The 576,716-nt window shown below is 43.8% G+C and overlaps 1 protein-coding gene across 4 annotated transcripts; it reads left to right on the top strand.

The window, feature by feature from the left end:
• The first annotated feature begins 239,660 nt into the window (after positions 1-239,660).
• Positions 239,661-481,750, top strand: NGF (nerve growth factor). Of its 4 annotated transcripts, none has more exons than XM_069238965.1 (3): positions 239,661-239,894; positions 445,889-446,028; positions 480,868-481,750. In XM_069238965.1, exon 3 carries the CDS (start codon positions 480,880-480,882, stop codon positions 481,603-481,605), a length of 726 nt encoding a protein of 241 aa, XP_069095066.1. In that variant the 5' UTR covers positions 239,661-239,894; positions 445,889-446,028; positions 480,868-480,879; the 3' UTR covers positions 481,606-481,750. The 4 variants fall into 4 exon arrangements, with proteins under 4 accessions (XP_069095066.1, XP_069095064.1, XP_069095067.1 ...); XM_069238963.1 differs by lacking the exon at positions 239,661-239,894 and adding an exon at positions 243,463-243,602; XM_069238966.1 differs by lacking the exon at positions 239,661-239,894 and adding an exon at positions 243,463-243,606.
• The last annotated feature ends 94,966 nt before the right edge of the window (positions 481,751-576,716 follow it).

Below are 576,716 nucleotides of genomic sequence, written 5' to 3'. Positions count from 1 at the left end.
TTGCGGTGTGCCTCTGTGTGTCTGGCTCTCTATTCTCTGATGTGTCTCTCTCTCCTTCGTCCTTGGTTTTTGTTGGTAGGGGTTTGTGGGTGATGTGGGTGTGTGTTTTATATGGTATTGGATGTGTGGGAGTGGTGTGTGTATGTGTTTCAGGTGTGTGCCTTTCAAATTGTCCAATGTGGTAGGGGTTTGTAAAGGTGTGTGTATTTTGACCGCGGCGGTGTGTACCGCCAATGGAATACCGCGGTTGAATGACCGCCGCGTCGATTTGCGGGTCATAATGGGATGGGCGTATTTCTGTTGGCGTGGCGGTGGAGGTTTGGTCTTCTCCAGTTTACCGCTGGCCGCTGATGTGGCGGACTGCAGTGGAGGGCGGATTTTCGGAGGTTTTGCAGTTGTGGGTCAGATTGTCCGTGGCGGCTGACCGCGGCCGCGGCGGTATTGTGGCGGCCTTCTGACCGGCGGTAAGCGGCTTTTACCGCCGAGGTCAGAATGACCCCCTTACTGTGTAAGACAAAATGTTCAATTACCTGTTCCAATGACGGAATTGAAGTGCAGACAAATAGTGACGATGAAGGAGATGAAAGTCAGTTTTTAGAGGAAGAAACAGGAACAAATGAAGACTACCCTCTGATTACTCTATTCCCGATGCATACCTTGATTGACCTGCCTGTCGAACTACAAGGGACAGTAACAGAGAAAGTGTGGGACTTGACTGAGAAGGAAGTAGGATTCATAAAAGGGGTAGAACCAGTCAAAGTCCAGATAAAACCAAATGCAGTGTTCCCTCAAGTGCCACAATACCACATGACCCAAGATGTTCTCATCGAAGTGTCACAAATAATTGCAGACTTTCTCAGGCAGGGAGTTCTGAAAGAGGTCTTGAGAAGTCCATGTAACTCTCCCATAATGGGCGCTGTGGAAAGTTCGAATTGTGCAGCATTTGAGTAAAATAAACAAAATTGTGATAAAATGTTGCCCTGTGGTGCCCAACCCAGCAGTAATAATGTTCCAGGTCCCCTGTGATGCTAAATGGTTTACCGTGGTAGACCTATCACAAGCCTTCTTTTCAATACCTCTTCATGAGGACAGCCAATTTTTGTTAAGTTTCAAATTCTAGGATAAGGTGTACAGTTGGTGCAGAATTCCTCAGGGATTTTCTGAGTCACCGTCCATCTTCAATCAGATATTGAAGAAGGATTTGGCCACTGGGGCTGCCTTTTAATTCAACTCTTGTGCAGTACATTGACGACTTGCAAATTGCGTCCAAAACTAGAGACAGTTGTAAATATGATACCATTGCATTACTGAATCATCTGGGAAAGAATGAACATAAGGTGTCACCCAGAAAGCTACAATACTGTCAGAAGGAGGTGAAATACTTAGGGCACTTGATTGAAAAGGGTTCCAGGAGAATATCAAAGGAAAGAATAACAGCTGTCTTACAAATGAACCCCCCAACGACAAAAAGAGACGTCAGGATGTTTTTGGGAATGGTGGGTTACTGTCGCCAGTGGATACCCAACTTCTCGATCATTTCAAAACCATTGATAAAACTAACAGGCAAAGAAATCAAAGATGAGCCTTATACTATAATCTTGTCTAAGGAAGAACTTGAGTCATTTATGGAGTTAAGAGAATGTATGTGCAGGGCACCAGCATTAGGAATGCCAGACTATGAGAAACCTTTCCTGTTGTTTTGTCATGAACGTGATGCTTGTTCTTTGTCTGTCTTAACACAGGTCCATGGAGATGCAAATCACCCTGTAGCACATTTTTCAGCTACCTTGGACCCTGTTGCAGCAGCCTTACCAGGTTGTTTGCGTGCAGTTGCAGCAGTTGGTCAGAGCCTTACACAATGTGAAGGCATAGTCATGGGATACCCCCTAACAGTAATGGTTCCACATTCAGTTGAAATTCTGTTGACTCAAACTAAAACTCAACACATGACAAATGCTTGTCTCACTAGGTATGAGACGATCATACTGGGATCACCTAATGTCACACTCAAGCGTTGTAATGTATTGAACCCGGCAACTTTACTTCCTAATGAAAATACTGAAATCAAAAATGAGGAAGAATTAGAGCATGATTGTCTTGAAGTAACTGAGCTATGTACCAAACCTCGCCCAGATATTCAGGACACCCAGTTAAAAGAAAATGACTGTATCATGTTTGTTGATGGGTCCTGTCTAAGAGATTCTGCTGGAACACTGAGAGCTGGCTATGCAGTATGTACCATAACTGGTATCGTTGAAGCCTCCTGGCTCGAAAGAGTGTTTTCCGCACAAGTGGCAGAACTGATTGCCCTTACTAAGGCATGCCACGCAGCTGTAAATTTGAAAGTCACTATCTATACTGACAGCAGATACGAATTCGGAATTGTACATGATTTTGGCCAACTTTGGTCACAGAGAGGTTTTATGACCTCATCTGGTTCTCCTGTGAAAAATGGTGAGCAAATAAAGGATTTGTTACATGCGATTCAGTTACCTCTTGAAATTGCCGTGGTGAAATGCAGTGCTCATATTAGATCACAAGACTTTGTGTCCATGGGAAACGGCTATGCAGATCAAGTCGCAAGATTTTGCGCATTGAACTGTATATCGTTCAAGGAGCAATGGGAATTATTACCACAAACTGAAAACGACACATGTTTGAACCTTGCATTGCGGGTAGTTGACACATTAGATGAGTTAAAAACATTACAGAGCCGTGCAAGCTCTTGGCAAAGAACGCAATGTGTACAGAGGGCTGATGATTTGTGGGTATCAGAAGAAGGGAAACTAGTTTTGCCAAACCGTCTTCTATCCCAATTTGCCAGGGTCTATCATGGACAGGCTCACCTTGGAAGAGACGCAATGATCAGGTCATTCAAACTTGATTGGTTTAACCCAAAATTCAGACATGCTGCAGAAATTACCTGTCACAGTTGCATCATCTGTCAACAGATGAATGCCAGAAAGGGAACCGTGGTAACTTTGAGCCACATTGGGAGAGCTGGGGGTCCATTCAACAAGATGCAAATGGACTTCATTGAAATGCCTGTTTGTGGAGGATTGAAGTACGTGTTGGTGATTGTGTGTGTTTTCAGTCACTGGATTGAGGCATATCCCACACGTAGAAATGACAGTCTTACAGTTGCAAAACTACTACTTAGGGAACTGACACCAAGATTCGGGTTTCCGGTCTCTATAGAGTCGGATAGGGGTAGACACTTCGACAATGAGGTGATTAAACTCCTGTGTGCCATCACTTAACATCGAACAAAAGCTGCATTGTAGCTACCGGCCCGAAGCATCAGGACTAGTAGAACAAATGAACGGTACTTTGAAATCGAGAATGGCAAAAATGTGCGCAGCAACTAACATGAAATGGCCAGATGCCTTGCCTCTAGTGCTGATGTCAATGAGAAATACCCCAGACAAGAAAACGGGACTATCCCCCCATGAAATCCTCATGGGTAGAGCTATGAGATTACCAGCAGTACCTGCAAATGCGCTAGTGAATATTACAGATGATATGGTGTTGGATCACTGCAAAGGTTTGGCTGATGTGATTCGCTCTTTCTCTCACCAGGTGGAAGCTAACACATTGCCACCAATTGGCGATCCAGGCCACTCTCTCCAAGCTGGTGACTGGGTGGTTGTCAAGAAGCACGTGAGAAAATCATGTCTAGAACCACGTTGGAAAGGCCCATATCATGTAATCTTGACAACTACTAATGCTGTGAAGTGTGCCGGAGTTCCCAACTGGATACATGCCAGTCACACGAAAAGGGTAACGTGTCCTGTTGGTGAGGAACTTGAAGTCTCCGGCACAACAACTACAGAAAGAGAAGTCTCAGGGCCAGAAAACAGTCAAGAAGGAACTGAGACGATCGGAGAGCCCACTGAGAACAGCCTTGTCCCTCAAGCAGTCAATGAGTTCGAGAGAGGTGACAGAGTGCCTATCTCAGTAGAAGCGGCAGGAGAATCAAATCAAGGAGAAGTTCTCCCAGAAGTAGACAAATACGGGTTAGAACTTGAACCCGGCACAGACCCAGAAGAAGAAGAAGGAGAAGGAGAAATTGTAGAGAGAAATCAGAACGTACCAGAATCTCCCGAGCCAGCTGCAGATCCATCAAGTGAAAACACCATATCACAAGAGGAGGGTGCTGTCCAGCTTCCTGAAAAGACACATCAAGAGAAGACACATAAAGGTGATAACTGGCTAGATAGACCACTCCTCAAGATAAGAGACGTATCAAACGACACAATAATAGAAGAGAACGATACATCTCGAGTGGAAGATCTAAGTGAGGGAGAACAACAGGGTGAACGAAGGCTGAAAAGAAAAAGAGTCACAAACAGAAGGTATACAGGTCCTGAATGGGCGTATGCTACAACATATAAATGGCAACAAGAATTCCTAGCATTTTGTTTTGATCGAGAAGTACCAGGCCAATACTATGGTACCTGAACGAATCTGTGGAAGGCTTGGTTAAAATTTTGAAAATTTGAAAACTGAAAAGAGACATTGTAAATTTCCGAAAGTGACACTAAAAACGGATTGACTTTTAAACCTGATTACGACAAGCTGCTAACCTGATTCGATAAAAGGGGTCCTGGAGTGAGTGAAGACGCTGTAAATACACGCAGAAAGCCAAAGAATTTTAAACCATCCTCTAGTTGATTGTTACTCTACTATCTGATTCTATACAGACATGGCTAATAATAGAAGTAGTAGTAAGAAAAGTAAAGTGTGTGGTTGGTTGAGCCTTATAGTAGGTATTGTGTGTGCAATAATGATTGTGGGTGTGATTGTAGGAATGCCGTGGTTGGAGAAAAAGACTATTAATGCTACCTCAAAATCTGAAACTACACTAACACCGTGGGAAAGATTTGAGCAGGATGCACGACACATGCATGAGGGAACTAATTCAAAGGGAGAACTTTCTACTAATGTCTTCTATCGCTTGCTAAATGAATATGTGGAGACTATGGATGCGAAAGACTGTTATGTGTGCACTAAGATTCCTTCATCTGTGCAGGAGGGAGTTACATATCATAGCCTCCCTCTTACTTACGGAATTAGTTGCAGCTTGCTACTAACAAGATTCTATAATCAGGAGCATGTGCAATACTTTTATTCAATTCTGGATGTTGTGTTTTCCTTTGTGCCTGTGATTGAATTTTTGAATAGATTAGCTAAAGAACATGATATAAAATTAGTTAGAGGTTTCTTTGAGCCAACACTTACATTCAGAACTGCTCATGCACATCGCAATAACTTGACTTGCTTATTATCACCTGTTGAGAAAAGCTTTTTAGATCATACTGATGATAGACGGAAAGCATTGAAAGAAAGATTAGAAAAAGGGTTAGAGAAACACACATATGCAACTGATTATGCTTACACCACAATCAAAACACAAGGCAAATTATCTATAGATGCATTACATGTAGGTAGACTTTGTATATATCGGCCAAAATCTGAACAGGACAACCTGTTCGTGGGAACGAGTGAGCGCAGGCATGTGTTTTTGTTCCAGAGTAAATGGACCTTTATGCTGAATGGACAGGATCCAGCGATCCCTGGGATCTATTACATCTGTGGGCTTAGTGCTTATTACCGTCTCCCTAAGGGATGGTATGGGACATGTTATTTGGGAATAGTATTCCCAAAGATTTACCAAATTGATGACTGAAAACAGATACCTAAGACATCTGAATTACAACATCCTAGACAAAAACGAGAATCAGTGGCGGCTGTCATTGGTGATATATTTGGAGCCATAATCCCTTCAGTAGGGGTTATCTTGAATTCTATGAAGATTCAAAAGTTGTCTACTATAGTGGATAACATGTTGACAAATTTCACAGGAGCTATACTCCTGATCGATACTGAACTTGCCGCAGAAAGAGCTATGACTCTTTAAAATCGACCTGCTTTAGACATCCTTTTAGCTAAGAGTGGAGGAGTCTGCAAGATGCTCAATGAGCGTCATTGTTGTTCATTCATTCCAGATAGCAGTAAAAAGATTAGAAATATGCTTACTAACCTTACTAGAGATAGTACAGATTTGAAGGATTTGAAAGAACTTGGTGTTTGGGAGAAATTTGGAAAGGGAATTGCCAGAGTTGGGAGTTGGTTTACCAGCATTTGGAATGGGGTACTTGCAAAAATATGAATGGGTCTATTAATTGTTTTGGTTTGTGTATTAGGATTATGGGGGGCGGGCAAAATTAATGACAAAATAAAGAGAAATTGGACTAAAAGAACCAGGAGAAACGAAGAAAGTGAGAGAGAGAAAATGTTCAATAAAATCTGGGAAAGTTCATAGGGAAAGGTTTGTGTGATGACGAGCGTCATCAGAGGAGGGACTGAGAGAGCGTAGTCTAAATACGTGAAATGCTTATATAAATGCCTAACAATGCTGCATATAAAACGACAATAAATAGTAGTTGCTTAATGTGTATTTGAATTATGATTATAAAACGTGAAATTACTATTGTGCACATAAACTAATGTCGGTTATAAGAAATGATTGCTTGCACCATGATTAGTTGAGCATATATTAGCGTTTACAAATATTGCATTTGTACTAAAACCCATAGGCCTTAAGTTAACGTAAATTGAAGATTTAGCTGTGTAGCTCTCATATTAAAGCATATTTTCTGTTTTCCAGTGTGCTGACTCGTAAAGGGCCATGACCCAGCATTTGTTCTTTTCCTTCGTTTTATGTATCCAACTTCATCCTGTTCCCATCCGCATGCTAGCTGCATTAGTATAAGTTTTATACAGATTTTGAAACAAAAGTATACGAAGGAATGTACAAGGACATTTGACCATGGACAAAGAAGCTCATGACCCGAGAGACGTGCCAAGACGGTGATGAAACCCCCCGGATGTGCCACCTACGAAGACGTCAATTATGAAGACCAATCAAAGTGTTATAAATTATTGTGGGGTGACAATTGGGATTACCTAATGTATAATTTGATAGGTCAAAGATAGTGGGGTATAGTGAATATCCAATAGAATTTTGGGGGAAGGTGTTACGAAAAAAGGATAAAAACTCATGTCACAGAAGGGTCATTAGAATTAGGTAGGGAATGCTATTGATTTCATCCAGAAACTCTGTCACTCTGTTTGGTGATTTGAGTCCTAATAAACTATCCTCACCCATAGACTGCCCTTTTCTGCTTCTCCTCCTTATGAGAGAAGTGTCCCCTGTCCCTTAGATGAAGTTAGACTGATGGCGATTCGACTGTGGTCCTGAGGACGAAGACTGATCCTGTATGCTGACTTAAATCTTTGGAGGGTAACTATGACAATGCTATTGTAATTTGTCTGTTTGCTTTTCCTTTCTAGGTACCAACTGCTGTATTTTTTAATAGAGGCCATAGTTTAGATGTTTTCTAAATTGGTGTTCTAAATTATTTTGCATGAAGCCCAACATGCTGATGCTAATTAGTGGTTAAGCTAGGTATTCACACTGACTGACACAAATAGACAAGACTGACATTGTACTATTGCTGAACTGAGGCTTGCATCATATTCTCTGTGTTCTAATCTATGTTTACGCTGTGCTATATTCTTATGTTTGTGATTCTTGCATTAGTGAAATCTTATTACAGTTGCCACGTTGTGATTATGTTCTTATGCTTCTTGGTGTTGAGATTGACACTTCTGCTAGTAGATTGTAATCAATAGGGAATAAAATTAATAAAATTCTACCAAAGGGTGTCGTTATTCATGGCTGGAAGGTCATGGTTGCGCCAACAGTTTAATCAATGTCTTTATCCAAAGTAAAGTGTATTGTGGTGATAAATATTGATGACTTCATTGACATATTGCTCGACATATTGATCAGTTATCTCATCCTACGGTGTCTCACCACTGGGTCAAAAGATTCATTGGCCTAAAACGAGTCCTAATGTGTATAAATTGACATAAAGGGACGCGTTAACAGTTCTATACAAAGAATTGCAACAAGTATTACAGATCATTTGAAAAACTGAAATGTAGATATTTCAAATATGGTGCATTGTGGGGTTAATTGAAGTTGAGCCATTTTCCTGTGGTGATCCTGCTACCATAAAAGTGTGTAAACTTATTTTGTGGCAGCTTGGGATAAAAAATCCTTAGCCAAAGCATGTATCGCTGTTGATTTATTATACACATAGGCAGCTTGTCAGCAGCACTAAGAAGGTGGTCTAACCTGCCATTTATGTTCAAGCTTTAATGGTTCATCTGGAAACCATTTTAATTAAGCATTTTCTGTCATTGTTTGATCAACATTGCCAATAAAACCTAAGCTGCAAAGTTCAAATTTCAACAGGCTTTTTCATAACATTTGTGTCCTTCATACATGGCTCGCATACTTTGTCATGGGCACAAAACATTGTAGCTGAAAACAGAAGAATGCATTTCCAACATATTTCGTATTGTGAACAGCCACAAACTGGCTGCAGTAGCACACTAGCAGGACTTGAAAAAGACAGAGAAGGGGGGGGCCAAACAGATTTCAAACATGCTTCAGAATAACACTGGTCAAACATGCCTTTTTGAAAAGTTGTCAGGAACAGAGGGTTCTCAAGAGGAAGCTTGTCTGCATTTTAATGGATGGTTATAATGAATTTTCAGTATTCAAGGAAAGACATTTAGCAGACCATGTGAGCTGTTATCCTTTAAATTAAACAATAATCTTTTTGGCCTAGCCCACTTTTTGAGCGGACTTATGCTGAAAATATAAATTTAAACAACTACAAAGACTTACATTTATGAATGAGCAAATAATGTAGTTCACTATCAAGTTCATGCCTCTCCTGATTGTTTGGGAATTTAATCTAAATGATAAAATTATCAATTTGGACACTATGCTTGTATCCTATCCATCAGAGACTTATTGTGTTAAAGATCTTGTGCCTTGCCCATGCGACTCAGAATCTATTCACTCACAGCTGCATTTCTTTTTCTTCTGTGATTTATGTATGGCCCCAAGGAAATGCTTTTTAATGCCTCTACTTAAAAACCTTAATATCGGAACATGTGGACCAGCCTTAATCCATTTACAATTGTTACAGTCTGAAGTGGTGTGTCTCACAGTGTATAGATTCATTGCGACTGCAGTAAGGCTGCGTAATGTGGTGGACAAGTAATTGTAGTTTGGTACAAATAGTTTTACACCTATAAAAGACAACTTTTCGTTATAATTCTTGTGTCTGAGGTAGGGGTTATTATGCTGCATATAACAATCATATTTGGCGTCCTATATTTCCGCTTTTTCACTTTCACGGCAATTCCAGCTAATGTGTGGAATGGTTCATGTTGGAAAATGGCCCTCTCTGAAGGGTCATTGCAAACTGTTTGCCTTCCTCCTCCTATATTTCTGACCTCATTTTTGTTGGCTTTAGGACTCTGAACACTTTACCACTGCTAATCAGTGCTAAACTGCATGTGCTCGCTCCCTAAAAACATGGTAACATTGGCTCATACCCAATTGGCATATTTAATTTACCTGCAAGTCCCTGGTAAAGTGCCCTACATGTGCCCAGGGCCTGTAAATTAAATTCTACCAGTGGGCCTGCAGCACTGATTGTGCCACCCACGTAAGTAGACACTTAACCATGCCTCTGGCAAGGTGTGTGTGCAGTTTCACTGCCACTTTGACTTGGCATTTAAAACTAATTGCCAAGCCTTAAACTCCTATTTTTCTACATATAAGTCACCCCTAAGGTAGGCCCTAGGTACCCCATAGGGCAGAGTGCTATGTAAGTAAAAAGCAGGAAATTTAATTGTTTTGCATGTCATAGGAAAGTGGAAAACTCACAAATTTGTTTCCACTATTGTGAGGCCAGCTCCTCTCATAGGTCAGCATTAGAACTGCCCTTATATACTTTGAAGTGATTCTGATCTGAAAGGAGTAGCCCTGTGATGTTTAGTATGGCAATAATGGTAATAGAAAATCCTGCTTACTGGTGAAGTTGGATTTAATATTACTATTTTAGAAATGTCACTTTTAGAAAGTGGGCATTTCTCTGCACCTACTGCCCTCTGTGCCTTACAGCCTGTCTCCAATCCTCGTCTGACTGTGCTGGTTGACAGCGCACCTTCTGTATTCCACCCAGACAGCCATGAACTCAGGACACTCAGCCACATCTGCATTCTCCCTGGGCAGGCAGGAAGGGTGGAGGGACTCTCTCTTACACTTCAAAGGCCAATGGCCTGCCATCACACAAAGGACTGATAACCCCTCCTCCCCAGGGATCCTGGCAGACAGGGCTGGGTTGAAAGGGGAACTTGTGCACTTCAAACCCACTCTTTGAAGTTTCCCCCACTTCAAAGCCATTTTGGGTGTATATAATGGGTCTCTGACCCCATCAAATCAGACACTTCTGGTCCTGCAACTGGATTCTGTGAGAGGGACTGCCTGGCTGCCCAAAGGACTCATCTGGACTGCTTTGCTGAGAAGTACTGCTGCCCTGCTGTTGCCCTACTGCCTGCTGGCCCCTGACTCTGCTGGAAGGACTCTGGCTTTCCCACAAGTGCTCTCCAAGAACTTAGATTGAGCTTGCCTCCTGTTATGAAGTCTCAGTGCCACAAAGACTTCACCAAATAGAGGAAAATCCCTGTGTATCAGAAAAATGATGCAATGCTTGCAGAAATCGGCACAGCGCCTGCCTCGAGGCTGAAAAATCACTTTATCGGCTACCAGATCAACGCAGCACCAGTGTATCAAAGATTTTCAGCACATCATCCCTGATCATCAAAATATCCCTGCATCACAGTAACGAACCAAGGATGAGTGCCTGGAAAACGACGCATCCACTTGCAGCGTGGAAAGAAACAATGCATCACCGGTGCCGTTCTGAAAAATCTGACACAGTGCCTTATTTTCCCATACATCTCCTTGAAACCAAGGCTGCACTCCTGGAAATCGATGCATCAACTTTCAGCATGGAAAGAAATCATGCATCGTCTGTGCCGCGCTGGAAAATCCCACAAAACACTTTATTTTTCATCCCATCTCCTCCTCTGTGACCCCATGAGTAGATATTTTTCATGCATCCCAGGTACTGTGTGTTACAAGGATATAATCACTGATTCTCAATGATTGAGACTTATTTAAACCTTTAAAAAGTGATATCTTGACCTGTGCATCGTGGCTTTCTGTCGTTTTGATCTTATTTTATTCAGATAAATATTATCTATTTTCCTAAAGTGGTGTGGAGTACTTTTTGTGGTGTTTTCACTGCATTAATGTATGAGTTGATGCACAAATACTTTACACATTGCCTTCTAAGTTAAGCCTGCCTGCTCTGTGCCAAGCTACCAGAGGGTGAGCACAGCATAATTTGGATTGTGTTGTGACTTCCCCTGACTAAGGTTGTGGTCCCTAATTGGACAAGGGTATATACCTCTGCCAACTGACCCAGTTCCTAGCAGTTCACATCTTTGTTCTGACAAGATCTTAGTGGGTTGAATCTTTGCGGAGTTTACATTGCTTGTTAAGCACAAACCACTGTATGAATTGAAAATATGATCATTTGATGCTGCTAGCGGCTGCTGCTTTCTGCGTGTTTAGCACATGGATTGCTGGCCAGGGGTTCTATATGTGGATCTGTTGTATGCGATTCTATGACATGGAGATTATTATTGTACTTATTATAGACATTTTTTACAATGAACTGTATTGTATTATTTTATGGTTTTTAACTGAATAAAGAGTTCTTGACTGACTGACTAACAATATGCTTTCTTGCTCCTACTTAGAGCATAAACCACATTCTGACATATTTCACCTTGGGTTAATGCCATTCCCATTGGATGGCAGACTGCCCTGGGCACTGCAGGCAGAAATAGTTCCTATCTTGCAATGGCGCTTTTAAAATAGAACAACATTTGCCATTTCTATGACCTCTTGGTACATTTAAGAGTCAGGGTAAGCAAAATATCATCTGTTGGTTGTAGATTTTCCCTAATGCTGGGGATAGGTGGTGGGCTGTGCATGACAATTTATTCTTGCAATCATTCTCACAAAGGCCCATATTTATACTTTTTATGAAAATATGCACGTCAAAAAGTATAGCGCCGGCTTGCGCCATTCTAGGATGCCTGATGGGTGCCATATTTATGGAATGGTGCAATCCGGCGCAAAGGGTGGGCTAGCGTAATTTTTTTTTATGTTAGCCGGGTGGAGGTGGCAGTATGGGAGAAGGGGGTTTTGCACCAAAAAATGACGTTAGGCTGGTTAGAGTCAATAAAAATGACTCTAAACTGCCTAGCGTCATTTCTTGACGCAAAACCTACAATACCACATGACTCCTGTGACAGGAGTCATGCACACCACCCCAATGGCCTGCCCAGGGGACGTGTCCCCTGGGCATTGCCATTGCACCTAGTGTCATGTAGGGAGCCCATTTCAGGGGCCCCAATGGCACTTTTTTAAAATAACACAAAATACTTACCTCTACTTACCTCCTCCACTGCCCTTTGTTATGGGTGGAGGTGTCCTTGGGACCATGGAAAAAGGCCCACAGGTCCCCTAACGCCTGCCCTGAAACCAGTGTTAAATAATGGCACTAAGCTATTTAGGTCCACCTCCCTCCCATGCACCATTTCTACAAAGGAGGATAAATAAGGCGCCTGGGCCTTAGAGTAATTTTTTGCCCGGGAATGCCTACCTTGCATCTCCTTGATGCAAGGTAGTTTTCCGCAGGCAAAAAATGACTTTAACTCCAATATTTTGATGCTAGACGGGTATAGAGTCAAAATTTAAATAGGGAGTTAAGTTTGAGCTGAAATAGCGCAAAAAAACAAATAACGCTATTCCAGCGCAAACAGAGTATAAATATGCCCCGAAGTGTTTTGCTTCCTTCCATTTCGCACATCAGTGTGTCTAGTGCTAACCGTCATGTATTTCTGTCTCCTTCTGGGTGCCTCTCTGTCTCTGTGAGAACTTTCCATTGGGTCTCTGTTTGAACATTCATTTGTTTTCTAGAGTAGAATTGCTACATTTCATGCCTCAGATTTATTTTATTTTATTCAGGGCTTATAAAGCAGGGTTGCAGCAGGTGGTATTTGGAGACTTTACATAACAATAATAACCCAATTCACTCTTACAAGGAGGAACACCTTTAGCAAAAAAGGGACAGAAGAAAGAACATTTTTATATGCAAACAACATTTGGAGGGGGGCACAAAATGCAGAGATTTATGAATAAACAACAAAATAATATATAGTTATGTGTTCCAGTGTTTCATGTCTCATTTTCTGTATTTCCTATTGTGAAAATGTTTTTTTTTAGTTGTGGTAGTTATACTATGTTAGAAATGGGGTTTTTGGTTGGCAGTCAGGTTACCCTCTGTCCAAGCAAGAACCCTCACTTTAGTCAGGATAAGTCACACACAATCCAAATTATCCTGTGCCCACCCTCTGGTAGCTTGGCACGAGCAGTCTGGCTTAACTTAGAAGGCAATGTGTAAAGCATTTGTGCAATAAATCATACAATAACATAATATAGCACCACAAAAATACACCACACTGTGCTTAGAAAAATATATAATATTTATCTGGGTATTTGCAGGTCAAAACGATCAAAGATGCAATATGAATTTGTAAAGATATCACTAAAAAGTGATATAAAGTGTCTTAAGTCTTTAAAAAGTAAACAAAGTCTCTTTCAAGCACAAAGTACCTGGTTTGGAGTGGAAAATCTCCGCAGAGGGCCGCAGAAGAGGAGCTGCATGGAAAAATGGTGTGTGCGTCGGTTATGCCCCTTCACACACGGACTTGTGTCGTTATTTTTCACGTGGGGAGACGTGCGTCGTTCTACGGGAGGAAAAATGGTGTGTCGGTCGGTTGCGCCCCTTCACACACAGACTTGCGTCATTATTTTTCACTCGGGGAAGACGTGTGTCGTTTTCCGGCACGCAAACCGTCTCCTTCTATGGATCGCGGGATTACCAGATGTCCCAGGGTCTGTGCGTGTTTTCCGGCTGCGCGTCGTTCCGGGAGGCTGTGCGTGGAATTTTCTTTCTCACAGCAGGCATTGCATCGATTTCCTCTCTGGAAGTTGGGCGGCGTTGTCCATGCGAGGCCGTGCGTTGAAGTTCCGGTCGCCCCTTAAGCGTCGCGTCGAGCAGCGTTGGCGTGCAGCGATTTTCTCGCCGCGGAGCAAGCTGTGCATCGAAATTTTCGGTGTACCAAGAGTCCAAATGAAAGAGAAGTCTTTTTGGTCCTGAGACTTCAGGGAGCAGGAGGCAAGCACTTGGAGAGCACTTTTAACAGCCAGACAAGAGTTCAGCAAGGCAGCAGGCCAACAGCAAGGCAGCAGTCCTTTGTAGAAAGCAGACAGGTGAGTCCTTTAAGCAGCCAGGCAGTTCTTCTTGGCAGGATGTAGTTTCTGGTTCAGATTTCTTCTCCAGCAAGTGTCTGATGAGGTAGGGCAGAGGCCTTGTTTTATACTAAATTGTGCCTTTGAAGTGTGGGTGACTTCAAAGAGTAGCTAAGAAATGCACCTAGTCCCCTTTCAGTTCAATCCTGTCTGCCAGGGTCCCAGTAGGGGGTGTGGCAGTCCTTTGTGTGAGGGCAGGCCCTCCACCCTCCCAGCCCAGGAAGACCCATTCAAAATGCAGATGTATGCAAGTGAGGCTGAGTACCCTGTGTTTGGGGTGTGTCTGAGTGAATGCACAAGTAGCTGTCAACTAAACCTAGCCAGACGTGGATTGTAAGGCACAGAAAGATTTAAGTGCAAAGAAATGCTCACTTTCTAAAAGTGGAATTTCTAGAATAGTAATATTAAATCCGACTTCACCAGTCAGCAGGATTTTGTATTACCATTCTGGCCATACTAAATATGACCTTCCTGCTCCTTTCAGATCAGCAGCTGCCACTTCAACAATGTATGAGGGCAGCCCCAATGTTAGCCTATGAAGGGAGCAGGCCTCACAGTAGTGTAAAAACGATTTTAGGAGTTTTACACTACCAGGACATATAAACTATACAGGTACATGTCCTGCCTTTTTCCCACACAGCACCCAGCTCTAGGGGTTACCTAGGGCACACATTAGAGGTGACCTATATGTAGAGAAAGGGGAGTTTTAGGCTTGGCAAGTACTTTTAAATGTCAAGTCGAAGTGGCAGTGAAACTGCACACACAGGCCTTGCAATGGCAGGCCTGAGACAAGGTTAAGGGGCTACTGGAGTGGGTGGCACAACCAGTGCTGCAGGCCCACTAGTAGCATTTAATCTACAGGCTCTAGGCACATATAGTGCACTCTACTAGGGTCTTACAAGTAAATCAAATAGGCAATCATGGATAAACCAATCAACAGTACAATTTACACAAAGAGCATATGCACTTTAGCACTGGTTAGCAGTGGTAAAGTGCCCAGAGTTCAAAAGCCAACAACAACAGGTCAGAAAAAATAGGAGGAAGGAGGCAAATAGTTTGGGGATGACCCTGTCAAAAAGCCAGGTCCAACATGACCCCCCACCAGCCTAAAGCCAGGGGAGAACAATCACTATCCTGATGTACTTCCCTATTTGAGGCGACAGAACAAGGACCCAGGCCCACAACAACAGGGGCATGCTCCAGTTCTTCGCCTTCCTGACTCCAATTGGATCCCTCTGTCCACACTCTCAGGGCCCACTAATCCAACTCATGGGGAACCTTTCTCCTTACCTGCGGATACCATCTGTGCAGCACCTAACCTTCCTTTGCTCACAGACGTATCCCAGGGGCTGGATAGTACCACCAGGACCAACACAGTGGTGTTGCCCACTCTACTCCCGGGGTGTGACACTTGTCCCCTACCCAGGGATAACTCTGTCCACCCGGACAGCAAGCCACAGTGGTTACTTACAGCTGTCAGGGATGAGAGCCAGGCCCCAGGCCTCTCAAAGCTCTCCCACCACTGCGGCTGTGGAGAGTGGGGGGCGGTAGCCCCAGGTGCTGGGCACCCTTTAACCACTCTCCCTTCCACCAGGGCCGGGATGACAGCCTGAACCTGGTCCTCCCCTCTGGGGCTCTATACCCTCCCTCCTGGAGCGGTACGCCCAGAGTCCAACATGGTCAGGGTGCTTATAGAAGCCTCCCTCTACCATTCCTCCACCAGTGCAGGGCTGTTAACCTGCAACTGGCCCTCCAACCTGGGGTCTGTACCTTCAGGTTGGACTAGGGCCCGGGGTGAGGCTTCCCTCCCCCTGCCCTCCCTTCTGGGGTCCAGCACCCTCCAACTAGGAGTGGCCTCCTCAGAAGACAACATGGTAGGGGCACTGTTATCAGTAGCCCCTCCCTCCAGGTCCGGGGGGACACCACTAACCTGTTCTTCCAGCCCAGGGTCTGTACCCTCAGACTAGATCACTGCCTGGCAAACCAGGACTTTATGGGGGGCACACCTACCCCCCACCAGGTCAGAGTTTAACCTCTGAACCTGGCCATCCAACCCAGAGCCACCACCCTGAGGTTGAACAATTGCCTGGCACACCAGGACTTTCTGGGGGGCACACCTACCCCCCACCAGGTCAGAGTTTAACCTCTGAACCTGGCCATCCAACCCAGAGTCACCACCCTGAGGTTGAACCATTGCCTGGCATGCCAGGACTTCCTGGGGGGCACACTCACCCCCCACAAGGGACACACCGTCCCAGAGGGCCACACATGAGTCTGGTTGGCGCAGGTCTCCTGACCTCTGCCCATCCGGCAGAGTATGGATCTCCCCCAAACCAGAAACGGTTTCACCTGGGTGATTCCTGGGGGGGCTCTGCTCTCAGAGCTGATCCCTGACTCTCCAGGACCTCCACTGGGGTCCGCAATTCCCTCTCAACCCTCTGTCTGGACTTCTGCACCCCCTCACTAGGAGTGGTACAGTCAGACACCAGAACTGGTGGGATGCTGGCTACAGTCACCCCCCCAAGTTCTTCTGACACTGCGGGCCTCCCTCAACAGGTGGCCCTACGGTACAGGCTAGGCTTCCCTCCTGGCGTTCCCTCATGGAACCCTCTAGGACCTGGGACCTACATGAGACACTACAATCCTCTCCCACCTCACTTGGTTGGAAAACACCTATACCACTCCCTTCAGGAGCACCCCCAAATGCCTCTTCAGCCTCTCTGGTATTCACCCAGAGGTCTGCCTCCATTGTAAGCTCCCTGGGGTCAAAGAACTCACACTCCACCTGGTGTTGGGGTAGCTTTGGAAAATAAGGACCAGACATATGCTCTCCCCCAATTACATCACTCTGCCCTTTACATGTATTAACCACAGTACCGTTCACCCAAACATCCAGTGATTCAGCCTTGAAAAAGCACTCTACATTACCCTCCTGAGACTGGTGAGACAGTATCTGACTGTCCCTGACACTCAACCCATACTTTTCTGGGATGTCTCCACACTCTATATCCAGGACGTCCACCAGGGGGGAACCCTTTTCCCTGTCACTCTCTTCTAGAGCCAGTAAAGTGTCCCTCCCCCCAGTAGGAATATGACTCCCTGTGCCAGTTCCCCAATCCTTCTCAGGAACCCTGTGCATAATGGGAACTACCTCATACCCTTGAACCGCCTGGGGTGTGTCAACTCCCTTCTTCAAGTTGGGCACCACATCTCTGGGCTTGTGCCCTTCTTCAGCAGTACTGGATGCAAGATTTTTGCTGCCACCATCTGAACTGGACTCAGCCCTTCCGGCTTCCAGTTTCAGCTCTTCACAGCTCAGTTCCTGAGCTGCAATCCTTTCTTTTTCCAGGGCTAAGGCTCTTGCTGCCTCAGCCCTTTCAATAAAGTCATCTAGCTCCTCTCTCCACCACTCTGCCTCTAGGAGCCATTCATTTTTCACTGGTTCTCTTTCCTCATCTGAGTAGTCTTCCTCCTCTCCTGAGCAGTCCTCCTTCTCATCTGAGGAGTCCTTAGTCATTTGGTTTTTTGCTGCCTCTTCCTCTGCCCATATTTCTTCCCCCCAGGTTATGTAGGTATCTAGCAGTTCCATCTTAGTAGATCTCCTTGACATAGGAAGTCCCCATTTTCTGCAAAGCCTCCTTAGGTCAGCCTTAGTGAGGGATTCAGTAGGCACAAAGAATGACACACAGTAGATACCCATTCTCAATCTGATAAGGTATCACAGACAAAAACCAAAATCCAAAGTCCAAAATATCAATAATATATCCAGGAGGACATCAGAGAACCAAAAGCAAAAAGATGAAAAATCAAGTTGAACTTCAACTGTGGGTAGGTAGTGAAATACTTAGCTACTGTAAGTCACTGCACAAACACAAGTCCTATCCTCACCGCTGATCACCAATGTTAGAAATGGGTTTTTTGGTTGGCAGTCAGTTTACCCTCTGTCCAAGCAAGAACCCTCACTCTAGTCAGGGTAAGTCACACACAATGCAAATTATCCTGTGCCCACCCTCTGGTAGTTTGGCACGAGCAGTCAGGCTTAACTTAGAAGGCAATGTGTAAAGAATGTGTGCAATAAATCATACAATAACATAATATAGCACCACAAAAATACACCACACAGTGTTTAGAAAAATATATAATATTTATCTGGGTATTTGCAGGTCAAAACGATCAAAGATGCAATATGAATTTGTAAAGATATCACTAAAAAGGGATATAAAGGGGGTCATTACAACCCTGGCGGACGGTGTTAAAGGTGCGGTAATACTGCAAACAGCCCGGCGGTCAAAAAAAGTGAATTATGACCCTGGCGGAAACCGCCAGCAAAGACAGCCACTTTAACACACCACCCGCCACAGCGGTACAGACAAGCAGCGCGGCGGTCACCGCCAACAGACAGGCGGAAGACAATGTACCACCCATAGTATCACAACCGCCAATCCGCCACCTTTTCCGGGGGGGATTCACCGTGGATAAAAACACGGCGGAAACAGTGTCTGCAATGGGAAAACGCTCACCTTAACACATCCCACGAGGAAGGAGGTCACCAAGGAGCCGGAATTACAAAGTCTACCGGCCCTTGTATTCCTACTCATCTACGAAGACCAACGCCGGCGCCGACGAAGACAACGGTGAGTACTGCACCTACGACATAGGGGAGGGGGGAGGCAAAAGTCAGGGGGACACACACGAAACACCCCCACCCTCACCCACTACAACACACACACCAATGCATTTAGAAACATCACAGTAACAACCCACAACCCCCGGAAGAATGCAAAGACAAAACAAAATCAGTTCAAACATTGTAATGTAGCAATATACATGTCTCAAATATATACAGATATATTATAAAACCATTCAAAAGTATATACATTATGAGAAGTAGTGCAGATAAGCACATATCAATGTCCGTGCACCACTAGTCCAAAAATGCATGGGCGAGGCCCACACAACATACCTGTCCACAAACGGAGAGAACACTGCCGGGGCATCAGAGAGAAATACAACAGACACCTCAGGGGGAAGGGAAGGGGGGGCACCTCAGCCGGATGAGTGCATAGCCAGATCCACGACGGGGCTCCATGCCCATTGATGTATCCTGGGGAGTGCAAAGCCACAGTCTCTCAAGTCTCTACAGTGGGTGTTTTGCCCACTGTACCATCCTGGGGAGTGCAAAGCCACAGTATCACAAGTCTCTACAGTGGGTGGTTTGCCCACTGTACCATCCTGGGGAGTGCAAAGCCACAGTCTCTCAAATGGCTCCAGTGGGTGGTTTGCCCACTGTACCATCCTGGGGAGTGCAAAGCCACAGTCTCTCAAGTCTCTACAGTGGGTGGTTTTCCCACTGTACCATCCTGGGGAGTGCAAAGCCACAGTCTCTCAAGTAGATAACAGCCTCCACTGGTTCTGGAGGGGGACTGGTGCCCAGAGTGCTTCATCCTGTGAAGGACAGACAGAGTGGATGGATCTCTCCACTGGTTCTGGAGGGGGACTGGTGCCCAGACTGGATTAGTCTCCCCGTGACAGTTCCTGTCCCGTCACTGTCCCAGCTGCACATGGGATAACAATGCTTGATGTGACGGCCTTTTCCTTCTTCAGCGGTGCATGCCCTGTTCAGCGGTGCTTGCCCTGTTCAGCGGAGCATGCCCTGTTCAGCGGTGCTTTGCCATGGCGGTCTCTGGACTGTTCAGCGGTGCTTTGCCATGGCGGTCTATGGACTGTTCAGCGGTGCATGCCCTGTTCAGCAGTGCTTTGCCATGGCGGTCTCTGGACTGTTCAGCGGTGCTTTGCCATGGCGGTCTCTGGACTGTTCAGTGGTGCTTTGCCATGGCGGTCTCTGGACTGTCCAGCGGTGCATGCCCTGTTCAGCGGTGCTTTGCTATGGCGGTCTCTGGACTGTTCAGCGGTGCTTTGCCATGGCGGTCTCTGGACTGTTCAGCGGTGCATGCCCTGTTCAGCGGTGCTTTGCCATGGCGGTCTCTGGACTGTTCAGCGGTGCTTTGCCATGGCAGTCTCTGGACTGTTCAGCGGTGCTTTGCCATGGCGGTCTCTGGACTGTTCCGCGGTGCTTTGCCATGGCGGTCTCTGGACTGTTCAGCGGTGCTTTGCCATGGCAGTCTCTGGACTGTTCAGCGGTGCTTTGCCATGGCGGTCTCTGGACTGTTCAGCGGTGCATGCCCTGTTCAGCGGTGCTTTGCCATGGCGGTCTCTGGACTGGGCATTGGTGTGTGGCATGACGTTCTCTGGACTGGGCATTGGTATGTGGCATGACGTTCTCTGGACTGGGCATTGGTGTGTGGCATGACGGTTCCTCATTGCCCAGTGGGGCTGTGGCTGCCGGGGCCTTCCTGGGCACTGACTCCGGCGGTGGTCTCCTGACCAGTGACGATACTTGGGCCCTCCTGGGCACTGACTCCGGCGGTGGTCTCCTGACCAGTGACGATACTTGGGCCCTCCTGGGCAATGACTCCGGCGGTGGCGGTGGTCTCCTGACCATTGACGATACTTGGGCCCTCCTGGGCAATGACTCCGGCGGTGGCCTCCTGACCAGTGACGATACTTGGCCCTTCCTGGGCACTGACTCCGGCGGTGGCGGTGGTCTCCTGACCAGTGACGATACTTGGCCCTTCCTGGGCACTGACACCGGAGGTGGCGGTGGTCTCCTGACCAGTGACAATACTTGGCCCTTCCTGGGCACTGACTCTGGCGGTGGCGGTGGTCTCCTGACCAGTGACGACGGTGCTGGCGGTGGCGTCCCGGCCGCCGGGAAGGATGCCGCCCTTCTCCGCCGTGATGCTCACACCAGGCTGTGCAGACTTCTTCTGGCTCTTCCCCACCTTTGGAGGAGTCACAGCTGACTCTGCAATCCCCCTGGGACCCCTGTGAGTTGTTTTGCCTCCAGGAGTCTTCACACGGTCCCGTCGGCCACTTTCCAACTTCAGAGCCTTTCCAGGGGGTGAACTGCCAGTGCCTTGGCTCCGTGTCACACTGCCTGCCCTGGTGGCCGGTGCACTCCACACACCTTGAACACGCACCACTGGTACTGGAGCCTTTTTGGCTGACGTGCTCCGATGGGACTGATGAATTGGAGAGGGAGGGTGGGGGCAAAAAGGTCAACTTTGCAGAGGGACAGTTTCTGACGTACACTGGGATGGGAAGCTGGAGGGGGTGTGGGAGTGGAGAAAGAGGAGGCAGTTGTAGGAGGTGTCACTTTAGGTGTTTTGGGTGCAGGTGCAGGTACTGGAGGCTGTCGTGAGGTGGATGGATGTTGGGTGTGTGGGTGCCCGCATTTGTGTACTTTGGGAGGGGGCCTCACAGACACACTGGGAGAGGACACAGGGGACGTGTAAAAATGGGAGTGGAGATGGTGATTGCAGGTGAGCGGGGTGTGGTGCTGGGTGTTGTGGTGCGAGTCCTAGTGGCTGTAGATTTAGTGCATGCAGGTGAGAGTGTAGACGACACTGGGAGGGAGGAGGGAGACGACGAGGAGGGGGACACAGTGGAGGCAGTGGATGTTGCTGTGTCTGTATGTGGGTGATGCTTGCGTGAGTGCCTGTGGGTTGTGTGGTGCCTATGTTGTCTGAGCTACTTTTGTGTGTTGAGGTGTGTGCAGGCTGGTCTGATGGTGTGCTTGGGATAGGCTGGGGTACAGGGGATTGGGTCTGGGTGGAGGAAGTTGGAGGGGGGAGGCTAGACACAGAGACAATGGCTGCCATCAGTGCTGAGGCAAGAGATTGCAGGGTTCGCTGAATGAATGCCCTCCAGGAATGCATTACCGTGTTGCAACTCCCTTTCTACACCCTGGATGGCATTCACAATGGTAGACTGCCCAACAGTGAGTGACCTGAGGAGGTCAATGTTCTCCTCTCTGAGGGCAGCAGGGGTGACTGGGGCAGGGCCTGAGGGGCCTGGGGCGAAGGTGATGCCCACCCTCCTGGGTGAGAGGGCATGGGGTGAACGCTGAGGGGCTGCTGGGAGGGCGGTGCTGATAGGGGAGGTGGCGGCTGTACCTGTAGAAGTGGGGCGCACAGATGGTGCCGCCACCACAAGGGAGCTCCCATCGGCGGACGAGTCCGTGTCGCTGGTTGGTGATCTGGTGGCCGACGTGGAGCTCCCCTCGCCCTCCGTCCCACTGGTGCATTCTGAGTCTGTGGTGTGGCCCTCCATGGCCATGTGGGATGCAGCTCCCTCGTGCTCCGGTGCCACTGTACCTCCGCTTGATGATGCTGATGCTGATGCAAAAAAGAACAGGGAGAGCACAAAAAGGGGGGGGGGGGGCGGAAGAAAGACAGGTTGAGTGCATGGCATACCGCTACCGTTGGCGGACAATACAGACACAGCAGCCCCCTGCACTACGCCGTGCTACTGGCCTCTACAGATGCAATTTCTGGGATCTGGCCTACATGGCTATGGTGGAAACTGCACACATGGATGCCACAGGGGCATGTATACCTGTACTTGGCACTCTACTACGGTGGGGTAGAGTGCCACATGGCCTGCATTACGGAGGGGCCTAGCATACGTATTTCTGTCTGGCCTAGGTACACCCACAGCCCTCCTCCCTCAGCCAGCCCCTCCACTGCGCGCTAAGTAACCAGAATGAGGTTGTACTCACCCCCTTGTGTCTGCTGTGATGCCCTCAAGCTCCCATCCAACTCAGGGTAGGCCACCGCCAGGATCCTGAACATCAGGGGGGTCATGGTGCGACGGGCACCCCTCCCACGTTGGGAGGCCATCCCCAGCTGAGCCTCCGCCGTCTTCTTTCTCCAGCTGCGAATGTCCTCCCATCTTTTACGGCAGTGGGTGCCCCATCTCTGGTGGACCCCCAGGGTCCGGACGTCCTTGGCGATGGCACGCCAAATGTCCTTCTTCTGGTGGGCGCTGACCTACATGACATGCACAAGGGAAGAAGAGAAGTCATTACCGACTGCACCGTCAAAGTGAGTGCCCCCCCTCCCTACCCTAAACTGAAACTCTCTGGGGGCTCCAGACCATCACGTAATGCAGAAACGTTATTTCTTGAACCTCCCATTTTCAAGAAGGAAAGATTGATGGCCCAATCCTTTTCAGGCAACGCGGTGAGAATCTGGAACTCACTTCCGCCTCAGCTTCGGACCACCACCTCTTCCCAGGCCTTCAAAACTGACCTCAAAGCTCTCCTCCTTCAAAGACACTTCCAAAGTTAATTCAAGCCCTCTGTCTTCAGAAGGAAGTCCTTCCATTATAGGATATTCTGTTCTCCATGCCTATAGAAGTGCCTTCCCAGGGTGTTTTTGTGTTTTGAGTGTCTGCCATTTAGTGCAGTATTTTACCTCTACCTGTATCTTGTACTCGTTTGTAACATGCACACTGCACCTTTCCTTTTCAACGTATCATTTGCTACCTCTTATATCTTGTTTGCTTTTGATACATGCACAACGGCCACCACTGCCTCATGTAACGTAACTATTGTTTTAGTGTTTTGTGTGTCTACCATTGATTGCAACTTTTTTTACCTCTATTCGTACTTTATTTATTCTTGTAACCTGCACACGTCACTTTTTCCTCTCATAACGTATCGTTTGCTACCTCGTTTATTTTTTGCTCTTGATACGTGCACAATTATCACGATTGCCTCTTGTAATGTAACGCTTGTTTTTGTAACAGGCTCACTTGTAATTTTTCTCCTCTTGTATCTTTACTTTGCCTATTGTGAAGCGCTCTGACACCTTCGGGTAAAGTCCGCGCTATATAAAAACGCATTAAATAAATAAATAAAATAAATAAATACCCTAGCCATGTGGCACATTCATTCACATGCATTAATGTTCCCTGAACTCTGCCCCCTTCCCTCTTACAACCAGCCCTCTCCACCCAGGCCTAGCCCATACAACGTGCTACCTGTGTACTAACCTGTTGGTCTGGAGGACCGTAGAGTAGCGTGTACTGGGGGAGGACCCCGTCTACTAGTTTCTCCAACTCCTGAGAAGTCAAGGCAGGGGCCCTTTCCCCAGACGCAGCAGCCATCGTAGCTTCCAGACCGAGGTCACAGCAGTACTTGCAGTGTAGGTCCTCTCCTGTCGAAGATCAGGTATCGAGTGATTGAACAGATAGAAAATGGCAGTCACGTCCACGGCGGTGATGTCCGCGGCGGTGCGTATCATCACCGGCGGCGCACTTGTTCATTGGCTCCTGGGACCCATAGGGTCCAATGTTAACCAATGCAGCATTGTGCCGCGGTCTACGACCGCCTACCGCGACTGTGTGTAACGGCAACGCAGTTACCCCACAATCCCATTGCCCCAGTTTAGAGGTCAGGCAGCCGCCATTTCAGGGGCCCACATGGATTCATTTACTTCTGCGTCACACATACCTAGGCCTACACTCAACACACATACAGGAAGGGTTTTGTGTTTGGTGTCGGGTTCTGAGTAACTGTGGGTACATACCTGGAAAAATGTTGACTCTGTGGTCACTATTGTCCTTCCTAGGCACCGTCATTTGGGACAATTGAGAAGATAGCGGAATACTCCGGTCTACCGACCGCTGGTGGGCCTGTTGACAATGGAGGAGCGACATTTAATTTTCACCTACAGGTTTGACCGTGCCACAATCCAGGAACTATGTACCCAGTTGGAGCCAGACCTGATGTCACCAATCCGCCATCCCACTGGAATCTCCCCTGACGTGCAGGTGCTGTCAGTGCTCCATTTCCTTGCAAGTGGGTCTTTTCAGACAACAGTGGCCATGGCATCAGGGATGTCCCAGCCTATGTTCTCCAACGTGCTGTCCAGAGTGTTGTCTGCCCTGCTGAAAAACGTAAGGAGATACATAATTTTCTCTGAGGTGGAAGATTTGGCTACAGTTAAAGGTGACTTCTATGCCCTTGGACATATCCCCAACATCATAGGTGCTATTGATGGTAACCATGTAGCTCTGGTCCCCCTCCACAGGAGTGAACAGGTGTACAGGAACCGGAAGAGTTATCATTCCATGAATGTACAGATGGTATGTTTGGCAGACCAGTACATCTCTCAGGTAAATGCTATGTTTCCTGGCTCAGTGCATGACGCCTACATCCTACAGAATAGCAGCATCCCTGAAATGATGGGTCAAGTCCAGAGGCTCCGTGTGTGGCTATTGGGCGACTCTGGTTACCTCAACCTGTCCTGGCTATTGACCCCAGTGAGGAATCCCAGGACCAGGGCAGACGAACGCTACAATGAGGCCCATGGGCGGACTAGGAGGGTGATCGAATGCACCTTCGGCCTCCTGAAGGCCAGGTTCAGGTGCCTCCATATGACAGGTGGTTCCCTATTCTACTCACCGAAGAAGGTGTGCCAGATCATCATCGCCTTCTCGATGCTTCACAATCTTGCTTTGCGACGCCATGTGCCTTTTCTGCAGGAGGATGGTCCAGATGGCGGTGTTGTGGCAGCTGTGGAGCCTGTGGAGCCTGTGGACAGTGATGAGGAGGAAGCTGAGGAAGAAGACAACGACAACAGGGAGTCAGTCATACAGCAATATTTCCAGTGACACACAGGTGAGAAAAACTTTTTTTCACATTACATTCACTTTCACACTTCTACCTCTATCCTGTCTGTTACTTAATAGCAGTATTTGGTCACTGAGTTGTACCTTTCCATTACGGTTTCACAGGTGTGGTTACCAACGTGTGTCATCTGCTTGCATCCTTCAAGGACTTGTGATGTGTGGCATAGGTATGTTGGCTTTACAATAGTGTACGCATTTTGACACTGTCATTGATTATACAAATTAACCAACTCACAGACTGACTCCAGATTGTTTTGTGGTTCAAGGGTGTTTATTTAAGTGCTCAAAGATGGAGGGGGGTTGTAAAATGGTGATGGGGGATGGTGGAAGAATGTCCATGGCAGAGTCCAGTCTATTGATCACACAGGTGCACTGCCCATATGGGCATAGGAAGTGGAGCTGGGGCAGTTTCAGTATGGACAGGGTAACAAAGTGGGACAGTGGGAGGACAATCAGGGTGGTCTCATTTCCTGGCGGGGGTCTTGCCATCTTGCTCTGTCCTGTTCCTGGATCTCAGGGACCGCTTGCGTGGTGGTTGTTCGTCTGCAGGGGGTGGGGTGCTGGTGTGGTGGTCCTGTGGCGGGGCGTCCTGTCCACTAGCGCCGGCGGAGGTGGTGGGCAGTTCATCGTCCATGCTAGTGTCAGGGGCCCCTTAGAGTGCCACGGTGTCCCTCAAGGTCTGCTGTATGTCCTTCAGCACCCTTACGATGGTGCCCAAGGCGGAGCTGATGGTCTTGAGCTCCTCCCTGAACCCCAAATACTGGTCCTCCTGCAGGCGCTGGGTCTCCTGAAACTTGACCAGGACCGTCGCCATCGTCTCCAGGGAGTGGTGGTATGCTCCCATGATGGATGAGAGGGCCTCGTGGAGAGTGGGTTCCCTTGGCCTGTCCGCCCCCTGTCGCACAGCAGCCCTCCCAGTTCCCCTGTGTTCCTGTGCCTCCGTCCCCTGGACTATGTGCCCACTGCCACTGCCCCCAGGTCCCTGTTGTTGTTGGGGTGGTGGTGGGTTATCCTGGGTTCCCTGTAGTGGTGGACACACAGCTGATTGACGTATCCTGGGTACGGAGGTTTGGGCCCGTTGGGTGGGTGCTGTGCTGGTGTTACCAGAGGGTGGAAGGTCAGTGTTGGGCTGTGCCTGTGCAAGGGGAACCGACTGTCCCGAGGCCCACGATGGTCCGGGCTGGTCATCAGGATCCAGTAGGGCAGAGCTGCTATCGTCACTGTGAGCCTCTTCTTTGGGTGGAGTGGAGTTGTCTGGACCCTCCGGTGTGGTGACGGTCCTTCGTGATCCTGCAGGGGCATAAGAGCATGATTATTGCATGTGTGTGTGTCATTGTGTGCAATGGGTGGGTGTGCGTGTACCCCAGTGCAAGCATTCCTGTGTGGGGGCTTGTGTGATGATGGTTAGGGGTTGTTATGGATATGTGCAGTGAGCATGCTTTAGTGATGGGTGTCCATGCTTAGTTGTGTCATGCAGGGCTTGGTGTTAGAATGTGTGGTTTGTGTTCTTAGTACATTAGTGAGGAGTTTGGGTGAAATGGGAGGGGGTGAGGGTGGGGGTGTGTGATAGCATGCATGTAGGGTGGGGGATCTGATATTTAAGATTTGACTTACCAGTGTCCATTCCTCCACCGACTCCTCCAAGGCCCTCTGGATGCATGATGGTCAAGACTTGCTCCTCCCATGTTGTTAGTTGTGGGGGAGGAGGTGGGGGTCCGCCGCCAGTCCGCTGAACAGCGATGTTGTGCCTGGAGACCGCTGAACGCACCTTCCCCCGTAGGTTGTTCCACCTCTTCCTGATGTCCTCCCGATTTCTTGGATGCTGTCCCACAGCGTTGACCCTGTCGACTATTCTGCGCCATAGTTCCATCTTCCTGGCTATGGATGTGTGCTGCACCTGTGAGCCAAATAGCTGTGGCTCTACACGTAGGATTTCCTCCACCATGACCCGGAGCTCCTCCTCGGAAAAGCGTGGGTGTCTTTGGCGTGACATGGGGTGTTGTGTGTGATGTGTGGGGCGGTGTCAGTGATGATGTGTGTGGTGATGTGTAGTGGTGTGTGGTGTTTTGTGCGTGGATGTTGTGTGGGTGATGGTGTTGTGTGCCTCTGTGTGGTGGGATTGACTATTCTGTGCTGTCTCTCTGGCCTTCGTGACTAATTTTTGGTCGTAGGGGTTTGTGGGTGATGTGGGTGTGTGTTTTATATTGAATTGTCTGTGTGGGAGTGGTGTGTGTATGTGTTTCAGGTGTGTGTATTTTTAATTGTCCAATGTGGCGGTGTTTTGGAGATGTGTGTGTATTTTGAGTGCGGTGGTGTGTACCGCCAATGGAATACCGCGGTTGAAAGACCGCCGCCTGGATTCATGGGTCATAATAGCATGGGCGTGTTTCTGTTGGCGTGGAGGTGGAGGTTTTGTTTTCGCCAGTTTAACACTGACCTTTGGTGAATTCTTCGGCCGCGGCGGTGTATTGGCAGTCTTCTGCACGGCGGTAAGCGGCTTTTACAGCCAATGTTGTAATGACCCCCAAAGTGTCTTAAGTCTTTAAAAAGTAAACAAAGTACCTAGTTTGGAGTGGAAAATCTACGCAGAGGGCCGCAGAAGAGGAGATGCGTGGAAAAATGGTGTGTGCGTCGGGTACACCCCTTCACACACGGACTTGCGTCGTTATTTTTCACGCTGGGAGACGTGAGTTGTTCTACGGGAGGAAAAATGATGTGTGCGTTGGTTGCGCCCCTTCACACACGGACATGCGTCGTTATTTTTCACTCAGGGAAGACGTGCGTCGTTTTCCGGCACGCGGACCGTCTCCTTCTATGGATAGCGGGATTACCAGATGTCCCAGGGTCTGTGCGTGGATTCTTCGGCTTGTTTTCCAGCTGCGCGTTGTTCCGGGAGGCTGTGCGTGGAATTTTCTTTCTCACAGCAGGCATTGCGTCGATTTCCTCTCTGGAAGTCGGGCAACGTTGTCCATGCGAGGCCGTGCTTCGAAGTTCCAGTCGCCCCTTAAGCGTTGCGTCGAGCAGCATTGGCGCGCAGCAATTTTCTCGCCGCGGAGCAAGCTGTGCGTCAAACTTTTCGGCGCACGAAGAGTCTAAATGAAAAAGAGAAGTCCTTTTGGTCCTGAGACTTCAGGGAACAGGAGGCAAGCTCCATCCAAGCCCTTGGAGAGCACTTTTACAGCCAGACAAGAGTTCAGCAAGGCAGCAGCCCAACAGCAAGGCAGCAGTCCTTTGTAGAAAGCAGACCGGTGAGTCTTTTGAGCAGCCAGGCAGTTCTTCTTGGCAGGATGTAGTTTCTGGTTCAGGTTTGTTCTCCAGCAAGTGTCTGATGAGGTAGGGCAGAGGCCTTGTTTTATACTAAATTGTGACTTTGAAGTGGGGGTGACTTCAAAGAGTGGCTAAGAAATGCACCAGGTCCCCTTTCAATTCAATCCTGTCTGCCAGGGTCCCAGTAGGGGGTGTGGCAGTCCTTTGTGTGAGGGCAGGCCCTCCACCCTCCCAGCCCAGGAAGACCCATTCAAAATGCAGATGTATGCAAGTGAGGCTGAGTACCCTGTGTTTGGGGTGTGTCTGAGTGAATGCACAAGGAGCTGTCAACTAAACCTAGCCAGACGTGGATTGTAAGGCACAGAAAGATTTAAGTGCAAAGAAATGTTCACTTTCTAAAAGTGGAATTTCTAGAATAGTAATATTAAATCCGACTTCACCAGTCAGCAGGATTTTGTATTACCATTCTGGCCATACTAAATATGACCTTCCTGCTCCTTTCAGATCAGCAGCTGCCACTTCAACAATGTATGAGGGCAGCCCCAATGTTAGCCTATGAAGGGAGCAGGCCTCACAGTAGTGTAAAAACAAATTTAGGAGTTTTACACTACCAGGACATATAAACTATACAGGTACATGTCCTGCCTTTTACCCACACAGCACCCAGCTCTAGGGGTTACCTAGGGCACACATTATGGGTGACTTATATGTAGAGAAAGGGGAGTTTTAGGTTTGGCAAGTACTTTTAAATGCCAAGTCGAAGTGGCAGTGAAACTGCACACACAGGCCTTGCAGTGGCAGGCCTGAGACAAGGTTAAGGGGCTACTGAAGTGGGTGGCACAACCAGTGCTGCAGGCCCACTAGTAGCATTTAATCTACAGGCCCTAGGCACATATAGTGCACTCTACTAGGATCTTACAAGTAAATCAAATAGCCAATCATGGATAAGCCAATCAACAGTACAATTTACACAGAGAGCATATGCACTTTAGCACTGGTTAGCAGTGGTAAAGGGCCCAGAGTTCAAAAGCCAACAACAACAGGTCAGAAAAAATAGGAGGAAGGAGGCAAAAAGTTTGGGGATGACCCTGTCAAAAAGCCAGGACCAACTTACTAAAACAGTTACAAATTCAAAAACAACAAAATAAAATATTTCACTCCCAAGTTTATAAATAGAGAATAATTTAATGAGCAAAATGACATAAATCCAATGATGGGAACTGGATATATGACGTTTAAAGATTTAAGTAAAAATAGAGCTAAAAAGTAGAAAGCACTATTTGTAGTCTATGGTTGAGGTTTATTGGGCATGACTTCAGGCTGACCATGATGGAGCACAGTTCGGATACACCAATCACGTTCAACCTGGTTGGAGGTTATATCCTGCGACTTAGATGTTGCCTGTTCAGTCCTGCAGTCGACTTTTCGACAGGAAAGCATCCACCACCGTGAAGGTCTGTCCACCGTATTTAGATGTTAGTGGTCCCATAGATGAAAGACTGCATTCGAACAACAGTCTCCACCAAGAAACAGGACCTCAGTGATAGCATTTTGGGCCAAAACTCACTCCAGCAGAAGGTACAACTGGGATCCAGATCATGTCCAGTTGGTGCTGGTCAGCTGGGCACTTCAGGAAAAAGACCTCCTGCATTTTGCTGTGCCCATGTAGCCATACAGGAGGCCAGCCAAATGATCCTTGGAATCCACTTTATTGTACTTGGTACAAATAGGAGCAGGTCCAGCTCTTCAGGTCTCCTCACACACCCCAAACAGCAGAAAATGAAGGGCATCTTATATTGTTCATCCATAGTTCAGAATCTTCTAAAGAAGGTGTCTTGGGGTACCATGTTTATTTCTGGCACTAGCTTGCTGTTAAGGGTGACTCCTGGCTGCATTCTAATCAGTAGGATAAAAGTTCTCAGTGGTTAACTGTTCCTCCATTTGCAGCGCTTCCTGTGTGCCATACTGCAAACAATCCCCAAATTGCCTTTCACTTACTAAATCAAGGATGGAAGACCCCTTCTCACCTTGTGCAGAGCCTTTGTGCCCACCCAAGTGTGTGACCAGGGTAATAAGCAGCCCCTCCTCTGAGGTCACTGCAAACCAGTACTAGGGGCAGGGCCTCCCTGAATGGAAGGACAAAGGAAGGGTCCTAATCAGGTGTTATCAGACATCTGCTTGAGACGGGGAGGCCTTTTTTAAAGTAAATTATGTTGCCGGGCACAGACTAACTGGTCTTTCTGCTGGAGGAACTGCTGGGTGACAGAGTGTTAGACCTGGCATACTTGCCATGGTTTCCCCTAACGTTTTTGACTTCGGACCTCCTGTTTTGCTGACCTTGTTTTTGCTGGCTATAGGACTCTGGGAACTTTACCACTGCTAATCAGTGCTAAAGTACATGTGCTCTCTACTTGAAACATGGTATCATTGGCTTGTCCATAATTGGTATAGTTAATTTACTTATAAGTCCCTTGAGAAGTACACTGCCTGTAGCCAGGGCCTGTAAAATAAATGCTACTGGTGGGCCTGCAGCACTGATTGCGCCACCCACTTCAGTAGTCCTTTCAAAATTACTCAGACCTGCTATTGCAGAGCCTGTGTGTACAGTTTCAAACTCCCATGTCAACTTGGCAAATTAACCCTCTTGCCACGCCCATATTTTCCTTTTAACTCATATAAGTCAACCCTGAGGTAGGCCCCAGACAACCCAAGGGTAGTGTGCAGTGTATTTAAAAAGGAGGACATGTACTTTTAAGTTGTACATGTCCTAGTAGTGAAAACTCTTACATTTGTTTTTTACTGCTGCGAGGCCTATCTCTCCCATAAGATAGCATTGGGATTGCCTTATTACATTTTATAAGTGTAGTTCCCAATTTGTAAGAGCAGGGACCCCTCAGGGTTGGTGTCTCTGGGATCACAATTCCATGAACACAACACATTGCTGCTGCTGCAAGAATCAATGACACAGCATCACCATCAATGCTGGTGCATCGCCGTTGCTGCAAGGATCAGGAGCACCACATTGCTGACTTCATGGTGCATTGCTTCTATTCCAGATGCATTCTCACCTTGTGCGGCTCATAGATGATGCATCACCTACATCAGCAGGATCAACAGCAACCCATAGCCTACTTTGCTCCTCACATCTTGTTCTGGACTCCGAACCAAGGTACTGTTTTCAGTGGGCCAATGTTGGTCCCTGTATCCAACTCGGGCTCCATCGTGGTTGACCTAACTTTTCAGATTTGACACAGTCTAGCACAACCAGATAGCCCTGGTTGATGCTTTATGCTTCTAAGCACTACAAATATGTTTATTCTGTAAAAATTCAAATCTCGAATTCTTCTTATTGGATTTCTTTCCTTTTGGTCTTGTTTATTTCATTTAATTAAGTTCTATTTTTCTAACCAAGTGTGGTATCTTTTTATGTGGTGTTTTCACTGTTGAGCACAGGTTAATTTATGGTTTATATCTGACTTACCTTGACTTGAATTGTGGTTCTTGCTTGAACAAGGTGCATACCCCTGCCACCCAGAAACCCAGTTTCAACAAGGAAGGTAATGCAATTTGAGTAGCGAAGCTTCAAGCAGGGAAATGGTAACCTTCTAAAAGTCCCTTTCCCTTAATATTGATCAAATACCCAACTTCATCATTAAGATGGGTATTTAATAAATATTAAACATATTTTAGTTAATTTTTTTTCTAGCTGGTCTCTAGCCTGAAATAGCAGAATCAATATTTAATATTGCTTCCAGGTGTTTCTCTAAGGGCCAGGTAGCATTCCTACAGGGAAAGTACCTTTTGGATGCTAGTGTGTGCATAATACACATTGGGCTTATAGGGCTTTAGACCTAACCCTCACCCCTCATCATATGTCTTATCCCAGATTGCTGCAGCTTTCAGGATACACACTAATCTGTAGCTGATGTGAGCTGGGCTGCACTGGAAGTGAGGCCTCAGTAACAGTTTCTTACAAATACTTTTCAAAGTATTTGAAGTGCATAAAAAACTGTTGGAACTCAAATCCTGGGCGAAATGTCAGTAGGGCCAGAGACAAAGTTTAGGCAAAAAAATGAAATATTCAGCAACTATCTTTGGCATTTCCCCTTGAGGCAAATACATACAAAATATAAAGCACACACCTGAACTGTAAAGTAAGTGTCAAAATAAATGGCGGCGGATGCATTTTTATGCTATGAATACTGAATTGGTTAATACATTCACTGCAGGTGTCTGTGTGTATAGCCAGGCATTCATACAAGTGAATGCTGGTTAGGGCACCAGTAGAATAGTGATGTGTGTTTATATTGTTATGAAGTCCCAGCCTGGGACTGAACGAACTGTAAATATGCAATATTTTGCATACAGGATAAGAAAAGCTGCCACAACATGTGCAAAGAGTTTAAGGAGCAAATTTACTAATTTTTAATGAAACACAGATATAGATGGGCAAGCCGCAGAAAGTTCGAGTCAGACTTGAGCAAAAAGCCTGATATGGCCCAGCTTGAGGTCCCCTTGAAACTACAAGCCCATAACGAGCTGAGCTTTGATATGGATCTTGCTTGCCATCCTTGCTCTTCTTTAAAGTGCAAAGAGGTCAAAGCAAAGCAGGTCAATATGAGTTAAAAAGGAGATGCAATACATACCTTACCTATCTAGTGGCTGATTTTCTCAAAGTGAAACCATAAAACCTGGATTAATCATGGCTCCCTCCTGAAGTAAATTGTGTGATCTAAGGCAAATATTTTATTTTACTGAACTTCTGCTTTCTTCACTATTGCATATGAAGATACTCTCAAATACATACATTCTTTATACCAGCTGCACAAAAACATATTGTGTTTGATTTAAAAAACTCTACAGTTTATTTATCTATAACACCCTGGGCAACATACAGCGTTCATAGGACAATGGCCTTGTATCTTAGTGCACAACATAATGGCACTGTCAGCAGAGTTGGGTCAGGGACAGAAATGGTTCTCAGTTCATGCTACCTAACTGTCACTTTTAATAAGTACATCTCAGTGCAGTGCTATAATGTGATGTATTCATGTCAAAGCCTTCACATAATCAAGAAATACACTTTTTTGAATTTTGAAGAGACTCAATCATATTTTATGTAATGTTGTATGATTTACATGGCAAACATCACCTCAGGGCTCAGCTCATGCATAGGGTCTAAGACTATTAGCTCGGCTTGCCCTGTTAATTTGGTTGCTTGGCCTCCTCTTAACACAGTGCAGCAAGCAAAGGTGCTACGCTGCATGCATGAAAAGGAGAGAGGAGAACAGCACCACATGTACTAAAATATGGCACGCAGGGCCATACCTACTGAGATAAGGTGCTGTTTTTTTCTCTCCCTGCGCTGGCGCACTTTAGGGTGACGTGTGCAAAAATACGCACCCCATTGTTTGGACATAGCCTCACACTTTTTCCACTTTGTATGTTTGCTGTACAGTGCAGCACGTATGCAAACTGGGAAAAAATTGGTGAATTAAAAACATTTCCCCAACTCAAGACCAGCCTCAAGGATGTGTTATTTTTAGGTGCAAAGCCCTGTCGACAAAGGTTAGTAGATTGGGCCATATGTTATAAACCATTGGAGGTTGCATGAGAATGCCCATATACCCCCTATGGTACTGTCGCTTGATAGAAAGCAATACTGGTGCTACTTTAGGAATTCTTTCCAATGCAAAGAAAGTTTTTCCTCTTTCTTTATTTCACAGAACAGGAAACCCCCTCAGTCCCTTCATTTCAGCCAGAGGACCTTGAAGGTCGTATCTATTCTGGAATGGTTGTTTATATAAAAAAAAGAAAGTTAAAAACTGTTACTGTAGAGGGCGTGGCTTGACGCCGTTCGAGGATGGCCACCTTCTGCTGAGCTCCACGACCACGACAGGAGTAGGGAGAGCCGGCAGGTTCATTTGGGCATATGTAATGTCCCTGCAGGTGGGAGGACTCGAGGGAACATGCCTGGATTGAAGTATGCCCCTTGAAAGGACTTCAGAGGTACTTTTAAACCCTCTTTAATGATTTTTATGGCGGTTGTGTATGGATTTTCATTGCAACCGCCATTTTTTTTTTTTTTTACCTCACAATTCTTCTTTTTGAGTATGCTTCGATGCCTTAAGGACTTTTTCTGCATTTTTTGACCTACAGGTGTAGGTTTTTATACTCTCTGCTCATTGTGCCTTATCTTTTGGAGCAATGTTGTCCAGCTTTACTTTGTTTTTTTCATTCTACTCTCTTCTCTGAGGTGAACCTTTACTTTATAAGGTATATACTTTATGACATTTTTGGGCAGAATTATATATTTTTGCTTATGGGCAGGTCTGGGAAACTACAGTTGACTAATAACAAAGTACAGTGTAATGAAAGTCCTGATAATATTCCTCTATCAAACTCCTTTGCTCCTTTATCAAATATGGAAAGTACCGGAGCAACTTCTCTCGATGTTACACCTTCAACACCTGTTTCTTCTCCTGCTCTGGCTAATAAAGTTTCGTCTAAGCTTCCGGTAACAGTCTCGACATCCACAAATAAGAGAGCTAAAAAGGATCCTCCATCCCCTATTAAGGTAGTAGATACCTTATGTATGGAATTACTTCTTGTGGCAATAAGAGCGCTTAAACCTTATATGGAGGATACCAATAAAAAATTACAAACATTGGACGACAAATGGTCTCTTTTGGAGAACAGATTCTCTTGTGTGGAATGAAGAGTGGAAGTGGAAGTGCTTGAGGATTCAGTTACATCCACACACTTTTTACAATCTGAAGTTGCCATGCTGAAAAAGCATGCAGAGGAGATAGAAAATCAGAACTGCAGGAATAATCTAAGTATTTATGGTCTTCCTGAAGGAATTGAAGATTCAGACCCTTTCTCTTTCTTTCAAGCATTTTTGCCCAAGATTCTGGACCTGCCTTTTTCTCCTGTTATGAATATACAATGAGCACATAGGCTTGTTCATCCTTCACTTTTGGCTTCAACGTCAAGGAAACCGAGGGGAATAATACTGTATTTTTTGGAGTATACAGACTTGCTGAAGGTTCTCAGAGCAGCAAGAGCCAAAGGTCAGACCACGTGGTCAGGATCCAATCTTTTTTTTGCTCAAGATTATGCTAAGTCGACGACAGACAAACAGAAGAAATTTCTATATATGCGTCCGGCATTGAAGTCGCTTAATGCTCGGTATGGTCTTTTTCATCCGTGCTTGTTCATAGTGACTTACAAGAATAACACTACAACATATGAGGACCCAGTGTTACTTCAACGGTTTATTGACTCTTGTACAGGTGAAACAATGGACACTTCCAAATTATCAGAGAGTTGATTATTAAATTATTTGTTTTTTCCTTTTGTCTTGCTCCTATTTAAAGGATGTGACCTTTGTTGTTTCAATGTAATCTTCATAATGTTCGATTATTTGAGAGATTTAAATGTTTTCTTTGTTTCTCTCTTTTTAGATCTTTTATGCATTCAGTGTGTCCGTCTTTTGTGGTTGCAACCTGTGTGGTCGGATCTCCCTTCCGTTCCATGTCTGCGGTTATGGAGTGAGGGTTGCGTCATCCTCCCTTTCTGGTTTCACCACCCTCACGTTGTTTTTGTCTCATAGGTATGTTTTTATTATCCGTTCAATGTTCTTTCTGGGGTTTTAATGTTTTCTTCTATATTACATTCTCTTTGTTTTCGTTAATTTTATCTCCTCTTCATTTTCTTTCTTCTCTTTACTCTTTTCTTTGTTCACTTGTTCATACTTCTATTCTTCACTTTCTGTACACAAAATATTTTCTTTTGGTTCAATTTCTCCATACTGCATCTGTTGCTACAGGGGCAGTTGAGCGATACTCCCTCCTCCCCATGCCCCCATTCCCTGCTGCTCCTGTCAGGATTGTGTTTGGGTCACCTCCAAGGTCTGCAGCGTGCACCGTACTCTGTCTCACGGGGGCGGCGCTTCCCGCAGAAACCGTCTGTACCTTTCATCATAATTAACTTGTTTTTCTGTGGCCCCTCCACCCCATGTCTTGAGGCCTCAGTCACACATGATGCAGGCGACGGCCCAAGGTCACACTACAGAATGGACTCAGAGGTAAAAATCTCACTATCACAAAGCGGAGGTCACACTATTTCCACTCCTCTGACCTGGTGGACAAACTAATGCGCCTGGAGGCCTCAGGCCATCTCCTAGTGCCGAAGCACTGTTAGAACTGCTGCCAAACCCCACCCTTTAAAAAAGGAGCCACTCCTGGCTCAGTCCTTCTCAGGACCAGAATATGGACTCAGAACCCAGGCACCACCACCTCACTGGCACCTAGGCACCAGCACCTCAGCACCACTACTTCACTGGCACCAGCACCTCACTGGCACCTACCCACCACAACCTATGCACCACCACCTCACTGGCACCTACTCACCACCACCTACACACCACCACCTCACTGGCACCTAGGCACCACCTACACACCACCACCCGCGCACCACCACCTCACTGGCACCTAGGCACCAGCACCTCAGCACCACCACTTCACTGGCACCAGCACCTTTCTGGCTCCTTCCCATCACCACCTATGCACCACCACCTCACTGGCACCTACACACCACCACCTAAATACCACCACCTCACTGGCACCTACACACCACCACCTACATACCACCACCTCACTGGCACCTACCCACCACCACCAACGCACCACCACTTCGCTGGCACCTACGCACCACCTACACACCACCACCTGCGCACCAGCACCTCACTGGCACCTAGGCACCAGCACCTCAGCACCACCACTTCACTGGCACCAGCACCTTACTGGCACCTTCCCATCACCACCTATGCACCACCACCTCACTGGCACCTATGCACCACCACCTCACTGCATATGCCTATGTTGATAAATATTTTTTCTGATTATGTGTATATTTTAGTTATGTATAGTTCTTTAGAAAATATGTATCACTACTATGACATAACAATAAACTACACACACACTCTTTAAACCTGTTTAACTAATGTATAATTACTCATGGTTTAAATATGTATGTGTATGTACGTATATGTGTACATATATGCGTGCATATGTGTGTGTATTCATGTGTGTAGGTATGTGTATGTGTGTATATATGTATGTATGTGTGTATGTTGTTCTGTGCTTGGCATGTTCATGGGTCATTGCATGGCTCCTGGGTGGGTTGTTATACTACATATTTATGAATCCCTGCTCTCATCTTATATCACACTTATCTACCCATCATCATATGTCATGTCTCTATCAATCTATTCTCCATTCCCACTCTGACTCCTCCCAAACCCATTCTACTACTTTAATCTCCTAAATAACTCTGCCTAAGCTCTTCCCTCCTCTTCCACATCTAACTCACCCAAAGATCACTTTACTACCATGATCTCCCAAACAACCCTACTAAATTCTCCCTCATTTATCTCACCCTTCTACTACGATCTCCCTAACCCTTTCCACAGAATCTTCCCTCCTCCACCCCCCCTTTACTCATCCCAAGCCTAAATCATATTACCATATACTCCCAATTAACACTTCTAGATTCTTTCCTCCCCCACCCCTCCATTACTCCAGTCAATCCAACTAACAAACTCACATATCCGCGGCTTAAATTCACTCATAATAATACTAAAACTGTACTCATATTTCCCTATACTAATCCACCACTAATTCCTTTTGGGTTCTGGAGTAGCGTGCTACTCGCCGAAAACAGATTTGACGCCTCGTCAGGGGTAGTAAGCGCTATATAAATACTATTACAATTACAATACTAATAGTGGTGGTCTGTATGCATTACTCTCATGATCATATTACTTATTTTTTATGTTAAATGACAATTAGATTTCATGGAATGTTAAAGGTTTGGGATCCCCAATAAAACGTCAAAGAGTTTTAACCCATATTTTAAAATTGAAGGCTGATATTGCCCTGTTACAAGAGATTCATATAACAAGTGCTGAGATGGCCAAACTTAAAAGACAATGGGTGGGTCATGTTTTTGCTTCTGCGGGTACGGGGAAAAGAAATGGGGTTACTATATTCTGTCATAAAGCTTTGAATATTTCAGATTTTTCCCAAGAGTTTGATGTTCAGGGTAGATGGGTTATAGCTTCAATGAATATTAATAAAGTGCTTTAACTATATTTAATGTTTATGCTCCAACCCAACCTGATAAATCTTTTTGTAGTGAAATATTAGCTAAGTTAATGACTCTTTCAGATGATTATTTAATTTTTTGGAGGAGATTGCAATATGGTATGGATCCCTTCCTTGACCGTAAATCTAACTCTAGATTTGTACCATCCACCATATTTTCACAGTTTAGCTCCATGATTGAACAAAGAGCATTAACAGATGTTTGGAGATTGTGTAACCCCACATTACAGGAATTCTCTTTTTTGTCTCCAGTGCATTCTTACTAATCGATGATTGTTTATTTATTTGTCTCACAGCATCTCGTGCAACATGTTTTGAGTTCAGAGATTGGTACCATATTAATATCGGATCATGCTCCAGTGAGTTTGGATCTTGATATTATGTCACATAAACAGCCAAGTAATAGATGGAGATTTAATAACTCATTACTTCTTGATACTAATTTTACTAAGCTTTTTGAGAAGTTTGTTACACAATTTATTGTAGAAAACAATAATCCCCAGCTATCTGTTCAGATTATCTGGGATGCTTTCAAAGCGGTCTCTAGGGACCTTATTATTTATTTTGTTGCCAATAAACGGAAAACGGCTAGTAAAATGTTATTTAACTTAATGGATCACATTAAACAGCTAGAAAACTTGTATTATTCTTCCAAGTCTGAAAGTTGTCTTAAGGAATTACTTCAAGCTAAATTCACTTTTAATAAAAACTCTTCTGCTATTGCTAATTCTTATCTTCTTAAGTCCAGTGCTAAGTATTATGGGGGCCAAAATAAATCAGGAAAACTTTTAGCAAATTATCTTAGAATTAAAAAAGATAGAACAAGTATTGAATCTATTTATAATTATTCCCACCTGTTACTACACAAGAATGAAGATATCTTAGATTAATTTGTTCATTTTTTCACACAGTTATACACCCCTGAGTCTGTTCCCATGCAGAAGTTTACTGGGGATTATGTGTCTACTATTAAGGCACCTGTACTTCCCTCTTCTGAGTTTACTGCTCTCGACAATGACATCTCTATTAAAGACATTCCGGGTGCACTAAATCTTATTAAAAAAGGAAAAGCTCCCAGCCCTGATGGCTTTACTATTGAATTCTATTTACATTTTTCTAAATTATTAGTTCCAAAGTTATTTCATCTTTTTGCTTATTTTGTTAACACAAAATCTTCTGGAGGGTGTTTTCAGGAGGCTTTAATTGTCCTTATACCAAAAGATAACAAAGATCCAAAGTTTTGTAAGAATTATATACCTATATCTCTAGTGAACTTAGATTTTAAAAATGTTGCTAAGATTATTACTATGCGTCTGGAGTAGTTTCTTCCTATGTTAATTGGTAAGGAACAATCTGGCTTTATTAAGGGACATCTATTATCAGCCAACACACACTTATTTGTTAACATATTAAGTAAATCTGTGACGTATAGAGATTCACTTTCTGCAATTGCTCTTGATGCTGAAAAAGCTTTTGATCGTGTTAACTTTTTTTTTTTTTCAACGCTTTCATGGTTTGGCTTTGGAACTAAATGTATTCATTTTATCTTATAATTATATTCCTCTCCTAAGGCTGCTATCTATTTAAACGGTCTCATCTCTCCCTTGTTCTCACTTAATAGAGGAGTCCGTCAAGGATGTCCGTTATCACCGCTTCTGTTTGTTCTTGCCTTGGAACCCTTTTTATTGAAACTTAAGGCTAATTCAAATTTATATGGTTTCCGGTCTGGAGTGGAACAGATAACATTTTCAGCTTATGCTTATGATATCTTACTTTTTTATGTCAAATCTGAGATCTTCACTTCCTTTTTTTCTTTCTGAGGTAGAACATTTTGCTTCTATTTCAGGGTATAAGTTGAATAAAGAAAAGAGACTTTAAAGCTTCCAATTTTCACTGGAACAATGACAAAATTAAATATCTTGGTCTATGGTTTAAACCTTCATTTCGGGATACAATTTCTTCTAACTTCTTGCAATTATTCTCTAGCCTTGATCCTCTTATATCTAAATGGAACCCTTTATTTCTATCCTGGTGGGGTAGATTAGACTCTCTAAAGATGATGTTACTTCCTATCATTATCTTCTGAATATCAAGTGTTCCTATTAATATTCCAAATAATTACTTCAAGAGGTTGAGCTCTATTTTAACTAAATTCTTATGGAATAATAAGAGATCCAGAATGTCTCTTCAAAAATTGATGAGACCTAAAATTCATGGAGGAGTTAATTTTCAGTATCTTCGCTCTTATCATATGTTTTTTTCTGTCAAGCAGGCTTCCTGTTTATTGACCGAATATGTTTCTACTTTTTTACCTTTATGGGTTGAGGTTGAAAAAACCTTTGTTGCTCCTTTCACGTTTCCGGAAGTATTAACTCTGTCAAAAAAACCTTCATCTATTTCCCTCCCAATTTAGAAAAATTCATGCAGAATTCTACAACCTATTTTTGCTTCATATGACGGAGACAGAGTGCAATTTCTGAATTCATCAATCTGGTACAATAAACTCATCAAGTTAAATAATAAAACCATTTACTGGAAATCGTGGCATTTGAAGGGGTTGAAATGGGTTCACCAACTTTTTGACGATGATTCTCCTCTTTCTTTTGAGCAAGCACGTTTTATTTTTTCACTTCCATCCTCTTTTAATAAGAAATATGATGCTCTATTACATGCTATAAATACTTCTTATCAACCTTTCTCAGTTCAGCAAGCACCATTAGTTCGTTGCTCTCCAATTAAGAACTTGTTGCTACAGTCTGCCTCAGCTTCTAGTATTTACCAAACAATTACAGCTCTTCCTGCAGCTAGACCTAAATCAGCAATAGAAATACAATGGGAGAAAGATTTGGCTATTTCACTTTCACCCTCATTATGGAATAAAGTGTGGATTAAAATACGAAAGACATGAAGAGCAGCTAATACAATTCAAACTTTATTTTTTATATATAATAGACTATTAATTACACCTTCATCTTTACATAAAATGAGTTTAAACCTTTCGCCCGCTTGTTGGTCTTGTAGTGAACTGGTTTCAGATCACAAACACATGCTCTTTGAGTACCCATATACTTTTCAATTGTGGGTTAAGCTTTGGAATCAGATTCATATTATTTTTAAAACTCAAATCTCCTTAACTTTTGCAAATATATTTTTAGGCAGCCGTGCCACAGACTGGTCACGTTTTCTCAAAAACTCTATTGTAATTTTAGATTTATTGTTGGCTGTTGCTTTTCAACAAATTACGATAACTTGGAAGGACTCCTCTCAATTATCCTTTCAGGCTTGGTGGTACGGTATATGTTATAGCCATCGGTTGGATAGAGCTTTTGTTTACCCTGTGTCCCTGGGTATTAAAAGAGACATGTTATGGTTACCTATTACGAATTACCTAAACTCTTTGGGTTACTCGTCATGTAATCATTTTCCTAGAAATGAGGATGTTTCTAAACCACCATTAATTGTTTCTCTTTACTTTTTATTGTACTTATCCTACTGTTTATAACTTTTTCTACTGATATATTTAATAAATTCATGTATATTTTGTGATTTCAAGTATTAATATATGCATTATGCTTCTCATGATGCGCCTTTTAGGAAATTGAACTGTTACTGTTTTCTTTTCTCTCTTGTTATTAAATGTATTTATATCTTTTGAATATTGTTTGAATCTTCAATAAACTTTCTATTTCAAACTTTAAAAAATGAAACTGTTATTGTAAAAAGAAAAAAAATATTGAAAATGTAATTCCCTATAAATGTCGCTTTCTGAGGTAATAAAAAAATCCTTACTAATAGAGGAGAATGTGTTTGTCTTTCACTGCTTCTCACTCCTCAAAGTGTTACACTCTCTCTGCCTGATGTGCACACGTGCAAGCTGCCCATAAAAGGAATGGGCCCTGATTGAGAACCTTGCGGAGCATAATTACCCATGTGGTAATCTGTTCTGCACAATTATAAAAGGTTTAATGTTCCTACTCCCAAATTTGTTGGGTGTGGGAAAAACAAACTTGATTTTACTGACTGGAAAATCCAGCAGGTTAAATCACTGTGGGAAAAGAATGCATTGTAACCGGGACCCTTTCCATAACCCCATTCCCAAATATTAGACAAGGCATGATGGGACATTACATGCTTCATCTCCCATCCAGCATTCTTCACTTCTTTCTTCACCGTCCTCACCCTCTCCCTTCATCCAGCTTTAAAGTGGCCTACTGCACACTTTCACCACCTGCTAAAACCAAGTGGTAAATGTGTGCATTATGCCACAGAGAAAGGGAGTACCATACACAATACTGCAAGGTAAATCTGGGTTTGCACCATCATTTTCCATTCAGTGGGGTTTAACTAGTAATTTCAGAGGATAGGTGAGTTGTTATCACATGGTACTCTAATTACTGATGCAGAGTTTGTAATCTCTCACCCCACACCACCCAGCATTTTGCAACTTGTAATTGGGGCCAGGGGATAGATTAAAAGGAATGAAAGGCCTACTTATCACAAACGACCCATCTATGTATACACAGAAGGATAATTCACCACACTTTATTTTCAACAACAGGAAGAGAATGCAAGATTCCATCAGAATGTAATACAGAGGATCAGGAAGAAAAACCTCCCTTTTATTCCATGTCACTGAAAGCTTGTGTGGTTAATGCTACCTGAATTACTAGAATCAGCTATGCCAAACATTGCGGTGTTTATTTTCCTGAGTCAGCTATTTACAAGCCTCAAGGCATTCAGACTATGGCAGTGTGACTTGTTATGAGTTTTCAGGAAATTTGCTAGGTTCTTTGAGCGTTGCCATGAACTTAATTAACTGCCAGTTTCTAGAAGGATCCAGTACTTTGCCACCAGAGCCTTTTATGAAACAGGTACCATTCTGCTTATGTGTTTTCTTCCAAGGGTAAGCGATCCCTTCTTTTTGGCTCTTCTCCCCTGTTACAAATGCCCTGGAAAAGGTGCTATGGGGAAATAGAGGGGATGTTCTTTCTCTTTTGTCAGTTCCTCTGTTTGAAATGCACTCAGTCTTGACCTGTGTAAAACAGAGGACTGTTCTATGTTTAGGAAGGCTCTTATATTTAATTTTATTGATTATCTTCATATATTTTCTAATGTTTTCAGGAATGTCAGCACCAAGATGCCTTGTTGCAGTTATATAAATAATCAACTCAGCTCAATTTCAGATCTTGCATGTATATATTTGTAACATATTTAGTGGGTAACCTCAGGCAGTAAACGCAGGACTGGTGCCAATTTTATAAGAAATTGAACAGAAAGAATGAGTTGTCATGCTTGTCTATTGGAGACAAAGGTTTGCCACCCGAGAGACAGTTCAGGTGTCTGATACCTGACCTATGGGTAGACTGAGCAATAGCTCAACTATGTGAAGTTTGACTTATAATGCATGTCTAACCAGATAAATATGCTGATACCGTGTATAATAGAGTCCCATTGCAAAAACATTCCACAAAGAAAACACTGCATTGTGTATACTAGTTGTCCCAATGTTACAATGAAAAACTGATAACAATGTTATCTACCACAGTGCTCTCTTGTGCCTCATTCAAGGTTGCCCCTTTCTCTACCTAGGCCAGGCTAATTGTTTTAATTATTATAGACATTTAGGGAAATACATTATAGAGGAGATGGTCATTCTTTTTAAAGGGATTTTGGAAACATTTGTGACAAATATTACATTTTATAATGCACATTGTTCTTGCAGGGGTTAAAAAGATCTTTGAAATTTAGTGTATTTCCCACTTTATGTTCTGGTGCTTCAGAACAAAATTAAAAGCATGGTTGTTTTTATTATAAGATATACTATTAAATGGCACTGTTTGTGTTGGAGTCATCTCTTTGCAGGACACTGCCTATCAGCCACACATTCTATGTGTTATGGAGGATAAAGGTATACTTGGGTCTTTTGTATGTGTTAGGGTTTGTGCACAGCAAAGAGCATGTCCCCTCTCACTGCACTAGTGGGTTCTGTAATAGCTCCCTTTTAAACTTACTATTGAAAGCCTTTCTTGTTATCTCACCTTCCCCCCCCCCCAGGCTTCTGTGTATGTTGTTTAATGTGCTGTTTTGTTTACACATTGGGCCTTGCTTTTACCAAGGCTTCTTTAAAACACTCCTCTCTAGGCCATGTGTTAATTTAACTCATTTGCATAATAACTGAAACTCTGCACAGTTTTCAAGAACATGTGCAGCATGTGAGGACCACACCCAGCTCTTCAAACCACACCCAGCTCTGCACACCTTTCAAGAACATGTGCAGCATGTGAGGACCACACCCAGCCCTGTCTATAAAAGGCAGCCCCCGAGCCTCACCCAGTGCTTGTGCTCGTCTACCTCACGCTTACCTGAGGACAGATCCCTCGGCGCTGGCACTCCTGCTCTCTACAGACTTTCATTGGCTTCAATGGGCGCAGCTGCTGGCTCTTCCTTCTTCCGGTTTCCGGATCCTCCTTGCCTCAGCCTCTCTCCTACAAGCAACCTGCAAAAGAGAAAGAAGACAAGGTTAGACTGATCAGTATCTCTTGCCAGCAACAAGTAAGTGCAAAACTTTTATTACGTGAAAGAACTTTGACAACAATTTCTGTATTCGTGTATAGACAATTTGAAACAAGATACCTTCCACGAACATTGTGATTCAAACTCTTTGTTACAAGAATACTTTGCGGAACTTTGTGAAGCAAATATTTTTTTATGGAACTTTTAAGAATCGAACCGTGGAAACCATTAACAGCAAGGCAAACAGTAAATCAAGGACTTGCACAAATTACATGCTGTATTTTGACGTAAAAGATTCTGGAAATATGGGAAAAAGTTTTAGAGTAATAGAAAGCACATCCCAGAGCAGTAACACATTCCAAACCTGGAAACTAGAGACCAGGATCCAAGAGGCACCAGTTTCTACAGAAGTCAGAGAGGGCCGCAGATTTGTGCAGCACTTCAACAGTGGAAACGCAAGAACGGTGTTGTCTTTTTATTTTATTTTATCCACTTCCCCCCTTCCCTTGAGCTTCTGTTCTTAGTGCACTGTTTTAAAAACTAGTGTGCTGGAACAAGCAGTTTCAGGGTGGGGTCGGATTGTCTTCAACCTCCATCAGAACTGAATAAGGACTCAGGTGAGCTGGGCTTTGACAGTATGCTAGAACACCATTTGTTGCAAAGTTATTTCTAGGTAGCTACATTTTTGTCAGTCCTTTAGACCTGGTGCTTCCTCCATAGAGGTAGTTCAGTTATCTCACATGGGAGCTGCTCAGTGTAGGGTGCTACAACAACTATTTGGTTTCCATGCCATGCCATGAGTGTATTTTGAGCCACCATATATTATGGACGTATAGGAATGTGTAATAGGTCAATTAGAGGTAAGCTAATTTCAACATGTTATGGGGGTCGGAGCACATTCACTGGAGTCTGGTGAGCAGTGTCCCAGTGCACAGTCTAAAAAGTCAGCAACATGAGTCCACAAAAATTGGGTGTGACCACGTCAAAAGATGCACTTTCTCACATCAATGATGTAATTATGTCATTTGATGTTATAGTACCTGATGTTAAATAGTTTATGTATGTTTCTTAGAATGTACTTCCCAGTGAAATCAGGTAGCACTGTGGGAAGAGGGTAAGAACACCCATGTGGCATTAATGGTAAACATTGTTGAGAAGTGTTGCATCAAGCAGGCAGGCTCAAAATTAAAAAAAACACACAAAAAAACAGCTATCAGTCTTTTCCAAAATTGTAACAAATTAACTTTACATTGTGGATGAAGTCAGAAGAAATCTGCAATTTAGCTTATTTTACACTAAAAACCTTGCCCCTGATCCACTCGAAGTGAAAAGTTGGAAACGTTAACAAGGCTCTTGGATATAAACCAAGGAACTGGGAAGATGGGTGTCTTTTAAATTCCTTCTTCAAATAAGCAGCTCTATAGTTAAGATATGTCTGCTGCACTAAGAAGAGTGAGACAAAATGGGGCAGATTCACAAACAAAATAGTAAATCTACACTCATTGGGGGCCTATTCACAAAGCTATATTCAGCCATAAATATAAGTTTATAGCCAAAATTTAAATGGCCAATTAATCCCTACAAGCTATAATGGGGATAAAAACAAATGCAAAGCACTACAAGGGATACATTCAGAAAGTGGTTGCTCCTGTAAGGGAAATAAAAATAGTGATCAGTCATTCAAACTGTTTTACAAGAACTGGCTACAGAAGAAGAAAGCATGCATGATTGAAATCAATGGAAGACTATGGGCCTCATTAAGACATTGGCTTGTCCCACCACGGGAACGCCAATGCCGCTGGAAGAACGCCACTGGCATTGTATTATAACGCTCCAACCAGTCAGCCCGGCGGGAACAGTGCTATGCTATTGGTCTCAGCTCCCTTAAGGGAACTAAGGCCAATTCTGTGGCACAACAAACACCATCAGAATGTGCACTGTTCCCCTATTGCATCTGACACTGGCTTTCTGACAGCCTTTCAATGGCAGGGGGACCGCCATAGAAACGCTGGCAGAAAGCTGAAATTTAGTATGAGCGCATGGGAACAACACAAACAACCAGAATGCAAGCAACTGTTGTGTCACACTGCAGTTGTGTTTTTTGACAGTTTTTTCCGTGGTTAATAACAGATTTCCTTTTTGCAAAGCAAAGCAAAATATAGCTAACTTTTGAGTTTTTTGGGGGAAAAATAGGAAATAATTGCTCTGGATATAAGTGTCCTTTTTTTTCCTCCTAAAAATGACCTCAATGAATGGATTGCTGTGCTAAAGTCACCATCTTCCCAGCTTTCAAGAACATGCAAAGCTGAATAAAAAAACTATTCTTTACCACTGTTTTGTTTTCAAAGAGATAGCCCATTTCTCAAATATTATGTGCTCCCAACCTACTTCCAGTTTGTGGTGGAAACCAGTGTGAAACCCATGAGGACCCAGAAAAGCTATGGATTTCTGGAACATAGATGACACGCTGAGTTCAGCAAGGCGTCATATGTGTAGATCCCTTAAGATTTTCACAAAGAATCTAACTGTTGAAATAAAGTCATATTGAAAATGAGTAGGAAAAAATTGCCATTTGTGACAACATTTTCATCTGCAATGTTTTGTCACAATGGCCAATTTACAAAAAGGAATATAAACGTACGTCTGCAAGACCCTTTTGGTGGCAAAGACACATATGGTTTGTAGGTCCCCTAAGAACCTAAGATACCAAGAGCAAACATCTTAGCTGCAGCGTACGATGTTTATTCACTGTGTAACAAGCATTGACCATGGGTGGCAAGGAATCATATCTATTTCTGAAATGGGCAAAGATTTGGAGTTCAGGAGCAGTGGCTATTTAAAGATCTCTGGATTTTTGATTACCTGCATCAGCATACAATTTAGAGGGTACTTTTCAAAATATCTTGTTTTCTTACATAATGGCTTACATTTGGAAGGCACAAATGAAGCAAAATTCAATTGATAATTACAAATGCTATACTGTTCTATGCTCCCACATGTCTTTCCATAAAAATGATACCTCACTTATGTGAATAGGCCTAGTGCCTGTGGGAGGAAAAGGTCCAAAATGCAATATGGACATATATCATTTTTCCACCTAAAACAGACCCTTTTTTGCAAGATGAGTAGCTATGGATTTTGAGCCCTAGCTCAGCCAGCATGTCTGGTAACCTAGGAAACGTATATGATTTTGAAAATTATACACCTGGGAGAATCCAGGGTGGGGTCACTTGCATGGCTCTAACCAGGCTTTTGTATCCAGAATCCCTTGTAAACCTCAAAAGTTGACTAAAAACAAATTTTCCTCATATTTGTGTGATGGAAATTCTGTAATCTGCAGAGAGTCACATCCTTCCTTCCACCCACCACTCCCCCAAGTCGCTTTATAAAAATGGTACCTCAGTTATGTGGGTAGACCTAGTGCCTGCAACAGGAAATGGCCCCAAACACAACATGGGTACACCACATTTTCCACTCAAATTGAACCCATTTTTTTTTAAAAAGTTGGTAGCTGTCGATCTTGGGTCCTAGCTCAACTGGCACCTAGGGAATCCTAGGACACTTGCACATTTTTTAAAACTAAACATCTGGGGGAATCCATGGCGAGGTGACATGCATGGCTCTCACTGAGGTGTTCCCCAGAATCCCTTGTAAACCTCAAACGTTGATTAAAAACACATTTCCGTGATGGAAAACTCTGGAATTTATGGGAAGCCACAAACTTGCTTGCACTCAGAGTTCCCCCAAATCTCCCAATAAAAATGATACACACGTGTGTGGGTAGGCCTAGTGCCTGTGACAGAAAATAGTCTAAAATGGAAAATTGATACATCACATTTTTAAATTAAAAACAGACTTTTTTTTGTCAAAGTGAGTAGCTGTGAATTTTGGACCCTGGCTCAGCAGTGGCCATGGGAAACCTACCGAACTTGCATATTTCTGAAAACTAGATACTTAGGGAAAGCCAGGGTTATGTGACTTAAGTGTCTCTCACCAGATTTTTCTTTTTGTTTACCCAGAGTCTCTTGCATCACATTTATGTGATGGGAAGTTCTGGAATCTGCAGGAAGCCACAACTTTCCTTTCACTCATCATTTCCATAAGTCTGCAGGTGAAAATGGTACCTCAATTGTGTGGGTAGGTTTAGTGCCTAAAATAGGAAATTACCCAAAATGCAATATGAATACATCATATTTTTCCACTTAAAAAAACCCTTTTTTTGCAAAGTGAATAGCTGTGAATTTTGGACCGTAGCTCAGCCAGCACCAAGGAAAAACTAGGAAATGTGTACATTTTTAAAAACTAGACACATGGAGTGATCCAGGGTGGGGTGACTAGCATGGCTCTCCTTCAGGTTGTTTTTTCCCAAAATGTCCTGCAAGCCTCAAACTTGGACTACAAACACATTCTCCTCACATTTCTTTGATGGAAAGCTCTGCAATCTGTCAGAAGTCACAAACTTGCTTCCACCCAGCGTTCCCTCAACTCTCCCAATAAAAATGGTACCCCACTTGGGTGGGTAGGCATAGTGCCTGCAACTGAAAACAGACCAAAATGCAAAATGGGTACATACCATTTTTGAAATCAAGACTGACCCTTCTTTTGCAAATTGAGCAGCTGTGTATTTTGGGCCCTCACTCAGCAGGCGCCCAGGGAAACCTAGCAAACTTGCACATTTTTAAAAAGTAGACACCTTGGGGATGCTAGGGTGAGGTGACTTACATGTCCCTCACCAGGTAGTTATCTTGGTTCCCTTGCAAACCTCAAACATTTACTGAAAATCATTTTCTTCACATTTCAATGATGGAAAGTTGTGGAATCTGCAGGGAACCACTAACTTCTGCCACTCAGTATTTTCCTAAGTATTTTGATGAAAATTGTACATCAATTTTGTGGGTAGGTTTAGTGCCTGCAACAGGAAACAGCCCAAAATGCAGCATGGATACATCACATTTTCCACTTAAATGAACCCTTATTTTTCAAAGTGGTTATCTGTGGCTTTTGGGCTCCTGCTCAGCCAGCACCCAGGGACAACTAGCAAACTTGACATTTTGAAAACTAGATACCTGAGGAAATCTAGAGTAGGGTGACTTGCTTGAGTCTCACCATATTCTTTCTTTCCCCAGGACCCCTTGCAAACCTCAAACTTTAACTGAAAAGCACACTTTCCTCAGCTTTCTGTGATGGAAAGTTCTGGAATCTGCAGGTAGCCACAAACTTCCTTCCACCCATCATTTCCCCAAGTCTCCCAATATAAAATGTACCTCACTTGAATGGGTAGATTTAGTGACTGAGACAAGAAACAGCCCAAAACACAACATGGATGCATTACATTTGTCCACTTAAAATGGACTGTTGTGTTTTTGCAAAGTGGATAGCTGTGGAATTTGAGCCCTACCTCAGTTGGCACCCAGGAAAACCTAACATACCTGCACATTTTTTAAAACTAGGCACCTGGGGGAAATCAAGGGTGGGATGATTTGCTTGACTTTTGCCAGGTTTTGTCCCCAGAATCACTTTCAAACCCCAAACTTTGACTAAAAATCACACCTTTCTCAACTTTCTGTGATGGAATGCTTTAGAATCTGCTGGGGGCCACATGCATTCTTTCACCCAACAATTCCCCAAGCATCCCAATAAAGATAGTACCTAATTTGTCTGGGTAGGCCTAGTACACGCGACAGGAAACTGCCCAAAACATAACATGGATGCATTACATTTTTCCACTCAAAACTGACCATTTTTGCCAAAGTTAGTAGCTGTGGATTTTAGGTCCTAGGTGAAAAGGCACCTAGGGAAGCCTAGCAAATGTTCATATTTTTTAAAACTAGACAAATAAGTGATATATATGTGTGTGTGTGAGTTGCATGGATCTCACTAACTAATAAAGCCCAGAAGCCGTTGCAAGCGTTAGACTTTAGTAAAAAACAAAATGCACATTTTCCTCACATTTCTCTGATGGAAAGTTCTGGAATGTACAGGGAGGTTCATATTTCCTATGACCCTGAGGTCCCACTTGTCCCCCAATAAGAATGGTACCCCACTTGTGTGAGTGGGCCACAAGACCATAACAAAAAATGCCCTAAAGTAAAGTAGCTGAGGCTGTGCTGTGGAACCACCCATGTAAACCTACAAACCACAGACCTTTTAAGAAACTAGACAGCCAGGGAATTCCAAGGTATTCTATGAGGTTTGCTTACCCACACTTCCCTGTAAACCTCATGCGTTGTCTGAAATCATGCATTTTCCTTACACACCCAAGTGGCACAATGTTTTTATTGGCACAAGTGGGGTAACGCTGGATGGTAGGAATTTTGTGGATTCATGCGGATTCAGGATTTTTCTATCACAGAAATGTAAGGGAAATGTGTGATTTAAAGCAAAATTTGGGGTTTGCAGAGCACTGTGGGTAAAAAAACCTCATGCAATGCACACCACCCTGGAATCCTCTCACAATCCAGTTTAAAAAAATGTCTTCGGTTGGTACATTTCCATGACTGGTGGCTGAGCATGAACCTAAATCCTTCAGCCACCCCTACTGCTAAACTCTCCGCAGAGCACATTAGGGCCTTTTGTGCTGTGGTATTTTTGTCTACCCACACAAGTATCCTACCATTCATATCAGGAGACATGTGGGAACTCAGGGTTGTAAGAATTGTGTGGCTCCCCATAGATTCCAGAAGTTTTCCTAAAAACAATGGGAGGAAAATATATGTTTTTATTCAAAGTTTGAGGCTTGTAGGGCATTGTGGGAAAGAAAATATTGTGGGATCCATGTGATGCACCCCACCCTGGACTCCCCCAGTTATCTAGTTTTCAGAACTGCCTGGGTCAGGTAGGTTTTTCCAGATGGCAATCTACCCAAGCCCCAAAAGTGAAGCTGTTCACAATTGCAAGTGGGATCATATTGGGAGTTTGCCACACACTATTGTCCCATATGTAAAAACAACATTCAAAAGAATCAAATGTCCTCTCGCTTGCTATTGCGATGGGTTTTTTATTCCACAGAGGAGCAGAAAGACTCTTGCTTTCGGGTGAGGGTGGGGCATGATGTTAGGATGTGCCAGGCAAACCCCAATATTTTATTTAAAAAATGTATTCCTGACATTTAGTGGGCTTTTTGCCCCGTCCCATGGTCAAATTGGGGCTAACCTCCTGTCACCTCCTGGAAGAGCCAAAAAGTCTGTCTTGTCCCTTTTGGAGCTGGGGTGTGGCCAATGCCATAGTGCAACATCCACACCATTTTCTTTAGCTCCAAAGGCAGATCCCTGGTGTCAGGGGGCAAATGTGGGGCATCCTCCACAGTAGGGATGAAGCTAATGGCCCCAAGAGGGCAGAAATACACCATTGCTCCTACTATGGAGTGGGTATGGCTTGATGCCAGGGCAGGCAGAGCCCCCGCCTTATTTTTGTTTTTGCCACTGTTTTGAAATCCCTGGAGTTCTGTGGTCAGTGGGTGGGGGGACAGAAAGTCTACTGGATAATGAAGTGGAAGAGAGCACAATCCCCGGCCACGGTGGCCACCCCCACTCCAAACAAATACTGCATAAATGCAGTAACTGGTGTCTAGTAGGCTTGCTGCCCGCCCCATTGGAGAAGATTGGGGATAATCAGCCCTATCAGCCCCCCAGGGGCAGAAAGACTGTCAACACATTGTTTTTGTAGTGAGGACATGGCCATGCCTATTGTGGTAAGTGCCCACCCCTGCATTTTTATTTTTTTAAATGTTGCTGTGTCTATTGGGTTTTCTGTCTTGCTCAGGGGCAAGTTAGGGGTTTTCACCCCCATTCACCTCCACAGGGGCAGAAAAACAACTGACATATTTTTTTGGAGGGGTGGGGACATGGCCATGCCCATGATGGGCAGCCCCCACCCCCATATTTTTTTATATGTCTCTGGTGTCTAGTGGGCATTCTCCCCCCCCCCCCCCCACCCCCGGGAGACAGATTGAAGGCAATCCTCCCCATCTACTCATGGGGGGCAGGGAGTCTGTCAGCACACTGTTGGAGGATGAGGGCATGGTCATGCCCATAATGGACAGCACCTGCCCCTTTATTTTTTTAAATAATAACCTTTGTGTCTAGGGGGCTTTCTGTCCCCTTGAGGGGGGCAGATTTTGGGTAATCACCCTCATATGCCTCCTGTGGAAACATAAAGACTTTCAGTGTATTTTATGGGGGTGGGTGGAAGGCCCTGCCGATGCCATAGTGAGTTGCCCACACCCCTATATTTTATTATATGTCCCTGCTGTTTAGTGGGATTTTTGCCCCCCAGGGGGCTGATTAGGTATATTCATCTCCATCCGACTCCAGAGGGGCAGAGAAACTGTCAGCATATTTTTTTGGGGGGCATGGCTACGCCCATGAAAGGAGGCACCCACACCTGTACTTTTTTTAAATAATATTACCTGGTGTTTAGCTGTCTTTCTAAGACAAGGACAACAACAACCATAAGTACACACACTCACCTGTTACATATGTAAATTGTATGAATTTGAACAGTAACATAACATACCATAAAGAGGGGGGTGCAAGGGCTATATTCTCACACACCAGTACAGTGACACACACACTCACACAAAGCAACAAATGCACCCACACATATACAGCATGCACGCTGCAGCTAGCACACACAGACACACCACACGTCAATCAATAACACACAGTTATGCACAAAAACACAGCACATGCCCACCCTCACAAATACACATACAACATACGAATTCGTAACAACAACACCACCAACGCACAAATAGAAACACATGTCAAACACTTGCTACCGACACTGGCCAGAGACTTCACACACATACAACACAATGTACAACCGTATATGATGGAACACACACAATTACCCAATCACACAACCTAGCAATTTACACACACATCAGTTACACACAATACACCAAAACTATTATGCCATGCACAATACATGCAGACTCAAACAATCTAAACACACAAAGCCACACAGCACTACAACAAACACATATTATTACTAACACACCACACCACCATGACTACAACATTTCAGCTACATAGACACACCCATTACACAAAACATCCCTGGGGCATAAAAGTACTGCACACAACCTCGCAGACTGTTCAGACAATATCAGAAGCATCAAGCAGTACACACAAACACATATACTGGCACACAACCAATGTCAGCCAGGAGCAACTCAAACCTAAGATGGAAAGGTGATGCAGGACAAAGACGTAACCAGAAAATCAATGACAGGTTGGTTACATTTATGATCATTTTAGGGATCAAAATAAGTTTGTGCAAGGTCATTGGCCAGTACATTGTCCATAATAAAAAAAGTCCAAAGGCACTAAATGGTGCCCTTACTTGAGTCCTGACTTCCAGTAACTTCCACAGGAAGGGGCATTAAGGGGGCAGGCAGGCACTTCAGGGATTCCTGTGGGGGATGGGGGACAGGGGTTTGGGCTTAGGTTTGGGAGGGGGGTTTAGGCTTTGGCTTGTGTAATTGGGCCTTCTTTGGAGGGGTGGGGGAGGGGCATGGGTGCTGGCAGGGGGTACGGGAGGCTTTGGCGGTAGAAGGGATAGTCTTGGGGAGGGACACAGAACTTTTAGGGGTGTCAAATGGGATGAGTAGGGGAAAGGCTAAGTTCACATCGGAAAAGTTTCTTAGACACACGGGGATGGTCATCAGAAGGGGGTTTGGGTGTGGAGGGAGAGGAAGTGGTTGTATGACGTTTAGGTGTGGATATCATGGGTGCATGTTCATGAGAGGTATGCATGTGGGTTTTGGGTGACTGTTGGGTGGTTGAGTGAGGGGGTTTATGTGTCTTGGACTGAGGGGGGTGGAGGTGCTGGGAGATGTTGTGGTGGGTGCGTGGCTGTCTATTGGGGCGGTGACTGCAGGTATGGTGATATGCTGCATGTAGGTGTGGTATTAATGTGTATGGGTGTGGTGACTGGGGTGGATGTATGAACGTCTGCTGGGTGCTGTCTGCAGGTAGGATAGGTGTGGTGGCTGGATCTGTGAATGTTGGTGTGGTGTCTGCAAGTGTGTCAGAGCAGGTCCTGACTGTTGCTGTGTCTGCAGGTGGATATTCTCTGTGTGCGTGCTGATGGTGTGTCTTGTGGTGCTTGTGTTTGTCTGAACTACCCTTGGGTGTTGAGGTGGATGAATGCCTCTATGTCTGTGTGCTTTGGCTGGGTCGAGGAAGAGGGAATTGGGACTGGGAAGAATAAGGTGGAGGGGGGACGTTAGACAAGGGATAACTGGCTACAGTCAGTCTGGAGGCCAGTGCCTGAAAAGATCTCTGTAGGCCAGCCAGTGCACCACAAATGCCCTTCAGGAACTCATTGCTCTGTTGTATTTGAGTTGCTAGTCCCTGGATGGCATTCAGAATGGTCGACTGACCAACAGAGATCGCCCTCAGGAGGTCAATGTCCTCCACACTGAGGGCAGCAGGGCTACCAGGGGCTGGGGCATAGGTGCCTGTGGCAAAGGAGATGCCTACCCTCTTCGATTGGCGGGCATGATCAACTAGGTGGGGAGCTACAGGGAAGGTGGTGATAGAATGGAAGGTGGTGGACAGAGATGGTACCAGGGTGGTCCCAGATGGCTTGGTCACCACCAGGGAGTGGTCACTGGAGGAGGATTCCGAAGAAGATGTAGTTGATCCGGTCTCCCCGTGGCACTCTCATCGCCCTTCAGGCCACTGCGTCCCTCGGAGTTGGTGTTCTTGAGACTGGAGGTCCTGTGGCCAGTAGCTTCCCCACTCGGCTGTGCCCTGTCTTCTTCGCCTGCTGGTGCTGATGCTGAAAAACAGAAAGCCAGTTTTAAGCATCACATTCAGAAGATAACACTTCCATCATACAGTAATGATGAGTACTATTGCATCCTGTTCACAAACAGCCCCAGGTAGCGCCAGTTGAGTGCCAACATCATGTCACAACAAAATATGAAGTAGGTTCCTCAATATAAACATTGTTATACACCAGCTAAGCCATCTAACTGACACCTACAATACTATGGCTGAAGCTGACCCATCACACTGACCATACCATGACAAGGTGACTTTGCCATATAATACATGTTCCCCATCCACAACAACATAGTCAAGCACCAATCAAACAATACTTTAGGAATATTAAATTGCTTACCACTAATCAAAAACACATACTCACCACATACAAATATTTTACTCTGATGTAATATACGAGGCTATGACACATGTTTTGAAGCAAAGACAAGCAAGCCTATTGTAGACATAATTACAACCATACACCATGGACATATGGAAACCTGTAACAGCTCAAATTGCCATTTATACCAATTTTCGGTTGAGGAGTCAGAACACATGGCACAAACACATCCACTAATAATGATGTATCAAGGATTGAATTTACAATGTGGACGAATTATCCAGGTCATTCGTCTTCTGTAAACAAACTTTATCAGTCAAGTGAGGGCCAAGTAAGCTCAAACCTATGTCCCACGCACAACCACAAGATGTCAAAAAGACTGTTCCTTACATGTGGACATGAAAGGTGACAATCAGACCTATCTAATCATGCAATTAGTCCATCAATAGGCCCCTGACTGAGTGGAAACATTACTACACACACATCACACATGGCAAGCTGTGCATCTGCCTGGTGAGAATTTTTAGAGCTAAGGCACATGTGTTGCTAACATGACAGGTACACCTCCCATAATGCAACCCACAAGCCTAGATACACTTACAATACAACTCACATGTGTATGTGACCTATCACACCAGCACCACATAGAAGGCATTGCCAACATTAGGTTCACAAACAGCCAGGACTCAATTACCACATCCTTAAAAGCAATAGCAAGTGGACATAACTATGTCCTATGTTGATCATTACTGAACCATTCAAATAATATATGATGTTGACACATATCTGTCAAGAATGTAACTGTGAATGGTCTATCTTTGCCTGTGAATCATGTCTAATACAGTATGCCCAAGGACAAAGAGGAGGCCACTTTCTACTAACAGCACATCAGCAAGGCACTAAAATTCTTAGCCACATACATTAATATCAATGTACGTGTGCCCCTATAATTGTTGAACCACCTCAATGGTTTATGTGCATCCCTCATTTATCAAGGGGAATTACCTTGTAACAGATGTGAAGAAGTAAACCTTGCATGTCATGTGATATGTCAGGTGGACATCACTTCCCCACATGTCACTTATCAGAAATCATTAGAAAACTAGTGATGACTTGATTAGGTCTGACTTTATGTTGCACATGGACAGGAATCTTGAGATATTGAAGACAATAGAAATCAAGGACCTACACAATATAGCACCATGTCAATGGGAGGACTGTACAATCACCACTGTAAGGCATGTAGTATAATGGTACAGTCATATTTCCCTATATTAATCCACCACTAATTCCTTTTGCATTCTGGAGTAGCGTGCTACTCTCTAAAAAGTGCTTTGACTTCTCGTCAGGGGTAGTAAGCGCTATGTAAATACTATTACAATTACATGACCCAGTCATATGTGCACCATAATATGCAATTGTACTGAGGGGACTACAAATTAGAGTCACATGCCTCCAGATACATAGGTATGTGCACACCTGAGTGCTATAGATGGCTACCATACATCAGTGTGTACGCAGGAGATCCGTGACACTCTGCACTTATCACATTGTCAGAACTGACATGTTGTTCCCTAACTCAATCACCTGGTAAAACATGTTAGGTCTGTACTTACCTCCTTGTGGCTGCTGTGCTGCCTTCTAATGCCCATCCAACTCAGGGTAGGGTACCGCCAAAATTTGGGCCATTAGTGGTCAGGGTCCAGTGGGCACCCGTCCTCATTGGGGGAAGATCCCCAGCTAAGCTTCTACGGTCTTCCGGGCCCAGCGTCTCAGGTCCTCCCACCTCTTACGACAGTGGGCGCTCTGCCAGCTGTGGACCCCAGGATCTGCCCTTTCTTGGTGATAGCACGCCAGATCCCTTTCTTCTGATCGGTGTTGACCTGCATGGACGACATTGAAAAAAAAGAATATTTGTCCACATGTCCCATAATAAAACAGGCAGGATTACTAAATAGTTAGTACAACTAGGCAAACACAGACTGTCTTGAACATCCCCTCCACTGATGATGAGCATATGCAGTCAGGCTATATGTGAGGTGGACATAGGCAGACAACATGCTTCTCAAACATCAGTTTTCATGTTATCACATATGACCAGACACCAAACATATATGCAAATACAGTATTTCAGGAGTAGTCTGGTATACCAACTCCATCAACCTTGTGCAACAGTCACAAGGTGACTCAAGAAACATATATCACATACTCCCCACAATGTCTCATGACTCAATATCTGTCACCAAACATAAGTACATGACCAGGAACTAATCTCATTCTTTCACAAATTTGGCACCCTACATACCTTTAGGACACAATTAGTAAGATTGCCTATCAGCCTTTGCTTAGTGTGACAAACTATAGTTGTGCTAATGACATATTTGTGCACATGGTGCACTTAATTGCTCCAATGGTGCACCATAGACCTGTCTATACAGGGGTAGGATCTCCTCCACTAGCTTTCTCCAGCTACTTGGGTGAGAAGACAGGGGCCCTTTCACCTATAGGATGTGGTATGATTGCTCCAAGATGCAGTACACAGCAGCTGAGGTAATGGAGGTCTTGCTGGTAGCAGTATCAGGAGGAAAGGCTGAAATTGTGGTCACATCTGCCACGTGAGAGACCATCACCACCGGCAGACATCGCCATTGGCCCAAGACCACCAGCAATGTGTTCAAATGGCAATGTCCACTGCACTAGTATCTGCCTACAGCCATGACGACTTCCGCCATTGGACGTGGGTTTTTTCCTGAGGTCCAGTACAGTAGGTCAGGCGGCTGCCATTTTAATGTCCTTAGGTGGTCAGAAAAGGTTATTTAAAGATGCATCATGAGGTCAGAAACTTTAAATGGCACAGTTTTCAGTGCTGGCTTCGAGCAACCATGTATAAAAATCAAAATTCATAGGCATGCTGTAATATTGATGATATGTGAGGAATGTATCATTAGTGGCATACTCTGCACCCTCATGGCAATTGAATAGATGGCAGTTGTGCCCATTATATGTGAGACATGGTAAGCATGTCATTATCAGAGAGACTTTCAGTGACATGCATACCCACTTCCAAATCATTGATGTAAAGGGATGACATTGCAATAAGAAGCCATTGTTTCCCTGATTATGTCCTGTGTACCATGTTTAAACTTTTGGATATGGCATGTCCAAGCATTATGTCTGATATATGTATTTTCATACTTGCAATGGACACAATGAGCGATAGACATACCTTCTTATATACCTTCATCTAGTTACCCTGGAATAAGAAGGATCAGACACCCTCTAGTGTACCGTCCACTAGCAGTCCATGGAGGATCAACATGTCATCCATATCTACCGCCTGGATAGGCAGACAGTCATTGATCTCTATTGTCAGTTGGAGCCACATCTGATGGTTGCCATTTGCCATCCCACCCATTGTACAAGTCATGTCAGTGCTGCACTTCCTGGCCACAGGAACCTTTCAAAATACCATGTCCCTAACTGCAGGGATGTTACAGCCCATGTTCAGTTTGGTCTTTAAGGATGTCCTCTCAGTACTGTTGAAACATTTTGACAGCTACAACCGATTTCCACAACGTGAAGTATGGCACATGTGAAGGCTGATTTTTGTGCTTTGGCACAGATCCCACATGTGGTGAGAGTCATTGATGGTACCCAGCAGACAATGAACGCATGGAACAGGAAAAGCGTCCACTCCATTACAGTCCAAGTAGTCTGTTTGGTGGACCTCTACATTTCTAAAGTATGTGCAAAGTACCCTGGTTCAGTTCATGATGCCTTAATCATCAATATCCCATTGCTGATGACACATCAGCACAGAGAGGACCTAGCTGGTTGGTAAGTCATATATGTGTTGTGTGTCAGTATCTCATATTTGCTGCCAAATGTAAGGATGTCCAGGATTGATGTTTGCAGACATTTAACAGTTCCTTACAGGGAATTCTGGCTACCCAAACCGTCCCAGTTTGTTGACACTAGTAAGGTTCCCAACCATGCCAGGGAAAGATCGCTTCAAAGATGCCCACGGAAGGACAAGTGGACTTTTGGGCTCCTAAAGGCTAGATTTCATTGCATTGATAAGTCTGGTGGAGCCCTCCTCTACTCACCCGCCAAAGTAGGACAAATCATTGTTGCCTGCTGTATTCTCTACAACCTTGCCTTGTGACTTCAGATACCATATATACCAGATGAGGGCGAGTCAGCAGTTCCAGCTGGTGAGAGTACAGAAGTGCCAAGTGTGGATGACAGTGAGGAGGATGAAGGTGGAGACATCTGGCAGATCTCATAAATCAGCACTTGAACTGACTGTAGGTATGTGTTGTCCGTTAAAAAAACTAGACTCTTTTTGGAGGGCTTAAAGATGTCTGAGAAGGGTCTTTGTATGACCATCAGACCGCTTATCAGTTGCTCAGCAAAACATTTCTCAGGTGTGCATGCAAAATTATACATGGAGTTGTGACTATTGTGATGATCTCCTTTGTTCATGTTTGTTACACTGCACAGTCAGTGTTGCCGCTGTATTTCATTACCATTACCTGCCTAAACATTTTGTATAACACTTTTAGTTTGCGGATTTCTTCACAAGGTCATCCTCATGTGATCAGTTCTGAATTGTGTCACAGGCAGATGGGATTTGCAGGACTGACGTGAAGTGAAAATAGATAGATCCAACTACTGTGTGGCATGATTTTGGGGGTGTCTGAGTTCCATGCCCAGACTGTCAGGACAGTGGGAGGGTTGTGTTCTGTTCCACTCAATAGACCTGTGTGCCATGTTATCTGGGTCCAATGGTGTCATGTGTGTGATCTTGTGTCTCTAACAAATGTCATCCTGTACAATCCATAACCTCAACCTTCTTGTTGGTATGACAATTATACTATTTTACTGGTATGTAGTTGTCACTGTGTTTCCTCATTGCAGGCCACTGTGCATGTGTGTCATGACTGACAGGTGAGTAGCATGCCTACTAGTACCTGACCATGGTATGTGGAAGGTTCCATGAATGGGGACAGTTGTAGTAACCTCTGTCTGTAATATAGGATATAGGCCCTCATTACAACCCTAGCGGTCAGTGATAAAGTGGCGGTAATAACGCCAACAGTCCAGCTGTAAAAAAAATGGAATCACGACCATGGCGAAACCGCCAACACAGACAGCCACTTTAACATTCCGACCGCCACGGCGGTAGCAACAAACACCGCAGCGGTAACCGCCAACTGACAGGCAGAAGACAATGTACCGCCCACACTATTACAAGGCACCAATCCGCCAGCTTTTCCGGGGTGGTACCAATGCCATCAAAACCACAGTGGAAACAGTCTTTGGAACAGAAACCACTCACCTCACGACACCCAACGAGGAACCAGGATGCCATGGAGCCCAAGTTACAGGTCCTGCCCATGTTGGTCTACCTCCTCATCTACCAGGAACATCAAAGACGGTGGCGACGACCACGGTGAGTACTGCACCTAGCACACAGGGGAGGGGAAAAAGAGAGTGACATACACACGCAATACGCAACGCTCCCACCCCCCCTCACCCACAACACCATACACACAAACACATCCAATTACATCACAGACACACCCCATCACCCCCTGGAAGAACGCAAGGACCAAATGAAATTCTGATAGGCCAAGATAACTTTAAATGATCAGTATATACAAATATTTACAGCAAGTACACAAGTCCGTATAATGTTCCATTAAATGTCCGTGGACCAGTGGTCCTAAAAAGCATGGGCGAGGCCCACACATGACACCTGCCTCAAAATGGAGAGAACACTGCCGGGGCATCAGGTAAAAAAAAACACAACACCTCAGGGGGAAGAGGAGGAGGGGCACCTCAGCCGGATGATGGGACAACGCCACTGCTCCTCGAGGGGGCTCCATTTCCACTGCTTGGTCCTGGGGAGTGCAAAGCCACAGTCTCTCTAGTGGGTGGTTTGCCCACTGCTTTGTCCTGGGGAGTGCAAAGCCACAGTCTCTCAAGTGGGTGGTTTGGCCACTGCTTGGTCCTGGGGAGTTCAAGGCCACAGTCTCTTATGTGGGTGGCTTCTTCCACTGGTTATGGAGGGTGCTTTGTGCCCAGAGTGCTTCATCCTGCCAAGGACTGGGTAGTGAATGCTGTTCTCCACTGGTGTAGTGAATGCTGTTCTCCACTGGTTCTGGAGGGGGCTTTGTGCCCAGAGTGCTTCATCCTGCCAAGGATAGGGGTAGTGGATGCTGTTCTCCACTAGTACTGGAGGGGGCTTTGTGCTCAGGGTGCTTCATCCTGCCAATGACTGGGGTAGTGGATGCTGTTCTCCACTGGTTCTGGAGGGGGCTTTGTGCCCAGAGTGCTTCATCCTGCCAAGAATAAGGGTAGTGGATGCTGCCCTCCACTGGTTCTGAAGTGGGCTTTGTGCCCAGAGTGCTTCATTCTGCCAAGGATAGGGGTAGTGGATGCTGTTCTCCACTGGTTCTGGAGGAGGCTTTGTGCCCAGTGATGCTGTACCTGGGGTGTGGCAGTTCTCATTCCCTCACCTGGGTGTCTGAGCCACCTGATTTTCAGGGAACTGGTAGCATGACACTCCATGGAGACAGAGCCACACTCCACCCTGCGGCAACTTAGTCTGCCAACTGCTGGTAGTGCCAGTGTTGGTTGTGGTGCCTCATGTAGTGTGTGCAGGGTCCAGGACATCTCCTGCAGCCTCGGACCGCTGCCCACTGGGGATGCTGCTGATGTCCACTGTAGTGGCACTGGCTGGGCATGTCGCTGGGTAGGTGGCGGTGGCTGTGGCGGTGTCTGAGGCGGAGATGCTGCCGGTGGTGCCGGTGTCCAAACTTGTGGAGGGAGACACCAGGTCGTCTCCTGCATTCTCTGAAGGGTGCCCACTGGGGATGATGCTGGTGACTGTAGTAGAGGCAGCAGACATGCAGGTGGCGGTGCAGATGGCAGTGCGGGTGGCGGTCGTTGCGGCGGTGGCCACCGCCGTACAGGTTGCTGGTCTGTCTTGCAGAAGGGGTGACACCAGTCCCTCACCCGGAGGCTACGTGCCCTGAGCTGACTTCCCTTTGCCCTTGTGTCCCTTCCCAACCTTGGAAGTTGCTGCTGGGACCTTGACACTGTCCTCTTTGGTTCTGGATGAGGCTTTGCTGGGTGGTTGGTGCGGCTGTTCTCTTCGGCATGTGGGCCCCTTCTTTACCTTGGCAGGTGCCTGAATAGAGTGGTCCTTGGCCTCACTAGGTGGCACGGTGGCAGCCCTGATGGGTGTAGCCTTGGATGTTCCCGGACTTGCAGGGACCACACTGGACGAGGATTTTGAGGCTGAGGTGCTGGGCTGGGATCTGGACATCCTGGCCCTAGGGGAAGGACGGGGGAGAGGCGAGGTGTAGGGAAGAAGTCAATGGAAGCTAGCAAAAGTTTTTTAGACACACTGGGAGGGGAAAATAGAGGGGGTTTGGGAGTGGAGGAAGAGGTAGTGGTTGTAGGAGATGTACGTCTGCTGAGTTTGGGTGAAAGTGCATGGGCTGGAGGCTGTTGTGAGGTGGATGGCTGTTGAGTGTGCCGGTGTTTCTGTACTTTGGGACGAGGGCTCACAGACACACTGGGAGAGGACGCAGGGGATGTGTGCATGGTAGTGGGGGTGGTGATTGCACGTGAGCGGTGTGTGGTGATGGGCGTGCTGGTACTGGAGGTAGTGGCTGAGGATGTAGTGCATACAGGTGTGAGTGGAGACGAGACTGGGAGGGAGGTGGAGGACGTGGAGGAGGAGGACACAGTGGAGGCAGTGGATGTTGATGTGTCTGCATGGGTATGGTGCTTGTGTGAGTGCCTGTGGGATGTGTGGTGCTTATGTTTGCCTGAGCCACTTTTGTGTGTTGATGTGTGTGCATGCTGGTCTGATGGTGTGCTTGGGATAGGCTGAGGTAGAGGGGATTGGGTCGGGGTAGTGGAGGTTGGAGGAGGGAGGCTCGACACAGGGACAATGGCTGCCATCAGTGCTGAGGCCAGAGCCTGAAATGCTCTCTGTTGGGCGGCCATGCCAGAATGAATGCCCTCCAGGTATGCATTTGTTCATTGCAATGTGCCTCTCGACACCCTGGATGGCATTCACAATGGTTGACTGCCCAACAGTGAGGGATCTCAGGAGGTTAATAGCCTCCTCACTGAGGGCAGCAGGGCTGACTGGGGCAGGGCCTGAAGTGTCTGGGGCGAGGGCACGGGAAACACGCTGAGGGGTTGGTGGGAGAGCAGTGCTGGTAGGGGGGGGTGGCGGCTGTACCTGTTGTTGCGGTGGGCACAGAGGTGCCCACCACCACAAGGGAGCTCCCATCAGAGGAGGAGTTGCTGTCGCTGGTGTCCCCTCCTGTCCCCGTCATGGAGCTCCCCTCGCCTTCCGTCCCACTGGTGCCTTCAGACTCCGCACATTCATCCTCCTGGGCCATGTGGGTTGCAGCTCCGTCCTGCTCCAGTGCCACTGCTCCTCCGCCAGATGATGCTAATGCACACAAGGACAGGGTGACAAAACAAAAAGGGGGGTAAAGACAGAACCCATAGGGCCAAATGACAACCAATGCTGAATTGCACAGCGATCTTTGTCTGCCTACTGCAATGCTGCACAACGTCAGCGTAGTTACCTCACTTCCCCTTGTCCCGCCTTACAGGTCAGGCAGCCACCATTTCAGGGGGGCACATGGCAGGGCACCTAACTGTGTCACAGCACTTTTGGGCAGGAATACGGACAGACAGCACCACACACCGATTAAATCACAATAGTGCAAAACACCCTTGTGCAACCTATGTGGTATATGACCCTATGCTCACCATTCTCCTCCATAGGGCACATGCGCTGGGGTAGATGATGAGATGGTGTCATCCTCCGGTGTATAGACCCCTGGTGGACCTGTCGACAATGGAAGACAGACACATCATTATCACCTACAGACTTGTTTGAACCACAATCCATGAACTGTGTGCCCAGTTGGAGCCAGACCTGATGTCAGCTATCCTCCATCCCGCAGGAATCCCCCCTCTAGTGCAGGTCTTGTCAGTGCTCCATTTCCTGGCCAGTGGTTCCTTTCAAACAACAGTGGCCATAGCATCAGGGATGTCTCAGCCAATGTTCTCTAACGTGTCGTCCAGAGTGTTGTCTGCCCTGTTGAAACACATGCGCAGCGACATCGTTTTCCCCCAGGTGGAGGATTTGCCCACAGTGAAAGGTGACTTCTAGGCCCTGGGACATATCCCCAACATCATTGGTGTCATTGATGGTACACATGTGGCATTTGTCCCACCACGCAGGGATGAACAGGTGTACAGAAACCGCAAAAGCTACCATTCAATGAATGTGCAGATGGTGTGTTTGGCAGACCAGTACATCTCCTATGTGAAGGCCAAGTATCCTGGCTCAGTGCATAACGCTTACATTTTGAGGAATAGAAGCATCCCTTATGTGATGGGCAACTCCAGAGCCACCATGTGTGGCTAATAGGTGAGCCCAAGGTCCCCACACAGTTTGAATAGGTGTCTGGGTATGTGAGAGTCCCTAAGGGTTTGTGTATGACTAACAGATACCCCTCGATATTTGCAGGTGACTCTGGTTACCCCAACCTGTCATGGCTACTGACCCCAGTGAGGAATCTCAGGACAAGGGCAAAAGAATGCTACAATGAGGCACATCGGCGCACAAGGAGGATTATAGAGCGGACCTTCGGCCTCCTGAAGGCCAGTTTCTGGTGCCTTCATCTGACAGATGGCTCCCTATACTACTCACCGAAGAAGGTGTGCCAGATCATCGTGGCATGCTGTATGTTGCACAACCTGGCTTTGTGACGCCAGATGCCTTTTCTGCAGGAGGATGGGCCTGATGTTGGTCTTGTGGTAGCTGTGGAGCCTGTGGACAGTGAAGAAGAGGAGGCAGAAGAAGAAGATATTGACAACCGAAACAACATCATCATGCAATACTTCCAGTGAGACATAGGTAAGAGACTGGCACTGCTCCTCTTACATCAGACTACTGTAGGACATTGCATGATTCTACCTTTTTACTTCTGTGTATGGACCCTTACAGTTCACTTTGGCTTTCCTTTTCACAGATCTGGGTCCCACATTCTGCCTTCTGCAATGTTTACTGCTGACCAACAACTGTCATACTTTGGTATATGCAAATGAACATTGACATTGATATTTGTCAGAGAGGTTGTAATTAAACATTTGTGAAAGTACAGACTGACTCCAGATTGTTTTGTGATTCAAGGGTGTTTATTTAAGTGCTAATCAGTGGAGGGGTAAGTGCAATGGGCTGGGGTGATGCTGGAGGAATGTCTATGGTAGAGTCCAGTCTCTTGGTATCACAGGTGCATTGTCCAAGGGGGCATAGGAAGTGGAGCAATGGCAGTTCAAGGTGGTCAGGGTGACATAGTGGGACAGAAGGGTGACAATCAGGAGAGTCTTATTTCCTGGCGGGGTTTTGGCAATGTTCTCTGTATTGTGCATGGATCACAGGGACAGTTTGCTGGTGGTTCTCCTTCTGCAGGGGGTGGGGTGCTGTGGCGGGACCTCCTGTCCACTAGCGCCAGCAGACATGGAGGGCTGTTCATCGTTCGGGCTAGTGTCAGGGGCCCGTTGGTGTGCCACTGTCTCCTCATGGTGTTGGCCATGTCTGCCGGCACGCCTGCAATGGTAACCAGGGTGGTGTTAATGGACTTCAAGTCCTCCCTGATCCCCAGGTACTGTTCCTCTTGCAGCCGCTGGGTCTCTTGAAACTTGGCCAGTACCGTGCCCATGGTCCCCTGGGAATGGTGGTGTGATCCCATGATGTTGGAGAGTGCCTTGTGGAGAGTGGGTTCCCTGGGGCTGTCCTCCCCCTGCCGCACAGCAGTCCTCCCAGTTTCCCTGTTGTCCTGTGCGGCTGTCACCTGAACCGTGTGCCCAATGCCACTGACCCCAGGACCCTGATTGTCCTGCGTTAGTGGGTTTGCCTGGGGTCCCTGTAGTGGTGGACACACTGCTGATTGACGTGTCCTGGGGACAGTGGCATGGGCCCACTGCAAAAACAAACCAGTGGTGCACACCAAGCAAAACAATATCTCTACTTAAGAGATAGTCAAATATCTTGAAGAAACCAATTAACATATCATAATAAATTCCCCTAGAATGCTTGTTTGGTCCTCTCTCTTCCTTAAATGAACTAAACATTCATAAATCTGACCAGAACATACTGTAAACAAATATACAACTAACCAAAAGATGAATATGTCCATGCGAATATAAGTTTTAATACAAAAAGGAAAAATCTTCTTAAATACATAAACATATACATATATATACAAAACATGAAGAAAATAAATGAATAGCCATCAGCCGACACGTGTTTCGTCCTGACTGGACTTCTTCAAGGCTGAGAAAATCACAACAGACAACAATCAATACACGACAAACATATATATACAATTTTACACAAAAGTTAAAACATATTTACATTTTATCCTATTGTTTTCCAAAATCACCAAACAAAGGTATTCTTTTGGTCAGTTAGGTGTCCAACATATTCTATACAAATCATATTTATAATATTGATTTGAATCTAAACCAGAAACTACACAGGAAGAGAAGAGAACCACCACCACATAGTTTTAGTGGCAAAGTGTTATTTAATGTCCAAAGATATAGCATAGAATACTCCCCACGTCTCAAAAAATTGGTATATCAAAGCCATATCCAAAGTTCAACATGCCACATGCACACCCAAGTGTAAAAAGACTTCTTTTGTTGGCATTCTAACAGTTCATATCTAGAATTCATATTTAGTTAATATTAGACCGCTCAATGCCTCAAGTGACCCCTCCTTATACCATGGTGTAGAATAATTATGTACCTTTGCTCACTTCTATGTCCGTTATATTCATATCACATCTACCATACTCTATAACAAGAGGGGGGAAAGAAAGACCATTTCATTAACCTCCTTTTGCTTTGTCCAAAATACTCCTAAAAAATGTGGAAGTTACTCATTATAATGCCATTACTGACCTGTTTCAAAACCACAATCAATCACATCTTTTCCTTCTTCATAATCAATTTAAATACTGGACATTGCTAGTTTCGTCTATTGGTGAGTCAACTGGAATAAAGACAAATAAAATATCTCTAGTAACCTTTCTACAAAACCAAATAGCCTTTAGTTTCTATCTATGTCCATTCACCTAACAGAATTTATATCAGTGTCTCCATAGTTTCCAACAATGAAACAAACACATTAATATGGCTCAATTTTTCCATTACTTACACTAAATACCATTACCAACTAACGTGCTATTAACTTACCTATTCACGCCTCTTTCTATTCTTTTTGTTTACTCTCCAAGCCCGTCTGCTGATAAATCTCGGCAAAGAAACGTCGAGGGAAGTATGTGCCTCCTGTAAGTCTTCTGTGGGCCCGAAAATCAATATGAGCCCTTCGCCGGCATTAGTGCATGCCGCGTTTTTTCTTCAAAACGCGATCATATATAGCAATGACGGAGGGAATCGTGTGCCCTCCGTTAGTCCTCTGGCTATTATGTCCTGCCTGTAACCCCCGTGCCGGCATTTAAAATGCCGCGTTCAATTTCAAAGCAGGCTAATGAACAGCAAAGCCGGACTTCCGCCTGTCCGACAGGACTATGGCGGCCATCTTAAAAAGGGTTCATTACTGAAAATAGAATTACTAAACAGCAAGGAAGGACTTGCCGTCTATTTATGTGTATATATGGCGGCCATTTTGATGTGGCAATTCCAGTCTATGGACATATTAAGTCCAAGGCATACAAGTACGGCGGCCATTTGTTTTTGATTATATATGTTCATATTGAATCCTTGCACTTCAAAAAGTACTAGATCAATGTTGTAAGGGTTGCTAAATAGGCAATCCATAAAATGGCGATGTTTGAAGATGAGAGAGATAAAAAAATGTTCATGAAATGTTCTTACATACTCCAAATACTAGTAACACTTCCCAAGGTATAGGTAACCATCCAGAAGGTATGAAATCTAAATACCTACGTTTAGAAAAACTGAGGAAACAGGAATTATCCCGATGGTGGGATGCCACGGTTCTAAAAAAATACATTACTGAAAAAAAGGTCCCCCGAGGCCTTAGGGTAATTATTTTCCCTACTTTCGACGATCTGTCAGTCAAACACATGCTGGAGTGGGAACAACTGCTCTTCGAGACTTCGAAGGGCATGATGACAATCTTAATACAACATGCGGAGGAAAAAAGGGAAAAACTACTAAGAGACATACAGGAATTAGAGAATGAAATTAAGGCCCTAAACTTGCCAGATGTTAAAATAAAAAATGATAAGATTTTGAAAGAAATGCTTGACAAACATCAAATATATATCAAGAATAAAAAAATGTCAAAATTACGAAGAGATGATAGAGACTATGAAAGTGGTAGGGTATACACGTTTGCCAGGAGATTTGATAACTTCATCCATAAAGGACAAACTGCAAGTGTGAAGGGCACTTTGGGAACTATAACCAACGAATCTGACTTTTCAATTACGTCAGATGAATCAGACAGCACTAGTTTTTCTAGTGACAATACTAACCCAAATCTCAATGATGACCAAATGCCCACCACCAGTTTTTTACAGGAAGCAAGAAGGTACAGATTAGGAAACAAGAGGTATGCTTACAACCAACCTTTTCAAAATGTAAGGCCAAAACACGTAGAGGCAAAAGGAGAAGAGGAAGCCAAAAATCAGCCAGTGACGGGGATGCAGACCAGAGCAGCAAGGAACAAAATCAAGAACAATTGATATCCACATCCAGTAAAAACATGGTAGATGTCGTACAGGATTGTAGCAGCATCTCGATTGTAAATCTATCTAAACATATTCTTACTGAAGATCAACTAAAAGTGTTAGGTAAAGGATTGGGCTACTGTGTGTCTAATCTTTGTGATATGACACAAGTACATATCGATTTTTTTAAATTTCTTCGACAATTGAAACTTAAAAAATATTTTGCAGATAAGACAGAAATACATACAGAAGCAACACCTGACACTACAACGAGTACTACAATGAGTAATTATACTATCAAAGATATTGCAGACATTGAACTTTTACTGACTTTGGAAAATATGGATTACAATAACATGGATAGGCTAGACTTACTAAATGACCTTAAAATTGTTCAGGATACATCTATAAATAGTGGCCTCAAACCAAAATCTATGTTTACCCCCAAGTTACCTGGTAATAACGCCATAGAAGTGTTTGGGAGATTAGTAAAAGAAGATCTGTTTAAACTTCAAAAACAGATCAAATGTGGCAACTTTCATAAATCATTTAATATAACTAACAAACAGAGATTGGCCTTGAAGGAACTGGGGAGCAACCAAGACATAGTGATCAAAGAGGCAGACAAGGGGGGTAATATTGTGATTTTAGATAGAGCGAACTATGTTCAAGAAATTGATAGACAATTGGCTGATAGTAGTGCATATTTGAAATTGCAAGGTAATCCCATTAAAAAGATTGTCGATGAATTGGAGAAATTGTTATCTTTATGGTGTGATCAGGGTTTGATTTCCGATCTAGAATTAAAATATATTTTTAATCCTTATCCTACATCACCATGTATATATATTTTACCTAAATTGCATAAAAGTGCGACTTCACCGCCAGGCAGACCTATAATATCAGGAATCGGATCGCCTACGGAAAGACTTTCTGAGTTCATTGATAGCTACTTGCAGCCGATTGTCAAAAACATTCCTTCATATCTACAGGATACGAAGGATGTTCTACGTAAACTGGAGGACGTGAATTGGACTCCAGATATGATGTTGGTCACTCTAGATGTATCTTCTCTATATACATGTATCCCCAAAGACAAAGGTTTACAAGCAGTGCGACACTTTTTGTCTGGGAGATCGGCATCTCACATGGAACACACTGAAATGATACTGTATATGATTGAATTTACATTGGAAAATAATGTATTTTTACATGAGGGACAATGGTTTAAGCAAGCACAAGGAGTAGCTATGGGCTCACGATTCTCTCCATCGTATGCAAATATGCATATGGGTTTCTTTGAGGCAATACATATTTGGAAAAAGTGCCCTTCTGTATTTACTGATAACATTTTCTTCTGGGGAAGATTTATTGATGATGTCTTAATGATTTGGACTGGATCTGAACAACTATTAATGGAATTCTATGAATATATCAACTGCAATATCTTTAACATTCAAATGACGTATGATTTTAGTAAGAATAAAGTTTGTTTTTTGGATCTAGAGATATCCATCACAGACAACAAGATCCATACAAAAATCTATCGCAAACCAACAGCCTGCAATTCTGTACTACATGCAGAAAGTGCGCACCCCAAAAGTCAAATTTCAGCCATTCCCTTTGGGGAAATGACAAGATTAAAAAGAAATTGTAGTGATCCAAATGTATGTAACATGGAATTAAATAAATTGGAGGATAGGTTTACACAGAGAGGCTATTCAAAGCATATCATTAAAACATCAAGACAAAAGATTGATCAAACATGTAGATCCACTCTCTTGGGTCAAAATATGAAAATGCGAGATAACTCAGCATACAAAGCAATACGTTTTTGTACGGCGTATAGTCAGAATAGTCACAATATACACCGTATTCTATGTAAACATTGGAACGTACTACAGACAGATGAGACACTTGCTGCTCTACTTCCTAAGAAACCAAAAATGGTCCACAGAAGAGGCAAAACTATTAGAAATGAAGTCTGCAAAAGTTTCTTACCACCGATAATGGAAAGCAAAGCAACATGGCTTCCCAAAAAAATTGTGGGTTTCTATAGGTGTGGGAATTGCAATATGTGCAACATGGCACTGCATAAAACTTCTGAATTCAGTTACAATGGTAGTGACAAATACAAAATATCCACCTTTATCAACTGCAATACAAAATTTGTGGTATATATATTGGAATGTATATGTGGCCAGATATATGTGGGCAGTACAATCAGGCCCTTAAAGGAACGAATCCAAGAACATATCAGAGCCTTAAGAAATTATGATACAGCATCACCACTAGTACGGCATGTCAATGATAAACATCCAGGAACTGAGGTCCCATTAGTAAAATACATGGGTATAAATCACATCCCAACAAATGTTAGGGGTGGCAATAGAACATTGGATTTGCGAAAAAATGAGGCAAAATGGATCATTAAATTGAGAACGATCGAAATGGGCATGAACTTGGATGATGAATTGTATCATTTCCTCTGAATGTATTCACTGGGTATACTACTGATGAAGAATAACATACATATGTATGAGCAACTTACTCTGGTGATATACATTGTACTACCATATTTTTGGGGGGATTTTTCCTTCTTTCACCCTAGTTTCCCTATATACTGGGGGGACTCTTTACTTCCTCACTCTGCATGTGCATTAATTTTGACACTTCTATATACATTTGGGGCATTTATTTTGTTGTAATTATGGAACTTGATGTCCGAAAGCTAAGGGAAAATTGATCTCTTTTGTTGGCAAATAGATCTAATTGGCATTCTTCCATATACTTTAAGTGGATTGCCGGCTTAGTAAAAACGGCGATTGTTTGGAGATACATATGATCTTTGTATCGAAATTTCTCCTGTCATTGTGGCTGGGGTACTTGTTGAATAACACAATGTACTATAATTGCCATATAATAATGGCCGCCGTACTTGTATGCCTTGGACTTAATATGTCCATAGACTGGAATTGCCACATCAAAATGGCCGCCATATATACACATAAATAGACGGCAAGTCCTTCCTTGCTGTTTAGTAATTCTATTTTCAGTAATGAACCCTTTTTAAGATGGCCGCCATAGTCCTGTCGGACAGGCGGAAGTCCGGCTTTGCTGTTCATTAGCCTGCTTTGAAATTGAACGCGGCATTTTAAATGCCGGCACGGGGTTACAGGCAGGACATAATAGCCAGAGGACTAACGGAGGGCACACGATTCCCTCCGTCATTGCTATATATGATCGCGTTTTGAAGAAAAAACGCGGCATGCACTAATGCCGGCGAAGGGCTCATATTGATTTTCGGGCCCACAGAAGACTTACAGGAGGCACATACTTCCCTCGACGTTTCTTTGCCGAGATTTATCAGCAGACGGGCTTGGAGAGTAAACAAAAAGAATAGAAAGAGGGGTGAATAGGTAAGTTAATAGCACGTTAGTTGGTAATGGTATTTAGTGTAAGTAATGGAAAAATTTAGCCATATTAATGTGTTTGTTTCATTGTTGGAAACTATGGAGACACTGATATAAATTCTGTTAGGTGAATGGACGTAGATAGAAACTAAAGGCTATTTGGTTTTGTAGAAAGGTTACTAGAGATATTTTATTTGTCTTTATTCCAGTTGACTCACCAATAGACAAAACTAGCAATGTCCAGTATTTAAATTGATTATGAAGAAGGAAAAGATGTGATTGATTGTGGTTTTGAAACAGGTCAGTAATGGCATTATAATGAGTAACTTCCACATTTTTTAGGAGTATTTTGGACAAAGCAAAAGGAGGTTAATGAAATGGTCTTTCTTTCCCCCCTCTTGTTATAGAGTATGGTAGATGTGATATGAATATAACGGACATAGAAGTGAGCAAAGGTACATAATTATTCTACACCATGGTATAAGGAGGGGTCACTTGAGGCATTGAGCGGTCTAATATTAACTAAATATGAATTCTAGATATGAACTGTTAGAATGCCAACAAAAGAAGTCTTTTTACACTTGGGTGTGCATGTGGCATGTTGAACTTTGGATATGGCTTTGATATACCAATTTTTTGAGACGTGGGGAGTATTCTATGCTATATCTTTGGACATTAAATAACACTTTGCCACTAAAACTATGTGGTGGTGGTTCTCTTCTCTTCCTGTGTAGTTTCTGGTTTAGATTCAAATCAATATTATAAATATGATTTGTATAGAATATGTTGGACACCTAACTGACCAAAAGAATACCTTTGTTTGGTGATTTTGGAAAACAATAGGATAAAATGTAAATATGTTTTAACTTTTGTGTAAAATTGTATATATATGTTTGTCGTGTATTGATTGTTGTCTGTTGTGATTTTCTCAGCCTTGAAGAAGTCCAGTCAGGACGAAACACGTGTCGGCTGATGGCTATTCATTTATTTTCTTCATGTTTTGTATATATGTATATGTTTATGTATTTAAGAAGATTTTTCCTTTTTGTATTAAAACTTATATTCGCATGGACATATTCATCTTTTGGTTAGTTGTATATTTGTTTACAGTATGTTCTGGTCAGATTTATGAATGTTTAGTTCATTTAAGGAAGAGAGAGGACCAAACAAGCATTCTAGGGGAATTTATTATGATATGTTAATTGGTTTCTTCAAGATATTTGACTATCTCTTAAGTAGAGATATTGTTTTGCTTGGTGTGCACCACTGGTTTGTTTTTGTAGTATTAGAACGGGTTTACTTAGAAACTCGGTTTTACACATCAGGGCAACGATGTGTTTCAGTGTATGAGCACCCATAAGTTTCTTCTTACATAATTCGAATGTGCATTGATTTCAACTAATGAGTTGCCATTTGTTTTTGATTATATATGTTCATATTGAATCCTTGCACTTCAAAAAGTACTAGATCAATGTTGTAAGGGTTGCTAAATAGGCAATCCATAAAATGGCGATGTTTGAAGATGAGAGAGATAAAAAAATGTTCATGAAATGTTCTTACATACTCCAAATACTAGTAACACTTCCCAAGGTATAGGTAACCATCCAGAAGGTATGAAATCTAAATACCTACGTTTAGAAAAACTGAGGAAACAGGAATTATCCCGATGGTGGGATGCCACGGTTCTAAAAAAATACATTACTGAAAAAAAGGTCCCCTGAGGCCTTAGGGTAATTATTTTCCCTACTTTCGACGATCTGTCAGTCAAACACATGCTGGAGTGGGAACAACTGCTCTTCGAGACTTCGAAGGGCATGATGACAATCTTAATACAACATGCGGAGGAAAAAAGGGAAAAACTACTAAGAGACATACAGGAATTAGAGAATGAAATTAAGGCCCTAAACTTGCCAGATGTTAAAATAAAAAATGATAAGATTTTGAAAGAAATGCTTGACAAACATCAAATATATATCAAGAATAAAAAAATGTCAAAATTACGAAGAGATGATAGAGACTATGAAAGTGGTAGGGTATACACGTTTGCCAGGAGATTTGATAACTTCATCCATAAAGGACAAACTGCAAGTGTGAAGGGCACTTTGGGAACTATAACCAACGAATCTGACTTTTCAATTACGTCAGATGAATCAGACAGCACTAGTGTTTCTAGTGACAATACTAACCCAAATCTCAATGATGACCAAATGCCCACCACCAGTTTTTTACAGGAAGCAAGAAGGTACAGATTAGGAAACAAGAGGTATGCTTACAACCAACCTTTTCAAAATGTAAGGCCAAAACACGTAGAGGCAAAAGGAGAAGAGGAAGCCAAAAATCAGCCAGTGACGGGGATGCAGACCAGAGCAGCAAGGAACAAAATCAAGAACAATTGATATCCACATCCAGTAAAAACATGGTAGATGTCGTACAGGATTGTAGCAGCATCTCGATTGTAAATCTATCTAAACATATTCTTACTGAAGATCAACTAAAAGTGTTAGGTAAAGGATTGGGCTACTGTGTGTCTAATCTTTGTGATATGACACAAGTACATATCGATTTTTTTAAATTTCTTCGACAATTGAAACTTAAAAAATATTTTGCAGATAAGACAGAAATACATACAGAAGCAACACCTGACACTACAACGAGTACTACAATGAGTAATTATACTATCAAAGATATTGCAGACATTGAACTTTTACTGACTTTGGAAAATATGGATTACAATAACATGGATAGGCTAGACTTACTAAATGACCTTAAAATTGTTCAGGATACATCTATAAATAGTGGCCTCAAACCAAAATCTATGTTTACCCCCAAGTTACCTGGTAATAACGCCATAGAAGTGTTTGGGAGATTAGTAAAAGAAGATCTGTTTAAACTTCAAAAACAGATCAAATGTGGCAACTTTCATAAATCATTTAATATAACTAACAAACAGAGATTGGCCTTGAAGGAACTGGGGAGCAACCAAGACATAGTGATCAAAGAGGCAGACAAGGGGGGTAATATTGTGATTTTAGATAGAGCGAACTATGTTCAAGAAATTGATAGACAATTGGCTGATAGTAGTGCATATTTGAAATTGCAAGGTAATCCCATTAAAAAGATTGTCGATGAATTGGAGAAATTGTTATCTTTATGGTGTGATCAGGGTTTGATTTCCGATCTAGAATTAAAATATATTTTTAATCCTTATCCTACATCACCATGTATATATATTTTACCTAAATTGCATAAAAGTGCGACTTCACCGCCAGGCAGACCTATAATATCAGGAATCGGATCGCCTACGGAAAGACTTTCTGAGTTCTTTGATAGCTACTTGCAGCCGATTGTCAAAAACATTCCTTCTTATCTACAGGATACGAAGGATGTTCTACGTAAACTGGAGGACGTGAATTGGACTCCAGATATGATGTTGGTCACTCTAGATGTATCTTCTCTATATACATGTATCCCCAAAGACAAAGGTTTACAAGCAGTGCGACACTTTTTGTCTGGGAGATCGGCATCTCACATGGAACACACTGAAATGATACTGTATATGATTGAATTTACATTGGAAAATAATGTATTTTTACATGAGGGACAATGGTTTAAGCAAGCACAAGGAGTAGCTATGGGCTCACGATTCTCTCCATCGTATGCAAATATGCATATGGGTTTCTTTGAGGCAATACATATTTGGAAAAAGTGCCCTTCTGTATTTACTGATAACATTTTCTTCTGGGGAAGATTTATTGATGATGTCTTAATGATTTGGACTGGATCTGAACAACTATTAATGGAATTCTATGAATATATCAACTGCAATATCTTTAACATTCAAATGACGTATGATTTTAGTAAGAATAAAGTTTGTTTTTTGGATCTAGAGATATCCATCACAGACAACAAGATCCATACAAAAATCTATCGCAAACCAACAGCCTGCAATTCTGTACTACATGCAGAAAGTGCGCACCCCAAAAGTCAAATTTCAGCCATTCCCTTTGGGGAAATGACAAGATTAAAAAGAAATTGTAGTGATCCAAATGTATGTAACATAGAATTAAATAAATTGGAGGATAGGTTTACACAGAGAGGCTATTCAAAGCATATCATTAAAACATCAAGAAAAAAGATTGATCAAACATGTAGATCCACTCTCTTGGGTCAAAATATGAAAATGCGAGATAACTCAGCATACAAAGCAATACGTTTTTGTACGGCGTATAGTCAGAATAGTCACAATATACACCGTATTCTATGTAAACATTGGAACGTACTACAGACAGATGAGACACTTGCTGCTCTACTTCCTAAGAAACCAAAAATGGTCCACAGAAGAGGCAAAACTATTAGAAATGAAGTCTGCAAAAGTTTCTTACCACCGATAATGGAAAGCAAAGCAACATGGCTTCCCAAAAAAATTGTGGGTTTCTATAGGTGTGGGAATTGCAATATGTGCAACATGGCACTGCATAAAACTTCTGAATTCAGTTACAATGGTAGTGACAAATACAAAATATCCACCTTTATCAACTGCAATACAAAATTTGTGGTATATATATTGGAATGTATATGTGGCCAGATATATGTGGGCAGTACAATCAGGCCCTTAAAGGAACGAATCCAAGAACATATCAGAGCCTTAAGAAATTATGATACAGCATCACCACTAGTACGGCATGTCAATGATAAACATCCAGGAACTGAGGTCCCATTAGTAAAATACATGGGTATAAATCACATCCCAACAAATGTTAGGGGTGGCAATAGAACATTGGATTTGCGAAAAAATGAGGCAAAATGGATCATTAAATTGAGAACGATCGAAATGGGCATGAACTTGGATGATGAATTGTATCATTTCCTCTGAATGTATTCACTGGGTATACTACTGATGAAGAATAACATACATATGTATGAGCAACTTACTCTGGTGATATACATTGTACTACCATATTTTTGGGGGGATTTTTCCTTCTTTCACCCTAGTTTCCCTATATACTGGGGGGACTCTTTACTTCCTCACTCTGCATGTGCATTAATTTTGACACTTCTATATACATTTGGGGCATTTATTTTGTTGTAATTATGGAACTTGATGTCCGAAAGCTAAGGGAAAATTGATCTCTTTTGTTGGCAAATAGATCTAATTGGCATTCTTCCATATACTTTAAGTGGATTGCCGGCTTAGTAAAAACGGCGATTGTTTGGAGATACATATGATCTTTGTATCGAAATTTCTCCTGTCATTGTGGCTGGGGTACTTGTTGAATAACACAATGTACTATAATTGCCATATAATAATGGCCGCCGTACTTGTATGCCTTGGACTTAATATGTCCATAGACTGGAATTGCCACATCAAAATGGCCGCCATATATACACATAAATAGACGGCAAGTCCTTCCTTGCTGTTTAGTAATTCTATTTTCAGTAATGAACCCTTTTTAAGATGGCCGCCATAGTCCTGTCGGACAGGCGGAAGTCCGGCTTTGCTGTTCATTAGCCTGCTTTGAAATTGAACGCGGCATTTTAAATGCCGGCACGGGGGTTACAGGCAGGACATAATAGCCAGAGGACTAACGGAGGGCACACGATTCCCTCCGTCATTGCTATATATGATCGCGTTTTGAAGAAAAAACGCGGCATGCACTAATGCCGGCGAAGGGCTCATATTGATTTTCGGGCCCACAGAAGACTTACAGGAGGCACATACTTCCCTCGACGTTTCTTTGCCGAGATTTATCAGCAGACGGGCTTGGAGAGTAAACAAAAAGAATAGAAAGAGGGGTGAATAGGTAAGTTAATAGCACGTTAGTTGGTAATGGTATTTAGTGTAAGTAATGGAAAAATTTAGCCATATTAATGTGTTTGTTTCATTGTTGGAAACTATGGAGACACTGATATAAATTCTGTTAGGTGAATGGACGTAGATAGAAACTAAAGGCTATTTGGTTTTGTAGAAAGGTTACTAGAGATATTTTATTTGTCTTTATTCCAGTTGACTCACCAATAGACGAAACTAGCAATGTCCAGTATTTAAATTGATTATGAAGAAGGAAAAGATGTGATTGATTGTGGTTTTGAAACAGGTCAGTAATGGCATTATAATGAGTAACTTCCACATTTTTTAGGAGTATTTTGGACAAAGCAAAAGGAGGTTAATGAAATGGTCTTTCTTTCCCCCCTCTTGTTATAGAGTATGGTAGATGTGATATGAATATAACGGACATAGAAGTGAGCAAAGGTACATAATTATTCTACACCATGGTATAAGGAGGGGTCACTTGAGGCATTGAGCGGTCTAATATTAACTAAATATGAATTCTAGATATGAACTGTTAGAATGCCAACAAAAGAAGTCTTTTTACACTTGGGTGTGCATGTGGCATGTTGAACTTTGGATATGGCTTTGATATACCAATTTTTTGAGACGTGGGGAGTATTCTATGCTATATCTTTGGACATTAAATAACACTTTGCCACTAAAACTATGTGGTGGTGGTTCTCTTCTCTTCCTGTGTAGTTTCTGGTTTAGATTCAAATCAATATTATAAATATGATTTGTATAGAATATGTTGGACACCTAACTGACCAAAAGAATACCTTTGTTTGGTGATTTTGGAAAACAATAGGATAAAATGTAAATATGTTTTAACTTTTGTGTAAAATTGTATATATATGTTTGTCGTGTATTGATTGTTGTCTGTTGTGATTTTCTCAGCCTTGAAGAAGTCCAGTCAGGACGAAACACGTGTCGGCTGATGGCTATTCATTTATTTTCTTCATGTTTTGTATATATATGTATATGTTTATGTATTTAAGAAGATTTTTCCTTTTTGTATTAAAACTTATATTCGCATGGACATATTCATCTTTTGGTTAGTTGTATATTTGTTTACAGTATGTTCTGGTCAGATTTATGAATGTTTAGTTCATTTAAGGAAGAGAGAGGACCAAACAAGCATTCTAGGGGAATTTATTATGATATGTTAATTGGTTTCTTCAAGATATTTGACTATCTCTTAAGTAGAGATATTGTTTTGCTTGGTGTGCACCACTGGTTTGTTTTTGTAGTATTAGAACGGGTTTACTTAGAAACTCGGTTTTACACATCAGGGCAACGATGTGTTTCAGTGTATGAGCACCCATAAGTTTCTTCTTACATAATTCGAATGTGCATTGATTTCAACTAATGAGTTGCCATTTGTTTTTGATTATGCATGGGCCCACTGGGTGGGTGCTGTGGTGGTATTTCCTGAGGGGGGAGGTTCAGTGGTGTTTTGGGACTGTGGCAGGGGAACCGACTGTCCAGAGGTCCCTGATGGACCGGGCTGGTCATCTTGATCAAGGTGTGCAGAGCTGCTGTCGTCACTGTGGGCCTCTTCTGTGGGGGGACTGGATATGGCTGGCACCTCCTGTCCGGTGATGTTGGGTAGGGGTCCTGTTGGGGTGTGAATGCATAGTTATTGTATCTGTGTGTCCCATCCTGTGCAATGTGTGAGTTTCCCTCTACTCTACCTGTGCTTGCATTATTGCCTTGGCCCTTGTGTGTGTGGTGATTTTGTGACCTGGGTGAGTCTCTCTACTGGAAATGCTTTGGTGATGGGTGTCCATGTAGGTCTGTAATGGGTGTCCATGCATTGGTGTTACATGTAGGGCTTGGTATTGGGATGGGTGGGTTGTGATAGTGGGGTATCTGTGAGGTGTTGGGGTGATGGGTGTGAGGGTAGGGGTAGTAGTTTGTCTTGGCATGCAGGTAGGTTGGGGGGAATATAGTAGTAAAGATTTGACTTACCAGAGTCCAGTCCTCCTGCTATTCCTGCGAGTCCTTCAGGATGCATGATCGCCAAGACTTGCTCCTCCCATGTTGTTAGTTGTGGGGGAGTAGGTGGGGGTCCACCACCAGTCCTCTGTACTGCTACCTGGTGTCTGGATACCACGGAACGTACCTTCCCCCGTAGGTCGTTCTACCTCTTCCTGATGTCATCTCGTGTTCTGGGGTGCTGTCCCACTGCGTTGACTCTGTCAACAATTCTCCACCATAGCTCCATCTTCCTTGCATTGGATGTCTGCTGCACCTGTGATCCGAATAGCTGTCGCTCTACCCGGATGATTTCCTCCACCATGACCCTGAGCTCCTCCTCAGAAAACCTGGGGTGTCTTTGAGGTGCCATAATGTGGTGTGGGTGATGTATGAGGTGATGTTTGTTGTGCTGTGTGATGTGTTGTGTTGGGGTGTGTTCTTTGAGGTGCGTGGATGGTGTATGAGTGATGGTGTTGTGTGCCTGTGGATGCTGGTGTTGTGTTTGCTATTCTCTCTCTACTTCTTCCAAAAATGTTGTTGTAAGGGGTTGTGGGTAATGTGGGTGGGTGTTTTATAGTGGTGTCATTGTGTGGGTGTGGTGTGTGTATGTGTATTAGGTGTGTGTATTTGGAATTGTCCAATGTGGTTGTGTTTTGTAAATGTGTGTGTATTTTGAGCCTGGCGGTGTGTACCGCCAATGGATTACCGCTGTTGAATGACCGCTGCGTTGATTCATGGGTCATGACACTGTGGGCGTATTCCTGTTGGCGTGATGGTGTAGGTTTTGCTGTTGCCAGTTTATCACTGACCTTTGGTGTGGCGGACTTGTGTGGGTGTCTGTATTGTGGTGGATTAGAAGATGTGGGTCATAATACCTGTAGTGGATTTCCACCGTTCCACGGTATGTTGGAGGCCGTCAGCACGGAGGGAAGTGGGATTTACCGCCTGGGTTGTAATGAGAGCCATAGTAATTTGGGAGGTATGGTACGGGTATGTGATATGGCATTAGTTGATGACACATTGAACCAATCTGTTTGCCCACTTGGAAAGACAAAGACTAACATGTCTCTAACTTCATTATTCTGCAGGGTGCTTGTTTTTCACACCTATCCTGAAGCGTTGTATTGTGTAGTTTTACTGCATTGTGTGATCTTTGACATGTTGTCAACCTATGTGCGGAAGGTGCAATAAATGGGAATAGGAGTGTGTCCATTTGTATCATTGTACATTAATCTAAACCAGAATCTAGAGTACATATGAGATGGGACTTAACTTATATAGGTCTATATCACGTGTAAGCAAAATCTTTGATAGTTAACTGTTCACACTAGCTAAAAAATAAGTCCAAACTTGATATCTGATTTAGTTGTGTTTATTAACAAGTGGACCGGAAAATAATAGGATTAGGATCAAATCATATAGTTCACAAAGAGAAGGGTACAGTCATGGTGGATGAAATCATCAGGGTAGCCTCTACAACATTTGGAGTCTCAAGTCCAGTGTCCTTGTACCACTGGAAATTGGAGAGTGATTATAAGACAGTCAACCGGGTGTATCGGAGTAGAGGATCACTTCCTGGCAGTGATTAAAGTCTTGGCATTGCTCCTTCTGGTTGCTTGGAATGTAGGTACAGGGAGGAGTTGATGTAGGCATGGTAAGGCTGACAGTTGGAACTAACCAGGTGTCCCGGATGGGCCAGAGACGTCCTCAATGTCCTTACATCCAGGGCTGTTCTCCTCACTGAGGCCTTCATCCAGGGGGACGTGACAGTCTCAGCTGTGCTCTCCATGGTCACAATGGGTAGGTGGCCTGTTCGAGAAGTGGAACAGACAGTTACAGGTTGTAATGCAACAAGTGGTATGAAACTTTGACAAGTAGATATGCTTTAAGCCATGTACAGAGAGATTTTGCTTGATTCCCTTACATGACAGTGACACATGCTTTCAAATCTGCGGTCCAGCTATATGGGATACAGACATTTCCTATATCATACACCTTGCTACAAGATATCAGATTAGCTTGGCAGTTGAATGTCTGTTGATAGACACATAGCTTGTCTGTCATGTAGCTTTATATTGTTCATGTTACCTCCCAGTTAGCAGTAGTTCCGTATTGAGTCACCAGACAGTTGAAGTGGAAACTGACCTGCTCATAAGCTTAGGAGTGACCATTCTACCTGGCCATATTTATCAGGTTACACCTAGTGCAGCACACTGCAGATATGTGAATTCCCCCCAGATGAGTATATTTCAATGGGTGATGGGAGGTTACATGGGTAATTTTAGCAGAGGACATAACTGTAGCTGTGTGTGGTAGTATTGTACTGGCAGATGCCCATTGCATGCTGCCATTGCTCTTGACTGTATAAATGAGAATTATTCAGGTGGGTCTAGTTGATTGTGTAGTTGAGTCTATGCAAGCCTATTTTCATTATGGTACACTGTTCTGGTTTTCCTAATAATAGAACAGTGCCTGCTAGTGGCTGTAGTGCTGTCAGTCCCTGTACTACCCACACCATTCACAGACTCTAGGCCCCCTGGTGAGTTTACTTTACATGTTAAATGCCAGGGAGGGGTATTTGAACAGTTTGACACTGGGATGTTGGCTGTTAAGATGTCAAAAGGTGAGCAGTGAGCATACAAAACAGAAACTGAATGTGACATTTTCAGTGTTGTGACTTACCCGACTCCACTCCCCAAGGTATTCTTATAAGACCCGCAGGATGCAGGATGTCCAAGACCTTCTCCTCCCATGATGTGATTGTTGGGGGAGGAGATGGGGGCCCACCGCCAGTCTTGAGGACTGCCAGCTGTTGTCTGGAGGCCATGGAACGTACCTTACCCCTGAGGTCATTCCACCTCTTCCTGTTGTCCTCCTTGTGTGTGCGCAGAATTCACCCTGTCGACTATTCTTTGCCACATCCCCATTTTCCTGGCAATAGAGGTTTGTTGGACGTGGGCTCCAAATGGATGTGGCTCTACTCTGATGATTTTGTCCACCATGACCCTCAACTCATCTACTGTGAAGTGGGGATGTTTTTCTGGGGACGTGGCAGTGGTGGATGACACAAAAGGTAATAAAAACGGGTGATGAGTAGTGGGTGCACTGTTATGAGTGGATGACGGGTGGTGTCTGATGTGTGGATAAAAATTTGTGTGATGTGTATGATGTGCAGGTGTAAGATGATTGATGTTTTAAATCTCTGTTCTATGGTACTGTATTTTTAAATGGTGTTCTGTCTTCTGTGTGTGGCGTTCTGGTTGCAAAGGATTGTGGTGTGTGAAGGGTTGTGATTTAAAGTGCAGTACATAGGTGTGTTTGGTGTGTGAGTGTATGTCAGGTATGTGGAGTTCAAACTATCCAATGTGGTGTAGTGTTTTACTGTGGTGACCGTCGACTGCTGCGGTTCACATCGCATTGATTTTCCACCATAGAAGTACTGTTATCATGATTTGTCTGTCTTAATAGGTTCAGAGGATCTTTGGTGAGCTGGCGATGCCGGTGGTGTAACCTCCTATTTCTTGCCTGCCTGAGTCCTGGCAGTGTTGGGATTTTGACTCAGTTTTATTGGTCCTGGCTGTATGACTACCAACATGGTGGTCTTTTGGTGGTCGCCACCACGGCGACAATATTTGTTACACTGAAGTAGGAATAATAAATCTTACACATTTTTTCACTTTCAATAATGTTTGTGGGAAGGAGTTAGAATAATAAATGTAAGCCACCCCAAAGTGTGCACTTTTCATAATGTCAGTGGGACTGGAGTTACAATAGTATATTTGACCCTGGGCCCCATTCAAGAAATGTCCTCAATGTTTGTGGCACTGGACTTGGAATAATGCATTTGTCCCCATGTTCTTGGTCTGGCGTTAAAATAATTATATATATTGCCCCCTTAATTTTCAGTATTTTACCTAATGTTTGTGGGACTAGAGTTACAATGATGAAGTGCTTATTAAAATGGCAAATCGGAGTATTTATTAAGTTCATTCGGTGTAGAAATCTAGACCATTTAAAATAATGATAACAATCATACTTAAAAAGGGATGTAATAAAAACATGGTAACAATGTAAAACCAATAGACATCAAAACAGTGTAACAATAAGAATAACAAAACAAAGCATTTCATCAAATATATAAATACAATAAAATAAAACATGAATAAATATAGTAAAAAAGGGGACAGGGCTAAAAACTGAAGTATAAGACTTTTTTGTCTGGAGGACCAGTATGCACAACCAAAAGACAAAAAAGACAAAAAATAGTCTGATTGGACTAAAAGACGACATTATCAGAGTACCAATCAAAGAAAACAACAGGATAACTATATGAGAAGGCTATATGGGCTTGTGCAGTCTTGGTAGTCATAGGGAAAGCAACAAATTCATAATGGAAATTTCCAACTAAAAACAATACAAAAAGGATAAAAAAAGAAGATTAAAATCCTTCTGAAAACAAATATAGAAATGGCTCAGGAGCCTTTGGATGCTATGAACTTGCGACGGATGTACCAGGCCTCCGATAAATATTTGGTAACTGGAATGGCAACCCTGGGAGAAGAATCATGCGTACAGATTCTAATGGCTGTTACTCTGTCCTGAAATGACATGTTTTTACAGAGGGGACTAATCCACCTCTTTCTTGGTGTCTTGTACAAAGGGCAGAAGAATAATACATGCTCTGATGTTTCTTTGCAAAGTTGACAGAAGATACACCTATCATTTGTAGCGATGTTAGATGGCCAATGGGCCGTGAAACCATTGATAGGCAATGTGCCATATCTTAACTGCAGGTATAGAGCACGGGCATAGGAGGGATAGGGAGGTTCAGGAAAATCTCAGCCCAGGGTTCATGCTTAATTTGGAGAAAATCCATAGTTAGCCTACCCGCCCTCTTTTGGTGCAGGGAATCTTCGTTAACTTTCTCCCAATATCTGTTCGTAACAAATCTCCTAGCCTTGTCAGGGATTTGATCCGGGTGATTCCAATAATGGGGAAGACCCATTTTGTCCCAGGCAGTTTTCATCTCTTTCAGCCAAGGGATTCTCTCCAGTGCCTTAGGGGCGGCTATCAACTCTCTTACAGCCAGCCTATATGGTTCTAGTTCAGCAGATTTCCATAGACGAATCCAGTAGGAAAGGGGTCTTAAGGCCGCTATAGTTTTAATGCCATTTAAACCAAGGTCAAGCCTTAAAGGGGTCATTGGAGTGCCCGTACCTAGCCTGGACACCTGCCTAAGGAAGATATTTTCCTTAGTTTGCAGAATGTCCAGGTTTTTGTGGGACCCCCAAAGTTCCGCTCCATATAGGGCTGCTGCTCTGATTTGAACATTATAAATCTCCGCAAGAATGTTCAGAGGGGGGCTCGGTGCCTTTCTAGATCTGCGGACTAAGGCCCCACCTCTTTGGCTTATGATCAGAGCCCCCTTGTCAATAGCTGCCTTCCATTTGCCCGATGTAGATAGTCTGAAACCCAAATAATCAAACTCTTCAACTTTCTCCAATGGGGTCGAATTCATCTCAATATTAGTACGCAGTCGTTTTTTAGAGGTAGTGAATATCATAAATTTAGTTTTCTTAATATTTACATCTAAACCATAATCACTACAGTAAGCACAGAACTGGTTAATTAGGTGTTGAATTCCCATTGGTGATTTTGATAGTAGGATCGTATCATCTGCATAAAGCAGGCAGGGGATTTTTTTCCCACCTAGTTTTGGAGAGTCATTTATGCAGTTCTCTAGGTAGTGGATGCAATTATTGATGTAGAGCAGAAAAAGAGTAGGTGCCAAAACACAACCTTGTCTAACTCCTTTTTTTATAGCTACAGGGTCAGTCAGCTCGCCCCCTTGTCCACACCTGATTTGGGCAAAGGTATTTTGGTGCAACTGGGCTATGAGTTTCAGGAGGCCAAATGGCACTCCCATTTTTAATAATGTTGACCACAGCAGATTCCTGGGGATCAGGTCAAATGCAGCTCTTAGGTCTATAAAGACCACGTAAAGGTTGCCCCCCCCCAGGTCAACATTCTTCCATTTTATTGACATAAATCTTAGAGCTTGGTCAACTGTGCTCACAGCGGGTCTGAAGCCCGCTTGTAAATCAGAAAGGGCTTTAGACTCAATAATCCATTCCTCAAGGTGGGACAGAAGATGTTTAGCATAAATTTTTTGGAAGTTATCGAGGAGACTAATTGGACGGTAGTTAGCCGGAATGTTTGGATTTCCTTTTTTGAAGATCGGTACAATTTCTGCCCCTTTCCAAGTAGATGGAACTGGAGCGCCTGCTGCAATAGTATTGCAGATAAAATTGAGGTAGGGAGCCCATATATCAGGTCTAGATTTATATAGATCACCTGGAATTTTATCTGGGCCAGGCGCCTTCCCCCATTTCAGGGAGTCTATTGCAGCTCTAGTTTCGGAAAGAGAAAAAGAAATTGGAATGATCTCTTGGTTTGATGAATCATTGGGGGGCCACAGAGAAACATCTGGTGGACCTCCATAAAGTTGCCCAAAATGCTCTACCCAAGTTGCTGAGAGGATTGTAGAGCCAGGCGCGGCTGGAGAGTCACTGTCATTATCAGCTATTAGTTTCCAAAACTTGGAAGTATTGTTAGATGAGGCTGAAACCAGGATAGTGGCCCATCTGGCCTCCTCCCAACTTCTGCGTGCCTTTGAGCATTCCTTCTTATAAGCGGCCCTGGCTATTCTCAACGTCGCAGCATGGCCTTCTTTAATTGCATCCAGGAGAGCTAGTTGTGCTGATCTGCAGGAATTATTGAACCAAGGGGCATTGTGTTTTTTATTGGAATTGTTAACAGACTCTTTTGTAAAAAATTGTTTTAAAGATTGGAACAGATCAGTGTGGGCTGTAAGAAGGCTATCGCCCTCCTCGGACTCATCTAACCGGATCATACACTCCATTTGATTCACAAGCAAACTGTAGATAGATGCTAAATGATTAGGGGAGGAGATAACAGATTCCCATTTTAGATTGCGTCTATTATTGGTTAGGGCCAGTTGGGACACGTTGGACCTAGAGTGAGGCACTATAAACGAAGGAAAAAGACCTCTGGTTGATAGAATCAGGGGATCGTGGTCGCTCACAGGCTGCTCATCTACCCTCATATCTACCATGTAACACCAAAGACGGATATCAAGAAGTATGTAGTCAATGCGACTGCTATGTACTCCGCGCCTAAAAGTGGGTCGCAAAATAGCATCCGAGTGTGAGCGGCCATTACAGGCTCGGAGGCCATGAGCTAGTGCGATGTCAGCCAAAAAGCGTGCAGATTTGTTCAATCTTGGTTTTTTGTTGGAGACTAACTGGGGGATGCCCCAATGGGCATCCTCTTCTTTACAGATTCCTTGGACTAAAGGATTAGGTTCGAAGGTAACATTAAAATCTCCACCAATTAAAACAAAAGAGGGGGAATTACTTTTAAGAACATAGTCCAAGTTTGACAGAACGTCAGACTCAGAGTGGGGACTCACATTCCTGTTATAGATATTAATTAAAAGGAGGGGTTTTTCTTCAGAAATCATTAACAATAGGGCTTGCAAGTCCGGGCAACCAGTGTCTAATTCTTCTATCTTTCACCTGAGAGAAATATTTAGCCACACGAGCAACCCTCCCGAAGGTCTCCCAGAAGATGACTTACGGGCCGGAACCCAGAAGCTTTTAAAACCGAGTCTGTATTTGGGTTCTAATGCCCATGTTTCTTGAAAAAGACAAATCAAGTGATCATCAATAAGGTTACCCCAACCTGGGCTGTGTAATTTACTTTCCAATCCAGCTATATTCCAGCTGAGCACCTTATCGAGATCCTCTGGGCATGAGGACCCAACTCTATTCTGGGCATATGGAGTACTAGGGGAGGGACTGTCAAGGACCATGGTGCTTCCCTCGGGTGGATTAAGATCAGAAGGTTTCTCACTCTGAGTCTTTAAAACCTCGCTGGGTATATCCTCAATAGTGTTAGGATTTGATGGGTTGGCCATGCAGATGTGACCCAAGGTATAGGGAGCGTTTGACTGATTAGAAATGCATTCCTCAGATGCTTGGCATATTAAACTATTGGGTGAACCCGGGACAACAAAATCGGCCGAGATGTTAAGACCAATAGGGCAAATGGACTCAGCTTCGCAGTTAGACAAAACCGCATCCTGAAAGGCATCTCCTAGTCAGTCTGCCTCGGAGAGGGAGGATAGAGGACGTCTAGAACCAATTACAGGGGTAGGCAGTGTGTGAGAGGCCGAGCCGGCCCCGTGTAATGGTGGTGATTGAGTACTCCGGGACGACATAGAAGGAGGATAGAACACTTGTAACCTGCAAAGAGAAGTTTTGCCAATTGTAGGGTAAAGTCTGTTGGCATTAAGAGAAAGTCGTTGGACTAGATCGGGAGAATTAAAATTAATGACAATACAATCCCCAAAACCGATCTTCGCTAGAGGGCCCACCCACCCTACCCTTCTCACCATCAGTATTGAAGATGACATGGAAAAAGCAAACCCCGCATTCACATGCAACCAGTGGATAACCTTATTTTTGAGTTCGGTGAAGGATTCGGAAAAATAAGGTTTGAGTTCAGGAACATTTGATATAATAAGAACATAAGGGCATGATTCAGGTGGTAAATGAAGCACTTTGGGTTCTTGAGAGTCCCAACTCTTATTCTTCTTCTGGTATGCTGGCTGTGAGGATTCCCTAAAGGGGGGGCCGTCTCGTGAATTAGTTGCTGGATTGTTCCATGAGGCGGTTCCTTTTAATAAGGGAGCTAAGGCCATATGGGGTTTGTTCGTCAGGATGCTGGGGGTTTTAGCAGGACTAGGCCAAACGTGATTTAGAGTAGGAGGAAAAGTTTTGGGAATTTGGCCTGTGTGACTAATGGCAACAGTAGAGTCATGATTAGGATGAATTTCTACAGGTAAAGAAATTGTTGGTAGCTGACTGCTCGTAAGACTTTCAAGTTTGTCCTCAATTCTTTGGAGACGGTTGGAGATAGGAAGAAGTAGTTTAGAGAGCTCATCTCTTATGAGATCCCTAATAAAGTCGTTTGCATAGGAGTTATTGGTATTGTGTAAGGAGATTGATGCCATTTCATTAATAGAAGATTGGGCCAGATTGGAGGGACTCAAGGTTCTAGATCGTTTATTTTTGAGGACAGGTTCCCTACGCTTCCTTTTCCCTTTGGTATTAGATTCAGTTAAAGTAAGGGAACCTTCTATATGGGGACACTGGGCCAATGAAGTTGATGCGGCACAAATGGCAGGTGCAATTGGAGTATCATCTTAGATCTCTTGAAAAATTTTGGACGGAGAAGGGGAAAGGATAATCGGGGCAGACTGGAGCTCTAGTCGCGGGTGGGGCTGTGAGACTGGGCTATCAGGGGCTGAGCTAATGGATGCAGAAGGAGGGACAGCAAGACGACGTTGTACTAGTTCTATTTCTCTTTCAAGTTCCCCAACGGCCTTTTGTAAAAAGCCGTCCAGGGTTTGGTTAGAGTACAATTTCCCATCCAACCCCCCCCCCGCGTCGTCGACCCATTTTGCTAAGAACCAGGGGTCTTGGATTTAGTGGGAGAATCAAGTAAAATCACAGCGGGGCGAGCAAAGGCAGGTTAATATTGGAAATTGACCACTAACTAGGTAGAGGCCTAGAGCTTTGGGGGAAAGCTACCCCACCACAGTGTAAATAGGCTTGAGTTTGTCCTTCGGGCAGTCAAATAGAAAGTGGTTATCTGGGACCACAGTTTAAAGTAAATGTCAGGGGGGTGGCCCTGCCCTGCCTCTTCCTGGCAATGACGGGCGAAGGACGGGCCCGCCCTTGGCCCGGGCTTTGCCCGGGCGCCGCCCGCGCGCGTCCCGCGGTTGCGGGCGCGCTGTGAGGTTAAGAAGGGCTTCCCGCCCTATCAGCAGCTGAGGCTGGCTCCGACAATGTTTAAAGGGCTCCCGCCCAGGAAAGAAGTTGTGCGCGTCCCGCGGTTGCGGGCGCGCTGTGAGGTTAAGAAGGGCTTCCCGCCCTATCAGCAGCTGAGGCTGGCTCCGACAATGTTTAAAGGGCTCCCGCCCAGGAAAGAAGTTGTGCGCGTCCCGCGGTTGCGGGCGCGCTGTGAGGTTAAGAAGGGCTTCCCGCCCTATCAGCAGCTGAGGCTGGCTCCGACAATGTTTAAAGGGCTCCCGCCCAGGAAAGAAGTTGTGCGCGTCCCGCGGTTGCGGGCGCGCTGTGAGGTTAAGAAGGGCTTCCCGCCCTATCAGCAGCTGAGTCTGGCTTCGACAATGTTTAAAGGGCTCCCGCCCAGGAAAGAAGTTGTGCGCGTCCCGCGGTTGCGGGCGCGCTGTGAGGTTAAGAAGGGCTTCCCGCCCTATCAGCAGCTGAGGCTGGCTCCGACAATGTTTAAAGGGCTCCCGCCCAGGAAAGAAGTTGTGCGCGTCCCGCGGTTGCGGGCGCGCTGTGAGGTTAAGAAGGGCTTCCCGCCCTATCAGCAGCTGAGTCTGGCTCCGACAATGTTTAAAGGGCTCCCGCCCAGGAAAGAAGTTGTGCGCAAATCGGAGTACATGAGGTAGCTCCGTTGCCATAGCATTTGACATATTCTTACCTGCCTTTATGGGTACATTGTGCCTCTTACAACCTATTTTATGACCAAAGGATTCTTATTAATATGTTTCCTGCTGTTGATTAAGCTTTTCTCCATTATTGTGAAGATCTCTGCTTAAGAAAATATGGGTTAAATATTGAAGATTTACATTTTTTTTAAACAGTTAAATAACGTTGTTAAATGTATCATAATTTTTTTAAATAATTACTATTAACCTAGAACACATTAATTCCTCAAATTACATTTGAATGAAAATTAAAAATTATATATATATATATAAATATATATATATATATATCATTGACACCTCCTGCTCCGAATGGGGCTACAGACCCTGCAGGGCGGCCTGGTTTACTGGGGCGAAGCATCCCACAGAAAATATCTCCAAAAAAACGAAAAGCCCAGGCACCTGTCCATGTTAAAATCCAAGCACTTAATAGCATTTCTGAGCAGCAAGACAGAAAGTCCTGACATGTTTCGGCAACGACATGCCTTGTTCACAGGTAAGTAAGAGCAGGTGTGAGTGAGCCAGTGCTTTTTAAATACACAGTCATGTGACTTCAATAACCAAACTCCAACTCCCATAATGCACTGTTCCATATAAATAACTTCCTGAACTGGAGCGCTTAATTTCCATATAGCTGCAATAGCGTCACAGGCACTTCAGTTCACCATATAAATATTCTTGTGTGCATTAGGTATCCAATACTTGATAGTCCACTTGCTTTTACAGTTGCTGTCCAGCATGATAACAGCTATACAAGGAATACATGAAAAGTAAGAGGAGAGGCACACTGTCTCCCTCCTATCCCTTGCTCACCTCCATCACAATATATTTCTCGGATAAATGCCTTGTTTGCATGAAGGAGAGCGGGTCGGGCCCCTTCCATAAAACTATCATTGACACCTCTTGCTCCGAATGGGGCCACAGACCCTGCAGGGCGACCTGGGTTACTGGGGCGAAGCATCCCACAGAAAATATCTCCAAAAAAACTAAAAGCCCAGGCACCAGTCCATGTTAAAATCCAAGCATTTAATAGCATTTATGAGCAGCAAGACCGAAAATCCTGACGCGTTTCGGCAACAGCATGCCTTGTTCACAGGTAAGTAAGAGCAGGTGTGAGTGAGCCAGTGCTTTTTAAATACACAGTCATGTGACTTCAATAACCAAACTCCAACTCCCATAATGCACTGTTCCATATAAATTACTTCCTGAACTGGAGCGCTTAATTTCCATATAGCTGCAATAGCGTCACAGGCACTTCAGTTCACCATATAAATATTCTTGTGTGCATTAGGTATCCAATACTTGATAGTCCACTTGCTTTTACAGTTGCTGCCCAGCATGATAACAGCTATACAAGGAATATGTCTATATATATATAAATATGTAATTTGTGACTCTGATTTGTTTTTAATTAACTTAAAATTAAAATAAAAAACCCTAACCGTTTTATCAATTACATTAGTAATGAACTTGTATAATGGTTATGCTTTTCATTAATTTTCAATTGTTTATATTTTTTAATAAATAAGTTAAAACATTTGTTTTTCTAATTTAGTGTCTCATTAATTTTATGAAGCAGTGAAAATAATCAATATTTATATCTACTTTTATCAATAAAAATTAAAGCTATGTAATTTAATTATAAAATTAATTTAATCTATGTAACATTAACTCCCATTGGGTGTTGGTTTAATGCACTGTCTCAATTCTTTTCTGTCGAAGTGTATCACAATACCTGTGGTTGGCCATGTAGAATGCTCAAGAGTTAGTGTGTGAACATGATTATTCATGTACCACACTGAAGGATAAATTGAACTAGAGGGTTATTTGGGAAATTATGATTTACGATCCGGGCCTTAAAAAGACTAAAAAAAAAACAACCAAACTTTCATTCCCTAAATCAAATCACAGACAGTAATCAAGGTACTGAATATCCATAACAATGTTCTATAGAAAACATTGACTGGTTACTGTAAACACCATTTTCTGTGATCCAAATAGAATTGGTTCTGGTTATTGCAAGATAAACGCCACTCACCCTCACTTTCTGTGGAAAGTTATTTATGCAAATAAAGACAGGATGAGAGCCAATATTATAAAAATATCCTCACAGACAATAAGGCCCTCATTACCCGCCTGCCAAGGTTGGACCGCCGGGTGGCCGTCAATGCGGCTGCACTCCCGCCACGGCCATTATGAGATCCCCGCCGGCACAACGGGTATCTCGGCCGCAACACAGGAGCCGGCGGTGTTGCAGCTGTGCGACGGGTGCAGTTGCACCCATCACGCTTTTCACTGTCTGCTATGCAGATCGTGAAAAGCTGCACAGGGCCGTGGCAGGGGGCCCCTGCACTGCCCATGCCAGTGGTTCTTACCGCCATGAAAAGACTGGTGGGAGGGGGACTCGTAATCCCCTAGGCAGCGCTGCAAGCAGCGCAGCCCTGGAGGATTACTTCAGCTGGGACAAAAGTGGCAGAAAACCGCCGGTCTCGGCAGTGTGACCGCGGCGGAAGTAATCTCCCATGGAAGCACCGCCAGCCTGTTGGCAGTGCTTCCTCCAAAACAGCCCTGTCGGTCAAAGACCGCCAGGGTTGTAATGACCCCCTAAATGTCTTTTTCAGGATTCCCAGGCCAAACAATAGTAACTGGATCCTTATTAAGAGTGCAAGAATAATGTGGTAAAAACATCAACCACAAAACAAATGTATGAACGTGTAAGTTCATTAGCGTGAAGCTAGGAGTGGAGCACTAAAGATGCTATCAACATATTTAAGATAAGAAAATAGTGGCCAGGGCACACCCGTATCGTAAATCCAGATAGTGTTCAGGAATCAAGTAAATGTCCGGTCTGGAGAAATGATGTGTGAGAGTTTATTATAGATAACAGTGGATAGTCAAAGTCTCAATTGCAAAGACTACGTTGTACAATAAGTCCCAATATCCAGAACAGCCAGATGATAGTAAATGGTCAGAGTTACAATCAGATGACCACATGTAGCAACAAGTCCATACAGCAAAACAGCCAACACGTGTTTCGTCTTCAAGACTTTGTCAAGGCTTTGGATATGCGTATTGTGGATATAAATAGAGTTGAGAAAAAACGAACTGAAGATGGTCATGGATCTCCAGGTGCTGTCAGTACGCGTTGAAGAGATCGGTAGATGGCCATGATAAGCCTTCTGTGTCGGTCACGTCGGGTTGGAGCAGTGATTGGTCTTTTTTGAGATCCATGACCATCTTCAGTTAGTTTTTTCTCAACTCTATTTATATCCACAATACGCATATCCAAAGCCTTGCTGTATGGACTTGTTGCTACATGTGGTCATCTGATTGTAACTCTGACCATTTACTATCATCTGAGGGTCCTTGCTTGGACAGGGGGTAACTTGACTGCCAAGCAAAGACCCCATTTCAAACAAAGGTTTTGTTCAATGGATGCACCCAACAATTGTGAATAATAGTTTGTGGGATAATAAAATGATCACAGTATACATATATTTGTCTTGTCAGATTTTACCTTCACTATCTTAAAGGTATTAAAATTCACAAAACTGCTGAAATTCATTCTTTTGTTGTTTATGTCAGCCCTAAATTAAGGCTTTCATTATGAGTGTAGTGGACGGGCTTTCCCTTCTGCCAAACTCCTGACAGGGTGGCCACCACCATAGTGACGACCACTCTGCCGGACCTATTAGGAGTTTCCAACTAGGACGGCCGGTGGAAATCTTGGTTTCTACCCACCGGCCTAGTGCGAAACAGGCTACCGTATTGTCTCCAGCTCGTAATCGAGTCGTCGGCAATGCTGTAGCCCACAGGGTGCACCAGCACCCTCGCAATGTTCACTGTCTGCAGAGCAGACAGTGAACAATGAGACGTGCTGGGCAGGGGGATCCCTGCATCTTTTCTCCGCCAGCCTTTTCCTGGTGGTGAAACAACCATGAAAAGGCTGGCAGAGAACAAGGTTGTGATTTGCAAGGCAGCACTGCATTCAGTGCGGACCTGGCGGAGTACTATGTCTGCCACCACTAGGTCATCAAAGGCATTGATCCGCCGGTACTGGTGGACCGCCAATGCTGCGGGGATGATGCCACCGGCATGCCAGTGGCATTCACCCTAGTCTTATTACAATGTTCCTGCTGGGCTGACCGACGGGAACAGGGCTAAGGGAGCTAAGGCCAATATTGTAGCACAATAGCACCATCGGTATGCAAACTGTCTGCAAAGCAGAAAGTGCACATTCCGATGGTGGTAGGCAGGGAGGCATCAACACTGCCTATGCCATGGGCAGTGCAGGGCACCCCCTGTGGCCCCCACTACTCACTTTCTGGCTTTTTGCCATGCCATGGAAAGGCTGGCGAAAAGCTGACTTGTAATCAACATGGCAGCAGTGAGTTCAACGCCGCTGTGGCTGAGCACAATTCAGACCGCAGACAGCCCATTGGGAACAATGTTCCTGGCAGTGAATGTGGTCTTTAGGTAGTCCTGCCCATCAGGCTGTGGGACCGCCTGCAGTGTGGCGGCACCACCACCACCACCGTATGTGTGGCGGACTCAAGAATTCCACACTCGTATTGCGGCCCTAAGTCTTACTTAAAGACAACAGAAAGAATGTATTTAGGCCAATCTAAATGATTCTGGGAGCACTTTCCATTTGCCTGTTTCCCCATTTGCCTGTTTCCTTTCAGCATGGCTTCACAGCTCCAAAGTTTGAATGTATCGTGCGTTACCATCATTAAGGTGGTATTAAAGAAAAATAAACTGTATTGAGGTAACTTCTGTTCTTTTCATATCCTCAGCAGTGCCAACTATGGTGTATAGCTATTTCCAGTGCTCCAGAGAGATTTCCTATCACCCTCTCCCACAATGGTCTTATTTATGGGCAATCCCATAATGTGTGTATCCAAGATCCCCTTTGCGTACAGTTTCCAAAACACCTATCAATAGCGATCTGTCAGATTATGTGTAGTCTGGTTCTGGTAAAGTATGCTCTATATATGATTCTGAACTGCACCAGACAGACACCTGTGTAAATCATGGCCTCCCATCAGTATTTGAAGCCTCTATCTAATCTTTATCTTCTAAAAACTCTAGGTGTATTTCACAGTCTTTCTTTTGTCCCTGCAGTAGTCCCTGTCTATTTTTTATCAGTGTTATCTAAATCTGGGAGTTGGTGTGTTTAAGAAGTGGGGCAGCAAGAATGTTTTACTCCAGCAGAGACACGTCTTCTAGGTGAGTAAGGTGAGATCTTTTTTGGGCAGAGCATGTTAACTTTGGATGTACTGGAAGAGTTGTGAATCGGTCATTTCATATTGTTTCTGAAGGTCTACAAAGGACAGCAAAACCTGTAGGCCCCATACATTTCCAATTTTTGATATGCCTAACAAAGCCCATCTTTGGAATCCCAGCAGCTTCAATGAATCTCCCAATATTGTAGAGTCCCAGAGTGTCACCTCTAGTGTGGGCTTAACCTACCATCTTAGCACCTTATGGCTCTCTGCCAAGTCTTGAAATCTATCACAGTCAGAGTGGGCCTACCCTTCAGTCACTCCCAACCATACAGCTCTATGAGGTATCCCCTATTCGAGAAAAGCTGCTGGTCTGCTTTCAGGGACAGCTCCAGCTGGTCGGCGAATGCCCATTCATTAATCATGTGTAATTGGGAAGCCAGTAATACATCCTAAGGTTGCGCAGTCCTATGCCTCCCTCATATGAACCTCCAATAAAAGTGTGTAGTGCTATGCTAGTGGATCCCCTGTTCTAAAACAATAAACATGTGACATTGTCAACTTTATTTAAAAAAAAATATCCTGGCTCTCTCCAGGTGCATTGTGTAACACAAATAAAAATTGTGGCAGCTTGATCATTTTAAACAGTGGTGCCCTCCCCATGAGCAACTATGGGAGTTTTCTCTAGTATTCCATGTCTGCCTTGTAGTCCTCTGGTATTGTACCCAGTTTGTTACCAATATACGCCAGCTTATCTCTCATGACATACATTCTAACACATTTACAAAAAAGAAGGGGAGTACCCTATCACCCCACCCTGCTTAGGGTACTATCACAGCATATTCACAAAAAATATAGCAGGCAGGGACAAATCTATTCATTAATTAAACTAACCAATAAACTCACTTCTGGTTAGTAGGGGAAATTCATTTCCCAAATATATTTCTTTATTTATTTACAGATAGCAGTGCATACCTCATCAGAAGAACATATAAGAAACAACAAAAATCACATATCAAATCAAAAACTGTAACATAAATTAAACTACACAATTAAACACAAACAATATATCAAAAATGGAAAATGCCCAATGAAATGGCTCATAAAGGTCACTCTAGCTCAATTCTCATTGTGATCCTGCCTTATAAAGATAACCAAGGGGTTAGCACCCAGCTGAGAATACCTAACAGTCTTTTAAGGTATTTAAGTAGTGCTTTTGAATTATTTAAACTCTCCATTTATTAGTTACACACCCTTGATACCGGAAGATAGTGTTGACGCGTTTCGGCCTCTAAACTTATGGCCTCTTCAGGACAGTCGAAGGACAATGGCACATCTTCCTCTAATCAACAAAGTCACATATTAAATGTAACCTTCTGGTCAATATGTCTATTTGACTGTTATTATTATCCTGACGTTTCTGGTTTAACTAGGCAATAATATCACCATGTAGTCACATCTCCGAATCAGTTGTCAGAGGTTTGTTTTATTCCTTTCAACACGCCAGCATTCTAACACAGCAGACATCTTATCTACACCATTAAAGAGTATTTCCCCACTCCCTGGGAGCTCTCATCATGTTTGGAGTAAGACCTCTGCGAGTGTGAATTTTACACTCCACAGACTATTTCCCAAAAATCTTGATCATTTCAAGGATTTGGGGATAGAGCAACCTAGGTTAGTCAGGTACAGTAAAATATCGTCAGAGTCAAAAGATATGATATCTTTCCAGTCTGGCTTCTAATGAATTCCACTCACCAGGGTTTCACCAACCATGTTTCCTCAACGTCCAAACCACGTCCCTCCATATCAGTCTTAAGAACAATCTTAAAGTTCTCTTAAGATTATCTCAAGTTCAGAGTTAATTAATAATAATTTAAAAAATATAAAAATATAATTTAAATGTATTCAAATATTATAATTATTTAATAAACCACAAACAATTAATATTTTCAAAATACTCAAAAAGTGTGGTGTAAATCATTTTAATTACAAAAGAAAATTCATTTTAAAATGACTTAAAATAATATTTTTAAAATATACATATTTTTAAATTGAATATGAAATAATATCTTAACTAAATAAAATAAACAAATAAAAAATATAAATACATTACTCTACATTATGAGACAGTGCATACATTGAAGGAGGAGGAGTCAGATTTGCTATTCTAACTCCGGACTAACAAACACTGGGAAAAGAGCATACATTGGAGGAGGCGTCAGATTTAATATTCTAACTCCAGTCTCAAATATTGAAGAAAGTGCATACTTGAGGGGGGAGCAAGTGTTACATTTACTATTTAATGCCAGGCTAAAAACACTGGGAAAAGGGCATACGTAGTGGGGTGATGGGGTGTTGTAATTAGTATTCTAAATCATATCTAATAAACATTGAAGAAAGTGCATGAATAAGCAGGATCCAATTTACTACTGTAGCTCCAATCTTAAAAAAAATGATGAAAGTGCAGCCCTATCAGGGGTGGTGGCAATTTTATCCCTAACACCCACTAATTCCAGGCAACAGGCAAAGTGCACATATGGGGGGGTCAGATTTATCATGCCAGCTCCTGCCTAAAAACAATGGTCAGCATGCATACATTGGGTGAGCCAGATATGCTATTCTAACTCAAGTCTAACAAACATTAGGGAGAGTGAATACATTCAGGGGTTAGTTTAGATTTATAATTCTAGGTGCAGACTAACAAATGTTAGAGAAAATGCATACATTGGGGGAGGGGTGAAGATTTACTATTCTAATTCCAATTTAAAAAAACGTTCAAAAGATTGTATACTTTTGTAGGGTCAGATTTACTATTTATTTTTCAGTCTTACAAATATTGAGGAAAGTGCATGCATTAGAGAGAGGATCAGAGTTAAAATGCTAGCTACATTCTAATAAACTTTGAGAAAATGCACACATTGAGGTGGGGGACAGGATTTACTATTTTAACACCCGTCTACACCAAAGGGGAAAGTGCATACAATAGGGAGTTAAAATATCACATATATAAGTAAAATGTAGACATTTCAAATTATTGTAATTCATTTTAAAAATCTTGACTATTCTAAAAGTGTTAAAATATGTTTAATAAATAGCAAATATAGCAGAATGGCACTAAATAATGTTTACATGAATTTAGTAATCATAGATAAAACAAAACATATCCCTCAATTACCCTCCAACATACACATACGCATAAAAGAAAGGTAGTATCAACTGTTATGGCAAAACATTCATTTTTTTTCAATTTTAATGTATCTATTTAAAAAAAATTGAGACATTTACCCAATACAACCTACATACCACAAATATAAAAATAATTGAAACCTTTATTAAATATATAATCAAATAAATAACAGAAAAAATCAATTTAACTTTAATTAATGAATACGTTTTTTAAAACGTCCTATTCAAACCCACAAAAACCCATAATTAAAAGGTAATAAATAACTACAAATAAACATGTAAACAAACAAATAACGAATGTGATCTCAAAATAATTATTTAAAAGTCTTGCATCATTTATACCATAAAAAGGCTCTATGCACCAATTCCCCAGAAAACAAAACGAAAAACAATTATATACTAGTACAATATTATTTAAAAATATTTAAAAATAAATCTGACAGTAAAATTAACAATGAAATAAAAGCATGACAAATCACAATGAAACAACATAATAAACATTGTGCTGTAATATGTTATTTTTTAAACTTCGATGTTATCATAAAAAAGTAAAAATGAAAACAATATACTTATCTTTGTCATTCTTATCTAAGATATTTTTGCATACTTGCACAACTTTGGTCATTTCATATTGTGCTTGCTAGCATAAACTCCCTGAAATTATTCTATTAACCAGTCGCATAATTACATGCTATTCACTGCTAAAACTTAGAGCAAACGTCACACACAATGTGAATGACAAAGAATGTGAGAAGCTGCTGTTTGCAGTGTTTGTGTTTTTCTCATTAAAATATAGCATCAACTGCCATTTTTGCATTTCTTGTGGTTTTACAGAAATGTTTAGAAACTTCACATAATTACAGATAATCATATTTCACACTCCTTGATAGTTTGGTTACAATATTATTGCCACATAATGTTTTTAAAGGATATTTGGGAGAACACTGTAGTTTGCCCGAATACTGCACATTACACTTCTTTAGCATGTGACCCTCAGATTAGCACCGTCAAGGAGGCCAAGATTTACTCATGGAGGTGTTATGGGATATAAAATCAAACACAGTATTTAATAACAATAACTATTCTGTAGTTTAGCCAGTGCTATCACTTAAAAAGAAGAGGTACACAGCTAAATACTACACAGGAAAAGCAGTTGGCAGAAATAATGTACATGGCTTTTCCTGGGGACGTAGGGCCTCACTTCAAGTTTGGTGGTCAGACCGCCAGACACCAGACCTCCATGTTCGTGGTCCCGAAAAGACTGCTGTGCCGGCAGTCCCCAGACCCACGTATTACTATTCCTACAGGCAGGACTGCTGTTGCTCAGCAAAAAAGTCAGACTGACAGCTGTGCAGCGGCTTGGATATAGGTGGCCCGACCTCCAGTGCTGTCAATGCCGCCGCCAACCGCTGAGCCTATTACAAACACACAGTTGCAATGGTGGTCTCCTCGTGGTGATCAGGCAATGGTGGTCGACCACCGCATTCCGTGTCAAGCAAAGTAACTGACAAGTGCACATTGGGTGAATTTGAAAACAACACAGCTGAAACACATTTGCCAAGTGGATACACCTGCAAAGAACACTATAAAACGCACCCTTTTACAGACCACAAACCTTTACATTTCGACTGCAGCAAGACAGACCACACATCATTTCTTCTAGTTTTTTCACGAGGCGGCCCTCTTTTCCCCATCCCATTTTACACCTTTCACACACATCATCTATTGTTTTATTTTTACCCATATTCACTTGTCTAGTAAGTGTTGAGAGTCCTAGTGGATTACATCATTAGAGTAGAGCCACAACTGTTTGGAGGCAAGTCCAGCATACTCCTCTCAGTTGAAAAATGGAAATGTGGGACAATATAGTAAATAGAGTGAATGCTGTAGGCACCACTCTATGCACAAAGGAGGACATTAGAAAGATGTGTAATGATCTCTGGGGCAAGGTCCATTACTTTTTCTCCAGGCAGCAGCTAGAGACCAAGAAGATTGGTGGTGGCCCTCCCAGTACCCCGTTAAGACTTTTTCCCTGGGAGCAGAAGGTACTGTCCATCCTGCATCCTGAGGACTTGACAGGAATACCTGGGGGGTGGAGTTTAGTAAGTTACAACACAGCAACTGTCACATAAATGCAAGTCATGCATGCTCACAGCTCAGCTTTTGCCACTGTCTCTTCATGCACTTCACTCTTGGAAAGTGGATAATTGGTAAGGGCAGGTAAGTACCAACACTTAGCAACAAGCCACTAACCTCCACTTAGATCCAGTCAGATCACCATAAGTTCAACCCTTGGTAGCTTGGCAGTGAGCGACAAGGCTTAACTTAGGAGACAAGTGTGTAAAGCATTTAAAAATCATAAAGCAGCAAATAAGTAAAACACAAAACAATAAAAATCCAACACTAATTTATAAAAATAGATTATATTTTTATCTTTAAAATGACACAAAAAAGGATTAAAATTGGATAAGGGGAACTGGAAACATGATTTAAGAATTAATGTTTTCTAGCACATAGAAGCAACTAGCGCTCAAAGGGTTAAAAAAAGTCACAATGAAAAGGGACAAGAGATCAGTCCACCCACGAGGTAACACTGTCTCACTTACTTTCAGAAGTGTTTCTTGACTCAGGAAAGTGGTCCACAGCACCAGCCAAGGGTTCAAAGGCTCTGGTATGCCTCTTGGGATCTGGGACTACAACTCCCACAATGCACCTCTTCAACTTATGGAGTTGCTCCAAACGCGTACAAACTTCTGGATCTTATTCCAGAGATCCTTTTTGGGTGCTTGAAGTATCCACAACTTGATCGGAGGTTCCAGAAGCTCTGAGTTGCTCCTTGGGAGTTGGGACTACAATTTCCAGAATGTACCTGGTCAGAATCCTCAACTGGCCACTGACTGCTGATCATCTGGGCTCTGCTTGCAGGACTGGATGCAGGGGACTCTGGGAAGCTCCCTTGTACCTGTAGCAAACAGGGAGTCCCTTCTAGAAGACAGGCACAGTCCTTTTAGTGGTGAAGCCCAAGTGTGCAACTGGTGCATCATTTCAGAGTGCAGTGTCCAGGTGCAGGTCAGGGGTCCAGCAGGGCAGTCCTTCTTCTTCTTTGTCTTGTTCCTCATAGGGATCTGGTAGGGATCTGAGGTGTGGGTGCAGTTCTGCCATATTTATCCTTGCTCCTGGGTGAAAAACAGGGGTTCCTGGTTCTCCAGTCAGGTAAAGGGTCCTTGCCCCTTTGATGACCACTTCCTGGGAAGTGTGGTGAAAATCAATCCCAGGTGACATAATTCATCAAATATCCATCATGGCTGAAACTGATTTTTGGAGGCCCACTCACTGGTGTGGCTACAAATCCTAAATACACTCCTCGCCTGCCCTCTCCTAATCTAATCAAGAGGGCACCTAATTATCTGATGTTGCAGGTTGTGAGGGAGGTGCTGGGTTGCTCCAAATGTGCTTCCCTGCATTTGAAGACCAGTTTGGCAGCCCTCCCACTTCCTGTTTCCGTATCTGCTGAGGTAGTTCTCCTCCCCGAGGCACATCCTTTGTGTTCAGCCCAGGTCAGTTCACACCTCCTCAAGGCAGCCTGTCCAGGCTGCCAGAGGCTGGCCAATCAGAGAAGGGCACTACAGAGCTGAAGTTGGCAACTTTTCAGGTACAGTTTAAAACTCTTTACCTCAACTAGTTACATTAAATCCAACAATTGTAAGTTGTGGGATTTATTATAACAATTAATTTGATACCAAACTCATGGTATCTGACACTTAAGGGGACTTTGTTAATTACAATAAAGTTTCCCCATTTTAGCCTATGGAGCCCATTCACTCCAGTGAGGAAAAGACGAATTTGTCTGTTTTACCTCACCAGGGCTTACAAAAACATTTTTTAAAAGGTCCCTGCTTTAAGTTACATGGCACCCAACCCTACTCTCGGGGCACATAGAACACACCTAATGGGTGACCTATGTGTAAAAATAAGTTGGTTTAAGACTTTGGAAGTAGTTTTATTTCCAAAGACGAATTTGCATTTAACTTTAAGTTAAAAGCAGCCAGCAAGGCAGGCCTTCCTTTGTAATGACCATGAGCACCTCAGCAGTGTACCTATGGGTGCACTACCTATGTTGGGGTCCCTCAACCTACATGCCCTACCATATACTAAGGACTTATAGGTAGATTGACATGCCCAATTATAATTAGCCTAATTTGCATACTTATTTAATACAGAACACAGGCCCTGGGACTGGTTAGCAGTACCCAGGGCACCATCAGAGTCAGAAAGACACCAGTAAAAAGTGAAAAATAGGGGGGAAAAGTTAGGGGACCTCTGCAATCAGCCATTTTCTCACATACACCAACATTCAATACCCAGAGTATCTGAGATTTAACACTGTTGATGTATATAATTGATCTAACATCACTGTTACCAAGGCCTATCACATGCCATATGTCCAAATGGTGCCTGTACACCTCACAATATCAAAAATAAATTCCAGGATTCATGGTATGTCCCAAAATGTAAACAATCAAACATAAATGCAGCCTTTATATAGCTATGTAATACTAAACATTTGTCAAGTGTTGGGGAGTAGAGAGAGTGATCTGACTGTAACTCCAGGAGGCCCTGTTTCAGTATCTCCTAATACCTGCCCATTGTTCACTTGTCCAAATACACCTGTGTCTTAACTCTTAATTGAAGTGCACTCACCTGGGAAGATACCATTTGTATAGTGTGTGTAGTAGAACGAGTGATTTGACTGCAACTCCCAGGAGGCCCTGATTCAGTAACTCCAAACCGGAGCCCAGGGGTCACTTGTCAGAATAACCTTGTTTGTGAACGCTCAATTGAAATGTACTCACCTAGGAGGATACAATTTGTATAGTGTGTGTAGTAGAGGGAGTGACCGGACTGCATATCCCAGGAGACCCTGTTTCAGTAACTCCAACCATCAGCCCAGTGTTCACTTATCCAAATACCCCTGTTTGTGAACTTCCAATTGGAGTGCACTCACCTGGGAGGATACCATCTATATTGTGTAATAGAGGAAGTGATCTGACTGCAACTCCCAGGATGCTCTGTTTCTGTAACTCCAAACACCAGCCCAGTGTTCACTTGGACAAATACCCCTGTTTGTAAACTCGTAATTGAAGTGTACTCACCTGGGAGAATACCATTTATAAAGTGTGTGTAGTAGAGGGAGTGATCTGACTTCAACTCCCAGGAGGCCCTGTTTCAGTATCTCTAAATACTAACCCAGTGGTCACTTGTCCAAATACCCCTGTTTGTAAACTCGTAATTGAAGTGTACTCACCTAGGAGGATACCATTTGTATAGTGTGTGTAGTTGAGGGAGTGAAAATACTGCAAACCCCAGGATGCCCTGTTTCAGTAACTCTAAACATCAGCCCAATGGTCACTTGTCCAAGTACCCATGTTTGTGAACTCTCAATTGAAGTGTACTCACCTAGTAGGATACAATTTGTATAGTGTGTATAGTAGAAGGAGTGACAGGACTGTAAATCCCAGGAAGGCCCTGTTTCAGTAACTCCAAACACCAGCCCAGAGTTCACATGTCCAAATACCCTTGTATGGTAACTTTCACATGTCTAAATACCCTTGTATGCTAACTTCAATTGAAGATTACTCACCTGGGAGTGATCCAAAACAGATCATGCTTACCTCAGAGATGTGTCTGTCTAAATGGCTCCATCTTGGTTTGCTAACCCAAGATGAAACTGTTGAGGACAGGAATGACATCTTACCCAGTGTATACAAGTATTCCTAAGGGCTCAAGATCCATCACCAGATTGGTATTGGCAGCAGACACATTGACACAGCATTGTGTACATCATGACTCCAGTCACATAAACAACAAAGTCCTGGGTTTGCCTGCATCCTACTCAAATAGGGCTCCAAATGGTCAAAGCCATATGTTGCCTCTCCACTGTGTTGGCTGTACTGGTGGTAAGATGTTATTTTCAGGCCATCTTCCAAAGTGCAACTGATCTGCACATTACGGGCCAGATGTAGCAAGCCGTATGCATGTCGCAAACTGCGAAAATTGCAGTTTGCGCCATGTAAACGGCCTACCGCGATGCACATTCACAAATTGCGAGTCGGTACCCACTCGCAATTTGTGAATGCAACTCGCAAATAGGAAGGGGTGTTCCCTTCCTATTTGCGACTAGCATCGCAATTCAGAATTGCTTTGTGACCGCGAATGCGGTCGCCATTCAACTTGCAGTTACCACCAGTGTTACACTGGTGGTAACTCATTCGCAAAAGGGAAGGGGTCCCCATGGGACCCCTTCTCCTTTGTGAATGTCGACAAAATTATTTTTTCAGAGCAGGCAGTGGTCCTATGGACCACTGCCTACTCTTAAAAAACGAAACCAAATTGTTTCGGTATTTTTTTCATTTTGCAACTCGTTTTCCTTTAAGGAAAACGGGCTGCAAAATGAAAAAAAAAAACTGCTTTATTTAAAAAGCAGTCACAGACATGGAGGTCTGCTGCCTTCAGCAGGCCACCATCCCTGTGAGTGCAGGGACTCGCTATGGGGTCGCAAAATGCGACCAACCTCATGAATATTGATGAGGTGGGTCTTTGCAACCCCATAGCGAGTCGCAGACGGTGTCTGAGACACCGTTCTGCATCCGAGATTGCGACTCAGAAATTGCGAGTCGGACAGACTCGCAATTTCCGAGTCGCAATCTCGGACTTTGCTACATGTGGCCCCTACTCAGCTGCTTGAGTCAAATAGGTTTGGCATGCCCCACACAAGTCATGTCAAATCACCCAATATCATGGTTACTTTCCACAATTGGATTACCTCAACTTAACTTTGGTCAACATCTCTGTAACGAAAAACCTTTGGCTGTAAATGTCACAATTCAACCTCAGTGATGACAACACTCCTGGACTTGTGGAAATGGAGGATGGTTCTGGACCATCTGGGCAACCTTGGCTGTTTGCAACAGTAAATCTCACTTTGGTCAACTTTGGTCAAGATCTCTGTAATACAAAACCTTAGGATGTACATATCACAATTCAACCAGTAACAATGTATGTTTTTCATCAGCAGGTGGATCTGCTGCTAGGCACACAGAAGCCACAGAACAGACTATACTACTACCCTCCTGGAATAAGCCCAAAGTGATGACAAAACTCCTGGACTTGTGCACATGGAGGAACGTTCTGGCCCATCTGAGCATCCTGGTCAGATGGCACAGTGAATCTCATTGTGCCCACAACATCACTTCCCAGCCCTGTTGTTTCAACATCACAGGAAACCAATCGCCCCCCAACCTGTGTACCTAGCAGTTTTCGCCACCTTGTGCCCCCAGTCCTGGATTCTGAGGTGCAGTTCAACACTGCGGACACTGTGGTTCCAGGACTAAGTTGGAGAGGACACCCTGTGCCAAGGGCACAGGCTTGTGGGGGTAGGGTGCATGGGAGGAATGCTGTGGGGCAGTGGAATGAGGCCACTGGGACTGCTCTGGGCTAGGAGACCATCAGCCACGTTTTGGGATCTATCTGGAATTCCAAGGCATGATGGGCCAGGTGTTGACCGAACTCTGGGAAGTCAAGCAGCTGCAGATGGACATGCATAGAGACATGTTTGAACAGATGAAGGTCCACAGTTCCAACATGGCCTCCCTAACAGGGGTGCTGAGGGACATACACACAACTTTGAGCAGGACTTTTCAAAAACAATCTTTCCCTTCCTTTGGCTCATCAACAGCAGGCCCCTCAACATCGGCATCAGCCACTAGAAGGGAGGCCCTGCCAGAGGAACAACCAGCCATAGACACCCCTGACTCTGCAGGAGCTGATTCCCCCCCTCAAGATGGGATGTCCAGCAAAGAATACAGGAGGTGTGGATGACAAGACACCCAGCACTGCCAGCAATAACCCTCTTCCTTAAGGTCCTCCTTTGTGTGTTACACATTCAGTCTGTGGACTGATCCTGAACCATTTTCAATTTCCAATGGGAGGAGTACTCTCGACTTTAGACGTCCATTGGTGTGGCATCTACTCCAATGATTTCTTTCACCATGACTGACTCCTTCACATTTCTTTTTTTGGTTGATTTGAGTCACATATATTTTCTGTTAGTCATAGCTTCAAAATAAAATCATCCATCACTGACTCAATGTCTGCTGATTTTGAATTCATATTTCGCTATGTCGAAATGTCAGACCATGTGAACCATACAATGATGATCCCAGGTACTTGTTCAATATGGATTATGTTGCATCTACACAGTTTCCAGCTCAGGATTATAACCATCAACACAAACACATACATACAAGTGCCTGGGGGGGTCAAACGAGAACTTTAATTACAGTGTTCAGCACATCAGCTGTCCATAAGTCTGAACTATTGGAAATCATAAATGAGTGACTCATATTGAGTAAATGAACATATTTACAGGTTCAGACCTCCAGACCTCAGAAGGAAGGGATTTGCCAGGCACTGTCCTGTAGAATAGGCAAACATTGAAGTGGTTGCTGTCACCAGCTTGAGCCTCATCAAATACCACACCAAAGTAATCCAAAATCACTTAATCCAAGATTCAAACAGATGGCAGTACAACAGTTCCTGATCGTAGGGTCACTATAATCCAATGCTCATGGATCTGATGGTATAACACAAACATATGTCAGTGTTTTGGCACAGGCACTGTGGCCTAAAATGATGAAACACATCTACAGTATATACAGGTCATACAAAAAGAGTGTTTAGCCAATGTGAATGGAAACTGACTTGGTCGTGACCTAGGAGTACATATTTTATGACTACATGATGATACACATGATGCATCAGGCCCACCACATGGCACAAAACAAGTCCTATAGGCAAACTGTCTTGGCACAGGTCTCCTATACCCAAACTCTATGACCTATATTACCTGGAACTAGCCATGTCCATTTCATATGTCAGAACAGCATCACAAACCTGCAAATTTCACAACTCTGAAATTCCCACATGGAGATGTTATAGTGAAGGTACTTGTACAAAGAACAAAACAAGGAGTATATGCTTGAAATCATACATTTGACATGTCACACAGCAAGCATCTGGAAAACAAAGTATGTTGCAATGCATTTGACACAAACAAAGCAACATCATCAAGGTGGGATGGGGCAAAAGCTATTGTGTCAATCATTCTTTGGCTGATTTTTGAGCTCCCTAACAGTTTTAAAAAATGCTAAACTCCACACATACGTTTGAGATGTAGAGATCTGCCAAACAGACAACTTGCACGTTGACGGAATGTAAGTTTTTTCTGTTGTGAAAAAACTTGTTCAGTGGCCTGTGGTGGCATCAAGCCAACATGTGTGTCATTAACGGTCCCCACCACATGTGGGATGTGGTCAAAACCATAGAAATTAGCCTTCACATTGGTTAAATCCTCACGTCGAGGGAACCTGATGTAGTTGTCAATGTGTTTCAACATTGCTGAGAGGAAATCTCTCCAGACGGAACATAGATTGGGACATACCACCAGATAGGGCCACTGTATGTTACAATACTGACATGACTTGAACATGACTTGAACAATGGATGGAATGCAGTATGGATTACTGTAAACCGGCATCAGATCTGGCTCCAACTGATGGCAGAAATCCACTATTGTTTGACTATTCAGAAGGTAGAACTTGATGATGTGGCAGTCCTCCATGTTCTGAAGGTCTGGCAATGGCTGGTAGACAGGTGTTTGTTGCATCCTCCTTATCCCAGGGACCAATGTGTGAAAATACATTATTTGGAACATTAGTCACTGTGTTCACAGCAACATACATGATGCATGCCAACAATATAATGTGACAAAGCATTTCTGACCAGAAACACATTACACCCAGTACATATCACAGTTGGCAACTACTCAAGGGTCAAATGTGACCCCCACGGTTGGGAACACATGTGTCCACACTATGTATTCGAGTGACACCCAACTATTTGCTACTCAATTGCACCTTGAAATGTGACTGTCTTTCCTGACCGCGAAAAATACCATCAGCGGTGTGGACTGTGCACCCCAATCATATGCCATCTGTGCACTGCAACACACTACACTGGTGGTTGTGTAGTCGGACTTACACAGCAAAACAGATTGAGGATGTTTGCAATCATCCTAAACATATATTGTTGTTGTGATGCATGTAACAGGGCCATATACAGTATTTCAAAATGGTAGATGCCTGATCTATTCCACTGGACATCAGAAACTGTCCACCTTTGCCGGCAGAAGTCATCCGTTCGGTGGGCGGTACCAACTGCTATGGACACAATCATAGGCTAATGTTGTTGCTTGTGGAGGTCATGGTCCAATGGCTGTGTCCATCAGCGGTGATGACCACATACATGGCGTACCTGTATGCCGCATTATGCAAAATCTGTCACTTGACTCCTGACACTGCCAGCAACACCTCCACCACTTCAGCTGCTGTGTGCTGCCTCTGGGAGCAATCATGCCACATTTAACAGGTGAAAACGACCCTGCCTTCTATCCAGAGTAGCTGGAGAGGCTTGGGAACAAGGTCTTTCCCCTGTATTGTCAATTCTGTGGCTCACCAGAGGAGCAGTTAAGTACCTCATAGGCACAATTGACTCTGTTCAACACCATATTTTACTTCCTCACAGGCTACAATGTGCCCCTCTGTGCCAGTTACACTTCTTGTATGTCTGTTGTTGCAGTTTGTGTGGCGTCAATGGAATGTACATGGTATTGAAGACCAGTACTATCTGTTGTGTTCATTCACATTTTGTTGTATGATGTTTTTTGAGGCCTCCTTGTGTTGGATGCACAGAAATAGGCAAGGAGACTTTACTGCCATACAATGTAATTTCTTTGTTTCTGATGGTTGTAAATAAGATTTTAGACAACATGTATGTGCATGACAGCATTAGCTGTGTATGCATCTTTTGTACGTCATTTGAGGATCTTGTAAGCAATGTGTATTCTGCCACAGATCTTTCACCCCACATCTGGCATTGCCAACGTTTTGTTTGGAAGACATATCATGACTTGCTGTTCCCTTCAGGTTGCCACACAAGCCACAAGCCACATTGATGATGGCCACATGATGTACTGTCATGCATAGAAGTGATGGAAATGTGAGTGTTATGTAGGGGCTGTATGCTCAGTCTGCAGAGACCAGGGCATGTCAATTGTATTTCCCAGTATGTGACATAGTCCAGGCTGTGTGGAGAATCACTGTGGCTATGCAACTGTGGCACTGTGCCTACTCCCTGTAGACCTGAAGATCCTGTAATGTGGCCAATATGAGGCTCTAGTGAAAACAAATGCTCTGAATACCTCAGTCCATTGACTAGATAAGGAATGGGTACTGAGGTAAATCCAGAACTACTCCATATGTGCATTTTGCATCATTGTCAATGGGTGTCTTTGACTCATGACATGTCTCTTACTCCCACAGCTCTTTTGTCACCTTCACATAAGTCAAGTTGTCCTGTGCAGGCTTATTGCACAAATGACTAACCAACAGTGCAGACAGTGGGTAGCTTCCTGGGAGGCCCTGACATGTGACTCAGTAGCTTGGTTACATAGCAGAGATTATACAATACACACCTTTGTATGTTGGATGCCATATCTATAGGTTAGAAACATATGTTCAAAGGTGTGTTCTATGGTACAGGTGCATACCATAGAATCTCACCCTGAAGTGGCATGAGTCTGCATTTGGAAGGCCACATGTCCACACATGCACAGGGAAGACACTTTCCATACCCACCATGCCAGCCCTTTCATTGTCACTCAAGTGTAAGGGTAAAATCTGTACTATGGTAGTTGTCTATCAATGTTACAGAGTGTAAATGTGTTTGTATAGTCAGTTTACCCCTTATAACCCATATTGGTTTGTAGTGTTTCATTGTGGTTCACATCACAGTACATGTTGCTAGAGCATGGGCTACCTGATGTCAGTAGGCTTGCTTAGTCATTGTAGGCCATGAGCAGGGTAGTGGGTTAGTTTGCAGATGACTCCAAAAGTGTGCAGTCATGTCGCTGTACTTATTGCATACGTGCTTTACCTTGCGGTGTGTTGACAAATTGCCCATTTTGTTTGTGGTATTTCTGACATGTGTGTGACACAACCATTTGTGCAAAATCTTGTGTCTGTAATTGGTTGATTTGTCTCGTATTCATACAGGTCAATGCACATCAGAAGAAAGAGATGTGGAGAGTCATCGCCTGTAAGCGCAGACCCGGGGGATCCATAGCTGGCAGAATGCCCACTGTAGCAAGAGGTGGGAGGACTTGAGATGCTGGGCCTGGAAGATTGCAGCTTTCCAGCTGGGGCTGTCCTTCCAATGTGGGCGGAGTGCACATTGGAGTATAACCCCCCTAATGGCCCGCAATCTGGGTGTGCCGTACCTGGACCTTGATGGATGTTTGAGGGGAGTAGAGCAGCCACAAGGGTGTGAGTACTTGTCATATATCTGCCTGTCACATAGCCAAGTTGATGGGTTGGGTTCTGACATCACCCTTTGACGATTGGGGATGGGCCATGTGTGACACACAAGATGAGTAACTGTTTGTGTAGGGATGGAATTTGGTACCTACTGATTGTGCCTTGCCTATTAGCCTAGGGACCAAGGACACAACCGAGTGCAGTCCACAAATAAATTGCTCTCCAGGGACAACACGTAGTTGTGTACATTGATCAGTCAAGTATTGTTGTTGTTGTATTGGGTCTAAATTACACGTAACAGACCACTATCATCAGTGTTACAGCCCAAAGAAAAAGAAGTGATGGATCACTCTCCTCAGCCATGTGTCTGGTCAAGTTAGTAAATTGGCATCTGCCCCCCAGAGGCCACTTGTCTTCAGTGTGTGTGTCACTGCTGTCTGTCATGTGAAGGTGGCCATCATACATTTGACAGAGCATACATTGTTCTTTGGGTGCAGCTACAGATCAATACTTTCCCTTGCTAAGTGGGGAATGTCCATTGACATGATTTATGTGCCATCACTGTTGCAAACATTCTTTGTGCCTACATGTTAGCATATGTCCCTTTCTCTTTTGACAACATGTGTACACTGATGTTTCATGCATGGTCTACCTGTGTTCATTGGATACTTTTTGTATTCCCTCGCATATATATGCATGCCAACTTGTGTTTGGAATTGGACATATATAATTGGGCTACATTTCATGTAGTGCCACAGACAGGAATGTGTCACCATTGATAGTCGGCTCGCACATTCCCTCACCTGTCACTGCATGCCATTTGGCATGTACAACTGCAGTAGCAATGTGGGACATGGAGTGTAGGATTACAGGTTTTACCCACAAGGTGCATTTTTGTGCCACTGATGTGGCATCATGTGGCAAAGTGTTCTGCACATGTGAAATAGAGAAGGTTTGTTACCTGACTGTTGGCATGCGTCATGGAGTGACTTGCAGTTATGGTGGAATCATATGTCTTTGGGTACAACCATGGACCTCTGGGTTTGCAGGACCAAAATGGAGATAGTTATGTAGCTTCCCATTAGGCAACATGTTGAGGGGCTTCTAAAAGGACTTATGAATGCCTGGGCCTCTCCAAAATACAAAGGACTAATGGCTTCTACTGCTGCAATCAGAGTATGTCATTGTAAGGGGTGCCATACAGTAGAGGTGATTTCTGGGGGCTAGCTGATTGTGTTGTGGATTCTAGAGGCATATCTCCCTGACAAGGTGCACATTTTGTCTACAGTGTATATTTTCATGCCAAGTGTATAATATATCTGAGCAACGTTAGTACTACCTCCATGACTCCATTAGAGCACTTTACACACCATGAAGTGTGCATTGTTGTTGTGTTTCCAGTGTGACATGAGTATTTCCATGTCACTTTCTTCAGGCTACTCTACGTCTGTCAGCAACATGGCAAGATTTTGGAGCATCATTTCTTATTGCGGTGTTATTTTGTATTTGACAAACAGATGTATGCATGACCTTGTATGGGATCTGTGGTAATGAACTTGGCATTGACCTACTATTGTATGACAACAGGTAACTGAGATATGGTCCATGAGGCAAAGCATTGAAGGTGATGAGGTCTTCTACTTGTTCATTGGTTGCTGTGTTGCACAACTTCACCCATGCAATTGGAGTTGACTGAGATTCTGATTTATCTGTGGCCAACTGTTGGCAGTTCATGTGACATGCATGCATATTGTGTGGTACATGTAGGAGCCATTTTAATGTAGTTTGCTGCTGGGGTCTACTTGATGTCATGGTAATGTTTGCTCATCACAGCTGTTGTTCAAGTGTGATCAGAGACATGTGGTAACCCATTTTCTCTTTGTATTTGCAGTATTATCCCAGGCAAGCAAAGGAGACAGGGTGGAACCAAGTGGGGAAGCATCTCGCCATGGTACCTCCAATCATGACACCATCGACACAGAGGGATCCAGTGGCCCGGAGGGTGAGGGGAGTGCCACAGAGCACACAGGATCAACCTCGTCATCTTCACATTCTTCCTCCAGTGGCCACTCCATAGTGGTGGTGGACCCATCAGGACTTGCTGCTGTAGCATTAAGGTTTGCCACCCCCAGTTCCATCTCCACTTTCCCTGTTGCTCCCCACCCAGTTGGCTGTGCCCGCTCACCCAAGAGGGTAGACATCTCCTTTGCCCCAGACACCTCAGCCTGGGCCCTGTTACCCTGGCTCCCCTGAGTGAGTAGGCTATTGACTTCCTGAGGAGTATCTCTATGGGGCAGAATGTCATTGTGAATGCCATCCAGGGGTTGGCAAACCAACGTGAGCAGACAAATGCTTTCCTGGAAAGCATTCATAGTCACATGTCTGCCCTACATAGATCTTTTCAGGCTCCGGCCTCCTCAATGACAGCAGCCATACCCCCCTCACAATCCTCCCTCCCACAACCTCCCTCTTCCCAAGCCAAAATCCCTATTCGGTGTGTGTTTGCATCTGCTGCCGGACCCATATTTGAAGGTGGTACGCTCAGAGACAGAAACACCCATTTGGGGAATCATCTTAAGGTCCAGGATTGAACATCCTACAGAGTAAGGTATCTACTAGCTATTTAGCAGAGGATGAGTTTTCCCTTATACCACAGGCAGCTCCATATAGGGCAATTAGGGTACCATTAGCATGAAAGAGATAGAGATACTCAGGAGATTCATCAAATTTGTGCCTGACCAAGGTTGGGTGCCATGTGGTAGGACTCTTACCTTGGGGGTAAGACTGCTTAATTTGGGGGTGACTTTGTCAGTCTCACATAGGCTGGAAGCTGCCAGCCTGACTTCATCAGCTAGCTAGCAGCACCTCACCCAAACCTAGAAAGTAAAGGTGATTTGTGGCATCCTAGAAACTTGACACTCGGACTCCTCAGGGAAGTCGTGGTGGAACACTATCTCTCAGTTACACAAAGTCTCATACATGCTTATGCAGACAAAGAGATGTAGAGTAAGTTTCAATTCTTATTCAAGCAATTGCATCTGATGATAAAAAGAATTAGCTGAAATTATTGGCAAATGAAATATAATATAGTGATGACTGCTACCATTAAAGTAAAAAATAGAAACAGTCCCATCATCGTGATCTAATCATAAGATCTAGCGATTCCTACCTACACACTAATATATAAAACTGAATGGTGCTAGCCTTTCTGCATATTCCCGGTATATGGAAGGAGCCATGGCCCCATACCTGAAAGGTGGGCAAGGGTCTGCCTGTTGTCTTCTAGCAATCCTCCTGGTTGTCTGGAAAGACAAGGCCAGGATCAGTAGAGCTATCATTAGATTGAGAACATTCCCAAATGGCCATGGCCAGAATCTGCCCCTCTCCGGTCTACCCCACTCCAATACAAAACAATCTTCCCTACTCCAATCCAAAACGATCTGCCCAAAACGTCCAGGCAACAGATAAAGAGGTGTATCCAGAAAGTTCAATCAGCCGTTGTTAGTCCTCTATAGCCTGATGAGGTGATGATAGTCACACTCATAAAAAGAGAGCGCACAAGGTGTATCCCACCGAACCACAGATCCCAACTATGGATTGCATTCCGTGTCCCTGTGGGCCATCGGCGTACATGAATGTTTGTGTGTTCTCAGGACAAACTTTAAGTGCATGCTTTTTGACTCAGATAGGAGAACTTTTTCAGCCTATCACTTCTGACTTCTAGTGTAATTGGAGCGAAGATCTTAAGCTTAAGATGGGGTCATAACCACAAATGTCTCTAACCAATTGGGAATAGTGATTGCTGTATGGCACAGAACCATCTTTCATCATAAAAATATTTAAAGGAGCTGGTAGGCCATGCTTGACATATGATATGACCTTTATGAGATTAAAATTAATTGCCTCATTACGAGTTTGGCGGTCCCAGGACCGCCATGTTGGCGGTCGCACCGCCAACAGGCTGGCTGAGATGACCACCATATTATGACCATGGCGGTTTTCCCTACAGAACACAGCCAAAACAGACAAAGGTAGACACTTACAGGCTAGCGGAGACCATGTTTTCACCGGAAATGAGGTTGCACACCGCCAAGGTTTCTGCTGTGGTTGCATCATCAAGGAAACCCAGGCAGAATCCACCCGTATAAAAGGAGACACTGAGCTTCAGGAAGCCAGAATCATCTGGAGCAGCCATAGAACCAGAAATATACGTCTTCCTGCTGTTCCTGCTTGCCCAGAGACACCGGAATCATCACCAAAGATGAAGAAAGCAACCGTGAGTACACACACTTAGCTGTCACTGTTGTAAATTGTCAAAGTATGTTCTTACACACAACATACCAAGCAGAAACAGGTTGTGAGGGCAATACACACACATAACCTGACTCTGATACACACACTCACAGACAGCCACAGACACATCCGTACATACATAGTACACACACTACAGCCATCAAACACATGTCAAAAACACACACCTACTGTCAGGAACACAGCACCGGTACAGTCACACACATCACACAAACCACCAAGCGACACTACAACACCACAACTGCAAAACCATGAAAGCATTTGCATGCACCTACAATACACACTACCCATTGACAAATCACATATACAACACAACGTACCACCATCAGGGAACGAACACATACTATCACACAACCATACCATACAGCAGTTGACATACCCAGCAAACACACATCACACCATATCACAATGTATTTGACATACCATTCACCACACATGCACACACACACACAGTCAAATCACACAAAGGCACACAAGACTGCAGCAAAATACATGTCAATACTAACACCACTCAATACCATGACAACAACAAGTCTCCAACATACACATGCCCATCACACAACACACACCCATCACTGGGGGACAAATGAACTTCTCACAACCTCACATGCTGCCCAGACAAAACAGATAGTACAAGCACCACTTACACACAAATACTCACACACAAACAATGTCAGCCATTTTCTACAGTGCCTAAAAAAAAGAATTCCAGGACAAATATGTAATGTTGAAACTAATAACTGGTTGGTCCAAATATGTAATATCAATATGATAATATTAACAACTCCAAGGTCATGGGTTAGTCCAGATATGACACCTGCAACATACACTTTATGCACATCATGGTGCCCATAACTTGACTCCTGACTGCCATGTAACCTCTACAGGTAGGAGCATCAAGGGGGCAGGAAGGCACCTCAGGGATTAGGGGGTGTAGGGGGAGGTTTGGGCTTTGGCTCGGAAGGGAGTCCTCTGGGATTGGACTTGGAAGGGGGGTTTAGGTCTTGGATTAGCGGAGGGTTGGGTTCTTTTGGTAGGGGTAGACTTCTTGGTGGGGAGGGGTATAGGTACTTGCAGGGGGTAGGAGAGGTCTTAGAGGTGAAAAGGAGGGGCTTGGGGAGAGAAACAGAGCATTTAGGGGTCCCAAGGGGTGCAAGAGGAGTAGGGAAAAGGTAAACAAATGAGAGGAACACTTCCTTTGACACACGAGGACAGTCATCAGAAAGGGGTTTGGGAGTGGAGGGTGAAGGAGCGGTTGTCTGATGTGTTGGTATGCTCGTCGTGGGTACGTGTGTGGGGGAGATATGCTTGTGGGTGGTGGCTGTCTGTTGCATGAGTGAAGGTGTTTATGTGTATGGGACTGGGGGGTTGGAGGTGCTGGGGGATGCCATGGTGGGTGGGTCACTCTCTGTTGGGGTAGTGACTGCAGGTATGGTGAATGTGCTACATGTAGGAGTGTCAGTGGTTGTGATGTCTGAGGGACTGGTGATGGGGTGGATGTCGGCAGGTCTGCTGTGGTGCTGTCTGTGGATAAGATAGGAGTAGGGACTAGACCTGTGAATGTAGGTGTGGTATCTGCAGGTGTGGTAGGTATTGTATATGTGATGCTGGGGGTGGTGGGGGTGTTAGGGCAGGTAGTGACTGATGATGTGTGTGCAGGTGTATGGACCTCAGGAGGTCAATAGCCTCCTCACTGAGGGCAACAGGGCTGACAGGTGCAGGGACAGAGGTGACTGTGGCAAAGGAGATGCCCTCCCTCTTGGATGAGGAGGCACGGCAATTGGATGAGGAGCTACAGGGAAGGCGATGGTCATAAAGGGGCTGGCAGATAGAGATGGTGCTGGGTGGTCCCAGATGGGTCTGCCACTGCCAGGGAATATTCACTGGGGGAGGATTCTGATGATGAAGAGCTGTCTCCTGTCTCCCCCGTAGCACTCCCCTCGCCTTCTGGGCCACTGGGTCCCTCGGTGTCAGTGGTCTCAGCACTCTGGGTCCCGTGGCTGGCAGCTTTCCCACTTGGCTGTGCCCCGTCTCCTTCACCTGCCAATGCTGATGCACAGAAAGAGAGAGAGAGAGAGAGAGGGTTATCACATTCTTCACACAAACATACATTACAACATGCACAACTTTTACAATACATCTTTTGCTAATAAGGACCCAGTCAGAAAACAATTAGAGTCTACATCATGCCACAAAAAGATATTTCCAAGCTTTCCACATGACAACAGAGCCACCAACAAGAAAAGCCAACCATCTGATCACTGCTTCATCATCCCATCAAATCAGCTGTAACTTAGCATCATGCTCAAGATGGATTGGCTACATCAAAATGCTCTCCTCATACAGATCATCACTTCCCATCATCATATCAGTCTAAGGAAATGCAGTTGACTGATTACACAACATCATGCCTACATCATGCCTACTCCTACTCAACACATGCCCAGCCCTTCGCCAAAACTCATGTTCCATGAAAGCAAACTCATCTGACTTCACATACAACATAGCATGTTGCTTTCCAATCACAAGGCTACCTCATCATTCTGTACACAACTTACACAATGGCAAAAACCTCAGAGTACACTACATGTGGCATTCCCATACAGTGTGCATCACAAAATGAAATAGCATTTCATTGAAACGTCTATCTAAATAATAGGAAATATTCATTAGAAGTTCCTGCTCCCACTAAGCACATACATAGTCACATAGACAACAGTCCTATGTACTGCAATTGGGGCATACCTAGCACACAGAATACATCCTCAGACAACCACAGGGAGCATAGTTATAACAACAAAACAATAGACACCAAACAATGTCCATGAAGGGCTCATACCATTCCACCACACATGTTGAATAGAAACCTCTACATGACAGCATATGAACACCTACATCACTAACAACTGTCCAGACATGTGATTCACACTACCTAATTCCAGTACTAACACTTACACAACTAATTACTGTTGTACCCATTAATGGCACATACACCTAGAGTCAACCTATTGAATGACAACATATTCCACAACATCAACATGTGTATGTGAAATAGAACACCTGCTACACCATTACATCAGGCAAAAATGAGCATAGCCATAACCAAAACTGTCCAAACAGGCTGAGATTAGCAGAAGTATATCTTAGAAAAAGCGTCTAGAACATCAAATCATGCATGAAGTATCAATTGAGACATGATGTAAGCAGCAAATACCATATGTTGCACTCATATATGAATGGGATTGGCCTATGTAGTATGGACAATACACATGGGCTAAGGGTACAGCAGCCTAGCCATTTACCTTCTCTACACCAAATTAATTAGGATAAAGGGTATTTGTACACATGTCAATTTCATACCGTTAAATGTCAATGTATTATTGTCACAATACATTCCCCATTGTAGAATGTCCACCCTTATCAAACTTCATATTTCCAAATGTATGAATCTGACATGACTATGGGGACACCTCCTCAGACCTCATGCGAGTGTTATAAGTTGGCCATACCAAATACCTGATTTGGATGACAGCCTCACTTGAAGTGTCCAACTATTTCAAGACACATGATTACTTAGCCCTGGCACTCATCTGTCAGGCCCAATGTTGTACATGGAGCAGAGTCAGTGTAATAGGAGTGGACAGACACCAAAGAGCTATACAACTCACCATTTGAGTAAATGGACTTGGGAACAATAGGTGCGAAGTATAACAGACAGGTTATAGATATGTATGGCTGAGTAGAATCACACATATGACTCAGTCACATAAGGATCTCCACATGCAGTCACACTATTTGGTAGACAAAGCTGTTTAACATGTTCCCTTGCACAATACAATGGCCACATCTGTGTTTGTATGTTGGCAACTGTAGTATCATATGTTCATAGTAGTCGCCATACCTGTAGCACTTACCAAATCATCACAACTGCAATATTGAGACATCATACAGTAAACCATCAGAGGCAAGTACATTGGTTCTGTCAGTACTTACCCCATTGTGGCTGCTGTGCTGCCCTCAAATGCCCATTCACCTCAGGGTAGGCCACTGCCAAAATGCAGGCCATTGCGGGGGGTCAAGGTCCGACGGGCACCCCTCCGTCATTGGGAGGACATCTCCAGCTGGGCCTCTGCGGTCTTCTGGGCCTTAGGTCTCAGGTCCTCCCACCACTTCCTACAGTGGGTGCTCCACCAGCTGTGGACCCCAGGGTCCGCACTTGCTTGGCGATGGAATGGCAAATCCCCTTCTTCTGATGGGCGTTGACCGGAATGGATGACACAGACAAAATGAAAAAGTCATGTCCACATGCACCATACCAATAGTAGTGGATAGTATACTTCATTGACAGCAAATAGGCAAACATTCCCATCTTCTCAACTCACACTCATTTACAGATTATCATCTGCATGCATCAACACCATCACTAAGTACAAATTCAGTAACACCAACATTCACCACACCTATCACACATAGGTATTGCATTGGAATCACCTGCTCCTCTGGTGCACCATATAGCTGTTCATACAGGGGTAGGACCTCCTCCAGGAGCTTCTCCAGCTCCTGAAGGATGAAGGCTGGGGTCCTATCAATTTCAGGACTGAGCATGATAGCTCCCAGAGGCAGTACACAGCAGCACAGGTAGTGGAGGTCTTGCTGGCAGCAGTGTCAGGAGTTAAGTGAGCAATACTACAGAAGATGTCGGTCACGTCTGCCATGTACAGGGCTTGCACTGCCGGCAGTCATGGCCATTGGCCCAAGTCCACCAAAGGCAGCAATGTCTTCCAATGGCAACTTCCACCATGGTTGTGACCGCCTACCACCATGACGGCTTCCACTGGCAGACTTAGGTCACTTCCATGTGTCCAGTAGGGTACTTCAGGTGGCTGCCATCTTATGTATATTACATGTATGGAAGAGTATTTTTCATCTGCGTCATTCACTATACCCCATGTCATGCAGTACAACTGCAAGCACTGCCTTCATGTTTAGTTGTCAATATGTGCATCTGTGCAGTAAATACTGGGTTATTGGAGGACATGTGGTGTTAGCAATGTACACCAACCCGATGTTCACATGGTTTCTAGAAAATGTAGATGATATTCAACTATTAGTGTGAGACATGTCATATTGGTTGAAGTCACATCAATGTACAGTAACTCATTTATCTGTATGTGTAGTTCAAAGGTCAACTGGGGGAATGTGGCAAAATGAAGGTGTAATCCGGTTAATATCTATGTGCTGTAATACAGATATCTGAGTTAGTAACCGAGCTTGACAGCAGATATGTGTTTTAGTTGTATTAGTGACTTTATAAGATGTCTATATGCTGTATGTCACATACCATATTTTAATTTCTTCACATAGTTTTCCTGCCATGAGGAGACGACGACAACCACCAGTGTACCATCCACTAGTAGTCCTGCACACCATGGAGGAGAGAAATTGTATCCAGATCTGTCAGCTGAATCGTCTTGCAATCATGGATCTTTGTGATCAATTGGAGCCAGATCTGCTGCCTGCCATTCACAATTCCTATAGCATACCCCCCATCGTTCAAGTGTCGTCAGTGCTACACTTCCTGGCCACTGGGTCCTTTTAGAATACAGTGGCCCCAACTGCAGGAATGTCTCAGCCCATGTTAAGTCAGGTGTTGAGAGATGTACTGTGTGCATTGTTGAAACACCTGGGCACCTATATCAGGTTTCACCAAAGTGTGGATTTGGCCTATGTGAAGGCAGAGTGTTATGCTTTGGGATACATTCCACATGTTGCTGGAGCCATAGATGGCACCCTGCAGCCTTGGTCTGCCCCAGTGCCAAGGAACAGGTGTACAGGAACAGGAAGAACTACCACTTAATCAGCGTTCAGGTGGTGTGTCTGGCAGACCAGTACATTTCAGAAGTCAGTGCCAGGTACCCTGGATCATTCCATGATTCCTTCATCATGCAGAACAGAAATGTCCCACTGCTGATGACACGACTCCACATAGACATGGCCTGGCTCGTTGGTAAGTTACAACTGATATGTTTGTTTGTAATTTATGTCTCCTGCCGTCACAATGTAGCATGTCCCACATATATGTGTGTGTTGTTATACCTATTTGTTCATTTGTTTACAGGTGACTTTGACTATCCAAACCGTCCTTGGTTGTTGGCATCACTGAGATACCCAACCACGCCAGGGGAAGTCCACTACAATGAGGTCCACAGGAGGACAAGGTGTGTAGTTGAGCGGACGTTTGGGCTCCTGAAGGCAAGATTTAGGTTTGTGGACAGATCAGGAGGAGCCCTCCTCTACTCACCCAACAAGGTATGTCAAATAATAGTTGCTTGCTGCATGCTCTACAATCTTGCCTGAGATGACAAATACCATTTATACCAGATGAGGCTGAGCCAGCAGTACCTATGTGTGTTAATGCAGAATTGCCAAGTGATGGAGAGCCAGAGAAAGATGAAGCAGGAGACTCTAGGACAGATCTCATCAATCAGTACTTCAACTGACTAAAATGTGTTGAAGTGGACGTAATGTTGTGGGTCGAATTTGCAACCTAAAGCAGATAAGTAGCATTTCACCTCCTTCATTGCATCATCTATGAGTTGTAGATAGCTCCTATGGGTGAGTTGTGTTTGCAAACGGTTAAGTGTATTGTGTACAGAACAGAGTGGTGTTCATTGCCATGTATTGTTACAACAGATGCAAAGTTACAATTCTGGAGGTGTCTTCCCTGAACTGAGGAGTGTATAGTGCTGTTAGACTTTTCATCCTTGGCGTGGTATCCCTTAACTTTTTGCCTCTGTTCCCCAGGTTGTTGATGTGTGCCTGGCTCTGATATTACTGTTTTTGTTACTCTGGGCATTTTACCACTGCTAACCAGTGCTAAAGTGCAAGTGCTCCTTTACAAAATGTGTACGTAATTGGCTTATCCATGATTGACATATTTGATTTACTAGTAAGTCCCTAGTAAAGTGCACTGGAGGTGCCAGGGCCTGTAAATCAAATGCTACTAGTGGGCCTGCAGCACTGGTTGTGCCACCCACATAAGTAGCTCTGTAATCATGTGTCAGACCTGCCACTACAGTGTCTGTGTTTGCAGTTTTAACTGTAAATTCGACTTGGCAAGTGTACCCACTTGCCAGGCCTAAACCTTCCCTTTTCTTACATGTCAGACACCCCTACGGTAGGCCCTAGGTAGCCCTGAGGGCAGGGTGCATTGTATGGTTAAGGTAGGACATATCGTAATGTGTTTTATATGTCCTGACAGAGAAATATTGCTAAATTTGTTTTTCACTGTTGCAAGGCCTGTCCCTCTCATAGGTTAACATGCGGGCTACCTTTAAATCTGATTAAAGTGTAGATTCCCTTTGGGAGCGGATTGACATGTGGAGTTTGGGGTGTCTGAGCTCACAATTTTAAAAATACATCTTTTAGTAAAGTTGATTTTAAGATTGTGTGTTTGAAAATGCCACTTTTAGAAAGTGAGCATTTTCTTGCTTATACCATTTCTGTGACTCTGCCTGTTTGTGGATTCCCTGTCTGGGCCAGTTTGACAGTTTGGCTGGTTGCACCTCACCCTAGACAGTGACACAAAGGCAGCTGGAGTGTAGCCTGCATATCCTGATGAGCCATCTATGCTAGAAGGGAGGGGAGGAGTGGTCACTCACACGGAAAAAAGGGCTGTGCCTGCCCTCACACAATGCAGTCTCCAACCCCCTGGTGAGTTTCTGGGGCCTGGCCTGGGCAAGGCAGGATTTCACATTCAAAAGAGACTTTACTTTGAAGTAGGCCTACTTCAAAGGAGAAATTGGGTATAAGAAGGGCATCCAAAACCACAGACTTTAGAAACACTTCTGGAAACAAGAGGAACCTCTGCCTGGAGAAGAGCTGAAGAGCTGAGAAAGAAGAGCTGCCCTGCCTGTGCTTTGTGGAGCTATCCTGCAGTTGCTGCTTTTGCCAGAGACTTCTACCTGCCAGCACCTGGAGTCCCTGGAGAGACTCCTACTCTGCCCTGTGGTGTCCATCCAGTTCCTGGGACCCTGAAAGGAGTAGCTGGCAGCCTAAAAGGAAGAAATCCACGCACAGAGTGCCATGCGGTGAAAAGATCAACGCAACTCCGATCTGTGGATAAAGAAACGCGGCTGAAAATCGATGCTTTCCGGAAATGCGACCAAAGGATCGATGCACGGAGCAGGAGAAATGACCCGCAGCATTGCTGACGGAGGCTGGGAGATCGCAACCCGCACTGTGTGGTTTTCGGATCATCATGCGACTGGATTTCCCACGCAAGTACCGCTGGGCGTGTAAAAACAATGCAAGGCCTGCCTGGATCCGGGAGTGCTGACCGGATCGACGCATCGCTCTCCTGCGGAGAGAAGAAACGACACGTCCCGACGAAAGGAGAAATTACGCAAGATCCCGCTTGTGAGTGGAATCATTGCATCGCAAGCCTTTTTTGATGCACATTCGCCCGTGCGGGGTTATTTTTGATGCACCCTAGGTACTTTTTCACGCCAACAGTGTTAGTGTGTGTTTAAAACTACTTAAAGACTCTTTTTGCATTTTTATTGAAAACTTGACTTGTGTATTGTGGATGTTTGTCATTTTGGTCTTGTTTTGTTTAGATAAATATTTCCTATTTTTCTAAACCTGTGTTGTGTCATTTTGTAGTGTTTTCATTGAGTTACTGTGTGTGTTGGTACAAATACTTTACACCTAGCACTCTGAAGTTAAGCCTACTGCTCTGCCAAGATACCAAGGGGGTAAGCAGGGGTTAGCTGAGGGTGAGTCTCTTTTACCCTGACTAGAGTGAGGGTCCTTGCTTGGACAGAGGGTAACCTGACTGTCAACCAAAGACCCCATTTCTAACAACTGCTATGTACCATCCCTCTTCTCCCTAGATCCCTAGATCTTGTTTTGCTGATCAACCTTGGCAAATGACAGACAGTGCAGTGTCAGAAGCATTTGGGAATTGCAGACAGACATGAGAAGTGGACATGTCTGGTACCAGGTACTATGAGTGCTGATTATGTGGAGTGTGACTGACATTGTTAGACTGTCAGGGCAATGGGGTGGTAATGTGCTTTTATGTTCTACCTTGAATCTGTCAGTGTGTTCCTACTTTGCAGACCAATGTACATGTCACTGTGGACTGACATAGGTGAGTGACAAGCCTACAAGTATGTGGCCAATGTGAGTAAAGGTTTCCAGATATGGCTAGATCAGTACTGATCTCTGTTTGCCCCATGGGATATACATATTTGGAAGCCAGGTGATACAAAGTACCAATCTGTGTGGCTCCTGCCTTGTTGTTAGGGTGACATGTCCCTATCTTTTGTATTGTGTAGTTTAGAATATTGTTACACCTTAGCAGATGTCAGTCATGCTATTTGTGCTGTTAGCATATCTGTCACTGATTGTGTGTACTTGTAGTTAACAACCTATTTGGTATCTGTCCAGTTACATTTCTTTTGTACTGAGTCTCCATTACAATGGGTGTACAATACAGTGGGACGTGATCAGACTAGAGTTGGCATCCATGACTAATATACATGGTTGATAAATGAGATACACAGGGCCTGTATTTAAGTGTGATTTATTGTGGAAAAACAACACATATGTGACTGAGAACGTTACACTGACACAAAAAAAGGTGATAGGTTTAATCTTGGTGGATGACATCATCAGGGTAGCTGTTGCGACATTTGGGAATACAGGTCCAGTGTCCTTACACCATATGAAATTGGAGATTGGTTACAGGACAGTCAACAGGGTGTAGCTCTGGCACACAAGGCGAACAGTTCAGGAGAGGTTTACTTCCTGGCAGTGGGTTTGGTCTTGGCTTCTGCTCCTGCTGGATGTCTGTGTGGACGTCAACATTTGCATTGGTGGTTCTTCAGCTACAGAGAGTGTGGTGACTGAGGCCTGTCCTTCTCCTGGCAGATCCTCCATTCCACTAGAGCCACAGACGTCGAAGGGTCTGATGTATCATTGCTAGTGGAAGGGGCCAGATTTTGGGTACAAGACGCTCTCAGTGTGTTATTCAGGTCTCTTAGCAGCCCTGAAATTGAAGTCAAGTGGGCATTTTGTGCTTGCCATTGCTGCATGAGATCTTGGTGGTTGTCCCTCTGCAGGTTTCGGATTTCCCCCAACACAGTGATAACTTGGCCCATTATGTGTTAGGAACTTAGGTAGGCTCATACTTGGGAGATGGTATCTTTGTCAGTAGTGTCCCTTTAAAACCCCATCATCTGGCCACATCATCCCTCCTACACACCCAGCCCTCAAGTGCCTGTGCCCCTGGCACAGTGAGCCTACTTCCAGTGGTAGCAAGTCCATCATTGTCAGGGGTGGCAAGGTGAGACTCAGGTACCTGTCCTGTGGGGGGGCACACAATAGATGACACAGTACTTGGGACACAGGTTAGGGGATGAATAGTTGCCTGTGATGTAGATGTTACAGGGCTGGGTGGAGTTGCTGTGGGCAAGGTGGGACTTACAGTTGGTTACTGACCAGGTGTCCTAGATGAGCCAGGTTCTTCGTCAGTGTCCAGACATCCAGGGGTGTTGTCCCCACTGGGGCCTTCATCCAGAGGGGTAGCGGCAGTCCCTGGTATTATCTCCATGCTGACAATAGCAAGGTTACCTGTGGAGGGAGTGGAACACAGAGTTCAGGTTACAATGGGGGTATTGTAGCAGTTGTGTGAGTTGCAGACAGTACCGTGACATGATCCCCAGCAATGACATTGACAGCTGATGTACTATGTAACTTGGATACAACATGAAACTCCGTAACTTCAGCTCCATACACCATGTTTTATGCTGGTAAACCATGTTGCTATTGGTTGTTTAGCTGATGGCAACTGGTAATGTCAGATAATTAACATAGCTGTTCACCTCTGTTACCTTGTGAACTGCCTGGCATGATAGTTGCCACAAACGAGGGCTATGAATGCACATTGGTGTCCTTGTAGGATAACATTATATGAGTTTACAGTGGACATTGACCTGTATCTGGATATACTGCATGTGCATCCACTAAACCATCTGACTTTCCAAACCAGGTTAGTATGTTTCTAGCTTGGGATATTTGATCTGTGGCCATTATATATGGGCACTCAGCTATAGCTGTGTTTTGGTTGGGGTGTTAGTGTGAGTGAGTCATGTAATTGCTGTCATTGCCATGTACTGTTCCACACTAGTACAATCAAGATGGGTTGGACGGGATATTGCTTTGAGATGCATGACAAGTTATATTTGGTGCAGTGTGCTGTTATTGGAAACTTTGGTATTTAGCATTCTGGGAGTTGTAGTGCTATGATTAGCCAGTGCTCAACGTGCCAGTTCCAAGGGCTGTGGGCACAGATGTGTTCAGTGGACACGTGGCATGCCAGGGAGGGGTATTAGGTGATTAGGTGATAGTTGAAGAGGATGGAATGTTAGTTGGGGAGGGTATGCGTGGTGAGGGAGCATGCAGGACAAGACAATTGCGTGACATGACTGTTGTTCGTACTTACCAGACTCAACTCCCCCAGGTATTCCTGTCAGGCCTTCAGGATGCATTATGTCCAAGACCTTTTCCTCCCAAGATGTGAAAGTAGGGAAAGGAGGTGGGGGCCCACCCTAGTCTTCTATATCGTAAGCTGGTGCCTGGATACCATGGAACGTACCTTCCTCCTGAGGTCTTCCACCTCTTCCTGATGTCCTCCCTTGTGCAGGGATAACTACCCACAGAATTGACCCTGTTGGTTATTTTGCCACAACTCCATTTTCATGGCAATAGATGTTTGTTGTACCTGTGCCTCTACCCTGACAATTTTACCCACCATGACCCTCAACTCCTCATCAGTGAAACATGGATGTTTGTCTGGTGACATGGTAGTGGTTGTGTTGACGGTGTGGTTGTGTACAAAGTGAAATTGTGCAGAGTTAGGTAAATGGTGAGGTGTAGGTGCTGTAATGTGAGTGGGTAACGTGTGTTGTGGATTGTGCATGGTTCTAATATGTGTGTTTTGTATGTTGTACAGGTGTGTGATGTGTTCATTGTGAAGTGTGGATGGGTGCCTATCCTTGCTTCTTTTGACTCTCTGGGATGTTGGTTTTCTTTGGCTGTGTGTGCCATTTTGATTGCAAAGGATTGTGGGTTGTGTAGGAGTGTGTTATATAGTGTAGTGAGTAGGTGTGTCCAGTGTGTAGATGTGTATCAGGTGTGGGGTATTCAAACTATCCAATGTGGAATTGTGTTCTGACAGAAGTGAGTTGAGACCGCCTCAGTTTGCACCGCCAATGGTTTTCCACCATGGAAGAACCACTGTTGTGATCTGAGGATTGTAATATGATGGGAGAATTTTTGACGGACTGGAGGTCCTCGTGATGGGACCGCCTCTTTTCCGTCCTTCACTGTCCTGGCAGTTTCAGGAATTTGGCTGTTTTTTAGCAGTCTACACAGTGTGACTCTTAATACGGTGGTCGTGTTACCCCCAACATGGGGGTCTTTTGGCAGCTGCCCCTGCGGCGGTCTTGCCAAAAGATCACAAAACTCATAGTGAGGCCCTAAACTACTGCCAATTTTCACTGTGGTGGCTCCCTGGGAAGTTAGATGACAACTTGAATGCTTTATTATGGGCCTGATTTAGAGTTTGGTGGAGAGGGTTACTCCCTCAGAAACGTGACGGATATCCCATCAGCTGTACATCGATTCCAGAACAACCTACGGAGATCGCAACATGACGGACAGGATATCCATCACCTTTGTGATAGGGTAACCTGTCAACCAAACTCTAAATCAGAATATGATATCAAATGAACATATTGTTTGTAAGTGTGCAAAAATGCATCAATTTTGGTGTTAATGTTTTAAAGTACTTTCTTCGTTTGCTGGATTCTTGGATTTTATTACACTGTTAAGTGTTTCAGTGTAAACCTTATTAAAAGATGTATGCATTGTAATCTTTTTTTGAAACAGAGCTGTTTGCATAAATTATGGTTTCATGATGGTTCAAATGGTGTTTTCCCTTATGGATCACGCCTTTTAGTGTCAGACTGGAGAAGCAGTCCAACTACCACATAGCATTCACTTTTTTTAATTTGATTTGATTTAATCACGGTATGAAAGGTGAGCACATTTCCTAAACACATCAGTCAGTAAAGATATTCTATACTTTTTAGCTTCTAGTTTCATTAGGTAGTTATAGTTAGGATCATGTTTCCAAAGAAAAAGCGTTTTTTGATTTGCCTATATCTTTGGCACCGTTTGACAAATATTCACAACATTTTTTTTAAAAGGGGTGCGGTGATTCTTGCTGTGCATGTAAAGTTTGGGAGTGAACCATAAAGTGGGGGCCAAAAAAAGGGGGGGGTGCAAAACTTTGTGCTTCCCATGTTAAGCCCCATAGGGCCTTTAGACATGTCTACAGCCCAAACCACTAGAGTCAATTACACCAAATCTGGGAGAAAGTTTGCTGTCGGTTCTCAGATTGTGCTTTCACTTATTTTGTGTAAATCTGTTCAGTACTTTTTGATAAATTTAGGTAAATTCAAATTTGTATATCTATGGCTGCAGCAACTTCGTGATTTTTCTTCGATCATTCTGTGAATATTTCACTACAATTTGCAAATGTTCACGAATGCACATGCAAAAAGAAGTGATGTGATTGGCTGACCGCAACCTGACTCATTGTGGGTTTAAAATAATTTTGCATCACCTTGCACGATATTCATTAAAATTCACAAATTTTCATACATTTTTGTGAATTATTTGCAAAATATTCACGATTGTGTAAAAATTAGAAAGAAAAACAACACACCCACTCAGACACTTATGCACCCAGTCAGACCACTTATGGACTCACATACCCATTTTCAGACCCACTCAGACACTCAGGCACCCACTCACATCTGCACTGTGCACGGCATGGCTTTGGGTAGATATAAGGGCCTGGCTGCAAGGCCTGGCTGCAGGCCAGGCCTTGTGACCATCCCCGCCATGCACGACTAAAGGCTCTGTGCAGCAAGAGTTGAAGTAATGTATAGTAATCAAAATTACTTTACGTTAAAAAAACATAGAAATTCACTGATAAAAACCAAAGGGTACAGGGCACAGTCAGAGTCACTTACCACCAATTCCAGTCATATACATATATATATTTACATATATATATATTCACTTGAAAAACCAAAGGTTACAAGGAGGTTATAGTTAGGTTCTGACTTTACTCAAACAAAACCATAGAAATTCAGCAGTTATAATCAGCGTTCTTTCAAGGAACTATAACTTGTGCCCTAAGGTTACTATAACTCACGCCTTCGCCAAGCATAGCTTATTACTCCACATTTTGTTTCATTGATAAGATCTTGTATGGCATCTTTGATATTATCACTGATGATTGATAAGAAAACTGCATGGCAAGGGCGCATGTTATAGTTACCTTCAACAGCGACCTGGCCTGAATTTCTGGCTCATCCCACTTAAAGCTCTGGAGCTCCAGACTTCCACAATTTGACCGGGGCCTCGTTGACAAGCAATCCGATGCCGTTGTATTTAATACGGCTTGCTGGAAGAAACTGCAAGATGTCAAGAAAGATAACATTTTGACAGAGGCTTCCCAATCAGTATATTCGAGCAGGGCTCCATAGTGGTCAGCCTCCTTTTGTTACATGGTCTCAGTCAAGCACGAACATATGTCCCCGGTTGGTGCTATTGGTTTTTGGGCAGTAGAAAGCACATTTTTTATTTAATCTTTAAAAATTCATATCTCCTGTTCTCTATATTGGATTTTTGTTGTTTTGGTGTCATTTCACCTATTTTTATACATTTTTATTGTTTGTGGTGTGTATTGTGTCTATATATACATAGTGTGTACTTATAGTTAGTACAGAGTTTCCATAGGAAATGATAATAACTATAGGGCTGCAAGAGAACTAGATCTGTGTGAGAACACAGTCCTGACAACAGTTCATTGATTCAGACTGGAATACTTCACAAAGCCTGGGAGAGTCTTGCAGGATCTGTATCGTTGACCTGGGCGATGTTTCCTTCCTAACTAAGAGGTCAAGTGGTGGTCCTTATATATTGTGTCTTATCTGAGATGGAGTTTGCAATATCACCTTTGGAATGTTTGACATAATCATATAGAGTGGATGTACTAATAAGTTACAAATATGCCAATATAGACTACATTGTTTGGGTTATGGTTGATATTTGACCTTGAGAAAGACACCTGTCCTAAGCTGAAGTCACACGGGGGTTATGTTGATGTCTATAACTGAAGGACTTGACACTTTAACAGTTCCTTGGAAAGATAAGCACAGACATCATTTGCGTCAAAGGCAGACATATTGATCATTCTGCAGAAATTGAGTAAAATGGTGACTTCTATTGCCACAAATTGAGAGGATGGCAACTGCCAATACCTAAGATGGATTTGGGGCCTACTTAAATATGAAGTCTAACCTTAGACCTTTACGTTATAATGACATGTAGTATCTGGGTCAAAGGTTAATAAGCTGTATACGCTAACTAAAATGAGGACTCCAGACAAAATGGAACCTGTCATGTATGTGTTTTTGAACCTAAAACTAAAACAAAGAAGCCTGAAAGCAAGTGATTAAAATAGATAAAATATAGCATCTTAAAGGTAAACAGTCATATGATTTATGGCTATCAGTGAATATTTTCTAAGCTAAATAGTCACTAAATTATCACCTAATGTGTTACTGATTGATTTTGCTTATCAGGCGTATTCATTATGCATTTACAGAATAAAAGAGCATGCCAAAACATGCGTTAGATGAAATAGCAATTTATCCTTTTTTTACATGTTCAATAACATGTCTTCAAACTGAAATGAAAAGGGGTATGTCAGCTAGATCACATTATAAAATAACATTCAAAATCTAGAGGTGTGTAGGTACCGCAGGGCCTGCAGATCAAAAGATAAGATCTGATATTCTGCTGCACATCAACAAAGATGTTTAGCAGCCATTTTAGGGACTCAGTTCCTATTCCCTGGGGCCAAAATATATTTTTTAACTATACCTTGCAAATGTTTTTTCTAAAAGAATATGGCAGGATGCCCTTTTTCAATTAAATCACCACGGGTGGGTATGGGCCTCGAGGTTGGTAGATTTTCAAATTTATATTCAAATTTTAGCAAGCCGGTATGTGCGGGCTCCCACTCCTCGACAGTATAACTGTCTCGCAGGCCCCACCTCCCTTGGGCCCACTGCTTTTAGAAGGGTATCTGGGATCGGGTTTCCAAACACATGTCAATAAAATCTGGGGAGGAGGTGTGTATGTTTCCTGCCCCAAGGACTCCTATCTTCCTGGGACCATAGCGTAAGGGGTCTTAGGACCCCATCCCTGGGACCTCTGGACAAAAAACAGAGTAAAATAGGTGGATAGCAGTGTGGGAGTGGCCTTCCCATACTGTCAAGAGATAAAAAAGGGAAAAAAGCTGTGTAAGGCAATGCAACTGGCACTGTCAGTCAAAAAAATAGAAAAAATGGTCTGGGTGCCTGGGGTGGGAATGGGGCATTTACAATATCAAAGAGAAGCAAAAATAATCATGGCCTCGGTGGTGCTTCTGGCAGCAGGGAGGTCACTCATTACATAAGAACTATTCTGACCTAGGAGCATCCCATAATGTTCTGTGTGAGCTTTGGTTTCAATACTAGAGTTCTTATGGTGCCCTAAGGAGAGGCAGTGGCAACTCCAACTATCAATGTAAGTATTGAGAGGGGCTGGAAGGAACACAACAGCCTCCCAGAAATGTTCATGAAAATTACAATATGTCTTGTGGGTCATTGAATGCATGACTCCAGGACAGCGTACCGTTATTTTTAAAATCCTCAGAGCTGGAACTGTATGATCTTCATCTGACATGCAGGGACTTTTTGTGAATGGTCTTATGGCTACAATTTGTGGCTTGAAGATTGCTAAAATATGACCCAATTTTATTTATTTAAGATGTATTATATAAAACATTGATTTAAAAGATTGTGATGTATCTATTAACAAGGAATATATTTTGTGATAATTACGGATCAATTATTGTGCTGATTTTATGACAAAGCCAATTGGTCTGCTTTATATATGTTGATATGTTGAGCCCCTTCCCTAAGCAAACAGGGTAGTGTTTTATATTTTGGTATTCTTACCCTTTGAAAAAGCAAGTGGGTTAACTTTACTTAAAATAACACCTATTTGTATTGGTAATTTACATTAAGAAAACTCAGAAATTCACAAAAAAAAGGTTAAAGTGACATTACAGTTAGATCTGGTAATATCTTACTTTACATTACCAGTCTTCCAAAATATCACTATTTAAAAATTATGGATCATTTAAGTGACTGAAAATATGGGTAGAATGAGCAAACAGATGTGGAAAGGAGGCGCTGTACATACCTGTATTTATGCAAATGTCTCTCTCTTTCCCTATTTATAGCCCCTTTGAAAATACGGTATGCCTCTGATTACTAAAAACCCACATCCCCCTTCCATTTTTAACTTGTTTGTTTCATTTCAGCATTAACATCATAGTGCTCATTTACTTTGGCCTGCTCCTCAGAACAGGCTTTACATTCAACCACTCCTATTCTCACAAAATGGCATTTAGGAGTACCACACATGTCACAAATTAAGAATGTTAACCCTCTAGTTGTTCATTAGAGCTCTGTGGTGGAGCTGCAGTTGATAATTAGGGAGTCAATTACCAGACCGCCTGTGGTGTTGAAAGTAGATGTTTAACTTAGCATGTCAGACTATTTTACTGAAATGAATGAGAAAGATATTTGAGAACTCAGTCAACCATTCCAGCCTCATATGAATGGGACTCACCGACCATTTTCTTCACTGGTTCTCCCTACCTTTTCAACTGATACCAGTTTGTTCACTTGGGCACCTCAAGGTCACAAAAGATCCCTATCACTTGGGCAGTCCCCCAAGGTTTCATACCATCTTCTGTCATCTTCAACCTTTACATAGAGCTGCTTGGGGCTTCACTCACAGATAATAGCATGAAGATCTAACAATGTGCTGATGTTACACCACTCTACTTCAATGTCTCTTCTGCTTCAGATATACAATGCCGTAAACACCGGGTGCACATCACACAGACCTGGACGTCCAATGCCTACTTGAAGCTCAACACAAACATGGTCAAATTCTTATCATTTGCAAAGAACAACAAACAAGATACAGTAGAAACCTAGTTTTATGACATGAACCTCGACGGTTTTGAACCTCTAATCTCATGCCAAATAACTTGGATTCACCCTAGGCACCAAGTTCTCCCTCAAAGAGCACATTGTGAAACAAAGATGGCCTGGTACTACAGCTCATTCATTTAAAGAAAGACAAAATATTTCTTCCAGAAAGTGCCTTCGGGACTATTAAGCCTTGGTACTCCCACATCTGGATGGTGGTAATGGCATGCTTTGCTGGCTGTTTTAAAGTAAAGTTGTGTGCAAATTCGACTTTGGAATTAAAAGTACTTCAAAAGTCTTAAATTACCATTTGCTACAAATAAGCACTCCTAAGGTGTGTCCTAAGTGCCCCTGGGGCTGGGTGATAACTATAAGCAGGGACCTTATAAGAAGTGTTTTATAAACCCCAGTGAGGAAAAATAGTTTTTCCCTCACTGTAGTGAATGGGCTCCATAGACTAAAATGGGGAGTCTTTATTTTAATTAATAAAATCCCAAACGTAGCTAGATATTTCAAGTTTGGTATCACACTGATTTTTATAATAAATTCAACAACTTTCCATTGTTGAATTTAATATAACTTGTTCAGGGAAAGAGTTTTAGAACTCTGCCTGAAAGCTAACAATTTCAGCTCTGTTGTGCCCTTCTCTGATTAGCCAGCCTCTAGCAGTCTGGCCAGGCTGCCTTGATGAGGTGTGAGGTGGCCAAGGCTGAAGACAAAGAATGTACCTGGGGGAGGAGATCTGCCTCAGCAGATGAGAAAACCAAGACAGGGAGAGGAGCCAAACTGGACTTCAAAGGAGGGGAGGACATTTGGAGCACCTCAGGACCTCCCTCATTTCCTGCAAACCCAGACAAACATGTGCCCTCTTGATTAGATTAGGAGAGGGCAGGAGAGGGGTATATTAAGGATTTTAGCCACACCAGTGGGTGGACCTAGCCAGATCTAACCTTCAAAATTCACTTTCTGCCATTTTGGATTTTTGAGGAATGTTGCTCTCTGGGATTGATTTTTCCCACACTTCCCAGGAAGTGGTCATCCAAGAGGGTGGTGATCTGCCTGTAATTGGACAGTCCCCCCCCCTGCTTTTCACCCCAGGGGCAAGGATAAATTTGGCAGACCTGCACCCACACCTCAGATTCCTACAAGGAACAACATCAGAAGAAGAAGGACTGCCCTGCTGGACCCCTGGCCTGCACCTGGGCACTGCACTCTGAAAGCCTCACCAGCTGTACACTTGGGCTTCACCACAAGAAGGTATTTGTCCGTCTTCAATTGGTTCACGAAGGGATTCCCTGCTTAATGCAGGTGAAAAATAGCTAACCCGAGCCCCCCCATCAAATCCTGAAGGAACTGACCAGCTGACCACTGTTGGCGGTCATTTTGGAGTTTAAGCCAGATGCATTGTGGGAGTTGGAGTCCTAGCCCTCAGGGAGCAACACAGAGCTTCTGGAACCTTGGGGTTTAGCTGTGGACTCCTAAAGTACCTTTAAAGACCTGGTGGAAGAAGATCCAGAACTTTGGAGAAGATTGGAGAACTTTTGGTAAAAAGCTCCCTAAAGGGACCGACCCTCCATGGTGAGTCAAGCTGGCTTATCTCAACCGTGACACGACCTGACTTGCAGGTTCATCCTGCTAAAAAGCTCTGGAGCCCTAGACTTGCAGGATTTCACCGGGGGCTGCTGGAAAGGTAATCCGACGACTTTGCATCTATGTTGGCTTGCTGTGGAAGGTCGACTGCTGTTGAAAGGAAAAAGCTCAAAAAAAGTGACAAAGTAAGAATGTAAAAAGTAGACCAAGACTTCCCACGCAGCATATCCAGGGAGGGCTTCAGGGACATCGGATCCAGATTCAACTACTTCCCGGATGAAGATTTCCATTCTGAAAAATCATCTAAGTCCACCGAGATCTCCTGCGATGCATATCCCGAAGAGGGCTCCAGTGACATCGGATCGGATTGGTGACTTCGTCCTGTTGAAGAAAATCTTCAGGAAAAAGACTGAGGGCCTTATACTTTTTTTACGCCGCATTAGCGTAATTTTTTGACACAAAAGCAGCGCAAGCTTACAAAATATAATTTAATTTAGTAAATTTGCGCCGCTTTTGCGTAAAAAAATGACACAAATGCGGCGCTAAAAAAGTATAATTCAGGCCCTAAGTCCGAAGGTAAACCTTTGACTAAGACTTACCGCTTGGTGTAGCGTTTGTGTTTTGCTTTGCTTTTGCTGCCCTAAGGGCGCCGGGTATGCCCAGACGTGGGTCCCGGGCTCACTGTGCCACTGGATTCAAGCTAGCCTGGCTGATGAGGGGTGAAACCCTGAAACCGGTCCCAGGATGCTTGTTTCCGGTCCAGGGAGAACCTGGCCTGGCAGTTCGGGCTGGACTGATCCCTTGAGGAACAGGGTCAAGACTGATTTGCATATGGCTGGGTTCAAACTGGGGTGGCATGGTGAACAAAATAATGGATGGATTAAACCCAGATCTGTGACTGGGGGTGATTGTTTGATTGGTTCCGCATTCCGTCCATCCAGTTACGCTATCCCACAGCGTTTGTGTTTTGCTTTGCTTTAGTCGAGCAAGGCTCCATCACAGTCAGCCTTAAACTTTGACTTTGCCGCAATCTAGTGCAATCAGATGACCAGATTGGCATTTTTAGTTTCTATACGCTAAAAAACGTTAATTCTTTAAAAATTCATATCTCCGGTTCCCCGATTTTGTTGTCATTTTAAAGATAGAAATATAATATATTTTTATGAACTGATGATTGATTTTGTTTGTGTTTTATGTTTTACTTATTTACTGTTTTGTGATTTTGAAATGCTTTTGAAATGCTTTACACACCTGTCTCTTAAGTTAAGCCTTAACGCTCATTGCCAAGCTACCAAAGGTTGAGCTGGGTTTAATTTATTGAGACCTAACTGGACCTAGTGGAGATTAGTGGCCTATTGTTAGGTGTAGGTACTTACCTGCCCCAACCAATAAACCACTTTCCGACACTGCACCATTTTTAAAACCTGCTACATCATTTACAAAGCAATCACAACTGGCTCCCCCATTTATCTTTCAGAGTAGCTCACCATCTCTGGTGGTTCTCTGCATACCCCCAGCCAGGACACCTTCAGACTAAGATGTGTATAAAAAGTAAAACTAAGGCAGCAGGCCTTGTGCACCTATGCATGAAGAATGTGGAACAGCATTCCTGTATCCACCAGGACACCCCAACACTGCTGCAATTTAGGAAAGAGTTAAAGGCTCACCTCTTTAAGGAACACTATATCGCAATGCACTTACCATTTGCAACTAAACTTCCTCTTCTATTCTTTGCCAGCTTTACGTTTCCCTTTGACTATGTATCGCTCTCTGCTGCATTTTACCTAAGTTCACGCACTAGAAATACCTTATACATAGATTCCTACATACTAGTAGAAAAGTATCCTCATTTTATCTTTTAGGGCACTAACCATAACTTCAGTGGCACTCTTTTTTGTCACAAATATAGAATATTAGTTCACTAGTTGCTCTTTAGAAATCCGTGGTGAAGCTGCAGTTCAGTTGATCACTAGGGAGTTCCTTGACAGGATGCTTCTGGTGTTGAAAGAATATGTTCAGTCTACATGTCACAATGTTATAATTTCATGCGTGAGAAAAAATATTCATAAAAAATGTGTTCTTATTTTAGCTTTCCAGAGCACTAACCATAATTTCTATGAAAAAAATGAACACCATCCAATTTTATTAATTTCTATAGGAAATATGTTATGTTTTATAGCTTTGATTTTATGAAGATGGCATACAGGTGTGCTACATTTTCGCCTTAAAAAAGAATGTAGGCATTTTAGTTGTTCATTATGAAATTGTGGAAAGCTGCAGTAAACACTGGGGAATTAATTGACGGGCTGCTGCTTCTATTGAAGGTAAAAGTTTTACTCAGAATATTAGACATTGATCTCACATAGATGAGGAAGATAGTGAAAACCTATAGAAAATTCTCTCTCATTTTAGCTTTTTGAGCACCTTCCATTAAAAAAAATCATGAGTGAAAACAGTTTTCTCCAAACATGGTTCATCAAATCCCATCAGAGTGTCATGTCAATATCACTTAAGAATTCTGCAGAATTCCTACAATGTGTATAGCACCTCCATTAAATGATGTGTATTGTGACTAATAACTATTATCACCCTTCATATGTGTTCCTTTTAGTAATCCTCAAAACAATAATTCTCCACAAAGTTTGTCTATAGGGATCATGACCCAGTTTTTTTTATGGTTGCCATAACATGTTGTCCATGTTGGTGTCAGCCATTTAAGGGTGGGGGCATGTTAGAATGCGCAGAACATGCCCCTAAGGGGAAGGGTGGGTTCACCCTGCAATCTTAAATATTTTATTTGCTACTTTTCAGTATACAGGAACTCTCTGAGCCCTGTAATGGCAGCCACAACATATTGTTCATGTTTTAGGCAGCCAATCAGGATTGAGTCCCCTTTGAATTGGCCAGTTAGGCACTATTTGGACACCAGTGGTCCGATATAGCTTGCTCTTTCACCCCTTCATGCCTAACGCGAGTCCCTCTTTAAAGACTTATTTCTCAAAAACAGCTTAATTGATTTACACCAAATCACAAAAAGCATGCTTTCTGAGTACAATTCTAATGTTTTGCTAGATTTAGTGTTAAGCAGTGCAGCCATTTTTTCTCAATCAATCAATTTATTTCACGTATAGTTAGTAAAAACCATTACAAGTATTTCTTTACTCAGATATTCACATTTAAAGAGTTACAATTGTGCAAACGTATCTCTTTAAATTGACTCCTGGGGCCTGATTTTGACTTTGGCACCAAACAGATTATCTATCCACCAAATTTAGGGATGTCCTCTGGCTCAGCGGTCATCTCCTGCATTGACAGGAACCAATGCCACATCAGTTACTGTCAATGCATCTAAGGTTTGACGGGGTACCCTCTCGTCCAAACACTAAACCAGGCCCTTATGCCATTTTTGATATCATTCTTTGGGACAACTTTTTCTCAGATCAAGGCGGGTCTTTTTGTCAGTGTTTCTCTGTTAAGATTCCCAAAAGGGTCCTTAAAGCTTAAAGATGAGTAATGAATGACGCAAAATGAAAACAGAGTTTTAAGTCTGTTGTAGGTGTAATCTGAAGGTTTCTGGTTTGATTATTCATTTAACCTTCAAGCTTCATTTCTTTGTGAGTCATGATTTTTTCTAAGATTTACACTTAATTTCATGTTCTCTCTTTTTAAGCATTCAATAAGCGACTGTCACAGGTTTGTATTCCCATTTGACAATGTTGCTAGCAGCAAGCTTCTTTGTTCCATTGCTAAGGAAGGGCATATACAGAGAATGTGTATATTGGTCTCTTTGCTCTGATTGCACAGCCTGCAGTTATTGTAATCCAATAGTTGAATTTTCAACAGGTTGGAATCCTCCAAACCTATATGATTAGCTTGTGTTTAAAAAAATGGTTAGAAGCCTTTACCTTAATATACCCAGTGTAGTATATTGATGTTTTATGCACTAGGACCCTTGTGGTTCTAGTCAGACTCTGAACAGCAGCTATGTGATATGCGGGGGAGGTGTCAGGGTGTGGTTTTGGGAGTATGACGTAATGAGCGGTGTGTGAATGGATTTTGGAGAATAAGGACATGCTCAACCGCAGCTCCATGTGTGGCGTAATCTATCTGCATGCTCCAGGGCAGGGAAAGATGCTACAATTGGCAAAGAACAGGGGATTACATGCGCATGGAAAACAAGTCTGCTCTTCCTGAGAGTTTGCAACAGTATGGTAACCTGCTCACGCATCTACCATGTGCCCAGAACTGATGCTAAGCAGTTTGTGACCTGCACCAGCAATGTTCACTTTAGCCGGTACATGGTTGCAGAAGCGATCGAAGGCCCTGCAGAGGAGCATATTCATAACGCCGGCTAATAGCGCCAGTGAGGTTGTCAGCAGAGATGCTGCACTGCGCTGCACCCTGAACATAGAGCACCTATTCAGATGAAGCAAGAAAACAACCATAACACCAACAAGGTACAAGAAACAGAGAACATGTTCACATTAGGGGATTGAAGCATTGTTGGAAAATGGGTTATTGGTAGGGCAGGTAGGTACCTACACCTAGCAACAGGCCACAAACCTCCACATAAGTACAGTTAGGTCTCAGTAAATTAATCCCAGCTCTACCCTTGGTAGCTTGGCATCGAGCGTCAAGGCTTAACTTAGGAGACAAAGTGTAAAGCATTCAAATATCACAAAACAGTAATTAAATGAAACTCAGGAAACAGTTTAAAAATCCAAAACCAATTTATAAAAATAGCTTATATTTTTATCTTTAAAATGACACAAAAACAATTAAAATCGGTTCAGGTGAACCGGAGATATGAATTTTTAAAGTATTATTATTTTCTAGCGCTTAGAAACAAAAAGCGCCAATCGGGTCATCTGGTTGCACCAGGACCGGGGCAAAGTCAAACTTTCAGGCCGACCGCGATGGAGCCCTGCTCGGCTACAAGTCGCGGGAGGCCTCGGTTAAAAAGTTACCTTCTGACTTAGTCTCTTTTTTGATGTTTTTCTTCCCCGGGACGAACCTGCCAGTTGGATCCGACCTCCTGGAGCCCTTGTCCGGATACGCGAAGTCGGTTTCCTCGGTGGTGATTTTTACCTTCGGACTTAGTCGTTTTTTCGAGATGAAAATCCTTCGACCGGGGTAAACCTGGATCTTGATCCGACGTCCGTGGAGCCCTTCTCGGATACGATGGCTGGAAGGTCCCGGTCAACATTTTACGTTCGGACTTAGTCTCTTTTTTGGATGTTTTTCTTTACCGGGACGAACCACGAAGTCAGGCCGGGTCGCGGTTGAGGCAAGCCGGCTTGAATTTCCGCGTCGGGTCGGTCACTTTATGGAGCTTTTTTTCAAAAATTCTCCAATCTTTTCCAAACTTCTGGGGCTTCACCCAGATGTTCTTTTAAGGTTCTTTTGGGGTCCACAGCTCACCCCAAGGGTCCAGAAGTTCTGTGATGGTCCCTGGGAAGTGCGGACTTCAACTCCCAGAATACACCTGGCGCAAACTCCTTTTTGGCCACTGGACAGTGGTCAGCTGGTCACTTTTTCAGGAGTTGGTGCAGGGGACTCTGGATAGCAATTTTTCACCTGTAGCAAACAGGGAGTCCCTCCTTGAACCAGTGGAAGCCAGGCAAAGTCCTTCTTGTGGTGAAGCCCAAGTGTGCAGCTGGTGCAGTCTTTCTGAGTGCAGGGTCCAGGTGCAGGCCAGGGGTCCAGCAGGGCAGTCCTTCTTCTCCTTGTAGTTCCTTCTTCTTGAAATTTGGTGGGGATCTGAGGCGTGGGTGCAGATCTGCCAGTTTTATCCTTGCTTCTGGGTGAAAAGCAGGGGGGCCCTGGTTCTCCAATCAGGAACAGGGTCGTCCCCCTGTGATGACCACTTCCTGGGAAGTGTGGCAAAAATCCATCCCAGAAGGCAACAGTCTCTAAAAATCCAACATGGATGAATCTGATTTTTGGAGGTTACATCTGGCTGAGCCCACCCACTGGTGTGGCTAAAAATCATAAACACACCCCTCTCCTGCCCTCTCCTAATCTAATCAAGGGGGCACCTAATTGTCTGGGGTTGCAGGATGTGGGGGTGTTGCTGGGTGCTTCAAATGTCCTTCTCTGCCTTTGAAGACCAGTTTGGCCGCCCTCCCCCTTCCTTCCTCACCATCTGATGAGGGGAGATTTCTCTCCCCCAAGCACATTCCTTTGTGTGAAGTCAGGCCACTTCACACCTCATCAAGGTAGCCTGGCAGAAGCTGCTGCAGGCTGGCCAATCAGAGCACAGCAGCAAAAACAATGCAGAGCTGAAATTGGCAACTTTTTAGGTAAAGTCTAAACTTTTTACCGGAACTAGTTATATTAAATCCAACAACTGGAAGTTGTGGGATTTATTATAACAATCAATTTGATACCAAATTCTTGGTATGTAACATTTAAGGAGACTTTAAAATTTAAAATAAAGTCTGCCCATTCTAGCCTATGAAGGCCATTTACTTCAATGAGGGAAAAACGAATTTTGCTGTTTTTAACTCACCAGGGCTTATAAATCTATTTTTATAAAGTCCCTGCTTATAGTTACATGGCACCCAGCCCTAGGGGCACATAGGGCACACCTTAGGGGTGACTTATATGTAAAAATAAGGTAGTTTAAGACTTTGGAAGTACCTTTAATTCCAAAGTCGAATTTGCATATAACTTTAATTTAAAAGCAGCCAGCAAGGCAGGCCTGCTTTTAAAATGACACTGGGCACCTCAGCAGTGCACCTAGGTGTGCACCACCTATGCTGTGGTCCCTAAACCTACATGCCCTACCATATACTAGGGACTTATAGGTAGGTTAACTTAGCCAATTATAATTAGCCTAATTTGCATATTGATTTTACACAGAGCACAGGCCCTGGGACTGGTTAGCAGTACCCAGGGCACCATCAGAGTCAGGAAAACACCAGCATAAAGTGGAAAATGGGGGCAAAAAGTTATGGGGCCTCTGCAATCAGCCCCGTTTTCTCACAAGCATACTATGACATAGGCTTCTGCACCCAGCTGGTGCTTGCAGTGGTTATTGCAGTCACCCTGTACAGCAAAATCAATTGAATGACATGTGCTAATGCAATGGCGGCAGAAGGGAGCGCAAAATATAATGTAGCTGTGTTCTGGATGCCATCATCATCTTTCAACTCATAAAGAAACAGAACATTGGTGCCAGATAGGTCGAAACATTCAATGACTTCATAGATACACAAGAGGAAGAAGAATAGAAGAAAAATATTTGAAAAACCTTGCAGGTGAAAGAAGTGCTAAAGAAAGTTTCACAGACTGATGCAACATTGTACTGAAAGGTGAAAGAAGTGCTGGAGGTCAAGTTCAATCCAATGCCCAATTTTGATTATGAAAGGTAAATCATCAACAAAGCATGACAACGGGCTGGTGAAACAATGTATGAGTTTGTTGAGAGATTTGACGCACTTATTTAACATTGCAAGTTCTGTGCCTTACCGATGAAGAAGCCATCCGTCTCAGAATTATCAGTGGCTGCCTTTGAGATTCTTTTAGAAGGCCCATCATGATGAGCAAGGCAGTCATTCTAGAGACAATAATGATGACTGCAAGATCAGAGGAATGAGCAGAATGACAAGCTGTTGACATGGAAGCAGGGACAGCGCACAATGAATCAGTGTTGACCATGAAAACAAAGCACAAGCAACAAAGGGATGCACGTAAGTTGAGGTCGTCGAAGAAAACAAAACTATGGGGGTTATTACAACTTTGGAGGAGGTGTTAATCCATCCCAAAAGTGACGGTAAAGTGACGGATATTCCACCAGCCGTATTACGTGTCCATTATATCCTATGGAACTCGTAATACAGCTGGTGGTATATCCGTCACTTTACCGTCACTTTTGGGACGGATTAACACCTCTTCCAAAGTTGTAATAACCCCCTATGTGTCCGATGTGGATTGTCATTTCCCCATGAAGGTAAATGTTCAGTCTTAAGACAAATCCAAAGTGCTGTGGAAAAGAGAACCATTTCATAAATATGTGACAAGGTAAGGAAAAATCAAGTGTGTCAGGACAGAAAGAAATGATGGACGTGAGAACGTACCAGAAGCACTCTCATCATACCCACAAAATAATAAAGCAACATCACCTGTGACAAGTAGAGACCAAGCAAAATCAATTGTCATCAAGTTTGTCATACAAAGGTTCTTCAGTGTTGCTACTGAGTACCAGTGAAGACGATGGGTGCATGCTGATGTTGTCTACCAAAAGATGATGTACACATGTGGGGTTAGCTGCCTGTGAAGAAGAACGAAGTTCAAAAACAGCTCACCAAAAAAAGCGCCAAACTTCCTTTGGACACTGTCTCAGAATAACATTCAAGGTAAAAGGTCACCTCATATCCTTCGTCATTGACAGTGGGATGTTGATTAATATCGTGCCAGTGGAAAAATTGAACAGTCTCTTGCCTCACTCCTTCAGACACTAAGCTATTCACCTGGGCAGCTTCTTAACTGCTGGCCATTCACAGCAACAATGCAACACAAAAGGATGTCAGTATGATTCACTGTTCATTTCCTACAAGGAACCTTGTCTAGTGCATGTTTACTCAATTATGCCACAGCAGCTGATATGGGGTTAATGTGTCTCAATTACAACCTCCGCAAATCCTGTCATCATTTCATGGTTTGAGAAAACTCAAGAAAATGAAACTAAAGCTTCTTATCAAAGAAGACATTAGTTTGGTTGCTCAGAGGCACTGTCGAGTTGTTCTTCATCGGCAACAAGCTGCAGAGAAAGAGTTGGCAACACTTCCAAAACATGACATCATTGAACATTCCACAGACACCACGCCATGGGTTTTTCCCGTAGTAGTTGTACCAAAATAGGACAGTAATGGAGCAGTGTGCATTTGTATTAACATGCACCAGTCAAACAGAGCCATTGAAAGGGGGAGGTGCCCTGGTCCCCCATGCAACTGAAAGGAGCTAAAGTTTTTTTCCCATCTTGACTTAAGCAAAGGGTACCACTGACTTGAGTTAGAAGAGAACTGTAGATATATTACCACTTTTTATATGAATTTTGGGTGTTCAGATACAAGAGACTGAGGCCCTCATTATGACCCTGGCGGTGTTGCACCGCCAGGGCCAACGGGGGCGGGAGCACCGCCGACAGGCCGGCGGTGCTCCCTTGGGCATTCTGACCGCGGCGCTTTGGCCGCGGTCAGAAATGGAAAACCGGCGGTCTCCCGCCGGTTTTCCGTTGCCCATTTGAATCCCCCATGGCGGCGCAGCTCGCTGCGCCTCCATGGGGGATTCTGACACCCCCTACCGCCATCCTGTTCCTGGCGGGTCTCCCGCCAGGAACAGGATGGCGGTAGGGAGTGTCGCAGGGCCCCTGGGGGCCCCTGCAGTGCCCATGCCAATGGCATGGGCACTGCAGGGGCCCCCGTAAGAGGGCCCCGCTAGTATTTCACTGTCTGCATAGCAGACAGTGAAATACGCGACGGGTGCAGTAGCACCCGTCGCACCTTCCCACTCCGCCGGCTCGATTACGAGCCGGCTTCATGGTGGGAAGGTCGTTTTCCCCTGGGCTGGCGGGCGGCCTTTCGGCAGCCGCCCGTCAGCCCAGGGGAAAAGTCAAAATACCCGCCGCGGTCTTGCGACCGCGGTACGGTATTTTGACGGTGGGACTTTGGCGGGCGGCCTCCGCCGCCCGCCAATGTCCAAATGAGGGCCTGAGTTTTGGCTGCTGAGAGATTTCAGGATGTTATCCGCATAGTAATCCAGCTTGTTGCACATGGTTTCAATTTCAGTAATGACATACTGCTCTTTGGGACAACCCAGAAAGAACACAACAGATCCCTCGCTCAAGTGTGCCAGTTACTTGCTAATGCAGGTCTCATTGTAAATGCAGTGAAATGTAAATTGCAGAAAACCAAACTTAGGTTTTGTGGGCACATATTCTCTGTTGGGGGAATAACTCCAAATCCAGATGAGGTGCAAGCACTGGCATCCACATGCATCCCCCCCTAAGATGTTACAATGCTGAGATCCTTTGTAGGTATGGCCAGTTATTGCTCAAGATAAATTCGCAATTTTGCCACAGTGAACAGCCCATTGAGAGGCTTGACAAAGCGGAATGTTCCTTTTCAGTGATCATCTGACTGGGATCAGCGTTTCAAAGAAATAAAACATGCAATTGAGAATGCAACTGAAATGGCCTACTTTGAACCCAAGCTGCATAAGGAGGTCATGATAGATGCAAGCCTGGTGGGGCTGGGGTCACTCCTTGCTCAGCACAACGGCCATTAGAATGCTCCGTGGCACCTTGCAGCCTATGCCAGTCGAAGCCTGTCAGAAACAGAATGAGCCTACTCTGAAACAGAGAAGAAGAGTCTGGCCGTCGTGTGGACTTGTGAACATTTTCATGTATTCCACTTGGGAAACAATTTACTGTCATCATGGACCACCAGACGTTGATCACTATTTTTGGAAACCCAAAGGCTAAGATGCCTCCTCATATTGAAAGTTGGGAGTTGAGGCTGCAAGAGTACGACTATGAAATTGTACACAAACCAGTGAAGGATCAGAACCCAGCAGATTACTTTTCATGAGGGACACTACATTTTCCTAGTTTGACATCCAGGATGGCTGAAGAATATCTCAATTTTATTGTGAGGTCCAGCACACCAGTGGCTCTGTCTGTGGAGCAAATCATTGTTGCTAGAAACACAGTCAAAGAGATGACTGTTGTCAAAAAAACTCACTGAGACACAATAATGGAAAAGACACGCACAGCCTTTGGTTGATGATACTTAATTCCAAAAGATCAAAAACTTAAATGATAAGTTAGAGAACACATGAGAAGGCACAATACGGAGAGGCTTGAGAACCAACATACCTGATAGTCAAAGGCAACGGGTCATTGAGTTGGCCCATGAAGGACTGTAGGACGTTGGCTCTGTATATACTATCTCAAAGTGAGAGATAGTGTGCACAGAGTCCAAGGGTTCCCCTTAGAGGTTGATAGTGATAAAATAGATAATACTAATGCTCTATTTGTGGTAGTGTGGTCAAGCAGTAGGCTTATCAGAGGGTAGTGTTAAGCATTTTTTGTACACACACAGGCAATAAATGAGAACACACACTCAAACACTTAACTCCAAGTCAATGGGTTTTTATTTAGAAAAATATTATTTTCTTAATTTATTTTAGAACCACAAGATTCAGAATTCAAGTAAATACATAAATTGCAAGGTACTTGGCATAGGTAAGTATGGAACTTTGAAGTAAAACAGTAAGGTACACAGTTTTGGCAAAAAAGGCAATACGCTATTTCAACAGTAGACACTGCAAAAATCAACAGTTCCTGGGGGAGGTAAGTACAAGTTAGTTTAGCAGGTAAGTAAAGCAATTACAAGTTCAGTCTCTGGGTCATAGGCAGCCCACTGTTGGGGGTTCAAGTCAACCCCAAACACCCAGCACCAGCAACACAGGGCCGGTCGGGTGCAGAGGTCAAAGTGGGGCCAAAATAACATAGGTGCCTATGGAGACTAGGGGTGCTCTGGTTTCAGTCTGCTAGCAGGTAAGTGCCTGTGTCCTCGGGGAGCAAACCAGGGGGGTTTTGGCGAGTACTGGAGGGGTCACAAACAGGCACCCAAAATACACCCTCAGCGGCACAGGGGCAGCTGGGTGCAGTGTGCGAAGTAGGTGTCAGGTTTAGTATTGAAATTGTTGGAGGGACCTGGGGGTCACTCCGGCAATGCGGGCAGGGCACAGGGGGACTTCTCGGGCCAGCCACTGACCTTGCAATGATGAAGGCCACCTGCTGGTCACTCCTGCACTGGTAGTTGGTTTCTCTCGGGCCTGGGGGCTGCAGATGCAGTGCTTCTTCCAGGCGTAGGGTTCTTTGTTACTGTGAGGTCGTGATCAGGGGGGCCTCTGGATTCTCTCTGCAGGCGTCGTTGTGGGGGTGCAGGGAGGTCGTCTCAGGGTGTCCATGTTGTGGGAGTTGCCTGGGGTCCTTGCTGCAGTGTTGGTTTCTCTGGACACAAGCCGGGGGTATTGGGGGCAGAGTTTTGGGGACTCGCACTTGCAGAGGGAGGCTGGAGTCCCTTCAAAGATGGTTTCTTCTTTGTAGATTAGACAGAGCCACTGTCCATGGGAGTTTCTTGGTTCTTTGGGTTGCAGGACTGTCCTCTGATTCGGCAGAGGTCACTGGTCCTGCTCGATGCGTCGCTGTAACAGGTTCTTTGAGCCTGGAGACAGGCTGGTAGGGCTGGGGCCAAGTCAGTTGTTGTCTCTGTTGTCCCTGCAGGGCTTTCAGGTCAGAAGTCCTTCTTCTTTAGGTCATCAGAAAATCTGTTTTCCTGTGTTCAGGGTCACCTCTAAATACTAAATTTAGGGGTGTGTTTGGGGCTGGAGGGCAGTAGCCAATGGCTACTGTCCCTGAGGGTGGCTACACCCTCCTTGTGCCTCTTCCCTTTGTGGAGGGGGGAACATTCCTAATCCTATCAGGGTAAATCCTCCAAAACAAGATGGCGGATTTTCTTAGGAAGGGGTCACCTCAGCTCAGGTCACCTTAGGGGCTGTGCTGGCTGGAGGGTGACTCCTCCTTGGTTTTCTCATTATCTCCTCCGGACTTGCCGTCAAAAGTGGGAGCTGGGTCTGGGGAGTGGGCATCTCCACTAGCTGGAGTGCCCTGGGACACTGTAACACCAGGCTTGAGCCTTTGAGGCTTACCGCTAGGTGTTAGAGTTCCTGCAGGGAGAGGTGTAAAGCACCTCCACCCAGGACAGGCTTTGTTCCTGGTCACAGAGTGCACAAAGGCACTCACCTGATGTGGCCAGAAACCCATCTGGATGTGGCAGGCTGGCAGAAACTGGTCAGCCTAGCACTAGTAGTTGGGCTGTCATGCAGGGGGGCATCTCTAAGATGCCCTCTGTGTGCATTTCTGAATAAATTCCACACTGGCATGATTGTGGATTTATTGTGCTGAGAAGTTTGATACCAAACTTCCCAGTATTCAGTATAGCCATTATGGAACTGTGGAGTTTGTGTTTGACAAACTCCCAGACCATGTACTCTTTATGACTACCCTGCACTTACAATGTCTAAGAATTGGCTTAGAAACTGTAGGGGCATAGTGCTCATGCAGCTATGCTCTCACCTGTGGTATAGTGCACCTTGCCTTAGGGCTGTAAGGCCTGCTAGAGGGGTGACTTACCTATGTCACAGGCAGTGGGTTGAGGGCATGGCACCCTGAGGGGAGTGCCATGTCGACTTAGTCTTTTTCTCCCCACCAGCACACACAAGCTGTAAATCAGTGTGCATGTGCTGAGTGAGAGCTCCCCAGGGTGGCATAATACATGTTGCAGCCCTTAGAGACCTTCCCTGGCCAAAGGGCCCTTGGTACCAGGGGTACCATTTACACAGGACTTATCTGTGTGCCAGGGCTGTGCCAATTGTGGCGACAAAGGTTCAGTTTTGGGGAAAGAACACTTGTGTTTGGGCCTGGTTAGCAGGATTGCAGAATACTTTCAATCATAACTAGCATCAACAAAAGGCAAAAAGTTAGGGGATAACCCTGCCAACAGTGGTATTTTCCAACAAGGACACTGTGGCATTGTAGCCACAAAAAAAGAGCGTTGAGAGATAGAGTGTGGTTCCCTCCACTCGATGATTCAGTCGAAAATGAATTGAAAGCATGCCACATATGCCATCTCATGTCCCCCAAGGTGATGCATCACCCAGTGACTATGTCTGATCTTCCTGCGCATGTTCGGGAGACAGTTGCAGTTGACTTCTTCGGCCAATTAGGAGATGGGCAGCATCTCATGGTAGTCATAGACGAATGTTCCCATTTTATTTTGGTGAAAACACTGCCTCAACAACTCATGATAAGGTCATAAAAAAGGCTTGATGACATCTTTGCAACTTGGGGTATCCCCAAGAACCTCATTTCCAATAATATCCCACCTTTCAACAGCAAAGAGTTTCTTGTATGACTCAATGTCAAACAGCAAAAGAGTATATCCTTCTGGTGCCAAGTCAATGGCATAGTTGAAAGGTTTATGGGCACCCTCAAGAGGGTAATCCAATAAGTGTTCATGGAAAGAATCGATTTGAGCCAAGCTATGTGCCAGGTCCTCCAGGACTATTGCTCAATTCCTCACTCTACTACGGGTGAGAGCCTCGCTACCTTGTTGTTTGGGAGCGCCATCAGACAAATTATAGGTTGTGGCGTGCAAGGGACATATGGTGACAGCACATCATCCTGGGAAGTTCATCACTCAGGACACATCACACTTTAAACACCTACCTCAACACTCATCAGTTCCTGCAACTACAGTAGAGGCAACCACACCCGCAGGCCCAGCTCCTGAGCCTGTGTTGCCATTGCCTGATACAGGTGGATCTTGGTCACCTCGAATCACCCAAGCCGGCAGATAAGTGTGGGCTCCTTGCAGACTGATAAGATGTGATTTCAAATGATGCCTGACACCTTTTATTTAACAAAGGGGGAGATATAGCATATTTATGCTATATGCACTAGTACCCTTGGGGTTCTGGGCAGACTCTGAACAAGACCTACGTGATATGCGGGGGAGGTGTCAGTGTGTCGGTCTGGGAAGTATGACATAATGAGCAGTGTGTGAATGGATGTAGGGGAAAAAAGACATCCTCAACCGCAGCTCCCGTCTGTGACACAGTCTACCTACCAGCTCCAAGGCTGGGGAAGACACTACACCTAGTAGTCGAAAGACAATAAGGTTTTTTTTTTATTTGGAGACACAGGCCCCCATTATGAGTCTGATGGTCTGAGCACCATATTTTAACTGTGGCGGTTGTGCCGCAGTAGGACCGTCAGCTCCCCCATGAACAGAGATCCCGGTAGTCTGGTGGTTGTGGCAGTCCTAATCCACCAGGGCATCACTGCAAGCAGCACTGCACTGGGGATTACGATTTAGTTCTCATCCAGACATTTCATGGCGGTAGCACTGCCATGAAAGGCTGCAGAAGAACGGGTGCAGGGGTCCCCCTCCCCAACACCATTGCAATGTTCACAATGCTGTAGGCTGTTTCCTGCTAGGCCAGGGGAGTAAAATCAGGTTTCCGCCCGCTTACCTAGTGGAAAACTCTGAATGGGCCCGGCGGAAGTTTGCAGCATTCTGCCGAACTCATAATCAGGCCCACAGTGTCACTTTCATACTTGTATTTAACATATTTTTTGTTTAATTTACTGAGCTTACTGGCAGTAACCAAAGCTTAATTTGGTAGTTTTGTGGAAATTTATTGAGATAAATGTTTGCTGGAATTTTTACTCCTGAAGTTGTTATTTCTGTCCAGATCAAGTTGTTGAGCGTTTGCTCTTAAGATAATTTGAAGCACATTCTTAGGTAGACTGCTTGTGGCCCTAAATGAGCAAATTTTAATTGAGAAACATTTTGGCAAGCACAGGAGATGCCTATAGATGTTACAAATGATCGTGTCCAGTAAGTTTACTTCCTTTTCAAGTAATATCTCACGCCAATACATGATCGTAGGCAGATATTTTACTTTCATTATTCTTAAAATGGAATCTAGTGATGGACCCCAAAAGTTATTAATTCTTAATGAGGGTTAAAAAAAAGCCATCTCTAGAGGATGAGTTTTAGATTCTAAAAGCGTGCCCTAGGCCAGAAAATGACAGTGAATATCAAATATAATTCCAAGGTGATTGCACTCTGGTTGTTTGGCAATTTGATTCCATTTCGTTGCTCTGAGTCACGTTGTTTTACCATTATGGCAAAAAAAAATTGCCTTTGTCGTATATAGATTAATTTCTACCTCATTGGTTTGGATGTAGTCGGCTAGAGTGATCAATAGTCTTTGAACACAGTTTGAGTTTTACGAAGCAGAACTACAACTTCAGCATATAATATACGCAATGGCTGTTTTACTTTGTGCTAATTGTATTCATGGCTAAAGGTAGGTCGGAACTGTATAAAATAATAAATAGTGGCTACAGGACACAACCCCTAAATATATTACAAAGTATATATTTTTGCCGACACCGTCCTGCCATCTCCAATTTTGACATGCAGCTAAGTGTATGTTTTGAGTAATTGGAGGTGTTTAAAAAGTTTGATGGATTTCCCAAATGGGTCATCTTTACCCATAGTGCTCCGCTTAGGACTTTATCAGATACAGATTCAAAGTACGCAAAACAGGCAAATCACAGGGAATGGCTTGCTAAGACATCCCCAATAATTAGAGACACAGTCCATAAAGTCTGACGTCGCTCCCATGCCTTGGCATAACCTACTCCTTTATCGGGACTAGCGTCTGGTCCCTTGTCCAACCACCTACATCGAAAATATTTCAATGAAATTAATCAGTAGTTCCCCCTGTTCTGATTTTTATGTGAGAAGTCTTCCCTCTGTGAGTAGGGTATTTGCTCTGTATTCAGGCAATAATTATATAATGTTATTTAGATGTATTAGTTTCCCAGACCAAAATTCTATATTGGATTTGAAAAGAGCTTCCGGGAGTCTGCTTGACCCTGGGCGCTCCACTTAAGTGGCACTTGTTTGTTGGATTTGGAAAATGATGTAAAATAGTGATTTTTTAATGTCTCCTTTAAAGATATGTCATTGTTGACATCCCTTTGAGCTTGATGCTCAAGCTGAATAACTTCTGAGTGTTTCATCGATATCAGTCAGATGTGGTTTCACCTATGTGTTTTGTTCTGCTGTTCTTGCTTTGTCGCTAAATTGTGTTTTTAAATCACTGGCTCAGATTCTGAGTCTGGCAGTCCTAGGACTGCCAGATTCCCGGTGGCGGTCTGATGACTGCCAAAGCGGTGGCCCGACCGCTTTGGCGGTGGTCAGACCTTTACATTATGACCGTGGCGGTTCGGCCACGCTCGGACCATCAGCACTGCCAGTTTCCCTCCACTGGAGGGACTGGAGGTGCTGGCAGTCCTAATCCCCAGAGCAGCAATCATCTCAGGGGTGCTGGTAAACCAGTCATTCCTAGATCCTAACGGTCTCGTTGCAATTCTCCTCTTAGAGTCTGCAGTAGGAAATGTCTGTAATTGTCTCCACTGACATTTAGACATTGTACCATTCTATTAAAGACTCTTTTATAATTTTGCGGTTGTAGTATTAGGCTATTTGCTTTTTTTAATACAGGTAATTAGATTTGTTAATGTAATAGCCTATAGGTAAACTTTAGTAAATGGAGACTTACTAAAGTGCAATCTAAAATGGAGTTGGTCTTTACTACGATGTGAGTACAAGCAGCTGGTTGGTCTTCTTTAAATTTTCTATTTAACAGTCTTGTTCCTGCCACAGACATAATTTAGGGGTCGCTAGGGGTCGCCACTGCGACCCCACTCTTGCCCCTTGCAACTCCTAACACTGCCTTTGCGACCCCTGGTTTCAGAAGTGGAAGTCAGTTCCATGAACACAGTACCAGCTCATATTTTACAAGAAATGGTTTAAATGTATGTTGCTTGTGTGAGAGTGTTAATTTTCTAATATGTTTATTAATGATTTTGTTATGCTAAATGTATAATGAATTAAGGTGTAAAACGGGTGACTTTTTAAAATGGTCGCCACATTTTATTTCTGTTCCTAAATGAGCAAAATTCTGACTAAATGTTGTGGCTTTTTTTGGCTGTTTGTGGGATTGATTTATGGCCTGCTGGGCTGGTTTTTATGTTGATTTTCCTTATATTAAAGCAAACATTGCCTGAGGCAAGCTCAATTACAATCAATCTTGCACACCTTATAGCACACTTACACAGTGTGTCTTTACAAGTTCAAAACGGTCCCACATAGCAAATAAAGACCACTTTTTAGATTTCTAAAACACTAATGGGGGCCATTTTATTTTGATGCCCGGTCTAATTACTAACACAGTCCTACCCTGGTTAATAAGTTGTGGGCTATTTCAAACTGTGGTTGAGATGAGACATTGCCCTCATTGGCGGTAAGTACCACTTACCGCCATGCTGACTGCTGCCAACATACCGCCACCACCGCGGATCACTGCTAGCCATATTACGACACACGAATAGCAATCCGTCACTATACAGCCACACACACAAGTCCGCCAGCCCAAAGGTCGGTGATAAACTGGAAGTAGCAAAACCCAGACCGTTACGCCAACAGAACTACACCCACATCATTATGACCCACGAATCACTGTGGCGGACATTCAATGGCGGTAAACCATTGGCGTTACATACTGCAACGCTCAAAATACACACACATACAAAACTACACCACATTGGACAATTCAAACTACACACACCTGACACACATACACACACCACACCCACATACCCACACCACTATAAAACACACACCCACATTACCCACAACCCTTTATGACTACAAAAAAGTGCCACAAGAGAGATAGCAAGACCACAGACAAGACCACAGCCACACACCACCATCACCTGTACACCATCCACGCACCTTACATCACACACCCCAACACATCACCCCACACACCCACACCACTCACACTACACCCATGGCACCACAACGACACCCCAGATTCTCTCTGAGGAAGAACTGAGGGTCATGGTGGAGGAAATCATCCGGGTAGAGGTACAACTATTCGGATCACAGGTGCAGCAGACATTCATTGCTAGGAAGATGGAACAATGGTGGAGAATCGTGGACAGGGTAAACGCTGTGGGACAACACCCCAGAACCAGGGACACCATCAGGAAGAGGTGGAACGACCTACGGGGCAAGGTGCATTCCACAGCAGCAAGACACCAAATAGCTGTATGGAGGACTAGCGGTGGACCCCCGCCTCCTCCCCCACAACTAACAACATGGGAGGAGCAAGTCTTGGCAAGCATGCATCCTGAGGGGCTGGCAGGAGTAGGAGGAGGACTGGACTCTGGTAAGTCAAATCTCTATTACTATCACCCCCCTACCTGCATGCCATCACAAACCCACACTCCCATCACTCCACCACCTCCTACACACCCCACCATTACAACCCACCCCTGCCAATACCAAGCCCTGCATGCAACACCAATGCTTGGACTCCCATCACAGACCTGCATGGACACTTATCACTAAAGCATGCACACTAGACGGAAACAGCAAGCCCACCAAATAACTACTCACACAAGGCAAAGCTGCCAGGGCAATAACAACCTTAGAGGGCAACACACCCATGCACAAGATGTCACATGCAGAAACAATTACACTGCATTTACATCCACACAGGTCCCCCAACCAATGTCACAGGAGAGGAGGTGCCAGCAACATCCAGTCCCCATCCCCCAGAACAGGCCCACAGTGATGACAGCAGCTTTGGACGCCTGGATCTGGATGACCAACCTGGCCCATCAGGGATCGTCCAACAGTCAGTTACCCAGGCACAGTCCCATAGCGCCACAGAGCCTCCTCCCTCAGAAAACACCACCACAGTACCCACCCAGCGGGCCCATACCTCTGTCCCAAAGACACGTCAATCAGCAGTGTGTCCACCACTACATGGACCCCAGGGCACCCGCAAACACAGGATGATCAGGGACCTGGGGTCAGTGGCACTGGGCACACAGTTCAGGGGAAAGAGGCACAGGACACCAGGGAAGCTGGGAGGACTGCTGTGCAAAAGGGGGAGGACAGGCCCAGGGAACCGACTTTCCAGGAGGCACACACCAAGATCCTGGGAGCATACTACCATTCCCAGGAGACAATGGGCCAGATACTGGACAAGTTACAGGAGAACCAGCAGCTGCAGGAGGGACAGTACCTGGGGATCAGGGAGGACTTGAAGTCCATCAACACTACATTGGTCTCCATTACAGGGGTGCTGGCATACATGGCCAACACTATGAGAGAGGCAGTGGCACACCACCGGGCCCCTAACACTAACCAAACCGATGAACAGCCCTCCACCTCCGCTGCCGCTAGTGGACAGGAGGCCCCGCCATAGGACCAACAGACCACCAGCACCCCTCCCCTTGCAGATGGAGAACCACCCCACAAACGGTCCCTGTGATCCAGGCAGAAGCCAGAGACTATTGCCAAGACCCTCGCCAGGAAATAAGACTCTCCTGATTGTCGCCCTTGTGTCCCACCCTGTCACCCTGTCACCCTGTCCACCTTGAACTGCCATTGCTCCACTTCCTATGCTTATTAGCACTTAAATAAAAACCATTTGAAAAATAATACATGTATGGAGTCTGTCAAATGATTGAACTATGTATTTGTTTAACAAGGTCTAAACACTGCAATACAACTGTACAGTAATGTATACATAGGAATGACCTGTAGTTGGCTGCAGTGAACACACCAGGAGCGATAGTGGGGCACAAATATCTGCAGGTGGAGATGCCAAAGGGTACAGTTAGTGGCCATAGAAGTGGGAATATCAGCCTGCCAGTGACAATGTCAAACACAAAACAGTCATTTAAATTTGAAGTTACACTGTCTTACCTGTGCGTCATTGGAAGTATTGTCGACTTATTGCACTTCTGTTGTTCTAATCCTCATCCTCTGCCACCTCATCTTCACTGTCCACAGAGTCCATTGCCGCCACACGGCATCTTCAGCCTCCTCCTCCTGCAGAAAAGGCACTTGGCGACGGAAAGCAGGGTTGTGCAACATACAGCATACACGATAATCTGGCAAACCTTCTTGGGTGAGTAGCACAGGGAACCACCTGTCAGATGGAGGCAACAAAACCTAGCCTTCAGAAGGCCAAATGTCCTCTCTATGATTCTTCTTGTTCACCCATGTGCCTCATTGTAACGCTCCTCTGCCCTTCTCCTTGCATTCCTCACAGGGGTCAGTAGCCATGAGAGGTTGGGGTAACCAGAGTCACCTGCAAATATCGAGGGACAACTGTTAGCTACACACGTACCCTTAGGGCCCACACCATACCCATACACCAACATCCACTGGGTGGGAAAGAGGGCTCACCTATTAGCCACACCCTGTGCCTCTGGAGTTGAGCCATTGCATATGGGATGCTGCTATTCCTCAGGATAAAGGCATCATGCACAGACCCAGGATACTTAGCATTGACATGGGAGATATACTGGTCCGCCAGGCACACTATCTGCACATTCATAGAGTGAAAGCTGTTTTGATTTCTGAACACGTGTTCATTGCTCCGGGGGGACACAAATGCAATATGTGTACCATCAATAGCCCAAATAATGTTGGGGATATGTCCCATTGCATAGAAATCTGCTTTCACTGTGGCCACATCCTCCACCTGGGGGAAAATGATGTAGCTGTGCATGTGTTTAATAAGGGCAGACAACACTGTGGTCAGCACTATTGATATTCCTGCTGCCAAGCCCACTGTCACTTTGAAAGAGCCAGTTGCTAAGAAATGGAGCACTGATAGCACTTGCACAAGAGGGGGGATCCCGGTGGGGTGACGGATAGCAGATATCAGGTCAGGCTCTAATTGGGCACACAGCTCTGTTATTGTGGCCCTGTCCAGCCCATAGGTGAGGATAATGTGCCTGTCCTCTATTGTTGCCAAGTCCACCAGTGGCCTGTACACGGGGGGATGTCTCCATCTCCTATTCATCAGCAGCGGTTGCAATCTAGGGGGCAAAACGGTGAGCAGATGGTCAGTATACCCATATTTCCAAACACTACACTTCATTGCATGTTGTGACTGTAACAGTATATTGTTGGAGAGGCTCAAATGGTGTTTATGTATAATGTGACGCAGTTAGGTGCCATTGCCTGCCCCCCCCCCCACTGAAATGGTGTCCGCCTGTCCTGTTAGAATGGACATGTTGAAATGAGGTAATTCCGCAGACGTTGTGCGCCGTTGCGGGACGCAGTTGAAAACCTCCATGCAACTCCTCATTGGTTAACATTGGGCCCTATGTGTCACAGTGGCCAATGGTGATGTACGCTGGCGGTGGCAGTACACACCGCCACGGACGTGACAGCCATTTTCTATCTGTTCACTCACTTGCTACCTGACCTTCGACAGAAGAGGACCTACACTGCATGTGCTGCTGTGACTTGTGTCTGGAACCTACTATGGCTTGTTTCACTGGGGAAAGGGCTCCTGACTTCACCGTGGCAGAGTTGTAGCGACTGGTGGATGGGGTCCTACCTCAGTACCGAATGCTGTATGGGCCTCCAGACCAACAGGTGAGTACACTGTGAGCACGATGCATGGGGCATGAATGCAAGGAGTGGTGTGTGTGAAGGCCTTGTGTAAGGGGGTGGTTGGTGGAAGGGCACTGGGCAGCGTGTTGCATGTATGGTGGGCCATGTCTGTGCGTAAGGGGGTGTGAGGTCTAATGTGGGCCATGATTGTAACAGGCAGGATGGTCTGACTGATACCTTTTCCTATGTATATTTCTCTGCAGGTGAGCGCCCATCAGAAAAGGGTATATGGCGTGCCATCGCCAAGGACGTGTGGACCCTGGAGGTCTACGGCAGGTGGAGCACCCACTGTCGGAAACGGTGGGAGAACCTGAGATGCTGGGCACGGAAGACGGCAGATGCCCAGCTGGGATGGCCTCCCAACGAGGAAGGGGTGCCCGTCAAACCCTGACCCCCCTGATGGCCCGCATACTGGTGGTGGCCTATCCGGAGCTGGATGGGTGCTTTGGGGCATCACAGCAGCCACAAGGCGGTGAGTACAGTGCCCCAATTACTACTTGCGCTTGGTGGGGTGGCCTCCATGTGGGATATGTGGGCCTGTGGGTGCCCCTAGGCCTGCCTGGATATTGCAGGGTAGGTACCATGTTGGGCAGGGTCCTAATGTAAAATACCTCCAACCAAGCTAGTAGGCATCCACTACTGGGCAGGGGTCTGTGGGTCTCAAGTATGCTGCAATTGGTGTTAGGTGTCCCTTTCCATGGGCTGGTGACAAGCATTTTGACTGGTAGTGCATTGCCTAGTGCGTAGGGCTGTTCCCTGTGTGAGTGTGCTGTGTACACCAACGGTGGTGTTGTGGCCGCCATTGACCAAGTGTATCCTTTGTCTCTCCCCCCTTTTTGTTTTGTCACCCTGTCCTTATGTGTATTAGCATCATCTGGCGGAGGAGCAGAGGCACCGGCAACGGGGAGAGCTGCATCCCACAGGGCCCAAGAGGCCGAATCCACTGACGGTGAGGCCACCAGTGGGACGGAGGGCGAGGGGAGCACCACGGCGGAGACGGAGGGGACAGTTCAGACAGTGATACCTCCTCCAATGAAAGCTCCCTAGTGGTGGCGGACACCTCTGTGCCCCCCCACTACAGATACAGCTGCCATCCTCCGTACCAGCACCACACTCCCAGAAGCCCCTCAGCGTGTTTCCCATGCCCGCTAACCCAGGAGGGTGGGCATCTCCTTCACCTTAGGCACCTCAGGCCCTGCCCTAGTTAGCCCTGCTGCCCTGAGTGAGAAGGCTATTGACCTATTGAGATCCATCTCTGTTGCACAGTCAACCACTGTGAATGCCATGCAGAGGCTGGTAGCCCATTTGCAACAGACTAATGCATTCCTGGAGGGCATTCACTTTGGCATGGCGGCCCAACAGAGATCAATCCAGGCTCTGGCCTCCTCCCTTGATGGCAGCCATTGTCCCTGTTTCTAGCCTTCTCCCTCCAACTTCCTCTACACAATCCCATTCCCCTCAACCCCAGCCTATCCCAAGCACACAGGCAGACCAGCATGCACACAAGACAACACACAGGAGTGGTTCAGGCAAACACAAGCACCACACATCACCCCATAGGCACGCACACAAACACCATCCAGAATCAGACATACCAGCATCCACTGCCTCCACTGTGTCCCCCTCCTCCTCATCATCCAGTAGCGTCTACACTCACACCTGCATGCACTACATCCTCATCCACTACCACCATCACACCTATCACTACACGCCCATCACTGGCAGTCACCACCCCCACGACCATGCACACATCCCCTGTGTCCTCTCCCACTGTGTCTGTGCCCCCTCCTCCCAAAGTACATAGACGGAAGCACTCAAACACCAAACAGCCATCCACCTCACAACTGCATCCAGCCCATGCACCTGCACCCAAAATCAGCAGACACCTCCTACAACCACTTCCTCTTCCTCCACTCATAAACCATCACCATCTTCCTGCCCCAATGTCCCTAAGAGGCTTTTCCTCTCCACCGTTGACCTCTTCCCTACCACTACCCCCGTCCTTCACATGGGGCCAGGGTGGTCAGAACCCAGGCGAGCACCTCAGCCACCCATTCCATGGCCACAGCAGTGTCAACAGCTACTGCAGGTGGGAGAGGATCTGGGCACCAGGCAGCCACACTCAAATGGTGCCTGCACATGCAGCATCTAGGAAGGTCAAGGAGGCACCACCAGATGCTTCTAAGAAGGGCAAGGAGGTACCCAAAACTGCTACAGGGAAGGGCAAGGAGGCACCCCCAGCTGCTACACAGAAGGGCAAGGGCCAATCCCCGGCTGCTGACAGGAAGGGCAATGGACCTGCACCAGCAGGCAAAAAGGACAAGAGGCCCAGGGCTGGGACTCATTCGGAGCCCTCACCAACAACCATGGTGGTTCAGCCATCCGAGGATGCAGGGGAAGGGCTGGAGCCTCCCCACACCACTGCCAGCACCACCACCAGCACCATCTCCAGCACCGCCGCCAGCACCACTGCCAGCACCACTGCCAGCAGCAGCAGCCCAGTGGGCAGCCATCCGAGGCTGCAGGGGAAGGGCTGGAGCCTCCCTCCACCGCCACCAGCACTGCCACCAGCACCACTGCATGCAGCAGCAGCCCCAGAGGGCAGCTGTCTGAGGCTGCATGGGAAGGGATGGAGCATCCCCCCACCAGCACCACCACCAGCACCACTGCCAGCAGCAGCAGCCCCAGTGGACAGCTGTCCAAGGCTGCAAGGGAAGGTCTGGAGCCTCCCCCTGCGACTGCCAGCTCCACAAGCAGCACCGCCACTGCCACCACTGAGCAGCCTTCACCGCCGGCGGGCGGTGTGTAGTCCTGCATCAGTGGGCTGATGTGCGGCCTGGCCCCTGCAAATCCTGTGGGTCTGACACCCAGATGAGAGACTGTGACCTTGCACTCCCCAAGATCTGCATCATTGGGCACAATGCCCCCTCCAGAACCAGTGGAGATGCCATCCACTCACCCAATCCTTCCCAGGATGAAGCACACGGGGCACAATGCCCCCTCCATAACCAGTGGAAGAAGCCATCCACTAGAGAAACTGTGACCTTGCACTTCTCAGGACCTAGCAGTGGGCAAACCACCCACTTTAGAGACTGTGACCTTGCACTCCCCAGGACCAAGCAGTGGGCAAACTACCCACTTGAGAGACTGTGGCCTTGCACTCCCTAGGACCAAGCAGTAGGCAACCCACCCACTTGAGAGGCTGTGGCCTTGCACTCCCTAGGACCAAGCAGTGGACAAACCACCCACTTGAGAGACTGTGGCCTTGCACTCCCCAGGACAGAGTGATTGGCATGTTGCCCCCTCCAGGACCAGTGGTGTTGTACCATCTTCCGGCTGAGGTGCCCCCCAGCCCCTGTCTCCCTGAGGTGCCTGTGTATTTTCGACCTGATGCCCCTGCAGTGTTCTCTCCATGTTGTTGCAGGAGTAATGTGGGGCCTTGGCCTATGTGATGTGGCCCTGTGGCCCATGGACATTGAGGACTGGACAGTGTCCCTACATTTGTAAATATGTATATACATTTGGATTTTGATGCACTTATTCATAGTATTTTTTCATATTACACTCATTTTCTTTAAATAATTTTGTCCTTGCTTTATTCCTGAGGAGTACGGGGGCGTATGTAATATTACTGCATCTGGTTGTGTGTATGGTGTTGGGGGTGGGTGTGTTGCGTGTTGCATGTGTGTGTCACTCTCTTTTTCCTCCCCCCTCCCTTCAGTGCTAGGCGGCAGTGCTCACCGTGGTCATCTTCGCCAATGTTGATGTTCATAATGCAGCAGAAGGTAGACGAGCATTGGGAATATGTGCAACTCAGGCTCCATGGCGTCGTGGTTGTTCCCTCAGTCTCCACAGGTGAGTCTTTTGACTTCTGAGATCTGTTTCCACCAGGCTTTTGATTTCGTTGGTACCGCCTCGGAAAAGGTGGCGGATAGGCCTGTCATAATAGAGTGGGCGGTACATTGTCTTCCATCTAGCTGTTGGTAGTTACCGCCACGTGCTTGTTGATTCCGCTGTGGCGGTCGGTGTAGGAAAGTACCATCTTGCCTGGGATGTTACCCCCATTTTTACTTGTGTGTCAGTTTGGTTTTGCTAGCCAGGACCTCAGTGCTCATAGTTTGTGGCCTAAATGTGTTCCTTGTGTGGTGCCTAACTGTGTCACTGATGCTCCGCTAACCAGAACCTGAGTGCTTATGCTCTCTCTGTCTTTAAAATTGTCACTGCTGGCTAGTGACCATTTTTACCAGTTCTGGACACATTGGAACACCCTTATAATTCCCTAGTATGTGATACCTAGGTACTCAGGGTATTGGGGTTCCAGGAGATCCCTATGGGCTGCAACATTTCCTTTGCCACCCATAGGGAGCTCAGACAATTCTTACACAGGACTGCCACTGCAGCGTGATTGAAATAACGTCCATGTTATTTCACAGCCATTTTACACTGCACTTAAGTAACTTATAAGTCACCTATATGTCTAACCCTCATCTAGTGAAGGTTAGGTGTGAGGGCACCCTGGCACTAGCCAAGGTGCCCCCACATAGTTCAGGGCAATTTCCCCAGACTTTGTGAGTGCAGGGACACCATTACACACGTGCACTACATATAGGTTAATACCTATATGTAGCTTCACAATGGTAACCGCGAATATGGCCATTTAACATGTCTAAGATCATGGAATTGTCCCCCCATGCCAAATCTGGTATTGGGGTGCCAATCCCATACATCCCGGGGCCTCCAGCATGGATCCCGGGTACTGCCAAACTAGCTCTCTGGGGATTTCACTGCAGCTACCGCTGCTGCCAACCCACAGACAGGCTTCTGCCCTCCTGGGGTCTTGACAGCCCAGTCCCAGGAAGGCAGAACAAAGGATTTCCTCTGAGAGATGGTGTTACACCCTCTCCCTTTGGAAATAGGTGTTAAGGGCTTGAGAGGAGTAGCCTCTCCTGGCCTCTGGGAATGCTTTGAAGGGCACAGATGGTGCCCTCTTTGCATAAACCAGTCTACACTGGTTCAGGGATCCCCCAGCCCCTGCTTTGGCGTGAAACTGGACAAAGGAAAGGGGAATGACCACTCCCCTGTCCATCACCACCCCAGGGGTGGTGCCCAGAGCTCCTCCAGTGTGTCCCAAACCTCTGCCATCTTGAATGCAGAGGTGTGAGGGCACAATGGATGCCTCTGAGGGGCCAGTACCAGCAGGTGATGTCAGAGACCCCTCCTGATAGGTGCTTACCTGACTATGTGGCCAATCCTCCTCTGAGGACTATTTAGGGTCTCTCCTGTGGGTTTCTCATCAGATAACGAATGCAAGAGCTCACCAGAGTTCCTCTACATCTCCCTCTTCAACTTCTGCCAAGGATCGACTGCTGACTGCTCCAGGGCGCCTGCAAAACCACAACAAAGTAGCAAGATGACTACCAGCAACATTGTAGCGCCTAATCCTGCCGGCTTTATCAACTGTTCGCTGGTGGTGCATTCTCTGAGGGCCTTCACCCTGCACTGGAAGCCAAGAACAAATCTCCCATGGGTCGATGGAATCTTCCCCCTGCTAATACTTGCACCAAATTTCTGCATCACCGGTCCTCTGGGTCCCCTCTCATCTTGACGAGCGTGGTCCCTGGAACACAGGAGCTGGATTCAAGTGACCCTGACAGTCCAATGGTCCATCTGTCCAAATTTGTTGGAGGTAACTCCTTGCCTCCCCATGCCAGACAGTAATCCTGTGTACTGCGTGAACTGCAGCTGCTAGGGCTTCTGTGCACTTTTGCAATGAATCCTTCATGCACAGCATAGCCCAGGTCACCAGTACTCCCTCCTGCATTGCTCAACTCGCTGAGTTGACCACCGGCTTCGTGGGACCCTCCTTTGAAGTTTTTAGATGACCGCTGTGCTCAGATTTCTTGAACCCCTGTTCAAGGGCTTCTGCGGGTGCGGTCTGCTTCTGTGTGGGCTCCCTGTGTTGCTGAGTGCCTCCTCTATCTCCTCCTCCAAGGGGCGACCTCCTGGTCCTTCCTGGTCCCGGGCAGCACCCATTTTCTTTAACCGCAATCTTTGCAGCTAGCAAGGCTTGTTTGTGGACTTTCTGCATGGAAAAAACTCTGCATCCTCCAGCAAGCCGTAGGACATCTTCTGTGTAAAGGAGAAGTTCCTTGCATATTCCGTTGTTGCAGAATCTTCATCTTCTTCCACCCGGAGGCAGCAATTTTGCACCTTCTTCCGGGTTTAGTGAACTCCTGCCCCCCCAGGACACTTTCGTGACTCTTGAACTTGGTTCCCTTCCTTTACAGGTCCTCAGGACCAGGAATCCATCTTCAGTGCTTTGCAGTCAGTTGTTGTCCTTGCAGAATCTCCTTTCACGACTTTGGTGTGTTTCTGGGGAAGTAGGGCAACTTTACTCCTACTTTTCATGGTCTTAGGGTGGGGTATCTTGGACAACCTTAGTGTTTTCTTACACTCCCAGTGACCCTCTACACACTACACTAGGCCTGGGGTCCCTAAGTGGTTCTCATTCCACTTTCTTAGTATATGGTTTGTGTTGCCCCTAGGCCTATTGCATCCTATTGTATTATACAGTGTTTGCATTACTTTTCTAACTGTTTACTTACCTGATTTTGGTCTGTGTGTATATTTTGTGTATTTTACTTACCTCCTAACGGAGTATATCCTCTGCGATATTTTTGGCACGTTGCCACTAAAATAAAGTACCTTTATTTTTAGTAACTCTGAGTATTGTGATTCTTATGATATAGTGCTATATGATATAAGTGGTATAGTAGGAGCTTTGCGTATCTCCTAGTTCAGCCTAAGCTGCTCTGCTATAGCTACCTCTATTAGCCTAAGCTGCTAGAACACTACCAATCTACTAATAAGGGATACCTGGAACTGGCACAAGGTGTAAGTACCATCAGGTACTCACTATAAGCCAGGTCAGCCTCCTACAGTCGGTGTGTTAAAGTGGCTGTTTGTCTGAGCAGTTTCCGCCGTGGTCATAATTCCATTTTTTTTACTGCCGGCCTGTTGTGGGTATTACCGCTGCTTTAACACCGACCGCCAGGGTTGTAATGAGGGCCATTGACTACGAGCCCACAACTGATATATCCTTTATTTGCTTCTGTAATTGGATAATTGTGATGTTGAATGTAGCCTATCAATGTAATAGATTGTATACTTTAAGTCTCCTGTAATAATATAGAATTGCCTCCAGTAGGTTATCATTTTTGGATTTTGACTAATTCTTGTTAAGTTCCCTTCATTCCAAAAGCAGACTTAGGGGGTTATTACAACTTTGGAGGAGGTGTTAATCCGTCCCAAAAGTGACGGTAAAGTGACGGATATACCACCATCCGTATTACGAGTCCATTTAATCCTATGGAACTCGTAATACGGCTATTGGTATATCCGTCACTTTACCGTCACTTTTGGGACGGATTAACACCTCCTCCAAAGTTGGAATAACCCCCTCAGTGTTTAGAAAAATATATATTTATCTGGTAAGATGCAGGTCAAAACGATCAAGATGTAATAAGTATACATTGAGATATCATTGTAAAAATGATAATAAGTGTATTTAGTCTTTAAAAAGCAGCAAGTGTCTCTTGCAAGCACAAAGTACCTGGTTTGCGTACAAATTCTCCGCAAGGAACTATTTTAGGAGATGCCTCCAAAATTGTAATAACCCCCTTAAAGTTCTGGAAGTTGTTTTAGCTGAAATGTGATCAATCCCCTTATTCAGTTGATGCATGTAGACACTAGTGCAATCTTCCTCTGGTGGACTTTGTTGCTCTTTCGTATTACAGTATCTTCCTTACCTTTGTTGTTGAAAATGCATAGATTTAATATTTTGACCTTGTGGGGGTCATTCTGACCCTGGCGGTAAAATCCACCAGGGCCAACTACCGCGGGAGCACCGCCAACAGGCTGGCGGTGCTCCCATGGGCATTCTGACCGCGGCGGTACAGCCGCGGTCAGAAACGGAAAACCGGCGGTGTACCGCCGGTTTCCCGCTGCCCTGGGGAATCGCCGCCATGGAGATTCCGACCCCCATACCGCCATCCTGTTCCTGGCGGTTTTGGCCACCAGGAACAGAATGGCGGTATGGGGTGTCGTGGGGCCCCTGGGCGCCCCTGCAGTGCCCATGCCAATGGCATGGGCACTGCAGGGGCCCCCGTAACAGGGCCCCACAAAGATTTTCAGTGTCTGCCATGCAGACACTGAAAATCGCGACGGGTGCAACTGCACCCGTCGCACCCCTTTCACTCCGCCGGCTCCATTCGGAGCCGGCATCCTCATGGAAGGGTGTTTCCCGCTGGGCTGGCGGGCGGCCTTCTGGCGGTCGCCCGCCAGCCCAGCGGGAAACCCAGAATACCCGCGGCGGTCTTTTGACCGCGCAGCGGTATTCTGGCGGTTCCAGCCAGGCCGGCGGCATCCGCCGCCGGGCGGGGTCAGAATGACCCCCTGTGTGTTTTATTCTCTATGGCGATGGCGTTTTTTCAGAATTGACGTGACTGTTTCTCATCTTTGTTCATTGTGAGTTATTTTGTTTGATTGCCGCTTTTGGATGGATTTCATCTTGAATGTGCGTTAAAACTTCTGGATATGTGCTCCGCATGTATCTTATTATCTTGATTCCCTATTTCTTTAATACGGATTTTCATAGTAAACATGGGTTGGAGTATCCTCCTAGTGCCAGGTTACTAACGAAGGCTCGTTTAATTAGGGGGAAGGTGGTGATAGAAAATATATAGCCTTTGTGTATGTGGAATTCAAATGCGAAAATTCCTTATGTGCTTTGAAAAGTTTAATAATGTTTCCTCGTTTAATATGGCATTTCTTCCCTCAAATTTACATTCTGGGAAAAAGATTAATTTTGTTTTAGTCGCGTCTTTATGTCCAGAAACACTGTGCTGAGAGGTTACTAGTAACATTTTTATTCCAACTCAACCTACTGGTTTTCAGCTTCTTTTTTTTTTTGTAAACAAGAATGTTATATTTTTCTTGCAAAGTGCTTTCTTCTGGTTCTTCGTGTTCTAACACCTTTCGTGGTGTTATGATTTTCTGAGAGGTAATATTAGTTGGTTTACCTTAATATTTTTTATTGGCTGTCACTTTTTGTTTTCCTTCGTTTGCAAAGCTAAATGTCAATGGTTACCAATAGTCTTAATACTGGTCTGTTCCCTAGCTTACGTCCTCAAGTTCGTTATGTGGAAAAGCTCTGGTGCTCCACTGCTCACGTCTTTTTGCCGTTTAAAAGGGCGGGGAATCCCAGAACTCAATCACGCAATGTTCTGTACAATACATTTTTTGCAAAGTTTTAGCTTGGACTAGCTTGGCTGATGTTGTAATGCTGCTTTGTTCTTTTCCCTTTAATAACAATTTTACCCCCCCCCCCTTTTGGCTCAATTTGAACTCTATTTGGGCTTATTTTAATGGCTAATAGGTGCTTATTTTTGTCTGATTGTGCACCACACTGCTGCCATTGTGCTACCACCTTCCTTCAGCAGCTGTCATCTAGTCCTAACCTCTGTCGCTTTCCCCAGCCCTCCGGCTCGCAGCCTGCTGTTCCTCTTGATGTCACAGCGTCTGTGCCCCTCCTCACAATCTGCGCGATTGTGCTAATTTTCTCTTACACATTCCTATAAACATAGCTGTTGATTAATTTCCTTTGAGGCTTCAATTTGCTGTATGCTTTACGCAGGAGTGAGCGATAGCTCATGTGTCACATTTTCACCTCAGTTACAAATAATGTAACAACAATAACGCGCCTTTGCCCCTATGAAGTACTCTGCTCTAAGAGGTGCTATCTGAGGTACATACCTCGTATCTAACAGTTGACGGAAGTTACATCTGACTACTACAGTAAATAGTATTAAGGGAACCAATAGCTATCATATTCCTGTGGAATCAACATAATGCAAAAAGCAATGTCAGTCATTATTAATGTCATCACACTGGCTGAGTTCAGGTCCGCTGTACTCCGACCTATTTCCTTCCCCAGGTCTCACACATGTCTCCAAGAAGTCCATAACTGTCTCCAGCTGGGTTTAGAAGACTTTACCACTTGGTTCTATTCTAAATTTGGCCACGAAGAACTTGCAGTATTTAATGGAATGTTTGTGCTCTTCTTCTTCACTTCCAGAAACTATCTGGACGGACCTCACCCCGAATATGTATGTTGACCAATGTGTGTGGCATTAGGGATGGAATAGTAAATCTATGACCCTGATTCAACATTTACCTTTTCCTCTATGTGTATGGAATTAGAGTTACAATAGTAAAGCTAACCACCCCAATGGATGCACTTTCCTCCATGTTTGTGTGATTGGAGGTAAAAATAGCAAATCTGCTGCCCACCATATTTACACTTTCCCAAATCGGTGTGACTGGGGCTAGACTTGTAAATCGCACCACGTCAATATTAAGACACTTTGGGGGTCATTCTGACCTCGGTGGTAAAAGTCGCTTACCGCCGGCCAGAAGGCCGCCATAACACCGCCGCAGCCGCGGTAAACCGCCACGGTCATTCTGACCCGCAACTGGCAAACCGCCAAAAACCCGACATCCACAATAATCCGCCACACCAAAGGTCAGCGGGAAACTGGCGATGACCAAACCTCCACCGTCACGCCAACAGAAATACGCCCATGCCATTCCGACCCACAAATACCCGCAGCGGTCTTTCAACCGCGGTATTCCATTGGCGGTACACACCGCCGCGGTCAAAATACACACACCTTTACAAAACACTACCACATTGGATAATTCAAAATACACACACCTGAGACACATACACACACCACTCCCACACACCCAATCCAGTATAAAACACACACCCACATCACCCACAAACCCCTACGACCACAATTGCGAGTGAAGGACAGAGAGAGAGAGCACAGCATAGAGTACACCATCACACAGAGGCAAATCACAACATCACCCACACACTTTCCACGCACAAAACACCATACACCACCACACTCACCACACTCTACAACACATACACCACCCCTCACCTCAACCACACCACCCCATGGCACCCCAAAGACACCCCAGGTTCTCTGACGCAGAACTCAGGGTCATGGTGGAGGAAATAGTTCGTGTAGAGCCCCAGCTCTTCGGGGCACAAGTGCAGCACACCACCATTGCCAGGAAGATGGAGCTATGGAGCAGAATAGTGGACAGGGTCAACGCTGTGGGACAGCATCCACGCAATCGGGACGACATCAGGAAGTGGTGGAACGACCTACGGGGGAAGGTGCGTTCCATGGTATCAAGGCATAACATTGTGGTGCAGAAGACTGGCGGCAGACCCACACCTACTCCCCCAGAATTCACAGCATGGGAGGAGGAAGTCTTGCACATCCTGCATCCTGAGGGCCTCGCAGGAGTAGGCGAAGGAATGGACTCTGGTAAGTCAAATCTTCACTACTTCATTCCCCCACCCCACCTGCATGCCAAATCATACCCCCACCCTCACCCCCACCCCCATCACACCAACTCCTTGCTAATGGCTCACCATCACAACCCACCCATCCCAAAACCTAGCCCTGCATGCCTCCCCAAAGCATGGACACCCATCCCCAAAGCATGCCCACTGCACACACCCATCACCCCCACAAGCCACTGTCACAAAAGCCCCCACAAGGGAATGCCAGCACTGGGGGAGACGGCCACCCACCCATTACACAAAATGCCACACACAGAAGCAATAACCATACTCTTATACCCCTGCAGGACCCGAACGCCACCACACTGCCACGGAGGGTCCAGAGATGTCCATCCCACCCCCAGAAGAAGCCCCCAGTGATGACAGCAGCTCTGTCTCCCTGGACCCTGATGACCAGCCCGGCCCATCGGGGACCTCGGGACAGTCGGTTCCCCACCGACAACCACAGGCTACACCAGACCCAACCCCCTCTGGGAACACCAGCACAGCTCCCACCCAGCGGGCCCATGCCTCTGTCTCCAGGACACGTCAATCAGCGGTGTGTCCACCACTACAGGGCACCCAGGTTGACCCACCACCCCAACAACAACAGGGACCTGGGGGCAGTGGTAGTGGGCACACCGTCCAGGGGACAGAGGCCCAGGGAAACAGGGGAACTGGGAGGGCTGCTGTGCGACAGGGGGGGGACAGGCCCAGGGAACCGACTCTCCAAGAGGCCCTCTCCTCCATCATGGGAGCATACCACCGCTCCCAGGAGACGATGGCTATGGTACTGGCCAGGTTCCAGGAGATCCAGGTCATGCAGGAGCAACAGTACATGGGATTCAGAGAGGAACTGAGGAACATTAGTTCCGCAATGGGGACCATCGTCGTGGCCCTAACCCAGATAGTCACCACATTGCGGGACCATGTGGCACCACAAAGGGCCCCTGTCACTAGCCTGGACCAGGAACAGCCTACCACCTCTGCCGGCGCTAGTGGACAGGAGGCCCCCACACAATGACAGGCCACCAGAACCCCACCTCCTGCAGAAGAAGAACCACCCCGCAAGCGGAACCTGAGATCTCACAAGAAGACAGAGTAGGATTGCAAGACCCCCGCCAGCAAACGATACCCCCTGATGTCATCCCACTGTCCCACATTGTCACCCTGTTCAACCTTGAACTGCCCCTTCTCCATTCTTCCACAGGCATATGGACAATGCACCTATGCGACTGAGAACTGGACTCTGCCATGGACATTACTCCACCATCACCCATCCCCGTTTTACAATCATGTTCCATAAATTTAGCACTTGAATTAAATCACTTTTTGCACTAAAAAAATCTGGAGTCTGCTTGTAATTTGAACAAATGTATTAGACATAACGGTGCCAAAATGTTCAGTTACATTGTGATGACAACATACCACTGTCACACAGCTGTAGTCCATGGGCAAACAAAGCAGAGGTCACGCAGTGGGGCCCACAGCTCTGAAAACGGAAGGGAAAGTCACAACTCAGTTAACAGGAACTGGGGGGGAACTCAGACAGTAGAGAGGCAGGAGACTTTAAGTAAATGTAAAATGGCGTGGTTGATTCGTACCTGTGTGCTACTGAAAATACTGTTGTATCACTGTGTCCCTGTTGTCTGTGTTGTCCCCGTCGTCCTCCTCCTCTTCACTCTCCACAGGCTCCACAGCTGCTACAACACCACCATCTGGACCATCCTCCTGCAGGAAAGGCACCTGGCGTCGCAAAACCAGATTGTGAAGCATACAGCAGGCCACGATGATATGGCACACCTTCTTTGGTGAGTACATTAGGGATCCCCCTGTCATATGCAGGCACCTAAACCTGGCCTTCAGGAGGCCAAAGGTTCTTTCTATAATCCTCCTAGTTCGCCCATGAGCCTCATTGTAGCGTTCCTCTGCCCTTGTCCTGGGATTTCTCACTGGGGTAAGTAGCCACGACAGGTTGGGGTAACCAGAGTCACCTATTAGCCACACAAGGTGTCTCTGTAGCTGTTCCATCACATAAGGGATGCTGCTATTTCGCATGATGTACGCGTCATGCACTGACCCAGGGAACTTGGCATTTACATGGGAGATGTACTGGTCAGCCAAACAGACCACCTGGACATTCATAGAATGATAACTTTTTCTGTTCCTGTACTCCTGCTCACTGCCACTGGGGGGAACCAAGGCCACATGTGTCCCATCAATGGCACCAGTGATGTTGGGGATATGTCCAAGGGCATAGAAATCACCCTTCACTGTAGCCAAATCGGCCACCTCAGGGAAAACAATGTAGCTCCGCATGTGTTTCAGCAGGGCAGACAACACTCTGGACAAAACCTTAGAAAACATAGGCTGAGACATCCCTGATGATATGGCCACTGTTGTTTGGAATGATCCACTTGCCAAAAAATGGAGTACTGACAGAACCTGCACCAGAGGGGGAATCCCTGTGGGTTGGCGAATGGGGGACATCAGGTCTGGCTCCAGCTGGGCACACAGTTCCTGTATAGTGGCTCGGTCAAGTCTGTATGTAAGTATGACATGTCTTTCTTCCATTGTCGACAGGTCCACCAGCAGTCTGTACACGGGAGGATTCCTCCATCTCCTCGCAAGTCCCAGCGGACGGTGCCTAGGAAGGACAACATGGAGCACAGAGTCAAGCAACCCACAGGTACGTAACCACAGCTTGCACAGTACACGATTCGCTATGCATTGAATGGCTTGTATGAGTGGCAATGCAAGGCCTAGGCCTGTGTGACGCCGTAGAAATTCAGCCATGTGGGCCCTTGAAATGGCGGCTGCCTGACCTGTGAAGTGTGACAATGGGATGTGAGGGCAATGCGCTGGCGTGGCACACCGTGGCGGTAGGCGGTCGAAGACCGCGGCGCAAAGCAGCATTGGTTAACATAGAACCCTATGGGTCTCAGGAGCCAATGACGATGTGCGCCGGCGGTCGCGGTACGCACCGCCACGGTACGCACCGCCGCGGGCGTGACCGCCATTTTCTAACTGCTTAATCACTCGAGACCTGATCATCCACAGGAGAGGACCTATACTGCAAGTGCTGCTGTGAACTCGGTCTGGAAGAGACAATGGCTGCTGCGAATGGGGAAAGGGCCCCTGCCTTCACATCTGAGGAATTGGATAAACTCGTTGATGGGGTCCTCCCCCAGTATGCGCTACTCTACGGTCCTCCAGACCAACAGGTAAGTACACTGGGAGCACGTAGTATGGGCTATGCCTGTGTTGAGTGGGGTGGATGTAAGATGGTGGGGAGGGGAGCGTATGAGGATAGCAACGCACGACAGATGAGAGCATGTGCCACATGGCAAGGTTGGGGAGGGGGGGCCACTCACATCGACCATGCAGAAAAGTGATGATATTTATTTTTCCACCCTGTCCATGTCACATAGGTCAGCGCCCATCAGAAGATCGTCATTTGGCGTGCCATCTCCAAGGATGTCCGGGCCCTGGGGGTCCACAACAGACGGGGCACCCACTGCCGCAAGAGGTGGGAGGACATCCGCTGCAGGAGCAGAAAGACCGCTGAGGCTCTGCTGGGGATGGCCTCCCAACGTAGGAGTGGTGCCAGTCGTCAATTGACCCCCCTGATGTCCCGGATCCTGGCGGTGGCCTACCCCAATTTGGATGGGCGCATGAGGACATCACAGCAGACACAAGGGGGTGAGTATCAGCACATTCTGCTATATTAGCGCACATTGGAGGCGTCTGGGTGGGGGAGGAGGGCTGTGGCTATCTCTAGGCCAGGGCGGTTTCTGTAGGCTAGGCCCCTCCGTTAGACATGGCCCTGTGCCCCCGCCCCCCACCTCTGTAGGGTGCTAAGTACAGCTATCCATGGCCCGGGCTCACCTGTGTGCATTTGTCGTCCATAGACTTGTAGGCCAAGTCACAATAATTGAGTAGTGTACCCCGAGTGCGCGGCGTAGTGCAGGGGGCTTCTGTGTCTGTCCTCTCTGCCAACGGTGCCGCCAATGCATGCACTCAACATGTCTTTCTTTCTTCTCTCCCCCCCTTATTTTTGGTTTTCCTGCTCATGTGTGCATTAGCATCATCAGGCGGAGGAGAAGTGGCATTGGCGCACGAGGGAGCTGCATCTCACATGGGCCCGGAGGGCCCTGCAACCGACTCGGACTTAACCAGTGAGACGGAGGGCGAGGGGGGCTCCACAACGGGAACCCGTGGAGACGTCAGCGACACCGACACGTCCTCGGGAGGGAGCTCCCTTGTGGTGGCGGCACCATCCGTGCCCACAGCAAAAACAGGTGCAGCCGCCACCCAGCGCACCAGCTCCGCCCTCCCAGCAGCCCCTCAGCATTCGCCCCGTGCCCGCTCTGCCAGGAAGCCGGCCATCTCCTTCGCCCCTGGCACCTCAGGTCCTGCCCCAGTTACCCCTGCTGCCCTCAGTGAGGAGGTCATTGACCTCCTCCGGACGCTCATTGTTGGGCAGTCTACCCTTTTGAATGCCATTCAGGGGGTGGAAAGGGAGGTGCATCGGAGCAATGCATACCTGGAGGGCATTCATTCGGGTCAGGCTGCCCATCAGCGATCGTTCAACGCTCTGGCCTCAGCACTGACGGCAGCAATTGTCCCTGTGTCTAGCCTCCCCCCTCCAACTTCCTCAACCCAGTCCCACTCCCCTGTTCCTCTGCCTATCCCAGACACACCTACAGACCAGCCTGCACATACATCAACACCCAAGGGCAGCTCATCCAGACATAAGCACCACAGATCACACAAGCATTCACCCAAGCAACATCCACATGCAGACACAGCAACACCCACTGCCTCCACTGTGTCCCCCTCCTCCTCGTCTCCCTCCTCCCTCCCTGTGACGTCTCCACTCACACCTGCATGCACACCACCATCAGCCAGTACGTCCATCACCACCACACCCACCAGAACAGTCCGCACACGTGCAGTCACCACCCCCACTACCATTTACACGTCTCCTGTGTCCTCTCCCAGTGTGTCTGTCACCCCCTCTTCCAAACCACACAAACGCAGGCAGCCACCCACCCAACAGCCATCCACCTCACGACAGCCTCCGTCACAAGCACCTGCACCCAAAGACAGCACACTTGACTCTCCTACAACCACATCCTCTTCCTGCACTCCCATACCCACTACAACTACCCGTCCCTGTCTTTCGAAATTGATTTTCCTTTCCAACCTTGACCTCTTTCCAACAACTGACCCACCCCCTCCATCTCGTAAGAGTCCAACCAGCACCTCAGCCACCACAAGCCCTGCACCTACTAGGACCATCGTTCAGGGCTATTGGAGTCCACCAGCTCCTAGGGCAGGAACATCGGCCAGCAGCAAGGGGACAGCCAGCCCACCCCCTGGGAAAAGAAGCAAAAAAGTGAAGGGCCGGCGCCACAGGCCTGAGACGGCTGCCCCCAAGGACACCAGCCTTGCACCGTTACCTGGCCCATCCACCAAGGGAGGCAAGGGCCCCAGAGATTCTTCCAAGGAGGGCAAGGGCCCCAGAGATACTTCCAAGGGAGTCAAGGGCCCCAGAGATTCGTCCAAGGAGGGCAAGGGCCCCAGAGATACTTCCAAGGGAGGCAAGAGCCCCAGAGATTCGTCCAAGGAGGGCAAGGGCAGCAGGGCGAAGAAGTCCGGCAGCAGGCGAGCTGCCCAGGAGGGCCCCACCAGCCCCATTTGGGGTGTGACGGAGGACACCCACGGGCCCAGGAGTCCAGCACAGGAGGGCCCCGCAAGCGATAGGTCGGATGGCGACTGAGCGGGAATGATTGCCCAGATCTGGTTCCCTAGGAACACAAGACAAGCACCACTGAACAGGGCCCCGCCGTGAGAAGCACCGCTCCGCTGGGCCCTGCCGTGAGAAGAACCGCTGAACAGGGCCCCGCCGTGAGAAGAACCGCTGAACAGGGTCCTGCCGTGAGAAGAACCGCTGAACAGGGCCCCGCCGTGAGAAGAACCGCTGAACAGGGCCCCGCCGTGAGACGAACCGCTGAACAGGGCCCCGCCGTGAAAAGCACCGCTCCGTTGGGCCCCGCCGTGAGAAGAACCGCTGAACAGGGCCCCGCCGTGAGAAGCACCGCTCCGCTGGGCCCCGCCGTGAGAAGAACCGCTGAACAGGGCCCCGCCGTGAGAAGAACCGCTGAACAGGGCCCCGCCGTGAGACGCACCGCTCCGCTGGGCCCCGCCGTGAGAAGAACCGCTGAACAGGGCCCCGCCGTGAGAAGCACCGCTCCGCTGGGCCCCGCCGTGAGAAGAACCGCTGAACAGGGCCCCGCCGTGAGAAGAACCGCTGAACAGGGCCCCGTCGTGAGAAGAACCGCTGAACAGGGCCCGCCGTCTCTGCACCGCTCCGCTGGGCCCTTCATCTCAAGCACCGCTCCGCTGGGCCCCGCCGTCTCTGCACCGCTCCGCTGGGCCCTTCATCTCAAGCACCGCTCCGCTGGGCCCCGCCGTCTCTGCACCGCTCCGCTGGGCCCTTCATCTCAAGCACCGCTCCGCTGGGCCCTTCATCTCAAGCACCGCTCTGCTGGGCCCCGCCGTCTCTGCACCGCTCCGCTGGGCCCTTCATCTCAAGCACCGCTCCGCTGGGCCCTTCATCTCAAGCACCGCTCCGCTGGGCCCTTCATCTCAAGCACCGCTCCGCTGGGCCCTTCCTCTCAAGCACGGCTCCGCTGGGCCCTTCCTCTCAAGCACCACTCCGCTGGGCCCTTCATCTCAAGTGCCGCTCCGCTGGGCCCTTCATCTCAAGCACCGCTCCGCTGGGCCCTTCATCTCAAGCACCTCTCCGCTGGGCCCCGCCGTCTCTGCACCGCTCCGCTGGGCCCTTCATCTCAAGCACCGCTCCGCTGGGCACTTCATCTCAAGCACCGCTCCGCTGGGCCCTTCCTCTCAAGCACCGCTCCGCTGGGCCCTTCATCTCAAGCACCGCTCCGCTGGGCCCTTCATCTGAAGCACTGCTCTGCTGGGCCCTTCATCTCAAGCACCGCTCCGCTGGGCCCCGCCGTCTCCTGTCAGGCACCGCTCCGCTGTGCCCTTCATCTCAAGCACTGCTCCGCTGGGCCCTTCCTCTCAAGCACCGCTCCGCTTGGCCCTTCATCTCAAGCAGCGCTCCGCTGGGCCCTTCCTGTCAAGCACCGCTCCGCTGGGCCCTTCCTCTCAATCACCGCTCCGCTGGGCCCTTCCTCCCAAGCACCGCTCCGCTGGGCCCCGCCGTCTCTGCACCGCTCCGCTGGGCCCTTCCTCTCAAGCACCGCTCCGCTGGGCCCTTCCTCTCAAGCACCGCTCCGCTGGGGCCTTCATCTCAAACACCGCTGGCCCATTGGCAGGGCCGGATCTGTGTCGGGCAGGGCTTCACGAAGCACTCTGGGCACCATGCCTCCTCCATAACCAGTGGAGTCTGTAATCCACCAGATGGACTGTGGTTTTGCACTCCCCAGGATGGTACAGTGGGCAATCCACCCACTGAAAAGACTTGTGAGACTGTGGCTTTGCACTCCCCAGGATGGTACAGTGGGCAATCCACCCACTGTAGAGACTTGTGAGACTGTGGCTTTGCACTCCCCAGGATGGTACAGTGGGCAATCCACCCACTGTAGAGACTTGTGAGACTGTGGCTTTGCACTCCCCAGGATGGTACAGTGGGCAACCCACCCACTGAAAAGACTTGTGAGACTGTGGCTTTGCACTCCCCAGGATGGTACAGTGGGCAATCCACCCACTGAAAAGACTTATGAGACTGTGGCTGTGCACTCCCCAGGATGGTACAGTGGGCATGGAGGCCCCTCGTGGATCTGGCGTCGTGGACTCATGTGGCTGAGGTGCCCCCCCTTCCCTTCCCCCTGAGGTGCCTGTGGTTTTATTATCTGATGCCCCAGCAGTGTTCTCTCCAATGGAATCGGGTTTCGTGTGTGGGCTTTGCCCATGTGTTTATGCACATTGGCCCACGGACAATGGCATGTAGCCAATATGTGCCGGACGTTTGGACTTATGTTCATATTCTTCATGTCGTGATTTATTTGTTTTAATAATCTAATATTTCACTTAAGTTCAAATATGCTTTAATATACTTCTATTTTAATGATCATTTTATTTTGTCTTTGAATTATTCTGGGGGGTTTGGGGGGTGTAAATCTGACTTGTTGCTCTGCATTGGTGTGTGGGGATTTGGGGGGGGGGGGGTGTCGCGTATGTGTGTGCCCGTAATCTTTTCTCCTCCCCCCTCCCCTGTGTCGTAGGTGCAGTACTCACCGTTGTCTCCTGCGGCGGCGTTCGTGCTCCTGGTAGAGGAGCAGGTAGACAATCGCTGGTAGGATGTTTAATTCGGGTTCCATGCTGTCCAGATTCCTCGTGGAGTGTATAGAGGTGAGCGTTTTCCCGTTCGTGATCTGTTTCCGCCGTGTTTTTATCGGCGGGGCTCCCGCCCCGGAAAAGGTGGCGGATTGGTGGGTCGTGATAGGGTGGGCGGTACATTGTCTGCCGCCTGTCTGTTTGCGGTGACTGCCACGCTGTTTGTTTGCCCCGCCGTGGCGGTCGGAGTGTTAAAGTGGCGGGCTGTGTTGGCGGTTCCCGCCAGGGTCAGAATTCCATTTTTTTGACCGCCTGCCTGTTGGCGGGTTGGCCGCCGCTTTAACACCGACCGCCAGGGTTGGAATGACCCCCTTTTTATTTTGTGTGAGGATGGAAAAAGAATAGTAATCTGGCCTACTCCAAATTATGTATTTTCCTTTGTTATCTTGGACAGGAGTTAGGATGATACAATTTGCTCCCTTCAAATGTATACATTTTCCCAAAGTTTGCAGATATGGTTTCAGAATAATATATTTAATGTTCTTTATTATGTGTTTTACTCCCTTACCCTTTTTTAAAACGTTAGTGTTTAATGGTAAGAAAATGTGCATATTCCAGTATTTGTTTTAAAAAAATGCTTTAGAATTGGAATTAATATATCAATCGATGTTAGAAAATTCTTTATTAATTTGATTTACATTTTTAAATGTTTGTTTGGTAGTCATTTTCAAAATGTGTCTAATTTAATGTTTAATGCATTGCAAAGTGATACATTTTTACTTAATTAAACAAATTTACACAAATTATTGATCATATTAGTTATTTTCTCAATTTTACATAATTCAAATAGAATCTATGTGCCCATTTCAGAAACTGCATTTTATAGTGGGTAAAGTAGTACTACAGTGGCACTACGCAATTACTGCAAAATGCAGTTCACAAACCTTTGGGTAAAAATCTCTAACTCTACCTATATATTTTCTGTTGGGATATCTACACCACAGTGGCAGAGATTGTTATGCAGTTCCTAATATAATAACAGGACTGTGTGTTTAGGGTGGCAAAACATCAGAGTGTGGGAGACTGAGTCCACCCACACCAGTAGTAACACCAGTAGTAACTGTCAGCCCAACTCCTGGCTAGTTTCCAATGCCTCACCCGCACCCCAAACCTACCTGGGTAGAAAGTGATTAGGGAAACCTGAACATGACACTTTGACTTCTCAGGGAAGCTGTGGAAACAGATCTTACCCTTTTCATATTCTTACTCATGCATGCCAAGGTGAGATACAGAGAAGTGAGATAAGTTTTTAATACATTTATTGAAATATTTGCAATCTGGCATATAAGGAGTGAGCTGGGATAATTAGGCAAAAGAAACATAGCAAAGTAATCAGCATTATGAATATGGTAAAGAAGATAAACAATCTAACTATGGTGTATGTAATTCTAGATGTTCTAGAGGTTTTAGGAGTTCCTACTTAGCAATGTCTATGATGAGAGCATAGCAGGTGTACCCTTCTGCCTGGCCTGATCTAAGTAATTAGCCCCAACCCCATACTAGGAAACAGTGTCAGGAGTTAGTCGGTGATGTAGATGGCAATCCTCTTCGGAGGCTGGTAGATCAGCACCAGCCAAGCTGCATGTCGCACAGCTTGGAGCTAAGGGTAGTGGCGGCCGGAATGCCATCTGTCCCCTCCTCTGCACACTGTTTTGCACCTCGGAATGCACACTGTCTGCTCTTTAAGGGAGCAGAGGCCAATATTTTAACACTGTTCCCGCAAGTCAGCTTGGCGGGGACGCATATTACAATATTCCTACTAGCCAGCCTGGTGGGAAAATTTTAATATGCTTCGGGGAACGTCACTGCTATGGCAGTGGCACCCTTTCCGTGAGTTTGACCCGGGGTGGGACCGCCAAACCTCGTAATGAGTCAGTAATTGTTTATATATGTACTTTTTAGGGATTACCAGTTTCACATTGAACTATGAATTGGCTATACAGAATGTAGTTATGTGTAGTTCCCTGTATGACAGACTACATAATCAATCTCTTTGGAATAGGAATTTGCTACATTTTGCAGACCTCATTAACCAGCTAAGTGGCAAGGCAGAACTGATGTTACTCTCCTTGCACTGGTTCTTTCACTGGTCCTCATATTCCAATGTACATGGTCACTGGTTGTGTAGTGGTGGAAGGTAGAGATGAGGATCACTACTGTTGGATCCTTTGCATACTATTGGTACCATTACTTTATTTATGAACCTATTGTTGCCTGTTGGAATCAGGGAAGAGCACACTCTCAGTCCTGTTGGGGTCCACATTAAGATTAGCCTTCAAATAATTAATGTACTGGGTTTAGGTTGATGCTGCCGTTAACATCCAATTTAGCACAGTGATATGGCAGTCCTTCAAACCATTAATGTTGTGGTAAGATGACTCATTCATTTAGATCTGGGTGTCATCCACATAGCAGTGGATCAAAATGGTGCACACTGACTCTCATGCCAGTACACATTATCTTTCAAATGCATTATGATGGGTCAGTGCAAGATAACAGTCACTTGTGTGTGTCAGGACACATTTCTGGTTTATTGCCCTTCATCAACATATAGTGATGCATCGGTTTGGGAGTGCTTGAAATTCTGCTCAAAGTCTTATCAGATTAAGTACCATTCCTAGAGCACAGTTCATCCACAGGGACTTGTGGTATATCAGTGACGGTTGATGGCTTGTCTATTAGTAGGGCTCCCAAGTTTGAAAATGATCAGAGAGAATGGAGATGTAGCGAGTGCTACATGTCATGAGGGCTAGATTAGGACCTACAGAACTCACCTGGACCACCTGAGCTCTGTTCATCAGGCGTGGATAGAACTATCACAGAGCAACACTATTGAAGCCTATATGTGAAGGTGTCATGCAGGCCTTGGTGGTTGAAGTTACTGCACTGTGGTCTCAATCTGGGTTTTCAATTCATGAAGCTGATTAACCTGAGGAAAGCAGTTGCAAGATTGGGCAATAGTCATGAGATGATTGAGATTCAGACTGTAAGAAGGAAAAATAAATTCAGATCTGAACCTCATTTTGGACACGCTGTCAAAAGCTCCTTTTAGATGTGACAAGTAAGGCCTTTAACCACTGAATCTCAAATCCAGGTAATGCCTGATCTGGAATATCAAATCAGCAGAACTATTCAGCAGGCCACCATTTTGAAGTGATCCCCAGCAACCTAAAGAAGTCAATTTTTACATATCTGGCTGTGAGTGCATAGATATGCCATCCATTCAGAGCTCTGAGGGCAAAACATGTTAGATAAGGTAGAGTAATGATAGTTGAAGAGCCAAAGACCAATACATTTGTGTGATATTACAGCCGACAGGGAATGAAAAGACTAGGAACACTGATGGCCCTGATAGACAGTCAAGATTTTTGCAGTAGCGGCTCACGGACCCCGAAAGGGGTGGGGCGAGGTGGGGCAGGTCGGAGAGGCACAGGGGGAGGCAATAACATTTTTATTTTTTTTTCAAATCACTTACCTCCTCCTCCGCTCCTCTGTCCCTTGACACTCCTCACTGCAGGCACAGTTTCCCAGCCTGCCCTGCGTCAATCCTGACACTACTCAGAGCAACATCAGGATTGGCTGGGAGCGCCCAGTCAGGGCACTCCCAGGCAGACTGGGAGCCTGTGCAGGCCTGTGCAGGCTCTCTCCAGGCAAGCAACTGTGTTGCTGGGCTGGAGAGAGCCTACAGCGCATGTGTGTTTGGACATTTCGAGACGGCCGGCCAAACACAGTCATCCGCTGCAAAGGGCATGTGCTTTGCGCTCCCCTTAGTGCATGTCATCCCGTGGCACGCACCTCTCAAAGAAAACGATAATAAACAAAGTTTATTATTGTTTTCATTAAAAGGTTTTGCAGCTGCTGCTGGCCGGTTGGGGCGACGCTCTTCCACCCAAATGGAGGAGCCGCCACTGGATTTGTGTATATCCATGCAACTCAAACTAATGTCTTTCTCATAGCAGGGCAGACGCCCAGCTAGAATATATTAGTTTCTTCTTAACTGAGACAAAACGTATTTCCACATTTAAGTGCTTCAGATAATATAGCTGAAAAGTTTGATTAGCAACAAACATGCTCGTCTTTCCTTCTGGTAAAATAGGGACAGGATTAAAAATGGATGCAAATTCGGCTGTTTTGGTTAGGCTTTTCCTCTCCAGTACTATGAAAATATTGTTCTTTTAAATACAATGTTACTTTTTGAATGGCATGCATATTAGTGTAAGTACTTATATTACCAAGGTCACACAGTTAAAGAAAAAAGAAAAACAGGTTTACACTTCTTGTGTTTAAATGTATTCGTGGGAAAGCGCCGAATGTGCTGCACCTTGGGCAATATGTAAGAGGATTCCATAGAGGCATGGCAGGCAGCCAAAACGAAAGTCACAAATTCATGTATGCATGTTCATTCACATATCCAAATCACATAATTACATCGAGCTGTACATACCACAATCCGTCGGAAACAAACACCGCTCGTTTCACCATGCTGCACCTAACTCGTGTAAGCTGCTAAATATATCAGAATGGAAATACACAGCGTGTGTCCTTATTCACTTGTTCCTCCCACTTGTCTTATTAGCCAGTAGAATGTATTAATCACAGACTTCCTTGTTCAATTTCAGGCGCCACCATCAATTTTTAACTCTGTTCAGATTGTTGTATTCATATATTTGTGTGTTTAATTCCACATGTGTTAGGCTAAAGGCTATATGAGCTGTGGATTCGGCCACTCAGGGCTGGGAGTTAGGCCGGCAATAGGTGCAGTGACCTGTGAAGTCTCCTTTAGTATTATGGATGTCAATGGTAAGGTAATAGGTGATATCACCAGTAGGACCTCCTCCACATCATGTCTGAGGCCCAGATACGGTTGCATTGCTAATTACAACTTCAAAATATAATTGTTTTTAGAGTGAAAAATGTCATAATAATATCTGCAGCTGATGTTATTTCGGTGCATTGTAATGGTTTTATGTTATAAAATGTGTAAATTAACTCACAACTCATGACTCTCAGTAGGTGAATTTGTGGAATTTAATGGTACAACACCCAGACCCATTGTGCTCAATCCAGCTCTGCATGAACATTGGCCATATTCTGCAGGCTCTGAGTTGAGAGGCTGGCCTTTGGTGGTTGGCCCCTGCACCAATCAATTAAGCTGCTCAGAGCCTTGGACCAAGACCACTGCTTAATTTTTAAAAATATGAGTGCCATTGCCCAAAGCTCTTCTCCAGTGATGCTATAAAAAAATCAGCGCACCGAATACCAAGGCTGCATAATCTTGAATGCACCTCATGTCTCTTTAATCCACTATCAGACACTCCCTGTCCCTTATCTAACTCTTGCTGGGTCTAACTTTCTCCCGTCTTGCTGATTTTTTCGACTTTCTCTTCCTCTGTCTTATCACTTTGTGTTTTTTCCCTCTCTTGCTCGATAATCAAAATTTGATGAGGAAAAATAAGTGCCAGTTCCCAAAAACGAGTGCTGATGGGCTAACGGGCAGCCACAGGCTCAAATTAAGCATTGCCTTGGACCATGCAGAGCATCCCTCTGAAACGAAATGTCCACAGTCATCAGCTGAACGAAGTAGCCTCGAAACATAGGAATGGGCAGCACCCAGCCCACAAACACCATCTACACATGACCATTGGACCTACACAGTAACCTTTAGAAGCAAGTCCTGCTGCCATCCCCCAAAACCATATGCACTTGGCCTTCAGTCATTAGCAGAGGCAGGTTGATACAGGGGTCAAAAGGTTATTCATTTTCTAACAACTTTGGTGCTGTTTGAAAAATATTCAGTACATGTTGCAGACAATTGATAATAGATAATAATAACCATGCTACATGATCCACTATTACCAATTAGGGCTTCTGGTGACATAAGCCAGTAGGGTGGAATCTGAGTGGTGTGTAAATGTGGTCAGTACCCCAAGATAGGAGTCAAAGAGTTCATTAGATATCTTACCTGTTTTACACATTTTAAATTACATGTTTATGTTGGTGCAACTATGATGAAAAGCATGTTTTTTTTTAAAAGAACCGTATTGATATCCTTACATGGAATATTGGAGTACAGTGTTTGATTGTCTGTAGTGGATAGAAGCAGAGAGTATATAAAATGATTAGGTGATTAATGAAAGTTTTTTAGAAAAAGTGCTTTTCTTTGTTAAAAGGCAAATTCTGAAGTGGAAAACAGAGATTTTAGAAGCTGTCCAGCAAGGCATAGCTAATGGTGTTCTCTGTATTGCAATTAGAATGTTCATTGCTCATGTCTAAACTGCTATCTAGAACATTGTTGTCAAAAAATGGCTTTCTAGGTGGCAGCAGTATGCACCCTGTCCAAGTATGGACCACAATCCTAGTCAGGGTAAGTAAAATACATTGCCTGAATTAACCTGCACTCACCCTCTGGTAGCTGGGCGCAGAGCAGGCAGACTTAACTTAGAAGGCAATGTGCAAAGTATTTGTGCATAATCAAAAAGGGGGACAGGGAGATTATATGATCCAGTGTACACTCTCCCTAACAATTATATTGAAAAAATAAAGTGCACTGTTCCAAAAGAAAAATACAAGTCTCCTAGGCACTTCTAAATAAAGAAGCAACGTTGTTCCACCTCTAACAAAGATTTGGAAAAAAGGTTATAAATGTCAATAACAACCCACTAGGGGTATGTTCTGCATTGTGGTATTGGACACTCAATTTAGTAGTAAGATGTCCACATCTAACATTGCTGCGGTGCTCATTACTTCTGATTTTGACTGGTCTCATGGTCATGCCTCTGTATCATAAATCACAAGGGCAACTAATCATATTAATGTAATTGTGAGTGTTACAGTTAGTGTGTTTCAGGAGATGCCAAGTACCTATAGGTTCCAGCATTAAGCAGTTGATTCACCTGGTGAGTGAACAGATATTACATTTGCCACACAGATGGTGACCCACGATAGGTGGGAGTCGCCAAAGTGTCATCTGCTCAGGTTCCTTGAAAGTTGTCACTGGTCTCGTGTGTCCAACTAAATCCTTGATATTAGTATTCCTTTTAAAGCAAATAAAGGTTTTCGTACTGCTACCCCCCACTAGTGAGGATGGACCAGCGTTTATTAATGAGTTTTTTTAAGGTGTTAGACAATGGAGAATATGTGGAGAATTAGGTAAGTCGAGCTTCGGTTTCTTTAGGTTCAGTTATCTAAACGGCAAAATACCTTGGATGAGTGTCTCCATCTCTACTTGGTGAGTGTTTCACTCCCAACCCTTGACTTCACTTGCTGCAGCATAAGATTCTCTTTGATACAGACAGTTACCTTTTGATTATTGACCTATGTGTGTTTGTTTGTGCAATGTCCTGTTCATTACTTCCATTCCACTCTGCACGTTTTTTTTTAACTTGGCTGGCTCCCGTTCTTGCACAATAAAATTTGTTTCTCAAGTGGGTTGCCGAGCCAATTTTAATTTTTTATTTTTTGCCTCCAGCTCTTTTATTTTTTTCTCTCTTACCTATAGGCTTAAATTCATCTCTATTTAATCCATACTTTGGCTTAGATCACTATAAAAGATCTTCGGCAAAGAGCCCCTTTGAGGTGCCCGTCAGACATTGCAGCGCCGGTCTGACATGTAGCAAGCCCAATGATGAAGTATGACATCGAACGGATGTGTGAGGGCTTTTGCTTCTATATTTAGAAGTGCCAAGGAGACTTGTGTTTTTCTTTTGGAACAGTGTACTTTAATATTTTTTCAAAGTATTTGTGTAACACACACACAGTAATCACAAGAAGTACATCACAAAAAGACTCCACAAAGGTACAGAAAGATAAAGCTTGTTAATCTGTATCATTCAAGACCAACACAATAAAATTCCAATCAGTAAGTTTTTAGATGTTCACCGGTTAAAGTTATTAAGCAATGCGGTTTGCAATAGCTGGGGTTCAACACGAGGTGAAAAACTGGACAAGGTGAATGAATTTCTCTTAGAGAAAGTACTGTAATCACTATGGTCGTGCTGTTCTTGTAGGGCAGTTGGGGAGGTAGCCCAGAAAAGTTCCAATGCGGCAAGATGAATTTGGCTTGAGCCGTGGGGAGTAACAGTAAGTGTCAGTAAAGAGTTCTCAAATTCTTAGTGCAGGGTGTGGGGGCGGGTGCACAGTTGCAGGCAGAATTGTCCATGAATGCGTGAAGCAGAGTGCTTCAGCACAAGTCAAAGAAGCCTTCGTTCTGGTAGGAGACTGAGTACGTGTGTACCACACTGCAGTGCTAGTCAGTATGAGTCCTAGGAGCTCTCTCAGGTGCAAAACAGCCAATGCTCCACAGACTGTGCAGGTCACTTTTTGCTACAGGGTAGTCTGCCTACCGGACTTGTGGGGGAAAATGGTCAGTCCTGCAGCAGTCAGCTGACAAGGTGGTTCACAAACATCAGATGAAGAGTTCACTTTACAATGCCTTATGGGACGGGGTCTCTGATGTCCTGGAGACCCTCAGTAGAACCGGAGGTAAGTCAGCAAGCCCTTGAAGTCACTTTCTGGTTGGTTGGTAGAGCTTGGATTGCAGGGCAGGGATCAGAAGGCAGCAGGGCAGCACAACAAGGCAGAGCAGCAGTTCCTGGGAACAGTCAGCCCTGTAGTAGTAGCAATCCTGGCACACAGCAGTCTTTACTCCAGCAGTGTTTCCTTGAGTCCAGAATTGTACTAATTTAAGTGGATCAGAGACCCAGTACGTGTGCTAAAATGTGCATTTGATGTGGAGATGACTTCAAAAGGTTTCTGTGAAGTGCACAGGTCTCCCTTTCAGGTCAGCCTCAGCTTGACACTATCAGTGAGGGGTAATCAGTCCTTTGTGAGGGGTCTAGCCACTAACCTTTGAGTTGTATGTGGGAGACCTTCCCAACCTCCTTCCCAGGAAGACTCATCAGTATGCAGGTGAGTGCAGATGCAGTTGAGCATCCTGTGATGTTGGTGTCTGAAGGGAATGCACAAGTGTAGGTGTCACTGAGCCCAGGCCAGACGAGTATTGGAGATAGGCTGTAGGCACACAGGGCAGTGAGGGCAGAGAAATGAGCACTTTCTAAATGTGGCATTTCTAAAATAGTCATCATAAATCCGACTTTACCAGTCAAGAGGATTTATCGTTACCATTCCAATGATACTAAACATGATGTACCTGCGCCTCTCTGATCAGGAATTACAGCTTAAAGGTATTATTTTGAAATTCCAATGCTGGCCTATGAGAGGAGCAGGCCTTCCACTAATGAAAAACCCTTTTGGGAGTTTTTTCGTTACCAGAACATGAAGGACTTAAAAGTACATGCCCTGCCTTTTACTTAAATGGCAACCTGCCCTATGGGCTACGTAGGCCTCATTAGGAATGACTTATATGCCAGAAAAGGGGAGATTTAAGGCTTGGCCAGAGGTTTGGAATGCCAAGTCGGGTGGCAGTGAGACAGCACACACAGGCTCTGCAGTGGCAGGCCTAAGACACGTTTACAGGGCTACTTAAGTGGGTGGCACAGTCAGTGCTGCAGAATCACTAGTGGCATTTAATTTACAGGCACTGGGTATTTGGTATACCACTTTTCAAGAGACATACATGTAAATTAAATATGCCAATTGTGGAAACACTGATGTTAACATGTTTTAGGGGAGAAGTAAAAGCACTTAAGCACTTGTTAGCAGTGGTAAAGTGCTCAAAGTCCAATGGCCAGGAAACTGTTATAGCAACAAACATGAGGTAATGTTAAAACATCTGGGGCAAGACCACCCTAAGGATGGCTGGTCTAACAATTGGAATGTTGGGAGCTCCACTGGAGACAATTGAGTACCACAGGGCTAATAATCACTGGTATACGTTAAAAAACATGGAAATTCACTGAAAAAAACAAAGGTTACAGGGACGTTATAATTAGGTTGTGAATTTACTCATACAAACCATAGAAATTCAGCAGTTATAGTTAGAGTTCTTTCAAGTAACTAAAACATGTGTCCTAAGTAACTATAACTCACACATTCTCCATTGATATTTTGTTCCTAACATCTGTCTTTAATTCTTCAGCATGTTAACCTTCAACATCATTCAACATCTTAACTGTGACAGGAACTCTTCACAGAACATATAAAGTTCTTCAAAGGCTCTGTGATGCCAATCAAACATTTTCTCCCCAGGTGGGGACTCAATTGCCAAACCCTATACTCTATTCAGTGCAGACAGCCAGCAGAAGAATGAAGTGAATCTGCTATGGCCACAGGGCTCTGAGCTGTGTCGGTTTGCTTCTCTTCATATCTATATGCCGAACAGTCTGACTGTCATGAAGCCACTTAGTAGGTGTGAGGGCTTCACCAGTGCCTGCCAGCAATAAAGAGTAGAGTCCTATCACTGTGAGAGTTAGACTCCCACAGTAGCTTCACACTTCCTGTGGAGAGGAGGGATCAAGGTACGGTTGTACGACGGAATGCCGACTGACAAAACAACGGGTGCCTAAACAACGAGGTCGGAACACCGACCTCGTTGTTACTACTAATGCCTTTACCACGAATGCCTTAACAACGATATTTCGTTGTAAAGGCATTCCTGGTAAAGTCATTAGTAACAGTCATTAGTAACAGGCTCCCATTGATCCTGCATGCCTCACCCCACCCCCCCAACTGTGGTTCTAAAAATTCTGGACCCATGTAATTTACTTTGCCACAGCAGTACGATTTTAGTATCAAAAGACCGATAATGACTAGTACACTAAGCATGAGCATTTTCGCTCAATTCCAGCAGCGTTTTCACCTCGAAATCGTCATTTTCGTCCTGCACTCGTGGCTCCCATTTTTAAAAGTTGCCCTCACATAGGCTTATAATACAGTCAGATTTGATTCCAAGGACACGTACACCTTGATTGACTTTTCTCTGACCTGGGCAAGCTGGAACCATTGCCTCAGGCCAAACCTGTTTGGTCAGTCCCTCTCCCAGTGGCCGAATCAGATAGCATCAAGGCACCATGCCATAAAACCCTTATTATCGCTCACACACCCTGCCTAATCTTGCTCACACCTGCACCTGCTCTTTTCTTCTTCTTACTTTACGAGGGGGAGGTGCCCGTTTTTATTGGGGGTCCACACTTATCTGATGTAAAATACTAGGCCTTGCCGGGTAATTTATTATGGGTTGGATGACATGAAATATGAGGTTTCATCATGACACTGTTTTTTCCTTTGTAGTGAAAACATGTGAATGACCAACCAAAATGTCAAGAATGTTTGCCTGAAGCTTAAAAAACTGTATATAAGGAAACCTGACTTTGCATTGACACACAGGCCCTCATTCTGACCTTGGCGGTCGGCGGAGAGGCGGCGGTCGGACCGCGAACAGACCGGCGGTCAGAAAAATGGCATTCTGACCGCGGCGGTCACCGCCGCGATCGACAGCCACTTCCCCACTCCGACCGCCACGGCGGTCATGACCGCCGGGCTGGAGTTTGCGCACTCCGGCGCGGCGGTCGTCCCAAGACCGCCAACGGTATCATGACCCTGCCTACCGCCGCGGTTTCTGGCGGTCGGGAACCGCCATGCGAACCATGGCGGTAAGCACTATCGGGGCCAGGGAATTCCTTCCCTGGCACTGATAGGGGTCTCCCCCACCCCCCACTACCCAACCGAGTCCTCCCCCCACACCCTCCACCCCCCTGCCACCCCCCAGAGGTGGTACGAACCCCCTCCCCACCCCCACCCCGACATGCACATACATGCACCCCGACATGCACACACCCCCAACATGCACATATACACACCCCCTACACACACATACACAACGGGGACACATACCCGCACACATACATGCAGACATGCGCACCTGCCGAACAGCACACATTACCCATAGACACAGCAGCACCCCCCGCCCGCATACACGCACTCACACACCCCCTCTACACACTCACACGCACACCCCCATGCACGCCCACATCACACAACACTCCCCTCCCCCTCCCCTCACGGATGGTCAACTTACCTTGTGCGTTGGTCCTCCGGGAGGCGACGGGAGCCATGGGGAGGTGACCGCCAACAGAACACCGCCAACAGAAGACTGCCACACAGATATGTGGGTCGTAATTCTGTGGGCGGTGTTCTGCTGGCGTGGCGGTGGAGGTTGACCAGTCTCCACTTTTCCGCCGACCGCCAGTGTGGCTGCTGGCGGTTTCCCGGCGGAACGCTCCCAGCGGTCGGAATGCGCACAGCGGCATACCGCCGCGGTCGGCGGTCTTCACCGCGGCGGTAACTCGGCGGTCTCGCGAAAAGACCGCCAAGGTCATAATGAGGGCCACAGTCTCCTCAGACCATACAAACCGTGCTGTTGTACTTCTAGGACGCTTGTTACTTGGTTGCAGCCAATAAATTCGATCTTTGACTTCACCTAGAAGACTCTGAGTTTCTGTGGTCTGAATCAGGAAAGTACCCGAGGTCTTTGGGTGTACCCTGGCACCGCTGGGTTACCGGATCAGTACCGGTTCTGAAAAACCCAGTACCTCAGTTGGCGCCCAACGTGGGGCGATACCAGCGGTACCGGTCCAAGCCTGAGGTCCGTGAGGAGCTTCGTGTGAAAATTCTGGAGGAAGGCCGCCACTTCATCGACCCCTGTATGTCGACGTGGTCCGAAAGTCTTTGCTGCGAGGTTACCCGCTTCTCGACGGCTACGAAGGACTGCTGCCCTGGCTATCGCCCTGATTTGGACCCTTGATGTTTGGTAGAGCGAAACGATAAGACAAGTCTTCTGGTGACGTCATCGATATTTTCAGTTAAGTATCAGTGGAGCGTCTCCCAGTCCTTAGTTGGACACTTGGTTTGGTCCTTAGTTGGACATTTGGTTTGGTATCCCTTCGGGATCACTTTGATTCGGAACTTGCAAGTACCAAAGCTGAAGGACTCGTGTATTCACGAGACTATCGTAAACGATAATCCTTTGAAGTTTGAAGCTAGACTAGTGAGTGAAGATGCCTGGTCTTAGCAGACTTGGAAATTTGTTTTGTCTTGGTTGTAAAAGGGACTCCCGGTTGGAGGACTCATGTCCGGTTCCTCCGATTGGAACTCCAACCTATGAACTATATGTGAAGCACGGAGTAGGCCCCATCACATATAATGAAGTATGGATCCGTTACACCAGAAAAGATGGTGTTTTAAAATGGCCCCAAAATGGTAGCTTTGACACAGAAATCTTAGATAACCTCGAAGTTAGACTTTTTAAGAAGAAAGCCCGGCCGGCAATGTTTGATTCTTTCCGCTTATGGCGTAAGGAAGCCAAGCAAAAGGAAATTAAATTAGCTAAGAAAAATAAGAAAGAAAAAGGTATTTCGATTATGCAAGCTGCTATACAGTTTAAAGATAACGAAGTAGAACAGTTGAATGAGCAGTTGCATAGGCGACATAAAATGACAGTAGATAAATGCTATCCAGTTTTGCCGCCTCTTCAGCAAGATGCAGCAAAAGACTCTGAAAAAGATCCCCTAATGTCGCATTTGCTAAGTTCGCCACCACCCTATGCTCAGAATGCAACGGCACCTCCGCAACCTCTAGTTGCACAACCAGTGGTTGCATTGCCTCCTGCTCCTCCCCAGCACCCACCAGCTATTCTTCAGTTGGTTCCTATTCCTCCGGTGCAGCCTCCTCAAGGGCCACCGGCTTTGACATCTGCTCTGCCTTTACTTCCTACAACTTTGACTACTATAGCGCCTACCACTCCTGGTATTGTTTCTGACACTGCTTCTGTCTCTGCCTTGTCTCATTCTGTTTTTCCTCCTGTTCATTTGTCAACCTCTCCCTCTATCCGTCAGAGAATGACAAACACTGTGACTAGTCTTTTATCCCCTCTCTTTGGGTCATTAGCTACGACCCCAGTTTCAGAGCGTAAACAATTGCGTAGCCAATTGCCTGATGGTATGGAGAAAGAGACACTGAATTATTTGGCGCATAAATGGGTTACTGAACCAGCGAGATATGAACTAGAGTCTGTTATGGATGTCTTCCATCAGTGGGAAGAACCGAAACAGAGATACGTTTTTGAGAAAATGTGTACTTTTCTTTCTGAGGATTTAGAGGAAAATGGTTTGGAGCCCAATCCGCCTAAGTTGTGTCGTGTACGGTTCGATTTTGCGATAGGTTTGATTGTGGGTTCAGATGTCGAGAAAGCAGTTGCGATGTTATTGTCGTTTAGGACTGAAGGTGTTTCCAGGTTATTGTTTAAATATGATTCTTCTGCTAAAAAGAAAGGGAAACAGTACCCCATGAGAGAAGTTCCCCCACAGTGGAGGGAAGGGGACCCAAATGCTAATCCACCTGTCCTGCCTCATTTCCAGCGTGTATGGGTACACGTTCCATGGAAGCGAGCTGAAGTTTTAGCCCTTAAGCAGACATTGCCTGATCCCCGTAAGAATCCTACAGGGTATTACAAGGAATTGTCACAGACTGCGGGGTCTTGCATTATGAATTTAGCTGACATAGACATGTTGTTTGGGAATGTTGTTCCACAGCCTTTATGGGGAAAGATTCGCCATACAGACCATGCTCAAGAGTTAGGTGACACATGGGCTAATATTGCTGCTGCAGATGCCCGACAAATTGGTGGTGCTAAACCTGAGCCTTTAGTGACAGAGCTTCCTGGTAGGATTATTGATTACATGAAAACTATAATGCCTGCGATGCGTGTAAACTGGGATAAATTGTCTGCATGTAAGCAAAAGAAAGAAGAAACGGTATCAGATTTCTTCACCAGGTTTGAAGAAACGTTTGTGAACCACAGTGGTCAAGATATGAGCACGGAAGGTGGTCAACGTTTGTTCGTCGATAAATTTGTGCATAATCTGCTTCCTGAGTTGTGTAAAAAGTTAAAAGACTCAGAAAGTTCTTGGGCAGTTTCCTCTTCAGCACAGATATTGGCTACTGCACAGTACTACGAAAATAGAGATAAAGATGAGAGAGATAGAGTAGAGAAGAAAACAAAAGAATTGAAAACGAAGGTTCTGTTACAACAAGCGTACCCGCCACGTGGTGGTCAGAATAGTGGTGCACAGAACAACTATCAGAATAACTATCAGCCCCAACCGTTTCAGAGAAACTCGCAAAGAGCCGAGTATGCTCAACCACGTATCCCAGTAGGTCCCAATCAGTGTTCATATTGCAAGGAAGAGGGTCATTTCAAGTATAGTTGCCCTGCTTTGCTACAGCGCGCAAATGGTACTTCTGGTTTAGGAGGTCGAGGTGTTCCACAAGCACCTAGAGGAAGAGGACGTGGATATGTTCCCCAGAGCGCGCGCCCATTCTTCCCTTTAAAACTCAATGAACAGATTTGATCAACAGGTTAATGCATCTGGTAGGACGGCTCAGTACTATACTGATGATTACTATACAGAGGATGAGCATTTGGACAGTAATGATTGCTAAGACAGCCATAGACAAAGAGAGGGAGTTGTTTCAGTTCCAGTAGATCAGAGTGGGCCTTATGTTAAGGTGATTGCATCAGGTGTGTCAGAACCTTTTCTGTTGGATACTGGTGCTACCAAGAGTTCTATTATGCACTCAAAACTCCCTGGCGCACCTTTGTCTGGCGAAACAAATGTATCAGTAGGGTTTTCCGGCACCCCAGTTAGAAATCCGATTTCTAACCCTATATCTCTTTCTGTTGGACCTTGTAAATTTGAAACACCCCTTATTTTGAAGACAGGTTGTGGCGAGAACTTGTTAGGATTAGATCTGTTAAAGAGATTGTATGCGACATTGTATTGCTCTCCTTCTGGAGTGCAACTCACATTGGGTAAGAAAGTGGTTTCACCAATGTATTTGTCAAAGGACAGATTTCCACCAGAATTTTCGTCTCTTCCTAATACTCTTTGGGCTACTGGACCTAATGATGTAGGTCTTTTGGAAATTCAGCCATATGTGATAACATTAAAACCAATGTTAAAATGCCACGTATTCCCCAATACAAGATCTCTAGTGAAGGGGAAAAAGCGTTGATGGCAATTATTCGTGATCTGATTGAGAAGGATGTAATTGAAGAGACAAGAGGCAACGTTTGCAATAGTCCTGTTTTGCCTGTCTTGAAGCATACTGACCCTACTCAGCCACCTGTTTATAGGTTTGTAATTGATCTTAGAGAGGTGAACAAAATAGTTGTGCCACAGTTTCCAGTCGTCCCCGATATCACTGCATTGTTGACAATGATTCCAGCTTCAGCCACTTGGTTTTCAGTAATAGACCTGAAAAATGCTTTCTTCAGCATCCCTATTGCAGAAGAGAGCAGGGACATTTTTGGCTTCAATTTGGGAGGACGAAGCTTCAGATTTAAGAGAGCTCCTCAAGGCTATTGTGAAAGTCTATCTATCTATAGTCAGGCTTTGAAAGCACAACTTGACACTCTTATGTTACCTGATGGCGCCACTCTCATTCAATATGTCGATGATTTGCTAGTTGCCGCAGATACTAAGGAGATCTGCAAAGAAGCAACATTGTCATTATTGCGTCATTTGTCTGATTTACACCACAAAGTGTCCCTTTCAAAGTTACAGTATTGTCAAAAAGAAGTGACCTATTTAGGTCATCTCTTTTCGAAGGAGGGAAGGCAACTGACCCCAGAGAGAATCAGGGCTGTTGCAGCAATGAGTGTGCCAAGAACACAAAGAGAAGTGAGTGCTTTCTTGGGTATTACATCATATTGCAGACAATGGATACCTAATTTTTCGTTAATAGCCAAACCCTTGGTGGCATTAACTTGTAAAGATATACCAAATCCCGTCCCATGGTCTGAAGATTGTCAGAAAAGTTTTGTCGAATTACGTGATGCATTATGTTCAGCTCCTGTGTTGGGTACCCCCAACTACAGCAAGCCTTTTACATTGTATGTCCATGAGAAAGAAGGTTGTGCGTTAGCAGTTTTGACACAACAGTTTGGAGACAGGGAGCGTCCATGCGCCTATTTCTCTTCAACCTTAGACCCAGTAGCTAAGGCACTACCGAGCTGCTTAAGAGCGGCAGCGGCAGCTGCTGTTTCTATCCGACAGTCTGCTGGTTTAGTGATGAATAACACATTAATCGTAATGGTTCCACATGCAGTGGACACGTTGTTAAACAGAACCAAGACACAGCATTTAACTAGTGCTCGATTGTCAGGTTATGAGTTGACATTGTTAGCAAGCCATGTACATATAAAAAGATGCACTACACTTAACCCAGCTACGTTATTGCCAATTGTGACGGAGTTAGATACTTCTGAACAACATGATTGTCTCCATAGAACAGAAGAAGAAACGAAAGGGAGAATAGACCTTCTGGACACTCCCATTGCAAAGAGTGATGGTACTTTGTGGGTGGATGGTTCATGCTTTAAGCTCCCGAATGGTGACACGACTGCGGCGTATGCTGTGACAACTTTGTGTACGATTGTTGAAGCTGCACGTATCCCACATAATTCAGCCCAAGCAGCTGAGTTAATAGCCCTAACAAGAGCATGTACAGTATCAAAAGGAATGAAAGTGACTATCTATACCGATAGCCAATATGCTTTTGGTGTGGCCCATAGTTTTGGGCGTTTGTGGAAGGAACGTGGGTTCCTGACCTCGCATGGAACTAAAATACAGCATGGTCAGTTGGTAAATGAGCTCCTTGATACACTTACTTTACCGTTGCAAGTTGCGATTGTGAAGTGTAGCGCACATAAAAAGGTGACTGATGATGTTGGTCGTGGGAATGCATTTGCTGACGAGGTCGCAAAAGAAACGGCAAGGAATGTGATGAGCCGAATGTATGTTGCGGGCCCTGCAAGATGGATTGGTGATGTTGGAATGTGTGAAGACACGATAGAAAGCGTGAAATCGATTCAAGCTGAAGCCACAGAGAGAGAATTGAGTGTGTGGAGAGAAAGTACGGGTAAATTGGATGCGAATGGTTGTTGGGTCGAGTTGTCAGAACATCAAAGATGGTTGCTACCCGATGCGTATGTGCTTGCAGTAGTTACAATGGCTCATGGAATGGCTCACATCAGTGTGAAAGGGATTTGTAAGTTGTTGGCCCCAGTATGGCAAAATGCAGGAATTCCCAAGTGCGCAGAAAATGTGGTTAAAAATTGCATGGTATGCCTGAAACACAACCCTGGTAGAGGAACCCCAACTGCAGCTGGTCATTTTGCACCTCCTACGTATCCGTTTGAGGTTTTGCAGCTAGATTTCATCCACATGGAGAGGTGCAACAACTTAAAATACGTACTCGTTGTTGTTTGTGCCTTTTCAAGATGGGTGGAAGCCTATCCCCTAAAAGACAATACTGCGCTATCCACAGCCAAAGCCCTTGTGAAAGAGTTCTTCCCTAGATTCGGAATGCCGAGAATGATCTGGAGTGACAATCGAAGTGAATTTGTGGGTCAAGTGATGAAGAAAGTATGCGAAGGGCTAGGCATAAACCAAAAGTTTCACGCTGCAAATCACCCCAATCAGCTGGATTAGTGGAGTGCTATAATGGCACTCTAAAGCTAAAATTGGCCAAGATACAAGCGAGCTCTGGTCTCAAATGGCCTGACGCTCTACCCTTAGCACTCCTATCAACCAGAATGACTGTGCATTCACGAGTGAAACTTAGTCCTTATGAAATAGTCTTCGGCCGCCCGGCCAATATATGGGGAGTGCCTAGGCCCAAGAAGTTTAGCGAGATAGAGCATCCTGTTTTGCTTGACTATCTGTATGAATTGACGGCTAAATTGCGTGTCTTACATCAACAGGTCCACGACACCCTGCCTCCGGTCTCTGAATCTCCAGGTCATCCCATTGAGCCTGGATCCTGGGTTTTAATTAAGAACTTTCAGCGAACCAAAAACGAGCAGCCCAGGTGGACCGGACCGCACCTCGTTCTTCTCTCCACAAGATCAGCTGTTCGAGTAGAAGGGAAGAAACACTGGATCCATGGGACCCATTGCAAAAGGGTACCCCTACCTCTGCCATATGACCGGTGGGTCCAAGAAGGTGTCGCCGACTCAGAGACTGAAACCGTGCCACGTTTTCTGCCTTTCAGCGATGCACGAATAAAAGGAACACTCACTGAGAAAGAAAGTGATGACATTTTACAATCAGCAGTATCACCGTCAGTTCGATTGGACACTACAGAACCTGAACTCCTTTTTCAGGACCACACGATACCTGGGACTAACCGTTATAATCTACGACCAAGAATAAAGGACAAATAAAACAGTTTACTTTTCTTCCCTTTAGCAAAGTTCTCCAATATGGAAAATTATTTTTGAATGACTTTTTGCTTTTTTGTGTTTTTTGAACCTCCATCCGGGTTCAGCTGTAGGATCGTGGCTGAAAAGACTTAGGGGGGTAGCCTGTGGACACAAGGTCTACAGGTCTGGTTTGTTCTAGGGCGGCCTGGAACATTCAGAACACTCCTAAGTGAAGTAAACCAACCGCCACGAACGGCAACGGTTAGAGGATGGAATCTTTCCAAAATGGAGAACATGTTGAAAGACTGAGTTTCAAGAAGAGAATATGTGAAACGATAACCTGGAAACGATTTTTGCTGCTGTGCATTTTTATGTTATTTAGTATACTTATGTTTTTTATAGGATATATTTTATTCTGTTTTAACGTGATATTGGCACCCACTACCTCGTCTACACCTCCTCCTTCCACTGTTTCCCCACATTCCTTTCAACTCCTCTCTAAACATGAATCTGCTAGGAGACTAGAGTTCATTAATAACTCCTTCATCCAGCTTTTGCACCAACACCAACTAGTGATAAATACAACTAACTGTTGGGTGTGTGGCCTTATGCCTCACACAGCAGATAAAGGTATCCCTTATCTGATCCTGCCTTTCAGCCACAATGGTTCCGTGTGGGCATTCAGAACGATATTCATCTATGCACACTACCCCCTACGTTTTGCGGAAGACAACCCTAAGAAAAATGCTTTAGTTAAAGGTATCATAGACATGATGAAGGACAATATCTTCTACAAGACTATCCCCAGAGATGAGACAATGGCATATATAGGATGGAACATGACCGGATATGAAGCCACAATGAGTGAGAAACAGCAAGCTAAGATATCTTCCCTGATTTGGATTGTACCCCATCAGGGTCACCTGTGTCTGCAAGGTACTGGCAAGAATCCCAGAGCTCAGCTAGGGGAAAGCATCTGCACTGAGACATATGTCTTCGCATCTCAGACCTCTCCTCCGCTCTTGGCAGCTAAGGGTACCTATTTCATCTGCCATGATAGAGCCTTTACATGTTTGCCCCCTGACTTTTCAGGCACATGCTTCGTTTCGTTCCTGTTGCCCCCTACCTACACAGCAGCGGCAGATTACCACAAGACAAGGATAGTTAGAGGCGTCTTCAGTGAAGAAGACACTGCAGGACAAGAATTTGGGGACTTCGTAAAGGGTTTTCTGCCGTTCTGGGGACAAATAAGTAACAGCAGGAGCATAAGGCAATTGATAAGAGTGGTTGAATCCACCGTGGCTGAAACCGCTGGTGCCCTTGGTAACTTGACTGCTGAGCTCCAGTCGGATCGTCTTATGACCCTTCAGAACAGGGTCGCATTAGATGTCATACTTGCAGACCGGGGTGGAGTATGTACATTGATCCAATCGAGTTGCTGTGTTTTTGTCCCAGATAACGCTCCAACAGTATACCAGGCCATCTCCAAACTGCATAGAATTTCCGAATCTATTCATTTAGATAAAGGAGATTGGTCATTAATGGGATGGTTCTGGGAACTGATATCAGCATGGGGATGGAAGATTCTGATGGTCATTGGGATGATCTTGGCCATTCTTTTCCTGTTCTGTCTATGCGTGCAGTGTGCTCCTGCGATATGTGGTTTCTGTGTTACATCATGCATAAGGAAACCTGCACCAAGAGACGAGCTAAATACTAGGATGATGTTACAGCAACATCTCAACGACTTTAGAAACATAGACCTGGACTCAGATTAGCATGAGAATAGGTTTATTGCCTATGTAAGGGCAAAAGGAGGGTTTGTGGTTCTAAAAATTCTGGACCCATGTAATTTACTTTGCCACAGCAGTACGATTTTAGTATCAAAAGACCGATAATGACTAGTACACTAAGCATGAGCATTTTCGCTCAATTCCAGCAGCGTTTTCACCTCGAAATCGCCATTTTCGTCCTGCACTTGTGGCTCCCATTTTTAAAAGTTGCCCTCACATAGGCTTATAATACAGTCAGATTTGATTCCAAGGACACGTACACCTTGATTGACTTTTCTCTGACCTGGGCAAGCTGGAACCATTGCCTCAGGCCAAACCTGTTTGGTCAGTCCCTCTCCCAGTGGCCGAATCAGATATCATCAAGGCACACCATGCCATAAAACCCTTATTATCGCTCACACACCCTGCCTAATCTTGCTCACACCTGCACCTGCTCTTTTCTTCTTCTTACTTTACGAGGGGGAGGTGCCCGTTTTTATTGGGGGTCCACACTTATCTGATGTAAAATACTAGGCCTTGCCGGGTAATTTATTATGGGTTGGATGACATGAAATATGAGGTTTCATCATGACACTGTTTTTTCCTTTGTAGTGAAAACGTGTGAATGACCAACCAAAATGTCAAGAATGTTTGCCTGAAGCTTAAAAAACTGTATATAAGGAAACCTGATTTTGCATTGACACACAGTCTCCTGAGAACATACAAACCGTGCTGTTGTACTTCTAGGACGCTTGTTACTTGGTTGCAGCCAATTAATTCGATCTTTGACTTCACCTAGAAGACTCTGAGTTTCTGTGGTCTGAATCAGGAAAGTACCCGAGGTCTTTGGGTGTACCCTGGCACCGCTGGGTTACCGGATCAGTACCGGTTCTGAAAAACCCAGTACCTCACAACCCCACCCCAAAACCTAAAACCCCCGACCCCCCACCCCTCCCCAAAACCTAAAACCCCGACCCCCCACCCCCTCCCCAAAACCAAAAACGCGCCAACCCCACCCCAAAACCTAAAACCCCGACCCCCCACCCCCTCCCCAAAACCAAAAACGCCCAACCCCCCCAACCCCACCCCAAAACCTAAAACCCCGACCCCCCACCCCTCCCCAAAACCAAAAACGCCCCACCCCCCCAACCCCACCCCAAAACCTAAAACCCCCTTTCGTTAACCAGGACTTCGTTATAAAAAAGTCGGCATAAAGGATGTTTCCCTCAAGGTACATATGTTATGTTATGTATGTTATGTTATGTTGTGTCATGCTGTGTTATGTTATGTTATTTGGTTTTATATGGTGCTCTTATCGCCTGAGTGGTATCCAGGTGCTAGAGTAGATGAGTAGGCCAATTAAACTCCTAGTTGAATAGCTAGGTCTTCAGTTTCTTGGGGAATTTGAGAAGGGACGGGGAGGTCCTAATGTGGAATGGACTGTAGATTGTTGGCTCCTCGGTTGGAGCCTACGGATCACTACGGAAGAAAGAGGTAGTAACTGTTTTTTTTTATATAACACAAGGTTTAGATGTCTTTCACTACATGTTTGCTGAGTTGATCATTGAGTAAAATTTAAAGACTGGTATGAACATACCTCTAATAATGTACATACACTGCTGTCACCGTTGAGTTTGCAGTCTCTGCTACAAAACTATTTATACTGTTGTTATCCTTTAAGTGGCCTAATGCCGTGTAACAACCTTCAGCCAGTTCTTTCTTTCTAGATTATGGCATGTTGCATTCTGAAATTTATAACAGTTTCACTTTTAAAATTGTATACACAGGCTGGAAAATTTGCAACATAAAAAGTACTGCTGAAAATAGGACTTGCTGAGTGTGCCACACACCACATGAGACCACATAACTTCTGTGTCTGCTCTGCAAGTAGGTAAATTCATGTGGATTGAAGCAGACCCAGAAACCTCAAGCAGGAAAGAAATATTAGTGACGGTCACCTTCCTACTTCCTAGAAAGCATCAGCGTATGTCTACCTGCAACAGTATTCATTAGACTGCCAGTGAGCAGCCTTTAGGGCTGAACATATTGAAAGGATCTAAAAAAGCAACAAAAGGGTCTGTAAAGATGCAATCTCCTGGAAGTGATTATAGAGCCAACTACATTCAAATGACCGCTCTGAACTAAACATACAAATCCACATTGAAGGGCCAATATATCTATCTAGAAGTGCTTTCTTTAGTGGACCCTAGGTAACCCATGAATGATTTGTTTTGTGGTATGCACACAAAATACTGCATGTGGAGGAACAATGGTACGTCAAGGCACAGAAGGAAGATAGGTGGTGCATGAGAGACACTAACCCAAGAGGACTATAGATAGTGGATACCTAATGGGATAGTCAAAACAAATATCTGTGCAGTGTAGTCCAGATAGTCAAGATGGATATCTGTGCAGTACGGAGGACTCCATAGGAAGATGGTGAAGAAATGTGAATTCTTGAAGATATATGAGAAAATGAGGGGTGGAGAATATCTTATTGAAATAGCAGAGAGAAAGCTACTGAGTGATGGATGTTGACAGAGGAGGATTGCAAGGAGTACATCTGCCCATTGAGACCATTGTTACAGGTAAATCAAAAGAATCATTTTCAGTGGAAGGTGCAACACAACCATAACTACAAAGCAGTGACTACCATTGAGTGATGCGTAACATGGCTCTGCTCCACATCTCATACACATGTTTATCACTGGTGCGGGCCACAGGTACACTGGTCCTGTTAATAGTTCCACAATGTTCTTACATTCAACACCTGGCAAACAGTGGTAACTAACTTACTTTAACTAAAAAAACACTTGAATCCAGCTAATTAATTTCTACCACCACACTTTATCCTATCATTACCATTGTTGAATGTGGTAAGGGACCACAACTCATGAAAGGTGACACCTTGAGTGAGTCATAATGCCTCTCCCCTCTCTGATAAGTACTATATTATACTCCGCATGCTTTTCATGTGTGTACTTATCCCAAAATATATACTTAACCAAAACCAGGAGGCAGTGGATTAGATTTGTGCAGTATGGTGAAAACACACTGAAGAATTCTAATGACTGTAAAGAGTGTTTTTTTCCTTGTAAATTACTTGCGACATGTAATCAGTTAGGCAGTAAGAAGTTCTTCTCACGTCAATTTTGATGTACTCTGCTAATAAGCACAAATTTGAACTTTGCACTATAGTACTAACTGTGTGAATATGTGTATATTAGTACAGTTGTTTCAAATTACATATTAGTGCACTCCATTTATTTTCACTGCCATGGCATAAATTGTATAAATGCTGACATGCCCAGTATAGTATAAGGAGAGGTTATGAAACAACAAGAGTATAGACTCAAATGTGTCATGATGCTCCACCTCTTAACAATGCTAACAAATCGCATATTTCGCATATTACACTCTGCACATCTACATATATGTTTTCATCTGCACTTGCTTAACAAAACATATTTAACCAAACCATGCTGCAGGGGTTTAAATGCGTGCAGTATGATAACATCACTTTGAGAGCTCTCCTGACTAATAGGAACATTTTATCAATCTGTAAAGTATTTGTTACATACAATCTACGAGACAATAACAAATGTTTCTGGTGTCAATTTTGCTGTACTTTGGTAATAATAAAATGGTAATTTGCTCTGTAGAACTGCATGTGTAAATATGTGACTATTAGTATAGTTATTAGTATATTCGATGCAGAATAGATCTAGACAAACTTGAATTGAGGGCAGCACTCTTCTTGGATAGGTGGCAATATTTGGGGAAACAAATGGAGACTACTGTACTTGCAAAAGCTGGGTAACTGTAACCACTGCAGGCAATGTCTGCCACCCACGCAGCCCCTTTGCTTCAAGTAGGGGAATATCATACAACTGCCTCCCATGCCACATCTGTCCTTTGTTTGCACTGCTGCACCCCAAGCAGTGCCTATTCCATTTGCGAGGACCACCTTCACTGTTGCTCACTTTTTTGTGTGAGGGAGTGAATCACTGCCTGTACTGTGTGTGTTACTTGCATTAGTGCTTTCCATACTGTGTTTATTCTACATGTATGGGTGTGTGCCCTCAATCTGTCTATAATGTATCTGCTCTGTAGGCACCAGGAAAGCTTGCATTGCTGCCGCCCATGTTGTTGCTTTTAGGTGTGAATAGAGACCTTAAACTGCCTCTTCCTCTGCTGTAGCTCTTCTGTAGGAGAGTCTTGGGGAACTGCTGCGCTTACTCTACCTGATCTGTGCATGTAGTAGACTGAGGCTTTCAATGTTACAAATAACTAAACTCCCCTTGTTTTGTATTTGTGGTGATGTGATATTGATATTGTACTTTGCTTCCCAAGCTGTACCTGGTATTTGTGTAACAGAGAATCTTTAACTACTATCTTTCTGCCCCTGTTCTATAAGGTTTAGTTAAGCCTGTATTCCTCTGCAAGCGTGTGTGTATGTGTGTGTGTATGTGTGCACTACTAACTGGAAAATGCATCGTTTTAAGGTGGGGGTCAGCGAGTGATTGAGGGAGATGGTTGTGATTATGTTTAGGTCATGTTTCGGCATTAGGGTTTGAGTAAGGTATGGTGTGAGGACTGATGTAAGGTTAGATTACAAGTTTAAGGGATGGCATTTTAATTATGGTTAGCATCAAGATTGGGCTAATGGTTACGGTTGGATCAGAGGATGGTGTTAAAGTAAGGTCAGGTTTGTGGGTGGTTTAGAGCTAGGATAATGACGGATGTAAGGGATGGTGTAAGGGAAAGGTGAAGGAGAAGAGCTGGGGGCCTCCTCTATAACACTGGGGTGGATTAGAGGCAGTGCTCCCACTGCAGCCAACACACCATATTTAGGCTTGCCTGAAGAACAAGCAGACAGAATGTTTACAGAAAGAGATTCCACTTACATGAATGGACAAATTTCAGTAAAAATGTTCGATTATGGCCAACATTGGTTGATCAATCATCATTTGTTTCTTTTTTTAAAAATATTTCCCAAAAGCAGGTGATTATTTCTGAAAAACAAACAACCAATATCTCCAACTATCTGGATATTTTTTCCAGTTGATCTGGAACACTGTTGTCATTTTTCTTTCTCAGAACCTCCATGACTTGCACAGCAATCCAAGGCACGAAAAAACAATACATCAGAATGCTCTCTCTGAATTGAGCATCCCTTCTGATGCCATGAAGCGAGAGTACTGCAGTGACTGGCCCACCGCAATAGGGTTTCTAGTGGCATAGCCAGCTTGGAAACAAAGTGGTTCCCTCCCATCTAAATGAAGCAGAGGAGCATGAAGTTAGGTAGGTGGGGTGCCCCCTAAATTCTGTTGGACGAGTTGCCCATTCTCATCTCTAACTGAGGATCAAACTAAGGCCCTCATTATGAACATGGCAGCCGCCATGCCTGCGGTGGTGCAAAATCCCGGATAATGATTCCTTTGCCTCCAGCCTGAAAGGCTGTTGGAAGGGGTTCACCGTGGAACCCATGGAGGCCCCTGCACTGCCCATGCACTTGGCATGGGCAGTGCAGGGGTCCCTGTGCAGTACCCCATCGCGCAGGTCACTGCCCGATTTGCAGCTGCACCATCCGCACAGAGACATTCACAGTGGCTCCATGTGGAGCCCCCAGCAATGTCCCGGCCGCGCATTCCTCTGGACCGGCGGATGGAAACATTGTTTCCACCCCCCAGCCCAGAGGAATGTTCATTAGACATCCGGCAGGGTTCTGGGGTAGCTGGCGGTCACTGGAAAGACCGCCAGCATGAACGCCGTTTTCATAATGAGTGCCTAAATGAGGATCAAAACTCTATCTCAGTATAATTAAAGTATCCTCCAACTTTCTATAGTGTGATCTGCCAAACAGAGTGTGATAATTGGAAAGAAAAATAAGTTACTCACATGGAGTAACTCGCTATGATCTGTAACAGGCAGTACTGGAGCGAGTGAGTGGCATTGTTTGAGGCCAGGCACCTTTGCTTTAAAACCATATCAGTAGGAGTTGTGCTTTATTCTTAGAATTAATAAGTATAATTTGTGTATGTATGTATATATTTCACTATGTATTTAGAGTTCTGGGTATGTCTCTATACAAGTTCATATTAATTTACAGTTATTGGTGAACAAAAAATGTTTCCCTTCAACAGCTGCCTGTCCCTCCACTCTCTGACTCTTTTCAAACCTTTCTGACTACGATGGACCCCCAAACATCCTTTGAAAACTCTTCCCTCCTTTACCCAATTCACCCAACTAACAGCTGCATATATCCACCACTCCTAATAGCAGCTCACATCTTCCCTTTACTAATCCACTTAAATTAACATATCCCTTTTGTTGGAAAATGGCCCTCTCAGAAGGGTCACCCCAAACATTTTGCCTTCCTCCTTCTCTTTTTCTGACATCGTCTTTGTTGGCTTTGTGAATCTGAGCAGTTTACTACTGCTAACCAGTGCTAAAGTGCATGTGCTCTCTCTTTTAAACATTGTAACACTCTCTCATACCCATTTGGCATATTTACTTTACTTATAAGTCCCTAGTAAAGTGCATTACATGTGCCCAGGAACAGTAAATTAAATGGTACCAGTGGGCCTGCAGCACTGATTGTGCTCCCCACTTAAGTAGCCCCTTACCCATGTCTCAGGCCTGCCATTGCAGATCCACTGTAGGCAGTTTTAAACGGCAATGCTGTCCTGGCAAGCTAAACCTCTTGCCAGGCCTAAACCTTCCCTTTTTATACATGTAAGTTTTAAAGTCACTCATAAGGTAGGCCCTATATGACCCTCAAGGGTGCATTTTATGTGAAAGGCAGGACATATAAGTTTTACATGTCCTAGTAGTGAAAAACTTAGTTAGAGGCCTAACTCTCACATAGGGTAACATTGGGAATACCTTATTACATCTTATAAGTGTAATTTCCTGTCTGGAAGAGATACATTTATCAACTTTGGTGTCTCTGAACTCACAATTTAAAAGCACAACTTATAGTGAAGTCGGATTTTGAATTGCAGTACTGAAAATTCAACTTTTAGACAGTTGGCATATTCTTACTTGAGCCATTTGGTGCCTACTGCCTGTCTCCAACACACGTCTTGGGTGCGGTGACAACTGGGTTTCTGCATTCTCTCTAGACAGCCACACCCAAAAGGAGTTTAGGTGTGACTGATAGGCCATCAACATCTGGATGAGCCATCTAACGTGACCAGGTATCCCTGGTTGGCACTTCATGCTTCTAAGCATTATATTGCAGTTTATTTTTAAAAAATTCATATCTCGACTTCTACTTATTGGACTTTTGTTGTTTTTTATCTTGTTTTGTCCTTTAAATTAAGCTGTATTTTTCCAGCCAGGTGTGGTATCTTTTTGTGTGGTGTTCTCACTGTTTTACTGTTAGAAATGTTGCACAAATACCATTACAGTCCTTCCTTGACTGCTCTGTGCCAAACTACCAGAGGGTGAGCACAGGTTAATTTTGGGTGCGTATCTGATTTACCCTGACTAGGATTGTGGTTCATGCTTGAACAGTTTTGCATACCTCTGCCAACCAGAAATCCAACTTCTGACACCTTTCAAAACACTACATTAATTGCATGAGATCTCAAAAACACAAACATAGACTTACGATAACTAACCCACTATTTAACAGTAAACTTTAGTTCCGGAGTAGTGTGTTACTTGCTGCAACCCTCTTCAATGCATCATCAAGATTAGCGAATGCTATTTACATGCAACTTACAATTTAAAATATTTGCTCTAAATAATGTGGTATTGGGTCACATTTGTATCCGCTGTCATGGGATACATATAAGTATTTATTGTGCCCCGCACATAGTTGATAGTGTTTAGTAAAATGCTCTCAACTAGCCTATTTGCCTCTCTTGTGCATCTAGATGATCACCAGGCAAAATTCATGGGCAGTAACTGCAAACAGTCGCAAAACAACGAGTGGGACCATCGTCACAAAAACTGACCAGTGATCGACTGCACTGTCAGTGAGCACTGGAACCAGAACAATGGAAGCTTTTTAGATGCCAAACTTCAAGAAAGAATGAATGGTAATTGTAACTCTTAAGATACATTCAAACGTGAAGCTTCTCATTTACTGTGCCAAGAAACACTGAGCATTCCATAAAGCTACAGAGAAAGACATGTGTTGGACTTTTGCTTATGCAGGGTCATCCCCAGTCTTTTTGCCTCCTGCCTCCTATCTTTTTTCTGACCTGTCGCTGTTGGCTTTTGAACTCTGAGCACTTTCCCACTGCTAACCAGTGCTAAAGTGCATATGCTCTCTGTGTGAAATTGTATGTGATTGGTTTATCCATGATTGGCATATTTGATTTACTAGTAAGTCCCTAGTAAGGTGCACTAGAGGTGCCAGGGCCTGTAAATCAAATGCTACTAGTGGGCCTGCAGCACTGGTTGTGCCACCCACATAAGTAGCTCTGTAATCATGTCTCAGACCTGCCACTGCAGTGTCTGGGTGTGTATTTTTACACTGTAAATTCGACTTGGCAAGTGTACCCACTTGCCAGGCCTAAACCTTCCCTTTTCTTACATGTAAGGTACCCCTAAGGTAGGCCCTAGGTAGCCCCAAGAGCAGGGTGCAGTGTATGGATAAGGTAGGACATATAGTAATGTGGTTTATATGTCCTGACAGTGAAATACTGCTAAATTCGTTTTTCACTGTTGCAAGGACTGTCTCTCTCATAGGATAATATGGGGGCTACCTTTAAATATGATTAAAGCGTAGATTCCCCTAGAGAGTAGATGGACATGTGGAGTTTGGGGTCCCTGAGCTCACAATTTAAAAATACATCTTTTAGTAAAGTTGATTTTAAGATTGTGCGTTTGAAAATGCCACTTTTAGAAAGTGAGCATTTTCTTGCTTAAACCATTCTGTGACTCTGCCTTGTTTGTGGATTCCCTGTCTGGGTCAGTTGACAGTTGGGTTGTTTTTCACCTCACACCAGACAGTGACACAAAGGGAGCTGGGGTGTAACCTGCATTTCCTGATTAGCCATCTCTGCTAGGAGGGAGGGGTGGAGTGGTCACTCTCATCTGAAAGGACTGTGCCTGCCTCTAACAATGCCGGCTCCAACCCCCTGGTGTGTGTCTGAGGCCTTGCCTGGGCAAGGCAGGATTTCACAAGTAGGTGTGAGTCCCCTTTGAAGAAAGGTGACTTCAAAGACTAAAATGGGTATAAGAAGGGCACCCAAATCTACAGACTTTAGAAACACTTCTGGAATCAAGAGGAACCTCTGCCTGGAGAAGAGCTGTTAGCTGAGGAGGAAGTGCTGCCCTGCCTGTGACTGTGCTTTGTGGAGCTTTCCTGCAGTGCTGCTTCTGCCAGAGTAAGAGGGCAAAGACTGGACTTTGTGTGCCTTCCATCTTGAGAAGAAATCTCCAAGGCTTGATCTAGAGCTTGCCTCCTGTTGTTTGAAGTCTCAGGGACAGCAAAGACTTCTCTCTGCCAGCACCTGGAGCCTCTGGAGAGACTCCTACTCTGCCCTGTGGTGCCCATCCAGTTCCTGGGACCCTGAAAGGAGAAGCTGGCAGCCTAAAGACAAGAAAATCCACGCACAGAGCGCCGTGCGGGGAAAAGATCGACGCGAATCCGATCGGCGGCTGAAAAACGACGCGCCGCCAGCTCCGCGGCTGAGAAACGACGCTCGCAGGAAACGCGGCCGAAGAATCGACGCATGGAGCAGGAGAAATGACGCGCAGCATCGCTGACGGAGGCTGGGAGATCGCAACCTGCGCGGCTGGATCGTCAACTCATCGTGCGGCTGGATTTTTGACTCGAGTACCGCCGTGCGGAGTTATTTTCGACGCACGCCCGCCCGTGCGGGGTTATTTTTGACGCACACCAGGTACATTTTCACTCTAGCAGCGCTAGTGTGTTTTTAAAACTACTTAAAGACTCTTTTTGATTTTTAATTAATAACTTGACTTGTGTATGGTGGATTTTTGTCGTTTTGGTCTTGTTTTGTTTAGATAAATATTTCCTATTTTTCTAAACCTGTGTTGTGTCATTTTGTAGTGTTTTCATTGAGTTACTGTGTGTGTTGGTACAAATACTTTACGCCTAGCACTCTGAGGTTAAGCCTACTGCTCTGCCATGCTACCAAGGGAGTAAGCAGGGGTTAGCTGAGGGTGATTCTCTTTTACCCTGACTAGAGTGAGGGTCTTTGCTTGAACAGGGGGTAACCTGACTGTCAACCAAGGACCCCATTTCTAACATTGGTGATCAGCGGTCGGGATTTGGACTTGTATTTGTACTTGACATACAGTGATTAAGTGTACACTACTGTTTTGATCTCAGACCACTACGTGACCACATACTACTTGTTTGGTGATCTTTCATTTTTCTCTTTGGGACTCCTTTTTGTTCTACTTCCATGATTTTGCTGATCCCTTGACTGATTCTTTTTACTTCATTGGGAACTTGTTTTCTGCCGTTGGAACTTTGCACTTATTGCCATCATGTCTCAATCTGGAGATGCAACAGCTGGAGCTGTGTTTGAATTAAGAAAACTGAAGAGGTACTCAGTTGCTCAATTGAAACAGTTCTGTGAAGATCTTGCCTGTCACGTTAAGAGCTCTGCCAGGAAGGGTGAGCTACAAGAGGCATTGAGGGCCTGGGTGACAGCCAAGGAAGCTGGGGGGCACACAGAAGATATGGATGGGAAAGTGCAGAGTCTACACAGTGGTGTATTAGAGGTATCTGTTACACCTGGGGGGAGGTTCTCCTGGAGTGGTAGCAGTAGGTCCTCTAAGGGTCTGACTCCTAAAGATGTGCAGGACAGACAGGCAGAAAGGGTTCGCCGGTTGGAGGCAGAAAAGTTGAGGATGCAAAGGGAGTATGACAAGTGGGAAAAGGACTTAGAGATACAAAGGATGATTTATGCTTACAAGCTTAAATTGAAACCGCTGGAAGTCATGAGGGCTGAGTCCAGCTGGAATGGTGGCAGCAACAATTGTATATCCAGTGCTGCTGAAGAAGTGCACATGCCCAGAGATGTGGTGCCCTACTTGAAGGAGGCAGTTAACACACACCAGGAGGTTCAGGGGTATGAGGTAGCTCCAGTGATGCACAGGGTCCCTGAGGTGGATTGGGGAACTGGCATGGGGAGTCATATTCCTACTGGTGGGAGGGACACTCTACTGACTCTAGGTGAGAGTGACAGGGAGAGGGGTTCCCCCAAGGTAGAAGTCCTGGTTATGGAGTGTGAAGACATCCCAGAAGAGTGTGCGTTGAGTGTCAGGGACAGTCAGGTACTGTCTCACCAGTCTCAGGAGGGTGATGTGGGGTGCTTTTTCAAAGCAGAGTCACTGGATGGTTGGGTGAAGGGTACTTTGGTTAATTCATGTGAGGGGCTGAGTGATGTAATTGCTGGAGAGCATATGTCTAGTCCTTATTTTCCAGAGCTATGCCAACACCAGGTGGAGTGTGAGTTCTCTGACCCCAGGGAGCTTACAATGGAGGCAGACCTCTTGGTGAGTACCAGAGAGTCTGAAGAGGCATTTGGGGGTGCTCCTGAGAGGAGTGGTCTAGGTAGTTCCCAACCAGGTGAGGTAGGGAAGGATTGTAGTGTCCCAGGTAGGTCCCAGTGTAGTGGGATGGGTGAGGGACCCCATGTCCAGTCTCAGAGGAGAGGGAATGGGGATGGGTTGAGGCCCAAGGTGCCCGAGATCCGGTCCCAGGTCCTGGAGGGTTCCATGAGGGAACACCAGGAGGGGAGCCTAGCCTGTACCATAGGGCCATCTGTTGAGGGAGACCCCACAGTGTCAGGAGAACTTGGGGGGGCGGCTGTAGCCAGCGTCCCACCAGGTCTGGTGTCTGGCAGTACCACTCCTAGTGAGGGGGTGCAGAAGTCCAGACAGAGGGTTGAGAGGGGGTTGCGGACCCCAGTGGAGAACCTGGAGGGTCAGGGGTCAGCTCTGAGAGCAGAGCCCCCCAGGAATGACCTTGGTAAGACCATTTCTGGGTTGGGGGGGATCCAGACTCTGTCAGATGGGCAGAGGTCAGGAGACCTGCGCCAGCCAGACTCTTGTGTGGCCCTTGGGGACAGTGTGTCCCTTGAGGGGGGTAAGTGTGCCCCCCTGGAAGTCCTGGTGTGCCAGGCAGTGGTTCAACTGCAGGGTGGTGACTCTGGGTTGAATGATCAGTTTCAGGGGGTAAACTCTGACCTGATGGGGGGTAAGTGTGCTCCCAAGGAAGTCCTGGTGCGCCAGGCAGTGGTTCAACCGCAGGGTGGTGACCCTGGGTTGGATGACCAGGTTCAGAGGGTAAACTCTGACCTGGTGGGGGGTAGGTATGCCCCCCCGGAAGTCCTGGGTTGCCAGGCAGTGGTCCAGTCTGTGGGTACAGACCCTGGACTGGAGGATCAGGTGCAGGGGGTAAACCCTGACCTGAAGGGGTGGGCGGTTTGCCCAATCACCCCCCTGGTGTGATTTCAAGGGGTACTCTCCCTGAGGGGGGGTGCAGAACCCTGAGAGTAGGGGCAGGGGAGAAAGAGCCTCACCCCTGGCCCCAGTGCAATCTAAGGGTACAGACCCTAGATTGGAAGGCCAGGTTCAGGGTGTCCCCCCTGACCTGGAGGAAGGGGCTACTGCTAACAGTGCCCATCCCATGTTGTCTTCTGAGGGGGCCACTCCTAGTTGGGGGGTGCAGGACCCCAGGAGGGAGGGCAGGGGGAGGGAAGCCTCACCCCTGGCCCTGGTCCAACCTGAAGGTACAGACCCCAGGTTGGCGGACCAGTTGCAGGTTAACAGCCCTGCTCTGGTGGAAGAATTGTGCAGGACTGCTTCTACATGCACCCTGACAGTTTTTGACTCTGGGGGTGCCGCTTCTGCAGGGAGGGTACTGAGCCCCAGAGGGGAGGACCAGGGTCAGGTTGTCATCCCTGACCTGGTGGAAGAGAGAGTGGTCAAAGGGTGCCCGGCACCTGGGGCTACCGCCCCCCACTCTCCGCAGTCACAGTGGTTGGAGAGGCCTGAGGTCGGTCTCTCATCCCTGACAGTTGTCCGGGGCCACCGTGGCTTGCTGTCCTGGTGGACAGAGTTGCCCCTGGGGGGGGGACGAGAGTCACACCCCGGGGGTGGAGTGGGCAACACCACTGTGTTGGCCCTGGTGGTACTATCTGCCCATTGCAATTCATCTGTGAGCAAAGTAAAGTTAGGTGCTGCACAGATGGTGTCTGTAGATGTGGAGAAGGGTCCCCCATGGGTTAGCTTAGTAGGCCCTGAGAGTATGGACAGAGGGATCCAACTGGAGTCAGGAAGGCGTAGAACTGGAACATGCCCCTGCTGTTGTGGGCCTGGGTCCTTGTTCTATCGCCCCAATCAGGGAAGTACGTCAAGGTATTGATTGTTCTCCCCTGGCTTTAGGCTGGTAGGGGGTCGTGTTGGACTTTTGCTTATGCAGGGTCATCCCCAGTCTTTTTGCCTCCTGCCTCCTATCTTTTTTCTGACCTGTCGCTGTTGGCTTTTGAACTCTGAGCACTTTCCCACTGCTAACCAGTGCTAAAGTGCATATGCTCTCTGTGTGAAATTGTATGTGATTGGTTTATCCATGATTGGCATATTTGATTTACTAGTAAGTCCCTAGTAAGGTGCACTAGAGGTGCCAGGGCCTGTAAATCAAATGCTACTAGTGGGCCTGCAGCACTGGTTGTGCCACCCACATAAGTAGCTCTGTAATCATGTCTCAGACCTGCCACTGCAGTGTCTGGGTGTGTATTTTTACACTGTAAATTCGACTTGGCAAGTGTACCCACTTGCAAGGCCTAAACCTTCCCTTTTCTTACATGTAAGGCACCCCTAAGGTAGGCCCTAGGTAGCTCCAAGGGCAGGGTGCAGTGTATGGATAAGGTAGGACATATAGTAATGTGGTTTATATGTCCTGACAGTGAAATACTGCAAAATTCGTTTTTCACTGTTGCAAGGACTGTCTCTCTCATAGGATAATATGGGGGCTACCTTTAAATATGATTAAAGCGTAGATTCCCCTAGAGAGTAGATGGACATGTGGAGTTTGGGGTCCCTGAGCTCACAATTTAAAAATACATATTTTAGTAAAGTTGATTTTAAGATTGTGGGTTTGAAAATGCCACTTTTAGAAAGTGAGCATTTTCTTGCTTAAACCATTCTGTGACTCTGCCTTGTTTGTGGATTCCCTGTCTGGGTCAGTTGACAGTTGGGTTGTTTTTCACCTCACACCAGACAGTGACACAAAGGGAGCTGGGGTGTAACCTGCATTTCCTGATTAGCCATCTCTGCTAGGAGGGAGGGGTTGAGTGGTCACTCTCATCTGAAAGGACTGTGCCTGCCTCTAACAATGCCGGCTCCAACCCCCTGGTGTGTGTCTGAGGCCTTGCCTGGGCAAGGCAGGATTTCACAAGTAGGTGTGAGTCCCCTTTGAAGAAAGGTGACTTCAAAGACTAAAATGGGTATAAGAAGGGCACCCAAATCTACAGACTTTAGAAACACTTCTGGAATCAAGAGGAACCTCTGCCTGGAGAAGAGCTGTTAGCTGAGGAGGAAGTGCTGCCCTGCCTGTGACTGTGCTTTGTGGAGCTTTCCTGCAGTGCTGCTTCTGCCAGAGTAAGAGGGCAAAGACTGGACTTTGTGTGCCTTCCATCTTGAGAAGAAATCTCCAAAGGCTTGATCTAGAGCTTGCCTCCTGTTGTTTGAAGTCTCAGGGACAGCAAAGACTTCTCTCTGCCAGCACCTGGAGCCTCTGGAGAGACTCCTACTCTGCCCTGTGGTGCCCATCCAGTTCCTGGGACCCTGAAAGGAGAAGCTGGCAGCCTAAAGACAAGAAAATCCACGCACAGAGCGCCGTGCGGGGAAAAGATCGACGCGAATCCGATCGGCGGCTGAAAAACGACGCGCCGCCAGCTCAGCGGCTGAGAAACGACGCTCGCAGGAAACGCGACCGAAGAATCGACGCACGGAGCAGGAGAAACGACGCGCAGCATCGCTGACGGAGGCTGGGAGATCGCAACCTGCGCGGCTGGATCGTCAACTCATCGTGCGGCTAGATTTTTGACTCGAGTACCGCCGTGCGGAGTTATTTTCGAGGCACGCCCGCCCGTGCGGGGTTATTTTTGACGCACACCAGGTACATTTTCACTCTAGCAGCGCTAGTGTGTTTTTAAAACTACTTAAAGACTCTTTTTGATTTTTAATTAATAACTTGACTTGTGTATGGTGGATTTTTGTCGTTTTGGTCTTGTTTTGTTTAGATAAATATTTCCTATTTTTCTAAACCTGTGTTGTGTCATTTTGTAGTGTTTTCATTGAGTTACTGTGTGTGTTGGTACAAATACTTTACGCCTAGCACTCTGAGGTTAAGCCTACTGCTCTGCCAAGCTACCAAGGGGCTAAGCAGGGGTTAGCTGAGGGTGATTCTCTTTTACCCTGACTAGAGTGAGGGTCTTTGCTTGAACAGGGGGTAACCTGACTGTCAACCAAGGACCCCATTTCTGACAACATTTGTAACCTATTCTGTACTCCAGCATAACACAGCCGAAAGCTGTCACAACTAAATGTCAGATAAAATGAAATAGGTCCACTGACCTTGAGAAACGTTACTGGAGAGGAAAGGAACAAGGAGCACACTGCACGAACAATAGCAAGTTAAGGGCAGCATTGTTTAATGTCTGTTATTTGTTGTAATGGAAAGTGGATTGCGACACGGGTCTCTAAGAGCTCTTTTCTCACGTTTCATGAGCCGTAAAATGGTTCAACAATAAGGACCAACCATAGTAAACTTTAAAATTGTACAGTCACATTGACTGTGATCAAAATCGCTGCAGACTCCCTCTCCTAAAAGTGTCGGTCTATTTACGCGTTACAAACTAATGTTCACACATCCAGCTTAAGTGTTTGCTATGAACGTCCTTTTATTTTTTCAGTGGGTATATTCATTACTTGTGGAAACTCTGCTAGAATCTCTTACATGATCAAGAGAATATTTAATTACTGTTGTTAAGGACTGGAAGCTATTATCATTTCAAAGAGTATTTTTCTCCTCATGCCAATGTGCAACTTCCACTTGCTGTAATATTTTATTTTCAATTAGTTTCCCACTGTTCATATAGGAATGTAACTCATGTAATCACCTAATTTTCTTTACTGTTGTTAAGGACTGGAAGCTATTATCATTTCAAAGAGTATTTTTCTCCTCATGCCAATGTGCAACTTCCACTTACTGTAATATTTTATTTTCAATTAGTTTCCCACTGTTCATATAGGAATGTAACTCATGTAATCACCTAATTTTATTTGTGCCATATTATTTGCTACCAGGTACAATGTTAGGTGTCTATGAGGCATTTGTTTTTTGCTTGAGGGGAATGAAACGCCTTTTCAAGCAACAAGGGTGAATCACAAATGCCACTAAATTAACTTGTGCTTACCCTTCAATAAAGCAGTTAGGCTTAACTTAGAGGCAATTTGTAAAGTGTCAATACAATATACAAACAGTAAAAAAGTTAAAACACAACACAAGAAAAATCCCTCACCAATCTAGAAAAGTAGAGTAGGTTTTAATAAATGAAATATTAGATCATCAAGAATCCAATCAGTAGAATTGGAGATATGCATGCAGTTTCAAATTCTTTAAAAAAGTAGGGCCAAAAAGTGCAAAGCACCAGCTGTGGTTATGTGATCGCATCGTACCAGAAGAGCATCAGAAGCCAACAGTGATGGAGCACAGGCCAGTTACAGAACTGATTTTGGCTGGCTAGACTGTGTACCTGGTTGTTCTTGGGCTGAGATGTGAGGTCCTGCAACATGCTGCATCGAGTTGTGTTGCGCTGCATTAGTTCTGATGATGCCACAGATCCGGAGGTGTGAGCTGCTGTGATGCGGGCCCTGTATTGAGTTGTGTAGTGCTGCATTGGTTCAGATGAGGCAGCAAATCATGAGCTGCTAAGTGCTGTGATGCAAGGTTCTGCATTGAGTTGTGTCTCACTGCATTGGTTCCAAAAAGGCTACTGATCAGGATCTGTGAGGTGCTGTGATGAGAGGTACTGCGCCACGCTGGGTCAAGTTGCATAGCACTGCACCCAATCCAATCAGGCTACCAGTCAGGAGTTGTGAGGTGCTGCGATGCAAAGTCCTGGAACTGGCGTAACAATAGCCGCTGCAGCCCCCTGTGGTGTCCCGAGCGCCAGGGCCCCCCCCCTCAGCACAGTATACTGTTCACAGGTGATGGGCCTCTGCCTGAGAGCTCCTGACTGGGTTGGGGGGCTCAGTGTACTTTTCAGGAGGGCCACCCCTGGTTTCACAATGCCACTTGGTCCTTGGTCTTGTTGAGTTGCACTACGTTGGTTCCAATGAGGCTGCCGGTCAGAAGCTGCAAGCTTCTGCAATGTAGGGTCCTGCATCAAGTTGCATCTGGCTGCGTCAGTTCCGAAGAGGCTGCTGGTTATGAGCTGAGAGGTGCTGAGTTGCGATGTCTTGCGTGAAGTTGCATGGATCTACGTAGGTTTTGAGAGAACCCTCAGTTGGACAGGAAAGAGTATACTCTGATGCCAGCCAAGAGTTGAGGACCTGGGGCTGCCCTCTTGGGATCTGGACTCACTCCAGGACAGGCCAGCAGCAGGACACAGGCCGGTCCACTTTAGTCCTGTCAGTTGGGCAGATACAGGACAGGTCTCTGAAGCTTTGTTATGTCCCTGTAGCTTAGATCAGGAAGACAACAAACTAGCCACTGGAGTCACTCTGGAGCTCTTAGTTTGAAGCAGCTGATCCAGGCTTCCTTTCTCAATCAGCAGGACAGTAGGGCATGTGGTGAGCTTGTGCTGTGCTGAGCGGAGGACATGTAATATCATGACATCATTACAATGATGTCATGGTATTCTGTGTTCCAATGTAACAGTTGGGGGCTTCAGAACTCTGTACCCATTTTACTCATACGGACGCATTACTATGAACTCTTTATTTCTGAATTAAATTGATTATAAAACTCATTCTGCCGTGGAGGAATAATTTCAGTTGCGATGAGGATGAAAATTGGTTGATGGTGGATCTCTTGAAGCATTGTTGGATGTACGGGAAGTGAAAAAATCGGCCGTCTGCTACCGAGTGTTTCATCGATTTTAACGTGAGACGCTTCGTTTTCTCTTTACATGTCACGCTGTTTATACGGGGCACAGAGCTGTCCGCACTGTCGTTTCAGTGCCGCATGGACATTTGCCAGGAGCAATTTCTGTTTGGGAACGGTTGTTCCCTATTCGCACGCGCGACTGCATGTGCACACGCGGTAACTTCAGCTACTCGCACATCTGCACGAGCGCATGTAGCTTTTCCAGTCACACGCGTGTCTGTACATGCGTCTCGGTACGAGCGCGTGTGACTTTGCCAAAGCCGTACAAATTCTTTACTATTGGTCGTGACACTGGCTTGTTAAAAGGAAACAAAACTTACCGGAGCTGATCTCTTGGTCTGATACTTGTTCATCGGATGCTCTTGCTCATCGGACGTTCCGTTTAAAAAAAAAAAATTGGTAATAAACATAGAAAACGGTCTCCAGCTTTCAATTCTACAGTAGAAATAGAAGATGGACTCATACATGAAACTTACTTTTTTGGTTTACAATTCAGCCATCTTTCAAATGGTGTTTTAGCTTGGACATTTATAAAATAGTAATAATAAGAAGCTGTACAGCATATATATATTTTTTTTCTCTTTAGTCCAAAAAAAATAAAAAATATGCAAAACGTGATACTTCCAGCACCCTTTCTACAAGATCCTGGCGATCCACCTCTTGAATGGAAATTGTGGCTACGTTCGTTCAAGGCATATCTTGGGGCTATAGATGGCCACAAATTTAGACCGGAAAGAAAAAAAGGTTTATTGTATTATCATCTGGGAGTTGAAGGCCAGAACATCTTTGATCATCTTACGGCTTATGAATTGGCTGAAGAGGAGGAATTTGATGAGTTTGAAATGCCCATTGCCCAACTAGATAAATATTTTATCAAAACAAAGAACATTGTGGTACATCAATACCATTTTTTCACAAGATCACAAAGCTCCAGTGAGAGCATAGACACTTTTATAACTGCATTGAAGGTCTTAGCAGCCAAGTGTGAATTCGAGAACTTCACATCGCAACTCATCAGAGATCAACTAATTGCCAGATGTCATTCAAAAAGAGTCCAAGAGACATTACTGACGTGCAAGGATCCTTCTTTAGACAAGGCCATTGATATTGCCAAGAGTATTGAATGTTCAATGGAAGATGCCAAACAGCTAGAAGCATCTATATCTAATACAACCATTTCTGGAGCAGTTGTTAATGCGCAAAACAGCAGCAATAAAAAAAAGATCATTTTGAGAAAAAACAGGACAACACTTCTTTCAGGAATAAGTTTAATCAGAAACCAATATGTTACAGATGTGGTTCTTCTATGCATGTGTCATCTTTTAAGAACTACCCAGCGATTCATCAACAGTGCAGAAATTGTAACAAAACAGGACATTTTGCAAGAGTGTGTAGGAGCGCCAGAAAGAACAATGTTCGTTGTGTGTTGAGTGATGATACTGAAAGTTTTGTGGGTGAACAAATGAATGAGTATGTATTAGTTGTCAAAGACGTTGCCAGTCCAAACAAGGTTGTCAATGATCCGGATATTGATGTAATTATTGAGGGGACAAAAATCAAATTATTAGTAGAAACAGGGGCTCGCATAACCATTATAGCACAAGATAAATATAAGGAAAATTGGATTTCCAAAATTCTCTATCCTCCAGATGTGGCCATGGTTGTGTTTAAAGGCAGCAAGATTGATTTGGTGGGTTATTTCTGGGCATCATTGACTATTTTGGATAAGACATTACGGGGAAAAGTCTATGTTGCCAAGAAAGGCATCAATGTTCTAGGGCTACTTCCTCAAGCAGAATTCAATCTTGCCATCAAGCCGGGTCGAGACAAACCTTTAGTAATAGAAAAAGAAAGTTTAAGTCCAATTAATGTCGCTTCTAATCATGAATGTGATTGGCAACTGAAATTTTTAAAATTGTTTTGTGAACAGTTAGGTAAAATGACTAATTACGCGCACAGAATAAAACTTAAACATGATGCTGTCCCTGTCAAACATAAACTAAGAAATGTACCCTTGATTGTGAGATCTGAATTGTCTAATCTATTAAAAGAAATGTGTGAACAAGGTGTAATCGAAAAAGTTGAAGCAACATTGTGGTTTTCTCCCACAGTTTTAGCCAAGAACAAAAACAGGTGACCTAAGAATGTGTGTGGACTTGAGAAGCTTAAACGAGGCAATGTGGGTAGACAGTTTTCCACTTCTGACTTGATTGCAAGAATTGGTTCATCCAGGTGGTTTATCAAACTAGACTTAAAGTTGGCTTATCACCATGTGGAATTAGATGCAGATTCAAGACATTTGACAGCGTTTATTACTCCTGATGGAACCTTTCAATTCTGCAGATTACCTTTTGGCTTAGCCTCGGTGGCCGCAGTGTTTCAAAGATTAATGTCAGACGTGTTTCCTGATAATCCCAATGGTGTAATTTTTCAAGATGACATTTTGTTTTTTTCCTGTGATGAATTGATGCATGAAAAAGTTTTAGAAGAAGTACTATGTACATTAGAAAATAGAGGTGTGACATTAAGAGGAGACAAATGTGTTTTCAAAGCCAGGGAGATTGAATATCTTGGCCATGTCTTCTCAGAGGGTGGTGTTAAACCTAAACCAAGTTTAGTTAAAAGCATATTAGATGCACCAGCTCCTAGATCCAGAGACCAACTTTTGTCATTTCTTGGTTTTTGCAAATTTTATGCCAAATTCCTAAAACATTTCGCAAAAAACACGGAATGCTTTAGATTAGCATTGAAGAGTCCCGTATTCGTGTAGTCAGATTAATGTAACAGAATATTTGAACAGATCAAACATGAAATTGTTGATGTTCCCGCTTTACAACCGTTTTCAGAAAAAAGGAGTATTGTAGTAACTGTTGATGCATGTGAGTATGGTCTTGGGGCTGTTCTTTCACAATTGTCTGATGATGGGAGTGAAAGTACTGTGGGATTTGCATCAAGAACATTAAGACAGGTTGAACGTAAATATTCTGTTATCGAAAAAGAACTCCTAGCTTGTGTGTGGAGCATTGAAACATTTAAACAGTATCTATGGGGTAGACCCTTCACATTGAAAACTGATCATAGACCTCTTGTGGAAATACTATCTGGCAGAAAAATGAAACGTTCAACGGCGCGGATTGCTAGATTATCTGCCATGTTACTGGAGTTTACTTTTAGAGTTGAATATATTCCTGGTGGAAGAAATACGAGGGCAGATAGTCTATCTAGGTTACCCGTTGAAGATAGTGATGAACAGGAATGGGAAACAGAAATCGAAGAATGCTTTGTTGCTTGTGTAACTGAAAGTGACATGCCTTTAGATGAAGAAGAATGGGCGAAGGCGGTGTCAATTGACAAACTCTTGTGTGAAGTGATGCGCATGGTCAGAGTAGGTTGGCCCAAGGAAAAGTGCTTACCATCAGAGTTACAATCATTTTGAAAAATATCTGACGAACTGTCTATTGAGGGTGATAAATTAGTCAGGGGGAAGAAACTTGTTCCACCAGTATGTTTGAGGAGGAGTCTAATCACTGCATCCCATGCTGGTCATCTAGGGGCCACGGTTACTAAAAGAAGATTGAGATCTGACTTTTGGTGGCTAGGGATGGATAAAGAAATTGATGACTTTGTAAGAAACTGTACAAGATGTTGTACCAGTGATAAGGTATTGATTACTGAAGGTGTGACTAGTACATTTGTTCCTTCTCCCGCGAGAGCTTGGCAAAGACTTGGGCTTGATTTTCTTGGTCCTTATCACATTTTGACTCCTGACATGAGATATTTTGTGGTCATAGTTGACCATCTATGCAGATGGGTAGAAGTTGAACCAGTAAGGTTTCCCACTACTCGACTTGTGATCAATTGTTTAAAGAAAATCTTTAGTCGTGAAGGTTTCCCGGAGCAAATCTTAACTGACAATGGGGTTCAATTCGTGTCATCAGAGATGCTTCAATTCCTGAGTAAATGTGGTGTCAAGCACATAAGAACACCACTTTATCATCCACAAAGTAATGGCATGGTTAGAGCGATTCAATCGTGTTTTAGTAGACTGTATTCAAGCTTTTGATAGAAATCACTCATCAGTAGACCAAGCTATAAAGGAACTAGTATGGTCTTATCGCACTACACCTCATGTTGCCACAGAGAAAACCCCTTTTGAACAAATGAGAGGGAGATTAGCATCTACGGGAATATGTCCTTTTTGGATGGTAAAGTTGTTCTATAAGGGTAGTGACTTGAAGGAGGTCTGGCAAGTTGCAGAACACAATGCGAATTTGAGTGGATTACGGAGATCAGACGAAAATAACAGAATTAGGAAATTGCAGGTGGGTGATTGGGTGAGAGTAAAAAACCTGGAATTAGTTAGAAAAGGTCTATCTAAATTCAAAGACCCTCAACAGATACGTGAAGTACGTAAGAATGCTGTGATGTTATCAGATGGGAGCTGGTGGAGTACTTCACGTATAGCGTTGGATCCGGCTGCACAAAATCAGGTTGAGAATACTCAATCCATTAGAATAAGTAAACCAGGTAATGGTTGTCACAGAAGTAGAACGAGGACTAGAATTTGTCACAAACAAAAGAAATTTCAAGACTTTGTCACGTATTAGTAATATTTACATAACATATATATTACAGTAAATATTTTGTGTCACTCAATGTTGGTGGTATTGAAGTTAACGGTAATGTTGTAGTAGTTTATTGTTTTAATTCAATTCTGTCATGTAGTTATAGAAATAAAAAAAGGGGGGAAAATAATGTGGTGAGCTCGTGTTGTGCTGAGCTGAGGACATGGAATATCATGACATCATTACAATGATGTCATGGTATTCCGTGTTCCAATGTAACAGTTGGGGGCTTCAGAACTCTGTACCCATTTTACTCATATGGATGCATTACTATGAACTCTTTATTTCAGAATTAAATTGATTATAAAACTCATCCTGCAGTGGAGGAATCATTTCAGGCACTCCATCCAGCAATGGGGCAATCCTTTCAGACACAGAACAGAAGAACAATCCCACTTCTGAGACTTCCACAGGTCCAGAGGTGATCTTATGAATGGTTGAAGAGGTCCAATATTCATACCTGGTGCCAACCTTTGAAGTGGGGGGCTCCCTATAGTAACCCCACTTCTGGAAAGTTCCTTTCTTCCCCTAACAAGTTTCTAAGTAGTCTAGAGTGACAAAAGACTGTTGTCAAGGGACTTTGGGCCAGATGTACGAAGCCTTTTGCATGTCGCAAACTGCGAAAAACGCAGTTTGCGGCATGCAAAAGGCCGAACGCGATGCTCATTCCCAAATTGCGAGTCGGTACCGACTCGCAATTTGGGAATGCGAGTCGCAAATAGGAAGGGGTGTTCCCTTCCTGTTTGCGACCGCATCGCCATTCAGAGTTGCTTTGTGACCGCGAATGCGGTCGCAAACCAACTCGCAGTTACCACCAGTGTCATACTGGTGGTAACTCATTCGCAAAAGGGAAGGGCTCCCGAAGGGACCCCTTCCCCTTTGTGAATGGCGAAAAATATATTTTTTCAGAGCAGGCAGTGGTCCTATGGACCACTGCCTACTCTGAAAAAAACGAAACCAAATGGTTTCGGTTTAGTTTTCATTTTGCAGCCCTTTTTCCTTTAAGGAAAACGGGCTGCAAAATGAAAAAAAAAAAAAATCCTGCTTTATTGCAAAATCAGTCACAGACATGGAGGTCTGCTGACTACAGCAGGCCACCGTCCCTGTGAGTGCAGGGACTCGCTATGGGGTCGCAAACTGCGACCCACCTCATCAATATTGATGAGGTGGGTCTTTGCGACCCCATAGCGAGTCACAGGAGGTGTCTGAGACACCTTTCTGCATCCAATTTTGCGAGTTGCAAATTGCGAGTCGGTCAGACTCGCAATTTGCAAGTCGCAAAATTTAAGTTTCCTACATCTGGCCCTGTGTGTGCTAGAGGCAGCCCTTTGAAATGCAGTTGGGGCAGGGGAAAACTCCTTCCCAAACATCTTGACAGGATGCCCCACCCTGTCAACACCTAGTCCCCTTTGTCTAACTCTCTCAAATGGATTCACAAAGGCTAACAGTTGACCTAATTTCAGTCTTATTGGCAGAAAGCACAAATAGTTAGGACACAAAAATGGTAGAACTGTGACTTAAAATCCAACTTCACTATTAAAGAGAGTTTTAAATTAACATTTATTTGAGTGTAAACATAATTTTCTTACCTGCTCCCAAACTTAAATTATCCCTTTTTAAGTGTAATAAGGTAACTCACTGTTTTCCGATGGGAGAGATATGCCTTGCAATAGTGAAAATTGACGTTACTAGTTTTTCACTAAACCTACTAAAACGTAAACCCACATGTCCTGCTTTATAAATACAACACATCCCTGCCTATGAGCCTTTAGGGCCTACTTTAGCTGGGACTTATAAAAAAGGAAGGTGTAGGCTTGGCAAAAAGTTTATTTTGCCAGGTCGAAATGGCAGTTTAAAACTACACCACAGGCTGCAGTGGCAGGCCTTGGACATGCTTTAAAAGGCTACTTCAGTGTGTGGCACAATGTGTGTTGCAGTCCCATCAGTAGCATTTATTTTACAGGCCCTTGGTACGTGGAGTACCATTTACTAGGGACTTACAAGTATATTACATGTGTCAATTAGGTTTTAGTCAATTGTACCATGTTTGGGGAGGGTGCACAGACACCTTAGCACTGGTTAGTAGTGGTAAATTGCACAGAAACCTAAGACCAAAACAAACTATTTCAGTAAAACAGGAGGGGTAAAGGCAAACAGTTTGGGGGAAGACCACCCAGGGGTGAAGGTCTAACAGCGCGCAAAATGAAAACTATCTAGACCGTTCAGTACTGTCTTCCATATGTATCCATGCTATCATAGAGCAATCTAGGCTCACATCAACTGCATTCTCTTTAGTTTTCTATGTACAATTCCCTGAAGTTCATTTTCTCCTAGATATTTTGAATCATGCCTTCATCATTATAATCCTCTTCATAAGTGAGCTCTTCAAATGCTTTCAGTTTAGGGATCATCTTCTGATGGGGAAGTACTAACAGCAGTCTTAGCAATGGTCACTGGCTTGGTGTTTTGCGATCACATTATCCCAGCCACTACTCTGCCTTGTACTACACAACATTGTTGCATGCATGACTCTAAAAGGTGCTTGGACCTTGTCTGCAGTCATACCGTCCACCTCAGCTTTGTTAAAGCCCTCATTATCTGCTATATTCATAACATGTAATAATCATAACTAGATCTTATTGCTTGCTATAATGCACTCTGTGAGGCCTAGGGTCTAGATCTGTCACTTACCACCAATGTAAGCCTGGTTCTCTAGGGCATATGTGATTCAAGGATAGTCAGGCAGTCTTTTTAACTAACAATGAGGCTCTCCTCAAAGACAATGGAACCAGTCCCTCCTCCAAGCTTAGTGATTTGCCAAGAGCCTCCTCTTTAGAGGTTTTGAATTTCAGAGGGTAGCTACGATGAACACTAAAGAATTACTATTGAAGGATAATATGGGGTAGAAAACACAGTGCATGTGTCAAACATCAATTATAATACTTTATGCTCCAGCAGTGGTCATTGTTTTTAAATGACTTTTTTTAATCATGAATTTAATAGTGCATGTGTCAAACATCAATTACAATACTTTATGCTCCAGCAGTGGTCATTGTTTTTAAATGACTTTTCTTTATCATTAATTTAATAGCCACAGTAACTTTAATAAGTTGCATTGCATTACCACATATTGTCTGAATTAGTATCTAGAATCCTCTGTGACTTAGCTGCATCTAAGGCTTACACACAGTGAAGAAAGGATGCAATAAGAGGGCTACCCCTCACTACTTTGCAAAGCATGGCTTCTGCTTTAATATTTATATTTATTTTTATGGAAACGTTTCCTACCTGTTAGAAATGGGATCTCGGGTTGGCAGTAAATTTGCACTCTGTCTAAGCAGGGACACTCACTTCAGTCAGGACAATGGAGGTACACACTTAGGATGACCCCTGCTTACCCCTTAGTAGCTTGGCACAGACAGTCAGACTTATCCCAAAGGCAATGTGTAAAGTATTTATAGCAAAACACACAGTAATACAGTGAAAACACTACAAAATGGAAACCACACAAGTTTAGAAAAATAGCCAATATTTATCAAAAAGACCAAAATGAAAAACATCCAATATACACAAAGTTATGAATTTTTCAGTTAAAACGAGTCTCATTCCATAGAAAACAATGGCTGCATTGATGGTACACAAAGTACCTGTTTTGCGTCAAAAATAAAGCTGCAAGGGCGAGCGTGAGTCAGAATAGTCAGTGATGCGTTGATTCCTTACTCATAAGTGAGGCAGTGCCTCGTTTCTTCTCCGGTCGGAAGGGTGATGGGTCATTTTTCCCCCCTGCGAGAGAGTTATGCATTGATTTACGGACAGACACCTCAGCTCCAGACAGGTTTATGTTGATTTTGATGCCCAGCGACGATGCGTGAGAAATCCGGCTGTTTGGTGATGCGGAGTCGTGCTGCAGGTGGGTTTTGTCGATTTCAGCAGCCACAAGAGGGTTTCTCCAGCCACGATGCAGGTGATGCGTCGTTTTTACAGCTGCGTTACAAGTGGTGCATCAAAGTTTTCACACGCCTCTTGTGCCTGTATTTCAGCCTTGGTTACATCAGCTTCACCTTTCAAGGGACTATAGTGGGCACCACTTGGCAGGGCAGGAGTATCAGCAGAGAGTCCAGGTGCTGGCAGAGAAAGTCTTTGATATCCCGGAGACTTCAAAACAGGAGGCAAGCTCAGTCCAAGTCCTTGGAGACATTACACAAGTAGGAATATACCACAAAGTCCACTCTTTGTTCTCTTTCAGGCAGAAGTAGCAACTGCAGGCCAACCCAGCAAAGCACAGTCACAGGCAAAGGGGCAGTACTACTACTCCAGTTCTTCTCCTTGGCAGAGGTTCCTTTTGAGTCCAGAAGTAGACTAAAAGTCTGGGGCTTGGGGTCTACTACCAATCCTCCTTTCTGCCTTTGAAGTAGGCAAGCTTCAAAGGAAATTCTCTGTTGTTCACAAGATCCTGCCTTGCCCAGACCTGGCCCCAGACACACACCAGTGGGTTGGAGACTGCATTGTGTAAGGGCAGGCACAGCCCATTCAGGTGTATGTGTCAACTCTTCCCTCCGCTCTAGCCTAGATGAACCATCAGGATATTCAGGCTACACCTCAACTCCCTTTGTGTCACTGTCTAGTGGAGATTCAAAAACAGCCCAACTGTCAGTCTGACCCAGACAAGGAATACACAAGCAGGCAGAGTCACAGAATGGTTTAAGCAAAAAAATGCCCACTTTCTAAAAGTGGTATTTTCAAACTGAAAATCTAAAAAAACAACTTTATCAAAAGTTTTATTTTTAAATTGTGAGTTCAGAGACACCAAACTCCACATTTCGATCTGCTCTCAAAGGGAAACTGCACTTAAACTTGTTTAAAGGCAGTCCCCATGTTCACCTATGAGAGAGATAGGCCTTGCAACAGTGAAAACTGAATTTCTCAGTATTTCATTGTTAGGACATGTAAACACACACCAGCACATGTCCTACCTTTAACATACACTGCACTCTGCCCTTGAGGCTACCTAGGGCCTACCTTAGTGGTGCCTTACAAGAATGGAAAGGGAAGGTTTGGGCCCAGCAAGTACGTACACTTGCCAGGTCGAATTGGCATGTTAAAACTGCACACCCAGACACTGCACCGGCAGGTTCGAGACATGTTTACATGGCTACTCTTGTGGGTGGCACAATCTTGTGGGTGGCACAATCAGTGCTGCAGGTCCATTAGTATCCCGGGCACCTCTAGTGCACTTTACTAGGGACTTAGTAGTAAACCAAATATGCCAATCATGGAAAAGCCAATTCCACATGCAGTTCACACAGGAAGCACTTGCAATTTAGCACTGGTCGGGAAAAGTGCTAGAGTACTCAAACCAGCAAAAACAAAGTCCAGCACACAGTAAAAACATGGGAAGCAGAGGCAAAAAGGACAGGAGAGACCATGCCAAGGATGCCAGGTGTAACACTACCTGACTCATTCTCTGTGATCATCTGTTCATGCACCTATGTGGGGACTATGGCCAGGAGCCACAGAGCTGTGCAGCAGTCACTCAGATCAGTTTGCAGTTTGTGGGATGTGGTGGAAGATGCACTCTGTAAGAGGTGGGAAGGTGAGCAGCAGCAAAGATGGATACACAGGTCTGCACATTGGAGCTGACTTATCAATGAAGGGGAAGAGAGCTCTTCAGAGGCAAGTGCAGGGATGGGGCTAATGGGCTCATATGGACATCAGCTATGGAAGAACATATGGTAGAGAATATTAAACACTTTTGAGGACACAGATTAATGTTCACATCGGTCTTAGAAGTATCAGCAATGAAGGAGATATCACATGGACATCAGTCATGGAAGAAATAGTAACAATGCATGGTGCAGGCATATAGAGCCTTACTGGATAATGCCACACATACAGTGGCAGCAATGAGTGATGCAGGTTGATTTGGCAGCAGAGGAAAGTTTCCAGTCCTAGCATGCTCAGCATCTTTAAACTCCCCAAGGTTAAAAAAAAATCCATGATTACCTTAGGAAAACTCACATAGTTGCACTTTCCCAGGGGCACTCCTGTAAACCTTTGTGAGTTATAAAACCTACGCAAATGAACTCCAAACACATGAGGGAATCTATGGAAAAGAAATTCCAAGTTTCTTTTAGAATCGGGACCCAATCTACCTGATGAATCTTCAACGTCTGGAGGTAGAAGCACTGCGCCTAATGGTGTGATAACAGAATTTAACAAATGTAGGCGAGGTCATTTTGACATATCGAAAAAGTTGAATTCATTACAAACACATGGAACGAAAGTTGTGCTTGACATATTCTGCCTCTTTGTGTAAGATGGAATAACTTCATAATGCACTCTGCAGTGCAAAGAACTTCGTCAGAGTGAAGAATAGAACAGGTATTGCTTCTCTTCCACGTCCTAAAAAGGATATGACTTTTACAAACTGTAATCTGAAACTTCCATCTTACTCCACTCCAAAGATTTTTATCTCTAAACATAATACCAGAAACAATCAATATAATAATGTAGTAATTAAAGTGTCGTCAAATTCATAACTTGAAATGGCCCCGGCCAGCCTGAACACATGGAAACATGCAGTTTTCTTCAAAAAGGAGATGCTTACAGCACTTGAAAACGGTTTAATTTGTAGCGTGACTAAAAATATGAATGAAACAACTGAAATGTGACTTCCATAAGCTCAATTATAGGATACATATACCAAACTTTCACAAGTTGTCAACGAACTGGAGGAAAAGGGTCATTCGTTCATGCCTTTGATGGTTTCTGACAAACTTGTCACTCAATATTTCAGCTATTGTCAGTGCTTGGGAAAATGCCCAGACATAGATATTGGAGTCAGGAAATGAATTTACTTTAAAGATGCACGTTACTAATAAAAGATTAAAATAAAGTGGGGTTTGGGAACCCCTTTAGTTTCCAATCTACATCGCTGATATCCCTGCCCATTTGCAACCATCTGATCATTTTCTCCCAACCTGGTTGGTACTGGCTATTTATAGGCGAAATTATTTTAAATAGGTGAAATCACGTGAAATTCATGGTTTTTAACTATTTGTTATTCTGAAGTCATTTTCCATTTTGGTGGCCATTGGCAAGGTTGAACTGAAGCATTGGGGAGAATAGTTTACTGCCAGACAAAGTATATAAATTGAGGAAATTGGCATAGATGTTAGAATGGTTAATCTGCTGTAATGCGCATATGCTCAAATAATTCACAGCATGCCACTCTGGGATAGTTAAGAGGTTTTCTTTTTGTTAAGAATTACTGAGCAAGAAGTCCTTTCTAAAACATCCAAACTCTAGCCCTCTCTATCAAACATCTTGTAAGAGAACAAAGCTATGAACATGACTTTGGACATTTAATGAAGAAGCATTAGAAGGATGATCTCTGTGATTTCTGTTTGATAATGCACAAGGGCTGCTTTTAGGTAATTTTGTCTTTGAGTTTAACTTGACACTAATGTTCAACATATTTATGGAAATTTTAAAATGGGAAGACTTTCTCTCACTTCTAATTTATGGAATCGGTTCACCAGTGGTAGTAGGGTTAGGCAAAGTGGTTTCTGCAATTGCCCAGGTCAAGACAATATTCACCTTATATTTATATGATCAACACTCACTGTCCTTAGAAAACATTATTTAAGACCAATGTTTTTCACCAGTAATTGGACATATTGATTCTGTTTACTTGTTGCACAGTTCAGATTCAGTTACTTCTAGACTTGTTCACTTTTTTTTAAATTATTTTTAATTTTATGAAAAAGGAGTTGCTCATGAGGTTTTTTATATATTGGTGTGTTGACCATTACCTAAATAAACTAAAATGAAAATGGCATGCATATCACACGAAAAATAAAGTGCACAATCATCTGTGCAAGCCAATCTTTTCAAATTTATATGTGTCAGATAAGATGCATGGATCACTAAGGGCTTCATTTAGATATTCCGGAAATGGGACCTTTGCAATAAACTGGTGGGCTTAATTGGCTCTGCCATCAGAAACCTTTGACTTGTGACCTGATCTTCATGTGGCCTTTGGTAAATGTATGTCAGAAGGCCCGCCTAATGAAGGTGGTCCGTCTGGAATACACTTTAGTAGTTAAGGACTGCCAGGAAAAGCCTGATAGTCTCGAACAGTAAACGATAGAAATGATCCCACGTGCTGGAAGAAAACTTCCACCTTGTCACTGCTATTTGTTTTACTGTTTTGCTGGGGGAAAAACAGCTTCAATACATGAGTTGGTTTCTAAGAAACAAAAAGGTTTGCCATGTGCGGCCACAAAAGAACGACACTCACTCTGCAAACTTCTGTGTCTTCTATGTACTAGACGCACATGCAAATGTACAGGAGGGAGTGACATCCCTACCAAGCAGCAGCAGCAGGATCAGTTGATTTGAAGCTGCAAAACCTTATAATGTATTTTTCAAGATGCTTTTTTAGTATTGAGCCTGTGTCGCATGCGCTTGCGCATGCGTATCGCTTGTGAGACGCTTTAGGAGTTAGAAAAGGGGTCGGAGCCCCGTCCACGTCAGGTCAGTGTCTTTCATTGATTTGTGGGCTTGCCTGTTAAAATCTGCCTGCTATCATTAGTGGAAGGCACGCATATGTCATGCCTTTTCCGGTGGTTAGCTCTCCTCGAGTGCAGCGACCAAGTACTGAAAACATGCGAGGCTCGCTGTTTCCCATCAGGTTTGCAGACCACTTTTTCTCTATTTTCGCAGTGTGACTCGCTGGGCAGAAGTCGGGCGCTTTGCATAATATCGACCCTGTTACATAGTTAATTGCACTTTTGCCGGTTACGTACATAGTTGCACTTGGGTAAAGCGCCCCCTCCAAAGTGGGGGGGCGTGGCCCATTAGGGTCTGGGGGCTCTGAGGCCCAGCACTCCACTCGGGCGCGCACCTGTGGTGCGCAGGGGGCCGGCCGGACTTCCGCCCCCGGGCCTCCCTGAATCAGACGTAGGGTCCGCGTCGGACTGGTGTCAGACTGGTGGGGGGCTATTTAAAGGCCCCCCCAAGAAGGCTAGCCCTTCTTTACCATTTTGCAGCGGCTGGACGTGAGCGGGGTCCCGCGTTTTTGAACCCTCGGCAGTGTTCTTGGCTCTTCGGCGGCGCGTTCAAGGTTCGCGCTTTCCAGGAATCATCTGTGGTGGAGTGGACGTCCTCGGTCTCTACAGGATTCCCGGATCTTCGGCGTCGCGTCCAGGGTACCGAGTTACAGGATCACTAGGTGGCTGGCTGGTCGGAGTGGACCTGTAAGTATATCCCGCCGCGTGGGGCTAGCCGGGATGGGTTTAATTCAGCGTATTTCACTCAGCGTGCAGCGCGTAGCTGGCGCAATTTTTTTCTCCTTTAGCTAGCATTCGGGGCAGCGCGTAACAGGCGCTACATTCGGTCCTGGGTCGGGGGTGCCTGTGGAAATTCTTGGAGGGCTGCACTGAGGCAGGAGGAGGACGGCACTGCTGTGCCTGGAACAGTGCCGGTTCAGTTTTAACAAACAACCCAGCAGCGCTTAGGAGGTGCATTTTGAAGGGGGACCAGGCTTTCCCCTGCTATAGGGCGGCATTGTGTTGGGGTGTCCACGTGGGGGCAAAAAAGTTTATTCAGGCACCGGATTGCTTGGATTCCGGTCGAGCCTGCATACTCCCTGGGGACGGGCAGCGTGTCAAACGCAGGCTGTTTATCTGTTTTTGTATACTTTTTGCAATCGTGTTATTTTGCACGTTTTGAATAACTTGTTTTACAGTGCTACAGTTTACCAATGCCGCATTGTTTATTGTCCATCTATTAAACACTTGTAGAGTCTTGTTTTGGACACGCATTCACTTTCTGCCTTAGAGAACTAGTCTCGTGCTTGGTATATGTCACTCTTGGGGTAATGCTGTGATTTGTAGGGTCCCATTTCACTGGTTAGCTGGGGAATATTTTGCTACTTTTGCATTATAATTCAATTAAAACCCCACAAGCCCTTAGTTATCAGTCAAAGAAGGTAATGTTGATGTAAAACTGGGGTTGCAACTGGGGGTTTTACAGTTTTCTTTTTTAGCATTGTGTTTGGAATCTTCTTGGGCAATGGTAACTCCTACCTGGGTAAGTCTATCTTGAGCTGACACAGGGTTTCAGCCAAAAGATAGGGTGGCCTCTGCGTTTGCATTTAATTGCCTGGCTGGTCTTAGCTGGGTTAGGTTGTGATACTTGTGGTCCTTGATTCATTAGTTAACTGTGTTTGTATTCATTTTGTTTCAGGATCATCAATAACACAAAAAAAATATATACATATATATATAGGTATTTTCTTGACATTGTCAGATTAGCGGGGATCCTTGCATTTACATTTGATCATGGCCCCTAAGAAGGCGAGCGCTTCAAAAAGAAATGGGAATGATCCGGAATTTTCGCAGTTGATGAGATTGGTCCTTGAAAAATTAGGGAGAGAGGAGGCAGGCGAGGTCATGTGGTCACCCGTTCGGGATGCTGGTGGGGATAGGAGCAGCCGTCCTAAGCGGTCACATGTAGCTCCAAGCGCGGCTTTTCCCCCAGTCAAGCGCACGAGGAAGGGAAGAACGCCGGCTCCAGTCTCCTCCACGCAGCCCCCCACTACAGCAGCCCCTACTATAGTAGCCAGTCCACCTGTTCATATTGACCTACCAGAACCTCCCACCCCAGTTGCAGCCCCTTCCCCAGGGCATAGCGGTAACCACCTTTGCATCACCAGTACCGGGGTTAGAAGGGGTCTTAGCGGATATCCGGAAATCCTTGGCCTCCTTGGCACCCGCAGCACAGTCAGGGGCCCCACCGCCCCCTTAACAGGGGTAGCTTTGCCAGCAACAGTACCTGCATAGCTGCCTGTACCCCTCCCTACTCCTAAGGCTCCTGAGCATCAGGCACAGGTACAGGACCCATCCAAGCAAACATTGCTTGAAGTATCCAGGTTGTTAGCCAGTATTAGTACACCACCTGTTAACTCACCCCCTCCTACAACGCCGTGGGGGGCGGATGATTCTTTGCAGAACACACTAAATGAACTAAAACGCACTATCGACTGCACATACATCAAACCCGAAGGCATCTGTTCACAGCCCGAGTGTCACCCTGACACCGGGCGCTGTTTTCGCCTCACCCCCCATAGTTCAAAATGTCCAGCCTGGTGCCAGCAAAGGAAGGGACAACAGATGCGTTGCTATCCAGACCAGGTAAGCTGACAGCACACGTTGCTGCAGAGGTTAAGGAGAAGATCTGGAAAGGGGAATTTGTGGACATCTTTTCCTTGATAAGGGCAAAAAGGAGGGAGGCTGAGTCTAAAAATAAAGAACCCAAGTCTTCATTCTTTGGGGATAGGAAACCCAAGGAGGAAGAGAATATTACAAATTGGTTATTGGGTTTTAACGTATTCATGTCAGTCTTGTTGGAGAAAAAACCTGAGTTGGGCTCCTCTTTGATTTACTACGCAAATAAAATATTGAAGGCCCAGCACACTTATGGGGGGTATGCTTGGTTAGAATACGACAGGGATTTTTGCTGGGCTAAGGTAGAGGATCCATCCATTGGATGGGATCAAACTGAGGTTAATATCTGGCTGGAATGCATTAACAACAAGGTCTCTGGGAGGCAGCCCTTTTGGCCTCAGGCCCCTAGTGAGAGGAAGGGCTCTTGCTGGGCATTCAAGCGAAAGGTGTGTTCACGCCCCGCAGATTCATGCAAGTTCAGGCATAACTGTTCCTTCTGCGGGCACCCCTCCCACCCCGAATCTAAGTGTATCAAGAAGTCTAAAGAGAGTGGCAGGGATCCAAATAAGCCAGCAAATTGACCACCCTCTGCCTTCCCCTATTAGATGAAACACATTGCTTCCATGGTTACAGGCTTACCCAGCCTTAAATTCCGCAAAGTTACTTTTTCATGGGTTTTCCTATGGGTTCAAGATCCCCGCCACAAATGTCGCACCAGTAAATCACTGTAAGAACTTAATCTCAGTGTCACAGAACTCTTGTGTAGTGGCCAGGAAGATGGCAAAAGAGCGGGCCCTGGGCAGGCTGGCAGGCCCCTTTGAAAGACCACCTTTATCCTGCTTTGTGTGCTCCCCTTTGGGAGTGGTGCCCAAGAGGGAACCAGAGCAGTTCAGGCTGATTCACAATTTGTCTGCCCCCCGGGGGTCATCGGTTAACGATGCCATTGACCCTCAGCTTTGCTCAGTCCGCTATGTATCATTTGACAACGCATTGGAAAAGGTAAGGGTGCTGGGCCAAGGGGCCCTGTTAGCAAAGACCGACATTGAGTCAGCATTCCGTCTTCTCCCGTTCCACCCCGACGATTATCATCTCTTGGGTTTTCAGTTCCATTGGGAATACTTCTATGATAAATGCATGCCCATGTGTTGTAGTATATCATGTAGTTATTTTGAGCAATTCAGCACTGGGCTTTCTCACTTGGCAGGAATTTATGCGGTATCACCCCCAGGCGATGGAGATGATGTCGGAGTTCCCAGAGTCTCTGTGGAGAATTGGTGCCCCGCCTTCCCCGATTTAGTAGCAACATCTCTAGCACCACGTATTAAGAAAGCTTACGAGAAAGATTTTTATAAATACAGACGGTTCTTACAGTCACAGCATATTTCTGAACTATTCACTGAGTTCGCGGTTTGTGCTTTCCTGCAGCATTTAAAACTCCAGGGGCTCCCAGTATCGTGTGCAAAGGCTTATTTGGGGTGATACGTTTTTTCGCAAAGGTCAGAAAACTCGAGGCACCTTTGAATACTTTTATTATAAAAAGGGCCTTAGCAGGTTGGGCCAGGGTGTCTCATGTTAAAGCAGATACTAGTTGCCCCATTACTGCACCCCTGCTTGAGAACATTCTGGGCACACTTCCAGGCATCTGCTCGTCCCCTGCTGAGGCAGCCTTATTCTCTGCAGCTTTTGTTGTGGCCTTTTACGGGGCCTTCCGAATCAGTGAATTGGTGGGAGCATCCAGGGGCGATCATGCGGGTGGACTACAGTGAGGCGACGTTACCACCGTCGCAGGGTTCCTTTCTATAGTCTTGCGCAAATCAAAAACGGACCAGCTTCAGAAGGGGGCGCGTATCACACTCAGGGCCGCGCCCGGATCACCGTTATGCCCAGTACTGCTTACAAATAATTACCTCAAGGTCCGCCCTCGGGCTGGCTTGTCCGCTTTGTTCATACACCTTAACGGGGATTGCCTATCGCGATACCAATTCTTGATGATCTTCAAGTTGGCCCTGAAGGAATTAGGGGTGGAGCAAATAGGTTACTCCTCCCATTCATTTAGAATAGGGACAGCCACACTAGCGGCAGGTGCTGGCTTGACGGCCACCGCAGTGAAAGGCATCGGGCGGTGGTCATCCGAGTGTTAAAGACGTCACATCAGGCCCAAATTGTTATAAAGGTAGCACAGTGCTAGTATATGATCTCCTCACGCTCTTTTCTTTTCATTTCAGTACAATGTCTCAATGTATACTTTGGGTTCTGGGGCATTCATTTGTTCGACGGGCGGCGTACCGGGTGCAACAGCTCCGTGGGTCAAATCCGGCGATGGTTCAAGGTGTGGCATTCCGCTGGTGTGGAATTGGCGGAGTGGGCATCACTCAGCTACAGCATTTGGTCAATATGGCGAAGGGATGTGAGGGGCTACAGTCCCCGGATCGTATCATTATTCACTTAGGAGGCAACAACTTGGTGCGATTGGGCCGCAAGACTCTAAGAGAAACAGTGTTTTTAGAGATTACTAAATTGTCAAAGCAATTTCCAAATGCTCCAATCACGTGGTCCCACATGGTGCCACTGCAAAAATGGGGCACAGGGATCAGGTCAAGGACTATCAATGTTTCGGTACGACGGCTTAATGCTGAGATGGCAAAACTTTGCCCTGCCCCGGGGCGGCTGTGGAACATCCCCCACAAACTATTGAAGGGCTCACACATGTTCCACAAGACCAGGTGCACCTATCTGATACAGGGACTGATCACTTCATTCATGACATGCGGTCCTTTGCGTGTAGTTTGTTTTTAGGTGGGGAGGGCGAAGGACCTTTTGGGCCCTGGTCGCCCTTGTGGCGGAAATTGAGATATAAATGTGACTAGAACCAACAGGGGGGTGTCCCCAAGGTGGGGCCCCCGGGAGGACACCTGGGATAGGATCCTGAAGTTCTGAGCCAACCAACGGATGTACACACCAGATCAAGGGGTAAGGGAGCTCAGATCGCTGGGGAGAACATGGGGCTCCAGCTCTTGGCCGCTCTGTTACAACCCGAGTCTGATTGGTGTTTGGAGGAGGGGCGGAACCCGAAACATGAGGACAAGGTACAGTGTAGTCAGGGTAACCACCCCTCCTAGGGATACAGGTGATAGATGGGTCACCTTTGTGGTCCAATGGTGGTTCAGGACAGGAAGGGATCCTGTCAGAATTGATTTATGGTCACAAAAATGCTCATGACATGTAGATATGAAAATGTAAATATGTTGAGTGTTTGGTAAAGGGATACCCAGTACTCTTGGGAATATCTAGTATGCTTGAAAAGTTATGAGATGTTTAATGTTTGAATAAACCACTTCCAACGATTAAAGTTGTCGGTTTGTGTATTTCTGGTGGGGAGTGGGGGTTGTATGGATGCCTCCGGGTCCTATTGCCGATAGGTTTCATTACGAGTAAACTGTAGCAGCGCGATCGTGCTATTTTTTTCTTTCAATGTGGCAAATAAAATCCGGTTGGGAGTTTACAACTGGTCATAGCTGTAACTCGGACAAACGCAAGACCCTAGTGCATTGCAAATGCTTGTTAGTTTAGAGTTGCAATATTGCTTTCAGAGGGGCAATGGAGTCATGCTTTGAATTTTGGCAAACTGTTTGAACATACTTGTGAATATATTATGTATTCTACTGCTATATCTATTTTGACATTATAAACTGTTTTGTAGTAAAACAGTGTTCATATGTTTTCATTTCAGCAGATGTGACAATACCTGCCCATCTTGTTGAGGTGTGACTTGATAGCGCAGCTGTCTGCAATAGTTTTCAAAAGATTTACATAGACTGGGCCTTCTTTTAACCCAAAGGAGTACAGCTATGGCCCTGGGAATTGTGCTGCAGAGGAGGACCAAATTATGTAGTAGGGTTGCTGAAATTATTCAGCAAGAGAATGTACGTGAAGCGGCATAATACATCACATTTCGTGATACTATTACTTCGTCATTTTGCCATTTTTACATGTTAACACAGTGTGAGCAAATAGTTCACATCATTAGCACCAGTTTAACACCAAAACACAGAAGCAAAAGAAATATAATTGGTCAACCGTTGCAAAAGGCCTTTAAATCGGCTGCAACACATCGGTTCATTTTTAGTAATTTTTTATCCATTTGAAATAGATGCATTTTAAAAAACAAATCTGCAGATTATGCAGCAATTGGTGGATAATGTGGCAAATCGATATTCACGTGGAAAACACCACAACCACAAAATCGCTTAATTCCTGTCGCCATGAGGATAGCTCTGAAATTTTACACCATTATATGGTGTGTCATTCCACCTTCTATGGGTGTTTTTCTTGCATTGATTGTGGACCTACTTTACGTCTCAGAAGTATACTGACTCATTACACTATAAATTTCATAAATGCATTCGTACAGAAGGCAATACTTTTTTGCCTTCCCACTTCTGTGCAGCAAACTTTTTTTATATTGTAATCACAGCTCGAAATGCAAACCGGACCGGAAAGTGTCACACATGTTGTTCTTGTGGGAACCAGGCTCGGGGAACATATGGATTTTGCAGTAATGAAGGAATGTTCAGGAAATTAGCACCAAGAGTTTTGCGGTGTTATGCAAATTAAGCACAGGAATTTGTGTGAGTGGTTATTTCATTTTATAGACTGCTGGTTGGATGTCACTGCAGATTGATTCGAAGAAGTAATTAAGCTTCTTATGATAAAATTAAAGCCATTAATTGCAGCATGAAAAGCCTGCAGGTTTGTCTTGGAATGTACCAGAACACTTGCAATGCAGGCCCGAGCAAGGAACGAGAAGTTTGATGACAGCCTTTGAGCTTACCTCTCTGTAGCTTTGTGACTGCTCACACCCCGCCATAAAACACAGACCTCCTACATTCTAAATTCCCCGGCAGCGCGTGCAGTGCTATATAACATTCATGTCCATACAGCAGCCCAGAACATCACGCGCTGGAGAGCGAGAAGGAATGTGTGAAACTCGCAGAGAACTTTGCCAGAAGCACTTCTCCTCAATTACTACATAGAAATATGCCTATAAAGCATCCTCTGTAGAAGCTTGATTAACAATGTCCTCAGAACGTAGTATTTTCGAAAAATGTTTCCTGCTCCCTGACATGTCACCGTTAGGGTTAAATCGTGCTGAGGCATGGCATTTTTTGATAGTTTGTCTGTAGGCTTCGCCCAATCAGAAGGCTGATAGCCACATTCCCACCCCCTCACCACCATACTGTAGGAACCTAGGGAGGGGCCCTGCGCTCGGATGCTTCGATTGCTCTGCACAATGAATTAGATGTTCCCTCTCATGGACCGAGGCGGGTGCTCCCTCTGGCAGCTGGAAGACGACAGCTACTGTCAGAGCAGCTTTAATACCCTGGGCCCAGTTTATTGACCAGGATATGATTCACTGACCCCCAGACCTGTTTATGATTTATTTAATTTCTTTCATTTGTTTGGAAACATACTTTGTGGAAGTGTATGAAGATTATGCGGACAGCCTGCCGGGCTTCCCATGCACAGGTAAGTGCCATTTTTCATCATTAATGTTGAAGTAAATGCAAACTTTATTTATTCTTTGGCTGCTCAGGCACATCCCTTTTCATTAATTCTAAAAAAAAAAAACCTTTATCAAGAGAAAAAATAGCTTTTTTTCAACTATACGTGTATCTCCAAGCAGTTCTTGCATCATATTTTGGATTTAAGTGAATATGCTAGAGAAGTCATACCGCCCATCGCTAGTTGCTGTACAATGCAGTCCAGCTGGGTGGTCTTGAAATCTCTGGTATTAGCGCTCCAAGTCGACAAATCCATTTCCTTCAGTTACATTTGACATAGCAGGTCATATTGAGCACCAACAGTGAATATCACTGTGAAATAACATTTAATCCCATACCAGCTTGACAGTGGCTATAAGCTACAGTGGACAGGGTGCCTAGAGTGCTGTTGACATGTGGCCATTTTTACAACTGGCTAGTTTTTACTCTGTAAAATGTTGTTTTGTTGATCATGAAATTTTGGATCCTTTGGTGGATAATGGAAGGAAGGGTAGTGGAAAAACACAGAGGTAGTCACATGCAGGTTATTTCCTTTCTACTCATAGAAAATACTTTGTAAATATGACTCATGATCAGACTCCTTAAGAGCCAGTGTTAGAATATGCAAAATGAAAGGTTCTCATAGCCTAATTTGGGGTGCATGGAGCACAGTGCTGATCTCATTATGGACTGTTGATTTTTTCTGGCGTCTGAGGCGCTTCCAGGTACGGGATACAGTTTGGACTCATCACACGTGGACCTGTGACCAAACATTGCAATGGTGTCTTAAGAACTCAGGGGTATGCCTGCAAGAGAAAGTGTGCATTGAGGCGAAAACTTTCATTTTGCTTCTACTTCCCCATCAAAGTGATCTTTTTGATGATCTTAGGAAGGGGTGAAAATTTGAATTCTGTGAACCCACTGAATTTTTTGAAAAAAAGGCTATCCGTGCTTGCTTTTTTCTGTTGCTGCAATGAATATTTAAATAAGTAAGATTTTGGATAGAGAGAGAGAGCGGGGGCAACAGGAAAGGTCAGGTATTGCAAAGAGGACTGAATTCTTACTTCAGAACGTAATGGACAAGCACTTTTGACCATGAAGGCTCATACTCTCTTCTGATGCAACAAACACTTAGGTAATATAGGGAATGAGATGTTGGACCTGATTTAGAGTTTGACTGACGGGGGTTACTCCGCCACGAACGTGATGGATATCCTGTCCGCCATATTACAATCCCATGATAGCCTTTGGAGATAGTAAAACATCGTACAGGATATCCGTCGTTTTTGACGGAGTAACCCTCCTGTCAAGCTCTAAATCAGGCCTTTAGTCTTGTGGTTACGTTATCAATCATAAAACTATTCAACCCAAGAACAGCCTTCCTTTCCTTGCATTGCGACCTTGGGGATGCTCAAGTAACCTTATCACACACTTTTTTGTACATGCGAAGGTTGGAAGTTCAGGCAAAAACAAAACAGAAACAAAAGGATATAGAGAGTCTGATGGTGTGTGCTAGATTTTATTTTTGAAACTCCTTAGTTCTAGTCATTGCCCCCATCAAGTAGAGCGATTGATGGTAACAACATTCAGTCACCTGTGGATGAAGTGGTTAATAAGGAGGAAGAAACACCGCTATTGCACTGGGTCAGAGTATTACCGAAAATCACATTGTGAACCACAGTAAGGATAAAGTATGCAATTTAGGTTGTGTAATTTAAAAAGAGACCACTGGCAAGCAAAAGATTTACCAGAGTGGAGTTTTGTTGTACAGAATACAAGTTATACTATTCCAGAAGAGGCCACTGGCAAGCAAAGGGTATATCCTAGTAGGGTTCTGGGTGCAGGTTAAATATTAAACCACCACAGAAGGGGCTTCTGGCAAGCAACGAGGCTCCAAAATGAGCGAATGGGAATTTAAACATGATCTCCACTGTGGTATGGGTTTGTGATTGGTTTTAAGATCTCACACTAGGCAAACAGATATTACAAAGAAGTCTATAGATATGTCACTGCTCTAAAATGCAAAGCGTGTTCTCAGTTTGCTATGAACTATGGAAGAGTCCTGTGGGATGTGGCTTTATGTGAGAACCAAGAAACTTCTCAATTGTCTAAATATAGGTAGTGCTTGGAGAAGGACTGAGCAAAGATGTGTGAAAAACAGAATCTTTCTAAAACGCCTTCTCAGAGAACAGCCCATAATTCGAGTAGTTACTAGTTTGGGGTTAAACTGTTTGCAAACTGCGTGAATTTGGGGAAATCTTTCAGCTGTTGAATCTCTGCGCTCTCTGGGTGGATGTTCAATTCAACTATGTGGTACTTTATTTTATGAGTTGATTGTTTTATCATTGCCTAGTCACTAGAGACTTGATGCACAGGAATACCAGTAACTGCTCTGGTAGTCTGCTACTGTTGATGCATGATTTGCTTTCCATGGACTGGAGTGCTTCCCAGGAGACCAGCAATCATTTTTGTTTTCCAACTGCTTTCATAATGTTGTAGCCCAACTGCAGAAAAAGCTGGCACCTGGGACAGTCGACTCCTCCCCTCTTCTTTAGAGTCTCCTACTTGGGTTTGTAAGGTCCTCGCCTTCCATCACAGGGAGAGCTCAGAGTGGTTCTTTTGCTTGTTTTGTGAATACATGTTTGTAGATCCTGACGGTTACTGGATCCTTTGCTACACTACCCTGGCCAAGGCCCTCCTACAACGCCCGAATGTAAGCTATGCAGAGTATTTCCTGAAGAAGACTCTGCTGTCATAGCCCCATGATTCCCACCATGGTCTCAACATATGATAGATCAGAGGAACGGCCTGGTGTGGGATGTTTTGTCAGCTCAGGATGATATAATTACTGCAATCTGCACGACTACTTCCAAAAGGTATCTTTGAAGGATATTCACAATAAAATGGAACAATTGCTTTTTCATAACACGTGGCATTGCAGCCTTGGAGCTTTGTAGCAATGTAATCAGTGAACGTTGTTACTCATCAACTCCATGGCCCTCCTTTTACTGGCTTCAGAAGAATAAACGGCTTCTGTAAACTCTTCAAGGACCTAAGCCTCTGATATATCACTTGGACGCAAATCTTTGCTGCATATTAATCAACCCAATCAGCTGCTGGGCTGGTAACCTAAAGATCAGCGACAAAGAGAGCAGAGTTATAAAGTTGCAGAAAATACCAACTGCTTTAAATGCGCGACTCCATCTCTCCCACTCACAGCTTTTTCTTTACAGACAAAAATTCGTCGTTTAAAACTTCTAATCCCGAACACGTTTTCTCGACAAAGTGAGCACCAATTTTGTTAATAAAAGAAGAAAGTAGTTTCACTATTCGAAGCCTAGGCGGGTTCTGTGACAGAGCAGGGTTTTGTTTATTTTTCTCTGCAAGAAAAAAAAAAATAAGGATTTCTCACAGCTTTGATGGAGGTCCCTGAATTGTTGTGTCTGAGGATGAGGTTGTTCCCCTGCTTGGCCGTGTTGCAATTCGCTCTCTGTCTGCAGGCGGCTCTAGGACCCCGGGGATACTCCCTCCTCTGCCCTGTGTGTATGGGAGCAGCTCACAGCTCACACTTCGCACACATGTGGATGGCTCCGCTGGCGCACAGAGCTGCACTGCGAGAACTGGGCTTTGAGAGGCGAGGGCACCGCTCCCTTTCTACGTTCCCTTGGCTGTGACGAAACCAGAGCTGCAGCAGGTAGGTCAGTCTGACATTCTCTTTGTGTATGCACTGGAACAGAAAGTATTTCTTTTTTGACTAAAGAAAGTTTTCTATGAGCGGCTGCAATGGATTCCCGGTGACCTCTTCCCTTGTCACCATCTTCAATTGTACTTCCTGGTCCTGCCTATCAGTGTACAGGTAACAGGCTGCTACCACAAACACTGTTGTGAGCTGTAACCCCAGCACCGTTCCCGTCCCCCCTCTGTCACCCAAGAGACCTAGTTTTGTCACTGGGAGACTCAGGTCTATCACCCAGGACACCTTTCTTACAGACCGGGGGGAGGGTGCATCTCCGTGGCGCAGTATTCGCAGCTGTGTCACTCAGGAGATCTGGGTCTTTTCAACTGTCACCTGTCTCTGTAGTCACGAAACCCTGCACTGTCCTCCGGGACACCTAGCTCTGAGACCCGGGACTCCCACCTTCCTCAGCTTGCAAACGAGGAGCTGTCACATCCAGCACGTCTCGGTTCAGTCTCGTTCTGAGCAGCACCAGCAGAGCTGTCAGCTTGCACAGACAGCTCTGTCACACAAGCACGCCTGCAGTGTGAGGCCTGCGCATACAGGGGTGCGAACAGCGCCGTGACCCACGCTATGCAGCACTGTGAACAGAAAGATCGAGCACTGTGAGCCAGGAGCACCCTACACTGTGAGCCACAGTGTGCTGCATTGTGACCTAAGGGAAGTACCTAACACTGTGCGGCAGGAGCAAACAGCACTGTGAACAGGAGACCTAGGATCATCCAGCTCTATGACACGGGATCATCCAGCTCTGCCCAGGAGCGCCCAGCTCTGTGACCCAGGAACACGCAGTTCTGTGACAGGAACACACAGCTCTATTACCCAGGATCATCCAGCTCTATGAACCAGGAGCTTCCAACACTGTGGTCAAGAGCACCAAGCAATCTGAGGGACATCATCCAACACAGTGACCTGCGCAAGCCTGGCACTCCTAATGAGAACTAGAACTGTGAATCAAAACAGCAGAATGAACCACTGTCAGGAACACCCGGATCTGTAGTCAGGATCACCTAGACTGTGACCGAATTCTTCGGAAGCACACAGGACTGTGATACATTGCTTCTGGATTGCCGTTGCAGGGGCATGTACTTGGGCATGCAGCACTGAGTGATTGAAAATGCAGTACAGCATCGGCTTAAACCAAGTGTGGGCTGGGACAGACCAGGGCTGTGGCTGAGCCTGAGTGATGATGGGCTGCTCACTGGTTGGTTCAAGGATGTGAGCTTCAACAGTTTGTGGTGAGCTGGGTTAACGCGTTCTTTGTGGTCTACGACACTCAAGGTGGAACATAGAGAGAAGGGAGTGCTAGGTTCTACCGCACATAGGGCAGTGATCTTGAAGAGGAGGGGATATGCTTTAACATATACATGCATGCGACTTTAGATAAGCAGGGCTGAAAACTTGGACAACACGGGGCTGTAAATATGGAAGTATGCACAGTGAAATTGGACGTGAGTTGCTGTAAGCTTTGTCATTGTCGATTTGTGAGCTTGGACAGGTAAGAATGGGGCCATCCTCTTTCACCAATTGCGTTTTTGCACAGCAAGAGCTGTGATTTTTAGGTCTTTTAAAAAAATCTTCAATATACACTCGTATAGTAACTTAAAAACCTTCCAAAGCTTTAAAAACGTCGAAGCTGTGAGCTTTGATAACATATAACATCAAAATGGCAAACACGGGCCACGGAGTTAGAACGTAAAGTGCTTTCAACGTCAGTGATGCAGAGATCTGAGGTTTGCCACAGGGGGCTGAGAGCTTGGGCAATGCAGGAATGTGAGCTTGCATTTCGCAGAATGTGTACTTAAATGACGCACTGAATTGGGCTTGGATATGAAGACTTATGAATTTACATAACGCAGAGCTGTGATCTTGAATGTGGATGAGTGTGAGTTCAGATGTGCAGATTTTGGCTCATGACATGCAGGGTTTCACGCAGGGCAATCCGAAGGTTTTAACTTGGAAAGTGACAATCGCTGTGTCCTTTGGTGGTGACGTGTATGCCCTCACAGTGCATGTATGTGAGCTTGGCGATAATTCTGGCACTAAACCTTTAAGATGCTGGGTTGTGAGTAAGAAGGATTTAAAAATGTGGCTCAAAGGGTGAATGACTGTAAGAACAATTCAAACATACATTTGGGAAATGCAGGGTTGTGCGCTTGAGAAAGGCAAAACTGTGAGTTTGAGCATTAAACACTATGGGCTAGAACTATGAAGCAATAATGGGTGTGTTAGACAGCGTAGGGCAGCGAGCTTGGTCTTTGCAGCGATCCTGACCAACAGGGGGCTTGGAGGTTTGACACAGGGAAGCGTGTTTGCACAATACTCTCTCTACCTGCACCATTTAGGGCTGTAATCTATTAATGAACACACATAGGCCCAGATATGTAATATTCAATGCCCGGTTACTTCTTGGGAAAGCTTCTATTCTATTCTTATTGCAGTGGAGAGCTTTTCCACGTTGTTTTGCTGATCGTGTAATGGAAATGGTTAAAATTACCAATATTTTATTGAAATTGAAGGGGCAGCCTGGAAACCATGCCGAAGTTCCAGGTCCAGGGATCCATTGGTAGCAAATAAATGCAAGTAAAACACATCCTCGCCCTCTCGGGGACAATTGCAATACTTTTATCTTTTACAAGGCATGCTGACCAAGGCAAAGGGCATCTAGTGAAGCAAAAGAGGGTAATCTGATAGGAGGGCAGGTCTGGTCCCACGGAGTGCTGAACATGTTGCTATCCGGGACCTGCTGATTGTGACCCGAGATTACACTTGCTGGACCTATGACCTCCACATATGTGCAGATCATCTACGGTGCTGGATATGCCAGTATCCCCGGTCTACTGAATATGTCATCCATCAGATGGGATTAACATTACACACTCTAAGCTGCGGAGATCAACCTGAGATGTAGGAGTAATGGACATGCCACCCTCTCAGATGTGCCGTCATATAATTTCGGATAAATATGCCATCCTATATCTGTTACATATGCAACCATATCACATGTGCTGTCCACGTTGCATCCGTGTGCATCATGTGGCCATCATGTTGTTCTTGCATGACATCATCTCAAACGTGCTGACCAATGACCATGCCATTTCCAATATCCAACAGGTGCTCAAAATGCCACATTCCCGGATGTGCTTAGCTCCTTGTCGGGGCATTGCCAGACGTTGACATGGATACTGCTTTGTAACGTATTTCATAACGACTACGAAGTAGTTTTCACCCATTTCTTTGTATTACTCTCAAATGATGGCTTTTAGACTCTCCATCCTAGAAGTACTCCTTGTGTTATACACAGTGATACCTTTCAGGGGCTACCTCAGCAGGTGGTAATGAGTTGCACTACTCTACGCTTTGATACAACGTGGATGCCTTCTCCAATTGTGTGAACACCCAATGCTTACATTAGGTTCCTGAACTGCAGCTGTCAGCATCCGAAGAGGTAACCTCTGTGGTCTAAAAAGTTCACAAAGTTGTGCTAATAGTTTTAACACAAATATAAGGATCATTTAGCGCACCATGCTATGCACGTCGAATGGTCTCCATGTCATCCATTTCTCTGCTGAGCTCCTCCAGACAAGCTGTTGATTTAACGAGCGTGCCGACTGATTGTGGGCGCTCTCGTGCGGGGCAGCTTTTCAACCAGCTCACCCACATCTCTCCAGCTACTCAACAGTACCTCTGTCCCTCGCACACAGAAGGGCTGCAATTAAATGGCCTTTTGTGCTAAATGAGTTTTTAAGAGCTCTCAGCAGGGAGGGCGGGACCATGAGAAGGTGAAATCTGACAGGAGCTGCCTTTCTGTGTCCCTTGGCTGCCGTGTGCAATGCCTGGTAATCCGTCCCAGTCAGGCTGAGGGAGCACACACTGTGCAAAGCCCGCACTTTATCCGGCAGAGGGATTTCTCGGCCCTGCTACAGAAGTGATGGAGACAGCTTTGCGGATTACGCTGTCCCAATACGCTCTTTGAGCTCTTCTTAAGCGGCATTAACCTTTACTTGAAGCTAGGATTGTGTCGTTTGATGCATTCCTTCTCTCTACTGCAGGCAGCGCGTGGGGGGGGGGGGGGGGGGGGTGCGAGGGAGTGGAAGGGGGGTGGGGACGAGGGGTTCCTGGAAACCTGCAACAAAGCACAAGCCACCTTTGTGTTTATAATTGCAGGGCCTGGCTGCATGTTTAGAAGACGTGGCGTGAAGGTCTATGAGTCCAGCTGATAGGAACATGTGTGTTTTTGTTCAGCTGATTTATTATCTAATAAGTATTATGTACAGGGTGACCAGATTTTGAAAAGAAAAAAACGGGACAGGTCAGGCATAACAGTATGATTAATGCCTTTAGTCTCACTTTTACATCTGGCCTGTCCTGTAAGTGTGTATATATACACATACAAATAGATAGATAGATAGATAGATAGATAGATAGATAGATAGATAGATAGATAGATAGATAGATAGATAGATAGATAGATAGATAGATAGATAGATAGATAGATAGATAGATAGATAGACCGACCGACCAAGCAGCGGACGGGCAGAAACCAACAATAAAATACTTCTATTATTTAAGACTCTAGAGGTGCCTGTGAAAGGAGAGCATATCTTTCCCCCAAATTGGGACATTTATTTGAAATTAACAAAAGAGTTCTCAGGTTGACCTGACCTTTGTCCCCAAAATATGAACATTTCTTTAAAATTAACAAAAAGCGTTGGAAATCCGGTACGTCTGGACACCCTAATTATGCAGCTCTCTCACCCTGTGCACACAAACAATGTTGTATAGCCTGCACAACCCTCCACCTGACTCTGTGTCTCTCTTCTTAGCCTCAGTATGGGGTGGTTACACCCCATCCACATTTTTACTACCATGATAGAGGAAGGAAGGGACTATGAACAGAGTTGCTTCAATATAGTGTAGGGATATAGTAGATTGAAAATGTGCACCTCTCACAGTGACTCTTAGTAGGAACATTTATCACAGTTTTGTCAATTTTATATTTCAGTGAATCGATTTTGCACCTCTCTTTGGACTTCACAAAGCGGAAATGGTGATAATACTGTAGAAGTTCAAATGTGTGCGCGTTTTGAAGTCAATGAAGCAGAGTGGGGTGGTGGGTGACAGAAGATAGCTCTAAGAAGTCACCTTGTAGGCCTTGTTCACTAGTTGCCACTCTCAAAGGCCTTAGTAATATTAAAAATAAAGCTTGTGGAGTTAGTGGAGCGGTGACTCTTGAAACTGGGTTAAGAAAGGAAAATGGTTAAAACATTGAAAAGTTTTAGAAAAGCCTCACTGCAGATAGTTTGTAAGCAGCACTTTAACATATACTTACGGTGGGCTTTGTACAGTTCCAAGGTGGCTATGACATTGTTTACACTCAACGTCACTGCCATCCTGGAAGGGTACAACATTAATAAAGTATACAAAATATAATTCCAAAAAGCATTTGCCATTGCTTGTGCTGAAATTGTAAAAGCATTGGCAAAGTCAATTGCAGCGGGAGCCATCTTTGTTGTCTTGCAATTCTGTAAGCATTGCAAAGCCAATAAGCTGACAAGACCGAATGACTTTGTCAATGCTTATTTAGCCTTGGGAAACATGGTTCTATGTGTTCTCTCATAAATCTCTGAATGAGAGACTTACCAGGTCCTCGTTTCCAAAATTATGTTTTCGGCCCATTTATAAGGTGAGGTGACACTTTCACAGTACTCAAGCTATTTAAAGGAAGGCAGAGAGAAAAGCCAAAATGGTTGAGGAGAAGGAGGAAGAGAGCTTGAGAGAGAGAGAGAGGCCCAGAAAGACAAAAGTAAGACTATTAGGCAGGCCCAGATTTTACAAGAGATAGGTATATACATAGAGACATACAGAGAGATAAGTGGCCATGTAGACAGTCAGTAGGGGTAGGCGGAACTCACAGAACTCACAGAATTTCCCTCTGCAGAATTCGCTGGAGTTACATAAAATCTCAGCAAGATCCCGCTGAGTTCTGCCAATGGGTGGAAACATGCATCTTGCACTGCCACTTAACTCCGGTAGTTTGTTCTGCGGTGAAAAATCAGCACGAACGGCACCAAGCAAGGCGAAAGAGCACACGGTTATTCAAGTTGATTTTGCTGCCACTCAAGAGAAATCTACTCAAGAAGCAGCCCTCTGATTGCAAACACTTGTGACCGCTCATGTTAGAAAATCTTGCTGCAAGTCCTGATAGGGACTGGAAATCCCACAAGGGGACACCAAATCCTTACATTCATCAGCTCGCATTTCTGAAACCTCTAGGGAGAAAAGGTTCCCCTAAACGGCGATTGGGGGAAGTTGGCTGGAACTCTGTGTTACAAGAATAACACAGAGTCGCAGAATTTTGTCAATTCCACGAGTGGAATGACATTTTCTGCCTGGGCCTAACTGGAAGACAGGCAAGGTGACACACATGTAGTGAGATATAGGGAAACAGACACACAGAAAGGTAGACATGTTGAGGGAAAGAGAAAGTGCAAAAAAGATGAGAGAATTTATAAAGTGGAGGTTCACAGAAGTCAAAAGGTTGGGAATCACTGTGTAGAAGTGTACTTTTAATTAATTCTGGCTCCAATGCGACGTGATAGAGAGCTGTCCCAGCTGGAACCACACCACGAACGGCATGCCCTTGGTAAGAATCAGCTGATATTTGTAGACTGTTTCCCTCAAAATATTGTCTGTTTACAAAACGTACGTATGTAATGTATGTATGTCATAACTTGGCTGTAATTGTGAAGTCGTTTTCTCTAGAACAGCTGGCCGGCTGTCGCTGGCATCGCAGAGACATTCAGGTTTTTCAAGTGACCATGAGAGGTTTAAACTTTTCCAGCGCTTCAATCCTCCCTGGGCACTCGTGCACTGGGCCTCTCGTTAGATGCAGTGTTGGAAGCCACATTCAGGGAGCCCACTTGACGCAAGGCTGACCCCTAGTGGCCATATCAGCCTGCAGACAGTTTCCCAAAAAAGTTTTGTGTTCACCTACTCCTGGAAGCCAAACGTCCAACAAACTTTTACAACGGCACCGAAAGGTCGTTTTTAATCGTCAGTATAAACAAGTGACGCACCTCGTGCTGCGCGTCCGTCAATTATACGCTGCCTTCCAGATGTGCACTGCTAGGGTACTGTCTGCGACAGTCCCATCGAGTCCTCTGGTGATTACTGTGGTTACTGGTGACTTCCAAAAGCTGTATACAAACAGTGCAGCAGGTCTTATAAACAGGCCTTTGTTTTCATGGAACTGTTTCAGACCAATTTAGACTAAACCCAAAACAGTCAGCTGTTTAGGCTGGGAGTACGTGTCATTTGTGTGGGGTTTGTGTGCCCAATATGAAGCCGCCTCTGCTTTATTACAATGAACGGTTTACACCTCGCACTTTTATGAATCTGTTGTGACTCAAGTCAATACTGAGATTGGTGATGTCAGTTTAATTGATTCCACATTTCATTTATGGATATATGCTATGCGCAATAAATGCTCATCTAACTTAATGAACTATTAACGTTTCGATTTATATGTTGACTTCGTTTGCATTATATTAATATTTGGATAGAGGAATAGATACTGCACTTCTGTCATGTCAGAGAGCTCTAAATAACACCACGTAAGGCACACCCATATCGTGAAAATGTGTGTTTGTTCAGGACAGGGCTCTACGCTGTTTTTATATGAATGCACATTTTAAAACGCATACATTTCACTCGGAATTTCTCCAAATGAGTGCAAGCGCTACTTACATAATTCTGAAACAGTGAACAGTGAGTACCGTTTCGGATCATTTTACTGATCAATCATCCGAGTAGAGGTTAACATATGGGAGAGGATGTAGCGCGGTGGTCACAGCGACTACCTCTGGAGCTGGAAGTCTGGCTTCAAGCCTCGGCGTTGGTGCAGCCTCCGGTCATTCTGGACATATCACTTAGAGGCAGATTTAAGGAAAGTGGGGCGGCTGCACCCTTTAGTGCCCCCCTGCGGCCACCATGTGTGAGCCATTTTCAATAATATGGCATACCAAGGCGCAGGGTAGGGGGCAATAGTGTCATTTGTTTTTATGCCGTTGATGTACTCTGCTGGAGTAGCGCCAACATTTTGGTGCTACTCCTGCAGAGTACATATGGGCCCATTATATACAATGGTATGCCCCATTTTAATGCCTACTCTGAGCAGACATTAAAACTGCTGAAAAAAGGGCACAAGGAAATCTCTGAGATTTCCTTGTGCCATTTTTTCACCCCCTTCAACGGGTGAACCCCCCGCATACATTATGCCTGGAGCAGGCATAATGTTGAACAAGGGTTTACAAAGTGGGGCAATGCATGCATTGCCCCACTTTGTAAGTATGGCACATGGAAAATGCCACTTTAGCACAGCCTTAGTGTAAAAAGAATGATGCTATAGCAGCACTAAGGTGGCGCTACAGGCTCTTAAATCTGCCCCTTAATCTCCCCCTGTCAATGGACAACGCCTTCAGACCCTCATGGGTGATAAGCTGCGCTATATAAATCTACATTTAATTTAATTTCATATTGCAATCGGGCCACTTCATAAAGCATGTCAGTTGAGCTATGATTCAGTGAAGGGGTATTGGGAGCACATGGATAATGCAGGATAATTCTAACGATGAATACAATTTTAATTTCTAATATTTTTTTTTTTTTAAAACACCTCCACCAATAGTTCCACTAAGTGGAATCTCTGTGTCTGATAGAAGTCATCAAGTCAAGCCAAAATCACCAGAATATAAACATACAAACAAATACAAAAAAGTATAATTGTATTTACTTATACTGATCAATTAATTAAATATTGGATATAAATATAGACATAAATCGATCTGTGACACCTGGGCACCAGGCAACAAAAATCATTCACACAACCTCAATCACACACATTAAAACAGAAAAAAATGTAGTAGGACCATTCTTTAAATCAAAACTGAGTTAGATATTCATATAATAATGAACAGAAAAATTGCAAAAAGTTCATTCAAGAAGGAGGTTCTCTTATACAACCTTGACTAAATCATAATTTCATTTCTTCAGTCATAGAATCCAGTATCTCTGGATCCTATATCAAAAGCTCATACGGAGAGAAAAGAGGTCCAATCCAAAGTTCTGCCATCCGAGATGCCAACATCAACGTATCAGCCTATTAGGATTCGGAGGAACTGTAGCGGTATGACAGAAATGTTAAAGATTTGAAGGATAAATTCCTCCAGCGAGGTTACCCTCAAAGGTTGATTAGGGAAGCATACAAAAGGGCAAAATATTCCGATCATGACAATCTGTTTGAGACACACCCAGAGATTGAGCAGGTAATGTTAGGGTGTGTCATTAGACATCCTAACATCAACAACAAAATTAGAGGGATCATTGATACGCAATTGAACATTCTGAATAGTAATGAAGGGAATTCTCCCCTCCCTATTCCTATGTTTGTTTTCAAAAGGAATTTGAATCTAAGAGATAAATTGGTTAAAGCCAGAGTGTCAAAAGACAATAAATTTACTCAGAAGACCATAATGGGAACTAATCCCATCTTGGGTAACCACCGCTGCGGAGAATACCATGCATTTGCTCAGGCTATGGTATCAGATACTTTTCTGTACAACAAACAAATAATCAAATGAAGGACTATGACTAACTGCCAGAGTTCAAATGTGATATATTGTATAATCTGTCCTTGCCATCATGGAATTGTGGGGAAAACAGGTAGACAGTTTAGGATCCGATTTAGTGAACACAAATCAGCGATCAAAAGTCAGAGACTTCAGGCTCCTTTGGTTGACAATTGAATGGAGAGGGACCATAAGCAAGTGACTTAATACAGACTATTTTAGAGAAGGTTACCTCATCTACCATAGACATTTGACAAATACAGAGGAAAAGAGAGTTTTTTTGGATTAGTTTTTAGACACAGTACATTGAGGACTCAATGATAGGATCTCATGGGAAAATGCGCTCTTTTGAAATTATTCTCTGTCTGCTCTCCCCTTTTCTTTTCATTCTTTTACATACCTCTAACTAGTGACAATGTATTTAATCTGGATTACTTGATAGTATTTGAGTGATATCCATCATAATATTTGCAATTTCATCACAGCTGCAATAGAGTGTCCGTGTTTAATTAGGAGCTGGAAGATATTATTAAAGAACAGTGAATAGATGGACAGTATGACGAGATTTTGTGTTTCTTTTACTCAACGTATTTCACCTGTGGTATTACTGTGTCCTTTGACGATGTGACCCGGTCAGTTCTTTTGATGCAGATATCTGTGCTATATTTATTTTCCAGACTTTGAAGACATAATTAAGCAGAAGTACTGTTTAGAAAAGGACATTTTTTTCCTTTATTTTCTCCTATTAGACCAGAAGTGCTCAATTCCTTTTCTATTCCAATATGGCGACTACACTGCACCCAAGCCTTTATGGCCTTTCCAGTGAACTTTTTAGATCAACGGGAAGTTACATCCTCCCGCCAGGCCATTTCTGGGTCATAATCATGTGATTTGGAGTTGCACCCGTTTCGCGCCCTCTAAAATAGATACAGGGTCGATTCCCCTTTCTCTGATCTGGAAGAATGAGGACTACAGGGAATGAAGAAGTTTCTTCTATTCATTAAATCAGGCAGGTAAGTAGAATGTGATTAATTTCACCTCTGATAATTATCTGAATGTATCGGATGAAGTATTCTTTTTTAGTAAGAAATGTAGATAGATACGATACAATGTCTGTTTTATATGGGCTCTCCTTTGTTTGTTCCAACTATATGGGAAAGTTTCACTATTATATTTAGAGAATGCATGCTTGGAAGCATGCGGACACATCGAAGGATATGCTATTATTTCATGGGGGCCGATTGGTATGACATTTGACCACTAGGGAGACAAGACCACTTTGGATACATATATTTTCGCAGTCAAGCCATTGGTCATTATGATAATATTCTGTATTTCTAGGTACTGTGTAAATGAAGACTACAGACTCTCCTGGGGAGGTCTTTTAATATTACACATTTGCCGAGTGCCCTGAGAAAGGTGGGTGACCTTTTGGTCACATGGCACTGAAACACGTGTCAGCATTTTATTTGTGGCAGGATTTTGGATTGGACCTCTTCTCTCTCCATATGAGATTTTGATATAGGATCCGGAGATACTGGATTCTACGATTGAAGAAATAAAATGATGATTTAGTTAAGATTGCACAAGAGAAGCTCCTTCTTGAATGAAGTTTTTGCAATTTTTCTGTTCATTCTTATGTGGATATCTAACTAAGTTTTGATGTAAAGAATGGTCCTACAAATTTTTTTTCAGTTTTTAATGTGTGTGATTGAGGTTGTGTGAATGATTGTTATTGTTTGGTCTCCAGGTGTCACAGACCGATTTATGTCGATATCTGTATCCAATATTAGATGAATTGATCAATATAAGTAAATACAATTATAAATTTTTTGTGTATTTGTTTGTATGTTTATATTCTGGTGAGTTTGGCTTGACTTGACGACTTCTATCAGACACAGAGATTCCACTTAGTGGAACTATTGGTGGAGGTGTTTTTTTCTTCTTTTGTTAATAGTTTTTTCCGTGTCCCGCTCCTTTATCTTTGTCATGGGGTACCCTTTAATAAATGTAAATGTATCATTTCAACTGGAAAATTTGCAAAGGTGTTACTTCACAACGTTGGAAAGCTTTTCCCCTAGCAAAAATATGACTGCTGACAAAATACCAAGGAAAATGTTGCTAAATATTTCTTCTGCAGCTATATCACTTTGCCAAAAAATTTCCCCCAAAAAATGTTGAGGTCGCATGTGTTTTTCCTTCAGTAATAGCTTCTTGGATGTATAAAGGCTGGGCAGTAAGTTCTTCTTTAATGCAGGAAGGTTGGACAGTGATAGCCTTTTGAATGTAGCATGGTTTGGCAGTAATAGCTGTTATTAAAGCTGGACAGGTGGGCAGTGATGGGAGGCTCTTCGTGAAGACAATAAGGCTGGGCAGTGATTGCTGTTGGTAAAGGTGGAAATACTGGACTGTGTTCTTAAATTGCGAACCAGGGTGTTTCATCGTCACCGATTTTATGCCATGACCAGATTATCTCCAGGTTTTCTCTCTTTGTACTTGGCTTGGTAGATAAGATGGGGATGCTGGATATCAAGACTGAGAACATTACCTCCTATGCTCTCACATACAGCACAGGTTCCCAAATTTGGTTCAACATTTGTTGAGAAGCTAATAGTGTCACCACCGCTCCGAGCAGTAGTCAACAATGAGGCCGAACATGGGCTATTGCTGACAGTCCATACACCGTCTTCAACGCTTTCCTTTGAGGACTGTCTCCAATACATGTATCCTTCCTGAGTTGTGACCTCTTAGAAGTGTTACTTCATCTAATAAAGAAAGGCATATCACAAAGAGGTTCGACAACCACAGACATATTTTTGAGCTATGCCTTAAAGCAGTACATGTGAGAATACGGCTAACACAAAACAGGTATCGAATGGGAAGAAAAACGTGAAAAAGTTCCTTTCACAGTGTGCAGTAGACTAAAAACTATTACCCATTATTTTGCATAAACCACACTTCACAGGAGGCCCTCTTCAAAGGGAATACGGTGGGGGAACACTTATGAAAACCATGTGGTGTTACTCTGAGATTCATTATCCCGTGTTTCTCCACTCTTGAGTACGAATCACAGAATACATCCTTGAGAGCTGAGTAAACTTTCTGAGTCATTAGAAAGAAACTTGAACCTACCCGTACTTGTGGTTTCCAAGTCCCACGAACACTGGAAGGTGTCCAATTTCTCCATCTAAAGGGCATCTGTGATGCTTTGGGCATGCGAGGGGAGGTTATGCCGTGACAGATGGAACATGTACCAGTGATGAGTAGTGAAGAGACCCTTGATGGTCTTTTATCAGGCATCTTCATTAAGCAGGTTTATAAAGCGCCACACTACACATGCCCGTTAAGCCATCACCGAGTGCTTAGAAGGTGAGGAGGGACAAAGAGGCAGCGAGGCAGAGAAGATAAAAGTTCTTAACTTCGGCACTGAGTAGAGCATGTAAGTCCCTGTCGGTGTGTTGTACCGCAGACTGAGGATGTTCAGGTATTCGAACAGCCTCGGCAGTGGAGCTTTCTCCATGCCCACAGGTGCTAGGGGGCTCGACAGCTATGAGGCGTATTATTATAATTTACATTTGTTAATCCTTTTGGGCCAGATTTGTTAACGTTTTGTGCTGGTGAAAAGTTACAAAAAGTGGCCTAAACCAGCGCCAAGTGTTGATAAACTATTTTTTTATCCAGTTCAAATTTTGATTTGCGAGGGAAAGTAGCACTAAAGTAACCCAAAGTAGTGCTGTACGCTCCTTTGCGCTACGTAGCATCAAAAGGGCCATCCCTTGGGTGCTATATCGGCATTCCCTTGCAACCACCTATGTTTTTTGATGGAAAACTTTATCTACTGAAAAAAGCAGACAGGACCTTGAGTGAAAAACTTACACCTACACGAGACAGGTAAAACCTTTGAAAAATGGTTTATTTTCGAAAAACTATTCTAACTTTATATGCATGCTGTATTTTACAGCTCACATGGAACGATACAACAGTTGTGTGGTTAAGCATAATATTTCGACTGGAAGGTTATAGGACAGAGTCCATGCTAGGTATGACACATCAGCCATTGCACGGTTCTGCAAGGATATGTGTGTGACGCTAGTTAGCCTAAAGTGCCCCAGCGCACGGGAAGAGAGCCACAGCACCATACCCTAAATAATATGGCACTGCCCTGCCCTTTCCCTTTCATGTAGCGCAGTGCAGGAGCTCAGTAAATTTGCCTTTTGTTTTTGATTGTCCACGCAGACAAGACATCGAAACAGCACTGCAGCTCGCACTCAAGCGATTCTGCGCTGCAAATAAGATGTGTTGTTTTTGGCCAATGTTATGCCACACGATTTATTGACTTCCACAGTATGGGGCGCTGAGTTGGCTTTCCCAGGATTTGGACTTGTGAGCTGCAGATAACTAGATGTCAGTTATGGCTGTTTAACTCTCTGACGCAGCTTGTTATTAGTACAGGGAACCTTAGCCTTTTGCTTTAAAAAAAGATTTATTCAACAAAGATAAACGTGTATGATTGTTTCATTGCTAAGCAAGGAGGGCTGCATTGGGTAAATCGTGGATTATTTGAACTATATACGTACTAGTGGAGCTTGCAGCCAAACCTCCACTGTATTGGGAAGCACCACATAATGAGAAACGAGGATCAAAAACTACTATTCGTATATCCTATGTTCAAACACTACAACACACAATATTTGTTACATAGTATGTCCTCTTGGTTTTAGCACACATAGTTGCAACAGAGCATAACCTGGGCTCACCTAACTTTGGGTTGAAATGTGAGTCTTGAAAGATTGCAACAAAATGGCAGGTAGTTTTGCAAACTATGGAATGAGTGAGCAAAGACTTCCGGAGTCTGGTGGCCTGAATAGAGAATTGCCCATCCCCTGTGCATGTCATTCTGAACTTTGGTATCTAAACAGAGAGATGCCAACGAGAAAGATAAATTAGGGAGGAAGCACACACATTAATATTGAAGAAAGGGGAGAGAGGTCTTGCTTGTGAGGTGCACAGTGTGCCATACATATTAATTTGATAGGTGACACTGACATCAAAGGCAAAGCCACAGGTATGTGGGTTCTAATATTAGAGTTCTAGTTGTAAGAAATTGGATTATTATTTGGGGTGAGTGACTGCCCACCTCAAGGAATAATCACAATCTTGTCTAGGCGAACCCTTGACTAAATTAGCATAAGCCCAACCTTCTAGTAGCTATGATACAAAAGAGACAGCTAAGGGCATTGTGTAAAATATTTATGCAGTACCAAAAGAGTAATAAAGTCAAAATGCAAAAAATAAAAATCCCAAAACAAACTAGAAACACAAAGTGAAATTTAATAAACAAAATAACACCAAAATTATAAAAATGCATAAGGGGAACAGGAGATATAATTTTTTTTACGTTTTAAGTAGCAATAGCACCAAGAAGAATAAAGCATCAATGATAGCCAATGATCATGGTGGATCAGCACCTAGGTGCAATCTGAGACTGGTCGCGAAAGAGCACAGTCAGGATACACTAACCAGGTTTGTCCTGGTCAAAGATTTTACCTTCTGACGTCGTCCTTTAAGTCTTAATCCCACATACGTGTAAACTTCTAAATTTCTCAAGGACCTCAGGTGAGGCCCTGAGAGGCTCACGGAGTAGCAGGAACAGGCCAATAGAAGGGTCCAACTGGTTGTCACTGGTCAGCTGGGATGTTACGGTAAAAATCCTCCTGTAGCTTGTTGTGCCCCTGTAGCTTTAAAATATCAGACGCATGACCCTTGTCCACTTTTTGGTGCTAGGCACAGAAGAGAGTAGCTCTAGTTCTTCAGGGCTCTTCTCACTTCACAGACAGCAGGTTTATTCTTCTTCTTATGTTTCTCATGTCCAAAAGTGTTGCAAGTGGGTGACGGGAGGTGAAACATTTATGCTTTGCACAAGGTAGCGGGTGGGACTCTCTCCTAAGCAAACCCTAACCAATGGGGTAAAAGTTCCCAGGGCCAACCCTACTCACTTTGGGCATTTTAAAGACAGCAAATTCTTCAGCCACACTAAACTTTGAGGTCTGAGGGCTGTGGGTGTGTTGGGAGTGTACTATGGTATTCCTAGAGTCATGCCAGATCTAACACTAAAATCAAGTTTGAATTTACGACTGTATCCACCACAATAAATCAATCCAGAGACAGAAGTCTGATATATCAAAAGTAGTGTTTTCCAGCAACCAGGACTCCCCAGGACTGTTTAAGTATCCCGTTTCCTTTCCTTTCAAGCGCATTCAGAAGTGTTATATGTAAACCCAGCAGACCTATGAAGTTGCTTTGACGCTCTTGCAGGATGTTTACACTGTTATGTCAAAAGCAATGCTCACAACCCCCATTCTACCTATTTTAGGAAGTTTAGAAGAGTCATCTCTTCCCATTCAGGTCAGCCTCTTGTTTGCCCGTCAGAGGCATTTCACACCATTTTCACATCTACTGAAATGCCAATTACTGTCTGGCAGGAATGCGAGACCAAATGAAAATTTAACCTCCACGAACTTCAAGCAAGACATGGTAACTTACTAAAAGTTACTTTTCCATAGTATTTATTAAATATCCAACTTCACCATTACATTGAATTTTCAATAGCTATTAGAAATAGTTGTTTGATTGTATTTCTAGTTGGTCCCATTCCTGAGACACAGTATTAGAATTTAATTTGTACTTCAGTTTTCTACGTAGGACAGCTAGGCCGGCCACAGTGGTGGGTGGTGGGGTGGAAACCTTGCTGTAAATCTGAGCTGGGAACCCTGCTACAAATCAACAGAGTTGCTTCCACACCAAACAAGCATTTAGAAATGGGGGGATCACTGATTGCACACTTGTGAAGCTTCTGCTTTCTCACAAACAGTGGTAAAGGCCAGTACACACAAGGCAGTTGTACATTTGCTCTATTTGTGGTAGTCCTCCCATGAAGATTTTCCTTAACTGGATCCACCACATGAAACATTGTAGACCTGTGCAGGAATCATCAGCAATGATCCATAGTGAAAGGGGGGAAATCCCTTGTACATCAGTCTCACAGTTTTTGTCTTTCACAAACAATTCCTTGCCCCGCTTTACAAGTTTGTTTCTGAAATAGGAAGGAAGTGCTCAGTATGCCACAATAACATGGCAGCCCACCTGGCATTCTGTTTTGATGAAAACACTCCCACTGTATTGGAAGAAACACTTTCACCAAAATCGACTCCAGCAGGCAGGTGTGAATCTCTTAATGTGCATGCTGTCCTTCAATAGGAATGTAGAGGCAAGTCTTTTCCTGACCCTTCGGCTTAGCAGACTGCCCGCTTGTTCCTAATTATTTTCCACCCAAAAGTTGGAAGTCATCTTCATAATTAAAACAGATGAAGTCCCAAGTGTATTTTAATTATATCCTGCGAAGGGAAATTATTTGTGGCAAAACAGGAATGACAAGGTGGATTAATGCAGGACCCGCAGTCAAGTAGGTTGGGGCAAAAGAATGGGGTACACCAACAGTATGGGATGCAGATATCCAAGATCAACATAGCTAGTGAATTGCCAGGCAAAAAGGGGCAAACTATAGCAATATGTCAAGGAAGGTGTAGGATATGACGCAGAAAACTGCAGAAAGGTCAAACTGGATCCTGAGTCTCACACCGTTATTATCTATCTCCATCTACTCATCATATAGGTTTACAAAGATGATGTATCAGTCCACCCATATTCAGCTGAATCATGTGCAGGCAAGTTGTTCTCTTTGGAATATTGATGCAATTCTGATAATGTCCCAGTGTATGGTACCTCAAGATTGATCAGTACTTTTCAAAGGTTTCATTAGAAAACCGAAGGTTGAAGGCACTCTGGCATCATACCTTAAGATAACAATTTAGTTTGCTTCCCAGATTCTCAAAGAAAGAAGACCTTAGCTAGCATTTTATAAAGCCAAGCAGGAAAAACATTGACAGAAAATTCTGAAAGCTTACATTTCAGTAATATGACCTAGAATAATTCATACAGGGCCAAACTCTGATAGTGTCTGAGGGATATCATTGAATGTATGTGCTTCATTCTACAGTGTATTTTGTTAGAGGCTGATTAGAGAGTTTATAATATTCATAACTTTATTTTTTTACATTTTAAACAAGCATTGGCAAAGCCAATAGCTTTGGCCCCCACAGGGTGGTGCAATGGTTATTTGTTTTAAAGTTTTATTCCAGGCATCTACCACAAACCTAAAAGATAACAAATGCAGCTACCTAAACATGGCCACCATATGCTTGCAATACTTTTTTAAAAAATTATAAAACATCCAGTGATGTATTTGTTTTTGCTAGTAGGCACTCAAGGTGCAGGCAAAATAAATAGGTGGTATATGAATTTAACATCAAAAATAAAATAATTCACACTTTGAGTCAGATTTGTCACTGAAGAGAAGAAACTATTTTTAGATGGATGTGAACAACGGGCTCAGGTTTTGTGCTGTCACTCAAATTGAAGGGAGCCAGTTGGCAAAGTGGGCTGATTCACTGGCATATGCCGTATGGTCTGATGGGCGGAAGGAAAATGTGATCAGTGGAGCAAAAGGTGAGTGCGAACTGAACAAGCCAATGGATGGCGCCTACTAACCAAAAGTCCTTCTATGTATATGGGATATATATGTTTTTTTGAATAACAATAGTCTGGCGAGACAACTAACACAGTCTCAAAATTTAGACTTAAAAAATGCATCTACTCTGTTGTTGCTTGGCCCTTAGATTAATGGCTTCAGTCTTTAAGATTTCCAACATGTCTGACATTGTCTTTCAGATCCCACCCGAAAAGTAGTCAGTCAAATGAGAGTCTAGATGAGAATGAACTAGCAAGTATTTGATACAAACCATGCTACAGCAGCCTGGAAATACTCCCACAAACGTTTAGAATCTATCAATGAGGCAGGCAGCCCACGATTCGTCATATCATGTCAGATAACTACAAGTTATTGTTGGCTCTATGTCGTTATGGGATCGTGGAAAGATTGTAGAAACGGTCTTTTTGGCTTCACATTCCTCTATAATGTTAGGAAGACTAGGCTCCAGACTGTGTCATGGGATACTTGCAATCAACGCAACATGCAGGATGGGAGACTCAGCTGCGTGATGGTTCATGAATACAAAGTAGTCCAAAATGCATATTTCCTTTAGTAGTTGTTTGATGGCCGTCTGCAAGCTATGTAGCATGTTACTTCTTTTAATCACATTTCCTGGCACAAGATCAACAATTCATTAAAAGACAGATGGTTGTGTTCAGGCCAATCATTGACTTTACTGGGAAATTAGCAGTTACTTACTAACTTTAGTGACGTCAATACATAGTTTTAAGAGTTATTTAACAAATGTAGCCTGACAAGAAAGTGCTGAGGTAGAAGAGCACGAGTCATCTCTTAGGAGCACAGATATTGCTTGACATAAATTTCAGTCTTTGCAGATGACCTACACCATGGGCCTCCAGCACATAAAATTATATTGCTCTGGAGTTCACATTTTGAAGTTGTGATTTCTAGAGAGAGACCTCCTCTCTAGTGCTGCAGATGCTGACGAGCCGTGAGGACAATATATATGGATTACCAGATAGCCATAGTCCCACAGACTGTCAGAGCAGAGACACTGAGTTACATTGGAATTCCTCTTAAATGAGACCTCATGTAATGTCACAATGTCCAACTATCTGTGTATAAGAAGTCACTTCTGTTTTATGGGAGAACATATCTTATATACATTTACAATGAACTTAAGTTAAAACCAGGATTTTAGCAATTCCATTTTGTATATTTTTGAATGGACGGGAGGGGAACAGATGCAAAGGTAGTCCAATTTAAGCTCTTTGACAATGAGAGCAGAGCAAGCAATGTCTTTCAGCAAAACCGATGACAAAAGAGGTTTCTGAAATGTGTGTGTGCAAGTACATGACCAATTGCCTTGAAGAACATTGTTTGAAAAAGCTGGTGTATCCTCTTTCATCCACCATGTTGAGTCTTGTTGTATGTACAGATCAAGTTGTGTGCTCTTAATGAATGCTCTCAGTCTTTTTTGCGTGGAGTGGTCCTTCGCCAACAAAGCAAAGGTCCAGGAAGAACGCACCCCAGTGGCCGAAGACCAATGCTCCTTGACAATACATAGACACTGATGTGTGTGAGCATACCGACAGGCTGAGAATCTCCTCAAATTATGGGAGCATACCAACATGCTGTGAGTCTCCCCGACTCCCACTTCCACGGGTTGCATATTTTGTTGGCACAAAACCATAGATGTTGGGTGCAGAAATAATGCTCCATATCTGGTACATAAGTGTTCAGTGCACTTGGTTATGAAGTATGCGTCAATGCACTTATGTTTACTTCTTTCCTTCTGCCCGTCGATAGCTTGTTGTCAACTTTGAAAACTGATGTATAAGTGATTAAGAACACACACTGGACACATGGGGTTCGACGTCGGTCTGCTCAAAAGCCAATTAATTCCAATTGTGTACAACCACACTTTGGGAACACTATATATATTTTTTCCACACGAGGTACCCAAGTAGTTACATTACTAATATATTTATTGCCCATTTCTATTTATGTAGTGCATGACAGACTCTACCAATAGAAGGTAATATCTTGGTACTCTCACCACAGCTACCCTACTGCTAACGATCTAAATACCAAATACGTATTGATAATTTCAAACCATACTTGCTTCAGAATAGGTAACAGCGTGAGGCATGCCACCTGTATTGATACATCAATGCCACTGAACGATGAAATGCAGGCACTGGCTGCCCCTCACCGGCCAACTGACCCAAATCCGTAAGTATGCAACTCATCTACAATCACCATTACCACTCTCGGACGCCTTGGAACTATTCACCTATGTTTGGTAGCCAAAATGGAAGCCTGAAATGCAAATCTTTTCGGACATACCTTTCTTCCTTCAAATCAACAAGGACAATTGCTGTCTTGAGTAAACGACACTCATTAAACATTTTCTGCATTCTCCACTCGTGCTTTAATTGCCAGCAGAAATGTCACACCTAGACTGCAAAAACAAAACCTTTGTCAGACTATATGAAAAAACATAACAGAAGGTGCAATCTTCTAAAACCTCAATCCTCGAATCAGGCGGGGATTTAGATGTAAGTACCACATACGCTCAGCGTGGAGTACAGTTCCATCTACTAGATACACACCCTGCTTTCTATACAGACCTCTGCTTGAATGTGAGAGATTTCCTAGTTTTGGCTCCCAGGAAGGTACAAAACCCAAAATATTTAAATGGCCCTCCTTAATTAGATGATACATTTGCCGAAAACGTTACCCTTTTTAATATGTAAGCGTTATCCTTGACGTTCATGCAGTCAGTCATGTGTGCATATGTAAAGTGTATGTCCAAATTTAGTTCGGGAAGGGCGATGGGAGCAGTTTGGCTGATGTGCTGTTGATACACCAAGGCCACCAGCCATCACATTTGGTACTGAAGCAAAAGACAGAGTGGCTTTCGCTCTTACAAGCAGCACCCCTAAAAATCCATCATCGGCAATGGCCTCAAGGAACCTGGTGTGGAAATGGAGTGGTAAGTACCTGACGTTGCTTAGACGGCGTCCATTACATCTCACTAGGTTTTGAAGGCAACAACAGTCGTCAGCAGCGAAGTTTGCAGAAGAAAGTTGATTATGTGGCGCCCTTCACTTTTCAAGAAAATCTAGCTAGTCACTATATATTATTGACATCACATTTTGCCAATTAGAACCAAAGACATTCAAGCAGCAATCTAAACTATAGCTTAGGAAGCGATATTTTAAGTCACATTTACTTAATTGTAGTGACGTATAGGTCCCTATATGCATTATAGGTTAAACAAATTTTATGAAATTATAATGAAGGACTAAGGATAAAAGGCTAAAAGGACTTTGTTGGGCTTTTAGTCTGTGAGGTGAAGAACATTTACATTGCCATCTTAGTATTCACCCACCCCAAATATTTACCAGAGCACACCTACGTGGAATAATTAGATCTGGCGTTAGTCAAGATTTTTCGATTTTATTACAATTATATGTACATTGCACTTACTGGCAGGGACTTTTATCCAGCTTCCTGCTTCCTTTGGTCTGTTATTGTGCTTTTCACATTTTACTTCCGTCCTCTACACCATCGGGCACTGGCTCAGTCCACTTCAGACATTGATTATCTTATCTTAACTGTGAGTGGCAGCGTTCTTTTCTTTAACAAGGCGCACATTCAGTTCCCTTCATTCACAAAGCTACAATAGAAGTGTGTGTTTTTTTAAACAAAACATTGCTTTGTTTTGAGGCCTTTTTTAGGTTGAGCGTTAGCGTTCGACATGTAGTATACTTAAGTATACTTACACTGTAAAGAAAAGCTATTTGATTTGTTAGTTGCAGTGTCCTTCAAAAATCCTTGCTTGCTAGTGGTCAGTTCTACTTCTTTGTCCTGCCTTTTTTCACTTTGGGAGCAGCACAAAGTACTGTGTAATTACGCTATGTCCCGTTTATCTCTTCTGTAAGGGACTTCTTTTTTTTACATTTGCCTGTTTCACCTCAACAATGTGGGTGCTTGTTCAGTCCCACCTCCCCACCAGCTCCCTCTGCAAACATAAACCAACAGCAGAGGGGGGCTTTTCCAGGCCCTGCCACTCTTGCTCTCTTCCTCTTGTTATTTCAAGTGTGTCTGACAATAAAAGTCCAGTCAGTAATTTACAACGCTAAGAGCTCTAACTCGAGCAAACACAACACCATTGAATTCCAAATGCTTGTGCCCTCACAGCCGAACCGTTTTTGCAACAGGAACTATAAACACTACTCCTCCTTCCTGGCCCCCCCACACACAACGTTCCCACTCCCACCCCTGCTTTATTCAATATCTGAGCCAACCGATCTTCCGAAGACCTTGTCAGCTTGGGTGGCCATCTTTAAAACAGTCTTTCAATTGTCCGGATCAAGGTGAACAAGCCGCATTTTAATCCTTAGTAAATTGGTATCAGTATAATGTGTTCTCATTTCATTTTATAGCTGCGCTTCTTCCTTTACCTAGTCTCCCTACTTTCTTTTACCTATGCCGCACTCCCGTTCTAGAAACTTCTGTGAACTGCGCATCCCATATTGGGCGTTTAGTATGTAAATTGCAGGTAGTATTAAACTGGTGCAGTTAAGGTTTCCTAGTGTTCCATGTTTCCCAAGGGAATACGTTTTATAGGGAATGTGATCACTTTTCTAGTTCTATAATTAAAACTGTACATGTGTACTAGGTGGGCTTTCAGGACAACCGCATGTGCATTTTTACGAATTGTCATGCAGGAGAGGCTTCTGTTGGTTGAGGTTTCTATATTTAATGGTGTCAGATTTCCGGGGGTTACTGCACGTGTAGTTTAAAGCAACAGTTCCCTCCACCGAAGTTGAGAATAGTAAACTCTCTTCACGGATGTACTACAGGGTACTAAACGACATAACCCATGTATTTGTGAAACACGTGCTATGGAAGTGATATGGAACTTGCGTTCATGTTAAAAGGTCGTGTATTCAGTCACCCATCCTCGTTTTTTGTTCTGTTACTAACTGAAAACCTGCATGGCAGACCCTGTAGTATTGTGAAAGAGAAAAGCAAATTGCCAACCAAAAATCCCCCAAGTCATCCTGCTTTAATGCCGTCAATGTTCAGTGCTCCCTCAGGTTCTACAAATACATGTATACATACATACATGCATAAGGATGGATACGAGACCGCCACCTGGGAGCACTCCAGTACTCATACACGAATATCCGAATCTCACATTAGTAAATGCAACAAACAAGGTTGTGTTGTGGTTAAGTTGACTTTGAGCCCCCATTGCTGACCTTGAATTTATAATTACATTTTTGAGCTTTCAAATTAAGAGCCACGATTTGCTAGTTGTTCTTTGAAACCACACACTTTTGTCTGAACTCATATAAAGTGTGTGCTTTATGTACAATGACAGTGTGTGTTTTAACTCGAGGCACATGTTGTCATTACTTGCACTTTGTTTCAGTCCATGCTATTTACAAATTATATGTTCTCTCCGTATGTACGTAGATACGATTATTGTCCGTTGTGAATAAGGTATTTTTGTACGGCACACGTTTTGCACTGCGCCAACATGCCACCTTTCAAACTTCTAAGGACGTTGACAGATTTACAGTGGCATGGGTGAATGAGACACCTGTTCTTGCATCACCAGTGCCATCTACATTCTCTGGATGGGTGGAGCTTCTGTGATCAGCAGGCAGACAGGTAGAGTTAAGAAAGGCTACTTTATGAGAACACCGATGTTTTGCTTCTTTAGCACGTGTTTTTTTTCTTTAGTCATGTGTATGTGAATTTGTTCATTTCTGTCTCTTTACTTGCAGAGACTCCCCCACTGCCCTCCACAGAGTTCTTCTGTTTATAATGTAAGCTCAGCCACCGGAGCAGCGCTCTAAAGCTGTGTAAATGAATGGAATGCACATGGCACCGATCACAAGAGATGTTAAAATGCAAGCCAAAGATCCTTGACAGTTTAAAGAAAGTGAACTTCCTAGTGAATAACCTGAACACTTGTGCCATTTAGCCACAAACTCCTTCAGATGTTGTTTGCGTAAATAATCCTGCCACCAGGCGCAGCATTTCTAAGGAGTTTCAATTGCCACACATTTATGATCTATATTTTGGTCACTGCTTCATTTTATCTTAATTTAAGTAAATTAAGGCACATGAAAACAACAGATAGTGGATCAGTGTGTTCGGTTCTTCGCAGTTCGTGTTTTAGCCATTTTTTAGTAACCACCACAGAGAAGAGAAGCTTAACTTGCTACCATAAACTCATTCCTCTCTAGTCTATCTCCAGCCAGGCTTTGGCTCATCTCAAGGTTTATGCAGGCCATCTTTGTGTCCAGCAGTCGTTATTCCACAGAGTCAGCATTTTTCTTGCTGCCTTCTCTCTGCCACGCTTAAGCCATCAGCCTGCTCCTTTCCAGAGAGTTCCTTATATCTTTGGGCACGGGGTCTCATTGTATGTTCCATTCAGACCAGGGCCCCCCTTCTGTTGTTTTCTTGGCATGAACGCTTTGCAATTCTCCCCCATGTTGCTCTCAGGGCATATTGTACAGTTTGAGAATCATAGTATGGCATGGGCACACGCACCATGCCCATCAATGTTCCCTTTTAGGCCCTCCTTACATAATAATGGGCACTGCACCGCTGATCGTGGTCAAGGATTATCCCAAGCTCAGTTAGCTCCTCACCATACTTTAAAGCCTCTCTGCCAAGCCTACCTCAAAACTCTACAGTTAACACTTCCAAAAATACATCCACCCGTTCCATAATCTAGGATTTGCTCCTAAAATAAAGCCATCCCTATTAACCCCTCCTATCTGCAAAATAAAATCTTTGTCCCTTCCCCCAAGGAAACAAGCATTTCTATCATAATTAGCATGGCAGATTTAAATTAGAATGCTAAATGGCAACATTTTAATTTTTTGCTGCAGATAGAGGAAGGAGGCAAATGGAAGTGTTTTAGTTATATGCAGGGCTACTGGAATTATGTGGTAGGAAAGGACCAAATTATAAGGCAGAGTTGACCAAATTATGTGGCAACAAAAATCCACTTAGGCATTTACAATGCCAATAGCTCCAACTCTCGCAAATGCGAGACCTATTGCATTGCAAATGCTTGTTTAAATATATATTTTGACAAGGTCTCAGCAGGTCTTCCAAAACAACAGAGTTTTACAAAAGCAACGAGGAAGCAATTCAAACATTGGCAAAGCCAAATGATTGGTACCCAAAGGCAGACCCTTGCCAATGATTTCTTGTTTGAAATGTAGAAAAAATGTCTACATGTGTGCTAGTATAGTTCATTCACACATAGGGGGCACGGTCAGTGTAATACTGACCACCCAGTATTGGCACAAGGTGGAAGGCCCTGAACACTGCAGGCACTCTCTGACAGCCTTTACCATAACGAAAACCAATGAGGGTGGCACTAAACAAATGTTCCCTCTTTCACAATATACACCGGTGTTATTCGCCTGCACCCAGAAGTACAGAAGCAGTGGGTACGATGGGAGCAAAATAAATACTGTTGTAGTGAAAAAGTTCATAGAATGAGACAAAAGTCCGACCACAGTATGCACGTGTCCTGAATGTCTTGTACCTTTGTTGTACAGCTAGATGTCCGTCAGATCACGTGTTGTGATGCTTCTATTTGTTTCCTATTTAACCAATGTTTCCTCTTTATTTTTCTACACCACTGGAAGCCTAGATACCTAGTTATTACGAACGTGCTAACGTAAGAGTTGTCTTTATAATGAACTCATGCTTTCAGAACTCATTGATTCTGTTGTGAGACCCACAGATGAAAGGCAACACACAGAAGGGTGGGTGTGTGTTTGTGTGATTAGCACATTATCATTGAAAATGCTTGATTTTAACTCTACAATCAATAGACTGGATTTGTTTCACACGTACGTTTTCCCCAAAGCTACTTATTAAGTATTCCTCTTTTACGATTCTCTCCTGGAAACAGTACTTAAGACACAAAACTGGCCACATTTTAAACTGCAGCCCAGCATAATTATTTAGTTATTGCAGTTGGCCTGGTTGCAGTTCGACAGGCCTGTGTTTGTGCCTCGTTTTACAGCGGGTTCCTGTATGTCTGGCTGCTGCCTGCAGCCATTCAGTAACCGGTGATTAACCAATGGAAGGTGTGATTGGTCAATTGCTGGAATTTATGGAGGTCAACTGCACCTTCCATAAACTAATCCCAAACTCCAGCTGTCAGTTGCACAATGGCCAGAAAATGAAAACAACTCAAATATAGCTCACCCAGCAAACAGCTGGCCAATAAAAGCACATTGCACAATGCGCTGAAGCAAATGAAGCTCAGTGTTTAGAAAAGCAGCAAACATATAGAACACAAATTATACCTTTCGATGGGAGGTCAAATGAACAACAGAGAAGGGAGGGCAGATTGCCCCACCTGAGTTTGAAATCATGGGAAAGGAAGCGCGCTCGGCCTGCAGATCAATCTGCAATTCAATGAGAGATTTAAATATCTAAATTAAAGGACATACTCTATGTTTTAAGGCAGCAAAGCTATCAGAGTGGAGGTAAAATGCTGGAGCTGTGCTTGATTCGATGTTTGAGTAGCTCATACTTCCCGAGGTATTTCCTTTGCATTCTGGCATTTGTTGGAATGGATTTATAAAAGAATGCACTAGACTACATGTGCCAGAATGAACAGAAAAAAAGCCGAACTTGATAAAAATACATGTTGAATCGAGAGCCTTAGAAGCTCTGTTGGAAGGTTGCTGAGAGCCAGTGAGAGAAGTCAATTTCTTTAAATGCTCACCCGTTGAGCTGCCTCATTCACGCAGCACAGCAGGGTAACGTGAGGGGACGACCCGAGGACCAGACTCAGTAGCTCCCTTATAGGATGGAGAAGGTAGGAGGATTATTTTATAAAACAAATTGCACATAGTTTTCATCTCACCTTTCTTAGGCAGGCCTGGTTTGTGAAGTCTTAAAAAGCATCCATAGAGTTTTCTTTTAAGTTGGATGTATAGAGAATTCAATTCATTTTCTTGACTTATCTCAGTGCATCGTCATACGAGTTCCCTCTTTGCCCTGTAGAAACACATTTTGTAGGGTCCCCATTCCTGATTTCAATTTGCATTTTCTCATATTTTTTAGTTATGTTTTTACAATTATTGATGCAGATCCCAGATTCCGAGAATGCAGAGGAAACCGGGTTAAATAAGCTCCGCCTTGGGGTGACGCTGCTCCTAAGAAATGAAATATCTGCAATGGTCTATTCCTCTAAGGGCAACAATATTATTATTATTATTAATATTAGAGATTTATAGAGCGCATGGCTACCCAAAGGCCTCCCAGCGCTGATACAGGACCATTAAACAGACAAAGCTGACAAATTATGAGGAAAAGAGAAAATTCTTACGTTTTTTACGAAACTGAAGTTCTGAGTTTTCTAGTCGAAGCTCCAGTGGTAAGGAATTCCATAGGTGGCTTTCTTTGAAGGAAAAAGGCCTGCCTCCCCATCTTGCTTTACTAGCCCTAAATGTATTAATCAGGGAAGCGGAAGAGGATCTAAGTGATCTCTGGGGGATGTAGGCAGTTATAATATGCCTAAGAAAGGCCGCTCCCCTATTATGAAGTGCCCGATGAATGTCACTGGCAGCTTTAAAGTTAATACGCTTTTCGATGGGGAGCAAGTTAAGGAAAAGCAGAGCAGCTTTGGCATAGTTGTGTCTGGGGATACCCATTAAAAAGCGGGCAACAGCATTTTGCGCCACATGCAATCTCTTCAAGACATAAAATGGAGAGCTAAAAAATAAAACATTCCCATAGTCCAAGCGAGACAGTATCAGAGCCTGGACAATGAGCCTTTTTGCTAAAAAGAGAAGAAATGTAAACATTTTCCTACAGGTCCTCAGTAAATGAAAACGGGTAGCAGCCAATTTCCTTGAGTGTCATTCCATTGTGAGGCGGGAATCCAGCCAAAAACCTAAACATTTTATGTTATCTTTAGGGAAGGAAGATCGTTTAGCCCAGCTCAAACTGGGGCAGGGGACTTAAGATAAGAAAAGCTCCTTACCAACATAACCTCCGTTTTCTCATCATTTAACTTGAGTTTGCTGTTCGCCATCCATCTAGCAACATCGGACAGACAAGAAGAAAGAGTTACAAATTCTGAGCTGGTACCAGTAGAGAAAGAGAAAAACAATTGGGTATCATCGGCATAGGACACAAGGGACAACCCATGGGGTTCCACGACCTTTGCCAAGGGGGCCATACACATAATAAAAAGCGTAGGGCCGAAGGACGAACCTTTTGGGACTCCGCAGGTCAGTGGAAAAATGTCAGAGTAATATGTATGATCAAGGACATAAAAAGTTCTTTGACTCAGATATGAAGAAAGATAATTAAGGCAGGTGCCCTCCTTTCCTATTTGGGAGGCTCTACGAAGAAGAACCTTATGATCTACAGTGTCAAAAGCGGCACTCAGATCAAGTAGAATGATTACTGTGTATGCATCAGCTCCCACATGTCGTCTAGTGTCTTCGGTGACAGCCAACAAGGCTGTTTCAGTGCTGTGAAGTGGTCTACATCCCATTTCAGTATTATGAAGAAGATTATGTTCCTCAAGATGTGTAGGACAACTTTAATGTTGGGGGGTAATGCTACTCCAAGGAAGGGAATTAACCCCACCTGTTCCAATACTATTGAGGCTAGCCAGGGTTACTGTAGAGGCTACACTACCCCTAGGAAGGGAAAACTGGGGTAGGATCATTGCTTCAGGGGTAACATTACTGCATGGTGACTTTACTGGAGGAATAACATGAGATAGTAAGCACCAGACAAATGCTACAATAAAATATCTCATATTTAAATACTAAAGTTTTTACAGACTCTCAAAAAGCCACCCAAAAACCCTGCATGAACATTTACAGTGACTTAAAGCCATTGATTTGTTTTCTCCTTCTTTGTTTCTCTCTAAGGATTCTCTCCTTATCTTCTCTCTCCTGAATTCCATACCTCTCTGAGAATGGTTACATCTCACTCCTATTAATTTAATATACCACAAAGTAACCGCAGTAAATGCTTGCCACTTCAATGTCTCGTCATAGGTACAGAAATGAAATTACACCACAATTTAAAAAATGTGCTCAGCAGATTTGTTTGAGGTCACTAGTAGACATCTTTCTTCTTCAGTCATCAATCATGGAACTGCTCACAGTCATTTCCATAAAAGTCATATGCAACAAAAAAAGAACTAGCAAGAAAAAAATTAAAAACATGATGATTGTAATGCCCAGGCTTAGTTATGCACCCCACAAGCTCAAACACACAGATACACTTGCGCACACATATGTACATACACACACATTTATTAACCTACCACCAACCCCTTCCAACCCACACCACCTTCTCTGGCAGCCTCTGGCATCAGCAAAAATAAACTAATTTCACATTGCTGGTTAAAATCCTAATGTGTAGCATGTTTGATTGAAAATAATTCTAACAACAGTTACACTTTGTGCCTTGATTCTGTCCATACTGAAGAGTCCCTTAGGCTGTATTATACCAGGGACAAGATCCATGTTTTTCACTGAAAAAGATTAGAATAACTTATTCAATTAGAATCATGTCTTTTTGTTATGAATCCGTGTGCTGTTTACTGATTGACATGCGGATTCCATGCTCCACAAAATTATTAAATAAGTGGAGCAAATAAGCACAGATAACATGTTAAACACGCTTTATGCGTAACTATGGGCATCTCGATGCGCTCTTAGGTGTAAGAAAAATAAAAGCGAAGGTGTTCTTCTGTTGCTCCTGGTTAGTAAATTGTTATCTGTGTGGAAACCTGAAAATTGTTATTGTAATTTATGTGTTGATTTTATTAATGGTAGAATGTTTATAGTTTAAAAAAAACTGATATATATCATCTCTTTTTAACATAAAAAGTAGACAGACAACTTGTATTCACTTTTTCACCCTACAACATTGAACCAACTTTTCCAGAACACACAAATGTATTTTTCTGATTAGTGGGTTTCAAGATATGTAGTTAATGAAATGGAATGCTAAGCAGATGCGATTTGTTTCAGAATTTCAAAGGCTATGAAATTTCTAATAGGCGTAAATAATTGTTGTAAGCTGAAAAGTCAGGCTTAAAGGCAGAAAAAAGTGCATTTGGTCAGTGCGTTAATGTCATGCGTTTTCTGGGTGAATCGGGAGGCCCAATGAAGCAAGAGAGTGTCACAGCCTGCAGCCATTCCATGATTACTGGGTAAGAGCTTCTGGGAGGCCACAAGGGAGGTGCAGGTTGCAATGGGGAAAAGGTTGCCAGATTGGGTACAACCACTGGGATGAAACTGTAAACCACCCGTCCTGTGTGCTCAATCACAGCAGTGGGAACAATATCCCCCACATGCTTCACAGATGGCGAAGTCTATGATCGTGAAAAAAAAAAAAAAACATATTTGAGAGTATTATAACTTTGAAAATTCCACTAAACAAAACATCCCTCAATTGTAGAAATGCTCCACTGTCCAATGCCACATTGTTCTGGTTTCCAGTTGTGAATTCCACATGGTCGTAGATGGCACCGGCAGTCACTTGCATACATTAGTCACTGCAGGTGTGTTTGAGCCCTGTATAGGCAGGCTCATGTAGGTGTTGGATGGTAATGAAGACTGGTGGGACACGTCTATTATAGCCCTAACTTGAAGAATTTCGCTTGCCTTTTCTGTTCTGTTAGATTTTTCTTTAATGTTAATCTGACTGATGAATTTCATGGATTTGCTTCCTCTTTCAAACGTCTCTGAGATGACCACATCAAATGCGCAGTCTTTTCTTAAACTCCATGTCTCTCAGATGGGTTTCATGACAAGTCTTACATTCTGAATTATGTGAAGAGATGTTTTACCTTTACCTGCTATGTCAGAAACTTTGCCGTTGATAAAGATGTGCAAAGCGGTCTGATTTTACCTCAGACTAAGTTAAAAATACCCACGGCTGCTGCCAGGCAGAATTACCTGCCACATATGTTCTTTGAGCTGCACATCCTGCAAAAAGTAAACCCTGTGGGCTGACGTTACCCTCTCTGCAGTGCATGTAGACAGAACATTTTAGGGTGGGGAAGAAAACAACATAGGGGGCACGGACAAACAGGATCAATCAAAAAAGGGCATAACGGGATTAGTCATAAAAGGACAATGTTGGTTGTGGTATAGCTCATTGGGCACTGCTCCATTGGTGGCGGTACAGGGGTGTAGAGTGGTAAGAAGAGAGTAGAGTGGCAAACATGGATCCACACAGGTGACTTCTTTGGTGGGCAGGGTGAATGCAAGGTGATTGTACTGGACTGGTTGTACTTCACAGGACGACTCAACACTGTGGGATAGAAGGCAACTTTCATACAGAGGGGATCGAAAGTGGTTTTACACATCTGTGAGTTGTGAAACATCAGCAGTGTGGAAACACGTAGGATCCTGGATTGAATTCTGTCATGGGCCAGGCTCTCAACATGATCTGAATTTTTTTTTTCTATGAACAGATGGATTGAGTCGGATAATTCATCAATTGGCTTTATTTTCACGCTTTCACAGATTTACAATTTGGAATAACAACGTTTTTATCCAAATCTAATAAGACTACTTAAATAAATATTCATTTTGATCGTAAGGTCAGCAAACCATACTTCACCATTAAAAATGTTCTCTTCCCCTTGGCAGCTTGCATCTTTTCATTTCCAAGACATGACTATGTTGTTAATATGCGATAAATCTGCAGATGTACTGTGAAATACTGTGCAAATGCACTAAAAAGGCAATACATCCATTGCCATAAATTCACATTCTGTTTCTGTAAACGAAATGTTTGAATGATCTTCTGCAAGACTGAAGTAAACATCGCATTTGGTGCGTTAGCTAATCTTATTTATTATAATGTTACATATTCACTGTGTGAATCATCGTACTTTGAACATTTCTTCCTTCTCGTAGTAAAATCAAAATATTTTTTAAGATGAGTTCTCTTCTCTCTGAGTAACACCAGACATTATCACTTTTATTAGAAGCAATGTTTTCACCTGTGTGCTTTTTTAAAATTTAACCTACCATAGAAACGGAAATTCATTTCGTTAAAAACTGATCCTAAAATCTTAAAATAATAACTGATTTTATAAATGTTTAATACTTATTTCATTCCGTGTAAAACGTGTTCATGAAATACTTTTATATGGAGATTCCCGAGTGAGGTAGACAGGGAATAAGGTATTACATTCTAAAGTTTAGATCTTCTTCTCAACTGAGTCTCCACTGACCTAATTTCTTGCAAGACATATATTTTCTAATATTAATTGCTGCTGTCGAGATATATGGGCATCGTGATGCCATATTTCAAGGACAGTGGTGTTTCCAGCCAAAACATAGAAATATTCATGCTGGATTTAGATCCACAGCCAGCTTCATGTATTTTGTCATTACGAATGTAATCTGTCTCACCTACCAACCACAAATCCTCCAACAAACACAGTACTAAAAAAATCGCAACAAATATTTGATACTGTTGTGTTATCACTATTATAGAAATAAAGAGACAGAACTAATAAACAATACCATGCCTCAATAAGGGCCTGATTCACCAGTCGTAACAGGCGTCTAGCACTCGTGGTGGGATTTCTGCAATGGGCAACTGCAGTATGGATGTCCACCATGAGTACAGGACCACCACCACAACTGTGGGGCCTCCACCGTCAATGTGAAAGCCCTTTGTGGACTAGGTCCTAAGTGTTTTCCTTTATTCAATTTATAAAGCACTTTTGGTTGCTGTAGCAGCAAAAATGCTAATTACCCACAGCTAACAAGATGCCACTTCATGAAGTAGGGGCTTTGAAAGATATGGAGATGGAGGAGGAGCTTAGTGATCAGAGAAAGATAAAGAATGAAAGTGAGAAATGGCAGAAAGGGACACAACACAGAGAGAGATTGAACTGAGTTACTAAGTAAAGGTTCATACTCTGAAAGAGATAATAATAAAAGAAAGATAGGAATATGCAAGGCAATAACAGATGTGCAGGCTAGAATGAGAAAGCTAAAATATATGAGCACTAGCAAAGAGAACAAGATACAGAGAAACATTTGTAGAAGGAAACTATGAGAAAATGTGCATGAATCATCTTATTTCCACCATAATTTCCAGGACACTCAAGAAGCATGAATCAAACTGGAACATTTTTCTTCTAATGATTTACAATTGTAATAATATAAATATTACCACATATTATAAAGTTTATAACAAACATTCAACTTTTACACCATTATAATGCCATGGACTCAATTCTCATGATCATTAGTAGAGACATTAAAGTCATTTTACTGGCATGAATATAACATAAATGTAAACAGCTGAAGCCTTTGTCAATCCATCTTCCAAGCTGAAAAATAATGCCCCAAGTACATTTATTTACTGACAGCTGCACTTTCAAAAACCAAATAACAGCATTTCTGAAATTTTAAAGAATTAGCATTAATTAAAGTATGTTGTTATGTGCTTAAAATGGAACTTGACATTGTCATTTTAGTTACATTATTAAATAACTTGCTTAAATAAAAGGTGTTTGACCTGGCCCTTTTACAGGGTCATTCCCCAGACCTTTTTCCTTTTGCCTCCTTATTTTTCTGACCTTTGTTGACTGACGTTTTGACTCTGAGCACTTTTTCACTGCTAACCAGTGCTAGAGTACATGTGCTCTCCCTTGTAAAATGATTGGCTTATACCTAATTGACATATTTAATTTACCTATAAGTCCCTTGTAAAGTGGTATCCCTATACCCATGGCCTGTAAATTAAATGCTACTAGTGGGCCTGCAGCGCTCCTTGCGCCACCCACTGAAATAGCCTGTCAAACCTATCTCAGGCCTGCTAGCACAGGGCCTGCGTGCGCAGTTTTCTGCCACAGGGTCCTGGCATCTAAATTGACTTGCCAGGCCCAGAACTCCCCTTTTACTACATGTAAGTCACCCCTAAGGTACACCCTAGCTAGCCCTATGGGCAGGGTGCCATGTATGTAGAACGCAGGACATGTGCCAGGTTGCGTGGCCTGTCCTGGTAGTGACAAACAGCCTAACTTGAAGTCTCACTGCTGTGAGTGACGCCTTCTCATAGGATTGCATTAAAAATGCCTTGCCCTATGTGTAAGGGGTATTGTCTGATTTATGAGAGGTAGCTTAGGCATGTTTGGTTTGGTTGTGATAGTAATGAGAAATGCTGCTTACTAGTGTAGGTGTATTTTTTATTACTATCACAGAAATGCCACTTCTAGTGCGCATTTATCTGTGCTTATGACTCTGGTGTTTTGCAGCTTGCCTCCAATCCACTTCTGGGCAGACTGACAGTTGGGGCTTTGTGCATACTTTTCAGACAGCATGTACACGGAGAGGGTGGAGGTGTCACAGAGGTGCATCTACATATTGTATAGCCTTCCTGGGCTGAGAGGAGCAGAGAGGCGGGGCACACCTGCATTTGTAAAGGCTGTGCCCTGGCCTCGCACAAACAGCATTTCTGGAATTTTAAAGAATTAGCATTACTTAAAGTATGTTCTTATGTGCTTAAAAGGGAACTTAACATTGTCATTTTAGTAACATTATTAAATACCTTACCTAAATAAAAGGCATTAAGTGTTATTAGAATTTAGCAGTGGACTTAAAAAAGAAAAGCAATTAGTTAACATTTGCCCTTTAATATAAGACAAGTTCCACAATACAACTATTCTACCCCACATTCCGTTTTGATTATGTGTGAAAAATGTCAGGCCCAGACCGTAGATCACTTTGCCAGCCATGATGAAAAAAAGGATGGGTTGAGAAGAAGCCATATATTTGCCAGCATTCGTCATATTGAAAAGCGTGGGCACCCTGTATAGCACTTCACCAGTTGGGCTCTACTGATGACACGAGCATCACGATTCCCCAATTTGTAAACGATCCACATCTCTACCTGGAAGTCTTCTCTGTTACAAGTATCCAGTGGCTCAAACAATGCCCGTGTCTCACCCAGACCTGTAAGTCTACCACTTATCTCAAGCTCAATCCAACCCAGACAGAATTCCTGATATTTGCCACAAATAATAAGCAAGAAATAGTCCTTTGAATACTTCCTTCTTAAATTCAACTTTACACTTTCCGAGTTCCCATGTTTAATCCCATGAATTATTATTTTATTACATGTTTTCTAATTACATTTCCATTCTTTCATAAGTTTAGACCTGTATATATAAGGTAGAGGATGCTTCAGCTTATGGTCTACCAATCATGTCTCTGCAATATGAGTGAACTATTGAGAGCAATTACAAAACATGAACAAATAATAGATACCTTATGTTATGGTTTGTTGTTGATGGAAGTGTTCACCAGAACTGCAGGGAGAATTGAAATGTAAGCATGTATATTTTTCAAGACACACACCCTTCTTTCTTGGCAGCTTATAGTAGCTATTATTCATCTGCCTCACTGTGTGTGTTTGTCTAAGTTAACTAAATGCATCATGCAAAACTACATAATTACAACGATCAGCAAATGTTGCTGCTACTGCACACTTACAAATGAGCAACCTAAAATGTGGCACATTTGACATCATTAAACAGCATCATTTTTGTCAATGTCAGGATGCATTAACCTTCTGCATCAAATATACCTTATCAATTGATTTGTGCAACCAACTATCTATATTTTAAAACGGCACATGCAATTTCTGAAAACCAAACATGCCTGAAATATATTTTCACTTTCCCTTCTCCTTTTAGCATGAGTAACTACCTCAGGCTTTGACTATGAAACCTTGATAGTCTTTGGTCACAAGTTTAGTTTCTGGTTGACTCATGCAGTACTAAAACATAATCAGTAACATTAATATTCTGCTGTCCTCTAGTTAAGAAATGTGTATAAATGTGCTGGAACTGTAATACCTTGTGCTGTGACATTCATGTGCTGTGACATAATTAGTAATATATTCCAGGCTAGAGAATCCTTTTAGTCCCAACATAGGACTAAAAGGTAACACACCAAAGGTCCTAGAAGAGTTCATAATAAATGTTCATGTTTAAATATAGTTCAAAGTTCATCTTTACCAACAACATAACTTTCAGAAATACCTCCTTGTGTATCCAATCCTTCGATACTAATCCAAAGAAAAGCAAGTTGTCCTCTGCAAGGGAAATCCAAGATCTTTGTATCAAGGTGCTGGTAAGTTCAGCAACATTGTACCACGATTGTCTATCCAAGATGTCCTGGGCCAGGAGTAAAGGTTTTTCCAGATACCCAAGATGGATGTTTTCTCGCTAAACTGCTCAAGAGTTCATGGCTTGCTGGTAAATGTACTACATACATAGTGCATTCTCAGCAGATGTGAAGCTCTAGACAGCACTGACACTCAAAACGTTTTCAGCAGCAAACAGTGCTTCCAGCCCTTCTTCCTGACAGTTAGTATCCACATAAATAATTCTCTGCTACCTTCATGTACATGTCCTAAATTTACTTGCATAAAGCATCATATTTTTATCGGCTTTACAAATGATTCACAGCTGTGCCTTCACTTAAAAGCTTGAAAGATCTGAAGGGAGAATTTTAGTTTGTTTTAATTCTTCTACATTTATTTCAGTGATTAACACTTTTCCTAAAATGTTGAGCTATTCCAACAATATTTATTCAATGTGTTTATCTGAAATAATCACATGTAGTCTTCCAATCAAATATAGTTAGGTAACGGCATAGATTTTATTTTTATTGTGAGCACCTGAATCACATAGCTTAAACTGGATGAATTTAAAGATGTACATATTATTACTCTAATTTTGAATTTCAATTTACTTGATAGCTCAATTTATGATTTATGATGCTTTGATTGTAAAATATCAGTCATGTTTGTAAATGCGATATGCAATTTAGTTTTTATAACTAATACCTTTGCTATGGGTTGCTACTATTTTAATGACCATAAAATCCAATAAACATGTTTGCTAAACTTAAAGAACGGAGGTTTAAAGCTCAACACAGGATGCACCTCATATACTGACTGTAGCGCTTGTGTTGCTATGGTTAAAATAATATTTGAATTAATCTGCTCTGCAGGTGTACCAATGAAGTGTCATGAGAACTCACAGATCATACCGTAATTATGTTTTTGGGAAGGGTGAACGCTTGCCACTTGCTAGTCTCTGGCAGTTCCCTAAGTGTTTCCTTCTTCGCATTGCTTTTTTGGGCCTGTTAATATTCAGAGCATTAGTTTATTTAAAAGAGTAGGCAAAATAAACCTATTATTGTAGCTCCAGCTAACATGCAAAATACCTTATTTATTTTTTACTTCTTTTCCTAGTATGTATATACTTGCCATGTCTAGTCCCAACTTTGCCAGGGAGAATTTTAAAGAGAAGTAGTTGAAAGCACAATATAATACCATTACTGTAAACCCATCATTAAACGCCTTTGCCAATTCTTTCACTTACTTTCTTCAAAGAATGTTTTCAGATGTTCAATGAGTTGTTTGGGTTTTGTTTTGTGTCAAAGTATACCTTAAAATAACTGGTGCTAAATTATGTTTTGCGTTGCTGTGTTGCTCATATTCCAGTTTGTTTTCAAAAGCATCAATTTAGGAACAGCGGGCTTGATTTAGAAAGCCCATTTGCTTGTGTAAACCCTGCGGTTCACAAAATCACCTGGGTTTTGATCAGAAATGTTTTATTTTAGAATGTACAGAGGCCTTTTCAAAGTCAGAAAAAAAATCCAATTTGAAAAAGTGGCTTTTGCAATGTTCTATGAATCTCAAATAGGAAGGTTGGTGAAAATGACATCCCCATCCAATTTCCGAATGGGAGAGGAGCGTATCAATGGTTTGTGAGTGCAGTTGCTAGTTGAGGTGGAGTTGTTAAAAGATTTGAAAGGAGAAGGTATCAGAAGCCTCAGAGGATGTAGGTGTTTGTCCATGCGACTATAGCCTACTCTCACTGATATTTTCAGAACTGACAATTTTGTTAAGTAGCATAGTTCATTTAAGGGTCATTGGCTGATTTTTAAAAAAAGGTTTCTCATTTTGAAATGCAAACACAAGAATGGCAGTCTCTTGTTGATGTCGGATGAGGAGCAAATGGAAAGACGCGAGTGACCCGCCACACTGTGCAGGAGAAGACGCTAAGGGAGAGAGGCACTCCTGGGAAGCGGGACGTGTTCCCACCAGGATTTGGATATCCAGTGGTGGGTTTGCGGTTGGGGGTCACCGCCCAAGATGAGAGGAGTCAAGCCGTACCTGGATTGAAGGCTGTGTCTTGGTTGCTGAAGGGGAACAGAGTGGTTGTGGAACAAGGGCAGAGCTGTTGGCTGCTGAGTGTTTTGATGTCAGTCTGTTCTTCTCTGCTTCCTTTGTTTCTGCTCTGGTGGTCTGCAGCCTTCTGCCTATAGTTGGGTGGCTAGATGCCACCATTTGTCTTCATTGCCCCTCGCACCCCCTGTGGTGCCATTATCCTCTCTGGATCCTGCACTTCCCCGCAGCACTAGACAGTAGCTGCCAGCCTCTTTTGTTGTCCCTTGTCGTCCACAGCTTAGAGAGGGACAAGGCCGGTGGAAACTGGCAGAGGGGCAGCAGGACAGGAAAGGAAGCGGAAAGGAAATAGTGGGAAGCAGCAGAAGTGTTGAAACTGGCACAGAGTCTCAAGGTGACCTGACAGTCTCCTAAATATGAACTCAAAGGACTGCTGTAATTTGCTGGTGGAGTGTGAGGGGGTAGGCAATAGATCACTTGGCCCTTAACACAGCACAGAGGTGGCTGGCATTTAGGCTGGCGCAGCTTGTGCTTCATTGAAGGGCTGGCCATCCAACCTCTAGTCCTAGCCCACACCCGCCATCTGTGTTGGAGCCCGTGCTCATGCAGATTAAACCCAGTCTTGATCTTTTCCACAATCCCCTGACCCAGCGCCAGCTCAACTCTGCTTAGTTGAAAAGCAGCAGGGCTCTCTACGTATGTCTTCCCAACTAGATCACACTCCTAAACTACATTTTCTGCACAACTCTCCAGTCATTACTCAGTGCATACTGCACAGAAGCTGCTCTGCAAAATTTTGTAACTTGCCAAACTTGGAGCAGAACCAACCTGGACTACTCTTCATCAAAATCTTCAGATATTTTTTGCAAAAGTGCACAGTCACCACACAGTGCACATAAACACAGGCAGAGGAGGAGTTATCGTTTTGGTTTCACTTTTGGTTTTGGTTTGGCTTAAGGGAAATAAACTCAATTAATCTGATTGCAAACTTGTAAATTGGATAGAGTGGTATCATACTCTCATTGAGAACCATAGGTCCTCTAGTGATACATAGTCAACAGAAAAAGAGAGCATTGTTCAAAACTGCTATATCAGCCACCTTGCCAATACAAATAGCTACTCAACAAAGGAGCCCAGAAAAGTCTTTACATTGCTTTCTACCCAATATAGAATCTAGTCCATCACAACCAAAAATAACAATAAAGTTCAAATTCTTGAAAGACACAGGGGCTGCAATATACTCCAGCAATGGCAACATCACTGGACTCCCCCTACTGCTCAGTCCCATTGTGCTGATAAAATAGCGGGAGTGCTCCCTGGGAAAGCAACAGCTCAAACTTATCCTGAAGGACCTTACTCATAAATAATTGTGAAGCAATCTGACTTACCTGTGAAAGCCCACTATAACTCTGAGCTGCAGCCAAAAAAGAATCTTGAACAGGTATTTTCCATGGACTTGCTTAGTTCATCCTTGGTAGTGGACAAATTATCCCAGCTAGTAAATCGCCTGGAAGAAGATGAAACTAGATGACAGACGCCTGGGTGGACGGAGGGGTGCACACCAAGCAAAAAATGTACACAGGAGGGTTACCAGAATTGGAACGATGCCTCTGCAGAACAGATGCCTGGGCTGAAGGAGGGGCACAGCCAAACAAGAAAATTACACAGGAAGGTGGATAGAATTGGAATGATGCCTCTGCAGAACTAGAGGAAGGAGACAAGCTATTTCTGTTCACATCCCCCACGCAGAGAGAGTGAGGAAATTACCATCAGTACATTGGGCCTGGCTAAACACTTTATGTATCTTAACACTAAAGAGTGGGAAAAGCTGTTTAATACATATGCCAAAGACGTACCACCCAACAATAGTTTCAGCCCGATTGAAAGAGGTGGCCCTTGGGCTCGACTCCTTAGAATACTCCTAAGTTCGGTGGAGGCTTTGAACCATCAGGCAAACAAAAGAGACATTCAGATTTGTTTGCTGAATACCCTGGCCATGTTTATCTAAGGATAGATGAAAAATTGCCAATCTTAACACCTTCATAAGAAGAGCACAAGCATACCTAAAAGGGGCACAGCAAGGCTGCAACTGCTTGTCTGTCCTGGACAAATTGGGGACTCTCCATCAACCAACGTCTCAGCTCTCTGGTGAATTCAGAGCCAATCTGGTTCATAGGGAACCCAATGCCCTGGGAGATCTTACTGACTGTGGAATGAGAATCTCCCCCTCTGAGGGGTCGGTGTGCACCCAGGAGCCTCAGAGATAGTTACAACTGCCATTGAAGGGGTCCAGACAGCACTACCATGTCTTAAGTTGACACAGGATAAGGTAGCCCAGGCGTTTTGGGCCTATGGTCCATAAACAATTGTGGCACAAAGTTAATTTACAGAAAATTAGTCCAACACTTAAGGGGCAAAGGAAAAAAATCAAAAGAGTTAAGAGGAGAAAGGGATGCAATTAAAAAAATCTTGCACAGCAAACCGGCTATTACTTTCAACAAGATCACCAGGAAGTCCCCATCATAGACACCTCCAAATCAGTCTATATTTCTAGCCTTACAATCTGTGGAAGACAAAAGCATAAAAAAAGACAGTAAGAGGTTCAAAAAGCTAACGAAAGAAGGGGGGCATGGCTACAGTGCAGACCTTCACATACAGGATGAAAATGAGGAAATGAAAATAAGCCAGAAATAAGGAACCCTTACCCTTGCAGAGGGCCCAATAATCAGCAGAGGCCACCCTACATTGATTTCCCAAGAACAGTTGCCAAATAAATATGACAAGGATCGGGCAGTGGATACAGTCGATTCAGGGACTGAGAGGGTACCCAGCAAAACAACTAAGGAATCTGACAGTGAACTCAAATGGCCCTCTGGGGATGCTGTAAATAGAATGATAGATAGCAAGTCATCAAATCCATTGATCTGGAAGCAAGCAGGCCAATAGTGAAGAAGTGGTTATAAATCAAAATCCAAAATCTTTTGGGATCCTTTCGACTAACGTCGTAGTGAACAACAGCGGCCATTCTTCCAGATTGTCCTTTAAAGAATGGCTATTAAATGCACATGATAACGACCCAGTAGGGGCCACACTGGTATTGGATCACAGAGAGCATCCTGTAATACCACCAAGGAGTCTGAAAGCGGTTTCATGCAAACAGCAGGTGCAAATGATAATCCAGCTCAAAAAATAAACTCGGAACCTTGCCAAACTGGAAGTACTTATCCAACAATGTCCCAGGTTAGAATACTGCATGAGGCACGGATCACAACAAATAGTGAGGGAGCAAGCTTGCTTTTCTATCCAGACTACATTTCGAAAGGCCCCTTTGATTTTATATAGAGACAACATTTTGAGGCTTACTCGCCTGATTCCATCTCTGGATAATGTTTCTTCAAATGATATTCACTCAATTGAATAGCCCAGGAAATCGTAGGGAATACACCAGAGTCACTTAGGGCTCCGAAGGACTGACTCAGAGGGTGCTAAAAGAAGCAGAAACAGAAACTGTTAGGAATAAGAACATTTCAATATTTGCCCCCAAGACCATTGGGTATCCTCTTCCACATAACTGTGAGGATCCCAGGTTAAACCAGCCAAGAAAAGTTATCTCGTTTATGAGGAATACCCTAAGTAAATCTCCGGGATAGATAACAAAACCGTCCGTAAGAAGCAATCCTAAACTCCCCCAACATAAGAGCATTGAACCAGAATGGGCTTGGCTACCTGAATCACTAAGTACGACCAGAAATCTGCTTGACAAGGAGAATATAAAAGTCCATAGTATAGCAGCTCATTAGAAATTTGTTCTTGGAATATCAGTGGTCTCAGTAGCAAACTGGATGATTCATAGACTGCAGTATTTACACTACTTTTCTGTGGTATTATTACAGAAGACCTGGGTGTTGGACACTGTACCATTGGAGGGCTTCACAAACCTTTTCATTCCAGCAGCCGAAGCCCTAAAACACGGACATCAACAAGGAGGTCTTACAATTTACTTATCAATAACTACTAAAATGGAGGGTAAGTAACTGGAAAGCCAATAGGAGGGACTGCAGGTTGTGGACCTGACCCTGAAAACATCTGCTGGTCTTCCTGTCACCGTTGTAATAGTAAATGTTTACATCCATCCTAGCAAAAAAGCAAAAGATGGGAGCGCTCAGCATCCCTGATGGAAAAGCTTATGAATTTAAAAAGTGGGTGAGGCAATATCCCTTTTATAATCTCAGGCGATTTCAACATGTGTCTGATGGGAGCTGCACAACCACATGAAATTTTGACAGCCCAAGAACAATACTAGGTCATGAAGCATCAAGAGAGCTTGACACAGCTTATAAATGACAAGAAAGGTAATCTGTTATTAGGGTACTTGGTGCATCTTGGGCTCCGGGTTCTCAATGGTTTCTTTGCTGGAAATAAACCCCCATTGGTGTCATACCACTGTAAAGCAGGCATCTCCCTGATAGACTACACTCTGTTGTGCCTACCCCTAATGCAAGAAGTAACTTCCTTTGGCCTCACTGAAAAAATTTATAGTGACCACCATCCACAGGAGATAGTTCTATCAATTGCCCTAGTAACACATGATCCTATTTATGAGCTGGATATAACATCCTTTACAACTAGCAACAAGAGGGCCTTGACCAAGGTGCCAAATAAATTCTAGACACGGATAGTGCATTGCAGAATTCCTTGATGAACTGGAAGTGTTTTTACTGGTCTTTATGCAACAGTAGTAGGAACACAACGAAACGGCCCAGGGTTATACAGATCCCCTTTTTAGCACTCTGGAGAAGAACGGCCACATCAAGGAGATAACAAGGCAGGTTAGCCAACTTTCTGGTCCTATTGTGAGACCTAAGGCAGGCAAAATAGACTTGAAAAAGTGGAAATAGGAGCTTCTGAGGTCTAGCAGCAATGCCTTCTCAGAACACTTGCTACATGACACAAAGAGAAGTAGCTCGGACAGTTTTTGATGGACAGTGAACAACATCAACAACCTTGTGTCTAGCATCTCTGAAGCAACCGGGGCTTGCTTTTTAGCTGCACATTTTAATTCAATGGGTAGAACACACTCAAAGAATTACTCACAGTTACTTATAGAATCACCAAGAGAAATATTACAGCAAGAGCCACAGTCTTTGTTTTACACATGCACTCGAGTTTGGGATAAAGGATGCGAATGGCTGAACTGGAATGAGGAGCAACATTGAGGTGCAAATAGTGCAGCAGGTCCAAGCACAATCACACCAACACACTTAGCAAATACTAAGTAGAGATTAAAACCCTTTTATAGGCTGGAAAGCCAGACATCACCTAAATTGTTAATTTGAGCACAAAACATTGAAAAGCGAATTTCCAAAGGGTGCCAAGAACGGCCTCTGGGTCCAAACAGGATTGCACCAGTAATCTTCAAGGAAGAACCATCTTACTGGGCAAAGAAGTTAGAACCACTCTATAATTTCATCCATGAAATGGCTCAGTGATCTTGCCAATATTCAAAGGGGGCGATAAACGCAAGCCAGAGAACTATCACCTAGTTGCGTTGATAGACAATGAAGCAAACCACTTTGCAGGAACCATTCTGAAGGAATTACAGACCTGGGCTGAGGAAAGCCACATAATCCTACTAAATCAGATTGGTGTTACCAAACAAACAGAGTCAATAGCTAACATCATGGCCCTAACCCTGCTAAGTGATTTAGCAATGTCTTGTCAGCCTATCCATCTATTTTTCATTGACTCTAAATCTGCATTTGACAGGGTAAGCCGCAGCAAACTATGGTCAAAACTTGTGGCTTGCAAGGTGCCCGGTGGCCTTCTAAGGGCACTACAAATGCTACACACAAATATGTGGATCAGGATTAAACTGGGGGATGGCTCCTGGCTGTCCAGGATGATACCAACAACTGAAGGACTCTAACAGGGCTGTGTCTTGGACCAACTCTTTTTAAGTGATTCCTCAAAGATCTTCCTCTCTTACTAACTGAAGTCAATAGTCATGCACCAAAAATATGACACACTGAATGATCGGCGGAAAATTCTACATAAATAATTCATCAAGAGTGGGATAAGATCATCCAGAGAGGCAGTGTTGCATGTTTTAATCCTACGGATTTAAGATTAAATTGTACGCTGGTAAACTTTCTTAGGATAGTGGAGAAAAAGGCCCTGGCTGCAGAACACAAAAGAAGCATTGTGGGCCAGTGAGCACTTTTTCATTGTGAGCACTAATTGGCATGACAGTAGTTCGGAGTAGGTTAAAACATATTGCACAGAAACTCCTCTTGTGGATTTTCATGAATGCACTTTGCATTAATTTACCTGTACAGTATGCTTACCTTAGTGGTAGATAGTGTTAGCTGCTTTTGCCGACTACGTTTAAGATTAAATTTGCACATTTCTAGCAGCTACCCGCCTCTTACCCCTGTACTCACTCTTTAGGCAGACAGCCAGAAACTTATGTTAGAAAAACTGGAGGCTTCACTTGGCTTTTACTCTGTGCAGAGACTGGGCTATCCTGTTCGACAATAGCTGAAGTCTTAACTGATTTGCACACTGTTTGTTAATGTTTTTAACCGATAATGGACACATGATAGACTAGAGAATGTTCTACTGTTGTACGTAATGACTTTTATTGTACTAAGAGTAACTTTTTTTTTTATTGCAATGGTTTTAATTAACTATGCAAATACATTTTTGGAGTATAACTTGTTCCTTGTAGATCACCATTGATGTGTGTGTAGCTAATCATAGGGGGCCACAAATAGCGTCCGTCTAAATCATATTCATTAGGTAAGTCATTATGTGACCCTCTGCCACTGGAGATTTGAAATACCACCTAATAATACAAATGTCCCATCACAACAAAGAGACAGGTTGTAAAACGTCGTGAACAATTTGCAATCTATCTCATTGATCATCAGGCCTCATTTTTTCCTGTTTTGGTCACAGATTGATAATATGGATGTCAGGTTTTAAATATCAGATTTACAATCCTCAGTTGATATAAATGCTGACAAGTAGTTGACATTATATTTTGCCTTCACAAACAATTCAGTGTTTTAAATGTCTTTAAAGCCTGTTTGTGGGCAAAAATCCTGCAAAAACATTGTTGTAGGAAGTATGTCTCATAAAATGAATTTGTGCAAAACAAAACTGTAACTACAAAAAAGTATTTGCAGACATTTTTTTTATTATTATTAAAAATTACCATTGTTGAATTTTGTGAAGGCCGTCAAGCTTGCCAAGATTTGTAGACACTTCATAAAGGAAATACTTTCCAGTTTTGCACAGCATAATGCTGACTACACATATACCTAATTTATTTATTTTGACTTATTTTGAGTGTTTTGTAAAGCACTGGCTTCTGACAAATTGTCACCTTGTATTGCTGACAGTAGGGGGAAAAGGAATGCAGTTATTCCTTACTTGCCATTTCCCTCCTTTCCTCCTTCATATTGACCAAGACTATTATCTGTCGATAACTTAGATGTGGGCTTTGGCTGTGATCAAACTGCAAGCACAGAGCCTTGTCCATTGTAGGATTAGCGGTCGTCTGATGCTTTCAAGGATGGCTATGAAAGGCATTTTGAAAAGAAATAGTTTCGATCTATTTGTAAAAGTTGCCAAGTTCATTGTTTTTTCAGGCATGACTCAATGTATTCCAAAATCGAGCTCACACGACAGGGATTGGCTGCCATCTCTGGATCTGCTAGCTGGATTCTTTTTGGATTCCTCCTTCGAGAATTATTATATGTAAGGAATGACAACATGATCCAAGCTCAAGCAAGAAATTACTCTTCCAAAACGCATATGATTTCATAACCCCTCATTACTCTATATTTTAGGAAGACTTGGTTGAGAAGGCCCATTACTTTTGGTTTGAGTAGATAAAGTAATCTCTAATTCCATTGAAGCACACGGACGAAATGTCAGGATGAATTCTTTCAATATGAGCATGATATGGCTTTAGAGGTGAAATGAAGGGGCATATTTACAAGTTCCTAGCACCTTCCTGTGCCACAGTAGTGTCATTTTTTTACTCTAATGTGGCGTTAGGAAGGCTTTTTTGCCACGCCATATTTACAAAGTGGCGCAATACTCGCATTGTGCCAATTTGCACCCCCTTGCGCCACATTAATCCTGCGCCAGGCATAATGTATGCCAGGGAGCGTTCCAGTGCTAGGAGGTACACAAAAATGACACAGTGAAATCTACAAGATTTCACTGTACCATTTCTGGTGTCATTTTCAACGCCTGCTCAAAGCAAGCATCAAAATGACACAAACATTGAAACCTATGGGCCTCCTTACACTTTGCTGCACTGGCGCCAACATTTTTGATGCTAGTACAGCAAAGCACCACAATAGCGTAATTTTTTTTGACACTATTGGCCTAACGACCGCCACGGTGCACAGTATTGTAAATACGGAGCACACATGGTGTTGTTAGATGGGGCAGGGGTGACGCAAGAAACCTGGTGCATCAGGAGTGATGCACCAGTTTCTTGTACATATGCCCTTAAGTTTCTCACAGATTCCCCAAAGGCCATCTTTTTGCCAAACCTTTCTTGTCATTTTTACATACCTTTATGCAGAAAACTATAGATAATCAACCAGAACCATGGTTCCAACCACAAAGAATGTCCATATTAAGGAGTTTACAACCACAAACAATTGTCAGATGGGTTTTTGTAGTATCTATTCCTGCAACAGTGAAAGATGTTGTATTGTGAATGACACTTATGTTCGAAGAAGTAAATTCATGCAAGATACATCCATGCATATGAAAACATAACACAATGTAACATGAAATACTTAAAATATGTAATCTAATTAAAAAAATATATACTTATTAACTGTACTCCTACCTTCTCACATCGTACTTGAATCACAGACGTATGTAATACAGGATCTAAGCCCAGCATTTTAATAATCTCATGCAGGTTAGCTATAAAGCAGTGGATGCAATGGTCCATGTATGTGTCTCAGTATTGGCAAGACCGTAACACACCATTCCTTGCTATAACATAACCCAGTGCTTTCTGTTGCACTGGTTGCACAAAACATGAGTGTGTCAGTAACAGTAGCATCTTACTGTAGACAGTAATGTAGGCTTTTGTAGGCAAGTATTAGGTTAAAAGTTTAGCTGCCCGAAGGAGAATAAGAATGTATTCAATGTTAAAAGATGAAGTGTAACCCCTACATTTTGTGACAAAATGTTATTTTTTCAGGATTAATATCTTCTCACACTAATGAGTTACGCAGTTTCACAAGAGTTTATAGTCATTTGGAATTATATCGGTCATTACTAGTGCATGGTTGACCATCACTTATGATACAAAATAGTGGGAGGAATATTCTAAATTTTTTCAGCATTTTGTTATTTGTTGCTTCTATTCAAATACAATTCATAGCCCTGTTTTTAATGAAAGTCCTATGGGTCCAGGAGCTAAAAGTGATAGATAATTAATCCAATCCTGGATGTGATATAATACTGAGTTTCTATCAGTCAGTCCCTCTTGACGCATGAGTATTTGTCACTCCATAGTGCCTTCCTTCCATTTGTTCTTTGCAGGGTCATGCTGCCCGAAAACAAAACAAAAAGATTAACAGCCCTCCCTGCTCCTCTGCTCATAACAAGTGTTATAAAGGTAAATCAGCAAAGTGTAGTCGTGTCTGGAGTCTAACCTTGTAATCCAAGGTTGTAAGCAAGAGGTTGTAATGAACTACTTTGTCCAATTAGATTAACACTAGAACATGCTGTGGCTCGCATGCAGGCATGCAGCATTAACTTGCTCTTTAGCGTGGGAAAAGAACCCTCCCAAAATTGCTAAATCACCTGCCTGGCCAGGTTTTGCAGACATCAACTGGGTAAATAACACAACCCATCCAAGTAATTTGTTGTCAAGAACATCACACAGAAAATTACCATCTGCTTCAGCTGTCATCCTTAAGGACTGAAAGGCTGAACTGAGCTTGCACACGCGGGAAACGCCATTGTATACTAAGATATCTTTGTAATAAGTAGACGTACGTTATCATATCCAGCGAAATAAGTAGAGTGTTAATGTAATTTGCTAATTTCAGTGGTTGACCCTTGCTTGGTCTTGATGCCATTTTGTGCACAATCGTACTATGCCAGTGTGATTGAAATGTCCCGTGTCATCTCCCTGCACCTCATTTTGAAAGCCACGACATGTTGCTTTAGGTACAGTATGAAACACCCTTTGCATTTCTGACATTATTACCCTTTGGAAGAAAAGCGATATATACTACTATACATTATATATATTCATTAGGGGCAGGGAATACAGTGTTGCAGAGTAGTGTCAGACTGCAGTGGTGTAGAGCAGAATAGAGTGGTGTAAAGAGCAGTTGCATAGAGTATAGTGATGCAGAGTAGAGTGCAGTGGCATAGTGTGCAGTTTTGCAGCATAGAGTGCAGTGGTTAAGAGTAGAGTGGCGTAAAGTGAAGTGGTGTAGGGTAGAGTGCAGCTGCATAGAGTGTAATGCACAGAGTAAAGTGGTGTAGAGTGCAGTGGCATAGAGTGCAATGATGTAGGGTAGATTAGAGTGGCGTACAGTGGATTGGCGTAGAGTGCAAGGGCATAGAGTTGAGTGTTGCAGAGTAAAGTGCATTGACATAGAGGCCCTCATTCTGACCCTGGCGGTCCTAAACCGCCAGGGCCACGGGCAACGGAAGCACCGCCAACAGGCTGGCGGTGCTTCAGTGCCCATTCTGACCGCGGCGGTAAAGCCGCGGTCAGAAAAGGGGATCCGGCGGTTTCCCGCCGGATTTCCCCTGGGCCAGAGAATCCTCCATGGCGGCGCTGCTTGCAGCGCCGCCATGGGGATTCCGACCCCCTTCCCGCCATCCTGTTCCTGGCGGTAAAACCCGCCAGGAACAGGTGGATGGCGGGAATGGGTGTCGTGGGGCCCCTGGGGGCCCCTGCACTGCCCATGCCACTGGCATGGGCAGTGCAGGGGCCCCCTAACAGGGCCCCACAAAGATTTTCACTGTCTGCTATGCAGACAGTGAAAATCGCGACGGGTGCTACTGCACCCGTCGCACCCCTGCAACTCCGCCGGCTCCATTCGGAGCCGGCTTCCTCGTTGCAGGGGCTTTCCCGCTGGGCCGGCGGGCGATCTTCTGGCGATCGCCCGCCGGCCCAGCGGGAAAGTCAAAATGACCCCCGCGGTCTATTGACCGCGGTGCGGTCTTTCGGCGGTTTCCGCCCAGCGGGCGGAGCCCGCCGCCCGCCGGGCTCAGAATGAGCCCCAGAGTGTATTGGCATACAGTTCAGTGTCATAGAATGCAGTTTTGCGGATCGGCGTAGAGTACAGTGGCATAGAGTGGAGCTATGCACAGTAGATTGGTGTGGCCTAGATGGGAGTGATATAGAGTGCAGTGGTGAAGAGTGCAGTGGTGTAGAGTAGAGTGGCAAAGAGTCCACACTGCCATTACAGACATCATATATATTTAATTGAAATGCCATTACATTTGCACAAACATACAGTTTTACTAATAAAACATACAGAGTGCACAGAAAATGTATGGACATTGCATCAGCTAGTTTGATGATTCTTTTTGATTGTATAAAAGTATTTGTTTTCAACACACTCCAGAAATACCAAAATGTGTGCTTCATTTTGCGTGTTCATAATTCTGATATATTCTGAAATACTTACACAGTTCATTTAAATGATGTTGTTTGCTAGAAAAGGACTCCTTCGTACCCCCCAGTATACAGCAAGATTTCCACATGAATCCTGTCACTTTGAAGTCAGAGAAAGAAAAGTAAACAAGCTTCCTTGGAAGACAACACTTGACATTTGCGCTCAGTCTTTGAATGCACAGCAAATGTGACAAGATAAGAACAAGGTTAAAAAGCCAGTCAATAGAAAGCGAGTTCATGGAGGAATACAGAAAACACTGTTTAAGCAACTGGAGGGACAAACTGAACCCTGAGAGCCTAAAACAAATAAAGCCAGCCAGTTAGCCAGCCAGCAAATAAATAGCAAGTCACAAAATGTGAGTTACAAGCCACAAAGCCAATGGAAATCAACAAGCTGAATACATTCCAAGGTTATCTTTCTGGAAGCCCCTAAAATAGCTTTAGCAAACCTGGCTGAGACCTAAAAATGGCCTTACATTTCTGTGGGTAGGACAATGAGGAACTTTTGAATAATAAGAATTCTGATTTTGAATAATTAATTTTGCATCCACCAATGTGTGTAAATTCTTCTGTTTTAGTTATTGCATATTTTATATTCATTTCCTCCTAAGCCAAATAAAGTATCATTTAATCTGTGATTAGTTTTAGCTTTGTGGCACCAATAACTTGAGGTGAAATGCTATTGTCTTGGCAAATTGAATTGGCCAGGGGTCCTATAACTAGTGAATAAAAAGATCAGGGGACATACAATAACCATGTCAGGTCCTGTGACTTGTAGCAATTTGCCAGACTTATTTTGAGTTAATTCTAGTTTTGGCTTCCACATTCTTATATAGATTCCTTAACAAAAAGACTAAACTATCTGTAAACATAACTTTAGTCTTAATTGCAAATAGCACCTAACACTGCAACAAATCAAAGGGGTTTTCTATGTCAAGCATAAGAAAGATACCCTAATATTGTTAGTTGAATAAAAATTGATTGTTTACATTAGATAGTTGGTATTGGTCAATATCAATCTTTCCAATAGAAAGTCATTATGGTTTCTATGAATGAAGGTTTATGCTTGCGGAGTAAATCTTTTTTTTATTATTTCAATAGAGATTTTGTAATCTCAATTGAGTAGACTTATCAGACAATTTGAATTGGGATTCTCAGACGGCTTAACTTATTTTAAAAAGCTACAACTGCCTCAGTAAATAAACTGAGAATGCTGCTGCCTGTAAGAATTTAATGAAACAGAATAACCAGAAATGTATCTAAATGGTATATGAAAAGCTTGTAAACTTCAGCAGGAAGACCATTGTTACCACAAGCTTTTGCTATGGAGGAAGATTTGATTGCCTTCGCCACTTCAGCTAGTGTAGTAAGTCCAACAATGCCTGATTGTTGCTCATTGGACAAAATTGGTAAATTAATAGTGTTAAAAAACTATTAATGGTTCCTAACATAGGCTTTTGTGTTTCTGAGTAGATCTTTGGATAGTGTTTGAGAAAAACCTCTGCAATTGAACCTGGCCCAGTAACTACCTTCCTTGTGGCTGTATCGAAAATAGATTTTTTTTGTGGCATTATTTCTTTTTTTCCTTTTTCGACCATGCTAAATATTCACCAGCATGTTTGTTTTCCTCATAGCTTTTTTGAAAGAAAGTGTTTGGATTAACTATTTCAGCCACTGTGAAGTGATCATTTAAATTCTGCTGAGCTTGACCTAGTTCTAGCTTGGCTGTCAGTATTTTCAATGTGGCAAAGGCATAAGTTGCAGTATCCAATGAGGGTTGTAATTGACTGTGTTAGACCTGTCAGCTCTTGGTGTGGTTTCCCCAGTCTTTTTGGCTTCTGACCTTCTGTTTTGATCCTTTGCTGAACTTAGCTTTTGCTCGGTTTTTGTACTTTGGGCACTTTACCAGCGCTGACTTGCTAAAGTGCAAGTGCTCTCTGTGTAAATTGTATGGATAATTGTTTTTTTTCATAATTGGCTCGTTTGATGTTCCAAGTCCCTAGTAAAATGCACCAGATATGCCCAGAGCATGTAAATCAAATGCTACTGGTGGGCCTGCAGCACTGATTGTGCCACCCACATGAGTAGCCCTGTAAACATGTCTCAGACCTGCCACTGCAGTGCCTGTGTGGGCAGTTTGGAACTCCCAGATTGACCTGGCAAGTGTGCCCACTTGCCAGGCCCAAACCTTCCCTTTTACACCTTGTAGGTCACCTCTATTTAGGCCCAAGGCAGCCCCATGGACAGGGTGCAGGGTATTCAAAGGCTAGGACATGTACTGGTGTGTTTTACATGCCCTGATAGTGAAATACTGCTAAATTCGTTTTTCAATATTGCAAGTTCTACCTCTCCCATAGGTTAACATGGGAATTCCTTTGAAACATATTTTAAGTGTAATTTCCAATTGGGAGCAGATGGATATATGGAGTTTTGGGTCTCTGAACTCACAATTTTAAAATACATCTTTTGGTTAAATTGGTTCTTAGGTTGTAAGTTTGAAAATGCCACTTTTATAAAGTGGGCATTTTCTTTCTTAACCTTTCTGTGTCTCTGCTTCTCTGTGGAATACATGTCTAGGTCAGCATGACAGTTGGGCTGATTGTGAATTCACTCTAGACAGTCGCACAAAGGGAGCTGAGGTGTGCCCTGCATATCCAGATGGTTCTTGCTGGGCTAGGGTCGTGGGAGGAGCTGACACTTGCACCCCAATGCAGTCTCCAACCACCTGGAGTGTGTCTGGGGCCAGGGAAGGAGATGCAGGGTCTTGCTACTTCAAAGACTTTCCTTTGAAAATTGCTGAATTCAAAGGTATAAATATCGGGCCTCTGAGACCACAACTGCAGAACATTTCTCGACTAAGGACATTCTGCCAAGAAGAAGAGCTAGATGCCATAGCAGGGACTGCCACGATGTCTGTTGCTTTGCTGTCCTGGTCTGCTGCTTCTGTCCTGGGAGTGAAAGGACTGGATGTTTGCCATTTTTGTCTTATTCAGATAAATATTGGCTATTTTTCTAAACTGGTGTGGAGTGCTTTGTGGTGTTTTCACTGTGCTACCATGTATGTATACAAATACTTTACACATTGCCACTTAGATAAGCGTGACTGCTCGTGTCAAGCTACCAAGCGGGTGAGCAGGGTGCAAACCACTGCCAACTAGAGACCCCATTTCTAACAGACTAGCTATCTCTTTATCTTTATCTTTATCTTTATCTTTATCTTTATCTTTATCTTTATGGATAATCTTAGCTTTAAAAGAAAATTGCCTCGCCTCTAATGAAAGCTTTCAATGCCCCCATACAAAGAAGAGGTGATACCTATATCACTTTCCAGAAACTCTTCTAATGCAACATACACATTTACAAACCAAGCCTCATTAACTAACATAGATTTATCAACATACCATCTATAATTGGTTGTATTGTGTTCTCCTTAATTAACTCAGTAGTAAGAACAGAGTGCATTGGAAGATCCATTGTCTAGGATAGCCACCTTTCACTGACACCTTACTTGTGATATTATGAAGAAATTGATTTGAAAGGGTGTATTGAAATCTCTATTGAATGATCCACTCACCATGGATCTACTAGAACCAGATCTTGTGTTAATGTTTTAAAAAATGTGATAGATTTTACCTTATTTTGTTTGTTTGTCAGCCCTGATGACTTTGAATAATGATGATTTCTCCCCCTAATACAATTAACCCCATTGATCCCATGGCAATGTTAAGTATTTCCTCTAATGTGATTGTTAAGTCCTTAATAAGGCCATAATAGCTCATAAATGTAATCACCTGCTGCTGTACCAGGGTTCTAACCTAGATCTATCTTGCCCCGGGATCTCTTATTATTTGCTGAATTTCACAATGCAGCTCTTTATAAATCAAAATGGCCACACCTTTAACTGCTGCATTAGCAGTTGCAAAAGAAGCATGGGCAGTATAGCTGGGAAAACTCAACTGAGGAGAACTATAATTCCTGAAAAACAGTTTTATTTGTATTGGAGGCTTTTATCCAGGACAAAATTGATCTATATTTGATTTTATAATTAAGCCCATTGACATTACATGAGACCACCTATATAGGTTTAAAAGTCATAGATTCCCTTTTATCGCCTTGAGGATACACCTTGATGAACCTGTTGCAACATCATACTCTGCTTTTTTGGGGGTACTAAGTGAAGTGCGACTACCTTTATGTATGCTACTGGTTCTCAAGATAGCTCTAGCAAACTCTCTACTGTTTGTCTGAAATGCTTCAGTGAAACTTTTCTACTTGTTATTTGCAAAAGTGAAGCTCCCCCCCAGCTTGTGCACTGGCCCATCCCCCTAGTAAAGTGAGTCTCTCCTGAGCCCCACATGCCATGGTTCCTGAGGGTAATACCACTCAACCCTCTCTTCTGGAACTGCTCATGGTGTGCCCCTCTTGTATCCCCCTTTGGTGGTTCACTCAGGGATGCTTTCCATATGGAAGATGCAAGTGAGCCTGCAACTTCTCACCCCATTATTACCCCCACTATTGTGGCTGAACATTGTGAACACAGCTTTAGCAAGATTTTGACGTTTCAACGGTTAAACAATTATTAACATGGAGCTGTAAAACACAGATTGAGGAACATATATAAGAGGTATTGAAAGTTTAAACAAGAATTTGCAATGCAATGGGTCTCGTATTTGCTCGATTTAGAGCTATTAGCGTTGTAAACTCCTAATTGGACTTTTCTTCCCACATAAACTGATTATGAAAAGTAAAACAGTTTCACATATGCACGCCAATGGTCGCCATGAGCGTGAAGGAGACACAGAAAAGGAAATAGAAGTTTTCTCATTGTGAAATGTATTGAAAAGTGCAATTATACATGTAACAGGCAAAAGTGGAATTATCCATGTAACCAGCAAAAGTAGAATTATCTGTGCAGCAGGGTTGATGTTGACAGTGCAGAAGCCATTCGGAAAACACGGAACCTCATATGTTTTCAGTGGTTCAGCGGTGCTGTAGAGGAGGGCTAAACACCAGAAAAGGCATTACATATGCATGCCTTTCACTAATGAAATCGAGCGAATTTTAAAAGGCAAGCCCAGGAACAGACCAAGCTGATGGGTGTGGTTGAAAGCACACAGAGAGATTACAACAGGGGCCAGAGAACTCGCGAGTGCTCAACCCTAAAAAAGGGGAAGAGGGAAAAGAAGCATATTGGTATATCATGAAACAACAAGTTCTCAGATGTTGTCTCTGGAGGAATTAATACAATGCAAGAATTCAGTAGTTTGTAATACTTAGGGAAAAAACGAAAATTGACCGTTATGAACAACCTTCAGATTTGAATGTTTTACCAATCTGGCTTGAGCACCGGATTGCTTGAGTCAGTCAATCATATGTTTAAATTGTTTACGTCTATCGGCCATAGATAGTGACATATTGGAAAAGATCCAAAAAGAAAAGCTATTCGATGTTTGGAAGGATTGCATTGCTTTAGCTATTGTCTTCTTAACATGATAATCTCTGAAATTGACTAAACTTGTTTGAGGGTATTTCACAGTGGCGTTCTAATGGCTAGGAACTTTGTGAACATGATGGTAAGGTCTTTGACTTTTGCCTGCAGCTCAGGAGTGATATTAGTTTTGATCATATCAGTTATTACTTTTGCTGCATTTTGGCTGTTTTCACAACCACTAGTAAGCCCACAAAGTGTAAATCAGAATGACGTGATCTAGTCTCCATTTCTTTCAATTTGGAGCTTGTTTATCTCAGCTTTAGATCTTGCTATCAGAGTGTCAGATTCTAACGATTTTCCTCAGTATCTGATATTCTCTGCTCAGCATGTTCCATACAGTCATTAAATTGAGGCAAACACTCTTTGATGACATTTAGATGTTCCATAAGTTCCTTGTATGCCTGGTCTTGGGTAGCTCTCATTTTGTGAATCTGCCTCAGACGTTGCTGGGGAGCCATGGATATCAATGAGGAAGTGCTAGATTTAATTGCTTAGACCTTATCAAAGGGACAAGGAGATATTGTAAGGTAGGATGCTCAGCATTTAGCATTGCCTCCTCTCCAAAAGCAGCATCTAAACTTGGAGTCACTTGAAAACTGTTGTGATCTAGCGAAATACAGTTGGGTGCTACAAACTCATTTTGTGATGGACTAGAAAGACTGCAGTTAGTACATATTTTGGTTGGTCGTGTTGCTGCTTTATCCATAGAGGTTGCCCATACAGGTTGTTAAAAAATCGGGCATGTTGATTTGGAGAGAGGAGCTAGTGGCAGTTGAACAGACACTACATTTTAAAAAGTCATCTGCTCTACCGTAAGGTTAAACTGCTCCCTTTGTATCCCTTGCATTATTGTTGTGGAGGAGAAGTTGTTGCTCAAATCTGGACTTGCGGTTGTACTGATATCAGAGCAGATATCCGAGCTCTGCTTGTTCTGATTATTTTGATTATCCACCAGTTTTTGCAGAGGGCCCTGTGCAAGAAAGATATCACAGATTCTGCTGGGTTTGCTGGTAAAACCGTTTGTTGTGAATTGGTATTGTCACCCACAGAGCTCTCGTTGCTGTTTAAAGGCTTAAGCCCCATAAAAATAGTTGAAAGTTCACAATTTAATAGTGAATTAGTTGGTTTGGTTCAAGTCCACTTTACACAACCAAGCTAAGATCCACATGTATCACTGTATAATACTTCTACTATCCAATCTATTATGTGGCTTCAACTAATCTAAGCACACTGAAATTAGTAATCACTGTGCTTTAAACACTAGCTTATTTCTAGGAATTTGGCAAGGGCACATGCAACATCCAAGAATTCCATGTTAGCCAAAAGTGCAAGTGCTTCATTAATATAAAAAATATTTTATTTAATAAAAAGCGATTTTAAAATCACACAACGTAGCCTATTAAAATGTGAACAATCTAATAAAAAATGTACTTTCTAATTTTGAAATCCTACTCCACATGTGAAATTATTCTCAGTATCCAAAAGTACATCAAACTTCTCAGGCCTTGAATACAGGACATTGAAAGTGGCAAGGCAGCTATATACTGGAACGTCCTCTGATTAATCTAGGGTTCCAGCATACAATTTGGTGAGGGTTTACCTTTTACATACCGTAAGTCAGACAGCCTTGACCCTCTTCTGCCTGACTCTTTCAATTCACCTTTCAAAAGGTGGGAGGCTTCTGTTAGCTTGAAGTTTTCCATTTGTAAAGCCATATCAATTTTTCCTAAGCTATTCCTGGCCTGCACCGTCCATCTCAACTCACTCTTTGCAATTTCCTTTGCACAGATGAGTAATACCTTTTGGACCTCTGAGGATCAATGTATATCCTAGAATCTCAGGGTTGTTTTGTAGGCCAGGAAATTCCAAGCCAGCATATCCCCTTCCAATCTTATCGCTGGGCCCATCGTACTTTAAGGCAAACCTAACAATTTTTTCAAACATTTGCCCTCACATTTCTCCCAACTTGCCTCTGTGCTTTAAGACAGTTACTCAGCCCCATAAAAGCATTGGGAGGGCACTATTTCATTATAGGCAGTTAGATGTGGGGTCCACGAGGAACTGCCAAAAGGGTTTTTGAAACACACCAGTCTTCCTATAGACGAAGCCCCACGTATCTCCACAGTTTCTCTATGTAGAACCCAGTTCAGTTTTTTTGTAAATTTAATTCCTAAGTATTTGTAAAAGGTCACCTTCTCCAACGTCCTATTACCCAGTAACCACTTAAACTGTTTAGTATTTTTCCCAAAAGTAATTATTTTTGTTTTTTGCAAATTAACTTTCAGTGGCCTTCCAATAGATGTTAAATCTATGTAATTATCTCTGTAGTCCTACTTAACTCAGGTCTAATAGGGCCAAATCATCTGCGTAAAGGAGCCATGGAATGTGTCTGCCCCACATTTACATCTAGAAGGAATTGGTGGTAGCAAGGGTTCTAGGGAGGTCTGCAAGGAACTAAGAAAACAATGTGTGGGTCAAAATACAGCCCTGCCTCAGCCCATTCCCTAACAGATTTCTTTTCGATAAGACCTAATGTAGGTCAAGCTGAACTTGGGCCCAATTCTGCGATATGGTGAATAAATATTACAATAAGTATATGCTGCTATAAGTTAATAATTATTGCTAATAAGCTAGTGGGAACTGCCAGTTGTCATAGCTTCTTCCACAAGATACTACCATCCACTAAATCAAAGGCTTAGCTAAAATCAACAAAACCATAAAACAAATTCGCTGTTGATTCTGTTGCTTTTTGCCCCAGAGCCCACAAGCTGAAACAGTGATCAATTGTTAAATGTCCTTTCTTAAAGCCTCCTTGTCCAGAGGGACAATATTATTACCCTTGATCCAGTTCTTGAGAGAGATAAGGTTTACCTTTAAGTACAATGTTACAGCTTTGCCAAGGAGCCTTATCAAATGGAAATTGCCTGGGTCCCTTTTTAATGTATGGCTTTGATAATTGCACCTTTCCAGCTTGGTGCAAATATACCTGTCTTTGTTATAGATACAAAACATTTTGAGAAAAAAGTTTCACACCACTTATAATTAGACTTTATTATGATTGCCAGAAGATTGTCTGGTCGAGCTGCCTAGGTTACATTTAGGGAGGCTATCAGTTCTACTAGAGATTGTACTGAGAAAGTATCCAAGAACTTTTTGTCTAGCTTGGATCAGGTTCCTCTCATGGTTACCTCTCAAGCTCTCCGAAAGTTCACAATTTTATAGTGCATTAGTTCTGGTGCTGCAGTTGCTGCTGTCATTGTGGCCATGTGATGCTTTGGGCCCTTAGCTGCCTTTACAGGAAGTCTGTTTTTCACTGGAACTTCTAAGCGTAAATAAATCTTCCTTGTTTTAGATGTCATGTTCAGCATGGGTATACTCCACCAGATGTGAGTGTCAGCAGTGTATTGTGTTAAGATACATGAGCCATGAGGAAGCTCATAGGAAATCTCTAGAAGGTTGCAAGGTGCATCCACTACTAAGTGGACTGCCTCCACAACCTGCCCACCCAAGGATCTACTTCCCTTTGATGAGATGCCTAATGCACCACTCAAAGGTACTCAACCTTATGATTCTGAGTCCTTGTCGTAACTATAACTATGACTGCCCTACCCGTATCTTTACCAGCTTGAATGGCAAATACGATTTTTGCCCTCTAATGATTATTGTGCCATATCATGTTGTATAATGCATAAGAAACCTCACTTGCATTTTCAGCACTGCTCCAATTCAACTTTTTGCCACACATGTCTGCTAGCTGCACATGTTTTGTTCCCCTTTACACCGTGAATGTGGCTGCTGCAACTACTGCAATTGCTGTGGCTTGGCACGCTCTTCAGAGCAGTCATACTCACCTTCTCCTTCTAGCCGCGATATCACTGAAATCGTCTTTTTCATTTAAAAGACACAGGCAGTCACACCATGGATGCAGTAATTGAGTAACTATGAAATATAGTATTTTTTCCAGCCATAGAAATCTTGGTGGTGTTTTGCTGGCTCATTTTTGCTGACTTATAGGATTTTGGGAACTTTATCACTGCTGAGCAGTGCTAAAATGCAGGTCCTCTGTACTCTAAACTTGGTAACGCTGGCTTCCCCACAATTGGCATATTTTATTTACTTATAAGTCCCTATTAAAGTGCACTATATGTGCCCAGGGCCTGTAAATTAAATGTTACTAATGGGCCTTCAGTACTGATTGTGCAACCCACTACAGTACCGTTTCAAATCTGTCTCTGGCCTGCCACTGCAGAGCCTCGGTGTGTGATTTTAAGCTGCCATTTCAACTTGGCAAATGCACCCACTTGCCATGCCCAAACCTTCATTTTTATTACATTTAAGAAACCCCTAAGATAGGCCATGGTTAGCCCCAAGGTCAGGGTGCAGTGCATTTAAAATGTTGGACATGTACTTTTAAGCTAACATGTCCAAGTAGTGAAAAACTCTTAAATTCGTTTTTCACTATTGCAAGGCCTATCTCTCCCATAGCATTACATTGGGATTACCTCAAAATATCTTTTAAGCCATTTTTAGAAAGTTGGCTTGTTCTTACTTTAACCATCCTCTGCCTCTGCCTATCTCTGAATGCACATCTGAGGTAGATGAAAACTGGGCGTTGTGCATTCCCTCTAGACAGTCACACACAGAGGGTGCTTGGGAGGAACATTTTCATACTGATGGGTCTTCCTGGGGTAGATTGGAGGGAGGAGCTAACACCTACACCTAAAGATGGCTGTGCCTCCCCCCACACAAAGGGCTGCATAACCCTCTGTATACGTTCTGAAGCCAGGGAAGGAACCTTGTGGACTTCAGAGGAATCCCTGGACTTTTCACCCACCTTCCAGAAATAGGGAAACAAATTATAAATACTGGACCCAAACCCCACCAGATCAGATCTCTACTGGAACCAAGGACAGTCTGTCAGGAAGAAGGACTGCTGTGCTGCAGGAAGGGACAGCCACTCTGCAACTTCATTGCTGTGTTGGACTAGTCCCTGCTGTGCTGACTGTAGGAGGGACTGACACTTTGCTACTTGCTTTGCTGTGTTGGCCTGCTGCTTTCTGCTTCCTGTCACCAGTGATAAGGACTGGACTTGCTGTCTTCATCCTTGACGCAAAGAATCTCCAAGGGCTTGTTGGCTTGCCCCCTGTTCTTCTGCAATTTCAGGGACATCAAAGAATGCTTGCAACTCTCCTGGTGTTGCTGGATTCTGCTGTCTGTGAGTCCTACCCTTGCCTGAGGGCCCCCCTTCCTCCAGTCCTTGGCCTCAGAAGTGGGCCCTGTAGCTAAAACCTGCAAAAAGCGCTGCATTGCCTCAAGTGCGGGAGAAAAATCGGCACATTGCCAATCGACAGTGACAGCAGCTAACCGACAACAGTGGATTCACAGACTGTGCGGCCCGATTACATCGCTCTGTGCGGCCGGACAGTGACACTTCGCATCCACTTCCACGGATATTCTCTATTTTTCTAAACTGCCATAGAGTCTTTTTGTAGTATTTTCATTGAGTTACTGTATCTTATGTGTGTCGCATGAATACTTTACACATTGCCTCTTAAGTTAAGCCTGTCTGCTCTGTGTTAAGCTACCAGAGGGTGAGCACAGATTAATTTAGGGAGTTTAACTGACTTACCTTGACTGGGATTGTGGTCCCTACTTTGGCAGGGTGCATACCTCTGCCAACTAGAGACCCAGTTTCTAACAGGTGTCAATACTTTTCCTCACACAAGCTGACAGTTGGCATCCTGCCTTGTCTCCGACAGTGCCTCCATGCTTACCAGGAGGCAATCTCATGCAGGGAGCATGATGGGAGCTCTGTGGTTGATCCCTCCATCTTCTTGTTTGTAAATTTAATGGCAAATATGTTAAGATGCACTTGGCTCAAATCACTAAGGCAACTACATTTTAAGCATGTATTTCAAAGGTGAGATCCCACAAATGATGCAAATATTTCTAAGCGAAGGTGCATAAGGCAACAAAACTAAGGGCCTGGTTTAGAGTTTGGCCAATGCATTACCACAAACGTGATGACTATCATGTCTAGCTTACGATAAGTGATGTGATAATCACAGCCTCTCAGGTGTACATACACGTGTAAAAAGTTGCAGATTTTGAAATGTGGCAACTGTATGTTTCCTAATGGGCAGATGTAATGCATTTGTTAATTTGCTTTATCTCTGCAAGGCAGTGCTTAGTTTGTAAATAAAAAGGTGCTGGTGCTCAAAGCCCTCCTCTTAAAAATGCGGCTGCTACAATTAAATATGGGACCACGGAATACTGAGGCAGAGTAAATCTGAAGCCATCTCGGGCCACCTCAATCAATTTAAAAGCACTATCTGTCCCTTCAGCTCACTCTTGCAGCTTTCTGCTTTCTCCCATTGTGATGCTTTTTCGTTTTTCTCTTCCTCTGTCTTTCCAGTTTGTGTCTTTTGCTCGCAGTAAATGCATGAGGCAGAAAATAAGCACCGGCCTTCAAAAATAAGTGCCGGTGTTCCACACCGGAAACAACAAGCACAAATTAAGCCCTGCCGCAAGGCAAATGTTTCCCCTTAGGGGGATCCCGATACCTCACACCCCTTTTATGTTTGGGGATGGTGCCTAACCTTTCCTTCTATAAACATTGATTTACTACTGTAAGAGCAGCTGTGATGCTGTTTTCTGAATGAGAAATAATAAACAAGAGATGTGTGAACTGTTCCAACCCCGAAACTCTGTTTCCATCCTGAAACATCAACAACCCACCCCTGTGTTCTCACACCATAATGGGATTTTTTTAACATGTGAGTAAGTTCATATACAAGTGCAAATTCATACCATGAGTGTTATGTTCTGTCCGCAATTAAGTGCCTCTTAGATGCAAAGGTTTTGTGAATCAATACCTTTGTGAATTTCAAGAAAGTGGGAAATGTACTCCAAATGAAATACTAACACTTGGCAGCATATTGCTGTCTTTCACTGGGAATCAGGCCCTATAACACTAGATATTGTGCTTCTCCGTTTGACCTCACAACACCAATATAACTCTCTAGAACTTATTGCAACCACTGAGATATCTTTAAAAGCAATTTACAATAAACGAGAAAGAAGAAAAATGTGCAATGGTCTTACAAGGAATTGTTTAAGATACAGGTAAAATGAAAAGTGTATGTCATCTCTTTTACTTTTAAAAATAATATTGAGTATTTACATTTGCACATGAAGAAAGTGAAACCATACAGCTAAAGTTAATATAAGGTTTGCTATAAATTCACAAATCAATGAACAGCCGGTGAAGAGTCAGTGTAGCTTTATGTAAAATACGGGAATCAATTTTAAAAAGTGCTAAATTATTGTGTATTAATAATATGAGTGTGTATGAAAATTAATGGCCCATGCCTCAAGAAGCAAAAACAGAAAAACCAAATAAACTACATCTTTACAGGGAGGAAGTAGGTTTCTTTGATAAAAGGTACTGCTGATCCCAATCTTTTAAAGGCACAAAAGCGAGCTAGAATTTGATAGAAATCGTAATAAACCCAGTGATACTGCTGCATCTGTAGTATCTATAATTGGCAGGAAACTGGATTGGCGATGAGGACTGGCAACATTAAACTGTAGCAAAAGTAGGACTTAAATTGTACATTATGTGGGCCACTAGTAGGTTCTGTTTACAAGGTGGAATTATTATGAAGTATTCAATACTTCCAATGCTGAATCGTCACACCATTTAGAGTAAGTACATATATCACACAAGATAGCTGTATGAAACATGCACATACGTTCATAGTATTCAGTGTTTGAACCACTGTTGCATTACTCGTTGTTAGCTAGTGACCATACTTAAATTGCCTTTGCTCACTAAAATTATGAAAAAGGGTAAACCCTTTTGATTAGGAGGATGAAGATGTTTGATTGGATGATCCCTTGATCAACGACCTGGAGGTTACTACGGTTAAGTTTTTTAATGACACCATCATGTTGCGTGCCAGCCGCCGAGTGAAGAGGTGAAGATGCACCAGGGCATGCAAAAATATAAATTAAAGCTTATAGAATCCTTTAATGTTCTTATGTGAAGGTTCCTTAAATGGATGCATCAATATTCCGCTGTAGAATAACTAAGTTCCTTGTGATGGTGGACAAAAACTTTCAACCTGCTAAGCAGTTATTCTTTCCATATAGGGGATAAAAAAGACCTAAAATTTCCCCGCTTGTTAAGAAGCTACGTGCAGAACCAGAAGCCCTTAGACCAGTGGGAAATATGCCCTGAACTCTCTAACAGTGCCAATGTCCTTCACCTTCACAGCCCCAACGGATAGCCAACCCATCTGCCTCTCACTATAACCACCTGAAGCACATATTCATGGCCTCCTAAATCCCAGGAAGTCTGCTTGCTCTTTCCCACACCACTTGAGACACTTCCACTTGCCCGCCTCACCCCAAAAACAAACTCCTTTGGCTCTTTCCCCAAGGAACTGCTGCTTGCTACATCCCCCAGACACTTCTTCTTGCCCCTATCCATAGACTCCTATCCGAGCCCCTCCAAAAGACCTCCCAAGGTGCTCCTATCCACTAATCTCTCATCTTGGAAGTGACAATAAGGGAGCAGCTGCTGGCCTTGTGAGGGAGGGGAGAACCAAATCGGCCCAGAGCATCAGTAAATGTCAAGATGGCAGTGAAAGGTAACTAAGATGACAATACCTCGGTACCGTTGTGTGTGTGCGAGCATAAGTGTCTGTGCTTTTATATGAGTCACTGGGAGTGTGTGAATTTGTGATGATGACTGTGGACTATGTTTGTAACTAAGAATGTGCGTGAATACATGAGTGTGTGTATTCATGTTGTGCCCATTGCCCACATGGATAAAATACTGGCACTGGCACAATGGTGTAATTACTGGCAATTTGTGAGTATCCGTGGAATGGTGGAAATTACCCAATTTAAATCATAAATCTGCTTTCACGTAATTGTGGTAATTCTTGGCACCTGGTGGGCATCCATAATACGATGCCCATTGCCTACTGCTGGTAAAATAATTGTCCGCTATGATGATTCTAATTCTTAGCAACTTGTGGGTATCCAGTGCTTGATGGCAATCCCTTGAAACATAGTTGTAATTCTAGTTGTAGATTTCTATTGAACAGTGGCAGTTCTCTCTGGTATACTGGCGGTCCTGATAGAATGGTGGTAATTCCTGACATATTGTTCACATTCATGGCACACTTGTGGAAGCCAATGGCATTCTCATGGTCCAGGAAGTATGAGGGTGATTCCTGAAATTGTTTGGACATCAATGGCTCAGTAGTGAGTCTGGCAACAAGTTGATAACTCTTACCATATCGCGGATTACCCTGGCATAATGTGGTCCTGACCTATGATTATTATGTGTGGAGCAGCCATGGAATGATGGTGTCAAGATATGAAGTAATTTTTCATGCACTAAATTTAAACACGTTCATAGAAGGGAATGTGCCCTCTCGTGTATATGCAAAATTGAGATTGGGAAAAGCGAAACACATAGCAGGGTCAAATTAAAGAAATATCGGAAAGCAAAAATCTCATTTAAAATGTCAAATACAAGTACTACAGGCACATGTCCCTTGATCTGACTGCTGCTATCTATCACTGTCAGTATTGTTTTTAAAACTAATCTGTTGCTTTGCACGTTACATAGTGCTGTTATGAGCTGCTAATGAGTGTTGCAGACGTTTGTAGACCAAAAAATGTTATAAAACTGGCTGTAATAAATGCCAGTGTTAGCATAGCCCACGGGTAAACAGACCGTAAGCTTATCTTTCGTTCAAATTCTTGGGTGAAGTGACAGAATGCTTCTTATAATCTTAACAATAGTCATTGCGACCCTCGGATGATTGATAGGGCCACTTATGATCAGGAAATAGAATCCTAATTTATTGCTGATATCCACAAATTGTTTCGCACGTTTTTATGACCATAGGAGCAGGCTCATCTTGAGCTGCAATATTGAGGTCAAGTGTTTTGTCACCAAAGTTATGTAAAGGATGACATCAGAAGCATTAAGATTCAGTCCCTTCTGCGACACCGTTTGACTACTGCTCTTCACCTCTTCCATGTGGACCCAAGTGGCCTGTGCCATTGAACAGTACTATGTTAAATGTGACTACATTGTTTGGCACCATGATGAAGCCACAGCTCTATAAGGTTTGCTAGAAAAAACTCCCTAAGAATAAACATTTTAAATCCCTCCAAATAATTTACAACAAATATCCACATTTGTGATTAACTTTGCACTCATTCTGTAGTGAACTCAGGGGCGTGGGTAGCATGAGCGGCTACTGGTCTCTTATTTTAACCTGCATAATTTTACACACGTGCTCAGTTGAGGTGAAAGACTTTTGATGCACGAGCCAAATTACCTTTTCTTACTTCTCCTTCTTGGCTGAGGGTATTTTACTTTAAGTATGAGCACTGTGTTGCTCCTTATTCGTGAGGCCCAAATGGACAGCTAACGCCACTGTTGGACCTGGCTTTTTGACAGGGACATCCCCAAACTTTTTGCCTCCTTCCTCCTATTTTTTCTGACCTGTTGTTGTTGGCTTTTGACCTCTGGGCACTTTACCACTGCTAACCAGTGCTAAAGTGCATATGCTCTCGATGTAAATTGTACTACTGATTGGTTTATCCATGATTGACTATTTAATTTACTTGTAAGTCCCTGGTAGAGTGCACTACATGTGCCTAGGGCAGGTAGATTAAATGCTACTAGTGGGCCTGCAGCACTGGTTGTGCCACCCACCTCAGTAGCCCCTTAACCTTGTCTCAGGCCTGCCATTGCAAGGCCTGTGTGTGCAGTTTCACTGCCACTTCGACTTGGCATTTAAAGGTACTTGCCAAGCCTAGAACTCCCCTTTTTCTATACATAAGTCACCCCTAATGTGTGCCCTAGGTAACCCCTAGAGCAGGGTGCTGTGTGGGTAAAAGGCAGGACATGTACTTGTGTGGTTATATGTCCTAGTAGTGTAAAACTCCTAAATTCTTTTTACACTACTGTGAGGCCTGCTCCCTTCATAGTCTAACATTGGGGCTGCTCTCATACATTGTTGAAGTGGCAGCTGCTGATCTGAAAGGAGCAGGAAGGTCATATTTAGTATGGCCAGAATGGTAATATAAAATCCTACTGACTGGTGAAGTCGGATTTAATATTACTATTCTAGAAATGCCACTTTTAGAAAGTCAGCATTTCTTTGCGCTAAAACCTTGTTGTGCCCTTCAATCCACGTCTGGCTAGGTTTAGTTGACAGCTCCTTGTGCATTCACTCAGACACACCCCAAACACAGGGTACTCAGCCTCACTTGCATACATCTGCATTTTGAATGGGTCTTCCTGGGCTGGGAGGGTGGAGGGCCTGCCCTCACACAAAGGACTGCCACACCACCTACTGGGACTCTGGCAGACAGGATTGAACTGAAAGGGGGCTTGGTGCATTTCTTAGACACTCTTTGAAGTCACCCCCACTTCAAATGCACAACTTAGTATAAAACAGGGCCTCTGCCCTACCTCATCAGACACTTGCTGGAGAAGAAACCTGAACCAGAAACTACATCCTGCCAAGAAGAACTGCCTGGCTGCTCAAAGGACTCACCTGTCTGCTTTTCTACAAAGGACTGCTGCCTTGCTGTTGGCCTGCTGCCTTGCTGAACTCTTGCCTGGCTGTAAAAGTGCTCTCCAAGGGCTTGGATAGAGCTTGCCTCCTGTTCCCTGAAGTCTCAGGACCAAAAAGACTTCACTCTTCCTCTTGGACGCTCCGTGTGCCGAACTTTTCGACGCACAGCTTGTTCCGCGGCAAGAAAAACGCCACACACCGACGCTGATCAACGCGACGCCTTCGGGACGACCGAAACTTTGACGCACGGCCTCGCAAGGACAACGGCACCTGACTTCCCGGGAGAAATCGACGCGACGCCTGCCGTGAGATCGAAACTTTGACGCACAGCCCCGCAGAACGACGCGCAGCTGGAAAACAAGCAGGAAAATCCACGCACAGACCCGGGACATCTGGTAATCCCCGCGACCCACAGAAAGAGACTGTCCGCGCGCCGGAAAACGACGCTCGACTTCCCCGCGTCGAAAATAACGACACAAGTCCGTGTGTGCTGGGGAGAAATCGACGCACACACCCTTTTTCCACGCATCTCTTCCTTTGTTGCCCTCTGAGGAGATTTTCCACCAGAAACCAGGTACTTTGTGTTTGAAAGAGACTCTGTTTACTTTCTAAAGACTTAAGACACTTTATATCACTTTTCAGTGATATCTTTACAAATTCATATTGCAACTTTGATCGTTTTGACCTGAAGATACCCAGATAAATATTATATATTTTTCTAAACACTGTGTGGTGTATTTTTGTGGTGTTATGCTATGGTGTTGTATGATTTATTGCACAAATGCTTTACACATTGCCTTCTAAGTTAAGCCTGACTGCTCGTGCCAAGCTACCGGAGGGTGAGCACAGGCTGATTTTGGATTGTGTGTGACTTACTCTGACTAGAGTGAGGGTTCTTGCTTGGACAGAGGGCAACCTGACTGCCAACCAAAAACCCAATTTCTAACAGCCACATGTTAGGAGGTCCAGATGAGCTACAAGTGCTTGGTCCTCATGGAGTGGTGCAACTCCTGCAGGAGCTACTCTCTTTCAAGCTCCCAGACTTATGCATTGCTTTGTTGAGATGGTTTACAGGCAGTCTCAGAAAGAGTGTGCAGCATGTTCTGGTAATAAGGATGGAAAGCCACATTGCAGCAGGAGCACACGGTAGTAGTTGCAGCATTTAACAATATACAACTATTTACCATCAACTATCATCAAATACTCCTTTCTGTTGCCTGTAATCTGCAACCCTTTTGTTTTAAGAATTTGTTCATGCTAATGTGAAAAGATCCCTACACATCAACAAGTTTCTATCAGAATTACATCCAGGAAGAGATTATTAATGGAAGGTCCTTGATCGGGTACCTTTAGTTGTAATGCATCATTTTTATGATGATTGTCTGATGTCCCACCTCCACTCGTAGGTGATGACAAGGAGCATTTATTTCTAAATTCACTTATACTTTGGTATGTGTTGATAGATTTACACCATCACTAAAATATCAGTATCTATGTGTAGCTCTTTTCTCCAGAAGCAGTACCTAGAACTACTATGTGGAATCTTGATGCATTAACCATTGCAAATGGGTCCTCATGTTGGCTCCAGTCCCCCAGCACCGCACCTTTATTTTTGGATCAATGCCTTGCTTTTTTATTCACTCCTGCCACAACCTCCTTGGAATTGTTCACCAAAGCTCTCTGCTGCCTGGGGCGCACTGTGGCTGTTCCTCGGCACTCTGCTCCCAGGTCAAGTCAAACCCGTGCAGGTTTGAGGATTATCATATCACACTAGTGAAAGAGATGAATGCATAAATTGATCTAGATCTCAAGTTATTTAATTGGTTGCAAAGTTAAAAAAGTACGTATGTACATAAAATATGTATGTAAATGCCCAAGTCAAGCTCTGCATTTCTCAAGATTTGGTTTAGGTCTCTGAAAACATTTACATGCTTAAACTTAATTTGAAAACAGATCTCACTATCCATAATTATCACTTTCTATTGTTCATTTTAGGACATGTATAATTTGCCTTTTTCATCATGAATAATCTGCATTTTCATTTTCTCTGTATGTTTCCAGTGAGGAACTTTTTGCCACTTTGATGGTAAGAAGCGAGTCTGCTGTTGTTTGTGTTGCTGTTCATAACGTTTCGAAGTATATTTCCAATCTTTCCCATTCGCATCTTCCATCTGTTACGCTATTTACTGTCCCCTCAAATCCTCTGCTCATATTCGACCACCTAACCTTGCCACCTTTATTCCCAATCCGGTTTTCATTGCTTAAAACACTGGAATACAATTTCTGTCCATTTTGCCTCTATCCTTCATCTGTGTAGGAGAACATTTTAAAATCCATTTAATACCCATGACTGGATCTTGAGTTTCTTACATTTATCTTTACATTTTGTAGCATAATAATACATGTTGAACAGCAATTTGGCAAAATCACATTACATTTTCAATAAAATGACATAGAACTCTCGTGGTGCAATGCGTGAACAATGATACTTTGCAAATGTCTTTCAAAGAGAAAAGAAACGAAAGGTTGCTATGTGGGTGGTTGAGAAAATGAATACCAGCCATCCATCTACTGATATGTGCAGTAGAGTAGAACTACAGCACACGCAGCTTGCAATCATTTGTAAGTGAACAGTCCGGAATCTAGCCACAAAATGTCATCACAGGGCACATTTTCACTGACTAAGAGTAACCAACAGTAACGTTTCAGCTTCATTGATTCATTCAAATGGGTTATTAGCAGCTACCTCTCAATCTTAGAGGCATATTTAAGAGCCCCTAGCTCCACCTTGCTCCACATTAACATCATTTTTCTTTATGCTAATGTGGCCCAGAGAGGCCAAAGTTGCACCAAATTTACAAAGTGGCTCAAAGCATGCATTGCACTACTTTGTAACCTCTTGTGCCACATTATGCCTGCGTCAGGCGTAATGTACTGAAGGGGAGCATTCACCTGCTTGGGGGGGGGGGGGGGCTGAATAAATGGCACAAAGAAATCTAAAAGATTTATTTGCGTCATTTGTTTTGCCATTTTCAACGCCTGCTCAGAGCAAGTGTTAAAAGGGGGCACACCATTGGGTACAGTGAGCCCCTATGTACTGTGTACTTTCAAGGGTTAGCTACAAAATGTTGGCACTAATCCTGAACAGTACAACAACAGCATCAAAAATTCTGATGCTATTGCCCCCTACCCTGCTCCATGGTGTGCCATATTTTAAATACTGGGCACACATGGTGGCAGTAGAGGAGAAATAAGGGGCACAAGGAAAGCGGCGCTTAAATCTGCCCCTTAATTTCAATTTAATCTGTGCAAACTGCATCACACTAACACGTCCAATGAGGGAAAAACTGTGATTGTTGAACTATTTTAAGTGATTTCTATCTTTAACTTACAAGATCAAATTTAGTTAAAAGTGAGATGATTTGAACTATTCTATTATTTTCAAATTTAGCTTTAGAAACCCAAAAGTGAGAATTTTCAGTGCTGTTAAATATAGGTTTGAATAATAGAAACTATAAACTGGGAATTCTTAGTGTATACAAACCTGTATTGCCACATTTTCTGGGTCTGGCAGGGCTGCAGCGAGAAGCCTCTTGATGAAGTCTAGATAGGTGATCATTGGAGAAGCGATCCTCTCTACTGAAAAGATTAAAGATGTAACAATGTCTCATTACTTAGCAGTAATATTCAATACTCCTTGTCCTGTTGTCCTCATCCCATTCATCATGAATGAGACGATCCAGGTCCAACTACAGAAAATAAGCATTTGCAATGCAATGGGTCTCTCATTTGCTCGAGTTAGAGCTATTAGCGTTGTAAACTCCTAACCAGGCTTTTCTTGCCACATAAATTAAAATGTAAAGTAAAAAAAGATGATTCACAGCACCACACCCGCCATGAGCATCAGCGTGAAGAGACACACAAAAGGGAAAAAAAAGTTTGCTAGCAGTGAAAGGTATCGACAAACATGCAATTAGCCATGTAACAATGGTGATAGCCAAGGTGGTAACAAATCCTCCCCAAGTAGGGACAAATGTAAACCATTTATCAATGTCATCAAAGCATTTTTGTAAGGCAAGCACACAAATGAGTGCTGCTATGCTCGACCTCAAAACAACAGAGGAAAGCCGGTAATACTGCCCCTCCTGGGGCTATATAAGCAGTACTTACCCATCATTCAGTCTGACCTACCAAGCGTGATGAATGGGGCAAGGACAACAGGTACAGGAGTAATGAAGATTATGAGCAAGTAATGGGACATTTCACCCAGGTCCCATTTGTACTTGTCCCCTTCCTCATGAGTGAGGTATACCCAAGCAATACCCTCAGCTTTCAAGACAGAGAGACCAACCAAATGCGGCACCCCATAGTGATTTTTTCGCAACACAAGAGAGAGGGCAGATAATGAAATCACAGATTGTAAAACCCCCATACTAAAGTTAGTATCATCACACAAAAGATTCTGCAAACAATGATGTTTCACAAACGTATTTGGAGTGTTCTGGCGGTCCTATAAAAGGAAAGTTGAAGTTGTAATGAGGCCCTGGGTCCTATCCAAATAGATCAAAAGAGTTCTCTTGACATCCAACAAAACCCCAATGCATGTCCAACTCAGTCTCCCCCTCAACCTCTAAGGCTAGAAGAATCGCCTCCTGATCATGATGAAACTGAGATGCAACCTTGGGCATAAAGGAAGAATCACGCCAGAGGGCCACCCCATCTTCAGAAAAAGACAAAAATGGGTCCCTTGCCATAAGGGCCCCTAAATCCCCAATCCTCTTTGCTGAGGTAATAGCTACCAGAAAAACAACCTTGAAGGTCAAGAAGTTGGTGTTTACCGATTCTAATGGCTCAAATAGAAGCTGAAACAAAGCCTTTAGAATCAACGGCAAAACCCACAAAGGAAACAGAGGTTTTTATCAAAGACAATGAAAGAAACTGCACGACAATCTAGCCACCAAGTCCTTATCATCAGACAAATTGCACTAAGAACATCTAAATGCCCTGACAGCTGCCCATTGAGCTCTCAAGGTTGACACTTCCAACCATTTCTCAAATCTGTCCCACAAAAACTGCAGAACATCACTCAGCTGACAGTCCAAAGGAGAAGGATGGAGCACCTCACACCACCTATGAAAACTATCTATCATGCCTTCGGTTTTTCACACTTGCATAACAAAACCTGAGGGGGGCCCCCCTGTAAAGTACATGGAGGGCCCCCTAACCCTAACAGGAGTTCTCACACCAGGGGCCCCCAATGTACTGTGCTGAGGGGGTTCCCTTGGAACTTGTCCCCCAGCACTGCAAGGGTTGCAGGGGCTAATGTTACACCACTGGTTTTTCACAACACATGTACCATATGGCTATTAAAAATGTTAAGTTAGACAATCAAAAGCACACTCCTGTGATGCAACAATCCTTCAGTTTTATACCAGACAAAGCAAGTGAGATCTAAATTTCTTTCTGATTTTTATCTACCTGTAACCTGCACATATGAATACTCTCCTAAGTGTGCTGCAATCACAACTGGGAGTACTTAGAAGCTAACAGATAAGTTGTTCAACTTTTTTGAAGATAAGACCTCTACTATTTTGAACTCTTTGATTTTCTAAAGTGAGTTTTCATCTCCAGGGAGGTCGAGGTAGGAGTCTTGATTAACCTGGCAGTTTAGAGGGCACATTTTTTCCTATGATAGCCAATAATCTAGAGGAAGGCACCTATTTGGTCCATTAGGAAGCTCTCTTTGGAAACGTTCATCTCTATTGCTAACTTGTTAACATTCAGATCACCCCTAGACCCTTTGCGTTCAGTCCTGTTGAAAGCGACAATTGAGGCCCTCGGACCTCCACTACTTGAGGTTTGTGAGAATTCCTTAATAAGTGGCTATGCAGTAGAAGTGAGTAAAAAAATCCCTAATAGTGATGTTGCTGAAAAAGATTAATCCTGAAATTTTCATCCTTTCTAACCTTTACCCAATATTTCTTCAATACTTTCCTGTTAAGATGCTGGGGAAGTATGTCAACCACCTCCTGTCTGGGTTACTAGTGAAAGGCCACGACTAAAACTCTGCCCAGTTGGGGTTTCAGTCATTACAAAGCATGGACACTGCCCTGTTAGCTGTGGTCGATGACCTAAGAATGCTGACGGAAATGGCACAGGCATTGGTTCTTGTGCTACAAGACTTGCTAACAACTTTCAATATGGTATTGCATATCATTCTACGTACTTGGTTAAATGATAGACTGCATACCTGCCTATCTATCTACCTCTGTTTGTGTCTAAATATAGGACACTGCACCAAGGCATCCTTCAGGGACAAGCATTCAGAATGAAGCTTTTCTACATTTATATATGTCCGTAGTTGAAGTTGATAAAACCTTTCAGCCTTCACTGTCTGAACTAAGGAGACAATGGCCAACCTATCATCACTTTGGACAGGTCGATTGCTTTCCCTTTTGAACCATTCCATCAGTGCATGACTGCATGTCAGTTTGGCTGATAGAAAACTCACTAACTTTTAATTCTGACACAATGGAAGTGCTTTGGATAAGACACTCTCCCCTTCACAGCCTTCTCCCACTGGATTTTTGGTCATATTCTTGGTCTGTTATGTGTACTATAGCTAAGACCGCTAAATGTTTGGGGGTCTATCTTGAGCCAAAACTTTTCCTATCTGTTCAAACATGTTGCATCAACATATTTCTTCATCTTGAAGGTTCTCAGGAAAATAATGCTGTTCCTCCCAAAGAATGTACACTGTGGTGATCCTGTCTACCATACTGAGTATTCTGGATTACTGCAATACCCTCTTTTTAGGTATAGACATCAGTCTATTGAGGAAGATGCATGTGGTTTAGAATGCAGCTGCTAGATTAGCCCTCAGAGTCCCATATCTCTCTTCTGCCTCTGCCGCCGTAAAGACCCTTCATTGGCTTCCAGTGAAAAAAGAGAGTTTTTTTAGCTTTTGTGCCATGTTTTTGAAGCAGTCCATGATATTTGCCTGGACTACTTATCACGAAAACTTATCAGCTACATATCTTCACCCCATTAGCGTTCCTCCGAGGCCCTGCTGCTGATCTTACAAGAATTAAGGTGACTCGCTTAGGTTGTAAAGCATGGTTAGGGTTGTAAAACTTTGGAATTAACTTCAATGCTCTCTTCCTTAGATTGCCTATTACTACACTTTCAGAAAGCCTTGAAGACCTGGCTTTTCAGAAACTAGGACTCTTTACACCCATTGGCAGTTATTCGAGGCTCTGTTAGCGCCAGGACACCTGATATGGGTCCGAAATTTTATAACATAACATTACATAACAGGAGGTCTCGTGGAAGGAGATCTCTTTTCCTCAATCTGTGGGGAAGGTCAGCAAGCCATGAGCCAAGGACAATAACAGAGAAATGTAAAGTTAATTTGGAATGGAAGATATTGTTTATCGTTTGTTTCATCGACCACAATGGTTGTATATCTATGCAGCTAAATAACATATGGTCTAGGTCTGCTATTAATTTTGAACAGTCCCAGCACGTGTTGGAATCTGTGAGAGCCAGTTTGTAGAGTTTGGCGGAGGTCCAGAAACATTGGTGTAAAGCCTAGCATTTCCACTGGTGAAGGAAAGGTGATATTTTGCAGCTTAGAGGGTGTTTCCAAATAATATTCCAGTCCTTTTCTGAGGGCGGCGTGATATTTATGTTGGAGCATGAGGATTCTCTTTTTGATTGGATGTTTTTGTTGTTTTTAGTATTGCATTTGTCTAGGTATTTATATATTTATTTTGCTGCTATGTGGTTTCATAGGGATATTTGCTCAAGGAAGTTGATACAGTCTGGTATCTGATTTAGTAAAAGCCACCTTAAGTTTCAGAAATTCATAAAAGGCATGGTCTGCAAGTTTGAATTTTTCTTGGAGCATAGTAAAGGATAATGGGTTATGTGTTGAGCATGGTCTTTGATAAACATTGCTCCTTTCTCTTTCTTTTCTATCCAGAAAATCTTCTTTCCCTCTATCTTAATTTGTGCTTTAAGCCATGAAGAGGTCAGTTCTGAGCCATGTAGTTTATTATGACAGTTCTTGTCTAGAGACTTTAGGGCAGTTGTGGGCATGTTATGTGAATGGGGAAGCGAAATGCTCACTGTTATGAGGATATTTATGAGCAAGAGAGGTTTTGCTGGGTCAGCCTCTATTTCCAGCTAAGGTGGCGGGGCAGTTTTATTAGCTCCCAGCCACCAACAGGCTTCTTGCAGAAAAAAAGCAGTGTGGTAATTATAGTGATTAGGTAATCCAAGGCCGCTTCTTAGTTAGTTTGGTTTAGGTTTGCTGATATATTTTATTTTTCCCAATAAATTCTGATACTTGTTTGCCAATCGTCTTGTTGAAATGTCTTGATAGATATAAATGAAACATGCTGTGATAATGTTAATTTGAGCAGAGATCTTTGTGTTGGTATATATTTGGGTGACCAAGCATCTGCGAGTTTGCTCATTTTTTTTAATACAGTGTATTTTCTATGTGGGCTTTGACTCATCTGCGTACCTTTTAAATTCTATTCCAAGTTATTTTAATTTCTTAGTATACTATTAAAGCCCTCAATTCTTAATCACCAATTGATGGCATAGATTATTTAGTGGGAAAACATTTGTTTTCCCATTGTTCAGGGAGTAACTGGAGACAATAGTGTAGTTATTCATTGTTGTGTGTATCTCTGGGATAGCTTGCCCAGCCGGTTCAGTAAAAATTAGTGTGTTATGATCAGAACCAGGGATGTTTTTTGTATATTGGGAAGAACGTAATCCCTTTAAGTTGTCATTCAAGTGAATGGAAGCCAGTAGCAGTTCGATGGTAAGTAGAAAGCGTAGTGGTAATAAGGGATGTCCTTAAATTGTTCCTTGTGATAAATCAAGTGTGTTAGATCTATTACTATTTATTCTTATGCATTGGGCTTGTTAAGTATATAGGACCATTGCCATGCATTAAAATGAAGAGCCCAGTTTTAATGTATTTAGCTCTAAGCACAGGAAAGTCAAGAAACCGAATCAAAGGCCTTCTATGCATTCTTCGCCATGGCTATTAAGAGAGTTATTAGCAGATTAGCCTGTTCCCAAATGTGGCTAAATAGTCTGATGTCTGATGCGTATTTACCCCTCACAAATCCTGTTTGGGTGGGATGTATTAATTCTAGTAGGATGTATCCTAGTCTGAGAGCTAGTACCTTTGTATAGATCTTACAATCCACCTTTAAGCATGAAATAAGGCTATGGTTCTTGGGGTCAGTAGGATATTTTCCGTCTTTATTTATAACCACAATAGCGGCTGTACCTTTACTTTCTCCACAAGAGCTGAAGAGGGATTATATGTCTTCTAAGTAGGGCAGAGGAGTATTTTGAAAACCTTTATAAAAAAGATGTGGAGAAGCATCTGGACCTGGGGCTTTGCCACATTTTAGAGATTGAATGTCTTTCATTATTTCAGTGTTTTAGATATTTTTTTTAACTTCTAGGTGAGGCATTTTGCTCAATGGTGGGAGTATTAAGTTGGTAAGGTAGTCGTAGCAGTCTTCTGGGGTGTGAAGATTGGAGCAGAATGTATGGAATGCTTCTATGATGTTTTTAGTATCCATGTGTGTGATACCAGATTGATCTCTGATAGCTGCAATGTGTATTTTGTTAACTTTAGCTTTGATAGAATCATCTAAGAGCTACCATTCTTGTTGTGCTTTCCCTCCGTTTTCCGTTCTGTCTGGTGAGTCACCTCTCTTCAAAACATGTGTGGCTGTATGTTTTTCTGGTCTGACTGGTTTTCTAAGTGTTAAACAAAAAAGTCCCATTCATGAGGTAATTAAGTTTCCCTTGCTCTCTCACATTTGCCATGCATTTCTTTTTGGTTTGCTAACACCTGCATATTTTGAATATTGCATTTAGATTTGATCACCTTCTCTTTTTAAACTATGTAAAAGTATGCATAATTTCCCCTACTTCAACTAATTCTTTTCTCTTAACCTAAGAGCACTCCCAACTTCAGAAATAGCTAGCGCGAGGAAGGATGCATGTTAAAAAAGAACAAAAGTGTTCTTTTTCCCACAGTGTTTATCTGAAAGGACATTCCCCAAAAATGTTGATATTTTCCAGGGGCTATGGACATAATGGTTTAAGGTGTCGACCTGAGGCACCTGGTGTGTGCTTTTAAGTGTGGAATTATCGGTGGAAAGGTAACAAATAGCAGAATCTTGGCTTTGTGCATAAGGGTGCTTTGAAAGAGGTTCTTTGAGGGGCTTCAGTGGAGACATTTCAACCCTGGAGTGCTGTGATAGTTTAGTTTCTTTTTGAAGATTAGATTAATAAAATGTTTTTCAACTCTTGCTGTGTTTCACGGTTCGTTATCAAAGCCCAGAAAATGGCTTTCAGTGCTCTAAGTGGAAATAGCTGTGCTTCAAGTAACAATCAACATCCCTATAAAACAGTGCCCCAAACATGGTGAACTATTGCCATCCAATATGGTACTAGCTCAGGATAGAGGGCTAATCTTCCTTTTGTGGTACCTTGTTGGTCACTTTGGCTTTACAATGCTTCACATCAAATATCTCCTCAACCAGCACTCGTCTTTAAGTTTGGCTTCATTTTCAAGAGTCTACTGTCCGTTTCTCTGCAATCACAGAAGATAAAAATAATAACTGCTGATGGTTGAGAGCATCCTGCATGCAGGTCAGAACAGCCATTTAGCATAGCCCACTGCATTGAAACCTGTCCGGTTTTTAATGGATATCCAAGCCAGAAGTAGTTGATGCATTCTCTTCATTTGCATGTGTGAGTGCCTCATCCACCATCAATCCTAAGATTTTTCAGTACACTCTGGACCACTCATTCCCATGAAATTTAATTTTCCAATGCCTTTATTTCAAATATCACACTAATCAATCCATCCCTCACTTTCTTCTGATGAAGTGATTGCTGTTGTTGTTCATGTTTATACGAAAACACCAATATGTTCTTGTATTTCATTATTTTGTGTTTTAACCACCTTTAGATATTAGCCAACACACATGCATGCTTTGCAATTTTGTGACAACTTCTGGGGCATAATCAGAGCTAAGTAAAACTATGCACAACAGCAATCAAACATGGTTAAGAACCCCTGTTTGTTAGGGTCGCTCAGGAGCAGCATTGAGGGGAAACTCAAAGTTGAGGCAAGCCATATAATACATCTTAGGTAAAATCAGTAACTTGGTGTGAAAAAAAGACTTGTTTTAAATCTGCTTTCTTTGCTGAAGCCCCTAGTATTTAAAGAGCTTTGGATAGAGGTGGAATGTTCTGAAAACAAATTATGATCACGGTTCCTGGCTTCCTACTGGGCCTTTCTGTCAGTGGTTGAATTTTTATCTATAGGTCCCTTTTCCCTAGGCTCATAAAATCCTAATTTTCCCTTCATTTTTGTTCTGGTAATGTGATCAGCATTTTTGTGTACCTCCATCACACTGTATTCTGGCAACTCCTAATTGTTCTAAGAAATTAATGAATATCCTATTTTTCATAGTCTTTTTTCCTGTCATTGCTTCAACACTGATTCTCCTAATTTTTCCATAACTTTATAACTAATGAACTACAGATCTAGCAGTTAGGATGAGCAACAACCCCAAAGAGTACTTTCTCAATTAAGCTGCCCACCCCCACAAATAGGTGAAATGTTACTGTTTGTTATTACATTTGTAAATAAGACAGACCACACCTGCAGCATTGATGAACACTGGAGAGAGTACATCAACAAAAACACATAAATCATGAAGGGATAGTGCTCATCGGTTCAGCTGTACAACAACGGCCAAACCTCAACGTTTGAAACAATGCACACTGTTAACTGCTGCTTTTACTGCTAACGCTGCCGCTCCTTACTGCAAACCTTTGTCATAGTCGCCTCCGAATTAGATATGCAACAGCGGTCCTTGAAAACCTTGGTGAGATGCCCGTGTTTGGCTGACAATGTCATATTTAAGATGGCACTGCTTGTAGATAATGACTTTGAGCTGAGCACTTGCGTTTACTCATTCTGGTTGGGGAGTGGGCTTTGATTTTAAGAATTTGCAAATTCACAACTTCTGCTTGTACTTGATTCGAAGGGAAATCCCTCAGCATAATCCGTGTTTGACTAGATGAGGTGCAGTTTAGTCATGAAAACCTCCATATAAACTTGTTTTAATAGCTAGTATGGGAATGAATGTTCCATTTTGCAGCTCATGAATGGCTACAAAAGCAGACACCGCTTTTCGTCGGGTCTGGATTTCTATACAAATTAAATCTTGGTGAAAGCAGGCAGGTCTTTAATTGTTTCTGAAAATGCAGTTGGATGATTTACGACTGGAGTGACAGCGTATGGCCATTCCAGAACGTTGTGGTAAGAAATGAGTAGGTACCTTTACCTACCCATTACCGTACTTAAAATAAACGTTTCAGCACCTTGATCCAGAAACAGTTTGCTTTGTTGTGAGGGAACACATGCATGTCCAGGTGTCATGGCTGCAGCAAAACCACTAAACAGGTGTTGCTGGACGTGCCCTAATAAGCATTTTGACTCAGTAATTAAAACACGTATGGGTAGTTTATTGGACGTTTTTAAAAGGATAGCGGCATGCTATATACAGTTTGACCCTAAGAGGTTGACCTCATACAAATATTCCTGTCCACATATCAACCTAGCATGAAATTATTTATCATATAAAGATGGTGTGGTGGTGGGGGGAGGTTTTGGGGGAATAGGCGTAACCAGGGTCATGTGACTAATTCAGGGCTCTCATGTACAGCCACATTTATTTTCATTTTTTTTCTAGCTGTAATCACATCTGTGATTGCAATAGTCTCTTATTTGATGTGATCTTACCTGTTCCAGGCAAGATTGCTTTGGGTCCCAACAACAGTGTATCCCAATTGTCAGTTTCCTAATAGTACATAGCACAATAGTACTCTTATGCTGCACATACTGCCCTGCAAATTAGTGTGTTTTACTACTGAATGATGCACAAAAATTACAAAACAAAAAGAAAGGCATTGTAGTTTGTAACTTTGACTTACTCAATAAATTGGAAGAAAGTTGGGGGGTAAATCATAATTCCCCACAAAAGAATCTTTGTGAATAAGGTCCACGGAGCTGTGGATCTCTAGTTACTGCTTACACAATTTGGGCGTGTGAAATATACAATTAAAGTGTGTTCTTAATATGACTTCAAGGCTCACAATGTAGCTGACTGTCTCAGTTCCATTTTCACAATTACAGTATATGTATGATGTGACGTGGAATTAAAGAATGAAACTATTGACGGTATTTTATTGTTTTACCTGTGGATGTCATATCTCAAATTCTATTTTACTCGCATTACCTGTCGCCACTTGTCTTTTTTTCTGCGCAACTCGTGCAGCTCAGCGAGGAAGCAGAATTTGCATTTCTGATGCTGAAACACGATGAGTATTTATATGACAAATATGGTAAAGAAAAACATTTATATTTTTTTCTTCAAAACAATATTGTTAGGTAATTTTTATATTCCTATTGTGACTTCCACAGAACACTACAGATTAGATTTCTATGAGTTATCCAGGTGCTGTACAGTTTTGTGCTGTGCCCATGGGTCCTAATAATGGAAAGTAAATTGCTCAATGCATTATTCCACTTTGTGCATTGAGAGCCCCGTTCAAAAAATTAGTAAATAACACCTTACTTCTCTAAATGACAGAAATCACGAGCAAAGAATATTCAGCCTTACGACAAACCATCAAACTTTGGATGGGCGCTCATGTTGATTCCTCTATTGCTCCCTGGTTAGGTTTGTGCATTAACTGTCAGGATCAGTGTAAATACACATAGGGGGTCATTACAACCCTGGCGTTCCAAGACCACCAGGGCTGTTCTGACGGAAGCACCGCCAACAGGCTGGCGGTGCTTCCCATGGTATCACGACCGAGGCGGAAATGCCATGGTCGCACTGCCGGGACCGGCGGTTTACCGCCACGTTGGTCCCGGCGTGTTTAATCCGCCAGGGCAGCGCTGCTAGCAGCGCTGCCCAGGGGATTACGAGTCCCCCTACCGCCAGCCTTTTCACCGCCAGGAAAAGGCTGGCGGTACGGGGAGTCGCGGGGCCCCCTGACAGGGCCCCGTGCAGCTTTTTACTGTCTGCATAGCAGACAGTGAAAAGAGCGACGTGGCCGCAACACCGCCGTCTCCATTTGGAGCCGGGTCCTGTGTTGCGGCCGAGATCCCAGCTGGGCCGTCGGTGAAACTAGGTTTCCGCCCGCCGGGCCAGCGGGGATCTCCTAATGGCTGCGGCGGGAGTGCAGCTGCATTGGCGGACGCCCGGCGGTCCGATCTTGGCGGGTCGTAATGAGGGCCATAATGTGTCTGTAAAATACTGCACTCTATCCAGAAATACTTACAGCCAGTAATACGGATAAACTAGCTATGTTTCTTAAAGAAATGTTTCCTTCACATCTAAAAGATACAAACAAGTATTAGTAAAGCCAGTAGATCTTGACTACAAGAGGTATTGGCTTCTCAATGTTTTAGCCATGTAACAGCTGTGTCACAGCACCTTTTTATTTCAGGGTAGGAGGCAACATGGAGGAAGGTGGGAACGCAGAGACATCACAGAGGGCAGGTGAGGAGTCAGCACAGAAAATGGAGGGTGTTGGATAAAAAGCATGGTTTCTGCGTCATAGCATTTTTTCTTGTTATGGTGGGCGGGAGAGGGCCACACAGAAAATTGAGGTGGGGAAGTACAGACAATTGAGGGAGGAGAGCAGGTGGCAGCAGCAACATGGACAACGGATAGAGGGAGGGTTTGGGGGGCCAAGCAACACGACAGCCAAAGGAGGGAAGATGGCTGGGGGCACACAATGAAAGTAGGGAGGGTCGGGGAGGCTAACAACACAGACTCATCTCTACTAGTGCTGCTCTCCACTGATGAAGGGCTAAACCCAGAAACACCCATTTAGAGATAACAGCACTACCTGCACCAACTTTGGTGAAAAATGACAGCAACTTTGAAGTAAACATACTGCATTTACCAAGATGCAATGGGGCAAACTGTGCTGGGATGAGAGGCAGTGTGCTCCCCCCGCCTTGCGTTTAACAGACAACAGAAGGAGGGAGGGTGGGTGGATGCACATAACACAGGCAAATGGAGGAGGGAGAGTGAGTGGGAGTAAGTAAAACAGACTTCAAAAGGAAAGGACAGGTGGGGGCAAGCAACACACACAATTGAAGGAAGGAGGGCGGCTCAAAGCAAACAACATGGACAATGGAGGGAGCGAGGCTTGATGTGACAAGCAACACAGACAAAGAAAGGAGGGAGGGCTGTTGGGGCAAGCAACAGAGGCAACAGAAGGAAGGAGAGCGGGTCAGAGCAAACAACATGGACAACAGAAGGAAAGAGGCCTGATGGGGCAAGCAACACAGACAGTGGAAGGAGGGAAGACTGAATGGGCAGGGCAACAAAGACAACAGAAGGAGGGAGAACAGTTGCAGGCAATCAAGCCAAACAAGGCAGGAGGGTGGACCTTGGCAAGCAACAAGAACAATAGAAGGAGGCAGTGTGAGTTGTGATAAGTAGCACAGACCATGGAAGGAGGGATGGTAGAAAGAAAAAGAAGAGGGAGAAGTACACGAACACAAAGAAAGAAGTAGCCCTAAAAAATTACCAGTGGAGAATTACAAGTATTGCATCCGTTGACAAGGGGGGGGGACTAATACATATAGAGGAATGAAGCCTATGGCAGCTGGTCAATAAAAAGCAAGCAAATGAGAGTGACAATAAAGTCAACCAATTGTCGGCAATGGACGGCTTCTAAACCCACTGTTAGAAAACACTATGGCCCACATTACGAGTCTGGCGGGCCGAAGGTAAAGACCGCCATATTAGCCTTCGGCGGGTTGGCTGAAGCCAAACTGCCAAAACGCCATGTATACCGCCAGGGTGGTTGGACCACTGTGCCAGAGGTGAGCTCCTCTGGCCCTGCAGTTGCCCTATTAGGCTAGTACTATGACTCAGCAGACCGCCAGCATTTTTGTGACAGTCATGCACCTGGTGACAGGAATCTCCATTCCTGTCGCTGACAGAGACCCCACACAACCACACACCTACATTCATGCAACCCCACTCACCCACGTATTCGCTTACATACACTCCCACACACTCACACCCAAACACGCACTCAGATACACCCATTTACTCGCACACACGCACACAAAGACACCCATTCATACGCACACATGCACTCAGACACATAAACTTGCAGGCACGCACTCAGACACATAAACTCACATGCACGCAATCAAACTGACACATATTCTCGCATGCACACACTCAAACTCACACATACACTCACAATCACACACTCAAACTGACATCCCTTCTGCATTCACACAAACATACATGCACTCACACACATACACACACAACACCCTTCTTCCCCCTCGGCATACACTCACTCACAAACACACACATAGACACTGCCCCACATTCATACACACACAGACACTAAACACTTTCACACAACCCCCCCGCCTTTCCGACGATCAACCTATCTGCTTCTACGAGGTGGCCATCCGGGAGGGGATTGGTGGGTCCCGGCAATTTCCAGCACCGCACCGCCGTGCAGGAAAACCCTGCGCCATATTATGGATCGTAATACGGCGGGCAGCGTCCTGTTAGCGTGGCGGTGCCGTCAGTGGAAACAGCCTCTATTACGACATCAGCCAGGCCCACGGTGTTGGGTTTCTTCCCGAATTTGGGAGGAAATTGACACAATGTTATGATATGGCGGTCTTCGAAAAGACCGCCGAAGTCGTAATGAGCACCTATGTTTCATCAAGAAAAAAACACACACACATGGGCTTTCTTAAGTGAGACCTAAAAAGTTAAATTCTATCAAACACTGCAGAGTCAGGATGAGTGCCTTGTTCACCTTTACAGACAATAATTTGGCTGAACAGTTGTGCTCTTTTTTTAATGCAAATAAGTACAAATCTGGTAAAGAATGGAGCGAGCAAATTCTAACATTTAATAAAAATATAATGTGATGGTGATCAGTTGGGTTAGATTCCATAAAAGTAAGAAATGCAGTTTAAATGAAAATACATTCCAAACTTGGCAGAAAGGTTCTAGGATATTCGGTACCGACGTGGCTCTTTCGGAGATAATCCAACTCTACTGATGGATCGAGGATGAAGTCATCCTTTGGCGTTAAATGTCTGCTGTATGAGAGATACAGCAGATGTTTTTCAGAACTGGACTCAAATATCATGTGAAGAGCTCAGTTCTAATGGTGAAATCTACAGCAAAACATTTTGAGAACTAATTATCCACTGGATAAAACATTTAGGTGTGCATCAGACAGGTTATGAATGATAATTGTAATATTTGATTATATTAGCTCCACATTATGTTAAACAAATAATACAGCATGTGTTCAATATTTTCGTGTTTCATGTGTTCAACAATTTCTAGTGTTATGTGTGTATACATGTGTACAGGTGCACTACTGCAAGTGCAATGCATTGCTTACTGTAGTTTTCAGATTAATGTCTTTACAATCGTGCACTTATGTGAGGGCTATTGCAATATAATGCATTCAGCAAACTCAGTGATGTTCTCATATGTGTATACATATGTACCAAAATATATTATTGAAAGGAAAATATTTCTACCAAAGAGAAATCACTGTGTATTGATGCATAACCACTATTTTAATATTAACTTCCTGCTAAAAGTAATTTGTTCAATATATTAATATTTTGATTTGCTTGGTGAACATGTAGATCAAACAAATAATAGAAACCGTGCAAAAGAAAATCATGGGAAAAGGTAAATAGATGTACTATGCAATTCTGTAAACTATATGCAAATACTGCTATCACAGGCGTGCCCCATAGAGCCAGATATTTATCTATTTAATACTCCCAACTGGTTGAAAAACAAATAGATGGACAGCATATTTTTTAGCGAACTTAAAGACTGCCTTTGACCATATCAATATATATTTTGATATATATTGCCCTTTGATCAATAAATAGTTCACTAAGCTGGTAAGGGAAATGCTGTATGTGCCACATGTCTAAGTACAAGGCCTTAATAGGTGTGCAACGATTTCCCGTGGTAATTCTTCAGATTTGGACAATAGGTTATTGTGCAATCTTCTACAGTGCTAGAAATGAAATGGTTGAAGGAGAGTCTTACTGCAATACAATTGTGAGACACCATCCAATTATGTGTGATGGGTGCACTTATACATTTGGCACAGTGAAAGCAAGACAACCCCCTACATATCTCCGCTCCACATTTTTCACCTTTTACAGTGTTGCTGCACATTGTGCGTTGTCCCTTCCAGACGTGATCAAAAAATCCAGAATCCTCTAAGGAGAAGAAATTATGGAAATTAAGTGCGAAGGTGTTAGAGATCCTCATTAGTGAGGTGACAAAACTCCAGTGGCAACTTTTTGCGCCCTGTGAGCTTCCTTCCCAGAAAGCTACTCTGTAGAATAATATTCTGAGGATTGTAAATGCTGTGTCATCTACTCGATGCACTCTGAAAGAACTAAAAATTGCTGGTGTGAAATGATGTGGCGCACAAAAGAACGGACCTGGTGGAGAACCATAGAGACGGGAACTGCTCACTGCCACAGAGCAGCAGGAGGCTGCTGTAACCACCCCTGAGTTGGTGTGTGGGCTTGAAGACCCCAGGACACTGCAGACCTAGAGGAAGTGTCAGATGAGAAAAGCATAAATAATGCAGCATGCAACCTCTACCCATGTTCCTTCAAAAACACCTGTCGACAAACAAATATTTATGAGGACATGAGTGTTAACTTCACTGATCAATTTATATTTTCGACTCAGATCATATCAGTTACTGAATTGTATTCCTTCCATTGTTTTTTTCTTTTGTCTTTAGATATTTTTTTCCGAATTTAAGCGATGTTCTAAAACAAATGTATATAAACAATCTATCACTTTCTGTTACTGAAATAAATGCTATCAATATTCACAATATATTTTTAATTGCCCACTATTGATAGGTATTAGATTATATCTATGGCTTGTTGGTGTCCAGTAAAGCTTCTGAATCGCATTGAGGTTCGAACTGTAACTTTATTTAACCACAGTAATGCCTATCATCGAGAATCAGGACACTTGGAAGAAATATTGTTGTTCATTTCTTTTCACTTTTTATTATCAAAAATATTTCAGTTATCTTAAAACTATATCTTTGTTTCCTCACTCAATATGATGCGTTATTACCACACACGTCATTGTTACGTCCCATGATGCATTGCATCATTAATTCCCAAAGCTTTTCAGGCTTTTCCTGTCATCAGGGGAACGTCTACATTGTTCCCTCTCCACTTACAGCATGAGGAGTACACCACAACACGTTACAAGATCAAGATTACTGTGCATTTTGACACAGTTGTAGAATGTGTTTAGTCATGAGGATCACTCACATAAATCAACATGCGACACAAAGAGCACAATAACACAAGTGACCTAGGCAATGCAGGTGTCATGTCGCATCTACAGGCAGTGCATATTTAAATAGTGTTACCCCTGCATTGGTAGCTAACTCTGTTTAATGTGTCATGGCCACTGACCATTTAAACTGTGACCATGTTTGTTTCATAGATGCCATTCAAAATATTACACCTACAAGAAAGTGGTTACTGAAAGATAACATGCGGGGAAGCAGCCCAAACTTCGATGGATGAACAATGACAGGCGTTGTCCACGAAAGCAGAACAACGCTTTCATGAACAACGACCCTGGTTTCCTCAGCCTTAACTATGCATGTCTGAACAACAAACATGCGTGGTTAAGGCAGAGGAAAACAGACTCAGGAGTTGGAGAGGATGTGGTCAGGTAGGTGGGGCTGGGGTAGGGTTGGGGGTAGTTTCAGGGGCAGAGTGGGGTTAGTTTTTAAGGGCGGCAGTCAGGGGTCAGGGTAATTTTAGGTTTTAATGGCAGGGGTTTGGGGTTGGGCTAATTTTAGTTTTTAGAGGTGGGGGTCGGGATAGTTTTAGGTTTTAAGGGTGGGGTGTGGGGCTGAGATAGTTTTAGGGGCAGGGGTTGGGGTTGCAGTAGTTTTAGGTTTTAGTGGCGGGTGGGGGGGTCAGGGTACTTTTAGGTTTTAATGGTGGGAGTGGGGGGGTCGCGGTAGTTTTAGCAGCGAGGGTGGGGGGTTTGGGTTAGTTTATGTTTTAGGGGCATGGTGGGGGGCGGGTAGTTTTAGGTTTTTCATGAGTGGGGTCGCTGTAGTTTTAGGGGCGGGGTGGGGGGTCGGAGTAATTTTAGTTATTAGGGGTGGGGGGGTGGGGTAGTTTTAGGTTGTATGGGTGGGGTGGAGGGTTGGGGTAGTTTTCGGGGCAGGGTGTGGGGTTGGGGTAGTTTAGGTTTTAGAGGCGGTGGTGGGGGTCGCAGTAGTTTTAGGGGTGGGATAATTTTAGTTTTTAGCGGCAGGGTGGGGGTTGTGGTAGTTTTAGGGGTGAGGTTGAGGTCGGGGTAATTTTAGTTTTTAGGGGTGGGTGGGGGGTCGGGTAGTTTTAGGTTTTAGGGGCGGGGTTGGGGGGTCAGGGTAGTTTCAGGGTTTAGAGGAAGGGTTCGGGGTCGAGTAATTTTAGGGGTAGGAGTTAGGGTAGTTTTAGGTTTTAGGGGCGTGTGTGGGGGGTCGCGGTCGTTTTTGGGGTGGGGATGGGGGGTCAAAGGGGTCGCATGCTGGAACCATGCATGCCATTCCACGCATGCCTTTACCAGGAATGCCTTTACAATGAAAAATCGTTGTTAAGGTATTAGTTGTAAAGGCATTAGTGGTAACAAAGCAGTCGTTGTTCCAACCGCGTTGTTCAGGCATGCATGTTTCCAGTATGTGTTGTTCCAATGTATATTTTAACATGCGTGGTTGCACAAGCAATAATGCTGCTAAAATGGCTGGTTGTGTAATCCCTGCTCTGTTATTTGCTGATAACACTTTGCTCATATTGAGAACCCCAATGGGCATTCAATCCATCCTGGATCAATTTGTGGTGCTTTCCAATGACTGTGGGCAAGAGTTAAATCCACAGAAAACTAAATAAATCAGCTATACTCACATAAACTGCAGCACTGTTCCTTGGCTGTGGGTAAGTTAGTGATAAAAAGGGTCCCCAGTTTTGATGATCTGGGGTCAAACTTTTAAGTTCTATATCTTGGTCTTTGCAAATTTCCAAGAGTCAGTTACCTCTTCAACACTCTGCACCATCTGTATTCATTTTTTTTTTTATATCAACAGGTATTCTTATCAGATCTGGAAGCTTATAGAGCAAAGGCCAGGGAGCAGCAATTTATGGTGCTGGTTGATAATCCTGATTTATGGAGTTGTAGCAACATCCTAGGACTTTCTTGAATTGAGGATACATTTTAAAAAGCATTGCTTAATTTGCCACAGAGTTCCCATACATTACCATGGCATCTAAACAGGGGCAAGGAAGGCTTAGCAGGTGTAATTATACTTAGACTACTGCAATACTGGTGCAGAATGTAGGTATACCAAGGAATTGTCTCCTAACAGATCATGTTCACAGGAACTTTTAGTCATGGATTGTGAGTGTGCCACATCGTGATTTAAATATATGAAATGCTCGACAAACAATAGGTCTCCACAAGATGTGGTCCATCATTAGGTATTTAGGTAATCTACTTAAGGCATGTTTTTGGACTTATGCAATGTAGTGGGGGAGGGAGGGTTAAGTCTTTTTATTCAACATTTGCTCAGTGTACAAAAATGTGTACTGTTTTGGATGAATAAATGGAAACATCACAAAGAAAAGGCACAATATTGTTACAATCACAGCTAGTGTCAAACAACAGTATGCGTGGTATGCTTGCATTTCTGATCTAGAACAGATATAGTCTACATTAGATGCACCCTTAGTCCATGAATGCCCCCTAACCTCCAAACAGTGATCAATCATGCTTTCCTGTAAGTGCTCCATTGATTCCAAACTCTCTCATATTTATTCAGACAGCCCCAACTTTGATAGATCACCTGCTTCATTCTCTGGCACCAATCTAAATCATTCTCCCAATCTTGGACACTCAAGGTTCTGTTTGCTCCCCATGCCTATGCAATGTTCCTCTTATCCACCCAAGCTGCCAGCATCAACCAGATCCTTAGATATTTGGTCCACACTTCTCCCTTTATATGTATATGAATCTAGCCTCAAGTGGTATGGATAGACCCGTAACTTGGCCCATAATTTGCATCATCCCTTTCGAGTAATGCTGGATTATGGGACATTCCCAGAATATATTGAAAAGGGACCCCACGATATCACAGCCTCTAGCACACAAATCAGAGTCACATCACCCCAAACAATGCAGAAGTGGTCTATGTAATACTCTGAGCTGTATCAAATGGAAGTGGTCCCTTATTGATACCTCTCTAGGACTCACGAGTGGCTCCACCCAGTGGTCATCTTCCTTAAATCCTATGTCTCCCTCCCAGGTCTCTTGCAGCAACCAAAAAGGGTGAAGGAAATTATTCATTAATGTTCTATAGGTCAGGAAGATGACTTTGTCCAGCATTGGGTTTAAAAGTAGCTGGTCCTCCAACAGAGTCGACTCTGGCAATTGATCTCCGTCCATCGCATGTCCTAACTGCAATGTTCAAACATTTCTGATTCCCCTATCTCGTAGTCCCTCTTCAGGTCCTCAAATATCAGCAGTGTTGTTACTCTCCAAATGTCCCCAAGGTCCTCGATACCTATCAGCTTCTATTTAGGAAAACCTTTCAGGTTCCCTACTTCCCTTAGCTGGTCGCTATCCCAGAGTGGGGGCCTTATTTGTAAGCTTGTCCTCCCATCCCAGAAATCTAGTGACCTCTCTCCACACCCTTACTATTGACTGAGTGTGTCTCAGTAGCAGACCCTCCTGTTTCCTGATATATATGATTGATGGGTATCTGCGGCTTCCTATATCTTCCCTGTTGACCCATTAAGCCAGGTCCTCTATATCCGCGAACACCCAGTCATTAATTATAATCAATTTTACCACCCAGTAGTAGGTGCGCATGTCAGGAACCATCAGTCCACCTTCCAACACCCCTCATTGCAGCATAAAGAGAGAAATACGGAAGCTATCACATCCCACAGGAGTGTGCACAGCTCAATGCTGACTTTGCAAAATAATTTAGTGGTACCTTATGGGAGCATAATTTGAAGGACGTACAGGAGGCGTGGGTGGGCCATTATCTTGAAGAGTACAGCCTGCCCCATCAGGATTACCACATTTGCCCCCAGTGTTCAACATCATTGCAGAGGCACTCCAGCTGAAGAAGCAGATTCCTCCCCAGGAACGCCTCACGATTTTGCATTACATGAATGCCCAGATACTGGACATCGTTCTTCATGACTGGGGCCATGCACCTAGACCATAGTTGATCCCCGGTAATAGAGAGGATAAGGTACTTGTCCCAGTTAATTTGGTATCCAGAATAACCTCCAAAGTGCTGAGAAATATGAAGTATCCTGTCCACTGTGATGCGAGGCTGCGTAGTGTATAATAGGATATCATCAGCACAGAGGGAGATCCATTCCTTGCAGTTCCCGCTTCTTTCGATTCCCCATATGAGAGGGTCCTGAGGAATCCAGGCAGCCAATGGCTCTAATGCCAAAGCAAAAATCATTGGGGATAAAGGGCACTCTTGCCTTGTGTCCTTATGAGGGGTGAAAAAATGGGATAGAGCACCATTTATTCTCACCCTTGCCATAGGGTCCTGATACAGAAGTTTAATCCAGTTACAGAATTGGGGGCCAAATCCTAGCATGGCAGCAAACAGGTATGGCCATTCGGTGCTATGAAATGCCATCCTCACGTCTTAAGGAGATGAGAACAGCATCTTCCTTGTAGGGAGCCCCAGTCATGTGCAAACCCTTAGAGGCACCTCAATATCAATCTAGTACCCCTATGAGGCATAAACCTGTACTGCTCGTGGTGGACCACTGTGGGTATCACTATTTTAAATCTATTAGCAGAGGTCTTTGCTAAGAGCGTCACCTCTATGTTCGGGAGAGATATAGGTCGGTAGGCACTGTAAGCTGCCACCATCTTGGTCTGAGTTTAGCCGCCATAATCATGTGTTGTTTCGTGAGGTATTGGACTTGTTCCTCCAGCTTTTTGGATGTGGGCTATAATGACTGGTTGTGCAATTCAGCAGCCGTGTCTTTCTCCAACATTTTTTAAAAATCAGCCCTCAAAAGAGTTACGTCCACAGTTACAGTGTCTAATTTAGGTTCAAGAGTACTCTTAAGATCGTGGAATACTACCATAATGGCACCAAGGGAGGGCTCTGCTGCCCCTGATGCTTTGGTTCCAGGCTCATCAGACTCCAGAGATTGTTTGATCACAGCTGACTTATCCATCTTATTGGACTGTGTTTGTGTTTGTCCCTTAGGTTTGACCATTGTCACTGAGGAAAGACAGCAAAGTAGATGAGGGGGGGTTTAACTTCCTATGTCGTACTGCAAGTGTCCAGCAGTGCACAGCAGGGCAATGGAGAACCAGTTATTAAACCACCAGGTCTCTGTATATGGACAGGCTGTGGCAGGGACCCATACGCCGTACCATGCAGATCTCGCTCACCCCCCATACTTTTCCATAGGGCACTACCACAGCCATGTGATGACCAAAGGGCTCACACAGAATTATCTGGTCCTGGCCTAGCGATGTGTGTGCAGGCTGAATAAGGGCCCACAAGTTTCAACACTAAGCTAGTGGGCCTACTTCCCATAACCATGTGGGATGGGAATCATCATGTTTGCCGAGTATGGCAAGCATCCAGTCTCTTGTGTCTCCCAAGCCGGGTCCATGCAATCAAGTGCCCAATACTCCAGGGCCAGATAATACAGCCTGCATCAAGAGCAATAAGCCACAGCCTAGAACCAGGCCCTCAAGTCTAGTGTTAATGCCCCTAGTCGATAGCAATGCTTCACTCAGGTCTCCACCAGCCTCCAGACTCGTAGAGTAAGTTCTCTGCTAAGTGGGCCCTGCTCACCCAATATGCGCCTTGTCCCCTCTGCACATGTCTCTGAGTGCGGAGCGTTAGTGCCTGACCTCCTGGTGCATCTTCTTTGTCGAAGAGCCCGTCCTGGTAGCAGTGAAGCAGCCCCTCTCCACCAGAGCCCCACAGCTCCCAGGCGCAGCTCCCTCCTCCTCACCTCTGAAGCAATGCAGCTGGACACAGTGAGCCCTGGAAGGTTGCGGTCCAGTGCCGGTACGGCGGGCCAGCTCAGGATCTGATTTTGGGCTGCAGGCTCTCTCCCCACCGAACTGTTGAGGTGGAGGTGGCGATGCAGGCAATCAGCACTGGAGTCCTTAGGTCTGCTGGGGCTCTGAGCCTATCCTCATTCACCGCCATCCCACTGTAGGATCCTCAGCTCTCTCTCATCTACAGGCCAGGTCCAGAGTGTGTAGCTTATGTCGCAGCACAGGCGCCTCGCCTCTTGATCTCCCGAACTCTGTGTCCCAGGGCAGGTGTAGGCTCAGAATACACCCCTGGGCTCGTCAGACACCAGGGCGTTTTGAGGTATGCACTTTCATGACAGATGTGTGCGGATTTATGGACAAATGTCGAGGGTTAGATTTTGCCTGGATCCAAGCCACCCCCCCATGACATAGAGTCTTGGTATCGTTCTGTGAAAGTAGAGGCATAATTGATAATTTTTCGAATAAGAAAAAATATTTAACATTTTGAGCATTTTTAGATGACATTATTCCGTAATAGACCAAAAATGTATACATAAAATGTAATTTTACCATTAAGAGGTGTTACGAGCAACTGAACTACTTTCAGTTCTTGTCCGATTTTAGATTGTTGCTCAGCCTACTCAGCACAGAATGAAATGGAGGCTCATTAATTTTTTGTTTGCATAGTTTATCCGGTTCAGCAGAAAAAGTGGATGATACCGACATGCCACCTGCTATGTTCAGTAGAAAGAGTCTACGGATATTGAAACCTGATTCGAGATGTTCAGTTGTGTTTATTGTGGCTCGTTTTTTATACACAATTCAACTTCTACCAATAAATTGTTAGCTTGATGTAATGAATAAGTAATTGTCTGTATTTATGGAAACATTGTTAGGGGCTTCTGGTAGATATTTATTTTATCTATTTTATGACATATGTATTTTAAAAATGTTCTATTGCATTACTGTTTTATTTAGAAGTGCCAGTACCAGTAAAAAGTAATGATGTTACTAGAGGATATAGCAAGCATCATGGGTGATGAATTTATTCTCAAAGCTGTTGCCATATCTGTGACTTCCAAATGTATAAACTTGAGATACAAGCTACTATGGTCGCTTCCAGAAGAGAAAGATACAATCCTAAAATTGCACCAGAGGGTCATAGAGTGCTAGACAAATACAGTTAAGATACTGAAGGATGGCTTAGCAGCACGATAGCTGATGTGCTGAAGGTGACGCCACCCATCTCCCCTCTTGGGTCAACTATGCCGATCTTCAGGATCATCATCGACTGTGAGAGATCGTGTCACATGCAATATAAAATTACATTGTTTGCCTTTTTATTTAGTAGACATGAATATCAAAACGGGGATAAAAAGCAGATTATATATATTACAAGTGCAATTCATTACTATAATGTGTCACACTCATGTAGTTCTCTTTAGTAAAGGAGATGTGCATATTTCCTGTCTCTTCATCCGTCAATTCTTTGAGTCTGGGTCAGGGTTGGGAATTGTACTTATGGTGTGTTTGTAAGAATGCACATCATATTAAGATATTCTTTAAGATGCATTTTGCTTCGTAGAGCAAAGTTGTATAATGTGCAACACAGGACAATCATGACACTGACAATCTTGGGGCAGTAAAGACATCTAATTCCCAAGTAGATGTAGACATAAACCCGTATTTGAATACGTCAAAAAAAACATCTAGTGATGACACATATTCTCCTGTGTACTGTGGTAGATTTCACATGCTGGGGTCCTTGGATCTGCAAAGAATGTCTTCATTCATTGCCTCAAAGCGTAACTCTGCTCGTTTATGGCAGGAGACTAAATACAGACCAAACATGTTGTCTTTGATATGTCATCCACTCGTGCTTACATGACCACATATGTCATACATACCTACTAACAGTCCTTGTCAGTGTACACATCTCTTTAGACTTTCACTGATGATATATCTCTTGAATATGCATTAATCATGTGTAGTCCCGGGGTACTATGATTAATCCTTGTTGAAGCAGTATTTGATGTCAAATATTGCCTTTATATTTACCAAGGGTGTCTGTCTGTGGATTCTTAGTGGTTTTGTGGTTTCTTTATCTGTATAGCATGTCAGCATATATGGAACCAACATGATATACATTCATTCACAGGCACCCAGGACTTGTAGAAGGTCGGCAAATGCATGGAAATCTGGTTTGACCTCTTGCTGATTGGGGACTGGTTTAGGGACCAGAGGTACTGGGGTGTGATGGCTACTATTGCCTCCAGCACAGATAGAAGGAATGCAGATAGTGGGCTTTGTGACACCCCCGTCAGTTTGGGACACAAGCTCTGAAAGATAAATGCATAAAGCTGCAGTGTAGCAGGTAATTTAATGTGAGCTGTAATTGTATACCACCTAAAGGTCGGAGGCTTAAGGGATGGTGTAGTGTTGTAAAGGAGCCCTAATATAATATCACTAGTTAGGCAACACTTTTGTTGTACTTCTTCCTCATGATTCCCGAACAGAATCCTCATTGCTTTGAAGGTCTTGTTCCCAGAGCACCTCTCTCCTATGACCATTCCTGTCCAGTTATAGTACTCGTTCTCTTTCTGCACATGGCAATCTCCTATGTGAATTTCCAGGGGCATGTCGGTTGGTTTTTGGTCTCTTTTATACCATAAGAAAATCGCGCACAATGTTTTCTCCCGCTCTTCCTTCTATTTCAACACAGCTCTTTCATGTGATAGTGGACCGATTCAGCCATTCGTGCCTTATTCTTTGTGTTGTACCATGTGAAGTCCTGTGCAACATATTAGTAAATCTTGGCCTTAGGTCTTTGAATTGCTATGTCTGTTCCCTATCTGTTTACTTAAGTTTAAAAAAACAGAAGGATGCTTTATGAAGTGGGATACAATTTTCATCTTTTATTCTTGTTTCATTCATGGAATTCAAATCATTGTAAGGCCTGGTTTTGTTGTGTGCTCGAAGAAATCAGTATATTTGATTGCACAAATACAGAGTTCACTGGTGCTGTGGACAAATATGTTTAGCATGGTCGGGCCTGAGATGTCGGTCACACAACGAGCCAGGATTTGAAACAGTAGCCGGGGAGTGCAAACATATTTCCTTCTTTTTTCAAGTTTAACACAATCCTAAACCACTTGGAACAAAATCTTTGGATGGAAAGTAAATGACCGATGACCCCTTAACATTACATTACTGTTAAATGTAAACCTGAAGGACGATGTTATGATTGTGAAAGTAAACTGCTTTATAATACATTGTAAATAGTGTGGTTGAAACGTTCATCCTCTTCTACCTTTTGACTCTTTGTAGATCGGACTGATGTGAGAAATGAGACATGATCTTTTTCTTTCTAAATCATTTATTTAAACTAGTGAGGTCTCAAATCAAAATAACATCCTCTGCACTACCGATCAGAGCCAATCCTCGAAATAGGTAAGTCCTAACTTCCTCAGGGTAAAGGCCTCACTCCTGTAGGTCGACCAAAAGGTATGGATTCTTCGTCTGTTTTTCTAGTGCAGAGTGAAACGTAAAGTACATTATTGGACCCATGTTCTAACCAGCTTTAAATACAGATTTGAAGACAGAGCCCATTGCTGAGCTGGGTGTAAAGTTCCAGAAAGAATGTGTGGTGTCCCAGGGTCAAGCAGGAAGCATCTTTTAGAAGCTGGGCTGCAAGATCCAGTAGATGGTAGAGTACATTCATGCACCAGCGGGAGGTTAGTACTCAACTACTCACGTCCCTCTGCCTGAAGTAACTGGATCACTAGGGTTAGCCTAACACAATCACACTATGAACTGAAACCATCTTCCAGGCTAATCAGCAAAAGTACAGGCAAACATGCAGGTATAAGGAAGAAATAAAAAACAACTTCTTGGCTCAGATTTACCACGGACTGCATTGCCTGAAATATGTGAAATAATGCTAGTTCCATGTTTGTAGACAGCTGTATGCCAATGAGGTCACCTACTGCACTAGTGCAAGAAATCCTGTTGTAGCATGAAGCTAAGTATGGCGCCACTGCGTAAAAATGAGCATGCGGGGTTGTACATGACATATGAATTTCTATTAACCCTCTAGTACAAATTTATGTGCACTGAGAGCATCCAAGGTCTAGCTACATAAAATCTGTAATTTCTCAGAAATTATACTTTACAACAGGGCATATCATATATTGCCGGCTTGCACATTGTCTAAGCCTAGTTTCATTTGATGCCAGGATTTCATGTAAGTCCAGGTTGCACAACTGTAGTAGATTTGGCTGTGTGTAAAATCCTATGGATGCTTGCCTGGTTTCTGCCCAAATATGGTTTTCTTGAACTCATTATGAAAGGTTTAACAATACAAGATGCAAACCCATTTTGCTGTGCACTTGTGTCACCCTTGCAGCACAAAATATACTTTGCACTGGATAGTTGAGTGACACTGTCATTGCACTGCTTTGCGATGCTTACACTGACTTTGTAAATCTTAGCCCCAAGTCTGTTCTGTAATCAATAGAATTTTGCAAATGACAGTTACCAAATTCCTCTCGGTCTATCCATATCACTTCGTGCATAATGAATCACGAGTTCATACATTTATTGAGTTTAACCGAGAATTTGATGGAAATCCCTATGATCTCATGAAAAGTAATTAATAGCTATATTAAACCTTTTGAATAAACAATTAGAAAAATAATTGATCCACACCCAGTTATGTTCCGCCTCAATAGAAAGGGTTAACATTACACCTTGTGTGGATTATATATACGTTTTTTGTTATGAATTATACTAAAATGCTTATAATTTAAACTCGTTTTTCTAAGACTAATGCTCTCCTATCAGCATTAAGAAAATACATAGGCACAGGTTTAAGAGGCCCTAGCGTCTCCTTGCTCCGCTTTAGCGCAAATTTTTATGACACTAATGTGGCACAACAAGACCAAATTCACCGCGTCATAATTACAAAGTGGCGGAATGCATGCATTGCACCACTTTGTGACCCCTTGTACCACAGGCATAATGTATGCAAGCGGAGAGGTCCCCCGTTGGGGGTCCGCAAAAATGTAGTGGAATCTAAAAGGTTCCACTGCACCATTGTTAGTGACTATTTTTAACGCCTGCACAGAGCATTGTTTCAATGGGCCCCTATGTACTCTGCAGGATTAGCGCCAACACTTTGGCACTAATCCTGCACAGTACATCAATAGCATAAAAAATGTTGACGCTATTGCCCCTACCCTGCGCCATGGTGTGCCCTTTATTAAATATGGCGCACACATGTGGTGGTAGGGGGGCGTTAGGGGTCACAAGAAAAGTGGTGCTGCATTGGATGCAGGACCACTTTTCTTAAATTCGGGACTTAGGGCCAGATGTACCAAAGGATTTTACCCATTCTGTGTCTATGGGAAAATGCTTTAGTACATATGGCCCTTAGTGTTTCCATCACTACACAAGTAGATAGAGGTGCATCCATGCAGGCAACATATAGTGACCGTTAAAAAGGGTGTTTAGATCTGTCTGATCTACCCATTTCCATTTTGCTGCTCTATAATTGATGCTACTTAGACTTAACCTCTGTCTTTGATTGTAAACAATGAATGTTCTCATGTCTTCTCAAATTCGGCCAATGACAGTCCATGTTTTCTCTCTGTTAGTGTAGATAATCAAGTCCTTCTTTTGGCTTCCACCTTGTACACTTTGATGTATGCAGATATCTTTGATATTCCATCTTCGTTTTCTTGCTCAATACATACAAATGTAAGTCTTTGCAACTACTTTCATTGATTTTTTATAAAGATCGACACTTCCTTTTGATGGTCTTGCCCTTTGCTTGCCACCAGGGAGTATTCTGCGGGTGATGCTGTGGCGTACTTTAATATTTCACAGTAATAACACGCTATGTAGTCCGGTGTTAATACATAGCTAAACATATTGATAACTGCACACATTTTTCGATTGGAATGTAAACTTAGTCCCAAGAAAGAAGAAATAAACCAGATAAGTACCCAGTACTAAAGATCCAGGACAGTACACTAATTGAGTTATTTACCAAACCTCACCAGACATATTTGTTGCTTTGCAGCACGTGAACTTAATACCAATTAGAATGGAGAAAGAAAACAAAAATTATGATATTGACAAACACAATAAAAAGTACTGGAGGATTAAAAAATTGTAAATAAAGGGGAGTACAAAAAAGAAAAGCCTATTGAAAGGAAGGAAAAATGTTGACGCATAAATGTTTCTTTGAGTAAAGTGAATTAAGGAAAAACAGAGAGTATTCTCAGTAGAAGCAGTTTTTAAAGAATGTTGTGCCAAAAGTGGAGAAAATTAAAGATTACACCCACAAGGTAAGGATAAGTGGTCATTGTCCAGATGTTACCGGATGTTGGCAGGGCAGGGGGGAACAGAGGAAATAAAATGCGGGAGTGGTCAAAAGAGGGCAGGGTCTGGCATAAATTAGAAAGTGTCCTTCTAAAATGAGGGCATAGCTTCTAGTGCACACGGACCACGTGGCATTAATATGTAACAACTAAAGTCAATGCGAGCGCTCCCTCCGAAAACTGAGGATCAATTATGTTATGATGGATGGGAAAATTAAACATGGAAGAATTAAGCTGCTCGCACAGAACCCTGGCAAATCTCAACATAATGCACTTTAGATAGATTTTTCAATAAAATGTGAACCAAAATTTACTTTCCCCCTTTCTGATTAAACTGTTTTTATGAACTTTGTCGGAGGAAATGTATTCTTTCAGGCTGATGCCTGGAAACGCGGGTTTGTTTAAAGAAGCCCCTCACAAAAAAACCTGACCTTTCATGTTTATTGGATTTAAATGGAACGGAAGAAGGCCTCCTCTAATTGAATCAACGTGTGCCTCACCACGTGGGCAACGTATCACTGTCCTGCACACGTTCTATGCATTCGCGTATGAGCACACATACAAACAAATCAAAATCTGTTTTATTGCATCCTAAGCAGCACATTTAAAGCTGTGCACAAGAATACAGGCGAAGGCCATAGTTGCAAATTTCTAATTACTTTCCATAGACCAGCGACGTATGGAAATGATGCATTTGGATCAGCCCTGCAATGGTGTTAAAAAATATAGAACACGAAACGTTCTTACGCGGGGCGTTTATGATGTGTGTCAAATATTTATGTGAGGATGTTCAATTGTTTGTCCTGCAGCAGACATATCCCTGACCCTGATATTAAAATTATGGAAATTAAAAAAAAATCCTAGAGGTAATCTGATGGCTGGAAAGTTTCCTTTTATTATTGTTCATGGTTTTTTTTACCCAATGGTTTAATGAACTTTTGCCAATTTGATACTGCCAGTCTCTTGCTATTTAATTTTTTTCTTGATAAGGTTTTGTTTTCTTATGTAGCTGTCTAACTGCATTTTGATGCATTCTTTCAAGGGTTGTCTGGGAGCTAAACTCAGGCCTGGAATAAAAAAAAAATCATACCACCCCACTACTGTGCAGACTAAGGGTATCATTAGGAGTCTGGCGTTGGTCAACTGACCGCCAGACTCGCGGTGGCAGTCGGACTGCTGCCAATACGGTGGTCCGAGTGCCACATTATGACCGCAGTGGTTGTGCCTTAGTCAGACCACCTGCACCGCCAGGATTAGTCTTCCTGTCGGTCTGGTGGTCGTGGCGGTCCTAATCCGCTACGGCAGCGCTGCCCTGGGGATTACAACCCCTTTCTGTGCCAGCGATTTCATGGTGGTAACACCACTATGAAAAGGCTGGTGGAGACGGGGTGCAGAGGGCCCCAGAGGGGCCCCTGCACTGCCCATGCACCTGGCATGGGCAGTGCAGGGGCATCCCTCGACAGCACCATTGGAATGGTCACTGTCTGCCTTGCAGAGAGTGAACATTGCGACGGGTGCTGGTGAACCCTGCACACTACAGCATTGCCGCTGGCTCTATTATGAGCTGGAGACAATGCAGTAGGCCTTTTCCTGATGGGCCAGCAGGCGGAAACTGAGGTTCCGCCCGCTGACACAGTGGGAAACTCTTAATGGGCCCGGCGGGGAGGTTGCCACACTGGCGGTAACCTACTGTCAGAACTTCAGTGGATGGGTTTTTCCATCCACCGAAGTTATAATGAGGCCCTAGGTGTGGTAAGAGTCAGATTATCTCAAGGATGATTTATGGAGGCAAATTATATAAATCTTCAGGAAAAGTATGTGCCTGATTTACAAGGAGTTAGTTGTAAGTATAAGTAACCCACCCAGTACAGTCAGGGTCCACTTGCCACTTCTAAATTTGTCACTCCAGGAGAATATCTCTTTCAGCTAGGGTTGTTCCTGTAGCCACACATAAGGTCAGCCAATTGATGCTTTGAGTCCAGTTCTTAGAACTGGGACAAACTGGAGTAGGTCCATTCTTCAGATCTCAACGCAGCCAGGAGGCTTCTTTCTCTCTCGTCTAGTCTTTGCAGGTCCAAATGCATTCTGAGGATATGAGAGTGAGTCGCTTCTATTGAACAGTACACTGGGCAGTGGATGGGGAGGACTCCTGGCCTCTCCCTGACTAATGAGTGAAATATTTAAAAGGCATAATTTCCTCTTTTTCAGCACTTCCTGTTTACCTTACTGCAAACTATCCCACAGTGAACCATTCCCAGTGAAAGCCAACATGACAGAACTTTTTTCCCCCAGCAGCAGCTGTGGGTCACCCAGGGGGCATTTAAGGTAATGAATGAGGAGGGGTGGGGTAACTCGCATAATTCCATCTAGCATAATCATGTGGAATTGCCTAAAATTTCAATATCATTTTGCAGAATTACATGAAAAGAGTAATTATTAATTTAGCACTATTTTCTTAGCGCAAAAATACCCCCCATGCCCAAAATGGATCTGAAAGATGCATTTTGTGCAAAGAAATAGTGTTAAGTGCTACAGAAAATGTAATGTTTATAGCAAGGACGAGCATCCGGCTGTGCTCACTAAATGTGCACTTGTGGTATGGTTTTCCTCCAACTTACTCCTGGCATTTAGCGCTAATTTCATAGTACAAAAGGCACCCTCACATTCAAAATGAATGTGAGGATGCATTTTATACTAAGAAATTAGCGCTAAATGCAACAGTAAATGAAGAGCAGCTTGAGCAGTCAGTCACTCTCGCTAAGTGTGCTCTTTTGGCCGGATTTTCCTCCCAAATTACTCTTCATTATGCAAGCAGGCGTAATCACATTATTATTGGTAATTTGTCAATGTATCGTCAAAGAGAAACCCAGAATTACTGAAAAACTGCTTTTATTTCTGTGGGGTAATTGCAATTACTCCCAGGCCTCTTAATGAGCAGTGCCCCTCCCTCACCAAACTATTACTGGAACCAAATTCTCTCCCTCTATGTGTGGAACTAAGATCGCTAGAGTGAACCTTGGGCTCAAAAGGCTCCTCTTCCCAGGTCTCACTTTCCTTTCCTATACATGGCAGGCCTCATCCTGGTCCCTTTCAAGTAAGTGAAGTTTCTGAACCCTCCCAAATGACCCATTATGAGATGAGCTGAACAGCATACCTCACACCCATCCTGCCAAGAGGCTCACACTATTGTCTCTGCTCTGGGTGCAGTTTCACACCACAATAGGGTGTGAAGATCTGGCAGGGAGGGCAGCTGCAGGCGAGGTTAAGGGCAGTTAACCCTGGAGTTTTAGGCAGAAAAGCTGTACATTTGAAAATGTTATTTTTCCTGTATATTTTTCATTCCACCTTACCATCGTTTTGGATTTTAAATGACTGTTAAAAACTGCGGTTGAAAAAACTCTGTAGCATTTTCCAAACCAAAGTTACAAAAACAGTGCTTTAATTGTAGTCAAGCCTTTCTCATGGACAGCTTCACATGACCTATATAGTGAAAGGTTTTTTGGGGAGTAGTTGCTATAGGAACATGCGAGTTTCAAATTCTTACATGTTCAATTTTTCAATACTAGGCACCCTAATTGTTGGATGTAAGTTGGACATGACTTACGTAATATTTAAAGTATTTTTTTCCTGTCAAAAAAGTTATTTAGACATGTATGCCTGCAGGTTTAAAAGCAGTCATTCACATGTAGACCTGAATCCATGATTTTGTTGTCAGTCTAGTGGATGTCACAGTATGTGAAGCAGTCCACAGGTTATATTTGATATTTTCAATGAAATCCACCCAATTATAACAAGTCTTTAGCAACATACATTCAGACCCCAAGCTGGCAATATGATGCCCCTATTAATGCCAGCAATAAGGGTGATAACCTGCGTATTTTGGACATTATTGACTTTTGCGTGCTAACTCTACATAATGTGAATGATTGGATGTTGTTTTGATATTCATACAAAGAGAAGTTTGTGAAATAATTTGGAAGTTGAATTCAAACTTTAGAATAGCTCAGCTCATACACCAGCTGAAATACATTTTATTAAAGGTTTGAAAAGAGAGTGAATCCCTCAAATGTTGTCTTTTCTAGGAATGCTAAATTGAGTATCCCAGTAACAACTATAATTACAGAGATACCATAGCTGAGGTTTTCTACAATATATAAATATCAAGTTACAACACATTTCATATTTTGATTAGAAATGCACCCATTTACTTGCATGCATGTAGTGTGGTTAGTTTTACGTATTCATTGTGCTTTAGCTTCAGGCTTTAGGCCTTTGTGCATTTTGCCCTGAATATATTTTATTCATTTGCTAATAGCTTAGAGCCTCTGTGCACTTTGCTCTACATGCTTTTTATTAGGCTTCGTACTGTTATTTTTCAAATAGCCAGTTCTACGGTGTTGTTTTTTATTCATATCACACTGTTTTGCCTACTTCAGCACTGGAGTTCTCCATAACATATTTACTCTGTGCTTCAGTCAAGGATACAGTCTGGTACATTGCCGATAGACGTGGTAAGAGTTTAGACTCGGCATTCCTGCGTAGGGACATTTTGTGATCACGCTGACATGTTAGTTATAAAATCACTTCCTTGTCCCAGTACACGCAAGAGGGAGATTCCGACCAGGGAACCACAACTTGACGTTGACTGCCTCGTTGCAGATGCTGAACCAAGATCACAGGTCTTTGCTCAGGTATGAGGGCTGATATCCCCATAGTGATTCTAATAGGCAAACTAGAAGCTTAACATGCTGTGCTCTAGATAGAACAAGCAGAGGGAGAGTAGAAACTGTTTGACAATATGATAGCTTTGTTTTTATGTTTTACTCTCCTGGTAACTATCACAATCCTACTGTGTTGTATCGTTCTGGTTATTGCGGCTCACGCCTTAATATCTAAAATACAATCGTTTTATTAAAACATTATATAAAACTTATACTGTCTTTGTCATTTGTATATGAGATCATATTGGAAATAAGAGAGTTGGTTTGGATCTGAGTAACCACGACTTCCCTGAGAAGTTCCGAAGATGTCATGCGCTCGGCTGCCAAATCATTCCTTCCACAGGGGAGAAATGAGGCACTGCTAGTTAGCCGGAGCAAAAACCGGATTTAGGGTGACAGAGTTCTTTACACGTGGGTCAGACTCAGTCCCCCACACCGTTATCGATCCTGCTACCTAGAAATCCAGTAGTCTCATTTAGAATAATGAGAGCCCACGCGACAAGAATATTGCATACAAAAACATCACCTGACATAAATATTGTGTCATAAGTATTTGTTACAAAAATATAACAATAAGTGTAGATGTTCTATTAATGACCCCCAAAATGCTGCTACATTTGTAAACTATGATATTCTGGTACCATACTGCACTAGGCAGCCTAGGGTGTGGGGGTGCAAATGGTTAAGCAAGTCTATGGCTAAAACTAGATGATTACAAAAATTGACAATTGGGACCACCGAGAGGTATGCTTCAGATTTCCTTAAATTATGTTTGTCTCCCACTTAAGTGGAGTGGGCTGAGATTAAAGATTGATTCTCATTAAGTGTAAGGTCATTCAAAGAGCAGTTAAGGCAAAAAACATTTAAGGTCTAACTCTACCTAACAAAAGTTATTTTTATTAGGTAACATCCTCAAAAGAATATTGAGGAAAAATAATGCAGGAGAAAAACGAGTGTAACTATTCCATCTAATGTTAATGTGAAAAACCATTAACATGTGTTCCTAAGTAAACAAATCCAAGTCTGTGGGCAAAAGATAAAATCAGACAAAGGGACACATTTATCATTAGGTCAGCTGCTCCCCCCCCCCATGCCACCCTCAACTAGCCTGGTTAGCTGAGGTCGTGGTCTCCAATCCCCTGGCAAACAAGCAGCCTTTAAATCATAGATCTCAAAGGTTTCAGTGCATCTTCCAGTGCGGTAGACACACTGCAGGTAAAGAAGACTGAGAAGGCAAACAACAAATTACACCGTCATAACATGGATGGAATGTTCTCTTTGCACATTGGGGGCCAATGTTTGTTTTCTCTCCCTGGTCCATCATGGCTTGTATGGTGGTCTCGGGAAGTGACTTTCAGTGATCGTCTCATCACTTTAAATAAAGTGGGACACCTGTCACTGTGTCCTAGCTGTTTAGTAGTCGGCAGACAATCAGTTCTTATCTTTCAGTCATCAGATCTGGCTGAAGAATCATCAGTGACATGGTGGTTTTCTTCACAGTAAATAAACGGTTTGGAGGAACAGGAGAAATGCAGATATACATCGACAATACTCTTCTGCCAAACTTGAAATGACCCCTTAAGTGTCTATTTTGGTATTTAAGGAATGTCTTTTTTAAAAACCTATCAAACTTACAATTGCATGAGCTGGTAGTTTGAACTTGCAAAATAAAGTTATCTCCAAACACAACCATGACAGATATCTCATCCGCCGAAATATAAATCCTGATATTCTATGGGATTTAGATTTCGGCGGACATGGTATCTGGCACCGTTGTGACAGAGTAACCTCTCCACCAAACTCAAAATCAGGCACTTGGGGCCAGATGTAGCAAAATAACATTTTGCGACTTGCAAATAGCGAGTCATTGCGACTCGCTGTTTGCAAGTCGCAAAATGTTATGCAGAACGGTGTCTCAGACACCGTCTGCAAGTCGGTATGGGGTCGCAATGACCCACCTCATGAATATTCATGAGGTGGGTCGCAAATTGCGGCCCCATACCGACTATGGGCACTCGCAAACATGGAGGCCTGCTGTAGTCAGCAGACCTCCATGTTCGTGACTGCTTTAAATAAAGCAGTTTTTTTTTTTTTTAAGTGTAGCCCGTTTTCCTTAAAGGAAAACGAGCTGCACTTAAAAAGAAAACCGAAACCTTTAGTTTCGGTATTTTTTCAGGGCAGGGAGTGGTCCCTTGGACCACTCCCTGCCCTGAAAAAATGTTTTTGGGTCCAGTCACAAACTGGAAGGGGTCCCATGGGGACCCCTTCCAATTTGCGAGTGGGTTACCATCCACTTGAAGTGGATGGTAACTGCAACACCATTTGCGACCGCATATGCGGTCGCAAATGGTATTGCATACCACTAGGAATCGCAAATAGGAAGGGAACACCCCTTCCTATTTGCGATTCTGAAATGCATTTTGCGAGTCGGTCCGACTCGCAGAATGCATTTCTGCATAGGAAAATGTGATTTGCAACTCGCAAACGGCAGTTTTTGCCGTTTGCGAGTTGCAATTCCTTTCCTACATCTGGCCCTTAGTTACTTTCATTGAGTGAACTCTTTAAATGTTGAACTTATTCAAACGATTCTTCCAAGAGTGACTCCACAAGGTCAGATAACCATTTTGGATTGTTTTAGTAAAAAGAACTCCGATAACACAAAAGTAAGTGGAAGGTGTACCATGATGCCAATGCTTGATAGATGGTCCTACAATGCTTTGGGTTGCACTGAGTCTCATTTAGTTCTTTTCCTACATCTTTTAATGAGCTTATCTTACTCACACATATATGATGCCTGCATGATCAAGGTTGCCTTTGATACAACAGACAGAATTTTATGGTGAAGGATTGCAAGGCATGAAGTCATCCTAGCCGGAGTAGGGTGCTGTAACAAGTCATAGTGGGCACTTATTCATCAAAAAGATGTGAGCATTTGGTGGTATCAAATACCACTCAGGAATCTGCATTTACGACTCTGCAATGTTTTATAACTGCAAAATAGGCAGAAATAGTCACACAGATGTCTGTCAAGTAGAGAAGCTACTACACACGAGATTAAAACCCACCAGGGTGGTGATACAGTATATTCAGATTTATTTTCTCTCACAAATCAGCAATTGTCTTAAGGTTCCACACCACTAAAAGGTTCAGTCAGACCCAGAAAAACACTAGGAGTCTGATTACAAATCGGATGACGTGGTATCACAGGGTGGGTTGCCATTGTACCTGATCACAACTTGCCTATTTTTCTTTCCCCCCAGTTTTCAGGAGTGCGGGAATACAGGGCCTGATTTCACAGATCAGTCATTACAATCAGTAAAAATCGCATTATACTTTGTCCGATTAGGCATCAAAGCACAGTAGCCCTGATTTTTTCAGCTCTCCCCTTTGACAGAACACGTATTTCCTTCCCTTCCACTATTCTTCCTACACCCCACCCTGTACCCTTCTCTAGACAGAAGCTCCCGATCACACTTACCACGTCTCAGAGCATATGGTAAGCATGAGCATTAATACCCTTGGAAATGTTTACTCTTAAATCATTAACAGGACCTAGATAAGTGTGCACTGAGTTGCTTTTGTGTGCTCTCTAAGCCTTAAGAGAGTCAGTGAGAAACGATCTGTAAGCAAAGTTTGCTCCCATTTTCCTGCAAATTGAACCCTGCTTTATCTAGCGTGAGTTGCCATCTAGAAACTGCAGCCTCACACCAGTGCTTTAAATGGGCCGGTACTCTCCGGTACTGAGTACCGGCACTTTTTTATTTTGAGAGGTAGAGTACCGGCATATCTCAAGAAAAACGTAATACTTTTAATTGGAGAGTACCGGCACTTCTCAGAAACAAGCAGGTACTCTATTACAGAGTACCTGCACTTCTATTTTTCCATTTAAAGCACTGATACAAACTCTAAGATGTAGGCGAAAACAGATTTGTCTAACAATACCGCTGCCTCGTTGAATATATCACCATTTCAAAAATATCCGTTGCGGTGTGCCGAAGTAAAGGAAGGGACTCGAATGAGGAATGTAGGTATTAAGGAAAACACGTTTTTGTAAGTTCACATGGTTCCTCGCCTACATGATTCGTGGGGAGAGCTCTTGCTGGGCAATTTCTCAAGGTGTGATGAACTCTGGCCTTTTCCAGGACAGCTGACCTGCATATGCTATAATCTATAGGTACCTTTCAGGGACCACCTAGGCAGGACCAGCCAGCTGTAGCTATTTTGTTTGGTTTTCTGACGATTAGCTGATTTTTAGTAGCAATTTAAAACCTCTTAACAAATACAGCATATTGTAATTGCATGTACAGTATATAGCTGGTACTACCCCTGACAAGGCGTTGAACTGCTTTCCAGCAGGTAGCACACTGCTCCAGAATCCAAGGTTAGTCCAATAGAGTTAGAAATACAACACCAATGTAATATGCAATTCTAAATCTAATGGAAATTGCAAATCTCAAGTAATGATTTAAATGATAATTGCTACCATAAGAAAATTACAAGTATAGTGAATTATTTAACAGGGATTAGTTTAGATACATTCATCTGTAGGCAGTGCCTAATTTCTAAAAGGGTAAGTGCCGAATCCCAAAATTGTGCTCAGAAGCTCGCAGCCGGGTATAATATACTGAGGCTGCATATAAAATCCTAGTCCTCAAAAAGGAGTGCAGCACCTGCAACTACCTGGTCAAATTAAGCAGTACCTGTAAGAGCTCTGCATATCAAGCCAGTCGTAAATTAGTTACTTCAGATTACAACTGGGGTGAAAAGGAATTTCCCTTCTGTCATCTTTTTAAAAGCAGTTCTCTGTTGTACAGAATCAATATGCCTGTTTCTACTAGGCATGTTATGCATTGGAATATTGTATTAAAACATATCCCTCGTGCACACATCATCTGGGGAATGTCTCGCATCTTCTATCAGAGTGCTGTGTCTTTGTGGAAAGGTTTAGTATTTTTAAAAGATGCACATGAGCAGCAAGCAGGGCATGCACGCCTCTGTCACAAGTAAATTCCAAAATTAGGATGCACATATTTTAAAGGCTCTTAACAAGATAGTCTTTCCTTACACAGTTATCATTTTTCGGATCATCAGTGGTGATAATGTTAGTATTGCTGTTTATTGTTAGTCTGTGTTATGGTAAAATCATTCTTCCATCTCCATTGGCATTGCATGATGAGGTCAAGCTTCTACACATCTTAATTTCAATCCCATCATAACAAAAAACAAGAGCGTCTACAAACCTTGCTTGACATTAAAAGTGACATCTTTTGTTACATAAACCTAGCCATACATAAATATGTCCAGTTGACATGATAGTTAAGAAAGCTCTACAAAACTTACTTTAAACAACAACCAAAATCAAACACAAATACATAAAAATAAAATAGAGTATCTTTACAACAATAAAAATAGTTTGAAAACCAAATAAAACAAAACCAGCATTGTGAATAAAAAATGAAGTTTAGAAATATCCTAAAATCAGTGTAAAGTAAAAAGATCCAGCAACCATTAGGCATGTAATGGTATTAACATTCAGATTTTCCATTGCTCAGGTTCAAAGAGTTGTCAAATTAACCCTAAATGTTCATCAATTTACAGGAACAGCCAGTGATTTTGTGGAGTTAGTTTGGCAATCTGCTAGTTCACCGCATGGTGACGTCATTGAACTTGATTAATCTTCCTACTAAAAATAGGAGCTCGACCGTATTGTTCAGTCTACTATCTTTAATTCTGTGTAGCTTGTATACTTATTGTTCAGTCTACTCAATGCCACTGTGTGAAGATTGTATACTACTGTCTATTTGCATTCATTTTCACTTCCGTTTTTCAATTCTGATCATATTATGAATTATTTACTTTTCTGATCTCGTTAATACTCGGATTTTGGCAATACATTGTCAAGTCAGTTTACGCTAACCCATCATAACCATGGGGCACTCCCTGCTCTACTTAATGCTACAGGTTCAGTTAAACCTCAAATATTAGAGTTTTTGCTTTGTATGAGAAATGGGTGCATCGATTACCTGTCTAAAACAGGTGTCACGCATTAACTAAAAAGTCTTTCATTTCTGGAAAATGAGACCTCCTCCACTCTAGGAGGGGGCACTTGGCACAAAAGTGTGCATACACCCACTAAAAGAGAATGTGCCTGCTATGTAACCTGTGGGGCACAGCGACCAATATGGCAACCCATGCTGCATTGCTGGGAGTGAAGGGGTAATTCCCCCTGCTTGGCACACTACAAGCATCGTTACATACCCCTCGGTAACAACTTGTCTCTTATACACTGTATTGGTAAGTCACTGCTTGTCGTAGAAAGACAAGATGCGTGATTATTATCGAAAACCTCAGGGGCTATCATCATGAGCAGTTGTACTGGTCAGAAACAGTGAGCAGATTGCCTTTCTCTTGGTTTCTGAGCTGTGGTTCCTGAAGTTCATGTATTAACTCGGAGAAATTCTGAGTTTCAATTAGGAGCTTTAGACACCAAGGGCCATATTTATCAAAGTTTTGCATCACCCTTGTGCCACATGAGGTAACACAAGGATGACACAAAACTAAGATGAGAATTAGAAAGCCAACCAAGCCCATGTTGTGTGGTCCTGCGCGGCTTGGTAAATCTGGAGTAATCCAAGGCAGTGTAGATCACTATTTTGCATTACTCTGCTCCAGGGAGACGTTCCATGGATGGAGCATGGGTGTTACCAAGCATCCACTCATGAATTCTGAAGCATTCCCAGATTTACAAATGCTGGTAGACCTGGGAATGTGTTAGAATCCTATGCCTTCCCAGGGGAGGCATAACAAAGAGAGAAATATTTGTATTCCTCCTTATTTTTTCTTCTTTGTGCTTGTGTTGAGTTCTACAGCACACACAGAAAGAGGAAAAAGGCTCAAAGGATTCTATTGTGCAGGAAGGTGTGCCTTCCTGCACAAAAACAATTTTGCCTGCGTTAGCGCTAGGCAGCAGTTTGTGCACCAGCGCAGGCAGAGAACAGGAATGCACCATATCTTGGTAGATATGGTGCATTCCAGCTCTCTCCCTTTCATATGCTCAAAACAGCAAGGTGTCTTGCTGTGTTGTATGAAATAATGATAAATGTGACCCCAAATGCTTAATCAGCACACAGTGGTGACTGATCCAATTTAAAAGTAGTTTGGCGGGTGGGGGGGGGGCACAGGGGGAACACGAGGGGGGAGTTTAATAATTAAAAAAGAAAATCTTACCTGGTGCTGCTAGTCGTCTCACTCGCCGCTCCCTGGTTACAGCAGTCCCAACAGCTTCAGAGACTCCCTGTGCAATCCCCATGCTGCTATCATACTATTACCAAGAATGAGAGCAGCACAGGATTGGCCTGTGTGGGCTGGTTTACCGTTCGCTCAGGCACAAGGAATCTGTGCTGTTTCACCAACCGGGCTGTCAAATACAGCTGGGTTGGTGAAATTTAAGTGTGCATGTCTGGCCAGCCTAAGATGGCCGGTGGGTATATGTCGGAACCATGACTTCTTCAAGCACCCATGGCTCAACAACGAGGTCGGAACAACGACCTCGTTCTTTCACTAATGCCTTTACTACAAATGCGTTTATAACGATTTTTCATTGTAAACGCAATCCTGGTAAAGGCATTAGTGATCAGCATGCACGGTTCCAGCATGTTTCCCCTCTAACCCCCACCCACAAAAATTACCGCGACCCCCATCCCCACAACTACCCCAAAAGTACCACAACCCAACCCCCTCCCCTAAAACCTAAACAACCCCAACCCAACCCAACCCACCCCTTAAACCTAAACACCCCAACCCACCCCTTAAACCTAAACCCTGTCCCCCCTCCCCACCCCCCTAAACAAAACAGCCCCAGTCCCAGCCCAACTTACCTCACCCTTCACCGCCTCAACTCCAACTCCCTTCTTCTGTACCTTAACCACACATGTACGTGGTTCAGACATGCGTGGTTAAGGTACGAAAAACAGGAAGTCGTGGAAAACGAAAGCATTCTTTTGCTTTCGTTTTTCACGACTTCGTGGTTTTGGAGTCGTTGTTCCGGGTGTTTCCCACGGCGGCCAAACTGACATGCGCATTTAAGTGCACTCCACTCCACTCAACTCTTCCCACCCACTCCATTGGCCTAGCCCCACCCCTCCCTGCACACACTGGCTCAGCCAGCAGCTGAAAAATAAAATACTAATAACTTATAATTTTATTTTTCAACTGCTGACTATGATCTAATGGGGCAATGCTTCTCTGTCATTGTGGAGGAGCCGCAGCTCTCAGCACAACTGTTTGTGATTCAGTCCCAGCACTTTCACTTTAAGGCAAACAGAAAAGAGAGGTGGCTGGAGGGCACTTAGCACCTCTTGGAGTGGTGCCTTCATTACTCATCGCTATCTCTGCTAAACTAGCTGAGATGCACATGGCACCCTAGCACGACCCTTGGCAGCAATTGTGTTCTGCTTATTTGAAGATTATTTCCGCCTCTTGAGGCGGCACGCAAAGTCTTGCAGTTTGCATTCCAGCTTCATAGCAAGCCCCAGAAACCTGCCTCAGAGCGACTGCGAGAAGCTGAAGCTGGAATGCCTTGGCAAGAATGCTAATAACATTCACTGGCCCCGGATCCACTCCCCTCAACCTCTTTGTTCTGCTGCCAGCTGTTTTGTCGATTTGAGTCTCCTTGCACAGTGTTATGAGATGAAACGCGCTCACTTAGATGCGGGGATAACTCCAACCTATTACTGCTTTGAGCAGTTGGCTATCGGGGCCAGTGTTGAATGGACTGGTCATTCGCAAGATGGACAAAAAAGGCGGGAGTGCTTATTGCATGTAGAACTTGTGAATGCTTTGTGGGCATGCACATATGTCTGACAGAGATACCACTGTGAAAGACTGCCCGTGTAGCGACGGAAGACTTTCCCAGAAAGACTATCATGGTGTCCCTAATATGAAAGGAAACATTGCCCAGCGTTTGTGGCAGGCATTTACAATGGAACAAACCCTTACGAATCAGGCCTGGTTCTAGAGGGGGCCAAGGCCCTCACAAAAGAGCCCCCTACCCCACCCAAGGGCTATACACAAGTGATAGTCACCGTGTTCTTTCTTGTAATGTTTTATGTTGACTCTGCCTTGGCCTTAAACTGTCTAATAATTTAAGGGATATTAAACAATGAGTGGGCCTTGTTGCCGGTGTGAAAGCAGCAGTGATATCAGCTGCTGAGGTTACTGATTCATAGGTAAACGAAAAGCAGGGATATTCTGAGACACCCCCACAATAGCTAAAGAGACAAACTTATCTCACAAGCTACTGACATGACAAAACCAGTGACATAACAGAAACAGTCTGGAAAGGATTTTGCCTTTATAATAAATGTAAATTAAAATGTACATACAATCAACCAGTGTAAATTAGTCGCGGTTTGGTTTTACTCTTCTACTTTAAGGCAACTGCTAACTTGCTGTACAGTACTAAAAATAAGTTAATTAGTAATACCTTGTTTTTATATGTAGCAATAAACAGTACACTTTTTGCATTTCAATGTGATGTAAAATGAACAGATGTCACTATTACCCATTGTGTGGCCCTTCATTTACCCACTTTGGAAGCATGAAAGGCTGAGTCAATGATTTTGTATAGCACTATTATGTGCTTCATTACAGTGTCCTTGAGGGACAACTTTTAAGCATTGTAGTCTGCACATATAATACTGTAGCTCCTGATTAATTAGATAAGTGAGCAGTGATTAAGCGAAGCTACACGGAACATAATAGGGTGTTACCTTTCTCGTCTGCTTAGTCAAGGGCACTTGCATGCAGTGTTTATGATCCGTTGACTTGGTACATGTTAAGTTGAATCCTATATATATGATGATGTGTGTATGCCATTCAAATTTGCATTTGTTTTTTGAATCTACAGTCTTTGGTTTAGATATACATTCTTTAGTAAAACTAACCAGTCCTAGGTTCTGCTGTACACTGTTTGTTCAAATATACATTGATTACAATGAATGTACAATGTTTATCCAAACATACATACATTTTTATAAGGATCAGTTTCATGTGCTCCAGATTGTTAATGAAGTGGACTTTGTACAAGCTTCTTGAAGGAAGTCGTGTTCATTTAGTTAAGCAAGGTAAGCTTGTCCCACTCTGTCATTTTCCCAGTGGTCTTCAGGCTCGGGGGCTGCTTCCCTAGAAAGGAGTTCTTCCATGACCAAACTATAAAAGTACCATGGCCTTATTATAGTGGTTGCCTCCTACAGTGTGGGGCTGGGTTGGTCATTTCTGCCAGAGCTGATTTTTGTTTTCAGTCTGACCCTGGGATTGTAACTGAACTTGCATTTGTAATACTGCTGTGGAGTACCGACTACACATTGTTAAGATACTCATTATATTAATTATATTAACATTAGCTTTTTCTGTGACCACTCAGAATATACATTAGTCTTGAACACATTAAGAGTGTTTTTCAGAAATAGAAAACATAGTTTTATCCACTTTAAAGTTTACATTGGTCATGTAGATTATATGTGGATGTCAGGTTTTGTGAAATTTGATAGAAACAGATTTCAGGAACGTGTGCTTTAAGGTAATTCATTTAATTGAAACTTGAATGCATATCCAACTGGTGTACTGACACTTGGATAACCCCTCTAACAGTGTCATCTTAAAATTGTGAACAAATGGGGGTTCAAGTCCTTACTAAATGATGGCAGATCTCTGTTTAAGCACAGAGAGGTGGCATGAGTTCCACAAACCACTCCTTTATAACCGAAGTAGCAGCCACCTAACCAGTAGCATCCAAAATGACATTCAGGTATATCTAGTTGGTAGACCTAAGAGTCCATGTGGATAATAGAAATAAATCCTTCTGAAGATACCTTGGTACAGCCTCATTGTTGGCTTTATGAATCATTCAAAAGACTGTGAAGATTATCTGTGTAGCTTTGCAAGATTGGTCAATACCAAATCTGTTATTGTCAGACCTAATAGCAGTTGAGTGGACATGTTTTGGAGAGTGTAAATTTTATTAATCAAAGATTTGCACAGCACCCAGTTTAAATGGCATTTCCATAATCTAACTTGGTTGAGGTAGTCACTTGAATAACAAGGCTTTTGCCATCAATAGGGAGGTATGGGATATTTCTTGTCACCATTCTCAGGATGAGAGAACATGTAGTCTCTAATTTCTTTATAATTGGCAACTTGTGATGCACCCATCGTATATTATAAAGAGAAGACTTCAGACCTCGAGTATTATAAGTTATTACATTTGAGTTTTTATGTCACAATGCCTGCTGCCAAAGCCAGCAGCCAAAATGAAAAGCAGCACTATAGATCACAGAGCTTCATTGAAGCCGCTCAAAAACAGAACATTGCTGTTCTTTCTTCTTCTCTATTTTAATAGCTTACAACTTCAAGCAGAGTGAATAGATTCATTTGTTTGTGCTCCTTAGATGCAGAGAAGCTTAAAATGTCCCCATGTTTCCACACATTTTGAGTTACCACAGTGTTTATTTAAAAAACAAAGCTGATTTGTATTGAACTGTGTCTCGTATCTGTTTGCAACAAATATCTAACAGGTTGTTGCATTAAATTTTTATTCTTTATGTTTGCAAACATGCTCGCTCTTTCATATGAAGAAGCCATGCACCAATGTTTTAAGTGGTTTGTGGTAAAGGTGATGGTGTGACTGAATATGATATGTGGCGTGTAATAGCAGGTTTATGATCTTCCATCCAGTTCTGGAATACTTTATACTTATCATTGATGGGGAAAATAGCACTCATAAAAATGGTGGTGTTGCTGTGCTGTTTATATGTTGTGTAGGGCGCCTTCTACGAGCTCCCAGGGAATGTGTTACCGGAGTTGGACAAGCTATTGATGGAACTCCTTTGGCAGAGAAAGAGGTGTAGGGTGGGACAAGGGAGGCATGGAGGTCCCAGACCTAGAATTGTACTATATGGCTGCCCAACTGCAGCATGACGTACATTGTCTGGAAGAGCAGGATTCCCAGATGGACACCAATTAGGAAAGTTACTGATGTGCGGCCCCTAACAGCTCCCACACTTGATTTGTTTGATGGGAAGGATATGAGTAAGAGCAGTAAGGCAGGTACTAAAAAGGGCACCCTATGCCTTGAATCTGAATATGTGACTGATATCCCCCTTTATGTGGATCACTCAATTAATGGCAGTTGACAAATGGTAAGTAGGGGATTGCATAATGTTATCCCATCTATACCCAGAGAGATGATTCGTTACCCTACAGAAGGCACATGTGACTTTTAATCTAGGCGCAGGGAAGTTCCTACTATATGCTAAAGTGACAGCCACAGCACAGCAAGTGTGGCCAACATTCCTGGAGACACCCACTCACTTATACTGAGCATTTCACTCAGGCAGACAGGTAAAGCCACTGCACATAGAGCACACATGGCAACAACTTAGTTATGACCCCATTTCCCCGCAGGACTGGATCAAGGTACATGCGGTGGTCCGAAGAATGGCAGTGAGCACTAGGTTCAAACAGTTAAGGTACAATACAATTCACATGACCTACTTCTCCCCAAAGCGACTAGACTTCATATACCACTCTGGGAAGCAACAATGCACTAGGTTCAAGCCAAGGTGGCAGACTTCATACATATGGTCTGGTTATGTCTGATGATGGTAGCCTATTGGCTGGAAATTTTGGCACAGCTGAAGAGGGCAACAGGATGGGACGTACCAGAAATGTTTTAAGAAATGCTTGTTAGGGCTTCTCCTCAAGAACCTGAAAAAGAAGCTCAGTAGGCACTATACAATTTTAGGCCTCATAGTAGTGAAGAGGCATATAGCAATTCACTGGTTGAGCCCCCATCCTCCAAAGACAGAAGCTTGGGAGGAAGATCTGGTGAAATGGGTGGGGACGGAGGAGGATCATTTGAGGAGAACAAGGAAGGATGAGAAAGCACAGGACATTCTGATGGCATGGGCTGCAATGATGCAGCCTCTGCTCGAGCGCACAAATTCAAGCAAAGGAAACACAGAACCAGAGTGAGAAGGAGGGGAGTGAAACACCTAAACGCTGAGAGTATTTGTATTTTCAATACATGGCAAACGGGTACCTAGGACTTCTATGATCCTGAATGGATAAACTATTGAGGACAATTCTGGAATTGCACATTGTACTTTCCATAGAAGCTATGGGGTGAGTTAGAGGGAGAGAAGAAGGAGTGTTTGGGCCAGTTTGGTTGTTTAGATTTTCTGTTATAGATTTTCTAATATATCCAGGACACATCAAGGTTTATAATTCTCTGATGTAGGTGATTGAGATTGTGATTGTAAGTGAATTGATAAACTGATGCCTGTCAATGTTTAAGCAAATGTCAATAAAGAACTATGATAAAAAAGGTGATGATGTTACCATGTATTAAATGGGATAAAGTACCACCGGCATACATAAGGACATTGCAAGTCACCAAGCAGTTTCATAACCATATAAAGGAACGAGGACAATTACTTTTCATATCATTATTATGTACGGCAGACGGTACTTTATCTTTTTTTATAACATCTTCTAACTTTATTGTTGATTAAAATCTGTACTTCACATTGCTAATGTAATTTCCAAAAAATATGGAAAGTATATAGCTCATACACTTATCACAATTCCTGTGAAACTTGTTTAGAAACAGTTGCAGAAAAGACATTATGTTTAGGATTCAAAACTTTAAAAAACATTTTTTCATAAATTGTTAGTTATGGTACCATAGAACCCCATATTTCACAGGCCTAACACTGCAGTAACAATGGGACATGTTTATGCCTAGTGGGCACTGGTGCAGATAATGACTAGAGCCCATGGCTTGTGCTCAGTACCTTGTATGCAGTCCCCATTGGAAATGGCTTGAGGCTGTGCCTAATGGACTCTGGACATGGTCTGTACCCATGCAAGGTGGCGAATACCCCTCGTTGCAGTACAAATTAGGCCCTGGGTACAGAACATGGTCAGTAGTCCTCTATATAAGACTCAATATTAGAAATATATGTAACTTTCTTGACTTGTCAAAATCACACACTTAAGAGCCTAACACAGCACATGTTATAAAACCCCCTATTTTGTTTTTGCCTGCTCCGCCGTGTATCTTCATGCACCCCAACATCGTGCTTTTTCTTGGTCCATTGAGGACTAGAATTCTGGAAATGAGCCTGTTGAGGCTACATTTACAGTGCACACACCTACTAATATATAATCCTCCAGTCAAAATTAAACCACTCATAGTGCAGTTATGAGTATCACAATTACCATTTCATGGGCATTTCCATTATGTGGAAAAGTCAAAACAAACATTGGCAAAGCCAATATGTCTCATCTATGTAAGAGCTATTGGCTTTGCCAATGTGTTTTAGCCATGTTGTAGATCAGCATAGTTTCTGTGCAGCATGACGAAAAGTTAATAAAAGCGCTATAAAATTTGTTAAAAATGCGAGATGATGCAGGAAGGTAAATAGCTTATACAATATATATATAACTTTTAACTATACTGCAGAGCAACCACCCTACTCTGCAAAATGTGTTCTGGATGATAGGGTGTGTTATGCGTGAACCAGGTGTCTTTGTGAGTGACTAAAATATTATGCCCTGCACTTTCATAATCAGGTGTAAGCTGCCTAATGTGGCCATCATCATACAATATTCAGTGGAGGAAACAAAAAAAAACAGTAATTATATGTAAAAATCACATCAATGTATTTAATCTTTACTCCAATCTTTTCAGAAATAATGATATTAGTATATAACATTCCCATTGTAGAGATCAAAGAGACGTGTAGTGGAAACCTTAATAAAAAAGCTATTGAATTTTTTTTTTAAAGTTCCCATTTTACTTTTTTTACAGTTTATTACGATTCCTAAATTGTAATAAATGAGAAGTAGCAAGAAGTAGGAAATAAAGTACTGCAGTTTAATTTCAAGTTTATCGTTTACCTCAGAACATCAACTAAATCCTCTTCCAGAATGGACCTCTCTTATGCTAGTGCCAACGAGATAGATGTTTTGTCGACATATTCTCTCTCTAAAGTAGCTGGAGTACAGCACCAGGGTCAGCACAATATGGTTTGCTTGCAAATGCTGCAATCCAATCGGCTGCTTCAGATTCAAAACTATAATTGGTCAGCTATATGACCCAAGGCATAATGCTCTAATTCAAACTGTGGGAACTGACAACAGCTGGGATTTTTTTTGAAGTTTTATGTTGCACAAACTCGACAAAAAGGTATTGGAGCCCTTTAGATGATCAGCAGTTACATTACCGAAGGACACAATCATTCTTTGGTAGGCGCGAGGAGATTAAGTGATTTGCTCAGAATCACAGGATGTTGAGCCAACGTTGTGACTTGACCCTGGTTCCTCAACTCCAAAGGTGGCACCCCTGGCCATTGTGCCACATTCATAGACCAGTATAAGAGAAGGATCAGTCATGGTCTCTGCAGTGTTTTCTGTGCCGCTACTGCCCCTTTGCCACTGATTCCTGTAGTGCAGAGAGTTGGTGTCTTTTTACATTAGTGCCATCATCTAAATTTACATTTATCAGCTGTAACATTGGTGCAGGCTGGGAGGAGTACCCGAATCCAGTGACTAAACACGTTGTTGCCACTTTAAATTTTAACATGCAAATGGTACGCACACCGCTTTACTCTTGCAACAATTGAGTTTCTGAGTGTTAAATTACTACTTGCAATTTTAGGTATTCATAGTTTTATTGTGTTAATTCATTTTGTTTTGTGTTGTTATTGATTCAAGCCTATATTGGACAATTTCAGAAATAAATAGTTAATTGAAAACAGAGATAGCACCAAAAGCTAGTGTGATTTATTCTTCCAGGTCTCATATCTTAATTAGTTCCAAGCTAACGCTTGCATAAGTTAAGTTCCAGTAAGCTCTGTACTATTGGTTAAAGTCCAGGACCAGTTATAATGAATTATGCTTGACACGGGACAGTTGAAAGACAGCTGTGCAGACCCTCTAATTTAGTTTGAGAGCAGGTATATATAGGTGCGGTGTTCTTGCAGGGTGCATTCCGTGCAAGGAACCACAGCCGATATCTATGAGAGCTCAGCTGAAATGTGTTCTTTTCGATGTCGGCGTGGAAGAGTCACCAAGGTTTGTGTAATACCTGGGATCCTTTGGAAAACATATTAGTGGCCTATCTTTGGAGCCTGTTTTTCAAAGACAGCAGAAGGGCAGGGTGATAAAACAGGACTGTAAGGGGGTGCAAAGGTTACATAACGAAATGGTACATAATGCCAACACTGCTCATTTGCAGTTAGTATGTGTAAGTTAAGCTCTGTATAGCAGTTGTGCCATGACACTGGTTGATAAAGATTCTTACCTCCAGATCCATCCTGTACTTAGCAACATCTAGAAGGTCCTTGCATGTTATTTTGTTTTGCGATTATGGATCAAAGTGAAAGTGTTTTGTAGGTATTAGGCTCAAATGCAGTGTTTGCAAACTGAGCTGGTGTGCCTAAAAAAAGCAATATTTGACCAACACAGACAAAGCAGTAAAAATAAATAAAACAAATGCTGTGGAGGAAGCAGCAGGCAGGGGAGTGTGAGTGAGTTAAAATAGTTCCTCAATCACGTCGGGAGCAGTGGGATAAGCATAGATTCATTTGAATCAATCTGTGATTGGTCCCTGCTCCACAGAGTACAGCGGACATGACCTGTCACCTATACTGTCCAGTTAAGGAGGCTGGTAAACGGGGTCTGGCAAGGATTTCTATAAACCAAACAGTGACGTATCCCATGATTAAGAACAGGCTGTGTGGCTTAATTCCATTGAAAGAAGCAATCGCTGTAAAATTGCACTGGCAGGTGGCCAGGTTAAATCGGGCAGCAACTCAATTTCCTGTGATTCTGAGTAAATCACCTAATTGCCCTGGCTTAAATAAAAAAAATAAAAAAAAAAGTAACAATGTTTAATGTGCCTCCATGCTTACATAAAAATACATGAATGTAACGTAACTCTAGCTGATGTTAAGCACTCCAATACCTTCGGATCAAGTTCGGTCTACACTGGAAAGAAGCACCAGGAACAAGTAAGAGTGGGAGGGGGAAAAACAAAATAGTATCTTAATCATACTGCAAGCAGCGGACAGCCACTAATTAAGTTTAATTAATTTGTATTTTGTCTGTGCTCCACTGACAGAATGGAACTGACACAACGGCCTGTGATGTCCAATTAAAAAGCTGCAAAGAACAGTGAAGATGGAGCAAACCAATGGCAAATAAGGGAGAGCTCCAAGCCTTTTACTGTACACAATACCCCTTGCAGCAATAGCACATGCGTGCTGGTAGGTGAGCCCTAAACAAAGTTATGCCAATATGGTGATGTGTTCGGAAGCACGCCCCTGCCTAATCTCATTGTTTTAAGAAGACGTGGCTGAGTGATAACACTTTCCAGCAGTTGCTAGAAACAAACAAAACTGATGTTAATAAGTCTTGACAAAGCAAATAGGTCCCAGATTTTAAAAAGGAGAGTACAGAATTATTGGCTTTGCTAATGTTTGTTTGAAATGGCTGAAAATAAATAACAAAAAAACATACATGCAATATCTTGTGGCTGTGCAGTGGCAACACAACACAATCACATGCCTTAGGTGGACATTTCTGAAAGCATCTCCCTAAAGAAAACATTCAAAGTGATGCCACAAAGCATGTCATGTGCACCTCACTGTGGTCACATTTGATTTGTTTTCTTAGAATACACTCAACAAAAGCTGCTGGTGCATGTGTATTCGTTGCAATGAACCAGATGCCATTTTTAAATTCATTTTTATTTAAATTTACCATTGGAAGATGGTCAACACTGAATTTCATACAGTGAATTGAAAAAAAAAGCTGCTTGTGGGCTCCAAAAATAGCAAGTAGCTCATTATCATTGGAAAGCTGCCAGGCCCTTGCCAAAACATCTCAATTAAAAACAAAAATGGATAGGGAAGGGGAGGGGCAGAGGCAGCAACAACAAGTGGATGTGCAGGTCCTGTGAGCTTGAACATAGAGCATAAGGGCTGGGATTAGGGACCCATTGGAACAATGGCAAAGTGCAGAGGGGGCAAGGTTTGGGGGAATAAATATAGAGCAGATATGCAGGAAAGAAATGATGATCCAAAATGCAAGGGAGCAGGAACCAGATGTGAAGACAGAAGGAAAGACATGCACTCCAACAGAGTGCTGAAACTGAAAGAAAAATGAGTTTCCTGATGTCAGCAGTGGAAAGACTCTAGTCAACCACCCAGAACTGTGATAAGATTAAATGCTCCAGAAACAGGACAAAAGAAGAATAAGGAGGGAAATGAGTCAGACACAAAAGACGTCCAATCAAGGACGAGGAGCTGACCCAAAGCCCACTCTATATACATACTTTAATGTTTTGGAGACAATAAATATTAGCCTCTATTCAAAAGACCAAGAGGTGGGTAGGGGCAACCGGGTCACAACTGTGGGGGTTGAGGCTTTTACCACTGCTATCCCTGGATGTACCCTACTATGGATCTGAAAACTGGGCCATGTATACCTTTTCCATACTTGCCTCCAAGTAGTGAGCAGTCACAGGCCTCTCAGGGAGATTAGTGTGTGGGTTACTGAGATGTAATAATAAAAACCTCCCACCAGTCGTACTATAACAATCAATGTCCAGCCCAGTACTTTATAAAAAAAAAGCATATACTTTATTACGTTATTACACAGAAAACATAAAATTACACTACACACTCAATAATGCACAGTCACCTGCTTTAGGGGTGCAAGTCTTTGTGCTTTAGGGGTCTGCCCTGTCTGTACATGTCTCCAGTGGATCCTCCTTCTACTACTAGGTTCTTCCTTACCTGATCCAGAGCATAATGTGGGTCTGTGGGTGCAGACAATCCTGGCTGTAGTGGATAGAGAGCAGACAAAAGAAGCCTTGGCGTCCCAGACTGATTTGCTGATTAAGGCCCATATTCTGTGGTTCACATTTGATAAGAGGTTGCAGAGATCTTGGAGAGTATATTCACTTCCTCTTCCCACTCCTTTTGACGCTTATTGAATCACTAAGGTTACTAGTGCTCTAATTGTGTCAGAAAGGGGCTCTCCATGTCCCACCAGATCCTAAAATATGATTACTAAGGAATTGACATATATTAAAAGAACGAAGCAAAATGGTTGCTACAGGTTTTTCTGGGGTCCCCACAGGCAATGTGGTCCAGTGTACATACACACAGTGAAGAGTGTCTAAACTCGTTGTTTCTAATACATTCCGTTTCCTTCAACAAGCCACCTTGTCAGTTCCGGTGTGTTTTAACTACATGAATTTGAAGTAAAAAAGCTCCGGTACAGATAATATATCTAGCTGTATGGTACTAATGCATTCTAAGACCATTTGCACAAACCTGTGGCACATAAAAGCAGACTTCTTAGCTTTGCCAGTGATTGTGCTAAAAATATTTTTAGACGTGTTCAAAGTGTAATTCTTTGCTTGCCAATTTTTCTGAAGTTCTCAATTTTTGCCTTTTACGTAGTTTTTAAAGTTCGCAGGTTTTCATTTACCTTCACCTTGGTGGCTTGTGTCTATGCAGTGAGCTAGTTTTTAGGCTAAGAGAAGTTTGGAAAGCCAAATAGAACCCGCTAGCTACCATGTTTGTCACATAATTCCATGGTGGAAGTTGTATGCAAGGTGTTTCTCATTACGTTAACTTTTTTTAGAGTTTGGCTTTGTGCAATGGCATTGCTTTGGAGAAGAGCACTCATTGCTTCCTTGAAAGTATAATCTATGTCGACCATTTTTTGCGTTAAAAAAGCAAACAACCTAAAAGTAGCTGTTTTCAAATAAATATTGTGAATTGAAACATTGTCTCAAATGTTCATGTACACTGATTCAATCTTTTCCTTGCTGCCTGGGAGCAACTGACTCTTGTTAAGCACATTTTATTGATAAAGAAGGGAGGTGAAAGTAAGACACGAGTAGTAGCAACTGGTGACTTTTCAAAATGGTGCCGCACAAAAGTTGGGGGCCAAATTTTGAAAGAAAAAGAGTCAAATAGTGCACTTTAAGCTAATTTTGTCAACATTATTATTGAAAAAGCAATTAGAAGCTAGAACATATTTAGGATGCCATGACAACTGAGTTGCCTCTCCGTTCATTTATGGCACTATTGTAAGGAGCATGGTGGAATGCTTCTAGTAAAGTATGACTGCACCCCAGTAAACATTGTCTAGGGACATTGTGCTTGACTAAGCCTGGCTTGTATTTTTATTTGTAACAAATCTAACAAAATAAAAACATCAGTGGAGAGTGTAATGACCCGACAGCCACCATGAAAGCAGTACTGTAAAAAAACACTTCCTTCCGTAATAAATAAGCCATACAGTCTCGGCATCGTGGCTTTTATTGAAAAAAAGGTTGCTAATCGCAATACGTCATCTCCCAAATACATTCCTTAACTATTTCTCACAATGAAACATCAGGTTATCAATGTTGTTGCGTACAAAAATATAAAAGCCAGCAGTTGTAAGCAATAGAAATGTTAACTAAGTTGAAAATAATAATAAAAACTGATGAAAAAGAAAACAATGGAGGTGGCCGAAGGCACCAGTAACAACCCAGCCCATTAAATCCTTGGGAGTGGATGCGTAGGGCAGTGGATGGCTGACTGAATGCCTGCAGATATACGCACCCACTTATTTTGGACTCCCCTGGCATTTTGAAGAACATTGTGGGTTGTGGGAGATGAATGTAATTAGCCTTTCTGCCTGAGGCCAAGTGGAACCTACTGCCAGGATCCTGTCCATTCCCCCTTAATGCCATACAGCTGCCCTCCTTAAAGTTTAGCTTGTGAGTGTTCCCTTATTAGGAAAGCTGGTAAAACTCCCTAGTAATAATTTGCCAGTGTTTTGCTTTTGTTGATGGAATGTGCTGCAATATTTCTGTTTCCTCTTGTATGGATTCCTTTTCTCTCGCCTACAGGACAACATGGATGGGTAACAGCACCCAGGCTGGAGTGCTAAAATTAACATTTGCACATCAGGTGTGTTGCACAGTGCTGTGCTAGTGTGTGGACATTGGATAGTATATTGATCCAGGCTGACATACTTCACAACACAACACATACAGTGCACAGTATTAGTGTTTACATAGAATAACCAACAACATTCTGCATGTGGAGTATAGTGCACATATTAAAAGTTGCACAATTGATCTGTTTAAGGCACACTACTGTTATCATCACGGGGAATGCATGGTACAGTTCTGGTGATAATGTGTGCTGAATGGGATTGTTAGAAATGGGGTATTTGGTTGGCTGTCAGGTTGCCTCCTGTCCAAGCAAGGACCCTCACTCTTGTCAGGGCAAAGGAGAAACATACCTGGTTAACCCGCACTCACCCCTTTGGTAGCTTGGTACGAGCAGAAAGGCTTAACCCAGTGTAAAGTATTTGTACCAACATATATAGTAATGCAGTGAAAACAATACAGAATGGACACCACACCAATTTAGAAGAATAGACAATATTTATCTAAATCAAACAAGACCAAAACAACAAAAATCCAACATACACAAGTCAAGATATGACTTTTAAAAAGAATATGAGTCTTACTCCATAAAAAACAATGGAAACGTTGGTTTTACACAAAGTACCTGGTTTGCATTAAAAGTAAAGCCGCACTGGCAAGTGTGCATGAGAAAAGTCAGCAATGCATCATTTCCTTACTCCCAAGGGAGGCCTTGTGTCGTTTTCTTCTCCGGTCCGGTCGGCAATGCATCATTTTTCTCCCTTGCAAGAGAGTGGTGCATCGATTTCCGGACAGGGCACCTCAGATCCGTGCAGGCTCACAATCATTTTGACACCCAGTGACGATGTGTGAGAAATCCTGTCGCACGGTATAAGAAAACTGCACTGCATCGGGTTTGTGTCATTCTCAGCAGCCGCAAGCGGGTGTTGCACCATTTCTCCATCTGCGATGCATCAATTTCCCAGCCGCGGTGCAAGTGGGGCATCGATTTCAGGCACAAAGTGGGTGGTGCGTCGTTTTTCAGCCACGTTGCAGGTGTTGGGTCGAAAATTTCCCCGCACAGTGTTCTGTGCATGGATTTCAGTCCTTATTCTGCCAACTTCACCTTTCAAGGGCCCAGGGACTGGATGGGGCACTACTTGGCAGGGCAGGAGTCACAGCAGAGAGTCCAGGTGCAGGCAGAAGAAGTCTTTGATGGACCCTGAGACATCAAAACAAGAGGCAAGCTCAGTTCAAGCACTCAGAGATTCTCCTCAAGCAGGAATGTACAACAAAGTCCAGTCTTTGTCCCCTTTCACAGGCAGAAGCCCAACAAAGCACAGTCACAGGGAGGGACAGCACTTCTCCTCAGCTCTTCTCCTTAGCAGAGGTTCTCTTGGTTCTAGAAGTAATCTAAAGTCTGGGGTTTTGGGTCCAATACTTATACCCCTTTCTGCGTTTGAAGCTGGCAAACTTCAAAGGAAAGTCTCAGTTATTTACGGGATCCTGCCTTGCCCAGGCCAGGCCCCAGACATGGGGATTGGAGACTGCATTGTGTGAGGGCAGGCACAGCCCATTCAGGTGTAAGTGACCTCTACTCCCTCCACTCTAGCTCAGATGGCTCATCAGGATATGCAGGCTACACCCCAGCTCCCTTTGTGTCACTGTCTAGAGGAGATTCACAAACAACCCAACTGTCAGTCTGACCCAGACAGGGAATCCACAAATAGGCAGAGTCACAGAATGGTTAAGCAAGAAAATGCCTACTTTCTAAAAGTGGCATTTTCAAACTAACAATTTAAAAACCAACTTCACTAACAGATGTATTTTTAAATTGTGAGTTCAGAGACCCTAAATTCCAATTTCTATCTGCTCTCAAAGGGAAACTGCACTTTAAGAATATGTAAAGGCAGCCCCTATGTTAACCTATGAGAGAGATAGGCCTTGCAACAGTGAAAAACTAATTTGGCATTATTTCACTGTTGGGACATGTAAAATACATCATGTCCCACCTTTAACATACACTGCACCCTGCCCATCGGGCTACTTAGGGCCTACCTTTGGGGTGCTTTACATGTATGAAAAGAGAAGGTTTGGGCATGGCAAGTGTGTGCACTTATCATATTGAATTGGCAGTTTAAACCTGCACACAGACACTGCAATGGCACGCCTGAGTCATGTTTACAGGGCTACGCATGTGGGTGGCCTAGCAGGGATCTTATGTTAATCTATGCTGCAGTATTCATAACTGCACACTCTCTAGCTTCCCACACCGTATCACACCCCTTATGTGCCCTGGGATTTGTTTCAGAAAAAAACATGTTTTGACTTTTTGGGTGTTTATTACTGCAGTCTCCAGGGCTGTACATAGTTTTGCAGTCATTTTTACTTGTGATCCTCAGCGACAGCCCCTTTTTGGGATGAGGGATTGTCTCTTCTTTTCATCCTTACTTCCCCAGCTGTCAACCCCCATTTTACCCTCAATATTTCCTCTAATTTTCAAACCCAAAGTTGCCTTGTGGGAGTAAAACCTGTTCTGACCCTCTTTGATCTAACGCTCTGTTGTGTTTTCATATATGACTGGGGCAGAGTCCATCCTCAAGCCCCTACTTTCAGAGAATATTTTAACATTTAGTCTGCTTTGTCCTCAGCATTTTAGACCGTTCAACTCTAAGTTTTAGATGGCAATTCATACAAGATACACTGTGTATTTCAAGAGAATGTACCTACTTTTTCTTAACACGGAGTAAGCGATTAGGGACTCAACACTGTGACCAAGAAACAGAACTTGGCCAATCATTGTAAGGCTTAAAAAGAAAGCCACACAGTGATTGGCCATGTTCTTTGTTACTCCCACCCCTATGCTGCCATCTGATCATGGGATTGCTGTGAACAGATCAAATCTGAGTGTTGCTCTCATGCTACTTTCGTAGTAAACAGCATGAGAACAACGCATGGATTGGTGGGAACAGGTGAACCAATTGCTTCAATGAAGACCAAGGGAGCTGCACTGTGTCCCCCGGCTCCTTAACAGTGCTGGCGGAGGAGCACTAAAGTGTGCATGTCTGGTTGGACACCCTAGGAAACCTGTCCAATCACATATGTGCACTTAATGTAACACCTGCTGCCTGCCAATCTTCAGGTTTGGCCACACCATGCCCAGATGTCTACACACAATATCGGCTGTACTGTGTCACTCTGCATGATTTCAATTTATACAAGCATTTGCAATGCAGTGGGTCTCGCGTTTTCTGGAGTTAAAGCTATTAGTGTTGTAAACTCCTAACCGGACTTTTCTTGTACACATAAACTGAAAATGAAAAGTCAAAGAGTTTCACATAAGCGAGCCAATGGCAACCATGAGCACAAAGGGCACACAAAAGGAAACAGAAGTTCGCTCACAGTGAAACATTTTGGCAAAAGTGCAACCATCCATGTAACCGGCAAAAGTGCAAATATCCATGTAACAGGGTCGATGTCATGCAAAGCGCTCGACTACTGCCCAGTGAGATCACGCTGCCTATGAAATAAAGAGGAAAAAGTAGCCCAGAAACGAAATGGAAAACATAGAGCCTCGTATGTTTTCAGTAGTTGACCGGTGCTCTCGAGGCAGGCTAAACACCAGAAAAGACATAACATATGCATCCCTTACACTAATTAAATCAAGTTAATTTTAAAAGGCAAGTCCACGAAACAACCAAACTGATGGGTGGGACATGGGGGTGGCTAAAAGCCCACAGAGACATTACACCAGGGACATAGCACTGTGTGCGCTCAACCCAAAAAATCAATATTTTTTTTTAATTAATGGTGGAAGTGGGGGGTGATTCTCCCATGACCTAATGAAGAAACCATTGCTTGGGATGAGTAATGTAACTGTTTTCAGATCTGGCTTGACAACACAGCTATCTGCCTGTACTTTTGCTGGTACTTACTAAAATACATGAACAGTGTGCTTGAGAGGAATAAGCTTGCCTTTTGCTCTTTGTTGTTTTGTGTGTCTTTTGGCCCTCTCTGGAGTGCTTGGATTGCAATGTTTAAGGACTATTTCACATATGAAAAGTAAAATCAGTGACATTTTATGTCACATTCAGTTTTTGATCTCCGACAAGCATTCTACACAGAAAACAATCAATGTTTATTTTCTCACTGACATTTGTATACATTAGTTAGGGCTTAAGTGTGAACTCGACCTTATTAACTTTTGCAGTTCAAGATGGCTGCAATATGACCACTCCAAAGTCTTCCGATATCAATAACAAAGTAGTGATATAAAATGACTTTGGACCGCCATCCTTGGATCCAGATGCATAGCTCTCAAACACAAAACCCACTATGCATTTTTACACTTCAAGCACCCAGTGCCTTTTTAAGCTACTGCTACTAGGTCATCTTTTCCAGTTGGAGGACCGCAATGAAGCCAGTCATAACTCAAACTACTCAGACATTATACACCCCTAAATGTATAACTGATTCTGCAAAGAGGACTCAATTTAAAATGCCATTATTGTATTACATCTCATAAACACAAAGGTTTTTTTTTTCTTTTTCATATTAAGTTACAATATGTACAGAATATTGTTGTGATTATAACATTTGACAATGTTCAGCATTCCGTCCATCACTTGTTGTTTTTTCTTTGTGATTATCACATGGACATAGATACTTCATAACTAATACATGGAATTTCCTAGCATATACCAAATACACCAGAGGAGCTATGGTTGACCACCCGTCAAACCCTGCGGCCAGGCCCTGCAGCCAACCTATAACCACCCAACCCTGCAATGTGCATGGCCTTTGGCCTTTGGCTATGCACAGCAGGTGTTGGCCTGCAGTCAACTCCTATAACAATACAACCCCACGTGGCCACCATCCCCAGGCTGATATTGACCCTGAGGGCCCCATCCCTCAGGGCCTGGGCTAAATATTTAATGTTTTGGGGGAAGGGGACCCACACAGCCCCCCTCCCCAGGCTTATCTTGGCCACAGGGACCCCATCTCCCAGGGCTCAGTCATGTGACCTGGGTGCCCTCAGGGCACCCAGTCACAATGTTGGGGACCGTGGGGTGACCCTGAAGGCCCCCACAGCCCTAGCTGGCTTTCCACTTCCTATGGGAGCAAGAATTGCTGTCACAGAGAGGGAGCCGCTAAAGACGCTCCCTCTCTGTGACACCAATTGTTTATGCTCGCAACAAAGGAAAGCTGTTTGACAGCTCTCCCTCGCTGCAAGCAGAGTGTCTACTGTGGCTTGGCAGCAAATGCAGACATGCAGAGGAAATAGTTATGTCCTGGGGTAGGCTCCCCGGCACATAGCAGGAGCCGGCCTGGGGACAATCTGAGAAGACCCAGTCATTGCAGGTCCTGAACCAACCCTAATTAAAGAACATTCCAACTCTTTCACCAGTCTAGGTTACTCTTAATTCCAGGCAGCAGGACCGCGAGCAGACTAGAGCTGCTGATCACACTGGCTTAAGACGCCTTCAGATGTCTGCCGGTTAAGGCTGCAGGACCCACTCACCTCCACCATTAGTGATAAACAAGTGGCTCTGTGATTCCAGTCATTATTGCCATACTGAAACGTGTATGTAAGTTATTCAAGAGGGCCGTAGGTAATCACCTTTAGTGCCCTTTTAAGATTTTTTTAGAAGAAATTCCTGCTGATGCATATTTTTCGGTGTGTAATATATAGTAAATTTGGATATCTTTCGTTAATATATAGGATGTGGGTTCTGTGGTGATTGCAGGATCGTTTACGCATAAGAAATTATTTTTAAATAATGGTAAATGGTAAAATATGACAGGGTAATTCATGGTGAAATATTGTTTGAGATACTTTAAATGTAATATGATGACAAGTCGTGCTTAGAGATATTTTGTGATATTCTACATTATTTCTATCACACGTGATGGGTGAACACACAGTGATTTTTTAAATAAACTGGGTAAATATGTTGGGATCATTTTGCTGTGACTAAGAAACTTGTCAATCTTACCTTTTGGGGCCATTTTGACTAACTATGGAGCAGCTTTGACTGACATTGCTGTGCATTTACTAATTTCCAAAATAAAATTCTGAAACTTAATGAAAACTTCATGTCATAATTCATGTCTTTTTACATTTCATTTTTGGCAAATTTGGTAGTACAAAGATTGGCGTTTTGAAATATTTTCCAATGATTGTGGTGGCTTTTCAGTTAGTATTGCAGACATTTAACAGCATTTTTGTGGTAATGCTTTGGGGAAAGATGGAAACCCTTTTGAGGACTTTGAAAGCTCTTTTGTAATTATTTTCACTCATCTACAAGGATACAAATGTGCATTGGTCAACTCTGCATATCCAGCACAGAGCCTTCTATACTTTCATAACAAATAACTGAATAAATAATCTGAACTATCCAGGATAAACTAGGAAACATTATGTTCCAGCCCTTACCCTTCTCCCTCCCCCCCAGGTGTTCCCTGAAGCTAACATCTGCTTGGAGTACGAAGGCCAAGCTGCACTGAGCCTGCAGAGCACTATGAAACAATCCCCTTCTGCCCCCCCCCCAAGTTGATAAGCCGCTCTTTATAAATGCTGATTGGTTGATTGAGCCTCTAGCGTTTCATGATTCTATTTTCCTGAGTTGATGATTTGGCAAGAATAGTATCCATAGATAGAGCTCAATAAGTATAGCGGGTAAGCAAAGTCAAGAATTGGACTTCAGAATAGAATTACAAAACGTATCAGTCGCAGCTCAAAGCTTAGTAATGAGGTCATGAGTCATACATGTCTTTGCATTGCTGTGGAGAGCAGATCTCTGTGTGACTATTTGTGACCATGTCTCTCAAAAGGCTAGTGTTTAAAATGGAACAATAGGAATACAATGCAATGTGGGATTAGTAGTACAATGAATGGTCTTAGATGGCTGGTGCCTACCCCTGTGATCCCTAGAACGATTTCCTATAAAGTAGTAGAAGTTTTCTTTGAAAGTGCTAGAGGGTATTTACATTGCACCCTGTGATGATATGGCATACAACCCGATGTTGGTATGGAGTCTAAAGAACTATTAACTGCATGTCTATATATCATATTGATTTTGAACTTCACAACAGCCATGTGGAATGGACAGTAAACTATACAAGTGTTTCCATTTAATTTCATTTTTTTTCTGCCAGTTACACAGCATTCATGTAAAATGAGCACAATGTGTGGTCCTGGGGCTCATCGTTTGTCATCCACCCTAATAAAAGGTTTCACAATAAATGAAAAAGACAGACAGACAGTAAAATATTGTGCCATTCATCTTCTTTGGACTGCCCATGCAGTGTACAAATAGGGTATTGCTTTCTAGATTAGAGAAATTAGAGGTACTTTATGTTGTAAATTGTTTTTCATTTTATGGGATCACCTGTATTGTGGTAGTGTAGTGCATACACTTTCAATTCCATACTGGCCTCTTTATTTAGTTATATATTGGTGACCTAAATATTACAATACAAAATGAGGTAGAGTGTGCTGCCAGGAAGAGAATGAGCCCAGCAGGGTATGGCTAGAAGACTGAGGCCCATATTTATACTTTTCGGTGCAAACCTGCGCTAACGCAGGTTTACGTCAAAAAGTATTGCGCTGGCAAGCGCCATTCATAGATGCCGGCTGGGAGCTATATTTATGGAATGGTGCTAGCCGCCACTAAGGCCCTGTTAGCGTCTTTGAAAAGAATGCTAACATGGCCAGGGAGGCATAGGGGGAACCAGGGCTTGTGCACCATATTATGGAGCTACACTGTTTAGAGGCAAAAGAATCGCCAGTGCCAGAATCAGCAGTGCAGCGCCATTTTCTGGTACACAAGCCCCATGGACATGGCTCCTGTCTTAGTAAAGACAGGAGCCATGCCCACCACCCCAGTGGCCATGCCCAGGGGACAAATGTTCCCTGGGCATGGTCATTGGGGCCAGTGCCGATCGGGGGCCCCAAGTCAGGGCCCACCGAGCGGTGTTGGGCAAACAAAAAAGAAAATACTCACTCGCACTTACCTTGGATGGGTCCCCCATCTTTAGGTGACCTCCTGGGGTGGGTGGGGGAGTCCCTTTGGACAGGAAAGGGCACCAGTGGGCAATTTCCATGGTCTCTGACCATGGAAATCTGCCTACAGGTCCCCTTACGCCAGACCAGACCCAGGCGTTAAATAATGGCACTAATCAAGCTTAGCTCCATTATTTAATGTTCCCATCCCCTGTGCTGGATTTAAGCACAGGGGGATAAATATGGCGCAAAGGCCATATCGTCATTTTCTGGATGGGAACGCCTACCTTGCATCTCATTGACACAAGGTACGTTTTCCCCTCCAGAAAACAACATAAACTCCATAACTTTTGCCCTAGACATGCCTAACGCCAAAGTATAAATATGGAGTTTGGTTTGCGCTGAAATAAAATAAAAAATTACGATAATTCAGAGCAAACCGAGTATAGATATGGGCCTTAGAATCTAATCACATATTAGGTGACTCATCCATATTTGGTATTAGGCCTTCTTTGGTGGATACCAATGATGAAATGAATGCCATTTCAAAGTCTTCAGATTTTTCTAAAAATCTTCAATTTAAGTTTTGAGATGGAATTTATTACGGGCAATAAGAAGGAATCTCAGTTTTTAGCCCATTTGAATGGGGAGTGTAACTCTAAGCCTAGTGCTAGATTCTACTGGGAGACAGTGGATGGGTTTTAAGTCTGGTTTCGAATGATCATGTTTCTGGAGGTTGATATGCAATTTTTCATCACTGTGAACATGGACAAGGTGTAGGAAAGTACCATCTTGCCTGGCATGTTACCCTCATTTTTACTTGTGTGTCAGTTTGTGTTTGCCGGTGTCACTGGGATCCTGCTAGCCAGGACCTAAGTGCTCTTAGGTTATGGACTATATGTGTTCCCTGTGTGGTGCCTAACTGTGTCACTGAGACTCTGCTAACCATAATCTCAGTGCTTATGATCTCTCTGTCTTTAAAATTGTTACTGCAGGCTAGTGACCACTTTTACCAATTCTGATTGGCACACTGAAACACTCTTATAATTCCCTAGTATAAGGTATCTAGGTACCCAGGTTATTGGGGTTCCAGTAGATCCCTATGGGCTGCAGCAATTCTTACACAGGACTGCCACTGCAGCATGAGTGAAATAACGTCCATGTTATTTCACAGCCATTTTACACTACACTTAAGTAACTTATAAGTCACCTATATATCTAACCCTCACCTAGTGAAGGTTAGGTGCAAAGTTACTGAGTGTGAGGACACCCTGGCACTAGCCAAGGTGCCCCCACATAGTCCAGGGCACTTTCCCCGGACTTTGTGAGTGCGGGGACACCATTACACACGTGCACTACATATAGGTCAATACCTATATGTAGCTTCACAATGGTAACCGCGAATATGGCCATGTAACATGTCTAAGATCATGGAATTGTCCCCCCATGCCAAATCTGGTATTGGGGTGCCAATCCCATGCATTCCCGGGGCTCCAACATGGTCCCCGGGTACTGCCAAACTAGCTCTCTGGGGTTTTTACTGCAGCTACTGCTGCTGCCAACCCACAGACAGGCTTCTGCCCTCCTGGGGTCTGGGCAGCCCAGTCCCAGGAAGGCAGGACAAAGGATTTCCTCTGAGAGAGGGTGTTACAGCCTCTCCCTTTAGAAATAGGTGTTAAGAGCTGGGGAGGAGTAGCCTCCCCCAGCCTATGGAAATGCTTTGAAGGGCACAGGTGGTGCCCTCCTTGCATAAGCCAGTCTACACTGGTTCAGGGATCCCCCAGTCCCTGCTCTGGCGCGCAACTGGACAAAGGAAAGTGGAGTGACCACTCCCCTGTCCATCATCACCACCCCAAGGGTGGTGCCCAGAGCTCCTACAGTGTGTCCCAGACCTCTGCCATCTTGAATGCAGAGGTGTGAGGGCACAATGGAGGCCTCTAAGTGGCCAGTGCCAGCAGGTGACGTCAGTGACCCTTCCTGATAGGTGCTTACCTGGTTAGGTGGCCAATCCTCCTCTGAGGACTATTTAGGGTCTCTCCTGTGGGTTTCTCTCAGATAACAAATGTAAGAGCTCACCATAGTTCCTCTGTATCTCCCTTTTCGACTTCTGCCAAGGATCGACCGCTGACTGCTCCAGGACGCCGGCAAAACCGCAACAAAGTAGCAAGACACCTATCAGCAACATTGTAGTGCCTAATCCTGCCGACCTTCTCGACTGTTTCCTGGTGGTGCATGCTGTGAGGGCTGTCTGCCTTCACCCTGCACTGGAAGCCAAGAAGAAATCTCCTGTGGGTCGACGGAATCTTCCCCCTGCTAACGCAGGCACCAAACTTCTGCATCACCGGTCCTCTGGGTTCCCTCTCATCTTGACAAGCGTGGTCCCTGGAACACAGGAGCTGGATCCAAGTGACCCCGACAGTCCAGTGGTCCTTCTTTCAAATTTGGTGGAGGTAAGTCCTTGCCTCCGCACGCCAGACTGTAATCCTCTGTACTGTGTGATCTGCAGCTGCTAGGGCTTCTGGGCACTTTTGCAAGGAATCCTTCATGCACAGCATAGCCCAGGTCCCCAGCACTCCGTCCTTCATTGCTCAGCTCACTCAGTTGACCACCGGCTTTGTGGGACCCTCCTTTGTAGTGTTGAAATGACTACCATGCTCAGATTTCTTGAATGCTTGCTCAAGTGCTTCTGTGGGTGCTGCCTGCTTCTGCATGAGCTCTCGGTGCTGCTGAGCACCTCCTCTGTGTCCTCCTCCAAGGGGTGACCTCCTGGTCCTTCCTGGGTCTGGGCAGCACCCATTTTCTTCAACTATGACTTTTGCATCTAGCAAGACTTGTTTGTGATCTTTCTGCGTGGAAACAACTCTGCATCCTCCAGCACACCGTGGGACATCTTCTGTGCAAAGGAGAAGTTTCTGCCATGTTCCGTTGTTGCAGAATCTTTGGCTTCTTCCACCCAGAGGCAGCCATTTTGCACCTTCATCCAGGGTTTAGTGGGCTCCTGCCCTCCCTGGACACTTTTGTGACTATTGGACTTGGTCCCCTTCCTTTGCAGGTCTTCAGATCCAGGAATCCATCTTCGGTGCTTTGCAGGCAGTTGTTGTCTTTGCAGAATCTCATATCATAACTTTAGTGTGTTTCTGGGAAGTAGGGTAACTTTACTCCTACTTTTCAGGGTCTTGAGTTGGGGTATCTTGGACACCCTTAGTGTTTTCTTACACTCCCAGCGACCCTCTACACACTACACTAGGTCTGGGGTCCATTCTTGCTTCGCATTCCACTTTTAGAGTATATAGTTTGTGTTGCCCATAGGCCTATTGCATCCTATTGTATTCTACAGTGTTTGCACTACTTTTCTAACTGTTTACTTACCTGATTTTGGTTTGTGTGTATATTTTGTGTATTTTACTTACCTCCTGAGGGAGTATATCCTCTGAGATATTTTTGGCACATTGTCACTAAATAAAGTACCTTTATTTTTAGTAACTCTGAGTATTGTGATTCTTATGATATAGTGCTATATGATATAAATGGTATTGTAGGAGCTTTGCATGTCTCCTAGTTCACCCTAAGCTGCTCTGCTATAGCCACCTCTATCAGCCTAAGCTGCTAGAACACTACTAATCTACTAATAAGGGATAACTGGTCCTGGCACAAGGTGTAAGTACCGTAAGGTACCCACTATAAGCCGGGCCAGCCTCCTACACAAGGCCCAACATCCATTTTGGTATACCCCAGCTTCTACTTGATTGGATTGCGCAAGATTACACAACCTTCCTCTTCATGTTCAAAGAGAATCAAGAGCCTTCCAAACACAGTGATAGCTTCTTTTGATTTGGTTGGTCAGATCATGTCTGAGGATCAGTGCAGAATAAGTGTAATGCTAGTTGTACATCACAAAAAGATGATCCTGATCAGAGGAGATTAGAGTTTGGTTGAGAAAGCATATACTTAGAGCTTAGAGTGAACTGTCTTTTTAATATTCATAGACTCTTGCACTTGTATAGGTACACTGAAAAAGAGAAGGGTATACCTGCAGAAGGTGATCACTAAAGCTGATGTAGTATGTCACCACTGTAATATTTACCAATAAGCACATCCCACCCGATCATGCAATTTACAGAATATTAACTCCATGCCTGTGCAGATTTGGATAAGGTGATCACGTGACTCAAAGTCACCTTGACTGCTTTGTTTCTATCCTGGGTTGCACTTTGAAAGTCAGTTTAATTGGATACTTATTGGAATGATTCTGGTGAAAGTAACAAAAATCCTAGGACTCATTATATTGTTAAATAAAATCTCACTGGCGGAATGATGGTGTCTTTTGACATAGTTATATAGTCACCTCAATCCTGCAGTCTTCTCCAAAAACATTTTAGTACATAGATCTCATTAGTAACTGTGAGTCTACTCATGCGTGGCCTTCAAATGCGTTTGCTCTTTCGGTTGGACATTCACCAAATAAAGCAAAGATGTTTGAATAACAATTTGCTGTAGTTCGGACCTTTCAAATAACTCCTTGAAGAACCAAAAGGTTGACTGTCTTCCCTAGACGATTATGACTTCTTCTTCTTTGGATCTAAATGTACTCTGTTTTTTGATAATACAATATATGAGTAAAGTTTGTGTCTTCTTTCAGGTATACTAAGCATTTGAGAATTACATGGAATTTAAAATAAACTATGAATTTTATTGCAGAGACAATATCGCTAGTCACAAGCTAAAACACTGGGATCACATTTGACACTGAACCTAACATGGCTAATGGAATTGATAATTTCACTCAGAGCAGCTTCTTCAGTGTTAAATTCTAAAAAGCTATCAAGGTTCCTATCTCAAAAAGACAGATCAACATTACAGGAGCAAGTCTTGATTATAGCAATACACTGCATCTGAGCCTTCCCCACAAAAGGCACACAAAGACGAAATGAAGCCTAATCAACCAGTCAACGGGCTACGTGTAAGTAACATTAAAGACTATGCCCGGTGCAGTTAATTAAAATCGTTGACGGATTATTAAACAGTACGCCGAAAAAAACAAGAAGAAAGGAACAAGAGAAAGAAAAACATGTGTGATAGGAACAAAAACCAGGAATACCCTGCGACAGCCAATGAAGTCAAAACGTAACTTGTGCTTTGTTAATGTGAAAAAAACACACCTAGCCACCCTTAAGATATAGACTCAAAACATCTCCATAATGCCAGTCTAAGGGTCAAATAAGTAATGGCAGATAAAACGTATATCAGTGCAAGCTGTCTGGCACCATAAAATTACAGAAGAAATAAACCAATAAAACGTTGTGAGATGCCTCCTGCAGTTCCTTGTCAATTTTACCGATGGGCCGATCTATTTTACGATATATTTCGATAACTTTACCTTGTAATAGAAAGGCGATATACAGGTACCAAGCAGCGGTAGACACGTCCAACACATGTTCAACACCTGCTTGTAAAAGGTTATTGATATTAAAATGTTCAGGCGTCCAAACAAGCAAGACAAAAAATCTGTTTTGGAATTTATAATCATTTGTGGTGGGTAGTCATCCCTAATATAATAAACATTCCTCACAGTTAGTGGTAAACGTTCCTGACCTGGAAAACCTTTCTAGCTAATATGGCCCACCGGGTTCACTAAAGGTGAAGCTTCTACATTTTCTAAGCTCTCATTATTGTAGCCCTTTTTGAACCCAGTTCGATCGTCTTTCCGTGCAGTAACATGAGCCAACAAAGGTGGGATTCTCCCTCTTCCAGCAGGAGCCCTCCTAAGCCTCCTCTAGTTTTTAGCGGCTCCTATGCATATGTTTCCCTTCTAGGGCCGAACTGTTTCGTTCGTTGGTCATACCAAAACACTTTTAAATGCAGATCCCTCCTTTCCCACTACCCATAATGTAATGCGCTGCCTTTTAGAGTGTGTTTTCCTTTAATGACTCCGCCTTATTGGGCTTGTATAGAAGGATATTTACATTTCAGTCGATTTTGGATTGCAACCTAGGAAGCTTAAATGTTCATGAACGGAGCACCATTTTACACGCAGGGGCACATTACTTCAAAAGAGACTGTTTCAGGCCCGTAAAATCAATTATTTGCCCTCGTGGGTACCCGAGACCTGCTTTTTGCACATTTAAATCCTGGTCATTTTTCTTAAGGTGAATAAATGAGCACCACTGAGCAACATAATACAAAATCATCTTCATTGCTAGGCTATACCCCAAGGTGGCTGAATTCTTAACCAGCAACATATCAGTCAATGCAAAGCTCCTGAATTGCTGTAATTATTGTAACAAATTCTTTGCGCATTTCGACCTTTTGGAGCTCCATAAAGCCCACCTTTGGAAAAAGGTCATGCGAAATGTTGTGGGCGACTAGCACCTCTCACGTATCTGCAGAGCCTTGCAGCCTCAGACTGGCTCTGAGTGTTTTTGTAGAATAACTTATTATAATGGGTCTGTCATTTGCACTTATGCCAAGTGATGAATCCATCAGGAGTGATGAGAGGCCATGTCCAAAAGAGAAATAATGACGTGCTCTCAGATCTATCCATATACGTGTGGATTAAAATGTTGTTTGTCTCACTCTGAACTTGGAATCACTTATACCAAATACTTAAAGTGAATCTCATCATATTGGAGATTCCCCGACAGTCTAGGATTTACCATCTGCAATGGTGGTGAATCAATGAGTGCAGTAGTGATTGCCAGTGGCTCTACATTGACACCTTTATGCCTCTTATTTATTTTCCTCCTCTCTTAAAAAAAATCAAAGGATAGCAAATGAGCAAATGATAGACGTCTGCCTATAATTAATATCTGATTCAGCTAAGACTGTCATATACCTTCCTTATGTTAGGCATCTCAAGACGACATAAGAAAGAAGTTATTTAATTGCACTTTGATAGAAAAAGGAGTTGACTATTTCAATCACTTTAAAGCTATCTCGAAAAGCCAGCTGTGACTGAAGACGTATTATTCAAATCATCAACAAAAAACAGGGACCCATTTTTATGGATTTTGACGCAAGACTGCGTTAGCGCAGTTTTGCTTAAAAATCCATAGTGCCTGCTAGCGCCATTCCAGGGTGCCAGCCAGGGGCCATATTGATGGAATGGCGCATAGTGGCGCAAAGGACAGGCTAGTGTCTACATAAAAGATGCTAGCCGGGGGGTGAGGGGATGGAGGGAGGGTAAAAGGCATTAGTGGGCCAGGAATGATGCTAGGTTGGTAGCAGCAATACATATGTAGCTAACCAGCCTAGCGTTATTTCATGACACACTACCACCCAAATATGACTCCTGTCTAAGTCTACGTCTAAGTAAAGACAGGAGTCATGCCCATCACCCCAATGGTCAGCACATGGGACCAGTGTCCCCTGGGCATGGCCATCATACCCAGTACCAGGCAGGGTGCCACATGTAAGGGGACACCAATGGTACCAAAAATAAAATATAAATATACTTACCTCTGCTTACCCAGGAAGTCATCATTCTGGTCTGGGTGGGGGTGTTCCTGGGTCTTGGAGTGGGCACCTGTTGGCCCATTCCATGGTGTTAAGCCATAACAATAGGTCCACAGGTCCCCTAACGCCTGGTCAGACTCAGGCTTTAAAACTGGTGCTCAGCACCATTATTTGGGTTCCCCTACTCCGTGCACATCATTTTTGTATAAATAAGGATTTAGGGGGTTAGCATGATATTGTGGACGGGAACACTTACCTTGCATCTAATTAGCGCAAGGTAGTTAGCTGCATCCATAATATGGTGCTAAGCCCCATATTTAAGCACTAGACAGGTCTAGTGTCAAAATATAAATATGGACTTAAGTTTGCAATGTTTTGGCATCAAAAACAATGTTGCTAAAATGGCGCAAACAAAGTATAAATATTCCCCAGTGTATTGTTGTGTAAGTGCTTAACAGAATGGTACTTAACTAGTGTTAGCAGCGGGAACCATAGTTACTGAGTAGCAAGTAAATTTAATGGCTAGCTTCAGGCAGTGAGCCTTGTGCAACATACCTGGGACTGACTCAGGCAAACAGAATGCATTCCTGTGCATAAATGTGGTGCAGGCTGCTATGCAAACACAGATGTAGACGTGTGACATCTCATAACGGTGATGTCCATTTTGAAGTTTACACAAGTGTTACACTTGATTGTATCTCTCAGCATTTTCTTGAGGGCTAACACAACCAAAGAGAATTATTGCTACCAACTGATAGGAAAAACAGCTAAATTAGGCAAATTCACCCCCCTTGTACAGAGTCGATTTCCGCTGGGTTTGAACATAATAGTTGCTCGGTTTCTACGCCCAATTTGTGGTTATTTCCCACCTTGGGCATTGTAGCTGTCTTGTGCTTATGGTTCACACTGCATCCGTACCACTGGGGCCTTGAACGGTTGGACCACATTGTATTAACACTGATCAGAATTACATTCACTGTGTAGAAGAACCTTGAAACTTGGGTTACGAAAGGATTAAAGGATTTCTGTTGTGAGACAGTTAGCATTACTCAAGGGCTCCCCTCTTGCCATCCAACCTTCTGGTTCTACCTTTGTATGCAGTCTGCAATGTAATCACAGTTGCACAGCAAGCTATTTGTAATGATGTCTGATCTATTAGTCTTTGTACATTGCAGCCAGTCTGCCTTGTACATCAGTGTTACACAGCACAATATTTACAATTATTTCTAATCTTAGGACCTTGTATCAAGCATTTACACCGAATTGCACATCCTAGCTAAACAGCAGTGGATTTCCAGTGATCTCTGAACTTAGGACCCATTATCTGTTGAAGTTCCACTGTGTGAAATATACAAAGCAAAGCATTGTCTTCTTATTTCTGTATTGAGGTCCTTTGTGTGTCCGGGTTGGTCTGTAGTCCATTTCAGGATCACACAGCAGAGCATTATGAAGCATTCCTGCAACAAAAAAATCTTTGTAATATTATAGTCAGTGCATGTCAGTAAAATGGAGGCAGAGCTCAGTGCGTTGTGCACTTAAAGTTCTACGCACTGGAACACTAATGGTATCTCAGGGTGGACCATCTTGGTGTTGGGGTCTGTCTACAATTCGCTTTATTGGTTATGCACTAGAACAATAAGGTCTGTTGGGGCGGCGGCCTTTACATGCCCACAATGGTTGGCAGTGCCCTTCAGAATTACACAACAGGGCATTATCGGAGAATGTCTGAGGCGGGACCTTTTTTGTGCGACAATTAGTCTGTAGTGCCCTCCAGGCTTATCTATCATTTGTAGTTTTAACAGCACCTAGTGTCTTCTGGGACGAATCACAGTGTGGCTGTCCATAACACCTGTGGGATCTGTCTTGCTAGTGGTCACAGGACACATTATTTGCCCTTGTTTTCATATATTGTAGGTTAATCAAATGCTGCATCACAGCCGTGAGTTACAACCCTCTATGAACCCATTCAGACCGTTTCTAAAAAGGGCATGACCTCAGTAGGCTCTCTGATTTCCTGTTTAAAAACGCTCATGTTTTTGGCATTCTCAAACAGAGCTCCATTGAGCCAGACATGCACAGAGAGCGTGATCAAATGTCATACAACGTTGGAGAAAGTTGAGCTATTGTCTGCCAGTAACAAAGGATAAAATAGCCACAGGGAGCTGTAGACAGAGAGCTGCTGCGCTGCCAAGAAACTGGACCCATGTTCCTCTGAGGCCTCTCTTCCTTAGAATGAGTGACACACACACGGTTGATGTTAATATTTGTGGAATTCCGCCATCTTGCTTCTGTGGCCACCATACTGGACACTTTGTGAAAAAAATATAATAACTGTCTGAATAAAAGCAGAATTACATAATAAAAGCTAATATATAACGCAGGCTTTGCTGCACTTGCTGGATCAGGCTTGCTGTCTGTGCCCCCATTAATAACATTTATTTTTTTATTAATCAACATAGTGAGTGAGGGGTTGCACGTCTCTGTCAAAATTCTACACAAATACATTTATTTTGCACACAAACATCTAGTGCAGGTGAATTTCCCACTGAGCTATCAATCGCTGCCAAAAAATGAAAACACCTGCACCATTCACAAAAGCCATTTAAGAAATGATCTACATTACCTTGGTGGTTAGGATACAGCGCTACCAAATCATTAACACTTTGAAATGAAAAACAGACAATAAATTGTTCATAACAGAAACAGCAAAAATGTCAGATTCAACAGACAATGCATCTCAGATGCTGGCACTAAACTCTAAAACACATTACAAAAGGACCTAAACAGTAAGACAGAAACTCTTAAAATGTATGAAATAATATATTGAATGTTAAAGCAAGGTGCCGTCAGCTCACACAGGAGGCCAGCCAACTAGCCCTTGGAGTCACTCTTGTGGTCTTACGTTCAAGGAGCAAGTTCCAGATTTCTATCTCAGGTGGCAGGAAAGTCCTTCTAACAGCAGAGCAGTCCTCCTGTGAATCTTTCACAGGTCCAGAAGTGATCTGATGAGCGATTCAAGAGGTCCAGTATTTACACCTGGTGCCAGCCTTTGAAGGGGGCAGACTCTCTTTACCTCTTCCATCTCTGGTTCTGGAAAGTTCCTTCCTTCCCTTGCCAAGGCTCTAAGTAGTCAAGGGTGACAAATAACTGGTTTCAAGTTCCTTTGTACTAGAGACAGCCCTTTGAAAAAGTGGGACAGAGAATTCCTCTGTCCCAACCATCCTGATAGTTGGCCCATCCTGCTGATATCTAGATCCCCTTTGTATCACTGTCTAGGAGAAATTCACAAAGGCAAATAGCTACATTAGTCACTGTCATGTGACTCATGATACTGGCAGAAGGCACAACATTTGACAACAAGAAAATGCTAAATGACTCTACCTTTAAAGAGGATTTTAAATCACCATTCATTTGAGTGTGAACATCAGTTTCCTATCTGCTCTCAAACGTAAGTTATATCTTATTAAGTGTAATAAGGTAACCCGACATTACCTTAGGGGACAGATAAGGCCATACAATAGTGAAAAATGACTTTGGGAGTGTTTAAGTACCAGTATATGTAAATCTTAAACCTACATATCCTACTTTTTAAATATAATGCACCCTGTCCTAGGAGCCTTTAGGGCCTACCTTAGGAGTGACATATGCATTAAAAAAGGTGGATATAGACCTGGTAAAAGGTATATTTTTCCAGATCAAAATGGCTGCTTTAAACTGCACTACAGGCAGCAGTGGCAGGCCTGGGATATATTTTAAAAGGAGACTTTACTAGATGGCACAAGGAGTGCTGCAAGCTCACGACTCACATGTAATTTGTGAGCCCTGGGTACATGGAGGACCATATACTAGGGACTTACAGGTAAATTAAATATGCCAATTAGATGTAGGCCACTTGAACCATGGTTTAGGGAGGACGCAAATGCACTTTAGTATTGGTTAGCAGTGATAAAGTGTGCCGAGTTTGAAAGTCAACAGAAATAAATTCAGCAGAACAGGAACATTGAAGTTAAAACGTCTGGAGGGCTGTCACCCAAGGCTGTCAGGTCTAAAATACTGCATCACAACATCTGAAAATTCTGCAATGACAATATTGAGAAAAAATGAACGTTTAAATAATTTTGCTACTGCCATCATCATATGAGTAATTCGGGACCCAGGGATATCTGGAATCGCTGTAAACATTATGTACCCACACACTCTCTTCAGTTTTTGCCAACGTCCTCTTCGTACCCTGGCCTCAAAGACAAAGGCTTGCAGGGCACTCTTCCATCTAGTTCACAGCAAAGTAATAAGCCTCCTGCCACTCAAGTTGCGATTAACTACCTTCACTTGGACTTCAAGAATAAATTAAACACTATGCCCTGTTTTTTCTCTGTTCCCTTTTGTGTCACAGAGGTCTTAGCGCCAGGACATTCTTACTTGGATCTCAGCTGTCCTTTACAAAATTTGCATTCACCCACTTTTCATTCATTTATTCACTTATATCATTCATTCTTATGTGCAGTTGTTTTCCGAATTATTATTTAACGACCAATAACCTTTTACAGACTAAATACTTCTTCTAAACAGCGCACTGCAAGTTCTCTTCTTCCCATGTGTTATGCCTCCTTTGTTCCAGAAATCAATTTAGGGTCATGTTCACAATGATTAACAGTATAACTAACTGACTTGAGCTTAATGGGAGAATGCGTGGGTTCAACAAGTTATGGGTTTCCTTTTATTTAGAGGTTCTTTGGGTCACAATGAAAATATAATTGTGTTTAACACTTTTTACATAGACCAGTGTATAATCTGTCTGCAGAAGGCTCAGATATCTATGGCAACTACTTAGTTTTCGCATTCAGAGAGTTGTAAGAAAGTATTAACCACTCAAGTAATTATGATTTCCCTTACTAGAAGTGGGTACATTTACCAAGACAGGGCTCTGAAAAGCTCTGGATTGCTTTAAAGTACATGAAGCTCCCAAATTTTGCCAAGCATTTTTTCTAAGTATAGGGAGGCTTCAGAATCCTCCTTACCCGGGGAAAAGTCCTGTCACCTGCTTGAACTCTCTGTCATATCTTGCTGCTTAGTCCCGCTGCCCAATCGTACTACCCTCCCCTTCCCCCAAGACAAAATCTCATTGCTGAGTTCTGCTGCACATTCTACCTTCCTTCCCCTACAACAGTACAGTCCTGTGAATCCACTTCCTGACTCAAGAAGACATTTGCTGCCAGGACCATCTGTCCCCATTTCCCGCTTGTGGTCCAACTAAACCCGCCTCTATCCCAGGCAAACTTTTTTAAATTCACAATGAAATAGGTTCTGCTGCACTTTCCCCTGGGCTACCTGCTCAGTGTCAGCGGCAGCAGGTAGGCAGAACAGCATCACATGACACTTTCCTGCTCCAAGTTGTCCGTATGGAATGGCAAAACGGAACAAAAGGCACCACAGCGATGTATAATTTATACATAAACACATCGTTGCATAATTTCTTTTCCCACATTCTCTTTTCTGTAATCTCTCTTTCTGGGTAGAGAGCCAATACTGGGCACACAACAGATCTTTCTCATCAGACTACTCAAACAGAATTGGCCAACTTCCTTTTCCATCATCCCTGTGGGTGGTTTAATTAGATTTAGGATTATATGCAGTAAGGTTGCCACAAATGCTGCCTGGATTTCATTAATCTTCTATTTTTAACCCTTTGATTTACCTTGGCGACCCTGTCAGGAAGCAGAATTTTATGAGAATCCATTCTTAAGTATTTAATAGTCAATCCAGTTTTGCAAGTCTAAATATTTCCATACTTACATTTTGGGAATAATGCATTTTATGACTAAAAATGGAAGTTAATTCTTATGTTCCAGATGAAATGACCTGGAGTTCTGTTTCTCAAACAACCCATTGAGAAAAGAAAGCAGAGGGTGGTGGTCAAATGGAAAAAATGCCCAGCAGCAACGTGTGCATCAGCAAAGTGTGCATCTGCTGCTCTGTTTTATAAACTCTCCAGTTTCAGAACGTTCTAGGAGGGAAAGGAATTTTACAGCTCAATGTGAAATCACCAGAAATTGGCTTAAACAGTGCCAAGACCAAGTAATACCAACATGGACCTCATTTAGGGATCGCAGATGGAGTTCATTTGAGATTCCACTTTCCTTGTTTTCTGTCAATTTTTTATCACACATAGTGAATCATGTTTTATTATCCACTATTAGAGTAATAAGTATTAGAGTAATAAAGAATGGATTACAGTTAGCTGGAATATGGCCCTCCCTGGCAGCTGAGGTAAGTAAAAATTGCTTTTAAATGTATGTTATGTGCGTGTTTGTAGGTGAGAGTGTATTAATGGGGGAGAGCGAATGTTTGTGTGAATGTGTCTGTCTGTGTAAGCAAGCGTGTGTGAGTGAAAGCAAAGGTTAAATGGCATGTGATGTCGCTTCTGCTATCCCTGGAATTTTGCTGAATTGACTTTCATGAATACCAGTCTTCCCCTCACCTTTAGCACCACAGCACAGGTTGGGCGAAGGGGAATTCACATATCCTCACTGCAAAGTCTGCTTTTTCTGCAAATCTATGTAACTGGATGAGGAAACAAGCATTTGCAATGCAATGGGGCTCAAGTTTGCTCGAGTTAGAGCTGTTAGCATTGTAAATTCCTAACTGGACCTTTCTTGCCACATAAATTAAAAATGAAGAGTAAAACAGTTGTCATAAGCAAGCCGATTCAAAGTATTATGGGCCAGATGTAGGTAGAGAAAATTTTGCGAGTTGCAAATTGCGAGTCATACCGACTCGCAATTTGCAACTCGCAAAAGTGAATGCAGAAAGGTGTCTCAGACACCTTCTGCGACTCGCTATGGGGTCGCAAAGACCCACCTCATGAATAATAATGAGGTGGGTCGCAAATTGCGACCCCATAGCGAGTCCCTGCACTCACAGGGATGGTGGCCTGCTGGAGACAGCAGACCTCCATGTCTGGGACTGCTTTTTTAATAAAGCAGTTTATTTTTTTTAATTGCAGCCCGTTTTCCTTAAAGGAAAACGAGTTGCAATTCAAAAAAATAAAGAAACCATTTGGTTTCATTTTTTCAGAGTAGGCAGTGGTCCATTGGACCACTGCCTGCTCTGAAAAAATATTTTCAGCGACATTCACAAAGGGGAAGGGGTCCCATGGGGACCCCTTCCCGTTTGCGAATGAGTTACCACCCACTTCAAGTGGGTGTTAACTGCGAATTGCTTTGCAACTGCTTTCGCGGTCATAAATCAATTCTACATCAGGGTCGAGTCGCAAATAGGAAGGGAACACCCCTTCCTATTTGCGAGTAAGATTCACATTTTGCGAGTCGGTACCGACTCGCAAAATGTGAATCAGCATCGCGATGGCCGTTTTGCATGTCGCAAACTGCGTTTTTCGCAGTTTGCGACACGCAAACCGGTTGCTACATCTGGCCCTAAGGCCGCTATGAGCATGAGTGAAGGAGAGACACAAAAAGAAAAAGAAGTTTGATTGCAGTCAAACATAGGCAATCATGCAGTTATCCATGCAATGGGCAGTCCGCAAGTCAGTAACAAACCACCCCAAGGAGCAACAAATGTAAAGCATTTACCAATGATAACAAAGGATTTTTGAAAGGCAGGCCCACAAATGACTGAAAGTGATGGGCGTGTGGTGGGTGTGGTTCAAAACCCACAATATTTACAACAGGTCAAAGTGCTTGCCTAAAAACTGAAGGCTAACTTCAAAGACATGATTTTCTTTTTTTTTTTAATGTTCTTTGGTAACACAAGAAATTTGATATTAGAAAGCTTCTGTATTTGTATTAAAGAATTATAGCTTTCCACAAATGTATTTAGGAGAGATCTCTCTCATATTTCTTTATGTCTGTTAAATAACTTGTAAATAAGGCTGAAAGTATTTTTGTCTACATTGCTCCAGAATACCCTGCTGTGTCTCTAAGTGAGGATTGAGTAAAATTATATCCCCAAATGCTACTCCTTATTGACCTCTCACATCGTTTCCCCATTGTAGAAACCTTTAAATATCCAGCAAGCATTGACAAATCCAATGTGTTTGGTTTGTAACTATGAATTCAAGCCACAACTGTGGGCATTGTCAATGCCCAGCAGCATCCTCGTAGCAGCAGGGCTGGGTATTCATCAGTTTCCCACTACCCATGAACTGGGTTTCTGCCACCACCTTTCTCGTGTCACATCCCCCTTGCTGCTATCTTGGCAGAGTCTGGCAGGAGCTGCTGATGGAAGGAGCACAGTGAAGTGGGCAGATAGAAGGGATGGTAACAGTAGAGCCAGAGAGGTAAGAAGGAACATGAAAAAATTCAAGGAAGGGGAAGGTTGAGTTTAGGGTTGCCATCTGGTCAGTTTTCTATCTGCACCACCTGTATTTTACTGTCTGAGTTAGAATAAAAATAAGAAAAATCACTTAAAGCTAGTATTCTCATCCCTTATCTGCGCATACTTCAAACATCAAATATAAATAGAAAACACTTCTAAATATGTTCTAGAGCTGAGTTAACAATTTCCTGACTAACGAAGTATACAAAGGCAGAAAAACGATGTTACAAATTAATATATTCGATTTTATTTACATACCTATTTAGTACCACCTCCGGTCCTTTGCATACTCTTAACACAACAATAAATGTCCGGTACTTTTCTCTTTGAAAGGTGGCAACCCTTATTGGGTCTAAGAACAAATCGACAGAGAGCAAGGAGAGATGACAGTGGACAGAGAGTGAGGGCCATCAAAGTGAATTTAAAGAAGACCCAAGTGCGAAGTAGGACAGAGAGGAGTCTGAGGTTATTGTAAACTGAGAAGAGTCAAGAGTTCACAAGAGCAGACAGAGGAGACAAAGAGAGAAGTCATCGGACATAGAGAAAGAAACTGAGAGATGAGTGGACAGAGAAATGGGATTAGTGGCAGTAATGCAGTCAGAAGGTGAGGACAAAGGGTAATGCCAGCAAGGCAGGGGTGTCCCTGTGCACTCAAAATGTAAAGCAAGAAGCCTGACATCAGAGTGACAAAAGCGATAGCAGAAGCAGCATGAGAGCCATACAGCTTGACCCGAAGATGTCCACTCATATTTTGCATGAGAGCTTTTGTTGTTGATCTAGCAAGACTTTGGACCACCATCTTGGGGTCACGTACCCTAATATGCAAAAACAAAAGCTGCCCATGAGTTAGATAGGCTCACACTCGAGTCCTAACAAATACATATAAAATAATACCTGTTCAAGTCAAAAGCATTTTTTGAAAAATGTTGATTTGTCTGGAAAATGAATGTGTAAGGAAAGATTGAACATGAATAAAATATGATGCTGGGCTACAGTGTTTATGATGCAAAATACAATTTGAAGCATTTCCTAGAGGTCACAGTTACATACCAAACCACTACTAGCACGATGGTGAAAAAGATATATTCCTCTTGGAGGAGACAAGATGTGACTGACAATGTCTGTTAAAAACAACTGAAATGCAGAGAAAAGAGCATTATACCCACTGGTTCTCACTCCGCCAGGGAAAAGGACAATACCATGTGTAGAGAAGAGGATAGACAGTAACATTTGGAAAGGATTAGGTTCGTCTTATGGTTAAGGAAGATGTCGAGTTTAGGCATATTGTAAGGGTTATTCAGAGAGGTGGTATGAAGGAAAGGGAATGCGTGAATATTACGGTTATGATTAGTGATGGGTTTACATGTAGATTTATAGTTCAGATGTAGTTAGAGAAAATCCTAAACTAGGATAGAGGAAGGTGTACCTTTAATGCTGGATTAATGCTGAAAGGTTTTAGAGTTTAGATGTAAGTATACATTTGAGAGAAATACTCAATTGGGGTTTATTAATTGTGTTGATCTAAATAAATGTTTTCTTTTTGCCGTTCACATTTAAAGTATAGATCTTCTTTTTCAGGTTAAGTGTCTCGCTTAAAGTTTTCACACTTTTTTGGTCTTTCAGTCTAGATCAGTTAAGAAAGAGAATCAATTTTCTCAGCTGACATAGAAGGAAGACTTAGCTTACTTTCACTCATGGAAGTCATCAAGTATTCACCTTGAATATATCTAAGCTCCTTCTTGAAAACAGTTTTTCTCTTCATTTTGTAATTCTTTTATTTTTGATCAGGAAAAACAGAAAAATATACAAAGCTGTAAATCACACAGCGTGTAACTGTGAACACCAGATATTTCAAGTATCCCCTGTATTCCAGGAAGACAGAAGGAGAAATATCAGTACCTTTAATATTACTGTGTCTAGTACTTTTAAACCTATCAGCCTTCTGGTGAGCTTCCACCAAACCGTTTGCCTTCCTCCTCCATTTTTGCTGATCTTGCTTTGTTGGTCTTAGGATCCTGTGCACTTTTCTACTGCTAACCAGTGCTAAAGTGCTTTTGCTTTCTCCTATAAACATGGGAAAAGTGGCTTATACCCCATTAGTACATTTATTTAACTTGTTAGCCCCTAGTTATGTGGTAAAACACATTCCCAGGGGCTGTAAATTAAAGGCTATAAGTAGGCCTGCAGCACTGAATGTGCCACCCACTTAATTAGCCCTTAACACATGTCACTGGCCTGCCATTGCAGCCTACACGTGCAGTTTAAACTGCCCTTTCGACAAGACAAAATAAACCTTTTACCAAGCCTGAGTTTGGGGTCTATGGAATTGCAATTAAAAGCCCTACTAAGTAGTAAAGTCAGGTTTTTAATCACAATTCTGAAAATGCCACTTTTAGAAAGTTCTCATTTTCCTGTCCAAACCATTTGGTGTCTGCTGCATGTATCGTGGATCGTGTAGTTGGGAGTTGGTCTTTGTGTAGTGCTCCCAGACAGTGAGACAAAGGGAAGCTAAGTGTAGGCAATTTAGGCCACTCTGAGTTAACGAGGGGGAGGAGCTGCCACCTAACACACTTGCACATCACAAAGACTCTGCCTGAGCGCTCACACATAGGGTTTGACACTGGCTGGTCCTTTGTAATCTCAGGCAAACTGTGACCACGACAGGGAGAAATTGAATTCCTGACTTCCCAGGGGGATAGAAACCTCTAGAACCTGTGGACTCTGCCAGGTGTGAAGTCTGCCCTGCTGACCGCCTTTGTTGCCCAAGGACTTTTCTGTTGCCCAAGGACTACTGATGCTGCACCAAGCCTCTCCTGATGTGAGCTGTCCTGCTGAAGACTGCCTGCCTGTGTGTCCCAGAACTTCAAGTACTCCAAATCTCAGTAGGCTGAACTCCTGTTTTCAAGCCACCAGACAAAACAGGCTTCTCTGCACCACACATTTTTGACACACAACTGAGCATTGCCTTGACAACTTTGCTTAATCCAACGTGACACATCCCGATGCTGACAACCAGCCCCCCCCCACAGTTTTTTGCAGCTCTGATGCAGGATCTCGTATCACCTCAGCAACTCTGCCAACCTGACCCAGCACAATGCACCTCAACGGCAATAACTGGCCCTGCGGTGCAAGTCCTCACAAGCCCCAGTGGCTTCATCATCACCGGCCCAGTGTGATGCACCTCAACCTCAGTGCCGACACATCGCTATGCAAGTCCTCTTGTTAAGTGGCCTAAGTGAGTCCCTATCACCGGCCTGTTCTCCATCGACGTCGGCCTGAACTTGTGACTTTGTTCTGGTCTGGCACGACCAGATCACCATAGTTGGTGCTTAGTGCTTTTTGGTGCTATCTTCAAACCTTTAAAATTGCATATCCCCAGTTCTACTGATTGGATATATATTCTTTTTTTATCGGCGAATTACTTATTAAATTTCATTCTGGTTTTCTAATTTGCTGTGGGATTTTTCTTGTGTTTACACTTTATTACTGTTTGAAGTGCTGCATAAATACTTTACTCATTGCCTCTAAGTTAAGGTGACTACTTTCGGCCTAGCTACCGAAGGGTTAATTTGGGGTTTGCTTGTGACTTCACCCTGACAGGGATTGTATTTGCTGCTTGAGTAGGTTTTCACCCCCCATCAACCATTAACCCAATTTCCAACAAGCACTCACTCTCTGTAATATTTTAAAGTACTTCTGACTGTTTTGTTGGAAATGCTTTTGGTACTGGCAGCAGTTTCATTGATCTCTATACATGCAACAGTGGCTAAGAAATTAGCAATGTAGCCATCGTCGGCATTAATAGCATCCTCTGTTTTTGCAGTTAAAGTCAAGGCCACAGAAATATCTATTAAACCAATCAGTTACTTCTTGGCCATGTTATCGAACGGCATGGAAAGTTAGACATGTCATACGTTTTTGTGGGTCTCAACAGGTCAACAAACGGAAGTGGGGCCTTCCGGAAAGCCTGTCCCATTCTGCAACCTAATCCTACCTCCCTAACTGACGGCATGTGCAATAGTAGGCCTCTGCTCAGCCAACATCAATGGATATTTCATCGATGATCTAACCTGGAGACTGACAAAGAATTGTCTGCACATGTTCTGTCATCCCTGCTTTATTTCATGGCCCCTGCTCAACACCTTTCTATCCTTCCCTTTACTCCTGAGAATCAATCTTGCCTCCAGCTCTCCTCCGACGTATTAAGCGTAGGGTCCTCTTGGACAAGCACAATCTAACCCATAGAATTCATTGTCTGGCTGTGCTGGCACCTACACTGTAGAACCACCTTCACTGGGCAACAGAAGACTCATGAGCCTAGTGACCGGAATGAAGTCATCCACGTGTATATGCTCCCCGAGCCAAGAGAGTGATCTGGTTAGTGTCACAACCACTGGAAGCCTAAATCTGTTAGCTGTGCCTTGGCACAGTGCACAGCAATGTGCCTTTGCAAGCATTAAACAAAATATGAAGCACCTAATTGGAAACAGTTCATATTGAAACCATACGTTTTCAGAATGATTATGATAAAAGTGAAAGGCTCTCACTTTTTTCTGCACTTTTATCCATTACGTTAGCACCTATTTTACATTTGGTTCTTAGTGGATCATCCCTCTCAAAGCCCCCAAATTGCTTGGTGGTCATGTAAGTAGGCATTCAGTTTGTTATGCATGGTAGGTGCCTGCTGGGTTGTAGGGTAGCCCTGGAGAACTATGTTGGTGCTGTGGGTGAGATTTACTTGTATGTTTCTGGGATACACAGAGGACTTGTAATGTGAATACAAAGTGAGTGAGAAATGGGATTATAGCCTCCGCCTGAATCATCATATTCTAGGGAACAGACTAAAAGGTTGTGCTGTGCAACTCTTGTACCCATGTATATCTAGTACATGGGCACTTGCAAACATTTTCCAGGGGGCCAAAAAGTTTGCCATGTCATGTGATCGAGGGCCGCATAGATGCCAGCAGGGTGCCAGATGTTGTCCATGTATAATAGCAATTCAGGCCACTCAGACAGTGAACAATACAACTGACTTGTCTCTTAGTTCGCAATCTGCATTGTTGCAAGGGTTAGGGTAAGCAGAGATGTATCTAAATTCATGTTTGCAAACTATTTCAAAGGTGAAATGTTAATGCATGTTAAACAAATGCACTTTTTTATTTTTGTAGACTTACATTTTTTCATATTTGTTGCAAGATTCTTTAAAAAAGAATGTGACCCATATTTATACTTTCTGACGCTGAGCTGCTCGAAGGCAGTTCAGCGTCAAAAAGTTTACCGCCGGCAAGCGACAAACCAAGACGCTGGCCGGGCATCATATTTATGGTATGGCGCTAGCCGCCGGTAAGGTCCGGCTAGCATCATAGAAAAGGATGCTAGCCAGGTGCGGGAGACGTAGGGGGAACAGGAGGTTTAGAGTCAGAGGATGACGCTAGTATGGGAAAAGGCAAAAAAATGCATATGCCCAGACTAGCATAATTTGTGGATGTTAAAACCCCATGGACATGACTCCTGTCTCACTTAAGACAGGAGACATGCCCCCCAGCCCAACGGCCATGTCCTTAGGTGTCCTCCAGGTGTGGGTGAGGGTGGGTGGGGGGTGTCCCTTGGGGCAGGGAAGGGCACCTGTGGGCTGTTTCAATGGTCTCTGACCATGGAAAAAGGCCCACAGGTCCCCTAACGCCTGCCCATAACCAGGCGTTAAATAATGGGGCTAAGCAGGCTTAGTGCCATTATTTAAGGCCCTCCTCCTCCCGTGCGTCTTTTTTGCACAGGATGATAAATAAGACACTAGGGCCTTAGAGTCATTTTTTGCCCCGGAAAGCCTACCTTGCATCTCATTGACGCAAAGTAGTTTTCGGCAGGCAAAAAATTACTTTAACTCCAATATTTTGGCGCTACACATGTCTAGCGCCAAAATATAAATATAGAGTTAAGTTTGCGCTGGATTTGCGTAAAAAAAAATGACGCAAATCCGGTGCAAACAGAGTATAAATATGCCCCTTGGTCTTACCCTTTATGTGCTGCCAAGAAGGTCTGACAGTAATGTGGAACCTTGCACTTTGTGATGTGAACCTACAGAGTGTCCAAATTTTAGGCGCAGACCCTCAAGTGTGAACAAAAGTGCTAACTGTTCATACAGGACGTTTTTTCAGGTTCTTCAATGGACCACCCTCACCATAAGCCACCTTCCTGATTTCCTCCCCTCGCCCAACACACGATCTTGACAGATGCATTGCCACCAGCCTGCCCATGACCACATGACCACATGGTCACCAGACTACAACTAGAAATCTGCAGGATTGTGCAACTTGTCATAAGAATGAAAAACAAAACGTATTCCACAAAAGGGTATTTAAAAAAGAATTCGAAGAAAAACAGTTGCTTTAGTAGCCAAGCAAAATATGTGTGTTCACCTGTCAAACATGCGAGTATGTAAATATGCGTTGGAAATGTGACCAAAAATAGGTTTTAAATAAAAATCAGATGAGACATTTTTTTTAATATGAAACGAAATCTTTTACAGTGGATTTTATGTTTATTTATTGTCTGTGCCTCTAGCACAGACACTGCGGGAGTGTCTGCTTTAGTCCTGCTCACAACTGTTCTAAGATTAAATAACCCAATAAACTCTCCCTGAGAGACTCATTCCTTGGAAGACCTAAGAAGCAAGATGGCAGGCCAGTGCTAAAGAAAACGCTTTATGGCTCCCGGAAGTAATGCTGCTTAGATGGGGAAGGAATAATAAATCTGAGGCCCACAAGGCTTCATAAACCTCACCATTAACATCAGGTCGTGAGCCCAAAGCAGGCATGAGGGTGAACCTGAGCCCCGCTGGGCCTGCACAGACTGCTAGACCGCAGGCAAGTATCCGAGGTAAACGAACTGACTCGCCCTTGGCAGGTGACGTCCTGGTCCCATACTCTATCTTGAATCAGAAGCAGCAAAATGTTTAGTAGAGAAAATGCTTAACCCATTGTCGAGTGGTTTGATCCCTGAAGCCCTTAATAGCAGACTTCACGACAGAAACAAGCAACAAAGCTGAGTCCCCCAATAGTCTCTTAGGAATGCCCGAGATTATGTTTAAATCTATCATTAACACGTTACTTTCAGCTTGAGGGTGGCCTTGTTGAAGACGAAAAAAGCCTTCCTTGGTAGAAATCTACAGCTCGTATTTCTGTTCAGCAGGACATTGCACGGGAAAAATCAGAGCATTTCTACATTAGACGTCAGTTAGAGCAATGCACTCCCCTGTTTTTTTCTAGTGGCGACCTGTATGGTTCTGTGACTTCTAGCTTCATAAAAGCTGAATACCTCCACCTGTCACCCAGGGAGTCCTCGCTTCGGGTGCTTTCCTGCACAACACATCTCCTGAAGCAACCCGCATGGAAGGGATTTCTAGGTCTTGTGAGGTGTGCTTAATAATGGGAGAGGCATCATTTAGGAGATATTATTAGTTGCAGATTGGACAGAAATGGTTGCCTCAAAACTATGCTCTCTTTATACTGCTTGAAAGAGGTTGCTAAGGTTTATTTTTACCTGGTGTACATTTTTGCATGCAAAATATTTGTTTCCGCTTCCTATGATTTATTTAGTGTCTAAATCTGCGCGCTGTCATTTTTTGTAGTGCCAGCTGACTCAAAAGTTGCGATCTCACATTTTTTAGGTCATCGAGAAATGAAAGAACACCCGATGTAACATTTTTTGCACCTTTGCTTCCAGCCAAATGGCAGCGATTTTCCAGGGAAATGTTTCTTTTACCTGCACCCGAATAAAAAAAGGCCAATGCCATGAACGTTTCTTTGGGAGAACCACGGCTTTGAATCGTGATATGAAACATTTCCATTTCAGCACAATTTGTGGTTTCTTCTGATTAAACTTAAATCAAGTAAAAATAAAAAAAGTTTTGTTTGTTTTAAGTATACTTCACACTGAGTGAACAATATTTTTACAGAGGTCAGGTTTTAGTAGCAGGAAGGGGCGTGGGAATCCCCTATCAGTGCCAAGCCCCTTCTCAATACTGTTTAAAAGGGACTGGATTATTCTTTTTAAGGAAACTACAACTGAGCCTTTTGGGAGGTTTATTCTGCTTAGCACTTTCAAGTGGGAACTGCTGAAACTTTGCCATGGGCGTCTATGCGAAAACACCAGGGATAATGGGTTTTCTGTGGACTGGTCTATTTTTGTACCCTTTTCCCTTCCTTTCTCCTTGCTTGCTTCTTGCTCATGGAATAGAGAGAAAGGCAACATAGTCAGTTATTTATGCAAACTTATGCAAATATCCTTCTCATGCAAAGAGATGGAACAGTTTCAAGGGATTTGTTTAAGAATATGCCGAGGGAATTACATCCCTAGGGCATTAGCTTGTGTGACTGCTACAGGACAATGTCTATAACTGCCCAAGATATACGCTGCAGCACCAATTTCGAGGGACATTTTTGCTTACAGCAGATATGCTTTTACCATGATGAGAAGTTGTGGGTGTCCCACGTCATGCATTGCAGCGATACACAACATGTGATCAGCCACTGGGTTCTCAGAGATTGCTAGGTACTCATTATAGGGTTTACCAGGCACACATCCAGATGCAAAGCAGCAGCAGAGACCTCGGAGGAGTACTGTGTGGGTGCACAAGGCTTTCAAATACCTCTGATGAAACAGGACAAGGGGACACACATCGAAAGCTTGTGGGCGCGTAGCAAGTAGAAAGTTTTTCAGTGGCTTCCATTTCAAATGTTACAGCCAAAGAACTGTATGGCGTTGAGGGAAAGATGACCGAGGCCTTAGTTCAATATCGCGTGAATCTTTACAGGAAGATTCAAATTGGCTCTCATCTTCCTCATATGTAAATAGTGTCTGGAAACAGCCTGTGCCTGATGCCTAAACAATGCAGCTCTCAAGTCTTGAAGGATGTTCTTAAAATTGTGGAATAGTTTAATGCAATTTAATCAATCAGAATGGTTTGTGCATTGTGCATACAGCTTTAAAAGTGCCTGTTGCAAACAGATATTGCCTGTAATAGTGAAAGCGCATTAAGTTTGCCCGAGAATGCAAATTGGCATTGTGGCCCACAAGTATTCCAAAGTGAAGTTATTTTTAGGCTCTTTGATATACTATTCCAGTAAAAATACAGCGACATAAAAATGTCAACCATTTAATAACTAGTATAAAATAATGAACCTACATTAAATTATTCATAGGTATGACTTCTGCTGATTGCAGTCTAGTGTGATGGCTCTTCTCCCTGCAGTGGTGTCACCCACCCTGCCTCTAGTACATCAATTGTGTCACTCCTGCTGCAGTCCAACTGACTTTAACAGGGGTGAAACAATTGTGCCACAAGTACGATTTGTGAAGTGTATCAGCTATCACAGCTCTGCTGACTAAATTCCCTTTCTGGTCACTCCCAGGCGCCAAAACCCACCTCATAGAAAGCAAACAGAAGGAAAGAATGTTGGAAGCCATAAAGGCTTAAGAGTTTCCCACTACAGTCCAGTGAACTGCAACATACTAAACATGACTACATTTACCTCTTCCCCTTGTCTCCCTGGCGAAAGTAAGTGTTAATCTCTAGGCACCCAATACATTTGTAGGCCTGGGCAGAATTTTGATTATGTTGGAGTAATAGGAGTAATTTGGATAACTCCTTTTACTATTTGATGCAGAATTACCGATAATTATGAGGTTAATCATGCTTGCATAATTAAGAGCAATTTGGGGGACAAAATCCTACTGCAAGAGCACATTTAGCATCTGCAAGCAGCTGTTCATGTCCACTGTTTATGTTTTGCTGCATTCTCATTAGTGCAAAATGCATCGTATCTATCTCGGAGATGAGTTTGCTTTTGCACTAAGAAGGTAGTGCTAAATGGCAGTAGTAAATCGGGGGAAAATTTAGAGCACATTGAGCCAACGCATGCGGCTGATCAGTATTCATGTTTTGTTTCATTTAATCTTTTTCTTAGTGCATAATGTATCCTTCCTCCATTTTGAATGGCATGAGGTATTTTTGTGGTAAGAAATAGTGCTAAACGCTTGCCTAATTCAAGTATAATCTTGCTGAATTCTTAGTGATTGTGCTACACAGAATAACAAGAGTTATGCCCACCCATGAAAATGTGCACACATCTGAGTTATTAGGCTGTGGTTGGCCATTTGGAGGCAGGAATACTCATAATAAAGGAAAGTCTTCACCATAATGGAAATTAAACAGACTATTTACAAAGGCCCATCATTAATCTATCCGTGCTGAGGACATAACGGTTATGTCCTCAGCCACACTGGTCATGTGCTGAGGACATAACCGTTACGTCCGCTGCACACTACCACCAAATCCCTTTACAGTAGAGGGATTTGGTTTTCCTAAAAACAGCCTCGGAGCTGTGAAACAATGTTCCCAGCTCCCATTGCGATTTTCAGCTTTCACTGAAATGAGTTGCTCGGCTCATTTCACTTTCACTGCCTCAGTGTTCAGGTGCCTGTCTCACGCCTACAAAGCCCTCCATGACCTAGGGCCTGCCTATATGAACCAAAGCCTGCATTTCCACAGACCACCCAGGCACCTCCGCTTCATGCACCTAGCCCTGGCAGAGATACCCTGCTTACATTGTAGCCGTGCTGGAGGACGCTCCTTCGCTTACCTTGCCGCCAAAGCCTGGAACACCTTCCACCTCTGCACTGCTCCCGTGCTCACTGTCTTAAAGAAAGAGCTCAAGACCTGGCTCTTCGACTGAGACCAATTCCGAATGGTATTTATTTCAAGACAGCTGCCAAATCGCTCCAGACAATAGGAGTGTCCAGTATAAACAGAATGAGAGATTCTCAGAAATAGAATTAGCTCAGCAGTTCAAACAGGCCTTTGGTTTTTGATGCTGGAAGACCTTTAATGAAAAGGTCCTCAACTGCATAGGGAACTCCACATACTACTCTATAAACAAAGCAGATGCACACTCCCTGCAAACATGCATAATTGAGAGCGACTTGTCTAGTACGAGTTTCCTTAGATGTATGGAACTGTGCTGTATTCTGCACAAACTCGCCATTCTTATATCTATCCTAGTGCTAGAGAACAGAAGACAGCAGAATTATGTACTCAATTTACTAAACAGTTGAACTACTTTGGGATAGTCTTCTAGCTTGGAAAGAGTGACACTGGAGTCAAGAACTGCCCTGGCCTTTACAAACAAGCATTGGCAATGCAACAGTTCTCGCTTTACGTTGAGTGAGAGCTATGCGCGTTGTAAACTCCTAACCTGTCTTTTCTTGCCATGTTAAATGAAAAACAAATGAGCGCAATGTGTAAAACATAGCGCAATTGCGCTGCAGAATAAAGAGAAAAAGTAGTCCAGAAACCATACGGAAAACATGGAGCCTCGTATGTTTCCAGTAGTTTACTGATGCTCTCGAGGAGGGCTAAACATTAGAAAAGGCATGACATATGCATGCCTTTCACGAATTAAACCAAGCGGATTTAAAAAGACAAGCCCACGAACTAATGAAGGTGACTGACGTAACAGGGGCGTGGTTAAAATCCCTCTAAAGAGAGACTGGAAGAGGGACAGAGCGCTCTGCGCTCTCCCCTAAAAACACTGGGAATCGAGTGTGTGCTAGCACTTAGGGTAACAAATTGCCATTGATTCATTCCGTGAATCAGATTGTTTTGTGTTGCAAGAGTACTCTGGATAATACACAAGAATTCATATTTGCTGGTATTGTACATATCTTGAAGGCACATCAGTCAGCATGTTTACATCTGTCCACGAGCCCACCTTTCTATGGGAAAAGAGAAAAAAATCAATGAATGAACATGGTGTTCAGTACTTCTTTCTTCACAGATAAGTACACAATGCGTGTTTTCCTTTTCCCTTGAATGAAGCTGCTGATCCTACCTGACTGCATTATGTAAAATGTCGAACTATTCCTACATGCGCCAGGCGTTCCTTTAATTGGCTTCAGACAGTGCAGACAGATATAGTGCACGATAATGCATTAAAATGTGCTGTCTTAATGCACTTTGCCATTGCAGGCTGAGAGCAGTGTAGTATTAAAAGGGAGACCATTCAATGTAGACGTTCTGGCAGCACATTAAAATTGAGGCAATGATCCTCCTGCATCACCGAGCGAGGCACCCGGGGAGGCTTCGGTCATAAACTATGGATCAATTGGAAGCTTTATCAGTAATGGTAACGTGTCAGTTCCTCTTTGTAAATCCCTGCGTCAGACCAGCATCACGCTTCTATGGTCGTGTACCCCATCATTCTGCTCCCTAACTTACACACTGAAGGACTCAGGTCTGAACCAGCAGAAGTAATAACCAAAACAAATATGAGGACCCAGGAAACAAATCACAAGCTGTAGCAAGGAAGAGGAAAACAAAATGGGGGAGTTCGTGGAGAAATCATTCATCATCCCGTTTTAAAATCAAAAAGCTCTTTACGTTGCCTGAAGAAAAAAATAAAACGCCATACAAAAAGTGTGCATGTCAACGCGATAAACCAATGCACAGAATAAGTACAAATGGCAATGTTTAGGTAGTAGATGTGAAACAGACTTTGACAGCATATAAATAAGTGTGTGATTTTGAAGCTGATTTGACGTTATTTCACTTTTTACACACGTTAATCATAGTCAGTGATATATTTTGGAGGTGGTTGTTATGCAAATTAAATAAGAAAAACATAATATCGCTTTTACATTGGCACATTTACTACAAAGCAAGTTTACCATTCTATTTGGTTTAGAAATCTGTAGCTAATTTTGTGGAATCTGATGATCTCTCTCTTCAAAACGGGGCATCCTATATATCAAAAACAGTCGTCTTTACCCATTTCAGCTATCGCTAATAATCCCCGACGGGCGTACCAGAATGTTCCTTTGTTTCATGATTTCTGCTTGGTTTATGAGACCACATGTGACATCGTTCCCTGGAAGGCCCCTTTAAATAAGGGCATTTTGATGTGAGAGGAAATGGCTCTCTGGAACAGAGGTAGTAAGTTTTGTGCCCTAGATTTAATTAAAGCCGTCACAAAGGCCTGTAGTGAACCATAACAGGCACAAGAGACAACCTTAAGAAGAAAGAGATGGCGCAGATGCGAAAGCATGTAGTGAACCATAACAGCCACAAGAGACACAGGTAACCTTAAGAAGAAAGAGATGGCGCAGATGCGAAAGCATGTAGTGAACCATAACAGGCACAAGAGACACAGGTAACCTTAAGAAAAAAGAGATGGCGCAGATGCGAAAGCACTCAACAAACAGAGATATAGAGACACTATTGACCTGAACAGCGACTAGCAGTGAGTTTCTGCTTCCACAAAAATACTTGTCTACCAGCAACAGGCAACTGTGCAAAAGTCGTTGATTCTGTGATGTGGACTTAATCCACCGCTGGCTCCACTGAGACCAAGAAACCAGGCTTCCTTGGGATCAAAGGGAGAAATGTTTCTGCAGTGATTCCCCAGATATGAATGGCTCACATAAAATGCCCCTGTGGCAAAGAGTCTCTGATGGCCTTAAGTAGTTTTGCATCAGGAGAGCAGTAACTGTGCTTTGCTCGTGGTAGCATGAGGCCAGATCACCAAAGCCGCAAGTGTGAAGCACGTTTATTGGTATTTCACACATTCAAGTCCTTTTATTTTTATTAGCCCGTAAAGGATTGTGAAATCCATTGCAGGCGAAGCCCCTCAAAATGCAGAGTTGGCTCTGCCGCTTGCAGATTAGCATTAGAGAGCAGACACTTTTACTGGCAGCTAATAGGTCCAACAGAAATGTTTTTTATGTCCCAAATAAAACCCAGCAGCTCCAATATGTTCTTGACCGCATTCCTAGATCGAGTGAAAGGCGGGTAATATTTTCTCATAGCAAAGTCACCAATTCACATTGCATACTAGCAAGATATGTGATAGTGAATGAAAGCACATTTATGATTCACTTTGAATATATATTATTTAGATGTGCAGGGGACGTACACTTTGATAAAAATTTATTTCTTTATCATAACTGTTTTAGTTTCTGCCAGATTTCCTAACCAAAGGCTCTTTCAGTTTATCATGTGCTCAGATTTTGGTCTGCCTTTTTCTTACTTTGGCTGTCCTCCAGTTTATGTAGCAGAAACGCTATTGCAATATGGTTTCACATGAGACCTTTAGAAGACCTGAGACCTAAGTCTGAGCTCAATAAGAAACATTAATTAGCTGTGGCTCCTTCAGCAAATAAAAGTTGTTAAATAAATGTAAACATTAATTAATGTGACTGTATGTTGGGTATTTCATAGTGCAAATAATAGTGGCTCTAAGGGCCTTAGTGGCCTCAGCCCTACCGGCGAGGAAGCACTTTCCCCAACTTTAATCCAGCTCTACCTGTAGAACGTCATTTGCTCGTTCTTTCATCTCTGGCTGTTGCCGCGTATTTTCTGCAGGAGACCTACTTGCCTGGGCCTCATACTGCTTCTTTGTGTTTTCCGGTCGCTCTCTGATCCAACCACCCAAAGTAGATCTCAGGGGCCCAGGCTGACATACCTCAGATATGGGCAAACACGAGAACTCCACTGTCATGTCCTACATGGGACTTAGTAAAGCTTTCATTGGTCTTGAAGTTTCAGAATCTCAACTTCAATCTTGAGCAGTTTACATATGGGAAATGCTAGCGTGAATGACTTAATAGTTTTTGCAAAGCATGTCAACAAGTAAAACAGAAAAGAAGAAACAGTCACACGAAGAAGGCTGGATACAGAAAGCCGATCAAAATATCAAGTTGTGGGGTACTTTTGAAATAAAGGTAGCTGAGAAGACCAGCATAATAGCAAACGTGGGAATAATTTTACCGTCACTGTACAAGTTTTGAAATAAAGAAAGCTGCATACATAACCCTACACTTAGGCAATCACTTTGCACAATGAAGAATCAAGTGGCTTCCACTTAATTAGCAGTAGCTAGTGCTTAATTTGAGTCAGTGGTTTCCGGGGCTCGGCACCAGCACATCATTTTCAACACAGGCTGTTAGAACAGCCTACCACATGTGATGCTGTTTAAATAGTTTAGAGATCAGCACAATAACAGCTGTTTATTAATTCAATATACATAAACAATGGCTAGCACCTGTCACCCAATCAATTCTTATAGTTTTCAGGCCTTAGATAGGCTAAAATGTTACGCTTGTGGGTTTATGATGGCTAGCAGTTATGTTGGTACTGCCACTGGCATCACTCGCTGGAGCAATGTGTGATGCAAGCTGCCGTGGCATCCTGTTGAGGGCCCTGGCACTTACTAATTTACAAATTATTTACTGGCAATAACTTTACTATATATACCTTTGGAAATAGGATAAACAATGGACAAAGCTGTATTTTATAAATGCACTCTTTTTTTGTTGAATTAACTCTTCAACCTGTCTAGAAAATATAAGCAAAGCTATGGCCTTGTGCAGTCTTACTTAACCCATGTTGGAAATGCAACTTTCTTCATCCTGAAAAGAAGTGAAGTCTTCCTTTGTGACGGTGAAAGGAGAAGGAATTCAGCCGCCACAATTACTCTGCAGGTGTGCGTGTGCGGGAGCAAAATGAGGAAAGTGATCTGATCCTAATCTCAGCGATCCAGTGACGGCCAATGTCCAGGTCCCCTCGAGACCAACGCACACTGTGGTTCTCTTGTCAATGTCTCTGGTGGGAAATTCCTCTTTGTTCGCGATCAAACTGAACGAGGACTGTGAAACCCTAGCAGCATTTAATGACGAAGGCCGTAATTGCTTGTGCGCCATTGAATGTTAGAATGAGGAGGTTGCCATTCTACCATGACCCCGACTCTGAATCTGTAGAAGTAACTGGATGAATCCATTTCAACCCCAAACACTTAATATCCATCCTTAACAATATCCGTTGACAGGCCTTTTATTCAGTCGACCTGTTTGAAGTTCGTCATTCACCAAAGCTAAAAATTGGAATTGACATTGAACCATTATACCTATGGAAAGGAGCTATTGTATAGCAGCATTTCTATTCAGCAGCTGATGATGGATATATCTAGAAAAAAGAAGCCACAATTATGAGAGATATATAGTCAATTTGAAGCTTGACAAGAGAATATTCTCGACTCTGATCTTATCCTAAGGACACATATTGGTGTTGGATGAAACAGAATTCCATGTAGTGTTTTACATACTCAATAGGCATGTGTGATGGGCTCATATATTGGATTTCGCATTAATCTAGAACTTGTTTTTAGGGCAGTTTACTATTTGCAATAAATTAACCCTCTAGTTTACCAGTGACTTTATACATTGATGCGTAATTGAGACCCTTGTGGTTCCTCAAGTGCAAGTGGTTCCTAGTATTCTTGAAGCCCACAAATTGTGTGATCAGGAAGGTGATCTTATTGAAAGAATTTACACCCGCAGCACTGGGAACAGTTTTAGGACTCAGAAAATGTCAAGATGACTTCTGACTTTTTATCACCTGGTTAAAATTAGAAATAAAATCCATATTTTCAAGCCTTTGATATTATATTGAAACAAAAGCAAGTCCCATTGAGTTTCTGGTAGAAGGAGTTCTCAATGTCACCTAAATGCCAAAATAAATTTGATATCTCAGCATTTGTACGTTTGTGTGTGGGTGTGCATATGCAAACATATTTATAAATATCTAAGATATCTTCTTGCTGTTAGATGTTATTACTGCCTGGTTATTGTACATTTATGTATAAAACTGGAAATATAAGGATTGTATAAAGAAATTGTGGAAAACCTTTCAGTAACTGTATTGATCCATTCTTGATTGCATGTCAGAATATCAAATGTAAGATTACCATCCCCCATAATTATTGTGTCCTAAATATTTACAAAAATATTGTCCCTTTGGATGTAGATTGTCTATTATTACCTCCAATTGGGTGGTATTTAGTAAACAATATTTAGGATATGATTGTTATGTCAGATGGTATTTTGGTACTACACTGACAGTAAATGACTGCATGCCTTTCGCTCTTTCTGTGTGATATTCATGGTCATAGACATCATTTAGGAATCTCCAGGGTTCCCAAGTGCAATCTCTGGCTTGCCCCTTCTCACCCATATCACTGCCTTTGTGATCACTGGCCTCGAAGGTGGAAAAGCCAGCACCAAGAACACAGGGGCAGCTCTGCACTCCTTGTTTTTGCCTATTTTTCATCATACTAATAGTGAATAATTCCTATCATTTACTTTTTACGTAATAAAAAATGTAGGACAAACAGCTGGGACAGGACCTTTAGTGGCATCCGAGGTAAGTGAAAATGCTTTTAAATGTGTGTTCTGTGCATGCTTGCGGGTGAGAGTGTGTTTAATTGAGAGAGCAGATGTATGTGTGAGCGTGTCTGTATGCATACCCATGTAAGCGACTAAAAGTGAGTAAGAGTTAGTGACAGGTAATGAATGAGATTTACATCAAACAGGACTAGAAGTGAGTGAGAATGAATAAGAATGAATGTAAGTGGGAGTAAGAAAGTGTGAGTGAAAATGAATGAGAGTGAGTGAATGTCATAAGAATTTGATGTTATGCTTGCCAGTGGGTCCATGGCTCTGGCATACAGAAAATAATTATTGTCTTATAGAAATATTCAGGGCAAAATACTTGCACTGCCATTCTTTGGGCAATTCTTACCATGACAGACACCCATGACAAAATACTAGCACTGGCACACTAACCATAATTCATGATGTAATGGGCACAATTTACAAAATGCTGGTACTAACACATTCAGTAATTCTTGGCATAAAGGTAGACAACCTTACATATGGGAGGGTGACAACCTTGACAAAACACTGGCCCAGATGGACTGAGATGAGATTGGTATAAGTGGCACGTATTTCAGCATATGGGTGGCATGAATGGCAACATTCTGGAACTGGAAGTGGAATATTTTATGTCAGTTTTGATACAAGGGTGCATACACGGTAGATAGAGGCACCCATGACTACATGCTTGCCTGGGCTCTATGGATATATTTCGTGACATATGGGGTCACCCATAGCACATTTTGAAAATTACTATGGCCAACTTATGGGGAACATCATGTTTCATCAGCTTGGTATGTCATGAAAGGATTTGAATATTTAATGAATACGCTTTTATCTCCTATGCCATTATTGCAAACTTATGTGAAAATTGTGTTTTAAAATGCACTGTTTAGCACTATTTGTTTGAACATTTTCTCATTGTCGCATGCCACAAAGCAATAAGAAGGTAGGGTTCCCCACATAATACTTCCTTAGACACTTCTGTTTTGTGCCTGAATTCTGGTGGCCACCAAAGCTTTAGAAACATTTGAATGACCTAACACCCGAGATTTAATTGAATCCAAATGTGCAAGTTAATGAAATCATAAGAGAAACTCAAAAACGCTTTTCAACAATTTTCACATTTTTTACTGCCAATAAGCAGTCATTCAATGAATGATTATGAACAGCTCAGTGTTGGCACTTAAACGTTGGTAACATAGCCCATGCGAGTGGTCTTGCAAGAAACTGTCACATTGTGATCAATGCACCAGTTTTCTTGCACCACCCTTCACCCCCCTAACAATACCATGGAAGCGCTGAAGTTACAATACAGTACTCCACGGCACAAGGTGTCCACAACAGCATCAGAAATTCTAATGCTGTTGTGTTGCAAAAGCTTAGCATTGCTGGACTAACATCCAAATGTTAAGGTGGCTCCATAGACAACAGCACAGCATCATAGATTTCAACACACCATATCTGTGGGGCTTTTAATGGGAAGTGTCTTCCTTGCATACATTATACCTGGTGCGGTATAATGTGGCACACGGCTTTACAAACTGGTCCAATGGTGACATTGTGCCAGTTTGTAATTATGGAGTGAGGTGGGGGACTGTTTTGCATCGCCTTAGCATAAAAAAATGATGCTAAGGCAGTGCAAAATCCTTGTAAATGAGGCCCGAAGTATCAACCTCACTCAGCAAGTTTAAATTTGGAAGCCGAAAGAAAGCAGTAGGTTTCTACAAACACCCACAGAGGCACACAAAGTGCACACAGTGGGGCTAGAACATTTGTCAAAATAGGGGTGCATTTCAATAACGTCACCTCAATAAAGGCATATGGAATATTAGACAAGGTTTCTTCGAGAGCACACAAATTCTGCCAGAAGAAAAGCCTTTGAGGGACTCCTTTATTGCTCATTCTCCATTTAAGCTCTTTCAAGTTTTATTGCAGCACTTCACCACCTGCTACACATGTAGTTACAACAGCACTGTGTGCACAGATGCAGACATATAGCATGCACGTATGCACTGCTCAACATATCGACAGGCACTTTCACATGGTTCAAGTTACATGCAAGCCCTCAGGCGCAAAGACCAACAAATGTAAAGGCATATATGCACCCTGACAAAAGTCATACATAATCCAGTGATGACAGAGGTACAGGATGATGAGCCTCAATGGAGCCAGGATGATTCATAGTGGAGTTCAGCAAAGAAGAGGAGCATGGTGTTAAGTCCATTCAGGAAGAACTAATGATGTTACTCAGCAGAACACAGGCTGTTGCAGGGGAGCACTGGTCTAATCACCTCAGAACAGCACTGTTATAAGACCCTCATGAGAGAATTCTGTGATGTACCCACTCTGAGCAATGTGTGCTGTGCTGAACACGCAGAAGAAAATGTGTGGGGAAAAAGAGGAACTCAAAGAATGATTCTATGGCACCTCTTTTACCCATCATTGTAAGCCCCTCCTACCCTGACAACATTCAAAAACACTAAAGACAAAGTTATTCAAAGAAAGATATGATCCATAAGAAAAGCACTACTCTCTTTGGAAGAGGAGCTTTCACCCTGTTCTAAACTTGTCATCAAGCGACTTCCATGTCTATGTAGAATGCTAATATCCTTCTCTAAGTCCTGTATTGTCCTTGAGCCTGATGTTTTGCATGTGTTCCACATCCATTTGTTCAACCATTCACCATGTGGCTACTGCTTTTATCATATCCAAGTTAGGGGTAGACGAAGAATTCTGCTCTGCTGGTGGAGTTTGCAGAGTTTTGCCCACTACGAGTTCTACGCAGAGTTCCAAAAAACTCCACAAAGAGAGGTGAAGCAGAGTTTTTTTGCTTACCAATGTTAAGTTGGTGAATGTGATTTCTGAACGTGAGTGGTCGTCGTAGGTTACGAGCACTTGCGATGAGAAAGCTGTCGCTCGCGTTGAGGAAGCTGCTGCTCGAGTACAAAATCTACTCGAGTGGCAGAAAGAAGTTGGTGATCTCTGGTGCTCCGCGTGATGCCATTCGTGCTGATTTTACAGCACAGGAGAAACTCCTGGCACTGAAAATCAGTGCAAACAGCGTGACTTACCCAAACTCTGCCACTTGCAGAATTCTATGTAGCGTGGTGGAGTTTTTTCGGCACTTCGCGGAGTTCCATGTAGCAGAAATAAGCGAACTCCGCCCAGGTCTAACATAGTGCAGGTGTCTGTAGCTCAACTACAGTCCTGCAAAGCATCGGGAAGCACTGCAGGAACAGCATACAGTTGAGGAGAATTTATGAACAGCCACCAGCATTTTCCACAAAGGTTGAAGTCGTGCATTTATCCCGTCTTGTGGTATATCCTTCACACCATACCATTGTCTCAAGGCAAGTGCAGCTGAGATGAGCTGCTACAAACCAGTCTTTAATGAGTGAAGGGTTAATCACAGCCTTAATAAATCCTGTTGTTAGCCCAAGACAAGCACTCAATTAAAAGACTTTGCATCAAAGCATGACAACGCACATGGTAAAGTGTCATGTTAGATGTCAGCTGGAAGGAAGGCAAGCCAGTACACCTTCATGTTCATGTAGTCTGTAGGCCTGGGCGAAATTTAATTTACACAGCTTTAATATTGTGTAACTTCTGGAACTTCGTGTTACGGTTGTTACTCTGCCTGTGATTATGCCATTAAGCCACATTCCGTATTTGAGAAGTTGTTAAGGTAGAAATCCTGTGGTGGGAGGAGGAGAAGAACGCAAATGAACCAAATGCGAGCATCCTCATTACAAAAATGTCTGCAACTATGCCTTTTACATTTGAAAGGGTGCAAAATGCCAAAGGTGGCATTCAATTTAGTAAAGCATAATTTTGCTTAATTTTTTGGCACATTTTGCGTAATTTCTGCAAAGGAATTGATGCCAGCGTCACCCAGCCTAAACTGCACGTTGTTCCCTCATCAACGTTTGTATCTTTGGGGGAAATCACTAACTATTGAACTGGGCAACATACTCCCCCATACAACAAGTAGGGTGTTGTGCAAGTCAGGACCAACGTTTCTAGCAAAGTAGGTGCCAGCCAAATATAAACAACAGCTCCATGAATCCCACTTGGCAGCGTGGAATAGATGGATGCGCTTGCTGGGCTAATTTTGATTAATGTTCACTCCCTCGCCATGACCTCAGCTTGATGCACTGAAGGGCAATGGTGGATTTAGTCACGGTCAGCGACATTGCTGAAACACAGAGTAGATCATTATATCTCAAAACTGTTTTTGGAGTGATGCTAATGAACTTGTACATATTGTGCCGTTAGTTGGACTGCCTTCCAAGTGGTGGCCTGTGTGAACCCATATGGAGTCACTCCCAAGATATACTCCTTCGTACACCCTGCATAAACATTTTTGACACAGGCAACAGCTGGAAACGTGCTCGGAACACTTCTTAAAAGAGGAAATTCCTAACATTTACTTTGCATTGTGCAACATCACCGGCCATAATGTGAGCAGCAGCAGGAATTGTACAGAGCTCTCTTCCGTGGCTTTTCGAAAGGCTATTTTGTTTTGCAGTGGGCTATTTTTTTCCTATGGTGAAAAATATGATTATTGACTATCTGTGCTTTACAGCACTTTGACCTTATTTTTGACAGAGGTAACAGATTTTGACTCACTTGCATATTACCATCCTCCTTACTCTGTCTTCACACATGATTTCGTTGCTGAAGGAAAACGGGTCATTTATCACACCTCCAAAGGCACACCTCAGGGTTTGTATTGTGGGGAGGCGGTGGTGGGCGAAACCTTTCCAGGCTCCTCCCATTTGTGTGGGACTAGGCACTGAATTGCCGAATGTCTTTCACACTCAGTCCGGCCATAATTCTCTGTGCCCATGGGTCCACTAAGGACATGCCCTACAATAGCAAGACCACTCGCCAACTATCAAAAACCTGCCCTCCAATCCGGTGAACGAATAGCGTCTCTCTGTGGAAGCAGGTCCTTTTGTTTGTAGACGGCAATTTTGTGAACCGTTTGCTGTCCAACAGTTTCGTGGTGCCCTCTCTTTCTGTTTTACGAGCTGATTTACGCTTTGCTTTCTACTTTTTGACCAGCGTTTTTGTCTATTAACTGTCACCTCTTTCCACCTATAACGTCATGAAGCCTTAAGCATTATTTTGTCCTTAAAATTCACTAAAGCAATAATAACTAGTAGACAGTTTTCATTTTTCCACACCCCACTCGCAATACCACTCAGACACCGCACTTCGAACTTGCTTGTACACAGAATGTGGAGGCTGCTTTCTGTATTGAAACATGAGGACAGTGCATTCTGGCAGGTTTTTTTCCTTTTTTAAGGCCCTTTATGAAGAGTAGCGCTGTCAATTGTAATGATTTTCGCAGTGGTGTGCGATCTTCGGCGGACTGATTCACCATTATTCCGAAGGGCTCATTTTCCTCCTTCGAACACTGGGACGTAAATGCCACAAACTGTCAGTGGCCGCAACGCTGGACAGAGAATGAACCTGCAGCCAAAGCACTTGTGTTGAACATACTGCAGTTGCATCATCCATCTCTGCCCCATGTAAACCTCTCTGCAGGAGGGTGTTCTTATTGAATCTGTTTCCAGTCTACAAATGGTTTGCCTTGGGTGTCACATGCAGCCCTCAATAGATGGACAGATGCAAACCCTCCTTGGAGTGAGAGGTACTACAGTTCTTGTCTGTGGAAAATAGAACAAGGAGGAAGAACATCTGTCCAAAATGAGTTCAACTCTGCATTCGATTCTTGGAAGTATTGGCCAAGCCATTTGTTTCTGCCAGATTTACCTATCTAAACTGTTTTTCATTTGCTCTCAGAAAATAATGTAGCATTTAGTTGTAGATCAAACACAGTCGTTCTTGGACTCCAATTCCTAATGACACCTTGTCAGTCTGCCTATTGACATAAACATGCAATGGAGACACCTTAGTGTTTGTGGAATGAGGTCCTGTGTTGGTGGAAGAGGGGTATGCCTAATTTTTGGTTCTGTTGGACCCTTTGGTGGCCTTTGCCACCATGGGCCGTTCTGTACTCCAGGATGGATATCCAAAAGTCGAGACCTATTGGCTTTCACAATGCTTGTTATCAAACTAACATCTTTTGATTACATTTACGCCTACTTTAACTCCCTGTATCCCTTGTGGGGGTTAAACCCCCTTTCTTCAAGTTTATCACACTTTCAAGTATTACTTGATTGATATTGGGCGACACTGTTTGAGCTGTTATGTAGTTGTAAAATTCGGATACAATCCTAAGTGGATGAAACCTAGATATAAAATAAAATAGCATATCATCCACCTACCTTCAAAGAACTGCCAGATTGCTTGATAGCCGTCCAAGATAGCTTTGGTCAAAAAAGAATATCTTTCAAGCAGAGCCCGCCCGGGCTAATCTTTTAAGACTGTTGTCAAAGCTAAAAGCCAATAGATAATTATTGACGAAAATGTGACCCTAGTCCCCCAGATCTGCGGCAATGTTAAAAACTTTTTCTTCTAAGTACTTGCAATATGTTTGCCACCCTTGTTCCCCACTACACAAAAGGCGAATTACAACGGCAGCAATGCATTCTCGCTTACTGCAATGCATTAGAGGCTTGGCTTCCTACCAACATTATTCATAGGTCTCAATCAGTACAAAAGGGAACAATGGGACAGATTTCCAGCTTATGGAACAGAGATTATCATGACATATAGCGTATGTCTGTCTAAAGACATACGTTATACAACCTACCTGTTGAAAAACTGCGCCACCTATGATTTAAATGCTTACTTGACCGCTGCTAATTTGACTGCCGCACCCCCATACCATCCCACAATAAATTACTGTTAGCAGACGTTTAAGAGCTTAAGAATGGACAACATTTTCTGGTCCTCCCTTCTACACCCTCTAAGAATCATCCAGGGAAACAGTCTTCCTCTGAATCTCGAACAGGAAAAGTCATGACAGATCAAACACATTTTTTTTCAAACTGCTGGGTTGTCCCTGGCACAGGCTAGAGGTCATTAACCAATGCTTAGACATGCTAGGGTATTAAGCATTACACAATTTAGCGTTAGTAGTATTGTGCTGCAAGCGGGTATCAATTTAATGTAAAACGTTTTACATATGTAGTTTCACTGTATGGGAAAGGGCTCAACTCATTGCCAGTAATCCATAGGTTTATCTCACGTAGGTGTATCTCACATTGATTTTCTGCAACCAAAAAAAATCAAAGTTTCTCATTCATGTCTCTGATCTCCAGCTTGAGATGCTTAACCTATGACTAAGCATCAAGAAGAAACATGCCGTCGGTGTATTGGGTGAAGGCTAACAGCTTGCGTGTTGTTCTACTTATATGTATGTTTTGAGGCTAGTAAAATAGGGTTAGTGGTGGATGAATTCCTGTGATGAGACATTTCTTTAGAAACTTGGGGTAAATGGGAAGGATGCTTTCATTTATGTGATTCTGCAGGCAGTTTCTACTTTTTAGGACTAGTTTATCTGCTCTTCATCTCTGAACCCGATGATGTGGCACATTACCTCGTAGGAACATATGATGATGTCAGGCACACCCTACTCTCAGCATTGCAATGTCTAATACTTTGGGGAACAGACGAAATAAGAGTCAATCATATCACATGAGGCATCTACTACTTCATTGAATGGCAAATCAGAAACGGACTCTGCAAAGCCTGGACTCGGTTCTCCATGATAGATTCAGCAACTGACTGAATGCCACTATGAACGGGCAAGCCCCATCCAAACCGGTATACTTATCAATGGCTTGGACATCTTCTTCCAGACCCCCAGTTCTCCAACTGGTGGCAGAGATGCTATTCTCTGTCATAATGCCTACATTATTTTTACTCAGGGAGACTGTCTCCAATATGTGTGTGGATAAAGCCCATAACAAAGCAGCTAAGTTTTTTTGTCAAGGAAATAAGGCCGTCATCATTGCAGGAACCCAAACTGCCTGGCAAACCAGGTCCAGACAAAGAAACCTACCTTACAAGAGAGAAAAATTCTGCACGATGGCACCCTGTACAACTATGTCAACAGAACCACAAATCCTTTGCTCCAGGAAAGGCTACAAGTAACAGCTTCTTGGACTAGGGCAATACAGCAGATTACATAAGTCTTTTCCCAATGAGTCTGTATTTAATAAGGTATTAAAAGCTCAGGGATCACACGTTACATCTGTTGTGTGGCTGAATAGTGTCTTCCAAAGTGTTATACCGATATTTATACTGCTAAAACTAATCATCAAAGTGCAACACTGGGCTGTGACTACATGTGTTCACGGATTCCTCACCCTTTAACTTCGTTCAATGAGACACACAGTTATTGACTAGATGGTGGTACGGTTACCCCCTCTCCCCCCATTGACTAATTAGATCTGAGACCAATGACGTTTTAGTGTGTGATCCGACTATTAGGCACTCTTGGCTTTCACAACAGATTGTATCATCTATGTCCTGATGAGACCTGTGGACTCTTGTCATGATGGGTAAAACCGTCGACTTTAAATACAGTAAATGGATCTATTGAAAGTGATGCAGCTTTTTGAATGGGCAAAGACTGATCCTCAAAAAACCTTTGTCGTCCTGCATTTTCCTGCTGCACTGTATATAAACAGCTGACCTTCATTTATTCACATTGTACTTGTTGATATGATATGATTAATGAAACAAAATTCATTAACTTTTACAACTATATTTTATATGAGTTGGGTCACCTTGTAATTTGCATTGCATTTACAGTTAGGTTGCTAAGCAGCCACTGCTCTCAATTAATATCCTGGATATCCTTAATTAGTAACTGATCATTATTTGATTGGCTTTTTTAAATGATGCCTGCGCCAGGCATGATGTATACAAGGGGGGCGTCCCTGCGCAGGGAGGCCCAAAAAAGGGCACAGTGAAATTTACTAGATTTCACTGCGCCATTTTTTCTGTCATTTTCAGGTGTTGAAATGACACACCCATTAAAATCAATGGGCCTCCCTGTGCTTTAGTGCACTAGCATCAAAATTGTTGACTCTAGTGCTGCAAAACTCCAAAACAACATCAAAAATTCTGACGCTGTGGTAGTAACAACAGCCATGGTGCACTGTATTGTAAATACAGCGCAACCATGGTGTCGTTAGGTGGGGCAAGGGCGATGCAAAAGAAGTGACAGATCGGACCGATGCGTCACTTTCTCATTAATATGTCCCTATTCTTTTAAGTTCTCACAGTACCTGTAACTTAATTTGTAGCTAAGACAATGGATATAATGCACAGACTGAGTTTGACTGAGTTTCTTTGGATTCAAAATGAGTTTCTTTGGCTTGAAAATAATATAATTGTGGCAGAGTATACCGTGGTTGCTAATCCAGTGTGGAAATCCAAATATATAATTTTCCAGTGAAGTCAAAAAGTGCTAGTGGTATCCATAATTGCAAGGTTGTGTTAGTCCAAATCTAGAATGTGGTGACAGGGAAAAGAGGAAAGATTCTATGGAGTGACAGCTAAATTGGAGTGGTGGCTGATGTGTCCGAAATAATTCTTAAGTTAACCTTTCACCTTTGTGTGAGATTCTTTGGATTTCCTACTCACAACAAGTTGTTTCTCTGCAGCTCAACCCTCTCACTGTAATGAACATGTGGCACTGGACGAATCACTGACTTTATGCGACTGAACCGTACAGATTATGGGGCAGCATAGTAGTATTGCTGCTCTACAGTGTAGGACAATGACAACAGCCAATGGCATATTACTAGTACGAAAAGCTAGAAAAGCTAGAAAGCTTTGGGAGGTTCAACATTGCCTAACACTGATGCAGGCCATACGCAAAAAGCCAATTTGTTCTTGAGTGAAATAAGATTATGTGAAACAATGGGAGCCCCATTTCAAGGCTGCAGAGAGACAGCAAATTTTAATTTATGGAAGCAACACCATTATAACAACTTGCGTCTGCCAACTTTAAATGGTGACAAGACACTTTAAACCTGTTATTCACTCATAGACATCAGCAGAGGTGCCTGGGTAGACTAAATTCCACTTAGGTTATTTTGGCACACAATTGTTTGATTCTGCACTAACTCTCCAGTACTGCTACTACTACTACTACAGCTGTGGAAACTACATTCAACACTGGGGTTCTTTACATATTTCATAACCACTACAAGGTTGGGATGTTGTGGTGAAAGTTAGTGACAGATGTGCTTGAATGGTGGCTGGGGTGCCAGTAATAAATCTAAAGTTTATCTTTCAATTAGTGTGAGCTTCTTTGGACTTCATAATAAGCTATTCACGAAAGCACTTACGCCAGGATGGCTTCCCCAGCGTTTATAATTGTCCTCACATCTATTTTCTTTGAATGAAGTGTCAAATGAAGTAGTTTGACTGTTACCTCTCACTTCTTACTTTCCTCATGGAAGGTCAAATATGAGGAGTAAATTATCTACTACTAATCAGAACTCAGTGGAGGATAGTCAAACCTTTATTATCGGTGAGGTCACTCGGTGGTGACCACCAATCGTTAACGATGAACTTAAGAAATTGATTCAACAAAAAAAATCACCAAACTTTGACTGCTGGTGAGAATAATTAAAGGCAACGATAAGAAAATGAAATTTATATGCGTGTTTTTTCCGATATGATCAGTTATCCTTCAACGTCGGAGAACATGTGGGTGGAAATTCGGATTTGACTTGAAATTCTATTTCAGTTTGTATTTTCAAATTGTTTTGTCCTTATCAATGAAACCTTTTTGTTTGCTATTGTGTAAAAATAAGTCTGGATTTCGAAGTTTAATGCTGAATAAAAAATTTTAAAATATAATTTTCCAGTTATACTTATGGACTTACATCAGTGCATGCTTGCTAAAGATTTCTGACCGTGCGAAGATTTGCCTCCTTTCATTTTGATTGACATTTTGACATTACAGCGTTGGCTGAAAACTTGCTACAAATATGTCAATCTCCCACATCATGCCTAAGGAATACATATTGTTATTATCTAAGTCTTCCATGTGTGTGGTCTCAAAACATCTTTCTACAACAGTTTTATTACAATGGGGTCTCCTGAGAAGGGTGGCTCTCAATTTAGTTCAGAAACACATTACTTTATGTCAGGCTCTCCAGGCGAATTCCAGGTGCACAAAGGTCACTGAAGCATAATGAACTCAGGAATGATGAACACCACAATCCAGACAGTGCACATAAAAACAGAATGAAGACCAGTGGACCTAGGGTGGGGTTTTGTAAGAGATACAACGATTTTAAGATAAAAAGAGGCAGGAGACAGAGACCAAGCTACAATCAACTCAGGTTTATTAGAATTTAAACTCCTAATCTTTTCCAGTAAAATGTTGTTAGTTTTGAGGTCACTACATACAAGAAATGCACAGTAGCTATGGTGAATGGGTAATGAGTGAACCACGCATCAAATGTGAATATCATGAACTAGAAGTGACAGCTCAATAGATAGAGGGGCTCATGGCTAGCGCGCAAAAGGAACCAGAGCAAAACCGAAGCAGACCAGCAGAGTTAGAAACTAACACTACGTTTTTAGACACAAATCAAAGTTATAAACCACCGATGAATGAAGTGTGACAACAAATTTCTTGCTAAAAAAACTAGTAGCCTGTGCTTGTGCTATGAATTGCATGTAGATTTTACAGATGGAAGTTAAAGCATGACAGAACTACACAATTCTCTCTTTGAAAACTCCAGCTACCTTTGATTTTTTTTTTGTATCAAGTTTTGTTACTGGAAAAGTGTTCGTATTCATCCCTTTTCCTCTTTAATGAACAGAGCTTTGTGGTTAACCATTCCCTCCTCCTGTGCACCATAAATGAAGGGCTTCCATTTTCGGCTGATTTCCTGAATGTGAGAAACCTTAGGGCGTTAGCAGGACTGCCTTTATGCATAAATGAAAAAAAGGACCGGGAGCCTGTTTGCTTGATGACTTGACTTTGGACAGTGACACATAGAGACTGGGTTACAACGCCCATGGAAGGGAGTTAGGCCCTCTGTGGCTTTGTAGAAGTGATTTGTGCTAGCGAAGCGTTGGTCTTCATGTTTTTTCATGGTCACCATAAGGGAAGGTGCAGTCACCCTCGTTGGCCCTTTCAAACTTGCTTCCAAGGCCGGGGAGGCCTGCATGGTACATTCACAGAGTAATGATTAAACCTGCTACTCTGGAGTGTGTTTCCCACCTTTCTACACAGCCACATAGAATGACTGTGAATGCCTGTGTAGGAGAAAGCTGTTTCTTTATTAATATAAGCCGGGGCACAATTTAATTACATTGACATAATTGTTATAATTATATATTGCACTTGATACTCGAAATTCAAGAAATGACATAATTACGCATTGTTGTAATTAGGCACCATTCGCGGTAAACACGCCATTAACACTAACGCGTGGGAAAAGTGACAGTGAGTGTTTGTTCGTTGTATTTTTGTTTTGTTGCATCGCACGTCAAAATTGACGCAAAAATGCATTTTGGACGAAAAAATATAGACCATAATGATAGATTTACATTTCACAGAATTACATAAAAGCAAATGATGCAAATGTTGCGCACCACGCACTGCCAATTCAGGCACATCAGGCCAGATTTATGCTGGCCTTGCTCCGTTCCAGTGCCACATTAACATCATATTTTTTATGCTAATGTGGCGTTGGAAGGGGAAAAAAGCTGTGCCATATTTACAAAGTGGTGCAATGCTTGCATTGTACCACTTTGTAACCCCTTGCACCACATTATGCCTGTGCCAGGCATAATGTATGCAAGGGGGGCGTTCCAGCGCTAGGGGGACAGTAAAAATGGAGCAAAGGAATCTATGGGATTACTTTGCACCATTTTTATCAGCATTTTTTAATGCCTGCTGAGTGAAATGGGCCTCTGGGTGCTTTGCAGGATTAGTGTCCTCATTTTTTACGCTAATCCTGCAAAGCTCCGGACAAGCATAAAAAATGATGACGCTGGTCACCCTAACTACTGCCATGGTGTGCCGTATTTTAAATACGGCGCTACCATGGTGGCGTTAGAGGGGCGTTAAGGGGTGTAAGAAAAGTGACACTGCACTAGTTGCAGGACCACTTTTCATAAATCTGCCCCATCATGTGCTTAGATGGGTGTTACACCTCATTAGTAGAGATTGTTAATCAGCTGATATAAGTTCAAACAGTATCACATTTCCTGTGCCGTAATATAAGACTGCTTTTAGTGCAGTAACTTGGATGGTATGATTTTGTGAGGTTTGCTGAATGGAGCATCTAGAATTAAATAATATGTCCCTAGTTTCACACGTTGCATTTTACCTGCAGACGGTGCATTTTGAATGTATGTATGAGGTAAGGCACTATAAACACTAGCGGTGTTAAGATGGCATTCATTCACTTACTCTTTATTATGCCTCAAGCGAGAACCGTTTAGAAGAAACCAAATAATGATATACTAATAGGGTACTCACTATGGGGGTAAGTGGGGCTGGGCTAACCCCTATTATCGCACATGATATATAGTGGATAATATGGTTAGTGGCTTTCTGTTCTCTACATATACTTTGTCATTCCATCCTCTCTGCAAGCTCACTTACTTCAAGAATTTATGTATTTATGACATCCATTTAACAGTATCAGGTGCTGGTACTTATTCAAATGATAAATGCTTTGACCTTTTGACTGCTGTTCGCCTCCTCTAAATCATTACTGGAAACCGGGGATCCACAGCATAAACAATTTCTCTGATTTGAACTTCAAAACAATGCACAAAAATACATAAACATGTATATATCAAACAAATGCCCACATATTGGAAGATTTCGTTTAATTCACAATCAAATTTGGGTTTTCTTTTCAAATTTTCAATTATGCATTTTTAGTATGTTTATTTTAATTTTTATTTGTATTCATTGATTTTAATATTATTCAATTTTGTAAACTATTGGCGGACCCCTGAGGAACCCTGGAGGTCCCCCAGGGGTCACCGGACCACAGGTGAAGAGTTAAGAACCACTGCTCTAGAGAACTCATGTGAGCACCAGAGCAACCTCCTGTTGTTGCCCCTTGATTCCCAGCAATCTGGGTGAATCCTTAATTTATACTATCTGACGGAGCATTTTCTATGAACCAATTCAACGTATTTGTCAGACATACACACTGACATGCTACAAATATCATCGTGCAATTAATAGCAGATTGAAAAAGAATGTAAATCCCAAAACTACGGCATTTTACAAAAGAAAACAAACATTGTCATATGCATAATTCAAATTTGGCTTGCACATCAGGTTTGGTTTATATTGTAATTCCGTTACTTCTAGGTAAAGTCTGTAATTGTTTGCATCATGTACACTCTATTTTTTTAGAAAAATGTCATAAAAGCTAGACATGTTTTAGCTTGCAGAAGACATAGTTTCTCGTAACCCAGATTATTCGAAGCTTGGTAACAATGAGACAAAACCTTCCTGTAACACAGTTTCACAGCACATCACATACGGAGGGTCGTATGGAAGTGTAGAGCTGTCTAATCCCGTCATCTCACCCTTGTTGATCAAGAAGCCAAGGGTAGACAGCATTTGATGTGCAGGAAGCGGCAAAAGCACTAAAATGAATAATAAATGAGAGAGAACGATTGGCGCAGGCGCAGCAATAGTTGCACAAAGTGATACTTTCCAACTCCCATCACTAGTTCCAACAACTACCTATCTTACTCCAATTTAACATAAACAATTCTGGTCCTATGTGCAGCCTATAGCGTGAATCGGGCTGCTATACGTACAGCTATGTAACACTCAGGTGTGCAAATAGCAGAATTTACAATAGAAAATGTAACTTTCTTTTGAACAAAACAGGAATTTATAAGAAATTAAATCTCATCACATAGGGAAATTGTCGATTTTTCAAAATAGGAACAGGAGCAAAATAAGCAAAACCCCTATAAATACACACGTTTAATGGATATTCACAAAGATTTTGCATCTAGTTTAGCAGCCTGAAAACGGCTGGAGATTTACCTCTGTTGGAAATAGGATTAGATACGTTTACAGGAAAGGAAATGGGAAGGAATTGCCATGTAAATTTGTCCACTTGTGGTAAAAGGAGAAAATGTTTTGCCACAGAGAACAAAATAAGTACCATGTGGAAATTAACCTATGCGTTATAGTTTCCAATTTGAAAATGAACTTCTGCTTCATTTCTGAAGGCAGAAATAATTAAGCAAGTGATTACCCTTTGGCTGTCACACTTTTTCAGACACATTCTTCACCTTCTATGTGGATATGAAGAAATTGTAAACGTAGTAAGAGCCGTGCCATGCAAATCTCCACCATTCCGAATCAAGCAATCAGACTGCAAGACTGAAAACAGACATAGCCTAAAAAACAGAGACACAAACATATCTATTAGCAAAAAGCTGCACATAACTCCTGCCCAACATTTTGATCTTTTTTAAAAATGGGCATCGATAAAACCAAAATGGTGGAGGTAGAGGAAGTGACATCACATACCCTGTGGCCATAATGACATCACAGGAGGTGACATCATATGACCCTTGATTCTGATGATTTTTTCCTGGAAAGGAATGCCAATATTTTGATCTCTTTTAAAAATGTGCATCGATTCACCAAAATGCTAGAGGTAGAGGAAGTGACATCACATACCCTTTGACCTTATTGACATCACAGGAGGTGACATCATATGACCCTTGACTGATTTTTATCTAGGGAGGAATGCCACATGACGCCAACATCACAACAATTGACATCATGAAGATCCATAAAAACTGCATGATTAGTATAACAGCATATATACAGGCAAATGTCTGTATTCGATATCACCCATGTTATGGTGCTATTTCAAGCGTTGAAAGTTCCAGGGCATAATATTTGCCCTGAGTTGTTGTGAGACAGTAAAGTGAGTGAGCTAGTATTCATTTAGGGGCTTTCTCTCCCTGAAAATGTTTGAAAAGAATGAGATGAAACTGTGCATTTTAATGTATATTTATCACACACTTTGCTAGAATGCCAAAGGTGGCTAAAGGGCATAAATATTCAAATCCTGTCATGACATGCCAACCTGATTAAACTTTTGACACTCCACAGGGGTTGATCCCGTTTTTTTCAAAATGTGGTATTGATGCCCTATATGTCAAAAATTACTTCTATTCTGCCATGACCAGCATTTTGTCATGGGTGCCTCCATATTCCATTGGTGCCCCTTATATAAAGAAATGACATCAAATATGTCAGTGGCAGACATTTGAAATGTATGCTGTTCATATATTCCATAGGTGTCTCGTTTGGCAAACATTATCTCAGTATGTCAGGGCCAGCATTTTGTCATGATTGCCACCCTCACATATGCCAGGTTGTCCACATTTATGCAAAGGATTACCACCACTGCACTGGTAAAAGCATTCTGCCACTGGTGTCCACATGCCAAGAATTTCCTCAAGTATGCCAGCATTTTTCGACAGAGGCGCCATATGCCATGAATTAGCTCTAGTATGCCAGCACCAATTTTTGCCATTGGTGCCTTTAATGCCAGGAGTTATCCCCTGTATTTTCTCACGTCTGCCATGCTAAGATTTTCGGCAAGCATGCCAGTGGCACTATTTTGTCCAGGGTATTGCTATGAGACAGGAATTACCTTCAGTATGCCAGGACCAGTGACAAACTCACCATCACATTTTCATTCACATTCACTTACTCACTCATTTCCTCACTCACCCTCACTGATTTATTCTCATTTACACTCTCTTACACCCCTTTCACTCATATTTATTCATTAACACGCACTTGCATTCACTCTACTTACTGACACTTTAGCTCTGGTATACTCATGCTTTGCACTGGGTTTGTGTCACTTTTGTAATGCAACCCGAAGCATAGAGTTTTGAGTGGAATTTACTATCAAATACAAATCAGGATTTGCATTGGACAGTATCCCAAATTAAGACAAAGTGCTGCTTTGCATTATTTCTGCATCAGGGGGCATTCCATGGGTTGTGCATGGGCATTCCCATACAACTAGCCATAGTTTTTCACACAAATGCCTATCTACAAACATTGGTAGACTATAATTTGAGCCAAAATCCTCTGTCTCTTCAAGACAGGTGTAACAAGGAGAAATGTTTTCATCTCTCCTTGTTTTTCCACTTTTGTATGTGTGCGGCTTTGTATACATATGAAGTGGCAAAAGCCTTACATCATAGTTTTGTACTGAAAGGAACCCCTTCAGTACAAAGCCTAAGCTTCAGAGAAACACACACACTTGCACTATTGCACAATGGTGTGTTCATTGGTGCATGGCTACAAAAAGCTCTCCAGCACACAGGGAGAGCAAAAAATGTACCATATTGTATAATAGATATTGAGTAGTTTTCTCTCTTTCTTTGATGCAAAGCAGCACAGCAACTTTGGTTCAGCACTGCCTTGCGTCAAAGAGTAGTAAATCTGGGCCACGATCTCATTACCTGTCACTAACTCTCATTCACTTTCACTCACACACATGCATTTGTGCACATAAATACTCACTTGCCCACATATACAAACTCTATCACTTAAACACCCTTTCACCCACAAGCATGCACACAACATACATTTAAACCATTTGGACTTACCACAGATGCTATCAAAGCTCCCATTCCAGTGAAGTGTGCTCCATTTTTGATTACACTAAAAGAAAAATATGACATTATGAACTAGTAGCATAATAAAAATGGACCGAAAACAATAAAAAACACGGAATGTGGAGCCACCCCATTTGTTCTTGGCACTAATTTTGCCAACTCTAAGGCCAAGAGTCACAAAGGCAGTGGCAGGGGTCGCAAGGGACCCCTGACAAACCCTGAATCGCATCCATGTTTTTAAATTCCTGAATGAAACCAAACTCCCTTTGCCCCTGTTGTAAATCTCGGTTAAGTTACCATTCTTGCTGTTTTTCAGCATATTTGTTGCACGGTATTGATAGATTTGTTATCTTTATTTTACAAAGAGATGTTTCTGTACTGTGTCCTACAACCTCCAAGCTTAACCATGCATTGCTATTTCGCAGCTGTAGGGTAAAATGCAAACTATTTTCACCTAAAAGGAAGACTAAACTCCATCCAGACAGGCCTACAGCTAGCACCAATGTTTCGTCCAAAATGCATTATTTTCTTGACAAGGGCACACTACTTGTATTTGACTCTTGGCAGACCCTATATAAAGTCACAATGTTGTTTTTCCAGCTCAAACTAAAAGGAAATACCCATTTTGATTGATAGTGTAATTTCTCCCTTGAGCTGTTAGTGCGCATACAAAGTTCCAAGATGTCGATTAACCCTCAGCATCTGGAAGCTCATATTGTTTTGTAAGAACAAGCTGGCGCGATAGTTTTTTAGGCAGGAATAGCATGCGTGCATCCAATAAGAGTCAGCTATATTTCAGCCCTTGCTTAGTGGTGCAGCTGCTTTCTTGTTAGTGCTGGTTCTCTTTCAAAACTGACGAGCGCCGTGCACACACCTGTGCACAAAAGTACAAAGGTGTGAGTGATGTATAGCATAGGATTTGTGCTGGAATGTTATCCTTCCAGTACAAAATACTATGCTTAGATTTGTTCAAAATCTTACGCACATTGTAGTATACTGTACAGTGCAGCACACATGCAAGGTGTGAAAAGTTAGGAGAAATATTTCTCCCTGTTACAACCTACCTTAAGGAGGAGTTGTTTTTGATGCAAAGTTCTGTCTACCATTGTTATAAGATGGGCTTTTTGTGAAACAACAATGGGTGGGAGGGCGGTAACATCCAAGTACCACCCACAGGACGCCCCCCCCTGTGCAAAGCAACTCAAATAAATGCTCTTTGTGTTATTTTAGGGCTAGTTCCAACATGAAAATGGTTTCCATTGGAAAGTAAATAATTTACCAGCAACTTGCAACCGTTTGACTCATGTTTTCTGACTTTCCTCTGACTGAAAGTGTTGATAAATCTGCCCTAAAGGGCTACTCCTGTAGTATATTATCTTTAAGGGTGTTTTTGGTGCCCAACTGGAGATGTTTTGTTAGTTTGGGACAAAATTAACTCTGCCCGTTGCAATTGAGGGCTGAACTTTCCATGCTGAGACTTAGGTATGCCCCATCAATGGATAAATACAATGACAATTATCCCTTTACTCAACTGAAAGTATATCAATGGGAAAAATAGACTGAACTTATCAAACAAAATATGAAACTGGTCGAATAGCTTGTCGAGGAACAGACACAAAATCAAATTTATCTTTACCTTTATATCACCTCAGTAAATTACTTTTAAACACCACTGTACAAAGACCATTACCTCATTGTACAACCTAATTGGAATGCTTAAAATTTAATAACGTAACAGAAATAAGTTATAACATTCAACTTAGAGCAGTTACAGTGGTCACCTAGCAAAGGAAAACATAAATTTCAAGTGGTATTGCCATCTGAGAGCCCGAGGATGGAAAGAGTACAATGTCTGAACCAATTTCCTATTCGTATCAGTGACAAGCACAGTGAAGCGCATAATTATATAAGTAATACCAATATTGCTTTGTAGAACATTGCTCCTTCAGGGATTTCTTTTGCAGCTTTTCTAAAGACATTGGCCCTCGTTACAACCCTGGCGGTCAAAGACCGCCAGGGCTGTTTTGGAGGTTGCAGGTTCCCGGCGGATTTAATCCTCCAGGGCAGCCCCAGGGGATTACGAGTCCCCTTCCCGCCAGCCTTTTCATGGCGGTCGAAATGGCCACAGCGGAAGTGCAGCTGCATTGGCGGCCACGCAGTGGTTACAACTTGGCGGGCGACGGTTGCTGCCCTCCAAAGTTGTAATGAGGGCCATTATCTCTAGACAGCACTGTAGAGAGAATGGGTTTTGTGTCAGCCCTTTCTCATGATTATGGACCTCATTACAACTTTGCTGCCCACCAAGTTTTAACCGCCGCACGGCCGCCAATGCGGCCACACTCCAGCAGTGGCCATTTCGTCATCCCCGCCGGCCAAGTGGTGATGAAGGCCGCAACATGGGAGCCGGCTCCAAATGGAACCGGCTGTGTTGCGGCGGTGCGACTGGTGCAGTTGCACCCGTCGCGCTTTTGACTGTCTGCTATGCAGCCGGTGGGCCTCTCACTGGCTGTGCCTGGGAAACAGAAGCATGTCTGCCCCAATAACATGTAAAAAACACAGTCTGCTCATGCAGTAAACCAAAGTTAGCACGTGCTGCTAACAGTGCAAAGTGTGACCAATGTAAAGTGCTTTACCTGCAGCTTTATATGTTTGGCTAGGTGGCCAAGGACCTGTTGTGAAGTTGTGGAACCCTTTAGTTGGGGCGCAGGTTGCCTCTGTACAAACCTGACAGTGTGGCACTGTCACATTCTGTTCAGAACCCCATCAATTCCTCTTTGCGAGTGGCCATGACCATAGGGGCGTTGAAGTCTCTGTCTGCACTTCTTACGAGCAGTTCTTTGGGGAACTGGGGGACTTCTGAACCATTAATTCTCCTCCTCAAAGGTAACCTGTGGCTAGGAATGCATCCTCTCCTCGTCGGTGCACTCTTAGACAGTCTCCCCTGTTCTTTTCCCACAAATGCCAGGATTTGTAATATGGCACAGCACATGGTAAAGGTGTTACCTCTATCACAGGGTCACATCCAGATGGAAATTTGCTACACTTAACGTGTGTTAACCTTGCACTTGCTCATTGGGTAGTACAGAAGGGTCTGTGCAAACATTGGTGACCGCTTCTGTAAAACCAAATTGCCCATGTAGTAGAGAATGTGCACAAATGCCGGGCCATTTTCTATTTTATCGCCACAGGTTTGTTGCCTACACACCAGAAAAGTTCTAGCAAGTGACCATGCACACAGTCCAATCTGTGCCAGAGGTAGTGAATACTAAATCAGTTCTTTATTTAATCCCTCCTGCGTGTTAAATATTGGGCCAATGAAAGGTGCTTTATGAGTAGCAAGCAGATGGTTCTCATGTGCTGTTTTTAGACAAAAATAAAAGCATATAAATAGGGTGCACCAATTGAGGCACCACTAACCACAGGCCTTCAGTGGAGTGCTAGACGCTCCTTCGCAAAACAGAGGTTCACATCTTGGCCACAAAGAGAAGAGAAGAAATTCACTGCACACCCTCACTCTCCAAGTCTATACAGAGGTGAGGCGAATGAAACACCACTGCAACCCATATTCCAAAATCAGTGAACCTAGAGTCAGCAAAGCAGCAGAGTAACAAGGTGCGAGATCCTTACCGGCGGCAGGGTTCAAAGACGCATTGGACTCCTGAGTCCTGACTTGAGAATCTTCTGTGCTGATTTACTGGATTATTGTGCTAGTCTCTATGTGTGCCTGCTTGCTGTGACACCAAAGCATATCTGTACTCTTCAGCTCCATCTTTGCAAATATACTAGTTAGTCCACTGTGTATGCTCCCCAAATCATTACCGTATTCTTCTGATTTTCCCTCGAAGCAATCACCACCCCTTCTCATGACCCCTTGTGCTTTGAAGCATTGTGGTGTCTGTCTGGTCTTCCTCGGAGAAGGGTTAGGGCTTCTGTGGCCAGCAGAGTTTATTTCACTCCTGGTGAGTAGCTGCCTTCATGTTGTCTCTAAGGTGTTCACTGTGCCCCTCAAGCAGGATGAAGTATCATCGAACATTAGGGAAAGTGACTTTCCTTTACTTTTCCTATTACAAGTTCTCCTTAGGGTTTAAAAGCCTCTCTCAGGGAATGAGAAGAGAATAAAAGGATCCTCTTCATTTCAGCAAACAATGGCCATCTACAATGATAGTGTAAAGTTTTTTAGTTCATAAATTGCACAACTTGTGACTCAAATTACACCTAAAATATTTTCTTTACCTTCCTGGGCCACAGACCTCGAAAGCAACCACACACACCTTGCATGTATATCTGTATCTTAGGTAAGTTTCTGATATTCTCAACTAGTCAAAATGTCTGCAGAATTTCTACTTGTGGTGTAAAGGAAAGACACAAAATATTAATTTAAAAATTACGTCAGGTTACAGTCCCTCCCTATAACCCCTTGGAAGAGTTGGCTGCCAGTCTTGATCAAAAGCAAGAGGCGAACAGGTACCTTGTGTGTCCAATCTTTGCTGGGAGCTGCTCTGTTTAGTCTCAGCCTCCTTATCCGTCGACTTTTGGGCCCACCGCAGGGTGAAAAATTGTCGCTTTGTAATTTCCTTGCTCTCTGGACAAAAGCAAGGTTGAATGAAGGTCAAAAACATAAAGCTGCCTCATGTTGTCCAGGGGCATAAGGAACATGCTGTACTGATAACTGCGAAATTGCTACCTCTACCTATTAAACCCTAACTTTACTATTAAGGGTGCTGTGAGTACACTAGATCATGTATCCTACGAGTGTACCTGCAATCCTATGGAAATCAACCTCCTTTGAAGTATCTTTTTTTCCGAAATATTTGTGATCTTTTTACAAACAAAACCGATGCTAAGAACAGAAGTAGTAGGCTGTTGAGGGCCAAAACCAGCACATCTTTTCATTTAAACTCATGGAACAAAGCTTCAAAGAGCAATCCGGGATAAGCTAGAAATATCCAAGACTTAAATACCATGGCATGAGATCTGTAAATAAAGTGTCTGCCCTGCACCCAGATAAGGGATAAGGCCAGGATTTGCGTACATCCACTATGTTATCCTTGGGTTTCATGAACATTATTTTTGGAGCCTTCCAATGTTTTACTGAAGGAAATTAAACTGAAATGGTTTTGGCCAGTTCTTTTTTGTCAAAACATTTAATATCTAATGTTCTCATGTTTTCAAGTAGCAAGATTACCACTAAATTGAGTAATTTTATTGAAAAAGAGAATGTTATGCATTGTTGTCTACTATGTTTTAAGAATGTTTATGTAGTTGTGCAAAATAAATATTTTCCATTTGGATTACAAGTTTGCTATCATCAGCAAAAGTAAGGCCTATATTTTCTTAGTTGATTTCAGAATCCAGTGGTTCAGAATGTCAAGCAATCCTTAAATATATGTTATTGGTTGCATACTGAATGTAATATTTTTGTATGTAACTTTCAAAGAGAAAACCTAGACAAAATGCAGCGCAGCTCAGTCCAGGGTCGAAAACAAGCATAAAGTCAGCGAGTGATAGGAGAAGTAGTTTGTTTGTGAACTGTAAATTCATTGTGGTGTAGTATTCTTTAAAGAGGCACATTGTTATCTCTTTCCTAAATTTGAGCAGCATTTAGGCGGTCCTGGAAAAGGCCTCCTGCTTTGTTTCTTTGCTTTTACACTTCTTAGTCTATAGTCTGATGGTGTCCTGTGTGCTGGTGCGCCTAGAACCACCAGAAGTGGTGAACATATCCACAGGCTATGTGGGGGTGCTAGTTTGATGGCTTTGATAATGATGCAGCTGGTTTTGAAGATGGTGCAGGTTTGTCAAGAGAGGCCAATGGAGTTCCATTGGGCACAAGATAAGTGGGGGTTCTAGTTTGATGGCTATGTTAATGATGCAGCTGGTTTTGAAGATGGTGCAGGTTTGGCAAGGGATGCCAATGGTGTTCTATCAGGATGAGGTGATCTAATTATATTTCTTCAGGCCCTGGTTGAGACATAAAGGACATGAGACAGTATGGAACCCTGGGGGACTCCGCAGGTTGCAGGGATCTTTTGGGACCTGGAGGTGCCCATTTATGTGTAGGTTAGCTGTCCCATGATGTAGCATGATCTGAAGGCAGAGTAGTAATTGTGCAGGAGATGGTAAGCATTGGGATGTTTGTGTAACTTCCTCTCCTGAAGAGTTTTCATAGAACAGCAGTGGGTGCCATGGGAAACCATGACATTCAATCATTGCTTCTATCCTAAAGATATGCTCTACCTTGCCTAACAATTTTTCCAGCCACAGACCCATCGTGGGCATACCAAAACACTAGAAAATCTCATCAACAGTCCTCTCACCAGGAAACCAATGGCTTACTAAGTGGCTTGTAGTCAGGTTTAAGACTTATGGGAGGAACTGAGACAACACTTAAACATCAGTGAGGAACTCCTCAACAGCCATGATCTACATAACCCATGCGCTCTGATCCTTCCAGACCTCTTAGTTGAATAAGATACCATCGATCAGCAGGTGCATTTTAATAGATTTGCTCATTTGGCCTAGTTAATAGTACTGCATTGTCAAGGTTGGCATCCTTCTTTCAAAGCCTCTCCAGTCAAAGTGAGATTGGGTCCTTTAATTTTGGGCCATGCCAACATTTTATGTGGTGTATACCCAAAGGCTTGGCCCCATTGCCAGTGCTTTTTAGTGTCTTTTCTACGCTACTTATCATCATTCTAAACTTCATCAGGATTGGCTATTCTCTGCATTTAGTGTGCACCCAATTTAATCTCAAGCTACAAGATTATGCTGGGAAACTTTTTAATGTGTCTCATTTTTAATCTGCAGTGCACTGCTTCATGCAGAAAAATTGGATCTGTTTGATCGGTGCTAAACTTACATTGTGTCTGTAGGCCCTGCCAGCCCAGACCCGGTGTTTATGATGTGTCTAAATCAGCCTCCCATCACCTACTCTTGCCTATATTTAGTTTTTCTATTACTCCAAATATTGCAGAAAAGCACACCAATCCTTTCGGTGGTTATGTCCTGTCTGAAATATTCTAAAAGCCTTTACACTGGCCTCCCAAATACATCACTTGTGTAATGTCAGTCGTAGATGAACAGGCATTTTATTCACAAGGCATTTCCTGCTGGTTTTGAAAGCTCAGGGCTTCCTCTGATGCCTCTGTCACTATTACCAGCTCCCCGAGGATAATTGCAGCATGGACGGGAGGCCTCAAGAGAGAGGGAAAGAGATGAGGGGAGAGGGAAGGCAGGGATAAAGTGATAAGAGTGGAAGAAGAGAGAGAGGAGACAAGGAGAGAGAGAATGGATCAATAGAGAGAAAGCTATAGCTCAATGAGATAACGGGAACAGGGCTGGTTTGAGCATTTTTGCCAGGGCTGCTTTTGGTTCCTCAGTCTGGCCCTAATTCTAGTAAGTCAAGAATCGGGCTGCTTTCATCGTTTTTGGTCTAAAGTGTCAAGAACACATTTAACAGCATTGAAATAGCTCAATTAGCTTCATGTTATAAAAATATCTAGTTTCAAAACACTTTATTTCATTGATAAAGCTTTCAGCACCAATCACAGGATTATCATACAAAATTGTTTATCCAAAGCTTTCCTACCAGGTGAGGATGTTTTGTGACTTAAAAACTACTGTCCAATCACACAACACTCTACAAGATAGTCAGTGGGTGATTCTTCCATTTTCAAGACTCATCACTGGAAATTTCTACTGATCGACTTCAGTTATGAAAATTATTTTCTTACATTCAGAGAACCATCCATAATCAGCCTGGTCTGTAGTTGAATTGTCTCCATTGACTGCCAATACATCCACTCTTGGATTTGTTGTCCTGCCAGTTATATACCTACGATATGCTCTTGCCTCATCTTTCCAGCACTGAATTATTCAAGGCTTTATAATCACATCACAGCAACTGAATGACGGACCGCACCAGCATTAGCTGCTTGACAGTCTATGATCATTATGAATCTGATCCCTCCTGCCTTACCTGTTTCTCATACACAACCTCTGTGAGGTTGCATGAGTTGCAACACTTTATAACCTCAAATAAAGTAAACAAATATAATACTATGTAGCTGATGTGTCTAACTTTCCTCCCTCAGCATCCTCATGGAGCCTAACTCATTCCCCAAAACAAAAAACATCAGAGTCCCTTGTCATGCACCTCCATGGATCATGCAATGTTCCCCTTGCTACCTCTTGCATTTTCCAAAGGGTCAATATTCTCGGGGGCTGAAAACACTCAGTAGTCCCCATAACTAACTCGCTCCCTTCCAAATAAATTATGATATATGATACCTAACAACTGCCAAAAAATGTCATGTTTCTTATGTGCTAACATGCAAATATAAACAAATTGCATTCTATTTGTGTTCCGAAAGGACAAGGGAAACCCACAAGTGACAAAGGACCAGGGGTATGAATGAAGCATGCTTCCTTGGTGTTCTGAACTATTATGCTGCTTCCAGAATGTGAGCTGGAAAAGGGATTCAGGCTATTTTGGTTTCATACATACAGTAGCCTTACAGTGCTCCTCAGGCTTAATTGTTGGTGTCCTGATGATGATCCTAATAATTGTCTAAGGGATGAAAAAGTTGTTGACCAAAAGTATCTTGACTTAAAGCTTTTATATAAATATATACATGAGTTGAGATGAGCCTAGGTACTGTGATTTAATGACTTAGCTATTCTGTTACTTGAGTCATGCGTGCAATGCCTGAGCATGGACACCTTGTATAACCCTCCTGGTACATAGTTATTATTATGTTTTTTGAAAATGTGTCATACAAATAATTTTTTAATGCCTGAGTTTTGAAATCTTTCGTGTTTTGCCTTGTGGCTATTTCCCCCCCATACTGTTTCTTATCTTGATTGAATACATGTACAAAATTGTCCATTTGGACATTATTTGAGATTTGGATGTATCCCTATGTTGCTGTATTACACTCAAGGGACCCTTGTTCCTTTAGAGTTTTCATTCTATTTGTAGCACAGGCTGGAAGTACAGAAGCAGAGAGTATGATGGTGTGTCACATCTCTACTCAGCTCACCTGCTCCCATACGTGTTTGTTTAATGATTATGAAGAATTTACATTTTTAAGTGCTTGTTTTTTTAATAGCTTTTATGAAAATTGTGAGACATGTTTGAGATCATCTTTGATTCACTGATCATTATGGTTACCCTTAGAAGATCATGAAATAAAAGAAACAATAAGTGAAAGATGGGGGATGATTGCTCCCACCCTCTTCTTCAAAACTGGTAATGCCAGCTTCCGACATTGGTGTTCTCATAGACAGTTGAACCCATTTTCTGGGTTCCCTTGCTGAATACACTGCTCCAAGAAACCTGGCACTCAGAAGAGCCTGACTACTGGTGTTTGCTTTTTTGCCAAGGAGATATTTGCTCAGTGACTCCAGAAAGCTGATGGGTCTAAGATGAATCTGTTTCCAGAAGAAGGTGTTCAGAGAGACTACTCCAGGGGTGGGCTCAGAAGAATTATTCTAGAAGGAACCAATACCTGTACTTAGAATTTCTCAATGTTTCCCTGAGTTAAATCATCGAACCTCCAAAACTCTGCATGTTTGAGTTGACATCCTAGTTGATTCCTGTTCATTGAGCTGGTATACAGGCAGCCACAAGAAGTGTGTCTACTTGATCAATGGGACTACTGAGCATTGCCTGAAGCACCAACAATTTCAGCCGTCTGCAAATGTATTGTTCTCATCCTGGCACCTTCACCTGTCAATTTAGCTTTAACATTACTGTTGGACCTGGCTTTTTGACAGGGTCATCCCCAAACTTTTTGCCTCCTTCCTCCTATTTTTTCTGACCTGTTGTTGTTGGCTTTTGACCTCTGAGCACTTTACCACTACTAACCAGTGCTAAAGTGCATATGCTCTCTGTGTAAATGGTACTATTGATTGGTTTATCCATGATTGGCTATTTAATTTACTTAGAAGTCCCTAGTAGAGTGCACTATATGTGCCTAGGGCCTGTAGATTAAATGCTGCTAGTGGGCCTGCAGCACTGGTTGTGCCACCCACTTCAGTAGCCCCTTAACCCTGTCTCAGGCCTGCCATTGCAAGGCCTGTGTGTGCAGTTTCACTGCCACTTCGACTTGGCATTTAAAAGTACTTGCCAAGCCTAGAACTCCCCTTTTTCTACATATAAGTCATCCCTAATGTGTGCCCTAGGTAACCCCTAGAGCAGGGTGCTGTGTAGGTAAAAGGCAGGACATGTACCTGTGTAGTTATATGTCCTGGTAGTGTAAAACTCCTAAATTCGTTTTTTACACTACTGTGAGGCCTGCTCCCTTCATAGGCTAACATTGGGGCTGCCCTCATACACTGTTGAAGTGGCAGCTGCTGATCTGAAAGGAGCAGGAAGGTCATATTTAGTATGGCCAGAATGGTAATATAAAGTCTTGCTGACTGGTGAAGTCGGATTTAATATTACTATTCTAGAAATGCCACTTTTAGAAAGTGAGCATTTCTTTGCACTAAAATCTTGTTGTGCCCTTCAATCCATGTCTGGCTAGGTTTAGTTGACAGCTCCTGGTGCATTCACTCAGCCTCACTTGCATACATCTGCATTTTGAATGGGTCTTCCTGGGCTGGGAGGGTGGAGGGCCTGCCCTCAAACAAAGGACTGCCACACCCCCTACTGGGACTCTGGCAGACAGGATTGAACTGAAAGGGGGCTTGGTGCATTTCTTAGACACTCTTTGAAGTCACCCCCACTTCAAAGGCACAACTTAGTATAAAACAGGGCCTCTGCCCTACCTCATCAGACACTTGCTGGAGAAGAAACCTGAACCAGAAACTACATCCTGCCAAGAAGAACTGCCTGGCTGCTCAAAGGACTCACCTGTCTGCTTTTCTACAAAGGACTGCTGCCTTGCTGTTGGCCTGCTGCCTTGCTGAACTGCCTGGCTGCTCAAAGGACTCACCTGTCTGCTTTTCTACAAAGGACTGCTGCCTTGCTGTTGGCCTGCTGCCTTGCTGAACTCTTGTCTGGCTGTAAAAGTGCTCTCCAAGGGCTTGGATAGAGCTTGCCTCCTGTTCCCTGAAGTCTCAGGACCAAAAAGACTTCTCTCTTCCTCTTGGACGCTCCGTGCGCCGGAATTTTTGAAGCACAGCTTGTTCCGCGGCAAGAAAAACGCCGCACACCGACGCTGATCGACGCGACGCCTTCGGGACGACCGAAACTTTGACGCACGGCCTCGCAAGGACAACGCCGCCCGACTTCCCGGGAGAAATCGACGCGACGCCTGCCGTGAGATCGAAACTTTGACGCACGGCCTCGCAAGGACAACGCCGCCCGACTTCCCAGGAGAAATCGACGCGACGCCTGCCGTGAGATCAAAACTTTGACGCGCAGCCCCGCAGACCCCCTACCAGCCTAAAGCCAGGGGAGAACAATCACTATCCTGATGTACTTCCCTGTTTGAGGCGACAGAACAAGGACCCAGGCCCACAACAGCAGGGGCATGCTCCAGTTTTTCGCCTTCCTGACTCCAATTGGATCCCTCTGTCCATACTCTCAGGGCCCACTAAGCCAACCCATGGGGAACCTTTCTCCTTACCTGCGGATCCCATCTGTGCAGCACCTAACCTTACTTTGCTCACAGATGTATCCCAGGAGCAGGATAGTACCACCATGACCAACACAGTGGTGTTGCCCACTCTACCCCCGGGGTGGGACACTTGTCCCCTCCCCAGGGATAACTCTGTCCACCCGGACAGCAAGCCACAGTGGTTACTGACAGCTGCCAGGGATGAGAGCCAGGCCCCAGGCCTCTCAAAGCTCTCCCACCACTGTGGCTGTGGAGAGTGGGGGGCGGTAGCCCCAGGTGCTGGGCACCCTTTAACCACTCTCCCTTCCACCAGGTCAGGGATGACAGCCTGAACCTGGTCCTCCCCTCTGGGGCTCTGTACCCTCCCTCCTGGAGCGGAACCCCCAGAGTCCAACATGGTCAGGTTGCTTATAGAAGTCGCCCTGTACCATTCCTCCACCAGTGCAGGGCTGTTAACCTGCAACTGGCCCTCCAACCTGGGGTCTGTACCTTCAGGTTGGACTAGGGCCCGGGGTGAGGCTTCCCTCCCCCTGCCCTCCCTTCTGGGGTCCAGCCCCCTCCAACTAGGAGTGGCCTCCTCAGAAGACAACATGGTAGGGGCACTGTTATCAGTAGCCCCTCCCTCCAGTTCCGGGGGGACACCCTGAACCTGGTCTTCCAGCCCAGGGTCTGTATTCTCAGACTGGATCACTGCCTGGCAAACCAGGACTTTCTGGGAGGCACACCTACCCCCCACCAGGTCAGAGTTTAACCTCTGCACCTGACCATTCAACTCAGAGTCACCACCCTGAAGTTGAACAATTGCCTGGCACGCCAGGACTTCCTGGAGGGCACACTGACCCTCCACCAGGTCAGAGTTTAACCTCTGAACTTGGCCATCCAACTCAGAGTCACCACCCTGAAGTTGAACAATTGCCTGGCACGCCAGGACTTCCTGGAGGGCACACTGACCCTCCACCAGGTCAGAGTTTAACCTCTGAACCTGGTTCTCTAACGTAGGGTCACCACCCTGAGGTTGGGCAACTGCCTGGCACACCAGGACTTTCTGGGGGGCACACCTACCCCCCACCAGGTCAGAGTTTAACCTCTGAACCCGGTTATCCAACCCAGAGTCAGCACCCTGAGGTTGGACAACTGCCTGGTACACCAGGACTTTCTGGGGGGCACTAGTACCCCCCACCAGGTCAGAGTTTAACCTCTGAACCCGGTTATCCAACCCAGAGTCAACACTCTGAGGTTGGACAACTGCCTGGCATAGCAGGACTTCCTGGGAGGCACACCTACCTCCCACCAGGTCAGAGGTTAACCTCTGAACCTGGGTATCCAACCCAGAGTCACCACACTGAGGATGAACCATTGCCTGGCATACCAGGACTTTCTGAGGGGCACACCTACCCTCCAACAGGTCAGAGTTTATCGTCTGAACCTGGTTAGCCAACCCAGAGTCACCACCCTGAGGTTGAACCATTGCCTGGCAGGCCAGGACTTCCAGGGAGGCACACCTACCTCCCACCAGGTCAGAGTTTAACCTCTGAGCCTTGTTCCCCAACCCAGGGTCACCACCCTGAGGTTGGGCAATTGCCTGGCACGCCAGGACTTTCTGGGGGGCACACCTACCCCCCACCAGGTCAGAGTTTAACCTCTGAACCTGGTCATCCAACCCAGAGTCAACACCCTGAGGTTGAATCTTTGCCTGGCATGCCAGGACTTCCTGGGGGGCACTCTCACCCCCCACAAGGGACACACCGTCCCCAAGGGCCACACAAGAGTCTGGTTGGCACAGGTCTCCCGACCTCTGCCCATCCGGCAGAGTCTGGGTTTCCCCCAAACCAGAAAGGGTTTCACCTGGGTCATTCCTGGGGGGATCTGCTCTCAGAGCTGACCCCTGACTCTCAAGGTCCTCCACTGGGGTCTGCAACCCCCTCTCAACCCTATGTCTGGACTTCTGCACCCCCTCACTAGGAGGGGTACTGCCAGACACCAGAACTGTTGGGATGCTGGCTACAGTCACCCCCTCCAAGTTCTTCTGACACTGCGGGGCTTCCCTCAAAAGGTGGCCCTACGGTACAGGCTATGCTTCCCTCCTGGTGTTCCCTCATGGAACCCTCTAGGACCTGGGACCTACCTGGGACACTACAATCCTTTCCCACCTCACTCGGTTGGGAACCACCTAGACCACTCCCTTCAGGAGCACCCCCAAATGCCTCTTCAGACTCTCTGGTACTCACCCAGAAGTCTGCCTCCATTGTAAGTTCCCTGGGGTCAGAGAACTCACACTCCACCTGGTGTTGGCGTAGCTCTGGAAAATAAGAACCAGACATATGCTCTCCAGCAATTACATCACTCTGCCCTTCACATGTATTAACCACAGTACCCTTCACCCAACCACCCAGAAACTCAACCTTGGAAAAGCACTCTACCTCACCCTCCTGAGACTGGTGAGACAGTATCTGTCTGTCCCTGACACTCAACCCATACTCTTTTGGGATGTCTCTACACTCTATATCCAGGACATCCACCAGGGGGGAACCCTTTTCTCTGTCACTCTCTGCTAGAGTCAGTAAAGTGTCCCTCCCCCCAGTAGGAATATGACTCCCTGTGCCAGTTCCCCAATCCTTCTCAGGGACCCTGTGCATAACGGGAACTACCTCATACCCTTGAACCGCCTGGGGTGTGTCAACTCCCTTCTTCAAGTTGGGCACCACATCTCTGGGCTTGTGCCCTTCTTCAGCAGTACTAGATGCAAGATTTTTGCTGCCACCATCTGAACTGGACTCAGCCCTTCCGGCCTCCAGTTTCAGCTCTTTACAGCTCAGCTCTTGAGCTGCAATCTTTTCTTCTTCCAGGGCTAAGAGTCTTTTTGCCTCAACCCTTGCAAGATACTCCTCTAATTGTTGCTCCTGTCGCCTTTAACCTCGGAGCCATTCATCTATCTCTGGGTCTCTTTCCTCATCTCAGTAGTCTTCCTCCTCATGTGAGCAGTCTTCCTCCTCATGTGCGTAGTCCTCCTCCTCATCTGAGGGGTACTTAGTCATTTGGTTTCTTGCTGCCTCTCTCTCTGCCCATCTTTCCTCCCCCCAGACTATGTAGTTATGTAGCATCTCCGCCTTAGTAGATCTCCTTGCTACAGGAAGGCCCCATTTTCTGCAAAGCTTCCTTAGGTCAGCCTTAGTGAGGTGGTCAGTACGAACAAAGAATGAGTAGGTAAGCAATCCCATTCTGATAAGATCTTACCAGCAAAAACCAAAATCCAAAGTCCAAAATATCAATAGTATATCCAGGAGGACATCAGAGAATTAAAAGCCAAAAAAGATGAAAAATCAAGTTGACCTTCAACTGTGGGTAGGTAGTGAAATACTTAGCTACTGTATGTCACTGCACAAACACAAGTCCTATCCTCACCGCTGATCACCAATGTTAGAAATGGGGTTTTTGGTTGGCAGTCAGGTTGCCCTCTGTCCAAGCAAGAACCCTCACTCTAGTCAGGGTAAGTCACACACAATCCAAAATCAGCCTGTGCTAACCCTGCAGTAGCTTGGCACGAGCAGTCAGGCTTAACTTAGAAGGCAATGTGTAAAGCATTTGTGCAATAAATCATACAACACCATAGCATAACACCACAAAAATACACCACAAAGTGTTTAGAAAAATATATAATATTTATCTGGGTATCTTCAGGTCAAAATGATCAAAGTTGCAATATGAATTTGTAAAGATATCACTGAAAAGTGATATAAAGTGTCTTAAGTCTTTAGAAAGTAAACAAAGTCTCTTTCAAACACAAAGTACCTGGTTTCTGGTGGGAAATCTCCTCAGAGGGCCACAGGAGAAGAGGTATGTGGAAAACTGGTGTGTGCGTCGATTTCTCCTCAGCACACACGGACTTGCGTCGTTATTTTCCACGCGGGGAGTCGTGCGTCGTTTCCGGCGCACGGACAGTCTCTTTCTGTGGTTCGCGGGCAGTACCAGATGTCCCGGGTCTGTGCGTGGATTTTCCTGCTTGTTTTCCGGCTGTACGTCGTTCTGCGGGGCTGCGCGTCGAAATTTCGATCTCACAGCAGGCGTCGCGTCGATTTCTCCTGGGGAGTCGGGCGGCGTTGTCCTTGCGACAGGGGGTCATGTTGGACCTGGCTTTTTGACAGGGTCATCCCCAAACTTTTTGCCTCCTTCCTCCTATTTTTTCTGACCTGTTGTTGTCGGCTTTTGACCTCTGAGCACTTTACCACTGCTAACCAGTGCTAAAGTGCATATGCTCTCTGTGTAAATGGTACTATTGAAAAGCAAGAAAAACGCCGCACACCGACGCTGATCGACGCGACGCCTTCGGGACGACCAAAACTTTGACGCATGGCCTCACAAGGACAACGCCGCCCGACTTCCCAGGAGAAATCGACGCGACGCCTGCCGTGAGATCGAAACTTTGACGCACGGCCTCGCAAGGACAACGCCGCCCGACTTCCCAGGAGAAATCGACGCGACACCTGCCGTGAGATCAAAACTTTGACACACGGCCTCGCAAGGACTAAGCCGCCCGACTCCCCAGGAGAAATCGACGCGACGCCTGCCGTGAGATCGAAACTTCGACGCGCAGCCCCGCAGAACGACGTGCAGCCGGAAAACAAGCAGGAAAATCCACACACAGACCCGGGACATCTAGTACTCCCCGCGAACCACAGAAAGAGACTGTCCGCGCGCCGGAAACGACGCACGACTCCCCACGTGGAAGATAACGACGCAAGTCCGTGTGTGCTGAGGAGAAATCGACGCAAACACCAGTTTTCCACGTACCTCTTCTCCTGTGGCCCTCTGAGGAGATTTCCCACCAGAAACCAGGTACTTTGTGTTTGAAAGAGACTTTGTTTACTTTCTAAAGACTTAAGACACTTTGGCGGTCATTCTGACTTTGGCGGGTGGCGGAGGCCGCCCGCCATAGTCCCGCCGTCAGAATACCGCTGCGCGGTCAGAAGACCGCAGTGGTAATTCTGAGTTTCCCGCTGGGCTGGCGGGGGACCGCCAGAAGGCCGCCCGCCAGCCCAGCGGGAAACCCCCTTCCATGAGGATGCCGGCTCCGAATGGAGCCGGCGGAGTGGAAGGGGTGCGACGGGCAGTTGCACCCGTCGCGATTTTCAGTGTCTGCTTGGCAGACACTGAAAATCTTGGTGGGGCCCTGTTAGGGGGCCCCTGCAGAGCCCATGCAAGTGGCATGGGCACTGCAGGGGCCCCCAGGGGCCCCGCAACACCCGTTACCGCCAGCCAGGTTCTGGCAGTCAAAACCGCCAGAGCCAGGCTGGTGGTAAGGGGTTCGGAATCCCCATGGCGGCGCTGCCTGCAGCCCCGCCATGGAGGATTCCCCAGGGCAGCGGGAAACCGGCGGGACACTGCCGGTTTTCCGTTTCTGACCGTGGCTGTACCGCCGCGGTCAGAATGCCCATGGGAGCACCGCCAGCCTGTTGGCGGTGCTCCTGCGGTCGTTGGCCCTGGCGGTCCATGACCGCCAGGGTCAGAATGACCCCCTCTATATCACTTTTCAGTGATATCTTTACAAATTCATATTGCAACTTTGATCGTTTTGACCTGAAGATACCCAGATAAATATTATATATTTTTCTAAACACTGTGTGGTGTATTTTTGTGGTGTTATGCTATGGTGTTGTATGATTTATTGCACAAATGCTTTACACATTGCCTTCTAAGTTAAGCCTGACTGCTCGTGCCAAGCTACCGGAGGGTGAGCACAGGCTGATTTTGGATTGTGTGTGACTTACCCTGACTAGAGTGAGGGTTCTTGCTTGGACAGAGGGCAAACTGACTGCCAACCAAAAACCCAATTTCTAACAATTACCTTATAAGCACCTAAATACATTGTAGTCATTGACAAGTGCACAGCACCTTTGTCTTCCAGTCTCCCGTCGGAGCAAATGAGCACTTTTAAACTAGCTGTTTGACTCAAGAGATCCACTGACCATATTGCGAACAGCGAGCCTGTAAGCTGCCTGTCTGTGAACTTGGCAATACTTTGATGGGTGAAATAGTTCTATTTATGTGAATTTTAACTATACATAAAATTGGATTGAAACTGTAAAGCATTTAGGCTGTGTTTTGGCCAATTTACATTCTAAAATAGTACATATAAGTTTTAAATATGTTTTCTGGACATGTGGTACGTGGGTGCAATTTGTGTTGAGTGATTTTATTTAGGAAAAGCTGAGTGAGGTATGCACTCCAGCACAAAACATTTTCAAATAATTGGCGCAAGATGGTTTCAAACCAGAGAGAGAAAATGGTATGTGATGGAAGCACTGCCATACAAAATATTTGCTATGGGGAAAAGCAAGAACTTCTGCAAACTACTAGTAGGCCAATATTTAGGACCTCCACACTACTGTAACTGAGTGATAATAACTTTTCAGAACCCTAATCTCCATAATATATTTCTAATCGAATTTCACTGATATGTGGAATCTCTTCATTTATTACATTTGTATTTATCTGGCTAGGTTTGAACCTGTAAATTCTTTATATCTTAAATGTATTTTGGTTTGACGAGTTGTTACACACATACCACACACACCTTGCTCAAACTAGCATGGGAGAAGCAAGGATTCCTTACAACAACCAAGTTTACACCACAGGTTAGGGTGTTTGAGCATAAAAGTATAATCAAACGAAAATGTATATATCTTAGACCAGAGGGGAGGAGACCACGGGGTAGGTGGGTGAAGGTTTGTTTGCCAGGGCAGTGGACACTATACGGTGTCAATCCATCTGGTTCCTATGTCGGGGAGCACAAGAGATACAGGAGGCACAAACCTCTGAACTAAATTGGCCTCTCCCTAGCCAGGGGCATTAAGAGCAAACTCTGACTTTCCCAACTGTGTTTTGTGTAGTTGTCATCCTTCCTCTAGGTTGTACAATGAAATGAACTCGATAGCTCTTGTTGACTGCCTGAAATGATTTACAGATATTTCCGTTATCACTATTACCAAATGTGTGAGAGCATCAAAGCATAGAAAGGTGACTTTGGTGAAGCTAGCTCACTTTTTATGTTATACTTTACATATTTATATGACAGACATTCTGCCTTCAGTCTTCAGTATGGCCTCACAGCAACACTGAGCATGTTAGACATTATTTATAATAGAGAACATATTTATCAATATTCCATAGGAGCACAGGAAAGCTCAATGCCAGTTGGAGGACTTATAGTCATCTGTAAAGAGTTTAATATTCAAGGCACTATAAATGTACATATTTTGTTACAACGCCATCGCCGTGCTTCTACTTCAGCTCACTGTTGTCGGTTTGTTTTCAACCAACAATAAGAGTCACGACGTGTTCTGTAATATTTATTAAAGCTTTTCCACACTCAAAGACGTGCATTTATGTTTCTTGTTTTGTTTCTCAATCTAGGTCAGGAAGACGAGTTGTCCATCCGTCTTTGGCCTGCGCAGAGACATTGTTATTGATGGCATGCTGGGCCTCAAATCAGCTCAGCGTTTGGACGCAATAGGCGCCTTCCTTGTGAAGCAACTTTCATTCCCGCACTGAAGGTGAGTCCATCACAGTGATCCTTGCAACCTAATTTAGAGCTGACTGTTCCACTAAGCGTACCACGATTTTCTGTGTGGTAGCAGTCACACCACCTACTTTGATGCATTGCTCAAAATCCCCTCCAGGCGGCCCATTCCCGCAATGACTATACAATACAACAGTCAGTTATTTGTTTGGAAAATGTTGGCCGCAGTTTTATTAAAGAGTTGGTTTATAGCATACCCACCCTGCTTTTATGAGGGCCATAAATTATTATGTCATATCGTTGTTTATGAGTAATTAAAATTGCCATATATGTAATATCTCCCCTGAGGTTAGAAGACCCTGGGTTTGTGATTTACATTGATACATTTGTGTCATACATCTCTTTGTATCTTAACAATCTTATACTTGATGATAAGTTTCCGGTTACATGCCGTTCACTCAGTCTTTCAATCAGTCTCGCGTTTTGGTCCTTTGCCGTTATTCATTTAAGTAGGAGGGTACTCGTTTCCCTTTAGGCTTAACTCAATACCTTGTTTAGTCCTTGTGTCCAGCTCTCCGGCGGACCCGGGTTGCGAGTGCCGCGTTTCCGAGTACCTCCCCTGACTGCCTTACCCTGCCGTGAGGCATCCCAAGGTAAGTAGCCCTGCCACCCCGCTGTGTTGGGTGTGGCCTTGGTATTTCTTTATCTCTCCTTTCCTGCCGCCACTACAGTTCCTTATCCTTTACCCCAGTCTGCGACACTCTGGGTGCCAGGCATTAGGTGTGGGTGTCCTTCTTTCTTTTTGCTGCCAAGCCGCCCTCGAGATGCAATGGGTGTTTCGTGCCGGGCAGCTCCTTTTAACCCCACTTTCTGCCCTCGGGGCATTTTGGGGAGATTTTAAAAAATGCTTGCACCCCATTGGGCCCCTTGGGCCTTCTTTGCCCCCCCCCCCCTTTCTGCTTCCGCACTGCGTCCCCTTACGACAGGGCTGGAAAGGGTGGGGTGCTTGTTTCAGTGGGGGCACTTCCGTTCCCCACCAGCCTATTGTTTTTGCCGTGCCGCACACGGTGCGTTTTTTGCTCGGGCCGCGGCGTGGTTTCTGCTCTGGACCTCCTGAGCTCCCTGTGGTTACGGGCCTTAGCCCTAACACTTCTGCCAGTGCTACCAGTGGCATTAGCGCCAAACCAACAACCGCCAAGTACTCCTTTCAAAATGTCCTCCTTCTCAGAGGTTGCAGAACGATGTATGGTGGAGAGTGGCCCATGACACCCCATCCCTTTGACACATTCTGAATGTGGACACTCACAAACAGTAATTTCCAACTAGTGGTTGTCCTAGTATTGCTGCCATTCAGTGTCAGTGTACTGAGGAGTGCTACACTACATCGGCAGCATGCCCGCTACCTCCAAGGCGGTAATAGCACTAGATGGAAAGCACAGGTGTGAAATAGGAGCTTATAGAGCTGAAACAAGGCAGCCAGGGTTAACCTGGTTTTGCAGTTTCACACCTGCAGGCACTCCTATTGTTATCCTCCTCTAGAAAATGTAATGAAACACTTGTTGGTTTGTAATAGCTTAAAGGGTATGGAGTAACCGTGAAGGGCATTTGAAGAATGTGCCACGCATATAATGAAAATCGTAGATAAATCTGCTACAAACCTTTATATAACCTCGGTAGATTATATCATGCTTCTCCTTAGGAACACTGTTAGTCGCGGACTTTAAGTTTTGGGTTTTTTCATGGCAGGTTTAAGGAAACAAAAATGGAGCTTGCGTCCATTTCCACACCCCCAGGGGAAGATTCTGAACCATCATTTCTGCATTTAAAACCTCATGTACACAAAACAATAACAGCCTCAGGCGGCCTTTAAAACTGGCCCTGAGTGGCTTTTTCTGTGACCTGAGATTTGGAACCTCCTGTCAAGCTCCCCTCATGTCCCAACATCCCCCGCCTAAAAGGCTTATTCCCAGCAATTCTAGAGAGGCACAAGTCAAAATATAGGGATAGTGTCTTAATTCCGCCCAATCCCTGTGTATGTAGATACAGCATTATTGTGCAGTTTATGGGAAGGTTGTTTTACCGGCAGACAGTGTATTTGCTCTTGCATGTTCTGCCAACAACCACAAAGATAATTTTTATATGCTGAAACACTTTTCAAATCATCAAAAAATAATGTGCTGTTTACATATGTAAAAAAAAGATTGAAATAATTTGATGAGATGCGGGGACAGAGTTTTCTCCAGGGGAAGATCACTTTCCCCTTAGACGAAATGAAAAGGAAAATTAAACTGCAATTGCACAAATGTTAAGCAATTTCATAACGCTCTATTAAATAATAGGTACAGATAGGCATAAAGAACCAGGAGTAAGCCTTGAAAGCTATGACTGCCCTGTTATTCCTTGCTTTCTCTGTGAATCGTTTGTGAATCATAAGCATTCTTAGATTTGCACTGATGCAAGGTCTTAAATCTGCAGTGGCAGATGTAAATTTTTTAAAAACAAATCTGGCCCAACCATACTTTAAATATATGGAGTAGAAAAGTGAAGTCTTTTTATTACCTTTTCCAAAGGCCAAAGGCACATCCCCCAACAAAATGAAAGCAACCAACCTCTGAATGAAGAGGCGGCAAGGATGCCTATTTTTACAAAATAGAAGCCATATGAGAAAATGCTGCAATCTTACTTGAGTCGAATTCCACCATGTAATTGTTCTCGTGTATTTTAATTTACATCTGAATGATGAAATAGATATGGCTGCCTTAACACCTAATTAGCTCTTGTTCAACTCCTTCGATTAGCATCTGGGCTGATCCTTTGAATGGGCACCCTACTGATCTAGTTTTTGTCCAATGCTCTCTTATTGAGTATAATACCAACTGATAGATTACATTTACTGATTGTAAAACTATATTTTATTGGTAAGAATACCATATCTAAAAAGTGACCCCTAATCAGCCAACAAAGTTCAACCATTCTTTGTCCAAATTGAACAGGCTACACTTTGTTTCTCTTTTAGAATCTACTATCAATTCTGCTCTATTGAATAGTTGGGTAAATAAGGCACTAGATAAATCCATCCCACTGATACCCAGGAAGTCTCATTGGCCAGCACTCACTAGTCCTTGTTTAAAAGAAAATGGAGATAGTCCTCCAATTTCGCAGTGCAATTACTTATAAAGCTGATTTACACATATACAAAAACATGCTAGATCCAAGAACTATCATGAGCAAATTTTCATCTGCAAAAAATCCCACCGGGGAGATCGTTTCTACAGTTAATTTTCTTGCTTATCCTGCATCAGATTCTACCTCTGTGGCAATCACTGAGCAGTTGTTGTCACTGATTTTTTCAGGAGAAGATTTCTAAGTGTGTAAGTTTATTTTCTTTCTCTACCACCAACACTCCTGTCAAGTGGCCAGATAACATTTCTCCAGTGGCTAACTGGTCTGTCCCTGTGTCGACCACTTTCATGCTAGTCAGTTGAACTGACATTATCCGGAAGCTCACCGCCATCTCTTCAAGTTCACCTCTCGATCCTTGCCTTGCTAAGGTAGCCAAGGCAGAAGCATCTCTAGAACAATTTCTTACCATGGTCTGCAATTCTTCCCTGAGTTCTTATGCTCCCACTGCTAAAAAGCTCACCCTAGACCATTCTGTCATGTCCAACTATTACTCCATTTTTGTTCTGCCTCTATTCTCTATAATCTCTGAAAACTGTGTAAATCAATTAGTTAATCACTTTCCAGGGTACAAATGGGAAGAGGACACTTCCTACACTGTTGGGAGATTAGAGCAAGGAGTTTCTCTGCAGAATTAGTAAATTATTTTTTTGAAATAACCCTTCAAGATAACTTAGTTGGTTAATGCATTACCAGCTGCAATCTGTAACAGCTGAATGTCATCTGTTTAATTATTGCTAAACCACAGCCTATTTTCTGTTATGATGTTCATAAAATGGGTGGCAGTGGTAGGATGAGATACAATGTGCCTTTGATGATCAATATTGCAATGTCCGTTATGAAATCTTTCACTTCCCTTTGCACCACCTTAGTGTGACAAGACAATGGTGCCAATGGTATTTTTGTACCAGTCATCTGATACAAATAAGTATGCAGCACATTTGCGATGCAGCAATACTTCTATTGGTCTTCTGACACTCAAATGGGACTACTGCATCTTTCAGAATACAGATACTTTGATATGTTAGAAGAGAGACATATCAGACTAATTTCTGCGAGAAATGTATTATTCCTCTTAGGTTCCAATTACGGTTGGTCTGATTAATTCCAATATGTGCGATAACTCTGGTTTCCTCACATATCACAAGTACAATTCATGCAAAAAGTACTGCACCCCCATCATTTTTCAGAGGGTGAATTTCAGCAGGTCAAACCTGCTAAAATTTACTAGCAGAATATGCCCAGCAAATAACGTAGCATGCTGATTTTGCTGTGGTAAGCACTAAAATCCATGTGCAAGGCAATAATTGTATGTGGGTGCTATGCACTGGTTAATTGCAATCCCCATGGTTTCAGAACATATCAGGAGCAACAAATATCACAACAAATATCACACCTGTTTCTAGTCTACCGTATTCTAGCTATAGTTTCGACTTTTGAAACGCATAGCTGTTTGATAAAATTAGTTAACACTAATAAATAAATTATCAGACAACAAGGGTTTAGTTGGGGTCAGCTGATCTTAGATTCTTTGTTTTGTTTTGTGAAGCAAAGGAGATAGAGGCTTAAATAATCAAACCCGTTCTTAGTTTTACTTGTTCATAACTTGCACTATATATGTAAAAAATCTATGTAAAATTTGAGTTCAAAATTAACTTCACTGTTTACACTAAGCATAGAAAAATGTCAGAGGAGCTATCAAACCACGTGCAGAACAGACAAGTATAAGTTGTCATGTTCAGTGAAATCATAAAACTCAGGAGCCGGATTTACAAAGCCTTAAACAGATAAAGGGCCTCATTATGTTCTGGCAGACTTCAGACCACCACATAAAGACCCTGGCAGTCAGACCGCCAGAGTTCTGCCAGCACTGCCGGGATCCATGATCCTGAAGCCGTGGAGGTGTTGGAGATCGTAATCCACCAGGGCAGCGCTGCATGCAACATTATGACCTTGTTCTCTGCCAGAGAACAGGTACAGGGGGCCACATGGGGACCCCTGTAATGGCCATTCTCTTGGCATGGGCTGTGCAGGGGTCCCCTTGCCCAGCACAATCGCAATGTTCACTGTCTGCCTTACAGGGTGCTGGTTCACCCTGCGGGCTACAGCATCGCTGCCGGCTTCATTACGAGCTGGAGACAATGCTGTAGCCTGTTTTTCCACCCACCAGCCTAGCAGGAAACTCCTAATAGGTCCGGAGGGGTGGTTGCCACAAAGGCAGCAACCACCTTGTCTGGGGTTTGAAAGACTGGTTAGGTCCAAAATTTCTCTATTTATGACTATCAGGCGTCAACGAAAGGGTACTTGGCAGACACAAATGGTGTTATTATGGGACAATTTAAGGAAAATTTAAAACCTGCAATCTTCAGACAGGTTTAGGGTAATGGGGCTATCTACTTTTTAAATTAAATATTGAAATTATTGTGGCACTAGCAAATTAAATTGCAATACAAATAATATATAGAAAGAACCTGGTTAAAAGTAGGGAATACAATGTATATCAGACACAAGTATGTGACTTGTGCTTGTCATTGTGGAAATCAATCCCTCATATAACCTTGTCTACAGCATCCATTTAGTGCCAGTTGTACCTTTAGGTGATCGAGCAAATTAAATGGTGAGCCTCTGAGGATCAGTCTGGGTAGTGGAAAGCACTAAGACATGCAGTAGGGAATAGGCAAGTCATAAAAAGAAAGCAATTACACAAAGCCACTGATCCCACCTTGCCCACAGACCAATACACACACATACCCAAAGACACAATGCACACATAGAAGTGAACAACTTGTTCTTCGTAACACACTCCCATGCAATGCAGAGAGTGCAATTTAATATTTCATGGAATAGGTTAATTAAACCAAATAAACTAGAAAATGAGAATGACAGCAACTCCGTAACCATCTTCAATAGAGACATAACTATTTAGATATGTATGAGAACTTTTTCTCTACTAAACCATTTGTGCAAATCATAAATCAAATGAAGCAATGGAAAAAAATCACATAATTCACAAAGTGTCAGTTACGTTTTTAAATTGTCCAAACAACTCTATCCTATCTTCCACAAAGACAACACAGCATGAGACAAGGTTGGAGAGGATATTAGAGACCATGGACCCTCCAGTGATCATATGATTCTTACTTCTTTGTTTTACCACCTAGCCTTGATGCTTCTTACAATCTAAATGCCATATATGAAGCAGGTGGATGAGTTTCTGGATATAGATAGGAGGTAAAAATTTGATAGACTATGGTCTAGACATGGATCATTATAGAGTAATATATGGTTGCAGTGGTGCTGTGCTGTGCCGGACTTTCTGTTCTTTTATGCTACCAATGCCTGTTTCCATTTTAATCGCTCAAGAAATGAATTAGGATATACTTAGCTGTTTACAGAAGGAAATGCTGACCCATAAACCATAGAGGTAGGTTCATTTAGTACTTAATTTGAACTGGTGCTGGCAGGTGGGGCCCTCCAGTACTTATTTTTGAAGACTGGCATTTTTTTCTATCAAGAGACATTGATCCAGAGGTAAAGAGAATAAGACAAAAGGGGGAAGGAGGAAGGAGGAAGGGAAAGATGGAAAGACAGTGGCAAAAGGAGAGAGCAGAAATGAAAAATAATCTGTAAAGTGAGATAAAGGGATAAAATGATCTGGTGGAAGATTACTGAAGTGAAATCAAGACTACACAGCCTTGGTTTTCAGCACCCTGAACCTTGATGGCTCTGGCTGTGGGCTTTTGAGCAATATTTTGGGCACTGGAGCACAACATGTACAAGTTGAGCACTTGCGTTCATTAGAATTACTGTAAAAAGTCTATCAAGACCTTTTTCAATTTTGTAACATAGGGTGAAGCTCTTGTTTCTTCCTTGTAGGGTGAAGCTCTTTTTTCTTCCTTGTCTCCCTCAGATTGTCCATCAGGGCTGATGTCACTTGGGAGAAGTTGTCAGAAATTAAAACCATAGCATTCCTGGAATAATCAATTCCTGTTGCCCATAGTTTGACTCTGTGTTTATTTGTTCTGACAACGCTGTGTAATTGCAAAGGATGCTTTAGAAGTATTTTATTCACTGCATCCCAGGTAATATGCCAAATGTTGAGATTTTCTTTAACACACTTTCCTCCAACTCGTATACTTTTAGCAATTCCCATGTCTTGATAGGAGCTCATGTACGTTTTCAGACATGTATCCTGCTGAAACATGGATTGCCTCCCTTGATTTTGAGTTGTGTAATCATACATCTTTCAATCTGACAATTTGTCAGAAGGATCAACTACTGATCCACATTTTTCTTTGAAAGTGTTTTATTTTTTATTTTATTTACTCATGTACTCTCTTTATTCAGCCTACCCTTTAGATGCTTGCCATGGTATGGGCTTTATCCAATAGTGGTGGCAATATAACAGCCCAGGACCACTCTGGCATATCATCTTGGAAGAAAAGGCCAGGACTTTTAGAGTAACTTCCACAGATAGCCAGCTGGTTAAACAACTGATCCCGAGTTTTGATCCTGTTGCTGATATCCCTGCCTCCTTCAACTAGAGAATTATATCCTCCTGATTAATGGTTCTAATGTCATACGTCTTGATGCTTTTCCCCATAGTATCGGCTAATAGTTTGTTTTAGCAATAGTCCACACCATCTGGGATTTACATTCTCAGATAAGCAGATTTATGCGGGAAATTGACCAAATATATAAATCAGAGACCCTGGAAAATGTCAAACACCGTTGCTTTTGAGATTGAGATTGATTATCAGGAAACTTTTATGACAAATCTATTCAGCCACCCTTTTAGAAAAAATTGCACATTGCTCCGGGCTACTGGTGATGATCGTTTTTGAAACCTCCAATAAGACTTGCCTAGCAGGTTGGTTATGTAAGATATGCACAGAAAACAGCATTCTCGAATGGCATTTCACTTATCATCCTCTTTTGTGTTCAACATAGACTTTTAAAATAATGCAAAAGGCCTTGATGATCCATCTCAACCACTGCATACATTTTCCGTTCTGCTGACGTGTTAGAGGTTTTAACCTTGCTGAGGTGTTTTTAACTGCATTTTGTGTAAAAGGCATCTAATGTTATTTGATCCTCTCTTTAAGCCTAACCGAAGACTAGAATCTGCCTATTGATAACAGTTATTTAAAAGCAATGATCATTTCATGGAACCATTCCATTGGCTTGTGTTATTACTTTCAATATGGGGTTCACTGATTGGTTGAAATCAGAAATGGGCGGGATCAGACTAGGAGACCCTAAGGTTTAGGTGGCTAAGTGTAAGCATAATTACGACTGGCATTGGGTAAGGACTATCGCGCCAAGGACAGAGAATGGACCCTACTTCTTTTTAAGCCCACAAATCTTGGGTTCCTCGGGTGTTAAAAAACCTTGATAGAGAAACAGTAAGAAAAGAGCATCCGTTCAACATAGAAGGTGGTCATCTTGGAAGAGAGCCAATTTTCATTAATTTTGTAAGAACAAATAAACCTTTGTTCTTCTCCTAAACGATTCCTTTGGGGACGAAGCGCTTGAAAAGAGGTTGTAGTGGTGGTCAGATTCCTCTGCTCTGTTAAGAACGTTTCTGATGGCTCATCTGCGGTCCAACTGAAAATTAAATTAATTCCTCATGACCTACATTTTTGCAGTAAACGTTCAGCGAATTCATGATGAAACACTTATAAATTTCAGGGGAGTTTCTTTGAACCAGACTGGACGATGGAGTCTGACAGTCAGATTCCTATGTTATGAAGAACAGGAATATGTTCAGGATGTGTGCGCCCAGTGTGCGAGACTTTAGCCAAGAACCAGCCCGCTGGCTATCAAGACAACGTAGAATTAATTTAAAAGGAGACATGCATGCTGATTTACATAATACCGAAAAGGAATTAATCCGATCAAAAAATGCAATTAAGAAAGGTGAAGTTTGGTAACCTGCGTACTATCCATTTCTGACACCGCAGGTTTGTTTCTCTGGGACAAAGCTTGTATATTAAATACGGAAATTCCAGTGAAATGTGCAAGTGTTTAACCGAGATATAACTCAACAAGAGACAGCTGTTTTTGTCATAATTTGTTATTCTTTCCATGATCCAAATGGCCTCCCTTTTTAAATAAATAATCTTTAGTTTCCCCTTTAATGATACACTCATATATCTCAGCATAGTTGAACACATAAAGCAAAAACAAATAAAAAGGAATAAACTGTTAACAATATCAAGAAAGCTATGGGTGTTGATGCCAGTTATCCCCTTCGCATGTAAGGGGTCGGTGGTGTCACATAATGAGGGCTCCAGCAACAGATACCACAAAGAATGCATATCCCATTCCTTTAAATCAGGGCCTCTGGAATTATGCAGCTGTAGAGGGCCAAATTATACTGTAGGGTTGAGTAAATTATGCGGCAAAAAAACGCAAATTGTGTGGAATAATGAGGCCCATTGTGTAATAGTATTACTTCATTATTTCGTCGTTTTAAACTTGTTAACACTGCCTGGGCATTTGTTGCACCTGATTAGTAGCAATGTAATCCCAAAATATAGCAATAGGCAACAGAAAGATGACCAGTCCAGTTTTGTAAATGGCCTTCCACTTGGGGCTTCCACTGCTGTGCAACACGTGTCGCTGTATTTTTAGTGACTTTTGAAACGTTTGAGCTAGAACCAATTTTTTGTTGTTAAAATCTGCAAAGTATGAGGCAAATGAAGGATTATGTGACAGATGTGGAAGATCCATATTTGTGCAAAAATCAGCACACAATCACATAATTTCAGTGGCTCTGCTTTAAGAGCAACCCTGCAATACCAATAATGTCCCGATATTCCCGTTGTGGTTAGGTGGGGAATGGATGGGGGGGGGGCGTTCAGATGACACTGTGTCTCCGTCATTTTCACTCCCCCATTCTGTTTGTCCCTCAACAAGGTTTTGAATGAGGGAAACAGCACTTTATGCACAAAGAACAGCCAGTCTACAAAATATAGCACCGTCATAACAATCCCATGTTTGTGGCATGAGGGAAACTTGGCATGTTTTATAACCAATTTACTGGATTTGATAGTCTTTAATATTTCGGGATTTCCAAGAAATAAATACAGTTCTAAACACCGCACACATCTTGTATAGGAGAAACATAGAAGCAAGAGTTTTAGATTTTCCAAAACGAGTTAATGAGATTGGCCTAAGCAATGCTCATGCCACTCCATATCCTCTCACAGGTTGCCGTGGCCATGGTTAAATCTGATTGGAATACTATATTATTTTTTCTTTATATGGCGAACATAGGGGTGGATGGGTTTTCTAATTGAAGAATGCATTCTGACTGGGTAGTTTCTGCCCTCAATATAATCTAATTGGATTTGTGTTGGTATTTTTCCTAAAGGGCATAATCTGCAAATGAGGGATATCACTGGGATTCTGATCCAATGTTTCAAAGTCCAATTAAATGAAAAATGTTCATGGCCCCCTTCAGCTCCCGATTGCAAAACAGAGCGAAGCATAAAGAGGTGACTCCTGCAAAGATTTTGGCTTTGAAGGCTAGAATTTCTTTTCTTTTTTCTGAGAACATTTGAGCTGAGAGAGTGATCAAGAATTCTTCAATATTGTAAAACAAGACTCATCAGGCATCTGGCTCCTCGTATCAGCAGGAATGATAGTAGACCGTGGGAGACAGGGGAGGTTATCCCCAGTGTATTTTTCATCAGTTTCAAATCTGTGTTTTTCCACTCCTGTCAAAATATATGTATCTTTCACACTGACGGTGGATTTCCGATCACTGCACATTATGTTGTTTTCTTCAAATTAATTCCTGGTTGACTAAAGTAACTCTAATCTAAGAAACAAAGCATCCTGAATATATTTTGCTTTTGGATTATACTTTGCACAATATTTGCCTTTCTTGGTACTTTACCAATCTTTGCCCTTCCTCGTTCTAGGGACAAGCCATTAGTAATGGCTATTTAGGGAACTGTACCTTTATTTAGAAAAAACGTAACTATTGATGCTTTCTGCAAGGAATCCTTCTGAGCTGTTAGTCACATAATACCTAAACATTAGTTATTCACCATGCACTCTGAAGGCAATGCTTAGGTTTCGAGACCATGTTGGAAAATATCTGAGTGAAGGTTGTCGTCATAACAGCTACCATTCCTCACAGTTTTGTGTGTGGGAGAAGGGATTATCTGATACATTTAAAGTATGGAGGTTGAAGTAAGAGTGAAAACAGGTGGTCTATGACAGTAAATTCCATGCTCTCTGTCTTTAAGGCTTCCTTTGTTAAAACATCCAAATTACTATTGCCCTCACAATCTCATTCCACCTACACCAATAAAAGTATGCCTCTCTGATCAGGAAAGCTAATGGAACTAAAGAAGGGAGACCGTGCTGGTCTGACTTGTAAATAAGGATAGTTGTGCAGGCAGCCACTCTCAGGTCAGTTGTTCAGTCAAATTGCACCGGAACTGATCCTGTTCTTCAGGAAATGGAAACCTAACCCCATATTGATGAGCAGTGTCCTCGAAGACAAAGGATATTCATGTTACATAAGCAAGCAGTCTGCATTGATTAGAGGAAGAGTATTTTTTATTTCATTTATTTTTTGAAAAATGTTCTGCTTGAGCAAGCAATATCTTTAAACAGTATGAGTGGTTCTGCAATCCAATCCTATTTCATGTGTCCAAATTGCTGTACTTATTTCAGACAATCTATGTAAATAAGACCCAATGACGCCATAGCATGCAAACAGAAGATAGTGTATGAGATTAAGATTTCTAGAAAGAATAAAAATTAACTTTATTATTCAATCAATAGACACATACACATAACTTTATTGACTTATGCCAGAGATCTTTCCTTCTATATGCACATTCATGGCTCATGGATTGCCTAATTTACAGAAGCAAGCAAACATATCACTTTGTTTGGAACCCACAGCTATTGTGAATTCTTTGTTTAATGTAGTTTATCACAAATATGAAGGCTATTAAAAAACCCTTAATCAAAACTGTTGTTTCTGCAATGTACTTATTTTCACGAGCCTACATCAGAACATTACTTAAAGCATTGCTACTGAAGTACACACTTGTATGAAGTAAATAATGATGTTCTAATACCTTTACATAATTTTATTAAAAGTGCAGTCTATCTTTAAAAACAGTATACTACCCTGTGCAAAAACTATTTGTTGTGATGTTAGTACATGTATTAATTTGATTTAATGACCCCATTGTCCTTGATTTGAATTTGTGAGTATATGTTCAAGGGACACACTAAATGTTAACAGTCTGACAGCATTTAGAAGTTATTTACTGCCCTCGTTAAATCATATTGCCACTCTCAGGGACTGAAATTAGTCTGCATCTGAACAGTGCTCCTGTGTGGTGTTATGTTTACCTCTGCAGAAGAAATGCGAATATTCATTTTTAACATCTTTTAAGCCTTGCTCTGTTTATGTGGATCTTGTGTAAAAAGAGTATTTATACTTTGCATAAGAGACATACTTAGAGCAGCTCTTAAATGCTACAACAGATCACACAAATGCGACATCAAACGGATGGGAAGAGACTGGACCAATATAGCTCTTCTATTGAATTCCAAGTCTTTTGATGATGGTTAAGGAGTCTCTTCTTGCCTTAACTTGGATTGCTCAAGTCTCAAAATGTTCTTGTTCTTGCTAGTTGTTAGAAATCGGGTCTTTGGTTGACAGTCAGGTTACCACCTGTCCAAGCAAGGACCCTCACTCTAGTCAGGGTAAAAGAGAATCACCCTCAGCTAACCCCTGCTTACCCTCTTGGTAGTTTGACACGAGCAGTAGGCTTAACTTCAGAGTGCTAGGTGTAAAGTATTTGTACCAACACACACAGTAACTTAATAAAAACACTACAAAATTACACAACACAGGTTTAAAAAAACTGAGAATATTTATCCAAACAAAACAAGACAAATAGACAAAAATCCACAATGCATAAGTCAAGTTATCAATTAAAAAGCAAAAAGAGTCTTCATGTAGTTTTAAACACACACTAAAAGTGTTAGCGTGAAAATGTACCTTGGGTGCGTCAAAAATAACCCAGCACGGACGAGTGTGCGTCAAAAAGGGCTTGCGATGCGTTGATTTCACTCACGAGTGAGACCTTGCGTTGTTTCTTCTTTCGTCGGGTCGGGGTGCGTCATTTCTTCTCTCCACAGGAGAGTGATGCGTCGATCCGGTCACCACTCTCGGGTCCGGGCAGGCCTTGCATCGTTTTTACACGCCTAGCGGTGCTTGCATCGGAAATCCAGCTGCACGATGATCCGAAAACCACGCAGTGCGGGTTGCGATATCACCAGCCTCCGTCAGCGATGCTGCGCGCCATTTCTTTAGCTCCGTGCGTCAATTCTTTGGTCGTGTTGCAGGCGAGCGTCGATTCTTTGCCAAGAAGCTGGCGGCACGTCGTTTTTAAAGCCGCAGATCGGAGTCGCATTGATCTTTTCCCTGCACGGCGTTCTGTGCGTAGATTTCTTCCTCTTAGGCTGCCAGCTTCTCTTTTCAGGGTCCCAGGAACTGGATGGGCACCACAGGGCAAAGTAGGAATCTTTCCAGAGACTCCAGGTGCTGGCAGAGAGAAGTCTTTGCTGTCCCTGAGACTTCAAACAACAGGAGGCAAGCTCTAAATCAAGCCCTTGGAGATCTTCACACGATGAAAGGCACACAAAGTCGAGTCTTTGCCCTCTTACTCTGGCAGAAGCAGCAACTGCAGGATAGCTCCACAAAGCACAGTCACAGGCAGGGCAGCTCTTCTTCCTCAGCCCTTCTCCAGGCAGAGGTTCCTCTTGATTTCCAGAAGTGTTCTCTAGTCTGTGGTTTTAGGTGCCCTTCTTATACCCAATTTCTCCTTTGAAGTAGGCCTACTTCAAAGCAAAGTCTCTTAAGAATGTGAAATTCTGCCTTGCCCAGGCCAGGCAACAGACACTCACCAGGGGGTTGAAGACTGCATTGTGTGAGGGCAGACACAGCCCTTTCAGGTGTGAGTGACCACTCTTCCCCTTCCTCCTAGCACAGATGGCTCATAAGGATATGCAGGCTACACCCCAGCTCCCTTTGTGTCACTGTCTAGTGTGAGGTGCAACCAGCCCAACTGTCAAACTGACCCAGACAGGGAATCCACAAATGGGCAGAGTCACAGAAATGGTTTCTAAAAGTGGCATTTTCAAACACATAATCTTAAAATCAACATTACTAAAATATGTATTTCTAAATTGTGAGCTCAGAGACCCCAGACGCCACATGTGCCTCCGCTCCCAAAGGGAATCTACACTTTAATCATATTTAAAGGTAGCCCCCATGTTAACCTATGAAAGGGACAGGCCTTGCAACAGTGAAAAACGGATTTAGCAGTATTTCACTGTCAGGACATATAAAACACATTACTATGGTGGTCATTCTGACCCTGGCGGTCTTTGACCGCCAGGGCGGAGGACCGCGGGAGCACCGCCGACAGGCCGGCGGTGCTCCAATGGGGATTCCGACCGCGGGGGTAAAGCCGCGGTCGGACCGGCACCACTGGCGGGGTCCCGCCAGTGTACCGCGGCCCCATTGAATCCTCCGCGGCGGCGCAGCTTGCTGCACCGCCGCGGGGATTCCGACCCCCCCTACCGCCATCCAGATCCCGGCGGTCAGACCGCCGAGATCCGGATGGCGGTAGGGGGGGTCACGGGGCCCCTGGGGGCCCCTGCAGTGCCCATGCCGCTGGCATTGGCATTGCAGGGGCCCCCGTAAGAGGGCCCCTACATGTATTTCACTGTCTGCTGCGCAGACAGTGAAATACGCGACGGGTGCAACTGCACCCGTCGCACAGCTTCCACTCCGCCGGCTCGATTCCGAGCCGGCTTCATCGTGGAAGCCTCTTTCCCGCTGGGCTGGCTGGCGGTCTGAAGGCGACCGCCCGCCAGCCCAGCGGGAAAGTCAGAATTACCGCCGCGGTCTTTCGACCGCGGAACGGTAACCTGACGGCGGGACTTTGGCGGGCGGCCTCCGCCGCCCGCCAAGGTCAGAATGAGGGCCTATATGTCCCACCTTAACCATACCATGCACCCTGCCCTTAGGGCTACCTACATGTAAGAAAAGGGAAGGTTTATGCCTGGCATGTGGGTACACTTGCCAAGTCGAATTTACATTTAAAACTGCACACACAGACACTGCAGTGGCAGGTCTGAGACATGATTCCAGAGCCACTTATGTGGGTGGCACAACCAGTGCTGCAGACCCACTAGTAGTATTTGATTTACAGGCCCTGGGCACCTCTAGTGCACTTTACTAGGGACTTATCAGTAAATCAAATATGCCAATCAAGGATAAACCAATTAACCATACAATTTACACAGAGAGCATATGCACTTTAGCACTTGTTAGCAGTGGTAAAGTGCTCAGAGATCAAAAGCCAACAGCAACAGGTCAGACAATATAGGAGTCAGGAGGCAAAAGGTTTGGGGATGACCCTGCAAAAGGGCAAAAGTCCAACACTAGTATTTAATTTACTTAAAATGAATGACTGACTGCCCTAGTCTATGCTGCAAGGGCACATCCTGTGCCCTTTTATGTCACAGTTACTACATTAACAAAGTGAAAGACTGCTGACCTGTGAGTGGGCTATTCCATTCAGAATTATGCACTGGAGACATTTAAGACAGAGCTAAAAGTAGGTACAACATGATACAGCCATAATATATAAAGTGCATTCTTTCATAAAATGACAAATACAATACAGCACAGACGTCGAGAATCACACAATACTTGACCTCCCATAGATCACCTCTTGTGTACACCAGTATTTTTTTTTTGAGAGAGAGTCCCATGAAATTCAGGGCTAGCAAAATAAAGTATCTTCACAGTAAGGCACCTTAACCTAAAAAATGTGTTGCATATAGAAAGTAAGTTAGAAAATGTATTCCAACATACAGGCTTTGAAATATATATTGCCACTAGGTAGTTATAGTTCGGATAGCTTTTCCATAGTGTTTTTTGTGTTATTGTTAATGATAACTTTGGCCCTGTTGACAAATTTCAACAAAAGTTTCCTAAAAGGTTCTACTTTCTACCTAGTTTGTGAATGGAAAGTTTTGGGGGATCTGTCAAGGCGGGGCCCAAGAAAAAAGGGAGGTCCCAAAACACAAAATCACCATGCATTTTCAATAGACTTCTTCAAGACACGCTACAGAAAAACTGCTGGACAGAATGACATCAAATTCTGCAGGAAGCAAGATCGTGGTCTGCTAATTGTGCTTTTTGTGATTTGGTGTAAAACCATACAGTAATTTTTGAAAAATGAAGGGTAAAAAATACATATTTGGACAGTTGTGCCCACAAGAGTCTTGAGATACTCTCATGGAAGCGTCAATTTAAAAATGGAGCAGTTTGATTAGCAGAGGGAATTTAATTTCCCTACGACAATCTGGCTCCTGCAGGATTCTTCTGAGCACTCTGATTGGCTGCCAGCATCATGAGAAAAATGCAGCCATTACAGAACTCGGGGACTTAGTTTCCTGTCCTGAAGTTGTGAAAAAGTAATGATATGTGGTGGCGGGGTAGGGATACCCTGACCCCCTATGCCCTGGGGAGTAGAGGAGGGTCAGAGAGACACCCCACCCACAGATAAAAAAAAAGACAAATAATTACAAAATTTGCTACGATCCTGCAAGGCTCTTATGGTCTTGTTGGATAGCAAAAAATAAACAAAATAGCAGCTGAGCTGATTTAAATGCCTAATTGTCTTATGCCCAGTGAAGCCTACACCTGGGGCTGATTTTCAATAGGGGAAAGGGGTGTGTGCCCTCCTCTCTGAGAAACCAAAGGCCCCAGGGAGCCCACTCCTGAACCAAAAACTGTTTATATGGGGAGGAGGGATGCACAGCACTCCTCCCGAGCCCCAGGGGCTGCAGGGAGCCCAACCCCTGAGTCAATATTACTTTATAAGCGGAGGGGCTCAAATTTAAAAATATGGAGAAGGGGATGCGCAGCCCCTGCATGAGCCTCAAAATGCCCTGGGGTGCCAATTCTGTTAAGGGGTGTTCACAGCCCCCTCCTTGAGCCATTAATGGCCCTGGAGACCCCATCTCCTGAGCTGGCTCACAAGCTTTGTCCTGGGAGCCCACTACAGCACATTGTGATTTCCCTGCCCACAGTGATGTAAGCAGGGAAGCCTGTGTTTGCTTTTAATTGGTGGGAGCATTTTTATATCTCCAGCCAACCAGGAGCAAACACATAATTCGCTCCCAGAGAGCGAGAGCTTCAAGAATGCTCCTGCCCGCTGGGAGTGGCAACCTCTGACCATGCTTCTGCAGGCAGGTCGCTCCCCGCTCCGCCTTCCGCACCGCCTCCATCCCGTTCCATTGCCTGATCCACTTTTCCCGCCGCTGTGCCCCCTGCGGCCCCTCCCGCCTCCCCCCTCCTTCTCACTGTTTCCATTGCCTGATCCACTTTTCCCACCGCTGCACCCCCTGCGGCCCTCCCGCCTCCCCCCTCCTTCTCACCATTTCCATTGCCTGATCCACATTTCCCTCTGCTGCGCCCCCTGCGACCCTCCCGCCTTTCCCCTCCTTCTCACCGTTTCCATTGCCTGATCCACTTTTCCTGCCGCTGTGCCCCCTGCGGCCCCTCCCGCCTCCCCCCTCCTTCTCACCGTTTCCATTGCATGATCCACTTTTCCTGCTGCTGCGCCCCCTGCGGCCTCTCCCGCCGCCCCTCCTTCTCACCATTTCCATTGCCTGATCCACTTTTCCCGCCGCTGCGCCCCCTGCAGCCCCTCCGACCTCCCCTCTCCTTCTCACCGTTTCCATTGCCTGATCCACTTTTCCCGCCGCTGCGCCCCCTGCGGCCCCACCCCCCAGCCCTCTCATTCACCAGGCCCTCCCGCCTCCCAGCTGCCATTCCCACCGCGCAGCGGACTCACGCAGCTGGCGCGCCCAGCGCCAGAGCCCCTAGCCCAGGCAACAGCCACCCCATCAGCATCTGCTATAATGCCGACACCCTCCGCGCGCTCAACACCAGCCGAGACACCACCTGCTTCCAGGCCTCTCCAAAGAGCACGCACGGACCCTTTTCCTGCCACAACTGCAGCTTCACCTGCAACAGAGCCCACAAACCTACTAGGATCAAGACCAACCACCTCCGTTGCATACTCCTCAACACCCGCTCAACACGCAAGCACGCCATCGAAGTCTGGGACCTGCTCGACTCCACCTCCCCGGACGTGGCCTTTCTAACCAAAACTTAGTGGAATGACTCCTCAGCACCCGACATCGCTATAGCCATCCCGAACGGATACAAAGTCGCTCGCTGAGACCGCACCAACAGAACCGGAGGTGGCATAGCCATTGTCCACAAAGCCACCCTCAAAGTCAAAACCACCCCGGATGACTCCTTCAGCGCCTCCGAACTCCTTCACTTCCAAGTCCGCACCGACCCCAACACCACGCTCAAAGGAACACTCATCTATAGACCCCCAGGACCCAGGGCACCTTTCAGCAATGCCATCGCCGACCTGGCCAGCACCCACGCGCTCGCCTCCACGGACTACATCCTCCTCGGGGACCTGAACTTTCACCTCGAAAACAACAATGACACCAACTGCACCACCCTGACCGAAAACCTCGCCAACCTCGGCTTCACACAGCTCGTCAACACACCCATCCACCCAGCCGGTCACACCCTTGACCCCATCTTCTCCACAAGCAACAACGTCACCTTCAACCATACCACCGAACTCTACTGGACCGACCACCACTGCATCCACTTCACCTTCAAGAAACAGACAGAACACCACCACACCGAACAACCACCTCGCCGTCGTTGGGGCAAAGTCACAGAATTTCAACTAACCAATGCCCTAGCCCAGAAACCGCCCGCCAACCCCACCGACCCTGACATCGCGGCACACAACCTCAAGCTATGGATCAATGACAGCGCAGACCACCTTGCTCCACTCAGAAAACCCTCCAACAACCACATCAACAAAAAAGCCACCTGGTTCACCGACGACCTCCAAACGCCACTGCCGAAAACTCAAGCAAATATGGCTACTCGAATGCACTCCAGACAACCACACGGCACTCAAGGATGCCACACGCAAACATCACCAACTCATCAGGCTTGCAAAAAGATTCTCCTTCAAAACCCGCCTAGAAAACAATGCCCACGACTGCAAAGAACTTTTCAGCATCGTAAAAGAACTCTCCAACCCAGACGCCACCGTCAACGACATCACCCCCTCCCAAGAACTATGCGACACCCTAGCAACCGCCTTCCACCAAAAAATCACGGACATCCATGACAGCTTCAACTCCCCTCACACTCCGGACGCTCCTACCCCACCCACCACGAACTTCACCCGCTCCAGCCGACTGACCTCCTGGACCAACATCAGCGACAACAAAACCGGCAAGACCATGAACTCCATCGACTCCGGATCACCATCAGACCCCTGCCCACACCACATCTTCAACAAAGCAGACACAGCCATCGCACCACACCTATGGAAAGCCATCAACATCTCCTTCGAAACCGCAAGATTCCCGGAAAGCTGGAAACACGCTGAAATCAACGCCCTTCACAAAAAACCAAAGGCGGACCCCAAGGACCTGAAAAACCTCTGGCCCATCTCTCTGCTCCCTTTCCCGGTGAAGGTCATAGAGAAAATCGTCAACACTCAGCTCACTCGGTACCTCGAAGACAACAACATCCTCGACCCCTCGCAGTCCGGCTTCAGATACAACCACAGCACCGAAACCGCCCTCCTCGCCACCACAGATGACATCAGAAGCCACCTCGACAATGGAGAGACATCAGCCCTCATTCTCCTAGACCTATCATCCGCCTTTGACACCGTCTTTCACCACACCCTAAAATCCCGCCTCCATGCAGCAGGAATCCAGGACCAGGCCCTTGAATGGACCACATCCTTCCTCGCCGGCAGAACCCAAAGTGTCCACCACCCCGTACCAATCCAAAGCCTTCAACATCATCTGCGGCGTACCCCAGGGCTCATCCCTCAGCCCGACGCTGTTCAACATCTACATGGCCCCCCTCGCACAAGTGACCCGTCAGCACAACCTCAACATCATCTCCTACGCCGACGACACCCAACTCATCCTCTCCCTCACCAAGGACCCGCACACCGCCAAAACCAACCTCCACGAGGGACTAAAAGCAATCGCCGACTGGATGAGAGACAGCCGGCTAAAACCAAACTCGGACAAAACAGAGGTCCTCATCCTTGGACGCACCCCCTCCGCCTGGGACAACTCTTGGTGGCCGTCCACGCTGGGCCCCCCACCGACACCCACCGACAGCGCACGAAACCTCATCTTCACCCTCGACTCCTCACTCTCCATGTCAAAGCAGGTCAGCGCCATCTCCTCCTCCTGCTACAACACCCTCCGCATGCTTCGCAGAGTCTACAAATGGATCCCAACAGAAACAAGAAACACAGTAACCCAGGCCCTCGTCAGCAGCAGACTCGACTACGGCAACGCCCTCTACACCGGCATCTTATCCAAACTCCTTCAACGCCTCCAACGCATCCAAAACGCCTCCGCCCGACTCATCCTCAACATCCCTCGTCACTGCCAAAACCAACCTCCACGAGGGACTAAAAGCCATCGCCGACTGGATGAGAGACAGCCGGCTAAAACCAAACTCGGACAAAACAGAGGTCCTCATCCTTGGACGCACCCCCTCCGCCTGGGACAACTCTTGGTGGCCGTCCACGCTGGGCCCCCCACCGACACCCACCGACAGCGCACGAAACCTCGTCTTCACCCTCGACTCCTCACTCTCCATGTCAAAGCAGGTCAGCGCCATCTCCTCCTCCTGCTACAACACCCTCTGCATGCTTCGCAGAGTCTACAAATGGATCCCAACAGAAACAAGAAAAACAGTAACCCAGGCCCTCGTCAGCAGCAGACTCGACTACGGCAACGCCCTCTACACCAGCATCTTATCCAAACTCCTCCAACGCCTCCAACGCATCCAAAACGCCTCCGCCCGACTCATCCTCAACATCCCTCGTCACTGCCATCTCGCCCCCCACCTAAGAGACCTTCACTGGCTTCCCGTCAACAAGAGGATCACCTTCAAGCAAGCTCCTCACCCATGCACACAAGGCACTCCACAACACCGGACCATCATACCTGAACAGCAGACTCAGCTTCTACATCCCCACTCGGCATCTCCGCTCCGCTAACCTCGTCCTCACCTCCATCCCCCGCATCAGGCGGCAGATCATTCTCATACCTCGCCGCCAAGACCTGGAACACCCTCCCGCCGGATCTATGACAGACCCAAGACCTTCTTTCCATCAGAAAACTCCTCAAGACTTGGCTCTTCGAGCAGTAGCAGCACCCTCCCCCCCCCCAGCGCCTTGAAACCCTCACAGGTATGTAGCACGCTTTACACATAGAATGATTGATTGATTGATTTGGATCTGTTTTCCTGCTCGCAGTGATATGGGAAGGAAAATAGATCTAAATATTGCTCTTGCCTTCAGGGAGAAGCATTAGAAGCTGGCAAGAGCAATGCCAGCACCCACTGTGGAGCTGGCTGGTGTCATGGGGGCATTGGGGCTCCCCCCGTGGCATTCACTAACACTGTGGTGGTGCCTGTGGTGGGCACCAAGGTGCCCATCTTTTATTTTGCTGGGCCTCGGGGAATGGGATCCCCAGGGTCGAAGCTGGCCTGAGGAGTGGGGCATCTGCCCCTTCCCACAAAAACTGCAGAGGGACCTAGGGGATGAGGTCACCAGGGCCGAAATCGGGCCAGGGAGTGGGGCTGTACACCCTCCTCCCCATAAAAATGCACCAGGTCCAACGGGATGGGGTCTCGGGGGCCACAATTGCTCCTGTGTCGGGCCACAAGTCCCCTCACCAAAAAAGAGCACACCTTGCACTGGGGGATGGGGCCACTGGGGCCAAAAAATGCCCAGTAAGGGGGCCATGTGCCGGCCCCTCCCAAACAAGCATGCCAGACCCCGGGGGATGGAGTCTTCAGGAGGAAATTAGCTTGAGCTTTAGGCCAGGTGCCTCTCTCTCCCTTTAAAATGCACCGGGCCCTGGGAGATAGGTTTCCCAGGGCTGAAATCAGTCCGGGGAGGGGGGGCACTTGCCCTCCTCCCAATAAAAAGTGTCCCAGGCCCGGTTAATCAGGTCCCTAGGGCTGAAATTGGCCTGGGGTAGGGGTCCAAATGCCCCCTACCCAAACAAGCATGCCTGGCCCCAGGGGATGGGATCCACTGGGATGAAATTGGACAGGGGACGGGGGCAGTGTGCCCTACCAATAATAAAGCAGAGCCACAGGGGACGGGGTACCCAGGACCAAAATTCATCCTCCATGCTACTCCACTCTATGCCACTCCAGTGTATGACACTCCACTCTACTCCACTTCATTCTACACTATTCAATTGAAACCCACTCCAATGTACACCACTGAACTGTATGCTATCACACTCTACCCCATGCCACTGTATGCCACTCCAGTCTACACCACTACATTATGCTCCACTCCACTGTACTCCCCTCCACCATACACTATTGCACTCTACACCACTCCACAGTATAACACCCTGCTCTACACCGTTCCACTTTACACTATTACACTATATACACAACTGCACTCTATGCCATTCCACTCTATGCTATAACACTGTATGCAAATCCATTCTATGCCTCTTCATTGCACATAACTCCTGTGTATGCCACTGTGCAATATTCTACTCTATTCCACTCCATGCCATTTCACTCTATGCCACTCCACTATTTGCTATTCCATTGTGTGCCACTCTACTGTACGCTACTCCACTCTATGCTGCATAGGTGTATGGCACTCCACTCTATACCACTTCGTTCTGCGCCCTTTGATGGGACCTCACACCAATGTACACCACTCCACTGCACACTACTCCACTATATACTATTACACTCTACACAACTCCACTATACAACACTCCCCTCGTGGTGAGATCTGATTGTCTGCCAGCACTTCTACCAGGAAGTGCTGACAGCCATCTTAGGACCAATATACATGATAGCACCCAATTGGAATGCAGTATAGTGAATGGCAGGTTTTGAGGGTCCATATACTAGGTGATAACAAATTTTAGTTACAATATAAATCACTACTAATTTAAGGAATTGTGAAGTGTTCTATGGTGATTTTACTTTGTGAAAAAGACTTCTGCTGGGAAATCATGAATCGTGTTTGAGAGAAAACTGTTTTCTCATGATTTTCCCATAGAGGTTATGAAAGGTACTCCAGAAGCTCAAATGAGAGCATATTTTCCGTACAATCACACTATGTTGCTCAGCCAGATCAGAAAGAAGTCTGACATTCTCAGTAAAATTTTTACTTCCAACAGGGACAGCCTGTCTGTTGATTTCCTTGCATTCTACTGCAGCCTCCCTTTGTGTTTTAAAGAATAACTAGAGCATTTATTGCGGTTGCGGTGGAGGATGGCTGTAGGGTCTGCCTGCCAACCCCTATAACAACCTATCTCCCCACTGTGAATAGCCTTTGGCCCGAGCAGATCAACGTCTATAACAACCCACTGCCTGCAGCCAACCCCCATAAACACCCAACACTGCACCATGCACAGCTGAACAGTCTGTCTCTCTTCCTGTGAGAATAGGTGTGAGAGGGTGTCTCTTGGTGTGAGAGTGTCTTTTTGGGTGTGAAAGTTGGAGCGCTAGAGTCTGAGTGGTTTGTGAGTGGGTGCATGAGGGTTTGAGTGGGTCTGTGAATGGGTGCGTCAGTGTCTGAGTGGGTCTGTGAGGGGGTGCATCAGTGTCTGAGTGGTCCTGTGAGTGGGAAGCAGAGTCCCCAAAAAAAGATAAAAAATAAGAAAAGGGGACAGGATAGAGTCACCCTGACCCCTTAGCTCTGGTGCTGGGGTCCTAGAGGGACCTTCCCACCCCGAGGGAAAATAAGAAATTTAAAAATTTTTACTGCAAATTCATGCCGTCATCATGAGGTTGGGGCAAAAAACAAGTGCAGTCTCCCACACGTGTTTGATTAAAGCCCCTGGATGGGCCAGATCCCGGGGGCATGTTTAAAATTAAGAAGGGGGGTACACAGGGTCCCCTCCTCAGCTTATCTCTGCCCTGGGGACCGCCACCTCTATGGGGCTTAATTGTTATTATATGTGGGGGGCTGTGCAGCCCGCATCCCCCGGGACTGGCACCTCCCTGGGGCCATCAATAGAATTAAGTGCGGGGGCTGCTTGGTTCCCCCACTGCCCCGGGGACCGCAACCACCCCAGTGCTAAATTGAAGTTTGGTGGGAGAGCCGAGAGGGAGGAGCCAATGATGGCCCTTGGGATGCCACCCCGCCACCCCCAGGGCCGGCTCCTGCTATAGCCATAGCTGTTTTCTCTGACTTGGCGGTCAAACAGCTCTCACTCACTGAGAGTGGAGATTTCCTCTGCTTCTCTGCCCATGGGTTGGGAAACAGAGGAAACAATTGCTTTTACAGACAGGTAGCAGCATATTTAGCAGCTCCCTGTGTGCAAAAGCAATGCCAGCATCCACAGGAGGCAGGGAGCTGGCTGGGACCAGGGGGGCCTTCAGGCTTTTCGTGATCCCCGGTGCGCACTGGGTACCCTTCCCTGCTGTTCACCCAGGATTGATGACTGGGCCTCAGGGGATTGGATCCCCAGGGCTGAAATCAGCCAGGGAAGGGAGGCTGCATGGTCCTCCTCAAATAAATATTATATTAAAAAATAAAAGGCCGGGTCCTGGCGGATGGGGTCCTTGGGACCAAAATTGGCTGAGGGAGTAGGGCCGCATGGACCCCTCCCCAAAAGAAATCTAAAATAAATAAAAGGCGAGGCCCGGGGAGATAGGGTCCCCGGGGCTGAAATCGGCCAAGGGATGGGGGCCGCATGGGACCAGAGTCAAAGTAGTTCCTCAATTGCATGGGGCCATGCTCAGATCTAAAGGAGGAAACAACTCCTTGTAAACATGTCAACTTAAAATATGTGCTAGCATGATCTGTATTATGGAAGGGGCCTCGCCTTGACAGTGGCTACCCCAATGAAGGGTGATCTCCCTCTTCACTAATAGTAAAGCCATGGTAGTGAAATGGTCAATACTCTGGGGAACATCTTCAACGTAAACCAGTAACATCAGGAGCGGATCAAGAGACAGGGCAGTGTCAGTCATTTGGGCAATGCAGGGAAATATGTCACACCAAAATGTTTAAATGTGAGTGCTGGTTTAATCCATATGTATAAAGTTTGCTCGGGCTATATGGCAGTTAGAGCAGTTAGAGGTGTTGTGGGGTCTATGCATGCTAGTGGTGTGTAGTGTAAAGTAGGCTCTATGCAAAAATGTAAAACGTAAGAGCTTATGGTGATCATGGTGATTACTGGGGGAAACCAACCACGTCTCTGCACAACAGGCATACCATATTTTGTCCAGCAGGGTATGTCTGAGATCTGTTTCCCAGGGTGCCCTCAATTGTTCGTCACTGGATGGAGGGAATGTCATGCACGTGTGATATAATCTATACACCAATCTGCACCTCCCATCATCGATTATCACCAGGGTTGAAGGAGACCAGGGGATATGATGAAAGTTGGGAGCGTAATGCGCTGTGTAATCTACGTAGAACAAAGTGGTCCTGGGTAATAAGCATCTGACTGTGAAGCCAGAGTCATCACCATTAAATGGTACATGACCATCCGGAAAGAGATCACCAAAGGTCTGGAGGCCATGTCGGAACAGTGTGCATGTAACTAGTGTCTCCCGCAACATGGGGTTCCATGGATTGTTCGACAGGGTTGATGTGGGGAATACAACAGTTCATCATTCAGCAGGTAAAGTAACCTCCTCCAGGCCCAGCTAGTGGGTGAAGGGGTCTATATATCTGTGGGGTCTAGGGAAACATAATACTTAATTGCAAAGGGTATGTCTGATCTATTTCGGGTTTAGAGAAAGGGATGCGGGCATCAGGGTGGAATCAATTATGTTGATACTGGCACTGAGCTGCCAAGTAGTATAAATAGAAATACAGGACCCCGAATCTGCCACACTCATAGGGAAGTATCAGTGTTTTCCAACCAGTCCGGGGCAGCTTGCCCACCCAAATGAGTCTGAGCAGTATGCCCCTCAATGTAGCAAAGAAGGAGATGGTTAGTGGAATAAGTAGATTGAGAAAAAGATATAGAACACAGAGAAGTACAAACATCTTTATGAGTGAGATACAACCCACCATCAAACGTGGGAGACAGATCATTCATCCACCTGGGAGATCAGTCTATCTATGGCTTGTCCGTATTTCTATCTTATAATCTGCTCCTTATCTCTATAAAGATAGATGTGCAGATATTTTACTTGGCCGTCATACCAGTGGAGGGGAAATTTGCACCTTATTGGGGCTGTGATCTCTGTTAAAGGAAACAATTCAGATTTTGTCCAGTTAATATGAAGGCCAGAAAAAAAAAAAAAAACTGGCGCCCTCTCAGAAGATAGGGGAAAAATTGGTAGTGGAGTGGCGTATAAAGATCAATATATCATCCACATAAAAATACAGCAGCAGAGGGCATGGTTTAAATTGCAAGCCACAATGCAAATGTTCCTCTTGGAGATGGGCTACCAGGGAGTCCAGTGCTATGATGAAAAGACGTGGGGAGAGGAGACAGCCTTGTTGGTCCCTCTGTTCATGGAAAATGGTACTCTGGTTGAGCCCTTGACCTGGAGCCTGGCAACTGGCTGGGAATGTAAGAGTTGAATCAGTGATAAAAAGCCATGTAGAGTGCCCAATTTCTGCAGGGTGGCATATAAAAGGGGCCATTCCAAAGAGTGCCACCACCACTGGCACCTCAGATGATATCCTATTTATGACCTAAAACACTGTTCGTAAGTTAAGGGATGTAGATCAGTGTGGGACGAATCACGACTCAACATGTGAAATGATTAGGGTAAGTGTGGGTGGAGCTTGTGGAGTTTTACTCCGCAGGATTCCCCTGAGTTTCATAAAAACTCTGTGAAATTCGACGGAGTGGCAGAATTCTGGTTCACCGAGCATAACTATATCAAATTGTGGTCCTCAAATCACAGAGAAGTAAAACAATATCCTTTTGAGTGTCACACAGCGGTGTAAATTGGCTGATTAACACAGTTTGTCGAGCAGACTTGCTCCAGAGATGTATGGTAGAATGTGACCAGTGATAAGGTTTGTTATGAATGGCAGGTGAGGCAAATAAATTAGAACTATGCACCCTTTGCACTCCACGTTGCACAATGTATAGTTTCATGTCAGTACAGGATAATTCACTGTCCAGATATGGGCACCTGTCAGGAAAAATGCAGGTAAATAGGACAGGTATGGACAGGAGCTGCATATAGCCAGGGTAATCAAATCAGAAATTGCCGAAAAGCCGCAGTGGGACACAATCACCAAAAGGCACAAGCACACAACCATCACTAATAGGGAAAAAACAAATAAGATATTGCAGTCAGTAGCAAAGAAGCATCAAAGAGACTGTGCCATACTCTGACAACAAAAGCAGGAGCAACGATATTCAGAATGCCCTAAGAGTGTAGCACAGAGCCAGAGGCATTAGTACATACAACATGCAGAGACAACACAGAGTAATCACAGATAGGCATCATATGCCAGCAGTAAGGAAGGAGCAACACATGGATATCACAGACCGTCCACAACACAGAGGCATCACAAGCAGGAGAAACAGCATGAATGCACCACTGTAGTGTCTGCATTCTAGTCTCCCAGCTACAGAAGGAAAAGCAACTGCATGTAAGAGTTGTTCAAAGGAGACAACCACAAACAGTTCCAAGGCAGCAGAGACATGAACAGCATCACAGTGGAGCAAGCTATCAACCTTCACTGAACTCTATTCAGACACTTAATGGGTGGGGCAACACAAAACTGTGCACACAAATGTACACAATTACTTTCAACTGGGTCAGCTCTGTGAATTTTCACATTTTAGCAGGGGGGAGGGTGAGCTGTCTCTTGCCTGTACTCCTAAACGGTCAAGGGTCTCCTTCATCTGAACCTCAACTCCCAGACTCCCTTCCCGCAATGCTCCTCTATACATCAGCTGGGTCAGCGCACTTGTTCCAGGCTCTTACCTGCAGTATGTGCTGCTGCTGTAACAGTTACAAGTGTCGCCAGGCCCATGGAATGGCGGCCAGACAAGTTCACGGCTCTATATAAATTTCCTGGCTTTCCCATCTCTGAACCCCCCCAGTGCCGTTGTTTCTCACCGTTCCAGACTGCTGTTTATGCTGTTTATGTTTATGCACTGTATGTTGGCGGGAATGCTGTGTGTGACACCGTTTAACTGCCGCAGGACCTTGTGCAGGGCCTACACCTTGGTGGTGTTTGGAGGCACATTAATACTGAGCCCAGAACTCGGGCGGGCAGATGGGATTCTGGGGGCTCCATCATGCGCAGGAAATCAGATCTTGTCTTCAAAACTTTGGTGCCTTCCAATTGGTCCCTTGCAATGGGTTTCATGCCGGCTCTCAAATTGTTTTCTGTGACAATCATTGGGATGAGTTAGAGCATGCGTTGCAAAATGAGGCTTGAAACGCAAGATCTGTGACTCAACGGAAGCCATAGAAACAATGCCACATTCGTATCTGATTAAGGGGTGGGCGATAAACACATGAAATTGTTTTTGCCAAACCCCACCCTTCAAGTGGAGCTGGCAAAACTCTGCAAACTCCACTTGCAGAGTGGAGTTTACCATTCACCCATTGAAATGATTTGTTTCATCAATAGTGCAAAGCAAGTGGAGAGGAGCTTAGCCAAAATTTTGTTATCAAAATTGAGCAAGGACAGTGGGCGATAAAAGCTGCAGGAAAGTGGATCCTTGCCAGGTTTGAGTAAGAAAGTGATATTTGCTTCTCTCATCGCTGGGGGAAACACTCCAGTCTCGAAGGCCTCCATATATATATTCAGTATGTGAGGGACAAGGAGTTCCTTAAAGGTTTTATGAAAGACTCCAGTGAGACTGTCCAAGCCAGGCGCCCTGGATCCATCCATTGAATCTATGGCTTGTATGATTTCCTCAGATGTAAATATTGGTTCACTCAGCAACTGTTGTTGGGCACTTGATAGTGTTAGCACGTCTGACCTTAATAAGTAAACTTACAAGGGGACACAAATGGGTTGATGAACCTCTTGACTCACAATTAAGATGTTCTTACCATAACTCCAGTACATAATCAATATTCAATACACAATAATCAATAATCATTAGTAATCAATAACATCAATAATCAATGGAGTCAGTAATTGTCACGCATCATGACCTTTCAGTCATGAATAACCACACCTTTTAGTGAAAGTTAGAATATTTATTTCCCTAAATTAACAATGCTAAGGTCATGTAGATTAATCTCAAAATCAGATGAAACACATATAGAAACAATACTTGCTGTCCCAAGCGGAGGAAGAAACGTAATCTAATCAAAGCTTGAACTACAACACATTCTAAGGTTATGGTGCAAATCAGTAACAAAGTAAACTGCGTCAATGTAATTATATACATGAAGTTTAGCAGAGAAATTCATCAAGCATTAATCCCTATTATCATGATTTCATTAGTGAGGATCCTTAACTAACATCAGATTAGGATCAGCATGTTGGGCTTCATGCAAAACAATTTGGTAACACAAATTTGGAAAAACATCTAACTATGGCACTATCAAAATAGTGCAGTTGGTACCTAGAAAGAAAAAGCAAATATGCATGATAATCACAGTTTAGGTTATAATACCTATCCTCAGTGTGAATCAGCAAAGCAGAATCAGTCTTCGTCCTCAGGACATCAGTCGATCAGCAAGTCATCCCGGTCAGCATCAAAGTTCAGAAAACACAAAGGCCCTCATTACAACCCTGGCGGTCAAAGACCGCCAGGGCTGTTTTGGAGTTTGCACCGCCAACAGGCTGTCGGTGCAAACTCACGTATTACGACTGCAGCGGAAGCACCGTGGTCGCACCACCGGGACCAGCAGTTTTCCGCCACGTTGGTCCCGGTGGTTGTAATCCCCCAGGGCAGTGCTACTTGCAGCGCTGCCCAGGGGATTACGAGTCCCCCTCCTGCCAGCCTTTTCATGGCGGTAGGAACCGCCATGAAAAGGCTGGTGGAAAGGGGATTCGCAGGGCCCCTGGGGGCCCCTGGACTGCCCATGGCAAAGGCCCCTGGCACAGCCCCATGAAGATTTTCACTGTCTGCACAGCAGACAGTGAAAAGAGCGACGGGTGCAACTGCACCCGTCGCACGGCCGCAACACCACCTGCTCCATTTGGAGCCGGCTCCCATGTTGCGGCCGACATCCCCGCTGGGCCGGCGGGCGGAAACTCGGTTTCCGCACGCTGGCCCAGCGGGGATGTCTTAATGCCCACTGCGGGAGTGCAGCCGCATTCGCGGCCGCACAGCGGTTACAACTTGGCTGGCGGCGGTTGCCGTACGCCAAAGTTGTAATGAGGGCCAAAGTCTTTAAGTACTCAAAAGAATAGAGGTAAACCCTCTTAGAAGAATAAAGAAAATGGCCCCGTCTTCCCCGTGTGAGGAGTCGTTAAGCCAAAGTTACCTAAACTACCTCCTAAACACACTTTGTCCAATAAAACTAAAATCCCAAATCTATGAATTCTAATATTACTCCGTTCACATGTCGTTGCTTCCACTCTAGTCAGTATCTTCATTGTTGTTGTCCTGGGAAAGTCAGTCTCACACACATTACACATAAAATGTTACATTCACAGGAACATCATCTTCTAGCAGTCGGTTCTCATGAGAAAGCTTCAGCTATGAGCACATAATGCAAAATGGAAAATCACAGTTCAACTCTCTTAGGACAGACGTTTTATTAAATGTTAGGAAATACAGCTTTTACATGAAGCCTAGCAAATAGGCCAAGACACTCGCTAAGTTAAGGCTTACAATTAATAAAGCTGAAGCTTACTGCATACCCTTTAATATGACATATCACTACATTAGTCAAACATATATTCAACATTTCATATTATTAAATCATTGATTAGTACTTTTAGTTAACACTGGTGACCATTCTTTGTAATCACATTTTCAAATGCATGCATTATTTTTCTAGATTATTATATTTTCTACCCCAACAGAATACATGAACACTCTTTAATAATTTTTATTCAAGCACCTGCCCTAGCAATAGCCACACCATGAGCCCCTCCTCCAGAGAGCCGCTTAAGCCAGAAGCATTCCTGGCAACTCAACCTAGCTACAACATATTGGCAAAGCCAGTAGATCTTGCTTAGGTGAGACCTAATGGCTTTGCCAATGCTTGTTGATGACTGACACTTATTTTTCTGCATCAGAAATTTACTCGGAGCAACAAAAGGAAATACAAACAAAGCAGAAAGACAGACGTAGAGAAAGACAGAAAAAACATCATAAAGGGAGAGAGCTAGAACCTGCATGTGTGAGATAAAGGGCAGGGTGTAGCTGGTAGTGGGTTAAAGAGGCACAAGATGAATTCAAACTACGCAGCCTCTTAACTGCAATGGCCTTAGGCTTCTGAGCATGGCTTTGGGCACCTGCACTCATTCCTTTACAAATTAAGCATTGGAGGTCATGGACACAATGGATACAAAGATTTTATATTCAGCAATATGGAATCATTTAGCAGAGCAAAAACAAACAGGTCAACTCTGTTCTAAACATAGTGGAGGATTCTAAGAAGATATTAATATCCTGATCAAATGGAGAATCGTCTGAAAATAGAGCGGAACTTTGATCCATTTCATTACAGTGAAAGCTGGATTGTATTGTTTTTGTTATGTACCCTGCAAGCTTGTGTTGTCGCATAGGTTCTCATTATCCTAATGAGACTACTGGACCTGGGCGTCAGAATCACCTGGACTGCGGGGGACTGAATCTGAACCTGCTACAGGTGACACCTGTCAGCCTAATCCGAGTTTGTTTTGGCTAACTAGCAGTGCCTCATCTCCACCCAAGAGCAGGGATGATTTGGCAACCGGGCGCATGACATAAATGACTCCTCAGGGGAAGTGTGGTCACTCAGATCTCTTCTGTTTCTCTCAGTTACATTAGTCTCACATATGCTAGGACAATCAGAAGCAGAGTAAAGTTCAATAAGGTTTTATTGAAGTAACTGCATCTTAGATATTAAAGCATGTATTGCAATGACTAGGACGATGAAGCACAACAGGATTAAAAAAGTGACAAGGATGGTAAAACACAAGAATAACGCTACTATATTGTCACTAGGGTTTGTATAGATAGTTCCTACCTAGGCTATGTTAGAGCACAGCATGTTAAGCTCTAAGTCTGCCCTTCAGGTTCCCCTGGGAAGACATCATCCATCATACCTGAGCAAAAGGCCTGTAGTCTACATAAGCAGCTGCAGCGAAACAATCTGCAATCAGCATACAGTCATGGTCATCTGGCTGGAACCTCCGTCTAACGTACATGGTTTGAAGTAGTGTTTTTATAGTAAAACAGATGATGTTCCACAAGAGTGTCCCCACGTAAGAGTGTGTATGTTTCTGTCAATATTGGAGACAAAGCGTACCACTTTTGCTGGCAACCTATCTCACTGCAGCTTTGAGAAAGCACAGAGTGAAAGAAATGTCTTTATTTAAGAAAGAACGCAGTGCTGACCTAGGCGAGGAGCAACTAGATAGAGAAAATAAGACCGCAAATGTGGCTGCTATTAAAATAATCTAACAAAGATAGAATAAAAACATATCTAGGTTAAAGTGCACAACAGCAGGGCTAGTTTGCTAAAATAACGCGTGTAAAGCTATAACTAAAATGTCTGCACAACAGTATTGGTTTCTATTGGAAACGACTCATGAGCGGCACTCCTGAAGTGCGCTGTTTGTTTACATCTAAGCTTAGGCAGTGATGAGCTGGTTTAAAGCAAGCTGCTGAGGGGCGTTTTCATATAGAACATGAGCCTTGCAAAGATGACCCAGCGCTAAGTCTATCTAATGCAATCCAGGTATTACATGGTGAGGCTCCTCATGAGGGATCGGAAAGAAAAGGGAGGTTTGCAGATGTATTAGAATAGACCCTAGCTGTCAGTTTACCTCAAGATCGTTTGCAGTGTTTTCTGCATGCCAGTTGGAGGTGCCAAAACGGAACCCACATTTAGCCTAAACTCAATGAAGGTTTGGTCAGTCCAAGGAAAAAAGGCCAACTTCGAATAACTGAAGTAGAGAGGTTAGTGTGAATGTGGTTGCGCATGTGCCCATCCTTAGGACAAAATACGTTGAACCAAATGAAAAATAGCACAAGCCTGAGTTACGACCACCCAGCTATATAATATAAATAATATAACTATACATATGTTACGATCACCAAGCTATTTACATTTAGAGACTTTATACAACAAAAATAACAAGTGAAGAATGAAAATAAGCCGCAGTCCGGGGCGCGGGGGTCAATAAATTAAGATGGCTTAGCTCGATTTAGGAGCACTTCTGTCTTCAAAAATAGAAGACGTGATAGATGAGAGGACAGATGACACACCTAAGCTACGATTGCTTGTTACGGAAAACTTTCCTCCTAAATGACCCAGGCGATCTAAGTAATGAATCACATATCTTCCTGTGACTGTCCTAGCAAGATCAGGGACTGAAATTCCACGAAGACACATTTCAGGGGCAAACAGTATATCGAGTTTAGAACTCAGAAAAGCAGTACACATATCAGTCGTAGAGCAAGTAAAGTAGCAGGAAATTCTCTAAGGGAGGTCTCTTTGGGTCGTTGGGGCATACATGGGCATCTGACATGGATACACTCAGCTAGTTAATGACAGAGGCTTGCTTGGGCCCAGCAGAGTGGTGCAAGGTGGTTATGTTGACAGTACCTAAATCAGTAGTCCCCTAACCTACGCTTTCACCCCTCTTTTGAGATGCTAGGGATGGCAGATAGGAACATGTTGTACAGCAGCTCCAAGGATTATACACACATATGGATTTTGCAGTACTTTCATGTTTCATAAAATTATAAGAGCTCTTTGAAGTAGCTTCATTTCCATGATAGTGTTTTAGGCGTATCAAAAATAGGTCGTGACACTCTTGTGCACTGTCCTGCATTCTATGACAATCCCTTCATCATCCTTTACTTCTGTGCACGTGTAAAAATGCTGTGGTCTATTCAGACACTTTAAATGAAAAAGTGAATTCACTCTTCAGTAATTGAGCAATCAGTAGTGTCTCCCTCAAGGGTCACATAATGTTGCTCTTTCTCCGAAATGAACAAAAACGATATAATCCCCTGGCAATATCTTTTTTTTTTAAATCAAAGTATCTTCTCAAATTCCTATCACAGTTCACGTTTTCTTACGTTTTAATTATAATTTATTTAAGGTGCAATAGATATTGGACAGTATTTGCCAAGGGGTTCAGTGGTTCAGTATATTATACCTTCCACTATCGGAATTTGGGATAAACCCTTTGGTCACAAATTTGAATCCGTTTGGCTCCACTTAGTATTTTATCTTTTTGTAGTTAATCAAATGAGTCTCATTAACGTGAGTATCAATATAAACCTGTTTTCCATCACTATGGCCATGATACCCCTATGGACGCATGTGCACTTTAGTAATATGCATGCTATCTTTATGGATTCTTATCTAGATTAACCTTGCACTATTTGCATAATCATTGTTTGTTTTTGTTTATTCTTTTAGGTGCCTAAAGTAATGTCCATGCTTCACTACACTCTAATCATAGCTTTTCTGATCGGCATACAGGCTGCACGAAAGACAGAAGACCATGCTCCAACAGGGTCTGCAGCAGCACTCAACAGTACTCACATTACTCACCGGACTAAAGTGCTAAAGGGCACCAAAGGTATTCAGGAACCATTACACAGCAAAGGAAAACTTCACCACCATGGAAGTCCACACTCTCAAAACATTACTGTGGACCCCAAACTCTTCAAAAAGCGTCGATTTCGCTCTCCACGGGTGCTGTTTAGCACTCAGCCTCCTCCATTGTCCGAGGATGTGCAGAACATGGAGTACTTGGATGACAATGAGTCTCTCAACAGAACTATTAGAGCCAAGCGGACAGTGCATCCTGTTCTCCACCGTGGGGAGTACTCAGTGTGTGACAGTGTCAGCATGTGGGTTGGAGAAAAAACCACAGCCACTGACATCAAGGGGAAAGAGGTGACGGTGCTGGGAGAGGTGAACATCAACAACAGTGTTTTCAAACAGTACTTTTTCGAGACCAAATGTAGGGATCCTAAGCCCGTCTCCAGTGGATGCCGGGGGATTGATGCTAAGCATTGGAACTCCTACTGCACCACGACACACACCTTTGTGAAGGCTTTGACCATGGAAGGGAAGCAAGCAGCATGGAGGTTCATTAGGATTGACACAGCATGTGTGTGTGTGCTCAGCAGAAAAACAGGCCGATCCTAGCCAGGGATGGGCCCTTCTCCACACCACCCTCCCAGCCCCGCTACCTCAGCCTGTAAATTATTTTAAATTATATGGACTGCATGGTATATTTATAGTTTATACAGTAAAAAGAGACGTGTTATTTATTAAACTGTTTTGGAAATTCTGCGTGCCTAGTTGTCTTTATTATAGTCGCAAACATTTCCACTAACAGTGCACTGCTAGATGGGCACACACAAGAACTTTTGTTATGTTAATGATTTCTGCCACACATGATGCCGCCCTATGATATGTAATCAAATTGAATCACAACTATTTTTTTAAGAACAGCAAATTGAATTAATTGCACTGTAGTGTGCATTCAAGACTCCACAGCAGTTAGAACCGCCACGTTGCTGCAAGTGAATGCTTAGAGAAGGTGAAAACAACATTCTGGATTGTGGTTAGTTTAGGGGAGATACACATTATGAGCTAGATTTACAGATATTCTTTTATCAGCTAACCACCAAAGTTCAGCTTGATGATCAAGAAAAGTATTGTATGAATTAAAATTACAAATCCAGGATTGGTGGAATTGTATATGGATAAGGTGCATTTCCATGTCCATGAAATCAGCCCATATGGCAAAGCTGTGAGATTCATGTGATTAGGAACAATATGGTGGATAATCTGTTTAGGATAGCCTCCAGAATTAGATGAGCATCTACCATCTTGCTGGTTTGCTAGTATTCTGTTTTGCTAACAGTTTCTGACTAAAAGAACTCATAGCAGTGTGCAGGATAGAAACTTGCTACTCTGAAAGGTAGGAGTAAGGAGTACGGCAAGCCCAAATAAGCTGCAGCAACAGACCCTGAAGGGTGAGGAAAAAGGTATTAGTCAAAGGTATTAGTATATTCAAAAATAGATATAAAAAGCGGTGGAGGACCACCATTTAATGACGGCTAAGACCCACTATGGAAGGTGGGAGACGCAACCACCATTCAGTTTGGACTATGCGCCTGTCAATGGCGGGGATGTAATTTAGACAGAGTACTTGCTCCTTGTCTAGTGCAAAAAGACGCCCACGTATTTAGCAGAGTCCTCTCACAATGTGAGTGGATACTCGCAGGGGAGAGGTGAAGTGACATCTGTGAGGGGGAACAGCTCTGACTTCACCCAATTGACATTAAGGGGGTTATTACAACTTTGGAGGAGGTGTTAATCCATCCCAAAAGTGACGGTAAAGTGACGGATATACCACCAGCCGTATTACGAGTTCCATAGGATATATTGGACTCGTAATACGGCTGGTGGTATATCCGTCACTTTACCGTCACTTTTGGGACGGATTAACACCTCCTCCAAAGTTGTAATAACCCCCTAAGTCCCAAGAAGTTGCCAAACCTGAGGATGTCACAGACAACAAGATTGAGATTATCCGAGAGGTGGTGGTTAAACAATATAATATAATCCGGGTACAGGCAAATAAGCAGGGGACCCGGGTGAAATCGAAGGTCATTATGCATATGTTTTTCCAGAAGATGATGAACCAGCGGGTCCCTAGCAACTATAAAAAAAAGTGGTGACAAGGGGCAGCCCTGGGGAGTACCCCTGGCTATGGCAAATGGCTCAGTGACCGAGCCATTAACCAGTAACCAGGTCACTGGATCGGAGTACAGAAGCATGATCAAGGCTGTGAAGCCACAGGGTAGCCCCAAATTCTGTAGCATTGCCTAAATGACGGGCCACTCTAAGGAATCACTTTTCTGTGTCGGGCAGGGTGACGGCTGCTGGTACATCTGGGTAAACCCTATTGAGCACCACAAACACTGTGCTAAGGTTGAAGGATGTGGATCTATGGGGGACAAACCCTGTCTGGATTGGTGAAATAATCTGATCCATGAGCAAGAATACCCGGGTAATCACCTTAGCCAGGATTTTGTTATCAAAGTTTAGTTACAAGAGAGCCCTGTAGTATGTACAGAGGTGAGGGTCCTTTTCAGGTTTCATCAGTAATGTAATAACTGACTCTCACTGCGAGGGTGGTAAGGCTCCTTCAATAAGGTCCTCAGTGTACATGTCTAATAGATGCAGTGCGAGGTTATGTTTATATGCCTTATAGAAAACGTTTGTAAGGCCATCCAGGCCAGGTGCTTTAGAGCTGCCAAAAGAATCAATTGCCTGGATGATTCCATCAGCTGAGATAGGCTCGCTCAGGAATTGACATTATGTGCCACTGATTGATACCATTGCAATTTTTGCTAGATACTCTGCCTGTGTGTTCATGACACCATCGATCCTGGAGTCACACAGCTGTTCATAATATCAAGGAAGCTTGTGGATTATGTCATTGTTAGCAGTGACCTGCCCACCCCTGTCCAGGTAGAGCTTGGAGATGTATTCTGGGCCCCCGGGTGGGCTCAACATGCGTCCCGGGCATTCAACATCCCCATACCAGTGGGCCCTGGCATATTTCCCTAAAAAGGCAGTCTCTCTTCCAGCCAGGAAGTGAAAGTTCTCCATCAGAACAGAGCGCTGGTTTCACCAGGCCCCATAGTGTTGCTGTGTGTCAGCCCTGTCAATATATCTCAATTCGGTCTCTATGCGAGCTAGGCTATTGCAGATGTTTTGGAAGACAGCAGAACATTTGGAGATACACACTCCCTGGATAAAATGCCTATAAAATGTCAGGCATCCCACAAGGTAGCCTGACGAGTAATGGAGCCAGGATTCAGCTCAAAATATTCAAGTATGGAATGGTGCAGTTCAGAGTGGAATACAGCATCCAGGAGCGCAGTGCCAGGAAAGCCAAACCTCCTCTCCAGCCCCTCTCCATATGGTATCCTCAACACCATCCTCACTGGAGAGTGGTCCGATAATTACGTGGAAGATGACAATTATCATCTAGCCACAAGATGGCATTTATCCATGTGAACCAGTAGTCTATATGTGTCCACACCACACGGGGTGCCAAGTAGAACATGTCCTCAGGCACATTAGTGTGTTTGTGTCACCAAGTATTTTTAGGGAGTAAGTGTTGCTTATATCCTGAAAAACACGTAGGGCTTGTAGTTTGCCTGCAGTATTGTAAACAGTAGAGTCTATCACTGGATTCTGTATGATATTGAAATCCCCACCCGGTATGACCGTATCAATGTCAACGCATTTCATGATGGATGAACGTTCCTGAAAAAATCAGAGCATCTATTTTGGGAGTAAAAGATGCTGTCCAGCCAGGTTGCCTGCGAGGATCATGTAGCGTCTCTCCTTGTCAGAAAAACTGGTGGGAAGGCTAAAGGCATACTTTTATGGATGAGTCTGCATACTCACTGCAAATATGTACTGTAACTAGAGGAATATCTAAGTGGGCCCCATGTGGCCGTGAAGGAAGGTGTATCCTGGTGGGAGAAATGTCTCCTGTAAGAAAGCAACTTTCACTCCATGTCTATTGAGGTATGCTAGTACTTGTTTGCCCTTATGGGATTATTTAGGCCTCGGATGTAACACAGCAAAAAAGTGAGGTCAGCCAGGTGCTCTAGTCCCCCTGGGGTCATAGTGATGGTGAGAAAAGTGTGTCCAGTAAGGTGTGCATGGTGATGACATAGGGGGGGTAATGTGGCGTCCGTACCGCAAACAGGCTGGCGGTACGAGACCCGTATTACGAACGCGGCGGTAGCGCCACGGTCGCACCGCCGGGGCCGGCGGTTTCCTGCCGTTTTAGCCCCGGCGGTGATAATCCGCCAGGGCAGCGCTGCAAGCAGCGCTGCCCTGGGGATTATGACTCCCCTACCGCCAGCCTGTTTCTGGCGGTTTGCACCGCCAGGAAGAGGCTGGCGGTAAGGGGAGTCCTGGGGGCCCCTGCACTGCCCATGCCACTGGCATGGGCAGTGCAGGGGCCCCCTAACAGGGCCCCGTGCAGCTTTTCACTGTCTGCATAGCAGACAGTGAAAAGCGCGACGGGTGCTACTGCATTCGTCGCACAGCCGCAACACCGCCGGCTCCACTAGGAGCTGGCTCCTATGTTGCGGTCGCATCCCCGCTGGGCCGGCGGGCGTAAACTAAGTTTGCGCCTGCCGGCCCAGCGGGGATGCTGTAATGGGGTCTGCGGGAGTGCGGCCGCATTGGCGGCCGCACAGCGGTTACCGCTTGGCGGGCGGCGGTAGCCGCCCGCCAAGCTTGTAATGACCCCCTTAGTCCCCTTCCAAACAGGCATCACAGCAAAAACAATATAACAATATCCACAACAACAGTCTCTTACCTCCTCCCTCCCACACCAGGCACTAAGCTACCCTGCGAATCCCATTGAAATCCAAAAACCAAACAAATACCCCAAAGATCATCAGTATGGTATACAACTTGGGAGGTGAACAACGCTACGGCAAATGGAGCCCATGTGAAAAGAGATACCTGATGCTTAATCTAAAAGCACGGTTACAGGAGGATCATCCCAACAAGAACAATGCAGTAGATATGTGGGTGAGATCCTGCCCTGGGGCATATGGACAGAGTTGAAAACACAGGTAGATCAATGCAAGATCAGCTCAGTCAGGGGTGAACAGATCCAGGCTCGCCGAGGCATGCAAATCTGGAGGTATGAGCTTTAGCCCGGTTCGTGGGGATGTGGACCTGCCAATTCCATTTTGATTACAAAGGTCATCACCTCTGCCAGGGAGTCGAAAAACCATTTACATCCACATGTAATCTGGCGGGGTACAGCATGCAGTGTTTCAGTCATTGTTTGTGGAGCACAGCTTTAACATTCTGAAACTTGCATCTTGCCTCTTGTATTGCTAAGGTGAAATCAGGATAGAAGTAGATGGTGGTGACCTGATATTGCAGCAGGCTGCACTCATGGGCCAAGTAGAATGCTGTGTCCCTATCTCTATTGTTTAATAAGCATGCAACAACAGGATGAGGGGGGCCCTGTTGGTAGACGGGGGATTAATGTTCCTTGGGCTCTTTCTACCACAAATGTGGGTGTGAAGCTTTAACAGTCAAAAAGTTCTGCAAGACGTTTCACAAACTGATCCAGATGCCTCAGGTCTGTAGATTCCACAATTCCCATGATGCGAATATTATTTATTCGTAATCTCACTTCAAGGTCTTCATTTTTACCAGAGACCGCCTTGAGGATCTGTTCATCTTTTTCAGGCATTTAGTAAAGGACACAGCATCATCCTCCAAGCCAGATATGCATTCCTCTGCACCATCTAGACGGAATTCATGACGATCATGCCTCTCCTTCATATGATCTAAGCAGCCAGCCAGTGCATTGAAATGTTTATCACTGGAGCGGAAACCAGGACACAGTTCCATCATGATGGCAGCAGCATCAGTCAGTTGTTCAGTGGCGGTTTTTCTGCTCCCCCTCAGTGTCCGACATATGTTCTGATCTTTCAGCCAGTTTGGTTTGTTCAAATCAGAGTTTACACTGCTTTGGGTCCCCTCTCCCCATGATGTCCAGCGCAAGGTGGGATATGTGGTGCCAAGGTAGATGTACAGTATTTAAGATTTGAGCTAGAAGTGGTAGTCTGAGGTATTACTTGATGCCCCCCACTCAGGTGCCTAGTGGTGTTTCACACGGTGTCATGCACGCAGGGCAAGGATCTGGAGCTATCCGCAGTATAATGTCAGAGCAGCGTCAGGCCTTGCAGCATAAAGGGAACTGTTAGCAGGTGAAATCCAGCACACACCTGACATCTGCAGCATGCAGCACAGTGGCAGCAATGGGGAGTTTGATTAGACAAGGCCTGTCCCCACGAACGCCATTCAACAAAACACTGTATTGCTTGGTCTCTGGCCTTTCAAACATGGAGTGGCCAGTCGAACTAGATATCCACCACCCCCATGCCAAGTACTTGCAGATGAGCTGAAGTAACTTTAGATTAGAAAGGGGAGCAGCATTTGAGCTTACAGTGTAGGAATAGCACAGCAGGCCCCCATAGGCATGCACAGGGTTGAACAGTCGTCCCTGTGTCTTCTATGAGGGGTCAGCAGCTCCGGTGTTAGGGAGATTGAAATAGTCAAGTGCAGTGAGGGGGGCCGGGGGCCACACGTTTCAGAGATAGACAGTCACAGCATCCTGTCACTGCGGCTTGAGCCCTGCCTCTTGACACTGGAAGTCCTGTGCAGTGTCAAGAGGCCCCCAGTGTAAGCCCCCATCCACCGCACCTTGTGCACCCTACCAGTGGGCAGATACGCTGCATGAAGAGGAATTGCACCGCCTCTCCAGGGGCCACGGGCAGTATTGGAGCAGCATCACCTCATGCCAGCCACCATATTCAGGCCTCGTGACCGGCCTCTAGCCTCTGACATAGCGCCTGGGGTTCACTGGGCGATCCTGTTCATCTCAAGTCAGCCAAATTCGCAGCCTGCGATGGCAAGGAGGCACCTGTCATCTTCAATGGCGAGCAGGGGGCTCAGCAAGTCTAGGTAACCCAGACCTCAAGCTCACCCGTGGCCCCGATAGTAAAGGGCCTCCGAGGTGAGTGCTGGGACTGACCTGCTGGCTCTCAATTACTCAGCTCTTCAGCACCGCATCCCCGTAAGGATGGTAGAATTCTGCACTGCTTGGAAAGAAGCAGCTTGGTCACACTTTTCTGATGTAGGGTCTGGGACCTACAACCCAGCTAACAGGGGCTGACGTAGAGCTGCCCCTACTCACCAATATTAGGGCTTGCACACATTGCACATGAGTTAGAAGGCAGTCAACGTGAAAACTCTATTCGTAGAAAACGCCAAGTGTGCATTTATAAATTATACTTTGCATAGTATGGATATCTAATGCAAGATGTTATCTAATGGTCCCCAGAGTATTTATCTGACAGCAGATACGTTAATTTTCAGTGTAAATAATTAAATATATCTCCAACTCGATGTCAATATTCATTTTTCAGGAAGGATGGCCCTATTCTACTGTATATGTAAGAAGTAAACAACTTTGACTTTAAATTACAAGATTCAATATTGCATCTGTTTATAAACAAGGTTAGCGATGGCTCAATTTTCAGTCAAACATGACTCAATGTATTTTGTAGCCTCTGCTTCTTGACTTGTAAACTAACAATACCATAATTTGCTGTGTGGGTTCTCCACTTTTTAGTTTTTATAGCATGTCTACACTTTATTTTCATATTATTGCTACAGTGCTATTCTAATGAAAACTCAATTCGTGTATGGATAAAATTGTTTAGCCATTGTTCATAACAGCCAGATCTTTATTTAAGATCAGCATTTCTACCAACTTTTATGAAATGACTTGATGAATATTTCACCCTCTGAGCAAGTAGGTATCCATTATAAATTATATAAATCAACCCGAATTTAAAGTATCCAAAAGCACATGCAAATAAAAAGTTATTATAAGTCAACATTTCAAAAATATTGAATTACAAAAGATATATACTATATAAGCATTTACATCCACCACTCAGCTGCCTTCTAAAAGAGATTTCACCCTCGAATCTGGTCACCAGTAGAATCTATGGATTTCCACATATTTCAATGCGATGCACATTTTTTATTCAGAGAGCACAGTGAAAACCCTTCGACAATGTCATTTTCTATATTCAGTATTCCTTTAAATTTGACTTTATATTATGAAAGGAGCAATCTCTCAAAACATTTAAACAGCTACACTAGTATTTCACCCTCTTTGGTGCTCCTCAGGTTGATCCAAATATAATTGGTTGCGAGGACGAAGCTCAGAGGAGGAGGGAAACCTGGGAAAATGCTATCTATTGAACTTGAGTAGATAATTAATTTGTCCTAGAAATTGTACAGTTTTCACTGCCCCTCTTTGCAGACCTTTATTGAAGGAGTGCAGACAGGAACTCTAAACAGATCACCGGGAAACACAGGTTGAATGCTAGTTTAGCCCCTGTGATTCCAAGCGAAAGCCTTCAATTACGTGAAATTCTAAACATTGTATCACTTTAAATATATCCATTGTAAGTGATAGAGAGCCATATCTCAAAGATTTCTATCAGTCACTGATGTGTATGCCATGCTTGGGACTGACCAGTGTAATATAATTTCCATATTTTGTTAGGTTGGTGAAATACCCTATTAGTGTTCTGCACTAAAGCAGTGCGGTGCGAATAGTTTTTCTATTGCTAATATGCATGTGGTTTTTTACTGTATTCTATAGCAAATAACCGGTCCTCTAATTAAGTTCAACTTACATTTGCAATAAGATACCCTATATTCTATGTGTATTTATTTAAGTAGGATACCCCATAATTAACCTATAATACATGTGAAAGTAGGTTTCCTTGTTTTCATAAACTATAAAAGAGTCTACCGTATTTATCATGTTAAAGTTCGAAATGGTTCATCGGAAACTGTGCACTACTTTTCTTTGTGGCCTTCCCAGTGCTCTCAATAACATGTTGCAATTTCCATTGCACTGGGGTGCATAATCACACATTTGAACAGCTGAATTCCATAGTGCGAGCAATTTGATGCTTAGCCTTTATCAATTGCGTCTGTCAGTGAAAATGTCTTGAGCCTGGATCACGTTATAATTTCCTGGTGAATGTCATAAAATACTGGCATGGTCTTGGAGTAGCAGTAAGGCTCAATATGGATCAATGCGACAGACAGGGAAGGAATATAAAAGCCACTCGTTTGTATGAGAAGTGATACTCAGTGGGGAAGAGGATGAGGAATCTTGAGTGTTTTAAATGATGGTTCTATTCAGGGCTTTAAGTGGGCCGGGACCTGCTGGTGCTCACCACTGGAAGTTCTAAAATGAAGGGGCCGAGATGGGTCCATATCGGGCTCTCCATTTTTGCCCTCAGTTTCAGTGTGAAAAAAAAGCTTAACTCTGAAGCTGTACCACCCTGTTCTGCCTTTGACGTAAGTTCAAAGAGACTGGTTATAGTTCTTTCGCCGTTCCTTTCAGAACTGAATCATTTTCAATATTTTATAAAATGAAACCATTGTTGTTGATTATTTAACTTATTCAACTAATAACCAGTGACAAAGCCACTAGTCATGGCGTGCTGTAGGTGTAATGTTACTTCTTGTATTATATATCTGGATGCACTGACAGAAATAAGCAGCAAAATACGAGTCGTGTGGGACACTATGCTATGCACAGATTTTTACCTTACATGTAGTTTTTTCACCCCCTAACTACATTGGCCACGCCCCTTTGAGAGACCACGCCCCCACCCAGTTTTTTCATCCCACTTAAAGCCCTAGTTCTTAAGAGAGGTGATGTAACCTAACCCACCCAAGGAAGAAAAGTCACCACTGTGCAACTACAGTTCAGAGTTCCATATGAAGAGTGCTTCTTGTTTTATTAATGACTTAGGTGCCAATCTTCACAAAACTTTCTAGAAAAAGTTGATCCACCCCATCTCCTTCATGGATATTCTTACTCCGATCCATCAGATGTGGGTCAAGAAGAAGAACGTTGATTTCCAATGTTAATTCCCATAGCAAATGTTAAGAAGAAATACTGAAAAATTTGACTACATTTAGCAAAAATGTTAACTTTACTCAGAAAATGTGCTCATCATTATTTGGTGTAAATCTAGTCAGCCAGTTTCAAGAAATTCCTGTCTAAAGAGTTGCTCCTGGTGGACATGAAGAGGTTATAAAAAGTGAGGTATCTGGATGGCTGGTCCTGCAGGTCCATTATTTTAAACAAATGGGGTATCTGATTGGCACAGGGATCTTTTTCTCCCTCGGTCATTTTTTTGTACCATGGGATCAGGGCTGGTCCCATAATAGCAAGTGACTGGGGGTTTGATTTAGAGTTTAGCAGAGGGGTCACTTCATCACAATGGTGATGGATATCCCATCCACCACAATCTAAATCCCATTTCAACCAATGGGATTTAGATTTCAGTGGACTGTATATATACGTCACGATTGTGACGGAGTAACCCCTCCGTCAAACTCTCAATCAGGCGCTTTTAATGGCTGTCACAACTACACTAAATGCTGTGGCAGTCATTAAATGATTTGAGGAGTCAGTCCCAGCGTTCAGAAATTCTTTTTTGGAAAAAGGCCATAAAGTTTGAGAGCGGGCACATCAAGAATAGAGGGGCCCTGTTGGAGAGAGGAAGGGAAATCCCAAAGGGACCCTCCCTTCTATTAAAACATAATAAAAAATTATGCATAGCGCATTCCGCAGTACCAACAGGTGCTACCACGGTACCCAAATTGGCCCCTGCGTGGTATTGTGAGACCGGCTTTTGGTGGAACAGTACTGGAATATTTTCACACAAAATTAAAACCTCGAGAACCAAACGAACCCCCAAAATACATATTCACAGAATCATTAGAGACATTACCTCGTGGTCTTTCATATAGCTGTAGTGTGGAATATGCACTAGAAATTCACTCAAAGAGGTAGTACTTAGTAATAAACCAAAAGAAGGAACTCCAGTTGGGTGGACATTTGATGGAAAACTGCGAAGTAATCTTGGATAAATATAGAGACAAGTATTCATTTTGGCACAAATGCTCAGCTGTTGGAAATGATGCCTGAACAGGAAGGCGTTACACATTGAATGTCAAAAGAATCCTAAATCCTTGTACTTAACCAAGGCAAAGCTACATGTATTTTCTAAACATTTCTAGATAGAAACAATTATTTGAAGGAAGGGATAAAGAAGGATGGGTGCAGGGGTGGCAACAGTGGTACAAGGACACTGACACTACAATGGATGGGAAGGAAGGGGCATGCACATTGAGAATGGAGGGCAGGGGCAGCAACAGAGGCAGCGGGCCATGCATCCAGAAAATGGGGACAGGGGTAGCAACGGAGGGTAGTTATAGCACAGGGCCAGTGGCAGCACAACAGACGAAGGAGGAAGACAACAGTGGCATGCACAAGGAGAATGAGGGGGGAGGAGGGGCACGGGAGGCAATAGGGGCACAGACAGCACAGGGGTAGATCCCACAGATCACTGGGTACTGAATTCTGCAATTATTAAACACCTTTCCCTCAGGTAGCCAGTGCCAACCTTTTGCACTACTTTTTATGTGTCTATAGGCCTCTCTAGTCCTGTAATATAACTATTTCCTTTTTTTTATTAGTGTATTTGATAATGCACTCAAACCATGATATTCACCAAATGCTATACATACATACATTTACAGTTGTTTATAGCTATATTGCCCAATTCATCTTCGCAAATGTAAACAAACAAATAGATGCTCCAGATGTTACAGTTACATAATTATAGTTGTTACATAATGGAGTATTTGAGTAATCCTTTTCCAAACAATCGTCTATATAGTTAGTCCAGAATAGGCTCAAACCTGAACATGGTGAGTACAACTCACATATAATTACAATGCGACGGAATAGATAACATCCCATTTAAACACAGTTTACCAACTTTTGTCTATTCCCATAGTATTTGGCTTGTTCTGTTGTGGAGCATAGGATGCTGGCCTTTCATTTTAAAAGTTTGTTGAAGGTGATATTAACTGTTCCTTTGGGGGATGTTGATCATATCGTGAAAGCTCAATGACAATCTGTGGCAAGTAGAACCTTTGGGTCAGTGGTTTTGTTATCATTTGTAATAAAAAAAAACACCCCACACCTTTCCTCATTTGTCTATCTGATCGTTCACTCTTTTATATGTTGCTGTTTTGGGCAGTTCTTGATGTCATGTGTTGAGGTCTTGGATATATGAGGATCCCCATCTCACAGTATACAGAGTTTTGCTATTACAAGAACCGTTGCAAACCAGTTTGTCTTCTGGTGGGTTACTTCTGGATGATCTGTGCTATCATGCTAGAAGTTTGCATGTCTTGCCAACTGACCTCAGGTCCTAAGGGCCCTCCCCATTTCTTTCTAGATTTCTGCCCAGTAGTGTATCAGGGAAGAGCTTCCCACAATGTGCGAACTATGGCCCTCATTACAACCCTGGCGGTCGGTGTTAAAGCGGCGGTAATACAGGCCAGCGGTAAAAGAAATGGAATCACAACCGTGGCGAAAACGCCAACATAGACAGCCACTTTAACACTCTGACCACCACAGCGGTAGAAACAAACACCGTGGCGGTAACCGCCAACAGACAGGCGGAAGACAGGTTCTGTCCACTGTATTTTAAGAGACCAATCCGCCACCTTTTCCGGGGTGGTACCAATGACATCAAAAGCACAGCGGAAACAGTGTTCTGAAGGGAAACAAATCACCTCTCGACACTCAAAGAAGAACCTGGACACCGGGGAGCCCGAGTTACAGGTCCTGCCCATGTTGCTTTACCTCCTCTTGTATCAGGAGCAGCAAAGACAACGGCGACGAACACGGTGAGCACTGCACCTAGCATACAGGGGTGGGGGGAGGGAAAAGCGAGTGACACACACGCAACACGCAACACGCAACACCCCCACCGCCACCCTCACTCCCAACACCATACACACAAATACATGCAGTAACATTACATATACACCCCGTCACCCCATGGAAGAATGCAAGGACAAAAGGAAATTATTGTAACAAGTGTAATCATTGAAAGATCAGTTAGGCCAAATTAAAATATCAGTATATACAAATATGTACACCAACTACACAAGTCCGGATGTGAATGAAATCATTGTCCGTGGATCAGTGTCCCAAAATGCATGGGTGAAACCCACACAAGATACCTGACTCGAAACGGAGAGAACACTGCAGGGGCATCAGATGGAAAATAAACAGGCACCTCGGGGGGGGGGGGAGGGCCACCTCAGCCAGATGAAAGGACGACACGACTGCTCCACAAGGGGGCTCCATGCCCACTGATTGGTCCTGGGGAGTGCAAAGCCACGGTCTCTCAAGTCCCTCCAGTGTGTGGTTTGCCCACTGCTTTATCCTGGGGAGTGCAAAGCCACAGTCTCTCAAGTCTCTCCAGTCCGTGGTTTGCCTACTGCTTTATCCTGGGGAGTGCAAATCCACAGTCTCTCAAGTGGATGTGATTCTCCACTGGTTCTGGAGGGGGCATTGTGCCCAGAGTGCTTCATCCTGCCAAGGACTGAGGTAGTGGATGTGATTCTCCACTGGTTCTGGAGGGGGCATGGTGCCCAGAGTGCTTCATCCTGCCAAGGACTGGGGTAGTGGATGTGATTCTCCACTGGTTCTGGAGGGGGCATTGTGCCCAGAGTGCTTCATCCTGCCAAGGACTGAGGTAGTGGATGTGATTCTCCACGGGTCCTGGAGAAGGCATTGTGCCCAGAGTGCTTCATATGCAGTGTGGCAGGTCATATCCCCTCACCTGGATGTGTGTGCCTGGGAACAGGTAGCATGATACTCCATGGAGGCAGAGACACACTCCACCCTGCTGTGACTTCGCCTGCCACATGCAGGTACAAACAGTGCTGGGTGTTGTGCCTCATGTACGCTGTGCAGGGTCCATGACATCTCCTGCAGCCTTGGATGGCTGCCCACTGGGGATGATGGTGGGGACTGTTGGTGAGGCAGCAGACATGCAGGTGGTGGTGCTGGTGGTGCAGGTGGCGGTGTCCACCGCCGTACAGGTTGATGTTCTGGTTGACAGAAGGGGTGACTCTGGTCCCTCAGCCAAAGCCTCCGTGCCCTGTCCTGACCTGCTCTTTGCCTTGTGTCCCTTCCCCACCTTTGATGTCGCTGCTGGTCCCTTGGCACTGTCCCCTTTTGGCTTGGAGGAGCCCTTGATTGGTGGTTGGTGCGGCTTCTCCTTCCAGCATGTGGGCACCTTCTTCAACTTGGCAGGTGGCGGAATGGCCTGCTCCTTGGCCTCGCTAGGTGGCACACTGGCAGCCCTGATGGGTGCCGCCCACGATGTGACCGGACTTGCTGAGACCACTGTGTTGGATGATTTGGTGACTGAGGTTCTGGGCTGGGCTGGGACCTGGACAGCCTGGCCCTAGGGGAAGGACAGGGGAGGAGAGGTGTAGGGAAGAGGTCAATGTTAGCCAGGAAGAGTTTCTTAAACACACTGGGATGGGAAGATGGAGGGGGTTTGGGAGTGGAGGAAGAGTTAGTGGTTGTAGGAGGTGTACGTCTGCTGAATTTGGGTGAAGGTGCATGGGCCAGAGGCTGTTGTGAGGTGGATGGCTGTTCGGTGGGTGTGTGCCTGTGTTTGTGTACTTTGGGAGCAGGGCTCACAGACACACTGGGAGAGGACACAGGGGACGTGTGCATGGAAGTGGGGGTGGTGAGTGCATGTGAGCGGTGTGTGGTGATGGGCGTGCTGGTGATGGAGGTAGTGGCTGAGGATGTAGTGCATGCAGGTGTGAGTGAAGACAAGACAGGGAGGGAGGTGGAGGACGTGGAGGAGGAGGACACAGTGGAGGCTGTGGATGTTGGTGTGTCTGCATGGGGATGGTGCTTGTGTGAGTGCCTGTGGGATGTGTGGTGCTTATGTTTGCCATGTCCACTCTTGTGTGTTGATGAGTGTGCATGCTGGTCTGATGGTGTGCTTGGGATAGGCTGAGGTACAGGGGATTGGGTCTGGGTAGAGGAAGTTGGAGGGGGGAGGCTGGACACAGCGACAATGGCTGCCATCAGTGCTGAGGCCAGAGCCTGAAATGCTCTCTGTTGGGCCGCCAGGCCAGAATGAATGTCCTCCAGGTATGCATTTGTTTGCTGCAAATGCCTCTCAACACCCTGGATGGCATTCAAAATGGTTGATTGCCCAACAGTGAGAGATCTCAGGAGGTCAATAGCCTCCTCACTGAGGGCAGCAGGGCTGACTGGGGCAGGGCCTGAGGTGCCTGGGGCGAAGAAGATGCCCACCTTCCTGGGTGAGTGGGCACGGGAAACTCAATGAGGAGCTGCTGGGAGGGCGGTGCTGGAAGGGGGGGTGGCGGCTGTACCTGTTGATGCAGTGGGCACGGCATGCCTGCCACCGCAAGGAAGCTCCCATCAGAGGAGGAGTCGCTGTCACTGGTGTCTCCTCCTGCCCCCATTGTGGAACTCCCCTTCCCCTCCGTCCCACTGGTGCCTTCGGACTCCTTTACTTCACCCTCCAGGGCCATGTGGGATGCATCTCCCTCCTGCTCTGGTGCCGCTGCTCCTCCCCCAGATGATGCTAATTCACACAAGGACAGGGTGACAAAACAAAAAGGGGGGGAAAGACAGAGGAGACACATGGTCAATGCCTGCAACACCACTACCGTTGGCGGACACAACACACAGGGAGCAGCCCTATTCACTAAGCCATGCACTAACAGGGCAGGGGAAAAGCACATGCCCATGGGGAACTCTGTCTAGACCCATTTCATGCACAGCTGGAACCCATAGGAGCCTGACTAGGTGTAGAGGGCAAATACCACCTTTGGGTTTGGACTGGGAATGAGGCTGCAAATCAATGGATCTACCTTTGCGCGTCTGCCCTGGCCTAGGGGAACCCACAGTCCACCTCCGCCACCCAGATACCTCATCAAGTGCGCAGAGTCAGCTGAATGAGAGTGTACTCACCCCCTTGTGGCTGCTGTGATGCCCTCAAGCACCTGTCCTACTCAGGATATGCCACCGCCAGGATCCGGTACATCAGGGGGGTCATGGTGCGAAGCGCACCCCTTCCACGTTGAGAGGCCATCCCCAGCTGGGCCTCTGCTGTCTTCTTGCTCCAGCGGCGCAGGTCCTCCCATCTTTTCCGGCAGTGGGTTCTCCATCTATGGTAGATCCCCAGGGTCCGCACTTGCTTGGCGATGGGACGCCAAATACCCTTCTTCTGGTGGGCACTGATCTAGAGTAATAGTGAAGTAAAAATGTATGTTACTCCCCCGTACACTTCTTCTTACACATTGGCCACAAACCTCCCACTCTGGCCCAGAAAAACATACACACACCATCCTCACATGCTGGTCTGTCACCCCCGTCTCTTCCATCCACGACACTCCATACAATCATGTGCCATCCACCATGCACACAGTTTACTCACCTGTTTGCCTGGAGGACCGTAGAGTTGCGTGTACTGGGGTAGGACCCCATCCACCAGTTTCTCCAGCTCCTCCGCAGTGAAGGCACGGGCCCTTTCCCCAGACACTGTAGCCATTGTCGCTTCCAGATGCAGGTCACAACAGCACTTGCAGTGTAGGTCCCCTCCTGTAGAAGGTCAGGTATCAAGTGAGGGAACAGATAGAAAATGGCGGTCACGTCCACGGCAGTGCGTACCGTCACCGCCAGCGTACATCGTCATTGGCTCCTGGAACCCATAGGGCCCAATGATAACCAATGCTGAATTGCGCAGCAGTCTTCGACCGCCTACCACGACGCTGCACAACGCCAGCGCAGTTACCTCATATCCCCTTGTCCCACCTTACAGGTCAAGCAGCTGCCATTTCCGGGGGCCACATGGTAGGCTAACTAACTGCGTCACACCTATTTAGGCCAGGAATACGGACAGACAAAGGCATATAGAGAAAATGTAACAATTGTGCTAAACAGCCTGGTGAAACCTATGTGGTATATGACACTCTGCTCACTGTTCTCCTCCATAGGGCACGTCCGCTGGGGCAGGTGATGAGATGGCGGCATCCTCTGGTGTACAGACCCCTGGTGGACCTGTCGACAATGGAAGACAGACACATCATTATCACTTACAGACTTGATCGTGCAACAATCCAGGAACTGTGTGCCCAGTCGGAGCCAGACCTGATGTCAGCTATCCGCCATCCCACAGGAATCCCCCCCTCTAGTGCAGGTCCTGTCAGTGCTCCATTTCCTGGTAAGTGGGTCTTTTCAAACAACAGTAGCCATGGCATCAGGGATGTCACAGCCAATGTTCTCTAATGTGTTGTCCAGAGTGTTATCTGCCCTGCAGAAACACATGCGCAGCTACATCGTTTTCCCTCAGGTGGAGGATCTGCCCACAGTGAAAGGTGACTTTTATGCCCTGGGACATGTCCCCAACATTATTGGTGCAATTGATGGTACACATGTGGCATTTGTCCCCCCCCCACAGGAATGAACAGGTGTACAGAAACCGGAAAAGCTACCATTCAATGAATGTGCAGATGGTGTGTTTGGCAGACAAGTACATATCCAATGTGAATGCCAAGTATCCAGGCTCTGTGCATGACGCTTACAGTTTGAGGAATAGCAGCATCCCTTATGTGATGGGGCAACTCCAGAGGCACTGTGTGTGGCCAATAGGTGAGCCCAAGGTCCCCACGCAGTTTAGTTTGCTGTCTGGGTATGGGAGATTTCCTAATGTTTGGAGGATGTCTAACAGTTGTCCCTCGATATTTGCAGGTGACTTTGGTTACCCCAAACTGTCATGGCTACTCACCCCAGTGAGGAATCCCCGGACAAGGGCAGAGGAACGCTACAATGAGGCACATGGGCGAACTAGGAGGATACTAGAGCGCACCTTTGGACTCCTGAAGGCCAGATTCCGGTGCCTCCATCTGACAGGTGGATCCCTATACTACTCACCGAAGAAGGTGTGCCAGATCATCGTGACCTGCTGTATGTTGCACAACCTGGCTTTGCAACACCAGGTGCCTATTCTGCAGGAAGATGGGCCTGATGGTGGTCTTGTGGCAGCTGTGAAGCCTGTGGACAGTGAAGAAGAGGATGCAGAAGAGGAAGATGTAGACAACCATAACAACATCATCATGCAAACCTTCCAGTGTGACACAGGTAAGAGGATGGCACTGCTTCCCACATCTCATACTATTGTAGGACCTAGCATTAATCTGCCTTTTTACCTCTGTGTATGGACCCTGACTTGTCACTTTGGCTTTCCATTTCACAGATCTGTGTCCCACTTTGTGCCCTCTGCTATGTTTACTGCTGGCCAACAACTGTATAACATTATTATGTGAACAAGTACATTGGCGTTGCTATATTTCAGAGAGCTTGCAATTACACATTTGTGAAAGCACAGACTGACTCCAGATTGATTTGTTATTCAAGGGTGTTTATTTCTGTGCTAATAAGTGGGGGGGGGGGTGAAATGGGCGGGGTGATGGTGGAGAAATGTCCATGGTAGAGTCCAGTCTCTTGGTCTCACAGGTGCATTGTCCAATGGGGCATAGGAAGGGGAGCAATGGCAGTTTAAGGTGGACAGGATGACAAAGTGGGATAGAAGGGTGACATTCAGGAGGGTCTTATTTCCTGGTGGGGGTCTTGGCAATGTTCTCTGTCTTGTTCCTGGATCTCAGGGACCGTTTGCAGGGTGGTTCTCCTTCTGCACGGGGTGGGGTGCTGGTGGCCTGTTGTTTCTGTGGCAGTACTTCCTGTCCACTAGCGCTGGAGGAGGTGGAGGGCTGTTCATCTTCCAGGCTAGTGTCAGGGGCCATTTGTGTGCCACTGTGTCCCTCATGGTGTTGACAAGGTCTGTCAGCACCCCTGCAATGGTGACCAGGGTGGTGTTAATGGACTTCAAGGCCTCCCTGATCCCAAGGTAGTGTTCCTCCTGCAGCCGCTGAGTCTCCTGAAACTTGGCCAGTTCCGTGCCCATGGTCTCCTGGGAATGGTGGTATGCTCCTGTGATCTTGGTGAGTGCCTTGTGGAGTATCAGTTCCCTGGGCCTGTCCTCCCCCTGTCACACAGCAGTCCTCCCAGCTACCCTGGTATCCTGTGCCTCTGTCCCCAGAACCGTGTGCCCTCTGCCACTGACCCCAGGTCCCTGATTGTCTTGGGTTGGTGGGTTTGCCTGGGTTCCCTGTAGTGGTGGGCACACTGCTGATTGACGTGTCCTTGGGACAGTGTCATGGGCCTGTTGGGTGGGTGCTGTGGTGGAGTTTCCTGAGGGGGAGGGTCTGTGGTGGCTTGTGACAGTAGTAGGGGAACCTACTGTCCAGAGGTCCCTGATGGGCCGGGCTGGTCATCTTGATCCAGGTGTGTAGAACTGCTGTTATCACTGTGGGCCTCTTCTGTGGGGGTACTGGATTTGTCTGGCACCTCCTGTCCGGTGACGTTGGGTATGGGTCATGTTGGGGTGTAAATGCATAATTTTAGTATCTGTTTGTGCCATCTTGTGCATTGGGTGAGGTACCCTGTACTCCTGTGCTTGCATTATTGTGTTTGCATCTGTACTGGACATGCTTGGGTGATGGAGGTCCATGCATAAGTGTTGCATGCAGGGCCTTGGTATTGGGATGTGTGGGTTGTGATAGTGGCGCATATGTGAGGTTTTGGAGTGATGGGGGTGAGGGTGGGGATATGTGAATGAATGCAGGTGGGGTGGAGGGATTTGATAAACAAGATATGACTTACCAGAGTCCAGTCCTCCTGCTGGCCCTCAGGATGCAGTACTGCCAAGACTTGCTCCTCCCATGTTGTTAGTTGTGGGGGAGGAGATGGGGGTCCACCGCCAGTCCTCTGTACAACAATCTGGTGTCTGGATACCACTGTACGCACCTTCCCCCATGGGTCGTTCCACCTGTTCCTGATATCATCCCGTGTTCTTGGATGCTGTCCCAATGCGTTGACCCTGTTGACAATTCTCTGCCATAGCTCCATCTTCCTAGCAATGGAGGTGTGCTGCACCTGTGATCCGAAAAGCTGTGGCTCTCCCCGGATGATTTCCTCCACCGTGACCCTGAGCTCCTCCTCTGAAAACATGGGGTGTCTTTGAGGTGCCATGATGTTGTGTGGGTGATGTGTGAGGTGCTGTTTATTGTGCTGTGTGATGTGTTGTGTTGGTGTGTGTTGTTTGAGGTGCATGGATATTGTATGAGTGATAGTGTTGTGTGCCTGTGGATGCTGGTGTTGTGTTTGCTATTGTCTCTCTCTCAGCTTTTAAAAATAAATATAATTGTAAGGGTTTGTGGGTAATGTGGGTGTGTGTTTTATAGTGTTGTGAGTGTGTGGGTGTCGTGTGTGTATGTGTATCAGGTGTGTGTATTTGAAATTGTCCAATGTGGTTGTGTTTTGTAAATGTGTGTGTATTTTGAGCGCAGCGGTGTGTACCGCCAATGGATTACCACGGTTGTAAGACCGTTGCATTGATTTGTGGGTCGTGATAGTGTGGGAGTATTCTTGTTGGCGTGATGGTGTAGGTATCGCCAGTTTATCACTGACCTTTAGTGTGGTGGACTTGTGTGGGTGTCTGTATTGTGGCAGATTCCAAGATGTGGGTCGGAATACCTGTAGTGAGATTCCGCCACCGCAACGGTATGTTGGCGGCCTTCTGCACAGCGGAAAGCGGGATTTACCGCCAGGGTTGTAACGAGGGCCTATGTCACTTGTGGCTGTGATTATTTACCAACGATGAGTACATGCTTACTGCCCCCATAAAGGGATCCCCTTATAAAGGGCGTGATGTCACCTAAGGTCTTATGACCTATGTTTCCATGCTTAATTCTTTGCTTTAAGTATCGGATTGGAAGCTAACAATCATTTCTTGTCACCAGTGCTGTCTCCATCAACACTCAGTGTCAGCTTTAATTTTGTACAAGAATGGATCTATATTGTCTTCCACCATGTGCACGTATACGGACTCTAGGCATTTGAAGTGGGACGACTTCAAACTGAAGGGTTAATTAGCAATTGTGGCTATGGTGATATATGTGGAGGAGACCCACGTATTTCTCCTAGTTGGTTTTATACCATTAAAACTGGGCAGATTGGGGAATCGTTTTTATCTAGTAGGGGATTGAATTTCGCAGGTCAGAGTGACCAAAATGTCACCTGCTTATAAAAACGTTTTATGTTCCCCAAAAGGAGTTTTGATTCATTCGAAGCTGGTGTCTTTCCTGATGGATTGAGCTAATTGAGCCAAAGGTTCCAATGCTAAGACTCACAGCAAGGCAAGAGTGGGCGAGGCAAGGAAGAGTGGGCACCTTTGCCTCGATCTATAAATTATCTCCAAGTGTGGGGACGTGTGCCCATTACACCATATCAACGTTGAGGGATCGGTATAGAGCCATTTGATGGGAGTGGAGGTATGAAATACTCTCCTAAGACAACGTGTGATAAGATGCGAAATACATAAGGCCATTCCACCCTGTTGAACACTTTCTCTGCATCCAGAGAAAGTGCTAATGTGTCAGCCTTGTCGTTCTGCTATAGAATGTTTGCTAGCATGCGTAAGTGGGAGGCAGAGTGATGATGAAGGATGAAGCCTAAGTGGTTGCAGGGAATTAAAAATAGGATAACCTGCTTGAGTTAATTGGCCAAGACTTTCACTAACATTTTTGTCTGTGTGTTCAGAAGAGAAATCGGCCAATAATTGGTGCAGTCTAGTGGGTCTTTGCCAGGTTTCAAAATTAGAGTCATTTTGGCCCAATTCACTTACCTGGGAAAGGAGAGAGACCTTCCTGTATGTCTCTGAATAATTTATATAGAAGGGAGACTATTCTTTGTTTATTAAGTCTATAATGTCTGTCCAAGAGGCTATCTGATATGACATGAGGGTGTCTCTGCTCCGGAGTGTGTGTGATCTGCATACATGGTTTTACATAGTACTCCCTGAAGGTGTTGAGAATATCTAAAGGATGAGTGACTAATGTGTCATGTACGTTTCGAATAGCTGGGATACTGAATTGTGTCTTCTGCTGTTCGCGTTGTAACACAGGAAGTCCACATGCCTTTTCCCCTTGTTCATAGTTTCGATATTTCAGTCTAAACAATGCTTTTTCAGCTTGGGGCATAATCAACCTGTTTAATTCATATTTGGTCTGAAGAAGATTACTTAGTTCATTATGAGAGTGAGTATTATAGTAAATTCTAGTGAGTGGGGTTGTCCACTCTTCAAATTGTTTTATCTAGCATAAGGTTTCTTTTTTAGGAAAATCTGAGTCTCTAATGATTTCCCTCCTGTCACATAATTTGAGTGGAGGGAACCGAGTGTTCCTTTTCCTTCAGATAGTTACGAAACATGGACTTTTTTGTTTTTGTTTTAATCAGTCCGCAGATGACAGCAGGGCATATTAAATCGACGTTGTCCTGGGTGTGGAGGAGGGGTTGACTAATCCTATGTCTAATCTAATCCCATTTGTTGCATGATTTATACTCCTTTCGGTTGTATAGTGGTGCCCAGGAGTCTGCTGAGAAGGTGGGTTGAAGTCAAAAAGTAATTCATGTGTGAGAGCATAACATGTACATCGGAGATAATATGTAGTCCCTCATATTGGAGTCGGAAAGTGTCCATGTGTCATGAAGAGAAAAATCCGATTGGAGGTCTCATAGCAGACACCGATCAGTATGGTTGTGTGTGTTCGCAAATACTGGAATTTGTCTATGTATGGATCTGGGTTTATGTCCTAGTCCCGCCTGGAAATATTTTCATGTTGGGACATTGGAGCAGAATCCTAAATAGGGCTTGAAAGCGTCCGCCCTGTCTCTCACAGGGCTGTATATTGATTGCAGCAGGAGGTTTTATGTTTGTGTGGCTACTTTAACAGTGACGTTGTTAGAGCGGAACGTGGTAACAATTTACCTGCGTTCGGACGCTCTCTAGGTCGATGAATCTTTTGACTAAGTGGGAACTCTCTGTACTATTAATCGATCACTCACCTTATACCGTTAATCAATAACGTACATAAGCAACACCTTGAACGACATAACACTTAACAATTAATCCAGAATACATTTCGGCGAACCCTGACCTTTCAGCCAGGAATAACCACACCAGTTTATTGCAAAGTTAGTGAATTTATTTCCCTATATTAACAAAGCTAGCACGATATAGATGTGTCTCAACACCAAATGATAAACATAAATGAACATTAATAGCTGTCCATATCGTCGAAACAAGTGTAATCTATGTAGCATTTGAATCACAAGGCATTCGATAGTGGCAATGCAAAGCACTAATACGATAATCTGTAATGGGCTAATTGCGTACATTTAGTCAGCATAACAAGATCTCAAATTGCATCGTGCGACATATGGGATCCTCGTCTAACCTCAAATTAGCATCAGCATGTGGGACTTCATGCAAAAAACGATTTGGCAACATCAATTTAGAAAACTCCTAGCTAGGGTCCTTATCAAAATCAGCAGTTGGTTACCTAAAAGAAACACAATGCAATTTTACAGTTTCCTTTCATAATTACCAATTCTGATCAGCAATCAATGAAGTCTTCGTCTCACAGGTACCGTTTCTCAATCAGCATGGGCCGGGACAAAGGGGCAGGGGTGGACAGGGCAATTGCCTCACGGCGGCAAGATAAAATTACTACTTCATGCAAAGGGACAAATCCAAGTTAAAGTCTCTAGGGCAAGAATCATTAAAGTCTCTTTCTCTCGACTAGAGAAAGCATCAAAGTCTCTCAAAATGGCGTCGCAGCAAAATGGGTCATAGTAGTTACGAAGTCAAAATGGCGGGATGTCCGAAGATAGAGAGCTTTCCTCTCGTGCACCTGGGTTTTATAGACAACAGTTCAAGTCCAGTAGGGTCTCCATTGGTGGGTTCATAGGTTAGCTTCAAATTGACCAATCAAAAGCGACAGTTCTCAAGCTTTTACTTAAGCATACATTATCCTTGGAGATGGGTACGTAATTTGCAACATTGTCTCTCGATTAGCTTACTCTCAGAGCCTCCATTGTCCGCACCTGCAAGCCGACCTTGAATTTAAGAGAAAATATGCCATGCTGGCACCAACTTTAAGATAAGCATGTGAACAGTTTCTGTGGAAAAGTACAGCTTCAAGCAGAAATACACGTTTATTAGCACAGTGGAAAATACGAACATTTAAACCGTGAGACCAGGCAACTAGGCCAAAGCCTCCGCTAAAGTAATGCTAAGCTAAAGCATTTCAAATAAGCAAATCGTAGCATACGTTTATGATTATGTTGGATTAGTGCAATTCTAATGCACCACATTATATAAAGCACGCATATAAATGATGGCAAACTACTCTGAGGGCACATTTTGTCCCCGTACAATCTTAATTAATTCGGTTAATGTCACACATGATTATTTCAGCACTACGTTTATGCGTTAATAAATCAAAACCTTCATTTTCTGCTTCATCAATCCCTCCTCTGATGACTACTTGTCATCACACAAATTTAGCCCACAAATTTTATCCCATTAAAATTCTGTCAGCTCCCTTTTCCTTTTAGTTCCCCTAGTTTGCGCTTTGTATTCTTCTTCCATTCTTTTCATTATTTTCTCCTCCTTTCTTCTTTAAATTTTCTCCATAATCATTATTATTCCCCTTTTTATTCCCCAAATTCCAAATACACAAATTATCACTATTAATATTCCTTCTATTATTTTCAATAATATTCCATTCCAAATTCCCCCAATCCAATGTCCCACTGAAGCAAGTCCCTTTCCAACCTTCTCCCACACTCCTGGTTCTTTCAGTTCTTTCAAATCTGCACTTTCTTTTGTTAGATTAGCAAGCATAGTTTTAATCTTCACACTATTATCAGGTATATAGGTTTAGCAGTGACGTGCACCAATCATTTTGCAAACGCCTCCATCCTTTGCTAAAAGAATGTCTAAAGCAAGCCTATTTTGAAGAGTCATAGCCCTTTCCGCTGCAAGTTCAGCATCCATCAGGATTATAGCACCTGAAAACTTTGTCAACATGTTATCCACTATAGTAGACAACTTTCTTATTTTGATGGAATTCAGCACAACTCCTAATGAAGGAATCATGGCTCCAAATATATCACCTACCACAGCAGCTGCGGTCTCTCTTTTCTGGATACGATGGGATCCAGGTGTCTTTTCAATCATCGATATGTCATCCAGTTGATAAACCTTTGGAAACACTATACCCAAATAACATCTTCCCCACCATCCCTTTGGAAGACGATAATAGGCATTATGCCCACAAATGTAATACACCCCTGGAATGACAGGGTCAAGTCCGTCCATCATGAATGTCCATTTGGCCTTAAAGATAAACGTATGTTTGCATTCACTCGCTCCTACAAAAATATTGTCGTAGTAAGATTCACCTCGATATATACAAAATTTCCCTACATGCCAAGCATCTAAAGCAATTTTCCCTTGTGTCTTTATAGCAGCAAAGTCATAATTATCTACTGAAGTCCTCTTATGCAGTTCTTTTTCTAATTTCACCTTCATTTGAGCCCTTCTATCATCTGTGCGATCTAAAAAGCTTATTTCTACAGCAGAGACGGAGCAAGTAAGGTTCTCCCTATGAGCATGAGCCGTTTCAAAAGGTTGCATTGGCTCGAAAAAGTCCCTCATAATTTTGTAATCCCAATATTTTGCAGTCTCGCTTAGCTGCGCTATTATAGGAACATAAGCAAAGGTAACATCATAATTTGAGAAAAAATACTGTATGTTAGATTGACCATAAAACCTAGACATTACTATACTACATGTAATCCCATATGTAAGAGGCATGTGGTGATAAGTCACCCCTTCCTTTACTGATGTCTGTATCTGGGTACACACATAACAATCTTTCGCATCCATAGTCTCAACATATTCTGTTAGTAGGCGATAGAAAACGTTATACGAAAGCTCTTTCTTATCATGCAAGAGCCTCTCATCCATTGCTAGTCTTTTCAATGGTGTTAGTTCAGTGACAGTAACAGGAACAATAGTAGAAGCAGCAATAGTCTCATTCTCACCCTTTTCATGCATTCCAAACACAATTGCCATTATTATTAGTACACATGTCAGTACCAAGCCTATACACACGTATTTACAATATTTCTTTCTATTATTCTGCATAGCGTACCCAGGCATGATCTGTATAGAATCAGAGAGCTAGAAGCACTTATAAATGAAACTACTTAGCAATTCAGTTACAAAGCTGAGCGAGCACAATGTTCACACCGTCTTCTTCAAAAGGCCAGTCACTTATCGGTTAGCAGCATTTGTCTCAATTCGGTTTAGCAATGTCTCAGCTGGTTGTTTGTCTCACGTTAGATTGCAGCAAGCAATGCCATTTACTACCGTTTCAATCAACAGAGTCTATGAAACTTTTCTTTTCTATTGGTATCTCTTCTTCTTCTTCGTTCTCGATGCTTAGAGATACAAACTCATCAGTCCAATCCTCATTGACTGCATATGCCCATTCAGGACCGGAATACCTCTTGTTTGGTATCCTTTTCCTTTTCAATTTTGCTTCTCTCTTTGATTCTGCTTCGCTGGCACTCTCCTCCTTCGCCAAGTCCTTTTCTTCACTTGACGATTGTTCCACGACGGTCACTTCCTTTCTTTTCTCTTTCACTTTCGGCCTTCCTCCTTCGTTCAAACCTTCTTTACCCTTTTCTTTTATCGGTGAGATACTTAATCTTCTTTTTGCACCGTGTCCATTTGATGGACCTGCGATCTTTTCTGTAGAGGTTTGAGCTTTTTCGTTCTGCTCTTCTTTGTCCCCACCTTCAGGGGAATCAGTCACGCTTTCCTTTTCTTTTTCTGTATCGTCTGTTTCTGGGAAAGCCCCCTTCTGCTCAGGCTCTCCTGCCTTCTCACTCTCTTCGAGCCCTTCGTCACCGTTACTTTCTTCAGGCTCTGTATCACTTTCAGCTGCTTCAGGTTCCTTGTCACCTTCAGCTGCTTCAGGCTTTTTGCTACCCTCAGCTGCCTCAGGTTCTTTGTCACCTGCAGCTTCGTCGTCGCTGTCTGAACTTTCTCCTTGGTCTTCCCCAAGTGAGTCGGACTCTTCGTTCTCCAATAATATCTCCTTTTCTTCTGCTGTTGCTTGTTCGCTTTCAGTTCGCTTTTGTTCTGTCTCAGCACTCGGCACCGTTTTATCAGGCACTGGTAGTTTCAGCGCTTCAACTTCCTCATCTGTGGGACACAACACCTTCTTTGTATGACTGGCGTGAATCCAGTTGGGAACCCCCGCGCACTTCACAGCAGTAGTTGTTGTCAGGATCACTTGGAAAGGGCCTTTCCAACGGGGTTCCAGACACGACTTCCTCACGTGCTTCTTTATCACGACCCAGTCACCTGCTTTCAGTGCGTGTCCTGGACCTTGGATCGGTGGCAAGGTGGTCGCCTCCACCTGGTGAGAGAAAGAGCGAACCACGTCAGCCAGACCTTTGCAGTAGTCTAACACCATATCATCTGTAATATTCAAAAGCATGTTTGCGGGAACTGCAGGAAGTCTCATAGCCCTGCCCATGAGAATTTCGTGCGGAGACAATCCAGTTTTTCTATCCGGAGTGTTTCTCATTGACATTAGCACTAAGGGCAATGCGTCAGGCCATTTCAAATTTGTTGATGCACATATTTTTGCCATTCTCGACTTCAGCGTACCATTCATCTGCTCCACCAGTCCTGATGCTTCAGGGCGATAGCTACAGTGCAGCTTTTGCTCAATGTTCAGTGCTTCGCAAAGTAACTTCATCACCTCGTTATTGAAGTGACTTCCCCTATCTGATTCTAAAGAGATCGGGAATCCGAAACGTGGTATTAACTCCCTCATTAATAGCTTGGCAACTGTAAGGCTGTCATTTCTACGTGTGGGGTATGCCTCAATCCAATGACTAAAAATGCACACAATCACCAACACATATCTTAAACCTCCATGCACAGGCATCTCAATGAAGTCCATCTGCATACGACTAAAAGGACCGCTTGCCCTACCAATGTGGCTCGCGTTCACAACTGTTCCCTTTCCTGGGTTCATCTGTTGGCAAGTGACACATCGATGGCAAACTGCTTCCGCAGCTTGGCGAAATCTGGGGTTAAACCAATCAGTTTTGAACAATCTTATCATGGCATCTCTCCCTAGGTGAGCTTGCCCATGATAGAACCGCGCAAGCTGTGATAAGAGACTATTTGGCAGAACAAATTTTCCCTCATTTGAAACCCATAGCTCGTCTTGTCTCTTTATACATTGTGATTTAATCCAGGAATCTCTTTCATCTTCCCTGACATTATTCTGTAGTGTTTTTAGTTCTTCTATTGTATCTACGACCTTCAAGGCAAATGCTTCAGCTGGTTCGAGTTCTGGTTCACTTATTGTATTCCAATCATCCCTTAGCAATATACAGTTCAAAGCGCAAAATCTTGCGACTTGATCTGCATAGGCATTTCCCAGAGACACATAATCCTGTCCTTTCGTGTGAGCACTGCACTTTACCACCGCAACTTCAGCTGGCACTTGAATGGCATGTAACAACTCCCTTATTCTCTCCCCATTTTTCACTGGGGATCCTGAAGAAGTCAGGAACCCTCTCTGTGACCATAGTTGTCCAAAGTCATGCACAATCCCAAACCCATATTGACTATCAGTGTAAATGGTGACTTTCATCAATGCAGACAGTTGACATGCTCTTGTAAGGGCTACAAGTTCTGCCACTTGTGCAGAATAGACTCCTTGAAGCCATCCCGCTTCCAAGACCCCTGTTACAGTACATACAGCATATCCTGCTTTCAAAATTCCCACCCCGTCTCTTAGACATGAACCATCAACAAAAAGAATTTGGTCATTTTCATCAAGTTTTGTATCCTTGATGTCCGGTCGGGGTTTTGTGCAAAATTCAGTCACCTGAAGGCAGTCATGCTCGACGTCTTCAGCGTTCTCAATTTCAGCATTTTCTCCAGGAAGCAAGGTAGCTGGATTCAACGTAGTGCACCTTTTCAGCTGCACATTCGGTGAGCCCAGAATAGTCGTTTCATACCTTGTGAGTCTTGCTCCAGTCATGTGCTGCGTTCGGGAGCGGGTCAAAAGTATCTCAACTGAGTGAGGGACCATGACTGTTACTGGGTGTCCCATCACTATTCCTTCACTCTGAGTGAGGCTGATACCAACTGCTGCTACGGCGCGCAAACACCCTGGGAGTGCTGCTGCAACCGGATCCAGAGTAGCTGAAAAATACGCTACTGGTCTGTTTACGCCACCATGGGCTTGAGTCAAGACAGACAAAGAACATGCATCACGTTCATGACAAAACAATGTGAAAGGCTTCGTGTAATCAGGCATACCTAAAGCTGGAGCCCTGCACATGCATTCCTTTAATTCCACAAAAGCATCCATCTCATCCCCTTTCAGTTCGATCTGATCCAAGGCGTCCTTCTGGGTCAATTTCAGTAAAGGCTTTGCTAGAGACGAGAAGTTGGGAATCCACTGGCGACAATATCCCACCATTCCCAAAAACTTCCTCACCTCCTTCCTTGTCTTTGGTGGACTCATTTGAAGTACACTTGTAATTCTTTCCTTCATTATTCTCCGTGATCCTTTCTCTATCTGGTGACCCAAGTATTTCACTTTCTTCTGACAGAACTGCAGTTTGGAAGGAGACACCTTGTGTCCATTCCCTCCCAAATGGTTCAACAGAGCAATGGTATCGGCTGTGCAGCCACTTTCTGTCTTTGATGCAACCAGTAAGTCGTCAATGTACTGTACTAAGGTTGACTCGAATGGCAACTCTAACTCTTCCAAGTCTTTCTTTAGAACCTGATTGAATATCGACGGTGACTCAGAGAACCCTTGAGGAATTCGACACCAACTGTATACTCTGTCTAGGAATTTGAAACAAAAGAGGAATTGGCTGTCCTCATGAAGAGGCACAGAAAAGAATGCTTGTGACAAATCGATGACTGAGAACCACTCAGCCTCGCAAGGGATCTGAAACATTATCACAGCTGGATTCGGTACGACAGGGCAGCACTTGATTATGATGTCATTTATTTTCCTCAAATCCTGCACAAGTCGGACTTTCCCACTTGGCTTTATTAGTCCCATTATCGGTGAATTACATGGGCTGCTTAATACTTCTTTTAGTACTCCCTGCTTTACGAATTCGTCAATAAGTTGGGCAACTTTCATGAGGGTATCTTGTGGCATGTGGTATTGTGGGGTCTGGGGAAAGATCGCATTGGGCTTTACCATCACTTTTACTGGCTCTACTCCTTTCATGAATCCCACCTCTTTCCCTGTCATGTCCCACACTTTCTTTCCGACTGTTTCCCGTAGTTCTGCTGGGATATCTTCTTCAGTTATCTTTGGTAAAAGACAAATCAGAGGATACTCTTCGTCAACTGTTTCTATTTCATCGCCCTCTACACTGTCCTCTTCTTCCCCATCACTGCTCGTCTGTATTGTTATTCCCTCGTTCGAGCACATTATCGAACAACCCAACTTGCACAATAGGTCTCTTCCTAACAGTGCAATCGGGCTTGAGTCACACACCACAAACTGATGTACCCCTTGATAGTTAGAAATGTTGACTGGTATCGGATCTGTTATTGGGTTCGTCAGATGCCTGTTTGCTACTCCCACCACTTGAACTGTCCTCCCTGAGAGTGGCAAATTTGGTACTTCACTGCTCTTAACAGTTGAACGTGTGGCTCCCGTGTCAACCAGGAATGAGACACGATGACCCATTACTCTTCCCTCTACGTACGGACCCCTTTGATCAACTTCCAAGGATGCCGCAAGCACACAATCTCCTTCTTCTTCTGAGCTTTCACTCTCCCATACATTGTTTATTCCACTCTCACTGTGTAATGGGAACTGTTGTACTGTGCCGTTTGTGCTCATTACCTGACCCGTTACCTGTGGAGGAACCATCATTTGCTGCTGACTCATTGGTGCCAAAGGTATTTGCATTTGCTGATTAGGTACCAAAGGTAACTGCTGTTGCATCGGCTGCATCTGCGTCATCTGCACACGGGGCATCTGCACCTGCTGCGGCTGCATAGGTTGTAATCCCTGCAATTGGTTTATTGTCTGAAAATTTGGGTTTAGACCTCTCATTTTCGGTCCTCTCATTGTCTGAAATGCATTGACATCATTGTTTTGCTGACCAACACCTACACCTGCACCTGCACCTTCCTGCACCACCATCGGGCACTCGCGCTTCCAATGACCTACGTTTCCGCACGCATGACACGGCATCACTTTCTTCATTGCCTGCACACCTGTCACAACAGTGTTCAAATCCGGACCATTTTTCACAAAACCTCCTCTACCTCTGCCTCTGCCCTGTGGCTGAAACGCCATGTTTCCTTGCAACTGCGGCTGCTGTTGCTGAAACACCATGCTTCCCTGCAACTGCGGCTGCTGTTGCGGTACCTGCTGTTGGAACCCTTGCATCCCTGGCAACCCTTGCAGTCCTTGCAGACCTTGCAAGCCTGTCTGAGCCGCCTTAAGCTGCATCATCATCACCTTCTCTTTCAGCTTTTTCTGTTTCACCTCGATTTCGTCGCTACAGTATTTCGCATAAGTCAAGACTTCATCAATCGGTTTCGACTGCCAGCAGATCAAATGCGATTTTATCATCTGACTTATCTCTGGTCTCAGCCCTTCCACAAATCTGAACACAAAATGAAGCATATCTTTCGCCTCAATTGCTTTTGTGCCACTGTAATTCTTGAACGCCTTCAACAACCTTTCATAGTAACTATGAATCGATTCTTTAGCCTCTTGGGCAGTTCGATAAATTTTCTGCCAATCCACATTTTTCGCGGCAACCTTCGTCTTCAAATGCTCGATCACCTTATAGTACAGACACATCACCATAGGTGATGGTGCACCCGTCTCTCTGTCCCTCTCTGGTTCACTTGTCGGCCAACCTACAGCTCTCTTGCAATCCTCCCACAAATCTGCCGGAACCACAATCTCGAATAGAGTGTTCAGGTCTTCCCAGAGACATTTGGCAAGCTTCACAAACCTATCAGTCTGTTGATACCATTCAATCGGCTTCTCTCTCAGTTTGGGAAAATCATTCGTAAATGACTGAATATCACTCCTGTGCCATGGTACATGTACTAATTTTCCCCCTGATGTCTCCCTCATTGGTAACATGGTTACTGTTTCGCTGCTCTGCGGTCTTTTCTCATTATGCTCTGTAACACTGTCCCTCCTCTTATCCTTCCTCTTTACCCATCTGCTTTCCCACTTGTCTAAGCACCTCCACACTTGGGCACTCTGCAACAATTCTCTAAGGTGTGCCTTCATGCCTGCTGATCTCATGTGTTCAAAATCTGTGGTCCCAAAATCGAACCTATAGCTCCTGCTCAAGTGTTTCGTCTTGCCTATGTCAATCCCGTTCCTGTCTGCTACTTCCTGCAAACTTTTATGTACCTTGTTTACCTCTTTCGTGATCTTTGGACATAGATACCTCAATTCCTCTTCCGTGTAGGATTCTAACCTGTTCACACCCATATTCCCTTCCACCAATTCTTGTGCTTCCATGTTCAGCCTCATCCTGCTCAAGTAATTGTCTCCTTTCCCACTGTCTGAACTTTGTGTGGAATTTAGACTGTTGAACCACTGTGTCAGCTGTTGCGCATTTACCCCCATCAGTGTAGCATTCACATCGACTGCCATCGATGGTTGTGGCAACTTTTCAGTGTTCGATGTTAATGGTATTATCAGTGGGGGGCTCGACCTCACCAGTGTTGATTGAGCGCATACGGGACTAAACTCCATCAAGGACCCGGACCCAGTTGGCTGAGTCGCTATCGGGGTTGTCCCTGGAGTATTTTCTATGCACCTTCTTTCTGTCCCATTCTGCAGCATTTGTCCCTGACTGCTCATACCTAAGTTAGGCTGACTATACAAAGGTACCACTGGACCTACGGTAATGGGCAGTGATATTGCATCTGGATTCTGTCCATTTCCCATATTCTGAGGCATGTTCATCCCCATATTATGGGCCATCATTGCCGGCATGCCCATCTGACTCCCCGTCATTTGAGCGTGAACATTTCCTCCCTGCATTTGCTTTTGAGGCATCATAAACTGAGTTGATTCAGCTTGTGCCATTGTTGGGTTGTAACCATTCTGTACGCCCCTTACGGTTGGATCTAGAATCATTCCTCCACTGTTATCACTGCTGTAGTACCCTGGCATCTGCGGCTGATAATGTTCTGCTGGTTTCAACACGGGCACATCTGGATACATTCTCCTGACCTGCGGTATCTGTGGGGTGAGCAGTAAGCTCGGATCCTTAGATCCCGATGGTACTCCTGTATTCTGCGTTTCACTGTTCTGTACCGATGCCAGAGGGGCAGAACTGGTACTTGGACCTTGTCCATTTTCTGCATAAGGTGGTGGACGGTCGTTCAGCAATTGCATTATCAACTCCTCATCCTCTAACTCCTCTTCTCTTCTCAACTTTTCCTCGTCCTCTCTGTCCTTGGAACACTTCCTGTCTGTCTTACAGGTAGCTTTTTTACCTGTCTCCTCTTCATCCTTAGTAATTGCGGGGAACAATTTTATTCCCTGCAATACATCTGACCTCCACACCTTCTGCGTATTATCCCACCTAGCATCCGCTAGTGTCTTTTCTACCTTCCTCATCCTTGTTTCAAACTTGTTTTTCTGTTGCTGTCTGGCCATTAGTTCCCAAATTGCTAGGGCCTCAAACTGTGCTGGCCTTGGAGGCACCTTCATGTCATACATCGTGAATCTCAAATTTTCTAGGACCCTTATATTGAATGTCCCATGTATCGGGAATGCTACGCTCCCATGTTTCTCTGTCCACTTGTGCCATTGCTTTAGCCAAAGACACGGGGCTACCCCTTTTTCCTCCATTACGATGTAAGCTGGTGTGCCCTCAGGCGGCGTCTCCTCTCCTACGCTCGCTTTGATGTAAGACTCTCCCTTCATCGCGCTCCTGAATGCTTTAAGGAATTTCATTTTCTCGTCTTTTAATTCACAAAGTTTATAATCGATAGGTCACTGTTATTCCACAAAATTTGTAATCAATAGGTGACTTTAATTCCCGGAATACTCTTCACCTGCCTTTCCCCTTCCAATCGAGTGCCACGGACTGCGTCCAATCCGTGCGCGACCCTTCTCTCCAACCAACCTATCCCAGCGCGGCTCTTAGTGACGTCACACTCACACACACTGCGGCTGACAAAGCCTCGCGGCTAATCCTCCTTCACTCAGTTCCTCCCGTAACAACTTTTTGCATATATCGCGAGCTTACCAAAACTAAAACAGATCTGTCGGTTTACTACAGGAAGGGTAACGTAATCGCTTCAGGACCTTAGGGACCTTTCACTAACCTCGGCCACTATTCGATCTCTTTCACCAGCCTCGGCCGCTATTCCGTCTTTCTCAGTCCCCACATTCGCAAGCAAATCTGACCCGCAGACCTACTCTCAACTTGTCAATGATCTGTTCTAGTGCACTTAGAATCTTGTCAAAGCCCGAAGTCGAAGTTTCTTTCACTCCCTAACACACGTACCCACTCGTTGACCACGCCCGATCAACCTAGTAAACCGCCCAGACCACAACATGGATCAACATACTCCGGAGTCTCTTGACCTCGCAGGGCCCGTCTCAACAACAACAACCACGTGGACCTTTTTATGCACAAAGCGCCAGACGCACATGAAGTTCGACGACTTCCCTACTCTCACACTCGGAGCCGCACCTCCGCTAACTCTATGAAGTTCGACGACTTCTCTAGTTCTACACTCGGAGTCGCACCTCCGCTATCCTTAAAAGAAGACCCTCGCAACCTTTTCACACACTCTGCGGCAATAAGCTGTGCAAGCGCAAAACCCTAACTTCACTCATACCATCACTAGTACTGCCAACACTGTTTCCACATCTCCTTTCTCTTCATTCGCAAGCTTCGAGATCCCGGGAAAGTCGCGGTGGACCTAGCCCATCATCATCTTGTCAATTATTTTCATCCAAGAAAATCTAATTCAACTTTTCGAATGAGGCCTCAAATGCGTAACCGTTAATTCAACACCATGTACTCTACTGATACAGGGTCCCAAAAGACGTAACCGTCCTCTGCTACCATCTACTGTTAGAGCGGAACGTGGTAACAATTTACCTGCGTTCGGACGCTCTCTAGGTCGATGAATCTTTTGACTAAGTGGGAACTCTCTGTACTATTAATCGATCACTCACCTTATACCGTTAATCAATAACGTACATAAGCAACACCTTGAACGACATAACATTTAACAATTAATCCAGAATACATTTCGGCGAACCCTGACCTTTCAGCCAGGAATAACCATACCAGTTTATTGCAAAGTTAGTGAATTTATTTCCCTATATTAACAAAGCTAGCACGATATAGATGTGTCTCAACACCAAATGATAAACATAAATGAACATTAATAGCTGTCCATATCGTCGAAACAAGTGTAATCTATGTAGCATTTGAATCACAAGGCATTCGATAGTGGCAATGCAAAGCACTAATACGATAATCTGTAATGGGCTAATTGCGTACATTTAGTCAGCATAACAAGATCTCAAATTGCATCGTGCGACATATGGGATCCTCGTCTAACCTCAAATTAGCATCAGCATGTGGGACTTCATGCAAAAAACGATTTGGCAACATCAATTTAGAAAACTCCTAGCTAGGGTCCTTATCAAAATCAGCAGTTGGTTACCTAAAAGAAACACAATGCAATTTTACAGTTTCCTTTCATAATTACCAATTCTGATCAGCAATCAATGAAGTCTTCGTCTCACAGGTACCGTTTCTCAATCAGCATGGGCCGGGACAAAGGGGCAGGGGTGGACGGGGCAATTGCCTCACGGCGGCAAGATAAAATTACTACTTCATGCAAAGGGACAAATCCAAGTTAAAGTCTCTAGGGCAAGAATCATTAAAGTCTCTTTCTCTCGACTAGAGAAAGCATCAAAGTCTCTCAAAATGGCGTCGCAGCAAAATGGGTCATAGTAGCTACGAAGTCAAAATGGCGGGATGTCCGAAGATAGAGAGCTTTCCTCTCGTGCACCTGGGTTTTATAGACAACAGTTCAAGTCCAGTAGGGTCTCCATTGGTGGGTTCATAGGTTAGCTTCAAATTGACCAATCAAAAGCGACAGTTCTCAAGCTTTTACTTAAGCATACATTATCCTTGGAGATGGGTACGTAATTTGCAACATTGTCTCTCGATTAGCTTACTCTCAGAGCCTCCATTGTCCGCACCTGCAAGCCGACCTTGAATTTAAGAGAAAATATGCCATGCTGGCACCAACTTTAAGATAAGCATGTGAACAGTTTCTGTGGAAAAGTACAGCTTCAAGCAGAAATACACGTTTATTAGCACAGTGGCAACTAGGCCAAAGCCTCCGCTAAAGTAATGCTAAGCTAAAGCATTTCAAATAAGCAAATCGTAGCATACGTTTATGATTATGTCGGATTAGTGCAATTCTAATACACCACGTTATATAAAGCACGCATATAAATGATGGCAAACTACTCTGAGGGCACATTTTGTCCCCGTACAATCTTAATTAATTCGGTTAATGTCACACATGATTATTTCAGCACTACGTTTATGCGTTAATAAATCAAAACCTTCATTTTCTGCTTCATCAACGTCCTGTCCGTTTGGATCTCGCCAGATCTTATATATTTTCAAAGGGAGCCCCGTTCTCTTTTGTATATCAACTCCCTCCTTGCGATATGTTTGTAGGGGCACTCTGGTTGATGTGGTATGCCCAGCCACCCAATCTCCGAATAGTTTTACGCTCTTTACATCCAATAAATGAGTCTCCAATACAAGCGTAAAATCAGGGTGTAACGTTCAAAGATGAGTTACTATTTTCTTTCTTCTGATAAAATGGGTTCTCCCATTAACGTTCAGAGAAATAATTTTGAGGTCGTCCATAGTGTTTAATCAGCGACTCCAATGCTAAGGAGTTCATGACCTGGAGGAAGTGGGATTGTTATAGGTGTTTTTTGGATTGAGGATATGTTATTAGGTTGGGTTCTTCAATGTGCATGTCACTTGATAAGCTTCTAAGTACCGCGAAGAATGTGGTCGGTGGAACATTGTTCACTAAAGAAGTAACCGAAGCCCCCTATAGCTGCTGGCATATAAATGTTGTTAAATGCTGGTCTAAATGGGGTTCTCTATCCTTTCGTGTTGCATTCAAGTTCATGTATAGGAGTTGCATCTTGGTCAATCCTGTGTAAAACGGAGTCTGGGGCTTGCTAACCGGTGTGACGACCCTAAATTATAGGACTATTTCTCCCTAATGATGGATGACTGAGGAAGTCGTCATCAGGCTACACTATCATGTGAGATCTCTCAGAGGTATCTCAGGGCTCGAGCAGCCAGAAGTAAGTCTGTGTTATGTATGATAGAGTTCAATCCATTAAGGGAGCAGGCACTGTTTTCAAATGACTGTACCCCCTCTGCCCAAATATAACATATAATAGCATAATTTCCTGAACACCAGAATCCATGTCATGGTTTCAATCAGTCTCTAACCTAACTGAACTAACACCCTGAAGAAGTGGCTTGGGAGACAGTCCAAACTGCATTGGGGTTTATAGCAGATTTGATGAAAAATGAATCACGTTTTTTTAAATATGCATTTTCAGAACAAAGAGAAAAAGGTAAATAAAGAAATTCAAAACCAAGACAAACTTGTTGGAAATTATGTTGCATTCTAAAGGTTAATAGTTATATCACAGGGCAAAACAAGAGGCCTTATGGACACATAAAAAGTAGTGCAATACGATTGAATGTGACCCCTGGAGCCTGGTCTTCAATAAGCACAGGAGCAGTAGGGGCAGTGGCAACACAACGGATCAGGGAGGGAGGAGCAAGGCAATGCACAGGAATGTGGGAAAGAAGACGAAAAGGAGGCAGGGGCAGCAACAGAGGGCAATGAGCCAGAAAGGAAGAGTGCAGTGGCATGCACATGGAGGACATGGGCAGAGGACAGGACAGTGCCAGCACAACGGGCCAGGAAGGGGGGGAGCAGGTACACCCACTAGGGGGAATAGGGGTGGCAGGGACTGTACACTTACTACAGAGGGCAGGAGGGAGGGAGCAGGGGCATGCAAACAGAGAACAGAGGGCAGGACAGACGGGAATAGTAGCAAACTGGCTATGCAGGGCAGGCTGCATTACAAGGGCCACCTGCGGGGGTGTGGGCCTGAGCTAATCCCCCATTCTGCACATGCTTGATGGCTGCTCAGTAACTTAATTTTACAGATTCACCCCTCATGGAAAAGCCAGACGTATTTTGTCCTTCCTAAACACTTCTAAATACATTTCCATGTATGGATCAGAAATTATCAGTCCCCTTGGTCAGAATCAAATATACTAGCCATTGAAGCAACAGGTCCACCCCTGCTTCCCCTCATGCCATGGGCTAATCATCTGCCACAATAACCTACATGCCTCAATACCTGCAGCATATCATTTCCAAAAAATCCAAAAGTCCTTTAATTTTGACATCTACACTCTTAACCAAGGGCTCACCTCTGTCTGGATGCATCTCAGTGTGCTGGTCCTTAAATCAAGATGGCGCTGTCCAAGTCTCAGCCTTGGTTGGAAATGTAGCTCTTTCTCCAACTCTATCTTCTTCATGTGTGAGAATTCTTTACAACTAAATGAAAAGTGAAGGGGTTCACATGGTCTCCATGCATATTCCTATGCCTGGTTGAATGTGTAATGAGTAAGGGGAGGACCCATTGGATAGGCCATTCACAAGTTCAAGCAATTGCTCCACCATGATTGACCCATCACTTTCCACTTCACCAGCTCAGCCCTCTCACATGGATAGGCAAAAAAGCACTATCATAAATGTTTTCTCTTCCTTGCCATTCACCCGCTTTATCAGTCTGGGTCTCAACCACCTTTATTCATTAATTTCTGTTCATTAAAATGTACGATATTGCTCATGCCACTCTCGCAATCGATGGAACACACCATCACAATCAATTCATTTAAATATTAAATATATGAATCAGGAGATAGATTTAAAATACATTTATTCTAGGAACAATGTTATAAATGGATATTGAAGAGAATATTAGAAATCAATTGACAAGTCTACAGCAACAATAGAAAAGAAGAAAAATAATTCCTAGAAGAAACAGATTTCAGGCAGCTCCAAGTAAGGGACAGTTTGCAGGACATTTAAAATTAAAAGGAAACAGAAAAATGCACGGTCTAGGTATTAGTTATTTTGTCAATGAGAACATCTACATGCACCAGTGATCTGCAATTTCTGGTTGGAAATTGTCATGTGAGGCAATAATGCTCAGCCAGGTTACATTTATTTTTAGAAGTAAACACTGTTGGTATTAATACAGTCAAATTTAAAATGTATGCAGTTCTTAAGGTGGAGCTGCCGCAGACAGAGAAATATTAGGGAAATTTTATACAAATTCTTGGCTCCTACTAAAAGGCAAATTGCAGCATGTTCACAGACCGTAATCCTTAGACAAAATAGTTAAATAATCCTACAAAGAAGGCACCACGTCCATCAATATACTTATACAATACAACTTGGAAGATACACTAGTATCCTCTATGATTTTATCTTTTTCAGATATCGCTGCTGTATACTTTGAGCTCATATTTAAAATATGAAAGCCAGTATTGTCCTGTTGTTCATAAAATAATAGCCAAGATTGTAGATCAGATGTTATTTGGGTAACATGAAGATAGCAATCTTACTAAAAGAGAAAAGCAACTCTTCAGGTGGTGAATGTTATAAACTAGAGACACTGGTAGGTGTTGCTATATGTAATCGAGGTACTGGTGGATGTGGGAGTCCAGCCTTGGATTGCCCTCTATCCCCCCCTCAAGTAGACTGGTAGACTACTATTGGGGCACAAAGTCACATATAAACTGCAGGGAAATGCTTCTTTTTACATGGACACTCCCATGTCTTTTGGACTGATGCTGCTGTTTGTTATTTCACTCTGTGAACTGGGACTCTGCTAACTAGGGCACAGTGCATGTGCTCTGACCCTTATACAAGTTGAAATTGGCTGTATTCCTACTTAGCATATTTAACTTACCTATAAGTCCATAGTATAGAGTAAAATGTGTATCCAGGATCTGTAAGTTATATGCCACGAGTGGGCTGCAACACACATTGTGCCACCACTATAGTGACAGTACCCATCACCGCAGGCCTACAACTGTAGCCCACGTGTGCAGTTTTAAAACTGCAAATTCTACCTGCCAAAATATCCCCTTATGGTAGGCCTAAAACCTCCTTTGAAAAATAAATGTCACCACTAAGTAGGCTCTACATGCCCAAAGACAGGGTACAAGGTATTTAAAAGTAGAAAATGTACAGCTTTAACATAAAAAACACGCCCTTACAGCAACAAGGCTCCAAAACTATTTTCACTGTTGCAGGGTTAACTGTTCCATATGAAAGTATAAGGCTATGTAGTTAATAACGTTATTTCTGCCAAGAAACCGCCTAAAAAGTTAATTATTGGACTTTTTAAAAAGTGTATTAAAATACAATGCATTGATAAAGTCAGATTTGTACTAATTATTTTATAGAACCTACTTTTAAAAGGGTCACCTTTTACCCGCCTAACACCTCTTGAGGCCTATGGATATTACCTTCTAACTGTCACCCACAAGCTGAATATCTCCTTGATGAGGTGTGAGCTTGCTCTCATAGCTGAGGCTTTGGGTGTGGGCAGGTATTCTCTTACTTTGGCAGTGGGACCATCTAGAAATTGCCCAGAAACTTAATTAACTTAAGATGCCTAATCTGTCACAGTCAGATGTAGCTAACACCTAGGCCTGCCCCATCTTTTGTTTCTCTAGTGAGCCAGGCATGATTCCCAATGGGAGAGAAGCTTCCCCCAGAACTGGTTTTAAATGCCCACAGATGACATGGTTGCTCATTTCACTGGCCCCACTTTGAGGGTTGGCACAGGAGCTCTGCACAGGGGAAGAGAAGGAAAAATGGTTCTGCATGATGGAATCAGGTAAGGAGGATCGCTGTGGAATTGCTTGCTTTAGGGCACACAGGGTCTGCTGCAGCAGTGGGTAGATTACCCCAGGGGACTTTTTACCTACTGGTTAGGGAGGGGCTACTAATGTCCCATACCAACAACCAATTGCTAGGCATAAATATGGAACCCCTGGGTGTCTTCTTTAGAGCACTACTGGACCTGTGGACAACAGAAAAAAAGACTGCACCTGCTGTTGAGAACTGTTAGGGGAATCTTAAGGCTGGAGCTGCTCCCACTTGTACTGAAGACAAAGGAGTGGACTCCAAGGGCCAATAGGCTGACCTCCTGCTAACCTACAGGGACACAAAAGCTACAAAAAAAAACACTATCCTGGAACTGGAGTTTCAACTGGCTTGTGGCATCTGTGGGAGTGAGTCCTGACTCCCCCAATTACTTTTCCTGAGCTCCTGGCTCCTGGCTGGTGATAGAGTGTACTCCTCCTGCCTAAATCTAGGAATGTGGGACATAAAAACTTTTTGTTAACCTTTTACCTGAAGAACCTTTGTGGGACCAGGACCAAACTGCCAATCAATCCACCAAGAGTTCATCGCCAGTGGGCTTGATTTCACAGAACCTCCTGCTATATTTTTTTCTCAGCATCAGCAAATCCGATGCAGTGGGACTGATTCCATCTGGCATCCAATGACATTGAGTCCTCTTCAGCTACAGCCCGTTGCCTTGCACTACTGAAGGAATCCAACTTCCAGAAAAGAGTCTATGTCTGAAGGTAGTAATCTTCACTGATCCCGACACCGAAGAGCATCTTATGGACATTAATGACTTCCAGATGTTTCCCGCTCTGAGCTTTTCTCACCTTACTGACGGGTTCACTGAGACCTCATCTTTCATCAACCTGTTGTCAATGAGCCCGTCTTCGGATCTAGCTTGCAGTCTTGGCCTACTGAAGACTCTACCTTCTTCAAAACGTTCCAAGTGTGAAGGTAACTAACCAAGCGGGACAAATCTGACATATGTATCCGACCTGTGCTCCATTATGGTTGGCTGTAACCAGACCACTGCCAATTCTAGCCGGGCCAGTTGCTTGCAGTTAGCGCTTTGTGATTTTTTAACTTTTTTATTTCAAATTTAAAAAATCATATCTCTGATTCCCATTATTGGAGTCTTTGCAATATATATGTATAATTTTGTTTATTACACTATTCTGTATTTTTATTAGTTGTAATGGGATTTTTAATGTCTTGTGTTTTCAACTTTTGAACTGCTTTGGTACTTCTAAATGCTTCATACATTTTCTTACATTAATCCTGCCTTCTTTGTGCCATAGCTACCAGGGGGTGAGTGCGAGTTTAAATTACTGAAACCTCTACAAGACCTAACAAGGACAGTGAAACTATTACTGGTAGTGGACTACCATCCACCCCAATTAATTGTCAAAACAAGGGTAAACTTGTCCAGCATGTCAACCAACAGGTATAAGCCTGCAAACAGACAAAGAAGAAGCCAATCACACAGAATAAACAGCCACAAGATTTAAAAAATCAAACACAAGCAGACACCTCCACCAACGAATGGGTTTGCCATTCACAGTCTGAAGTATTGCTTGCTTCACAACAACATGGCTGAATGGTTGCCAGATATTATTGTAAATGATTTAGTCAATCGATGTGTCCCTAAAACTGAAAAGTATAAAATGTGTTTCAAGTTTACAATATGAAAAATATGCTCCCTTTTTAGATAGTTCCAGGGGGAAATAGTGCAATTAGAGTTGTATAAAGGGAAAAAGGATAGAGGCAAACAATTTTGAAAGAAAATGTTGGATCAACGTTTCCTGAGCTAGATAGATAGATGTCAAAGAGTAATTTATAGTTTGTTACAATGGTGCACGTTTCATAAATTATACGGCACAATTGTAAGCTTTGTGTTCTGCCTGACATGAAACACTATACTTAACTGAAAACCAAATTGGAAAATAATAGTCCAGTAAGAAAGCAAGCTATTATCAAGGAATCTGTTAAAAAGGAAAAACAGGGCGGGTTATAAAAATAAAACAGTGCAATGTCAGTGGCATGTGCAGTGGTAAACCAGCACATACAAATCATTATGCAGAGTGATGAAGAAGATGCTCTCTAGCACTGTATTTTCTACTGATAATGCATGAAAAAAACAAGATACTCTTACAATGGAAAGTGCTTAGCTTCATTGTATATAAATGTCTTAATTTTTAACCCCATAGGAGTGTTCAAAGAATGTCATTGTTTCAGACACTTTGGCCATCATTTAGAGTTTAGTGCAACAGGAGCCCCACCATAGACTGGCAGACCTCCACAGCCTCATTTATAATGGGGAAACATATGGGAGTCCAATGGTAGAGCCTCAGCTGGCTCTGCCGTCAGAAATCCATGACTTAGCAGCCCATTTGCTAGAGGCTACCATGCCACAGTGGTGGTAGCCCTGCCCTATTCAGACTTGGCTATCAGTACAGATTTGTCCTGCCTTGTCATGCCACAGAGGCATTGAAGACAGTGGCAGGTAAAACAAATGATGGAGTTTTTTCCCAGAATAACAACAGTTACAGCAAAGCAGAACTGATAAACCTGTCAGCCTAAGGATGGTCTTCCCCCAAATGTGTTGCCTTCTTACCTCCAGTTTCGTGCTGAAATCATTTTGTTGGTCTTAGGACTCTGTGCACTTTACCACTGCTAACCAGTGCTAAAGTGCCTGTGCACACTCCCCTAAACATGGTTTGATTGGCTTACACTCAATATGCATCTTTAATTTACTTATAAGCCCCTTGCATAGTGGTGTACCATGTACATAGGGCCTGTAAACTAAATGTTACTAGTGGGGATGCAGCACTTATTGTGCCACCCACTTAAGTAGCACCTTAAAACATGTCCTAGGCCTGCTATGGCAGCCCGAGTGCAGTTTTAAACTGGCAATTCAACTTGTCAACATAACCCTCTTGCCAAGCCTTAAGATCCTTTTTTTGCATGTGTCACACCAAGGGAGGGCCTAGATAGCAAGGTGCATTGTAATTAAACATTTGGATATACAATTTTAAGCTTTACACGTCCTGGCAGTGAAAAAATCCTAAATTATTTTTTTTACTACTGTGAGGCCTGTTCCATAGGATAACACTGTATTGCCCTATTACATTTCATAAGTGCTAATTGTTTTGAATTGGAGCAGGTTTCCAATTCACGTTTGCTATCTATGAAATTGTAATGAAAAATCCTCTTCAATGTCAAAGTCAAATGTTAAATTACATTTTTGAAAGATAAAAAAAAAACAGCCTTTTCCTGCTCTTAACCCTTTCGTGCCTGTCCTGGGTCACATGACTGGGGGTAACTGACAGTTAGACTTTGTGAATTCCTCCTAGACCATCAAACAACAGTGGGATTAGAAGTGCCTGAATATGCCAACTTCTGGCAGGATGGGGAGGGGCGGAGCCAAGCATAGCCCCACTTGCAACAGAAAAGGATGTGCTCTGGTTTCACACACTGCAGCCAACTTGCAACCAGGGCAGGAGAGTCAGAAAATTCCAGGCATTTCAAAGAGCCTTTCAAGAAGCTTCTCCCGCCTTCCAGAGGAAGGGCACCAGCTTATAAAAATAGGACCTTCAGACCCATTCTTCAGTTAAATCCTGGACCTGAGGAAGGACCCTCAGAGGTCTGCCTACTGCTGTGACCTGCATTGCACTGCTTTGCTGCCTCGAGCCTCTCTTGAACTCTCAGAGGCTAGCCTTGCTGTTGAGCCATGCATCCTCACCTTAGCCCTGGACTAGCAGAGTGCCTTTAAGGGCTAGCTTGCTGGCCTTCTGTTAAGAACCACTGGGACACAAAAGGCTCCCACCATCTTGAACCTGCATCTGGACCCAGCCTGAGTGAGTCCTGAACCCCAAAAGTGGTGTCTCACCTGTCCTGGACGTTGGTTGTGTGCTGAAGGTGCCCAGATGATCACATGCTAAAACTGAGGGCTTAAAGGGCCATGTTTATACTTTTTGTTGCAAAACTGCGCCAATGCAGTTTTGCATAAAAAATATTACCGCCGGCTAACGCCATTTCTTTGCACTGTGCGGGCGTCAAATTTATACTTTGACGCACAGCAGCGCAAACCACAGTTGTAAGTCTTTTTTTTTACGCACACTGCGGCGTCACGTCGTAAAGGAAAACGACGTTAACGCAGCAGAAATGACTGTGAGCCAATTTACGACACCACAAACCGGATATGCAGCGTTTTTTGGCGCAATAGCGTACAAATCCCCCGCAAACACAGCCATTTCAGCAGAGGAGAGCCAAAATGTATTCCAGATGCCTGTACAGACCCCAGGAAGATGACAACAGACCAGGAACCAGCCAGGAAGCCCCACACAAGAACCAGGACAGGGAGAAGAAGAAAAGAAAGTGTCGCTTCAGTGCAGAGGAGCAGGAAATCCTGGTAAAAGAGGTGACGGAACACCAGCACCACCTGTTTGTCACCTCAAAGTTGCCAATCAGTAGGAGAGAGGCAATATGGCAACAAATCAGAGGAGGAAATAGGACACTGCTATGACTATCAGGGCAATCCAATCTCCACACATTCCCCAACATCAGCTGTATACATTACCAATGCTGACATCCATATCGTGCCATAACAATGTTATGCATAATATGCGCTACATTTCAACTACATATAAGTGGATGTGAAAGATCAGAGCATGGGGCAGGTCCAGATTGTTAAGTGTGCTGCTAGTGCCATCAGTGCACCCACAGCCAGTGAAAGGTCTCACCATGAGAATGGATGTAAATGGAGTGTTGAGTAGGACAAGAAGGTGGCAAATCACTAATTGGCCAAAACCAACACCTAGAGGAGATGATGCCGACAAGTCTAATAACTTACTACAATACATGTGACATGCAGGTGGGGCATAGGCCTGGGAGAATGCCCATCTGAAAGACTGGAGCAATGAACAGGAAACAATATCACAATGTGAAATCATCACAACGAAGGCATGTCACATCACCAATGCCACAACACAGACACACTAATTGTACCCTATTTCATTGCAGAGGACGATGGATCTCCTGCGGATATGCCTGTTCAGGACTACCCTGATGACATGGATGACGAGCTGACTACCATCAGCCACCAGACCCCGCAAGATGTCCTTGGAACCTTCCAGACTCCACCTTCAGTCACAAGGAGGAGCACAGAACAAGCAGCCATCACAGAGGGCCCACCCACCACCCCAATTGGAAGACCTGCCAGCTCCAATACAGCTGAGGACTCAGATGACAGAGGCACCAGCTTTGAGAGAACTGTAGTCGGAGTACAGCGGGAGCTGGCCAAGGAGGTGCGGGTGGAGATGCAAAATATGGCAGCCAGCCTAGAGGGGGTGTGTTCGTACATGATGTCAACTGAAGAACAGGCAGCAGCTATGCAAGGGCGAACAACTATCTTGCAGGAAGTAGAAAAAAGGCTGAAGGAAATCAGCACAGCCGTAATAAAGTTGACCCAACAGCTACAACAGCAATCCTGTCAACACGTGCACAAATGCAACATTAAACCCCTCAGGGCGGACTTGGCTGCCTACCATTGTGATGTGGCTGCTATTCTTAAGAACCAGCAGGTCCTCCTTGCAGCAGTCCTGCCCTTAGGACCCTTACAGGTAGCAGTTACCGGGATCTCTGACTCCACGTCTTCAAACACTGAGGTGTGTGTTGCCCCTTCACAACCACCACCACCACCAAGGACAGAGGAGGCAACACACACATCAGAAGAAGAAGACATGGAACAGATCACCTTCACACGTAAAAGTACCCGGAAGCACTAGTCCCTGCCACATGGCCACCTATTACCAAGGTCCTGCGCTTCGTAACATACCAGTCTTGCAACAACTGTACTCAACGACTGTTCTGCAAACCACTGAATATCTTGTCAGCCTGCCCTGTGATTGTCTCTCACTTACTCATTGCCAAATCCTGTCCCTCTGCACTGTCTGACACATCACCCCAGCATGTCAGATCCATTTTCCTTTAGCACTTGTGTAGGATCACAATGGAAGATGTCACTATAATGGACTCACAATCATGGACAATGTACATATAGCACTACAGCACTTTTCAATAAATAGCACTTTCACAACCCCTTTGTCTCTGTGTAATGTGACACATCAACCGTGCAGTACACCACTGAATTTTGAGACCTGTCAAATTACATAGCTTGTCAATACGACTGTCCTGAAATAATGTAGTCTGCTAACTATGCACAGTGGCCTGGATTCTACCATACTCTGCCCTCCTTGAGGGTAATATCTGATGAAAAGAGAAACTATACACCAGAATGCTGTGTTGGACAGAATAATGCTTCCTCAAGGGATATCTAAGCCATTAAATAGTGCCAGCAAAATGTTGCCTCCATGCAAAACTAACACATATAACATTGCCCACAAATCTAAGCGAACAGTCACCAAACTGCATGAATGGAGGTGTCTGAGTTTACATCCAAATAAGTAATCATGCTGAACATTGTAACAAAGGATCTATGTTAGTCATGAACACGAAACTACAAGAGTGCTTACTACCACTCACCTTATGAGGGTTTCCTTGAACATCAGACTGCAGTCAGACATAACACAGTGTCCCAAATACCAAATCTGGAAGCACTGTATGGTACATTGAAAACATACTTATTGAAAAAAACACGTTGGGATCCATAGTAACTGTGATTGGTGGTTGCAATGAATGGTCTAATCTTTGCAAGGTTGCTTTGGGGTAGCTGCCAATGTTACAGCTAATTTGGGCTTTGTTTGTAGCATAGGACACAAATTGTAATTCAAAAGAAATCATGTACACTCATGCCAAGGCCCTGATCTACAAGCATTTCACACATACTGTAAAGAGTTTTCTACATATTTATTAAACTGTAAAAACAGAAGAGAAAACCCGTGGAAAAGCCTTACTTACTCTTAACTACCCTAACTACTCATTACCCACAACTGTCCCTAACTAACCTAAGCTAAACTTACTTATCACATTTAACGAAACGTTCTAAAAATCAACCCCCCGCCCCCCCTCCTGAGACGGACACATGGAGGACAACAGATACTAACCTGAACACATACTATCCTATACTAAACAAATATATATTTTTTTGTAATTTTTTTGTTTTTATATTTGTTTGATTTTTTTAAACACACAAGAACCCCAACATTGCCCCCACCCACACACTCAAAAAGAAACAGTCAAAATAATCAGGACCCCCCACCCACTAACACAAACTAAACTAGCAGCCTATACTAACCTAACACTAAGCCCCCTAAACCCACAAAATATAAGAATAAGGAAAGAGGAGGGAGGGGAGGGAATCATGTCTGTCAAAATATCTATTGGTTGGCCCTCTGGAGGGTCCGCTTGATAGACCACTCCCGCCGGTTTACATGTCGCACATCCTGCCGCAGGCGACTCATTTTTTGCAGGACACGGTCCGAATTATGCTGCATATCAACAAAAGCGGCAGGGTCAATAGCTGCAGCTGGGGTAGTCTGGGTGCCAGCTGAGGAAGTGTGGGGCCGTGCAGTGTCCATGGCTGTGGGCTGCCCTGCAGGTGGTGCTGTGCTAGTGCCTGGAGCATTTGCTGATGTGGTTGCCAGAATGGTCTCAGCTGTTGGTGGTGCCACCTGGGTGATAGTGGTGGTGGTGCTGATGGTGGCTGTGGTGAGCAAAGAAGGGCCACCCTGTGGGAATGCCCTCCAGGCTCCGGAGGCCCGTTCGTTCCTGTATCTGCGGGACATTCTTCGGTACCCAGACTCTACCTGAAGTATATGCTGATACCTCATTGCCCGCCTTCGGAATTCCCGCACTTGGATGGGTGTCATATTTGCAGCATTGTGTGAAATGGCCCAAGAAGTAAATCAGACAATACATCTACTGTACTTGTAACAGCTCATATCATCATACAGATCATTGAATGTCCCTGAGGAAGTACATGGCAGGCCAGCCTACAAAGGTTCTATCACACATAGCACATCCAAACCCTACAAGATGGGTAACAACTGGCATGTTTTGGCATCATAGTTCTGCCAGTTGTCAGCTAACAATTGTGGTTCTAAAAATTCTGGACCCATGTAATTTACTTTGCCACAGCAGTACGATTCTAGTATCAAAAGACCGATAATGACTAGTACACTAAGCATGAGCATTTTCGCTCAATTCCAGCAGCGATTTCACCTCGAAATCGCCATTTTCGTCCTGCACTCGTGGCTCCCATTTTATACACGGCAGCCATTTTAAAAGTTGCCCTCACATAGGCTTATAATACAGTCAGATTTGATTCCAAGGACACGTACACCTTGATTGACTTTTCTCTGACCTGGGCAAGCTGGAACCATTGCCTCAGGCCAAACCTGTTTGGTCAGTCCCTCTCCCAGTGGCCGAATCAGATAGCATCAAGGCACACCATGCCATAAAACCCTTATTATCGCTCACACACCCTGCCTAATCTTGCTCACACCTGCACCTGCTCTTTTCTTCTTCTTACTTTACGAGGGGGAGGTGCCCGTTTTTATTGGGGGTCTACACTTATCTGATGTAAAATACTAGGCCTTGCCGGGTAATTTATTATGGGTTGGATGACATGAAATATGAGGTTTCATCATGACACTGTTTTTTCCTTTGTAGTGAAAACATGTGAATGACCAACCAAAATGTCAAGAATGTTTGCCTGAAGCTTAAAAAACAGTATATAAGGAAACCTGACTTTGCATTGAAACACAGTCTCCTGAGAACATACAAACCGTGCTGTTGTACTTCTAGGACGCTTGTTACTTGGTTGCAGCCAATAAATTCGATCTTTGACTTCACCTAGAAGACTCTGAGTTTCTGTGGTCTGAATCAGGAAAGTACCCGAGGTCTTTGGGTGTACCCTGGCACCGCTGGGTTACCGGATCAGTACCGGTTCTGAAAAACCCAGTACTTCAAAATCCTGCAGCACATCCTCCGCCACTGCTAGGGCTACAAATATCATTGTACGGGATGGAAATCTAGGGCCACATGATCTGCAAGTTGTAAATGGACTTGCTAGTATAGTACTCATGTGGGAAAAATGAGTGTGTATATTAGGTTCAGACAAAAGATTCAATGATTTTCATGTCTGTGTACCAACCTTGTATCATCAGTCCTAGGTACACTATTCACAAACCCATGCCTGTGTTTGAGGTTGGGGGGTGGAGTAACAACTAACAATTTCAAACAACATGGACACCCAGGAAGCTTATGAAAGCTGGACATGTGTTTGCCTCTACACACACACCACAGGTAAGGTGTATCTACAAATAGGAGACAACAAACCCTTGACCAATCCCAGCGCCACAAATGTCTGGAAATGCATACCATTGTCCACATCATATAGTTCCAGTAAGCCATGACTTACAACTAACACATAGATGCAAGAACACCCGTGGCCATGATTTGCATGCACACCTAAGCCATTGCACTCAAGTGCCACATACTCGTAGCACTACATGTGGAGCTACATGCTGTTAAGAAGTTCAACCTACAGTTTAAAAAGTACATTAGTGAATAGGGAAGCCAAAGTCTGTGGGTAAGCATTTAGCAGCCCCATTCTGGGGGAATGTGGGTCTGACTAAATCACAGATTAGGTCCAGTGCGACTCTTGCTGATACAAGAGTTATCCACATGACTCATCCCCATTCACATTGCGGGGCCTACAGGACTGACCTAGAATCCCTAAATAAGACAATAGGTTAAGCATTGGCCAACTCTAAAATGGTGATAAAATGAAATCCCACTCATGGAACAAGACAAATGATGGGCCAGCGCATTACACCTTGTTATGTGTTCAACACACAGGAGTCTATCACACATCACCAGCAAACACAACACATAACAGACATATCAACACTTACTGGAGTTGTCTGGATCCTCGAATGAAGCCACCTCGCCCACAGTGTAGGTTGCGGGTCCACCTGTAAGGCATGGAAGGGAGAAATGTGCTCAAAATCTGTGCACTGTCCAACAATTCCAAAGACAAATACTATGTGTAAGATTACATAAGTAAGTAAAGCCACTCAGACATGATGATACTGCATCCGATATAGCACGGCTAACATGTACATACCATGGGTCTCCTGTGAATTTTACACACATATCTACACACATGCAGTGGCCCTAACTATCATGTTGTGGCAAACATGCTCCTTCATTATTGAGCAGACATAATAATGGAGTGCATTTGTCTCATCATGTGCATCCAAGAGAGACATCCAAAGCCACTTTCCTTGAGGAGTGCACTACAATTCAACCAGCCATTGTGGCCATGACAAATTTATGACACACAGGTACAATGTACAGAGGGGCAGGGACAGTTGTAAGCCCTCATGTTGTTACATTTTCTTCATTTGATGTGGCCCAGCTATGATGAGTTGCACCAACCAGAGAGATATGAACCCATGTGCATACCTTTGGCCAGGTATCCATAAACGAAAGGTGGAACAACAAACACCAAATACCAGTCTAAGATGTTAGCTGAGGGCACCTTGAACTTTTTCCCTATGTCTCCAAATCCAGATCTGACGTATCCGAAATGACGAAGGGCCACAATAATCCCTAAGATTTTTGGATTTCCGTAATTGCTTTCCTTACACACTCACCAGACACACGAGACATATGTTTGGATCACACTGCTATCATCAATTGACGTGAAGCCTGCACTAATTTTCGGCCTCATGTAGTGTTTCAAAAGTCAGTCTAGCTGTTGCGTCAACAAATGTAGGTAATGATTTTGAAAATCTATACCTCACAGGCAGATGTGACCTATATCTATACATAATTGGCTCCTGATTTGTGTTGCTGTTTGACACAAAGGCGGCACCAACTTACATTAAGCAAAAGTATTCAGTAAGTTTGCAGAGCAGTTGCTCCCTAACAGCTAGCAATTGTGGTCCTTAACATAGTCCATAAATGACACTGTATGTTTCCAAAGCATTCCACACACTCAACAACATTGCCAGCAGATATTGTATACATCATCTGATGTCACTACAGACCATTTAATCATACACATTTACATGATTTGTACTCACCAACAGGGCCAACAATCACAATTCCCAGGTGGTCCAGCAGATCTTACTCCCTGAAGATGAGATAAGTCCCATGGTGCTTCAGCTGGTGGTCATTCCTTGGGGTGCGATAGACGCGTTGCAGGTGATGCAATACCTTTCCCCACCGGAGCCTCCTTGCCTCGGTGTGATACCCCTGTATCACCCGCCCACCTGCCTCAATCATAAGGGGAAGGAAATGGCACACCAGCCATATGAAACCCCAAAGCTCCTCCTCACCCATCTTGCCAAGACAAGGCCTACCCAACATCTTAGCAGAAAAAAGGGAAATAAGGGATAAAGGGAAACAAAGGAGAATGGGGGAAAGTAGAATATGAAAAACGTAAACGAAACAACTAAGACAGCCCAACTATCCCCAAACTATTACTACCCACAACAGACTCCCAAAAACAACAGAGACAATACAATATTAGACAATTGTACACAATAAACACTCAGACAGGATACAAAAACAATATTATATTCACAAAATGACAAGTAATGGACCACACAGGAGACAAAAGCACAATTTAACCAGACAAAACTCTCAACACAGCCACACAGTCTAGAAGAATCACAGACTGCAAAGTGAAAGTGAAAGTACACCCACTGTACACAATCTGTAAACAGGATATCCTATTACATCACTTCCTGCCTAAAATGGTGGCCATTTTTATTGTTATGTGCAAAAAAAAATGACGCATAAAGTCTGGGTGTCATTTTTTTTGACACACAGGAGTAAAAATGAGCCTGCATCCATATATTTGGAAATAGTCTAACACTTAAACAATTTTCTGAGGTACAGTGTGGAAGAGTCAATGGTGTTTTCAGGGCATTATACTTCGTTCTTCGGGCATAAGTGGCATTTTTTGATGCTTGTGCGTCATTTTTTGACGAGTCGGCATTAAAATTTCAGGGCATTAACTGGGTTTGGGTCATTTTACCATTTTAATGTTATGTAACATCTGTGACACAACTGAGATAGGCTGATTGCACCCACTTTGGTCTTGTCGGTGTATGGTCACATGTGAGACATCATACTGCTGCAGACCATGATCCGCTACTTCATTAACAGGATGTTCACTCTTCGCTGACGCACTAGATGGCCATATGTGTGGCCTACATATATGTATTGCACAAATTGGGCATGTGTGGCATCAGGAGAGGATAGCAATGTGACACATATAAGTACAATACCTCAATGCCTATGGCTCAATGTGTGTGCATTGGCTACTAATGTAGTTGTTGACCCAGTGTGTGTGATTCACAAGAAGCATTATTGCAAATATGCTTGAATGAATGTGAAGTCAATGTGTCCAAACCTTAGATGCAAGTCAGTGTGGAAATGATAGAGGACATGTGTTAGTCATACATGTAGCAACATCTGTTGTGTGCACTTCCAAGATTTTGGGTAACGTAGACACCACAAATGACAAAGCATGCACCGGATAGATGGCAGATGCTTGTTCCTGTCAATGGTCCAAAAGTTGCCCATCACATGTCCAGGAAATTTGGATACTGCTTCCTAGGCACTTGTTGGTGAACCCACTGTGAGTCAGGCACATGTACAGACTAAGTGGGTACCATGTTACTCACACGAAAGCCAAAGGTCACCCACAACTTTAATATCACCCCACAGTTGTGGTCATATGACTGAGCCACAACTCTCCTGTGGCAGTGGTGGACCAGCAGACGAGGCAGCACATGGCCACATATTTCCAGTGATCAATTGCACAGAGGTGTCTGGTTCATGTGTGTGGTCCAATGTTGATCTTGGATATTTTTAGGGGTCTATGTTGTCACAGTTACATCCAGGTCTCATCATGAGTCAGTTGTGGCTATTCCTGTATCTACTGAGTATCCTTCGGAGATCAATGGAAGTAAAGTCGATGAGGACATGAGAACCTACATGGGGATGGTCCCACCCTGTCACTGCAGACGTGTTATGAGACTGTCAACAGGGCAACCTTGGTCTGCTGAGTGAGATCAAATCTCAGGAGTCATGTTCCGGCAGGTGTCATTACAACATTTGTATACAGGTTGGCCTGTAAAGTTCCCATTGCATCTGGGAACATCATAGCCTCTGTGTTGATTATTCTTGCAGCTATTGAGCATGCAGAGGCCATCAATATGTTGTGAGCAATCTGATTCAGCGTGTGAACCTTCAGGGTCCTAATATGTGGGAAATTTTCATGCACATTATCAGAGGTTGCTGGTTCTGCTGGAGGCACCAGACACAATCCCTGTATATGGCCCTGGTACACTGTCACACTTTGTCGTTCATGCATACATGAGACCCAGACAAGGGATAGGCCATGATTTTGGTATTTGGAGACAAGTTTACAAGTATGGTACAATAAAAAAGCAGATTATGCTATACAATGTATTTGAGTATGCATTGAGGAAGCACCTGACAAAATACCCATGAGGAATGTGAGGTTTGGGAAAGCATGTGTGGTACATATGTAGACAGAAGGAACCTTTAGGGTAACGCACAGACAGGTGCAGTCAGGCTGACAGGATGCAGGCTCAATCAGGATCCAGCAATTTCACAAGGTACAAAATCAGTGGTCTGACTAACACTGGTCAGAGGACGAACAAGACTGTTGACATGGAAGACTGTGTTTGTCCTGTGTTCTGAAAGGTGACACATAAACCCAAGGACTGTGTTACACGGCTTATTTTTCTAGCAATGCATAACAGTGTAATCTACAAAATGGCAGCTTCTATGCTGTTCCAAGCATCTGCAAGGGCAGTGCATGTTCAAATGGGTGGTCTGCATGGAGGTGCTCACCGGTGTGTGCTGCATCAGTTTCTCACAAGTCCTGTAGGTGAGATTTGAGTTCAAATGGCCAACAGTACCTTTCACATGGGAAGCAATCTACAGGTGATAACAGGGCTTAGAAAGTACAAGCCAGTGTATTAATTGACTTGACGTCCATGCAGTCTGATGTACTATGACAATGGCATTCCATACGAAAGGGTGAAGTACACTGGATTACCATTGTTAGTCTGTGTGTGTAGAGGAGGTATTATCTGGGTACACATATTACCATTCCAGGGACCTTTTAAGACAGGTGGGGTGAGACCAGGAGCATGGGTGTGTCAGGAGTTAGGACATGGGCTGACATGTGCATGGAATGTCATGTGCGCAATGCTTGTCAAAGGTGTGGGACTTGTTCTGTCTATGTTCTGCTTATATGGAACTCTAGTTACAGATAGTCCTTGCAAAGATAGGTGCTGTACGACTTACTGCTATCAAGGGTCTGGTCATACATTCCTGTTACCAATGCAATAGCACATCCACTGCCTCATGTATGAGGCATTTCTTTCCCTTATAGACTGATGGTGTCTTACTTGTGTGCCATATGCTGCGATGAACCATGTTGCCAACATGTATGTGTGAAATAGGTGGTCCTCTGCTATTGCCCTTCAAAGGTGAAATGTACAGGATATATTTCATATACAGTGTGTGTGTATGTGACTGTTGTGTAATACGCTTCACAATTGCTTTAGAATGTTCTGTGTCCTGTTCGGTATGTCAGCAATGCTCCATGAGGCTACACTCTTATTCTGATAGTTAGAGATTAAGGTAAGCAAAAATGATTACCCAGACCATAATACGGTGATTATTATCAGTGTTTATTTACATATGTTGATACAGTGGTCATGATGACTTGTTTCAAAATAAATTGTTCACAATATGTTGGCGCCTACACAATCCAGCGGCTGTGTTTTGTTGTTCCCCCTCATGTTGCAGGCCAGCATCCTCCTCTTCCTCCTCTTCAGGCATTTCTGGCTCTGGTTTTAATAGGGACATTTTCCTTCGTATGCAAATTTTGTGCAGGATGGCACATGTTAAAATGATCCTACAGACCATTTCTGGTCAATATAGGAGGCTGCCACCAGTGATGTCGAGGCACCTGAATCTCGACTTGAGGATGCCAAAGGTCCTCTCCACTATTGTGTGTGTCCTCCTATGTGCCTCATTGTAGGCACGCTCTGCTGCAGTGCTTGGGTTGCCAAATGGTGTCATAATCCATGGCTGGACCCCATACCCCTGATCAGCTGAAAGAGAAAATGATTGTGATCATGTTGACGTAGCTTGCCCCATTCATATCACCTTGCATGGCAATAGTTGTCTTGTGTTGTCTGTGGCTCTTTTGTGTTATTATGTTTATTCCTAGGCTTCTAGGATGTGACATCTGCATTGGGTTGTTTCCTTGGCTGAATGGGTGTTTGCTTGCTGACCAGTTGTCAGCAGTATGTTTAGGGATTTGCAGTACAGTGTGCACTCCCTAGCTTTGTAACTTGTGATACAGGTGTCCCTGTATCTTCACTAGGGGTGAGATGATAGTTCCATACACGGATTCAATTTGACAGTGGTGATAACGTCTATGTACCCTGGACATCCCATACCTTTAGACATATGCAATCAATTAATTTAAACATCAGTGAGACGCTTACATTTTGCAAGGTGACAATTAGCCAAACCTCTCCATACGTTGTGATCATTGACGTATTGACATTAGACTGTACACTGATTTCAGATGTGTGACACGTTCACTGCAGACCAATCAAACATTGCTAGCGGCGTCACAACCTCAGTGTGTTCCTGTCCACATGGTGTTGTTGTGGTGTATGTGTTGTGTGTCCTAGAGGGTTGCTGTGCAGTGTGTATATAAGTAGGTTTCTGTACTTACCAACAAGTAGTCCATTGCCATATCGTCCATCCTGGAAGTGTTGATTGATGGTAGAGTGACAGAAGATGAATGAGTCATGGACACTCCCAGGATACTTTTCCACGATGTTGGTGATCAATCCTTGGTGATCCACAATGGCCTGCACATTGATGGAGTGTGTGTGCTTCCTGTTGCGGTATAGGTGTTCAGTTGCAGCAGGTAGCACAAGGCGTACATGTGTGCAGTCAATGGCACCAAGGACGTGTGGGAATCCATTTATGAGGTAAAACCCCTGTTTTGTCTCCTGCTGCTTCTGCTGTGTGTTTGGGAAGCAGATGTGGCGGGGTGTGAGTCCAATGATGGCATCCAGTACTTTGGGTAATAAGGCAGAGAATGATGGCTGTGAGATCCCGGTAACCAGGGCGCCAGTGAATTCAAAGGAGCCACTTGCCAACATGTGAAGTACAGCTAGCAGCTTGGTTTCTGTTGGGATGGTGCCAGGTGTCAGCAAGGTGGGTGCCAACTATGTCTCAATGTTGCGCAGCAGCTGCTGAATGGTTTGCCAGTTCAACCTGTACCTCTGGATGATGTCATGTTCCCTGAGGCCATGAAGGGTTGTCCTGGTGCGGAATATCCTCTCCTGCCTTCTGCGTTGCCTTTGGGGTCCCTGCTGGTGTTGTGGTAGCTGCTGTTGTTGTTGCTGTGCTCTGCGTCTGTGTGCACGCTGGATGAGAAGCATTTTCATGTCTCGCTTTTGCTGCTCTGATGTTGCTTCTGTGTGTTCTGATTAAATACTGGTGTGTTTGCCCCATTTTAACGCCTGCCCTGACCCAGGCGTTAATTTTTTACGCAAATCAGGCTGTGTGTCATTTTCTAACTCCGCCTCCCAGTGCGCGCAGGATTTTTGCCCGGAAGCATAAATACGCCGCACGGGCGTTTAAGTCATTTTTTGGACGGGACCGCCTACCTTGCATATGATTAACACAAGGCGGTTTCCCGCATCCAGAAAATGACACATACGGCGGGATTTTGACATCCGTGGACTCGGGCGTCAAAGTTTAAATATGGGGCAAGGTTTGCGCCAAATGTGCGTCAACAGTTTTGACGCACATTCGGCGCAGACGGAGTATAAATATGCTCCAAAATGTTTTGGTCAAAACTGCTCTGAGGACCAGGAGGAGACTGGGATCAACTTGCTCGCCTTCCCCCCCGGAGTACATGGTCGTTCAAACTGATTTTGTGGCTTCTCCTGCTATGTTCTTTTCTGCATCAGCAAATCCTTTTTAGCAGTCTTCTGCAAAAAGGGTAACTTAGGCCCTGTGATTATCTTCGGCTAAAGGCTTCTGCTTTATCCTGCTGGAGATTTTCGACTTTCAAACAAACAACTAAGTTTGAACATAGAAATCTTTACCAAGGCTTCTCAATGACAACTCTCCCTGCTCAGACACCTCTTGCAGCTTTGCTCCGCAGAAGTTTAAATTCTCTGAACATTTTTCTCAAAATTTCTTCTAAGTTTGAAGGTAAGCACTTAATGTATCCAAACCATGCTTCATGAGCCGGTCTTGGGTGACTAGATGTTCGCGGTTGGCACTTTCATCTTTTAGGAGTTCGCTTTTACTAAAAACTTTGAAAATTCATAACTCCAGCTCTGTAGATTGGATTTTTGTAATTTTGGTGTCAAATAATTTATTAAGATTTACTCTATTTTCTAAACTGGTGTGACATTTGTTTGTGTTGTGTTTCCACAAGCATGTGTTTTTACTGTTTTTGTGCCGCATACATAATTTCCTCATAGCCCCTACAGTAGCCCTGGCTGTTTTTTGTTACAAACTGCCCAGGGTGAAGCACAGGTTAATTTAGTGACTTATTGTGGTTCACCCTGCATGGAATTGTGGCTGTTGCTTAACCAGAGCACACACCCCAGTCAAACAACAACCACATTTTTCACAGGGACAAACCAACATGGTGCCCAGTCAGCTTTTATTTGTGCCGTCAATACACAGATATATATTGATTGAGCACCAGACAACACTGGTGGATGCGTGAAAGGCACAGACTCGCAGACAGGTTAGGAGCTTTAAACAGGGTAGGTGGTCTTTCATTGGGGAACACAGTCCAGGGCATCCACCCACATTGCTGGCTAAAGGGCCACCTGCCAAGCCACATTTTCTATTTTTTAAATAACTTTTATTAGAATTTAAAAAATACATATCAAAACAATGGGGGTGATTCTAAGCTTACCGCCGCCCGCCAAGCGGGAACCGCCAGAAGACCGTACCGCGGTCAAAAGACCGCGGCGGTCATTCTGGGTTTCCCACTGGGCTGGCGGGCGACCGCCGAAAGTCCGCCCGCAAGCCCAGCGGGAAACACCCTTCCCACGAGGACGCCGGCTCAGAATGGAGCCGGTGGAGTGGGAAGGTGCGACGGGTGCAGTTGCACCCGTCGCGAATTTCAGTGTCTGCAAAGCAGACACTGAAATTCATTGTGGGGCCCTCTTACGGGGGCCCCTGCAGTGCCCATGCCACTGGCATGGGCACTGCAGGGGCCCCCAGGGGCCCCGCAGCACCCCCTACCGCCATCCTGTTCCTGGCGGGAGACCCGCCAGGAACAGGATGGCGGTAGGGGGTGTCAGAATCCCCATGGCGGCGGAGCGCGCTCCGCCGCCATGGAGGATTCTCAAGGGCAGCGGGAAGTCGGCGGTACACCGCCGACTTTCCGTTTCTGGCCGCGGCTGAACCGCCGTGGTCAGAATGCCCAGCGGTGCACCGCCAGCCTGTTGGCGGTGCTACCGCCGACCTCCGCCATGGCGGTAATTACCGCCAGGGTCAGAATGACCCCCAATATGTTTCCACCCCCCACTGTTCTGTATGTGGATACATTCATCAATATGTCACATCTATAGGAAAGTGTCTTAAATAATATGCAAACTTTTGTCAAAGAATAGCTCTGAACCGTTGTATTGAAAAACAAATAAATGAGGAAATACAAACTTCCTGAACCGCTTTCCTCCCTCCCCACCCTTCTTCTTCCCCCACTAAGTGTGTCAACTATTTTTCAGGTTTAAAGGGGACTTTCATTCTCATAAAGACAATAGGGTCAACATCTCCAACAAATAGCCCCAATGCTCTCAATTTAGGTAGGAAGTACTAAAGCAGAGGCAACAAAGTAAAGTCCTGACTGGTCCCCACGTAGTCTCAAAAGCCTTCTGCATCACAATATGTCACAAGAGAACAAGTATGCCAAAATTCAACAGCCCATATTGTCTGTGACTTGAGTTTCATTTTGTTATCTAGAATCTGGCAATTAAGCTATTTTCTGCTCCGTCAAATTACCACATTTTGAATTCCACCTTTTCCTGATGTACCTTATGGACCCAGATGTAACATCACAGATTCCAGGCAGTGGGACATAGGGATTCCTACAATAAATATAACTGAGCATTTTTTTTCTCCAAAAGATTCGAATTCTTCAAGCAGCTACACCAGATGTGAAGCATCATGCCCATGTCCACCAACATCATAAACACTTGTCTGAAACAGTTGGATAAATATGGTGTAATCTGTCTGGTCTCGTGTGACATTATTCATATTTTATATTAACTTTCGCTATGGAGCAGGCATCAAACTCCCCCACCCCGACTACCAAGGATCCTAAAGGTCTTATTTTGATTGTCTTCCTTACACTCTAGACCACTGTACTTGGTGCTTGCATATTTTGGATGGCCGAGCTAATCATGTTATATAGAGCAGAGACTAGTTCCTTCATATCATCAAAAGTAAAAAGATAACTCTCAAATGGTGTACCCTTCTAGTTGCTGCAGTTTTTTTGTCAGAATGTAAAGCCATCTGTCTCAACTGCGCATATGAGAGTCTATCATGTTCAGTCAGCTTGAAGTCTTTTTTTACATTCATGACAGGATCCAGCCATTTCTCTGTGACACAAATCACACAGGACAAAACATTCCATAGATCTCCATCTGATGTACTGTTTTTTATATAAGGTGGGGGTAAAATGTGGATTGTGATCAAATGGAATATATGGCAATGATAATGTGGTTAGTCCCACTTTTAATGGTAGGTTGTTCCATATCTTAGAATGCTGTTTTAGTGATCTATAATATATAGACATTGCTTGACCTGTGCTCCTTGGATAACAATGGTGCACCAACAGGCGTTAGTGGGGCAGAGTTCTTTGTGTATGAATCTAGTGTCCTTCAAATGCATGTATAGACCATTCAACATGAATGTGCATGTGTGCCACCCAATAATAATTCAAAATATTAGGACACACAAGGATCCCCCCCCCCACCATTTCAAGTACCTAGCTTTTTATTCCATCTTGCTTTGCCTTTGGCCCATATAAATGTTAATAAGGCTTTCTGTAGAGCCTGTAACTCTGTTAACAGGATGGCTATTGGCAGTGACTGCAGTAAAGGGTGAGGTAGAATATTCATCTTGGTTATGTTGGTTCTATCTAACCATTGAGTCAGGTTGTAAGGAAATGCCACATTTTGTATGGTCACCCAAAAAGTTTTTTATTAATGCTTCTGGTTTGTCGACTTCTAGAGAGCACTAAGGCCTGATAATCAGACCTCAATGCCTGTACCCTAACCTGAAAGTATGCATGTTTGATTGTCTTATACCCAACTGACATAAGCTAACTTACTTGCATATCCCTGTTATTTGCCACCCAGGGTACCCAGAGCCTGTACGTTAGAGAGTCACCTCAGGGACTGCAGCAATGGATTGCCACATGACTCCTAGTCTGCCACCACAGACTGAAACAGCAGTACATACTGCAAACTCGAAAGTGCAATCTAAAGTAGTGACAAGGCTAAGTACTCCCTTCTTAGTATATGTAAGTCACCCCTAAGATAGGCCTAGCGTGCCATAAGGCAGGGTGCTGAATATGACAAAAGTGTAGCATGTGCTTTACATTTTCCAACAGTAAAAAAACATGAAATTGTCGTTTTTAGTGGGGGAAAGGCTAGTTGCCACATTAGTGAGTTCTGAGGTACATGCTGCCACACCAAACCTAACTTCTGACTGGGACTGCTAAAGTTGATACTGCAAAATTTCAAACAACTCATTACATTAAGACCAACTTGAAGTCCAAGTCAAACGTAAAGTAACTTGTTGCAGTGTGAAACTTTAACAAAGTTGCACTTTCTTACACTAAATCTTCTATGCTCATTCACAGCTGCACACAGGATCTGTCAATGAGATAGATTTCTGCCCTCCTAGGGAGACATGTTATAGGAAATGTGACAAATAAATGCATTACAGTGAATAGGAAGGGTGAAAACAACCTGCAACATCAGGCACAATCAAAAAGCAGTTTAGGCCAAACCCTCACACTGACACAAGCAAGGTGAAAGGTTCATCCAAGGATGTAGCTGAGTAGGAAACACAAAGGGTCATCTGTTAAAGGCCAACTCATGTCTGACAAAACCTGCAGGTATCTATGACATTAGCACACAAGTCCCCAGCACACTCTCCTTGCCTACAAACAGATTGCACACTGATTAGATACTGGGCAAATAATGGAATTAGCCCAAAGAACACAGGTGCATGATTTATGATGTGTGCAGGGAAAAATACAAATTCAAACACTAGGTAGACTCAGACTCACAATGCTGTCAACACACCATTAAAAAAATAACATTTTATTTACAAAAGAGCAAGTACACATTCATAGGTTAAAGAATGCTCTATGACTGAAACTAGTTGCTGACCTGTTTTTTCAGGGGTATGTAGATCTCCTTGGTAGCCCCACCTCTAGTTTGGGCTTGGGAGCTCTGTACACAAACAGAAGGGTTCTGCCATGTTGGGAGTGGGCAAAATAGAGAATCATGGTACAGACAGATGGCACAGGAAGTGGTCATCAGGAAGGAGAGAATCTTGTAGCTCATTGGATACTGGGCATGTCCTGGGCATAAAAATGGCACCTTGGCACCCATTAGTGAGATCACAACAGGCTGGAGGAGGGGACCAAAAAAGGACTGCCCTGCTGCATGAAGGACTCTGCAAAGACAGGCTGCGCTGACGTGGACTGTACCTGCTGATCCTGGCAGCTAGCAAAGGAGAAGGGACTGTGTCGGATGTGTTCTGCTTGTGGAGAAGTCATCTCAGGAGCTCAGCCAAAATAAGAAACCCCAAGGATCAGCTGGCTTACCTCCTGTTCACAACACAGGACAACAGTAGCTGGAGAAGTCTGCGGGGGCTAGTTAGTCACCCAGATCCACACATCCCCGCCACTAGCTGTCATGCAGCACAAGAGACTAGGACCCAATGACTGCCGGACCCAGGAGAGTAATCAGAGTGGTTTGCCCATGACAGCGATACTGGGGTCTTGTAGCCCATTAGTGACTGGACTTCTGCCAGTCTCAAGAGTACTTTAAGGGATGTCAACCCTGGGGCCAGGACAGCCTCACCAAATTGTGTACTGAGGAGTAGCCATAGCAAGACCCTCACTGACTGCATCATGTCCACCACATCCTTGAGGATTTTCAACATCCTGTATCTCTTGCATCAGCTCCACTTCTATAGGAGTATATGGCACGGAAATAAAAGTACCTGGAACTGACTGAAGACTGCTTTTGCCTCCACGGTAACTGTTTTGGAGGACCTTGTTGGTCCCCTGACTAGCTCCTCCCAGAGTTAGTCGCCTAAAGTAGTTCAAAGTAATCACATTGATACTTACCCAAATTTTCCTGAAAACGTTTCTAATTGTGAAATTAGTTGAATGTGCCTATGCATGTTTGTGGTTAAGTGAAAAAGAGAATATTTAATGTAGTTTGTAATACCTGTATTGCTGTACCCTCAAGTGGCTCTTTTTCATTTTGGTGTCTAAAAATAAGTAAAATTACAGTCTATTTTTATAAATTTATGTTGGATTTCTTAAGTATCTTGTGTATTTCTTCTTCAATTGTTTTGGTGCTGTTTAAATGCTTCACACTTCCTTTGTGTAACCCTGACTGCTCAGAGCTACAGGTCCTAATGGGGTTGGTATGTGTATTACATGATGGGGTCTTACAACTGCACAATATAATACACCCCATTTCCTCTCATTGGTGCCTAGCAGTTCGATCCAGAACTTGTATTTAGCAGAACCATACAGTTGTTGAATGTTTAGTTCACTGAGAACCCACCAATATGGACATCTATAAAAAGTTACTGTGCCTCCCAAGCAGTTGTCAATTTGTTGTCATATCCATATTCCAAAGGACTGTAGAACTTTTCAAATAGCTCAGAAACGTTTGCGAGTGCTGTTTCAATGTTTCCTTAACTTGGAAAAAGTTTTGAAACAGTTTCACCAAAATTTAAGAAGTCACTCCAACAAATAAGGGAGCATGGAACTCAACATGGAAAACCTGTCTGACCTCAAGAAGAATGAGGTGAGGGCCGTCTGTAGACACAGGAAAACCAACCTAAGGGCCAAAGCAAAGGGCTGAGAGAAGATTGGCCCTTAAAAAGAGAAGGGCCAGGCTGGGCCTAGAGCCTATCTGACAGGGGTGCCCAGGATGTCATATTTCCCAAAGGGAGTGTTCCTAACCACATCCAGGGGGATTATATTGATAAGTGGCTGGCCTTATAAGAGAGAGCTTTCAAGATTATGAAGGTGTGTACACAACACTGAGGGACACTGCTCTTGGAGTTAGTGCCAACAGTTGGTAAGGAAAGAATATTCACATTGGAGAATATGTTAGCAGAGCCCTATCCAAACAAGAAGGCAGCACATTTAGAGCCTCTTTGGACTTACTCCTGAGGAGAATAGGCAAAAGCGTAGAACACTGCAAAAGGCGGCAACATAGACATGACCTGTTTTTGTTCTTACTTTCATTAAGGCACTGGATGGCAGGATTAAGGACAACAAAGTAGATACTTTGAAGGGCTTTATACCTTAATTGTTAAGGAGCACATTTTAACTAACTGTTCTTCAGAGAAGATGCACCAGTATCTGGTGGGGTTTACACTGTTTAGCCCCAGGGAACTGAGAAAGACAGCTGATGAGTGGCTTTGTACCAGGGCCCAAAAAAGTCCTTGGGTAGTGACTAAATAAAAGGAGGTCAAGCCCCTTCTTCAGGGGAATGAGGGGTAGAAGATAAAAAGAAAGAGCACCCCAAATAGACCCCAGAGACCCCAGAAGATGCCAAAAGAGTAAGCCCAGTGCCTCATCTCATTCTAAGGGGGGAGGTATCATGGGCTTGGCGAGGTATCAGGGAAAGACATTTGACCCTCCAAAGGCTAGTATGTGCTTTGTTGTAGTCAACCAGGGAGCACGAGGGGAGGCCCAGCATGCACCAAAAAGGCACCTAGTGGTGATCAATCTAACAGTTTGTCTAATAAAGTGATGAGGTGGTAAGTTGACCTTAGACATTCCAAATGGTACACACAGGCCACTCTAATGTCCATGAGTGGAGAGAACGTTGAACCTTAGGCTCACTGGCCTCCTTGTATGGAGAAGTACAGGCAGTGGCCAAAAATCAACATGATGGAGGTGAAGGATCTGAGGGATACAGGTGCCAATGTAACCATGGTGACAGCCAGACTGGTTTTCCCAGACCAAATCCTACCAGTGGAGGTGCACGAGATTGTCGGTCCTGACAATTTTACAAAGTCCCATCCCATGGCTTTGGTGGACTTGAAGTAGGGAGAGGTTACTGGCCCACGAAGGTAGCTGTGTCCTCTGCCATCCCAGTAAAGAGTCTGCTGATGATCTGGAAACTTCTGCTTGGGGAGAAGTGGAAAGAAGGACACATGCAGCAATGCTGGACTTCCTAAATGGGTTTGTGTCACCACAAGAGCACAGCGGGCCCAGAGGGCAAGTCAAGTTATCCTGGAGCTGGAATTATTGGCCCAAGCCCCTGAAGCCAATAGAAAGGGCAGGAAGGCTGGTAAACTACCTTCCAAGAGTCCACAGGGTGAAAAGAATCCCAACCCTCAGGGGGGAGGGCATGGCCTCTGGAGAAGCAGCTTCCCTAGGTGACATGCCAGACTTGGTACAGCTCCAGAAAGCAGGGGGTCCCTGTAGGGGAGGACCTGAGCAATGGACAGAGGACATGCCCTATTCTTGAGAACCTGCAACAGTTGGCTGTCAGACAGGATTAATTCCCATAAGGTACACTGGTAGGAGGGCCTTTTGTACAGTGAGGGATGGGATCCCAAACCAGGGGCAACCATTAGACTGGTGATCCCCCAGCAGTACAAGGGGTTCCTCCTTATTCTGTCCCACCATCTCTCCTTAGCTGGACACCTGGGTCAGACCATTGCCTTGGACAGGCTGATCAATCACTTTTACTGGGCCAAGATTCCTTAGATAGTGAAGGAGCTTTGTCGCTCTTGTTTCACCTGCCAGTCCAGTGGCAAGGCAGGAGACAAACCAAAGGCTTCTCTGATACCACTTCCATGGTGGGACTCCCTTTAAGAGGGTTGGGATTTACATTATTGTCCCCCTAGACCACAACAGCTTCAGGAAGTCGAATAATCCCGGCGATAGTGGACCACATCACCAGGTATCCTGAAGCTAGTCACCTTATGACAGCCACTGCTCCTGCAGTAGCTAGAGCACTGCTTGGAATCTTCAACAGGATTGGGTTCCTTAAGGAGATGATCTTAGATAGAGGCACATATTTTATGTCTGCCTATCTGAAAGCCATGTGGGATGATTGTGGTGCAACTTCCAAGTTCACTATCTCCAAGGAAATGGTCCAGATGGAGTTCAAAAAGATGATGAAAGATGTGATCCTGGGTTTGCCTGAAAAACACAGGAGGGGATGGGATGGGATGTCCTTCTCCCATGTCGGCTATTCACATACAGGGAATTTCCTTTAGCCCCTTTGATCTACTCTTTGGACACTAAGTAAGAGGTCCACTGTGCTTGGTTAGAGGGGGATGGGAGAGACCTCTAAAGGAACTCAAGCAGGACATAGTGGACTATGTACTTGGTCTTTGTTCTGGGATGGCTATGTATATGAAGAGGGCAAATAAAAATGTTGTGGCCAGCCATGAGCTTGTGAAACATTGGTATGACTAAATGTCCTCACTGGGGGAATACCAGCCAGAACAGTTGGTATGGAGCACTGTCAGGCTTGTGGACTGGGCCATACCCAATACCCAAGAGAGGCTGCAGAAACATGGACTGCACCTGCTGAAACTGGTGGCTAGCAAAGGAGGAGGGTCTATGCCTGCTGTGTCATGCTTGTGGAGAAGTTATCTCCAGAGACCAGCCAAAATAAGAGACTCCAATGATCAGCTGGCTGGCCTGCTCACAGCTCAGGGTTACAACAACTGAAGAAGCCTGCTGGGGCACGTTGGTAGCCCAGCTATTTGCATTGTTGCCACTCACCACCCTGTAGCACTAGAGACCAGAACTCAATGCTCAAAATTGCACTTGAGTCTGCTGGAGACAGGAAATTAATCAGAGTACAGATTGGTTGCCCAGAAGGTAAGTTACTGCCCATGGAAGGATTTGCTAGTGATGGCAATACCATGCTACTGGTAGCACATTGGCAACTGAACTATTGCCTGGCTCAAGAGGAGTCGAGGGATGTCGATCTCCATGCCAGGACCTTCTCACCAGGTTGTGGACCGAGGAGTAGCCGCAGGGAAACTCTGCTGGTCTCATTGCATCCACCGCATCCTTGAGCATCTTCAGCTTCCTGTATGCCATGCATCAGGATCACTACCATGGGAGTCTATGGAAAGGAGATAAAAGTGTCTGAAACTGAAAGAAAACTGCTTCTGCCTCTGAGGTAATTGTCTGTGGACCTTGCTTATTCCGCTGACTGGCTCCGTTCTGGAGCTAGTCACCTAAAGTACCTCAAAGTAACCAAATTGATAAGTACCCACATTTTCTTGGAAAAGTTTCTAAGTGTCAAATTAATTTAATATGCCTATTCTCGCTTACAGTTAAGTGAAAAAAGTGCATATTTACTAGACCTTGTGAAATGTGTAACTCTGGACCCCTCCAGTAAATCTCTTTCATTTTGGTGTCTAAAATACATAACAATACAGTCTAGTTTTTAAATTTTGTGTCAGATTTCTTGAGTGTCTTGTGTAGATCTTCAAGTGTTTTGATACTGTTTAAATGCTTTACACTTGTTCTGTTGTGTAAGCCTGATTGCTCACAGCCACAGCTACCCAGGTTTGAGCTAAGGGTTTCACAAACAAAACTTACTGGTCCTAAAGAGGTTGGTAAGTGTATTACATGGTAAGGTCTCACTACCACACCATACAATATAATAATATATTTCATATAGGTAAAATATAGAGATCTATGTAATTGATAAAGTTCTTAGCCAAAGCAAGTGCATTTGGAGACACACTAATATTAAGTGTTATAGATTTCCATCTATTAATCCTGAAGCCAGAGGCTTGCTCAAATTTGACAAGCAGCTTCATCCACACTGGAATGCTAGTCTTTGGGTCCACAATACATCATCACATGCACATCATCAACAGGAAGGCTAATCTTGTGCTCCACATTCCTGAGCTTTAGACCTTTGATGTTAGATTCTCCTCTGATGGCAAATGCCAGGGACTCTATCACTAGCTCAAACAGAAGAGGAGATAAGGGACATCCCCGCCTTGTACCTCTTCCTAGGTCAATTTATTAGAGAATAAGCCATCAACTCACACTCTTGTTATAGGAGTTGGTAATTGGATAGGATACAAACTTTTATTCTGAATCCCATTTTAATGAAGGTGAGGGCACCTTCCAAAAACTTCCAGCTCACCCGGTCAAATGCCTTCTCAGCATCCAACTTCAACAGGAGAGATGTAGACTCCTTCAGTTTTGCCTTTGATGAGATGACTTGCTCTGCTGATATTATTAGAAGTCTGTCTACCTTGTACAAAATCGATATGGTCCACCACTACAAGCAATAGGATTATCTTCTACAGTTTATTAGTTAGGGTTCTCAAAAAGATTTAATGATTGTTGGGAGAATCAAGCTTTGTCTGCTTTGTGCCCCTTAAGCGGATATATACCATTTGAGGAGCAAAACAGACCTAGTTCCCAAATTTCCATTCTTAACCAACAAAAACATAATGTTGTCAGTCAACAAATAGAAACAAAACAACAATAACTTTCTTAATGGGGACTCCAGTCTTCAATGTTTTCCCTGCCCCAACAACCCCAATGCCTCTGCCCAATTTGTGACTTGTAGTTATCATTCCAGCTACGAAGGCTTGAGAGATATTTGCTTTTATCTCCCACCCATCCTAATCCTGTTCCCCTGATATATGGCCATAAAAAAATATGTTGTCCAGAGATTTTCATTTTGCTTTTGAACCATGAGAGAAATAATTTAGCTTGGGTAGACTTTGCTGATCCAGACCGAAATTTTCTAGACAACATTTTAAAACATGGTGGATGTGTTGCAGTGATGATGTAATATTTCAGGACCCATGAGACCTATATATTTAATTTTGGTGTCAAATCATAGGTTTTGGGGGTAAGTGGTCTTATGGAGACAGAAAATAACTCCTCACAGCAACCCTTTTGCCTTTTTTCAAAATGGCGGTTATGATAGAGGAAGAAGAGAAATATATAGAAATGAAACTAATAATAATGGTTTTTAATCCTTTTATGTATATACCAAGCAATGTTAATGATCTGAATATGAAAAGAACAATGTTTATCCCTCCGGTTTTAGACACATTTTCATAGTTCACTTTATTTATTTGTTTTTGGAAATCACATGTGATACATTTGCAGAATGTTGAACTTTTGAAAAGAACATATAGGGGGTTATTCCAACTTTGGAGGAGGTGGTAATCCATTCCAAATGTGACGGATTTACCACCAGCCGTATTACGAGTTCCATAGGATATAATGGACTCGTAATACGGCTGGTGGTATATCCGTCACTTTACCGTCACTTTTGGGACGGATTACCACTTCCTCCAAAGTTGGAATAACCCCCATAATCTTTTTGTAGTACAGATTTTGCAAGTACGTGTACGTTCCGTGAGTAGAGGCTTTAGAGATTTCATAGGTTTTAGCATCCTATCACTATATTCCCATCCAAATTCACACAGATCTTTCTCTACATATGCATGATCCAAAACATTTACATATCTTCTGATCAAGTAGAACACTCTTTTAAGGTGTCCACACACAGAATATGAAATTAGTGGAAGGTCACTTAGCAGGGCTGATCTCTTGAACTCACTGCACTGAAGATCATCAAATGTGTGACAGAACCCATTTTCCACACATGCCCACAGTATTTTTCTATGTCATTCTTCTTCTGTCTCAGCAAATCCTTTTAGAATCTTCACAGGTTCAGCAGTTAAAGCACAAAGCTTTGCTCTTAGTGTCATCTCCCGTAAGAATATGTGGACACTGGGCATCTCTGGGCCATGTTTCATGTACCGAATATGGAGAGGGATTAAGGCCCTCATTCCGACCCTGGCGGTTTGAAACCGCCAGGGTGGAGGGCAACGGAAGCACCGCCAACAGGCTGGCGGTGCTTCCAGGGCTATTCTGACCGCGGCGGTAAAGCTGCGGTCAGAAAAGGGGAACCGGCGTTTTCCCGCCGGTTTTCCCCTGGCCCAGGGATGGGATTCCGACCCCCTTCCCGTCAGCCTGTTCCTGGCAGTAAAACCCGCCAGGAACAGGATGGCGGGAACGGGTGTCGTGGGGCCCCTGGGGGCCCCTGCACTGCCCATGCCACTGGCATGGGCAGTGCAGGGGCCCCCTAACAGGGCCCCACCATGATTTTCACTGTCTGCTATGCAGACAGTGAAAATCGCGACAGGTGCTACTGCACCCGTCGCACCCCTGCAACTCTGCCGGCTCCATTCGGAGCCGGCTTCCTCATTGCAGGGGCTTTCCCGCCGGCCCAGCGGGAAAGTCAAAATGACCCTCGCGGTCATTTGACCATGGTGCGGTCTTTGGGGGGTTTCCGCCCGGCGGGCAGCGCCCGCCGCCCGCCGGGCTCGGAATGAGCTCCTAAGTGTCTTTTCTCACCTGTTCCATAATGTATCCATAACTCTGACAATCCTTGACCTATGAACATTGCAATAAACCTAAGTAGCACAATTATAATATCTGTGTCATTTGACAGTACAATGACTCAATTGTAACCATTTCGAACAGTCCACTCAACATGTTTCACAACACGAAGGTCAGCTTCCTCAAATTTGTTGCTAAGTTCTTGAACAATATGGCCTGTACCTTTTGAATATATCACTCAAGCACCAACTACTCATTGACAATCTGCATCCAATAATTAGAAATTCGTTTTTCATTGAAGCATCAGCAATGTTCTGGTGAGTTAACATTTCAAAGTTCACCTTGTTCGATGTTGATGACCAGAATTTATCAAGTTGCACAGGTATGGCTGTCGAATTTTTGATGTAGACAAGGTCAGTTGTTCCACTTGTAGACATTTGTCTAATTCTCTCACATTCTTTGACCGATAGTGCAAGATAACTGTCAAAGACAATGTGCAGTTCTTGCAAGGTGCACACTGAATTTGACATCTGTAGAACAGTCTGAACGACCTCTCCAAAGTTTTGCATGGATGAAAACTTGCCCATTCGCAATTGTACCATGTAGTCCAGAACAACAGCAGTTTTCAATGAGGACACCCCTTTCAAATTTAATTTCTTCAGGTGAAAGGTCTCTTGTACGAGTTTGTGCTTCACTGGTTTGGTTGCAGCATCTCCATCAAATAAGCAGAATATCCTTGATAAATTCTCCCTTTTCTTTTGCTACGTCCATCTCGCTATGTGCTTGGGAAACCTGTTTTTTTAAACCTGTTTTGTAGTGGCTGGTAGGGCTGGACAGAGCTCACAGAGTTTCACTCCATGGAATTCCACAGAGTCACCAGAAAACACCATGGAATTCCACAGAGTTCCGTGTGCATGCAGAGCTAGTAATTAGCTACCCCTAATACAAGGTTTCATCACTGTCTCTCCATTGAAAAAGCCTAAAAGGAGCTTGTCCCTTATGTGACCTCATCAAAGGAGTAGAAGGTGGGTCTCTGATAATGGATTTAAAGGGGCTCCTATCTGTGGTCATTTCAACCAGGAGTTATAATTCGACTTGAAAATACAGCCCCCTGGCAATACTAACGTAGTTTTATTAAAGTGCTGTTCCCTGTCACAAGGTATGTATCACCCTATACAGATGAACTATAATGGGGAAGACAACCTTAACCTTAACCAGTACAAAAACAGCATGGTTTTACATTGATTCCGAAAAATGCAATCTGTATGCCCACCTGCGGCCGGTGAAGTCAGATGTAAGACTCTGCCTGCTCAGGAAACAAGTGCCAAAGTGATTAACATTTGAAAGCATATGCCATAGTGGATCATGAGTAAATTTTATTTGCCAAACTTCTTCAGTAAATAAAAAAATCCAAACTAATTATTCCCTAAGGCTTATTAACTAAAGACCCACTCCAACATAAATGTGAAACCCGAAACATAAAAAAAGAAAGAGTATTTGTACAATATAACAGTAATCCAAACCATGGACATCACTCTAGTTGCTCTCAAACCAATCTGCTAAAAATATACCTAACAATAATGTGCATTGCCATCACACTAGAGTACGCAATTACAAACCACATAACAATTACAAATTAAGTGTGTGGTACTTTATATGCATACAACGTTTGTAAAGATATTTTCTTTTCAACAAAGAGCTTTACAGTGGACTCTGGCCTTATATGTAGTGCAGAAAAAATTAGATGAACATCTAATCCAAATGTTACAAGAATAAGGTTTCCAGTCTGTTTGACCTACTTATCTCCTAAGTTAAAATCAGTTGCTCTATAAATAGGGCCTCTTGCCATGCACTCACTGGTGGCAGCAGGGAGGAGGAGACAATGCAAAATTACACTAAGCTGAGGCAGCACGTGACAGTGACAGCACCGAGCTCAAGAAAGTCTAGTCTGCTATGCCCTTTCTTCAGTCCAATCAAAAGTAGAGCCGGGAGTCTTCACTCGCTCAGTTCAAGGACTGATGCATGTGCACAACAATAGCCTGTTAGACCCACAAAGTGAGCTTACACTTCTTGAACAAAGACCCTGGATCGCCGTTGCCTGCTCCCTCATGTAGTTCATCATCTTCATCAGCAGAGGAAGGTTTGAGGAGGGAGACAGAGGAAGTTGCCCTACACTACAACTACAACCCGTCCACCACTGAGCTCTAGGCTGCTTCCTGATGCTGCCTGCGGTGGGCACTGGCGTGCCCCGGGGTAGAGAAAAATGGGCCGGGGCAGCGGTGACACTGTTGAGTCACACCAGGTGCCAGGTTCTACATTGTGGTCCCCTGACACAAATGGGTCACCACAACGATGCAGTCCCCCCACCATAGCAGGTCCGCACTAACCCTCCAGCGGCCGCAAGGACTCAGCCATCTTCAGCTCTGCTTCCTGCCTGTACTCAAATGCTCACAGGCTGCAGCCACGCTCCATCCCGGAGTGCTGCACCCACCCCTGGCCTATGAGTGTACACACAACTCAGGGTACCCACTCCCTACCTGCCACTGCCTGTAAGTGGACTGGGCTCCAGAGCTTCAGTAGTTCTTTAGGGGTGAGCACGAGCCGACCAGTAAACTCCGTTCTGCCGATGGTAGGGACAGTTTTTTGCCAAACTTTTCACTCCAAGTGGAGCACGAAGTAGCAAAATCTCTGAGAACTCCACCAGTGGAGCACAGTTTGCCACCCACCCCTAGTGGCTGGTTGGATGAAACTCTTACTATGGCAATTAAAGCGGGAAGTTTAGCTTTAGTGATGATGTCAAACAACTTTTCTCTTTCAATACAAATCTCTCCTGCTTCAGTTTTGCGTATAGTTTTGATCCATGTTCCAGGACTTCTAGTAGACAACTTTGTATTGTCATCCTCATATTGTTTGGTCATAAAGTTGTTTAGTCGCACTGGCTCAGTCATTTCAAAGGGGTTTCTTTTCTTTTGCATGAAATGAAAAAGGCTGTCAAAATGTTTATGAAAGCATTCCCCTCTCTTTCCCACAGGTTTGTGGTGAGGAAAAATTTCACAATGGTTCATTAATTTTGAATTTGTCATCCCTCTGCAAATAGAAAGGACTTTGTGGTAAACTAGCTGCCATTGAGAAACATATATTCACTTTTACGTGTCTGAACAACAATTCCCTTTGAGCTTTTTTGTGATCTCTGGATTGTCTGGATCAGTGGTTCCCAACCTGTGGTCCGGGGACCCCTGGGGGTCGGCGAAGCCTCTTCTGGGGGTCCACAACTGCTTAGAAAATTAAAGAATATTAACAGATTAGGTCCCCAGCTTTCAGTAATGACTAAGTGGGGGGTCCCCGGATTCCAATAATGATTCAGTGGGGGTCCCCGGGTTCCAGTAATGATAAAGTGGGGCTCCACAGAAGTCAAAAGGTTGGGAACCACTGGTCTGGATCATTTGTTCCAGTTTCATATCTGGAGCCACAGCATTGAACCTTCTCTCTCTGTCTTTCACCACAAAATGTCTTTGGATGGATTTTCTGGAGAGGTACTTAAGGAAATTTAAGGAAACTTAAGCGGGACGAAAGGGATTATTTGACTGGTAGTGTTTTCACTTTCACTAGTATACATGACCACTTGGTACATATGAATCTGGATCTGAGAGGATCCAGTATGTCAAATGTTTCTGACTCAACTTCCATCAGTACTTCAATTACAAGTGATAGTGAGGTGGAGAGTGGACTGGGCACTTCGGCCCAGAGGGATGTTACACCTAACAATAATGTTTTTTTACAGAAGCTTATGAGGATCAAACAAGGCAAATACAATCAAAACAGAAAGGTACCACCTACAGGAAGAGCAGGAGGGGTGGAAGAGGATCAGGCGGTAAGACCAAAAGAACAGGGTGGAATAAAAACGAGGTCTCGGGACAAGAAAACGTAGAAATAAATATTTATATCAATATATTATCATCATCCATTAACATGATTAATTTCTCTAAGATAGAGCTCTCGTCAGGAGCTACAAGTCTTTTGGCTAAAGGTCTTAATTTTTGTCCTAGCACTTTTGGAGATCCCTGCAGATCTAAGGTAGATCTGTACAGGTTTGTTCGTAAACTTAAACTGAAAAAATATTTTCTATTGAATTTGGGTGATCATTCAACTACAGATCTACATCCACAGAGGTTACCGTTGAGTGCGTTATCTATTGAGAAGGTCCATGATACAGCACTTTTGCTATCCATTGCTGAGCGAGATGAAGATCCTAATATTCTTTCATGAATATTACAGGAGTTGGATGTGGTGTCTAATATGAGCGTTTCTAGAGGTTTTAAGAGAAAATCACGTTGGACACCTCGAATGTTAGGTATGAATCATTTGGACAAGTTGTTTTACTTAGTATGCAAAGATTTTGACAATTATCTATTGAAAAACAGATTTCGACATTTCTCCAAAAATCTGAGTTCTGATGAATTGGTTGCATTGAAATCACTCAAACAAGAAAAAGATGTTATCATCAGGCAAGCAGATAAAGGTGGAAATGTAGTCATTATGAATAAACTGGATTATGACAATGAGATTTTGTCGCAGTTGAATGATGGGACATGTTATGAATGAGTGAGTAGTAATCCTATTCCCACTCTTATGCATAGGATTAACAGTAGGTTACTCGCCTGACAACAACAGGGATTACTCAACAGAGATGAATTTTTATATCTTAAAGCAGATCATCCAAGGTTTCCTTGCCTTTATACATTACCTAAAGTACATAAATAATTACCTTTTCCACCATGTAGACCAATTGTATCTGGTATACTAGGCCCAACTTAGAAACTTTCTGAGTATGTTGATTTCTTTTTACAACTGCTGGTATATAATCTTCCATCTTTTATTAAGAATACCACACATATTCTTAGTATTCTTAGTGATATAGATTGGGAAAGTAATATGTTATTGGTTACATTGGATGTTACCTCCTTGTATACTTGCATTAATCATGACTTAGGACAAACGGCCGTCCAATACTTTCTCAATAGGAGATCGGCAAGCCTATGGGAGCATACAGGTAGAGCACTCAAAAACCGTGACGTGAGATATCCTATTGTGGCACATATTATAACGTGTGATTTGCAGGATGTTCATAAAAGCTTTGACTTCTTTGGTTTTGAACATGTCCCTAGGGATCCTAGAGGGGGCAATAGGGAACTGACCTTACGCAGAAAAGAAGCACTGTGGATAATGAGACTATGGGCGGTTGAGTTGGGACTTAACTCCGATAGAGAGTTAGAATAATTTTTGGGAGATTAAATGGTGGTGTCAGTACTCAATACAATATAATGACTGATGTTATTTACAAACATTATTTGTACATATTTGTTGTGTTGTGTGATTTGCCTTACATTATTGACTTAGACTCCGCCCTTTCACTTGAGGAGTTATTAACAATATGTGCACATATATTTTTTGCATTGTATTACTTGTTTTGTACTGCAGACTTAGACCCTACCTATGCTTGTAACACTTGAGGTGATAACCAAAATTCTCTAACAGAGGTTTATATCTATTGTATACTCATGAGATGTTGGGATCTCAATATTACTGAGGTCTTTTATTTAATTTATTAGTTATTTATTTAATTTACATCTACCTATGATGCTTTTTGATCTGACTTATTATCCTTTTTCTCCCTTTCTGTTTTTCTATTTTTGTTTCCATTATTGTTTTCTTCCCCTGTTATTTGTTGGGATTTCGCTGTTATTATTGAGCTTTTGATGTGACTGAGTTGTTATTTAATGGGAGTTATGTTTAATATGCTCGAGTTTTGCACACTCGCAGCATGTTTGTTATCGTTGCAGGAGCCACAGTGGTACGCAAGGTTGATTTTCCTACTTCTATGTTGATGACGTTAGTCCCTTCTTTGTTTCCATGTCGCTGATAGTATTTATAGGGACTTCCGTATTCAGTTACCGCGGCTAGCGTACTTGCGGTTGTTTTGGAGTGTGGACCTGTGACGCCTGAGAGGTTTCACCGATAAGGGTAAGTTGAGGTCATGTACTTAATGAGCGTTTTTTTTTATCTATTGATGCCGATGATCACAAGCCCTGGAGTTTGTTTGTAGAATTTGAACTGTTTTCGGTTATTTCCTTTTATAGTTCATCTGGGTAAGGATTTGTGGCACTTTCAAGAACTTCGGGATTTATGTACGGACATTTGGATCTTTTACAAAGATTTTCAATAAGGTATTTCTGATTAATTATGTATTCGTGGTAAAGGTGTGGTGTATTTTGAGGTTTGAACATTTTTGGTGCTGGTTGTTGTCATTATTCATACATGTGTGTGTATTATTTAATAGACCCGGGCCTTGTTGGTGGTGAATTACGGATAATTGTGGAAGATGATTACTCTACGAGTGTTTTATACTCTTTTCTTCAATGAAGTAACTTGATTGGTGTTGTTTTAATCACATTTGGTGGGATCACTTTTTTTTTTTTATCACGTGGTTTCCTGCATGGCTCTTTGATTATTTTCTTTTACATGGTTTCACCAGTACTTTAGACTTTTAAGATTCATTGGGTTAATTTGAGCTGACTGAGTTCGATTTTAATAGTTGGGGTCACGATTTCTATTGCATGATGTTCCGCATGATTTCAGTGGCCTTTGTAGTGGGACAAGGTTTTTTGAAATATCCTTTTGTTTTTTTTCTCACTCTCGTTGGTATAGCTCGTATTTGGAGCTTTTTTCATGTTAGTTTTTCCTACAGGCATTCAGGAATGTGTTTGGCTGTTACTTTCCTCTCTTTTTCTTGTGATTTCTATGTGCTTTTGTGTTATTCACTAACTATAGGTATTTACTACCCATTTTATTACTCAAGTATTTTGTTTCTCCACAAGTGATTTGTTTGTAAATTTTCAGCCCTGAAGAAGTCATTGGGATTATTTTCCCTTGAAGAAACACGTGTTGGCTTGGTTTTGTTTCAAAATACTGTGCGAATCTCCGATGAATGGACTTGGTGGGATTCCAGCTTCGGGAGAATTGTTCTTCAATAAATCATGAAAATTTTACTACATATGAAGGACTGATTCTTGGATGCTCATATTGACTGTGGATTACTTCATTGTAATATTGTGCATGCATTTTTTCATTACAAATTGTTTGAGTGCCTCACGTAGGTGTTTAATGTTTTTTCCACCTCTAGCTTCTTCACTCTTTCCAAATACCAGGACCCATGTCTCAGGTAGTTTATTCAATCGAATTTGCAAAACACAGTAATCAGTGACTCCACAGTCTTCACGTGCATCTCCCAATAACTTTCCTAATCAGCATAAACCAAGTTTTTCTCTAGAGCTATCACGTGTAAAACATTTCCCCAGTATTTGCAAAGTTCTGATTTGTCTTCACATTCTTTGAAAAAATCTACAAACTTGTTTTCAGGTTTTGTGATTTTGAACTGAGTGTATTGAACAGTGCCTGGCTTTGGATGACATCTTTTGAATGAAGTGCACCCTCTTCCGTGTCCACTTCTGAGATAAGATATGTAAAACCTAATTTGTAATTCTTGTTCCAGATGCATTCAAACGCAATGTTTCTATATTGTCAGATTTGATCAACATACCTTGTAACAAATGAACAAAATGAATTTTGCTCAATAGTGACAGGTTTGCTTTCAAAGATTTCAGGCTCAATAAGTGCATTGTCTATGCCGCATCCAATGAGACATCTTCCTGCACACCGCAGTGTAACTTTTGTCATGTGAAAAACATCCCTCATTGGAAAAGATCACCAAATTCTAATGGTTTGCTCATAGAAATGTCAGCTACAATTTGGAAAACACCTTCATCTCAGAAAATTGGCAGGATAAGCTGGTCTTCAAGCTGAGCACGCACTTTTTGGAGATTTTTTAGAGCAGTGTATACTGTTGCGTAATTTGTGACTAGAGATGGTATTACTGGTAAAACCGCAATCTTCTTCAGAGAAATCGTATTCAGGGAGACCAGAGCATAAATTCCAGCCCATGGAGGAGCTACCTTTTCTTCATCCTTCAGTCTGTACCAAATAAACAATTTGATAAATTCATCTTTGTGGACCACAGCATCAGATAGAAGAAGATTCATGTCCTCAGCCACTTTGAAACTTTGTGATAAACTGGGACATGTTGATGGCTTGTGGTGATTTCATATGACTTGGCAAGGCAGTTGGGGTATAGGTTTGCAGCTTTGTTTGTTTATGCCTATAGCTGACACAGCTTGTTTTTCAGTAGCTTCTTCATTGGTACAATCTTTAAAAAGCACCATGTCAGTATTATGTGTGCTCGACGTTCCAGACAAAGAAGAGCTGTCTTAAAAATTATCAAGAGCAGCAATTTTAAATCCTTTTTTGTAAAGTGACTGGGAAGTGGTGTGCAGTCAAATTCACAAGATTTTACAGCATGCGCAGCTAACAAGTTCCTGCTCCTTACTATGTCATTATAACTTGTTGATTCATCAATCCTAATCATTGAAGTGATTAAATCTCTATTTTTGCACTTGTCATCCACTGTGTGGGCTGTCATCATGTGTAGCAGCATTTTCTTTTTTCCGGATGTAATTCGGAAAACATGATTTGGAAAAGACAGTACATGCACACAGCATAAGCCTGTTGTTTCATGGGATTGTTTTCCACTTCTCCGCTTATATCCTTGAAGCCATCATCAATGTTGTTGGCTTCTGTTCCGAATTCAAGAACTTTAGTTTTTAACAGTTTTGTTTGCTGATATTAAACAATGGCGTAAAAAATGTCAAGACAACATCAGAAATTCTTGTTGACTCCCATGCTTGCTGAGCTCTGGGAATTACAAAATTTGTCATTAAGTACCCAATCTAAATCTCTCAGAACATTCCTTAAAATGGTTCCTGATGATTTTACTGCATCCTGTGATCTTATTTTGGCAGCATGAACATCAGGAGTCAAATCAGCTGAGAACACCATAAGTAGCTCATTATTTTTGTTAGACTGACAAAAACAAATTCTGTCATTGTACATTCTCACCAGAAAAATAAATCTTAAATTCATTATTATGGATCGATACAGTTTCTTCAATGTTGACCCTTATTTCTCTGATCTCGCTGAGTGTGAACCCGTAGCCATCACTGAAGAGTGGCTTTAAAACGTAATTTGCTTTTTCAAAGAGTGCAAACATTACTGAAGGCTGGCGGTTACGTTGCTGCTGGGAGCTCATTGAATATTCATATGTTTTAATCTATGCACGCATGCAGTTCAGGTGGGCATACAAATCCGCTGCAAATACATTCACCTTGCTATTTAGATCAGCTTCCCGGATCAAAACTTCATACTGGAGGAAGCAAGCAGTAGATAAAAACATGTGTGCCCTTTTAGACTCACATAATCTGTACTTTTCTCTTTCATCAGTCCCTTGGGCCCTTGTTCTGGCTAAACCACAGATAGCACATTGAAGATCCTCTGCTTTCTGATCAATTGTTGGAGGTGGATGAGGGGTAGCCATCAATCTTCTAAGTGAATGGGCATTGGGTTTGGATGTTGTTGCTTTCTCAGAAGACTCAGATTTTTGTTGTGATTCACTGGTTTCTTCTATTTTTTGACAAATTGTTTTCAGGCTTTTTTCCATTGTATACAATTTGTAGCACTTGTTGTTACAAATATAAAATATTTGATCCTCTTCACCCATCAGTTTCAATCGTTTTGTGAACTTCGTCATGCTGTACTCGTACAGCCTCTTGAACTCTCTTCTGTCCAGCCACAGTTAATGTTAGTTTTTCTTTCAGATTAGTTTGGCATATGACACATTTTTCTATGCTGAAGGAGTCCTCAGATTTTGCAGTTAGTGACACTCTGGCAGGAGGTAAAGATCTTCTGCTGCCACCTGCTTCGCTAATGTGTATGACTTTGATTCAATGTAAAAATTGAAACAAAAAGAATATTAAAATAAATTATCAGTATGATGGCTAAAATACATCATTATAGAACTGGCATTTTGGGAAATGGGTGAAGGTTTGCTCTGAGGAGATATTTTCTGTCTCTATAAAACTACTGGCCCTTCAAAACCTATACGTTGACACAAAAATGAAGTGTATAGGTACCATCATGCCTGAAATATTACATCATCATTGCAACACAACCACCATTTTTAAAAATGTCATCCAGAAAAAATTGGCCCAGATTTGCAATGTCTACCAAAGCTAAATTACTTCTCTAATGATACAAATATACAAATCAAAAATGGAAATCTCTGGATAACAATTTGCTTATGGAGGTATACCAAAGGGCCAGGACTATATTCAGTGTACCTTGTTAACAAAAATTGAGTTCTTCTGCCTCGAGGATGTCCCAGCTGCATACTGGTCATGATTATTAATAAGTGGCTGTGGCCACTCTGGTCTTTGTTCGCTGCAGTTTTTCCTGTCCAACTTGACATCGCTTACTGGTGCTACGTTTGGGTCCACTGCCCTTCTTATTTGCGCACTTGGTTAGCTTTAGTGTCTTTTCGTGATAGTCTTTGTCCCCTCCAATGTGTTGTTTGAGGGTGCCAGGTTGTTTCCTTGGCCAGGTCCAGGAGTTTCTTCGTCTGATTGCTAGTCTGCAGGGGTCTCGATCTTAAACGTCCAGTAGTCTCTGGCATTGCGATTGTAACATCCTGACCATTCAGGCTAAACAGTATTCTTGAATACCCAAAAGATAGAGGCATCTATACTTAAACTTCTTAACCATCATTTTGCAGCTGGCTGCAGTCAGCTCTTTATAAAGTGTAACTTCTCTGTCTTAAAAAGGTATTGACTTATGTTTCCCTGCCATGCCCATTTGTCTATTCTTTCTTTGGAAATCTCATGAGCTTAACCACTATTAATGCGTCCTATAACCCTTCTGACGTACTCGGGGCTCTTTTTCGATGGAAACGGCATCGCCATTCTCTGCCTCCAGCATGTTTGAGAACAGATCCTGGAAACAAATGTCAACATCAGGTCCCTTGATTTCCTCCTTCAGGTTTCTTATACATATTTTATTTCTGTATCTTTGCACCTTGATGTTAAACATTTCAGCTGGTTTCCATGTGGCATAGGGCAGGGGTTCTTAACCTGTGCTCCCAGGACCCTTAGGCGTCCATGAGGCCCACTGAGGGAGTGTGCGACTGTGTTGCAAAATGAAATTATTTTAAAATGAATAACTTACAATGAATAATGTAAATACAAACAATGAAGCAAAATTGGAAATGTGAACATTTTTATATATTTGATTGTGAGTTAAACAGAATATTCCAATATTTGAACATATGTTTTGTGTATACTTGTTTTTGTATTTTTGTGTATTGTTTTGAAGTTCAAATGATTGAAATTGCTTAGGCCAGGGGTCCTCAGCTCCCAATAATGATTCAGTGGGGGTCGACAGAAGTCAAAAGGTTAAGAACCTCTGTTACGGGGTAGTGAGTTGATCTGTGTACAAATACATTTTGATCTGTGCTCCCTGTGACTAAGCCCTGGTCAAATGCTTTGATGTCAGCTTTAACTTCTGTGATTTTCTTACACAGTTCCATGTACAGGTTTTGCATGTTAGCAAGCAGTGACTTCTCTACATACCCTTTCAGATCAGCCAGGGATACGTGAAGGTCCTCTTTAGTCAGAGAGCCTAAGGATTTTCTGCTATACTGCCAGTTGAGGCTTTGGCAGGCAACAAATAGGAAATCAGCAACATTGCACAGTATGGCCCTCATTCTGACCTTGGCGGGCGGCGGAGGCCGCCCGCCAAAGTCCCGCCGTCAGGTTACCGTTCCGCGGTCGAAAGACCGCGGCGGTAATTCTGACTTTCCCGCTGGGCTGGCGGGCGGTCTCGTTCAGACCGCCAGCCAGCCCAGCGGGAAAGACGCTTCCACGATGAAGCCGGCTCGGAATCGAGCCGGCGGAGTGGAAGCTGTGCGACGGGTGCAGTTGCACCCGTCGCGTATTTCACTGTCTGCGCAGCAGACAGTGAAATACATGTAGGGGCCCTCTTACGGGGGCCCCTGCAATGCCCATGCCAGTGGCATGGGCACTGCAGGGGCCCCCAGGGGCCCCGCGACCCCCCCTACCGCCATCCGGATCTCGGCGGTCCGACCGCCGGGATCTGGATGGCGGTAGGGGGGGTCAGAATCCCCGCGGCGGTGCAGCAAGCTGCGCCGCCGCGGAGGATTCAATGGGGCCGCGGTACACTGGCGGGACCCCGCCAGTGGTGCCGGTCCGACCGCGGCTTTACCGCCGCGGTCGGAATCCCCATTGAAGCACCGCCGGCTTGTCGGCGGTGCTCCCGCGGTCCTCCGCCCTGGCGGTCAAAGACCGCCAGGGTCAGAATGAGGGCCTATGTGTCTTGGGAGCCCTTTTACAAATTTAGTGGTGTCACACATTAGAACCCCTATTCTAGAGAGCTATCCAGATGGGAGTCTATTTTGAGAAGGGTGACACACGCCTAATTCTTTGTCTCCTGCCAGCTCCTAGAGTTTCTTTACACTGTTTGAATGCCTTAGTCGCTGCAACCCCTATATGCGATATGGTGCACGCTAACTCTTGTAGCAGGCACAATACCACAAACTCTATTGGGCTTGTGAGTTCAATGTTGTGTAGTAGTTGTTGTTGCCGAAACACACATAGAGGATTGATTACTCACTAGCTTTGCTGTTTAGAGACACATTTGTGTTGTAACCCTTACGTTACTGTCAGTAGATTGCTGTGACATGTCTCAGGTCATCACATGGTTTTCTGCGGGACTGTCGGCTTTCAGTGGAGACTCCCCCATCGAAAGTGCTGTGTCTGAATGATGGTGGTGCCGCCTGTGGTATTCTGCCAATGAAGTCCACAGCTCCTGTATGCTGCAAGCCTGTCAACCATTTTATATCACTGAAAGGGCAACTGTGTTTTTTCATGTAGTATTCCCACCACTCTGCATAAGCTCCTTAAACAACTGGATGGCAATAGTATAATCATGGTAGCTGCTGCCGGTGGCCCAGTAGCTCCTCTATGCCACAGACCTACCTGGCATTTTAGGCTGCTGATACAGTGACTGCGTTTTATTGCTGGTGATCCCACAGCTCAGAGCGGGTTCCATAGTTCCCCCAGAGCCCTAAAAATCAGGCCACTAAAGGGTCTTCCCTCCTTCAAAGATCCCTCGGAGCCAGTCCACTGATACGGGTCAGTGACGCTCTGCCTTAGCGCTGCGGAGCTACTTGGAATCAGTACACTCTGGTCGCCATCTTGAAGCGGAGTCTCCTTTGCCTCAAAAATGAAAAAAATTATTTATCTGTAAATATAAAAAATATTACCAAGTTGTTGGGTCTGATAATAATTATGGGTTCTACTTATCTTAGATGCAAAGTAGCATGTCCTTCCCAGGCTCTAGCAAACTAACACAGACATATGCTCTTAGAAAGATATGCTTTATTAGGTAACAGAATAGAAGGTATCTTAGAATTTTCCTTTGAAAACAATCAGCCAATCCCACTTTGGCATTTTGTGACAAATGTTATGTCGCTAAGAACACCCATCTTAGCCACCTGATTCTTAACAGCACCCTGACACCTGTTAGATGAGGTTTGCAAACCTAGGTCACATTGTAGTTTAGGGCACCTAAGGCCCACAATGCCCTCAAAGAGTGACAGAAGTGTTGCAGGGCAGAATCTTACAAAAAGCTATGCATGTAGACAGTTTATTTTTCTCCTGTTTTCCAGAGATAAATCAGGCAATCCTCTACTACTCACTTCCTCGTAACCAATGGAAGCTTTTTAAAATCAGAATGAACATCGCCTTCTACGAGGGTCTTTTTGTATGCATTTTATCTAGTGCGATTAGGATTACTAAATAAAGCGCCATCACAATCATGCTAAATGCCACCTCCGGACGCATTGCTTCATGTGTGTTTTCCCGTCCTCATCCACTTCCAAAATTATCATAGACCTTAGTCAGATAAATTCCTCCAATGAGCTGATCCCTAATACTTTAAAAAATATAGGTTTGCATTCTATTCAAATACGCCATCATTTTTTGCTAATTTCCTATAAAATGTTTAATTTGCCCATGCTCCATTTTCTTCCTCAATCCGCAAAGTATTTCAGGAGTGCTCTACGCCCTTCTTCTGAGACCAGTGAAGAGGAGATAAGGAGTACTTGTGGGCCACTGCAAGTTTTATGCATTCAATATTGGAATCACTACCCCATCACTGCTTTCACACGTGCTCTTCTCTTGCAGACACTAATATCACCTCATCAATTCTCATACTGTTATTAATTCTGATTCAAATTGATGCAACTCGCAACCCTGCACCTTGTTGTTCTAGCGATGGCTGCCGCAAATCTCAAGGGGGGGATACAGGGAAATAAAAAAACAATAATACTTTAAAAAACGTACCTTCCTAATGCTGCTGCCTCCTGTCGTGTTGCTCCTTTTATCTCCTGGTGTTCCATCAGTCCTTGGAACACCATTACAGGCTCCCCACACAATCCTGGCACTACGCCTAGCATGAGAGCGGAGTCAGGATTGGTCTGAGCGAGTTGTTCTGCTGCTTAGAGTCTGTGCAGTTTCTCTAACCTGGCTGTGAAATACAGCCAGGTTGGAGAAACCTATGTGAGCATGTCAGTTTGGCCACCTGAGATGGCTGGCCAAACTGACACGCACACTTAGTGCACTGGCTCCACAACTCCTCCTCCCACTCCCCCTCCCATGGACCAGCCCTGCCTCTCCCTGCACCCGCTGGCTGAGCCAGCTGCTGAAAAATAAAACAATAGTATAATGTTGTTTTATTTTTCAGCTGCTGGCTCTTAGCCAGGGTGGCGACGCTCCTTTGCCATTGCAAAGGTGGTGCCCCTGTGTTGTTCTCTTGCAGAGCTTTGGCAAACTGCTAACATCTTCTCTTCTTTCTGCCATTAATGATTGCTCCAGGTCAGTCTTTCACTTCAATATTGCATGCCTCTGTTCATAATACTGGAAGATAACAGGCTTGTCCTTGGTATGCGTCCTGCCTTACTTCACTCTTTCACTTCATTCAAACCGGTGCTCCGATGAATTTACATCATATCTGCGTGCACTGCCCAGTCTTTGCAACATGGCCTCTTCCAAGGCTCCCTCTTGACTCAGGGACCTCATCTCTACTGGTATCCCTGGCTGCCACTGTCCCGGGATCTCCACCTCCTTCAGTCCTTATCTTCATTCACGGGCAGCATGTAGCGGGACACCTTCTGTATACTTTTCCTCGCTGCCAGGTTTCACTGTTCTGCTCTTCTTTCTGGGCAAACCTTTTATTAGTGAACTCTTCTCCACCTATAAGAACCACAGTTCAGACACTCTGACAATCACTGTCTAGGTCACTCCTTGAGTGTCCCAAACCCCTTTCAATTGCTGACAGCTTTCCACTATCTAATTTGCAAAGTTCTGGCTCTACAGTTCCCCTGTTGTCATAAAGTTTAGGTTTCCAGCTAATTACAATCTCTTTACTCTGAAAATCTGTTATTGTCTTTTTGTTGCAACCAATTTTACAATTAGAAATAGAATCACATGTGAAACAACTTTTGTGGTCTATGTCATAGAATGTCGGTGTGGTCTTAGATACGTGGGCAGTACTATATGCCTTTTTAAAAAGCGGATTCTAGAACACATTAGAGCAGTGCAAAATGATGACAATACCTATGCCATGACTAAACATTTAAAGACCCACCCAGAATCAAACTGGTTATATATGAAGTACTATGGCATTGCGACAATATTGAAACACGAACGAGGAGGTGATAGAGTCCAAAAATTGAGACGCTTAGAGTCCAGATACATTATCAGATTAAAAACTAAGATTCCATTTGGGATTAAATGTGACGAGGAATTATATTGTCATCTGTAAATATGAACTCATGAAATGGATTGAGATGTGTTATAAAGAAAGAAAGAAAACAGGAAATTTAAATACAACATTTAGAAAATTGGAAAATAATAAGTGTAAGAAACTGGGGCATTAGACCCACAAGGAGGTATAAACATATAATCCAAAATTACACATGTGGATTTTGAAAATGACAAAGATATAACCATATATATATATATATACTTGTGGAATTTGACTTCAGATATGGGTGACATTGATAAGTGTGAAATATCTGAGAAATGTGTAGAGATATCTGTGATTTTATTATTGTGTGATTTATAAGTTTCTATTTGTATGAGAATGTGGTGGGGTTAAAATAATTTGCGGTATTGAGTAAGTAAAATCAGAATGATTGTATTCAAATGTTGTATATACACTTTTAAAACTACATATCCCATAATGCCACATAAAGGCATAGTGAGATGGAGAGTATAAATAGGGCACTTAATGGATTGGACAATTACTGTGATCAAGACCGTGAAGGTCGAAACGCGCTGGTGATTGTTTGTCTGGTATCACTTTCAATAAATGAAGATTTTGTGAAATCCTGTGAGTTCTGCGTCGTTGACAGAAGTGTCAAGATGGTGTGGAAATAAATTAAGGGAACGGTCCTTCCCTGGCGCAGGCACCGACATTAAGGAAGCGCGCCTTAATTGCACCTTTTGGGACTAATATATATATATCTATATACAAACATAACATTGACTGTGGAGCACCTCGATTTTTTATAAGTTGAATTTCCTTGTTTTTAAGGGTTGCATCTTGGCAGCAGATGCTTATAGTGAGTGCACAATATTTCATTTATTTTTGATATAGTGATTACTTGAGAACACGGGATAGGTGCGGTGTCCTTTGTCCGATGTCTCATGTTTTGGTGTAGTTTCTTTCCTCACAAACACTGGCCAAGCCAACAGGACTGGCAATAGCTGCCATCCTTTTGGCGTTATCAGTGCTTGTTTTGTTTTTGTCTGTTTTTTGTAAAACTGTGTTATCTGGGGACTTGCTAGGCACTTGCCAATGAAAAGAAAACATTGGTTAACAGCAAAAACATTTTTGGTCTCAAAAAGTACACATTACCATAGTAGTCCATATCACAGGAGGCAACTATTTTGTGTGTCAATATGTTCCTTGTGAACAAGCAGTGTAGTGTCACTCACAGTGAAGTTGCCTGAGGCTGAAGTGGGGGAGATCCACTGCCTTATGTAGTGTTGGGAAGAAAAATGTGAGTAAAACAATAGCAGATCAGTGACTCAAGACGCCTGGCTGAAAACCACTTTAGTTATTTTATATATGATTTTAGTAAAATCAAAAGGTCTTGACTAACACTAGACATAAACATTTAACATATACTTCATATACTTCCTCTTTTTATGGAGGTGGCAACTAATCACATTGGGCCTATGTACAGAAATGCAGTTCTGCACTAGCAACCAAATTAGAAGTTATATTTAGGTTATATCTTACTGTTTTTTTAGACAGGAGAAAAAACATATTTACTTTATTTTCCAGCTCAGAGTGAATTAAAGTATACAGTACACCTAAAGGAATTCAACCCTATTAAAACAGCGTGTATCAGGTACTATATTATTGAGTCTCACCATATGCAATGAGGACCAACCAAAAACGTTTTTTAGTTAGATTCTCGCTCACTCCAGTAGTGGCATGCTTCATCATAGGGTCTCATCCTGGTCCCTAAAAACCAGGATGGGCTCAACCATACTCCAAGGAGTGCTTTTGATATATATTGCAACCGGGGCTTCTCAGATTAAAAACATTTTATCAGAAATTTGGGTTTCTTCACAACTGCAAGGGCTCTCTTGAAATGACTGCATCTTTGAGAACAGAGAGGACAAGATGTAAATGCCTGTGAAAAGTGAAGCAAAACACTTTTATGGCAGAGAAGGATTTATATTGGCAATATGTTAAATTATTTAAGGTATTTCCCTCCTGTTACCAACACATGACGTTCCTTTGTTTTATTGGGGATGTTTAACTCATCTGGGGGAAAGTGTCACGTTGTTCATTTGTGAATGCATCAATCGCAAACCGAAATGTGATGAATCAACTTTTGAGAAGGGCCAGGCATATTGTTACTCCTTATGCAAAGATTTTCAATAACTCTGCACCTTTTTGCTAAGAGAAAACAAACTCCCAAAGCAGTAGTTTGTTTTCAATGGGTAGAAAATAAATAGCCCCAAAGTAAAGGGAGCTCTATCCCCTGCGTGTGGAAGCCATTTAACTTGCCCCCCTGCCGATTTCGGGTACATGGTGGCTACGAGCATGGAAAATAACTGATTGTCATCCTGCCCTCAATATGGAGAGGTAACCTGCACTATGACCCAGTGGCCCTGTTGCGGACATACTACTAGGTCAGGGGTAACTGCCAGGGTGACTCTAAGGAGCAGGGGCAGGTGCGTTTGGCAGGGCAGGAGGGCTGCTAGTTTGCACTGTTCCTTCTACTCCATAAAAACACAAGACCATCAATTATGATAATTGTTGCTCCTCGATTTTACTCACTTTATATCTTAATTTCTGAACTCGGTTTGGACCTTGAAGTTTGTTGTAATTTTTTTAATGCATTTGTACGTCAAGCGAGTTACACGCACCATCTACTATCCCTTATATTATAGGTTTGCTGGCCAAGCCACAATGCCCAAGGTGGGCTTCTTTACCTGAAAACCTGTTTACCTTGAGTTATTTCGCTCTTCAGGACAAGTTCTCACAAAGGAGAGTTCTCCACAGCAGGGACAGTAAGGTAGGGTTCTCTTCGTAATGAGAGAGTGAGTTGCAGAATGCAATTGGATCGTCATATGGGTAATGTATTGCTCTTACCATAAGAAGAGGGTTTTGTTTTTGGGGGACAGGGCTGTTTTTGCGAGTACAGAAAGGTTATGAATGCAAGTGCCTCTTAATAAAAGCAGGGCTCTTCTCAGGATGGATGAGCTGTTATCGGAATATGAAATATACGTTTCTCTCCTGATAAAAGCTGGAGTCAGGCCAGGCTTCCTTCAGGATGTCAGGTCTCATCAGAATGTCAAGAGAGCATTTATTTTTTTAACTATTTTATATTGACCGAACTAAACCCGTCGGTACTGAAGCGTTTCAAGTGAGCATCAGTTACATTGCACACAGAAACAATTTTTTTACGTGTAGGCACAGGGAGTATGATTTTCGTTTCAAGGGGCTGGACTTTCTTCAGAAGGCAGCGTTCTCTGCAGTACGAGAAGTCTCTCTTTGCAACCACATCTCGATTCTTCCAAATTTGAATATCTCTTCATAACAGAAGGGCGCCCTGAGGGTGAATCGGTTCTCTTAGGTGGTCAAACCTCTCTTTGGAACAAACGATTTGTTTGATTTTCCAAATGTCTCCACATACATCTGGATGAACCGAGCTCTTTTCAAAATGTCGCACTCCCTTCATAAAAACAGGCGTCATCAGAATGCAAGGATATCTTCCGAAGAGTAGGGCTCTCTCTACAGGATGCAGTTCTGCCTTCCACTTCTGTTCCTCTGCGCCCGGAGTTCCCGCCCTCCAGGAAGACGCTGAAGGGAAAGCATTCCATAAAGCACTTGAACCTACCCACCAGCCCCCTGCTCTGTGACTTCTTTGGCAACTTTAGAAGATCATTTGCATTTAAATGGGGCTAGCTGACCGTATAGCGGACCGATGCCCGGCAGCCTCTGCTCCTGGTGCTGGTATATTTGGAGCGTTCGCTTCGCACTTATTAGCAACACTCTGTGCCAGCGGTGAGTTCCTGCCAACGGATCGCAGGAGTACGAGCACAGGGAATTTCTGAATTAAATTATCACAAGGGCTTTTGAAGGTCAGGTGTGAGATAACCTGATAAACAAGCATTCGGAATGCAATAGTCTTATGTTTGCTCATGTTAGAGCTCCTAGTGTTGTAAATTACTGACTGGACTTTTCTTGACACACAGACTAAAAATAACAAGAGGAAGAGAGCGAGAGCAAGCTGGCCCTGGAAAAGCCCCCCACTGCTCTTGGTTTATGTTTACAGAGGGAGCTGGTGAGAGGAGGGGCTGATTATACACTCACAGTGAAACACAAATAGGCCAATACTGAAAGAAAAAGTCCCCTTCAGGAGAGATAAGGACATAGCGTAATTATACAGTAGTTTGTGGTGCTCCCAAAGAGAAAAAGGCAGGACAAAGAGGCAGAACTAACCACTAGCAAGCAAGGATTTTTGAATGACAGTGGAATCACCAAATGAAATCACTGGAACCCCAGTATAAGTATACTTAAAAAGTATACAACACGTTGAACGCTATGCTCGACCTAAAAAGGAATGACCTCCATGTCTGCTACTTGGGTTGCTCGGGGTGAGGGCAAGAAAAAAAGGAAGTGGAGTGGAGGTGTCTATGGGCAGAGGGAAGCTCAGATGTTGGTTCAAGTAGGCGGTTATGCAGGGCCTTGTATGCGTAGGTCAAGGCCCTAGGCTGTGAACCCATTCAGTACACCTGCAGCTATAATTGTCTTTAAAAGACAGTAAACTCCTTTTTGTATTAGTGAAAGTCAGATGTGGGCAGGCTGCTGGCAGAAGAGACAGGCCACCATGTTTTCTTTCTGTTCCTTCTCACTTTCTTTTTTCAGAGCCTCTCTGAAGTTAATCGTATGGAGGAAAGACTTGAACAAGAAAACAGCTGTGCCATCCTTTCTATTTCTTTCTTTGTTAGTAGCTGTTCCTCTAATCCCAGGGGATGCCATAAACCATAGTTCATTCTCATTTCAACTGTGCATCATCCCATCTTTACTTGTGAAGTGAAATCTCTGTCTGGTAACCGTTTTTGGGGTGCCTAGGAGATCCAAGGGAGCTGCCAACCAGCCTCCCAATTTAAGGTGAAGTTCAGAGGCTTGGGGAAAACAGGTTTCTCTTTATGTTGTTACTTCTATTTTTGGAATGTAAAGCTCATGAACATTGCACTCAGACATCACATGGATAATCATGTGTGAATGCTAGAACAAGTGGGTTATGTTAAAAGGTTTCACAAACATTACTGATGCAACTGTCATTTATATTATCATTTCCTTCAGTGTGAGACTTGAGGACAACCCTGCCTTCAAATTTCTCTTCCAAGTTCTTGGTTTAGTTAATTCATAAGCGGATCTATCCTAAGCTCCTATCAAAGGAGTTGACTAGAAATCTGAAAATATGAGACACATTGAATGCTGATTGGCAATGGGAATCTGCCCAACTTTGTGAGCATAAGGTGAAGACGCCCTCCTGTGCCATGAACAACATTTGGACTTTGTCCTTTCTGGACCTTGCTGTTGAAGCTGTTTTCCAGAGAGTGGAGCCACAGTGCTGCCCACCTCATTCTGGCTATGACAAAGCCTGTAGGTCTTGTAAAGCTTTGCTTGTCAGCTCTGAGGGTACTGTAGCCATTTATGGGAACTTTCAGGCAGCCCAAGGAAACATAAAAGTTCATCTAGCACTTCAAAGCCTACTGTACTCTTCACCACAAGATCAGATAGAATGTTGAATAATCAACCTTGATGACATCAGAGGCATAAAAATGTCTGTTGTGCCTCTTTAACACCTCCACAAGAACCCGTGCGGCCTGTACATGCCTTTACTTCTCCCTTGATCTGTAGATTCAAGTAATGTAGAACTCTGGTCACCAATATCCCCTTGTGGTCTCTTGTGAGCCCCATGTACTCTTGAGCCTGTAGCCTCTGTCTCCTTCTTGGTACCATGAGCTCTGTAAACCATACTTGCTAACTCTGAGATACTTGTCCAGCTCTTTACAGGTACCCTTGATATTGATTTTGAATTGCCATGGACCTCAAATGTTTGGTAAGTTTATAGTCATAAACCTTAAAACATACTATGTGACACAAAGCAACCTGTTTTATGCAGGAAAAAATGATCTTCCTTTTAGAACAGTTACCATCTCAATTTTTGCTAACATTATCTGTATCTATGAACATTTAAACACTCACCCCAGTCACAGATCTAGGTTTAATCCATAGTTATTTTGCTTGCCACATCACCCCAGTTTGGATCCAGCCATATGCAAATCAGTCTTGACCCTGCTCCCTGTGGGACCAGTCCAGCCTCAACTGCCAAGCCAGGTCCTCCCTGTTCCAGAAACAAGCATCCTCTGGCTGGTTTCAGGGTATCACCCCTCATCAGCCAGGCTAGCATGAATCCAGTGGTGCAGCAAGCAAGGGACTCACGTCAGGGCATACCCTTATGGCGCACAGAGCAGTACCACACAATTAATTGATGGATAGAATGTTGAAACTTTTCAAACACTCACCCACAGTCATTTTGCTGTGTTGCTATGCATGCCATAAGCGGCCAGGGTATTCCCATACATGGATCCTTGTTCGCTGTGCCACTGAATTCAAGCTAGCCTGGCTGATGAGGGGTGATACCCGAGCCGTTCTCACAATGCTTGATTCCGGTCCAGGAAGGATCTTGCTTGGCAGCTTGGACTGGACTGTTCCTATGGGAAGCAGGGTCAATACTGATTTGCATATGGCTGGGTCCAAACTGGGGTGGCATGGTGAGCAAAAGAATGATAGATTTAACGCAGGTCTGTGACTCCGGGAGTGTTTGAAAAGTTTCAGCACTCCATCCATCATCTTTTTGTGTCACTAATACATTCTCTAGTCTCAACTTTCACACCACAGTACAGATAGCGCTTGATTGCTTTTCCAAGCTACACCAAACAGGCAAGGAGGCTTGGGAAGCCAACATTCTATCACAAACAGATTTCTGTATGGTGGAAAATACCTTCAATCTCTATTTGATGTTGCAAGGTCGTCTTTCCCTGTGACAGGGAAAAAGCCTAACACCATGGTCTTTTAATGAAGTTACCTGTCTAACAAAGGAAGTTCAATTTTTCCCCTGTTGTTATAGAAAAAACAACTCAATCTACCTTTCAATCCACCCCTCACACGCCCACTCAACAAACATCATGCAAGAGTCTAAACTGGGAGTTAGCTTCCCTAGAAAAATATCTGCTGCAGAGCTGATCCATTTTCTGGGTGCTTTCTTCATTTAAAAAAACATGTATCAATGTAAATATTTGATAGCAACAGAATACTCTTGATGGGTTTCACCTAACAATGTTTTATGGACCTGTTGAGCATGGGTGTGATATCCAGATCGTTATACATAAATTCCAATCCATAGCATCAGGATCTAAGGACATTTATGCAGTATGACTGATTGACCATAAACTAAGTTTATGGTTAGGATGGGAAATGTGTATTACAGCCGTGAACAATAACAAAATCAAGAGTTCCAACCTTGAAATGTGCATAAAACAACTCATCAAAAAGGCAAGAGTGAGTGCTTTTCTAGGATGTGGAAAGAAAGTGTACATATTTGAGGGAGGTACAAAGAGAAACGTTTATTGCACATGGAAAAATTGTAAAAACATTCTCCATTGGAGAAAGAAGTGTAGTGGATCCTATTTAGTTTTAATGGGAAAGGGAGTTTAGCTTAGCCTTCTGGCTTGCAGGCCTGTGCCCCAGTCACCAAGTGACTTTTAACCTACAGATCCTGCTCTGTTTCGGCCCATTTGTTTAATTATTTATTTTAAGATGGCTGCCTTTGTTTTCAGTTAGAGCAATGTTTTGATTTGCATTATCAGTGCCACTCTGTGAATGAGTCCCTATCACTGTCAAAACCAAGTGATGGATGTAGGAATTCACATCATGTCGCTTTCCCACTTATGTGTGACAGGGACATAATTTAACTTTGGTGGGAATTGTTTACATAATTGTCGCCACAAGCCTGCCCCCTTATCTATTGGTTTGGAACATACCTACATCAGGGGTCCTACAAGATCTGTATAAATACATCTCACACATACAAGGTTATCAGAGGGATTTCTACCAAATGCTATCGACACCATCTATGCTGCACGTCGCTTTGATGCAGACCCAGCCTTTGTGTCACCACTGAGTCTGATCTAGAGGACTAGGGCCATATGTACGAAAGCTTTTTCCCATAGACACAGAATGGGTAAAATCCTTTCGTACATCTGGCCCCTAATTCCCAGATAACAAGGGTTGGGGGGGTCGCTTCTCATGGACCTGGTACTGACAGATTAGGTTTATCAAACCTAGCTCTTGTAAGGTTAGAGATTAGGTTCTCCATGCTAGGGTTTTAGGGATTATACATTTCATGTTTATTGCAAGATGGTGGGGGTCTTTGTATCTACAACTCTTATCTTTACAATTCTGCTTCTTGCATTGTTCATTATCCTAATCATTGCAGCTCATGCATTTTATCATAGAGTGCAGTCTTTTAATAAACCTATTGAAAACTTTCCCGCAGCTCCTTTATTGCCTGTGGATGACTGAGACTTATTAGTAAGGTAGGAAAATGGTAAATTCAGTTCCTCCCCGACTCTCCTAAGCTGTCGCATTCTAGAGTCCATGCGTAAAGGCTGCCAGAATTCATCTTTTACTGTTTGGGTTTTTAGTGAGGTACTACTTGTGAGCCAGGAGGGTTGGGCCAACAGTTGCCACTTGTAGTAGGATTGGCCTAGTCAACAACAAACAAAAGTGGTGTCATCCCAAACCAGCAGTCTCGCCTCGGAGAGAGAGTCTAACTATGACATGGCACCACCAACGATGGTGTTTCAGTACTAATTTACGGGTATCCTGAGTACCTTTGTCTCACACACAACAGGTACCCTGAGCACAATTATACAGAGACATCCCTGGTCTTGTGGATAATCCTCCTCACTTGAATAGGGAGTACCTGACTAGGTTGTAAGTTGTTCAAGCTAGAACTCTTCAAAGAACTATCTCCCCATTTGGTGTTTCTTCTGTTTACCCTTTTGGCATTCTGGCGGTCATTACAACATTGGCAGTAAAAGCCGTTTACCGCCGTGCAGAAGACCGCCAACACACTGCCGCAGCCGCGGAAATCCACCACAGCTATTATGACCCACATTTCGGAATCTGCCAAAAGTCAGACACCCACACAAGTCCGCCACACCAAAGGTCAGTGATAAACTGCCGAAAACAAAACCTCCACCGTCACGTCAACAGAAATACGCCCACACTATCACAACACACAAATCCACGCGACGGTC

Source organism: Pleurodeles waltl, chromosome 6 (genome assembly GCF_031143425.1).
Source record: "Pleurodeles waltl isolate 20211129_DDA chromosome 6, aPleWal1.hap1.20221129, whole genome shotgun sequence".
NCBI lineage: Eukaryota > Metazoa > Chordata > Amphibia > Caudata > Salamandridae > Pleurodeles > Pleurodeles waltl.
This window is presented reverse-complemented; position numbering and strand designations above follow the sequence as displayed.

Excerpts from the sequence above, each read along its gene's own strand:
- NGF (XM_069238965.1), top strand. The coding sequence starts at position 480,880 with ATGTCCATGCTTCACTACACTCTAATCATAGCTTTTCTGATCGGCATA.